Raw genomic sequence first — 521,083 nt, 5'->3', positions numbered from 1 at the left:
ACATCACCTGCATCTTCATGGGTTTGTAAGTGTTTTGAGACTTTCAGAAGAAAAAGCCATTAAGCTGACCTGAGATCACAGAATGCTATGCAGGCTTAGCACTCAACACACTAGTTTCTGTGTGAAGTGGCCAAAGCTTGCTTTATTGTAACTGAAAGGGAATGTTGTTGGTTAAGAATGAACAAACCCCTTGACGTTAAATGTACTCATGAAGTATATTTAATTTTTACTCCTAAAATAGTTGACTAAAAGGCCAGAATACTATTTTTTGTTGTTCAGTATAAATGCAATATTTCTAATGTCTTACATTAGAGCAAAATGTGGTACTCACAAAAGTACGTAAAATTCTGGCAGCCATCAGTAGCAGCAGCAGTTATCTGTGGTATGACAAATATGCAATAACTTACTTCAAGATGTTGTGGACCAAGGGTGGCCAGCCTTAACAACAGGTTCCAAAATCTTCACATTAACCCCATCAACAGAACCCCTTCCATATTTATAGAAGAGATGAGAAAAGAGGGCAGGCATTTTCTCCTAGTCATTTTGCAGGCTGGATTTCAGCTGCAAGGGCAGACCTTAGCTCTCCCTCCTGCGTCACTTCTCCTGGTAACTGAGGGCTCAGAGGCTCCCAGAGCTGGAACAGCTGGACCCAGCTGTGCTGGGGAGTCACATTTGAATTGCACATGGCTGAAGAGCCACCCTCTGGTCACTTTGTTCTTAAGCTAACAGCCAAATAGCTTGAGGGCAGAAATGCTGCACCAGAGAATTTCTATCCTGCGGGTAAGTAACGCCTGTCTGGTGGCAGATGTATTTTGTGAACATCTGCATAAGAGGGTCTTTGGCATTTATTATGAAGATTTGTTCCATCAAAATTGTGTAAAAATGGAGGTTTGTGAGACAGAATTAAAAATGCTCTCTGTCTACTGCAGGAGAATCCTTCAGCAGAGGTAGGATAAATGGGCTCGCTAAATTAGTTAATGATATAAAAATAAAGTGGTTTCATGCAGAGGACGGTTATTTGCAGTTAAATGGCAAATAAAAAATAAGTAGTGAGTCAGTTCAAATAATATTGTTTGGGATAACCCATTTGGGTGTGCTTATATAATCTATTTATATAAGAAGCTACATAGAAATCTCTGCACTCAGTCTTAAGAGTCTTGTTCAGACTCTTAAGTCTGACTCTTCAGTTTTCTGTTGTTTTGGACTTAAAACAAAAGTGCCTTCTGTATGTCTTACAAGAAAAATGGGGTTTTTCTTTTAGTAAACTCATGGACTCTCAGGATTTTTGTACAATAATCTTCTGGACTTATATATGCTACCTCAAATACGACTCAGTTATTAGATTTGTAAACTGCATATGGGAGGATGAGCTTTCATGTTTAGTGTAAGCAGACACGTATCTTGTACCACCTCTCAAAATAGCAATTTTAACTGCAGGATCTCATCTTTCCCTTGTGCCAGTGTTAGCAGGGAGCAGATCTGGCTGAAGACTAACCTGTGTTTGGGAAAACTAAAAAAAAAAACAAACAAACAAACCACAAAGTTTTGAGCAAGGTCAATTTGCTTGGCTGAGCCAACACAACGAAAGGATGGAAGCACAAGGCTAAGGGCAGAGCAGGAGCAGGAATCACCTTTCTGGCCTCAGTGTGATCTCAGGTCGGCTTATGATCCTTGTGCTGTCACACTCGATATGAACACGCCTATGCAGAAAATGTACCGGCAGTTTAGGACATCAGAAGCAGATGAGTACATGCCAGCATATTGTAATTGTTGATAAATCACGTTGCTGGCTTTTAGGTTTGTTTTTTTAGTGTGTTTTTGAGTTTGTGGATTTTTTTTAAGACTGCTAGCTCTGTATTCTACAAGGACTTTAGGCTAAATCAGGGAAATAATTAGCTATGTAAGTATGCACAGCAATTTCTCTATTAGTGAAACAGAAGGAAATCCTGACAGACCTAGATGAGAGAGAAGCAAGGACCACAGTTTTCCCAGGAATAAGACACGTTTCAGAATAAATGCTGTGTGAAGAGAATATGACAGTAGGCTCAGTAGGATGTCAAAAGATATGGGTATGGTAATATCTGCATTATTATTTGTTACGAATTTCAAAGACTACAGACTGGCCTCTGGAAGAGTTTATTAGCTGGGCTTAGCAAATCACCTCTGCCCTTGTTTACTGGTATAAGTGAGCAAAAAAGGAATAATACTGTAATTCAAGGGATTGCAGGGAATTCATTACAGACTGTTTGCACCATGTAGCTGGTTGTTAAATGATATAAACATTAAAAAGGCAAGACCCCACTTATTCTTCTGGAAGGGTAGAACCTTTGTATTAAAGTGAAAAATAATGTTACCCAATTTGAAAGCAATAATCCGAGAGGGGACTGTTGATTCATGTATACTGTAAGAAAATCATTGTGAGCTACTGCAGGCTTTTATTTATTTTTCCATGTTTCCACACCCCCTCCCCAACATGGTAGCTGAACTGTGACTGAAATATTGGTTTTCCATCCCCCAGATGGCAGTGCTGCCTTCCAAGATAATAACACTCAGTAGCTCCGGGAGAGAAATGCGTGCCGGTCTCTGGCTGCCTGACGTGCCATGTTTCTTTGTTTCAGGGGAAATATGCTACAAATTCTCACGTAACAAGACTAGCATAATCAGGACAGGCTTGCTCGTCCAAGTCTGACACAGCAGCCATCTTCTGTTAGAGGCACCCACCAGATCAGAGCCCATTCATAAGAAACGATGTCTGCAAATGCGAGCTGGAATTTCTGCTGAACTTTATTTCAGATGTGCAGTTTCTAATACCTGCTAAGAGAAGAAATACGTGAGATGGCCAATCCGGCTCTTAAAGGAGGTGCAAAAGAAGGCTCTGTGTGTTAAGTCGGGACTAATCCTGCCTAGATTTTCCTTACCGGCACAACCCTTGCAGTCCTCAGCAAGGTAGGCGCTGAGCGGCATTGTGGATATTTCATTAGGCTGTTAAATCTCGCATGGGCTTGCAGGGCGAGGTACTTGCGTGATCCCCCTGTGCCTTACTCTGCGCATCTGCACGGTTCCTGCAGATGTCTGAGTAAGAACCGAGCTCAGTTATCCCACCCTGGGTGGCCCCCACTGAGGCATAACAATCCACCTTTAGTGGGTAATCTTTAATGTTGATTAATTAATCTTAGGCGTAAAATAAAGGGTGTAATGCAATAAAAGAATTGTGGTGTGTGGGGATGGCTGCCAGCTCCAGTGGCATACTGAAGAGTGAACAAGGACCTCTCAGCCCCTTGAGAGGACCCATGAGAGTCAGCCCAGTTGTCATGGAAAGTGAAGCTTTTTAGCAATTGAAAATCCAACTGAATGGTCTAGCAGGTTCCTTGTATTTTAGAAATGACGAGAAAGGTCCTTCCAGCTCGGGAGAGTATGATCTTTTTCAAGGATCTTTTCTCTCATTATAGCTCTTTTTTATGGCTGGCAGGTAAAAGGGACATTGTGGCAGTGTTTGCACCTTGTTCCTTTCCTTCACTGGAGATATTTGTGTGTGTCAAGCCCTCTCTAGAGATTTCTGCCACTTCTTGAAGATCCTGAATCACACGTGGCCAGAGAATACTCTTAAAGATAATCCTCTGACCCAATGCCCTGGCCACCCATTTTGTGGTTTACAATTCAGTGAGGAGAGGTTTTTTTCCACCTTTCCTATCCAAATGGCCACAGAGCTGGTGAGGAAAGGTTAAACGCAAGCAGAGCTGGGTTGCGCATTGCCCTTCCCCTGCCAAGCCCAGGGTATGCGAGGTCCCACAGCAGAGGATGACAAGGGGGCTCCTCAGCTCGGAGGTGGGCAGGGAGGAAGGAGAGGAGGAATCACACAGAGAGTCTGTGGCAAAGGCTTCATCCCCAGTCTCTTGTGGAGGTGGTGCTGCTCTGCGCTGCTCTTTAACTGGAGCAAGCGATAAATATAACCCGGCCTTCTCGGTTAATAGGATAAGAGAAATGCAGATTTAGTTCAGAGGAGCTACTGTGTTGCTAATCATGCTTGGGTCACAGCTTCCATCCTCAAGATTTCCTTTATCCTCTTTTATTCCATTTGCTTTTCTACCTGAAAAAAAAAAAACTAAAATCCCTTTTTCAGGCGGGAAATGTTTATTGTCCCTTTTCAGGTTTCTCTAATTCCATCTCTCCTCACCCCGAATTCCTGTCACGTCCAGAGTCATGATCTCCAACACCTCACATTCATGACCATGTCTTCTGCTGACCTCAGAAATTACTAACCCACCCTACCTAAAATGAAGAGTTATCAAATAGAAATTGCACATTCTGAGCTCTGCTACAGCTGGAATTTCTCTTCTCTTCTCTGCTAGCTATAGAGAAGCTTGTGGAAAAATCTGAAAAACTTTAAACTGAAAAATGTGAAATCAAATCCATAGGCAATAATTCTTTGATTTTCCTAGTGGGAGCACTCAGCCCTCTAGCCTACTGACAAGTCCATGACCTCCTTATCACTCCAACACACATGTAGTCCAACAAAGAAACATATTTGTAAATACAAAGCAATAGAGATGGTATTTGAAACAGAGGGGAAGAAGCTGTGCTTCAAAATAGGGTCTGGATTTTACACTATTTTCTCAATCAAAAACCCTTTTCTTCTCAAAAACTTTAGCAGAGATGAAAAAGACAGTTTGGTTTAAAAGCTTTATTATCAAACCCCTAAAATATCTTTTTTTTTTTCCTTAAATCTGCATATGCAGGGAAGAGGGAGGAGGAATTCAGCCATCTCAGCCATTTAAAGACACATCTGCTCATCCTCAGAATTTGATTTCAGCTGTCGCCAACTCACCTGAAATGATTATATGGGAAACCAAGCTTATCAACTCCAGTTTCCCATTTCCAGTGATTACAGCACTTCGCAATTCTGATATTTTTTGCCTGCAGAATATGACAGGCTGAAATATCTTGGTTTATTTTTCAAATAACCAGATTGTTCAGTTCACAAGAAAACCAACACAAAATACAAACAATATTTCTGCTGCTTCAGAAGAAAAATTCCTCCATCTTTCAGAATAAGGTTGCTGCCAACTGATAATTATTCCAAGGCTAGAACATATTCTTCATTTAAAAGTGAAATCTGTAAAGTTTAATGAAAACACATATATTTTGTCTGAAATTAAAAACCCTTGAAGTCTTTTTCACTCCATATAGAAGAGAAAGTTTGTAACTGCTTTTTATGATTTCCTTTATATGTGTACTGAAAAATTATGTTTGACACAACTTGGAAATAGAATCTCCCTCTTATTTCCAATGTATTAAACTGGAACACAGTAGCAAAACTTGTTGCTATGGTTGAAATAAATGACTCAGACATTAATATTACACATCCATCATTATTAGTAGATAATTTTTAAAAAAATAACCTTTGATGTTTCCTACCCAAGACCGAGGTGGTATAAAACCTTCTGGGATAAAACCATCCCTGGGATACTAGCGGGGCATATGTGGGTAAAGGCATATAGTTAAGGATTTCTCCTTCTTTTATGGGGAAATAAGTGTATTTCTATGCCTCTGTGTGAAAAAAGGCAGGGGTAACATTACAGAGTCTAAGAAAAAGAAGTAGAAGAAAACTAAAGATTAAGTTTTTTAGGAGCAAGGGCTAAATAAAAAGGGGCTGTGAACGTCCTTATGCCCAAGTTTTATTCTTGTTTTGGCCAGGGAACCTGAGTCGGTAGTACACAGGTTGCACAGGAGAGATGTCTGTCTAATGTTAGGTTTTCCTTTGAGCCAAAATTCTCTTTTCTAACTGCTTGGGTCAAAAAGGGCAGCTCTGTTTTATAGCTTAGCAGGCAGAACTTGGTTAAATGTCTGTCTCCTGACAAATCAGTATTTTTGAAAACAGAGGTGACTCAGAGACACGTGAGGTAGGAAGGCTATGCACCTCAACAACTGGCAGCCGCTTTGCTCTCCCAATCCTCCCAGGGAAGGTAAAATTATAAGGAACATTTATGTTGATTCAGTGGCATGTATTGCAAATATGTGAACTATTAGGACAAAGGGCAATAGCAGATGCCCCTTATTTGATTTTCCCGATTTGAGTATGCAGGAATTTGTTGCAGGTCCTCTTACGTAGCTGGGCACAAATGGGAGCCCTCCCACTCCTGGTTTTGTCTTTCTGCCATTGACTGCTGTGTAACTGGAGGATAAGGTTTATTCCAGCCATTTTAATTGCAGTGTTCATCAAGACTGCTAATAAACATGAATCACCGCAGTGGCACTTTGTGTTTCAGAAGGATTTCACTCTGTCTTGCACAGTGACAGATTTTGTTTTCTTTACTCATGCAAAAAATATTTGATTCAGCCAGTGAGCGACCGCCCTGATTTCTCTGGGTGAGCTGGAGGGTGACACCCCTCAGTGCTTGCAAGGACGAACGAGCCTGGCCTGCCGTGATCCCTACCAGTGAGCAGGATCGCTCTTGGACCCAGGTTGGATTTCAGCCAGATACTGTCAATTCCCATTAAATTTAAATTTTGATTTATTTATTCACAATTACTATTCAGAATATTCAACCTGCACCAGAATCTGACATTTTGAAGGCCTAATTACTAGTCTAACAGGGAAGCCTACGTTAATTGTCAGTAAGATAGTGTGACTACTATCAAAGTAACTGCTGGCAACATACCCAAATGCCTGTTATCAGCAAGGAAGAAAGTCTGCCAACTTTATGCTACAGACACTTTTTACTCAGAGTGGGTTTTGATTCTGGAAGTTAAATCTAAATGCAGAGGGTATTTCCAAAAATAATTACTATGAAGGGATACTGGAAAGGAAGGTGAAGCAAAGAGAATGAGAAAGAAAAAGCTGCATGGGAAATTTTTCCCTGGATACATAATTTGGTTGGAGGGAAATAGAGGATGGGGAACAGAGAAGAGGAGTTGTCTTTTCTTTTGAAGCACTGGAGACAAGTTGTGGGGAGTGGTACAGGAATACTCCTACTGCTTCTAAAATTTCGCAGGGGCTTGATTAGTGTAGCTTGCTCAAGTTTAAAGAAACTGACTCATTTGTGGGCAGGAAAGAATATTTCCACAGGGCAGATATTTGAGACCTGTTTTATTTCTATTTTGCTTTCCCTATTGCATGGGGCATTACCACAAACAGTTCATGAATTTGCCTTCATAAATTTCTCCCTATTGCAGAGACCCTCGATCTCTTCTGCTCTGTTTTTGTGACACATTGTAATAATGTGCTTTTTCTGTTTAACAGTAAGCCTTCAAGCCTGAGAGGTAAGCTGAAGTTACTCAAGGGCATTTGGTGTAGATGTTTATGAAGTAAAGACCCATAGACCTTTCTGAACTTAATTTTTATTGTGTTTGCCTGTGTCGGTGAGGGAGATAAACCTGTCAGAGGAAAGAAACATTTCATGACACCTAACACCATTCACATGTAGAAAAGTTTGCCATGAAATCACATGCCAGCTTGTAGCCTGCTCCCTGTAGAGCACTGAACATGCTCTTGGACAGGATTCCTACTCCCAGGTTTTCGTACCATACAACCATGGCAAGTATTTATCTCCGATTTTTAAATTCTAGATGAAATTAAATAGGCTTGACCAGCTCCCATCCAGTGCATTTACCTTGTTAAGACTTAATATCTGACCATCATTTCTCGAAGCGGTCTAGTTCAAAGAAAAAGAAACCCAAGATATCTTGAAAGATGATCACATTTTGGTACTGACTGCCAAATTCTCTGTTGGGCTATGAGCTACATGATAGCTGCTCCTCAGAAATGACCTAATAAACCACCACTAAGCAATACGGAAAAGTAAAATATGTTGACTGCTCTGGAAAGTTGTCTGTCACCTTGTTTCTGTTATCTTCGCAATGCTTATTTCTGGACTAGGTGCTGGAGGGATCTCCTGTGGCACCGCATATTTCCACTCACTGAGGCCAGCTCAGTTGTTTAAAGACACTTACTCCACTGGGAAATTTCTTTTGATGTACACACTCTAATGCTTTTTTTTCCATTTTGGTAAGAGGATCTTAAGATGGACTTGGTAGGAGATAACAAAAATGCTTCCCATAGGAAGTGGTAAAACTTAGTTTTAGAAAGCCATGCTTTTTGCCCATCTTGGGAAAGTTTTAAAAATATAGACAGTGTTTAGCAAATCCAATTGAAAAAAACGGTTTAAAGTTCAAATTCATGGGAGCAGCTGCAATGGGATGTAAGTGCTGAGTTTGGCTTACAAGTATTGACCATGCAAGATGACAGTACTGCTGTTGGGCTGAAGTGCTTTTTCTTGGGATTTGCTACGTGGGAATCTATATGACCCTAGCTTTGAAACACTAGTCATACTGCTGCCAGGGATTCCTCAGCAATCTCCCTTTTTTCTTATAGAAATAAGATCATCTGATCCTCTTAGTATTTTGCCTGCAACAAAGGCTATAATTGTCCTTTTCCTCATTATTCAGGGTCTTGCCTAATAAAAACTCAAGAGCTAGTGCAACTCCATTCTGTTTCCTTAAGTGTTATGGCTTGAATTTCCCAAAGGTAGTTTTAACTTTCTTGATTGCCTTCCCTGCTGTAGAATCTAACACTGAAGTATGATTGCAGTTATCAGTTGACCCACTTCTGTGCTCCTAATCTGAAAAATAATCTTAATTTAATTTAAAAAAGAATGTTTGCTAATTTTTTCTTGGCATGGAAGATTTGGATTGAGAATTAAGCTTTCTCTGGTGTTGAAATTCACAGTAATGTTTCAGTCATGTTTTGTAATACATTTATTCCCTTTCTCATAACGACTTGGTTAAATACAAACTCAGTTTATTATGGCAAAGTGAAAGTGTAGTTTCTGGAACATTTTCTCTTTCTTTGTCTGCTGGGACACCTTTGTTAATGCTCATCATAGGCCGTACCAAACCCTAGGAAAGTAAAAGAAAATGTACCCATTGGATGAATCTGACTTTGGATCAGGCCCCCAAATAATATCATACTCCAGTTTGAGCTGAAATGGCTTCTCCTTCCCCAACCCTCCCATATCTTTGCAATGCATTGAGGGAAGGAGAAAAGCTAACACTGTTGTAATATCCTTTACTCATTTAAAAGCAATGCTTTTAGAAGGAAATAAATAAGATACTGTGTACCTACTTATAATAGCCATGGGTAAAATTATGCTGCATTGGTTATTGTTCTTCACATATATCACCAATTGAAAAGGAAATGAAATTTGAATTAATGGACCCATTTGTACAAACATGATTGTTAATATTAATACGCAGGGCATGTCAGTTGGCAAGAGGAGAAATAAATTAGCGGGTCTCTTGAATACAGTATTTCACTGGAGACCAACTGCACATATGCTGAAAACACAATCCTGTAGTTAAACTGGTGTGTGGGGAGACTTCTCTTAGAGTTAAGGGGAAATATCAAAGTGCAGATTCCCCGCAGTACACTCTTATTGTCCAAAAGTCTACATGCGCTGCCGGAAGATTATTAGTGTTTACTGAGAAAAAGCACTCTGCTAAGGAAGGAGCTGGTGGAAGTAACAACCTTCCCCATTTCCTTCTACGGCTGCCAGGCTCATGCTGCGGCTGCAGGATATTCTAGATGGATTTTTCAGTTGAAAAAATACCCGTAGGGAGTTTGTTTTTTGTAAGCTCAGAGAGAATTGTTAAAACCCAGTTTTTGAACCCTGCCTGTCTGGGTAGTGCTCACACTGATTTCCACGTGCTTCCACTGTAAGGGCAGATATCACAAGCAGAAAGACTGCAAGTACGTTTATTACCCTCAGACGTGCAAACTTGCAGGACAAAAGCCTGTCCCTAGTTAAGAGGTAAAGCTTTGGAGAGCTCACTGGGAATCTCATTAGTAGATTAGAAGTTTTGCTGCTTGATTATTCATGTTTCTAAACTATTCCCCTAAAGACATTCGATTTGTGATCTTTCGTCATGATGCTGAAAGCCATATTTTTGTGCACCAAGTCGAAATTTCTCTTAATTATTAATTATCTTCCAGGAAACAAGCTTTTTGGAAAAAAGAAAGCCACCCACTATAACTACACATCCTTGTTGGTAATCTCCTTCATCATCTCTGATTCTTCCAAAAAAAAAGCATAGTAGTTTTGCTGGCCCATTTCAGAGGCAGGTTTAAATTACCTTACTGAGACAAAGCTGTCAATCTCTTAACCTGAAGAAACTTTACAGATCAGTCAGAAGCTGTTTCTTTATAACAAGGAAGGGCAACTTTTCCTGAAATCAAAGAATCTTCTTGGAAATGGGTTTGCTTTGTTTCTGTGAAATACTTCACATTTTATTTCATTTTATCCATTCGTCAAGATTTTCAAAAGTAACAGTGGAATAACAATGTTAGAAAAAAAAAACAGGAAAATCACTAAAATGTTATATTCTGCATCTGAATGATAAGATGCCCATTAAAACTCAACATTAAAGCATAGTTTGCTGGAAGAAAAAATGATCATGGCTTTGATAAAGAAAAACAAAAATAACCTTGGCTTTTCCAACTTTAATCAAGTAATTTGTGACCCAGTAAGGGCTCTGCACTGCTAAGTTATTTTCAGAGCATTTATCACAGGTGTTTCACATGTGTTCAGCACATCCTGATTCTAATCCTCTTAATACGCTTAACAATAGTAGGGCAGCTTTTGAGAACAAGTGAACTGGCTCTCCTGGTTATTTTGAACTGTGTTCTTACGGGAGTGCTATTTATCTGGGATTTGAATCCCTGTTCCAGCACTCCTTTTATCCAAAACCAACTCCATCTGTGCAGCGGGACTTCTTATCCTGCGTCACTAGGCTGAACAGTTTCTGCTGTGTAAAAACAGAGACACATACATGGACAAATCTAAGACTTTGGCCAGTTCCTTCTGAGTTCATACAATGTTCAGTGCACAGAGCACAGACTATCTGAAGGAACTTTGCTTGTCTGGGTGCCCACCATTTTGGGGTCCTCTCATCCTGTTGACTGGTACCTGAGCTATACTGTGGGCTTACATCATGATGACATGCAAACAGGAGGAGAAATAATCCACGGTTCTCTAATTAGCCTCATTAATTCATTACTTGTGAGAGCTCCTAGCTTCACTGGTCCTATGATGGATTGCAGCAAATGCAATATGCATCCTAAGCCAAAGGCGAGGGCATGTAGGAGGGCAATGTCCATGAGATGATCTTCAGATCTAGCAGCGAATATTTCTGTTTAAGTATTTGATTTTTTTTAAACTACTGCAGGTCATTTTTCTTCGAGTGATTATGCTTTTACTGTGTGAGAAATAAGATTCTTCCTGAAGATACCAGAGGGTATGTGGCACCAGAATAATATCTCTGCAACGTATTTTGAGTGGTGATCACACCATTTCTAGCTCACCATATGGTTTAGTGCAGATGCCCTAGCATTAAAATGACCTTCTTCATTACATAAAGGTCACAGATGAGGAATTCAACATTTTGTACCCTTGGCAGAGGTACAGGCTGTGCAGGGAGTACACTTGTTGCCTTGCCTGCAGCTCAGAGCACTGTCACCCAATAATTGGCTGAAATATGAGGACTGAGTTTTAGCTTGTACTGCTGTTGGTAACATCAGTTAATAAACTTAGATGTTATTAAACCCCTCAATGTGCTGAAATTAACAACTAAAATTGCTAACATGCTAGAATCAAGTTCTTTATAGGTTTTCCTTTTGTAGCCCTCGTAACAAGCATCACGTCCTTCTGTTTTGAATCTCTCTCAATAGTCATTTTCTCTTTTAAAGAAAAGAAAAAACAGAAAGTAAGTTAAGGCAATGATCAGGGGTTTCTGTACATAAAATAGCTAAATTTTATTCCACTCAAAAAAACTGGCCAGCTTTAACTGCTCCCCCCTGCCCTGTCCCACATAAGCTGCTCTGTTACAGAAGGGCTGACTGTTTTTCCCTGCCCGTGTGCCCAGACTTTGCACCATCCTCTGTTTCTCTGACACAAAAATCTTGGGGTGTTTCTCAGTGGGTTTCTCCTGCTGCTCTGTGCCACTTCAGTCAGTCAGCGTGTTGAACCAGACAGAGTACTCAGCCTCTTGATTTAATCAGGATTGCAAAGGTTAACAAAGGCCACAGATAACCACCAAAACACACTTATTCTCTCATAGGAATGTTCAATGGTATTGTCTTTTCCCGGATATCACTAGAAAAAGTTGTAGTTTACATACAGCTCTGAAGAATTGCTACATAGGATGTTTTAAACAGCACAGTCTAAGGTAGAGAATAGAATAGAATAGAATAGAATAGAATAGAATAGAATAGAATAGAATAGAATAGAATAGAATAGAATAGAATAATTGAACTATTTCAGTTGGAAGGGACCGATCATGATCATCTAGTCCGACTGCCTGACTAGTTCAGGGCTGACCAAAAGTTAAAGCATGTAAAGAGCATTGTCCAAATGCCTCTTAAACACTGACAAGCTTGGGGCATCGACTGCAAGCCTGTTCCAGTGTTTGACAACCCTCTTGTTACAGAAATGTTTCCTAAGTTGTGCTTGACATTGTGCTATCTGGCTGAGCATCCAAAAGTACTTTACTGAGCCACTGGAAATTCAGTCTTCCTTTTGGCGGGATTTCACCAGTAAAACGCTAATACATTCAGGAATGTCCCAAAATCATGTTTCCTCAGCCAGTCTCAGAGCACCCAATCACACATACTGTTTCTGGCTGCTCTGTGCATCTTCCTTAGCAGTGAGCTTTCATGAAAGGTACTGATTAAGTTTGTTTAAAAACCAAAACATGGTCCCTGACAACCTAATTGAACTAGGAACACCTGACGTGGGAGCATTTCATTAAAAAAGCATACCAACAACTGATCTGGGATGTGACCTTTTTTTTTGGATTATTAAAAAAAAAATCCTAACACATATGAAAAGCTGACTAAAAAAGACCCCAAGACCATATTTTATTCCCATAGGTAAAGGGACAAAAAGAAGTGAAAAGGCACAGAAGGGAAGGTACATGATGCTCAGTGAGATTGGCACAGCATTATGAAGCATCTAATTTCAGCTGCCAAAGGGACTCATATTGATTTTTTTTTTTTCATTCTTTGTGTGTGCTTTTATAGAGACTTGAAATAGAGTCTCCATTTTACTCTTATGAAAACTACGTTTCTTGGAGGACAATGTGGGGGAGGAAAAAGAATAGCTCTGCTTGGAAAAATAGCAGCCTGCTTTGCACTTACTAGAGGATTATACACCCTAATGTTCTGAGAGGCACCTTTTAGGGGACGTAGAGTGGATCTAGATGCCTTAGGAGTATTTTAAAATGTGATTTAAATCCATGCAGGCTGCTGTGTGTTTTCCCATTTGTGCATTGTAAGAGAGAGATCCAGATTCCAGACACCCCTTTGGGAGATATAAAACTTAAATTAAGGGCAAGGAACACAAAGCAATTCAGAAATACCTCCATCTGCAGATCATAATTGAAGTTATTGAAAAGGTTGTTGTAAGGAAAATGCTGTTTCTTCAGGGCTGCCCCAGCAGCTACAGTCTGACTCCTTGATGTTCAGAAGAGGAATATGGAAAACTCCAGTCATGGCCCAGGTCTGAGTGGTCAGAAGATCAACTCTTCATACAGTCAATCATTTCTGACAGTTGAGAAAATTCTAAATCATTGCAGGATCAAAAGAAGATTTATTAGCAGCACATATACCTGAATTTGTTCCTTGTTTAGAGAGTTTGTCATTCTTAAGTAAAAGATGTAAAAAGTCTAAGAGGTCCATAACGCTTATTAACAAATACATTTTACTGCAGTGTGAGGAAGGGAGACAACTCACCTTTCCTTACTTTTCCCTAGTCGGTTGCTGTGGAAAGGCTTTTGCCATAGCTCCTCCAACCTTACGTCTCCACCATGCCTTTCTAAGAGCTGGAGAAGTGTCCAGCTCTCTGCAGTCACACACGTGTTTGCAGTTGTTGCCTGTGCTGTGGTTTGGAGCTTTAAAATGGCCAGAGGCCATAGCAGATGTATGGCTCGCACTGGAGCCCTGATGCAGGAGACTCAGTCCATTGCTTTTTAGGACAATGGCTGAAAAAAAATAAAGTCTGTTAGAATTCCAGAAGAATAAAAGTAAAAATACTGTAAGTGGCCAGATCTATTGCTGCAAATGGTAGCTGTCTCTCTCTGTTTGGCACTGTAGCAGACCAAAATTTGAGCCATCCAGATGACAGTTTTAGAGAAGGGGCAGGGAAGGGAGGACAACAAAAAAATTCGCATGACTCAAACATCTTTTTTTTTCCCCCACTCTGGAAGAATTAAAAACCCAGCAGGAAATTAAACACATACACCTGACAAAGAACTGCTTAGAAAATGTGATGTGTGATTATAGATGACTCATTCTCATTCTGGAAGACTGGTCTCCTTTAAAGATTCTAGCAAGCTCTATTGTCTTTTTTTTTTTTTCCCCCAAAAGGCATTTTACAACTCCATTTTCTAAATACAATTTATAGTTATTGTTTATTGCATACAAACTAGCAAATGTAACAAGCTTCTTTTAATGCTGTTTCTAGCTAGTCAAGTGATTATGAATTTATATGTCAGGTTCACAAATGAACGTATCTTAGCACCTTGTTTTCCCAGCCCATGGAAAGAACTCCTTTCTAGGTACCAGTGAACTGTATTTTTAAACTAGTGTGGACCTAGCTGGAGGCTCTACCAGATGGGGGGGAAGGAGGGGGGGGGGGGGGAAGCAATGTAATAATAACTTTGCAAGCAATGCAATAATACTTAACACTTACATGCACATCTTACAGAAAAGTCTGCAGTGCCTTCACAGTGACTGAAATAATTACTTTTAATGACATCCTTCAGATGCAGAGAACCGATACACAATGAGCACTCAGTGAAGGATGGAATCACTAGAAGTGATTACCTCTGGTGTAGACAACTACCACTGCTTAAAGTCTTCATCAATAATAAACAGTTTAAACAGTAACTTGGTTTCTGTCACTGAAACGATCTGGGGATTTGAGTTTTCAGCATGTTGTTCCTGAGCTGGAATTTATCCAAGATATCCAGGTTAAGAGTCAAACTGCAGCTTTCAGAAAAATTTCTATGAGTGTTAAATGATCAAAAAGGGGACACATCCCAACAGTAGGTCCCATCAAAGGATTAGACGTGCGTCGCCAAGGTGCTCTTTAATAAACCCCTATTGGAGTATTGGCTCAGTACAGACTTAAAAGGAAGACTGCAGTCTAGTGAATCACCAGCACTGTTTCATGCAGACTGAGTTTAATGTCACTTAACTTGAAGGATTTGACATGACGAGAACACAAAGTGGTGAGATGTACAGCCTACAACCACAGAGCACTTGTGATTTTGGAAAACACATTAGAAATATTGTACTAAATTTACAAGGACTATATTCAACTCCCTACTATACCAGGCAACTATTATCACTGTAAGAGGTGCACCTGTAGGACTAAGGAGGGCCTGCATGCTGTAGTCTGGGATGCTATTATTAACTGCCTATAAAATTTAACAACTTGTATGGTTCAGAACAGTGTTTCTCCTGCTCAGGTGCATCGTTTGTTTGTGAAAGTTTCAGGTGTTTCCAGAACTGAGATTACTAATAAAAGAATGTTTTCCCCATGTTAAAAAGGTAAAATTCTAGCAGCTGTTTGACTGAGAAACTATATCTGCCAAGCCCTGGAGCTGAAAATTGTGCCTTAACAGGATATTATATTGTTTTGAAGGATAGAGTCTCCTGCTATTTTTGTAAAAATCAACAACATCTGTCCCAAACTCCACATGTTTATGTTCAATAGTAACTTATAAATCTGGTAGCAAAATTCTCACGTTTTCCTGACCTGTTCCTGCCAATGGCTTGGACTTGAGATCCTATCTCCTTGTCGAAGGAACATCCTTCATCTACTGGCTGCTGAAGAGCTCTAAGCTATGGTAGAAAATCTCTTTTTACTCATCAGTGGGAAGAGGTTGGACCAAAACAGAAAGCAGTGAGGAACTGGGGGTAGGGGATGTGCAGAGGAGAAGACAAAGCAGAGGACAATGGTGAGAGCTAGAATTGGGAACAATTAATTTGAAACAGAACATCTGGAAGGGAATGAAAACAAGCGAGTGGGAAGTTACTTGAAGGGAGAGGAGATTAAGGGGGAAAAAATGAGCAAGATTCTGTTCAGTGGCAAAAGCGAATGGGAAGCATCTTTAAGAGTGATGCAGAGGTAGGCACTGCAGAGAAAGGAAGAATGGAGGTGGGCAAGATTCAAGAACTGGGGGGATGAACATAAGTAAAATGGAACAGCTAAAAGAAGAGAAAGTGCATTTCTGTATCCCACGTCCATGAGTCTGATCAAGGACTAAATAAGCTGTTTTCCCATCTTCTTTAAATGGCAACTCTTGATACAGCTCAATAGAAATTCTCCCTTTAGATCTTAAGGGTTTTTTCTCCCCTTCAAACTTGCACAGGTAAAGCTTTGTTAAAAGCGTGGCAAGACAGCTAAGCTATGAACCCAGATTTTAGGAAATGACAGAATCAGCAGTGACTATCTCTGCTAGATTTTGCCTGGCTTGTTTTTGTCAGGGGATTTTTTTGGCATTGCAATGAATAGCTTATATTAAATCTGGGCAGCTATCTAGAGGGAGAGAAGGAAATCTATAGCTATTTGGAAAAAAAAAAAACAAAACAACAACAACAAAAAAAGCAGAAGCTGAAATAGAAGCAGCAAAGGAGGGGGAGAGCAATTGAAATGGATGCAAGGTTTTGGAACCTTTTCATAATTGAGCCCAGGCCACTAGATACTGAAAGTGATAGTCATCTGCTGGCCTATGAAAAGCTTTATGTTTTACTAGAAAGCAAAGCATATTTTTCTTACTGACAGGAAACAGCACTGTGAAATGAAGCTGTATGGGTATAGAATATGACCTTGTTTTGCCAAAGGGCAGCTGGGACATTGTGAATTCCATAAGATGAGAGCAGAAGCATAGACACCACATCTGGTTTTGGCATGCAAGGCACACCTTCAAGGGGAAAAATGGCATTGATTTCCAGTGACCTGTTTCTGGAAGGCTGCAGACCACTTCCCTGGCTCTTGATATTAGTGCTGGACCTGACAGTACTGTAGGATAACTGAAAAGCCCTTGCATGCACTACTCAGAACTTAACTGAAGTACAGTCCTTGGTTTAATTCTTTGACCAAATAAAAGGCATAAACCAGTCTGCTTTGCTAAAGCACTTCTCAAACTTGCAGTAGCTTTGCTTGCGGACAACTGAGGAGATTTACACATGTGTACAAAAAATAAACTCCTCCTTCTTGTACCATCGCCATTGCTGGGTTGCCTTTGAGCATCCTTAGGGAGAGTGTGTCTTTCCAGTCCTTCACTTGCTCAGCTCAGCCCTCTGATGTGGTTGGTGATTCGTCTCTTTTTGTTCTTGAAGAGCCTGTCTCTTTGATGGCAGTCTTTGATGTTTCTGTTTCAGATTCAAAGATGCTGCCTTTTTCTACCATAGAAAGAAAGTTTTAAAACAAACCAAAGGTCATAGTAATAAATAGAGTTCATAAAATCAAACAAAATTAATTAAGATTGAATAGACAGATTCCTCACAGTCTGTAGTGCAGTGGAAAATCACTGAGAGCTTAAGGATTTTTCTGTGCATGTTTTTGAATATAGGGTTGAGATATATTTGGCTACTACTAGAAGTTTACACAATTTAGATAAAATTTAAATTATTGCAGTTTCTATGAATCATTTCAGATGGTATTCACTGCTTTATTACAGTCATTATGACCACAGTTTAGTCTCTGACTGATGTAACTTACCTTATTGAAAGACGTAATTACTGCTGTTGAGAGTATTTGTTTAGAGGGAGGAGAGATCTCCTAATAATGTCCCCCAACTTTTTTCTCCTTAGGAAGCCCTCCAAATCATTTCTTTCTGGTGTCTAGAGAATTTACCCAAACTCTGGAGTAGCACAATAGTGGCAAAATGAATGCTGATCAGAATTAGGTACCCCGAGAATCTGTCATTTCTCTATTGGGCAAATACTGTCATTTATGAACTGCCGAGTTTCAGCATCTGTCCAGGGACAGGAATGACTCTCACACATTGATGCAATGCACAGTCAGTTCACTTTATTGCTCCGCTTGCATGGTTATATACATTTTTCATATCTGCACACACGATCATGCTTATTCGGATAGGCTACAGACATAAATCATGCGCTGTTCACGCACCCCATATTCCCTTATGATTGGTAACTATGCACTAATGCCAATAGCAACAGGCCGCCTCCACGTCCTTGAACACATCTTGTTTTTGCTAACCCACACCATGTGCACTATCAGAACTTTCTCAATTGCTATTCTTAGCTGCCCTTTCCAGCGGCCTGTTCAGTTATGCTAACTTTTGCTTCAGCAGCCCAGTCATGCTAACTCTCAAGCTCTACATCAACCCCAACAATGAACAAGAAGAAGTCTTCTTCTTCTAAGGCGCTGATTTGTCAGCTGTGGCAGTAGTTTCAGCCATAGGAAGTTAGAGTGCTCAGGGCTGAAACTGGGCTCTGTGCAGAGCAGTGTGTCGCTCACTGCCTTGGCTGCTGGGCTTATTCCTCTTCCGTTATTCTTAAATGGTGTCATGTGCTGTCCCTTTTGAATTTTAAAGCGATGAAAGATGCCATTAATATAATAGACTCTTTGACTTCCTTGAGTTTGAATGATCAGAAAATTCACTTCCCAGTAGGGATTTTTAAACTGTAATGAAGAATTAAAATAGCTTGCTGCATGTCAAGGAAGCTGTCAGATTTTCCCAAGCTCTTTCAGCTATGAGGTAGGAAAGGGCAGAGAGTCCAGCTGTCGGCGGAAATAGTAGAGGAGAGCTAGAACATTGCTCAATAGCACTGTCTGGGCTCTAAAGAGGTCAGCAAGCTGTAAACAAGGAAACAAAATGCATGCTTGGAGAGGACTATACATTCATTATGTTACTATAGTCTTTTTCCACAGAAAGCACCAAATTAAGATTTGAACCATTGTGACCAGTATTATGACATTTTAGAGGATGAGCTAGGGGAGAACACTGGAGCAATTTCCAGAACAATATGGTTGTCTATACAAAGTTTGTGGTTAGAGTCACTAACAGTAAATTTAGGCTTGTAATTTCTATGGCAAAAGAAAACCCAGCTCTTCCAAAAAGCATCAAAAAGTTTAAATTTTATTTCTGAGGAGTTTCACAGAATTGTGTGGGGTGTTGAGAACATATTAGCTATTAGCCATAGCTCTATTCAGAGCCTCACTCTAGAAATGATATTGCAATAGCTTTGTTCAGGAGACAAGAGAGTGAAGATTCTTAATTCCTACAGTAGGATTCACTGAAGAGAGCAGGATTTAATAATCAAGCCTCAACTTGCCTTTTACTTGGGGAAATGAAGTATCCATTTAAGCCAAATTCTTTAAGAGATGTGACTGTTAAAGTTCAGACCAGTTTTCTAACAATATGGATTGCAACGTGTATAAGTAAAAGGCAACAGTTACACCGTGATATTAGCTCTCATGGGTCTGTTATCCCAGTGATGCCTCTGCTTGTCATCTTTCGCTATTTTGAGGATTCAACCATGGAGGGTACGAGAAAAGTCCTGTACCTTCCCCGGCTCAACAAGGATGTAAAGGTAGTCTGAGGCCTTCCAGATCATCAGGGTAGATAAAGGGGACCACAGAGATTCAACCAAGTACAGGGAACAAACATCTTTACCAGTTCATCAGGTAAAGCAGGACATAGAGGAGGTGGGAAACGGGGTAAACGGAGACCTGAGGAAGTGTCAAGGGCATATGGTAGAAGAGGTAGAGATGGACAAGTGCCTGTTCCTCTGTCTGTGCCTTGACTGGTGATGAGAGTGCGGCTACCACCATCCACAGCCCTGCACGGGTAAATAAATTAACAATGGTGGAGAGAACTGGAGATGGGAACAGCAGTCTAGAGATGGAGAGATAGGGCCTGGGAGAAGAAAAAGGGAAAGAGACAGGCAGATTGGGCTAATGGCTGCAGCCTTTCAAAACCACCCCCTCCTCCTCCCCCCCCCCCCCCCCCCGCCTTTACTGTCTGCACACACAGCATGACAGACTCTCTAGTTAAATTATTAGAGTTATTTTTCTCTAACTTTTTCAGGCTTTACTTTGGAGACTGAATACGTACTTTTACAATGATCTCCGCAACACTGAGAGAAATTGTATCAGACAAGTTGCAAAGGCCCTTGGTGAACACCCACAAGCACGCAGGCAGTTAATTTCCCAGTTATCTCAGATGCGGGTGTAAAGACTGAGAATAATAAAGCAGAATAGGTGAAGGCTCACCAAATAAAAGAAAAGCAAACAAATCTGTAAGTAAAGCTTCCTGGCAGCTTAGAAATACAGCTTTTTAGCTGGTAATTAAAGCATATTTTCTCTTTGACTGTATTTCTGTTATTTTTGTGCCAAATTCTGCAATTTTTCTGGCATTAACACAAAAAGGGAGCACCTGCTTCTAATTCAAAAAAACCCTGTAAATTCTGGTCTTAAAAATAAAACCTTTGGAGAGTAAGGAATTTTTCTATCACTTGTGTTGTTTTCCTTTATCAGTTTACAACATGAACCAGGAAAGGATTTTTAGTGAAGTTATGTTTAGGTTTTCCAGTGTTTTCTTCCTTTTTCCTTTTTTTTTTTTTTTGTTTTGTTTTGTTTTGTTTTTTGCTTTTTTCGCAGGGGTTTTTAGAACATGAAAGTAGGAAATCCTTAGGTAGGGATATATATTATTCTTGACCAGTGAAATTGTATTCAGATTTGGCTGAAGCATGAACTATTTAGAATAACTAATTTCCTTCAGAAGTGTGTGTTGGTTAGGAAGATTCTGCAGTGTGTTCAAATGAATGAATGTCTAGAAATGTTCTGCAGAGGCTGGCTTACTAGCTTGATCAGTGTCTCTAGCACCAGCTGCATCACCAGTGCCTGGGTGCTTCTTGCAGAAGTGGCTATTATGGAAAATATTATGAGAAATAAACCTGCTATGTCCTAGCATCTCACTGGGCTCAAAACATTTCTGCAGTGCCACTATCTCACTTCATCTGGGTCACTCCTTGCACTCCTCCATATTCAGGTGGGTGGAGAAAAACATACAGAGTTCTCTGGACGATGGTAATAGTCATCATGGGGAGGTTTCCACATCTCTTACTTCTTCTCTGTGTATGGGTGTTAAGTGTGGGAGAAGCCCAAAATGACTATTTGTTGGACTTGATTCTTCTGCACCATCGCTTGGAGCAACAATGTTCTCCATTATTAGTTGTTTATGAGCAAACATGCTGCAAAATATCTATTCCGGAGGCATGGAGTTCAAACACTCATCATGATAAATGCTGGGTTTGTTATAGGAAGGTATGCCATACTTAAGCTGAAAGGCCAAACTTCTGAGATATAGGATGTTCCAGTCATTAGGCTGTCTGTGTAATCTTAATTTGCATACAAATTTGCATGGACAGCTACACTTCATAATGCTTTCACTACAGGAGCCAGGTCTTGGTAATATATACATTCTGCATGCAAAGGAGACAGAGTTCAGGATCCCCAGACAACCATGGAAAAGGTATTTTCCAAGCTATTAAACTTCAAATCCTGTGGAGCAGACAGAATTCATGGTGTAGATTCAGAAATCCCTAGTCAGTGTAGGAAGTAAGAGTTAGTAAACAGAACGCTGCTCATTACAGAAGGTCTTCAAAAGACCTTTGGAGGTCATTTAGTCCAACTTCTCCCCCAAAGGCAGGACTGTTGCCAACACTAGGTCAGGTCAGCTGTGGCTTTGTGTTACTGCATCTTGAAAACCTCCAAAGTCAGAGATTTCAGAGTTTACCTGCACAGCTAGACAGAGGGCTACACTGCAAAATTTACTCCTAGTGAAAAGTTTTTCCCAATGACCATCTTAACCTTTCTAAGTCCTTTTTTTTTACTACCCTTCAAGTAGTAATAGCCTGCTATTAGACCAACCCTTAGCCTCTTCAGCAGACTAAGGACCTGGCAGCCATTCCTTGTGGCCCAGGCCTATGTGTATCTTCATAGACCCCATGAGAACCTCTCCAGCAGGTGGTCCAAAACTGGATTCACTTTTCCACTTGCAGCCTCATGAGCTCCAAGCAGAGGGGAGTAAAAACTTCCTCATAACTTTTGGCCAACTTCTGGCAACAGAGCCTGATCTGCATTTTAACTTATTCACAGTGAGAGATTATATTCAACCTAGAATCCATCATTACTCTTCAGCAGGACTTCTACTCATCCTTTAATCATATGTGAGCTTACACTGTCCGAACAGAAGTTTACTTTTCTCTTTGTTGAGCATCATGAGGCTTCTGTTGGCCCAGTTCTCAAGTTCAGGAAAGTTCCTTTGGATTCAAGTTCTGCTAGTCATTGTGCAAGTCTCTCCCCCTAATTTAGTATCATTGATAAATTTGCAGGTGGTGCATCCTGGGTCATCACCTGGGTCATCGATTAAGACATTGAACAATATGAGCAAAAGTTCGGCCTTTTGGGTTCTGTGGTCATTGCAGCCACCAAGCAGATTCCAAGCCAGTCATTGCCACTTTTTGAGCCCAGAGATACAGGCAATTCTCAGTCCATCTAACCATCATTTCTTCCAGTCCATGCTTCCCCAGCTGCCAAATGAAAATGCTGTGGGCTATGGAGTCAAAAGGTTTCCTAAAGCTGAGGTATATCACATCTTCAGGCCTCCCCTTGTTCACAAAGACAGTCATTTTGTTGTAGGAGGCAGTCAGATTTCCTGAATATCTTTTGTGCCTGGTAAATCCATGCTGATTGCTACTTTAAGCTTTTTGTTCCTCACATGTTTGGAAATGTATCCCAGAAAGATAGGCTGTGTGATCTTTTCAGGGACTAAGGTGAGGCTGGCTGGTCTATAAGTCCCTGGACCCTTCCTCTTACCTTTCTTAGAGATGGCACCCCGTGCTGCTATGCAAGCCATCCAGGGAAAGCATGTGGGAGCCCCAGGGAAATATTTGTTTTCTCTGTGAAGGGCAGGGTATCCTGAAACTGGTTTGCCCTGACAGAAGGGTCCGGGCCTGAGAAAGAGTCATGGTCCTGGCAGCACCCAGTGAGCTTTTGCTGGCCCTTGAAAATATAGAGAAGATAGTGTAAATCTCATGCCACACCATGCCTGTATGTGCACAGGTATTTATCTCAGCCGACTGTGTCATTTCTGTGTGGTCACACTAGCTTTAGGCTTCTCACTTAGACTTCTGAATAAGCAGGACAGATCACCTCATATACAATTCCTCCAGAAGACAATCCAGAACTTGCAGTTTAATCAGCATTTTAGCTCAACTTTATTCTCACTGTTTTTTCCTCTTGGGGGAATACTGGTTATAAAGGAATCTGACTCAGTCCCCAGAGTTAAGGAATCACTCCCTTAGGCAGTGTGACTTGTCCTATTGAGTTGAACTGGAAATTTATTTTGTTGTGTAAAGCAGCAAAACATGATTCATATACTGTTAATACTCAGCTTCACATCTGCAATTGAGCACTTAATGAATTTTCAGTTCAACAAATTAATTGCCATTTTAGCCTGAAAATGTTTCAGAGATCCTTGGGAACAAGAAAGAACATAGCTCAGTTCCCTCATCCGTGTGGAGCAACACGTGACCTCTGCAGCTATGACTGTCTTAAGAAAAAAAGTTTTGCCTATTTAGAACAGCAATCACCAAGCCAACAAAACCATTAAGAGGTGAAGCTAACAATGCATTTGCTAATTATTATTGGACATTAATGCAAAGAATTGAAATTTCATCCAAAGCAATCAACTCTCTACTTGAAAACTGTCACAGAACTATAAAGTTTTGAAACTACAAGAGCCTTTAAAATGATTTTTTAAGAAAATAATTGAAGATTGTTTTGTTCACAGGTAGTTGCATTTGGAAGCACTTCAGCAGTTGTGCTCTTTAGTTTTGCAGCTAGTACACTGTGAAAAACTTCTGGCCCACCAGAGGCCTCCTGCAATGCAGGCACTGAACTGCTCATCCTTGATCCTTTGGATTCAGTGACAGGATGGGGAATATCTGCACAGAGAGCAGAAGCAGCAGCAGGCTGGGTTGTGGAAAGGCTACACTTCAAGCAGCAAATGTCGGCAGAATAGACTCAGGAATCCCACCCAGATTTACTTGTTTCTAAACCACGACCTTAAGAACTTCCTTCTGTCTCTTGGACAACATTGCTACAAGGCATAATAGATATGGAATGCTAATAGACATTTTTGGAGAATGTCACAGAAATGGCAGTGGGAAAAGCATTGTGCGACATTCCAAGTTTGTGACTGGATCCTGTTAAGAGAAATGCAGGAAGAAATCCATTCTAGCATGGATGCCATTGCGATGGTGTTAATTGAGGGCATGGATCATGAAAAATATTGCCAGCTCTGTCACTTGTTACAAGTTGTTGATTTATATGAGAAATGAGGACTACAAAGGTGTGTTTGCGGATAAGCATTTGTGTTTCTCTCTTGGTATAAAGGGTTGAGAATAGAGGTGAAAAAGCCAAGGAATGAGAAGAATACAAAAGATACCCACAAATCTAGTGAATATTATCTTGTTCAGTAGGTGACATGCTAATTTCCTCTTTGAGTATTACATATTGTGCCCCTGCTAAAGTTTATTATCAAGTAAATTAAACTGGAACTTGCAGCCTTTGGTATATCAGTCAGTCCAAAGAATAAATGTCTTTCATTATTAATTTTTAAAAAAACAGAAATGAAAAGTCACTTTATTTTCAAAGAAATAGTCAAGTGATGTATGCTGTCTATGCTGTATTTTAGGTGTTTTATCATATCTCTGCATGAGGTTGCCCAGAAGTTAGAGCAAATTAGCAAAAAGATAATAAAAAATTCCAGTTTCTTAAAATCTTGTCATTTTCATTGTATATCAACCCACTTTTTAAATAAAGTGAAATGATGGATGCAGGAAGAATTACGTTAACTTTGCCCCTCATCTCTGAGCTACACCTGAAGATTAAGTTCTGCTTTACTTATGGTGTTGATTTCAAAGGAATACAGCAATGTGTTCACAAAACCATGATCTAAAGCTTTAGCTTTCATGTATGAGAATTCCCTAGAGAGTAAGAAAATAAGTGACCCAAATTCTAAAAGAAAATAGTTTAGTCACTGAGAGTTCATGGTCTTTATGCAGTTGTTTCACATATGTCCTAGTTAGAAACCCAAAACAGCTAGACAAGAGCTTTCAAACCAGCAATTGTAGCTGTTCCCTTTTTTGCAGCCTGGCTGCAAGTCATGTGCTGTTGTTTCGGTAATTTATATCTGTACTTCTCAGAATTCCTCCAGTAATTATATTTTTATGAATTTATTTGGATTTCATTGGAGGTAGGTAGGGTGATGTGTGCTAGGGAAGGCAGTGAAGTGTTTGGCATAGAGGAGATGCCAGTTATCTAGCTGTTGGGATATGCAGTCCTCCTTATCCTGTATAAATCTGCCATCAGCTGGTTATAATGAAATTGATTCCCTAAAATCTGTAAAGATTCAGTAATTCCTTAAAATCAAATTGTTTTGGAGACTCTCAGAATGTTTCTTATGTGCTCAATAGGCTATGCAAGATAATTTCTCTCCAAAATGAATTTAAATAGACCTTGAAAATGTAACACTGAATAATTACGCCTGTGTCAGGCAGTGGGTTTGGGTTTTGAGATGGGATATTTTTCCAAAAAACAAAAATTTCCTAAGAAATAAAGAAATTGCTTGCTGCTGCCACTGCTGAACTAACTGATGGCTCTGTGTGGGTGTTCCTTATTGCAGCTATGCAAAAGAAATCAAGAGTCACAGTCAAGCACAAGAAGACAGTTATTGTAGGCACTGCCACTGAACCGAGGAGTGGCAGAGTGCTGCAGGTGTGGGGGAGAGTGCTGCAGGTCTGGGGAAGAGTGGCGTTTCTCTGACTTTTTTGCTCCTTGCTTTTCCTGGAGTCTTGCATTCGACATGTCATGTAAATGGCGAAAAGAATGGCTGCAAATTAGAAAGAGGAGCTGGGACTGAACTAGGAGAAAATAAAAAAATATGATGGATTAGGTAAAATGAAGAAACAGAAACTGAGGACCATGCTGATAATGAGAAGAGAATTATAGTAATGTTGGATGAGGGACCTGTTTATAACAACCCCCAAACCTAGTGTATGATTTGCCCACCTGTAGCAGCTGTGATGAAGGATGTTTTCCCACCTCCTTTTCATTCAAGTGTGACAAACAGGATCAGCAGCAAAGCTGTCTTTGGAACAAGTTTCTCATTCCACTAATCTGTCAGCATTATCTCCTGAGCTGCTTCCTCCTCCTGTGAGCCTGCAGCAGATGTAGTTACTTTGCAAAAAAAAGCACGGAAATCACTTTGCAAGTCATTTCTATCAGTGCCATCAGCTCACTTAAGAAATGCAACCCTGACCGCCTGCACTGGGTCTGAGGCAGCATCTCCCTCCATCCTAACTCATGGGCAGTGAGGTATCAGCAATGACAGGTGTCAACAGAAGACAGCCATAATTGCCAAAACCCCAGGACAAATTAAAAAATGCGCAGCCAGCTGAAAGCTATCAAAATAAAAGGCACTTGGGTTAAAATAGAAAACGGGACCACAGGAGTCTTATGGTCATATAGAAGTGTGGGGAAAAAAACAGTGGCCAAGAAAATAATTATTACCCTCCCTGCTGTTGAATGAACATATACAATAAATAAATAAACAAATGGGAGGTTGGATAGAACTACAACTTTGATAATGAGTTTAACTGATGAAATATGGCTATCTTTGCAAGTGTGAAGATCCTGGGCACTACGAAGGGATGCTGCCGTGTCCGTCATCTTCTGTTTTGTGGTTAATATACCAAGGAACCGCTCTGCCCTCCAGCCTGAGTTTACTGCAACTTTTCTGATCTTGCTTTGGAATAAAAGTGTTGCTCTGTTCCAGGCCTGGGTGATAGGGATCCAGAAACCTAACAGAAGCAATGACATTGATTCATTACAGTACCTTAAAGAAATCAGTCACGTTCTGGATGCTGTTTTCTATCTCTGTTCGTTGTGAGGATTCATCAACAGTTATTTTATCTCTCTGCAGATCCGCTGATAGCATTGATGGGGAATGGCGATGCTACCTGTTATTACTAATAAATATGAAGGTGTCATTTTTTTGTCGTTGCAAGAAATACAAGTTCCTTTGGATAGAATTATATCTAGTTTCGTTTTCAAACTCATCATGGGCTTTTTTATTTATTAAAAAAGTCATGTTGGCAGATCTATACAGCAAAAGCTTAGTTAAAAAATAGAGAAAATAAACCTTTTAGTGCAAAAATCATTTGAATACTGAGCTGTGGCAAATAATGCCAAGACTAAGCTGTTTCCTCTACTCTGCCTGTGGCTAGCTCCTGCTCCAGGCAGTAACTAATAGCCTGCAGTTTGGCCTTGACTTTCTGGGATAGTGGAGCAGTGCTTAAAGCACATTTGAAGTAGAGGAAGAAGCATTAAGACACTGACGTATATCCCTGCACCTCAGGTAACAAATGCCAGCCCGTGTCTGTGAAACACATTAAAGTAGCTTCAGGGCTGCTGTCGCTCATGCTGTCTGCCTGCTCCAAAAGTACCATTAGGGCTGTTGGGAAGAAGATGAATGGAGTGACTCTTCAGCAATTTCTGGTGAGTTAGAGTTGGAGTGGAGGCATGGCATAGGAGTAACCTTGGCTCTTTCATGCCGTGGCGACAACTTGGTTGCTTATTAAGCCAGTAAAAACTGGAAACAGAGGCTCATCATCTGGCTGTCAGGGTTTGAATGCACTCAAGGAGTTTTAATTTAACCAAAGGGCCAAGGTCCACAAACTTTCATAATTTGAATATTCCTGAAAAATAAAGCATGTGCTTTTCCCTTATTCTTCAAAGAAATGACCGGATAGCTGCCAAATATAGCTTTCTTTTGTGATGAAATACATGCCACCAACATTCATTCTGTCACTCTGATCTTCAGATCTGCTAATCAATGCCCCTCGGGGCGGTTAGATGAGGGGCTGACAGTCAGAGTCTGAATTCTTTCCACAGCACTTTCTGCAGAGGAGGAGTCAAGGAGATGAACCTGTGTCCTGTGTAATACTCTCCAAGAACAATGTGGGTTCAAAATATATTAGACTTACAGTTTTCTGACAGCACTTTTCTTTACGAAATTCTTCTCGTAATTGCTGCCAAAAGCAGAGGTCGGCTGTTAACAGAAGGGTGGTGCAGAGCCCGGAAGGCAGAGTACGCTGCACACTTTGGGCAGCCTCACTTTCTGTTCTGCAATGTTTCCTGTAATCCTCCGCGCCTCTGCAAAGCCAGGTTTTCTCTTTCGCTGCAAATGGAATGTATATACACCATTTTGAGACAAATATGTGCTAGAAAATTGAAGCACTTTAATGCCCACATCCACCAGACTAACTTTTATGGCATGGCAGCGCTTGACAGATAGAAAAGTTGGGGTTTTTGTTAAGAAGTCGGGAAGTGGAAGGAAATAAACTTACAACTAACCTTGTCTCTGAAACTGCAGGCTGCTTGGGAGACTGAAAACACAGGAAGTGCTCTATGCTGAATGACTGTAAATTCTGGGAAAACAGGTATATGAAACTCAGTAAGGATTAAAGGCAAAACTAATGCAGCATTTCAGTCTGTTTTTTCAGTCCATAAATGTTCCATTTTATGTTCCCATTTATGTTCTCATTTATGTAGGTGGTGATCTCCTATAGTTTTCACAAGTTGATGCAGAACATATTGCTGTGCAGATGGGACAAATAATCACGGTAAGTAGCAACATCAGTGACTAAATACCTTAAACATCACAGGACAAAAAGTATTTTCTCCATCCTTGCATATACCTGGGCACGATCTATATATACGAATGCTGTTAACAAAGATAATCATGTGATAGCCCATAGCCCTGTAAGACAATCTTTATAGTCATGTGATTTCTGCATGCAAGTTCCCTCATGCAGCTTGCACTGTGACTTGTTTCTACATCTACTTAGGCTGTGTTTCCATCATTCCAAATATGCAATAGCAGATAGAGTCCCAGTCTGCCAGGTTTTTCTTTTTCTTTTCTCTTTTCTATGAATTAGCATTATTATAGGCAAGTGTCTTTCTTTGTCACAAAGAGAAAATTGAAGAAAAGTTAACCTGTCTGTGGGGAAGCCCGATTCTATTCTCTTGCTTAAAAAGCACAAAGGAAGTCTTTTACTTTTCCGTATTATTCCTCAATCCACCCATGATGGATTGCAATGTGTCTCTGTTCCCAGATTTATAAATACGAATTTATAATGGAAAAATTGTTATATAGTTATCTTAGACACATGGTCCTAATCAACAATGCATTAATTAGCAGTACTGAAAAATGCATCAGAAGAGATATCTTTATTTTTTCCCAAAATTTTGCTTTTGATATCCCTGAAGTCACTTAACAGCATCAGCAGCAAAGCAGACATTAACCCAAATTTCATGAATGTATGATCCATAGTGGCCATTTTTCTGAAAAATGACAGATTAAATATTACATAAGCCATTAATTTTCAAGAAAGGGGGTTTGTTTCTCATTAAAACAGGCTTAAAAATCTCATATTTCCTTCCTGAGACTGTAATACTACAAGTTATTAGTTGCTGGAAGGACTGGGGCATGGAGGCCTAACGTGACAGGTGAGCAGCTCTGTACAGGCCATATTCAAAGCATCTGTCCTCTCTGGGGAGCTGCTGTGCTGTCTGAACAGTCCCCTTCTGCTTCAGAGGTTGGGTTTTGACATAATAAATGGGGTTCATTTTTACAGCCACCATCTTTCAGTCTCCAGAGTTAACAACAAGCCCTTCCAGGCATATTTGTAGGAAAGCAGGGCATTCAGAGGCTTTGTTCATTTGAAAATGAAATTAATTAGGCAATGTGCACTAGATGTTTGTCCCAAAGGCTAGTATTATTGCTTTTTAACCAATGGCTGTCATTTACTGAAATAGCAAACCACATATTTAATTTTAATGTTACTGTCACATCTGAATTGATAAGTTAGATATGTAAATTTGATTTCAAATGAGAAATTAAATGGCTAATCAGCTGATCATTACTTTCATAGTATGTCATTAGCATTTTAGGCCTCACAATGTTATTTCTTTTTGACTACTGGGTAGTTTTACTCTCACAGCATGTTATTTAACCCAATTGCTATTTTTCTTGTTATATTTAATTAAAACTTGTGAAAAAAACATTTACAAGGGAAACACCAAAATTACCGTTTTAATATAGTCTGATGTATCCCTTACAGAGGTCGAAAAACAGTAGATAAACATGTCTGTGGATGTAAGATATCACACATACTGCCTTCTGCACACAGTTCGTTCTATTCAAGTAGAACTTCCGTGTCTGTCAGTTTGTGTGCTAGGTTTACGTGAATGGGGTAAACCAAGTCAAAGACAATAGTGACTTGATTTTTACTTTTCCAGTGTTTGTGCTTTGGAATGGTTTCCGTTGTTTTGAGTGTCTCTGGTTTGATCTTCAAGTTACAGTCTTCAGATGATTGCTCTCTGTGGCAGGCATTTACACACTATTAGGGTGTTTTTTACCTTCAAATTATGTTTTCTATTGTGGATGAGTTTGGTAGAATGTTGAGGAGAATTTTTAAGGCTCTTATAAACCAATAACTTATCTTTTTTCAAGAGGGAGATCAGCATAGAAGAAGTTTGGAGAGAATATACATTATCAGAACTATCTTTTTGCTTAGAAACTCCAGCAGCTCCTGGCTTGGAGCTGGATTTGGCATTTAGTGAGGAGTAACTTCTTTATACATGAAAACCCACACACATTTGATAAGTCAATGTAGACAGCTTACACATCTTGAAATTCCAGCATATAAATGCCCTGAAAGTGTCATTTTCTCAAAATATGGAGAGGAGTGGGATTTCTTCCTGCCATTGCAACTCTGGGCTGCTGTGATTGTGCACGGTCTACGTGCCCACACTGGATGGGTTCTGTGTTTCTCCAGTTCTCTTCCTGCCCCTTGATCCAGCCATTGCAACATTAAACTACCCAGTTCAAACATACAGGGGACAAGGCAGAGCTGGAACAGACATTGGAAAGATGGGTTGCAAACAGGGAGAGGAACTTGGACTGTGAGTCAGACTGGGGAGCAAAACTGGGAGTTTGGCATCAGGCTCCTGTCAGAGACACTTAAATGTCTTCAGCCGAGACCAGGAACTCCTGAGAGCAGATGGAGCTCTTGGTCTCCCAAGCAATTTGGAGAGTAATCTAGGAACTGGTAAAAATGAAAAAAAAAAGGACAAATAGATCTGAAAATAAGCTTCAGTGCCAGCAGGAGAGCAGCAACTGCTCAGGCAGTGAGAGTAGTGAGCAAGGCTGAAGGAGATAACTGGAATGGACACAGTTTAGAAGACTACTGGAAACCTAGGGTGGAAGAAAAAAAAAATGTAATTGAACCACCAGAAAGGGAAAACAAGAGTTAACAAGATTACTGGATGAGGGAGAAAAAGATGTGGCTAGTGGGCAGCAGTGCAGGAGAGTAGAGGAAGGTTGGCTATGCAAAAGGGCCAGGAGTAGGATGAAAAAGTAGAGCACTTCTGGGACTAGTGAAGTGAGGACATGTGTCTGAGAAGCAACCAGATGAAGGCTGAGGAGGATGGGCACACTGAATCAAGCTTGGAGCAGATGGGGAACAAAACATCAATGCCTGTTCCCATAAAAGCACACCCTGCCATAGAGCCTGGTGCTGGACCCAAGATCCCAGGGCCTCTTGCTGTACTGTTCCTTCCAAAGATGACTGGGTGTACATGTGTTTGCAGCATATGCTACCCATGCCAGTTGACTTTAGACAGATAATAATAAGGATGTGGTGGCATGATCTCCTTTAGGTGTGATTGCACGTAATCAGAGACCCAGGAAGGGCCCAGTTCACACTAAGACCTCTGACAATAGATATGCATTAGGGTTAAATTAATGCAGACATGTTACAACATAGTACAGCATATAAATACACTATGGCAATATTCTACACTGATACCTTGCTGATACACGCTGCTTTTGCTGTCTGTGATGCATAGCCCCAGTTCTGAGGCCAAAAATGGTAATATCTAAACCAGAAGCCAAGATTTTGGTCCAGTTCTGATCTGGATAAGAGCTCTGACATATGCAGTTGGGATTGTTAGAGAATTTCATTCCAAGAAAATATGGAGCAACAACCCAATCACACACATAGCTTAAAATAAACTTTTAACAGAGTGCAGTGCAATAGGCCTAAATGTGGTGGGACAGGCTAATATCAATGTGAACATTGTGTTGAACTTTGCCTCTTTCCCACACCGTTAGTGGGGGACCTCACCCTTAGTCCTCAGAGACCTGTGCCTGCACCAGTAATTCTCTTACTCTAGCTAAGTCTCTTAAGTCTTGACAGTGCTGAATAACTACCTATCTATCTTCAACTGAATGTTTTCCAGATTCACAAATTGTCATTCTTTTGCCTGTCTTTTTTGATTAGGTATCTGTTTCAGAGCCTACGTATTAGATTAAGTCTTGCACTACACAGGGTGCCACTGTCAAAGGCACTGCCATTGGTATTTTTCCAGAATTCTGGTCTCTAGAACACACACATAGGTGTGGGAAACGTGGCTTAAACTGTTTAACCAGCCGATGTACTGTAATGACTTTAATGAACAGCATACTTTGGCTGGAAAAGCTCAGTGATTTCTGCTGAATTTGTTCCATTTTGACTAAAATAGTTAAACCATTCACCTGAAGTAGGATCAGAACTCAGTTCCATTGGTTTTGCACCTATTACCCATAAGTGCATGTCCGTGAATGCCCATCTGTGAAGTCTGAAGCTCTTTCTGTTTCTCTAGTTCAGCAGAAAGGTATTTATTTCATGCAATGTGAAACTGGTTCCACTGAGGGTTTGTGAATCAGCAAGTGTGTGAATCTTGCCCTTAGATGTTGCACAGGCAGCACAAGGCTGTAGAACCCTGTAAATGGACTGGGGCAGTCTGTGGAGTCTGGGGTGTTGGTCTATCCAACGCTAAACCAGCGCTTTGCACTGATTCTCTGTGCTTTCATCCCTTGGTTTCTAGAGCTGGATCTGGGACGTGCTCTGATTTGCAGGAGTACTACATGCACTTCACCGTAATTGATGCAGTAGCAACTACACTTGGGGTGGACACAGTAGTGCGTAAGTCTGAGTATTTTGAACATTTAGGCTCTGAGGGTTCAGGATGAGCCCCCATTCATTGTGGGGGTGCTCCAAGCCTGGGCTCTTTGGCCCTCAGATGGAATTAACACCACTCCTGGAAGCTCCCAAGGTTGCCCTGAGTAGACTGTGTGTGAAACATCTAAATGGTATTTTGAAGAGCACCAGAGAAAAGCCTTTAAGCAGATTAATCTTCAGAATCTTTGTTTCATGTGTAGTGCCTGAATCCAAAACCTGAAAAATGAGGAGACGGCAAAAAAGTCACAGTCAGCTTATTAAGTTAGCGCTGTCCATTCTGAACGAGGCAGGGTCAGGTAGGAGCAAAAAATAGTATGTAATTCTTTAACTGGAGAATATATCATCATGTAGATATACATAAGGTTGAGTACTGTAGCATTAATTTCCACATTTCTAAACTTTGGAGTGTTATACTCCATGACCTTTTAATGTAGTTTTGTATGTAATTTTTATATATGACTTTTAAAAACTGACAGATGGCAAGCTTTTGCAATTATTATCCCTTTATTTCCCCAGAATGAGATCTAGTAGATTGTAGAATAAAATCCTAAGGGAAACGTTGGCTGTTTCAGTGGTTGTGCCAGTTAAAACTGTAGTGTACAATATACTGTGAAGGACAATTCTACAGTAATAAGTCAGAGGACTGTACGATTTCATACAGCTTTTTTTGTTTGTGCTTTGTGTGGTTCGGGGAAAGGGAGTTAGCTTGTCGCTGTATTATCCTGCTGCTCTGCCTCAGGGAAAGACTAGACTTGGGCAGGATGAATTAATTTTCATTTGGATTGTGTCTCTCTCCCTTTCTCTTGGCATCACATTTGAAGGTCCTGTGTTGTGTGATCAAAACCGACGCGATGCAGAGTCAGTCAGCTCTGCTACCAGCAGTAGGAATGAGCACAACACAGAGGGTACTAGGGATTATGGAGATGCTATCTGACCAGTAAAGAGAAGAAAAGCATCCAGTCTTTAATAAAATGGTTGTATCAGTGGGAGTGGAGAAACATTTTATCAGTGTAGACAAGGTAACACTTAGTAAAAAGCTTAAGGATTAACTTTTAAACTCTAGCTAATGTGGAAAAAGGAAAATGCTTATCTTTTGAAATCAAATGCATTTTCTTCCCAGGGCACTGAACATTGCCGTACAGCAAAATCTTCATTTGGCTAACGTGCAATGACTTACTCCAGAAATTTTGCCCTAAAACAGGTTAGCCAGAGAGAATCAGGCTCCCCAAAATTTGTTCCTGCCTATTCATTGCCATTGGAGCTAAGCAATTAAATTGAGACCACCTGATGACTGGACTTTCTCCCTTCCCTTCCCTTCCCTTCCCTTCCCTTCCCTTCCCTTCCCTTCCCTTCCCTTCCCTTCCCTTCCCTTCCCTTCCCTTCCCTTCCCTTCCCTTCCCTTCCCTTCCCTTCCCTTCCCTTCCCTTCCCTTCCCTTCCCTTCCCTTCCCTTCCCTTCCCTTCCCTTCCCTTCTCTTCCTGCTCTTATTCTCTCTCTCTCTCTCTTTCTTTCTCCCTCTTCAGGTACAACACTGCCCTTCATTTGCAGTCTGCCTCCAGCAGGTCTCTGGTCCCTTTTTTCCTCTGTAAACTCAGCACATTCAGGTTTCAGTCCAGCTGGCAGTACTGCTGGCACATGAATGACTCTCAGTCCTCCTGATGTGCCTGGAGTTGCCTGAAGGAAGAAAGTGTTGCTGTCTGAATAGAGTAAGTAGCAAGGGATAATCCTGGCAAATATAATTGCTACTAGCATTGCGAAATTTGACATGATTTCTTCGATTACCTGTTCTAGAAATAATGTATTTCTGAGCAGCAGCGATGTGTGTAATGCCTACTCCAGTTCAGTTTGCAAAACACTTATCATTCTGATGTTGTTTTCAGGTGCTCGTAGCTTTATTGAAGCATTCAAATTTCATTCTTCAACTTTTTCTGAAAGCTGCCCTACCCAATATTTCTTTCCCAAAGGTAAAAAAGGAACAAAATCAAATTATGCAAGTTTTAACAGTATATCACTTCCAACAAACGGGTGGGTTTTCATTGTCACCTCAGTTAAACATTCTGGCTAAGTGATAAATTCCTCCTATGTCACAGAAAATTATGTATTTTTCCCTTTTTAACTCTGTCAGGAAAAGGCTTATTTTGCATAATAAAATAGGGATGCTGTTCAATGTCATCCTGAACAGTACTGTTGCCTTAGCCTCCCTATGAGTTGATAAAGCCATTTTTCCAAAAGGTGCTTACTCCAGAGCTGTTCATAGTGTTACAGAGGATGAGGAGAGTGGAAGTTCCGAAGGAGAATGTGAAATTTGCCAACTTATATTCAATTTAACAGGCGTAGACTCTTTACTCTTTTCGTATTCCCTGTTAAAGAAGAAATATCCTGCATAAAGTTAGGACTAAGTGCCTACCACTTAGCTAATGACAGCTAAAGATTTTCATGATGTCTCCTTCTGAAGATCATACAGAAGTTTTTGGTAGTGTGGGAAGACAGTGTTCTAGGACTTGTGCAGAAAGACTGGAGCTGGAAATCTGATAACGTATATTTAATTTAATGGGCATAGATTATTCTAGTCTCTTTCCCTATTAAAGAAGAAACATCCTAGACACAGTTAGGACTAGGTATTTACTACTTAGCTAATGACACATCATGGCTCTAATTGTCCTTCTAACCACATCTCCACTGCTGTCTTCTGTCCACCTACAACACTGTAAAACTTGTCTCCACAAAGACGGTTTTAAGAAGATGAAGCTAATGTACAAGGATATCTTTTGCTGTTCTAGAAGGTCTCCACAGTCTTCCCCAAAAGCTGATTTATGGGATTTCACTGTTCCTTCATCCCAAGGCACAATGTTGTCTATCCTTTACCTCCAAATTTCTCTCTGCCATGTGGATGAATACAATACATATGCTGTGTCTTTTCTTGTTCATCTTCCAGAAGGTGGAAGGGAGAAAAGGAAACGGTTTCCCCCGAACGGACCAGCAGAAAATGTGTTTACAATGGGTGATACCACTTAGTTCTGCAGGCTTCAAAACACCCTTTGGTAATTTGTATAATTGTGTTTATCAGGAAATTCGGCCAATAGTCAGCTCTCTGAGGACTTGTTTTGAAATTGTCTATTGTGTGGCCTTGAACAACTCACTTCTTGTTTTCAGTCTGGAAGAAAACATCTACAAACCCTCTCCATATTTACTTCAGTATTTCAGCTAAAAATAAGAGAACTATTTTCTAATAACAAAGAAATTTATGCAGGAGAGAAACATGCTTCTGCAATTGTTCCAAAACTGTGCTCTATTTGGCAATCTGGTTCAGGCTTTGCTCTGTATTGAATTATTTTGGAAGCTACCTGGTCTAACAAAACCAGAAGCTGTCATTTGGTTCTTTAATGCTGCGTAGCTGTTTAACAAGTACTGCCCTTGTCCAAGGGAAAAAGAAGCTTATCCTGCACAACGTAACATGAAATGAAGTTGAAAAATGATCTGCCACTTGTGTGAGTGGGACAAAATTATGAGAGCTTTGTCATGGTCAGCGGGGAAGATTAATGGAAGCTGGGACTTGGGTTAATCAGCGTTCAAACAAACCAAACCATTTAATTAGATGGAAACACTTAGCAGAGCCTGTATCAATAAATACAGATGAATATCGATGCAGATCTGTAAGACTGGGGGAGAGGAATGAAACAATGTAGAGAACAGAAAATGCTTAAAGGGGAAGAATTTCACTATGTTTCTGCTGCTGATGATCCAGAAGGATTTGGCACTGAAGGGGAAACTGCTTTAGGACTTGTACAGAAAATCTGGAGCTGTATTCTTTTTCTGTAATGTATCTGCTTTGTATTTCTCTCATAGTTTTCAACTGTAGTCTTCAGATACCTTTTGCTCTGTTTGCTTTTTTGTTGTCTATCTTATTTACTCATAATGTAAAACACCCATGAATTTATTATGTTTAATTACATGATTAAGGCAAAGTCCATGATTTGGTATTAAAAATGTACAGCCCCAAAACACCATGAGACAGTTAATATATACAGAAATCGCATTTTCCCCAGATCAGTTATTCAAATGGTGGCGGTTCCTTATAATTGTGTCTAATAAGACCATCCTTGTGGCTGGGGAAGTTTCTCTGGAGTGGCTTACCTGCTGGACTTCTCCAGAGTGTCTGTTTATAAACTGAGAAGAGGAGGTTTTTGATGATGCTAGGAGTCTTAAGACTGAAAACAGGCAGGGCTTAAGAGATGCTTAGGTTTCACTAATGGCATACCTGTATGTTTTGCGAGCAGGAAAAAATCCTGGACAGTGTTTGAAGGGGGTCTGACTGGAATAGTAAGGAGTAGAGTGGTGAAATGCAAATAGAGAGGACTAGTAAGTGGTATAAAAAGATGGTTAAATTCTTACGTTAAAGAAAGTGATGCTCTAAAATTCTAGAGTGTGGTGTTATGTAGTAAAGACAATATCTTATTCAAATTACAGAGTCTGAAGAACGTGGGAAAAATTATCTGATAATAAAAATCGTGGGGTATTTTTTCTCTTTCATATGACAGAAAAGGGGAGTACATATTCAGACAAAGAAATTGAATCATTTGTGTCTTTCTCCCCCAATTCCTAGCCACAGCATTGGTAACTAAGTGAGACATAGACACACAAAAAACATTTTGAAAAAATATGAAGTTGTCTTAATAACTTGATTTCTGCGTGGCTACCAGTTATCTTTGAGGTGCAGCCTTCTTTCGTAAAGGAACACTGCTGGAAGGGCTATATACAAGGTTCCTAGTATAGAATCTAAATTGAATTAAAGTGCTCTTCCAAGACAGGGTCTGTCCCTGAAAGGCAGAAGAAACAGAACAGAGTAACGTCATGCAGTTCAATTTATCTTGCTGTATCTCAGCTCCAGAAGTTGGCGGATGGTATGACCTCAGAGAGGTTCATCTCACCGCTAAGGGGAATTGTTCAGCTGAGTGAGAGCAGCCAGGAAAAAACCCAAACAAACCACCACTAGCAAAAATACAACGACAAAAATTGCTGCCTCTGATTCCAGGCTGAACTGGAAAGGATCAAAATTGACTCTCTGGGCCTAATGCAGTTGCTAATAAAATCATACATTCTACAACTAACACGACTGGGAGCAGGTTGATATTTCATTTCTCTTTCTTATTTTTAAGAGGACCCTTTTTATTGCTTTATAATGACACGAACATCAAAAATGCTCAATATTTTTAGTAGTAGGAAAATAAGCTTGCTTGCTGCCTTCCTCACTGTCCCAGCAGGGCAATGGAGATGCTGCATGTAAACAAGAACACAGTTTTGACCAGCATTGTCAAAAATGAGGGGAAAATATCCATAGCTTAGCAGAGAAATAGGTTAAAAAATCTAAATCTAGTGTGGTGGCAATAAGAAAACTCACTATGCCAAAAAGATTAATACAAAGGCAGCCAAGCTGTCAGTCAAATTTTCATTCCCTACTTCACCCTTAGGACTCTTGTCTCAACCTACTATAGCCTGATAACACTACAAAAAAGAAACATACTGATGCTTTTGGGTTTAGACAGCCTATAGTTTTCAGACTTCGTGAGTTTTATCAGAGCAACCATTTTGGTGGGGTATATATACGTACATAATCCTGTTGTGAAAAGTCACTGTGCTGTTACCAAGTTCTTTATACCACTCTTGCTGTGCTTCACAGAGCTGATGTGACATTATATTGGCATGAACACTTGTCTAGCTGCATTTTTACTAGGGGAATTCTGACATTTTGACCTTTCTGGCATATTTAAAACAGGTGAATTTTTCTTTAAATGGACAAAAGAGTGAAAAATCTTATCTGTTTGCTCTCTCTCCTTTGCCATGTTAGGGTTTTCTTGTTTTGTAACCTGTGTGAGTAGCCATCTGTGTGAATGGTCACCTTGAAACAAGAGACAGGATAAAAAGAGCACTGATGTGACTTCAGAGACCAGGGAATGATACAGCAGAAGTCCCTTCTCAGCTATCCATCACTCCTGGGCCTTACCTGCCTGCTCATACTTACCATCAGAGAAGAGCCCATTTAAAATAAAAGGCTCTAATAAACTCATGAGAGTTTTCCCATGAATTGAACCCATATGTAAGAATAGGAGGATTTTATAGGTAATATTTTATGCTTTATAACAGATAAGAATGGATGGGTGAGGAACTACTGGAGACAGTCCAATGGAGGGCTATGAAGGTGATGAGGGGACTGGAGCATCTCTCTTATGAGGAAAGGCTGGGGGAGCTGGTCTTGTTTAGCCTGAAGAAGAGAAGACTGAGAGGGGACCTTATAAATGTTTATAAATATTTTAAGGGTAGGTGTCAAGAAGATGGGGCCAGACTCTTTTCAGTGGTGCCCAGCGACAGGACAAGGGGCAATGGGCACAAACTGAAGCACAGGAAGTTCCATCTGAACATGAGGAAGAACTTCTTCACTCTGAAGGTGATGGAGCACTGGAACAGGCTGCCTAAAGGGGTTGTGGAGTCTCCTTCTCTGGAGATATTCAATACCTGCCTGGACGAGACCTTGTGCAGCCTGCTCTTGGTGACCGTGCTTCGGCAGGGAGTTTGGACTAGATGATCCACAGAGGTCCCTTCCAACCCCTACCGTTCTGTGATTCTGGGATTCTGGGAGTCTCAACTGTTTTTTGTGAATTCCCTCCCCCCTGCTAAAGCTCCGTCTGTCTGTACAGAGAGTCCCTCAGAAAGTGAAAGTGAACTAGTGAGATAATGATTGTAAAATGCTAAAATTTTCCTTTACTAATTCCCCATGGTAGATTCAAACTGCATAATTCTTTGTGCTTCATTAGACTGTCTAGATGGTGAAGGGTGGCTTATACAAAGTGCAACTTGTAGGCATTACTGGTTTCTTTGCGCTATTGAATTTAGCTTTATTTGCTTTAAGGAAAGAAGAGAAAATCCCACGTTTTCCCCACCCAAGAGCATAAAACTAGTGAGGACGTTTTTCTTTTACAGCTGGAAGAATCTTCTGCCCTGGGTGCTGTTGGGAATAACGGAGTTTGGGCAGCTCACCATAGTGTGTCTCCATTTGAGACACCGGGCTGGGATTTTCACCAAGTCTATTATTAGAACTTCTGTCTTCCCTATGTCTCAAACAAGCAAAACCAGTAGGAACCTACTTAACTCACAGACACACTGATAGTCAAGAATTTTTAGTTTTAGAGCAGTGCTAAGTATGCTACTTCCCACCCAAAACTGATTTTTAATGATTTGTGTTTGTTCACAGATGACTGGGCTGTCAGAGTAAGGTTCTTACTAGTTAAGCTTCATAACAGCACTAGCAGTCAATTTTATCTGATTAGGATGTGAGAGGAGTTTCTTCAAAGAACTCAAGAAATAAGCCCAGTGTCCTGATCCCCAGTCTCATGTCCTGCAGAGAAGGAGAGATACTCCAGTGGCTTCCTACAGCAAGCGACAATAAACGATGCTTTTGTTGATTACCACATTAAATGGGATAGTGTTTTATGCTCCTGTTCAGAAACACTTTGATAGAGCATTCAGCATAATTAGTTAAGAACATGCTACTTTATCTTTAGCAAAACATAGCTGATTAATTCTCTAGGTTAGAAGACACAGGTGTGTGAGGATAAAAGACTTGTTTGTCTGAATAAACAGAAACTGTCTCATAGCTTTGCAAATTATTTCCCTTAAAAAAATCTAGGCAAATGAAGACAGAAATACCTGTTCAATATTTATTCATTGAAAAGAAGGGAGGTTTCTGTTGTGTTTTGTTTTTGAAACAATGTTAAAAGCTGTCCTAGTGCAACTCTATTGAGCCTAATGAATTGTCACCAGAGATGAATTTGGTCTTGGTATCTCTGTTTTCACCTGCCAGGAGAAAAATGTTTTTCAGCTGACTTTACATATTAATCACTCACAGGCAAGGAGACAAGTCCTGGAACTATTCTGTCTTCTGTATATGGACTTTCTAATTCAGTTTGATTTCTAATGAGGTGAGAGAAGATCACTCTGCTTTTGTAACATCTTTGAGTCAGTCCCACAGATTTGATCATGTTTACCCCCAGACTCAAGAATTTCTGGTTGGATTCATCATTGTCTGAGAAAAGGCATAACTTCAACAACATATTTGGAGAATGGAAAACAAAAAAAGGGGGGTCTTTAGAACATTTTATTAGCTGCCTTGCATACTAAATATTGCGTTAGAAGAAGCTGGGGTATCTTTCAAACATCTTGAACACTCTAGCTTCCAGACAGGTGGGAAATCTGCAGCACTCGTGTTTTGCCAAGACGGGCAGGGTACCTCTGCCAGCACAGAGACAGTGGCCCCATGGTGCCCGGCAAAGGGCCTGGGATCTCCGGAGTGGCGGCAGCCACACAGGGGCTCCAGAGGCTCGGCCATGCCCTCCTGCTGCCTCCCCTCAAACCACACCTCTCCGCAGGCCTGATATGCACCCAGATTGGAGGGAAATATGTCATGTTTAACAAGCAATTGTCTTCCATCTATACCTATCCAGTGCCCAAGATCTTTTTTGGAAAACATGTATCTTTCCCAGTCTTGTGGCTTTCAAACTCAATGTTGATAGCATGCAGCTCCTGGAGAGCTTTAATTTAAAATTAATTCCGCCAGACAGCCTATCTTGGAAATTGGGCTAAAGAGAGGTTTCTTAATCAGCAGAATGATTCTCATTAAAGAAAACTTGTCTCTATCAGATGCATTGACTTGCAGATCTAGTTGAAATTATTTGTTGTTTTGGCTGGTTCCAAAAACATCACATTATATAATGTAGATTTTAGGATATTGTGATTTCAAGAGTGATGTATCTTAGGGACTGATTTCTCTTTGAAAAGAAAGGTTGGTTTCTCTTCCCTCACCGCAATGAAATAATTGGTCGGCTAGCATGAATGGGTTGTGAGCTGCATACATCAGGGCCACCTGAGTCAAGTTAAAGTTCTTCAAACCTCAGTTTGTAATTAAAAACGAGAGTATAGGCATGGTCCTTAAATCCTGATTAGAAGTCACTTAAAATAATTACAGAAGCAATGAATGCAGTTTGAAATATTCTCACCCTGCTAGCCAGCAGCTAATTCTAGTTGGTGAGCAGAAGTCTCTGTAAAATATTTTTGAAAGTGATTATATAAAATTTCAGGTTGTGTATTTAAAAAAGTCATTACTTACATATAGAAAAGTAGCCCAGACTACACAGAGCCAAATCTCAGCAGTATGTTAAGAGCCATAGAGTGTATGTATAACATTATGTATTATATCCTCTATTATACTATGTAGAATTGCTAATACTACATTGTACTTAATATTTTATAGATTACTTTGATATATCAGCTATATTTTGGCATAACTGCTCTGACTTCGTTATCATTCATGAACTTCACCTGCAAAACACCTATGTGATTTCATTATGCAAGTTTATTTGGACCCTCATCTCCTTAGTGTTTAACCTGCATTTTTCCTCTTGTGTGTAATTATTTCCTCCTTTATTTCTCCTGGTTTGATTTCTGTTTTTGTGAGACTCTGATTGAGAACCACAGCTGTTTGGGAATGAGGTTAGAAATATCTGTTTGTGCTCACTGTACAGTTTGGGGATTGTTTTTTTAAAGACTCCTTGCATTCCCCCAAAATCTTCTGAACGGTAATACACAGATTATGGAGTACAGTTGTCATCTCAAGGCAGCCTTCAATAAAGTATCGACCATTAGCACAGTATCTGCTCTACCGCATCATTCACATGATTCATCAAGAGCCAGGAAGGAGCAGTTTGCTTTTTCTGGCTAGTACACAATCATCCTTATTGTATTTTCTCAGATTTAAATTCAATGCCAAGTATTGCAAGGATTTCAGACAATGCAATGCCATTAAAAGCTTTTTTCTTCTTCAAGAGCTATAGTTTAAGCCATATGTATATTACAGCTTCCTATTAAGACTCTTTTTGTTGTTTATTCCTACCCCCTCTTAGAATCCACTTTGCCTTGGGAACAGATTTGCAGCTTTGTCCTGTTCTTGTCATTATGTAGGTGGGCAGAGTTGTACTGCAACCGTATTTTGCTTTCGTAGTAATCCAGTTTTCACTTCTTTTCCATGTCTGTGAGCTATTTAGGAATGACAGCAGCAACTTGTATTTATGTTCCCACCAATTTATTTTTTTTTTTACTATATTTAGGTAGGACAGGATGAGAGGAATGCTTCTTCTGGAAAGATCTAAGGAGTTACATCCATCTCTAGTGGAAGTTTATACTGCTTTCCAGGAAGACTATATCCATCCAGTGTGTCCACATGCATTCCCTTTGTCCCAGCTGTTGCCTGTTGTGGTTTGCACTGATCCATTTTGCTTCATGTTGCAGCAGGCTAGGAAAGCATGGGCAGGATTGTGTTCACACCTTCAAAGCTACTTAAATGTACGGAAGGATTTAAAAACACGTGCATCTTGCTGACCCAAGAACCAAACTGACCCTGAGAAATCAGAAGTCTAAGGATATCAGTGCCCATTCTTGCGTCGTCTTCTTTGGGGCGTATGCTGGTCAACTGTGTGACTGTAAACGGCTGTGGCCATGAGGCTGGTGGCACTCCTTACGTCAGCATGAGGAGGAAGCCTTTCAGATCAGTTGACTTACCTCTGGAGAGCTGTATGTCAGTACAGTGAAGGAGCACACAAGAAAAAAATGATAATACTTTACTTTGGGCTTGTTTAAGGTTAGATAGGTTTATTACCATTGTTATAATGAAACCAAAGTGAAAGGGACAGAAAAAAATGTCCATTTCAAGACATTTCACCCAGAGCTTCTAGCCATGCATACGCTAGTTTGTATTCACATCTTTGATTGATCTCAGTAAAGAAAAACGTACTGCACAATTCCTTGACTGAATCAGCTAAGGTTACTTTTTAGCTGTACTAAGTAGAAATACGTGTGTTTAGTGGCAGACAATACTAGCTTTATGTTTATGGATCTTTTACATCACCTAAGTATATTTCCTGTCCTTGAAAACACATGTGCTCAAAAGTTCTTTCTAAAATATGCCGTAAAAGGCAGTGGTCAAACAGAAGAGGTGTACAGGTCCTGAAGTTCTTAAAATATTTGTTTTATCTTTTAAAAACAATTTATTTTACAGTTAATCCATAACTTTTTTTTTATTCTTGAGGTGACTACGAAAAAATAACGATGTGGGAAGATAATCCACTTAAATCAACGTATGATTTTTTTTTAAGTAAGGTAGATATTCCTCTAGTATTCTGTGAACGTGTAAGAATATTTTGACCATTTCTTCCGCTTGTTATCTTAGTTTGAAAATCTTGGGATAAAATGTCTATTATCCTGTAATGGCTGAGGCTGTCTACTTCTAGGAAATCCATGCTGAGGTCCCATAAGGGCTGTTTCAAAACAAACTTATAATTACTTAGTCAATGAATTTCTGATGCATAATATAATTGAATGTATTTTCATTCTTGATTTGTTACAGAAACAAGCTTTGAATGAGTTAGTTAAGGACTGATAATAAACACACACAAAATGTGCCATATTCACATGAAATATTCAGATTATGAGCTTGATTTTTTTCTTCTCTTAACTTAATGGGTATAGTAAGTACTAAGGGGATACATCACAGAGCACAGCACCTCAATCTAATAGGCATACGGCAGAAGATCGGCTTTGGAAAACTGTCATTCTCACATTGCATCTTTGCCAAAATATTGCTATTAAATTTTAGAAACACTAATTTAGAGTTTTAAATAGAGAATGACAGGAATACATCAGAGAAATGTTGAGATTTTTGTTGATGATGTTTTTATATAAGATCTATTATAGTTGAGAATCATAGATCCTCAAACACCACATTTCTTGCTGAATCACCTTTTAAACTCAAACCCACAGTGCTCACTGGACTACTCAGCTCCCAGAGGAGCAATAACAAGACACAGGGGAAAAAAAAATGCACTCCACTCTGTGTCCAGTTGCTCCCTCTGACCTCTCCTTTAGCAGCTCCTATAGGATGCTCCTGGCTGATCCATCTCTCTAAATACTTCCTTCCAAGCCTTTCCACAAATGTTTCTCAGGTGTGACCCAACACACAGCTGGGGCCACTTCAGCAGCCACAACCGGTGGCTTCTGCAGATCCTTCTTTCAGATCCGGTGCAAGACTGGCCTGCTTGTGTCAGGCCAGAGCCACACGCAGTGCAGTAAGCAAAGAGAACTCCAGCACAGCAGTTTCTGCCCCACTGTCCCCTCCAGGCTCTCTGGCCTCTGGCCTGGTGCTGCTTGCTGGGTATCTCTCTGTCCTCTCATCCTTTTTCCTCTCTGCTACCTGCCAAGGACCTTCCGCAAGCATTTGGATTTTTTGCTTGAAATCTGTGTAGGTACCTTTCTAGGAGTCTTTCTCCTTCCATTGTTGAGTCCTGAGACCCTAGACCATGCCCATCTCATTCCATTACTGACTTCTTGAGAAATATGGTCTGTACTTGTTGGCAGAAATGTAAGTTTTCATCCATTGGAAGGGGAAAGAAAGATGTTTGTGTGTTGTGTACTACCAGCAGAGATCACAAGATACAAACGGTAGTGTTTAAAAATTAAAAATGTTTCAGTAGTGCAGCCCCCCATGACTTTACATGCTCTGATAGAGGAAAGCTACAAATAAAAAAAAACTTACTGAGAAGTTGAAAAATCCTATTCACTATGCACAAAGTTGGCTTTTAAAATATGCTTAGATGTCTATGAAAATTAATGAAATGTCAGTTTGAGAGCTGGAAACATATTGTTAGATTATATTTTAATATGAGCAGGTGAAGATGAAGTACTATCCATGTAGTGAAATAAATAGAAAAGTCTGCAGCACTCACTTGCCAAGCATACTTGCAAATAATTGCATTTTAGTTGAAGGGGTACAGTATTTAGACCAACTGAAAATTAATACCGTGTTTAACAAGGGGCATGGGAAGATGGATATGCTGCTTCACCTGGGAGATCCATTCTTATTTCCGTATGAGCCAAAATTATGAGGAATTACTGTCAGATATTTCAGCACCTTCTGTTAGGTACAGCCTGATGATAAAGTGTGCTAATGGAAATCAAACAGTATCAGGAGAAAGTAGCTGTAATCTTCATGTCCATTAACAGCTCTAAAACCAGTGACATTAACTGTAATAGAGTTTGGCCAGGACGGAGTTTAAGCCATTGGCAGGTGGGTGAGGGGAAGGAGAGTTAAATCACATCTTCCTAAGCAAATTGTATGTGATCCTGTGCTTTATCTTTCATGCCAAAAAGAAATCTCAGGCTCTTTTTTTTTCTATTGGCCAGTTTCAAGCACATTTGGCAGAAAATTAAAGGTCTCAGGGTTAATTAGCTTTGTCAAGCCATGACACCTTTGCAGTAGCCCTAGTAAAGACAAGGCTGCTGTTTTCTCACCAAGAAATGGATAATTCACACTGGTGAAATGTCTTATAAATGTCCTCCACATGCTTTGGTGTGTCTGGTATCCCCTAACACACCGAAGACGATCAACCATAGGGCATTGACCCGTAGGAAGCCAGACCATTGGTTTCAATGGCTGCTGAACTAGTTGATTAGTTCACAAGGGATGTTACTCAAAAATTTCTTAAGATACCCGTAGAAATGTTACATTTTCAGTATATCTTGTAAAACGGCTGACTGCTGGTTTTATTTTTATTTTAAATTAAAATTATATTCCTAGCGCCTCCGGCTGAACAATGCGCACAACACTTTTGTCCTTTCCTAACAAAAGAAAGCAAGTTGCCACCTACTTCTTTTCTATCTGAAGCCATAACGCTGGTTATGTGGTCATAATTCTGTCTCAAATACTGATATACGGAACTATTTCCATGAAATTCAGCATCAGGAGTGACAGTGAAAGAAATGAGGAAGAATGTGAGATGTTAAGCAGAATTATTGCTAAGTAGGGTGGCTCTTTAACAGTCTCCGAAAGCTGGTAGATGAACTTTAAAGGGTGTGTACGCTTCAGCAGGCAGAAGCTATGCTTCAGCAAACCTGAGACTAAGTGACGATAATGTTAAATGCATATTGCCCACTTCTGTAAAATGAGCAGTGGAAAAAAACTCTCAAAATCACGCTTGCCTAAGGATTTAGGAAAAAAGGTGACTTGTGGGTGGATGAGATTTAAGCATCGTATAAATAAGCAAAGTGTTCTGAGGCAACTTGAATCTCTTTAAGAAACAGAATTGACACAGAAGAATCAACGACTATAGCAAAGCTTATAGACATTCTTCTGGAACAAGTAACGAAAAAAGATCATTTCCAGCTTGGCAATTGAATGTTATATGCAGTCTTACAGACAGCAAAGGAACAGCAATGCTATATCTCATTGATAAGGTATCGTGGCCTTGTGATATATGTTTATTTTTAGGGAATTTCTGCCTGAGTGCACAGGTACTTTAATGTAATTTCTTGAGTGTAATTTTCTCTCTTACATTTCACAGAAATTGTTTCACAATGATACTTAAATGTATTTACTTAAGGTAATAATATAGGTAAATACGGAATGATATTCAAGATTTGTTAAATGTTACACAGAATTTAATATTAATGCATTTAACAACACATGAACCTTATTTGCTGTAAAGTATAAGAAAATCTTCAGGTACAGCATTCAGGATTCTTGACAATATCAAGCAATCATCATTGTAAATGAAGTTATTTTCCTTCTCAGCGTTCTTTTCAAGAAGCCCTTTTCAAGAGACACTGCTTTGATATTTATTTAAGTGGGGAACAAAGCCTTAGACTGTGAAAGCATATGTATGTCGGTAGCTTATGCTTCATATGGACAACGGGTGCATCTCTTCAGCAAGCCCCAGATGGTTTGCAGTTAGCTGGCCACATTAAAGATTTAAACTCTTGGGGTTAGTAGTTTGCTACACTGTGCTCTCCTGCAGACTCTCAGTGCACACTTGCTCCTGACAAACGGAGCTAACACTGCACTAAGGTTTTAGTCCTGCTGCCCATCACTTTGCTTTCTCATAAACAGGAGCAATTTACCTGGCGATGAGAAAATGTACTCTGTTCAGCTTTGTCAGAAGGAATTCCAGTGGCTGAAGAAGTGTATGCTCCCCTTGGCCACGCAAATCCACAGACCTTCTTTCCTTGCATGTTTTTTGGTAAGTTTAGCACAGTTCACATCCCCTTGTTTCTGATCTGGGGCCACAAGACTACTCCTGTAGTGTTTAGCTGATAGCCCGCTGTTAGACGTTCACTTACATTTTCTGCTAGTTAGTTAGCATCTTACTTTCAAGTTTATACTGCTGGAAGCCTTGAGGCCCAGGCCTCAAGCAAAATAACCTTGTTAGCTTGGCTGAAAGTGAGCATCTCTGAAGTAATTTCCCTTCCCTTCCTTTTTGTCATTTTAAAATTTTGTTCTTTTTCCCTATGTAATACCAAATAGGAAAATTGAGGAACATAACTATTTGGGGGCGGGGGGAAATCTTTTGCATTGTTTATTCTCTTCTTAGATTTTATTTCTTCCTTTAAACCTTTCTTAAGAGGCTTTCAAAAATCCATTTAGCTTGACTCAATTTGAAATATAAATAGCAAACAGATCACTGTCCCAAATATCGTGTGTGTGACTGAAACAGCATCCGGCAAGTGCCTGGCACACGCACAGAGAAACGAGTGTCCGCGGGCTAAGCTGATTTAAACACATGCCATGAGACTGCCATGCCAGTAATTGCCAGTTTACAGACAGAAACTCCTGACTGACCTAAGAGCTCTTAACTGGTAACGAAGGAGAAAAATTCGTGGTTAATTACCATGGAATAAGTTTTACTGTAGATCATGAATATTTTTATCACTTTGCAAGTTAACTCCTTAATGGATCCTGCGGTAAGACGTTCATCTGGCTGTACTGAAAGACTGGTATTTCCCTGGAGAGAGCAGTCTGTATCACTGTTAAAGCAGCCATGTTATCTACCAGACCTTCTACGTGAAGATTTTTAAGAAGAAAATGACCATTATAACTCCTGTGGTTTTAGCACACTCACCCTTGTTTCTGTGCTATGACACGTCTTGACTTACCGAAAACACTTTCTGCAGGACAACGTCTAGACTCTTATCTCGCTTCTGCCTCTGCATGGTTCAAGATGAGGTCACCACCTGCTGCAGAGGTGTGAATCCTGGCCTAGAAACATGCTGGCTCAACCTGTTTATGTCAGTAAACATTTGTTTGTCTATGCAGATATATGAAAAGCTTACATGTAGGACTGATAGGATTCAGGAGATATTTTTAGCAAAAATCAGTGGTTTGAAATATCACTGCCAAATTTTACTACTGGTTACAATTTCCACCAAATTTATATCTTCACAAGAGCTATAACTTTACAAAATTCTGTAGCAATGTTTTCCAATAATGCCTTAGACTGCTTTATTTAATGATTAAAATATAATGCGTGATCTATACAATAAAATCACATTCAGAAAAAGTTTTACATTGTTTTATATCTTTGAGTAGAAGCATATATTTTTATATTACGCTTCTAAGGAAAACTGCCTGTCTTTAAGTCCTATTTTTGCACTTGCAAAGATGTCACCATTAGTACAATTTGATTCTTGACTCAGTGGTTAAACTTCTGAATAAAGAAAAAAAACAAATTAAATTTTTCAAAAGAGGTACTTGTCTGTGAATCTCCTCATCTCTGTTAGAACCGGCATCACACAACACAGCACTGGTTTTGTGGAAAGCATCATTTTTCCATTCCCTTGTAATATCTTCAAGCCACATTCAACTGCCTGAAACACTTCGCAAGAGTCAAGTTTGAGTTCTGTCCTCAGCTGTCCGGAATAAACAGAATGAACATCCAGCACTGCAGGCAGGGTGAGACGGGATCTGTGGGCACGACAGTCAGAAAGTGGCAGTTTTTCACTTTTCCAATAGCTTAGTCCAGTTAGCTCTGAATTTTTAAGTGTAGCAGTTACATTTACTCTCAATTTTCTGATGGTCACACAAAAGTACTTGCATGAAGATTTATTATGTTGGTGAAAAAATGTGACATTTTTCCGCAATAGATCCAGTGGTAAAACAAAAGCTGATTTCTTCATTTTCTTTCTTTGTGTCAAATTTTGTTCTCAGAATTGTGAAGTTGCTTTTTATATAGCATTTTATCTCTCTTGGGACATGTTATCTTTAAGTGTGCCTTATCATTCCAGTGACTATATGTTTAGCAAGAGGTATAAAGAAGACATACTACATCAACACCTTTGAATAATTTTAGAAGTATAGTCTATGCTACAGCTCATGTGGGAGAATGAAGAAAGAGTACTATCTGCTAGCAAACATTTCAATTACGGAACTTTATTAACAGTGTTCTTTTTTCTGATCATGATCCACTGCATCATGAAAATAGTTTTTTATCAGTATTAATGATTGTTACAAGAAGGTGAAGCAAGAAAATAGATAAAAAAGTGGCATAAAGTAGGATTAACTGGAATCCCTCCTCAAGGATTATCGCAGAGCCGTATATCTCACAGATCCTTGTATCATTATATCATGTGGAAACAGCTTCTATTTTATAAGATTTTTAAAATTCCTAACCTTTTCCCTCCTTCATTTCTGCAGACGTATTTTGCTTGATGTTAGTAGGAACTCTGCATTTAGCCTTACTAGGCATTTCTACTTCATATAATTTTTTAACCATAATTTAACTATTAAGATCTACACCACTGTTTTCTTTTTTACATTTAAGTAATATTTTCCATTCTCTTGCCCATCTATGTAAACTAGTAAAGCTCTTTTAACAAGACATGGTGATTTTTTGCTTATTGTACTGTCTGTTGATATTTTTTTAATAACAACATGTTGCAATATGTCCTGCATATTCAAGATCAGAAATTCAAGAAGCTACTTAGAAGATCATCTGAAAGAAATATAAGTATCAAATATTCATCAATGCATATCTCATTTTTGCTGGCAGAATTTTTGACCAAGATGAATGTTTTTTCCATTGTGTTATTGGTCTCTAAGCAGAAGAATACGAAATCCATTTATAAGTATGTCGTTGTGACATTAAAAACGAATTGAGATCCTTAAGCAAGCATTGAGATACAGAAGAAACTGAGCCGGCTGAGCAGAGGCTAGTGATGTACCCATCTGCATAGTGTGGTAGAGAACTCTCAAACTGCATAGACGAGGTAAATCTTTGTTTATCCAAGAGCGCTTGTGGCTTAATTCTAGATATAACACAAGTGGTGTATGTAATACAAAATAAGAGTTTATCCGAATATTTAGCTGATATTTGGAAAATTAATCAAGGCTGTTATTCTCTAAGCCATGTCAGTACTCTAAGTTCATAGTGCTCCTTCCTGATGGAAGATACCTGATCCTTAAGAGATCCATCCATCTGTCCAAAGTTTGAATCAGCTGCATATAATGTGTTTTCTAAAAATCTCCAATGCTAACAATTCAATTACCACCCTTAGCAATCTCTTTCTTTGCTTACTTCGTCTTATAGATAGTTTCCACCACCCTCACCCTAAATGCCCAGACTAAGGCCTTGCTTTACACTTCTGAGATTTTCTCCTACTACATCTTCTCAGAGCAGTACAAAGGGACAATGTGTGAGGACTTCCTAGATTGAAGTGTTCAACAATTCTAACCACAACTATCAGCATTAGGAAGCCTCCACCCATTCAAGATCTACACAGCCAGAATAAACAATGACAATTACAGGGTCAGTGTTTTCTAAACAGGCACTTTTACAGAAAATGGCTTTGCTTTTATTTAATAAAAGTGCAGTTGAATGTAATTTTGTTCTTTTAAGTTAACTGTTCTCTAAAAGAGATGCAATTACAAAATCTATAAAGAGGCAATGTTCAACAAGTTCCAAGAAGTAGAACCTAGATTATCTTTTGGGTTCTTCAAACAATGCTTTCAAGTGACACTGCTTAATAACAACTGAGAGTTGCATTCTTTGTACATAAATTCAGTCCTTTAAGAGCTGCTTTGGTGCAGCATAAGATAGTCATCTCCTCTTCCTTTGTTGTCAGCAGAAAGAAGTAGATGGAGTGAATTGCTTTGTGGCTGCTCCTGTCTCTCAACTATCAATAAAATCTAGACAACAATCTCTGACCGACCAGAACATTTTTTATCTTTCACTAGAGGAAGTTTTGTAAGATCAATCCTCTTTGTAAAGTTACCAGCCTCTGGTGAATCTTGAGAGGATTCCAGCTGTTCCTCCAATCCCTACAAAACTCCAGAGCCTCTCCAGCTGATTTCTTTCTTTACTGAAAGAAGAGCTTTGTCCAATCCTGTAGTGTTCATACCTGCATCTTTCTCCTTGTCTGTTCTTACTCAGCTCATACGATTCTTTACTAAAGGCCCACACAACTCACTGCAAATTTAAAGGCAAGTTTCCCTCTGATTTCACAAGGCTCTGAACTAAGCCTTCTGCTCGCACTGTGACCCTATAGGATTTTCCCAGTCTTCCCTCTTTTCTAGCCAACTCTCTAAATTTGATGATCAGCTTCTGGTTCAAACAGCTGCCAAATGCCCTGCTGGGCACGAAGTAACTGCTGCTAATTTCGTGTTGCATGCATAATGAAGCCTGGTGCATGTATCCCACAGCACATGAGATTCAAACTCAGCTTACTGAAGTATACTAAATAAAGGGAGAAATTCACTGTAAACTCACAGTTTCTTTTCTTTGATTGCAGACTAGATAGAGCTTAAAACTATCACAAATCTTTCCCATTTATCTTTTTGATGCACGCTTGATTTCTCTCACATTCCATTAACAATAAAAGCAGTTGAGAGTGCTACTGTTGCTCACAAACATGCTCTCCATGCCAAAACACTTTTTTTACCCACATATTGGCATTATTCTTAATGGGAGGGAGTGAGAGTGCGGGGAGAAAAAGCACTGCAAGACATAGGCTTTGCCTTCGTTACCAAGAGCAGATTAGGGGTCTATGATTCATGCAAATGCAGAGAATTGCCTGCGACAGCTTCTCGCTGGCTGTGCTGCCTGCTCGTTTAGCTCCTTGAGAGCCAGGTCTGCTTTGTGCAATGGCTCTGCCTGTCATCTCTCAGGAGGCTACAATAGGAAACGGTCGCTTCCCTCGTGAAGCTCCTGGTCGCGCTGCCACGTAGCCGTTGCCAATGTTTCCCGAACGAGTCTGGGCTGCTATTCCAACGCTCTGCTCTGCCTCCTTCATGACAGATGGTGTGCAGCTATGCAGCGGCCACAGCTGAAAGTAACTCCTGGAGGTGTGATTCCACTGTAAATATTTCCCAGGACTGCTGCTCAGTAAAACTGCAGTGACAGGATGTAACAGTTTAAAATTCTATTATGTACATGAATGCATTTATTCACCCCTCATTGCATACAGAGTTGGAGGGTGCTGCTACGCCTGTTAGAGACAATTTGCATTACCTGAGTATCACGAAGCTCTGCTGCATCAAAACTAACCCGTTGCATCCTGACTTGCCAAGCTCATATGAGGAATGGCTGTAAGGTTTGACCAGTTCAGGTGTTGGGGGTCTTTAGCAGTTGTAATAGACTAGAAGATGACTCATGTCGAGTGCACATATTGTGCAACTGTGGAAACTAGCATAATGTGAAATAACAAAACCACATAAGGCATGGAACAATAGATAGGATATCTATGGGTTTGAGACTGGGCTAACGTATATTGCTTACGCGAGATAGAGTCCAGTGCAGTTTGAGACTGGGCTAACTATATCGCTTGTGCAAGATAGAAGTCCAGTGGGGTTTGAGATTGGGCTAACGTATATTGCTTATGCAAGATAGAGCCAAGTGCAGTTTGAGACTGAGCTAACTATATCGCTTATGCAAGAAAAAAGCCAAGTGCACATGCGCTTATAGGAAAAGGACATTTAAAGGACACTGAGGAAGAAGAGACTCTTCATCCCGAAGACCACCAGAGGAACTATAAAGACCACCAATGTCATAAAATGCTTGCGTCAATAAATGATGCCATGTAATCACAGAGAATCAAAAGAAGGAGGAGACTTCACGGAAACGAACAGCTCGGAGAGAATATAAAGACCGCAGGTACCATTAGAAGGTGTGCGTGTTGGTGGAGTAGTGACTCCCTGCGCACCCAGCACTGTTTGCTTGCTTTTTATTGCCTTACATATTAATAAAGAAAAAGATAATGCAAATAGTGTATTGTCATTTATAACACAGTCATCGGCATTGGAACCACACATGTGTGTGATCATCACATGGAAAAAATTGGAGGACCCTTCTCTGATAAAGAGGGTGCAGAAAGCTCAGATTTTAGGCAGTCTTAAGAAACATCAAGCTGGTATAGTCCACATACTAGAAGTATTATCTGAGTTCTTGGGAGACATAAAGAAAAGTCTGTAGGACAGCAGCCCACTAACTGAAGCAGGAGAAATTTTGTTTTCGATAGACTACCAATTCCCCAAGAAGGTTAAGACTGCAGATACTTTTACTGGGGCCCTATAAAGGGGAAAGATATTTTTTAATACACCCTTTCTTCAAAATAACACAAAAATAGAATATCTGGAGAAAAATGAATGTGCGTCTCGCATCAGTCACCTCACAGTCACACTGATCATTATAAAGTTATGTCCACAGGGGCACATTTGTGCCTCTTTGGATACTGTAAACCTTCAGGGTCCTCAGTAACAGGACCCGTACTGACAGTTTTCTGTATAGATAGGCTACAAGAATGTAGGCTAACAATCTATGGCATCTGCATCTTACAGCTGAAGGCAGATGTTGTATTTTTGGTTAAGAGGGTTATAAACCAGCTTGGACTCTCCACCTTCCCCACCTTGGCTTTAGATGGCTTCACTTCTCCACCAATTTTCTTCACTTCTATGATTTCTCAATCTGAGGCAGTACGATTGCTTGTTGTCAAAGAGTGTACTGCATAAGGTGTCTGCCTCTAAATTGCTTTCAAGCTGATAACTCTTTCTCATGAGCAGCGATACAGTGCTCAGCATGTTCAGTGTTTCTATTATTTTTCTACAGAATTAAAAACCCTTGCCAAGATTTTTTTTGTTCTGTTTTAAATCTTTTTACCCCCCAATCAGCTGGAAGAGAGAGAGGACTTATGCCACAGGTGCACAATTCTGAGCACAGCTGTCTCTCCTGCCTGTTCATGAAGGCTTGTCATAGAAAACAAAACCACGGCCAGCATAGCTACTAACAGGAAAATATGTGTTCACTGATTATTATATTTGTTTGGGTTTTTTTACCTCTGCAAAATAAAAATGCAGCTGTAGAGCTCTACATACCATTGGCTCTGGTACCTCTGTAGGTCTTGCCATAGAAAATTTAAAAAATAGGTATTTGCTAATTTATCTTTATAAAAAAAAAAAATAATAATAAAAGATTAAAAAAAGGCATCAAAGTGACTGTCCCTTCGTAAGTCTGGCAACAATGGGGAAAAACAACTTCACAGCCTGATGTTGCTGCAGTTTGGCAGCCAAATGGGTTTGTGTAGGCTGTTGTTGGCAGCGATTTTCATTAACTCAGGGCCTCCTTTCTGGGAAGACAGACTCGAGCTGTCAGACGTGGACGTCCAGTCTGTGTAAGCAGGACTCACTTGTATGCTGTCCTGCTGAGCAGCCCTCCTGGGCCTCTCCTATCTGCCCACCTTTAAGTGCAATTCTCTTATCATTATGACATCCCTTTTAAAACTTATAAGGATATTACCTAACAAATGACTTAATTTCTGTCTAACTTATGTTTCTATTTTCATATCTTGCAAAGGGTCTAAGTTACAACTTTACCCCTTTCTGGCTATGCAGATATCTGAATTGAACATTCCCTTTCCTGTAATTCTTTATATATGGGCCAGCAAAAAGTTTCTTTGGAGGCTTTGGATGAAATATTTTGTGGTCTTAAATTTTGGCATGTTGTATTCTTAAACAAGGAAAGAAAATTCCTACCTTCCTTAAATATTTATTTGGAGTTTAATTTATATGCTTGTTTTAAGCTAATTTTCCTGTTCCATTATAGTAAACATTAGTAATGATGGCATGGTGTCTCAGCAAGGACTACTGAGTCATGTTCCTGTATATTTCGAATAAATTCCACTGTCACTGCAAACTGCTGTTTGGATCTGGGCATTGTTTGAATTATTATTCATAATTAGGTTTCACATAGTAAGCTCAATAATCAAAATTAGTCTAAAAATATTCATTGGATATCTTTAGTAGATCCCTTCAAATAGAGAGCACTTGGAGAAAAAGAAATCAGCACACTTGCTGATCAGATTATTGTTATCCTCCTGGTGCATGTGGTCCCACGACTGTTCCCTGACTGAATAAGCTCAGAAGGATTTAGCTCTTCTTCTTTCTGACTCCCTGAATAGAAATATGAAATTATTAATTCTTCCCAGAGTGATAGCATAGAAGGAATTAGTCATGTCCTCATGGCAATAGGATTCTTTTCAAGTAATGGCTACTACTAGAAAACATTTTAAAACTTCTTTTCGAAAACACTCTGATTGTTGCTCTTGTGCTGAGTATACCTGAGCAAACATTTTGTATATGACAAAGTTTTGAATATTATACCTTTCCAGAATTCTGGAGAAGAAATTCTCAGAATCCAGAAAGTTTCGTAGAAAAATTGTGCATAGGTAATAGTGTATAGGTCTGCTATCTCCCTATTAGAAAACTTTTCTCAGTATCTCTGTACTAAGTGGAAATTTTTCAATGTGGTTAACATTTGAACTAGAAAAACAGACTTTTGGGCATAAAGGGATAAACTTTCAGAGCTGCAGTGACATCTGCTCTGTGTTACTACCATATGTCCCAAAGACGTGAGTTTTTTCCTCTGTAATCCAACCTTGCAATATGCAGAGTCCAACCCTCTATACACGAAAGTTTGAGGGCTCTTCACAAAATAAGAACTTATTTGTTATTTTATTGTCAGTCCCTCCTGAGAGGGGAGCTTTATTCAGTCAGTGGAAGACAGGATCACTACCGTCTCTTGAGTATGCTCAGTACTTACAGCAATATATTAAGACAATAACTACAACCAAACCTTAGGTTCTAGAAGTTCATTTGTGTGAGCAAGAAATTTCATGCATTGTGCAGCTAAGTGGATGTGTTCTGGCAGTTCTTTGTTTGCTTTTGGGTTGTGGTGGTTTTTCTGAAGAATGGACGGAGTTTGTTGGTTAGTTTGGAGTTCATTTTTTGTAGCTGTATCAGCACCTAGGTGTGGTATACTCAGATTAGTACAGACCAGTACTTTGAGTGATACAGCTGAGGACTTCTTCCTGGTGTTGTTCTAAATTTTTCCTTTGTTGCTATGAACTCAGTGAAATCTGATTATATCAAGGTTAAGACCAGCCAGACGAAAACCACCTATCTCCGTCTCCTCGGCATTATTCAAACAGCAGTGAAATTCTGTCTCCATTTACTTACTCTTTGGCTTAGCTGGTATGTGTTTAGCCCATCTAATATTTCCATAAGTCTGTCTTGCAAGTGAATTATCACTTGTGTTTTGCTACCCTGGATTTATTCCAATCTGTCACTGTCTCCCTGTAATGAGACGTCCAGAGCTGCTCCAAGTGTAGTTGTATTTATTGTGCTACATAAATGAAATACCCTCTGTAGATTGAATGCTATTAAAAAAGCTGTGGACTTTGTACTGCCACACTGCATTGCAAAAGCATTTCTTGATTGCTTCAACACTACTGCTAGGTCTCCTTCTGTCTGTTCAAGAGTGAGATATTAATTTTGATGATTTTTTTTTAATTAATTGAAACAACCAAAGAAACCAAATCTATTCACTTCCATGGAAGTCTGAGGCAGCTAAGCTGATTAGGCACCTCCCTTTTACCTGGCTTAGGTTAAGTAAGGTATGCCCTGCATGAAATAGTTTGTAAAAAGCCATTGTTACTGCCTAAGCGACATGAAAGTGCAGCGAAGAGTAGGTAAACATGATTCTGTGAAAGAAAGATAGGTAAGTCCATGCTCACACCTTCTGAGACTTATGTAAATGACAAATGCAACTTCTTGATTGACTCATTATGTAGAATAAGGCAAAACTAATGCATAGCTAACTTGTATATTAGGCATGCCCTGCATAAGGCAAGCTGAGGCATCTCTGTGACTTTTAGAAGTGCACACTAAGAGATGTGAAGGAGTAGCAGTCAAAAATTGCAGTCACAAATGTTGTTTTTCTCTCAGAGAATATAGCATCTTTAAAATCCAGCAGTTCACTTGGTGTCTGTCAATGTGTCTGTTTGTTTTGGGGAAGAAAAAGATGGAATGCTGCTTTTAGGTAAGGTCAAAACCTTTCCTTTTCAAGTATACCTGGAATGTTTTGATTGTTTCAGGATTCATATTCTTACTTTGCAAGAAAAAATAAAAAGGTAGGTCTGTATGCTCTAAAATAGAAAGTATGTTTACATTTATCTCTTAATAGACTAATCAAAAGAAAATTCTATAGATTTGTCAAATCATACGGTTAATGTTGTTGTCCCTAGAACAACAAAACAAAAGCATTAGAAACTATTTATTTCTCTTTACTATTAGAACAACATTTTTATGGAACAGAAATCACCATATTCAATCAGAGACCGAGCTAGCTTTGAAACACTGAATGTAGTGTGCAAAGTCAACATAGGAAAAGTCTAGGTTAGATCATGCCCAGATGGAAGGACACAATCCCAGATACCAGCATTAGTATACAAGCGGGGCTCAGCTGTTTTATTTCAAACACCAGTTCAAATAATTCAGCTTAATGGGGACATGTTTTATAGTAACTCTATTCCAAATCATCCTTTTTTATTGCAATATTCCTGCAAAGCTAGTAGCATAAGCAAAATCAAAGCTTCACTGAAGAGTGAAGCTCTGCCTATGACTTTACCCTGTGTCTCTGTCAGTACCTTGTACAAGACCAAATGCGTCAGCAACCTCCTGTTCTCTGTGGGAAGGTTCTAATACAGGATTTTTCAAGAATTTTCCTCTAAGGAGGGTCATTTTTGTCTAATGAAAACATGGTTTTGGCAGCACCAACCTTTAAGGAATGCAGTCAGCCTTTTTTTTTTTTTTTTTCCTTTAGAAAGTATCAGCATAAGTACTGAGCTCACTTACCAGTAAATCACCAAGTAGAATGAAGTATTCCAAATGTAATCAGAACTATCTTCACTTCAAGAAGGCTTGGACTGATGTGAATCATAACTTCACTACATAACAAAGATAATAATGTGTAAATGTTCCTATCCAGAAGCAATGAGTCATGCTACAATGACCATCACTTAATCATTCTGACTAAACACAGGAACAGCATTTACAACTGAACATTTTAATTTTTGAAATATTTTGGAGAGAAAGTAATCTGTCAAAGTACAAAAGCTTATAAAAGTTACCACTGCATATTAATTCATATAACTTAACAGCTACTAGCTTTACTTTTAAAATATGTGGTCAGTGACATGTGAAAGGTAGTTATGATTTCAATGAATGTGCTTCCAAAAAAGTAGAGTGGGTAACACTTTTTTCAGTATCAGGAAGAATAATCCACTTGACCCTTTAACATACTGTCCTGTCTATGTTTCTTTCATGGGAGATGAATGTAGTGATAAATGCCTAGTATAGTTGAGAACAAAAACAGCATAGGCAGTCACAGACAGGGGATTTTGCTTTTCTGCTTGATGTAACTGGTTTTCTATATTTTAACTGTTGATGAAAACCTGTTATGGAGTGGCAGTTTGCTATCTAATGGCCCTTTTAAAGTACTAGTTTATAATCCCATGGCTAATGACCTTTGGATTCCTCTTAGTCTGGTACAGTTTTAATACCTTTCCTTTACAAACTCCTTAACAAAATAAAGCTTTTTCTAAAATAATATCTATTTTAAAAGTATAATTCTTAAACACTACATTGTCTTTTGTGTACTGCCAAATATTGAACATGAACCAGTAACGTGCCCTTGCTGCAAAGAAGGCTAGTGGTGTGGGATCATCTCTCATATGAGGAACGTCCAAGAGACCGTGGACTGTTCATTCTGGAGAAGAGAAGGCTCAGGGGGATTTTGTCAATGTATGTAAATACCTGAAGAGACAGTGTACAGAAGATGGAGCCAGGCTTTTTTCAGTGCTGCCCAGTGACAGGACAAGAGGCAATGGGCACAAACTGAAACACAGGAGGTTCCTTCTGAACTTCAGGAAACACTTTTTTACTGTGAGAGTGACCAAGCACTGGCACAGATTGCCCAGGCAGGTTGTGGATTCTCCATCCTTGGAGATATTCAAAAGCCATCTGGAGATGGTCTTGGGCAACTGGCTCTTGGTAGCCCTGCTTGAGCAGAGTGGTTGGATCAGATGACCTCTAGAGGCCCCTTCCAACCTCAACCACTCTGTGATGATTCTGTGATTCTGTGATCTCCTGTAAGTGATTATTCCAGTACTGATGATAATCCAAAATCACAACCTTTGAGTAAAACAAAGGTCAACTCCATTCTAAATTTATATTGGATCTCTACCAATCTTCATGAACTTTGGAGGGTACCTTTGCTCTGACTGGTCTCTGGACTTCGCTCTTCCTGTTCATCTGGCACAACTCCTACACATGCAACACTTCCAAACCTCTGGCTTAGCCCATGTATTCCCCCTTCCACTTTGGAGATGTTCTGCATCAGTATTTCTAATTTACTGTTCCCCTCCTAGTTCTTGTACTGATATGACATCCATCTGGTGCTGTTGTCCTGGTACGGTCATGTCTCCTGCTGAACAATATTTTGTTGTTTCTTCGTAGTATCCTGTCTGCATCCATGCTTTGAAGCAGGGAACATCTATTTTTTACGCACCGATTAACCTAGAATGGACACTCTTGGGCTCTCAGGTAACACAAGTAGATGATGAGGATAGCAATACGATATGAGGGTCCAGCCTAGCACATTGATTTTACCTACATATGAATATCAAGTTTTGGGATAAGATCTAATGCCTCAAAGGCAGTGTTAAAACTCCTGAGGATTTCCTTGTAACCAGTACTTCATCTTTGTTTTCCTAGCTAATCCAAAATAGGGATTTTGAATAATTTCAAGTTAAGACAGCACTCTAAATTCTACCTACAGGCTCCAATTAAATAATACTTTCTGCAGGGAAATGAAGCACAGAAATGTTTGCATAGATTATGAGAGGAAAATTTTGCAAACATATAAATGATATACCAATTGGAGCACAGAAAGCCTGGAGGCTTTTTTTTTCCTTTTCTTGTTTCTGAAAGAAAAAAAAAAGAACAAAGATTTTGTTATTACACAAAGATGCCATCAAAACTATTCTAAAAAACTGTGCAGCTCTTCTTTCCTTGAGAAAAATAATGTGCAATGCAGACAGTAAAAGAATCAAAGTCAAGAAAATAGGCTTTTTAAGAATTGAAGAGGTCATGTTCTTTTAGACAAACATAGTTCTAAATGTGAAGAACACAACATATACTTAAATGTTTGTCATAATCATTATTTTCCTCACTGTTATTGGTGGGGCTTTCCTGCTCTAGATGTAACAAATTTTACTTCTCTACTGGAAATAAATGCAAGAACTAGAATGGTGGCAAAAATTGACTTGGAAAAAAAAATCATGGTTGGATAAATCCTCTTCTTTAGTGTCAGTGCAGCCAAACAGGTGGTATTGCCTGTCTAGAGACAGCTTAAGAACAGCATGGCACATTCCTTTTCTAGAAGGAAGACTAGATCATTGTCTAGGACTGTAATAGTGAGGTAGGTAACTCCATTTCTTAACTTCAATCTTAGTAAGACCATCTATTCAAACTTTACATTTGCACAGTCACTTGCTATCAGAGAAAAATGAGTAGAGGAGAGAAGAGTGTTCATAAATAATGTTGAAGAAATAGATAGCTGGCAGCACTGCTGGCTCCTATTTCTGCACTGTACAAGAAAACGTGTACTGTTTATGTTGTCTCATAAAATCCCTTCTGTTTGAGGTCACAGCTGGGCCCTGAAGCTCACACACTCTCACACGTTATACCAGCACGTCTGGCTGTGTGACCGCTTCCTCCCACCCATCTCGGTCCTGTCAGTGCAGTTCTGGGCTTTCAGCAAGGCAACATGCACTGGAGCAGGTGGGCTCCTCGACACGCAGAAAAGACAGAGCTCCTTTCTGGAAAAACCAGGCTGGAGACCAGCCTCTCTTGCTTGTCCACTGCAACAGATATGGGACATGCTTAGGAGCGTTGGCTAGATAGAAGGAGCCCACTGGGTCTCTGTGCGAGGTTTGTAAGTGTGACAGCAGGAGGTCTGCCTCGGTTGCGTGGCTGCTAACAGTGGAGGGAGTCTGCGTCAAAGGTGGTTTCTGTATCAGCGATGTGTAAGAGCTCTTGCAGTTAACACAGGAGCAGGTGTTGCACGGCTGCAGCCCCAGCAGGGTCCACAGGTGCCGTGGGGCAGGTCTCTCCCACAGTTGAGGGGATCTGAACATCTCCCACCCCTCCCAGCAGACTGAGTCCTGGCGGAGAGCAATGGAGCCAGCGTCAGTCTGGGAGGAGGGTGGGAACACCCTGATTAACTGTGATAGCAAGGTTAGACAGTGACAAATGGCACTCAAAGCGAACTGAAAATAGATGCAAATCAGCCCAGTCAAACCAGCAGGTGCCTAATTCCATGTTTGCTGCGCTCTTTGACGTGGTGGCTGTGGCTCCAACATTAGCTGCCACCTCCGAAGTGTTTTTCTTCATGTACAAGATCAGTAGCAGTAAATTCAAACATCTCTGTAGGAAGTAAAAATTGAGAGCGATAAGTCAGTAAGACAGGTGATATTTTCTGAAAGTAACATAGTGATCTGCTTTATTTACAGCCAGTCATAACAGCAAAAGAGCAGCATGTAAACCCTGAAGAGGGAGTCAAAGGTGGAAAGATGGCTGTGGAAGGAAACACATACTGAAAGAAAGGAGAGCACTGGAGACTGTAATTATTTTTAGTTTATTTATCCATACATACTTTAGAGATATCATTAATAAAATGATACAATGTGTATGATGGTAGGTCTTTTGTTCTGCAGTTGGGTTGTGGGGAAATGTAAAATCTGGTGTAGGTAAATGGTAAACGGTAGCAAAGTTTCAATTTAAAAAAAAAATTCTGCAGAAGAGAGTCGACAAGGATCACAAAGTTCAGTGGATCTTTGTCTAAATTCAAACTAATTTTAAGTGTTTGAATAACTACCTTTTTTCCCAGATCTCTGCTGGCTGTAATCTGGGTTGTACAAGATCTAAATTCAGAGATGGAAATCCCCCTCAGAAGCCAGTTAGGCTCTTCAGTACATAGGAGTTACATATCAAAAACAGATTTAATAAAATAGAGTACCCATGAACACATCCTATCCCTGCTTCACCTAATCACAGAAACAATGACTCATTTTTATGACACAGAGGATACAGATACATCAATAAGCTATCATTTCAGGTTCTTAATTCTGGTTCCTAATCCAATTAATTTCATTTTTTAAAAAAAGTTATACATCCTATTCATGGTTACCATGGGGAATGAAAGTACACAATGTAAAATCAACTCTGACTCCATTAATATGAAATTATCAGTTTGGTTATGTTTCAGCTATGTAACCAACTGTAACCATAGCAATTCAAAGTGAAGAGAATCAGTATGTTTGTATCACCATGATGTGCTATTTAGCCATGTGATTTCTTAGCATTTATTAGCATATGCTGTCACTATCACAGAGAATTAATAAGCAAAAAATGCAGACAACCTACGTGTATTCAGAACACTCTCATCCACTGTGTTAAGATCTCTGGTTTACCCTGTTTGTGCCACATCTCTGCTCTGCAGACACTGCATCGCTGCAAATGAGGTCTTCTTCACAGACAAGTCAATCCAAAATTTTTTGCCTTCACAATGCTCAAACGCTTCTATTACTTGAAATGAAAGGATCGCTCCCATTTGTATTACATCATGGAAGTTTGTCAAGTTGTGTCAGGTGACTTGACTCTGAATTTCCTCTGTCCTGTCAAGACTAAATAGCTGCTGATGGGCGCCCATAATTCTGAACTATAGCCGCAGGTGAACTATTAACATTTAGACACTAAACAGAACACCTATAGGCTAAGACTTTTTTGGGTTTAGTCTTGAAAAATGTACATTTACATTCTGTCAGGATAATTCAAAATTTGCTGAAGTGATTGTCTTCTCTTTGTGCAAATCCATTTTTAAGAGGACAGGCTTTGAAAGTTTGGAAATACAAGCAATTAAATAAGTAAAGGAAATTAAACTCTCGCAAAGAGGAAATGGAAAAGCTTATCAAGTACCTGTCAAATTCTGAACACCAGACTTTTTTATGAACAGTCACGAAGAAATTACAAGCATCTAAGAGAGTCACTGATAGCTATTTATATCTAGAACTATGGTAAATGTAATAGTAGTGAATACACTCTGAACTGATCCTTTCCAATCTGCAACCTAATGCGTATTCCAGAACTTCTTACTCCAAGAGGCAACTCATGCATAGGGAAACCAGAATATCCTTCATAATATGAAGTTGCAGTCATGATGCATCAGTGGTTTCCTCCCTTCCACTCTTAGACAGGAATACTCTTTAGAAAGCAGTTAGGTAAGGCTTGTCCTGCGTTTGGCCAGGACAGTGTTCATTTTCACCAGAAGCCAGCAGGGAAGACAGCCGGGCGGGCTGACCCCACCTGGCCAAACAGAGCAGGGTATTCCATACCATGTGCCGCTGTGCTGGATTCTGGTTGGGGGAGCTGGGCAGGGGGACGAAGTCGCGGCTCTGGAGTGTGCGGGGCACTGGGCGGTGAGAGTTGCTCTCTGCATTCCTCTGTTTGTTTTGTATATTCTTCTTTTCAGTATTGTCATTGTTACTGTTCACTTCGTTTGCTGTTCTGTTAAACTGTCCTTATCCTGACCCACCAGTTTTTGCCTTTTTCTTCCCATTCTCCTCCCCACCCCGGTGGGGGGAGGGGCGATAGAGCGGCCGCGGGCCCTTTGTTGCCGGTCATAGCCAAACTACGACAGGCTGGTGTGATTTCACACAGGAAAGTATTTCACGTGAGTGGTAAGATAATAATTGCTACTACTAGCACTCATGAAGTGAGATCAGAGGACTCAGAGAATGACCTGAAAACTGTTTTGAATATATAAAAATCTGTTGGTCTGGTTTTTGTCTTAATTTTCTATTTTGCTATTTTAGAAGAAGAGTTTGGGTTGAGCAATATTTCTCTTTATCCTTCTCTTATGAGGAAAAGAAGTGGCTACAGTAACATTACTTCTACATCTCTGGCTTTATTTTTATCATATCATTTTTATATTTTTAACATCATATTCTTTTTACATTATCTTGAATACAGACATGCCTTCTGACCTTCACAGTTTTTAGATGACAAAATCACTTTACAGTTTCTGTCTGTGATGACACAATTAAGCCTCATCCTCCCAAGCAACAGGAAAGAAAGCGTTCAAAGCAAAAAGGGTTGAATCCTGCTAAACAAGTACTCATGAGAATTGATTGTATAATGTATTGCAAAATCTTCTAAGTCTTTATGGTCCACCTTAATATTTTATACAGACAGACAGGTTAGGAAGTCAGGTGATGAGCAGAAGGATTCAGTAAAATATGAAAGGGAAATTTAAATATGCATGTTCAGAAGAAGAGAGGAGACATGTCACATCAGATACTCCTTTATCTCCTGAAAGACTTTGGAGTGTTGTCTTCTTTCTTGAAGAGGCACCAAAAAATTAGATTTTTTTAAATGGCTTAGCAGTAATTTGTGAGGCAAAGTATTTCACACAACTCCACTTGTTTGGGGGATAAAATGTGTGACCCTAATTTAATTGATACGGGTGAGTATCCACAGTATTATGCTAACTTGACTGGACATTGGATGAAGTCCAGAAAGTAGACAGTATTGATAAAAACTGAAATAACAGTCTGAATAAATTCCAGCTCTGGACAAAAAAATGGTAACTTGGGGAAAAGCCCATGTGTTTAATTAATTCCCACATACAAAAGTAAAGGTTAGTTTGAGGACACTTTAAAACTCCTCCTGAAATTCTTTTTTCCATCCCAGTACTCATATGTTGGTAGAATAAGCACAGTCTGTTTTTCTTCTGTCAGGATGAAAACAAAAATCCCCCAAAGCAAAACAAAACACCAGACTCCCAGGTAAAGAAGAAAAAGTCTCCAAATCGGTGAAAGTCATGAAGGAAAAATTTAGGTGTTGCTTCTTGCTCCAGATTGACCTTGCACTACCAGCAGCTTCAAATATTTCTGTAACTTTGTGTGAGCAACTTTCGTATGAAATTCGTGTTAGAAAGCATTTGTGAAAGGTACTACATAACTGAATTTCTGCTACTGTATGGCTTAAAAAATTAAATGTGCATAACTTTCTGTCATCCTAAGGAGAAACAAACACAAGAAGCACTCTAATAGTCTTAGTTATTGACCAACCTTAAAAATCAAAGGCAATGTTTGCACTTAAATATGAACAAGGGCAAGCCATTCAGCAATGCATAAAAGGTCTTTGGAGTTTCTCAGTTTGGGGATTTTGACTCAAATATCACTAGGGCTTTAATTGTTGACAATTAGATATTTTTTAATGTAAAATAAAAATCCCCTTTCTACATAGTTCATCTTAGTTTATGGATTGACTATTGCATTTGTAGCCTTAATCAGTAAGTGTTACCAATCTTTTTGCTGTAGTGATTGCAGGAGTTAAAATTGGAGGCTAGCTAAACACATTGTTTTACACCGCTTTATTTATGTTTCCATATGCTTCATATGCTTCCATACAGCTTCACAGCATTCATCCATTTCCCATCTGCTTATCTAAAAAGCAGAAGGATCAAAAATACCAATACATACCAGACATACAAATCATTATAACTGGCTTTGTCTGGCAGTCTTAAAAATGGCAACATTCAGGTGCATACAAATAATCTACTGCTTGTACAGAGAAGTAAACTCTTACTAAATAAGATTTTTAAAGCTTTTATCGGAATCAAGGCTTCAAGAAGTTTCACTAGACCTTTTGACATGAGTGCTGGATTGTGTACTGGCTGCTGGACATTGGGAAGTCCCAGTTCTCCATCAGATACAGTACAGAAAATTACTTTCTACACACAAAAGAATTAAAAGAGCTACTCGAAATGTAAGTTTTATCAGTTGAAAGGAAACAGCCTAAATGACTTAAAATATATCACACTTAGTAACAATCAGAAAAAAACTGATTCAAATGTCAGCGAGTTGGTAGAGTGCACATACATGGGCTGAATTCCACCATTAGTCTTCAGCCCGAAGTCCTCTTATGCACCAAATAAACCTCAAAGCCAAAAAAAAAAAACCACCAAAACAAACATATTACTCTTTAGCCAGGGGAAACTCTGTGTTGAATTTAAGAAAAGGTTAATGGAAAAATATCTCGCAACTTATGTGGTCTGTCGACATTCAAAATTTTTTGAGCATTTTCTGATGGCTAATGCTACCTTCATCTGATAGTGCTTGGACCTGGCAGAAGGGAGAGAGATTAATATAAATCAAAATATGTTTATGCTTATATTAATTATGGGCTGCTCCCTCTACTTTTACTCTTGAAGTCAGGAGTACCGCAGAAAACTGAGTTCGAATAGGGATATTTTTCTCCAAATAAATGACACTGATTTGACATAGGAAAAAAATCAGTCTGAATCCTTACCTTACCAAAACGCTGGCTGTCAGATTCATTCATTCTTCAATCATGGGATTATATGGAAAACTGCTATCTATAAATTGACTAGGTATTTGAAAGCACCTGAATCTTCAAAATCTATCTAGCTTCCCTGGGAGCCCAATAATTTCACCCTTAGGCAAGAAAAAGTGTGATATTTTTTCCTCTTTCTGAATGCAAATTTACCTGAGGCCAAAGGACACATTAAAAATGATGCTTCTTCTAGGTTCATCCTGCTTATTTTCCCCTCACTCTGGGCTGAGGCACTCAGTCCTGCCTTCTCTAAACTGAAACTAAATGTCTGGTATTGACTGAATTAAAGGCTCTGTAAATGTACCAGGGAAAATCTACTGAGATTCAGAATGTTTGTTGTGAATATTATTGCAGAAACTACAGTATATCCCAGGCTGGAAGAAAAGATCATGTTTGGGACTGTCTTTAATCAAAGCAAAACAAAAACGAGCTTATTGCTTTCTCTCTTCCCCCTTCTCCCCCACAAATACAAGAAAAGTTTGGCAAGGAAATATCAGCACAGAGAACAGAAAGCAGACTTGTTTATATAGGTGGGGTGGCATATCTGTCACTCTATTCCCCTTCTTCGTGTCTTGTTATCAAATAAGCCACACTTGGAAAGCGTTTCAGATTGTCTCTTGATGCAGGGGTCTTCAAAGTGTTTCAGCTTCAGGTTTATTTGAGAAGGGTGTGCTGGAATCCGACCCATCTCCCTCTCCATTCTGTAGTTAAGCAGAGTCTGTTCTCCCACCTTTACAAATGAAAAAAGTTTGGTTTTGACTCAGAAGGCTCAAGGTGTTTAATGCTTTAATTTTACACTACAAGAGCATCCTGAAATCCTGCACAGGGTTGGGGCACGCATGTCTGAAGTGATGAGCAGTGTCATTCTTTCAATATTTTTTTCCCCAAAAAACCATACAAGATCACTTCAGAAAGCAGAACATCTCTGATTTATGAAAAAAGCATACATGTCTAAGCAGTATACTTGATTTATTTTGTTCTTACTTTATGGAGAGCTCTCAGAATGAAAGAAAAGCAAAGTCTGAAATTAGCATGGGTGCATTTAGCGCAGCTTTATCTCTGGACTGGCAACTAACTGCCTGTCAAAAGGTTTTAAGTAAAGTTCTTGATTGTAGGTCAGTCCTCAGTGGATAAATCACAGAAACAGCCACAGATAAGGCAGATGATTGGCTATTCTCCCACTGAGGAGAGACTGCATTAAGGTAGACTAATGAATACTGAATCATTTTCTCACCCTCAGGGTGGACGCCCCTGTCAGGGCTGAGTCACTGTGAAAGCAGTATGCTGAAGTGATTTAAATGCAGCAGCCTTTAGTGCTGGTGACAGATGGATATAACTTGGGCATCATACATACTCATTTTTAGGCCTTCACAAGCCATGAGTACAAATACACAAGAAAACAAAAGATAAACTGTGATACAAGTCTCCTGTTCGTGCATACTTTAAGAAAGTGCAAAGTGGAGACCATTTCAGAGCCATTTAATATGACCCCAGGGGACTGCCTTCTACGGTAGTCAAAGATGGATATTTTATTCCAAGCTTTCTTCATTGCTTTTCTTTTTTTTCAGGAGACTGCAGAATTTCCTGGAATAAGCAGTGCGCTACCTCTGCATAATGAAACGGCATCTTCTACATTTTCTGCTGAAAATTTGTTCTGATGCGATCATCAGTTTATCTAGTCAGCTGGAGGTGTTACAGCATCAGATCTGCAGATACGAAAAGCTTGAGGTACATTTTGATTTTGTCAGCTGCATTTTAAATAGACATACATGGTCTTGTTTGAAAGAGAGAAGATAAAAGGGACACTTAGAACTATCTACCACCCTGAAGGAAAGGATTGATTAAAAAAAAGGTATTAGAGTCTGGCTGACAAATTACACAATAGTTCCCAACTTGGCTGAAAAATATGTCTTATGGACTGGACTCAGCCCTGGATTATTATTTCTGTTTGTATAATCCTGGCATTTGGCATCAGCAGCTACTCACAAGCTTTGTGTGTAGGGGCTTGTAGTGGGTATCCAGGGGCCTCCCGTGGCAGTCAGTGACCAGCTTGGGACCAGCCCAGAAGAGGTATTAGTTCATACTCTGAACAGCCACTGATGCTACCAGGGCAACTTTGACGAGGGTCCAACTGCTTGCTATCAAAAGCTGCCTTCTCCCGAGCCTTCATAAAAAGATGTAACTTTGTGCAACCCTGCGATCTCTCTGTGGAGAACCCTTATTAGCCAAGAAGTGCAAATAATGCCATCTGGGCCCAGTCACAGAACATATCCTGTAAGGAATGCTATTAATAAAAAAAATGGATAATGAAACTTTGTAATGTACATGCATGAATTCTTCTAGCTACTCAGTCAAACCGTAGTCTATGGAAACCTAAATTGAAAAGCTGCTTGGGAATGGAATCACGTGCCAAAGGGTGGCTATGAATAGTCACTAGCAGAATAGCTTTATGAAAACAATAGCTCTAATACTTGCATGCTGTTCTATGTCATTTAAAGCACTGCTGTTCATTGTAGAAAATGGGACTTCTAAGCTGACCTTCTGTTTTACCTTTGGGGAAGCTAATGCTTGTATTGCAAGGGGGAAGCTGGTTGGTTATTTTTTAATATGGTATGTGCCACAAATTAGAATGTCAGGAAGGTCTGAAATTTCATCTCATCCAAACCTATTAGTGTTAGTGTTCTTTTCATTATGATTTCATCAGGATTAATTAACGGAATCTATAAATAATATGCTGCACATATTTGATATGCAAAACCAAATCAACTCTACAATTTATGTTTCCTTACAGCTGGTGCTTCCCATATTGACAGTCAGGAGTACAGACTACATGCATTAGGCTACAGCAGCTGTCCACGACTAGCAGCTCGCCTTCCCAGGCCATCAGGTGCCCTGGGTGACAGAGAAGCCTAGTACTAGTGGCCAACCCTGCCGGAGTCAGAGCTTCTGCAGTGGACAAACCAGCCCAGAAAGCAATAGCTTCATTTGCTTACAAGCTCAGGAGGTTCAACATGTTTAGATTCTGCTGCTATGTGTCTCGACTATTGCATTTAAAAAGAGTTCAGGATAAACTTATGGAACACCTCATATTTGTTTTCAATGAATTGTCCGCTGGTCACTTTGAGGGCCCTATAAATTGCCTCACTGACATGACTCATCAGTAAGTAGACAGACTAGATACAGGAGTGGGCTTCTTATAATTCTCAGAAAAGTGCTCACATTCAGCAGAGACAAATTTCTCTTGATAGCAATAGTAGTGTCCAATTAACCCCTCTCTACATAAATATCTAATTTTTTACAGGAGAAGCCATTTTTTGTGTCTTTTTTTTCTGTTTTGTTGGCAGATCACAGGATAAAAATTTGAGGTTCTTTGCACCTTTTTTAAAACATGACAAACCATCTTTATAGGCAACAAGATCTTGATGTATTGATATATTTTGAGGCACAGAACCAAAATAGTGCAAATCTGTTTTCTGATTTCACTGGGCTTGGCACTGGCTCCTGGATATTTACATCTTAATTTCTTCCACTCAGTTGTCGTATTTGATTTGAGTGTTTGTGAAAGCTACCAATCTAACAGTCCTACAGACCGAAGCCTTCCATTTATTCACCCACCAAGCACAAAGTTCAAATTTCCCTTTCCAATTAAAGTGCCTCTACCCGTGCTGGCCAGACCACCTCGAGGGAGGAATCATTTAAATTTCAACCATACACTTTCCCCTGTCTTGCTCTTGCAAGTGCCAGCAAGAAGCCGATTTATGCCAGCTGTTGCATATTTCTAATGGGCACTTTTGTCCATAGGGAGTCAAGCGATCACATCACTTCCAGAAGACAACAGTTTCAGGTTACTACCAGTCTGGACTGGATTTGAACCGACACTCTGGAAGGAAATCATTCTCTCCCACTACCAGTCCAGATACACTTTGGAGTTTCTGTGGGGCTCTAAGAAGTATCTTAGTGGAAGCAGATCTATTTTTAAAATGCATCCGTTAACAATTAAGAGCATTATCCAAATTTCAGGCTGTATTAGCTTCACTGAGATGTGGTTTATACTTAATAGGTAAGGACAGTAGCTCAAATTATAAATGCAATACATGTATATTATACCTGGTGCACATTTATTGAAACAGTGTCAGGTTTTGAAAAGGCTTACATTAACTCTGCATCTGTGCTGTGAATGCAGAAAGTAGTTGGGATTCGCTCAGCTAAATCGTTTTTCATGGTGTTGGCAGCTTAGAAAGAGTTTGTCACCAATATGCTTACTTCCCCCGCCCCCACTTCATATTTCTGAAAACGACATAAATGAGAATAGATTGATTCTAAAGTAACAGAAGGAGCAATGCAGAGACAATAATGATAAGCATGTTCCAGCTGGATGGATTATGGGAGAAGTCCAAAACCTCCAGGTTCTCAGCTGCCCAGGGAGGTTGTGGAGTCTCTTTCTCTGGAGATATTCAAGACCCGCCTGGACAAGGTCCTCTACAGCCTACTGTAGGTGACCCTGCTTTGGCAGGAGGGTTGGACTAGATGACCCACAGAGGCCCCTTCCAGCCACTACCATTCTGTGATTCTGTGATTCTGTGATTCCCACAAGAGAGCCAATTCTGACACTTCAGTATATAGGCATGGATCTGCCAGAGGGGGAGCAAAGACAGGTTTTTTCTTATCTGCTGTTGCAGCTCCATGGCTTTGGTACCTCACACACTACTGGAACCACACTGTACCAGGTGAATGAAAGGCCTCACCATTTCGGGGAGAAGATGGAGAGGGATGTGGTGCATTCTCCTGAAGCTGTGTTGAGCCTCCTCTCTGTGCTGTTGCCACTCATTTGGGATGGAAAGAAGCTTGGCTAGGATTTCAGCATGCTGTATGTGGCACTAGGTCCTTGGTGTGTGACCCACAGAGGGGGCTGAGCCTCACAGTTCTTGTTACAAAGGCATATGTTTCTCAATTAGAGTATTGATTTCTCTAGTGTCTTCCGCTACTTTGAGTGCCCTGAAAAGCCACTACAAACTTTTTGGCTAGTAGAGAAAATATGAGTGCTGCCAGTGTGGGCTTTGAAACAGGGCACAGAAGGCAAACGGGGCAAATACTCTCAGGGGCAATGGGGATGTGCGCACTATATAGCCGAAGCCTTGGCAACAGCTGCCCATGGCGTCACATATGTTGACTAGTCTGCAAGTTCAGTTCAGAGGGCCATGTGGAACAAGAGACCTCGTCCTATTGAACCTGAACCATGAACCTGGAAAAGAACTCACAGAAGATGCGACAGAAAGGCAGAATGCCTATGTGCCTTTCCCTGCTTCATTTTCCTAACTTCTTCAGATGTTTGGGGCAGGTTTTATTTGCTTCTTGTGCAGTGTTTTTAAAGGATTGGTCAAAATCCTCCAAGTTTTACTACTTTGGTGTGTTTTTTTCTTCCATGTCTTGTTCCTTTTCTGTCATTTCTCCAGTCCAAAACAACCAGCCGTAAGCCCTTGAAAAAATAAATTCCAACTCCTCTTGACAAACAATCCCCTGTTTTGCTTTGCCAGGTGACTAATTGATTAGTTACTGGTACTCTTGGCCAGGCTGTCTCTTCCACAGAGCTGCCAGTTACTTCATCCAGTGGTGATTCCACATGAATCAGCGATCATCAGGGACTCGCAGCCTTCTCCTGTTAGCCCTGTAACACTTTCTACTTCTATGCAGATGAAGATACCTGGATAGACAAAAGCTTCAGTCAATTTACTGTTTGGAGTCTGACACATACAATGAGAGTCTGCAGTATTAAAGAGAACTCACAGGAGTTGAAACAGATTTCACAGATCATTACAAGACTACAGTTACTTGCACTTGGCTAGCACATGCTAGGCTGTTCTTATATCCAAGCCTCTCAGCTGGAATCCGTCTATTTTTTTTTCTCATGTTAGGGCCTCTGGGTTTATTATAGTGGTATTTTAGGCTACTAGTAGACTGAAAGCAGTATGAGACATCACATGCAGGAGGGAAATTCTGTGCATTGTAAGGACGCCACCAGCTTTTTTCTTCCTAGCAGGCAGGAAGACCTAGACTTGCCAATTCTCTGATCTGAAGTGCTTTTCTGAGAATTTTGAAATTTGAACTTAAAACTTTAGACTAACAGCTCGGGTCAAAAAACTGACTAGTTCCCAGATGTATCCCAAGACTAGTCTTCAGTCTGCGGGAAGAAAATTTTCACTGTGGAAATCTATTTTTCTCTGTTCAGTTAATTGCACCATGGCCTAAACACAGAAAAATCAGTGCCTTTTGGTCACTGCCCTTTCCTGGCAGGTGCATTGGGGAGCTCAGGCAACTATTTAAATAAAGATATTTTTGCCTGAAAGCTCAGTCTCAGATGAGTTGCTCCCACACAAACAGAGAAAGGAGACAAGAAATAAAGACTGCCCGGCTTTGGAGAATTTCTAGTCCCTACCCCACTTTTGTAGACCGAGTTTGCCATGAGGGCAACAGACAATATGAAGCCTAGACAAGACCTCAGCTATAGCATGCACCAATGTGTCTGTACCTCGGAGTGGCACTTTGACAGTCTTTCCCTTTAGCTTTCCTTTTTTAACCTGGGAGAACACTACAGACCTAGGCAAACATCTTAGGTGGAGACACAGACCCATCTGTAGCATGCAGATCCATAGGAAATATCCTAGAAAATATTATGAGGTTGTGTTTAGGATATTTGCAGCTAGACTAGACAACTTATTAATGGGCACTAGGAGAGTGTTGTTTGGGGCAGGCTTTTCCAAACATGCAGAGAAGATTGAGAAGCTTTAGGTGGCCATCCCAAATCATTTTGTCTCCTATTACTTCCCATTGCCCAGCTTAACATTTTTGGCTTCTGTTATAGTGAATATGTCGTTTCTATCCACCTACATCAACCATGACCCTCAAAGCAGGTGGCAACTCACTAAAAAAGTCAGCAGGCAGTATGGGACCCTTTTATTTAGGATTTATTTATTTCCAGCTCAGCTTCTAATTTTGCAAAAGAAGGCTTCTCAGCATGCATCAGTAAGAGATTAATCTTGCATCCTTCTCAAAAATAACAGTTCAGAGTTTTCCTTGTTTGTCAGGAACTCTCCTTTTATTCTCAGCAAGTAGCCTCTTGTTATGTGGATGATGTGCAGATGGTCAGTCTTTCACCTTTAGATCCAACACTGGACAGACCTGGTAAGCAGCGGTCCTTCTCAACCTACAAAGCACTCTGCCAAAGGCGGTCATTTCTTGAAAGAAATTAACAACGCAGTGGATCTACTTACATAGACTCTTAGTTTTACTGTCCCCAGCCATCTCAGGGTTACAATACAGAAATTTAATAGAAAGTTAAGGCTGTGCAGAGTCATTAGAAAGGCCACCTTAAATCTTGATTTCTGCCAGACATATGCAACTGAAGGTCACGTACTGCTATTTTTTAACCTTGCAACTATAAACACTGAGTCTGGAAAAGAATAACTCATTTATTTCTCTCATATATATGGATAAATATATTCATGACACTAAAACATTTGCATTATTAAAGCATTTGAATGAACATGAATGAATTGTTAATCTGAAAAGGCTTTAATTATTTTTACCTAGACATGAATAAATAACTTTTTTTTTGCAGCATGTGTAAGCTTGGGTTGTCCATTAGCCCTTGTGTACTTGTGAACTCATTTACTAGTTGAGTCACCTGGATCAAAGCCACACAGAAGATACAAAGTATAATTGCTGTCAGCTTTCTCTATTGAAACTATAAAAATATTTGTAATTGATTTTACTTCTTTGAAAAAAAAAAAAAAAAAGCTGGCCTTTCATTTACTTGGACAAGCTGAAATGGTTGTTAACCATCTTCAGTGACCTGTCTCTTAGCTGACAGTTGGTTTGACAGATGAAACTGAGTAATCAATCGACGGTGGTAAATCCAAAGCCATGTATCTGATGCAGTCTGGTTTTGAACTATCACTTGTGCTACATGTAGATTTCTTATGAAAGCTTCAGCATTTTGACAATTTTTGTCTTTCTGTCCAGACATTGAAAAATTGTTCAAGCCTGTTTCTTCCCATGGAATGTATATTTAACTTCTGAACTTACGGAGCTGGATTTAATAGCATTCATGTTTCCTATTTTCCTAGGAATTTTTCTTTTCCTTGGTAGTTTTGGGAATTGCAAATATCTCCAGTGTTAAACATTACCCCCAGAATGAGTAGTAGAAGACTAACATTTGAAGGAACTGACATGAAAAAAAGTCTGACTTTCATTTGAGCTGATGTCTTTATTGTCGAAACAAAGAGAGACAAGAAACTAGTTGAGACATGGGAAATTATGATTAGATGCTAGGAACAAAAAATTCACAGTGAGGGTGATCAGACATTGGAACAGCTTGTCCAGAGATGTTGCATGACCTCCACTCTTGGAGATATTCAAAACTGAACAGCACATGGCCCTGCGCAAGCTGACCTAAGTTGTCCCTGCTTTTGGTGCAACAGCAGGAGTAGAACTACATGACTTCTAGAAATCCCTTCAACTAGAATTATTCTATAATTCAGAGACTGCCATATGAAAGATGACAGCAAAGTATTGTCTACAATCATTGTCAGTTCTCAGAATTTATATTCAAGATATGATTATCTTTGCTGGTCTACAGATTGCCTTGAATTCTACAGTAAAAACATTCTGACTATTCATGCCACCACTTCTATGCCACTGAGCTACAACGATTTGTTCCTTAGAAAACTGCCTATCTAGCAGGTTCCTGTTTTAGCAGGAACAATCCTGATGAAGCTTGTGAGTTTTGTCTTTGTGGAATATTAGGATTAGATTGTGTCTGCAAACAGAACAGAGAAGTGAAATATGGAAATCTGACCTAATGTATTGGAAAACAGTTGGTTTTACTATGTTTTGTCTTCCTTTCTGACCACACATTCTGTTAAGAAAAAGGTTATGGATAATACAGTAGCTGGAGGCTTCCTCACCCAAAGTTTAATGGTAATAAAGATAAGGACTTTCCACCTTCCCAGACATTTTTTAAAAGAAGACATGTAGTTGCTGGAGTTTCTGGGAAGAAAACAGAAGAATTTCAAGTTCTGGGCAGCAGCACCACACACATTATTACTATTTTAACCAGTTTCAGGTGTGCTTAGAGATCATGGATTAGTAGACCAAATATACATGATAACTAATGACTGCTAGCATTCTTTCATGACAGTCTGCACTATCACAGACAAATCAAAGAGATCTAGACCTAGCGCGTGGAAATTCTTCACGGGAAAAAGAGATTCAGATTGCTAGGACTGTCATATTTCCAACAGGCAAAAGTGGTGGAGTGGAAAGCACAGGACATGATAGTCCTATGCAGTGGCAGGCTATGATCCTTGTCTCCCATTTCTACTTGCTGAGATGTTTCCCAATCAGGGATGACACACAACAGCCTGCTATAGGAAAAACACTTGTCCTGATCTTATCCGTACAGCATAACATGGAAGAAAAAGATAATTTCAAGCAGCCTGGATCATGAAAAAGCCATGCCTTTCCTAGGGGTAAATCAATAATCTGCGAGTTATCCCCACATCCAAACTTGACTGTTAATGAGAAAGAGATGACATGGCAGAACAATATTTGCTACACCACTGATCATGTAAATCAGATCCTGTCCAGTGTTTGTCTAAACCATTGACTAACTAACATTGGCCATCACAAGATTCGGTTGGTTGGAGAAGAGTAGTATTGAACTACGCCTTTGTCTCCAAATTCTTGCCTTCCTCCTTTCTTTTCTAACCCAAGACTGCTACTTCTCAGCCTTTTCCCATGGTGCAAATACAGATCAGGATTTTCTTGTTAGTTCAGACTTGCACCTTTCTTCATCTGACTTGTGCCTTATCAGTGAGATCTGTCCAGTGGTTGGCAAGGATGAATGCAGTGAAGGAGGAAAGTAATGAAAAGTATGAGTAATTAAAGTAATGAAAAAAAAACCCAAAACAGGAATATATGTATTATAATTTGTCTCAGATGACAGCTATAGTTAAGATCTTCCACCAGATGAATGTGCTGCAATCCCATTGAAAGCATGTAAATATGATGCAGCATAAAGATTATTTGCTTCTACATCTCTGAGAACTTCCAAGTCTTCTCTGGTTATCTTTTGATCCTTTTGAATTCTTCTGGAAGGTGCTGGAAACATTGGAGGATGCTGAAGCTCAGTACCTAGCCATTTCCACTCACATTTCTTCTTAGCAACAGAAAGACTATGCAAAAGTATCACTGTGACATGATGATGCAAAATAAGGCACAGAGCAAGAATCCTACATATCATAATAGTGCCAGTATGTAACCCATTACTAGTCTCCTTTGAAAACAACTCATTATTTTTTCCTATCGTAGACTTAACACAGTTCCTAATTTAAGAAATTTGCCTTAAATTATTCTGATGGTAGAAGTTATTTCATCTAGGGACAAAATCAGGAGATGAGCTAGCAGGCTCCTGCAGCTCATGGGCTAACAGCTCTGGTTCTGTCTGCAGTTTTGACAGCAGCTAAAATCCTCACTGCAGTGGATCTGTGAACCTTGTTATTCAAAAGTGAATAGGAATACTTTTTCCAGTTTAGTTACCTCTTCATTTTTTTAAATTTTGTGTATGTTCAAGGTGAAGTTTGCCTTACATTGTTTAATACTAGCAATATTTTACCATTTGGAATTTATAAAAAATGCAATTCCTTGTTTATTTATCTGACTCTGAAGTATCTTCTGGCTGAGTTCCTGTGCTTCTTGCTTTTCATTATATGACTCAGTCTTCCAAAGGCAATTGTTCCACTAGGAAGATAAGGTGAAAAGGCAACTGAAATAATACAATGTGTCATCAAAATAAAATGTGGTACAATTTTAGTTTACTGTTACTGAGGGAATTCCATTTCAGTATCTTTCCCTCTGTGCAGAAAAGTAAAATAAACTACTGAGCATTAATACTTCTGGTCAGAAATTTTCAGTTATATAACATACTGGCATATACATGTTATTTGTACAAGACAAAAGCAAAATATACTCCCTATAGACAAGAGACCATTAGCCTTAAAACTTTCATTACTTCTAGATTCATGATATCCTGAAGACAAAAACTTGTATTCTTTTCCAAGAAAAAAAAGCCTTGAATCTCTAGCAAAAGATGCACAGCTTGCTCACGGTATTGAAATCTAAAAAATTGCCTCAGTGGAAGCTTTAATATGCTTTTGGTGCCGCTATGCAGCACTCAATATATTTCTGAAAGCTTTGTAATGGTCAATTAACTTGGCTGATAAACTTAGAAAATGCCAGCTTTTTGTGGCAGTGGCACTCAGCAGTAGCTACTCCCCTCATGAAAGATCTATTCTGCATAGCTGCCAGAGACCACAATCAGGGTTTGAGGGTCTATTGCTTTTGACTTCACGTTACAGGGCAGATCAGCAGTCTTTCTGCCAAGAACTCAATACCTGAGCTGAGATAAACTGAATTAGCAAGTGTAAGAAATTGTAGGAAGCAGAAAGAGATGAGCGTGAGGCAAACTAAGGTGCTTTCTTCTATCAACTTCTGTCAGACTTTCCACAAAATGTCTACAAATTCAAAAGATAAAAGCAAATTAACTGGACTCAAATTCAGAAAGTATACTGTGCTTTCTGCAATAAGGAATGTTTTTTCAAGATTCAGTAATGGCTCCCCAGTTCCCTGGAGTCAAGTAGTAACAATTCTTCACTTTTTTTTTTTACTGACTATTGTTTAAACTAGGTATTTTATAGAAACACAGACTGATGGAAAAACATAATTACATGAAACACCACTCACTGGACAGAGAGTTGGATCTCAAAAGTATTACCAGATGTTGCATTAGATGAGAAGGGAGAGAAAGAATTGACATGTAAGTAAAATAATCAAAAGGCAAAGTAAAACTTAAGTAGCTATCAAAGAAGAAATACCTTATTGTTCATTATTTTCACAGAGGTCATTCCAGTCAACTATTATAAAGCTTTTTCAGTACTGAATGCTATGTTGGCAGCTTGCAGCACTGCAAACCTTGAATAAATCCTTATGCACGACTAACTTCCATGTTCACTACACACACTACCATCATGACAGAGATAAGAGCACGGCTGATTCCTCCCTGATCATGGGCCCAGTTCTGTTACCTTCAGATCAGCATAAATTTGGAACAGTTCAGATGAAGGTAAATAAATTAATTGAAATTGATACCGAAGTAATTCAGAGCAAGCCCTGATTCAAAATGGGCAGATAGATAATGTCATGTATTGAATACAGACATAAATGAAGGATTTCACTCACTGAGCAGTGAATAAAAAGTAGTATTTAATATACTGGTTAACTAACAATTAATTAGATTTGTTTAATGTTCTAACCATTGATAAATTTAATAACATTTGCATTGACAGCAATTGTACTCCTTGCTGTCTTTCTCTGTGCTGCTGTGATAATTATTGTTTCAAAGCAATAGTCAGTCTTTTTTGCTCATTCAAAAGATACCATCCACCATAGGAATTGTGGAATTTATCTAAAGCATACTGAAGTCCATTGGAAAAACTCCTGTGGTCTTCAGTGAGCTTTAGATCAGTCTCGCAACAGGTCAGGGTTCTTGTGGAAAATAATAGCACGAGACCTTGTAATTATGTCTGAATATATAATGCCTGTGCAGAGGGGGTATATTTGAAGGAATCACAAAATCTCAGAATGACTGAAGTTGGAAGAGACCTCTGGAGATCAACTAGTCTAACCACTCTGCTCAGAGAAGGGTCAATTAGCGCATGTTTCCCCAGTGCCATGCTGGAACATAACTCTAACTTTATATCTTTAGTTTTAAATGCCTGACTTCCCCAATTTAATGTTCTCTTATACAAAACTCTGTACTACATTTTACTCTGTAATTATGGGATCATTTGCCAATCTTTTGTGGCCTCTTATCAAGAGAGTGGAATCCTGTTGTGCGTTTTACATTTAGTATTATAATTTTTTTTCACTGAACAGGGCATCAGGATTTGGAGTATTAATGCAATCTTGGAAATTACGGTAACATGCTAAACTAATTTTGACCTTTTTATGGTTCGATATTTTGATTGCAAAGCACTCCACTTCTTTAGCATGAGTCAGTGAGACTGCAATAAATGGAGAAAAGAATTAAACAGAACTAATGTAAAATGGCTATCTTTTGCAAGGTTAGGTAGAGACATACCTTCAAAAATTGTCAAAAGACCTACCAGAAAGGTAGCACTCTGAGCCACTTTGCTACCAGACATCACCGTCGAGCCCCAATGAAAGTGAGACACCGAATACCCACGTAGGTTTCTATCCAGATAATGCTCAATTCTTGTCCCCATGACTTACATGGAATTGTCCCCACAAGTTGTTGTGACCATAATCATTTGCAGAACTGCCCCACTGAATCTTTTCACCATTTCCCTGGATGTTTATTAGTTGACTTCCTGCAACACCCATGTTTTTGTGAATCTGCTTATTTTTTACCCTGAGAGATCTATGGCAATTAGCTGAGAATAAGACCAATTACAAGTGATTGACTGATGTTGCCTATGCGTACCTGATAATGATTGTTGATGAGAGTTACATTTTAATTAAAATTACAGCTTTCCTTACTACATGTTAGTAGTTGAATACAAATTAGAGTAGCCTTCATGCTGTTTCTTCTTCTGGTCACTGCAAGGCCGGAAATAGGTGGAGCATGGGGCTTGAAAAAGCGCAAATCTCCAGTGTTACTGCCAGTTTTAACAAGGGTGTTTTCCTTGGATCAGGGAAATAGGGGGTACAAATAAAGCTAGGATTTTAAGGTTAGTCTTAATCTTAAACCTCATCTCCCATTTCCTTATGAAGAGATAGAGTGACATTTGTTCCATGGGTATTATTTTCTTTCTATTGAGATCCCTAATCTGAGCACTGCGTCAATTTTCGCAAACTTTGACATGACTGCAGTGTTTTCTACGAGTAAAGTATATCCTCATATGCTAGAATTAAATATTTAAATTTATATTACTATTTTGAGTAATGAAAGTTGCTAATGAATTTTTTTAGTAATGAAATTTTGTTGAATGAAAATTTCATGTATGTTTTCAAAACGTAAAATCTGATTTAAATTCTAAAGACCAGAACATATCATTCTGAAATGTGTAAAGTGAAAAAGCATCAACATTTTAGAACGAGAGCTCATGAAACTGTTTTTCAGTTCTAGATGATTTGGATCTTGTACATTACTGAAACATTTCCAAATCTCTTAGGTTACTGAAATTGTTGTGGTGGGAAGAATAAATACATTGGCAAAGAACAGTGACTGACGGTGATCTGCAAGTAGTCAGGGACAAAGCCTGTCTGATCTTATTTGAAAGGGTGTTTCAGACTTCACAGCTTACACTGAGAAGGCTCTGGTATCAATCAGTGACCTTGTTAGCAGTCTCAGTGGGCAGACTAATAAATGATGCTGCATTGCATAGATTTGGAGGATGAGTAGGAAATAGACATAATTAAACTATTGTACAGTTTTGAACTGTTACTTCTAAAAAAGTTGGTGGATATGTGAGTTTAATCAAAGCAAATAAATATGCATGAGTTTACCTTATATCAGTTAATTTTTGAAGCACAATCCCAAACACAGCTCTTTGTTAGATGCTGCTTTTGGCTGTATGTGCTGTGAATGAAGTGGTGAGCAGCATTTCCTACAGCCTTAAACTTCCAGGGCTGAAGGGAAACAAACTTGCCTAGCTAGGGTCTTCCAGTCTGTATTTTGCAGGGTGCCACCACAGCAGCTTCAGCCCTCAGCGTCCATGCAAGCGTGAAGTACAAAGCTGTAGGCCGTCCCCTCGACAGGGGCATGGGCTTAGGGATAGATATTACTGTTGTGAGGAGCATCATAGTGATGCAGGGTGTTGCTGCTTAGAAGTAGTTTGTCAGCAGATCAATATTCTTACCTCAGCAGAAACTGTTATGTTTAGCTGACATGCTCTGACTGTTAGTTTTCAAATTGTTCACTTGTTATGTGTTGGACTACGGGATTAAGCTAATTACATTGGGAAGAAGATTACAAAATTCCTTGCATATTTTAAAAGCATATAGGCTTTGCAGTGTGCACAGCCACAAAACTGAAGCTATATCATCTTCTAGGAAAAACTGCATTTAAAAGAAATATTATCTCCAAACATATATATTAAAATAGCACCGGCCAATGGTGCAGCAAGGAGTACAGCATAGACCATGCTGGTGTTGATGTTCCAAATTATTGGCTTCATTATATTATGTCAAACATTGAGTTTACCAGTGTGATTGTATCTTGCCCGAGGGCACAGGGATAATTAAATGAGGATTTTTACGGAGAAGAGTAAGGAGAAAATGAAAAAGGAAAAAACAAATAAAAGATTAAGCTTCTTTGTGAGGGAAGTAATGTTAACTGCCCAATATCCCTACCTGGCTCCTTCTAAGCTAGAGAGGTTTACTCTTTGCAGTCCTAAGGCTAGGATCAAGGATTCTGAACCACTGACTTAGAAAACACCAAGGAAGATGTAGCAGTCATTTGCAATGGCTTGAAGGGAATCTCGGACATGCAAACAGCCAGGAAGTGCTGCAAAAAGGCCAGTCTCTTACCCCCTGAGTCCCCAGGATGAATGAAGCTAATCAAAGCTTGCAAAGAAGGATGAAAATTCAGGCAAAAGATGATAAAACTGGCTTGTGGCCTCTGCATGAGAAAATAATATGTGTTTTTATCTAAATAGATGGGAAAGTCTCAAACTATGTCTACCCAAGAACACAATAGCAATAACAGTAAATGTCACTTATGGTAGTAACCACAGTGTCTACCTTTTTGATTAACCCAGTGCCTTTTGAAGTTTGAGGGTGAATATAGCAGCTACTTCTTTCACAGCCACTTGATCGTTCTAGTTGTTCTGCAATCTAGTCCCTTTAAGCTTTCCCATTATGTTGTGTGGACTGTATTTTGTGCAGCAGAGCCCTCAGACAAGAATACTGGCTTCACAGCAATTCATGGATGAGGAAAGTGGTACACATGGCCAAAATGTACTTACAAAAATATGCCCATGTTTCATCACAAATCTGGGAATTACTGTGCCCAAAGTTTTCCAACATGTGCTCAATCTTAGAAACATTAGCTATGTTGGACAAAGGGATGATGATACAACTCAAAAAAAATTTCACATGCCTCAGATGCTTTATAATGATTTTTATCAAGTAATCTGAAGCTGTAGGCAACCCATCAACAAACTAACCATGTGACAAGCCTAGAGGGGACTCTAGAGCTGCCAGAGGAACCTGCCAAGGAGCCAGATGTCACTAGGAATGATTCTGTCACTACTTAGCTGCTGCGTCCTGTTGCTGCCACCAAACAAGAGAAAGAATAAGGTAATGTATTGTCTTATTTTTCTAAGGCTAGCAGCCTCTATATCAATCTACTGGAATTCTGTTGCCATTTTAATGAAATATTTCTATGTCTTTGCACTCTTTTCCAAGCTAAAACCTGTGTGTGTGTAAGGGAGTGAAGTTTATTTAAAAAATAAAATTGCTGTTTATTATTGATCACTACTGGTGTATATTTATAGTTTTCAGTGTCGTTGTTTGAAAGTGGAAGTGTTCAAGGCCAGGTTGGATGGGGTTTTGAGCAACTTGGTCTAGTGGAACGTATACCTGCCCTTGGCAGAGGGGTTTGAACTAGATGGTCTTTAAGGTCCCTTCCAACCCAAAGCATTCTATGATTCTTTGATTCTATGAAATAAAACTTTCTATTGTGGATATGTTCAGATCTCATGGTTTAGTAACTCTTTGATTGTCCCTGAAGATGAAATAAGTAGACCTTGGAGCCTTTATGGAGTCAAGGCTCTACTACAACCTTTTGATATTCAGAAGCATCCAATAGCACAGTGTTAGTGTCCATAGAAGGTCTGCTTCATTCACTGTCTGGGTTTTAATCAGTCACGAGGCAACACGAGTAAATTCTGGAAGGCACTGAACTCTTTTTTTTTGACCAATGATTCCTCGTTCCCATACAGTAATATTCCTTCCCTGGGCAGTAATATTCTGTTTATGCTTGTATTATTAATGGTTACCCTTCACTCTGGTACTGTAGATAAGTGTAACTCAAACTTAATTCATCTGAAAAGCAGGCCAATCCTAAACATTAGTTTAGAGAAAGGCCTAGGCTGATATATTGATATACTGCTTAGTATCTTAGGCTCATCTTTAGACCTTAGAATGTTTTTGTGCTTCTGATGCATGCATGGGTTAGTTTCAGTGGATGACACAACAGAGATTTCTACACTATCAGTTAAACACAGGTCTGAGCCCATTTTGAATCCGAGATACTCTTCTACTACCCCACATGGTTGCCTTCAAAGATCCTGTTCAGGATTGGGCTGAGGGCTGCCACGCTCTGTAAGGTGCAAAGCCAGGTGTGCTGGGTGAGCTGGAGCAGCTTCTGAGCAGGACCCAACTGCTTGCTAGATGAAAAGAGCATCTCAGGGCATAGCCACTCCTTTCTGTCTCCATCTCTGTCACTAACATGCTGTTCTGTTGCTCCATATGTAGTTTAACACTCTGTGACGTACGTAAACAAATGCCTTCAAAAGTGGACACTCAAATTTATCTGTTCTGCCACTTGAAATATTATTATAGTGTGTTTTTCCCCCTCTGCCACACGCAGGCTTTGCCTAATCATAGTCCAATATTTACCATGCAAGATGCACTTCGTACTTCCTCAACCATGGATTTAGCTAAAGCTAAGCAAGAAACTGCAAACACTAAGTTAACTGTACTTCCCTAAACTGCCGAACAGAACAGAAGCAACATTTTCATTATTACTTTCACTTTTGTGCAGTAAATGAGAAGTGGGTTTGGCCACTTTGTTTTGGTTTTATATCTACAGCACAAAAGGAAAGGGTAAGATTACAGAGAAGTTGGGGCAAATAGAATATTTGTGAGCCTGAGTTTTTATTTCTAATTTATTGACAAATCTTGCCCATTTGCACTGAGCATGTTATAACCCACCCAGTGGAAAATGGCCTGTTATAAGGAACCAACCTATGACACCAGATCTGCAGCCTCTGGTTTCCCGAGTCTCTATCTAGAAAAAGAAAGTGAGATATTTCCGAAGGCAATTGGGCTGCTAGATTGGGCTCGTAGATTCCCAGGTCATGAAGGCCACGTGGATTAAACCTAGACCTTTGAGCTTAGGTTGATTACAGAATATGACCAAGCCCTTTTTGTTGTCCCAAAAGTGGGGTTGTTTACCCAGCGTGTGATACATCAGTATACACACAGAGCACATGTATTGTCTTTGTTGAGTGCGCAGCGATGGGTGCTAGGTGATATTCCATATAACCAGCACACAGCTGAGGAGAGTCACAAGGACTATATGCTCTTACAAAACCAAAGAAATTACTCATTGCATTGTGACTGGTTCATCGCGTTATACACTCATCTTAAGGGTATATTCCTTCTGTATTTAACTATGCACGCTCCCACGCTGGGGCAGGGTGCAGTCTTTCTGGTGTTGAATTGAGTCAGTGGTTGCGATCTGCCCCTGCCACCTTTAACTTTTCCCTAGTTACCCTAGATTTTTTGTTAACTTCATGCTTCTTCGGCAATCGTCCAGCTTCTGGGCAGAATGTTCCCCTTTTATCAGTCCATTAGCTCCTCCTCAAGGGCATAGTCGTCAGTCAGGCATGCGCTGTCTGTACAAAGCAGTCAGGCCTAAATTAAACAGTGTCACTGGGACCTAAGCCTCTCTGCCCCATACCATTTGGATGCTACAGGAGCTCTCCCTTCACCTGCAGAGACAGAATATGTCCTTCCCAGCATGGATCTGTCTTCTTTGTTTCTTTGAGGGATTTCTACTTTTAGTGCTTTCATCAAGCAAGAGAGAATGGAGTAACCAGCAAAGGTGCTGGCCAGTGATGTGAATGCGCAAGGAAAACAAGACAGAAATTGGCATTTGATACAGGATCACAAGGAGTTCTCATATTATATGACAGCCCATCCAGCATCCCCAGGCATGTCACAGGACACCTGAGCCGTCTCTCTCCTCTGTCTTTCATATCTGCATGGTGATTTTTAAAAAGTTGGTACATTGGTAACTGTTGTCGAGAAATATTATAGTTTGTCACTTGTGACAACAAGTTGCTGGAGAAATAAACCCAGCACATCAGTCTTTTTCCCTTCCTGCATCTTTCCACTAAACCCTTTTTTCCAGCACTGGCATGTGGTCACTTGTCTTGATCATTGCTGGAGAATGAGAAAATGCACTCCACTGCATTCCTGAGGCTATTTCATGTTTCTCTGCTTCAAATGCAAGCTAGCAGTCTTGTGGGTTTTTTCTCTTTATGCTGCCCACTACCACTAAAATACAAAGTGACTAAATTTGAAGGGCCATGATGCTTGAAAGGTGGGGAAAGAATTTGTAGTGCCCAGAGAGCTCTTTTTTCTACCTCTACAGCATCTGTTTTCTGCCTCTAAGGTTTTTAGTGCTGCAGTTATCAGGGACTGAGGCATCATCGTCTGTAGCTCCTTTCGTCCCTCTTTCTGTTAGTTCTCTGTTGAAGAAAACACAGAGATTTATTTATGCTGGCGTAACAAGAATATCCTTTCAATTTTAAAAGAAATAAATCCAAGATCTGTGTGAGCTTTAGCTGAGAGCTAACACAGAATAGAGTATAGCCTTAATATATTTCTTTCAAAGTAAACACAGATATTTCCAAATAAATGAAAAAGCCCGTAATTCTGACTCATCTTTTCTCTTAAACTGATGTAATTTCAGTTGGCCTCATATGGAGGGAAAGAATAAGGGAAAATAAGTGGGATAAATATAGACACAGCAACAGAAATCCATAATTTCATTTACCGTAAATACTCTATCAAATTTTTCATGTTTTTGTTTCAGGGTTCATGTGGCCATATTTGATATTTTGCGTCCCTCATTTCAATGATTTTGGACTCTTTTTTTTTCCAAAGGGATGCTATCTCTTTTCTATATGTTATTAAACATATGTTGTTTAATACTCACTAGAATATTTTTAGACCAGCTAAGTATCAGTCAAATCCTTTCATCATAAAAGTCTATTCTGGAAAAATCACCTTATTCTAAGGTTACTAAAATGAAAGCAAGAGCCCTAGCACATTAGGCTCTTTTTTTCCAAAAGATTTCCATTTTCTTCTCCAGACCTGCCACTTTACTTGCTAGTTGTATCATGAAAAGCTGGGCTTATAGCAGATCTATTGTAGAGTGAAAAGAGAAAATGCTTTGCTACAAGGCAGTAGCTAATTCACTATTCTTCAGGGACTGATATTCATCTATCCTTCAATAAAAGCTAATGGTTAAATAGACCCAATGCACTCAGCTAATCTAGGAAGAGGTTGATGGCTGGGGGCTGGGATTCAAAGTTCATGCTGAAGTGCTTTTCCTGAAGACAAAGATATTCTTACATTCGCCTTAGAAAAAGATAACAATTGCTACAAAAAATATCAGATGGCTTTCATTCTCAAATGCATGATTTTATTAAAAAGTACCTACTGCATCTGAAAAAGTTATATTTTATTATTTTTTAAACATGCATTACTTTTATAAATTCTTCTTTTTAAGAGATGTGAATATTTAAACAAAGAGATTACATTTTAAATAACCTTCCGTCTAGTCTTTCACTACTTGAATTCCAACACCCTTAAGAAGATAGAACGATTTCTTTTCACGAAAAGCAATTTTTGCAAAGCACTCCCAGAAGGAGGGGAGATGACAGCACTACGTTTCTCTCTGTACAACTACCATTCCAGTCAAAGGTACTGCTGTGCTGTGCATGTCAAGCAGTCCAGTGCAAGAAGGAAAGCTCATTTGAGAAATCAACAACAAAAACCAAAAGCCTACAACCAACACAACAGACTACACAAGGGCAGAGCAAATTTTTATAAGCAAGGTTATGACTTAAAATAAAATATATAGCAAATCACATGGCTTCCGGACAGTTGCTGCAGCTGTGTATGAGTGCAGATATGTCACTGATTCTTTTGATAACCTAGAAGTATTTTGTCTGTACTGCAGGACATTTAACTTAGGCACACTGTGAATGAGTCTGAAAACAAAATGGCCTGAATATACAGATGTATTCTTGAACTGCAGGACTTTTGGTCACAGAAGGTCTAATTCTGGTCCCCTCGAAAACAGTGGCAAAGGTTTCCCTGACTTCACCAGAAAAAGGATGGAATAGTAATTAGGAGCACAGCTGAAACTGGTGGCTTGGGTCCTTGTTTTGGGACCTTCTCATAGTGCAAGTGATGAAACGGCATATACTGTAACAAACTGTCAGACCTCTGCGTGCTAGGTGATCTCTGGGAGAACAGCGGAGTTCTCTCAGAAGCACGGGGCCAAGACTGGATACGTGCCTTGTAAGAGGGCTTGAAGATTTGTGTCCTCCCACAAACTCAGTATTGCCAGTATTTTTTCTCTTCCTAGATCTTTCCCCTCATTCATGAGTTAGAGAAATATACATACATATGCATATCTTCTACTGCACAGAATTTTTTGCACTTTTTCAGTGCTGATATGCTAATCCCTCTTTTAAAGCATATTTGCTGACAGAGCATCATCTTCCTATCTGAGTCCAGACTCTATCTCTAGAAGTACTATAGTGCCATGACAGCAGCTCTTCTTTCCCTTCAGCATGCATCAGTGGGGAAGTCTGGGGACAAATAGTCTTGCAACAATATGAAAAGCATCTGTCTTGAAAAACTCAGGAAAGGGGAATCTCTGGTAACTGCACATTGGCACCAAGTGGATCGAGTTGTTCATGGGTTTAGGGACGGGATATAGGTGCTCACTTAACAGATTTCCCACGTAATTTCTGTGCAGGTCTCTAAGTCCTTGTAACTGTAGAATTGATACCATAGCAATTCAGCAGTGCAAAGTAATGTGGAGTCCAAGTAGTCAGTGTTCCACACATACCTGAGATACTGCATCAAACTGATGAAGGCCTTAGAGATGGTTAAAGGACAGCAATTTTAACAAACTGTCCAACAGCTTTCAGGTTATTAAGTAAACTCATGGCAGCTGCATCATATATGAAAACAGAACTGTGTTTTGATATCCAGGATAAAGTTGCTATATATTACTGCTTTCATCTGAAAACCATCTCAATGTCTTTTTATAATAGGGGTCAAGATCTGCTAATACAATAATTTTAGAGGTATTTATTTTTACATTCATTTATATTACAATTAAATAGGAAAGACTCATATTTTACCTTCACAAATAAGTCAAACATAGTTTTGGACACTATAAAATTGGTCCAGAAATAAAATTTCCCATTATAATTTTTTAATATGGTAGGCTAGTTTTTGTTCATAGCTACCGCAGATGACAGCAAGTTGGATGGGAGTGTCGATCTGCTTGAGGATAGGAAGGCTCTGCAGAGGGATCTGGACAGACTGGATCAATGGGCCAAGGCCAGCTGTATGAGGTTCAACAAGATCAAATACCGGGTCCTGCTCTTTGGTCACAACAACCCCATGCAACGCTACAGATCTGGGGAAGAGTGGCTGGAAAGCTGCCTGGTGGACAAGGGCCTGGGGGTGTTGGTCGACAGCCAGCTGAACTTGAGCCAGCAGTGTGCCCAGGTGGCCAAGAAGGCCAACGGCGTCCTGGCTTGTATTAGGAACAGTGTGGCCAGCAGGAGTAGGGAGGTGATTGTGCCCCTCTACTCAGCACTGGTGAGGCCGCACCTCGAGTCCTGTGTTCAGATCTGGGCGTCTCACTACAAGAAGGACATTGAGGTGCCGGAGCGTGTCCAGAAAAGGACAGTGAGGCTGATGAGGGATCTAGAGAACAAGTCTTACAAGGAGCAACTGAAGGAACTGGGGCTGTTTAGTCTGGAGAGAAGGAGGCACTCACTGCGCAGTGTAGTCCAGTTAAGGTGCTGCTAACAGTGTGGATGGGACCTGGCTGTTTCTACTGCCATCTCTTGAAAAATAAGTCAGAGCAGGTATAGTAACTTGGCGGTGGTGGTACCTGGCCCCTGTCAATGCTGGTTGTGTAAGATGGGGACTTCTTCTCTGATTGCATTTACATTCTTGATCTTCTCAGCTCTGGCAGGATGATAAATCAGGAAATGAAGATTGTGAATTCATTACATCCCCTGTCTCTAGTACTGTCATTGCAGGCACAATGACACACGTTTCTAACCCTATCATTGAAAATTGTCCCCATTGTCCTATGGGGACAAAATTTTTAGCAGGGCCTGTTGCGATAGCACAGGGGGTAATGGTTTCAAACTAAAAGAGGGTAGATTAAGACTGGATACAAGGAAGAAATTTTTTACAATGAGGGTGGTGAAACACTGGAACAGGTTGCCCAGAGAAGTGGTACAGGCCCCATCCCTGGAAACATTCAAGGTTAGGTTGGATGGGGCTCTGAGCAACCAGACCTAGTGGTAGGTGTCCTTGCTCATTGCAGGGGGTTTGGACTCGATGACCTTTAAAGGTCCCTCCCAACCCAAACTATTTACTTATATTCACTAATTCGCTATACACTCATTCACTTCTTCTTTCTCATTGCACATTTCTTTTCAATTAGCTGTTTATTACATGACAATCTTCCATTCTGTTACAGCTTTCTTAGTGAGTGTTGTTCTGACAAAGACTGTAGTAGGAGGTACTGTCGCACCCAGCATGGGCAATATGGAGAACCTAACTTTCTGCTTCAATCTGCTAAAATAGACTTGTCTTTCAATCTTTCCAACAAGAGAGTTTTCAAAGTTGTTAGAAGCGAAGATCTTTTGCTTCTGTTTGTTAACATTCATCAAGTCAATTCCTTTGAATCTGCTTGGGAGACAGACTTGTTTAAAGAGTAATCATTGAGGGCTGTGATTGATCTGTATCACACAGTTAGCAATTTATGAGTACGTGCCATTTCATTTTCTCAGGGTGTCACTTTTTGCTAAATTTAAGCGACTCTGAAGAATTAAAATATTTGGAAGGTTCTCTGACTCTGTCTTCTCAATCAATTATACTGAGTGATTACAAGTGGAAAGGCCTGGGCCTTTCAAATGTACTGTTTTCCACTGAAGAAACACTACAAAATGCAGATGAGGCATTTGATATAAAACAAAGAGGTCGCAGTCATCATGAAAAACAGAACCAGGCGTACAAAATAGTCAATATATGAGGAGAATATATGGTGGAAAAACTATTTCTCTCTGTAAACGCATATTACATTTCTTTTTGCCTCTTCTGCTTCTGTAGAAACTGCCTCCTCTGCTTTTTAAATGTCATCCATGTTTATCAGACTGCATGGTTCTTGACATTTAAGGAATATTTTTTCATCAAACTGTAACTGAAGCTTTGACAAAGGGTACTAATTATCAAGAGACTGGACTTTTTATCCTTTTTTTCCCCTTTTTTAAGGAGCAGCAGGCTACAGAGAAAGTATGAATTATCAGCTGCTACTTATGTTCCTGGAGCAGCCTCTCTTCCCTTACTGTAACATAGTTAGAAATAAGAATTTAAATGTTTGCTGAAGCATGTACAAAATGTAGTGGGAGTTTAATAACTGGATTTTAAATGACAAACAAGTCATTAGGTTACTTACTCAAGTGAAAAGAATTACCACCTGTTAGAGCTACATACAATCCCTATTGAAGGAAATTTTTTGAATATTTTTAAATGTAAATGCTGATTATTCACCAATCATGATTTCATTGACTATGGGATGTATAGCTTGTACAATGTCACAATATGGCAACTATAAAGTTACAGCAGGATAAACTGAGAAAATGCTCTTTTACTAAACAGAAGGCTGCATTCTTAAAAAAGTCCATGTACAATGTGATGTTTATCAACAGAAGTTGTTCATGTTGGAAATAATCTATTTTCTTGTCCTTATTGGCAGTGAAGACATATTGAACCCTGATTCGAAATAAAATTATTGTTTTTCACAAATCCCTTTTGTGACCCTCCAAATGAAGCCTAATGTAAGTGTATAGATATACATCTGAAAACTATTAGTCATCCATTTTTAGTTGCCTAGTAATGGCACAACTGCAAATGAAAGAACAGTATGTGGTGTGTAATACTTTTTTTTTTATCCTTATTGATACTTTTGTGTCCATATAGTTCTTCATTATGACCTTGCCTACCACCACAAATAAATGATTTGGTTTCCTTGACTTGTCAAACCCAAGACTCTTAGCTTGAAGTGAGATTTTTAACTAAGGAAGAAATACAAGATATTCCAATTACAAAATCAATTTTAATTTAGTTACGATATTAAAGCCTGTTTTGAATACACACTCCATGAATTTAGCTGTGCTAAAAAGCAATGTTTAGGTCACACTACCTGAACCAATTTTCTGCAAAATCAAGGCTAAACACAACTTTAATGTCTGGCTCGGTCTCATTTTAATGTCATTAATTGCAAATTGTCACACTGTCTTTACCTGCTGTTTATCTAACCATAGTTTCTAAGTAAAGAATGAGGCCAGTTCTGCTAAACCCTTGGGGGAGACCAGTGCCAAGTAGTTACCTGTGACAGCAGAAAAGAAATACAGACCTAGGTATTCCTAAGACTCAGCAGTTTCTATACAGTGAGCTTTACATCTTGTCACTCCTTTTTATCCTACACAAAATCCTTATTAATGTTTTTATGTTACAGTTTTTAAATCATTATATATTTATGAAACAGAAAGGAAATGAGATATGTATAGCTCTGTCCCTGCAAAGAATGCACAACAGACCACCCCAGCCTGGCTCTGCATATGAATTTACAACTTCTTTTCTTCTCCTTGAGGAACAATGCAACATACTGACCTAAAGCAAATAAAGAAAAAACAGAAACAAAACCCCCTCTCCCACTTCTTCTTTTTTTATAGGCTACTGAAAACTAAAGCATTCTTAGCAATAGCATCCCCCTTAAAGGTTACGGTCTCCAAAAAGCATTGAAGCATTGATTTATGTCTTATAGCTGCACTTAAATTTGGTGCTCTTTTCCTCTTCCTAGTTTATCCCCCTTAGCATCAACTCACAGAAGCTCTCTGGACTTCAGTGGATCAAGGTGAAACAGAAAATCCTTAAAGGCTACAGAGGGATGCAGTACTATGAAGGAGATGCTTCTGATGGGCTCTGTTCTTTCCAGGTTACGGATTTCAAATGTTGCGGAATGTGTGGCAAAAGAAATTGGGGTTCAGCACACAATGAAGGGCTCACTGCTGTGCTACGTTACCATCTCCCCTGTGGGGTGGTGGAAAGGATAATCTGATCCTTCTTCCCTCATAGAAAATTCCATCATCCCTCTTGAAGTTTTCTAGTAACTAGAAAACTAAGAAATTGCCAAAATGGCACAGGAGTTGTCTCACCTGTCTTCTGCGTGTGTGTATAGATAGATAATTCATCAGCAGACCAAAATGGAAGCGAGGTTATAGAAGTTACATAAACAAAGGGGTTTAGCCACATGCCTGTGTGGAGGATGGTTCCTGAGGGTTTCAAGAGGAAAGTTCTCCATGTATCATGTTACACAGGTTCCCTCCACCTGCGTTTGGGTGTCCAGCGTCTTTCTGTGCTGGACAGAGAGGCTTTTTTCTCCATGGCTTAAGTGGTTGTTAAAATAAGTTCACTACTTCAGTAGGACCCCATTTGATTCAGAACAGGTGTTCAAGGTAAAATGTTGTCTGTGAACTGAGGAACAGTCAACTATTTCTCCTGATTATGAAGAATTTATATTGTACTTATTCTGTGGTAGGACTCCCACATAAGGCCAATTTACCCTACCTGGCTGCAGCCATGAAGGGTGCCAGCTAAGACAGGCACCCCTTTCAGTTTCTGTGTTCACCTACTTTTGAATATTCTTGTCTGGCAGACAGAGCACAGAAATTTCATGATGGAGGACAAACAGCCTTAAGCAAATGCAACATTTGAAGGATGGTGTAAATAGGAGAAAAGAGAGAAGAAAGTAGGATTAAAGAGTAGAAGATCCCCTGAGAGAAATTATTGCCTGGCAATTTAGAGTCATTTCCATTTTTAAGTAGTCCTTGTGAGGAAGAGCAAGAGTCATTTTCAGTCTAGCACTTGAATATCAAACTAATGGAGAAATCACAAACTTCGCAGTGGCTTCGGCAGAGATCCAAGTATTTTTAACTGAGAGACCTTTTTCTGCTCTGTATTTAAACTACATCTGTCTCAGCACTGCTTGAGTCTATTTTAAGATAAACTAAGCTCTCATTTAGCATTGCGATATTTTCAAGCTTCACCAAGAAGCAGTGACAGTACGAAGAGACCAAGATTATTGCACTCTAGTGAACAACGGCTTTGGGGAAAAGGACTTCAGTAAATAGATGCATGACATTAAAGCCAGTGCCTTAGTAATGCATATACCACTGGAACTTTGGCCTGCCTGTCATGTTAAAGTGCTCCTAAATCTCCTACATAAAGCACCTGAGTATGCCCAAGGAGGGTATGGAGGTACTGAGGGAATCATCTGCTGTAAAGGGGCTGTCTGGAAAAAGTGAGGAGTGATTTCCGTCCCCATGCCTCTGTGTAACCTCCTCAAGAGCCATCTGGCTGCTCCCACACTGCAGACAACTTGGCCCAAGCCACTTCTGGTAGCCTGATTGCAGTCCCAAGGCATATGTCTGTAGCTATATATATTTGTGTCTTTCACTTCGAAGCGTCTGAGAAGTGGCCCACAGAGCAGAGTATTTATAGACTGACAGTGGGAGTATAGACTGCATGCCCCGATGCCTGCCATGAGGCTAAGGCAAGGACAGTGCTTGACAGGGCAAGCTTTGGGTGGGTTTGCAGATCTCTGGAGAGTGAACATGCCACATCTGGCAGAACATCATCCTCACTGCCTTCAAGCAAGAAGGCTAGTAACAAGCCATCAGAGCTACACTCAGGCTTTGCCTCTTGGATTCACTCCAAGGAGACGTCAGGAGGCCAGAAGCCCCCTTCTTTACCAATGCAGATGATCAGGACCTAGCAACAAACCAGGAATCTAGGTTAAATGACAGCATAAATATATTCCAAAACAGGTCAAACCACTCACTTGCTGATCACAGAATCACAGAATCACAGAATGGTAGGGGTTGGAAGGGACCTCTGTGGGTCATCTAGTCCAACCCCCATGCCAAAGCAGGGTCACCTACAGTAGGCTGTAGAGGACCTTGTCCTGGCGGGTCTTGAATATCTCCAGAGAAGGAGACTCCACAACATCCCTGGGCAGCCTGTTCCAGTGCTCCATCACCCTCAGAGGGAAGAAGTTCTTCCTCATGTTCAGACGTAACTTCTTGTGCCTCAGTTTGTGCCCATTGCCCCTTGTCCTGTCACTGGGCACTACTGAAAAGAGTCTGGCCCCATCCTCCTGACACCCACCCTTCAGATATTTGTAAGTATATATTAGGTCCCCTCTCAGCCTTCTCTTCTTCAGGCTGAGCAAGCCCAGCTCCCTCAGCCTCTCCTCGTAGGAGAGATGCTCCAGTCCCCTCACCATCCTTGTAGCCCTCCGCTGGACTCTCTCCAGCAGTTCCTCATCTTGAACTGGGGAGCCCAGAACTGGACACAGTACTCCAGATAAGGCCTCACCAGGGCAGTGTAGAGGGGAAGGAGAACCTCCCTCGACCTGCTGGCCACACTCTTCTTGATGCACCCCAGGATGCCATTGGCCTTCTTGGCAGCCAGGGCACACTGCTGGCTCATGGTTAACCTGTCGTCCACCAGGACACCCAGGTCCCTCGCCGCAGAGCTGCTCTCCAGCAGGTCCACCCCAAGCCTATACTGATGCATATGGGGTTGTTTCTCCTCAGGTGCAGGATCCTGCATTTGCCTTTGTTGAAGCTCATCAGGTTCCTCTCTGCCCAACTTTCCAGCCTGTCCAGGTCACGCTGAATGGCAGCACAGCCTTCTGGTGTATCTACCACTCCTCCCAGTTTTGTGTCATCAGCAAACTTGCTGAAGGTACATTCTAACTCTTCATCCAGGTCGTTGATGAAGAAGTTAAACAAGACTGGGCCCAGTACTGACCCCTGGGGGACACCACTTGTTACCAGCCTCCAACTAGACTCAGCGCCGCTGATGACAACTCTCTGAGTTCTGCCATTCAGACAGTTCTCAATCCACTTCACCGACCACTCATCCAGCCCATAGTTCCCGAGCTTCCCTAGGAGGATATTATGGGAGACTGTGTCGAAAGCCTTGCTGAAGTCTAGGTAGACAACATCCACGGCTCTCCCTTCATCTACCCAACCAGTCATGTCGTCGTAGAAAGCTATCAGATTGGTCAGGCATGATTTCCCCTTGGTGAATCCATGCTGACTACTCCTGATAACCTTCTTTTCTTCCACTTGCTTGATGATGACCTCCAGGATAAGCTGCTCCATCACCTTTCCTGGGATGGAGGTGAGGCTGACCGGCCTGTAGTTCCCTGGGTCCTCCTTCTTGCCCCTTTTGAAGATTTGAGTGACATTGGCCTTTCTCCAGTCCTCTGATCATACCCTACAATTCTGGTTGAACAGATAGGTGTCTGGATCATTCGGATCTCTCAATTTTCTACCTCTGAAGTTGAGTAACATGAAGCTATCCTAGGTCTTCAATGCTTTGGGGTGATAAACATAGTTATACTATGCTTCCCTTATAGGCACAGATTGTAGACTAAGGGAAAACAAGGATAAAGTTTTAAAAAATTATTTAAGGGCTTTGTTCCTGTGGAATTTTGCTAGAAAAGTCTGTGACCTGATTAGCATGCTCTTAGTCAGACAGGATTTGGTGGCAGAGGAGGGGGAAGAAGTTTGTGGCTTTTGAATCCGAGATAATATCCCTACCACTTGGCTAACACTGATGTAAAAGCTGTAACAGAACCAAGTCACTAATACAGCAGCACCTGTTTAGTCAAAGGAGTCAATAATCAGCTAATTCCTCTCCTTCTTCTGAACCCTTTATGTTAATAATTTTGTTTAATAAAACTGCTGTATCTCTTCCTACTTGTAGGACATGGAAATTGCTTACATTTTTAGAGGCATCAGTTTTTAAAGAACACTGGAAAATTCAAAGGACCTTGTTACATTCATATATGAAAGACAACTTGAGAATTTGTATTTTATTTGGAAGTTATATTTTAAAACTTTATTTAATCCAGGAAATCACAATGCACATGTTGTTTTGTGCGGCGTCAATGCATGGCCAAGCCCACCTGGAATTGAAGCTGGCAAGGGATGTCAAAAACAACAAGAAGGGTTTCTTCAACTACATCAGCAGCAAAAGGAAGGCTAGGGACAACGTGGGGCCGCTGCTGAATGAGGCGGGTGTCCTGGTGACGGAGGATGCAGAGAAGGCAGAGCTACTGAATGCCTTCTCTGCTTCAGTCTTCAGTGCCAAGGCAGGCCTTCAGGAATCCCAGGCCTCGGAGGTAAGAGAGGAAGCCCACAGAGAGGATGACCCTCCCTTGGTCGAGGAGGACTGTGTGAGGGATCGCTTAAGCCCAAAAATCCATGGGCCCCGAGGGAATGCACCCACGAGTGCTGAGAGAGCTGGCGGATGTCATTGCTGAGCCACTCTCCATCATCTTTGAGAGGTCCTGGAGGACAGGAGAGGTGCCTGAGGACTGGAAAAGGCAAATGTCACTCCAAACTTCAAAAAGGGCAAGAAGGAGGACCCAGGGAACTACAGGCCGGTCAGCCTCACCTCCATCCCAGGAAAGGTGATGGAGCAGCTTATCCTGGAGGCCATCATCAAGCAAGTGGAAGAAAAGAAGGTTATCAGGAGTAGTCAGCATGGATTCACCAAGGGGAAATCATGCCTGACCAATCTGATAGCTTTCTACGACGACATGACTGGTTGGGTAGATGAAGGGAGAGCCGTGGATGTTGTCTACCTAGACTTCAGCAAGGCTTTCGACACAGTCTCCCGTAATATCCTCCTAGGGAAGCTCGGGAACTATGGGCTGGATGAGTGGTCGGTGAAGTGGATTGAGAACTGTCTGAATGGCAGAACTCAGAGAGTTGTCATCAGCGGCGCTGAGTCTAGTTGGAGGCTGGTAACAAGTGGTGTCCCCCAGGGGTCAGTACTGGGCCCAGTCTTGTTTAACTTCTTCATCAACGACCTGGATGAAGAGTTAGAATGTACCTTCAGCAAGTTTGCTGATGACACAAAACTGGGAGGAGTGGTAGATACACCAGAAGGCTGTGCTGCCATTCAGCGTGACCTGGATAGGCTGGAAAGTTGGGCAGAGAGGAACCTGATGAGGTTCAACAAAGGCAAATGCTGGGTCCTGCACCTGAGGAGAAACAACCCCATATGCATCAGTATAGGCTTGGGGTGGACCTGCTGGAGAGCAGCTCTGCGGCGAGGGACCTGGGTGTCCTGGTGGACGACAGGTTAACCATGAGCCAGCAGTGTGCCCTGGCTGCCAAGAAGGCCAATGGCATCCTGGGGTGCATCAAGAAGAGTGTGGCCAGCAGGTCGAGGGAGGTTCTCCTTCCCCTCTACACTGCCCTGGTGAGGCCTTATCTGGAGTACTGTGTCCAGTTCTGGGCTCCCCAGTTCAAGATGAGGAACTGCTGGAGAGAGTCCAGCGGAGGGCTACAAGGATGGTGAGGGGACTGGAGCATCTCTCCTATGAGGACAGGCTGAGGGAGCTGGGCTTGCTCAGCCTGAAGAAGAGAAGGCTGCGAGGGCACCTAATATATACTTACAAATATCTGAAGGGTGGGTGTCAGGAGGATGGGGCCAGACTCTTTTCAGTAGTGCCCAGTGACAGGACAAGGGGCAATGGGCACAAACTGAGGCACAGGAAGTTCCGTCTGAACGTGAGGAAGAATTTCTTCCCTCTGAGGGTGACGGAGCACTGGAACAGGCTGCCCAGGGATGTTGTGGAGTCTCCTTCTCTGGAGATATTCAAGACCCGCCTGGACAAGGTCCTGTGCAGCCTACTGTAGGTGACCCTGCTTCGGCAGGAGGGTTGGACTAGATGACCCACAGAGGTCCCTTCCAACCCCTACCATTCTGTGATTCTGTAATTTTGTGAAGTTTGGCACAAAAGGAGGTTAAAAAAAGCTTCTCTAAGGATTGCCAGCATTTCCAACACCATTTTAAAAGCATACAGAAATAGCTTCCTATTTTACTCCTGTTCTTTCTGTTAAAAGGAAGAAACTTTTTTGCATACAATGGGCGCTACCGTACCTATTTTGATCACAGTGGATGGGAATGTAGGGCAGTCGTAGTGCTGCAGTCAGTGGTTGTAAAATCGTACTTCTGTGGCAGGACTATACCCCACAAAAAAACAGTGCAGGGATAACCAACCCAGCACAGGCTGAGTTGATCAGTTTAGCCTGGCAATGCACGTTTATTGAGATGGTAAGAGGCTGCAGAAGATCTAGAGCAGGGCAAGTGAAATGGTTAAAGAGATGAAGCAGGTGCCTACATAAAGAGACAAAAATGCTGTAACTTCTCAGTCTGGCGAGGAAAAAACTGAACAGGGTTATGACGAAAACTTGAGGGTGCTGCTGAGTAAGCTGAACACAGACTATCATTCAGCAAATCCTGCAGCAAAAGAACTAGATGGTATTCAATGAAACTAGTATAAAATCAGTAGAAGCATACGGGATCATCAAGTTTGTGAAGGTATTAGATAAATTCATGGTTAAAAATCCATAAACAGATACTAAAGGGCAATAGTCATGTATGTATCCTCTAGTAACACCCATCCAATGATTGTGGATGCTGGGAGACAACCACAAGAAATGGTCAGGGTTGCACATTCTTCCTGAATGACTTTCCTCTGTGCCAGACAGAATAGAGGGCTAGACAGACCACTGGTCTGATGCACTGAGTGTTCCTTATGTTCATACTGATGGACACACATGCTCTGGTGTAGCTGAAGTGTACCTACACAAGGTTCTGTGACATGGTACAGGCATATGGGTTTTTTCTAGCAACAGAAAATACAACTGTGAACCAGATTTAAAAGATGTTTGTAAGGGAGCTCTGTGTACCAGTCAAAGAGCAGAATAAAAGCACTGACATTTTACAGAGTGCAAGCCAAAATATGGCTTGGTGGACTTCCCCACTGTCTAGGTAAGCCTCTACTGACCTGGCTTCAAAGAGTATGACTATTCATAATAAGCCACTGTAGGATTGATTTTTTGCCCTAAAGAAACTAAACCCAAACTGTCAATTGATCTTGTCTTTGTACACACAAAGGGCACATTATCGATATGTAAATCCTGAGGTAAAAATTCAAATAGAGCTTTCTAGTGCCACTCCTGCTGCCTATGCATGACTGTGAGCAAGACAGTTAATTTTTAAGCGTGCATCTTCAGGAGCTCTGGATCTGGCTCCATTAGTACTATATTATGGACATCCTCTGTAAATTTATTGGGAATTTTGGCTATCCAGTAATACCATAAATCAAGCTTACTAAGATTGATCAAAGTGGTACTGCCAAGAGCTTAGACCATAACTTTTTATATTCCTCATTTTCTCTTATCTGTAAAATGGAGACTCCAAGGCTTGCAGAACTTTTAATGTTATGAATGTTTGTACAGTGCTCAGACAAAAGACACCATACAAAGGCAAGTTTGTATTGCTTTAAGAAAAGTTCAGGGTCTTGTCTTTTTTTCATTTATTCCCCTCTGACCTTTGAAAGGGGTGAAATCTGAACTTTCTACTGTTCTTAAATATCATTTCAGGTCTTATGATTTAAAACCTTTGGGCTCTTTGCTTTAGCAGTAGTCATCATTAATGGCCAAAGCACATACAGCCCACTTGATGCAATGAAATTGAGAATTCGACATTTTTAATATAATAATGGATAGGAAATAGCTATACTTTAGCATTAACATTATTGGACCACAGAGCTTATGATAACTGGATTTTAAAATAGAAATTCCAGTGAAATCCTATGGTATTTAGTAAATCAAGAGCAACACTCTCCTACCTTGCCATTTCTTGTACTCGTCCTCTCTTTTCTGGAATAACCAGGAGAATCATGCTACCAAAGCAATGTAGTTAGGTAGCAAGCCTTGGATATGGATGCAGGTGCATGCCGTACCTGTACACTCTCGTAGCTCAACAATGACACAGCAATTCCCAAATAACAAAGTATCTTTCTGGAAAGACACAGTCTTCTAATACAATGCAGTGTATTTTGTGGATTGCAGCTTCAGCAGATGCAATTATTAATAGTTGCAACTTGTTAAATTTTTAGAATACTATGTTGCTCGAAGATAAGTGGTTATCTGGCAGTGCAGAAGTTTGGTTCTCAATCAGGAGTTAGATAAGCAAAATGTTTAAGCCCGTCAGATGTCTTTTTAAAAGTAATGGGTTGATGACAGAAGGAACTTCTGTTTTAGGTTGTAAAGAGACTAGCACAAATAGTTCTGACATCGTAAGACAACTTCAGTAAAGTTAGATACATCAGCATGATCATATTTAACAGAGTATTTAACATGACCGCTTTCAGGAGTGCAGTGCTAACTGTGTAAATCTTTAATGGTCTGTAAAACCACATTCAGCCACATAAAATACGTATATATTTGTATACAAAGAACTAAATTTGGAAAATCTTTACATAACATGTTTAAAGAACCACTTTGTTGATAGCATTTTTTGATAGCAAAACATGGATGTTATTTTTAGAAGAACTGATAGGTCTCATTATGTTGCCCATTGTAGGAAAAATGCAAGGTGACATTGTCTTTTGAAAGAATCTTTAACATAAAGGATGTTATTCAAACTTATAGTCAATATACAGGAGAAGTTACTTGTTCAGGAGACTTCACCTGCATATAAGTCATTGCATCTTGCCATTAGAACTCATTGACAAATGTGTTTAATTTATGTTCCATGTAATTGAACTACTCTGTCACTCCTTTCTGTTTGGACAGTTATGGCCACTTAGGACTTTTACATCACTTTTAACCTTGGATGATACTGATCTTTCCTTTTGATGCTCCCTAGACGAAGAAACTATAACTTGGTTGTCTCAGCAGTTTTCAGTGTCTGTCTTCTTCTTGGTTCATTTATATATTTCTCAATGTTTGTTCAATATAAGCTCCTTTAATAATGAAAACCAAAAATCTCCATGCTCTTAATTACTTCTCTCTTTAGTTTCTTAAACATATTTAAATTTCCCTATCATTTTTTCCATGCAGACACCTTAATTTGTCAGGGCTAACTAGCACATCATATCTGGCCATATAGTCTCATATTTGGCCCCTATATTTTCATATCCACTGAGAATATAAATCTATCTCTTATAGCATATCACCTTTTCTATATGTGAGCTTTTAGGCTTTCCCCATTGTTGACATCTTAGGGTGTTCTTTTTCCTGCAGACTGGTAACATCTTTTTGAGCGAGACAACCATATATGAGGAATACAGACCTGGAAGGACAACCTCAAGCACTGCTGTGGTAAGGCTCAGGGAGTTACTAATGGTGCTGAGCTCTCATCATGTCTTAAAGGTGGTAAGATAAAAACAGACTGGACCTTACAGAAGGGATGAAATATCAGTGGTTTCAGAAATATGTGTATGTGCATAAATCACAGAATCACAGAATGGTAGGGGTCAGAAGGGACCTCTATGGGTCATCTAGTCCAACCCCCATGCCAATGCAGGGTCACCTACAGCAGGCTGCACAGGACCTTGTCCAAGTGGGCCTTGAATATCTCCAGAGAGGGAGACTCCACAACCTCCCTGGGCAGCCTGTTCCAGTGCTCCACCACCCTGAAAGTGAAGAAGCTCTTCCTCATGTTCAGCTGGAACCTCCTATGCTTCAGTTTGTGACCGTTGCCCCTTGTCCTGTCGCTGGACACCACTGAAAAGAGTCTGGCCCCATCCTCCTGACACCCACCCTTAAGATATTTATAAGCATTTATAAGGTCCCCTCTCAGCCTTCTCTTCTTCAGGCTAAAAATATTCAGAATATTATGTGCTCTTTCAGCCAGACCTACTGAAATTTTGAGAAATCTCTGTAATACAGTGAAATCTTGAGAATTATCTGTAATACAGATACGGAACTTCACAGTTTGGAAGAAGAAATGAAGAAATCAGTTGTCCAGGGAAGAAGTACTTCCTATCAATGTGAAGTTACTTCCCCATTCCTTGCCCCAATTCCATACCAAAGAAACTATAGAATGTTTCTGAACTCTTGCTGCTCCTTCTTAAAAAAAAAAAAAAAAAAAATCAGTTAAGAGATATTTTAATGAAAGGACTGACCATGAACAGGAATTTTTGTGCTACTAGGATTTTTTCTTAATGTTCAGCTAGCAAAAAGAAAAAAAAGAAAAAGAAGAAGAAAAGGGAAAGAAAATAAAAAAAAAGAAAAGAAAAAGAAAACAAAAATGAAAAAGAAAACGAAAAAGAAAAAGAAAAAGAAAAAGAAAAAGAAAAAGAAAAAGAAAAAGAAAAAGAAAAAGAAAAAGAAAAAGAAAAAAGAAGAAAAAGAAAAAGAAAAATAAAAAGAAAAGGAAAAAGAAAAAGAAAAAGAAAAAGAAAAAGAAAAAGAAAAAGAAAAAGAAAAAGAAAAAGAGAAAAAGAAGAAAAAAGAAAAAGAAAAAGAAAAAGAAAAAGAAAAAGAAAAAGAAAAAGAAAAAGAAAAAGAAAAAGAAAAAGAAGAAAAAAGAAAAAGAAAAAGAAAAAGAAAAAGAAAAAGAAAAAGAAAAAGAAAAAGAAAAAGAAAAAGAAAAAGAAAAAGAAAAAGAAAAAGAAAAAGAAAAGACGGAAAGCTACGTACAGAGGAAGAAGCTTTTGTGATGAAAATAAAAATGCTAGCTGTTGTTTGGCAGACACAGCCTGGGGAAGATGACTACTCACTAGCATTGTAACTCTGCTGTTTAGTCATAAGTCCAAGACTGCTCATTAGCATTCCCAAGCATGCATCAATTTGGAAATGTCTTTCTTTTAACTCGTCAATATGGAAGCCCTAAAGTGCACTTCATTTGCGTAATAGGTTCCTTCAAGATGTTCAAAATCCGTTGTGGCTCTTCTGGTTATATTCAAGTGACATCCACTCATAGAAAAAAAGTTTGTTTTTGCTGAATAACAAAAGCAGAGAGTGCAAAGAAATAATGTGTTCTGGAGTGATCGCTTTAAGCAGTGACAAGAAACACATGGTATTCTCAGACGATATATGGAGAAGTATGGTCAACTTAAGAGCACAATATCATCATTCTTACTGAATCTCATTCCCAGATCCACCAGATATCCCCAAGAGAAGCACACCTGTATATAGCACAATTATTTTGCTTGCTAAGAATATATTATTAAATGCTCAGTAAGTTTATCAGCTAAACATGAAATCAGTCCAGACGTTGATGAGTCCAGATTTATTCAGAGTACAAAAATTTTCCTCCATATTACTCATTTTATTGATTTTAGTTTTATTTTCTGCTCTACCAGGAGCTGAAAAAAGCCCCCTTTCTTCCCCCAGTCTTCCAGTAAACATTACCAGTGTAAAAGAATGGAGTTTGGGGAGAAGAAAATTCAATGTATATTTTGATACACCTGTATTTGTACCTCGATTTCTCTGTTGTGCTGTGTTCAGGTGATATATGTTTTCTTTCATCTTGCATCATATGCTTCTCAGGAGTTTGGAGAGACTGAATACCTATTTACCATGAAGTCAGGGACTTTCTTATGAGAGGACAAATCTCATCCCTTTGGTATGAGAATTGGTAACAACCCAACTGCAAGCAGGTTTCCAGAGTATATCTCATCACATGTTCCGAGAAAAAACAGTTTGTGGATGTGAAATTTAACAAAATTGCAAAGCATTAGCTAAAACAGTAAATATAAGGGTTCTATAGCAGGTAAACTGGAACTGTAATCAGCAGGGTCATAAGTTGTACTTTATAAGGCACATTCACAGCATATTACTGCCTAATTTGCCTTCACTCAAGTGGCTAAAAGCATTTTTTATAGCATAGCAGACTTCATCCCCCTACAGATTCCTGTAAAACAGAGCAGCAATATTTACATACCTTCCAGGGCTGTGGTTAAGATTCACTAATTAGATACAGATTGATTTTCAAATGGGGTGACTTAACCACTTCTCAGTCTCTCCACACCTGCCCTGGCAGGGTCAGGATGCCAGGATCCTCCTTATCCAGATTCTCTTTGGTGCAATGGTGAAGCAGGACTTGAAGAGAATTTGCTTTGCTGTATGCTGAAAAGTATTTCAGGTGAATTACTAGATTATTTAGCAATAGCATAACAATGCAGAAAAGCTGGGTACACACTTAGAGCTGGCATCACAGTTGTCTTAACAAAACATATTGTATGAGGCCAAAGATCTGAAAAGGTCTACAGATAAGAGGAGCCTCCTTGAAGCTTTCTCAGTGATTTTTTTTTGGATAGCTCAGGATATGCTTTTCATCCAACCCTGCATTGCCATGCTGTCCCCCATCCTCTCGGAGCATTCTTTCGGCCCTTTCTGATGCATATTGCAGCAGCTTTTCGAGGGGAATGTGTAGCTACCCAGAAGATCCCCTGCACATGTAGAGTGTAAGAAGAAAAAAAAGTCCTGTGGAAGCTCCACTGCTTGGAAGAGAGCAAAGGAAATCTCAGAGAGGGGACAAGAGGAGGCAAGTTTAAAATGCACGGTCTGATCCATTTCCAGGAAATTTATTCTTATGTATCTCAGTTATTCATCGCAAAGTAAGTTTAACTGAACGTAGGGTAATACTTTCCTATCTTAGAGAGGGGTAAAAAACTAGTTATTTCCACACTTCAGCCATATGCAAAGCTATTTCTTCTCAAAGGTTGACACAAGGAAATAATTCCTACAGTTTCAGAATTGCACATTTTTACAGTTGTGAATCATTCCTGGCTTTAACACTTGACAGCACGTAAAGTAGATAGACTGGTTTTTGCTCATATTCTCTACATATCTGCTTCCTCCTGACAATACAATTTTGGCTTCATAATAAATCCCTACTGCAAATCATCTTAAGAATTCTTGTCCTGTAATTCACCCAAAGCTTTTTGACCTTGTTAACTGCAGATTTTAGAGTAGGAGTTTCAATAAATGTCCATCTTGCTGATGCGGCCGTATTGTTTTTTCCCAGGAAGATAGCTTAATATGTTTAGATCACTGGAAGTGACAATTTTTCACAAATTTCAAGAACCACCATTAATTTATTTTAATAATGAAAGGCAAAACAGAGTGTGACAACCACTTTTGTCCTGTATACTAATGAAGCTCTAAGATCTGTAATGAAACATTGTTAAGTATGAGAAGAGGAACCAGAAGAAATGTGTGTTACTAGCAATGTGGATTTAGGTTGCCATTGCTGAGACTGGTCTTAAAAAACTGCAGCGTAGCGCCCTCATAACAATGAAGGGAAGTACGCTTTTTATTTCTTTGCTGCCAAACATAAAAAGCTGTAGTGTGGACCCAGATGAGTTACTTCATCGAAGTCCTGCTTTCCTGCTAAAGTCCATAGGTAAATTGCAATTATAAGAGCAAGAAAGTGCTATAGTAAAGGCTTTATAGCAATTGGACTTGAATGACAATTGGTAAGGGGACAAATATGAACTCAGTCCTTTCAATCCTTTTCTCTCCTGTATGCTATTAACAGAACAAAATATTGTAGGGGAAGATATTTTCTTGTTTCTACCTCATTTTTTCTAATGGAGGAAATAGAGGATGTGAGGAGAAAAGTTGAGATCCTAGAAGGACTGTAGGTACCTGGTGCCTTCAGTACTGAAATATCCTACAAGCATCCTCAGCTACTCTGTCCTACCTGTAGAACACACTCACAGAACAGTCACAACCATAAATGAATGCTGCATAGGATTTTGCTGATGATAAATGACATAAGGTTGTAAGCACTAGGGACACTTAGAAGTAGAAGGATAGTGATAATTTTTTTTTTTAAATCCAACTATATAATAATGGTACAAGCCTATTAGCCTATTGACTGCACCAGCAATCTGTACAAAAATTTCCTAAGAGTGTGGCTGCATATTGTGGAGTGCAAGATTATGGATAAAAAGTCTTATTTTTACGAGTCTGTAGGTGGTTTTGATACACAGTGAGCGCTGGAGGCAGTATACCTGAAGCAAAGAAAGCAAGAAGTCTTCCCCTTCATGCTGCATGGGATCAGAACTGCCAAGGACCCTTTTTGGTCTTCTCACACTGGACATGATGCTGAGCAGAGCATCTGAGATTTCAGTGGTTCTTCTGAAGGATGTAAGCAATTCTAAATGATTTAACACCTGCCAAGGTGTCTTGCTCCTTTTTGGATGCAATTTCATGCAATTCTAATCTGTGTCACTTATTAAGTGAAAGTGATCCATATGGAAATTTAAAAGAACCTGTTTCTGAATTTAATGCTCATGAGAGCAAATGACCTTAAGTGAGGCATGATGTAAACAGGAGCAAGACTCAGCATGCTGTCCCAGTAAGTTTCGTTATCTTCCCTCTCCTTGATAAACAAAATTCTATAGAGTTAGCCTTAGGTTTCTCTTGAATAAATCCAGACTATCCGCATTTTCCCAGGTTACAGAAAAAAAGGGTTATATTCAGTCTTTATGTTCAGTCTCTTTAAACAGCTTAAACCTGTTTTTTCCTGCTAGATTTGCGGCAGTGAACTTAGAGGCACTGAGTTAACAGCTTTTGATTTGAAAACAGATTTCAAGTAAACCATATAATTTGTGACTTCAGAAAAGGCCTACTTGGCTCTACATGTAAAGGCAGACATGATAAGTGCATTGACACACAGCTTTTTTTGAAGACATATGACAGGCATCTTAAACATCTAACCTGAAGGTGCGAACACTTGCTCTGCTTTTCTGACAGTAACTTTCCAGAGCTAGAGCTGCAGTAGCACCATTTGATCTTGCTTCTTGAAGATCACTTTACCCTTCACAGGGCTTTGGGTAGGTTTGTTGTGCTTGAATGGACTTTTTCCTCAAGCCATAGAGAACTGTTATTCTGTATCCCAGGTCCTGTACAAGAGCAGGAATGTTCTGTGTCAGATCTAAAGCAGGATGGCTCATGTGGTCACAAGCAAATAAAGGACCACGATGGTGGTTCAGCATTTTGGATTTTTCCTTAAACTTAGAATGTAGCTTTATATTATTTGGAATTATACAGTGTTTACATGTGGCTCTTCTGTTTGAATTTGCTGCTACACTGAGCACGGAAAAACACGACTTTCCTCCTGTGTAAAATAAATGGTGACAACATGTAATTTTCCTCTTTGCAGCCCTTGCTATAATTTCCTTCCTTTCAAGTAATAGAGTAGTCATTTTGATAAAACCTTCTCCATTAGTCTTGTCACTATCTTGTTACTTGTGTGTAACTGCTGTACGACTAAACATCCTAATTGTTTGGAGAGGTACAGTTCACAGGTGTTTTGTACATAAAGTAAATATTTCCCAAGAATATGTTATGCAAATAATTCACTGAAGCACTTCAGTTTCAGTGATCAAAAAGAATATCCTTGCTGAAAACGTACTTGGTGTTTTATTCAAACTACACATTTGGATTCCTTTCGGCAAACGAAGCTTTCTTTTCTAATTAACAGTGCTAATAAGGATACATATAGTTTTGTTTCACATATTACTGTTTCTATTATACTCAAAAAATATGACCTACTTCTCAGGGATAACTGTGGTTTCAGGACAGGCTATTTCAGTTACAAAGCTGAAAGAACTGGAGAACGAACTTCAGGCAGACAGCTGCACTATCAGCAGCACCGGCCAAGGGCAGCCAGAGCAGAGGAAGAAGATGTGGAGACAAAGAGCTGGGAGGAGGTCTTCTGGCTGACCACGGGAGCTTTTCTGGAGACCAAGGGATGCCAGGAAAGGATCTCCAGAATTTAGCTTGGGATCTACCTGGGACCTTAGTCCTTTCTTCCCTACTTCCTGAAACCACATTTTACCTTTAAAAATAAACCCAAGCTTTCCGCTCCCTTCAAGTCTCCGGATGCTTTGACACCCTCACTGTATTTATTTGTACCCTCCCCAACCCCTGCTTTAGCTCTGTGCTGTCTGTCATGCTTTTGGCCAGCAAAATACAACTACTGCTTGTTTTCAGAAGTCTCTTAATTGTATTGCTTCTCCAGCAGCCAAATCATGAGGCAGCAAGTTCAAATTTTGGCAGGGTTCACTGAGGAGAACCCTGCTCTTTTGCACACTAAGTTGGATTAGGCAGGGTTTTTTTGTTGCTATGGTGCTTTTTCATGATTCTCTCTTAACTTCTCTCTGGTACCTCCCTCTCTTCCTATCTTCCTTTTTCTTAGCATCTTCATCTTTCCTTGTTTTTATCAGACCACCTGATATGATTTAACCACACTTGTCATTCCTGATAGGCTGCTATACAGCATCATATCTTCATGATGTAAAAGTGGGACACTATGATCGCCAATAAAAATACACTGGAGTAAATGACCCTTGTTGAGATAATATTCTGTTGTTGTCAAGAGAAGCAGGCAAGCACTATTGCTTGCTTCAAGTGAAAAGATAGGAGTCTTCAGCCTGAAGAAAATGGACTGGTAGAATGAAATTGGGCTGATTTATTCTTGCTTAGTCACAGGCTGTCTTGCTTTCAGTATGTCTGCAATAACAAAACAGCCTTACAATTTGGAAGGCTGCACAACAAATTGTTCTGACTAGAAAAGCAACCCATTGGGTTTAACAACACACAACAACACTTTAAATACTCAAGAAAAATGTCAACTAATTTCCCCAAGTTGTTTACTAATTTTAAAAATAATTGTATGGATAGTTATGCCCTTTGAAAACTAAGAGCTTTTTTTTTTTCCCTCTGAAATTCCAATGGCACCTGAAACAATTTTTTTTTCCTCTTTGTTTACTGGAACCTACGTGATTCCTGTACACTGCAGATAAATTTTCTCCCTGGACTAATATTTTAGCCCTGGTGTGGAAGGGTACAAAAATATTTAATTTCATGCTGCTGCTACGTGAATGTTAGTTAACTTTGGCAACTCCATAATTATCAGGGGGACATGCTAATTTACAGCCCTACAGGCATTTCCCAGAGCATTAAGGTTCCTTTAAAAATATGGCTGGGACTTCAGTGTATTGAGAGTATATCTTCAAGACTGCATACCACAAAAGTTTTTCTCTTAAAAGTCCACATCTAATTAAAGAGTATCAGTTGTTAGAGAAATACGCATAGTCACTGTTGCTTTTGACAGTAAAGCACACCAGGTCACATTTGGGGACAGGGACAGGGAGGCACCTCTAGCCTTCAAAGCGATCAGGCAAAAAAATTGTTCTACACAGTGAACAAACTCCGAAAAGAAACAGAAATGAAACTGGAAATTGTTAAATGCAAAGCCAGTCAATAGCCAGATAATGAGACAAGTCAGTGAAGAAAGATTGATTTTTGTCCCCCCTCATGCTGAGACTTAAATTTACAATTTGCTAACATAGCGATTAAACAACAGGTGGAATCCAACAAGTATGATTCATGCTAAAGCAGTGTTTTGATAGAAAAACACTATACAATTTATATTATAGTGTAAACATCCACTCTTTTTGCATTAATTCACCTGTGGATTCAGCCACCACAGAAATTATGAATGCAAATAAATAACTCCTCTGTCCCAGCCATAATCAGCCCCTTAGAAAACACACACGCACACCCCCACCCCCCTCCCCACACACATTCCCTTCTAATATACCAATTTGAAAATGCTATGAACTATATCAAATTGAGAACAGAGATGGTAATCCTCAAAGTTCAATTACAGAGTTCCCACTTCAGTAGTTTTGGTGGAACAATAAAGCAGTTTGAATGAAAGCTTCTTTGTTAAAGTCAAGCTTGCCTACAACCTGAGATATCTTTGATTGCTAATAGTTCTCTCACTGAAAAATGTGTGAGGGCTCTGGTTAGAAACCACCGAGATAAGCTTATGATCAGCAGCCAGATATTTTGAGACCAATAATTTGTTGTTTTCAAATTACTTATTTATTGCATTAGGGGCTATAAATAAACAAGGTTGTATTTGCTAGAGACATTATAAATGAGATGAAACTACAGCTGTGCCGGTCTTCTACAGCAACTAACAGATAGCTCCACCTTCCCCCCAAAACACTCCTCTCAAACTGACCACATCCACAAGAGGTAAAATCCATTATACCAGCAAGCTCCAGCTGGTAGCCAGGGGCTGGATGTAGTGTCGGTGTGGAGATGATCACCTCTTTCTTTGGTTCATTGGTCACTGGACTAAAAGCAAGCTGAAATTTGCCGAACAATTAAACAAACCTTTGCAAAGCAACATTAAGGAATGTAATTGTTGATTAAACTTTCTTCCTGGTATAAAATTAATCTTGCTGAAACTTATGTGTTTAGTAAAAGCTAACCACAAAAGCTTAAAAGTGATTATTCTTTTGTGTTGTCCTAAGATTGAACTAAATTTAAAACCTGGAACACAAAGATTCCTGTAGCTTCATTTGGAAGAGTTTGCTTCTTGTTTATGATTCCCAGGGGAATTAGTATTTCTTATTGGCTGTGTACTATGTGCAAATGAGAGCTCTGAAAAACAGCAATAAGCCATTTTCTCTGGCAGACCCTGGAAGTTTATAAGTAGGGATCATACCAGGACTCTTTGCGAATTTTAATCCAGTTTGCATCCTATAAAAATAGCAGTACTTCATCCCTTATGAGGCTTTGCTGTATTATACTGCTGCTATAGACTGAGCCATTGAGGAGAGTGTTTAAGGAGAACCATTTAATGCAGCTGGAAAGAGAAATGTGTTTTCTCTGAACTGAGAACATGAACAACTTGAAGACAGAAGAATACAGCCAGAAAAGGCAAAGAACTGAGAGTGACTAAGGCAATTATGAATATTCACTCCCCAAAAGGGACTGCAAAACCCATCAGTACCTTTACATATCATTATTTTTACATTATTGTGGTATTTACTATTAAAGGAGCTAGCTTCTCTTATAAACTCTGAACAGAATTTACCTTGCCTGCCACTGAAAAGACATACTCGGCTGAAAGCATTGTCTACCCGATAATTTTTAAGACAGGAGAAAGTTGTACAACTAATACTAAAAATGTGAGAAAATTTAACTTTGACAGCACAGCTTCTGATGTTTATTAACATTAAAGGAAGCTATTTTTACAAATCAATGAAAAATAAATACTTACAGCTGATGTCTGGCTCATATCGAATATACAGCAGAGTATGCTGTAGATAACATGTTATATAATATCTTTGTTACATGATACTCAAAATTATAAAGCTTCTCAGTCAATTATCTTCATAAGTTGAAGGATCTAAGGAGGCAGATACCAGCCTTGAGATCTTGAGGAAAGTCCCCAAAAGAGAGTTCTCTCTCCGCCTGGCAGCTGGAAAGGTCTTTACGCCGTTAGGATGTTAGAATTAGGTAGGTGTGTGTCCATATGCAACTCTGTCCTCCCCAAGGGTGACATAAACCAGAAAAGCGAAGAACTCTTCCAGTGAATCAGTGTTCCTTACACCTTTTCACAATTTGCTTCTTATTACATGGTCCTCTAAGGTTGTTGATATTTACGACAACATGCAATTAATGGCAAAGTAATGAACTAATGACAATTTCTAGCTAAAGAAGCACTAGGGTAAAGCAGTCCAGTCAGTGGAGGGCCGCCAAGATGATCAGGGGGCTGGAGGACACAATGCACAGGGAGAGGCTGAGAGAGCTGGGTCTGTTCAGCCTGGAGAAGGCAGCTCTGGTAAGATGTCATGACTGTGTACAACTACCTAACAGGAGAATGTAGATAAGACTGAGGCAGAGTTTTTTGGAGCTACATAGTGAAAGTGAGAGAAGGAATGGATACACATTGCAGCAAGTGAAATTGTGGTTAGATATAAGTAAAAAACTTTTCACAGTAAGAGCACTCAAACACTGAGAGATATTGCCCAGAGTGACTATTGAATCTGTGTCCTTGGAGATGTTCGAACTCAGCTGGGGCAAGGGCCAGATTAACCTACTTAATTTTAAAATTGGGCTCCTTTGAGTGCAAGGGTGGACAAGACAGCCTCCAGAAGTCCGTTCCACTCTGAACTATTTTATAATTGTATGAATCCATGAATTACTCACAGGTTGAAACTTGAGAAGAAGTGAGATGCAAATATTTTTGTCAGAAGAATATTGCATGCTAAGAGATTCAACAGCATAGGTATACATGGTTCATATCTGTCTAATGTTCAATCTTCAAACCACATCTTTAAATTCTAAAGCTTGTTGACTTTGTCATATTCATTTCTATTTCAAATGTACTGGAAAAAAAACACTTTCCTTGTGGAAACGGACTTGAACATACAGCAAAAAGTTGTTAAGTATTAAATCATTTAGAATCACAGAATCATAGAATCATACAATCATAGAATCATTAATTTCAGTTGTACATGCACAAGAACTTTACGAACTTAGGTAGAAAAACAAAGATGTATTGAATCGCATTGAAATTGATAATTACAGTTTCCAACAAAAATATTGAAGCATTTGACAATTGAATTACAGTAGAAATACACAGCTGAGAGAAAGCTGCATAATATGATAATTGAAATGTTATTTTTCCTAAAATTTCCCTTAAACTAAAATACTTCTTCGTTCTTTTCATGCAACTTTTCTGTGAATACTAAAAAACAGTCACTCAGGTCTGACATCACTGGGGCCACTCTTTTACCAAAGCTGTTTAATACGTTGTGGTACCTCATAACTCTGAGTAAATGACAAATATACATGCCTGCCAGGAAATCTAGTCTAAAGGCAAAATAGGACTACCAGACGCCAACAAATAGTGGTAGTGTGCTCTCCACAGTAATGCAGTTCAGAGCTGCCGTAGCTCAATTAATTTCTTGGGTCAGCACAAGGACTGACAAGAAAACATTTTAATTTAGGAATATCCAAATATTTTCTTTCACTTGTAAATATCTTTTAGCCTTTTTCAGTCACTGGCCGTTCAGCCTTGGTCTAAGATACATTCATAAACTATCTACAGTAAAAATCAGGATTTTAGTTTGTAACAGAAGCAGGTCACTCTGATGATCTGCACTCAGTCAAATAAACAACATTTATCCTGGACAAGAAAAAAGAAAAATTAGCATTCCAGGTCAGAACAAAGGATCTTCTACACTGAAAGAATGTAAGTACAGTGTAGGAGGACTGCTTCCCTCCAAATCCCAAATCTCTATCCCAAAATAAAGGTATTTGGGGGATTTTTTTTCTGTTACTGTCATCTGAAAAAAATTGAAAGTAACATAATAATGAGTCCATTTCTATGGAAATGGCCTTGTTATTATTTAATCAGACCAGCATCTGAGTAATTCATGAACTGCAGGTTGAAATTCAAGAAGCAGTTCATGAATCTCTGAGTTAAGAAAATCTGAAGAAAAGCAAAAGAGAAGAAAGAAACCCCTTCCCCAAACCACTTAGTAAACACTGTGTCAATGATGAATGCTACCTAATTTACTTTAAAGCAGTTCAGAGCTACTCAGTTCCTTAGCTTATGCAGTGTTCACTTACAGAAATAGCGAGCACCAGTGATGCATTATGCTAAGCACTGTATAAATCCGTAGCAAAAAGAGAGATAACCAGTAGCTTAGAGAAATCAACTGCACAAAGCAGTTGTGCAGGGAGTTAATTGAAATCTGAGAGTATTGTAAACAAGCCAGAAATTTTCGTCCACAAAGGGACAGGGATCAATGCACTGGAATAAAGCTGCCTGATGTCCCAGGAGCCTTTATATTCACGCCAAAGATGTTTATTTTTGTCATTCTTAAGTGCCTGACCCCAAGGCCAGGAAAAGTGCCCTTTATCGCTTTTCTTGTGAGATGTCTGTCAGCTTGTGTAGTTAGGTATGCATTCACACATATGCACACACACACATATATGCACACACACACACACACACTCATATGCGCATTATGAGCATTTGCATAGCATTCGAGATTCCACATTCACCTTAAAAATATCTTGTAGTCATAATTCTAAGAAAAAGACTATTACTCTAATGTTTCCGCAGGATGATCTTAGTAAGACTATTAAACAGTTGCCATTAGCTGAAGCTTAAAATAAGCAAATGGAGGAAGAAAATTTGCACTGCAGTTTATTTCCATGAGCAGAATGAGCTCTGACAGCTACAGTAACCTGATTTGTAGAAGAGTGATACTGATTTCCCAGGGAACAAAACGCTGCACCCACCTTTCTTCACTGCCTTTTATTGCCTATTCTCCCATCCAGTCAACTTAAATGGAAAAGAAAGACGGATGAAGAGGGTAGGTGGAGAGGATACTGCTGGAGCAAATGTTGCAGCTCAAATTCTCCTCATATTCTGTCCCTGCCTTTTGACTGGAGATATGCATGGCTTTTTTAAATAAAAAAGTCATCTTTTCAGAGACCCTGATTGCTTTGCTCTTAAGTTGCATTATGGGTTTTTTTGGCCTGCTTTCATCTACCTTTCTTATATCAAACATAAATGTGATTCCATCACTTTGTCAGGTACAGAGAGCTCCTAATGATACTTTGTCAAGACAAAAAAACCTATAAAAGCCAAAACACATTTTCCATATTATTATTGTAACCTCAGTAACAGCAAAAGTACAATATTGTTAGACAGAATTTCAAGAAAAATGGTATTTTTTTTCCAGATCATTCTATAACTATTCTTGCTGCAGGGGCATGTGACACTTTGGAACATATGTGTTTTGCTGAATAAGGATGGTAATGCTGCTGCTAGTACTGATGTGATTCTAAAAGGTGGTGACAGAGTGTTGCTAGTGAATAAAATAAAGACAGGATAAAAGAGGTCATGTAACAGGGACTTTGTATAGAACGAAAAATAAATATAATGTGGAAAATCATTGAGTGTCCTTCAGTTTTTGCCTTCTTTAAGATAAAATCATGTTGACAAATGACAGAAGTCAGCAAATGTTTACTGTATACTTGTGGTTTAACAGAAGACAGAGATGATCCAATATGATCTTCCCCTACTTTGTAAAATCATTGGGTTGCCTTACTGATCATCACTACACATAAGTGCATTAGCTACTAATAATTACAAGTACTCCCAAGGGTATCCGGTAATTTGTCTGGAAAGGAGCCACTTCACATACCAGTGAGACCTCTTATTGATGGTTTCTGGCTATCTGGACAGTTGAGAGTGTTTCAGCTGACTGTTTCAGGTGAGGTACAAACTCAGCTGCTCATCAAGAAAGAAAGGCTCTTTCCTGTATCTCCAAGGCCCTGCAGCTGGTCATTGACTGGCAGGCTGATAAAAGGCCAGGATAGAATACAGCCTGCAGCCACAACTGTGGGGAGTAGCAGCATTATTCTAAGTGAAGGTGGATATTATAGGCATCTTCTGCTGCTAATCAGAGACACCACAAACCAGATGGGAAACAGAGAGAGGAGAATTCAGGGAGGCCATGAGAATGGCCCATCTAGCAAGGCTGAGGACTAGAAATGCGAAGGATCGCCTCAAAGGAAGTTCTGACTCAACCCTTCAGTATGGAGGTACGAGTAAATGGGAATTAATGTAGAGCAAAATGTGAAGAACTGGAGAGAATCATTGTTCTACCAAGAATTTCTTTACTGCTGAAAGCTGAGGTCAGACATCTTCGTGACTAGACTGAGAACTGCACTAAGAGGCTCCGATAGAGTGCTTTTAAGAGCAGAAGATGGAAGTGTCTGTGCCAGTATGGTTGTGTCACATCCTCATCAACAAGACAGTGCAGTTGATTTTCCCTGAAACATCTAGCAGAAAACAGTTTCTCAGGGACATGCTTTTGCAGAGTTGTCAAAGTTTTGTATATACGTATTATGTATTTTAACTCCCGACTTCTAATATTTTTGTTGTAATAAAAGGAATGAGTTAGGCTGTTCTTTATATTCAGCCAGGTCTTTTATTACATTGTACTGAAAATACAAATGAGTGTATAGAGATATTAACTAACCCAAAGTGCAAGCTGCAGTTGCTATATATTTGACTGCAACAACAGGCAGCTTCGCTGAGACAAGAAAAAACTTGTTTAAGACACTGTAGTGAGATGTGTGATTTATCTCTGAGGTAGCATGACAAACGTAAGCTTGAAAGATTCTTGCTCAGGAGAGCTAACCAGGTAAATATTTTGATTTTTGTGCATGGACCTGTGTGCCTGTTTAACAGTTCCACTGAATTCATTGGTCTGACTGAAGAATCAGGATCTAAATTTGACAAAATCCAAACAAAAAAAAGAAAAGAAGAGAGGCATAACGGGAAAAATAGAAAATTCAATAAATCATTTCAGTAGTACTTATCTTATTAGTCTGAGATTATTAGGAACATGAGCACCATGGCAGAAGGTAGCAAATTACAAAGAAGGAATGACTAGGGCTCAAGAGGTGAGGAGCTCTGCCTGAGCACTGTTGGCTGAGAGATCATGTAATAGCAGGGGAAACAAGATGTGTGCACGAGCGGTGCTGTTCAGAATCTTAAAAGTGATGATGGACTGAATGTCAGTCACTTACACGAAAAGCCACAACCCGTTTTCCTTATCATATTCACAAAAAAATTGTGGAAACTTCATATTTGCAATCTCCAAGTCCAACCTTATCATACAGGGACTATCACACTGAATAAATCAGAACTGTTTAAAACCCCATAGGCTGTTCGCACAACTCAAGGCCACCTGTTCTTGGTTCTGGTGCCTTTCTGCGACTTGCTGTAAACACAACATTCCCAAGGTCAGCAGCTATAAGACTTGGTGACATGGCTGCTCTCAGTTATGTGCAGTCGTAGTCAGATTACATTACTGCTCACACAGTGGCCTTGCAGGCCCTCAACAAATAAATGTTCTCTGCAGATAGCAGCTCTACATTCTGGGACACCGCATTTATAAAGCAGTCACTTCTTCCACACTTACTTTTATGTATGAATATATAATCAAGGAAAGAAAGAAGAAGAACAGTGAAGCAGTTTAAAAGCTACAGTAAGTAATAGAATCTGTGCCACAGGCAGCAGAAAGGCAGTCTTTCCATCCAGGTTTCTGAAGGCTTCATTGTAAGCTTATAACCTGGGAGAGGGAGCCTGTCTGATAAATGCACTGCCCACAAGTAGGCCAGAAACCACTTTATTCTTAACAAGTGAATTCCTAACACTGAAATTAATTCTGCAGCAGATAGACATTTAGACTATGATTTCACTGAAGAGCTAACACAAGAGAGTGGTCACACCACTAACTACACCTTCAGCAGAACAGAACAATCATTCAGCAATTTCCTAAAGTGCAACTAACTCAAGTTAAAAACACCATCACGCTTAAAGAAAATGTTTTTATATGTAATTCTACTCAGACTTGAGTTCGGATATAACCTAACTCTCAACCCAGAGTAAAAAAAAGCCAGGACCAACCTGTGCTAATCTTTTTATTTGCAGAACATCAAATTTCACTCGTTTGTGCTAGCTGCTATATTGTGAACTGAATATGGAGTCTGCCAACTCTTTGTGCTGCTCCCAAGACAGGGGGCACCAGCTAGAAGATCCTGGTGACATATGCAAGATCCTTTTTTACTTTCCTGATGAATCTTTCTTTCATATCTCACCTGAAACAGTCAGTTGAAACTCTGTGCAGATAGTTTGAAGCCTTCAAAAAGACATCTCATATGTGTGCTAATTAAAGTGGCCTTTTCCAGTTGAACAGTTTAGCATCTAGGAGACCTGAAGAGGAGCGTTCTGTTAGTAAAATAATTATAACGTGAAGTTTCATAAGCTGGAAGTAAAAACAGGGAGTAGACTTATACCTAGCCTAAGAATTCCATAGTAAATGTTCAAGATTAAGTATCATATGCATATGCTCCATCAATGCCCTGATTGACTTGCCAAAATATCTAACCAACCGTTATCTTGTTCAGTCTGATCTGGTATGAGTACTGGGTCCCAGTGCATATGTTGCAGGCTTGATTGGCACTGTAAAGCTGGCAAATGGATCCAGTCAGATTCATAAGCACTATCTTTCTGACTCCAGAGCATCTGTATACTGTGGGCAGAATGTTCAAGGAACATGCAAACTACTTCTGCATCCAAACGGGAAGAAAGATCCATGCCAGTTTAACATGTGGTTTGTGAAATGCAAATTAAAATAAAAAGTTGAAGATGGGCTTCTGGTTCTGAAGCACCCTGGTGAACGCAAAGATATCTGAAAGGGACCTTTTTGTTATTAGATCCAAACACTCCCATTATAGCAATCATTTTATCTAGTCCTGAAGAGTGCATGGAGCTTTGTCTTCCTGGGAAGGATGTTCTAGATCCTTGCCAGTCTATTGCTTGTCTGTATGGCTTTTTTATCACCAGAAAATTTTAACCCGTTGCTGGTGCCACTCATTAATGAGGTTATCAGAGAAAATCAGACCCTTGGAAACAGTGCTAACAAACTTCCTCCAGCCTACTGCTGTTGTTCATCACTACTCATGTCCATCTGCCTTGCATACGTCTATTTATTCATTTTCAATTTACCTTTCGATGGCTGGCCTCTCTAATCTCACTGACAATTTTACATTTGACACAGTTATCCGCTGCTTCACATAAATGTAATTAACATGTCCTGTGTTGAATCTGTGTAGAAAACGCATTATCACATCCCTCTTGCCAAATCTACTTTTGGTCATTTCTTGTCATATTTCACCAATTTTCTCTTACCCCTTACATCTCTAAAGAGCTTTCCTTCCCAATTTGTTCTAACATCTTATATGCAGACAAAACAGCAAGTTTGCACTTGCCTGAATCATGTTCTCTATTGAAAATATCACTATTACTTTTTCTATTCTCTAACCATATAGTAACATGAAAAGATTTGTTGAAAATATACACTATCAAATTTGTAGGCTCGTAGGGCATTTCTATCAAAATCGGTGGTAAGTATCTGTACCTATTTTCTTTGCATTATCCTCTAGCTTTGCCCTGCTAGTTTATATCACAGTCCTGTTTTGAAAAGTAAAAAATTATTTGTGCTACCAAAGGCATCATGCCAAAACTCTTATTTTCTTCCTACTGTATGGGACCCCGGGTATTTCAGTTCTCTTTTGACTTGTATTGCTGGAGAACCTTTTATTATTTTAATGTATTTCTCAAATCCTTTCTTGTCCCTGCACTTTTTGACCTCTTAAAAAGTATTTCTTTGCTAATCAGCCCTTCTTCCTTTCTGAATATGCTGTCTGCTTGTTCTGAAGTGCCCTTTGTGAAGTAGTCAGCCAGCCAGCAGATCTGTAGCCTGCAGGTTTTTTAACCCCTGTATTGTTTGGAATATAAATTCTAGACAGTTTTACCTCCATTGACTGGAAGGAATTTAAATCTTCCTTCACATGTGAGTCCTGGTGTCCTCAGCCTGATTGTTAACACTGTGCAATTTCTTCAGTTTATCAAAATTTGGTCTTTTGAAAAAGAATAAATGTTTTAATAAAATTTTCTTTATCTTTCCATGCATTTTTCTCATCTATGAATACAAAATGAATCATGCCTTTAGCATACAAGATTATTTTTCACAGCCAGTATTTCTGTGACAGCCTTGCAACTTACAAGTGCCAGCTCTCAGAACACCTCCTCTTGATTCATGGACAGTTTGACCAACAAAATTAAGGAATCTTTCATAAGCAATCATCTGTGTTCTGAAGGATTTGGCATTGCAAATCATTGGCTCGCAGGTAGCTCAGCAGTGTACTTTAATATTGAGGGGAACCATGAACTAAGGGGAATGACTCAGCCGTCACACTGAGGAACTCCTCTATTTTCTAGGCTGTTTGCTGGAGCTTTTTATTTCTAATAGTGTACCACAGATTAGGCATTTTGTTGTCAGAAAGAGAATGTAGGTGGTGCTATTTTAGTCTGTTTGCACTGATTTTAAAGCTGACAATTAGTGTTTTGAGAGTTTTATAACTATTTCAGCTTTTCAACACCTGAAGTGGAATCTTCTCCCTCTTTGTGAGAGCCATAAACTTAATTATGAGCAAAAAAACTTAATTAAAATTCATTAGTTTATTTTTTATTATTATTTGTGTCTTGACTGGACAAAATCTTTCTAAAATACTACTGAAATTCTTAATTTGATAAAAGCACCCTGTTAGTCATCAATGGGTAAGTGGTTCAAAGTGGTGACTTCAAATATTGACAAAAACTTTTCACTACATTTGTGTGTGTAAACTTTTATAAGAGTATCACAAATCTACAAAATTTCAATTAACCTTCATTCATATACATGCAACAATGCATTTGTTTCTAAAGCCATGAATATTTGCAGTAAATGAGGGGTAAGGAAGCACCAAATACTTCCTCAGAGATCAGTTAAATTAAAAATAAAATGAGCTCCTCAGATGGTCATCTTAGAGAATCTCAGTGAGATGAATTTAAAACAAATTTAACTCTTCAATTATGTTTAACTTTACTAGCTAGTACTCGTTAAAACATTATCTACCAACTCTTCCCTCTATAATTCAGGATGCATAGGTAAATTATGAATTAATAGTATGCGTTAATTTTATGGAAATTAAAATAATCTCTTTTCCACCTGAAAACAGGCCTCTATAAAATGCATGTAAAAGGCTACTGAAGTCTGATTCTTCACTGCTTTCCTTGGTGTAGCTGTTCAAAACAGGTGTAAAGTACGAAATCAGCATGATAACATTTAGTATTGCCTTTGCACTCTCTGCATAGTTGATCCCCCAAGACGCAAGGATTTGGATAATTTGGGCTGTAGAAGATAGGGATGAGTTAAAAAGGTATCTTTTTCTCTGAGAGTGAACACAAGGGAGAATCCGTAAGTTAAAAACCAAAGACTTCTTTAAAGAGATTGGTGGTCAATAGCTGCCAAATAGTATCATATAGATTTCATGTGCATTTTTTGCAACTAGGTTGTAACTAATTCTATAAACCAAAATGAAAATGAAAATAGAAAGTTAAAAAAAATCTTTATCAAACACCAGATAATCCGCTGCATGAAGGAAAGGTCTAGTAACGTGAGCATCAGCCCTGCTTTTTCCCTGTTCTTTACATCAGGAAAAAATCCCAGCCAGTGTCGGGCTAGCTATGATCCATCTACCTTTGCAGTCCTCCTCCCATTCCCTTGTGACCATGACTGTTTTACAGCACTGGAGCTGAAGGTAATCAGTTTAGCACATGAATAAGATTTGATTATTTTTGTTTTACATAGGCTATAAACCTGTCCAATCTGTTTTAAAAATCCTTTCAGTGTTCAATTGGCTTAGCTTTCACTGAATTGAATTCACTCCCTGAAATATATTAAGAACTGGGGTTAGAACAGGGGAGTAATTTTTATTTTTTCACTTTTAAATTCAAAGTTCTTGCTTTCTTGGAATAATTCTTTGTTAGAAACATGAGGATTTGGTACAGAGTTTCCCATCAGCATTGTCGCTGAGATTTTTAACCAAGTACCAACCTAATATTACTTCAGTGGATTATGTATGATATTATTCTTCTTTGCAGTTTGGTCGTGGTCTCTTGCTGACTGGCACTAGTGGACAGGTTACACGCAGCAGCTGCTGGTTTGGCAACTGGTTCTGTTCTAGGAGATGGTAACTGCAGGGCAATGCATGCCCAATAAAACAAGATAAAATTGTCAGGGGATTCCTAAACAAGAGCCTACTATATTGAAAAAGAGGCAGTTTCTAAATAAACTCTGAAAGGTTTTTAGCAGCCAGGATGCAAGTGGAAGCTGTCTTCCTTTGGAAGTTTACATAATCATTTAATTTAATCCTTCCTGCGGTGTTTCCTAGCCACTGCTTTAGTTCTTTGATCATAATATGCCAGGACAAATGTCAGGAAATATGAATCCACAAAGTGATGTAAATCTCGTTCGCTATTGGAGATGTGACTATGAGCATTATCTTCATGATATTTTCTTTCTCATGTATTTATTTCTGCTCTGGTTTTTTTCCACTTCTGTGCTGATAGAGGAAAGAAATGGCTTTCAAGCTAAAAAACAAATCTAGTATTCTGACCCTGTCTAAGAGATACTGTAGCTCGCATTTCAAGGTGAGTACAAGCCTGGGTATTATCTGTAAGATATGTTATCGTGTGGTATTAGTAATAAGCCATGGCTTTTGGCCTTCATATAGTCCTGCACTTGCTTCAGCTCCATCATCAGCAGGTGTGATGAGACCTACATGTATGTTTCTGTCTCACAGCAGTCAAACATCATCACTCAAATATGGCCATTTCTTCCCTTTCAGTAGTTTTATGGCCTTATAGGCTTTATGAGTTAGACTGAATGAAAAATAAAGTCTTGAAAATGATACATCTTTGTCAACAAATACACAGACATTAGTATCAAATAAAACTTGGACATAAAGACTTCTTTGGTTCTTTAAAACTTTGCATTTACTTATTCAAAAACATAAAAAAGAGAAAGAAATTAAGAAGTATTCTATCACTGTGGTAGCACATATTTTACATCCATTTGGCATTTCATGTGATTACATAGCACAGTTGAGGTCATTACACTACAGGGAAAATAATGGTGACATGTAGAAGACAGTGAACCAAAGAAGAAAATGTTTTGTTACCGCTAATATTTTGGTGCCTATTGGGTAGGAGGTTTTCTTTTGTCAGCGAAGTCGTAGCTTGCTTTTAATTAATGTTGCATTACTCTTCTTAATAAAAGCATCTATTTAAGATATTGTTAATAACAACATCTATTTAAGACATTAAGTCTCTAGCATTCATTTAATGGAAGCATTCCAACACCATCTATTATATGTTCCCAGTTAAATTAGCATGATGGTCTTTTAATGGATGTTTTAATAGACATTATTAACCAGAATATTATAAAATTAAAACTGAACTCAGTGGGTTCTTTGAGTTCCTGTTGTAATGTTCTGTGAAGTCACTGATTCTGAAGAATGACAGACTATATACTTTTAATTTAATTCAATGGCATTTGGCAAGAGCTAAAACATTAACATGCATTTATATGGCAGAAGACAAATATTTACTGAATTAAGATAAGGCTGATCTAAAAACTAACTTACACTTTTATCCTGTGGGTCAAACTCTGTAAGAAGAGGTTCTTTATAAACATTTGGGTACCAACAGCCATGGTCATGCTTTTTCTCCCCTGCTGATGCGTGTGATGTGTTGAATTTCCTGCTGAAATCAGCTCTGAAAATAATTGGGAGCCCATTTCTTCAGAGAAAGAAACATCCTTTTTATAAACTACCATTTCCCATATTTTTCAAAAACCTCATTTGCTCTTGTTAGTTTGTGAAACTACACAGTGGGTGTGCATAGTAAGTCTCAATTCCAGCTGGGCTACTTCTACACCAGATTCAAACTGCAAAGTATTGTAAAACTCAATAGAACACAGATCTGCCTATTAAGCCCTTCTTTTGGTCAGCAAACATTTAGTACAGAGGCAGCAGAATGTGAACTTTCTCCTTATTGATTTTCTATCTGTGAGCCACTTTCCTGAAAGTACATATTTCATCCATGGAAAACATTACTGTCCTCATCAATGAGGAAGGCCGTTGGTCATCATCTTTTGATTTCAGCAGCAACTACAATTAATTCCCATTTTGTCTTCTGATCTTCTTCATTCTGATGTGGGAATGTGGCAGAGAAGACACCAGTCATACGTCTAAAAACCTCAGACAATAGTGGTTTGTATAACCAATTAGCTGACATTTTGAATATGTCTTTATCTCTTACATTTGAGTGTACCTTTTTGTGGAACTCTCCGAGTTTCTGAGTGCTACATAACCAACCCTCCACAAAGCATTGTATAATATCTCAGGATTAGCTGAAAACTTCTCTTCTAACTAAATGACTTGAATCACCAGCATTTTCTCTGAAATCCTAATGGTCTTCTTTGTATACAAATCTGTCGTTTCACACAACAGACAAAGCTGGCAAACCTAATATGAATTTCCCATTGGACTTGTTTGAGAGTAGACATCCACCCTTCACTGAAGAAGGACTAAGCAAATCCCTTCCCATCTCCCAGAAAGACTTGTCAGAAAGTGCAAATGAAAATTTCCACTTTTCGTGTCGCTTTCTTCCTACCTGTATATATCCATCTGGGCACTTTGTTATGCCCATATATGAACAAACGGTGTTTGCAGGTTGATCTGCGTGCTTTTAGAAAATATGTGCAATAAGCAAACAGGCAACAAAATGATGCAGTTATAGCCTGGAAATGGCAAGGCAAACATATACATTGAGAAGACAAAGGGTTTTGTTGCGCTTTTCAAGCAGTCAACTTTTTAAAGGTATGTGCCTAAAATAATTATTTGATAAGTGGGAGGAACATTTTTCCTGTAACAGTGAAGTTTACACTGCATTCACTAATGTTGTGCAGAGAAGCTTTTGTTGAAAGAACCTGCCGGGAGGTTCTTTCAAGAAAAGAAGATGCTTTTACTTATAATCTCCAGATTCCCAAAATGCAACGGGGTACAAACACACGTGAAAGCAGAATTTATAACAATATGAGAAAAAGCTGCGAATGCCTGCTGTGCTGAGCTGGTTTGATTATACCGTAAAGCCCTTAAAAACCAAGTTTAACATGTCTTTTGGGAGAAAAAGGAAAGTTAAAATAGGCCTTCATAATAAGCCTATATGAGATAGGAAGAAGCTGGTTACCACACGTGCCAGTTTGCCTGTGCTTTTTATTTTAGTTTGGATGAAAATCGCTCACACTTGTAAATTCAGGGAGAGAATGAAGTAAACACAAGAGTTCAATATTTCAAATAGATGACGAACTTCTAAATTTCTATTTGCCAGCCTTTTCCCTTAAAAGAAAAACTGCCTTCAGGCAACTTCTGCTGCCCCTGTTATCTGTGGACAATTCCCTCCTCTGTTTTCCAGCCTTGGACCTGGGAATAGAGGGTAGGGCTGTGATTAGGGAAGGCATCAAGGGGGACTGGGGAGCCTGCCTCTACCCATTTCCCGCTCCATGTTTCCTGGCTCCATCTCTGGGACCAGACAGAACATCTCTGCAGTGCCAGGGTGAGTGACAGCCCAGAGCTTCACAGAACTGCCAGCTGGAGTATAAAACCCCTGTTTAGCAAAGCTTTTGATGCTATTCACTTACCAGAAAGGAACGGGTCTATTGAAACTGAGAGGCTGTTCCTGGAACTGCCACATGGCTAAGGACAAGGCAGAGGAGCACAGGGGGTCGGGTACCAGTGCTTCCTCTGCATAGCCCAGAAGTTGAATCCCTCCCATTCAAGATTTGTTTAAATGAAAAATCTTTGCTGGACAAGGGGTGCTGACTTCTTGGCTTGCTGAGCAGGGCACTTGCCTGAAATGCAGATGACCCAGATCCAAATTTCAGTTCCAATTCCAGTCCCAAATTGGATGGAACAGAGACTTGAACTTGCAGCCTCGATTCCCAAGCAAGTGCCACTAACTTAAAACCTAGTAGCTAGAAGAGCTCCTGGGATTTTTTAATTTTAATTTTGTTACAGGGATTCCAAACTGGAGCCCGTAATTGCTTTCAGCTGTAGTTTCACTGACACAAATATATTCCTATAGAATTTGATTTAAAACAGATTGGCATTTTCTGCCAACATCAATGAATCAAGAATATTTTGGGGAGTTACACTGGAGAGAGTATTTATAAGAAGACAAATGGGAAGGGTAAAAGAAGAGAATGGCAGGGGATCAGAGAAAAAGGTAGATAAGCCAAAATAAAGTCCCATTTGGAAGAGAAACAAAAACTTGTCTTCTCTTTTAAAAATATCTCCAAATCTTTCCTGATTGGATGTCTGTCCTGCTTACAGTTACAATGCCAATAGACTTTCTGCTCACCAGTGAGCACCAGATCAGAGAAGGAGCTGTTTATTAATTCACTGAGCTATCAGAGTCACTTTTGAATCCAGAAAGCTCCATTCATAGCTGCAAAACCACCAGAGCCCAGTTTAGGATCAAGACCCTTGACGTCTACTGTAGCCAGGAAAGCCTTCTCTTTCCTCACCTTTTTCCTTTTACACTTTCTGAAGTAGAGTTTATTTATGTAAGCGCCCTTTTGTTTTCTATGCTGCCCTCAGGCAGTGCAGGATTCTTTTTTATTGCACTGACATCGTTTTGTCCAGAAGTTTCAAAATCATTTATCAAGGAGACAAAACCTCCTGCGTTGTTCATTTGAGCAGATGTGCTGATGCAGTTGTGCTCCTCAGAATAAGAGATTTAATCTTTTGAGCAAATCACCTGATCTGAGAGAAGAAATCTGCATGTCAGTAGTCTCCAAGCTAAAGAGGTTAAATTTATTAACCATGAGGTAATATAATTTGGTTAGAGTGAAGGAGGACAATACCGAAAGGTATCAGAGCTTTTTTCATCTCTCCCACTTTGTCCGGTTACAGAATAGTCTAAACGTCTAATGTTGCCTGCCTTCCAGCTCTGGGATCTGATGGGTTTGGTGTCAAACTGGCTTCTTGTAAAGTCTGCAGGTCTGGAGCGACGTCCCGCTTCAACTGCAAATAGTGACGTGATCTAAACGGCCATCGTAGAACAAGTGTCAGGGATTCTTGTATCACTAGGAGATGGGCAGGGTCCAGTTCAGCTCCCAGATAACTTGCGGCAAAGTGAAACAATTGCATAGGAACCACAAAGGCCAAGAGGTTAACAACCACTATAGTTACATGCAAACCCAAGGATATGAAAACACCTATGGTCTTCTCAATTGCTTTTTGCAGATTCTGTGCAGACTCCTTAGGAGTGTATGAATTCTAGACCCAATTAACACGATGATAACCAAAACAGAGGCATAAGAACAGGTCATCGAACCGGTGAAGAAAGCCTTAAGCCAGGCAAAAAACAGGAGTTCTAAATCACCGGAAAGCAGACACATTTACTGAGACGTAACAAGAGAGGTATAGGAGAAAATCTTATGTGAAAGCAGTTGACAGAAACATAAAACTGGGTCTTCTGGTGTGAAAATGAGTTGAAAAGATCTATCTTTTCATATAAAGCAATCCCACCAGTGCAGCATATGGAAGAATGTGTGGCACGTTCATGCCAAACTACTAAATTACACAAAGAAGCTGCTGCACCTAAGCAAATCCAGTGCATGACAGTGAGATGATGACGCTACCAGAGAGGATAAGGTGTGCCCTGGGAAGGCCTCCTGGGAAATTTCCAGAACATACATAGTCATCCTGAGGATTATCAGCTGAAATCCCCTTACTGGATTTTAGACAAGGATTCAATTTCAGCTACCTGTTCTGTACTGCCCTGTACAGGATAGTATTTTGGGAAGAGTGAAACAGTTTTCTGACTGCTCAAGGAAGATATCACTGTTGCTACTATTTTCTACTAGTCCTCTGTTTTGTTTAGAAGCTGCTGTAGCTTTTACTAAAGGTCTTACAATACTGGCTGTTCAGCGTTTACCTTAAAATAATGAATACAACAGCAGGGAAAAGATATTCTGTGTCTTTGGAGCTGTCATATAAGGTCATATGACTTTTTGTTCGTCTTTCCTTTCCTTTCTAATAATAATTCGTTAATAGTTCAGTAAATGTAAATTCCTGTGTATTGGCATTGTGACTGGATTGCAGAGGATTTGAGGGTCTTTAGTACTGCCAGCTGCAACTATTCAAACAAAGATATGAAACCCTAAATCCCAAAAGACTGGTTTGAAAATGAAATTAAAATAAAATACATGAATTTGTGGATCATACTTGCTCCTGTGTTATTTGACATTTGAGTGCTGTTTTTTTCAGCTTTTACTACGTAATGTTTTTAAGCTAGCCACAAATGTAAAACAAGTAAAAAAAAAATCCGAAATGTTCTTGAAATCCAGAGGCTCAGATTAGAGCTAGGAATAGTGCTCAAAGTCAAGAGAAATTGAGTTGACAGAGGCAGAATTTTAATTTCCATTTGGTGTTTTACGATGCGTAAATTACAATACCAACGTATACCATTTTTTAAAAACTGTGCATTTGAAAGATAACAAATAAATGAATGTGGTATATTAATTTTAATTTGGAATGTAGTTTAAACTGCATGACTTTTCATATTGCATCATTGCACATAACTTCTTTACAGAACAACTTGTTTTCTGCAATGACAGTATGCATATTTTGGGTGACAGCCATTATTAAACTGGCTTACAAATTTTGACTGCGAAAAAGAGAGCATCTGAATTCTGTAAATATATATCCAGTTACCTAAATCCCAGCTACATTACATTGATTCTGCCATTTCTTCTTCTGATTTGAAAGAGAAAGATCTGCTTTAAAAGACAGGCAGACTGACTTTCAAACTACAAGCTATGAATTATTGAAAACCAAAAATGGCAGAAAAGAAGACTGAAATCATGGTGGAATCAAAAAGAGAGGCATATGCAGAACAAACATCAGAAACATATGGATGCCAATGCAAAACAGTTATGCTAAACATGTTCTAGTGATATAATATGACTGGTATTCTAATAACAGCAAACATCTGAGAGTTAGCATATGAGCAGGACATTTTGTGGTTCTAGCCCAACCTAGGAGCTACTGACAGCTGCTGGGAAAGGCTTCATGCAAATCAGTTTTTAAAACTGAATCTTTTCTGATCGGTGTTTATGTTATATCCGTTATCGCAGATACTGTTTGAGGAGGGCACAGCCCTGATGTGAATGTGATCTCTAAGCCTCTTACCGAAGACACTGAGTGATGCAGTGGGGTTAGGCTCACTCTCCCAAGCCCAGAAGCAGCAGGACAGTCTACCACCTGGAGCCATGCATACACCCTACAAACCCAACCTCAACAAAACTGCACTAGTCAGGGCATCCTGGCAAGGACATAGCTATACTATGGAAACCTGAATCTACAGTGTCATCAGTGCCCTCCTCCACCTCCCTACCATCTTGTATCTCCAGTACAGTTCCATTGGGAATCTGCCATTTTCAGTTCAGTTTTCTTTCTTCAATTAGTTAGAGATCGAGCATCAGTAAGAGCACTGTGGATGTCTATTCTCAGGTAAATTTGACCCTGTGTAAAACTGTGGCTCTCTGCCACTACATGATGACCTTTCTCTAAGCACACGTCTCTATGTTTGGAACACAGGTTCCAACTCTTCCTTAGTTTTAACAGCAAACTGTTTCTGCCAAGATAACAGCCAACCTGAATCCTTGAGTTGTGAAAACAAGTGAAACCAGTTTTACAAACACAGAGCTTTTTGCTGCTACGGGCACTGGTTTCGTGCCTATCTACATTTGGGCTTCTTTGGATCTTAGGAAAAAACAGTAAATTTGCTTTAAAGTACAATAATACAGACATAAAATTAATTCTTTTTTTTAATATAAGCATTGATATAAAGCTGAACGATGCATTAACAGTATCTGTCAAGGGGATATCAAAAAATATAAAGGCAATTTCTAGAAAGGAACCTGAGATTCCGCAGCTTCTGAGTAGCCACAGAGGCTGACATTAAATTAGGCTGCTAGAACAGTATGTTCAAGTGAAGGGTCAGTATTCTTGGGGTCAATGCCATCAAGTGAATATATAAAGAACTAGAAGCCAATTAAGGCATTTAACTAAAAGGTTTGAATTTGAGAACTTAGGATAGTCATAGATCAAACTAGCTTCACACTCCTGAATTAGTTCTAATTGGAGAAGTGTAGGTTCTACTAAACCCGCCTTGAGATCATTAAAATGTCCAAACAGAAAACAGTTAAGAACATGTCCCAAAACCATCAGTCATCTTGTAAGCAATGGATTTTTGAGCAGTTCAGTAATGGAAGATTTAGGCTAAATAATGCGATCTGTATAGAGTGAGTCACGTACAGGAAGACTAGTTCAAATGCAATTTAAATATTACACGCAGTGTTAAGGAAGAAAAAATGGGGGAAGTAATTTAGAGAACCGGGAGTAAAATGATACAGTTAAATACAAACAAGGCATGAAAATGATATTAAGAAAACCCCAACGAACAAAAACCCTGTACTCCCACAGCCAAACATATCTCTCACATTATGAAGAACAAAGGCCAGAAAAGCTCTGAATTGCCTTCATTTAAATGATAATATCCACATTTACATGCCAATTAAAAACAGATATGGGTTCAGTTATGAAGAAGTGGAAACAGAACTGGTCATAAGCATCCTCAGACTTCAGATTCCCTGGGTTCTTTCACCAAGAACTCCATTTTACAAATTCTAAGTCACAGAAGTCCCAGATTCCCATGGTATCTGCGGAGAGATCTTGGTACACCATTATCAGCATAGTTGTATGTCAGTGCAATTGATTACATGATTCAAATCAGAATGTACTTCTGGAAACCTTCCCAGAGGTTTATATTAGTGGATTCTTACTCTTCTACTTTAGGACTATAACATTATACAATGCATTAAGGCTGAAGGCACAGAGCAAAGAAAAGGTTTAATTACAGATCCTGTGTGGAACATTATAAACATTATGGCAAGGATAAAAAAGTCAAGATAAGAAACCAAAAATGAAGAAAAATACTGATGAGAAAATCACCTTAGAAATGACATCCTGAGGCAGAAGATATTGATGGTGATTAATAATAATATTCAATCTCAGATAGTGCTGATGGTTCCACTAAGAGCTGCAGATATTATGTTTATCATTATATTAGTCACTTCTCTGCAGCTTATTAGGAAAATTCTAATTCAGTTGACTCTCCAACTCTGGCTCAAGTGGTATCATCTGAAGGCAAAGATTACCCTGCTATACTTTCTATCATGGAAGAATGCATGTGATGTATTTTTTCACTACAAGAATAAATATACACAATTTTCAGGAGGAAAAGCACTATAGAAGGAACTGTTACTGAAATTGTATTAAAAACATAGTTGTAGAAAGCGAGACTCTTTCATATTTTAAGGTTGCTTCAGGGTATTCCAGCAACCCCTTGAAGTTAAAAAGAATTATATCAGAAAGAGCCTTTTTCATCTTTTTCCCAAACAGCACAAACCCCAATTCCAAAACAAACTTCAAATTCACAGTATGTTCTCCATGCCAAGAGCCTCTTCATTGCTATTCTAGCTTTACTAATGCTATACTAGTCTTACTATTTAATTTACTTTATACTATACTGCTACAGTATATATACTTTATACTATGTTACTACTGCTATACTAGCTTTGCTACTTCATTTACTTTTTTATTTTAATGTATACACTATTTTTGTTTTATTTTACATAATGCACTATTTTATTTTACTTTTGTATTAATTTAACATTTTATTTTTACTACTGTTATATTAGCTTTACTACTCTATACAAGCTTTACTACTGCTATAGTAGCTTTCCTACTGCTGTAGTAGAGGTAAGCATACTAGACAGCATAGAGATCATAACTCTTCGTTGTAGAAAATTGTATTCATTGTATGAATCTGTGCACAACACCTTGGAAAGGAAGTTTCCAATGAATTATGAGAAGATAGAAAGAATAAGCAAGGAAAAGGTGCTGAGATATCTATTCCAAGGTTGGATTACATGAATGAACATAAAAAGCCTAAGTATAAACCCAGATCTACATCAAGAGTTGTATAGAAGATACTATATATTGTTTTGCAGAAGTGATTAATGGACTACAACAAGAGTTGTATATATATGCTATACATATTTTGTAAAGGTGATTGACGGACTAAGTCTATCCTGTCTTTGGAAGCAGGACCTTGATGCACACTGAAGCTTCCATCCAATGTGTGTGCGCCAGCTGCATCCACATTGCTGCAATCTGTAGAATGCGTCAAGGAGGCACATTGTGTCCCACATTGGTTTCCCCTCACTACAAAATCTTTGTAGTTACAGATCATTATAGACTATTATCCTGCATTTATTGACACTCAATATCTGTTTCAAACATATGCTGTAATTGTCCCAAATACAGGGGTGCTCTCTGCTTCCCAAAGCCCATAGCGCATCACAGGCACTCTGAACCTGCTCTGCAGACATCTTGCCTGTGAGTGGTCATTCATTTCCACTCCTCCACCAGAAGAACCAGGACAGAATCTGTTAAGCAAGTTCTAACCTCCTACCAGGGTTACCAGTCTACTGTCTGCTGTCTGGCAACACTGAACAAACAAAGCTAACTCCAGCTAGTGGAACAACATCCCTCTCCAGGCCTCAAACAGCTGAAAGCAGGTTTTCAGGATGACAGTGAATTTTAGGACAAGAATAATCACATTTGCCGAATGTTTGGCATACTCCTCTAAATCTCCTGATCCAAGAAGGAAGTCATTAGCCCTTCAAGCTTAGTCATTCTTGACCATTAGTTTGAGCTAGGAGAACCTTCTGTCAAGATCATAGAGATGCACAAAGACCTGTATATCATCCATGACTGAATGATTTCAGAGGATCCCTATACTCCTCCAGCACCAGGCACAGCTCCCCCAGCTTTCCAGAGCCATAAAAGGTATTCGTATCACCAGCTGACCACTGCCCTAGGAGATACAGCTCTATAACAGGAGGGATGGTTGGGGCCCCTCAAAGGTTGGCTCACGGCCTCCCTGACACTGATTTCAGGAAGCAGGGGTGGGAAGCTGCCCTATTTTCGGCTGGATGCCAGGATGGGCATGCACATATGCAGCTTTTTGGTTCTTCTATTTATAGTTGTGACTTTGAACCACGATCATGAATCAGCAGTGTGTCATTGAAGCAAAGGCCAACTATATCCTTGGCTGTATTAGCAAGAGAAAAGCCAGGAGGTCAAGCGAAGGAATCTTTCCCTTCTATTCAGTACTTGCAAGACCACGTCTGGAGCACCACATCAGTTTGGGGTGTTGCAGTACAAGGACGACACTGACACCCTGGAGTGAGGCCAGTGGAGGGCCACCTAGATGTTTATGGAACCTTCATCCTTCAAGACACTCAGAGCTTGACTGAACAAAGTCCTTAGGTGTCCTATCTGGATCTGCTTTGAGTATGTGGTTGGAGCAGATGACTCCTAAGAGTCTCTCCCAACTGAAGTTGTTTCGTAAATCCATGGCTACATGTTATTAGTAGCAAACCTTCATGACTATGAAATCTAGCACCTGGATGCATCAAATCTTTTTTTCTCACATAGCTCTCTAACCAGCACCGGAAATAGGAACAGAAGATCAAATGGATCGTCTGTATGCTACAAATAGAACTCTGTAGTACGGCAGTGACGGTTAGAGGTCCTTCCGTAAGGGTACACAGGTTGCTGGGATCCTTCTGGAGGCCTATAAGCTGGCCAGACATGGTATGATAGCATCCGTCGTGAAGACAGCCAAAACATGCCAAAAAGCATTAGCTAGTCTCTGTACTCTTGCTATGAGATGCTTTTTCTAGGACAGGCCCTGAATGTCTTCACGAACATGTAGGCAGTACAGAAAGTCAGTGGACTGTGAGTCAGTGGGAAAACCTGGGAGTGTGAAAACACAACAATATTTAAATACCCACAGTATGTTTTGCCAGAACATTCTTCATGTTCTGATCAACACTAGAGGGTGAGCGCTTTTTTTCAGGGCTGCTCTGCCAACAATAGCGTGAGGCTGCCCAGCTCCAGACACAGGTGACTCTATTGCCATTGTGACTCCTGTGATCTATCGCAGTCAGCCTGCAGAGTACAGTGTGTCACAGTAAACGAGCCATTCGATTGTAATTAAACTGGCAATTAAGCTGTAAATAACTTCAGCAAATAACCTTTTTTCCTCAAAGAAAACTATCAAGGTTTTTTTAGGAGAAATGACTGCAGGAAAAATCAAACAAGTTCTATTTAAATTAGAGTACAAGGCAAGGCAAACTAATATAAATCTTTTGGAAAAAGTCAAACGTAGACATTTTTATGAACCCCTGGAAGACAAAAATGGCATGACCAGTTTCCTTTAAAAAATCAATTTGTTCAGACGTAAAGCTTAATAACTTTCAGAGGGGAAGCCAAACTGAAGAGTTAGTTAATAAAAAAGCCTTACCATTGAACAGGGCTTTTTAAACTTAGGAGGAATGACTGTTGCACTAATAAATCCCTGAGGTTATTCTGCAGATACCTTCACATTTATGAAGGAATAATGATGATAATGCCTTTCTGTGATTATGGTGGAGAAAGTGTGGGTCATCGATTCCAGCAGAAGGAAGAAAGTTAAGGCATGAAGAAGTCCACTGTAAGTCTCAGAATAACTTAATCTAGGTTCTCATCTTTAGAAAGAACATTTTAATTTAGAGTTCCAACATCAAAGACCATATGAAATCACCATTTCTTTGAAAATCCACACTTAAGGACAAGAAGATACTGGCCAAAATCCTTAAACTAATTAGGACCAAACACTCCTCTGGGCTGAACTTTTCCTTAGGATCAAATTACTGAGCTTAAGCTAGCAAGCTCTTAGTCTGGTATCAGTGTGGGCAAGGATGAGCTTCTAGGGATGAGAATCTTTATACTTTATTATCTCCATCCCCAATTGCTTTCTAGTCTGTTTTGATTCTTTTTTTAAACTTTTTTTCTTCTATCCACTAAATAGCATTCCTGACCAGCTACTTCTGTTCACATATACACAAGAATTAAAAACAAACCAACTTGGTGCATTTTCCATTCCTCGGCAGGGAACAATCTATTACTGTACTTCATCATCAGTCATAATTCTGTCTGCAGCCCTTACTTCCATCCCTAAAAGTACCAATCCTGATTCTTGCAGAGACAGGTCTATTGGACAAGGCCAAAGAGGATGATTGTGACTGTCCACATCATTTCTCACTTAGGATTTGCAATGTTATCACAAAATATATTCCCAGGAAGCAAGGACCCAGAAGAAGGAAGGTAAGGGGACAGACAACTAAAGAGGTCAAAATCAAAAAAACGGGAAGGTCGTAGGGGATTCTCATTCACGGATTTATGAGCAGCTGGGGAAGACGATCTTGCCCCAGACTAAGTAAGAACTATTGAGTAAGGAAGAAACTATGTCCCCAGTGTGAAACTGGACTCTCTGTTCCCTTAAAACTTAATAGTTAAACTCAGGACTTGAATTAAAATTATGCACTGCTACATTAACTTTAGGTCTCCGATATGGCTTGATTTATAGAAGATAGCAGTCAGGGAAACTGTGCTTTTAAGACAGCAGGTCTTACTACAGATTTATACCTGTGTAACTGTGAGGAGAATTAGGTTCACTGGGCAGGATTTATTTTTTCTTTGCCTAAGTTTTTAAAAAACTAGAAAGGCCTTTTTTGCATTAACGCATTGTAATGACCAAAAATTCAGCTTTGACTTGGATAAATATCTATCAAGGTCTGCAGAAGAGACATTAACATTGACCTTATCATCTTAACAACACTGTTACAGTTGGAGAGCTCTATTCCCTTCTTATACTTCTGTAATTTGAAGGCTATGGCATATGCCATAGAAAAAGCAACACAGGAAACAAAACAAACCTTTTAGTTTGCAAACAAAACGGTGCTGCTGACAGACAGAACAGCCAGAGGTAACTAGTTTACCATATTCCATACTGGCTAAAACATAGCTGTGAAGAAATCAAAATTAAATATTATTTTCTCCTAATTATATTAATGATATATAATTTCCAATTCATTTAGCCACGTGTTTCGCAAGCTTTAAAGCCCAACAGTACTCTAAACATCAGAATTGTACAGTGACTGCATTTCTGTAAGAGAAGTAAATACATTTTAAAAAAAGGACAGAAAATATTATGAAATGGTGATTACTGTAAAAAAAAAATCCTGATGCTTTTATGGTTTGGCATTTTAAATATAAAATAACTATGGCAATTTCACTGTGCCTTTGAATGAAAAGACTGTGTGAGCCAGACGAAAACAAACTCCCTTGAGAATTACTTATCAGGCTATTGATTTTCAAAAGTATTTTCTGAAATTTAAAATACATCAACTAGTTTTTTCCCTAGTAACTCTATCCCATTTTTTCTTAACATGGATGTTCTTGGCCTACGCTGCATAGTTAGATGGTGGAACCTGCCATGCTTCATGGCCAGGCTGGCTTTCTGGGGGATCTTTGTTACATGTCTGTTGCATGGTGAAGGTTTTGTGGAGATTGCAAATTAGAGACATGAAATTCAGGATGCCTGAAGCCATAAGGTTTTAACTACACTTCAGTGCTATATGCCAATACATATATTATTCACCCTCACTCCACTCTCAGGCTGGTGTCAACATTCACATATTTTGCACTTAACAGGCAATTCATTCGAGTCTCTCCAAATGGAGTTATCCCTATTTTGCATTCGAGACAATGGAATGACAAGGACATCTCTTATGCACATTGTGACAATCATGCGTATCCGTTTGAAGAGACCTTGTTTAAATCTCAGCCCTTTCCTCCCAGGTAACACTGACTGCCATTACGCAGCTCTTCCTCGCACTTTCTGAAAGTCAGCTCCACAAAATTAAATTAGAAATCCCATTCTTTTTATAACACAGCCATCTATACGCTACATATGCTCACCGATGATTAGAAATTATACATGGGGGAAGCCATAATATCTACCACCGTAAGGTAAGATTGGAGACTGATAATACCTGGGCACTCTGAAAGCTAACAGTTCAGTTGTTTGTCATTTTATATAGTATATTCTGCCTGAAAACAAAACCAGGACTCAGTCCAGTTCATCCTATCTGCACTGAAAACACTGTTTTTCTGGATCACCACCCTGAGCACCGCTTTGGTGAAAACTGATTTTCAAAGCGGGGAGGAGGATTAGGGCTGCAGAATTGTCCACCCAAAAGAGAATCCCTGAACTAGGGGCACCATCTACAGGGGAACAGACTGACACTGACTCAGATCTGTCCTCCCGTTGCACAGCTGACATCTGCACAAAGCACATGCACGTTGGTTTGACTACCCTTGAACACTCCCTCGTAAAAGGGTATTTCCGTTTTCATTGTCATTTACGCTGCCACAGTGTCCAGGAGTCCCGGGTACAGAGCAGGAGCTCTCTGTGTTAGCTGCTGTACAAATACAGATTAAAAGAGACCATCTCTGCCTAAACAACTTAGAAGCAGCAGCAGATGTGTACAGATCAAATACAAGAAAACAATGAAATCAAATGACACATAGAGACAAACATCAGTCACTGGACTAACAAGTTTTTTGATTTTACCCTTTGATTTTTAGCTACAATTAAACTAAAAAAAAAACACCAACACTTCTTCTCCACTCCCTCTATCCAACTCACAATCTGACACATTGTTCCAAAACTCATCTTCAAAGACTTACTTCATATGATGCTTTTGGTAGTTGTATACAGCTGAACAGTTACTCCAGTATTTATTCATTTTACTGAAGGTTAATTCTCACTTTTGGGACTTAGCTTTCTCACTTTGCTTTCATGTCTTTCATGTTCTCCTGATGCAGGCTTGGCTTCCTGACTAAGAATGTGCCTTCTACATACATCATCATCACTCAGTATACACTGTGGAAACTTCACTGAAATCAAGGGTGTGATGACAGTGCCCTAAAATGGGATTCCAAGTTCATAATTTTCAGCTGTACTTACCAGAGTGTGCATTCCCAGTCAACTGGGGAAAAAAAACAACCTGTTGAGAGCAGGCATTTTGTTTGCTAAAAGAATTTTCAGAAACATGTGCTTGAACTCATGCGATCGGAACTTCATTTCTCCCATCTCCCTACGCCAAAGCAAATTCCTTTGTCTTCAGGCATAAAAACTATTCTCATAACGAAAAACATGAGGATAGAAAAGAACAAAACAAAGCAAAAACAGGAATAAAATAACATGAAAATGAAGAACAAAGTAAAAGAATCTTTCTGTTAGAAATAGGTACCTGTGATCTTGTGCAACACAAGGGCAGTGAATAACTTCATCATGACAATCACAGTCCAGTCCCTGTTAGTTTACAGTTCTAAACTCTGCCTGATAAGTAAATTAACGTGCCACCAGTATCATTTACTCATTCACCTGCCGCTGATTTTCCCTCATGATTTGCCTGACTTCCCATCTCATACATCTAATTGTGGTGCCTGTGATACTTGGTCACACAAAGGCTGATGGCAGCTTGGGCTCAAAGCCAGAGCCCTGACTGCTGTTTTTGATGTGCTGCTCCTGAATTTGCCTCAGTTCAGTGACTGCCACTCGAGATTCTGCTCTTTATATGCCATAAAACTTGCCAGGACAGGACCGAGAATATTTTGGTTTCACTGGCTGTGGCCCAGGCTTTCTCCTTCTTTATGGAGCAAGTAGGAGTCATTTACCTTCAAAAGCTAGTTTTTATGGCTCACATTGCTTTCTAATCTTGAGGCTTTACCTTGAAGTCATAGTATACACAGAGTGAAAAATAAAAATGGCAAAGACAAACATTGCATCATTTCTAGTCTTGCCTTTTTATTCAGGTTCTTCCCAGATGCTCCTGTATGTCTGGCTCAGTCAAAGTCTAAATTAAAAACAAGGGATATGACGGATATAACAGAGTCTAGTTCTTCATTTGTGCTTAGCAGGATTCCTGATGGAACTTCTGAGTGGTAGATGCTATTTAAAATTCTCTTTTGATGCACTAACACACACTAAAAAAAAAACCCCAAATCAAAATAGGTCTTGGGTTTAGAACAGAATTTCTTCCAGATTTGCATGTTTCTTCTTTTTTCTCATTATAGGATATGTTCTTCTTCCCTGAACACAACTGTGGAAGACATAACAATAATAATAATAATAAATACAATGATCTGTGTTTCATGAGTTTAGTGGCTAGCATTTGGTTAGCACTGCAAGCATTCATCAAATGGCTCCTGAGCTCTTCTAGAACATCCTTGTCCATTCAGGACATGTACGTCATCCCTCAAGTATCACAGCTTCCTATGGTTTAATTAACATCACGACTGGACAGTAACTACCCACTTCCTTGAGGATGCAGCAGTGAAGAAAAACTTGCTCATGACTGGAGACCTCTTTCTGTATGAATAAGCTTTTGGGCCCACAAGGAACTGAAGCAAGCATGCGTGCTAGCAGGAATGAAACTTTTGCAGAAATTTTTCCATTGCAAACTACTAAGCTCAGAAAAGATTAGGTGAAATCTCTCCCACCACCTTCCCAGCCTCTACCACACACGCCCCTTTATTTTTATTTATTTATTTATTAAAATCTAACAGAATAATCATGTATGGACTACTGCAGTGAGAGAGTGAGAAAGTGATGGTACGCTTTTCAGGGCTGCTGCTAAACAGCATTTCTGTTCCTTGCTGTCTGTACACTACGTGAGGGCCATTTGGCTTCAGTGATGTTTCTTGTCTTTACTCAAACACTAAGCCAGGGTATGATGTGTCATGCCTTGTGAATGCCAGACTCCCACAGACTTCTGGTTATGTGGCTGTTAGGAACACAGCATCAAGTCCTCATAATTATTAGCATGGAAATGTGTTGGTTTTTTAACTGATCAGATAAATGACCCTGCAGAAAATAGTCCTTGACATCTATCGCATTGGGAGAGAGAAAACAGCCCCTTTTTTAAATTGTACAGGGTAATCTGGGCACAGGTGACTACTTCTGCACATGCAGTTTAAATTACGGTGGCTCCTCCTTTCCGCAGCTCAGCAAGAGCTGGTATGTGCTTTCCTTTTCCCCTGCATGACCTAATGTGCCCATACATGAAAAACCCATATTGCGACTAACAAACAGACCTAAGAACACATGTCCAGCACCGATGCTATCATAAAACGTGTATTTGAACTGAACTGGAAAAGGGCCGTGATTTTTAGAGGCAAATTCCACCAGAAAAGCGTGGTTGGGGAATGGCAGGATGATGTTCTGTTGAAGGCATAGTAAGTCACTTCTGACACGTGCCTGGGAGCTTCCTGACTTTCTCTGTTACCTGCTAATGATGGGACAGGGGCTCTGCCAACATTTTCTGTTTATCATATTAAGCTATAATTTAGATAACTTTCACTCATGTGTACTAAATGAAAGCAACTAAATGGTTGTGAAATACACATCTACTTCAGTTTTCTTAGAAGAACTGTAATTCAGCAGCAACCTGCACTACCATGCACCAAGCCCAGGCTAGAACCCGTACGTTTGGTATCCTGTGACCAATTAAAGGTTATGGGAAACCCTTACATAAATACCACACTATTATTTTTACAATCTTGCAGATAAAATCACGTTTCCCTCCTGTGCCTTTGTGGGTATAGATTCAACAATAATATATGCTGAGAAACAAAGAATTTCAGTCCGTTGTGTTCTTAAAAGCTAAACTTACATCTAAATCTATTTCCATTTCCCTCTGGAACCTGAGCAGCTTTTTATGTTATATTAAACATTAGACAAATAGGGTAGATCTAATTAAAAGTTGAAGAAATGTGCTTCCCTTAATTGAATTTGTTACAGTTACATTTTGCAGACCAATGTTAATCAAAGCTCCAGTCCAAAGCAGATGGATCAAGGGAATTAAGTTAACCCTTGCGCGTCCTTACCTGAACACCGCGATAACGCTCTGCTCTCGCCTAAGCCACAGTCGCCAATCACGACTCGGCGCTCAGTCGCGACTGCCCGAGGGCCCGCCGCAGCGGGAGGGCCGCGCACCGCCGGGTCGCCGGAACGACCGAGCCCCGGGGGGCAGCGGCAGCGCCGGGCGGGGGTCGCCGCCGCCTCCGCTTCCCGCCGCACCGCCGCCCTGACGGCCCGGGGCACCCGGCGGGCGCCGTGTCTGTGGCACAGCGCCTCGTGCCGCCCGGCGTCGGCCCCGCTGCCAGCCCTGGGCCACCATGCGCGGGGATGCCCTCCTCCGCATCATCATCATCATCATCATCATAATCATCCTCCTCCTCCTCCTCCTCCTCCCCCCCGCCTGCCGCCGCCCGGCCCCGCCCGACGGGGCGGACAGGGACCGAGCGGCCGCGGGATGGGCGAGGCCGGCGCGGCGGCTCCACCCATGCTGGGCGCCGGGCGATTGGCTGGCGGAGCCCGTCTCCCCGCCCCCCAGCCAATGAGGGCGGCGGGCCGGGGGTGATGGGCTGCCTCTCGCGGGAGGGATTCCTGGAGACGCTGCAGTGTGGCGGCGCTCCCGGCGCCGCGCAGCCCCCGTGCCGCCTCCGCCGCACTCCCCGCCTTGCCTTGCCTTGCCGTGCCGTGCCGTGCCTTGCCCTGCCCGCCGGCGGCCGTCGCCGCCGCTGAAACTTCACGCCCGGCGCGCCGCCAGCCCCGCCGAGCGCCGGGGCAGCAAGCCTGCCGTGCGCGGGGGCGGTCCGCCGCGCACCCCGCCGGGCACCGCAGCCTCTCCCCGGGAGGGGCCCGGGCGCGCCTGGTGCCGCCGCGGGAGAGCCTGAAGGACGAGCCAGCTGCGCCCGCCCCGGTTGCCAGGTAAGGCAGCGCTCCGGGGCCGCGCCCGGACGGCGTCCCCACGGGCGGGGCGGGGAGGGGAGGGGAGGGAGGGGGAGCTCTCCGGGCGGGGGGAGCGCACATGCTCTGGGGGCGGCTTGCGGCGCCGGCTCTGCCCACGGCGAGGGGCGGGGGGGGGAGGCGGCTCAGACAAAGGGGGCTGCCGCGCCCCCCCTGCTCCCGCCGCGCTGGTCCGCTCCGCCGCCGCCCCCCGCCCCGGCCGCCCTCCATCCCTCCCCGCTGCTGCCCAGAGGCCGCCGGGCCAACTTGTTTCTCCGGGTGTCACCTGGCTGCCCCCGCCCCCGGCGGGGTGCTCTGTCCCGGTGCGCCTCCGCCGGCCCCCCCCCGAGCGCTGAGCTCCCCCCTGCCCGCCGGGCAGCGTCTGGCCGTGCGGAGAGCCGCCTCTTGCCTGCCGTACTTGGAGGGGCTGTCGGCTACCGCGCTCCCTCTCCGTGCAGTCGCGTTTTGCGTCCTCGGACGTTGTTGCCTTCGCCTGGTTTAATGCCGCCCGCCTGGCTCCGGCTTCGGGTGTGTTGTGGTCTGGCTCGAATCCGCGCAGCGTGTAGGTAGGGGATCGGCACTCTCTTGAAAAGTTAATTTCGCCTATCGAACTCTACTAGGTAGAGTAGTAAGGAAGTGACAAAGAATGGTAACATTTCTTTTGTTTCCAACCTTCTGGAATAAAGATATCAAACGACTCCTAGCTTCTGGTAGTCAGTTTCATAAGTAAATTAAATGTGGAGTCATTGGAAGAAGCCTTTATGGCACTTCCAACAATCTGTAATTCAGTCATCTCCGACACAAGCTGCCTTTTGCTATTATTCATCACACCCAGCTGAGTGATTTCTGTCAGATGGGAAGTGGTGGAGAGAAATCTCTAGGTAAATGTAACTGAAAAGCTTTCCAAGTGGAGTCCTAAATGAGCGCAGCAAAGCACTTGGCCACAATCTCTAGGCAGATGTTAGCATCCAAATAAATCATTTCTTTTGATTGTCCGGGGGATGTCAAGTCTGATTTCCTAAATTTAATAGCCATTTGTGGGTGAAGAAGAAGGAGCTCTGTGTTTATTACCTTGTAAATACAATGCAGAGTGCTGTAGTGCGATAATATTTCACTGTCTCTGAAATCATATTTTCTGTACAAAGGTCAGCAGAGTAATTTTAGAAACACACATGTATGTTGTAGACCACAACTAGACTACTAATAGGCAACAGCGATATTGATCCTCTGAGCAGTGTGCCATCCGTGTTGTGTGTTAATCTGCTATGTGCTGGTTAAACTGCTTTGTTGTCTGAGAGAGTTGCTTCATCCTAAGGAACGGAAGGTGATAGTTGTAGCCCCAAGCAGAGACTCCTTTCCCGGGTGGGTTGACGTTGAGAGTTACAGGCGAGCAGTTGTTTTATGAGTGACCCTGAAAAGGGGCGGGGGAGTTTTTGGGTACAAGGACAAGTAGGCAGCAAACTAATTTGCTTTGCAAGTGTATGAAATGACATTTTCTGCCATGCTTAGATAAACCGGCTCGGGGAGAGTGTGAGGAGATTCCACGTGTGTCCAGAATAGTATTTTCTTGTCTGTTGTGGAAGCAAATGACCTGATTTTATGTCTTGAGAGTCAAATATGTATCTTGTTTTCTTAGAAGCTTTTTTGGAATTGTAGTCTATTAGTAGTGTCCGAGGGGTATATACTTCAATGTGGTCTATTACTTGGCTTGTGGTATAGTTGCTGAAAATTTGCATGCATGCAATTCATAAATTGAAAACTATATAGCTTAAAAACATAGTGTAGGCAGCTTGAGTGAGAAGAGAGAATTTAAAAAAGAACCACAGGGCAGAAGATAATGACATACTGCAGGAAATAATCATGCTCCTGCACTTGCAAAAGCATGAAATGTTCCAGTGTAGCCATTTCATACAAGCCCAATTTTCCTTCACATTAAAAGTGCCTAAGTGAGCCTTATTAATGTTTGATGCAAAAGATGCTAAATTCATTTTAAGGGTTGATACTGGAATTTAAAGAGGTAGCTCAGTAATATAACAGTGCAGTTCTACGACTTCCCCAGAACAGATGTGAAAAAATAATCACTTACTGCGTACGCGACAGCAGCACAAGTGGGATATAGCCTTCTCTGTAACGCTGATGGGTGAGAAGCCCTTTAAAACCATAGATACAAAACAGTGTCGGATTTAACAATCTGAAATGTTCTCTTACCTTAATCATAACTTGTATCAAATGTAAGAGCCCAGAAGATGCTCAGCGCCGGTTAGCGTGGTAGTTGAGAAAGTGTGGGATAAGAGCAGGTTCTGTTTGTCAGAAACCTCGGAGAAAAAAAAAAAAATCTATACTTTTCCAGCTAGCATAGAGAGACCGGAAACATAAAATCAATTTTTATGGTCTTTTGGCAGGGTTGGCTGTAATAAGTAAAAAGAAGGAGCAGCTTAAGGTCTTGGCAGAAGTTTTTAAGCCACTCAGCCGTACAGAACTCAGTTAATTGATGTTTCCTCACATGAAAATGAAGCTCTTACTTAGTATATTGTAGTCTTTTCTTGTCCATTCAGAAGCTTGATTACAATTTTAAAAATACGTGTGTGAATGTGTGTGGTTTTATATTTGTATACACATATAAACACACAGATAAATTCTTACTGAGAACTGTGTTCTGAATAAAGAGTGCGCAAAACCTCGTATTACCTGCTGTGGAAGAGACATCAAAGTTTGCAATGCAATTGAAAAGGACAAGAAAATATTTCTGCATATCCAGAAGAAAAGCACAGAGGAATTATTATACGTGGATTCCGTGATCTCCTTCCCTCTGCTGGTGATGCCCATATAAACGTGCAGTTTCACAAAGAGAAACACTTCATCGTTTGATTTACTTTGATTCTCTATAGAATGTTTGTTTTAAATGTTACTTGGTATCTAGGAAGAAGCTTAATTAGAAATGCACATAAGGGAGGCTTGTTAGCCAACTACGGATTCGTGTTTACCACTGACATTTACTAAAGATACTTGAGGTTAAAATAAAAGCATTTGCCAGACTGAATAAACAAAGCATTATGTTAACAAATATTTTCAGGATCGTTATGTACAAATGTCATCTTTGCTAGAATAGGCTTTACTCCTTCCTAATACACCCCAGTAAAAGGGGGGATTAGGAAATGCTGGTTATACTGTTTTATCTTTTACGGAAATACCCGATACCAAAGCAGAATGCGTTAGGAGGAGGACAACTGACAAGGGCTCTTCATGATTTCTTCTAGTTAGAGAATGAGGATAAGAGTAGGCTACAGGCAACCTCTTTCAGGGACTACGCGGACTAGCCAAGTGATTTGTACAAGCAGTGTCTGAAAAAAGTTGTCTGGTTTAAATAATTTTATTTTTTTCCAGAGGCATGTAATGACTGAAAGCTAGATATGAGCAGTCATAAAAAGATCTCAAGTATTACTTTTGACAAATGTCTAATCAGGATGTTTTAGAGTAGTCTGGCTCTTGTTTTCTGTTGTTTTTTCCCCAGTGACTTAGTGAGTAGCACTTTATGGGTCTTCCATTTACTATAAATGCTTATGAGGGAGTTGATTATTTTTCTTATCCTGTACCCTCTAGACTGGAGGTGTTTCCCCAGAACAGCAAGCACTGAACACTTCTCCTTCTCCATCCTAGAGGGAGCGATGCTGCCATCCTTTAAATTCTCAGGGGTTTGCCGGCGCAGGAGGCCATTTTTCTTTTCTAGCTATCCCTAAAGATGCTGGAAGAAGTGTGTGGAACACAAAGTAAATCTGGAATGTCTTCTGTGCAGCATAGTTATCTGATAAGCTACTAATATTTATAGGGTTTGTTTTGATGGAGGACCATACAGATTTTTAAAAGTGTCACCAGAAATTATCCAAACTAGTTGTTTTTCATCAACTCTGAATAATTATATTAATATCTCATGAAAATAAAATTTTATTCAGAAGTAGCTAAAACCAATTTGGATACTTCAATGATGCTGTCTGTAATTTTCCTAGGCATTATTCAGGATTTATGCTAGTACCCAAAAGTACTGAAGTAGTTTTAATAACGTAGTTGTGGTTGTAGTGCCTAGGTAGTACAGTGCCTCAGACACATGAGGATCCATGCCTCAAAGCTGCTCGGCGGTGATTTAATGAAGTTGATTATAAACCTATTTTCAAGTTCCATTTTGTACATTTATCTTAAGGGTATTGTTTTCTTATGTGTGGTTTAAAACCAGTGCAGCAGTTGCAACATGGGAAGGCTGGTAACCGTTACCCGGCTTGGCTCTGAGATGTGTGATTGCCTACAGACTCCCTCTTCGCCATGTGTTTGAATAACTGTATAGATGTGGCAGCTGAAAATAATTGGAGTGCTTTTGTGGAAAGCACTGTGGAAATAAAGACTCCTTGACAAACAGTTTAGCTGGCTCAGGACCCTGTCTCTACCAGTAGTACTTTTTCTGGGTAATGTGTACACACACATCATTTGACAGGTGGACGTTAGACCTAATACTTCCTATTTGGAACACTAAATGACCACTTGTAACATGCAGGTTTTATAAACTGTATTTTTTTTACTCCTTTCCAAAGCTATGGAGAGTATTTCTTTATGATCCTCTATTTCTATTTGATCGCTAAGATTTTATGAAGTCTTAGAAGGATATGTGACAGTTACAATAAGAGTGTTTTGGTTTTGTGTTTGGGTTTTTTTTTTTTAGAGGCTAAGTGTGGTAACTGAAGGAAATCAGAATGGCATGGTGTCATTCTGAACCAGTGCCATAGAAGACACAATCTATTGGCAAATAGTTGAGGGTTAAAGATTGATAGTGTGACACATCCTGATCAAAATAGTTTTGAAAGTGTTTTTTATTAAAAAAGGACTGTTTCTGTTTCTTGATGAAACTGTAAGCTTTGTGTTTTGACTTCAGTAAAGCATTTGATTTAGCTTAGGGTGATGTTCTGATTGTAAAAAATAATACTGTAGGAGGGCACCACTGTCCATGTGAACAGATTAAAATTTTTTTACTTAATAGATTGCAGAAGAGATAGTGTATGGAATCACCATCTCCATTATTCCAGCTCTATTAATTACCTTTAACAATTATCTGGAATCAAATAGCAAATGCATATTCATGAGAATACATCTGATTTTTTTGTGCCAATTTTAATAATTGAAGTTGGAAAAAGTGCTATTATAGACTGATTTTTGTCTGGTTTCTCATCCTACTACATCTAAATAGGTGTTTTAACAAAGTGAATTGTAATACTTTTGCCTACTTCCAGTAAAAAAATTGTGATTTCCCCCTAAAGAGTGACTCTGAGAAAAGACTCTGGGATCACATCCAGGGAACATCATCTGTCATTGTTTTAAAGAGTAGGGAAGCCATATGCAGCTGTAAACACTGAAGTGGTGAGAGTAGGAAAGGTGGCCAACTTCAGGCAGGAAGCTGGATGACTAGAATTAGCTTAGAGAAGGGACCCAGGAGTTGCGTGATTTGAGGTGTGCCAGATGTGCTTCTTAATGAGACTCCTAAGCTCTTACCATTCTCTTTGGAAAGCTGTATATGCCAAGAGATGCCTTGATCCCCACCCAGTGGGAGTACTGATATTAAATTATGCTCTAATACCTAAAAGGTCATGCAGCAGGCTGGTTGGGCATGCAAGCTGTGAGAGCTCAGACTGGAAATGAGGTACCCATTTTTGTCTGTCAGAGTAGCAAGTGCCTGGGCCAGCTAACTGCATGAAGCCTACAGATCAGTATTTCCTTTCCTTTTAACTAGAGCAGGTACAACTTCTAGACTCTAAGTTGCTGGATTTCTGATTTGTGTTAATCCATGAGAACAGAGTAGCTAATCAGCTGTCCTTCTGGCCTGAAAATCGCCAACCCATTGAACCTGCTGCCGTTAACTCCCATTGAGTCTCTTGGATTAAGTCACTTTTTTGTAAAAGGTGTTGCCACATGTTGTTCTCATAGTGTGAAGAGGTTCTGTCTGAACTTCTCTTAAGCTACCCTTGTATGTTGTGATCCGATTTTTGTCCCACCTTATTGACAAGCAATTTCTGCTTATTTATCTAAGCAGTGTTAATCTTTGAGACCTGATTTAAAGCCCGTTGAAACTGATAACTGTTCCTTCCATTTATTTTGTTCCTCTGTCTTAAAACCGTGAGTTGTGCTTATTAATAGGATTACTGTTTAAAAAGAGAATTCCTGTTACTCTTCCAAATGTGGGAGGACCAATATCACGTCCCATGAGTCTGGCCTGGGCTTGTGTAAGTCGGCCTTTATTAGTTTGCAGATGCCCATCAGCCAGGTCCTGCCTACAAGACTGTGTTCTGCCAAACCGGTTCTGGAGCTGGCCTTGCGGGTGGCAATTGTCATGCGTGTTATCTGAGCCAGGGAACTCTGTCATGCATCTGCTTTGCACCAGGATAAGCTTCTTTTGGTGAGGATCTTCCGTGTCCTCTCTCCATGTGTCAAGCCATGGTTGGTTAGTTGGTGATATTGGTAACACAACAGGCAGCTCTTCTGAGAGGGATACGGCTCTACTGAAGTGGCCCGTAAGAGTTATCTTTGAGAGTGTCCTCCCACTGAATCGCCAAAGATACGTCCTTGAGTATTCCAGGTGAGGGTGGAAGACGAGCGCACTTTGACAGTGAGTGTAGTGATGGTTGAATTGCAGGCTTTCTGGATCCTGAAATTAGAGTTTATCTCCTTTCTAACAGTCCAAGTGTTTAATTAGAGATGCATTTGTTAAACTGTTGCATTTGATAACTATATCTGGGTCGTATTAATATTTCGTCAGGAAAAGTCTGCCAGTAGATGCCTTTTTATCTTTTCCATTTCATCATAGTTGTTTTTCATATACTAATAACAAGCAGTTATCTTGCACTTGCTCTTCAGATTCCACTTTCTTAGCTTACTCAGCTGCCAGCGAGAGCAGAGAAACACTAGGAAATATGTGTATGACCTTGACAGAGGTCGGTTGCTTCTTCATGATATAATGTAACTGCATAAGGCCTTTGCTGCTATTGTGTATTTGTTTCATTTTTGTGAATCCTACGTGGATGGAAAGTTGGTTTTCTGTATTAATGTGTATTATGTTTAGCGCTCTCTCCACTTGCTGAGAAAATGCTAAAAGTGAAAACTCAAAGTAAAATTATCTGGGACAAACCCACCTGGAGTCATGTGCTATAGTTCTTTCTTGTGTTTGTCATTTTCCAAATATATGTCCCCTTTTAATAATGACTTGGACCTGCTTTAATATTTGATATGTAAATATTTGCTTTACAAATCGTACACTGGCTAATAATTGTGAGCTGTTTAGAATAAATTACTCTTTATAAATATTGATGGAAGGTCTGTGTTGTTGTAGGTGAGCAAGGCATAAAACTTGCTATGAAAATCAGTATTTTAGAAGAAGAATAGTGATAAATATTTTATTTCATTATCAGCTCAGACTTTTGAACTGAGCACTGTTTGTCCATGTAGCATCAATTGGCTTCCAAAGCAACAACCAGACTTCTGTAGGCACAGTAGAGACTGTCTACACTGTTACTGAAGGATTCAAACATGTCTCTAAGGCCAAAACCTTTTTCTACCTTTCCAGATAGCTCTGTACTCATCAACAGGATTCCAAAATGTATGTATTACATAGGAGTGAAAGGAAAAATAATTTTAAAGGGACTTCTCTATTACTGTAGTTATAGCTTTTTGAATTTCCTTTTAGTATTAACATGAAACTGGGAACACTTAGTTTGCTTTGGGTTGAAATTTGGCTCTTAGAATGGCTCTACAGCTACTTTTGTCTTAAAAAAAACTTGAGTTCAATGGTGTTAACTGACTTCACAGACTAAAGCTAAATTGTTTGCTGGGAGGGATTATCACCTGGCATCCCTTAGTCTGTGGTGTTACTGCCTTATCCCACTCAGTTCTGTCACCTTTTTTGTGATGAAAAAAGTAATCTCTTCTGGGGAGGTAAAAACCCAGCCTCTTCGCATAGGTTGCAGTGTGGGCTTTAGATGTTTTAAGTAGGTGAATGTGAAAGGATGAACACAATGGTGGACAGAAGGCCATAGGTGGATGTAATGAGTACTGAGCTTAAAGGCATATTCACATTGTTATAGTTAAATTATTCAAGTTTTTTTTTCTTCTTCCATTAGGCCAAATATTGGCTGTTTCATGGGTTCTTTTGGGATAAATGTATTGATGATTTTCAGTAGCTTAGAAGTTATGCTGGTAAGGCAATGTAAGCACATAAACTGTGAAAAATACTAGTTCAGCCTGTGCTACTTACAGCCGTAATGCTGGTAAGATACTGAAAGGTAGTTGCTTCAGTCAGGCTTAGAGATAATTGTGATGAATAGATTCTAAATACAAAATCTAGAATGTAGAGGGGTGTATTGTAAATAATGTAGAACTGTGGTTGGTGTTTCTCTCCTGCTGTAGCACTTATAAAAAAAAAAAATAGTGGGGGAATGTACTGAAACTTTCTCACCCTGAAAGACCGTCAGCAAGTCTATAGATTGTGATCTGTCAAATATGTTTTCATTTAAAGCTATTGCTCTATTGTTATTCACTGTATGAGATGTATGTGAAACTTTAGTATGACTGGGAGAAACTAAGGGATTAGTGGTGAAGTGTGCAAGTGGAGGGGCTGTATGTTGTTCAGTGACGGTCAAAAATTCTCTATACATTGGTGCTCAGATAAACATGATGTCCTACATAACCCCTGCATAGGAGAGATGGAACCAATGTTAGCTAGTTAGTCGCAGCATATTAGTTAGTCTGCAAGACTAACGTGCAGTAAGCATATTCACTGTAGGGGCTAGCATCCTTGCAAATGTGGATACAGTCCAAGCAAGTACAATAGCTGTCAGTCGCAACAGTAGTAAATAACCTGTTTTTTTTGTACTTGGATAAGGTGCACAGACCTAGCTTGCAATGGATGCATGCTGAAATTTTGTGTCCTGTTTCAAAGCAACTGCTTCAGGCCACACTGCTTTTTCCATTGGACTTGGCCTAATATTGTGCATCAAATTCTGGCTTGCTTAGACCAGAATTCTTGTTAATGTATTTCTCAACAAGTCATATTTCCTTTTATTAGATGAGCTGAATTAGAGCCCAGAAATGTAGATTTTTTTTTTTCTTTTCCTTCACAGCACTCATAGGTGAGTTGGAAGGCAAGATACAAAGTCATTTATTGTCACCATCACTTAGGTTTAAAAGCCTAACTATCTATTCTATCTTGTTTTTGTAGGCTGCTTGCTGGCCTAGACACATGGGAAAAATCAAAAGCAGTATTTTTTTTTTTTTGGCAAACATCCTAATGTGCAGTGGGCAAACTTGTGGTTTTTTGGTGGTGGTTTTTTTTTGTTTGTTTGTTTTTAGTAAGGAATAAAGATCTGGGGGCGATGGCTCACCTTTCCACATCCTCTGTTAACATGGTGAATTCCAAGTGTGGGTGTTAACTGGTGACAGCTGTTTCATCAAGAGCTGTTCCATGTTTGTGAGAAGCAATGTTTGCTCTGCAGTCTCTTTAGAACAGGGCCTGACGTATCTTGTAATGTGTTTGTACTGTGCCTAACATAATCAGATCCAGATCTTTGACTGGGGACATGGACTGTTGTGCAAAACAAATAATAATTAGCCCAAATGTTGAAAAAGTGCCATTATTTAAGGCCCCCACAGATCAATAAACAATTCATTGTTGTAACCATATCAACCTTCGCCTTCAAAGAGATTTTAATTGTATCATGGAGACTTCATACTTGAAAATGTGAATGCTTGTCTGTTAGGCACTCTGCTAGATATAAGGATATTTTGCTGGTCATTAAGGCTGTACTGTTCATAGTAGAGGACTTGGACACTTGGTTTAGAGCTTGGATTAGAAACTATGCTGAGTTACTCTTTAGAACCTCTTTACCTGCATCCTGGTATATCAGTTTTAAATAGAAAAAAGTTTCCTGTTTCCCAGTAATCTAATTTGTCACTTTTCAGTTGAAAATTAAGTAAACTATTTGGTTTGCTACTGAAGAAAGCTGTTTTAGGCATAATGCCATGCTTACAACAGGGATTCAAATTATTTGCAGGTGGGATGGTACAAAGGGGCTGAATTTTAGCCTTCAGGAGGGAATTTATCTGGCATAAAGGAGATAAACTAGTTCCAGCTCCAGTAATACTTAAGAGACTAGCTACTTGGTGCCAGATCTAAAGGTTTCTGTGATAGAGGAATTAGTAAAGTTCTGCTACATCAGCTTCCCCAGTACAGGAGACCATTTACCTGTGCAGAGGCTGATGTAATTATTGGAGATTTCTGCTCCTCCTTTGAATGAGAAGTTGATCCAGGAGAACATCTAGTCCTACTGTGATACGTGATAGTGTAAATGGGTGAAACAAATTCAAAGCCAAAACCATAACTGCCCAGGTAGCCTGTCCTGAAGGTAGACCTGAAGATTTCAGATAAAGACTTTAGGATTAGCTTTTTTGTGAAGTATACAAGCCTGTACACATCAGACGGTCGTTTATATTACGTAGGAGCCAATCAAAGTAGTGTCCTATTGATGTGGCTAAACATAAATTCCATATGACAGATGGAGATCAATGGCAGAGGGAGATTAAGGATGGGATTCACCTCATTTAACTTAAAATACTCTTGGAAGGTGATTCATTTGACCTACCTTAGGAATCTGTCTTGGTGTGAGACGAACTTCTCTCTGGGGGTGTCTGTTCTTTTCCAGTGACTGTAGAAAGTCTGGGATCACTATGTGAGACTTAATCAGCTAATGTGTAGACATCTGACGTGGGACACTTGAATCCTAATTGATGTGCCTTAGGCCTTACTGGGGAGCCTGTGGCAAGGCTGAAAACTGAACCCAGGTTTTCTGAATCCAAATAAATATTGCTAATCACACCACCATCTCCTCTATGAAGAGGAGAATTAGGTCTATGTCTAAAACTAGTGTATGGTGACTACTCAAAATTTCTTTTAACAGTTGCAAATAAAAAGTAATTGGTCCAAAGGGAGATGGTAGTGTATTTGGAAGTACCCAATTAAAATCCAGCTGGGATTATCCTTTTTTTACTGCAGTTAGTATTACTGTATTTGATTCATGGGAATATGTCAACCTCAGTAGTGCAGTAACTTTGTGCCAGAGGCTAGGTTTAAAAAGACTATTTAGAGATAAATGTTTTGCTGTATAGAAAGCAGATTTGTCTGTCTGCAGAATCTGTGCAGTGCTGCCAGGGAAGAATAAACTTTATATCTTGAAGTAGAGTTCTTAATAGTAATGAAAACTTTACTATCAGTGCTGCAAAAAGATGGGCGTCTTGTCAGTAAAACTGTAAATGAAGGTCCGTTGTATTGGGGTGACTGTTTTATTAATGGTTATAGACAGTTTGTTGAAGTCAGTCTTGTCCAGTCTGTGCTGATGCAAGCGGGCTTGCATGAAGGGATGCACCTTACATTACTGTGAATCACAGCAGTCAAGAGTTAGTGTTTTCTGAAATGTGAATACAAAAGCTGATATGGAGAGTGCTATTGGCTTTGCCAGGCATTGGATCGTGCCTGAAATGTGTGGGGAACCAAGCAGGTCTGCACAAACGGTGGTAATGGAAATAATCACTCTTGGCAAAGTGTGGGATGGCTTGTTATATTGCTTCTCCTCTGGTCGGCAAAGCTCTCAGAGGAGAGATGAAAAGTAGCAGCTCAGGTGTTGCTGGAGTGTGGGCTGTCCATCTGTGTCCCACTCCCCCCCCCCCCCCCTCCCCAGCTGCAATAAGTTCTGCACCTGAATTGAGCACAGGGCTTTGGGGGGTTAGCTTGGTTTTTCCTTGCTTGCTTCCCTGCACCCACACCACCCCTTCCACCTTAATGTGCTCGAAGAGTATAGTTTTGCTGTGGTTGGTGGCTGAGACGAAAATCATGTCTTCTGAGCTGTACTGCAGAATCTGTTTCGATAGCTTTGTGTAATTTGTACGTAGAAATCTGCTTAGAGGACACTGGTAATATGTGACCCCCTTAAATTCATGGCATCACATCGCTTTACATGGGAATATACTGTGATGTTAAATCGTCAGGGTGTAAAGTATTTTTTTTTTTTTCTCTGAAGTGCTGTGGAAAAAAAGCAGGGGAAGAATTCTGCTATATTAAGATAAAACAGAAGTTTGTAATGTGGTGAATAAAATAGGATGTATATTTTAAGCTTATGTACTTTCTTCCTCTAAAAATTGTGAATTAGCTATTGGTTTCGCAGGACTGCATATAGTAGGAATTGTATCTTCATGTTAGGTCTAAAGTAAAGTTAAATTAGAATGGTCTAGAAAGAAAAATCTAGTACTCCTAAAAATTATATCACAGCAAAATGGTTGCCTTGTTGACATCTTTGATCATGAGAATTTCTCATTCTTTTCTAGCATCCTTTGAGTTAACAGCTAAACGTGATGTCTTTATAGCTAGATGAACCTTTATAAGTTAGACATCAACTAAATATAAATGCAGAACAGGACATCTAAAATCTGTCACGCTGGCAGAGTACAACTGTTTGCTCTACGAATATGGAAATTGTCATTTATCTGCATTCTCTCCTTGCCCTACTTTCCCCACCTCCCTATATGTTGATATTCATCCATGTGAAAGAGGCCAATTACACTTTGGCTGTTGTATAAATAATGCAGAAGTTGTCAGTAGCAGAGGAAAATTTATGTTAGAAAACTGAGGGAGTGAATAAGGAAATAAAAGCACCTTTTAATGAGGACAGTGATGTCTGTTTCTGTATCACTTCACGTTAAAAAAGGTATTAAAAAAAATTCTAGTTGTTTTAATTCTTGATTTCAAGACTGGCTTTAATAATAAAATCCCAGTTCAATTTTCCATCAGAATATTTCACTCTGCAGTATTTTCCCATTTGGTGTTTGTTTTTGTTTCTGCCCCCCCCCCCCCCCCCAGCCCTCCTGGGAGCAGGCACTGGGCCTTTCCCCTCGGCTGGGAGAGGGGCTGAGCAGTGCCTGAGCTGGAGGGATGCCTTGGGATCACGGCGAGCATCTGTTCCCCCTGGCTCTGTGGAAAGCATTCAGAAAATACAGTGCAATCTGGAGTTAGGCTACCTTGAAAGTAAATTAATTAGGCTCATTAAAGGTGGAGTCCCGAACTTTAGAGCAGCTGGAGTTGGCTCTCGGTAGCTATTGTTGGTAGAGCCAGGGCCTGGGAGTTGCTGTGAAGCTGGCCAAGCTAAGCAGCACCTTGTTAGTGTGGCTTGTCGATGGCCAGCTCTTCTGGGAGGTGGTCAAAACGTGATCCCAGATGACATACCGAATTTGTTTAACTTCTTGTCTCCTTCCTCCAACTGCTGTTTCTCATGAGTATTATTCTGAGAGACAGAGGGCGGATGCTGTGGCCGTAAATTAAATTTCGTATAACTGACCACTGGGAGTAGTCTCGCTGGCCTGACAGCAGTCTTTGGTGGAACTCGCTAGGCTGCACATCTGCTGGGTCGGTGATGCCTCCGACTAGGGTGAATGATGTACTAGTCCTTGCCCCTCATAACTGACTCTGCTTTCCAACGGCGATGCTCTTAATCTGGTTGTTAACAAGGATGCTTACAGAGGGAGATAAAGAAAAGCCTGCATTTTGGTGAGGCTTAAATCAGAAGTAATATGGAGATAAGCGAGCATCTCCTATTTTTTTGATCAGAGCGCTGAAATTTTCCTCGTTATCTTTACTCTTTCCTGATTGAGCTGTTTGTTTCCAGATGGCTCCCATGCATGTGAGGACAGGGACACATGCAGCCCAATCTGTTCAACTGCCGGCCTCGCGTCAGGCACAGCCCAAGGTGCTGGGCACACTGGCCTCTTCAGAGCAGGTTATGGCCCATCCTGTAGCAGTTATTCCGGTGCTTTCATTTCCAGATATGAAGGCTTTGAAGCAGGATCCTGTTGTGGGAGGAAGAGATTTCAAGGTTCAGAAACTGAAATGGAAAACTGCAGCCACTGATCACCTTTCTAATGAAGCTGGATTCATCAGTGTTTCTAAATGTGTCTGCAGTACTAAAACATTTTGAACTTTTTTTGTTCCAGGTGCTGGATTCAGTAAACTATTTATTTTTTTTTTTTTCCATTCTGCTGTAGCAGAGTTCTTAGTGTAACATTGGGTATGTTAGGTGAACTATGTAAATAATTACTTTTTTTTGTTTTTGACAGAAGTCCTCGCCAGAGAGGAGAAATAGTCTGTGAAAATGCAAAGTCAGAACCATGTGTTTAAAGGGTACAAGGTCTCTCTTGCAGAGACCTTAATGACACTTACTTTTTTTTGGAACACCCAAATATGATTCTTGGATTGGTTTTCCTATGGCCATGTTAGGATTTGAATTGACCAGACACTTTCCCCACACTTTTTTTCCCTTACATGTTCCCTTCTCTCCTACACTTTTTTAAAAACTGTGAGGGGAGAAGGATGGGAAATATAGTTAAACATGGGTGTCTGAAATAAGCTCTGGTTAGAAGGCAAATAGCACTTAAGATACTGGAAAGGCTAAAGAGGTGTCCTGTATATAATAGAAAAACAACTGTCATTAATGCAACAGACAAGGCGATTAGGTATCGCCGTACTAACCCTATGTTTGTCACTGATTCAGTGGGTTAATCAACTGTTCTTCAGTGATTGAAGTCTGGATTTCTGAGTGCTCCTGTTGTGTTTTCCCAGACAGTGTGGTGGTGGTTGGGTAAGCCTTGAAGTCCCTATGGTAAGGCACTTATCCTACAGAGTGCTCTGTGCATGTGAATCTCTGAGCATCTGGAAATCCCTCTGATGTTGAAGTAATCTGTACAAGTGAAAGTGTATTCCTGTTTAAAACAAAACACAAGCTTCTGAAATAAAAGCATAAGATACTGCTATCAAATGTCTGATGTATGTAGACTGAATTTTGCAGGGAGGAGATCTTAGGAAACCTTTCACCATGCAATGTTGTTTTTGTGAGAGAAACATGGCATATCTGAGCTGAGAATCTCTTCAGACAACATGTCTGCTTGTGAAGGTATACAAGAGAGATTAAGAGAATTCTGTGAGATACTTAAAATAGCTTACATAAAGGGCATAATTTTCTGTTGTTTGTTTTCCAAATAACTCTTAAACTTTTAAACAATTACAGTTGCAGAGATGCTTACTGCTTTAGCCTAAGCAATACTATTGAACCCTAGCACTGCTCATTGTGGTTTATTGGCAAGTATGTGGTCTTCTGAAACCTTAGTCATCTGGTCACTACTGCAGCGAGATTTTATCTTGAGACTTCTGTGTGGTTTAAATTTTCTGAAGTTTGTTTAGAAACTTCCACTTGGAAATCAAAGTTGGTTTTTACCTCTGCTGTTCTATGGTGGGGTTTACAAATAACTGTAAGTGCGTAATTTCAGATGGCTATTGCATCAAATAGCTGCAAAAGGAAGTAGAGGTCCCATGTGGAAAATGTTATCATTGGTCACATGACCTAAACACTTCAGGGAATGCTGGTTGTTTGGTTTTTTTTTGATCCCTTAATGCTGAATACTAGTAAAATAAAGCATTTAGAACTAAATTTCTGTTGCTCAAGTAGCTTTAGTTCCTGTTCAACAGCAGAACACCAGTCATTACTCAAATCACTTGGTGACATTGAACAGTTTAGACGTATCAATCTTTGTCAAAATGAGTAGTCATTTCTAATTGTGCATATTGTAAAAAAAAATATAACCCTCTAAATTGTTCTTGTCCATTCTTGTGATGAACAGCATTGTACAAACTACAGTTCATTAAAATTTCCAAATTCCAATCATGCAAGCAATTGGGCCTTAAGATTACTATCCTTATTGTGGAGCAGGATCACAGAATCACAGAATCACAGAATAGTAGGGGTTGGAAGGGACCTCTGTGGGTCATCTAGTCCAACCCCCCCGCCGAAGCAGGGTCACCTACAGCAGGCTGCACAGGACCTTGTCCAGGCGGGTCTTGAATATCTCCAGAGAAGGAGACTCCACAACCTCCCTGGGCAGCCTGTTCCAGTGCTCCGTCACCCTCAGAGAGAAGAAGTTCCTCCTCATGTTCAGACGGAACTTCCTGTGCCTCAGTTTGTGCCCATTACCCCTTGTCCTGTCACTGGGCACCACTGAAAAGAGCTTGGCCCCATCCTCCTGACACCCACCCTTCAGATATTTGTAGGCATTTATAAGGTCCCCTCGCAGCCTTCTCTTCTTCAGGCTGAACAAGCCCAGTTCCCTCAACCTCTCCTCGTAGTGGAGATGCTCCAGTCCCCTCACCATCCTTGTAGCCCTCCGCTGGACTCTCTCCAGTAGCTCTTCATCCTTCTTGAACTGGGGAGCCCAGAACTGGACACAGTACTCCAGATGAGGCCTCACCAGGGTAGTGTAGAGGGGAAGGAGAACCTCCCTTGTCCTGCTGGCCACACTCTTCTTGATGCACCCCAGGATCCCATTGGCCTTCTTGGCAGCCAGGGCACACTGCTGGCTCATAGTTAACCTGTCGTCCACCAGGACACCCAGGTCCCTCTCCACAGAGCTGCTCTCCAGCGGGTCCACCCCAAGCCTGTACTGGTGCATGAGGTTGTTCCTCCCCAGGTGCAGGACCCTGCACTTGCCCTTGTTGAACCTCATCAGGTTCCTCTCTGCCCAGCTCTCCAGCCTATCCAGGTCACGCTGAATGGCAGCACAGCCTTCCGGTGCGTCTACCACACCTCCCAGTTTGGTGTCGTCAGCAAACTTGCTGAGGGTACATTCTAACTCTTCATCCAGGTCGTTGATGAAGAAGTTAAACAAGACTGGGCCCAGTACTGACCCCTGAGGGACACCATTTGTCACCAGCCTCCAACTAGACTCAGCGCCGCTGATGACAACCCTCTGAGTTCTGCCATTCAGCCAGTTCTCTATCCACTTCACCGACCACTCATCCAGCCCACACTTCCTCAGCTTCCCCAGGAGGATATCATGGGAGACTGTGTCGAAAGCCTTGCTGAAGTCAAGGTAGATAACATCCACAGCTCTCCCTTCGTCTACCCAGCCAGTCATGTCATCATAGAAAGCTATCAGATTGGTCAGGCATGATTTCCCCTTGGTGAATCCATGCTGACTACTCCTGATAACCTTCTTTTCTTCCACTTGCTTGATGATGGCCTCCAGGATAAGCTGCTCCATCACCTTTCCTGGGATGGAGGTGAGGCTGACCGGCCTGTAGTTCCCTGGGTCCTCCTTCTTGCCCTTTTTGAAGATTGGAGTGACATTGGCCTTTCTCCAGTCCTCGGGCACCTCTCCAGTCCTCCAGGACCTCTCAAAGATGATGGAGAGTGGCTCAGCAATGACATCCGCCAGCTCCCTCAGCACTCGTGGGTGCATTCCGTCGGGGCCCATGGATTTGTGGACATCCAGATCGCTTAAGCGATCCCTCACACAGTCCTCCTCGACCAAGGGAAAGTCGTCCTCTCTGTAGGCTGCTTCTCTTACCTCCGGGGCCTGGGATTCCTGAGGGCCAGTCTTAGCACTGAAGACTGAAGCAAAGAATGTCTTAAAGGATGTCTTAATACTTTCTGTTGGCAACTGCACAAAAACTATGTGTACTGAAAGTTTAAGTAGTTGATATTTTAAGAATGTCAAGATAGGGGTGTGTTTTATGCCTTTTTCATATTTTGGTTTTCTGAGCTGATTTCATTGTAACATGCATAGAAATAGGTGGTTGGTGAGGCTGGGTTGGGCAGGTTCAAGCTGCAAGAGAAACTTGGAGCAGTACAGAACAAAAACAGTATCCCCAATTTTTACATGGGAACTTTTCAGTACTGTTTAAGTTTTCAGTAGATTATATTTTTGGAAGAAAAAATCATTTATGCTGACAATATCAATAATCACATTACACGTAAGGAGTTGGAAGGTTACTTTCCCACAAAGAATTACAGAAAAAATTGCACAGGAGTTCCCTTCCATGGTAGAAGATAGTGCCATACTATTCCATTCAATTCTAGGTTGTGCTTCATTGCTTTTGAAATAGATCTGCTTGGGACATATGCCCGAACTCAAGATGTGGTCAATGTGCTACTATGATTATTTTGTTGCTGAAGAGCTTTACTTGCCAGGGAAAGAATTATCCAAGACAGATGCTACTGTGACAAACAGCTTGATACTTGCTACAATAGATGCTGAAAAGTTTAATATGGTAAGAATGTAACGGTGTCAAGATCATAAATACTTAACAATCTTGTACATCTAATCTTGTCTGTCTTAAGCTTATACGAGAAGCAATATTTGACAGAACATCTCCCCAAGTTTTTGGGGTGAAGGGCGAAACTGCATAGCTAAATTATTATTACTGTTTAAGCAGGTCAGGATTTGTAAATGACTGCTTCTGTCAGCAGTGCCCAGCTTGAAGCACATTTGGAAGTGCCTTGTTTTCAGCGTGTGCTGGGCATGCATCCTGCTAAAATCGGGCTTTATCCACACTTGACCTGAAGGCGAGTTTTATTCATATGTTAGAGAAACTATGAGATAGTCACATCAGTCATGTGCTCAGAGTGGCTCTATAGAGAGAGAGTTGCCTGATGAAAAGCCTGATATAGGTGGGTCTTCCCCATTCAGGATGTCCTGGGTACTGGTCAGATGCATCCATGTGGGCTCTTCGAGGCAAGCACAGCTGCGCTGGGTCATGTAGTTAATAGGTAAACCACACTTTACTAGACTGATACAGTGGCTCTTAGGAGTTCTTTCAAGTTGGCACCAAGCCCTTCGTCGTCTTCTCAGTACCCACTGAGTAGATGCATATGAAAGTAGTACTATAAATATTGGTACGTCCTCAGTGTCACTTAACCATCTTAAAGGTAACTGTCTAGTCAGACAGAGAAGAAGGGATACTTCATTGTAGCCATTTTAGGGTGAGGAATCATCCTTTAATGCTGGAGCTTTTTGATTGTTGCCTACAGTGGGAGCCAAAGCAGCTACTGTTGGTCTAGGAGGTTGTGATGTCCATATCAAAAAGATTCATTAATTCTCACCATTTTAGGGGAAGAAAGGTAAGGATTTTTCAAGAATTCTTCTAACCTTCTATCTGTGAAAACAAGTAGATGGTATAGACTTCTGTTCGGCAAGGAGAGTTACTTGAGGGTAGTTGTCATTATAAATGGCTTTGTGAAGAGTAGTACTGGAAGTATAAATGGGTAGAGAAATGAAGGCAATAAGGTACTTTTTCCTGATTTACGTCTATGTTTTGATTCTGCATTTTTATCATATGAATATTGCTTTTTTTTATGCCTCTTGGACTTTGGGTATAGTGTCTTAAAGCATGATACTGAAGATGCCTTCGAGTGAGTAAGGAAAAATTCAAATTAATCATTTTTAATCAGTACTAGTTGTAGTATGACTGTATATGATTTTTTTTTTTCTAATCTGATCAATCCAAATGTTAGCATGTGTCTTATTTTGTCTAATCATAGCATGGAAACTTCTTTATGCACAGTAGTCAAAAAAATGGACTAAGTAGGTTTCTACTATCGCAGAACACTACTGAATAAAGATGAAAAACGTGCCATCATGCTTACTTTGTGATCAGGATGCAAATGTCTTGTGTCCATGTAATTTTGTCTTTATTCATACTTATAGCTGATATGTATTACAATTAGTATTTGCGTATGGAATCTCATACATGGTGTTTTGGTTCTGCAAACATGAATGGATTTCTAAGTCTCCTAAGGAACAAATAAAACACAATCTGCATAGTGACATAAAATGTTACGAAGAGGTTTCTGTTGAGTACCTTTTGGTGCCCTGCTGTTTACATGATCACTTAATGGGATCCAGAGAGACCAGCCATTAAGCATTTTTTCTTAAGGTCTTTGAAGCAGGCTACCTACTGGTGCACCAAAGCACATTTTTAAAAATTATGTAAAATCTTGGCAGAAATCTCTTGCTCATGCTTCTTCTCTAACTGCATTTATGTTACTGTGAATCCTCCATATTTAAATATTAATTTTGCTACATAGCTGAGTTGAATGTGCACACATGGCTATATAGCTCTATGTACAGTGTACATTGATATTGCATAACTGGCACATCTGCCAATAATGCTTTTAGCCTGGCGTGGTTGTGTTTTTTCTGGCCCTGGACATGTCTTTGCTATTCTTAGGAGCCCGTGTTTTCCCTTATATTTTTCTGTCATTCCATATTTGTGAGAGAGCGAGAACCTGGAGATGCTTGAATAAATGTCATTTCCCCAGGATACTTCAGGAATGTCCTTGAAGTATTGTCTTGGCTAGCTGCACTTGGAGCTTTTAAGTATTATGCGTGTAAACAGCCTTTCAAGTTCTTCAGAGTCGAGCCTTTGATTATAAAGTTTTTATGGATGTACAGACTTGAGGGTGAGTATGGAAATATATGTATGTAAATATCTATGCAAATACTGGATATTTTATATCCTTAAGGATAGCGTGAACATGTGTAACTGTTCTGTTCAAATTACCTGTATTAACTGTCCATCAGTTAAGTTGGAACAAGAGGGCCAGAATAACTAGTGCTTTAGAGGTGCTAATTTTATTTTTCATGCAAATAAGATGTTCTTTTAATAAAACACAATAAAATGACATGTAAAGAAGCAACCACAAAGCCTAAAAATTGATGATTGATTGTGGTGGTAGCATCAAGCACCAAATACATGAAAAAGCCTATGAAGAATTATCCTGTCACTTGCTATTTCTTTCCAGAACATAGATTTCCAAGCTCTTCTCTGCATCAACAAGTGGTGAAACCATTATTTGACGGTTCTGTTGGTGGAGCTTTGGGGGGAGGAGGGTCAGATCTCAGGTGCGAGAATACTCTAAAATTCTGAGGAATAAGTGTGCAACAAAGTTTCATTCCCCATGTTTCCCCAAAGAAAGAGAAGTCGTTAGGCTTTTGTTTCCAGTGGTAGCAAGAACACTTCAGGAAGTAGTTCCAAAGTTTACAGTGATAGTGAAAGACTTTAACTTAATACCTTGTAATAACTGAAGAAAACATTAAAAAAAAAGTCAACTTTTTTTTTTACCTGCCCCTAGCAGGACCCTAGTCCCCAACAACGTAGTGGTGGTAGTAAAGGACATTGATTTTGAGCAATCAAATAGTAAAATGTTTGGGCAATTGATGGCTGGGGTGGTTGTTGTTTGTTTAATCTTGCGCTCAGATTACTTAGTCCTATATCTCAAAGAATACTGAATGCTGTGATGTTGCAGAATCATAATTATCTTGCCGTTAGGCACATGTCACCTAGGGAGTTTAGAAACTTAGCACAGGAACTTTGACTCCATACACGGTGAGTTGGGCGTCTCGGAACAGGCTTTCCAAAAGCTGGAATGGTAATTCTCAATTCTGCAAAATGCTGAAAGACACTTCTGTCTTGGTGCTACCACCTAGCTCCTATCTTTGGGCTGCCTGCAAGGTGTGCTTGGTGACCTGGGTTTCAGCAGCCCCGAGGCCTCTTCTGAAAATCAGTGTGCAAGTGTCATTTCTGTAAAGGTACCTTCGTCTGTTTTGCTTTCCTTAAGGAAGAAAAAGATGGTGGTGAATATTCCTCATACAGTGACCTGTTCCTTCAAATCAGTTGTCTCCCAGAAGGAGTTCAGAATTAAGATTCCTGGCTTTCTAGTCTTGTTCTTAGGATTGTTTCATTGTTGTCTACGTTTCTAAGACACCGGATGAAATACAGAAGTGGTCACTATTTCTTCGGTTAATAATTAAAATAGGAGATAGATTTCTCTTACTTCCTCATCTAACCATGTTTTAGGATTAAAAATACTGCCTACAGGTGTGCACTACAGATGCTCAAAACTTACCCTTAGGAGATAGACTAGTAAATACTTAGTACAATAGTGTCCCAAGCGGGATATGAATGCCACAAGACAAACCTTGGTAAACAGAAGCAGCTCTGATGTATTCAGAAAATTTGGTGCCCACAGAGCTTAACTGAAAGATGTAGATGCTGAATGCTGTGGTAAAGAGGTTGGGAATTGCATTCCTGACCTGTCATCCATTTCTGATGTGGCCGTATACAGCACTAGAAATTCTGTGTGGCCTTAAGGCTATTTTTACTAAGAGACCAAATGATACTAGTCTAGAGGAGCAAACAAGCAAGCAAAAAGGACCTGTTGTGCATGTTTATTCCTCTAAAGAACAATAAATCTCAGTAGAAGTATCTGTAAGACTTAGCAGTTCCAGCATGTAGACCAAAGAGAGTGCTCAGAAACTTACTGAGAAAGGCTGAAGTAATTTGAACTGGGATTTAGAATGAACTTTCAGAACTGTAATGTGAATGAGAAAGGGTTGAGTTAAATATATTCCCTGTCTTCTCTTCCAAAAGAAGTGCATTACAGGTCTACACTTCTTTTAATAAAGCTTGGAAACTTTAGCCAATGTAAGTCTGTCAAATAATATGCAAAAAAAATGGGTAAAACTGTGGAATGTTATAATTTAGCAGTCAGTAGTTCTGGTGACATATGTTGTTTCTTGTCGCGTTGCTCATAATCTGAGATGTTCGATATCTAGCTTTGCTGTCTTGTTTTTATGAGCTACTTAAACCCTACAGAATTAATGAATCTCTCTAGACTGTGCACTAGAAAGAAGCCTTTTTAATGTGCCTGAGACTTACATGATATGAAAAAAACTGAAGAATTGTTTACATCAGTCAGATTGGAATGCAAGCTCCCAAATTTAATATATTCTGTTTTTATAAAGTTATCAGTGTATGACTATCACTTTCTAAAAGGTTCAAGTTAACAAATACATGATTTTGACTTCCTACCTCTATTTCTTGCTGTTATGAATTTGCTCTGAGCGGGTTCTTTCTAGGAAAATTTCACAAAACCAGTTGAATATAGGGACTAGAGTTTGTGGGTATTTCAGGAATTTAATGTTGGCTAAATGCTATCGTAGAAACGGAGCTAAAAATGTTAGTTGGAGACAAACCTGAAACACTGTAAGAGGGATGAATGAAGACATGTAAAAGAAATTAAGAATCTTACTAGTTTGTATCATTGCTTAAAAGGACGTTGTAGTTTTCAAGTTAAGTAAAAAACAGTCTTCCATGTGAACAGATTAATAAAGGACCCACAAACCTGAGGAGTACAAGTTCAGGTATTCCAGAGTGGCCTCTGAACCAGCACTGAGGCTGCTCACAACTATGGGAACATGTGGGTCTGAAGAACGGGATACAATGGGTATACTACGTATGTGATGAGTTAGGAAATGGGTGTGTGTTATGACAAACAGGACTGCAGTGTTCCCTGAGGCTACCAGGCAGCAGGGATGTAAAAGCTGCAGTGCCATGACCCTTATTATGTAGAAATATAGATGAAGTGATAAAGTTAATACTGAAACTTAACTACTTGAAGTATATTTATTGTAGGCTTTAAAGAAAAATAGTAATGAATGAGACTAAAATATGGAACTGGCAGGAAGTTTTGTTTTAAAAATTACTTTAGATGTTTATCTGCTCTTGGATTTAAGGACTAGAAACCCTATTACATGATGAAAAGTCACGGAGTCGTGATTTGTGGAGCTTAAAAATTTCAGGGGAAAAGACCACAACTAAGTATTGCAATTACTAGACTGTGCTTTAAACTTGAAACGTATAGGGTCATTTAGAAATGTAGAAATAGAGCTATAGTATATGCTTTTGCTAATCCGTAATCTGAGTGCAGGGAATAAAGAATCGAATTGATTTTTTCAGACTAGCCAGCTGCTATTCCTGCCCACTTCTGTAGCAGCGTACAACTCCGAGGTGTGTGACTGAAATATGTCACGTGAGAGTTTCAGCTGAACCAAGTTCACTTAATAGGAGTCACTGCATATGCTGTTGACTCCCACAATTGCATATTGATCTGTTTGTGATTCTAATGCTCTGTGATGGCTTTGTGCTTCTGTCATTGCTGCCTACACCCTGGCAAACTCAGTGTTGCATCTGGGCACATAAAAAAGGCTGCTACTCAATTTCTTGATGTGATAGGTTCAAAGTGAATAACAGCTTCTAAAAGCTTATTATATTACTAGTGGCAATGGCTTCGTTAAGTAAAAGCTGTGTCAAATTGTTCTGGTGGGTCATGTATAAAAATGACATTGGGCTGTAGCTGCTACTTAGCATTTATTGATTTAGACGTCTTTGCTGTGATTTGTCCAGGAATAAAAGTTGAAATAGTTATTGTGATATGAATAAGTTTATTAAAATAATATAGTGTTAGTAATAGTTTTGAAGCATTTCTAATAAACATGTGCAGCAAGGCTGAATTCAGTTAGTTCTCTCCATGAACTCAATGGCAAAGCACCTGAAGGAAGACAGCGAAAACATGCCCCGAGTCTGGGAGCTGTCCCACCAAAATAGGTACTAGCCACTCTGTCTTACTGTTCATATATTGGTTATCTCGGGATCTGTTGTGACTTCTGTCACAATGGTTCGTCCTGACTAGTGAGGCCTGGATATGGAAACTGCATATCCCATTTCTCCTGAGCTCATGTCTTCCCTGGAGCTGCCCAGGCAACACGTGGTGGGAGCCCCGTCTTTGGGGCTTTTGTTCGTCTTTGGGCGATGGCACCAACTTGGAGGCAGATGCCATTCTTGGAGATAAGAAATTGTAGGGAACAGGTGAAATTCCTGGTCAAAGGAGTTGCAACTTGGAGGCAGTGGATGTGCGTCAGTGAAACAGGAAGAGGGGGATGGATCTGGGAGTGAGCGATGGAAAGGAAGGGATGAAGGCACTTGTCTGCTTCATTTACTACACAGTTTCTGATTACTGCAGCAAATGAAGCTGGAGTTCTACTGACAGTCTCCTTCACTATATAACCCAAATTAATCCCGAGAGCATCCTGTGCACTAAATGAAGCAGGATCCTGTGGAGAAAAATAGTACAGCCTTAAAAAAAACGAAAAAATTAAACTGTGTTGCACTAGGAGGCTGAATTGGCTTTGCACCAGCCATCTCGCTTCTGGCTTTTCTTAACCTCAGAGTACTTATCTTGGCAACTGTAGCATTATTTTAAGCTAAGTTTGGGGGAGAAGAGGGTTGTGGTAAGTACGGACAAATTATATGCGCAACTGTAAAGTATGCAGGAAACATTCAACCTGCTGTATTCCTGTGGAAGTACAGCTCTTCCTGACCTCATTGTGTCATTGACACAAGGAGACAATTTGCCTACTACTTATTCATTTTTACTTTCAAATACTATAAAAAGAGAAGACTTGCAGACAGAAATCTAGGAAGGGGGTTTCTTAAAGAGGGAGTTGTGGAAGGGAGGTACTTGCAAAACAGCTATTACAGTTACCATGAAAATGATTTATAAATCCTAGCACATCTCTTCAACGGTTTCATCTGTATTATGTAAATAGCTATTGCTTCCAGGTGTGTTGACCCATCTAGCAGTCAAAGTGAGGGCTCTTTGTGAATTATTTAATAGTTGGATTACAAATATTAATCATAAAAAGGACTGAAGCATTTTCGTAGAACACTTTTTGAATCTGGAGCTTTGTTTGCAGGTCTCTCAATGCAGCCTGGGAGCGTAACTAATAGATGCACAAGAAGAGAAACATTTCACTCTGCAGCCTTTTCCACCAACATCTTTAGGGTTGCCAGAAATCCTGTCTGTCAGCTAAAATGATGTTAAAGTTCTACACTGCTCTAATCCAAATATGACAGAGAACAGGATTAGCAGAAGCTGTTCAAATGTGATAAAATAAATGAATAAAAATGAGTTGAAGAGGAAAGCATGATATTAGTGGAACATGACCCAATTATATATGTAAAAATATACTCTACAAAATAGGTCAGAAATACTTGACTAGATGCATTTACATACTGTTTTGAATGCGGAGCCTCTGTGTGGCCATAATAGTATTATATAAGACTTTGAGATCTGTGTATATTTATCTGTAATGAACTCCCATAAATATATGTAATTGAAGTGAGACACTGCAGTCTGACTCTTTTCTAGAATATGAAACTACATAAACCAGGACGTCGGGTTCCTGCATTGATGCAGACTTCATACTGCTTCCTGCTTCTCATCCACAACTCTGACAATAAAATTTCACCAGGTGATTTACATCAGTTGAAAAAATAAATTTGTTCATCTTGAAAGACCTGGGGTGCAACAGAAAGAAAAATTAAGTGAATTCTTCCAATAATAAATTGCCCCAGAAACAAGCTTTAATAGTGCTTCCAGATTAATAACACAGTCTCAAAGGTAGGCATAGCTTCCGAAATAGTAGTTGAATGTAACTCTTAATTCTCAAATTGTATCATGAACTTTTTTTGTACTGAAGAAATGTTAAAGTGTTCTGCTAATTTAAAGAGGCAACATGCACGGCTTACAACTTGGAAGTTGTTATCCAGTTCTTCTGGCAATATTAAGATACGTAACAATCGCCTTATCCCTTTTTCTAATGGTAATAAAGGAAATATCTGACATGGGCTGAAAAAGAGAATGATGTTCAGATCAGATGTAGCTATTTATTTTTGGTTTCCTTATTTTCTTATCATGTGAATGACCTGTCTCTATATGTTGATTAGAAAAGTCTGATTTTTTGTAATCTTAATATATCTCTGAAAATTTTTAGGTAACCAGAGCTACTACCATTAATTGAAGGACATGGTAAATTTGAAATTTACAAGGCATTTGTTGGTATTTGTTTTAAAATCTGGGCTTATTTTCTTTGTTCTATAAATAAAAGTAGTCTGAAGATCAGTGTCTGTAAAAAAAAAAAAAAAAAAAAAAAAAAAGCCGTTGAACTTAGTCAGAATTAGTTGAACAAGCAAGCAACCTTTTAGTGTATTACGAAGTAGTTGAAAATGGTCTTTAAATCCTGCTTTATCTTTCTTTAGTTAAAGAAAGCTCACAATTAAGGCTGGGTTAACCCTTTCGTCAAAGGTGAGTGCAAACCAGACAGCAGTGAACACAAGAGAACAGCAGTAGGGAGAAGGAAATTTATTCTAGCAATCTGCTAAAAACTGAGCAACATTGATTGCTTTTATAGAGAAGGCTCCTAATGTAAGGAGGCTTAAAAATATTAGTACTAGTAAATCAGTTTTCTACGTAACAAGTTGTTTTTGAAACATTCAGAAGAGCAATGTACTTTATTGTTTTATGGATGACTATTTAGAATAGCTATACCTAAGAAACCAGACATATATGTAAGAGAAGTTTTTCATAGCTTCATTCTGACTTGGTGTTGGTAGAAATACTTTACCAAATGGTACGAATCTATAGGAATTCATTGTCTTGTCCACTGGAAATTCAGATACTAATTATCATTGGTGTTCTTGTGTGAATTTAGTTGACTGTAAATAATTATAGCAGTCAGAGGTCATGTGGTTTGATTGTTAATAAACATCACGCCAAATTTATAAAACGTATGTTTTAGAACTGACTTCCACCAGGTATGCCAGGATTGGTATGTGTTTGTCCAGTGGCAGAATTTATTTCCCCATATGTATACTAACTATAGTATGCTATGGTTTTCTTGTGATGTGATATATAGAGGGAGACATCCTCCACCAGAGTAGGGGGAATGCCAACCTACAGTAGCTCAGCTTGGACTGCTGTTGAACCTTCCCTCCTCCCCTTTTTCCCCTGGCTTTGTGGTCCTGCATCCTCTTACGCCATTTCTTGCTCGTGTAAGACCAGATGGTAAGTCAGTTCAAGGAATGGAGCCAACAGAAAGTGGATCCAGGAGAGGAAAGATAGTAATTATTTTGGTTGGCTCAGCTCACTGGACTTGCTCATAACCTATTCATTTGAGCGTGAGTGCCAGTGCAAAGCAAGAGGCATGACTGTGTGGCCAAGGACAGGGAGATGAGCAGGAGGCTGGAAGCCTGTGTTTAGATGCTGCTATGGAACTGCACAGTAAATAGTAACTTTCTAGATGGGTTTTAGGGCTAATAGCAGTCAGGATTGATTTTCCTTGTTACGTGATTGGGGAGGGGAGGGAGGTGATTGTTTCTACTTGTTGCAAATCTACGTTTAACTGTTTCTAGTAGAGCAGAGTAGACTTGTTCTTTTATTGCTAAATCCTGTGTGTTAAAAGGGTTGATTTGGCACTTTTCTTGAAGGAAGTACCTTGCATTACATTTGGGATATCACGCATTCCCAGATAGATTCCCCTGCATTACTGCATCTGTGAAGAATCATGACTTTTGCTTTGTGATAGTCATTCTTTCCAGTGCAATACATAGAGAGACTAATAACTTATATTACATCAGTACATTCAGGTATAGAAGTAATGCAAATCTAGTATTCTGTTCTGTAATGTACCCTGACCGCGTTATTGATCCAGGCATTAGTGTAGGGCACTAGGCAACTCAGCACTTGACAGTGCAAAATGCTAATTTCAAAGAGAGCTCCGGATTTTATGCCTTGATACAGTTCCTTGTAAACCCAAATACATATTCAGAAGGATGGAGGAGAATACGAAGTTCTTGCCTGTACGCTGTCAAATGTCACTTCATAAAATTCCTGATTTCAGGTGACCGGTAATGGGTGGGCTCACACAGTATAAATGTCTGAAGTCATTTCTGTCCACTAGTCTTTCATTTGTTTCAGTAGATAGCAGCTGAGAACTGGAATTCTTGGCTTTGGACCAGTGCCCAGCAGAAGAACCAGGGTAGATAAATAAATAGCTTTTCATCAAGAAATTTTCAATTTGCAGTCTTTGGTCTGAGAAGAAACTTGTATGGGCCATTCCTTTATTTATTTGACATTGTTACGCAAATATTAAATATTTACTCTGCTAGGAATATCAACAACTTCTAGTGACCTTCTTAGCAGAAGTTCTACTGTGTCTGAGTTTTAGTTGGGCTTGAAATCTGGCTCAGAAATAATAGTTAGTGGAAGCATGTAAAATCAATGGGAGTTGTGTTTTTCTTCTGTGTGTTAAACTCCCACCCCTGAGTACTTTGATGTTGAATGTTTCTTCTCCATCTATAGTGGAAGTGTAGAAACCTGGAGAGGTGGAAAAAAAGGTAATTGGGCTTTGCAAAGCTAAAAAGCAACTGTGCAATGCCGTGTAGGCCAGGGCATGAGAGATGGTTGAAAACTGCCGTGGTTTTGCTTTGTCTGTATGGCTCGTGGTGTTTTGCGGTTGTTATAGTCCCTTTTATCTCATAGCCTGTTTGAGTGCTTGCATTGAGAGTGGTTCTTAATGGAAGACAGTGAACGTTTATCTTGCTCTGTTTGGACAGCGAGTCTCAGAAAACAGATGAGAACAACAGGCTGGTGGCAGTGAATGATTTAAGACTTAAGATCTTTCATTATTTCTTATTTTTGGTAGACAAAAAGTATTGACGTTATTGAAGTTTTCCTCCCTTAGACAGGGGAGGAAACAGGCACTGTAAATCCAAGCTGAGGTTTGGGTTGTGCTTGTGCAAGAACTCAGTTTTTCATGCAGTGATGGAATAACCGTGAGGTGTGGGTCGGGACAGACACCTCCGTGTCAGACCAGCTGACCTGTTGGTGAGTGCCTCCATGTGAAGCTGATTCATCTTCACCTGGAGGGTGAAATGTGCAGAGCTAGCAGAAGAATTATCATCCAAGTACTGCATAAATGCTAGTCCAAAGACTTATGCCTTGATCTTAGTGATTTATTTAAAAATTTATTTCTTTTATTTCATTGATGTTTTAAAATTGATGGTAGGTTTTGAAGAATAGGTTAGTATGCAGAAATTATTAAAAACTAAAACTTCCCTCCCTGTCTGTAGCCTATTATTCCTTTCATTGGCTTTTGCAGCAGTACTAGGCTGACAGGCTACACTTTAAAATTTGGAAGTATACATGGAATTTGGAAACAGTGTAATTCTTGTATATATCCTCTTCTTTATTCCTTTCTTTTTTTCATTATGTCATTTCTATCTTTTAGTCAGTAAAATGGGATGTTAAAGCATTGTTATTAATGAAGTTGTTAATGTTGCTTGTTTAAAACATTTTGTTCCACTTGCACTGAACCGAAACAGGTTGTAGGATGAGATAGTAACTAGAAACATCTAATTGCCATTGATACTTACATTTTCTGTTACAAGGAAGGTGGAGATCAGGCCCAAACATAATGATGTCTTCTCTGCCTCAAAAGTCCTAGGAGGTTTGGTTGCAAGGTTCCACTGAAGAGATGAGTGGTGGTTTACCTGGTGTCAATTATTAGCTCTGATAACATGTAAAACTGGACTGAACGCTAGTTTATGGATACTGATAGTTGGTTTCAGATAGTGGATTTTAGCTCAAGGAATAATGACTAAAATCTTAATAGGCCAGTGTTATTACTAAGTTGGCCTGATAGTGGCATTTACTCACAGTGTCTATTAATATTTAATGCTAAATGTAGTTGAAGTGTGTGTGTATATTTGTGATTTCAATTACAAAGAATCAGCGCTGTAGGTGCTGAGGTCTGTAGCTCTGCTGGAAACATTTTGGGTTTTTTATAAACAGGGGAAATTGCTCACCTTTGGATCAAAGAGAAGAGAGGACTTTATTGTTAAAGGTTAAAGAAAAGCAGCTTTCCTCAAAAGCCAACTTCTCTTTTGAATGAAGAAAATACTAGAGGATTTCGTGTTGCTGTGACCATACAAATAGTCAATGGCTGAGCTGCAAAGTAGGTACCAGAAACCATGAAACCAATGTTCTATGAGGAGGAAAATGGTAGACAGACCCTGCTCTTCAGATAGCAGTTACCATGCTCAGCGGGGCTGCTTTTCTTTGCAACACTGCTACCCCCTTCAATGTGAAAATCATTAAAATATGCTGACTGCTGTTTGAAATATAAGATAGCTTGCAAAGAGATTATTGATACTGTATCTACTCATAAGATTGTAGTTTCACTCTCTGAGGTTTACAGTGCAGCCTTGAAGAGCGGAAGAATGGTTATAGTTTATTAGTTCATAAATCCTCATTTGAGGCTGCATGGGCTTTTGAACTACACTTGAGACTTCTATTTATTTTAAGTTCATTTATTTCCATCACATCCACCTCTCGTCCAAACATGCTCTGACAACTGTATTTTGGTTAACGATGCATATTGTAATTTGTCTGGCTTGCTGATGAATGTTTAGATTCATAAAATAATACTTTTCTTGATATCTTATTTCAGCCCACTTAAAGCCTATCTCTCAACAATAAAAAATACACCTTCTTTCCAGTAAGTAAATCTGTCACTGGTGTTGAGTCTAACCTGTTCTGCAGAAATCTGAGCTCTCTTTGTAGGGAAGAAAAATTAGTATATATATATTTTGTGTGTATAGACATAAAATAACAATAGAAGCCCTTATGTGCCTAGAGGAAAGTTTTTGTGTTGTAGCACTTGAGATAGTTTAGCTCCATCTTGGAGTCATATGAGGCATAGCAGTACTGGGATATGCTCGAAGCATGTTGTATATCCTGCCCATGAAAGGATGGAGATGTCATGACAAGGTCTTCTCTCAGGTAATCTGAGACACTAATGTTGAGTGGTAAGAAGGGAGAGAACTGTGAAACTTCATAAACAAGCAATTTTTAATTAAAATTGTCTTACAAGAGCGGTCTTGTTGATGATCACTCAAGCTTTGATTTAACAAAGTGCAAATTCCAAATAAAATACTCTGTAATTACACTTTTTTGAAAGACTGATTTATTTGAGGAAAAGGACTGGGTTTGTTGCAACTTAAGTTAGCTTTTCTTACTTAAATTTGAGTTCTTTGACATGGCTTAGAGTTAATGAAAATAATTATGTAACTTACAGGTTAAGTCTTACGTCAACATTTAGGAAACAAAGTGTGAACTTTGATACAAAACTTATATGCTGCTACTGCTAGGTCTTACTGAAGTAATTAAAATGATCAAAATAGGAATTAACTTAGGACACATGAAAAATGATAAAAAGTATCTGCTTCTTTCTTTAGAGAAAGTAACATGTGGAGAGTTACTTTGTCAGCATCTTCACAGAGTTTTTTCTCTTTAACCACAATAGTTGACATGTGGGATTCATCCTCTCTTGTATTTTCTATTTTAAATGTTGTGTTTTTTAAAAAGTTGCTGATGAGAGTAGCTTTTTGACAATACTGATTCATCTTGGTTTTTACTTCTAGGTAGGTGTTTGAAAATGGCAATCAACTTGTTTAAACAGAAAAGAAGCAAAGAAATCCCTTGAAAAGCACAGAGACCAGCAGGATATTAATGTCTGTGGATGATTAACAATCAGCTTGGAGAAGTAACAAATGCATCACAGAGCGCACTTATGGGGGGGAAGGAAGCCCTGCAACAAAACACTTGATGTGCACACCCCACAATGCTACCCGAAATGTGTTGTTTGATATAAACATCTTTTCTGCCCAAGGGTGATTTTCATTTGGAAAGCGTAATAAAGTAGCAGAATAATTAAAATTTACAGTACAAAAGATTAAGCAATGCAGGATTCTAGATTAGTTCCAGTTGTTCCAATTTCAACATCAGTAACCCAAAGTAGTACCTAACTGTTCTAAAGATGAAGTATACCCTCTGAGAATCATAACAGAATTATCCAACCAGAAAAACATTAAACTAGAGATAAATTTGTTTGCTATTTTTCACTGGGGTTCAGAATGATAATGCTTTTATTTGCAGTAGGATACCAGAGCAGGTAATAGTGATGTTGAGGGGGGCTTTTAAGCTGCTTACGTGTGCAGTCATGTTTTTTTCCTTGTCAGACAAAAAGTTTTATTCATGTATTTATACTAATCAAGAAATACATTTTAAAGCAATTATGCCATCTACAGAATTGTTTGTAATTATGAAGTGCATTAATCAACAGTTCTGATCTGTCTGATTAGTAGTTTTTAATCATAAGCAAAAAGGAAAACACAGATCTATTGTAAATAAAAGTAATTGAACTCCATACTCTGGGTCACGTTCAAATGTGTGCAAAGAGACGGTCAGTATGGCCTAGATGAGTTGATCAAGGACAGAAGAGCACATTGGTTGGCCTGGGTTTTAAATGAGCTAGGCTTATAAGGATGGTTCTTAGTCAACCACCCCTCCATCCTGCTTCATTATTATCCAGTCTTCCATCCTGTACAGTCAGCACTGAAATAACCTTCTATGGTGGTGCCTGAATGTGTATGAGCAGGTTTCTTGCTTTAGTGGGTTAGTGAAAGCTAAAACTACCTTAAAAAAACCCCCAAACCAAACCAAAACCCAAACCTTGTCTTGTCCTGTTTTGAACACCCTGTTTGAGTCACCTCAGTGTCTTCTGCAGCTGGTTTCTCCCCCTTTGCGGTCAGGCTGCCTTCTCTGAGCTGTGAGAAATGAGTCTTTTTCGGTAGGTTGATGGAGATGGTGGACTTGGCCATAAAGTAAATAGAGAGAATAATTTTATTTACTTTTTGTTAAAATAACTGTTCTTCTTTGTTTTCTCACTTCCTCGCACATTTTCTTAATCATCAGCCATGCACTGGGAGGGATCTATAAATAAAATATGGTATATTGGCTACTTATTTTAATATTTTACTGTAGTACTGGTAAATATTTAGCTTTAAATTAAATATATTCTTTTGCTTAGGAAGCCTTTGAAAACAGAATTTACCTTAATCCAATGCATGTAATTTTTCTAACAGAGAATGGCTTGATAATGTCATCACACTCAAAAACAGTGATCAAAAACATCCATTAGAATTCACGTATCTAATGAAGATACATTTATTTCATTTCTCTGATTATTTTAATGAATTTTCAGCTGCTTTCTGAATTGACAGTAAATGTCTATTTATTTGGTTATCACTAAATACCATTCTAGAAGTTGACTTAGTTAAGATCTAATCGTGTCATTAATTACGAAGAAGTATTTTTGCCCAGAATAGTCTGTAGTACCTTTGGAATATCATTCTTCAGTTTACAGTTATAAGATTTCTATTGCCACAGTCTGGATTGTCAATGAATCTGACCTGGTCTTTGGGTAACATTAGAAAGAGGTTGTCTTTTTCTCCTAAAAAAAATCGTAAAAGCATTGCTGTGTTTGATAAATATCTCACCCCCAGGGACTGTCCGGTGGTGTGTGGTGGTAGGGATATGGTTTAACCCAGTTTCACGTAGCTCTTGCTAGGTAAACTGCAGTTCTCAAAACAGCGCTTCAGTATTTGCGAACGATCTGAATGAAATGCTCAGCCGCTCTTGAGATCCAGCCACACGGTTGCGTGGGTGAAGAAGACGCACCTCTCCTCCTGACAGCTCCCCTGTTCACTTGCATCGGTTTTCCATAGCTGTAAAATAACATAGTGAAGGCCTCGTCTAACCCCTTATGAAGACAATGATGTTCATAGAGTTCAGTGCGAGTAGGTAAACAGTATCCGGGTCTTGACTACAGCAGCTGTCACAATGCTTATGGGTAAGAAAACATCAATATTCCTCACAAATTTTGATCAGAATCTATCGGTGTGATGTGGTTTGGAATAATGAAGGGCAAATTTAGTAACTACTTTCTCGGATCATCCCCTTGACTATGTTTAGACAAAAGGGGAGTACAGATGGTCAGTAGTATGAAAATGCCTCAATGCCCATGTCCTTTGTAACTACAGTTATTTCATAGCAGGAAAATTATCTTAGGTGTATGGTTTTGAATGGGCATAAAAATGGAAGAAAGTAAGACCAAGCTATGTTGCTTTTTTTTCTTAAACTGTTGCATTACCATGTAACTTGAATCTTCTTTTCCCCTCAGTCTTTTATATAAACGCTATTTCTTTAGCACTTTATGTAGTGCTTTTCAGGTTCAAAGCCCTTTACACAAATTATTGTAATTAGTTTTCACATCTCCTTGGAGAGAGGTAAGTAAATATCATTATCCTCACTTTTACAGACAGGGACTCTCATCTGGAGAGGTTAAGTAACTTGCCCAAGGCCACAGGGGGGAATATTGTCATAGCTAGTGCCGGAAACTCAAGAGCTGTTGTATCCTCAGTCCTTCACTTTGTTTGCTAGATGGCAACTTGAGTTGTTAATGGTTACTCCTCTTTGGTCTTAGCAATAGTTTAAGCAATGAAGAAATCAGATTTTGTGTAGTCAGATCGTAGCATAGTTAAGTGTCTAACAGAAATGTGAAGTTACTTTCCTGCTATGTCTATAATTAAGTAGTAAAGATAGCAGGCAATGCCCGTTATGGCTTTTCCGTGGGATACTGCCCAGTCCACAGTCACTTTGTAAGTCTGGGTTGTGTTATGCCTGCAGCTCTGGTTTATGGGAGATGCAGAAAATGCAACCTGTGGAGATTTTTCCAAGCAGTGTATGTGTTGGACCTCAGAAAAATACAAATACTGACTGTGTGTGCCTCTGCAGAGAACTCTTTTCTTGCATAAAGAAAATACAGAAGCAGGGATTGGTGGGTTTGTATTGAAGTAATTCATAATACCACACTGCTTTAGTTATTGTGGTTTGGAGGCTATGGCATTGCATGTCTGCAAAAAGAGTCTGTCTCGGTCTCATCCTCAACTAGAGGACATTTAAGGAACTGAGTTTGCTGTTTGAATCTTCTGTTTCTTGAACTCTAGGAGAAGGTTAGTCACAATGTGAAGAATTTAAGGGACTCGGAAGACTAGTCAATATTGTATTTTAAAAGGATAACAGCTGGAAAAGAAGGGAAGGCGATGTGGTACTTGAGAAATGTATTACATCTAACAGCTATACCATAAAAAATGGAAATGTAGCAAAGATGTATTATGTATATAATGTTACTACAACTAGTGAGCCACTTGCTGTTAGACTGTGCTAACTTTAGCTTAGTGTTACGGTGCAGAATGCTGAGGCTCAGGTTACCAATAAGTGGGGAAATGGGTGAGCACTTGCAGGTGTCCAGTCAGACAAAGAAGTGGTGGAGGACGAATGGGAGGGGGAAGATCTTTTAAGGAAGCTTCTCTGAACAGTGGTTATAATGTTTAGGGCAAGAGCTCAGACTGAGGAGAGAGCTTCTGCCTTCTTTTGCCTGAATGGAGGTAGACCTTTGCTTTGCTAATATGAGCTTCAGTTATTGTGAGTGATGTTTTCTGTGTTTTACAAGAAGAGTTGTTGAACTTGAATGATTTACCCTCAGAGTCACTTGCTTCTTTCTGAGATGTCTTGGATGGTGTGAGATTTCTCTGTGGGGCTGCCGGATACTATACAGGAGTTACCAGAAATCTGCACCCCACCTCAGCGGCAGGTGGGCTTTTGGGAGATGCGTGGTGTACCATAGGGTATGGGTATGCTGGGTAGCACCCTGCGCCTCACCACAGCCTCTCTGATTGCATTTTCTAAGTCCTGTAAATCACTGAACAGGTTATAAACCTCTTTTTCAGTTACCTTGCGCAGACATTTATGCCCGATTGGAAAGATGAAAAAGTAGAAGGAGCCCAAGCAATACAGTGACATAACACGCTTTATGAATCCAAGTGAAGGAAAAAGTATGGAGTGTTTTGCCAGACGTTCTGGAACCTGTGTGCGAAGCATATGTGCAGCAAGAGACATTTGATTAACTACCAACGGGGTGGCAAAATTAGTCATTGGTGGAAGTGTTAGGTAATTCTTTATGATAATGATTAAAGTAACCAGAGTCTTTACGGATAGTTAGTATGTAAAGCTTGAGTAATTAAGTTGTCCTTGTCTAGCATGCTAGCACCCCTTCCAAACACACATATTCCCTTTTATATTTAGCTGTGGATTATTTTGTCTTTAAATTAGAACCAAATCTGTCCAGGAAGAATCACATCGCATATAACTGTTCATAATATGTGTTATCAAAAGTATCTTCTCCTGAAGGGTGTCTCACTCTTTGGTTTTAAAACATATGCATTTATTTAAATAGTATTTAAAACTGTCTTATTCTATTAGCTATACTGAAAACATTGGTCTTTTTTATTTTTTCCCAGCATGAATACAATTAATGAGCAAGGACGATCTTAAACTATTTGTGGGACCTCAAAGTAAATAGTGTCTCTGTTAGTGTATAGCAATTATGGGAATTAACTATACAAGTTAATTATTAAAACTTTCTCATTTTCCAACACTGAAGTCCCCCAGGTTTGGTTGCTTCGAAAGCATCATCTAGAAATTTTGTTATTAAATGTTTAATGATACGTAATTAATTTCTGTAAGTATGAACTAAAGGTATTTTTCACTTTTCTTTGTTGTAGTGGCTTGCAGAGCTTTCTATGAGATCACTGCAATCAGTTCAAGACATTTATTAATTTATTTTTCTTTTGCAAACTCTTTATTTGATATTATTTAGATGGTGAATATGCCTCAGTTAGCAGACAGCTGAAGGTTTGTGTGCTAGTGGCAAAGAGGTTGGAGTGATGTCACGTTTTCTGACTTCTGACCCTCTCTCTCTTCTGGCTCCATGTCGTCATTAGCAGTAGAAACTAGTGTTGTCAACCTCGTGTGTCCTGCAGTCATATTTTAGCTATTCAAAAATCTATGAAGCTGATTTTGCTTGTATTTCGATGTTTTAAATCTGGCCACCTGTGTAATTCCTAGGTGTTTGTAACAGTATGCAGCAGGACAGATACCTTTCTAGGGCTATTGGAAGGATGAAGGAGAAAGTAAAATATGTAGGTGTGATAAAGGCAAAGATTGTTTAGAAAAATGTTGAAGGGCATATTTTGGAAACAATATAGCCTTATGCTGTGTTTTAAACAGAAAAGAGCATGTAGCAAAGCGGCTGTGTATTCCTGTTGTCTCCCTGCTTTGAGATTCTTGCAGGTAGGTAGGAAGCCTGTTATTAGGAAAGCCAGGATCCCACTGCCCAACTCACTGTCAGGATCAGCAAGAGAAGCCAGGGAACTGGAGCAAAAAACCAAATAATGGTATCTCAGGATCAGGAGTCCTTAATATTGGATCCATAGGTTAAATCAGAGCAACAGATAAGGTAAGATGGGAAGTCAGATACCTGCAGTGGGAGCAAACACTAGAATCAAAGGGAGGAACAAGGCGGTGAACTCATCCTGCTGCTCGGAGGTTTTCTGTGTGGCAGCCTGCTGACTTCCTGGGGTAGGTCCACCTCTTGCACGAGAAGTCACAACTGTGACACCTGATTTGCCCCCAAACAGACAATAACTCATTATCATCCATGTGTGATAGGGCCTTTAATAGTCGTGATATCAGAAGAAATTATTGCAGGGTTGCAGAAGAGAACAATTTCCTTGCAAAACCCACTTCTGGGCTGCTGTGTGAGGTTCTGAACAACTGCTTAGAAACAAAAACATGCTTTCAGTATTGTTCTTTCTAAAGCAAATAGTATCTTAGGACAAATAACCAGGGAGAGTAACAGGACAAAGCGGTGAACAATAACATTGCCATTTTCAATACCATATTCCCTTCTCGCTGAAGCATTACGTTCCGGTCATGTTCAGTGCTGAAATTTAACTAAAGACTTCTCAGCAAGTCCTGTTTCCCATTTAAATCAGCAATGCTGCTTTGTTATGCTAGCTGAGTAACAGCAAAAATGTGGCTTTGAATTTAATGGATTGTAAGCTACACAAAGGGTAATTTTAATCAGTTTTTAGAGTCTAGATATTCTTGACATGGTAAAGGATTGCATCCTTCCAGGTGATATTTTCTTGGATGGTAATACTTTAAAAGGTAAAGCGAGCTAACCTGTCTCTGTAGTTACTGGAATCATCTTCCCTTTTGTTAAAGTCACTCGGTTTTGGTGCAGCTGATATGGTTCATCTCAAATTAGGTGCAGGAGGACATACTCCTCCTATAGCCTTACTTCAGAGGTAAAAATACCCCAAAACCTATTTATTTGCATATACAGGAATGATGGACCAGCCAGTCACTTTTTAGACCTAAAGGACCAATCTGAGTACTTGTATAGATGGTTTGAATCTTTCCCCTCTTTATAATGAGAGATGGATCAAACTTCAGGAGAAAAACAAAACAACTGAAAAATAGTCAGGTATTATGCAATATATACAAAACTTACAAATATGAATCATGTAGCAACAGAAGTGGAAGCTATGATTACTTTGACAAAGAAATTGCTATTGCCAGGATGGGTCCAGTTACTTGAACAGCTCTAATATATAAGCATAAATCTTCCTTCCCCCTTTTTCTAATGAGATGGGGAAAAGTGAGGTTTCAACTTGGAGCTAAGGCATAAGTGACGCTCTTCAATTTTCTCATACAAAAGCTTAATTTGGTGTGCATTATGGATGAAGTCTTACCTGCCTCAGGCATGATATCCTATGGTAATACTGAATTATAATTACACTACTGATGACTTTAAGGAGTTTACCATTTGATATAGCCCTGGCTAGTAAAACTACATCTTGTAACATTGCACTAAATTAAGGTTTTGTATGCATAGAGAAAGAGAGAGACAGAGCTTTTGAGGTGCCTTGTTTTATAGCCTTTTGCTTCAACAAAATAATTTTTACATGACACTGATTTTTTTTTTTTTAAGTGAAACACACAAGTTTTAATTTAGCTTCATTTATGTGGTTAAATGGTGATAATAAGCAATTTTGAAAAGCTGGTTATATCCTATATCTGCAAGCTAAACTCAATGTCTCTTATTAAAAAGGTGTGTTGTTTTTTTTTTTTCTTTCTGTGCAAGTGAAATCTGAGGCTTTTTAGCAGAAAGGGAAAAGGTGGAGCAGCATACTATTTTCCTTGAATATAAGTGAAAATACAGCTTTCAGACAGGTGGACTCTAGACGTAAGGTACAGTTTACCTTTTATTGTGGTGGGTAAGCTAGATACCATTTTGCAGAATACGGATATAAGCTTAGGTTGATCTCAGGTGGCTCTCCTTAATTTAGCACACATATACGGGGTAAAATTACAGAGGAGATTAATGTTAAAGCTGTGAAGTCAAGCACTAAAACCTAGACGATGCTGATTATAACGTTGCCCAGGCAACTTTATTTCCATTGTCTTCATGTGTTAGGATAGGGTATTTTCCTGACTGTCATACAGGAATAGAAGAAACAAATTTTTGTTTCTTGGTCAGGGTCTCTAATCACTGAAGATTATTCTCAGTTGTCTTGCAGTCCTCAGCATTGTTTACTGCCCATCTCATTGTCCAGCTGAGACAGAGGACTGAAAGTTTAGTATATAATTAAAGACCCACGAGAAGGCTAAATGAAGATTGTATCTTGCTCTATATGGTACTAGTGAAATCCAAAACATTATTGATATGAGTATTGGAGGGAATGGATGTGGAGTTCATGTTGTTGTTAGTTTTATGCCAGCTTTCACTAGCAAGAATGACAGGTCAGCTTTAGGATCAGTCACAGCTAGCAATTTTTAATAGCTTCAGCCTGACCAAATTTGCATGTATTTTCATGGGTCAGTGCTTTTGACTCCTTTCTTATATCCCCTCCAATTTTAAACAAAACAAGTGGACTGGAAAGTGTGAGGAAGGTGGAGAGAGGTGAGAGAATGCTAGCACTTAGAAAATAGCATATTTATTCCTCGGCTTAGTTTTTGAAAACCTGTATTTCAGTCTAAAAGCTTGTCGTGTCTCTTCCACCCCCTCCCTGAAGACTGACAGGGTTGGAGATAAAGCATAGATTATTTTAGCCCCGTTGTTCAGTCTGCCAAAGCAATAAGCAACTAAACAATGACTGTCTAATTAAAAAAACATTAGCTAAATCTAATGTGGGTGTAGTGAGCTCTGTATTATTAATCATAAAATACGATTAAGTATATTTTAGCATGGTTAATCAACTAGATACCAGCAAAACTGGATACCAGTTGAAGAAGCTGTTTCTTGTAAGAATGAACATCAAAAGGAGGAGAATAACATAGATTCATTTAAGCCACTCCTAAAATAATATTGCTTAAGGAGAAAAGGGAAATTAAGTGGTAGGTATGATCATTTTGGGGGTCATGGAAAATAGTTTGTGACCTTACAAGCCAGTTAATAATCAACGAGACTAGAGAACAGTAAATGTGTTTATTGATCAAACATTAATAATTTAATTTCAACACACCATGTTTAGGGTCTGATTCATAGTGCGCTAAAGTGGAAACTTTTCGGTAATGTGTATGGAACAATTTGCAATAGTTGAGGTATACTTTATTTTGGTGTAGCCATTGCAGTGTTATTTTTTTAAAGGAATAGATTCGTTAGTTTAACTCTGTTATGTATCTTGTTCAGATGCAAAGGGGAGAATGGTTTTGGATGGCTGGTTCTTAGTCAGATGCAAAATGCAGTTGAACTTTATTACACCAGATTAGCAAAACAGCAAATGTCAAAGACTTGTGAAAAGACAGTGCCAGGACCATTAACACTGACAAGTCTTATCTTCTTGTTTTTGGCCAATCTGCAAATCTAACCTGACAAAGAAAGGCACAAACCTCAAAACTCAAAGGTCCTGGTCAGTCGTGCCAGGTTTAAAAAGTACACACAGGGGAAAAAGAGACCAAAAAGAGAGGAGCAGGGAACATTTTAAGTATGGAAGAAGCCAGGCCTTACTCTTGCATCATAATGGAATGGAGCATACACAGTTGAACGAAAATGGAGATACACTGTTTCAAAAAAAAAAAAAAAAATCTCTACAGACTTGCTTTTGCTTATAAGTAAAACTGTTTCACTGGAGTAATGGCATTGGTGACGATCTGAGAGCCAGGCTCTCAAAAACACGCTAGCTGAACCTTTGGCTCCCTCTTATAGCGATGGGTATGCATGGGTTGCTTTGCCTAGTTTATTTCTAAATTTGGAAAGTTGTGAAATTTGCTACTAAAATGTGAGTCCAAAACTGTTAAGTTTATGTGGAGGGAAAAAAAACCTAAACCACAAAGCAACAAACCCAAACCATCTAGAAAACACTGGTGAGGGAAGCAATGCAGGTTGCTGCTGCTGTGATAAGCCCCTGCAGTCCAAGGAGCTTGGACCAGCATTTAAATGATTATGGGCAACCAGGGCAAAATTAGGCTAACTTAATTGAATTCAAGCCATAACCTCTAATCACAAGGCATCTGAACTTTGGAAAAGCTGGTGTCAGGGTAAGATATTCAGACCTTCATACATTTCAGTTACATATAGAGCAGTTGAAATTGGTGAAGATATGTAGCTGGTGCTTCAAATAGCTGTTCTCAAAAACAATTTCTAGACAACATAATCTACCTGACTACGAAATGCAATAGCAGCTGTGATTTCTAATAATAATACATTTTTCTGTACACCAGAACGTATTTGTGTTGACATTTAATTGTGGCTCAGCTAAGATGTTTCACAGCTTGAGGGAGAAGAAAATTTTCTCTTCAACATATCGTGATTCTTTTTTCTGAGTGACTTACTTCAGCAACAGGGAAGGGGAAAGGCCTGAGCAGCAGCAGCAAAAGGGTCACTGAAGGATGACCGTTCCAGTATAGCCTTCCCCCTGGTGTGCCATTTTCTGTTTGAGTTCTGTGGCTGCTCTGTTCTTACTTTCTTACTAATTGGCCCCAGTGCCCCATCAGAATCACTCTCTGGCATAACCCTTCCCACCATCCTACATCGTCCTTTGAAGGGCCGGTGGCAGGAGTCAAAGCACTTTATCCAAATACTGGGTGCCACTGCCAAGAAAGGTTGGTGATTCCAGGCAAGGAGAGAAAATGGTGTAAGACCTTAGTAAATCTCCCCACCCCAGCACCACTGGCCATCTCTGTCTGGCACAGCACACCATCATGTCTCCAGGCTCCAGAAGGTATTTTGAAAGGCCCAAAGAGTGGCTCGTGACCTTTCTGCACTTATGTGACCTCACAGAAATACTTCATTCAGAAATACTTCATTCAGAAATACCAGGAAAATCTGTTAGGTTTTTTTCCCTTCTTTTGTTTATGGTTAATATTTGCCACAAAATTTTGACTCCATAATTGATAGCGTTTGCCAGTATGTGATTTCCTCAGTGTATCCAATGGAATATAGTGCTTTTATGTCCTTTGAGAAAGAGATTCTTAATCTGGGCATAATATATTCACTTTCAGAATGCCATGTTAAAATAACCTCACTTATTAGCTGGGGCATTTTAGGCTGACATCAGATATGATCAATAGGTTGTATATACTGGAAGGATGCCTACTCCTCAAGGAAAGAACGGTAGCAAAATGACTTCATGTCATTTCTCTTGCAGCTCAGGGTGAATTACATAGGCTGATCATTACTGTGAGTTACTGCATTTGTAAGCCCTCTTTAAAGTTGAGATAACAGCTCACAGTGGTGTCTGCAAATCCTCTTGATTTCCTCATTGCAGTCATATAAAATCTTTAGAGATCAACCTGTAGCACTGTTCTGTTATGTACGTTGCACTTGATCTGTTTTTTTTCCGAGAGAGCAGTTATACAGTGTTGTGGAAACATTCCCGAAGGCAGTGTCTGTTGAGTTATTAGTACAATTGCATCTTTGGTTGGTTTGTTTGTTTTTTTAACTGAGAGGATGTTTTGCAAACCTATAGCAAGCAGGAGAGATAAGGAATACTGCTTAGTCCCTCTTGTGCATGTGGCCAGAAAGTTTTTTTTGTCTCCTTGTGCTAAAAGCTTCACAAAAGCCAATAAAAGAAGCTGATGCCTCTGAGGCCTCATTCAGCTGAAATAACAGTAGTCTGAGGTCTGATTAACTTGCACAAGGTTTGCAGTGACCCTGACATAATTTACACCAAGGCTACACTTCCTGGAGAGCCATCAGCAACTGTATTTTCAAACATTCAGGGTAAATAACTGGATTTTTTTTATGCTGCAGTCATTTTGTTGTGCATGCATCCAGTGGACTTTTACATGATGTGGTACAGAATACCAGGACATAAATCTTCAATCTGTTGGGGATGGATTCAGTTGACCCAGACCTACCTCCCCTCACTGCAGCAGAGCTATGGCTTTGTGCGTTCCCAGCTGTATGGCAGAGATTTTCTAAGCCCAGAAGAGCATTTTGCAGTGTGAGCAGCTGTAAGCCGTGGCTTCTGGTGTGTGTCACTGTCACACGATGCAGGCATCCTGCGTACACTCAGATCGCTTCCCTGTTTCCTCCCCTGAGACGGGTGAGCCTTTTGGTGGGATCTCCCATCACGATGTAGGAAAGGGGAAGGTTCATGAAGGGACACGTGCTTTTCCATGGGTGATTTCTGGAAAAAGCGGCTAGGTAGAGTTAGTGCAATAAAAACTATATTGTCTTTTTTATTTAAATGTCCCCTTTCTCTGAAGTATTTTTATTGTCTTGTAACTCTTTAACTTCCTAGCAGGCACTGACAGTAACGAATAGCAGTTGTCAGCCTATTCATTTTCAAATATGTTCAAGTAAAATTTATAGGTCTGAATTAAGATGTCTTGTAAAGCTTTGAGGTTTTGACAGTTTAATGTTTAGAGCAATAAGTAGACAGTCTCAGGAATCTTGAGTGGGTTTTGGAAAATAGCAGCTTTGCTGTACTTATAGATGGATTCACTAAAACTATATAGAAAAATGATGCTAAATTTTGAGGAACAACATAAAGTGTGTGGGTGAGATCTATATTTCTAATCTACCATGTTTTCTGATTTGGAAGAAGCTATGAGCTTTTTTTTCACTGATTGAAAGCGTGGAATAAACAGTTGAAGCCTAACAGTATATTTGTCTTCATTAGGTCACTAGGTTTTTTTGGCTAATCTCTCTGATCTTATAGTTCATTGCCTGTCCCCTTTGATTTAGAGACCTACATGAATAGCTTACCTTAATTTTTTTTTTTTAAAAAAAGCATTTTAACATTCTTAAATGATGTACATGGTATCAGTGTATGAGGAGGCCATTTTCTAAATGCTAAATTTGCAAATGTCCTTTTTTTCAGTTAGCAAAATAAAACCTGGAATGGTAGGAGCTCTGGGGGGGGGGGGGAACCCACTATTTTTTACCATGAGCTAGAAAGATAAACATAATGTCCTAATTAAAACACATTTTGTGTAAAATGGGGCAAAATTGAGCCTCTGCTGCTTGTGCAAAACAAACCCTATTTTTCTTTCTGTGCACTGCTAATATTTTAATCTCATCTTTGGTTGTCAGCATCATCTGTATGATGATTTTAAAAAATTTTGTTACAAGTGACTCTTGTTCAAACTTTATATGCAGTGTGTTGTTCACAGGAAAGCTCTAGGAGACTGAGTCCAGGCTTAAGGAGATAATCTTTCTGTGACTCTTGTTTCCAGCTGGGGCAGGCAAAGGCCTCATGACACGTAGGTGAGAGGTCTGAGTGACTTATACCAGGCTTCTTCATAAGTATGCTGCGGGGTAGAAAATCCTGTGAATCTTGCTTGGAGGTCTTGAATTCTCCAAGCTGTGACAGGGGATGGACTTGAGCTCGTTCTAGTCCATGTTGCACTGGACCAGGAGGAGTAATAGGGAAAAAAAGGGCTGGCGCTTAAGGATTGTTTCCAGATAGTTGATGTGAGCTTTTTAAGAGTTAAATGGGGAGGTAAGGCTACTGTGTGTTCATAACTCTCCCTGTTGTGTCTAGGTAATGCAGCCCATATGGCCTTCTCTCAGGAGCTGTGGGAACAGTGGGAGAGCGTAGGTGCCATATGTTCTGCTCTACCTAGTCACTTGCAGGAAGTTAAGGACGATGTGGCAGCTTAAAGTTATAATTTCCTTTTATTGGTGTGTGTCTCAACTTTAATGTCCTCATTTGCATAAGTTTAAATAACTATGTAAATTATAGCTTTGAAACTGACATATGGTATTTTATGTGCACATCTATTCTCCAATGTATACTTAAGGAATACAACACTTTGACTAATAGAGCCCAAATGCTGCACTAGAGACATGTTGCCTGCTTCTAGCATTCCTACATTTTATGCCTAAAAGAAAGAAAGAAAAAAAAAAAGTCCTTTTATTCCAGGACAGTTACATTATGTAGGAGGTGGCTGAGTCTATCTGGAATTGAGACTGAGCACAGTATAACATAAACAGTGTGTCACTCCAGAGACTAATGGTTTTAAGAAGTCCAATTATTTAGATTTTTCAAAGCCCAGGTGAAACTAAAATTTCCAATGTCTGAACTTTTGAGGAGGTTATTTATGTAAAATAATTATTTTGGGGCTCCTGAAAAATCCTTAGTTAGTCATCTGTATTTCACGCTTGTGAAAATACAGTAGGAACCAGTACTAATAATTCCTGCTATATACAGCTTCTGCAGTGCTAAGACAAAAAGTAGTAAGGTGGATTCCAGGATGGTTAGTTGATGAAATGGCCTTTATTATTATTGTTTTTTTAATGGTGATTTACTATATTTAGGGTCCACAGGACAGTTTGCACTTGTTGAAGGGGATGCATTAACATCACCTCGTTGCCTTTATGTTAGACACAGCCAATACCATGAATAGCTTACAAGTAGGAAGCAAGTACATACAATAGTTGTGCTTTATATTCTGACGTTATAGCATTTAATTTTTTTGCACATATTATGCTATTATTCGGTTTGCTATTTTATCTCCTAACATTGCAGCTGCTGAGTAACTTACCATGCAATCGGAGAAATGATGCAGAATATTTTTACAACTGACACTGTTGCTGGGGTCGCAGTGCACAAAGTCTTGGTCTGTCCTTCTATGGCTGATCCTGTGTAGGCTGTGAAACTTTTCAAGCTGCATCCTTTTACTGTACTGTCCAGTCACTTGCAAAGCCATAGAATGTTTTTGGCGGGACGCTGCAGGGCACGTGGAAGTTAGGCGGTATGTGGGAAATTCCCTTGGGACCCTCACAGGTTTGGCATGCTGCATGTGGGGGAGTCTTGCAGTTTAGCATTGTTACTGCCCCAACAGTTCTTCTGGACCAGTTGGATACTGATTCTCCGAGACGTTTCCTTTGCAGCATGCCTGTGGGCATGCTCCTTTATCCTTTGGCTACCTGGAGAATAGGAGCTGGACACCTGAGTGTGAAATGCTTGTAAGAGGTTTGTGAAATATTTATAAAAGATATGAAAGAAGAAATGAAAGATGGATGATGCTAGGTCTCCTTGTTACTAAAATTAAATTGGAAAGGTCCACCTCCTTTGCTCTCCTTTTTCTCCTTCCCCCTTCATCCAGCAGACTTGCTGTGCACTTCTGAGGTTTCTCAGCTTGCCAGAAATTCTGTGTTTCTGTATTGCATCCATCTTACTGATTAATTTCCTTCTTGAAGTCCTTCAGGAAATCAATGCAGATTGATATTTTCTCCCAAAACTTGTCTTTTTCTTTAATCAGCATATTTCTTAACTGCAATAAAGATCCTTCTGTTCCTTTGGAGCTGTAAATGTCAGTTTGTTAGACACAGTGTTACTTTCTGTATTGATTAAACACTTAACAATTCATCAACTCGATGAGAGATAATAGTCTCCCCATATCTCCCCTTCGAGATTTAGGGCAGGATTCCAGAGAAGTCATTGCGAGCAATAGGAGACGTTTTTCTTCATCATCTCTGCTTTTTCCTTCTCGTTCATTCTCAGTACTTAACTTGGGGTGGGTGTGGTACTGACCAACAGCTGGTTCAGCCCACTTACTACGTTTTCTTAGTGCAATAATAAATGTATGTAGCTTCTCATTGACAGAAGTTGTGATGATAATTAACCCATTTGGGGTGACACTGGATTTAGAATGACTGACAGCCTACATCTTCCTTCACAGGATACCATGGCTCCGGGATAATGGCAAAGAAAGGAGCAAGTGAAATATCTTAACCTTCTCCCTTATGTTAGCTGTAATGTTGTTTGCTGAGCAGGTCCAGAACTTGCCGCTTAAAAATCCGGAGTGGAAGAAATGCCTACTTGTGACTTCTATGAATGAAAACTGGCACTTTGCCCACTTTGCTTTCAAATTCCATTGCGATCCCCATACAGGGAGGGATATGCAACAACCACCAAGTCAAAAAAGGACCATATTAAAGCTTGCACTTAATCTGCTTGTCAGACAAGATTTTGTTTCAAGTAACTGTGATTATTTAATTTAGCATATGTGACTATATTTTTATTCATCTACATAAAAAGTTTTAAATATCGTTTGAATTACCCAGAATATGGGTGGCAATATGGTATTTTCATGTTAAACATTTAATCTGACCTGTGTTTGTCATAGTAGACTGTTTCCCCACTTTCTATACTACACTTTGATTGCATTGAAAGAAGGAGAATGTGAAAAGAGGGGATGGAAAAGTTTGACAAGAAGAGTATTGTTGTGTTGCTTCATGTCAGCAAAGCAACTTGTGAGCACAAATGTCAGGCATCACAACAGTAGCATTTTCTTCGAATTCATACTATTGTAGCTGAAAAATAGAGGTTGACCCAGCCTGGTTTTATTTTCCAAAGTCTGTCGAGTAATAACATGGATATATTTAATGAAAAAATGAACGTGAATTGAAGTAGCACCCAAGGATCTCTGACTGTTTAGTTTTGGCTTATGTGTTTTGGGTTTGTTTTTTTTTTTGAAAGTTGATGGCAGTTTAGTATTTTTAATTTAAGTGGAAGTGAGATGTCTTAGCTGATCTGAGAACTTTTATGCCCAGAAATTGCAACAAACTAGAATTCTTCCTAGAGACTCTTCTGTGAATTGTGTTTTAAGTATGAATCCGTATTTAAGTGTTTAAAATCCAGATTGTGATAACCTTATAGAGTCAATAAGTGCTTGTTGTTCTGTTACATTCTTTAGGTATTATAACATGGTTCATCATGTATATTCAATGCATATATAACTTTCAGATGTTGTATGATAAAAGAAAACACTTGGTGCTTGCTTTGATCTAGTTTTATGACCTGTTAGTGTACCATGCTGGTACTTGGGAGACTTGAATTAAGGTCCCAGCTCTACCACTGGCCTGGGTCATCTCTCTCTCTCTCTCTCTCTCTCTATCTCTCTCTCTCTCAAAATGCTTTCAGATTCACTGACAAGTGCTGCTGCAGGGTGAGTTGCTGCTACTTACAAGCCAACACGCCTTTTAGGATTAGTGTAGCAAAGGTTTTACCTCAAATACATCAGTTTGGTTTTTTTCTTCTATTTTTACTCCAGTTTTATAAGAGTAAACATTACAGAGTCAGTGACATGATGGTGGCATTAAGATGGACAAATAAAGATTGATAGGTTAAGTCTATACACGTTTCAATTCTAATCAGAGTTGTGCATTGCTCTGTATTATGCATCAACTGTATCTTTCCTTCTCTCTTCTTGCCCACCGTCATTAAATGAGCATTTATTTTGCTTGTGGCATTAGTAAGAAGTAGGGAACAAAAAGGCTCAGATTTGCTCTCATTTGCATTGGTAACAGTATTCCTTTGAGGACTGAAATGATCCCTAAGCAGTTAGGTAAGGAAACACAGAGAAGTTTCCTCACCCTAGCTTGATGGGCGCAGTTTATTGTCCTGCGATTGCCTGCAGGCAGGAATGCCAGCTGACATAGGTAGATGTACAAGTAGTACAGAAATATGGATTCACACATTCCTCCACATCCCTGACCTACTTAAGCAACCTCCCTGGGACATAAGTAGCTGTGTTGTTGATGAGCAGATGCTGTTTCATCCTTCTAATGCAGTGAATATCCACATCGTGGTTCCTTGCATGGTATATGGTGTACCTGGGCAGGTTTTACCTGGGTTGTAGCTAGTACACTGCAGTGTATCCTGTTCTTTATTAATTTCAGTACTTTTTGTAGTTACATTTAAAATGAGCAGAACAACCTTGATTAGGAACAAGCTTGATTAGCTCTGCCCATTAAGAAGCAATCAAATGCTTTTAATTACTTCCATGACTACATGTTTGTTTGATAATATTCTTTCAGACCAAGGCTTTTAATTGCTTCTTTAGTGGTTCATTTCTTTAGAAATGTCAGTTGTATGAATCTTTCCAATATCCTTGTGCTTGTATATAAATTTCTGAAGTGTGACTTCACTGTGACTTGTATGTATGCCTAAGTCGCTATTTTCTTAATAGCGCCAGCTTCTCTTGTCCATTATCTTTCCTTAACAGTGATTAATAGAAGTACATACTGAAAAAAACATCTGTGAGACTGCAGCTAGCTTCTTTGTATCAGCTGTCCATTGAAGGTCCCTTGTCTAGCATATGTTGCTGCCAAAGCTCTATCTGATGTTTTTCTTTCTGTCCTCCAGGGAAAACTCCCCTATGGAGCAACCCTCCTTTCTACTTCAGAACGCAATGACTTGCTTGTAAACATTACGGTCCTTACATGTATTGCTAGGGGAAAAAAACCCCAGCAACAATATCTACCAAAAAGTCCTGCAGTTTATCAGGTGGTACAAGACTGTGACCTTAGCTTCCTATTATTCCGACCTTGGAGTCAACACAAAAGGTGCCACCAGGAAATGAGAACCTGACTGGCTGATTCCCACTGGTTTGTCACAGTGCCTGGTAAAGATCACTTATCACATCACCTTTTTGAAGGGACTGAGAAAACAAATTCACCCAACCGGGAACTGTGCAAAACAAATCCAACTTCTCCAGTCTTTTGAGTAGTCTTTCAGTGAGACAAGTGTGTGATGATGCAAAACTGCACTCAGTCTTGGAGTTAGATACCTTGGAAAGGGAAATCTGAATCACTCTGTGTTTGGGGTAGCTGTATCTTGATTGCTTAGCCGATTTTGTGTATTAAGAGTTACCAAGTGTAAAAGCCTGCTTGCTTTTTAACACAAATATACCAAAAAAAGTGTTTATTTTTTCAAGTTGTATTATTTGCTCGCACAACAGTCTAGTCTACCTGACATAGACTCCCACTTTGTAACACAGGTACACTCTACTCTGTACATATGTATAAATTAATCTGCTTCCTCGTTCCCATGCATCTTAAATAGCTGGCCATGAGCTGGGTTTGATGTGTAGCTCTATCCTGTGTGCACTGTTGATGTTCACCTTTCTGAGCAGAGGTCCGAGATCTGCTATATCTGTGCTGTGTATGTGAGCACAGGCAAGAAGATGCAGCTGTATTCTGTTCCTCCCAGTAACAGCAGAGAAGTATTGCTGTTCTCTCTGGTCTCCCTGCAGTGCACCTGTACAAAAATTATACTGAACAAGAGCAAATTTGACTGTTTATTTTTAAGCAGTAAAATGTGCTTTTGTGTTTTTCTTGTAGATACTTGACTAAGAACTTAAATGAAAGATTGAAATATCTATTTTCAAGATCTCAAATATTAGTGTGAAGTCTTTCAGACTTCACCTTGCTCCGCTATCAGATTTGACCTATCAAGATTTAATGAAATGTGCGGTGTTCAGAATTACTCTTAACACATTTTCAGTTTCCATTATTCTCTGTAGATGCAGAAAGTTTCTACTGAAATTACTCTTTGTGCTTGTTTTAGCCTACTGATGGAGTGAAAAGTAACAATTTGTTTAAATTAGGACTATATAATAGCTATCGCTGTTTGCCTACAAATGGGTCTGGATTAGTTGTTAGAGTTTATTTTAAGTACTCAGTCTCATCTGGGACTAATTCTGACTATGATAAAGGAAAATTTCTGCTGTCAGTTGCACACTGATCCCATTTTTGATGTAACAGCACAAATGCCAGGAGAAGGACCATTAAGTGTTCCTTCCATCGCCATCAAGGACGTACAGAAAACCAGCCATAGCTAATGTTAAGGGAGCAGGGGGAAATTAACACTTCATTCCTATAGTGATAGGCACTGTATAAAAGTCCTGAATAGAAAGATACAGGCAAGACAGACAACAGCTACAAAATTAGATTAATACAAGTGTTAAAAGGAAACCGAGATAGCTATTGCATTCATTTTCTGCTTCTGTTGCAAAGGCACTCAAGCTATTTTAGAACCTGGAGAGTTTGGGGAGCAAGACTGAATTATAGAAGTAGACAGTACTAAAAAAGATTATCTGGGCAGTGTCTGTCTTGCTTGCAAGGCGTGACACCAGTATAGGTTAGTAGTTTAGTAAGAAATCACATTTGCATGGTCTAGGTATCCAGTCTATATCATAAAAAGCATATGTGGTATGTCTGTAACCTATAAGGGTATCATCACACTGTGCTTAATCAAATTCCTGCAAAAGTGTAATTAGTTCTAGAACACTTCAAATGTTTTCTTACTATCATTCCTCACCAAGAGCTTCACTCACTAACAGCAGTAGTAGTGTAAGAAATCTGTGTAAAGATGGTGTCAAACATGAGTGCCAGAAAAAGAAGGGAGTAAAGCAGCAAGAAATATCGCTGTGCGGTGAAAGCGTGGAAAAAAGAGGGATAAGGCAAGGGTGGTTAAGGTGGATGGGTGGGATACTGTTGAGGATCAACACACTCTTAAAGCAGAATACAGCAACCATGTAATTTATCTAGATTGGACAAAAATAGAATGCAAAATTTCCCTGAAAAACACTAATAAGCAGACACCAAATCTTCTTGTTTTTTGGTGGCAAAACACTGCTCTTCACAAATTTCTCAGACAAAAGTTTTTTGGAACTGGCAGAACTTTCCTATTTTTCCAGTTGGGCATGACGTTTTGTTTTGGTAGAGAGAAAGAATAGTGAAGATATTTGATTTATGAAAATAAAGAAAGAAATAAAGACAAAATAGTGCCTTTAGTGACCATAAGGACTTCTGGTGCTCTTGGAGCTAATTGAGTGCAAGCTCACTGATGCAAGGAGACTTGTTGGCTTCCTTGAGACTGAGAGACATGGCAGGAGTATTGATGGTGGGTAAGCACTCTCCTAACTGCATCTTGCCTAGGCTCTGTTAATGATGGCGTTGGGAGAGGGGGAAAAGGCAGGTAAAATGCTGGCAGCAGCAAAGCTGGCACTGAACACAAAGCATTAAATCATTACTGAGACTTGGAATATGATTAGGGAAAGTTAATGGAAAACTAAGCCACTGTGCCAGATGACTGTTACTGGGTTAAAGGAGGCTAATTGGCAACACCATAATGAAATTAGGCATGCTGCCTTCGTTTCTGACACTGAACAGTAAAAAAAAAAAGTTGTGTGTTGTGCATTTGTGGGCTTCTCAGCTTCTCTGCTGGATTTGAAAGCTGGAATGGGGCTGCCAAGCTTGAGTAACAGTGATTTCTGGTGGGCTTTGGAGAGTAGCTGGGCGTAGACACGTACTCAAGATGGACACTGAACCCATCAGCCAAGGACTGCTCGTAAGGTGGAAGGATTAAGACATTTTTTTGTTTGTTTATCCTCTACCTTTTAAACAGAAATAATTTCCAAGAGGTATCAACTCTTTTAGCAAAATTTAGAGGGGTGGACATCTCACAGCTTTCTTACGGAGCGTATTTAGGCTTAGACAGCAATTAGCTGACCATTAGAAAGTTTGTCCAAATGGGAGGTCTGAATTTGCACAGCTGCATTTTAAGCCCACTGCTGGATGTTCTGTCCTGAGGGAAGGGGGAAGAGAATTTATCTCTCTCCTCTTTGCAGGAAATGCTGTAATCTTATCGCACCTAAGTCTTGCTCTTTAAACTAAATAAGTGCTCCTTATCAATAATATTTTTTGAAATTTTTCAGGATGATCATCATTTCAGGGTGTTGTGTTTTGGGGTGGGCTTTTTGCTGTCATCTGGAAACACTGGGTGGAATTCAACTTACCTTTGGGATATCTACAGTAACAACCATCAGACTGTGATCTAGCATCTAGTTTTATAGTCAGAGGAGAGAAACATTTACTTCTAAAGCAGTTGCTCTTAACCTAAAGTAGATACCTGAACTAAGCCAAAAGAACCATCCTCTGAATGCGTTTATTCCTTTCTGACTAAAGGGAGCCTGAAGTGCAGCTGTCTACATTATTCATTTGTTGATTCCTGCTTTTTACCACCCTTCAGTCCTATTTACAAAACTCCTGAGGAGTATTTTAGCTGTTTTTTAATAGTGTTCATTAAATGAGTAATAATTTATATTGATTTTCCAATTTATGTAACACTTCACATAAATAGCAGAAGCGGCGAAAGCCAGCCTCTTCAACATAGGTCCCTGGACTGTAAAGAGTTTAATATTGATATATATTATACTTTAAAATACAATACAAATACAATTAGTATTATAATGCATCATATATGTGTGTGTCTGTTAAGACTTGTTAGAAGTAAAGTTAGGTAATAGTGAGTGCATACAATTCTGTTGATTACTAAGCTTGACCTATTATATAATCTTCCTCAGATTTAAAGCTGCTGCTCTTAACCATCATTTCCCATCTTAAATAGTAATGAAATGGCCTAAATGTTTTTAACAGTGTGAAAATTTCATTAAACTTGCGTGACTATTCCAGAGGAGTAAGAGGTAGACGTGGAAGTAGAGTAACTCTTTTGCAACTTCCCAAAAGGCGACTCACTTGACCCAATGGACAGTTTCTCTAAGGGAGTAATGTTTGTCTAAAACATGACATCTTGTTAGCATATGTGGGTGCTCCTGGCTCGTGCTGCGTCAGATGAGTTGTTTGCCTGCTGGATTACACAGCAGATGGGTGCGAGTCTCTTCAAAGGGACAGATCGAGCTAACCAGATTTTAGAATGGGGGGTTATACAGGAGGGCTGAGAAGAGTATTTCAGCTAATGGGGGGGTGTGTGTGTTTCATTAATAAACTCCAGAAAGCAGTCATGAGTTTTGCATGGCAAAGAACTGTCGTCTTCAGAGAAATGTGGGTGAAGTTTATCCATACACATGGTACAAGACGTAGAGAACATGCTGTTGTTTTTTCATTCTCTGTGCAAAATGGGTATCAAAGCAAGAATGACAGCCAGACCAGATAATAGCTCAACAGGAACAGTGCCAGAAACTCAGCAAACTTCATGCAACTCTAATTTATGATACTTTTTTGCCTTTTCCAATGACAGTTTTTAGTGCTGTGTCCTTACCCTACAGGCTATTGCCTAGGCAACATTCCCACTTAGAAATTACCACAAAAAATTACTTTGTGTCACGAGCATATACTTTGCATAATTTTATTTATATTTTCACTCAGGCATAATGTATTTTAGATTTTATGTATATCCCTTGCACTGAAGGTGGCAAAGTATCATTTGCTTTAGGGGGCTGACTCTCTCCTTCATTATATCAGCTAGTGTAAATGGAAAAAATTGTGATTTTAGTCTCATACAGAGCCACTCAAGGCCTTCTAGTATATAGATAAAAATGATATTTCCTGCCTAAAGATGAAGGGCTTGTGCCAGTAAGGGAGGGTGGGGAGGAAGAAGCAGAGCTGTGAATGTCTGGTGGGAAGGGAGCGCGCCCCACCAGCTGTTCCAGCTGCCCCACGCTGCTTCCCAGCGCATCTCCTGGGGGAGGCAGGACGGCTTTCCGGGCAGAGGAGGCATTTTCCAACGGGATCAGCTCCGGTTGTGTGGCTTGGGGCCCCTCAGAGTGCTGGCACTATGAGTTCCCATGAGGAGGGCCCTGCCAGTGCAAGGAGCTGGGCCCCACGCCTCTCATGGCAGTGCTCAGCCGAGCGGTGCCATCCCGGCGGAGATTGTCACCTGGGACGTCGACCACGCCGTGCTAGACGTGTGCAATTACAGCCTTCTCACATGTAATTACTCTAGAAATAGATATTTAAGTACAGGTTTGCTATAAATAATGTAACACTAAATACCAGCAATTAGCATAACCGCTTTCTATTTGTGATATCTGGGGGTACAGAATTGTATAGGTAACTGATTTTCCTAGGTACAAAATACTCCTTTTAGCAATCTCAAGTTTGTCTTGTGTCAGTGAAATGGGTTATTTTAATTTATAATTCACTGCAGTTATCTAATAGCAGCAATTATGTAGGTAACAATGTAAGTTTACTTCATTAAATCGAAAATGCATGTGGATTCAAATCCTACAGTGAATTTTTATTGTGATTTAACTTGACATTTCAGACATTTCACTATTCAGTACCTTGCTTTCTACTTACGTATATTTAATGTATATGACTGACAATCTACTGCTATCAAACTGAATTAAGAAAAGGCTGTGTACTGTTGAAATAATTTTGCTTGATGACTGGGTTAAAAGCTGCAGAAAATACAGTGGAAATGCTTAAGTTCTCATTAACACCTGTCTAATGTTTTACTTACTGTTTTGCACATTAATACAAACTAAAGCCATTATTAGATCATTTCTTCGGCAGTTTTCACAATGGCAACATGGTTATCTATCTTTTATTCTAGAGATAACTTCACTGTAAAACATACTCTGTAAAAAGCTTCTTGATAAACAAAACCAGAAGTATTAATTTGAAGCCCAGTTAAAGTACTAAGCAAAACACAAAAGGTATCCAGATAAGTAGTATTTCTTCCATAAAAAATGCTGTTCACATGAACACTGTTCTTGTCTTCCACATTAGGTATTTAAAATGGAGGACCATATGTCTTCTTTGGGAACTGAATAGCTGTTTGAATATTTCATTTCTTGAGTAGCAGAGGTTTGGACCAAGGTACCTCAAATTAATCCGTATGGCCATTTCTCTTGGTCTGGCACAAGGGGTCTTTGCTTGAGGAAAGCACAAAAGGGAAGGTTTCTTTCTTGGGAGGGAATAAGCTATTTTATTTGAAAAACCCTGGGAACACTTCTTAAAGTATTGATACTTCCCTTGAAGTCGCTGACTGTGTACTCAGGATCTTGTATGTTAGCGTGCTCAGCTGGTGGTACTTTAAAGAAACAGCACATCAACAACTTCCACTTAGAACCTATATTTATATCTGTGTATGTTTGAGCACTTTTGTCTAAACCTGATTTCACCCCCCCCCCTTTTTTTTTTAAACAAAACTTAGAATACTGAGGAAATCAGATTTAGTAGATATTGCTTATTTTAAAACTGTTGAAGTGTAAGAGGTGTAAGGAGATGAAGGAGCATCAGCCTAGATGTTCCATTTTAATTTTGAATTATCCTGGTTTTGTGTCCATTTGTTCGTTCCTTAATACACCCTGCACTTTTGACTTGTGATTTAGAAAACACTCTATTTTTGCTTACCTTGGTGGATATATCTACATTAGGTATTACATATAATTTTGTTCATTACATTATGGAACCAAATCTTTTGGTGCTTATAATAGCATGAAAAATACCAAATAGTAAAGAAACCTCTGCTGCAAAGTATGCAGACTATTTTGAAAAAGAAATGTATTTTATTTTTTAAAACAACCTCTGTGTCTTTAGATTATACTCTCATTAAAATCACATCTTGGGAAAACGTTTTGGGTTTTCATGAGGTTAACAGCTATACTAAACAAAGTGCCGATAGGACTTCAGTTAATCATGCCATGGGGTGAGAGTTATCCCAGAGGAGAAGCATTTAGTTTGGGGTGCGGGGAGCTGTTAGTGGGTGTTAGCAGCCGCTTCTGGGTAGCGCCTCGAACAGTGTTTGCCCAGGGAGCTGCACGCTTGCAGCAGCAAGGGAACAGCTGCTCTCTTTGTTTGCTTCTGCAGTTCCCATAACAAACAGCTGATTAGGAATTGAGCAAAAAACGGTATTCAGCACAAAACAGGAAGGTATCTTGTGCTTCTGAAGTGTGCATGTGACATGGTGAGAGGAAAAGGAGATGCAAGAGGAAGAAACATTGTCTCCCTAAAGAGATCTGGCTTTTCAGAGCCACGGAAAATCAGTTTGTCTTATATCATGGAAAGTCAAGCACTGCAACCCATCAGCAGCTTTGGGGGGGGGGGGAAGTCAAATCAAGCTCTGCAGTTGCATGGCTGAGACTCTGTTTTAGGGCCCGCTGCTGTGAATTGCTATAGTTAATCTAAGCATTCTTTAAAAATGTTTAATTCCTTCTGTTATGTGAAGATACTTGTGGAGACAAGCACCAGTAGATGAAGTTGGAGGTGTCTTGTGAGTTCTGGTGTAAATAACGCACACCAAATTAGAGAGCTAATCTTCGTCTTGTGGGTTGTTTCCAAGCATTGTCCTAGTACTCATGGGTTCCAGCTGGATTTCAGGGAAGCCTTGGTGGCGGATGCCTGCAGGTGGTGGTGAGGGGTGACCAGTTTGCGTTTACAGGGAATAGGAGAGGACGAGGTCAACAAAACAGCTGCTTTTGGCACAGGGCTCCTCCCTGTTAATCCACCAGGCAACGGATATGCCTTTTGGCAAGAGAAATAGCAGAAGATACATCCTGGTTGAGCAGAGAGGTGTGAACAAAAGCACCCTTGCTTATAAGTTCTGGGGATTGCTATCATGCATTATTTGGTCACCTCATGCCATCACCTTTTCCTGTCAATCTCTCATGGAATGGCAACAATACTTGCCTTTATCATGGAGATGCTGTGAGATGACTGCATTAAAAAGGCAATTTAAACTTGTTTAGAAATCTTCAGTGACCCTCAGGCCACAGGCCTGCAGTTAGCTGAAGAGATTTTTATTCTTTGAAAACTGTTTTAATTACTGGCACTTGTGCTGTCATGCATAATCAGTGGGGCCCCATTTGTGTTTCAGCTGGAGCTCCCCCTTGATAGGCAAGTAAACAGCACCTTTTATAATATGGAATAAATTGTTGGCACCCAATGCTAATTCAGAATTAGCATTATTTAAAAATCCCCAGTGCTGTAATCCTGACTGTGACTGCACAGACTACTTTTGTGGCACAAAAGCTATTGTAGAAAGTAGGGCAAGTGTGGCGAACGGTTTTGCAGCCCCTCTCTCCTGCCATCCCCTTCTGCGCATGAGAAATCCTTCTTGAAAAGCCAAACCCCAATATGAACACAGTCCAGGCTGTTTACAATGAGAGAACACCTCAATTCAAACAGCTGTCAGGGAGCAGGTATTAATCACGCCAATATTCAGCAAGCCGTGTCCGAGAGCTTTCTCATTCCTTTGAGCTTAATATGGATAAAACCAGTAGAGAAAGAGAAATTGGAAAAGGTGGCTTCACTGATAAGAGAACCTACCATAAACTTGGAATTAGTGACAGTGTATACCAGATTTGCCTCTGGAGTGTTTCATTAGTATTGTGTACTGCCTCGACTGCATGTTAGCTTTCTGCTGACATGTCACCTGAGATAACAACATCATCTATTTAACAGGCCCAGGGAAGAAACAAATTAGTTTCCCACCATCCTAAGAAAAATGTGAATACTCAACGGATTCGCAGTGTTTCCACACTTACTGGAAACTGTTCTGCGTTTATGATTTACACATCTTTCTTCGTAAACAAAAAAATTTTTTTTTGTTTTTTTCCCCAGAATTGTATGACAGATTGGATCAGGGAGATAAATCTCCTTCAGGTGGTGAAGCAATGTACAATGACATTATGCAACCAGCTGCTTTCTTTGTGTAGTTTGCTATGTAGACTGCTTTTGCAGAGCCCAACAAGGATGAAACCGATTAACTGGTTAGAAAGCGCCAGAAATAAGAAAGAACACGGAAGCGACAAAAGAAGTAAATGTAGTTCTCTAGTCATTTTGCTCAGCAGTACCGATCTAGAGAAATCACTGAGTGGTATATTGTGCCTAAGATTATATTTATCCAACACCTTTTTTTTTAAGCTTATTTAAGAGATCTTGATGAAACTGCAATACCAAACAAGTACAAATTCTGCAGATGAAATGGCAGATTTTAATAAATGGAACAGCTGAGCATTGATCAAAGTCGATACTCAAGAGCTACATAAAAGAAGGCAAGCTTTAAAACTGAACATTTTAATAGTTTTAGAGTAACATGAAAAAGTTATTTTTTCAAGTAATATCTCATTTAAATGTAAATTTGGGGTTCAGTTATCAAAGTGATTTTTTTTAATCATTCTACATTTCTAGGGATCTAGGATCAAAGTCATATATTGCAGTTGTAAGCCAGGTATTTAAGATGGCTGGTCATGTGAATTACCTTGAAGGTAGAGTTCAGAGGAAATACTAAAAAAATGAATTAACGGAAAGTGGATTCAGGAGGGCTTCACGTTTTAAAAATACAGTCTGTACTTTTCAGCTCTCAAATGAGCTCACAAAAGCTGTATTTTATCAGATTCTGTCTAGGCTGGTGCAGAAAAGCCCAAAGGCAGGAGAGAAATTGGGAGCGGTGGTAGGTTTTGTGCTTAGATGGTGCAAAATCACAGCAATGCATCCCATGACACCGCTTATGTCAATGGGCACAGAGCAGATCATATCTTGGGCAGGAGAAATGAAGCCAACTGAGTATAAACAGGAGCGTTTATAGCTCTCCCTTCGCAGGTAGCACAGTGACTGCTGTGTAGCTGTTAATACGTATTCTTGAACCCTGCTAGAGCAGAATATCTTTCATTAAACTTGGAGCACACACCCTATACCTGCATGAAGCCCTCTAGGATGGATGCGTCTGTAAGCCAAGTCCAAATGGCTTTTGCAAGTTTTGTGATGAAAGAGGGCAAACAATGTTTCATATAGAGCAGGTTGAGCTGAAGGCACTCAGCTATATTCTTTTATCCCTTAGCACATATAAATCCTGTGTAATTTCACTGTGGTCAGAAAGTATTGGAAAAATGACTGTCATACTAATAATAGAGGCACAAGTTTGAATACTTGTTTGATGCAGGGCAGTACTGGAGACAGAGTATACTTGTGTATAGTCAACCAGATAATTGTTTTCTGAATTAAGTGATTTGTATGTGGGTATTTGTTCTCTTTTGTGTTTGTGTACAAATGGTGGATCTCTGATGTTGCAATTGATGCAATTGATTGATGTTGCACGGAAAGGTTGTCTTTCCTCATTTATGTTATTCTAGGATTGAAACAAGCTATAACTATCACTACTGGTAATGGTATATTTTCTTACCGTCTGTTTTTGCTGTAGGTGGTTTATTATGGATTTATTTAAAATGAAGTTTAAATAACTTATAAATAAAAGAAGCAAGCATTGCAATAGGCAATTGAATTAATGCGTGTGCTTGTGCTGAGAAGTGTACAGTTGACTTGAAAGAAGGATGTCTAATGACAGTATACGAATTTGCAAACTAATTTTGGGAGCAGTTAACAGCCCTTTCAGTCAGGTGCCTGGAGCTGTGAGCAGCACAAGCTGGCAGAAGTTCCAAAAATATGGCAATACAAAACATACAGAATGGGAAATCTACTGTTCTGCGATGGCCCAGACGCTGAGCTGGGGAGGGTTAGCCAGGATGCTGTTCAGTCAATAGCTATATTACTAACTTAGCTTTGAATGTTCATTATCAAGCATCTCCTACCATGGCTTTTCCAGCCAGTGGTTGGCTCTTCATTTGGTCCAATAAAGAGTCCTGACCTTACCATAAAAGCAAGGACTGCCAAGGTCTCGCTGACACTTATTCCTGCTTGCTCCTCACTCATTTCTGTTCAGACAAATGAAAAGGTTACCGCTCTTTAAATATCCCTTCACAAGGGTCTATGATAATTGAACTGTCTAAATTCATGTATCTAGTTAGATTAGACTCTTTCTTTACAAAAAATAAATACTTGACTTTTGTCAGTTCTTACCTCCTTAGCAATAAATCACATGTATAAGTCCGTTCTGGAAAGTGGCTGTTAATGAAAGAGTGGCACAGATATGCAGTGGCATTATGAAAGCTCTTTTTTCCCTCTATTCATTCCGACTGCATCAACTAAGTGCATCTTTTATACTATGTCTGAATAGTTACATAAAAAACAAAGCAGAATTATTATGCCTGCACTGTTTTATGTCTTTAAACAAGTAGGGCTGTGTATATATTGAGAAAAGAATAAGTTATAGATGTGCAATCTGAGACATGACATTCTTTGTGGCTGGTGCTAGATGGTGTTTTCCCTAGGTATTTTGCTTTATTTAAGGCAGAGTTGATATTCAAGTATATGAAAATGTCAGTTCAATAGTAAAATGTGGTTGAAGTGGAAAGCATCACAAATGTCTCAGGGGCATGCAACAGTGAATTCCTGGAAAAGTTAAATAGATTGTTTTAATTAGCACATTTAGTCTATGGAAAAACAGTGTATGATTCTGTATACTGATATAGTTGCTTATGAAAAATGCTAGTTGCTGTTTAAGGAATTGTGGAAATGTAAGATGAGTAGGGATCTCTTTGGTTGCCAACTCCAGCTCCATACTGCTTCAGGTAGCACTCTGTACTGGTCCACCTTATGAGCTTGTAAAGCACAGTGCAGATAGTTGTTAGTCTGTGGAGGGGATGGGAGCTGCATCCATTTCTTCTGTTCCAACGCTGTTCCAGATTCTCATTGTTCTAATGTTTAGACTTTTTTTATTTTTTTAATTTACAGCCTAACATTAGTCATGGCCATCTTACATTCATTCTTTCTTATGCCAGCTGTGGCCCCAAGACTGAATAATTTTTTTTTTCCTCCTTCACTGTTCAATTCCTTGGCATATTTTCTCTAAATTTCCATTTCACCAGACCAGATATGCTTGAGCACTTTTAGTCTCTTTTGTCAGATTTTTCCATTTCTCTGATCATGTTGGCACCTCTTTTCTGCACCTCTTCCAATTTAAGCTTATCATTCTTTAACGTCAGTGAACAGGATTCTGTGGCATATTAGAGATGCCGATGATGAGATTCCCCCACATCTTGTACAATAGCATCAGTATTTTCTTCTCTCCTGAAAAATCTTGTTTGATGCAGCTTAGAGTTGAATTGTCATATTTAAATCCTATAACTGATCCTTTTCCACCTCAGTCATTTTCAGTTGACAAACTTTTGGCTTATGGAAAATACGTATTTATTAGTCCTTAGGGTGTTGGCCTTGCCATATGTATGATGCATTTTTATTTCATTTGTAATATTCATATTCTCAAGGTCATCACATTCTTTGCATATGGATATCCTAATGCTCCTCATTATTGATTAACTTCCCAAAAATGAATTATCATAAGACTTCATCAGTATAGTACTGATAATTTTGCCAAGGTCATTATGAAAATAACAAGATTTTTCCCAAGACTGATCATTGAGGAACTCTCTTAATATCTTCCCTGTAGCCTGAAACTTTTGAACACTGAGCACTTTAATTTTCACTTTAGTTAGTTTCTTATTGACCTAATATTTCTGATATTAATCCTAATTTCCTCTAGACTGAGTAACGATTTCCTGTGTGGTACCATATCAAAAGAACTTAAGATAGGTGATGTCTCTCCATTCCCAATATGTTTAAAAGACCCCAAAACCTTGAAGAAAGCTATTGAATTGATGTAGTATGATTTATCTTCTCATTCCCCCTTGGCCTGAGTGTCTTTAAATATCCTTTCTCAGAAAACTTCCTCTAAAAACATACACATTACTGAAAAGTGTACTGAAATCAGGCTTACTGACCATCTGTTGCTCAGATTGTTTTCTGCTCTCCTACTTTGCTGCTCTATGCTATTCTACTTTCTCCTGTGTCTATAGGACAAGACAGGGATCTTGCTACGTGAAATACCCTGTTCCTGTTCTTTCAGAATTTGGGCTGGAAACTGTCTTGTCAGCTTAATCTTCTTGAGCTTTGTTCTATCTGAGTTGTGTAATTAACATAACTCATAATGTCCCATTTTTACTCCTGTTACCCCTCTTCATCTCTGCGTTCAATATTTTAAGCATAATACAAAATTCTGCACCATCTTTACTCCATAGTGATCCCTTTCTCATTTTTCTTGTTTGTATTTTATTCATTTAGATGAAAAATCCTTTACTGTTTGTATTTAAGTACAAAATTTTTATCTTCTCTTTTTATCAACATCTATTTCAACCACCATGGGAATAAGGCTGATGTGTATACGAAGAACAAATATTTTGGAGTAATAAAGTACATTTAAATGAAACAGCAGGACCCTCTAGATTTTCATCCTTATATCCATACATGAAACTGTGAAGTAACTTTTTACTTGTAATACACTCCATATACATAGCGTTAGGCAGATGTTCAAAGAAGCAGCATAATTTGTTTTCTCAGGCTTTAGCCAAGCCTAACCTGTGCAAATAAAATGAAACAACAGTTTTAAAACTTCATATTACAATCTATGTTAAGAGAGCATTGGCTTCTCTTTTGGTGGTTAAGTCAAGTTAGTGTTCAGATTAAGTGGGGTTTAGGTTTAGGAAATGGAAAATGCCAGTCAGATGGTAGTTTGGAGACCGTTCCCCAAAGACAAGTTGAATTTGTGAAATCAGTAATGAAATCAATAAGGAAGAAATGAAGCACTCCAGAATGAAAACTTGTAAGTTGAACACAGAGAGCTGAAATGAGTGCAAGAGGGTCAGAGAGGAAAAGAAAAAAGCGATGAGGAAGGCCACTGCTAGGCAGGTGCCGTGGGGTTTAGGTATTTCAGTGGGGTAGAAAAGAGTTTGCTGCTATAAGAGGAGGGATGACTGAAATATCCTACTTAAAATAATGTGAAAAGATGAGGGGAGGAAAGGAAGAAGAAAAAGATTTTGAGCCTGGCAGAGAAAGATGTGTACTTACTGGAGGCAACCACAGCTTCAGTGATACAGTGACATAGAAGACTAACACAAAGCAATACAGCGTACTAATACATTGTAATAATTTGTTCAGCTGAGAGGAGAAAGTGGCAGTGTATGATTCTGGCCATGTTTGGCTGAAATGAAAAAGGTTGAAAGGAAAAAAAGTGAGAAGTCAAAGTTTAATTTTTACTTAGTTTTTTATTTGTTTACCCACCAAAAACGTTAGGGTAACTTCTGCTAACTTTCTTGACCTCCTTTGTCTGTATGACGTTCTTATTAGCGGGGGCCTTTTTTGCCTTTTGGAAGGAGTACAGTATTTCTCAAGCTTATGAATAATTCAGGTACTCCATAAAGTGTTGCATTACTTGTGAAATGCTGGGTCACTAATGTAATTCAGCTTGCTGTTTCAAAAAAACTAGTTTAATTGCTGATAGAATTCAGTACTAAGAAAAATTCCGTCTCCTTTTGCATGGATTTTGATAATAGATGCTGTAATCATAGTATTAGAATGATTCAGTAAATTAATATAGTAATACAGAGCAAAGCCCAGAACACCTTATCTCAAGAGATCACAGGGTTTCTTTTGAGGTTTCCTTTTTTTTTAATGGATTATTTTCTATTAATTACTTAATGGTTTGTAAAGCAACACGGTCTTGATTTATTTGCGACCTGGTGTCTGAACTGAGATGTCAATGATACCAATAACAATATACCAAACTCTGAGGAACAATGTTGTTTAATTACATCTGCCTGGTCACGAAGAGGATCGTGAAAGTGTCATGGGTCATTTGGCTTGCTGAGGGCTTGCGTGCAGAAGCATGTGTGTGTGTGTGCATTTGCCGAATTTCTGTTGGATAACATCTACTACAAGAGCGCATGATATGGGCGTATGTTTTAGAACAGAGGTGGCCAAGCTTTCACAAAGGTCTGCTGGCTGCTTGTTGTGGCTGGAAATCTGATGTAACTTGGAACAGTCCTTAACTTGCTCAGGACTGCATACAGTAAGCAATCCATCACGGTGCCTCTTCATCCGCTTTGAAGTACTGCTCATTCCTCCAAGCGAAAGTGAAGGAGCTGTGATAGACGTGTAGCTACTGGGCAATTACTGAGGCGAGACACTTCTGTGTCTTCTTAAGTGGTAGAAAACAGTTCAGTAAGTTTTGATGAAATTGAGAGTCCAATCTTACAGACAGTGCTAAGCATCCTACATTTTGGGAAATAAGTGGATGAAAACTTTAAAACAGGTGCTTAACTCCTCTGCTTGTTGGAGCACCTGATGAAGTTCCCACCAACTTCTGCTATGAGACAGCTCTAACACCTTGTCAAGAAATGTAGATCCATCATGTGGGGTGTTCAGAGTAGGTAACGACAAAGACCCCACTGGCACAGGAGTCCAGTTTAAGACCAGAGACAGCAGGTGGATATAACAGTGCAAGAGACTACGAGTCCCAGAAAATCACTTTTAAAGAATGCATAACTACTAGGTCAGTTTTGATCGTAGCCAGAGTTAAACAGGTCATTTCTGCATCCTTTGTGCTTAATAGGGTTTAGCCAAGTTACTAGTACTACTGACTGCTTTAATAAGTACTATTCTTTGCAGATACTGTGGACTGAGTCTCTAAAATTAGGGACAGGAACCACTGTTTTTCTTTTGAAATTCTAGTGGCCTCTGTACCATTAGGAGGACTTGGGAAATGTGGCTTCCTTCTTGTAAACTTTGGTTTTATTCTCAGCTAGTTCTTCCTCAGAAGTTTGATCTGTAACAAAAAGTAACTAACGAAGACTCTTGCAACAAAAAATAACTAATGAAGGCTGTAAATATGGTGTCACAGCCTGTTGTTAGCGAACTTTTGATATTATTTGTATTAGGAGAATGTATTCTCCGTAAGTGATTTATTGCTCTCATGATTTGAAGTTTTTAAAGAATCCTTCTAAGGGCTAATTCAGCTATATGAGGGGAAAAACCTTGTGCAAGTTCCCGAGGTTATAGCTATTTCGGTCTATATGGGACTCTTATGCAGATCTGTTCTCATAAATTAATGGAGATATTAGATTTAGGTGAAAGGGATGAAGATGCTCAGCTGACTAGATTTTCAACTATATTAGTATCTAAATCAGTGGTAAGGAAATATGTAGATGTTTGTTATTTAAAGGAACAGGATAAAAATACTCATCTCAATGGCATACCAGTTTGAGGAGTAATATGGAGAATGGTTGTAAAGAAAGAGTATTTAACAAAATTCTCTTTGCACAGCTTTAACAATGTAATTAAAACATAAATGCTATTTATGGAATAACCTGTTGTTAAAAACCAATTACAATAATTTGTTATGTTCTTTCATTGAAAGACAAGAAACACTGGTATTTGATTTTCCTATTTTTTACTAAAATGTTATTGAATTTTCATACATGGTCATTTTGCTCTTTTTAGTCTCCTGTCTATATTTTTCACCTTTAAATTAAGAGCTATTTTTTTCAAGAAATAATGAGGTAATTTTTAATTACTGTCAGCAATTTGTTAGTCGGACTAGAGCTTCCTCTAGTTTCAGTCACAGCTTCCAGTATTACCTGCTGCAAAAAGATTTTGTGGTAGCAGGCTGCCCTCTTCTCCAGCACAGCATGTTGGACATCCATGTGCTCTGCCACCTAAATGAAGGTGGAACATCCTGTCTTGAGATGTTCAATTCACATAATACTAGTTTTGTTCTGAGTACGGGTTTCAAAGAATACACAAATCCATGGAGAAATACTGATGGATATAAGTATATCCAAGACAGCAGATGAATCTTAAGTTATAAGTTCATATTTTCATGAGTTGAATGGCATATATTAGAATAGCAGTACAGAAGGGCTCATATTTTCAGAGGGATACACTTAAAAATAAGCTCTGTACAAACATTGTCACTAGATAATATGTCACTGCTGTGCTGTTTTGTTTGTTTGTTTTTCTACTGCCTTAGTGGTTATTATGGTGAGGTGATCTCCTTATTTGCTGGCATTCCGTAGGATCATACCAGTAATTCACCTGAAATGACCGTCTACAGTCTTACAGAGTCTTACTGCTGAGGTTGTTTGAATGATAATGTAGGTCATAATTAATCAATAGCGACTGTGCAAAACATAAAGCATTTATATGATCTTCATAACTGACACCTAAATTCTCCGCAAGAGACAGCCTAAAATAGTAGCAGAGCTTGGCCTCGCATCTCTCTATTCTAGGCTCGTCCCATTCAATGTGCTAGCATTCATGCCTTAAAATAGCCTCCGAGGTGAGTTGTTTGGATGGGTCGTTTGAACTAAACACAGTTTTGCATGCTCCTGTAGTATATAAAAGAATAGAATACAAAAAGCAATTCTAAGTAGCGTACAGCAAAAACTGAAATACTATTTTCTGCTGCTCTTCCAGAAACAGAATTTTAACGTGTCAATGAATATTACGACTTGAAATACCATTTTGAGGAGTTAATTAAGAAAAAGCTGTATATGCTGATTGAAAGACTCATGTTTTGCTTCCTTTCCATGTATAAAATAAACTCTTAAGCTTCATCCAATGTTAAGAACGAGTGCATTTTTTTCTCAGCTGTTCCTTGTTTTGTCTTCATCTGGATGAGAGTTTATAGCTTACATTCTTTGTTCTAACATTCATACTGAACTGTCTCTGCTTGATAGGAATTATAGTAGATTTTCCAACAGAAATGGGACTTCTACTTATATATGGCACTTTCCAAAAGTAGCCAGGTACTATGTCCTGACTCTTCAATGGCAGTGTCAGTAGCATGTTTAAACTCTTTAGTTTATGGCTATGATGTTTTTCTTTCTTTGGACTGCATATTTGCATGGTTCACAGCACAGTGAGACTCTGATCTTAACTGAACCACAGGATTCAGCTGAAAAAGGAATGAGTATTAATTACATAGGGAAAATGTGGCAGAGAAGGATCTGGGATGCCATAAATATGCATAGCATGAAGTAACCAATTCCCTTCTCGCTCTCCTCCACACAAAAATCAACCCACCAGCAGTTAGAGAAAAGGTTAAAAAAGGTTCATTTAGGTCCTTAATTCCCTAAATGAACATGTGAAACCAGGTGGTTAGCAAGTTCATTAGTGTCGTTTTATGTCAGCAATGACATAAATCTACAATACTGTGACTACAAAAAGTGATCTTCTATATGGTTCATTTGCAACTGTTACCTAAGAGTGAGCCAAAACTGATATCACATGAAGATGAGGGAAAACCTTGGTATATCCTTGGCCGATGGAAGTATTCCATACCATAAACACCATGCTCAGTTTATGAGTGGGGTTGGGTGGGGGGCAGGAAGCTATCGGCTTTTCGGTTTCCCAGGAGTTTGAATCCCCTCTTGTCCAAGAGTTTGAACTTTTCCGGTAGTTTGGCCTTTTTTGGGAATGGTTGTGAAATTTGTGAAAATTTAGGAGGTCCGTCATCACCGCTTGGGGACTGGCTGCGGATCGGTCTCTGGGTGGTGAGAAAAATTGTATTGTATATAGCTTGTGTTGAATATTCATTATTGTAATTGTTATTATCATTACTATTAGTATTTCCTTTGTTGCCTTATTAATCTGTCTTTATCTCACCCACGAGTTTTGGCTGTTGCCTGTTTCCCCTGCCCATCCTGCTGGGGGGGAAGGGGAGGGTCGAGCGAGTGGCTGCCTAGTGCTTAGTTGCCGGCTGCTGGGTTAAACTATGACACTTGATTTTAAAGTTTGCTATATTGCTGTGAATGTTACATTTTGATGGTTATCTTTTGGAAAAAGAGATTTCTGATTGACGTTACTAAGGATATTATTAAGAAGTATCTGGAGGTAACCAAAGCTAAAGGGAAACATAATAGTGGGTTTTACTGAAGTGACTAAGCATAATAGGTGCGTGACTCCCATGAAGGTACGTGGAAGTAAGGTGCTTACTTATTCAGATGCTTTTAGAAACTCCATTAGGTGCTTTTGTGCATCTTTAGACATCTAAATATGTCATCCGCTGGTCTAAACAAAGAAATGCATGCACTGGCAACATTTACAGTGATGTAAGTCAGGTATGCCTTGACTCAGATCAGCGGGCTGTGTTCATTTATGCCTCTGTCTTAAAATATTCTAGCTGTAATCTGTTTAGTTGCCAGCTGACTAAAAAAAATTCAACTGAAAAATTACACTTTAAAAGGACTAATAAATGTGTTCTGAAGATGGGGAGACAAAAGGTAAAATTACTTCCATATGACACAAAGCTATTAGAGGTCTGATAAATCTGGATTACTTTCATCTGTAACAATGGCTGATATTAAATCCTTGGCCAAAAAAATAGATAATTGGAATCACACAATACACAGCTCTTCAGTTTGACATCAATTTCATAATACAATAAAACTTATCATTTGTAAGCTTGTCTGGTTTTCAGAAAAAGACTGAGAACAATTTGATCTGTCCTGGTACATCAGACAATATGGTGCAGGTGGTTTAAAAACAAAACAGTTAATCAAGCAAAATTTTACTTAAACTACCTGATGATTCATCATCCAGTCTATGCACACTGTCCATTGTGCCTTTCCGAGCAATTATTTATAGGATATTTAAATAGCCTGGACAGCACATACAACTACTGAGAATACTATTGTGTTATGAATTACTTCTTCAATTTGTTTCAGTTCAATATAGACTGACAACATAGCAGTGAGTCAACCTTCTGTTTTCCTGAATGCAGTATAATATACCATTTATCATGGAAATTAAGTTATGCCTCAAGTACTATTTTGGCCATGTTATAATATTCCTGAAGTAAACTTCAAAATGGTATGAAAATCAGAATTAATTATTTAATCATCTTTCCACTTCTTTTTATATATGTATTATCACAAGCTTTGGAAGTTGTGTTTATATCAACAAGGGCCACGATTAAGCTCTTACCTGCATGACTCCCATTCAAGCACAAAATTGCTCAGAAACACCAACAGAGAATGTGGCAGAGTAATTCCTTAGTGTGCTGGGTGCTAGCTGGATTTTTTTAGTGATATTGAAGGAATGGATAGAGTAGAAGTAAGCTGAGAGATGTCGTATACACCAAGAATGAGATTGTCAAAAACTGGACAAGGTTGTAAATTAAGGGGAAGAAATCAGAGAAAGACCAAAAATAAAAAAGAGAGAAAAGGGTGGTGATACATTTATGGACATGAGGTGTTTATAAGTTCATTACATACACCTTGGAGCAGAGCCAGCTGAGTAGTTTTTCTTGTGCTGGAATTTGGAGAGTGGAACGTCAAGGGGATGGAAATGAGACTGATGGCAGCAGAGGTGACATCTAGTTTGGGGACTCTGACCTCAATAGCTACATCTAGAGTGCATGACTAGTGCTGTCAGGGATCCTGGTTGCCTGTTCATTAGCGTGCCTAGGAACCAGGGTGGAGATGATAGGAGAAAGAAAATGAGGAGAGGTTGTTGCGTGCAGTTAGTCTTCATCCTGGCAAGTGGAGAAGCGAAATGTAATGCCTGTCTGTATTGGGTCTGGCTGGGATGGACCTACCTTTCCTCATCGCAGCTCGTATGGTGCTGGTTCAGATTAGTGACTAAAACAGTTTTGATAACACACCGGTGTTTTAGCTTTTGCTGAACAGTGCTTGCACAGCGTCAAGGCCTTCTCTTACTCTGCCCCCAGCAAGTAGGCTGGGGGTGGGCCAGAGGCTGGGAGGGGACACAGCCAGCTCACCCCCATCCACCAAAGGGGTATTCTGAACTCCCACTCTTAAACGAGTCTGTGTTGTAATTTACCATGATTTGACTGCTTTATGTGTGCGCCTCTTCACTGCTTGAGTGTAGAGTTTTAGTGTATTATTCTGACAAGGAAGCTTCCTGGATAGTGGATGAAAAAGAAGTGATGATGAACTTTTCGTTCGTTCTAAATGCGAACATCAGTTTTCAAGGGAGCTAATTAAAATCTTTATCTGATCCGTAGCTGTGAGAGACCTCTGCCTGGATGCACGTGATAAGTTCATGCCTTCTGAGATTTCTAATTTGATTGTGTACTTTTTTCCTGGTTTTATGGCTACAGCATTTTTTTATGTTCATGAGTCTGCTAGAGGAAATAACAACCTTCCCTTTAAATGTTGCAGTTGGGAAACACTGCTTTGCAAGTGGGTTTTCTTTTTTCTTTGTGTATGTGAGAAGAATGATAACTCATCAAAGCTGTTTGTAGGGGAATATGCTTCTTTCCAACCTAACTGGCTAATAAACTATTGTTTTGAAGAGAGTCCAACCTGAGATAATGTACAGGATCTTGACAAACTGTGACCTCCAATTGCCAAAGCTTTTCAAAGATTGTTTTGTCATTTTAAAAAGGACATGCTGAGTTTTCTAGGTACAGAGTGGCACATTGTACATCAGCTGGATGTTGGCAAAGAACATTAAACTCTTAATTTGGCATTACAAATTGTCAGCTGGTCACATCAGTTGACTTTAATGATTGCTAATTGAGCAAATGCACAGATCTGGAAGACAGAACCTCAAAACTTACGCTTTCTTTGTCAGCTTGTTAGTTTTATGTGTTTGTTCACTTGTAGTGTGAAAAAAAATTGTTTAGTTTTCTTCTGCAGTGAGTTCTATACCATCAGATTGATCTTGTGTGTGATGTCTTTCATAAACTGAAGGTCACACTCATAGTTTAAGCTTGAAATTGTTCCTTAGTAGCAAGTAAATGAGTTGATCAGTATGGAACTGGGTTGGTAAGAGAGGTCAGAATGAGAGTTTGAGGATAGGACTTGGCACAATATGAGGAAATCATATAAAATTGATGTGTTCACTCTGTAGTGAACTATTGATTCTTACTTTTTATTGCATGCCTCAGCATTCATGTAGAGGAGAATAGTTTATAGCAAAGCAAGATGTCTGTCGCAGTCTGCTTTTGCAAATTGATGTTAATAAGCTTAGATGTAGCTAAAGCAAAAGAACGTTACTAAGTAACATCTTTACATAAGGAAAGTGGAAGTAGGAGGATGATAGTTACACAGAATTTTCCGCAAAGACCAATAAGATAGGATAGTACTCAAAATTATTTTTTTTGCTTCTGTTACTGAAGTGACAAGATCAAGAGTGATACTTTTGCCAGTGCAAACTAAAGTGTGTATCTGCATTTATTTATTGCTTCCTGCTTTTGATTAGGAAGTAGAGAAAAGGACCAGAATTTTCTTCCTTGATTGTGTATAACTTTAATAGGCGAACAGGTATTTCAGTTGAAGTTCTGTTTCTATTTCTAGGTAAAAATAACCCCAACAGAAAGTAAAAAAATATCCTACTGAGACAAGAAAGACTAGAAAACTCATATGAGCTTGAATAGTGACATGTGAGGACAGGCACATTTTCCTGAAGGGTGACAACTCAAATATGTTGGCCAGATGTCACCAAGGTCAGTTGTTTTATAAATATTTAGCAATGTGCTACCATATGGATACCTAAAACAATATACAGGGAAAGAATGAATTTGAAATTGCAATGAATCTTTGTGTTCACCTGACTCGGTACTGTAGTCACCTTATATAATGCACTTGCTTTACCAGGTAAGATGAAGTGGAGTTCCTCCTACTTTTTAGACCATCCTGTTAGATTCTGTGTTTATGCTTGTCTGCTTCATACTAGCATATGCTGTGTAAGGGTAGAAAATGGATCTAAAATTTATTATTATTTTTACCAGGAAAGGTAGACATGTTGAAATGATCTTCTTGCAGATTTTAATCCCAAAGTACTTTAGAATAACTGAAAATTTTAATTACATTTCGCTTGTAGTATAGTATGAAGCTTTCTCGTATGTGTTTTTTGAACCATGCATTTTTCTAGATGACTAGGTACTTGTACTCTAGGTGCGGTTGCACTGCTACTAACAGAATGATGATCATGGACATATGATGTTTAAGTCATACAAATCTGTTCAGTAGAAGGGGACAGGTGCATCATGCAATGTTTTTGACTTAACTCCTGGAATACGAAGGGATCTGTTTCCTTGCGTTTTGCTTAGTATAGGTCAAATTCAGAGCATCTCTCCATAAAGCAGAAGAATGGTCCCAAGAATTCAGACCAGGGATTCCTATAGCGTGGGACCTACTAAGTCCAGCATCCTGTCTCCAACAAGCCATAGCAGATTTCCTGGGAAGAGAGGAACAGAGTGAGAACAGATCACACATTTCTCAACAATTGCCAGCCTCTGACTGTGTTCAGCTCAAGGGATTTCCTGAACCTGGTGTGGTTTCTCTAACTCTCAATAAACGTCTCTTCCAAGTTCTTGTTCAGTTTCCCCATGCAACTTTTTAAAATTTCCTAGTACCCCCTAGTATGTTTGAGAGTGTCATAAATCTTCCATATATTGGACAAAGAACCACCTTCTTTTGTTTATTTTGCGCTTTGCTCCTACCAGCTTCCTTTATGGTTGCTAGTTTTCCTACATACAACAGTATACCAAACCTAAAATGATCTAAAAGTACAGTTTGAGCTCTCTGTTTTGAGAAAAATCATTGCAAAAGACCACAGAAACTCAGCTTTACAACTGAATTTATTTACAAACAGCTTTGCAGAAGAAGAATGTAATTTTTACAGCAGTGACAAGATAGACATTATAAGCTGATACTTTTTCTTGCAAAACTCTAGTGTATACCAGGTCTGTATGGAGATTTTATGATAAAATGCACTGAGATGATAAACCCAATGTTTTTGTTAGTACCATTATAGGTACCTACAAGTTGTGTTAGAAAGCTACCAGGATAGTGATGTAAGCTGGATTTTGCTGATAGTTTGAATAGCGGTCAAGGTTTAAAATGGGAGGTCAGAGTGAGACCTGATACAAGTAATATAGGCTGGAATGATGTCTATGTATTGCAGTTCTCATTTAAGGTCATTTATCATATAATAAACACTTTATAACATTTCTGGAGTTGAAGCTTAAAAATGATGCTACAGTGTAATTAAGGTAATTTGTGGTAAAATAAAGAGATCATCCACTTCCTTACGTATGTCACCTGATACATTTAGGTCAAGGCTGACTTGAAAGATCTTGCTGGTCTATAGATGCCAGGTTTTTAGAGACTTCCATGGTTGTTGCAGAGTGGAGATAACTTTAATATGCTTCATACTGAAATTTTTTTTGTTTCGTACAGGAGATAAAAATACAGTCAGATGTCAGTGAAAAAATAACAAAGATCATTACTGTCTTCCAGAATTAAAAGCAGTTTTGGGTTTTGTGGTTTTGATTTGTTGTTTGGGGGTTTTTTGGGGGGGTTTTTTTTGGGTCTTTTTGCTGAATAGTAATGCTCCATGAAATTATTCATTATCTTTCTATGATTCTAAAAATTCTGAACTTAAAAGAGGGAAGCCAATGCACACAGTGTAGAGATACATTTTGAAAACTAGGCGGAAGGGATCAAAGAATGTCTGAATCTTGGACCTCTACAGTTTGTGTTGGTATATTCTGCCCTACTAATTTGCACTGTGAGCACTGAACAATAGGAGTATGTAATAGTCAAAGATGTGGTAGGTGGGCTATGGCTATAGCAGTAGCATCAGCAGTGGAACAGACTATTATACTTACCAACAGGTGCAGATAAATTAATTAAATAGTGTTCTGCTGAACACTGGTTAAAATTACTTTGTTGACAAGATGTCCTACGTCGCGATCACTGGTAATGTCTCTGCTTTCTTTCAAAAACGTGAAATAAAGTTTTCTAGTGCAAAAAAAAAAATCTCAGCTGTGGGAAAATGTACATCTGAAGGCCAATCATTTGTAGCAGAGAAGGCAGCAGGATGGCACTGTAAAGTTGCTCAGATTGGTACTTTTACTTCCTGAATCTGCTTGTTCTTTGTAACATAACTGAACTGTGGGCAATCCCATAAGTCTGCAGATGTAAATAGCCCCTGTCAGTATGTGTTGCATGCAGAGCAGAATTATACCTTCAGCCAAGAAATACTTCTTGAGGAGAATCGTAGAATCATAGAATAGTTTGGGTTAGAGGGGACCTTTAGAGGTGATCTATCCCAACCCCTCTGTAGTGAGCAGAGACATCTTCAACTAGACCAGGTTGCTCAGAGCCCCGTCCAACCTGGCCTTGAATGTTTCCAGGGATGGGGCCTCCATTACCTCTCTGGGCAACCTCTTCCAGTGTTTCACCAACCTCATTATAAAAAAATTCTTCCTTATACCTGGTCTAAATCTACCCTCTGTTAGTTTAAAACCTTTACTCCTGGTCCTATCACAACAGGCCTTGCTAAAAAGGTTGTCCCTATCTTTCCTATAGGCCCCCTTTAAGTACTGAAAGGCTGCAAGATGATGTCCCTGGAGCCTTCTCTTCTCCAGGCTGAACAAGCCCAACTCTCTCAGCCTTTCCTCGTAGGAGAGGTGCTCCAGCCCTTGGATCATTTTGGTGGCCCTCCCCTGGCCCCGCTCCAACAAGTCCATGTCTTTCCTGTGCTGAGGTCTCCAGACCTGGACACAGGACTCCAAGTGGGATCTCACCAGCGTAGAGTAGAGCAGCAGAATCCCCTCTCTCGACCTGCTGGCCACGCTTCTCTTGATGCAGCCCAGGACACAGTTGGCCTTCTGGGCTGCAAGCAAACATTGCCAGGTCATGTTGAGCTTCTTGTCAACCAGTACCCCCATGGACCTTCTTTGCAGGGCTGCTCTCAATGCCTTCATCCCCCAGCCTATATTGATACCGAGGATTGTTGGGACCCAGGTGTAGGACCATGCACTTGGCCTTGTTGACCTTCATGAGGTTCACACAGGCCCACCTCTGCAGCTTGTCCAGCTTGGCATCCCATCCTTCTGGCCTGTCAACTGCACCACTCAGCTTGGTGTCATCTGCAAACTTGCTGAGGGTGCACTCGATCCTGCTGTCTAGGTCATTGATGAAAATATTAAACAGCACTGTTCCCAGAATGGACCCCTGACAGACACCACTCATCACCAGTCTCCATCTGGACATTGAGCCCTTGACCACTGCCCTCTGGCTGCGACCATCCAACCAATTCCTATGCACTGAATGGTCCACTCATCAAATCCCTATCTCCCCAATTTAGAGAGAATTGTTATGGTCCCCATCATGCAGTCCATCCACTCAAGAGGTGTGGGAAGAGAGGTTGCCAGTGAAGACTGAGGCAAAAAAGTTGAGTGCTTCAGCCTTCTCCTTGTCCATTGTTACCAGTTTGCCAGTGTTGCTCATCAGGGGGGTACACTTTCTTTAACCTTCCTTTTCTGGCTGACATACCTGTAGAAGCCCTTCTTGTTATTCTTTGCATCCCTTGCCAAGTTCAGCTCCAGGTGTGCCTTGGCCTTCCTGACCTTGTCCCTACACAAAGGGGCAGCATCCCTATACCCTTCTCAAGATACCCGTCCCTGCTTCCACTGCCTGTCCATTTCCTTCTTGCCCTTTATTTTTACCAGCACGTCTTGACTCGGCCATGTTGGTCTCTTGCCTTCCTTTCCTGGGGATTGAGAGCCCTTGTGCCCTATGGAAAACATCCTTAAAGATATTCTAGCTCTATTCTGCTCCCTTGTCTCTGAGGGCAGTTTCCCAGGGAGTCCTATTGACTAACTACTTGAAGAGCTGGAAGTTTGCTTTCCTAAAAATTCAGGGTCCTGACTTTACTCTTTGCGTGACCCATATTCCTCAGGACTGCGAACTCTACCAGTGTGTGATCTCTGCAGCCCAGGCTGCCTGGAGGGTGGGTGTCAGGAGGATGGGGCCATACTCTTTTCAGTGGTGCCCAGCGACAGGACAAGGGGCAATGGGCACAAACTGAAGCATAGGAAGTTCCATCTGAACATGAGGAAGAACTTCTTCCCTCTGAGGGTGACGGAGCCCTGGAACAGGCTGCCCAGGGAGGTTGTGGAGTCTCCTTCTCTGGAGATATTCAAGACCCGCCTGGACAAGGTCCTGTGCAGCCTGCTGTAGGTGACCCTGCTTTGGCAGGTGGGTTGGACTAGATGACCCACAGAGGTCCCTTCCAACCCCTACTATTCTGTGATTCTGTGATTTTATCTCAAATTATAGAAATGAACAGTTAATCTTTCTGTGGACAGAATTTTTTTTCACTAGAAAGGAATGAGAGCAAACTGATTTTATTTTCATCTTCCTGTGTTTCTGGTAGCATCCTTCATAAATTGATCATTGACCTTTCTTGATAAGAAAGCCTTTTCCCATCATATTTTAATACCTGCTAGCTTCTCTCTCTCTCTCTTTTTCTGTGTTTCTCCCCAAATGTTCATACTACTGGGGAGGTCTCTGAGAACCAGACTCTTGGTGGAGAAAGACTGTTTCATTAAAAATATACCACTAGCTTAAGTATCTTTTTACGTAATTAAAAAAGCAAGACACCAAATGCAAAATAAAACTCTTCTTTCCTCCTCATTTTTTTTGCATTTTGTGTCTCTGTGGAAGACACGTAAAGGTTTTCTACAGAGACTATTAGTATTCTGGCAAGCTCTCACTTGTGATCCGTAGACCATCAAAGTGCTGACAGATGCAGTATCATACAGAAATGCAAAGATTGTATTTGTGTTTCTGTATGTATCCTGCAAAAACCCGAAACATTCAGATCTCTCCTTGCTACTCTGTTCCAGCACACTCAAGCCATCTGCTTGGTTTTCCTGCTGCATTTCGTCTCATTAGTCATGTTCACATGTATTTCAGGCTGCTTAATTTCATTACGCAAAGTATTATGCACTGTTCATCCAATAAGTGAGAGAGGTTCATTCGGCTTCCCAAGGGACTTGTAAAAAGAAGTTTTAAATCTCTAAGAAAACCTGAAAATTCTTGTTGAAACATGGATCATGTTTCACTTTATTAACATACTAAAACTTACCTTATTGATTGAGTTATCCATCTTTTCCTGACTCCTAAAGGCTAACTGGTGTCTCCTTAGAAATATTTGCTTCTAACTAGGATTTTTTAACACAATTAAGATCTCAATACAAAACTAAGCGTCATATTGGAGAGTTTCCTTTTTGGTGGAGTTGGTTTTACTGCCTAGTAGTGAAGTTGTATGTTCTGAACAGAATGTACCTGTGGCCATCCCTGTGAATACACACTAGAATAAGGAAAATCATAAGCCTTTAAAAAAGCATCAGAATTCGCAGAGGGAAGAGAGATCTGCTAATGCCAAAGATCTCAAATCTCCATTTGCAGTCATTGCTGAGTGCTCTCAAGCTTCTTTAAACTCCTAAGGCTGACTGTGATAAACTTGTCCCATGGAGTGACTCAATTTACTCGTGTTGCAAGACAAAAAAGATGGAAAAAGAGTCTCTAGCAATGGCTCTTGATAACTCTTCTGTATGATGGGAAGGGACCAGCACCAGTGGTGAGAGCTGGGACACTTCTGGGACCCCAGTGGAGAGAACAGTACAAGTATGGGAGAAAAACGGTCAGCACTGGGCTGAGGTGGGAGCGACCAAGGCTTGATGGGCAAAGGCGATGGATTAGTAGTCAACCTGGAGAATGGGAAGGGACACAAAAATCGGACATGGAGTGGGCAACTGCAACTGACCAGACAAAAAAGAGTGAGAACTGGCAGGGAGCTCTGGGAAAAAACAATTTAATAATGAACTGGATATCCAGACATCAGATGTAGAGATGCTAGCATAGTGCCATTAGCATCAGCCAGTAATCCTAGCTGGAGAGAACTGGGACTGGTTGAGAAATGAGCCAGGAAGCCAGGAAGGCAGGAAAATGGGGCCTGTGCTTGAGTATATAGGAACATACAGTATATACTACATGTTCTAAAGCAAAAGAAGAGGGGGAAAATTGAGGATCTGTTTTTGGCTATAAAAGATCAGTGGGTTTTTCTATCTTGAAAAAGTTTCCCCATGAAAATCTTAATTTTTATTTTAAGAATGTACTCTATATGGCATATAAATTATAGAGCAATCACAGAACAGGAGGTGTGGACCCTTTAAATTCCTTTAAAAGAAGCAGCCTAGGCACTGGATAAGCACGGCTCCCCCCAAAAAACAAGTGACTCGAGTCTGTCGTTAAGCCTCAGAAAGAGGCTGAATTAACCTCTGAGTGCTTGACATTGCAACAACGTTCTTTTGTTAATGCTGTGGTTTGCATCTAGTGAGTTTAATTTTACTTTGTTGTTTTGATAAATAAATATGTGCTATCCAGACAGCCACAAGGTACAAAATAATTGCGGACTGTGAAAGCCGGAACATTTTTAACCAGCTCTTCCTGATACTTATTTCATTAAAACCCTAGGCCCTGGAGTCATTTAAAGGATTTAGCTTTTCTTTTCTTTTTGGATGGAAAAGGCACATTGTGTGGTGGTGTAAATTCTTGTTGCCCCATGACTTTGGTGACTGTAAATTCAATGCAATGTACCTTGTTGATATAAGCTTTATTCCCTAAAAAAATAGAAGGCAAATTATAGGTGTCCACATTTATAGAAAGTTCCATCGTTTTTACTGTTGTGGTTAATAATATTGATTTCTTAGTATTTAAGTAGTGAACAATGAGAGCTTCAAATCTATGTAAAACAGTTTTAATGAACTTTTGAATTATGCAGTGCTTTTGCTTAAAAAAAAAAAATAAAATCTTTATTTCTAAGAATTTTTGCTGCTTTAAATATTACCAAGACGGGCAAAAGAAAATAATGATGGTATTTTGTATTAAGGAAAATAATCAAAAGTGCTACGTGTAGGATATGAGGACTGAGGACAGCTTTTATGGTGTGTCATTAAGGTACTGGGCAAGGATTCAAGACATTTCAGGTTGAGAAGCTTCCTTAAACCAGGCTCCTTGTGTGACATTCAGCATATTGTTTAATTTTGTGTACCTCAGCTTCCATCTATAGAACAAATATGTTGATATAGCTTTACTTCTATCTGTTGCCTGTCCCAGGATTTTGATTTATAAAAATCTTAAAGATCTCTTAACAGTCTTGTTCAAACAACTTCCAGCACTGTAAGCATTCAGTCTTCATTGGAGCTTCTAGTCAGAGCTGTGGGGAAAAAGCGACATGAATTCTCTTAATTTACCAGAATAGAAGACTCTCTATAAAGGAAAATAGAAGATCTGAGGAGTCATAAAAAAAAAAAAAAAACCCTACATTATAATCTGAATAGTTTTATGAAATTGTTTGAGTCTAAAGATTGAATTTGCTTACATCATTTTTGCCCCTTAACACAAACTGTTTAGAAATTGTCTGGTTGTGTATAGAAGAAATTAAAAAATGTGCAAGTATAAATCCATGTCATTTTGATATCAAATGAATTCACTGAGCATGCTAAGTTAAGGAACCTTGTGCGATACAACATCAGGAAAACACAATGTGCATGAGATCACTACAGTTCACTGTATGTGATTCAGCAATGAAATCTACAAAAACAGTAATATTGGAGCACACAAAGAAAACAGTCCAGATGAGTCTGTGATGAAGAAAACTTGTTCATGTATTTTTTTTTTCTGTGTATCTTAACAATCTGATTAACTCTCATGATAATCGACTTCTGACAATCAGCAGCTGAAGGGCGCTGAACAAATATGATTAAAGGAGTTTTTAAGCAGTGGTTGTTTGTGGGCAAAGATGGAAAATACAGCTGCATAGGTACAGGCAAGCGTTTACATGGAATGTCTTTCTCTTAAAGGGAGAAAAGCAAAGGGATTTTTTTTCTGAGCTGTGAAGAAACTAGAAACTGACTGATAGAGCCTTCATTCAAGATTTCCCTGTGAAAAGAAAACTGTTGATGCCAATCATATAAGGTATTTTAAACAAGCATGGATTCTGTTGCCTTCCGTACCCTGTTAAATGCTTTAATGCATGGTGCTTTCCGAGAACTAAAATGGAGGTAGTAAATAATTTAAAGAAATAGCTTTTTTCTTATGTAAAGTCTATTAGATTAGTGAACGTTTAATTTTGCGGTAATACATGAGATTTCCTAATGACATTAAAGATGAAAAAAAACAGTTTATATGCATTTGTTGGCTGTTCGGGTAGTAGTTGTATTCTTTGCCTTCTCTCACCATCAACTTGCATTTTATCAAATCCCAAGCTGTCATGGTTCATTATCCATAGATGATCTTGAGCAGCCTTGCATCACCAAAAAATATGCTGTGGCATCTGCCATTGTGCGCTACTATGCAGATCACTTCTGAGTAAGGTTTGTCTTTGATTTATTCATTCAGTAGTGTGTGTTCTTATATTTTTGCATGTGAATACCTTAAGCAACAGAAGCTGCGTGTACTACGTTACAGTGATTTTTTAGGTTGGAGATGCAATGTCTGCTGTGCCTTGTTAGCTAATGAGTTCCATTTGAGCTAATGCTTGTACAACTCAATCTCCACTAGGCAGTCACATCACTTCTGTAGTCATTTCATAAGCTCCTGTACTGGTGATGTAGACAGCACGTTGAAATTAGTATTATAGTATCAGTCTTGCATTCCAGATCCTCTATTTTGACTATCTGATTTTAGGAGCCAGAAATTAAATCTATGTCACGATTGTATTAACAGAGAGCAGTAATGTCCAGATATAAATATATTTACTAAGAAGTCTTGATTTCCTGTAAGGTAGTTACATTGGTAAGAGACTATTACTCTTTTTTGAAAGACGATTAGTAAAAATGCACAGTGCTCATCGATATTAGTAAATAAAAGTCCTCTTGATTCCTCTCACCTCTCTCTTTAACTGTTGTTGTGAGGGGAAAGGAATGTATATTTTGGGGGGATGTTCTAAGGTCATTTTACTGCTATTCTGTTTTGGTAATACAACATTTGGAAATTAATTTATTATACTGCTACTGTTACTGCTTCATCTGAAAATGTCTGTTTCAGCGATCAAGAGTGAAAATTTATTACTGCCCATTTTAGCTTGGTTTCATTATTTCTTGACTCGGTAACTATTTGAAATTAATCAAAGAAGTTGTTTTTAAGAAACTGCATGGATACTTTTCTGAATGTGTTAAATCTGGGTAGCATTGCTTGCTGTAGCCAAATAGACTCGCTTTGATGGTTTCTCCAGGGATGAGGAGAGTAAGCGAAACAATCTTGTTCTGGTAAGAATCCTTATAATTGCCAAGCTTGATGCAATTTCAGTGAAACATTACACTAAACCCACTTCTTTTAATAGAGGAAAACAGTTTCTGTATAGTCTGAAGATATTTACAGGACTTTTGTTTGTATGCCACGGTTCCTATACCAATTAATTGTTTACACCTGCAAGGGCTTCAAGGCTTCATTTGGGTTAGAGCTTTTTACGCTTTTTCTGTTTGTTTGTGCAGATGTTTCACCTAGAGCTTGTGGAAGTGGAGATCATTCACAGGTCAAGTGAAAAGCAACAACATATAAAGACAATGAAATGTCAGGGCACTTCTCAATGAAAGTTCACAAAAAAAAGTGAAAAGCCATGTGAAAATGCAAAGCAGTATGTCCTCAAAGTAGATTGTCCCCAAAGAAAATAACTCACTGGGAAGGAATAATACTATTCTTTTGTGTTGTAGAGCAGATTGTTGTGAGACTAACTCTAAATGTGTGACTTTAGCAGTGGCTGTCATTCTACCCCAAGCCTACCTTTTATTTTCAGTAATCTCAGAATCACACAGAATCACAGAATGTTTGGGATTGGAAGGGACCTCTGTGGGTCATCTAGTCCAACCCACCTGCCAAAGCAGGGTCGCCTACAGCAGGCTGCACAGGACCTTGTCCAGGCGGGTCTTGAATATCTCCAGAGAAGGAGACTCCACAACCTCCCTGGGCAGCCTGTTTGCTTCTCAGCCTTTTGGCTAAGACCAAGTGTAGTAATAAAACACAGTACAGCTCTGTGCTGAACGTGGAAAAAGGAGGGGGGGAGAGAGAGAGAGACGGAGATTGAAAAAATGTTTTATTTTATAATTCCCTTGAATCTGTTCCTGTTCCACCAAACCGTGCAGATTAATTTTGAATGAAGTAGTAGTGTGTTCATCACAGTGATAAAATTAATTTCCATCTCTGTTCACTATCGCGCATGTCTCAGTTACAGACAGTTTCTCCTGAGAATATGAAATACTGTCTATGAGTGTGTCTGGGAGTAAGTCACCAATATTCTGACTCAAACTAATTTAAATGAAGGCAAATGTTTTGGGATCTGAAAGTTGAATTTCAGTTTGAACAATAGTTTCAAGGGCTTACATGCACATTTCACTGTCTCTTGCCCTGAGGTGGGTTGCTACTAAAGAGATTATCCCCATATACCCATGAGCTACAATACAGTTCACAGGAATGTGAAATAGAATAAAGTTGTCTGTAACGTAAATATGAAGTGGAAGAGCAAATCAAAGCAAAAATGGAATAAAAATGAATCCAGGAGAATTTAAAAAAAATCTACACCGGGAACTGAAGGATGCAACAAAATCTGAGGATCTAATGCGCAAATCTGAACTAGAAATGCTTCTTAGTCTGTCACCTATGTCACAGAATTTGTTTGGTAGGTCTCTTAGCATTGTTGATGTCTATATAATACATTACAAATCGGGTTAAAGGGGATACTGTAATAAACAGAGCCAGTAGGAAATATATTCTGAGACTTTTTGAGTATTAGGAAGTGCTTACTGAAACACAAAATAATTGCAGATTGTGAAGTGTTACAAGGAGACTTCCTATTTTAAAAATCCATTAAATTGGTAAAAATATTCCTTTAAGTCTTTTAGACACAATTTATCTTTAATACTGCTTTCTATTTCAAAATATTTATGGTGTGTTGATTTTGTTGTTATTTTTTGCTTGTATTTGGTGATGGCAAAAAGGATGAAACCAGTTCTCCTATTACAGGAACTATTACTTCACTTTACTTGCTCTGGACATTCTAGGAATGCAGAGTGGTGCTCAGGCCAGCACTGAGGGAATCTCCACAGAGCACAGAGGAGGGCTGTAAATAGTACAGGTCCAGAACCAGGAGGCTCCCCACTTCATTCTTAATGCTTGTAAAACTGCATTAACCATGATGGAGCATGGAGGACTACAAATAAAATTCCATTTCAGTCAATGAGTTTGGCTGGTGGAGAAAACTGGTGATTAAGTTTTGGACTTACACTCAGCATACCTCTGTAAGAGAAAGTATCTAACAAACCAATGTTAAATATCTCCCAACAAGGTAGAGGATATTACCTGTATGTTCTTTAAATTGGTTGAGAAAAATTGTGCTTTCCCAACTTATTCCAGGTTTGGGGTTTTTTGTCTTTTAAATAATTTGAGTAAACTTCTGTATTTTCTGGTCACCAAAGTCCTAGCTACTGGAAAGACGTTCACGTATTATCATGGGACTGTTCATGAATCAAGGATTAAGGCATTGCTGCAATGAACACCAAAATTACAGGTGAACAATGTTGCCACAGTTTGCAGACTTGTCTCAGAGCAAAGGTTGATAGGCTGTAAACCTGTCTCTGAAAATACAAATATTTGCATGACTTCTTTTTTCTGTATTTTTTGACCTCCTTTTTTCTGAACTAACACTTCACTTCATTCCTTATTTGGGAGCACACATTCCACTGATAAAGGACAATCCCTAGGCTGTAGATGGGTACGTCTTGCCTCCTTTAACCATTTCCGTCTTAAAGGTAGACCATTAAGAAACAGTAAAAATTGAATTTTACATAGCTGTGTGATGCATTCGTCCATTAAATACAGGGTGAACAGTAAATGCAAAAATTACTTTAATTTGTTGAAATTTATTAAACTAAGTGTAACCTCCTTAGCTGAAAGTAACCAACTACCTTATACTGGCAACATAAGCTGCAATGAGATTTCTGGGCTTCGGCGACTGAGGATGAATTAGACATACCAAAGGCTTTTTTGGGGAAAATAAAATTTCACAAAGTAATATAGTTAAGTGCAGGTCTTACTCTCCCTATGAGACAGAGAATAAAATTGCTGGTGCAAAAAAGGTTTCTTTCTTCCCACAGAGCTGCATTTATTGTGTTACAGTCTAAACCAGCAGCAATTATACATAAGCTGTTAAACAAAATGAGAACAATCAAACAGTTGGCTCACTGAGCCAGAGGTGGTACTTGGAGTCCTTGCTGTTTCTCCCAGTCACTCTCAGCATCAGTGATGGTCAGAAAATAGGCGCTCATTCTCCTGCATATGTTTATATGGTGGGAGGGACATGACTTTTCATTCCTTTTTGGCAGGCAAAAAAAAGAAACTAAAAACACTTAGAAAAACCTAGATTTACGGGGAAAATATGCACCTACAAGCGCACACCATACCTGGGGAGAGTACTGTGGTTTTTAATGGGTGGGATAAAAGGCTCACCAGATTACTGCAAGATGAAGGCAAGAAGCTGGCAAAATACAAAATAGTTTTTAGTTCATATGGCAGTGAGAATTGTAACAGTGAATTCTTGCAAGATTTTAGGGAGAAGAAAAAAAACACAGGCTGGGCAAAATAAATGGATAAGTTGGTGGGGTATTCTATCATGGAGCAAAATATGTTGCAGATGACTACTGCAGGAGGTCATGCATTTTTTTTTTAAATAATTGATGCTGTCACATGTCAGAAAGAGGACACAAGATTAGGCAGGCTATAAATTTAGTTTGATTCAGAAAGTCCTCTGATCCTGTCACAGGTTTGGTCAAGTGATACAGATAAAATTTTATGACAAATTGGCTCAAAAAAAACCCCAACAGGATATTTCTGACCATCTTTACATCTGAATAAATCAGGATGGACACTTTAAGAAAACCCTGTGTAAAGGAAGGGGAAGAGCTGTGATCTAATAAGGACAGTTATTTTCTGAGGTACATTGGAATCGTGAGCCTGAAATAGTCCAAGGGTGTAGTTTCATGACAGCACAAAACCACATTTTTGCTGGAAGTGGTGATCTTCACACTCCCTTTTTGTTCCAGCACTAAAAGTTAACAGAGTAGTTTTGAGCCAGATAAGCCTTATTACTGCCACATGAGGAATACTGCAGTGATATGCGTGTGGGAATTAGAGCAGGATCTCTTCTCTTTTGGCAGCAGCAAAGCCTTAAATCAGCTTAAGCAGCTTCTGAAACCACTCCAGAACTTTGAGCCTTCACAGAAGGTGGCTGGGGGCAGTGAGTGCTGACACCACCATTTACTTTGTATGGAGCAAGTGCTGCTCACCTCACTACTAGCAGGCATGCTTAGCACTGTAATGAAGAACAAGCTTCAGTCACTTTCCTGTAATTGGACTACGCAAATTAGTAAAAATCAGTTCCCCGGATTTAATCACCAAGAATGGTGGGTTGGCCTTGGCTGGCTGCCAGGCCCCCACCCAGCCACTCTCTCACTCCCCCTTCTCAATAGGACAGGGGGAGAAAATAAGACAGAAAAGCTCGTGTGTCAAGTTAAAGACAGGGAGACCACTTACAATTACCCTCACAGGAAAAACTGCATTGACTTGAGGAACACTTGAGTTAATTTATTGCCAATGAAAATAGATTCGGATGGTGAGAAAGAAAGACAAAAACTAAAACACTGTCTTCGCTTGTTCCCAGACTCAACTTCACTCTGTCACTCACAACTCTCCTGCCTACCCTCGCTGAGCAGCACAGGGGATGGGGAATGACAGTTGTGGTCAGTTCATAACAGTTGGTCTCTGACACTCCTTCTTCCTCACAGTTTTCCCCTTCTCCAGCATGGAGTCCTCCATGGACTGCAGTCCTTCAAGAACTGCTCCAGTGTGGGCTTTCTGTGGGCTGCAGCTCCTTCAGGGTGGTCCATCTGCAGCAGCGTGGGGTCCTCCAGGGCCTGCAGAGGACAACCTGCTTCACCATGGTCTTCTCCACGGGCTGCAGGGAAACCTCTGCTCCAGCCCCCAGAGCACCTCCTCTCCTTCCTTCTTCTCTCACCTTGCTGCTTACAGGGCTGTTTCTCACACATTTTTGCCTCACTCCTCACTGCTGGGCAGCATTTTGCCTTTTCTTACAGATGTTTCCCAAAAGTGTCACCATTCACGGTGGCTGCGGGGCTCAGCTGTGCCCGGCTGTGGGTGGGTTGGAGCCATCTGGGACTGGCTGTGTCTGGCATGGGGCAGCCCTGGCCGCTCCTCAGAGGCCCCTGCGGTCCCTGCTGCCAGCGCCTGGGCACCTGCCCCCTATACACCGAATTTTCTGTCAAACAGTTTAAGCAGCCAGTGGAAACAAAGGTCATTTTCTCAGGATGGTCTTCAAAACTGGAGGGTTTTTTTCCTAACCTGATTTCACAGACACCTATTTCACAGTAGTGTAACAATACTGATTGCACGGGAGCTCTTCTTTCTAAATGCTGTTGTAAGTATAAACAGAATAAATCCCATCATGTATTTTAAAGAATTTCTTCTTTTTTTTTTTTTGGCAGGGCTGTCTGTGCTTATGGTAGATACAAAGTTATTTTCTACGTGAAGTTTTTGTATTTATCTATTACTGATACCAAGTATAGCCAAAAATTTGTGCCTGAACTGCAAACTAGTAGGGCGGGTTGTTTTTTCCACACCACAGTTTGGAGCCCATCTGTCACACAATGCAGTGCATTCATTGTGCAGATCATGGTGTGATAGAATTTTGCATGTAAGCTTTTATGTATGGCATTGAAAAGAAAAAAAAATTATTCTCCTTCCTCCAAAGTATTCAAGAAGATTTACCTTCCATATCACTCTGAACCCAAAATTCATATGTCCGAGGTGTGTGAAAGGTGGAAGAGAGAGCAGTGTGTGCCGGAGAGTGGTCGAGCCTGAGGCGCTGTTGGGCTGTCTGCTGGCAGGTGGGGGGGGACAACCAGCTCTCCAGTTCAGGTCAGGCAGATCTGCCATGCCCACCTCAGCTTTTGGGGCTGCCTGTTCTCCAGACCGTTGCCTAGGACACTGTCCGGAGGTAAATTCATCCTCTGCTGTTCTCCTGCTATTGCTTTGGTAAACTGGGTGAATATAAATTCCCGCTTTATTATTTATAACTTCTGTCCCTCCGTGAAAGGAAGGTGGTGGCCCAACCACCGTGATACATTGGCCTTAACAGCATGACAAACTGGTTGGAACTGTTGGCACAAGCAGCTGGTTTATTTTGTTCTTACATTAAAAAAGATGCAATATGAAACCTTGTATGTTTTTAAAATAGGGATTCTTACCTGTGTCTGACAGATCACATCACTACGAGAGGTCCAAAATTTGTGGTTCTCTCTAAAATTTAATTATCTCGCACTTTCCAACAGCAGCTTGTCTGCTACTGACATGTAGAATTTCATTTTGTTCAAACATCTTTTGTGTGTATGTCTCTTTGATATTGGTAACAGTGGCTTGTGGTAATGCTTATCTTCTTTTGATTCTGAAAATATAATAAAGGAGCAAAATACAAAGTAATAGCTACATGCATTAGTTAGGCAAACGTCCATTAAGTCTTTGTATCAGACTTAGCTTTTCAGATATCTCAAGGAACAGAGATCATAAAAGCAGCTTTAGCATGGCAAACATGCCCACAAAACCAAATAAATCATTGTCCAAACAAGGAATGAACCAAGACAGATCTTTCTTCTTCGCTCGTGAGTTTCTTTGTTCTCATATCCAGATAGTTTTCTGAACAAATTGTTAATTACTGATTTCCGTGATTATCTCTCTTCATAGCTACGGTCATTGGACTCTTTAAGGTATGTGAAGCTTGGGTCTGTTCCCCAAACTCTGAGGAATATGATGGGATATGATTTCTGTAGAAATCTGTCATTAAAAAACTAGGGATATAAATGCAAGCAACTGTAGACATAACTCTTGTTTTGTAGTTTCCAATTTAAATGATTGAAAATACTGGTGTTGTGGTTTTCCCTCAATTTGCAACAAAGAACCATGCAGTTGCTTTCTCACTCCTTCCCCTTTCCCGGTGGGATGGGGGGGAGAATCAGAAGGAAAAAAGGCAAAAACTTATGGGTTGGGATGAGAACAGTTTAACAGAATGGCAAAGGGAGAAGAGAACAACAATCCATAATACTGATAAAAAGCATATACAACATGCAGTGTTCTCACCACCCGATGCTCAGCTTGCTCCTGGGTAGCAAAAGCCCCTCCCTTACCCAGCTCCCCACTTAAATACTGAGCGTGGCATCACATGGTATTGAATGTCCCATTTGATTGGCTGTTTGGGTCAGCCCAACCAGCGTCTGGTAAAAATTAATGCTATCCCAGCTGAACCCAGGACAACTGGATATTTATATGTTGAACGTGTTTATGTACATGATTTCAGTTGGTACTTGTGGATAATGGAATGGACAGTAAGTACATCCTGGTGTACTCACATGTACAGACTGGGAGTGTTTGGGGTAAGACGTAAAAGCATCATAGAAAAACAGGAAATTTAGATGGTTTTTATGTGTCAGTATATGCAGAGTTTTATTTGCACAATGTTTGTTTGCAAGACACAATGTATTTTTTTTAACATGTTTCTTGATTGTACAGTGCTATTATGTGCACAATGATCTTGTTATGGGGCTTTGACTTTGTAACTCTTGGTCTCAGTAGGCAGGCTCAGTGCTGACTGAAGATTGCGTGGAGAAACCTGTGTGTTTCGTTGGTAGACGATCTGATTTGGTGAGAAGAACAGTGGCAATCTGCTTTACACTGTGGGAAAACTAGACGTATTTCTGGCTTTCTGATAGGCTGTCAATAGGCTTTGATAGAAGCAGTAAACAAGTTTAAGCTATGCTGTGTGCCATAGAAGAGTCTGCACGGCGTGGCCTGCTTCTCGGGAGAAGCACAGATAGAACCCAGGATTTCCTGAGCTCATCATATGATTATTTAAAAGCTGGTATGAAAGAAAAGGCAAGGTGGGTACAACTGTGTGAAAACCATATCCCTGATGATCAGCACACAGGTGAGGAAGATGTATACCCACTGCTCAGTGATTATGTGTTTTTCCTAGGCAGAGGAAGCTCATATTGAGTAGCTAAGGCTGTTTGCATTTCAGCTCACAGACCCGGTTCTCCTGGTGTGGTTGCTTCCAAGTCGGTTATTACGGTATCGTCAACAGGGAACCTCCTGACCAAAGCACACAAGGCTGTGCAGCTAGAGCTAAAATAAAAAGCTCTGAAACAAACCACTATCACCCGTCACATACCCCAGACAGTGTCCAAGAGAGGACATGTCATACGCGCTGCCCAGTGCCTTTTTTGTGCATGTGTGTGTAAGAGAGGATGGACAGGAGGATCGGTTATGGCAAGTGTCAACACAGCCAGCGGGTGGGACAGTCAAGGACATCTGGTATATATGCTTTTATAAGTAAGGTTTAAAGTGTACTGGAATAGTACTAAAAACAGTTACAGAGGGAGCAGGTGGAGACAAGAGAGAGAGCTTCCATCTTGTCATGCGGTTCCATCTTTGTGTTAGGAACAGATGGCTACAGTGAAACAGGTTTCCTTTCCATTCTGTAACCCTAAATGCCATGTGAAAAAAAAATGTAGTTTTTGTGGAGAAATTACTCACATAGAGGTATAGAATGCAGCTCTACTTTTCAGGGGCAGAGGAAGAGCGACATGACAGCACATGGACATCCTTAGAATATGTGATTAGTTTTGGCAGGGCAGATGCATACTAGCTTCACTGTATGTTGTGAAAGACAGCTGTTACTACTTTTATTTGACAGCAGAAATCTAACGTGCATCGGTTAGAATTTCCTTGTACTGCAGCAAAGAACGACAGTTAAGGAAGATTGACAAATTGTTTCAGCACAAACTAGTTATATATGAAGGGTGTTGGCTGCAAAATATCATTCCACTGCTGCAAAACTGTGTGTAATTCATATACAAGGGTAGGCCTGATGTATTTGTAAGCTCAAGCTCATTTTGTAAACAAACCATTGTTTACAACTCAGTAATGTACAGATTAAAAAAAAACTTTTCAATCTCTGTATTGCTGTGTGTTCTGCCACTTCTTTTTCCACTAGCAACCAAATGGTTATTTCTAGATTAATACATTCCTCATATGTGCTGCTGAAAGAGAGATAAATTCAGATCATGCTACAGTGAACAGTGTTTTAAAATGTTGCGTTTTATTGTTGTTTATCAATAGCGTGGAAGGCAACCAACCTTGCAAGTCTCTGTCCTGTGTTCTTGCGTGGAGAATGTTATATAATAAATGTGAGAAACATGTATTCACGTATGCAGCTGTATGTGTATAATGCAGGCTTGTGGTTATGGCTGCTCAGGCGTGTTTGTTCATGAGCAGCGCAAGGAGATTGGATAGATAATGCCAACCTGCCAGTTATTCAGGCAGTTGGGTGTCTGTGAGTCAGCTGCTTCCATTACAGATCAATACATTCTTCGTAAATAGGAAGGACGTGAAAGACATTATTTTGAGTTGGGTAATTTTTACGTTAACTTTCTCGTCCTACTCTTGTGTGTCTGTAGAAAACTTCACTTACTATTGTGTACTAGCAACCTGCAATTTGACGACATCATTTGAAAACCTCTTTTCATGTTGTTTTGTCGACAATGACATAGGATATGCTATTAATCGAGCTTTTGGGGAAAAAAAACCTGTTAAGATCAAAAGTTAACAGTGGCACGGTAACAGTGGCACTGTGAATAAACTGGCTTGAATAAAATGAAAGCTGATTCAAACTCTTTGTCTGTGGAAAAATCTGAAAAAGTAAAATGTTCCAGCACACGGGTGTGTAAGCGTTAAGGCCTCTTCCCAATGGATCACTTCCTCCCGGTTGGGTGGTGGCAGCAGAACTCGGCAGCTCTTGCTGGCCTTTAATACCATGTGTTGAGAGGTTCAGGTGCCTGGTGGAGGATCTTCCACATAACCTGTGTCTGGAGGTATTCTTTTGAATCTGTATATTCCCTGACTGGTTATTTCTTGGATTACAAACTCTTTGCAGGGAGGGAGGATGTTATATGTAAGTAACTTCCAGTGAAATCCAGAAGTTCCTTTCTCTTTTCCAATACAGGTTACCAGTGATTGAATTGTGTTTCACATAGGCATCACAGCCAGCCCTTCTGATCTACCGTGAGGTTTACAGGCGAGGATATGTGTCTACAAATTAGTAGCATAAAAGCATCCAAAATAAGTTTTCTTAATCAAATTCAAGTGTTGTATACAGATCTTGGGAAAGGATGACACTTTGAAGTACACATTGTATCCCACCTGAGAACTGTTGAACTAAATTTTGCATGTTTGGTTATGTTGTTTTTAGTGGAATAATTCGTGGATCAAGATGCCAGCCAAACACGCTAGTCACTGTCAGCAACAAATGAACTCAGTGCTTGGCTAGGACTGGAGATAAATCTGAATCTAGTTAAAATTACAACATGATGTTCATTAGCTTCAGCAAGGGTAATTTCTGAGATAAAGTGTTGTTATCACCCAGCGTGTTAAATAAGCAGTTGGACTAATCAGGTGGTGGGCAGAGATCAATGACTTTCTATTAAACAATAGGTAATTTCTCAGTAGGAAATTACTCACATCCCCAAAAAGAGTTGCATACCAAGTTTTTTACAATGGTTTATAGTTTTAAGAAATTTGTTGGCCAAGTATGCGTGTGCTAGAAACAAGAAGAGGCAGAAAACCTTACAGACAGTTTGAAGGGTGGTCGTATTTATTCTGGTACGCCTCATGGCTTCATTGTGCTTGATATCATACATAATGTCTCAGCTTTACACTGAACTTCAGCACTAACTTATTCAGATGATGAGTATTTCCTAAGACTACAGTGAAACTGTACTGTTCTAAAATACCATCCTTACATATGATATTAAGTCTATAGAAGATTGACTTCTTCATATACTTATGTCTGCTTACATAGGATTTTGTGGGAAAAAGGTGTCGTGAATAAGGATGTGGATATGGATATATTACTCAGCCATTTTTGATTAAATCTTGTATAAAAGCCCGTTATATAATTTGAGGAAAAAAATCCATTATCTTTGCTTTTCCTTTAGACACATGGCCTATTTCAGGTTGAAAGCAGAAGTGTCAATGTTGGGAGTTGTTTTCCCAACATTTCCAACTTAGTTGTTTCAAGTTTTACATACTTTTTTTGTTTTGTTTTGTTATGTATCTCAAGCTTAATTTAGCAGTTCCTGAGCTTGTTCTTCCACTAATATGTAATCTAACAGTGGATTGAAGTGAGATGACTTGAGGAGGGATAGGTTTGTGCCTTGACCCTTCTGATGGCATCTTCCCTGAGAAGATATCCATATCCAACCTGTTCATTTGAGTTAGTGTGTCTTTGGTTTACCACAGTGCATTGGTGTTAAAAACTGGTCAGCATTTCAGGAGCTGGCCAGTGAGCACATCAGTTGTCCTTGCCTGGAGGGTAGGAAAGACTGTCATAGAGCAGGGTGGAGGTCTGGAGGTGATTATACTTTCTGCAATACAGTTTTGCTATCCAGCCATCACAAGTGTGTGAAACCGGGTAAGACTTCCTGAATGTTTAAACGTGAATGGTTGTTTAAGTCTGTAAACATTTCTGTCTTGAATTAGTAGTATCTTGCACCTACTAAACATGGTAATTTGCAGAAGACAGCAAAAACAGTCTGACATAATGCGATATCAGTGAGGGGTAATAAAAAATAGATAATTATTATGAGTAATATAGCATGATTCTTTCCTGATGTTTTTACCTATATATACAATAGATATAGGTGGGTCTAGATGGTGCCTCTACATGTTGACACTGCTTTCTGTCAACCAATTTCTAGTCTGCTTCACATGTGAATAGAAGTGAAGAAAATTAATTTAATTGTGAATTACAGTGGGAGTGTTTTTTAATATTAAAAAGGAAACAATTTTTAACTATGTTAAGAGGACAATATAATTTTTTTCTGTCATGGTGTGAAGCTTGTCATGTCAATATTTTTTTATATGTTTTTGATATTTTGGTGTTTTGGTTTGGTTTTTTAGCCAAACTATGGGGGTTTTTTTGGGGGAGAGATTTTTATTCCATTTTAAAAACATAAAAATGTTTAAGTTGCATGGATAAAGATGAGTGACAGGGTTAACCAACAGCTTTGTATTAGAAAATGTCAAGGTTTTGTAATTTTTCTTCAAGTAAGTCTTCTCCTTTATTGGTATACATAATAGAAGAATTTCCATTTTTAGTATGCAGGACACAGCAGAAAATCTTCTGAATTAGTATTTTATAAATCTACTATATATGGTATCTCTTATGCTACAAAAATGCTTAATTAAAAACACTTTAAAATAGTTTCACTCCAAATGCAAATTTTGGAAGAAATTGTATGGAAAGAGTCAGTTTCATACGGGGAATAAAACATGTCAAAACAGTGTCCCAATAGATTAGTTGGAGTAGTAAATTAAAACTCGTCATGCCATATGCTTTCTACTCATTTTTTATAATTTACTTTCATGGATAACGTTGTCCTGCAGGTATGGTTTTGGAGAAGGAATACCAATATATTTCTGGTTTCGAGGTGAACGATTGAGTATGCTGCATGTAATCCTCAAAAACTAATTTCTGTCTATGCCTGTTTTTGAAACTGTGCTTGGAATAAATTTTTTTTCAGTAACTTCTTTGTTTGCTGATCTTGAAACTATGTGGCTCTTGAGCGTCAACTTCAAAATTCAGGTGATTATACTGTAAACAATCTAATTCTTTATTTATTGAGTTGCCCTGAACTCTTGCCTCCAGCTGTTTCAATTTATATTCCGTGTCAACATTAGCAGTGCATGTAGTATAGCCTTGCTAAACACTACATTTATTTGATGATTACATTGTCTTTGCTGCTAAATTATTACAGGAGATTCACAAGAATGTCTTGTCCTTTGCCCATCCTTAGAAGCCTGAGGAAAGGGGTAACAGGAATTAAAGTTCTTTCTAAATCATTAATTTGTTCATTAAAACCATGTTTGTGCCTCTGCGTGTATCTGTATTGAATACTTCTGTAGTTGCATTTTTTTTGTATGTTTGCAGAATATACACAGGTTTTGCCATTCATTCATGTAAGTATGTGTAGATATATGTACGGGCACGTGGCAATCTTTAGTAGTCTGCTGATAATATAGGGATGAAATTGATTTACAAGATTGCAAAAATCATTCCTGAGATTATATTAGAACTTTTCTATATTGCAACCATAGCCATAATGTGTCTCATGCCATATTTATACAGGCAATAATACAGAAAACAGGTCTTATTTTTTTGTGGTAGGTTTCAAAATAAGTTCGGCAGTGGAGTATCCACTTCAAGTTAGTGTGAAATGAAAGTACATAATTTTATAGGAGCTCACTTCTCTCTTGGATAGGCTTTACAGCATTAAATAGATAGTGGTAGGCTACCTAATATGGTGCTAGTGTTCACCATACATTGAATTTTAGACTGTGTAAACATTAAACTTACCTTTTTAAAGTTTGAAGAGGTGCCTACATCCAGTCTAGCTATTAAGCAGACAAATTTACATTTGAAAAAAATGTAAACATGAAATATGAATCCACTAACGTGTAGCTAATTAAGATGTCTATAAAGTAAAAAACATTTCATACGATTTTTTTCTTTTTTAACACTCATTTTGTTTCTGGTGGAATAAGAATTGTTCACATGGTTATGAGCAGGAAGCTCAGTAATATTTTCAGTGAGTGGGGAGCAAGAAAGAGACAATATTGTCTTGCATCTGCTGAGAGTTCTAGCCTCTAAAAATATTTTACAGGTAGGGATAATTTTTATATATACTGCGTGGGGCCATTCATAATATTTTGGCAGAGTACAACCTAGTATGAAATAAGAATAGGAGACAAAAGATATGAAAATGTTTGTGGATACAGAAGTATCAGAAAGCGTTAACTAATGCACCGATAACAACAGATCCCTAGTGGTATCGACCATCAGAGTTGTGCATCACTCACTTTTAGAAGCATTTTTTCTTAATTTCTTTCTTTAGCAGATGATATTTCTCACTAGTAGTAGTGCTTCTCATAGGAATGTATTTCTAATCTGATTTAGTTTTTCCTCTTCATTTATATTAATAATCTTACTTGTTGATCTGAACTTAAAACCGAGTTTGTTTTTCTTCACTCTTCCTCTGTGTATTCTTTTCTTTCCATTTTAACTGACTCTAGTTAATTTTTATTTTCAGTTATCAACACTTCTGTCCTTGTTAATGTCTGGCAGCTTTATTAAAGATAAGACTGTGTCCGAAGAGAAAGCTTTTCAGATTCCCTACATACTTTTTCCCTGTAGACTTCTGTCTGGCTTCTGTCTTTGTATGGTAAACTCTTACTCACCTTCCTTACCGCCTGAGTATTTGTGAAGTACCAAATGCACTTCAGAACAAGCAGATGTAAAAATGTCCATTGATTACTTCAGGCTATCATTAGAAAGTTGCTTGCTGTTAGTACAGTTGCAATAGTCTTCTAATACATGCAAAAAGGCTGTGTTGGATTATCATTAATCTGTGAAATGGATTTTTTATAAGTAAACTGAATATGGTTATGTAGTGACTAATAAAGATCACATTGTTTGGGAGCAGCTTGAAAGAAGTTACAAAATGAAGCACAGAAAGAGAAACGGTGATTTTGGTAAGACTGTTTGTTGAACGTGTAAGAAACAAGATCTGAGGAGTAGATTAGGAGAGGCTTACGACAAGTGAGGAAGAGTTGAGGAGAAGGAAAGAAGGTTATTATTACCAGGAAAGACAGACTTTTCTTTGAAGAGAAAAAGTGCTGTTTGTTTGATTGATTTTTGTAAAGAAGGAAGAATTTAGTGAAGGGCAAGAGTTAATAAATATCCTGAGCTACAGCGGAAACTTTCCTATTAATGAGGCTAAGCACTGGAGAATAGATGAACCAGAATATGGGTAAAGGATTTAGAGAAGTCAAAGTTGTTCTGGACCAGCCGTAGTAAGTCTGAGCTGCTAACAGGCCATTTAGAGTAATGCATTGGAAACAAAGTCAAACATGCGGAACAGGGAACTGCCTGGTTGTGAAAAAGAGATGAATCATTGACTCACAGATTACAGCTGAATCCACATCATATTCACCAGAGAGAAGATTAAAAGGTAGGAGAGTCCAGTACAACAGAGAAAAGAAACTGAAAGGCTAAAGTGATGAGTGAAAACTAAACTACAGGACCACAGAGTCTGAAATAGATGTTGAGAAAAGGAGTGTAGACAGTAATATGAAAGGCTGTAGAGGTGTTGGGATGGTGGGATTTAAGACTTGGCTAAGAATAGATCGGTGTAGTAGAAAACACTGGTGAGGAAAGACCAGGACACGGATTTTATAAGGAGATTGTAAAACTTTGCTTACAAGTGCTTTACAAAGGTAAGGAATGAAGATAAGGCTGAGATGAACAGTATAATAGCAGATGGAGTTGAAGATCGTTTAGTTTAGAATGCGTATGGACCAGTAAGCAGAATCAGAGCTTATTGATAAACTGGGTGGAGTAGGAGCATTGGACAGATGCAGCCAGTTTACCAGCTGGCAAATAGTGGTACTGAATATTTAAGCAGCTATGAGTACTCTTAACAGTCTTTTTCACTATCTTCACGTGTTTCATTGCTTCTTGTGCTACACAGAGAAGTATCATCTCCCTTTCCTCTGGTATATTACCTCCTTGTCCATCTTCCTATCCTTATTTTTCATTCTGCTGCATTTATAATCTGTACAGTAGTATTTCAAGTTCACTGGTGCTTCCTATGATCATTTTAGTCTTATTTCAAATACTGAACAGATTCAGAACTCTTGAAGCCTTTCATCATAAAATAACCTTTAATCTCCAGATAAGTGCTCCAGGTCGTCTCTGTTAAAGAATTTGAATGTCCTCCACTTCAGTGTCCTGAACTGCTAACAACATTTCAAGACTGCTGTGTAATATATGTCTATAGCTTGCATTTTGGAGCTTCTTAGCCTTTTTTTAATTAACAGCTCTGCTGTAAAAATACAAATTCCACCCTCTTATTTTAGATTCTTGTAACCAGCTATTTCTATTTTCTTTGCCTCAACAGCGTTTATGGACTAACTCAAGTAGCCGAATCAACTCCTAGTCAAAGTTACCCATTTGTACAAATGGGTGGAATATTCTGACAGCTAACAGGGCAGCTGATAGCAAAAACTAAGTAGGTCACGTTTACAGCATGAGTTTAAACATCAATTACAAAAAATTTTAATACCTGAATTTATTATTAGCCGTTAAATGAATATGCCTTCTGGAAAAGTTTGTCTTCAGAGAAAGAAATGTTTTGAGCATGGAGAAATATTGCCTGTTTGTCAAAGTCTAGAGAGTTCAATTTGTCAAAAGATGTTTCCTTTGCAATATGTGTATTTAATTTTTGATAAGTTACTGGCCTGTAACTTACTGACATAAATTTTGGTTGTGATTTCATCAGATTTCCCTTTGATAAATACTGCTATATCTTTCTCTCTTGCAATTATTTCCAGTTACACGTTCCTCCTCCTTGCAGAATATGCAAGTTTCTTCCATTAACTTTGATCCTTTCTCGAATCTTGTCTATTAGAAGATTGCCTTGGTCATATTTTTTCCTATTGAAAAGGTAAATGGCTTAGTCGTTTTTATCTGCTTTGTGTTAAGGAAAGCTCAAGCTCAGAGACTAAGCCTTTAAAATCATATATACAGGTATTGCAAAGATTAAAACCCAGAGAAGTTAGATATAGCCTCTGACACAAGGATTTTGTTTAATGGAACCCTTATTTCTCTTGATTTATAAATAATCCCCTTGCTTATGCTGCCTAAGACCCTAGCAGCCTTTTCAAACAGCTGTTACGCATGAGACTGTGCACAATGACCACTGCTGCTTTTGGCCATGTTACCTGAAACGTGATATACCGGTCTATGTTCATCTCGGTTTACTTTCACCAGTTGTGCAACACTTCCTATCTTAAATTTAATGCTGGTATCATCTCTCCATATTCCTGTTCTGCTTAGTCTTCCTCACTCGCAATATTTTCTTTATTATATTTTTTTTATTTAGGAATTGTATTCACAAAGTTCATTTAATTAATTCTAGCCAATTTGAAATGTGTTAATATGAACGATAAATAAAAATGTTACATTACATCAGAGTAGTATAAACCCAAGACTGTGCTAAGGAAGGGGTTTTACCAGCTGATAACTTTATGTTGTTTATGGGAAACTAACATGAACAGGAAGAAAACTAGCATATTTTATTATTATTATTTTTTTTAATACTTAGGGTATTTTATTCAAAACACATAAATAAAATCAGGAAATGTTTCTTCCTTCAACATGTTAGCTGCTCTTCAAGTATTGTTGTTACTGTTGCTGCAGAAGTCTGGTGGCGGTGTCAATCACATTTAGTGCATATCATCAAGCACCTCTGTACAAACTCTGCGCTAGTATCTGTCGTGATAACCCTAAACATTACTGATACTAAGGGAGACTTGTAACTGGGATTAAAGGTGTGGTATTGGTCTTTGGGTTTTGGGTTGAGATTTTTGGGGGTTTTGTTTTGTGTTTTTTTTTTTTTTTTTCCACAAAACATATGCCTGTCTAAATAGCGTGGTCCACATTTAAACAGCTGTGATCTTCAGCTGAATGTCTTTTGTGCTGTTTATAATTACAATGCTGTGCAAAATGGCTGTTCTATTTAATATAACTTGTGATGTATGAGAGTAACTTTTAAAGTAAATAGGCAAGTTTTTCAAAATCAGAATCAATTTAAATATTAGCCAAGAACAGCAGTGACAGAAACATGGGCCTGTAACTGAGTCATATATATAAAGTAAAAAATACATTTGTAAAATTAATGAGTATTTGAGTAGATGCATTAGTCTTTGCTAGTGTGACTAGATTTTGGAAATATTGCTTACTGGAAAAAGGGAAGTGTAAAAACTTGTCTTTTGCTCATTCGGAGTTATTTTCCTTGATGGCAGTTTTTGTAATAACAGAATCACAGAATTATTTGGGTTGGAAGGGAATTTGAAGATCATCTAGTTCCAATCCCCCTGCCATGGGCAGGGACACCTTCCACTAGACCAGGTTGCTCAAAGCCCCATCCAACCTGAACTTGAACACTGCCAGGGAGGGGGCATCCACAGCTTTTCTGGGCAACCTGCTCCAGTGCCTCACCACCCTCACAGTAAAGAATTTCTTCCTTATATCCAGCCTAAATCTACCCTATTTCTGTTTAAAGTCATTCGCCCTTGTCTTATCACTCCATGCCCTTGTGAAAATTCCCTCTCCAGCTTTCTTGCAGGCCCCCTTCAGGTACTGGCAGGCTGCTATAAGGTCTCCCCACAGCCTGCTCTTCTCCAGGCTGAACAGCCACAACTCTCTCAGCCTTTCCTTGTAGGAGAAATGTTCCATCCCTTTGATGATTTTGGTGACCCTCCTCTGGCCCTGCTCCAACCCTGTTTTTCCTGTGCTGAGGGCTCCAGAGCTGGATGCAGGACTCAAGGTGGGGTCTCACCAGAGTGGGGCAGAGGGGCATAATCACCTCCCTCCACCTGCTGCCCATAGTTCTGTTGATGCAGCCCAGGATATGGTTGGCCTTCTGGGCTGCGAGCACGCATAGGCAGGTCATGTTGAGCTTCTTGTCAACCAGCACCCTCAAATCCTTCTCCTCTGGGCTGGTTTCAATTCATTCTCTGCCCAGCCTGTATTTATGCTTGAGATTGCCCTGACCCAGGTGCAGGGCCTTGCATTTGGGCTTGTTGAACTTCCTGGGGTTCACATGGGCCCAACTCTCAAGCCTGTCAAGGTCCTTCTAGATGGCATCCTTTCCCTCCAGCATGTCGACTGCACCACACAGCTTGGTGTCATCAGCAAACTTGCTGAGGGTGCACTCGATCCCACTGTCCGTGTCGCTGACAAAGACATTAAACAGCACCAGTACCAATACCGACCCTTGAGGAACACCACTCATCACTGGTCTCCACTCGGATGTCAAGTTGTTGACTGCGACTCTTTGTGTGCAACTGTCCAGCTAATTCCTTATTCATCAAGTGTTCCAGCCATCAAATCCATGTCTCTCCCATTTAGAGACAAGGATATCGTGCTGGACAGTGTCAAATACTTTGCACAAGTCCAAGTCGGTGACATCAGTTGCTCTTCCCTTATCCGCCAGTGCTGTAACACTGTCGTAGAAGGCCACCACATTTGTCAGACACAATTTGCCCTTAGCGAATCCGTGTTGGCTGTCACCAATCATCTCTCTGTTTTCCATGTGCCTTAGCATAGTTTCCAGGAGGATTTGCTCCATGATCTTGCTGGGCACAGAGGTGAGACTGATTGATTGGCCTGTAGTTCCCAGGGTCTTCTTTTTTTCCCTTTTTTAAAATGGCCATTATGTTTCCCCTTTTCCAGTCAGTGGGAACTTCACTGGACTACCACAACTTCTCAGATATGATGGATAGTTGCTTAGCAACTTCATCTGCCAGTTCCCTCAGGACCCACGAATGCACCTCACCAGGTCACATGGACTTGTGTACCTTCAGATCTCGAACCTGATCTCCTACAGTGGGTGGTTCTTCATTCTCCCAGTCACTGCGTTTGCTGTCTGCAACATGGGTGGTGTGGCTGAAGCACTTGCTGGTGAAGACTGAGGCAAAATTCGAGTACCTCAGCCTTCTCCATATCCCGGGTAACCAGGTCTCTTCTTTGCTTCCAGAGGGGGCCCACATTGTGCCTAGTCTTCCTTTTATCACTGATGTACCTGCAGAAGCTTTTCTTGTTGCCTTTGATATCCCTGTCGAGATTTGATTCTGTCAGGGCTTTAGCTTTCCTAACCTGATGCCTGGCTGCTTGGACAATTTCTCTGTATTCCTCCCAGGAGGAGGAACACATGTCCTTGCTTCCACTCTCTGTAGGCTTCCTTTTTGTGTTTGAATGATTTTCAGGTTTTATATTTAGTCATGTGCTTGGTGTTTTAAAGGAAGTAATCACAAGTGAAATCTGCTACCTCTCTAATGGTATGGAAGCATAATCAATAGCTGCCAAACTTGTTGGCTACTAGCTTTCTTTTACCTTTTTACTAATTCCACTGAGGAAGACCAAAACCACTGAAATACTTTCCTTTATCAGAAGTATAAAATGTAAAAAAATTCCTGCGCAATGTCTCCCTTACCCTGTTCAGAAAATTTCCTTCCCCTTTTTAATACGTGTCTAACTTTTCAATTGTTTCTGCTGTGCCCTATGATTTAGTGTCACATTTCTATTAACTTCTAAATTCCTGAGCTAAACTGTTTCTTCCTGATCCCTCAAATAGCTTTCACTTGTTCCCTTGCATTTTGGCATTTAGTACTTCTATTCATAAACTAATCTTAAGGCCCTAGAGAACTTATTCACTTGTCCTTGGAAATGCTCCTCAAGTTTGACTGAAATACAGTCTATTACAATTACCTTCTTACTTCTTCCTTCTGGTGAAAAAACTGAAAGGTCACCAGACTCACTCAGTATTCCCAGCCCAAGTTTGACTGCACTGTGGCTGCAGTCAAGTGCCCTAGCATGTACGCCAGCTTAAAGTGTTTGATGAATGTCAGTTCTATATAAAATGAGATCTACTGTCAAAGATACACTTTTTCTCAGTGTCCTGTTTTTTGAGTACTGGTATTCTGCTCTAGAACCAATAAAGAGCCAGCACAGGCAGAATGCTGTGTCAAAGTCAAAGAGGAAGTATTCTGAATTAGCAGTTTTCACTGAACTTTATTCAGGTTCATTCAGGTATTTGTGGTATTAATGGAATTCTTAGAATTGATTCAGTAGAACAAAACCATTCAAATTTACACTAAAAATAAGATCTGAGCTGGAGCTTGTAGACATCTTGGAAGCAAAATTTTGAATTTTCTCTTTGCTTAGAGTCTCACAATATACATTTAAACTTTCTTTAATTTGGCTATCTGTAACAAAAATGTTTGTTTTGTAGCTCAAATTAAATTGAATTTCCACTTCGTCCATTTCAAAATGAGTATTTTTTTTCAGTTTTGACGGAAATTTCCATAGTGGTAATATCCTTTCTAAGAGCTTTTGTGGTAGGCTTTTGTGATTTGAAACATCTGCTCTGAGATGGAAGAGCTGCATAGAAGTACAGTGAGAATGCATTGAACTGCCCAGGAGCTGCAGAGGCAGTCCAGTCAAGTGAATTCCCCATGGTGTCTTTCTGCCTATCTGCTTAGTGTCCACCGCATGAGCTGTTTAAAACGGTGCTTTTCCTCTCCTCTCTCCCATCATCTAGTGGATCTTCCAGGTGGACACAGAATTCTGCCCGAGCTCCTCTCAGCTGGAATACCAGCTTTCATCTCTCGACTGGGTAACTACAGCTCGCAGTGGATGTTAAAGTGTATAGGAAAAAAATCCTATCTCCCCTGCAGGTTTTGAACAGTTCGAACTTCAGACTCTGCTTGTGGTATATATTTATTTGCCTGCTTTAAAAAAAATTGAGAATGACTTTGTGAACTGCTTTGGCCGCTCAAATGCATCCTCCAAAACATTCATGTTTACCATTGTGGATATGAAATTCAGATACCATATTAATAATTTAGTGTGACAGATGGATTAACTAGGGGGCACAACATTTCTAAACTTCCAGCTGCTTGACTTCATAGCTTTGACAAAATCATTGCTGAAATTTGTTTAATCTGTACATGTGAGTCCATAAACAATTCTGCATGTTGGTAGAGCAACCTGTATATTAGACCAAGAGCTTCCTGTTGCTTCTCTATAAATATGATCTCCTTAAGGTAACTAATAAATGACTGTAGTTGAACAAGTAGCTAATTTAAGTCCAGTAGTTCATTAGATGGATAGGAAAAAGAGTTACTGGAGCCTGCAGTAACGTAGCTCATCAGCATAAACATTACAAGTCAAAGCATGTTACCAGTGTCTGACAGAAGCACTGTATCTGGATTAGACAACTTAACGAATACTTACAAAATGCTGTAGTGCTAGTGCTGTCTCCAAGTCTACCCCAAACATGTTCCTTAAGCAACTTTTTATTTGCATTGCAGCAGACACAGAATGTGGGAAAGAATATAGAAAGATTATGTGACTGTGTTTATTGGTATAAAATATTTTGCTTTTTTATACCTCATTTTACTAGCAGCTATTCCACATTGGCAAAAGTAGAATAATATTTTCTACCAATAACCTTAAAAATTGCTTTGGAATGCCACGCTTCACTGTGTAGTGACACTTGCACTCTGAGCTGTTGCAAAACCTCATTTTGTGAAACAAAACCCATGTCACTTTATATGGCAAGAGAGTGAGTACTACATTCATACCTCATATAGAATTTGACAGTTCAAAACTAAAGCAAATTATTTGGAAGGTCAACTCTCTTCTTCATTGACCTTGATATTAATAAAGTTTGTGCCCTGGAATGTAAATGAAACACGTTACCAAGGTCCTTCTCCATCAAAATGAATTAACAGCTTTTTAATTTACCTGTCTATGAACTCTGGTTATTTTCAAACATATAATTTCAGTCTACCTAAATCAACTTAACCAGAGACAAGGCTAGAATGTGACTCATTTGCTTCATGCCAGTGGGTAGCATTATGCTGCTAAAGGAAGAAATTCTGACAGATTTGTGTGCCCAAGAACCTTCTTGGCTGTTTCCAGTTGACAAAATTTCCACAGCAGCTAATGTCCAAGCATGGGATCTAGCGTGTGAAAAAGATGTCATCTGAGTGAGATGTATACATTATTCATGCTCAGAGCTATTGGGACAATTCCTTCCAATAATTCTTCCTTTAACCCCAAGAGATTGTTTCTGATGTAGCTCTACTTTGTAACAACAAGAGGAACACAAATTATGAAATGGAGGTAATTGTAGAAATAAAAGATGGCAATATAAAGAACTGTTCCTCAGTTGCCAACAGATTAAGAAACACAATTACATGAAGTCAGTACAGAGTCAAACTATGATAATCTGCTCTCCCTGCTTGGCTGTACAGAGAGTAAGTTGAAAGGGATTCAGTAATTCTGAGATGGAAGACAGTCAGCACTTCTTGTAAAGAGCTTTCCAGCTTTGAATTAGAAAAATTATTCTTCTCTGTACCTTGTTCTGTCCCTTCTTTCATGGCAGTCAACTGGAGTCCTGGCCTGAAAAAACATGATTTCTGTGTTTGGCATCGTAAGTCAAGCTTTCTTGTGTACACTGCAGTATATAGGTAACAGCAAAATATTAGCTAGGGCTGGAATATAACTATACTATAAAGTGAAAAGATGCCTAGGAAGAAAATTGCTTTTATTTTTTTGTAATCCACAGTTGCCAAAATCAGAGGTTATGTATTACAGGATCTGCATTCTGAACTGTATGCTGAAGTGAACAGTTTCTTCTTGTGTCCACTATTTTTTCAGTAAAACATGTATCACTTTTTAGAAGCTTGGAAATGGAAATCAGTATGGTCATATCTGAAAGGATAGGCTAGAATATTAGTAAAAACTATTTTATTTGTGTTTTGAATGGATTTTGATTCACATTCTTTTATTAAGCAAATTCTTGAGAAAGAGTACTATAAGGCTGCTAGATGGGAAGCAAGAACAAATATAAATGGAAGTGCTCTTGAACTCTAGCAAAGAAAATTGAACAATACTTAGGGATGGCTTGAGACTAATGAATATGAACTGCACTTGATTTTAAGACATGTGATATTATGACCCCACCATGGCCCTCAGTGAAAGACTGGTTAATGTGCAGCCTAGGTTGGGTTGTTCACTTTTCATTTTGAAGATCCAGAGACAAAAAACAGTTATATATCTTGGTGGGTTTGATTTTGTTCCCTACCACATATTACATGTTACATAAGACAAAAATGTTTTTATTGTTGTACGTGATCAGTTTAATATGAACATGACCTCTAACTACAGAAATATATTCGCAGACTTAAAAATGCTCCATATTATTAGTTCTGCCTTCTGTATCCCCTGGTAGTGTACCTCTACAGCCTGCTGACCTGCTCTGGTCACTCAAAATTGCAGGTTGGTTATAAACTTTACTTCCAAGACAGATTGTAGTTACATCGAGCTAGCATCAGTCTCGAAGTGACATGTCTGCTAAAGGAATTTCATGCTTTCAGATAATTGTGCTCTCAGGGTGACAAATACTTGTTACCAACAGTAAAATCTATTACTTGATTAAAAAAAATAATCCATATATTCATACATATCTGCTGCGATTTTCAAAAGATCTGGTGGTTCAGGATGATGTTCTTTTCAATGTCCAAAAATAAACCAGCATTTTTTTTCTGCTGGGGAAGGGTGCTTAATAGTCTCACATCAGGAATTTTTAAATAATTTCAGAAGATAAAACCAAACTGTGAGAAATGCAAAATCATTTGTCATCATTTGTGGTTACTGTACGGAGAACTGAACCACTTTCAAGGCTAACAGTAAGTATGAACTAAAAACATTTCTGGTTTTGTAAACTGACGTCACTGACCAGAAGTCTCTCAGTTACGAACTAGGATGTTGAAGCATCCACACTTTCACATTGCTGTAGCTGAGACATATTTTCAGTAGTAAAATCATAGGAAAAAAGTACTGGAACTAGAAATTGCCTCATTCTTGCTTAGTGTTTGAAAACAGTTATTCAGAAAAACATAAGAGACCAGGAGGTCAAAGAGCAGGGGGGAAATAACAGGACAATTATGCTGAAGAAAGTAATTGGGGAGGGGCTGGAAACTGGACAGAAGAGTCAAAAAGGACAATTGTATTTTTCAGCATTGTCAGGGGGTGAAAATTAGACACAGAATGATATGGAATAGATTAAAGAATAAGAGTTTAAGAAGGATTTGACTTGGGAGCTGGAGAAAGGAAGGCAAATGGAAGAAGAAAAGCAAAGAGAAGGTAGGAAGGAGATAGAAAAGACCCAAAGGGAAGGATGACTCCTGTTGAACTGATTGAAGAAGCTGATATATCACAAGACAGCAGAAGAGGTGGAGGTGAAGTGAAAACTATATATAAGTAGAAGGTGTGGTGTTCATTAGGCCCAGAAAATAATTGCTTCTTGGCCAGGACAGGCACTGAGCTGAAAAAGGACAGAACAGATTTGTACTGAAAGAAATTGATTTGGTCCCAGCTTTTCACCCAAGGGCATTCAGACTGAACAGAAATAGGGAATGGAATTTCGAGGTTGTAGGTCAGAAGAAGAATGGAGGAGGAGGAGGGATTGCAAAATATATGTTCATTGAGCTGAAAATAGCTCTATATTGTTTTAAAAGGAATCTCATATTTCATGAAATCCATCAGCTTTGTCCTGACCTCAAAACATAAATCTCTTGTAAAAACTGACCTAGCACAGAACTAATGGGTGATTTACTTTTTGCAGAGTACAAGATGTCCTTTCAGTCCCTGAGTAGTGTTGTCAGTGCTATTAACACATTTATCTAAAAGCATGTATTTTCAACAAAATTGAAATAGAAATCACTTTCCAAGTTCCCTTTTAAAAAAAGTCAGCCAAATTAATTAAAATGAAACAATCATTTTTTTCTAGCACAATGTATACAAACTTCCATTTCTTAAAAATCAAGATAATTAATAGCTAAAGAAAGCATAAATCTTTCATTTTTCTGTCGTGAAACTGTGTAATGTGCAAGGTTAAGTATCCAAAGAAAATGGAAGGTCTTTGGGCAATTGATAGCAGTGAGGAGGATGATTATTATCTTGTACAATCTATTCCTGCAATGGCAGCAACTAAGGCTCTGCATTATGAAGCAGCCTTGTTAGTACAAGGGGAATATACAAACCCAAACTGAAAAGATAATCCTTACTTCCAACAACTTTTCATGTAATAGGTTAAATGCAAAGCATTCCTTAGGCTTTAAGATTTATGGTACTTCTTATACAGTAGGTAGCTGGACAATGAAAGTATACAAGATTGTCTAAAGTGATATCTGCTTTCAAGTAACAGTAAATTTTAGAAACCTTCCATTTAAAAAAAATCCTTATGGAATCAGTGCAGCATTACAAACGTAATTCCATGGTATAGGAAAAGGCATGCTGAAAGAACTGTATGAAGGAGACATATTAAATACTTTTTTTTTTCTTAAACTTAATAAATGTTCTAGTTATCAATGCAGTAATTTTTAAATCATTAAAGATTAATTTTTCTTCAGTATCAGTTTGCACAGCTCACCAAACGACCCCTTTAGCTATCAAAATTAGTTATTTGAAATACTTTTCATGTATTTGAATATTTATGTTTTTCGTTACAGAATGTCCTTTTTTGCTTAGAAAGGAATGAGAAATGACCTGATAGCGAAGCCAGCCTAACTTTTTTTTCCGAAAAAAACTGGCTTGCCAAATCTAATCTTGCTAAGGTTGAAATGAGTTTTAATGAATTTTAATATTCTCATTAGCTTCCCTGGTAGAGGGTGAGTTCCTTTCGCATCTGGAATCTTTGCTTCTTTCTGTAATTCTAGAATAGAGGAACCATTTTAAATTCTTTTCATCTCTTCCCCAAATCAAGACAAACATGAAGTGGTAGCATTTGGGAGATAAAAGGTATATACTAGCCATGCAGTTTTATAGGGTTTCTTTAAATTTGGTTACTAGTCTTGAGTTAGAGTTCATCTATAGATGAAGACAGGATTGACAGGTTTATTTCCTTGAAGATGCAAATTTAAGAAGATATAAGAGTTATCTTGTATAGGAAGACATAAGATAGATAAGAAGATTCAGATATAAGAGTTTACACCTGTGTAATTTATTTCTATTTTATAACTCAAGTATTTTCCTTTCCTATTAATACATCAGATTCTTTTATTATGCCAATGTTAATTTCAGTGACAAAGAACTAGAGCTAGTTCTCAAATGAGGTAATACATCATTACAGAGGTAGATGAATGGAGACAATTTAGAGGTGAAGGACCACACAAAGCAATTGAGGGTATTGGTATCTGCTTTGTAGTATTTATTTTATTTTTAAAAATATACCCAAATTTTATTATAATTGGCTTGAGACAGTGGAAGACAAAGACTTTCTAAGAAAAGCCCAGTTAAATTTTTTTCTTTCAGAAGATACTATTGTTTCTTTGAAATAGCAAGATTAATTGTTCCAGAACATTTCAAAATTTAACTTTTGTCAGCATGGGGTCATTTTTAGTTTTGGAGTTAGATGCTAGTTGAAATGAATGTCTGCTTACAATTGTAACAACATTTTGAAGAGAGAAGGCGAATCTCTAATCTAAAAGCACTTCTTTTTATCTATATAATCATTACAGACCGATGGCAAGACATGTTGTTCAATCTGAGACGCCGAGGAGTGTAGCCAAAAGTTAACAATGAAATTATGTGGTCGGTCTGAGAGGTACATAACCAGTACTGACAAGGTGAACAATAGGGTGTTCAGAGTCTCTGGAAGGAAGATCCAGGAGACGATCTGGCCTCTGCTACATGCATGCTACACTTGAGGGAATTCTAGCATTTGTTTCTTTGCCTTTTACTGACATACTGGGAATGGAATTAATTTCAAGATGAGACACAACGTGCAGAAACTAATGTGTTGTCTCGTGTGAAAATTATGTCTGATGGTGAGATATATTACCTGTCTCAGGGCATGCATGGTTCATGTACAGAATTAAATTAACATGCAGCCATCAAAAATCAATACTGTAAGTACCCCTGAGTAGAACAACAAAGCATAATTAAAATGCTGTGATTTTGTGGTTGATTTATTGTCAGAAAGCATCTGGGCCTTTTTGACCAATTGTTACCATTATGGCTCTCCTCTAGCCTGACTGAGTACTGTTCATTGATTCAGTTATACAAACATATGTTTAAGTACAGACATAGTCTCAGGGGTTTTCAGACTACTAAAAGTAGTTGAGAGTGTGCTTAATCATGTAACTGAGTGTCTTTATCTCTCCACAAACTATAGCTATTGTTTAGAGAATTTGACATCTCACAGGAAAATGCCTTCCGATGACTAAATATAAAGCAAATGGCTGTATCTTGATCTCGGGGGAAGCATGTATGTTTAGAACTGAGCAGTGAATGAAGTTAAGCTGCTAAATGTAAAACCAACAAACCAAACACTTAGTTTACTAACTCCTTAAAAAATGAGGAGGAATATTACCTCTGCAAAGGAACATAGAGAGGCACAGTGCGAGGCACAAATGAAGTTTTGGGATGCAGTGTTACACCATGTGAAAACTGCACAGACCAGTTTTATTGAGCCATCTGGTGAACTGACCCAGGCCCCCTAATTTCCACTGAGCTGAATAAGAACTCACAAAAGTTACATGATCACTGTAAAAGGGCAAAGCTAATGCAAACAGGTCCATTTTCGCTTCCACCCCACAAACAGTAGAAAAAGACAGTAGAAAAAGTAGACTAGTCCTCCCCCCCACCCCATGCTACCCTCTGGGTATTTTCACCTAACAAATTCTTTTCTTATTGCAAAGCCTTATGACATTTGGCTGTTCTTGAGCTCTCCTACATCCTTCCAGTGGCACAGAGATTTCTGTAGCTTTTGGTTGCTTGCAAGATGAGTGTCAAGTTGTTTCAGGGTAGTAGGGTGTGTTCTGCACCTCGTCGTCTTGGCAATGTGCAGAATATTCAAGGCCATTCTGGCCCAAGGGATTTTCCAGGATTGTCTGTGACTGCAGAGAGCTGCAGTTGGTGACCAGGATGATCCTTTCCATGTTCTCGGGTAGTTAATTTCCTTGTTCTGATACAGTTCCTTGATAAGTACTGGAAGTCCTGGGACTTTCTTATTTCATTCTTTGTTATTTCAAAGCAGCATTGGTGTCTTAGGGTTGGTTCTGTAGGAAACTGTAAAGTTACACAGAATTGTCTGGTCTTGCTTTAAACAAGGTAGGTTGAACTAAGCAGGAAGATGAATTAGGCTGTCCCAGCCAAAAAACATTAGATCCTCTACCTCTTTTAATAATCCTGCTACTTTGAGTCCCAGGGTAAAGTTTTCTTCTATGTTCTACCAAAAATTTCAGAGCAGGTCAGTCTTGAGTCCTAATGACTTGCTAAAGCCAGCAGTCTGGCCAGCTCAGTGCCATCCCTGGAGGCCGCAGAGGTTGAGATTCTTGGCCCAGCTGAACTTGACTCAGTTTTGTCTTGTCATTTTAGTCTTAACATGGTGCGTGCCTTTGGCCATCCTCCTTTAAGGGGAAATCCCAACAGCCTTGACAGGTTTAGCGGGGCTGCAGTTTCCAGTGCAGGGCTACCTGTTACCTTCGGGCAGAAAATCATGCTATATGGTACCCAAGTTTGAGTAGATCTAACTTGTGTTTCTTTGCATGGTATTGCCTCATGGATGTACTCTTGATGCACAGGCAATAACTGACAGCTGATAATTTAATTTGTTTCTGACTCCTTCCTTATTTGAAATGAGTTAGACATTTCATTCTAGGTAATGTAATGGAAAAAAATAGGAAGCTATTATTTGTATTTGTTATGTTAAATCAGAAAATTCAGACATGTAGTTTTCTATTGATGTTTGGAAGAGTAGTGTAAGTAAAGTGCTGTTTTTAATAAACAGGCTTGTGGTACAGAATATGTCAAATCAATATACTTAGTGGACTTCCAAAAGAGATGTTCCTGTACTCCTGCAGCACAACCTTTTGCCTCCTGCCAAGGTAATTATCACTATCAATGACAATATCTTTCAATCTCTATTTTAGTTACATTGCTTAAGACTTCAGAAGGCATCCAGACAGAATAAAGTCCTAGAACTCTGTTAAAGAACGTCTCTCATTCAGTCTCTGTGTGCCACATCCAGGCTGGAGCACATCTTCCTTTGTTATTCTTATGCTAGGAATTATATAGTGTTTGTTACAGCGTTATTTCAGAACAGTAGACTGACCTGACTGAAGGTTTTCACACAGCCTGGGCATCAAAGGCCTCGCTGGTTTTGCACAGAGTGATATAAATCTCTTAACTGCTGCCATGGAGGTGTCTAAATTGGGATCATCTCCCCCCTTCTCTTGTGTAATTCAAGACTCTGTAGCCCAGTATCTTAGGTATGGGTGATCCTTTGACAATATAAGTTTTGTGATGTAATGTCACATGACATTGTATTCTAAAGACTATACCTTTCTATATATTCAGAAATGACAATAGTTACATTTTTAATGTGTTTTTTATTCACACTTTCAGTTTTATGGCCATACTGGTGTGACTGCATTGTGTTATCCAAAGTAAATATTTCTGCCTCAATCTTTTAATCATATAAAGAATATAATTTATATCTGTCATATACATATGTATGGACTTTATCCAATCTTTGTTTGATGCACTCCAATTTGTAACCAAAAATCCCCAAATAAATCCAGAACAGCTATATGCAAGAGGTATTGGAGCTTGGTTTTCTGGGGGCACTGAGTAAGGAAAGGGGGGATGTATGTGTGAGTAAATACAGCTTGACAAAGGCATACATGCCGACAAATACACATACGTGCCTATATATAAGGTAGTGTGATTTCATTTAGGGCTGCTGAACATAAAAATTCCTTATCTTAGTATTTTAATTACATACACAGTCAGTGCAACTAGCAAAAAAACCAAAACAATTTTTTTATGAGAGTAAAACATGGAACAGTAAACAATTTAGAATTGTTAGTCACTTCATTATGTTTAAGCAATCCAGCAAATGCTGTCCACCAACAGAAAATACCGGTAACGATCTTGCAGTCCTTTGGCCGCCCTGTACTATTTCTTCATCTCTGTTTAATCCACTCCATTTAAGAGTACGTTTACTTTTTGGCTGTATAATTGTTATGCTGGTGAAGAGCTACTACTTTGGGATTTAGTGGGACAAATGTAGTATTAATAGTAATAGTAGGTGAACCATGTTACATTTATTATCAAACATGTTGTTTCTTTGTGATACAGCCTGGCCCAGAGAGTCAAATGTGATGAGCCCTCTACAAATGAATAGTGAGAGGTGCTTTTAGCTTCAAAGAATTTTGTAAAGCAAGATAGTGAAAAAAATGGAGAGAGGGATAAAAATTTTCCTGTTTATAATGCTTTATGAAAGCAATTTTAAGGCGTTAGGGCCAAAGGAGAAGTTAGATTGTCCTGTAATGTAATTCTGGAAATCAGACAAAGTCCCAGAGGTGCAAACATTCAGCCCCCATGGCCAGCAGATTAGTGATGCAAAGGTGAAATGTTTAAAAACACTCAGGGTTGCCTTGATTCTCTCCTGCTGAAGTCAACATTTTTACAAACGTAAGCTAGGACCCAGTTCTATAGTCTGATCCTTGTAAGTACTGCAGAAAACTTAAAAGTGACAGCGTTTATTCCAAATACTACAGACTTTAATCCTCCAGGCTCTGTCATGAGTTGGATATTATTGTCTCTGCATTATTAGTAGGGAAACTGAACAGTGACATAAACATGGTATCAGAGCAAGTCAGAGACCAATCCAGAATTACAGCTCTGGAGTTCTTGACTTCTAACCCTGTATTAGCTCCGGTAATTCCACTCACCTCCACAATAATAGCTTGGTATTCACTGAGGAGAAAGGTGGAAACAATAAAATAAATATTTAGTTCAACTAGTCCTCAGTTCAACTAATGTAAGACGGTTTCAACTAGCTACTTTGTCATACTTTTCCTAGTCCAGCTTTAAATTTCATGCATAGCTGAATGTTACTATTTACCTTAAAATATTTTAGCGCAAAAGAAGGGTTTTTTGGTATCCAGCCAGTGCTTTCTTTCGCTGTTCTATGGTGTTATGCTTGTTTACAGTGCTGGTCATGTGCCAAATACTGTCCAAACCTCAGTCTTTCAGATACTTCCTACTCTGGCTTCAGCCCTTTTGGTTTTTTGACGGTACCTATGCGCCTGGTTCGTTTCTTCAAAACCTACCTTTTGAGGGTCCTCTCTGCTTTTCTTAACATTTTCCATGATCTGTTCAAATGGTTTACTATTCATATTTACAAAACAAGAAATGAAAGCAGATGTATTTTTTCAACAGGCCAAGATAGGGGTGTTGTCTGTAATATGTGTAGAAGATAGTAGCTGAAAGACCAAAAGTCTCATTGGTCTGTTTTGTTGTTACATCTCATTGCAAACTCGTATTTAGGAGAGAGTATTGGGTAAATTACAAGACAATACATCTGGATTTCATGTCAAGCAAGAATTGCTTTGTAGGTAGGGTGGCTTAACCTCTCTGCTTCTTTTTTACCTATTCTTAGGGGTGTTGCAAGATTCAGTGTAAAAGTACTTTAAAGAAGTTTCTTAGCATATGCTCCAAGGAACTGTTTAGGTGCAAGGAAAGGCAAGTATCAGCTCTGTTTGCCCATTTTAGTTTAAGGAGCAGGTGGAGAAGGAGGAGACAGAGCACATCATGAGGGAGCAAGTGAAACCAGGGCCAGGGGAAAAGACATTTGATTTCTTTGGTATTTTGTCTTCTCTCTGACTCTTACTGGTTTCTAATCTTCTACAGAATTATTGTCTTGAATTTTCTGATATGTGAACTGAGCTTTAAGAAAATAGTAAACAAAGGCATTTGATTTATTGACATGTATCCATGTACCTGAATGCACCCCTAATGTTCTTGTTTTAAGCTGTCAGGTTGTTCTGTTCATAAAGCAACATTTCACATTTCATCCTGAAATCTCCATGTATCACAGAGCTTTGCTGAAGACTGACACTGCTGTGGATTGTGTTACTGTATTCTAGGGGAATTAATTTTGCCTAAAAGCCCACACTTCAGTTATCCTTGAGACAGGACTGTAACCTTACAGGCAAAATGCTGATTTTTGTCAAAAGGAAAACAAACTGACAGTCAGCTTTGTGAGAGTATGTTGAACATGCATATTTTATGTCACTGCAAAGCATAGATTAGAAAATTGTCTGCATACTTCATAAGTGATAGTAGAAATTGATTAAAGCTATTGATTGTACCCTGTGCAAGGAAGTATTTACGGTCATTACATTAATGCCAAAAAGCACCTGTCAGCTTCAGAAAGGGCATCTGCTGATTTGTTGACAGGCAATTTCAAGTTCTCTTTTTACAGAAACTCATATTAAGGACTTCCTTGAACTAGATGATCTTCAACAGATATTCCCTTTTTGCCAGATGCTGAAATGCAATTTTAGATACATCATGTGGTGTTTTCTTGATTTGTTTGAAATCCATGCTGAGAGATACTGAAACAATCATTCTGCATAGTGATGTTTGTTATGCTGTCCCTTCCTATCCAGGAATGTGGTTCTGCTCTCATCTGACTGTTTACCAAAGCTACATTTACATGCACCTTCCTACTCACAATCTATTCCCTTACACCTGCTTTGTTTAAAAAAAATACTCTTAAAACGTGCTTAGTGGTACCTGCTAAATTCTGCATTGGATCATTCAGCAGCAAACTTCAGTGTTTCAGTGTTAAGCAGCTTCCCTCTTTTGGGGTTGCTGTGAGATCTGTGGCATTACAGCAGTTTGATACAGAGAGAAGAAAGGGAAATAAATCCTCCTCCGGAGCTAGGCTGACTATAGAATTGAGCATGGAACTGAAGGAACTGGACAAAGGGAATAGAAGAATTCTTGTAACTTAGCTGCAGTGTTGCTCCCCTGAATTAGTCTAGCCTAAGTTTGCCTGCTCTAGGCCCCTCCTTAAATGTCTAATACGGCTTCTTTTAAGCATATGTTGCAGTATTAGGTGTTCCGTGGCCAGGCATGCCTTGTCAGTTACTAAAATTGATGAGGCACGTTTTGGATAATGATGTTCTGCGTTGAGGTAGAGTGTGTCCCTGCCTCAAGATGATTCAGACATTTGTTATGTTTTCTAACTTTCTGCCTCTGCCTCTTCTGGGCAATGGGTAGTACAGATTGCTTTTGTTTTATAGTCTTAGCTAATGTGTTTGCAAATTGCAATGAAAGAATCTCAGAAAATTATGCTATACATCAGCTGAGACAGAACAAATGGTTTTTCCCTTCAAACTGCTCCAGTGTGCTATTTGAGTGCAAATCAGTAGTTTTTATGAAGTGGCTAAAGTTTGGTCTGAATAAGCAATATTTCAGAGAACTTAATGATCAAAAATTAAACAGGTTTCCTCAGGATGGATAGGAAGATTAAATTACAGGGTGGTTTACGTTGACATTTGGCTCTACAAAGAGTGAGAAATATTGCTGTGTGGAATACTTAGCTTCATTAGCAAAAGTAGCCCAATTAAAATATTTGCCATATGGGTTTTTTAGGGATTTTAAGTAGTCCTTTCTTGAATTTTCCTTGATTCAGAGATGCTAACGTTAAATGTGACACATGAGATGGTAATTACGTGGTAATTATTTGATTTTCACTAAATAGTTATTTCCATTAGAGTCCTTCTGGCAATATCTAGTGGAGGAAGTTGATTTTATAGTCAAATACAATATCAAGATGTCTTTTCTTTACTCAACAATGTAAGGAACAATAATGATAACTACCTCTTTTAATGTTCCTAGCCATCTGTACCTCAACACTCTGCAGTGTGTGATGTGCTACTTTTTGATTACGCTATCAGATTTGCTGAATGTGGACTTGATGCTTCCTTTTTTCCTTCCATGTAGACTTGCAAAACCACCACTTCTCTTTTATCCTGCTTTTTGTAATAATGTCTTTGCATGTGATCTGCAAGGATTGGCTGTGAAACTCTTCTGTCACAGCCCAGGGTGTCACCTGTGATTAAAAGGTCTGCCTGAATTCCCCAGTATCTAGGTTTTTGCTTGTAGTTTCAACATGAAAAAAGTCATGATGCTTCAAAGTTCCATCTCTACGATTGCAAAATCAGACACATTTGTCAGGCAAGTGCACCTACTGTGTAAAGAAATGCTTTAAGATGCTGAAATGATATCTCTAGGTGATGTTATGCAATTACAAATTTAGACCCAAATCCCAGCAGCAATATGCTAGTTAAAACTTTTACGGTGCTTCCATAAGTGTGGAGATGAAATTTCCTTCAGATGCCAGCCCTACCCAATTTGCTGACCAGGGAAGGCAGCCAGGGTGGCCTGGTAGTATGTTACTATGTGCCACTAACTATGGAAAGTAGCGTGACTTAGCCACGCTGCACTGAGACATCACCTGCGCTTGGTTAAAAGCTCTGGTGACTAAATTCTCCCCCTTGCACAGCCAGCCAGACTGATGACCATTTATCTCAGGGGTGTGAGACATTTCCACTGAACTGTGTAGCTGCTGCCCAGTTGACTGCGGCTGCCGAGGAACAAGGTAGCATTTGCAACTGTGGCCAGTCACATACCCACCCAGTACTTTTCACAGGCTGTTGTCATTTGTCACTCCAGGTTCACTCTTGTCCTTTGGGTTATACGTTTCTTCAGCAAGTTGTGGCCTGTCTGTAAACTCCAGTTTGCATTGCTCTTGGCATTGATGTGTTTTATACCCAGACAATGCTTCTGTCTACTGTTTTTTTGTTTGGTTTGGCTTATTCATTTGTGTCTGTGTGATTGCTCCTCTGTGTCTAGGCAAAAGGAAAAACACTAAAGAACCAGAAAGATATACTGACTGGTCATCTCATTACTTGTGTTTGAGGACTGGTGATACTGATCAGTGCATCTCATTTTCACTTCTGCAATGGCGCTATATACTGCCCCTTCCAGGAGACTCTGCTGTCTGCCACAGTGACAGTCACTGAAAACATAATGTTCTGGGCAGCACTAAATAAGACAGACACTTGACAGTGTCAGAAGTAGACTGTGACAAATGTGTCAAATGTGAATGTAATAGACAATTTTACAAAAACTGGTCTGTTCAAGTTCTCTGATTTTCAGAGGCATCTCCACAAATCCTGTTATTTTCATGCTAATCCCTTTTAGTTTTTGTTTCTTTAGATCTTCGTACTATAGAACCGTAACTTATCAAAATGCAGTTTTTAACAATAAGTTGTTTTTTTTACTAACTGTAAGGAGGGCTAATATTGTAGCATGCTGAGCAAGACAAAGAACATGGCACAAGATGAATTCATATTTTCCAGCAGACTTTGTGATGTTTATACAACAGACTCATGATAGTAATCCATTCTTGTGGCAAACGCATCAAAGACAGAAATAGCACAGTTGTTTTTTTTAAATAAATAATTGGAAGGCTGCAAACATTTTTGGATTTTTAACTAATTACTCATGATGTTGTCATCCTAATTGTCTAGCCATAAGGTTGTAAAGTATTTCCACTGATGATGGTATAACTTATGATAAAATTGATTCAATGCTAAACCATAGCAGAGTGATTACAAACATTTTTTTTGTAAATGAATTAATAAAGTATTAAAGTAAATGAAGTAATGAAGTATTATATGTTGTAACTGGAAAGAAATTTTCAAGTATACTTACTTTATTTAGTGATCCTATTATTAATAAATTCTAGTACGAGTACAAAAGATGAATACTTTCCAGTTTAGTTTTGGAGTTTTTCATTTTTGCTGCTACTGAGCACAGAAAGAAACAATGCATCATCTCTTCTTGTAAAGAAAAATCTTCATTTAAGTTTATGACATTTCATTCTCTTATTAGTTTAAAACGCGGTTCAACAAAAAGGAAAAGCCAGCTGTGACCATGAGGGTAGTGAAATTTGATGTGAAGGTTAAAACCAGTAGTTCTGGGATACGAACCTCCAGATAGTTACAGGAAGGTGAAAGGGAACAGAGAGCTATTGGTGTAGAACAAAAGATGTTGCATGGTGGGCGCAGAGCAAGCAACGTTAAAATGAATGTGAGAGATCATGGATAGCGGCTTCGGCAATTGATGTACTTGTTTTTATAGGATTTGTTTTGGTGCTTACTAGAAGTCTGAGCAGTAGGTAGTCCATTATTTTTTGGATTAGTAAAGGAAGGAGTAGGCAGTGACTTGGTTTTGTCTCTATTTAGACTTGGTAGACTTTCCTATTTCTTTTTAATAATTTTCTTTAGGAGGATTAAAACAGCAACATGAATAAAACTTACAGTATATGACAGAAAGTGTGGGCTAACATTATACCAGTGGTAAATTATCAACTTTTAGTGTACATATCCAGGTGAACCTCAGAATAAGTGTGTTTAGGATTTTCTCTTAGTCTAAAAAGTCATCCTTGAAGGGATGCATTTAAATGGGCAGCAAATATTGAAGTTGTTGCCATTACAAGTCTCTTTATGGTAATATACAAAAGTTATTACAACAGCTCATCTATAGGTTATATTGCTTAATCTGCTGAGGTCCTGATACTCAGTATCAGGTTTTATGGGTGAATTGCTTGCCCACCTTGGCGCATTTTTGTAAAGCAGACCTGAGAAATAAATTAAAAAACCCTCATGCCAAACTTCCAGAACAAAAAGATTAGCAGTGTTACGTAACATATAATCACTGCCTGCAGTGGATATTGCAGCAGGTGCTTTTGTCCTGCAGTAAAAGCAATTAGATTTTGAATCTCCAAACACTGGAATGCAGCAAGTGTGTATCAAAGGTACTGCAGTTCTTCGAAGTGTTTACAGTTAGATGGCTTGTGTAGCTGCATAAAATACACCAGCTATTAAGGTAAAGATCTATGTTATCTTTCTAGGAAGGATTTGAGAGACTGGTTAAAAACTTTCACTATGCTTCTAAAAAAAACTTGGTCTGTAGATGCAACAAGCAACCTAAATATGACTTCTGAAACCAATTTTGCTAGGAACTACTTTTTTATCACTTCATATAATCTAAGAAATCTAAACACTAAATAGTGTTATGAAGCAACTCATGGAGGACAGGATTTCTTTTTTCTGAAATGACTCAGAAAATAATGGTAGCTCTTTATCTTTTTGTCTAGGAAAGCTTGAAAATATTTGGAATTAAATTTGATGAAATGCCATGTCAGGAGTGCTGGTTGTTTTGGCTGAGGCCTTGAAAACTGTCACATAGGCAAATGAAGTGACCCTCCAATGTATAAAGTTTTTAGGGCTTTTTATTACTAATAAATGTTAGTTGTATTCTCATGTGTTTGTATTTGAAAATGGATGAGTGTAGGCTTGATGTAAAGTTTGAAAATCCTACTGTCTTGTAAGAAAATGGCTGAGACAGACATACCCATCGATCACAAAGCAGAAATGGCAAGCTATAGACTGTGAAGATTCTTTCCAGAGCAGCTCCACAGTAACTACGTGGCAGATGCAGCAAAGTGGTTGAAGTGTCCCTATATAGTGTGAACATATCCAACTTGTCTACTTTAATGATCTGTCATACACGAAGATTTCCTGGGAGCCTGTGCCGTGCTTGGTGTACATCCACATCTCTGGCACATCTGACATCCTATTTATACAGCAGGGCAGTAGTAGTTTCACTGTGAAATAGGTGTTGGTAGAGGAAGAGCCATATGTTGTCGTAGATAGATACTGGGGGGAGTGGTAGCGCTGCCCGAAATTCTGGTAATCCTTTGACATTCCTGTGTATGGCCAAGAGCTGTCACAAGAACATAGGCTGAAGTTGATTCAGATACCAATTTATGATTGTTTTGTCACTGGCCGTATTACCACCATTAATACGTTTTCTTTCACGAAAAGAGAATCTTTTAGTGCCCACTGATTCATATGATTGTTTATTGATCAGGAAGTTATGATACTGACCTAAGTGTGGTTGACTGAAATATCAGAGTGGATGGCTCTTTGAACATCAAGCCAAGCATGGGGATAAAGCAGAAGCTGGAAAAGGCCGTTGATGAGCAACAGGAGACGTGAATCCACCAGGACTGAGAATCAAGGAGGGCAGCAAGGCATGTTCTGGGCAGTGCTTCTAGGAGAAACAGAAGCTGAGAATGTGAGAAGCATCACAAAACTGGGAGAGAGATGCAGGGGCACTTGAGGAGCAGCTAGCACTTGCTGAGGGTTAGTAGCTACTTGTTAGCCTGTGTTAGGAGTTGTGTTTAGCAGAAACACAGTATGTCAGATGGAGGTGTGGAGTATGAGCAAGAAAAGACTAGCCAGTTTGCTATGGGAAAAGAACTGCAGAGCCTCCATGGAGTTGAAACCTTTGGATCTTTAATCTGCTAAGAACTGAAATTTTGAGGAAGCCACAGGTGAGCAGCGTCTTTGCACGTTAGGCAGCAGGTAACTGAACACAACTGAACAGAGGCCAAAAAAAGCAGCTTCATTACCAGCATTGTGAAAAGTACTCCCAGAGACAAATTCTGCAATAAGCAGAGTCCTTCACTAGGTAGAGAAATCCCTAGAACTGAAAACTGTGTTCGACTTCAACCACGTGCATCAGAGGGTGGGGATGGCCGAGCCACAGACTGAATGGGCAGAGGCAGCAGGGTCCAAATAGTGGTTTTACCACTGGTGGCCACAGTGACACTGCATGTGTATTCTGCTAAATTGTCGGCTGAAATATTTAAATCTTTTATGTTAAAGACCTAAAAAGAGCTTGCGCTCTAGTTAATAACTGTATACTTAAATGGCTGTCTAAGTGGCAGCTCCCCTGTATAGGTACTCTGTCTTTACATACTGTGCTGAATAAATGCTCATGTGTGTGAATGAGGATGGGAGAATTTCACCTGCCCTATCAGGAAGTGTGTGGTAAAACCCATACCTTTTCTTTTCCATTCTGTTGCTTTACATTTCTCTGATGTCTTAAAAAATGGCTCCTTCTTTTGTTTATCTTTTCTATTTAATTTCCTGTTTCCTTTCCCTTAGGAAAGCCAGCAGCATGCATCCATATTTATCCGTTTCCACAAGCTTACTCCCTGTCCTGTTTTTGTCTCCTGCCTTTGAGAGGACAAGAGGATCTGGTAACAAGCTCTTGCAGGCAGAAGTTTGCTATCTGTCTTCTCTGTACACTAACAACTAATGGCAGGCATACGGCTGAGATTTTTTTTTTTTTAAGGCCTTAGGTTGTTTTAAAACCCTCTGGGCTGTTGCAGTCCAAAATGTGAGAGCTGCTGGGTGTATTTCTGTGTGGCACTCACTGTGTTAATCCCACTCTGTATAGAGTCTGAGAGGCTTTCCAGAAAAGGGGGTCCATAGAAGTGCTTAGCTTTCCTAGCACGATTTATTCCCTTACCGGACTTCTAATGCAATTTGCAATAAAGATGGCAATAAGTACTTTTTTATCTGGTTTGCTTATTTGCTAGAGAACTTTTTGGTTTGGACTTCGATTTACAGACTATCAAAGACTACTGAGCCTCCTTTCATCCATTATTCTGCTACTCACTTGTTTGTGCACAATCATCTCTACCATGATATGTGTACCTTTTTGTCAAATAATATGGGGGTTTTTTCACTCTTCTGTACTTTTCACCATTATTTCTTACTAGCAAGGAGGCAGGGTGATGGGTGTAACGGGAACAATGCTGTCATTTAATATAGGGTAACTTAGAGGAGTGCTATTTAGGGGTTTTTTTTGTGGAGGTGTAGTTAAGATTAGTTTCTGTTTTGTTATATTACAGGCCTGAATTCAGTCAGTAATGACCTCAATAGTGCCTGTTTTAATGTAATCCCTGCTAGCTGACTGCTGTTCCAAGAATAAAAATTTAAGCCAAAAGATTTAATGAAATCCCTTGGGATTAGTGCTCACTGGGCTGGGGAAATTGCATATCAACCTTTTGTCTGTACTCTAACCATAAGGTTTGGTATTTGAATAGGAGGGTGTCCAAGAGAGACAACTCTGAGTTCATCAATAATTTACATTTTTGTTAGTTACAAACCTGGTATTTGGGATTCTGTTGCCATAGCAATCCATCTGGTCCTGAACGGATAGTGTTTTAAGTGGTGGTTGTATAGGGATTCACAGTGTGTGCTTTAAATCCCTTCTAAACTAATCCTCAGATCTGTTCTGTGACTTATTTGAGGCTTCGACAAAATCAATGTTACTCACAGTAAAAAGTTTATGCTGAGCAAATTAAGCCCATGAAATATTAGAATATGCATGTGATTAAGGACTGTAAAGTTCACAACGTATGACAATTTCTGTTTCAATATGCGAAGCCATTAATAAATGCCCACAACTCCATTTTTTTCAAAATACGTTTAATTTGTTGCACATTATGCAACTAGAAATTATCCAGACTCTGTACTGGTTATTAGCTAATTTAAATTTCATAATCGAATGCTAGCCTCATTTTCCCAGATTTCAGTTCTGTGTTTTACAGGATGTCATAATACTGTATGACTTCCCCTTTCAATTAATCTGATTTTCTCTCATAAATAATGGTAGAGCAGAGAATAAAATCTGAAATTCCCATTTTCATTTCTGACATTGCTGGAGTTGGGTTTTGAGGCTGCACTGTTAAATTCAGTAGGCTAAACACCATCTGCTTTTTGTCTGAAGTTTGGTTTATATTTTCTCATTTTGCCACCCAAAATTTCAAAACGGTTTACTGAAAACCTTCCAGATAAACCACATAAAGGGATGTCTTCAGGTCTGAAAGACGATCAATAAACTCCTCAGCAAACCTGGGCAAAGTTTCAGATGTGTCAAAACCAAAACCCTCCAGAAACTGATTTCCAGAGGTTTTAGTTTTCATAACAAAAATGTTGTCCAATTGTGCTCTCGAATTGTCACTAAACCATAATGATGACGTACAGGCATCTCTTTATTACTCCAGAGTATAGAGATTGAGTTTGCAAAATTATTCCTCAATGTTTGAAAGAAGAGAGAGAAAAATATTCAAATAACAGCCATATGCTCTTCTAATGAGTGTTTAGCCCGTAATCCTAAACAGACAAAAATTGTTTCTTCGTGGAGTTTGTAAAAGATCACATGGTTCTTCCTGGCTGTAAAAATAGTAACAGAATAAAGAAGCTGCAGATGGCCTAAGAGATCTTGAGACATCTTTAATTACCATGCAACTTCCCATTCGTCTTGATATTACAGTTCACAATGAATAGTGGAACGTGTAATAGGAGGGGCTTATTTTTGCCACGATTTCGTGATGCTAAAAACATTCTTTGTCACCTGTAATAAATGTAAATCTACTCTGTTTCTGTAGGAGTTCATCAAGAATTTCCTGTGAAAAAGTGCAACAAATCCCTTCCTTCCAATGGATTAGGGTTGCATTTCATGAGCAAAGACGTGTATGTATATTTTTAAATTCAGTGTGGCTGACTGAACTTTGTTTATTCTAGAGGTTCAGTTCTTCTACCCCAGTTTAATGGGATTATTTCCATAATTGATTACCACTAAAGGTAACTGGGAACAGAGAGTTTAGAAGTAACTACAAAAGGCTTTGTTTTGATTGCTTTTGCCTATGCTTATGACTAACTGAAGTAGCAGATCATTTCTGTGATTACTTACCCTAAAATTACATGCCCTGAAGTATCTTCTCTAGATACCATTTGTAAAATACAGATTATGCTTCAAAGGGATATTACAAGATGTATTCAGGCGTATCAAAATGTGTTTCTGTTGGTATTTCCAATGGTTTCATTAGGAAAAGTCTTCCCTTGCAAATATTATTGAAATGAAAACGGAGCCTTGGAAGATACCAGCGGTGTGACAGATGCTATTTGTAGCTCTGGAAATACAGTTGTCACTGCAGGGGATCTCCTGCACTGAAGACCCACAGGAGTCCATAACCAAGGGTGAATGAATTAATCTTCCAATACATCTCATAAAAAATAGCCTGTGTTTAATAGTAAGTGATAGAAACACAGTTAAATTTCTCTGGTAATTTTTTTAATCTTTCGCTAGAAATGCAAATCTTTCCTGTTTATTTCTCTCTGTATATTTTAGCTCTGCAAATCCTTGCAAATAGTGCTGATATTTAGTCTCCTTGATTACTCTTGATTTTTATTGATTGTTTTTTACATATTTATTCCAGATCTGCATTATGTTTTTCATATGTTTTGGGAACTCCGCATCTGTCAGCTTCAAGGGAGCAGGCAGGCTGTCTCTGTTTGCCCTTAACGAAGCACCACACTTACTCATGGCTTCGCTTAGATTTGCTTCTCTGATCTAGCACATAACCTGTATTTTGGTTCATTTTTTTTCCAATTAATACTCAAGTAAACATCTGTCTTTCCTTTCCATTTTCTGTCTTTGCGGCAGAAGGAAATGGTTAATCTCCTGAAAGGCTCAGTAATGATATGACACAGCTTGAGACAGCCAGCTTGGGGAAACAGGGGAGGACTGAGGCAGTGCACCGCAGAACGGGTGTGACTCCGTGGGTTGATTTCTCTAAGGTGCTTGCAGCAACCTCGATTCAAATGCAAGATGTGCACAGAGACCTGAACCAAAACCCTGGCTCTGACCCTGGGAGGAGGCTGGGATTAGAGTTTTTGAATTGAAACCCGTCTCTGAGCGTGTCTGAATTTCAAATCCCTCAGTTTGGGAGGGCTTGGATGACAGGGAGAGGCAAAGTTTTGGTTGAACCCCTTCAAGAGGTATCACACTACAGTAGTTCAGGTTAGGTCTGTCATGGCCTGTACCAGGATGTTTTGTACAGCTGATAAGGAGCACCAAGCAATGCAAGGCCTGCTGAGACTGTTGTCAGATGTATTGGAAACTCGGGGAAAGAAGAGAGTTGATCCACAGCTGTGTTTTACACTGGCATCTGAATTATTCTAAACCCTTTTTAAATCAGGGTTTCATAGCATTGTGTGGCTAACTTTGCAGTGTTCGAATGCGCCACAGCTCCTCACTGATGTCTAGGACATAATGAAATAGGCTGTTAGCTAGAAGAGCTAATCCTTACAGTTCAAATAAGTTTAAAACTTCGTAACAGCATAATATTGTGTGCTTCAGAATCATGGCCTGTATAGCCCTCAGCTCCAAACAGCTGTTACTTGTTGCCTAACAGGTTTCTTCAGTAGACTGACGTCCAAGTGAGTGATTTTTGCAGTATCACTGATATTGACAGAACTATACAGAAGGCAATATTAATTTTTTACTTAAAGAGAAAGTTAGATTTTTTTAATCAGGTACGTTCTGAATCCTTCGCTATTTGAGTCATGAAAGCTGGTAACCTGGTTAATTTTGAGTGAGATGCTGGATGTAATTGTGATTTGCCTATTTTAAAGACCAGAATAAGGGTTGACGTGATATAGTTTGGTAATTTTAGATAACAGCAGTTCCATTTTCCTCTGGCAAAGTTGATGTAAAATTAAAAATACATTTAACTATCTTGATAACGGTGCATTTGGCTCCCATTTTTAACTGCATCAAAATTGGTCATCTTCACATTGAAGTGCCTTCACAGCTTGATCCTGCTTGCTCTTTCACGTCAATGTTGCCTTTACTGCAACCCTTACTGCCCATCAGTCCCAATTTTCTCCCTTCCCTCATGCAACCTTTATTCATGAAGATTGTTAATAGTAAAAATCTGCAAAGCCATTATGCTGTGTGGCTTCAAATCCTGCCTTAAAATTCACCTCTGTTGTGATGCCTGTAAACTGCCCGAGAGAGGCTAAGCAGGTGGTGTGCTGTGATCAGTGCTTATTATGCTAATTGTCTGCATGAAACAGTGAGAGGGAGGCATCAAACACCCCTCTGCAGCACGTCCTGCTCTCCTCTGAAAGTGGTGGGAGAGGCTGTAGCTGTCGCTGGAGGCCCGTGTTGTTTCTTCCTTAACTCCTCAGTCTGAAGGGGTAATCCAGCCAGGATCTAACACGGCGTGAGGATTTCGTTTTGACCGGAGGATTGCCAGCCTCACAGGTGTGAAAGCCTGTCACCTTCCCTGCGTTGGGGAGAGCTGCAGGTGCTTGGATGCAATTCAGATGCCCAGAATTTGGCATGAGGTTTCAAAAGAGATTTGTCCCCTAAACCTGTGGATTTCCCATTTCTGCTGCTGTTGTGGTTCCTAAGATTGGAAACTTTGCCCTTTAAGGAAACGGAGCAATGTGAATTTTCTCTTCTGGATGCTTTCACAAAAACCCAAGGCTTTAAATCTTCGAGTAAACCAAAACTAAATATGAAATGGGAAACTTCTATGGCACAAATGAAACTAGGTAATTTATTTTATGGAGATGATAAATGCATGCATTTGTTTTTCTTACAGAAACGTGGAGTCCTGAATAAACAAAGAGAAGAGAGTTAAGCACACAGTCTGTATTGTGAACAGTAAGTGACTGGATTCTGTACTCTGAAGCTAAACACTATTTGTACTTATTTTCTTTTAAATTTTTTCTTATTCACAGTTCTTTTAACAAGTGTAAGAAATTAGTGCAGTAAGAATTTCTGCCTTTCATCCAACCCAGTTTCATTTCAAAGGAGTAGGCTTTTATTAATCCTATAATCATCTTAGGTAAGAGGCCCAGATAATCCATACAATGTGTCTTCATCGCTGCCCGTATGGAAAATATTGCCTTTTTCTTCTCAGTAAAATGAATTGTAATACTAGAAGATACCAAGCTAAAAATAATATGACACTAACGTGTACTCACACCTGAAATTTTGCAGAAAAACACATAGATTTATCAGCATAGTCAGATCCTACTGGGTCAGTCATATCCTGTTGGGTTGGGAGATGAGTAAGATAGTTTTAGGGGTTTGTGTTAACCACTTAATCACTGACTAACTGTTCTGAACTGCCCTGGTCAGAGCTGTGCTGTGCACTGCACAGTAGGACCAGTCAATGTGTGGCTGCACTGGCCTTTGATAACTACAGCTTTATAAAACATCAAGAAATTAAGACTACTTGCTGAGAGAAGAAAATGAGCCATGGTCGTTTTGTGGATGGTATTATTGATGTTGTCCTTTGAAAAAAATCTCAGGCTGCTGGTGAAGTACCAGTCGTGCTACCATAGAGAACAGACACTGCTTTTATTGCCAGTCCTAAGTAATATGCCCTGGGAAATGTAGCAGGGTATATGGGTGTACTGGATCACCGGGTATTCAAAGGTGGCAACATCCTCTGAGACCCAAGGCAGGTGGATATGTGTCAAGGCATTTCTACCAACAGTTCCAACAAAACAATTTCTCTATGCTAGGTGCTAATAGAGCCTGCCTCTTGATAGAATCACAGAATTATTTGGTCTGGAAGGGATGTTGAAGATCATCTAGTTCCAACCCCCTGCCGTAGGCAGGGACACCTTCCACTAGATCAGGTTGCTGAAAGCCCCATCCAACCTGAACTTGAACACTGCCAGGGAGGGGGCATCCACAGCTTTTCTGGGCAACCTGCTCCAGTGCCTCACCACCCTCACAGTAAAGAATTTCTTCCTTATATCCAGCCTAAATCTACCCTATTTCTGTTTAAAGTCATTCGCCCTTGTCTTATCACTCCATGCCCTTGTGAAAATTCCCTCTCCAGCTTTCTTGCAGGCCCCCTTCAGGTACTGGCAGGCTGCTATAAGGTCTCCCCACAGCCTGCTCTTCTCCAGGCTGAACAGCCCCAACTCTCTCAGCCTTTCCTTGTAGGAGAGGTGTTCCATCCCTCTGATCATTTTTGTGGCCCTCCTCTGGCCCTGCTCCAACAGGTCCATGTCTTTCCTGTGCTGAGGGCTCCAGAGCTAGGTGCAGAATTATGGCAGAAGATGGTGGAGAGTAAGTAACATACAGGGGATATGTACTCTTCAGCACCATTCTGCTTACAGAATATACATTGGACAGTACGTCATGCAGTAGAATTGAACAAATTTTATTGTCATATGCAAAATCTCTATTCATTTAGCCAAACTGCTGTATGGAACACACTAGTTTTGGACATAAATAAATCTTGAATATTTTTTGTCAAGCAGTAAAAATAAAACTTTTTGGAAAAGAATATGTATGAACCTCAAAAGCCAAAAAAAGCCCAGTATCCCTCTGGGTAACCATGTTTAATGATGGATTTCAACATTACGTTTAATCAGACAACATGAAAGGGAGTGTGTGACATTTCACTGAAGCTGAGGGCAACGTAACGCTTCTTTCAAAACCTGTATGGTTATTTATACAATGTACTAAACTATGCTATCAGTAGGCATTTTTTAGACATACAACAAATCATACATATGTTCCAGAAGATCATTAGAAAAAAAATCAGCTTTAAAAAAACTTCTCACAACTCTTACCTTATTTTTGTATTCCACTTAGCTTTCCATTGCTGCTTCTGCAATTATAGTTTCCTACCACTTTCTCTTCTTCCCTCCCTGACTCTTGTGGTTTATATACCCTACATGCTGTCACACCTCTCTTCACCTTTTATCTTTCCAGTCTTGTACATACACACCTAATCTGCTCCAGCTTCATAGTTTTTCCTCATATTTCCCACGTGGGGCCATCTCCTCTTCCTCTTGGCAGAGCTGCCTTGCAGAATGTTCCCAATCTTGGAAAACTTTGAGCTTGCTGCTTATAGTAGGAAATAGATACTCCGCAGACCAAGAGCATTATTGGTGTTGTTCAGTGATAATGCACTGAGTAATGCCATATACCTATATCTAAGGAATTTGCGAAGGGCTGCAGCCTATTATAATATGGGTCAGCTCTTGTAATTTTTATTTTGACATGTGGAAAGATACGGTGGAACTTCTGGGAGTTGTTATTTAACACGAGATACCTTCAACCAAATCAATTATGCTTTTCCCCCAAGTCTGAAGTTTTGGGCACAGATGACTGATATTAGCAATTCCAAGCAATCTGTATAATGCAACTGATATATGTATACGAAAAACCCAGGAGTTGTTCTAGACCTGTTCATGGAAAGTAAATTTCTCTACTGCAGACACTCAAAGGTTTTCTCCTCACTTGTATTCCTGTGTCAAGTGGCCAGAACTCACAGGCAGCTGTTTCAGAGTAGTGTGGATTTATTTGTGTATAGAGAGAAAAAATTAATCCACTATTATTGGTACTCTATCACATACAAATTCTCTGTCTCCTGCTGACAGAATAGGTTGACAGAACCTTTTCATAGTATCCATCAGTTAATTTTATCAGTCATGGTATTATGATTATAAACTACAAATTATCTAACAATGAATATATAATTACAGAAATGAAACTATACACTAGTTATTTAACATTTGTAATGTGTAATTTATTTAACACTCTCCTTGGAATATACATAGGAAATTAGAATAATAAAGCAGAAATAAAATTACGTTTATCCCTCATCCATCATCAGTGAGGAGCAATGTTACCAGCTTGATGAGGCTATACATTCAGCCACGTAGGGAAGTTCATGAATGCTACCTTTAGGCCTCCTTAAAACACCCTGGTGAACTGTATGTTATTCATATGCTAACCAACAAGTCATTCTTCTGACACTGGGATTGACAAATTGTAGATCTTTGTTTTAAAATATTTTTTTTCTCAACCTGAATTAAAAACTAAAATATAAAATAACCAGTGCTGAGAGGCAAAAATATTGGATTCCAGATATAGGAAGAAGATAAAATTAATATTGTTCTTATTAAGAAAAGGATAAAACAGAAGTCATGATACATACTGCATTTTATGAGTTTTAATTGTTCTCATCTTTGTTTTAAATGCAAGGGCCTTTGCCATTTGGCTTTGTTATTGCAGATCGCAGTCATCCTTAGTGGAGGAGGGAAAAAATCTTACCATATGTCTTCCAAAAAAGTTGTCCATTGTCCTCGCATAGTTAGCAGCAATCAAATTTCATCTGCCACATACTTTGGTTCATTAAGTAATTGACATCTTTGGTGACTGCTGGTTAATAACAGTTTTTTTCATTATTCTTGTTTAAGAAAGACAGGTTCAGGTAATGTGATGTAAATTAGGAGACTGCACAAACGAAGCACTAATAGAGGGAGGAGGGTGGCCAAAATGCGCTCTGCTGCAAGCAGATGAGAGGCTTGGCCTGCTCAAAATTATGTACCCCATTCCATTATATGTAGAATAACTAGATTCATGTTAGACTTACCATTAGCTCACGAGCACACAGTATTAACATTGTTTACCCTAATATCTCTTTTGAAAGCTGCCAGGTTTTATATTTTACCATTTACCATATTATATCTAGAGGTGTGTAATGTACCAGAGGTGAAGTAGCTAAATGAAGGGTTCCTTGGTTTTGGAAGGGTCAGTTTTGTGAAAGCTGAATATATGAGCCTTCAAAAAGAAATGAGCCTGTGGTTTCTGAATGTTCTCTACTAATCATGATAATCTTCACTTACACTACAATTTCAGTCTTTCTTTGCAATATAGTAATCTAGAAGCAGTATGGAAGTGCCCTCGTTTCCTGTGCTCCCAGGTTTTGTCACTGCCCATTAAAATTCATGTGCTGTACTGCAGGCTTGGATAAAATAGTTCATTTGAGTGTTCACACTACCCGGATTCTTCAATGAGGTCTTCTCCTAAATTAGTTTCACTTTTCTTCCCCCCCCAGTGGAAGTAAGAGCTTCTGGTAAATTATATAGTAACATTTGCATAGTGTCAAGGTTTTTTATTTTGTCTCTCTTTTGGTTATCATTTTAAGACTGTTCAGAGTAGTACATTCTCTGTGACTCATATGCTTACAAAATTCTGTGCCTCAAAACCTCTTTTTTTTTTATCTATCTTGTATTACAGGCACAGCTTTGCATTTTTTAATGTGTGGTCTCTGACAGATTCTTTACTGCTTTGAGGTATGCTAGTTATGCAACCTAATTTTGCAAAATGGCTCTGTGTTAGTACTCCCTGGGGCTTCAGTTTAGTTGTCATTTATCATTTTAGCACCGTGATTGATTACTCTCTACTATTTAATTTATCTGCTGCAGCTTCTCAGCTTTTTCTTCAGTTGGTAAACATATACTTTTCTAGATGCATTTTTCGAATGATGTGTTTTCCAAGTGCCCCAGAAGTCATGTAGTCATATTTTCTCAGCTAGGAATTTAACCATTTAAGCCATTTAATGGTTTCAATAAAGTATTGGCTGATATTTTGTCTATTACTTGGAAGCTTTGCATTGGAAATCTGTGTTGCGTTTTCCATTTTCAATGTTATTGTATGTATTTATTCTGAAATACAAGTGTATTTAACTGCTTCTTTGTCCACCAAAAAAACAGTAAAAGAAATGAGCACTTTTTTTAAGTGTAGGAGCCAAATGCGTGGGCTGATGCTGCTGCAGTAGACTTTAACCACCTTTGCACATTAGTTTCCAAAGCAAAATATTCATTAGCTTAATTTGCTCATTGGAATATCACAAGCCAGCTTCAGTCAGTAGGGTTAACATGTGCTTGTTTTCTTGTCTTGTATACTGTGTTCCTGTCCTGTAATTTGCTATTTTTAAACAGCACATTGAATATCAACTTGGCTATGATTTTAAATCAGGCTTTTTCAGAGTAACATCAAGTTTCCATTTAAAAAAGGGGTCTTTTTTGCATTAAGTCATACTGTGTATACACATGGCAGCAGTTTTACACAATTACTGAGACAAATTCCAAGAAGCTACAATAATGAACTGCTTCTGTGATCCACATATCAAAGAAGTTTTATTGTCAAAGTTTCTTTTCTCCTGCAGTTTTTATTGTGGCTCTGTTATCTCTGTTTTTGAATGGGGAGGTTGATAATTTGTTTAGTTTTTTTTACTTTTTAGTTTCTGATTGTATTTAATGTTGGTGATTAAAATCTCTCAGTAAGAAGAATTATACTGTGTCATCATAATGCAGCTTTGCTGACGTGGGTAACTGCTATTGTAGTCCTGTCTCTAAATACAATCAAACAAAATGAATAATCTGCAGCGTTGCATGATTTTTGAGGGCAGTTTGGTGTTCATTTTTGAGAGAGCGAGCTTTAATCGGTGCTTACCTTTTGTTTGTAGTTCCTAATCTCTTCGCACAATCCTCTTGTAAAGAATGCTGGGTTAGCTTGGGATACGTATCTTCGTAAGCAGGTGAATTCCAGCCCACGTTTCATTAGAGAATTGGAGATAGCCAGTTCTATCACTGCTCTGTCACAGTTCGTGTAGGCACCTATGCTTCAGTTAGGAACTAAGAGGATAGACTTTCTTGTCGACTCTGCTATTTTGCATTTATGGTACATGGAGATTAGCTCAAAAAAACCCTAATATGATACAAGTGATTACATACATACTGGTTAAGGTGACTCCCCAGTATGGAGGTGGCGATAGCTAAGGAACGTTATTTGGCAGTTTTGGATCCTCTCCAAAGATGAGTTTGTTCTTCAATGATGGTTTGCTTTGTTTCCTTCTTTCAAAGTTTCGCACTATAAATCTTATTTTGAAGACATATAGTCATCATAAACATCACATTTTGACAGCTTTTCTTATGTGAATGAAACTCATTCAAGTATGGTTATTCAGAAACGAGAAAAGATGCATCTTAGACCTGTGTGCAAGTGTATCTTTAAGTTACTAGTATTTTGACGACATTTATCAATGAAAATGCGAAGAGAATAGGAAATTCAGTTTCTCACTTTCTCATGTAAACAAAACTGTTTTGCGAAGCCATTATCAAAGATAGCACATAAAAATATTTTTTATGATTTTAATCTGTGTTTATATTCATATCTGAAGTGCGTGAAAATGGGCACTCTAGAATTTTTCTTGCCATAAATAATTTTGAAAATACAAAACACAAAATTAAGCATATTTGGAAAAACATGATTCCTTGGATTAGGTTTTTTGGGTGGGGGGGAATATAGTTTAGAACAGCTAGAAATTAGGAGTGATTAGGGGTGCTCTGGAATATATCAAATAAATTAGCAGTGTGTCTGCAGTGTGCTTCTGCTGCTGTACCTGCAGTTTTGTACTGCAAGGTAAAGAGACAAAGATAAGGTTTCACTGTGAGAAGAGCCTCTCCACGAGGGCTCTTACAGCAGTGTTGATTGATGTATTTCATACTTGTGATTCTTGTAGCTATGCTAATAAATGGAACAACAGTGATTTGAGCTGAAGGCACAAGTTTTTGAACATGGTGGTCATAAAGCGCATAACGTATAGCCCATGTTTTCAGTCTCGCTAATTAAAAAACTTCAGTTAAGCCATTAAAGATACCAAGATTCCAGTTTTTTCCATGGGCCGTGTATTTGGGATTTTTTCTCAGTACTGCCTCATTTCCATGACTGCTTCAATCCCTCCAGAGTCTCAAGGATTAGAAATGTATTTTTTATTGAAAGGTGACATTTTCATGCAGTCACGTGGATCGGGGAGGTGGAGCTTCCAAGGATAACTCTCAAACATTTATTGCAAAGTCTGCAATACTGTGTAAAGCGCGTGATAGCCTGGAGGTCTCTGCTAGTACTGTTCAGCAGTACACTTTGATCTTCGTATAATAGGTCTCCCAATACCTTTTCATTTCTAACAGAAATAGTGCCCAGGCTGCTCTTATACCATAAGTCTTTTTCACTCATCCTTATAAGTTGTGATGCCGAGTGAGAACATTGGTTTTAGGAAGAAGTATGAGAAAAAAGGAATGTCATTTAGACTGTGCAGCCTTGACCACTTTTGATGGGACTTTGCTCTGAGAAGCAAGTCTCAGTGTTTGAATCTTTACTTTAAATGAAATACTTAGCACCAACAGAGTTTATTTAAAAATCTAATTTTACTTCAGGGATAATAATTTTAAGCACTTTAAACTGTGTTATACCATTAGTTAATAAACCACTAGCTATTAAACTGTTAATAGTTTATTCTGCAGATAACAATGATTCCTTTTAGAGAGTTATGGTCTATTGCACAAATACGCATTTAGGGAGGTTTTAAAATGGGAATTACATCTAAACTTTACAGTTACGTACTTGGACATTTCTTAAGGAGAATAGAATCAGTAGCTTTTTATATAGGAAGCCATACGGTCCTCAGAAAGATGTAAATGTTTGCAGTACACAGCTACGCTTATGGTAAGGATTTGTTACATCTTAGTTGCTATATCATCGTCATTTTTGTATTTTCTCTGAAATTTGACTTTTTGCAGCCTCAGTGTCTGGAGTTATGACCTGTCAGTGTAGACACTGCAGTTGCACTCTGGAAAACCAGTCCCTGTCCTAATCCTTGTGGCCTAGTTCCATAGCCATTTAAAAAGAATGAAAGAATTTGAAACCTGACTTCCTTTAAAAAACAGTTTTCCAAAAAACGGTAGGTTATATATAACTTGTAGGAAGCCATTCTTAATGTACAAGAGCTTCGCGAGCCCTCTGTTTGTTATATTTTCACATGTATTTTAAAGACTGTTTCCTCCAGAAGTAATAATTGTCATTTATAATAGTAATCTGCTGAGTAGGCTCATTGTATTAAACCACAGCTAGAATTCTGCACACGCTAATTGCCTTTGCAGGGGAACCAGTGATTTGAAGCATGTGGAAAGCGATGCGATGCTACCCAACCCCACCATGGATCGTATCCAATGGCTGTCACAGCTTTCTGGCATTCACCAGAGTGTGACAGCTGTACTTTCCCATTCATATGTGGGCTGTCCCTCGTGGCTGATCAATAGTGAGACTTCATTACCTCCAGTCTCTTTGTGGCACTCCTAGTAGGGATCAGACTGCTAAGTTCTGTACAGAATTAGAGGGAGGTGTTTCTTGTACTTGTCAAGCAGTTTTGGTGTGATTGTTGGAAGGTCTTTTTTCATTAATGTGTATCTCTTGGGTCACATTTTCACTGTGTGTGCATTCCGAAAAAGAACTTCCCTAACTTTACCTTTAATTAATTTGGGGATCCTTTTTCCTGTTAAATTTTGCTTCACCACTTGAGAAGTGCTTATGTAGACCCCAAAAAAAAGGAAAAAAAAATATTAAAAAAAAAAGGAAAAAAAAGAAAAGGCATGTAAGAAATTCAGATGTCTGATACTGAAATTTTCTGAGGATATGTTAGTGGACGTGAGCAACTTGCTTAAGCCCTCTTGAGTAGCTTTCCTTTTAAAATGGATGCGGTGGCACATTACAACTTTCCAGGGGATTTGGAAGTAACTCCTGTGGTGAAAGTGATAGTGGCATAAAAAGAGTGAGCTGATACCATCCCAGTACTGCAAAGACCTTGAAGAACAACAGAACTATGTACTGCTCTTACTTATTATTCTTTCAGACTCTGAGACTGTTCTGACTATTCTTAGAAGGTGCCAGTGTGTTAGTCTGTGTGATAAATGTGTTCATCAGTACCTAATTATTTTTTATGTATGTTCAAAAAAAAAGGAGATTGTATCTGTTGTTAGGTAACTACGGCTTTAAAAAAAAATTGGCTTGCTTGGTGTTTTCTAACCTTGAACATACCTGTGTAGCACTGTGAACAAATCCTACAAGCGTCAAACAGAGTTTCATGCTGCATTTTTTACCAGTATAAGCTCTCCCTGCCTCCCCTATTCGTTCACCTGGGAAAAAACATCAGACTTTACAAGCCTGAATAATGAGATAGGGCTAAGGAAGAGGAAAGCTCTAGTATAACTGTCCTTATTTGCTACATACTACTATGACATCCAGCCCCATATTGATTTTGATTCTCCTTTCATGTTTTGTTTCTATTTCTCCCTTTGCTGCTGTCTTATTGGCAGCTTTACCTAAGTCTTAGTTTCGCTTCTAGAGCTACCTTGACCATACTCTGCTGGAAAAGATCCTTCATTCCTCAGTGTCACCTAGTTTGTTTTCTTGAAGTTTCCATAGTCCCAGATCTTCTAAAGGATAACAATAGGGATAAAATTCGTCTTCTTTCACTTACATCTGCTGGAGTGCTGTAACTAGGTTGTGACTGACCTTGCATAGAGGTACTCAAGCCGGGATGGTACCCACTTATGTGATCATGTCTCTAGACATAGAGAAAGTGCTTGCTTTTATATGTACGTTCCATCCTCCCCATGCCCAGATATCTTACTATCATGCTATAGAACAATGAGGGAACCTGGGGTTTGTACCTGTTTCCTCTGCAAGTGTTTGTTTCCTTGACATAAGCTCAGAGCTCTTTGGGCATCTCTTTACCCCATCAGCAAACTGTCTCTGTAGTTTTGCTTCTACTTCTTCCTTTTCTACGTACTGTGGGCATGAGGCTAAAGGTTACATTGCTTCGGATAGAACACACTAAATTTGCTTATAGATGATACATGAACATATTATCTCTGTGCCTTTTTGTTGGTTGTTAAACCCTTAGCTTTAGCATATAGTACTTTCTCCAAATTATCTGCCTGTAGCACGCTATGTCTGGTTTGTTTGAAGAGCTTCTGTTTTCTGCCGATTAGATATTTCACTAAGAGCTCAAAAAAAACCCCATGTTTGTGTTTCTTCCTTTCCTTCTTGCATGCATGCATGCGTGCTTTCTCGCTTTTGTGCTCTCTTTCTTGGTTTTTTTCTCTGTTTTGCTGGAACATTATGTCCTCAGTTGTCAAATAGCTTTCTCTCAGCTGAACTTCCAATACTGAATTGACAGAAATCAACCAGAAGCTCTGGAAAATTGTTAATTTTTATAGTCAATCTGAATTTTACGAGTCTTAAATGAAGAAAAGTGTGTTATCAAAAATACAATATTAGGCTTGTGAAGAGGAATCTCTAAGATTTAGCATGTAGAAACAGAATGTTATGATAAGATTATGAAACCATGAGGGGCTATTTGAATGATCTGCTTATTTCTACAGACTAAATAAAGCTCTGTTTTATTAATTCTAAGTGTTATTTGTTGCAATATAGTAAATCAGGTTTACTGCATCTCTTTAACATTAGCTTCCCAGAAACAACACCACCAAAGTGCAACTATCAGTTAGCTGAGTGGTGTAGATACAACGCTGAAAATAAATATGGATGATTAAGCAAGTTATTATTTTTCAGAAACAGCGCATCCGTTTCTGTGCAGATACGAGATTTTAAAAAATGTGTTCAGGGTTCAATAAACCATTGAACAATCTGTGTTTACTGACTAATAAACTGGTTTTGTGACTTAATGTATTTGTCAGTAAAGGAGAAGGAGACAGGTTATGAGTTATAGAGTATCATGAACTGTATGGTACAAGGAAAGCAGTTAACACTGGGACTATATGACAGTTGTGAATCATTGCTGCTTAAAAACATCATGGCTACGAGGATACCTTAAAGCCTTCTCTAAGGACTCTCTATAAAATTGAGGATTGAGACAGGAGTAAAGGCATTTCAATAGCGTTCAGCACCGCTATATTGCCAAACTTTGCATGTGGCTTTCAGAAGGTGAATCGTCATACAGCATACCTGTCCCTGTTTAGCCTTGCCAATTCCTAGACACGTATTCTGGTTACCAAAATGTGGCTTCATCATTTTCTTTAGCTTAGGAGTACAATAGAAGTGTTGTCACAACTTCTTTAGCAGAAAGTTAAGACGGGGTAGTTGGACAAGTCATTTAACAACTTGAAACTCACAGATTTAGAATGTCTGGAGTTCTCTCAGTTGATTTTATACTATGGTACAGCTTGCCTTATGGAAATTATCTCAAACTGGGGATGTAGATATACTTTCCAGGAGATTTAGGTAATGTTTATACGTAAGCTTTTTGAAACTCACTCATGGGAATAAGCAGGAGGAGCAGATGAACCCTGTGTTCCAGTCACAATTTTAGATGTCACGAACAAACAAACACCCAACTGATACCAAGAAAAAAACACCAAAACTAGAGAACAGGAGATGTCAGAATGTTTCTAAGTAGAAGCATTCATCAGCTGTCACGTTGCTGACTTCTTAAGTTCAGTTGTCATGTTTGGACTTGATGTGGTGCCAGTAGAAAGAAGGATTTGCTTATTTATTTTTCAGAGACCAGAATTTTTTCTAGGCCGCATGTAGAAATAGTTAGAAAATCCTGTATGCTGTACTGGGTAGAAAAAAAAGAAGTGGGACTTGTAGTGATAATACAGAAGAAGAAAGACGAAAGAACACAGTTATCTGGATTTAAAAGGAATCTCCATAGTAACTGCATTCATCTGAGATACTTAATATATGTATTGTTACCTCTTACTTCTCTGAGTGGGTGAAATTTATTTGGTCACCTAGAATTTGAGGTGACTTGTACCATCAGTGTAGATGTGTGTTAAATTTGCGATCGTCCAGTCATCTGGGACCTCCCCTGTTAGCCAGGGCTGCTGATCGATGATGGAGAGTGGCTTGGCCAGCTGCTCCACCAGTTCGCTCAGCACTCTTGGGTGGATCCGGCCCCATAGACTTGTAAGTGCCCAGGTGGCATAGCAGGTATGAATATGAGTAGCCATTTAGAAAGCTTTACATTTTTCTTCTAGATTGTGCCTGGTTAAACAAAGTAGAAATATTTGGCAGTGACAAATGGTGTGTGATCTGTAGGCAGCAGTTGTACTCTGAAGTGATGTACAACGCTGTCTCAGATGTTTTCACAGTTAGGTGTCTGTGGTTTATATTGATGCTTGTTCACAGATTAAATGGTTTCATGTCTATTTTGGATGTGTAGTTTTTGTACACCATTAAGAAACAATTATAATTCAATTGGGTTTTTTGGAAACTGGTGACAGTACCTGCACATCACTCAATTTCAGTACCTTTATGGAGAGCAAGGTGAAGCAGCCTGACTGTGTAAGACAGTGTATGTATTTCTGTGTGTTGGGACTTGACTGTCTATTTATTTTATACAAATATCTTTTCCTTGGTAAGCAAAATCTCTCCCTGTTAAGATTTTTTGATAGGAGCTTATCCACAGTTTAGTTGTCTTGTCATTTTCTGATGCTGTTGGGGCAGCGATGCTTCTCTGGTGGATGAAATTTACTGGCACATCACTTCCCCCCACCCCGGAACAATGAGTTCCAATGCAGTATTTTATTTAGAAGAAACCTGAAATGAGTTTTGTTGCTTTGCTTTTGGATGGGGTTTCATATATCGATATTGCTAATTACCTTACCATCTTGTGATAGGATCACCAATAAAAAACTGTACAGTCTGTAGAAATTTCACAAGAATTTACATAGTTACTGTGAACTTAACATGTACTCTGCTTTGATTCCCTCACTTTCCTTGGTCGTGTGTACCTGGTGCCTTATTAACTCATAAAAACAAGGCAGTCTTCACATTAGCAGTTCTGAAAGATAATCTATGAAATCAGTTAACAGCCTTGTACAGAAAAGACAAATGCTTTGACTGGTGCTCAGCTATACCTCTCATGTATACAGGACAGTCTCACAGACACCTTGCTGTTAAAACAGTGGGATCTGCGGCAAGGACTGATCCTACACAGGACATAACTGCTAGCACAGCTCATGGTCTGCAGAAATGTCCACTGGAAAAATACTGGCTGGTGTGAGGAAGTTTAGTGGGTAAAGATTCCAATTCTATTCACTTGTGGCTTTGTCATGAAGTTCTTATTTAATTTTTCAAGAGAAGAAGTTTTTCTGCTTCAGTGGAGAGTAAAGCACATTTCTACTGTAGTTAATCATTGTTGCTAGGTAGGATGTGACTTCTCACTAGGTAAACCTCGCTGATAAATAAGAAGACAAGTGAGGTCCAGAGGATCTTACTCGCTTTATTATGATATATGGAGTTTTTCCTCCTTGTTTGTTTTGGCATTTTTTCTCTCTCTCTTTTTTTTTTTTTTTTTTTTGCTATTTATTTATGCTTGCTATTAAGTTTTTTTTGGTGTTATACATCTTACTATGTATGTTCTTTACATTTAATCCTTTATTCTCTGTTTATTTATTGTATTTGGATGTGCAGGTGTCTAGTAAATATTTGTTAGTGTCTGTATTGTCTAACCTATGAGCCTGGAAACTTGAGACCTTGAAAACAGCCTCAAGAATTTTTCATGATCATCGTATGTGCCAGGAGACCCTGTGCTTTAAGAAAGTTGGCTTTCCATTTCTCAGTCACCACTAGAAGACGGGCAGTTGCTAAAGCTGTGAGGTGCAGGGCAGGAAGTCGAGTAACCTGTTGTAGTCTAGTTTAGTAGTAGTTTAGTTGTGTGCTCTCCTCCCACTTACGCGATTTGTCTTTATGCCTGGTTGTGGAAACTCTGTGCTTTCTGTAGTGCTTCCAGGGGATAACACTTGTTATCAGGACAAGCAATCAGTTCACCCCCAGATTACAGTAATGCTGCTTTTTAAACCAGCAGCAGAGTGTTACTTCAGGAGAGTCCATTTGATGGCCCTTCCCCAGAGCCTGAGCCTGTCCGATTCAAAGCACTGTGTGATGCCTTTGAAATATAATTACTACAATGCCTCCCATTTATTCTAGTAGAGCTGTCAAGATACACAGGTAAATTTTTTAGCTTTTTAATTAAAGATGCATATCTGAGGTAACCTAGCAAAAGGAGTTTACCTAATTAACTCCCTTTAGTTCACATTCTGTCAGTTGCTGGTGATTAGTAAATATTTGGTTTCTTTAAGCCTGATTTCTGCAGGTGGGTGATTTAGATATTTATGATTACGGAAGAAGAGATTAGTCCATGTCTTTCAGTATTATACCTACTTGGACTTTCCAGGTGACAGTGTAGTTTAAACAAAAACATTGAAGGAATACAGAGCGGTTCACACATGGATAGGTGAAACTTTGAATTTTGTCCCAAGATGATGTTTTGGCTACTGACTACAAGAATAAAAAAAAATTACCTTTCCATACAAAATAGTTAAATTCTGTAATTCTGTAGTTTTCTGCAAGTAACATGTGAAAAGGTATGGGTTTATTTTTTAAATTTACGACTGTGTTTTCAAAGGTGTATTTTCTGTAGGGCATGTTCATGGTCTGTTGACGCTTCAGTGCATAGAAGGGAGTGAATAACGGTCTTTAATAGATTTGGGAATAATATATAGGAGCCCTGTATCAAAAGTTACTATACAGTGCAGTTGTTTTCTGGACTGTGTATAATTATCCCAATTTCAGTGAGGGTAACAGGCAGCTGTGAAAATGATCAATTCTTGCCTACACTGTTATTTTCTGTTCCACAGTAAAAGTTAAATTCATTCTTTATACCTAAATTAATATTTTATTTCAAAGCTTGAGGAACAAAGAGAGGGCTTTGGGGGGGAAGAGATGAAGTTTATATGTATAATTGAAAGCTGCACTGAAAAGGACATTTTGCTTAATGTCAGTTCCCATGGTTACTTGCAAATAATTATGCAGTTTTAAAAACACAAAACTTTTTTTGCAGTCTTACTTCCAGGCAGATAAGTGTCCAGCAGTTAGTTATAATTAGCTATGTAGGAAGTAAAGTATCAGCCTTGATCTTCAAAATTCATCTTAGCCTACATATTTTACATCTGTGTGTACTGCATTTTTATTGGCTTCACTAAGATTCGATTTCCAGGTTAGGCCATTCTGTCTGACTTGAATGATCTTGTCAGTTCACTATCATAGTTTATTCTTACCTCCACATTTTTTATGGTAGGTTATGAAAGCCTTTAGAGAAACAGTTATTGTTTTCTAAAACAGCATCTATTTTACATTTATGAGTTTCGCTCTTTGTTCTTAGGGCCTTTTTTATTGTGTACCTAATTTTATTAAAATCGTTCAGGTCACGGAAACCACAATGATGCAAATAAAGCCTGCCATGAAGGTTGGCCATAAGAGACCACTGTTCTTTTTTGCTTCATTAATAACAAATGTAAGTTTATCTTGTTACTAATAGTAGTAATATGATTATTATAGTTGTAATACCATATTAGCATGATGTGAAAAATAAACAGATTAGATTAAACAGCCCAGTTTTTTCTAAACTAAATAAAACTCTGTCACTGTTTTGTTTGTGTAGCTGCCCTACATTGCCTGCCTTGGAGCTGCACAGTACGTGTCATTGCAGAACTAGGGAAGTGCAACAAATAGCTGAGAACTTACGTTGATCACAATTCTGTACTTCTAGTCTGAAAAGATTTTGACATTTGTGCATGAAGCATCTTCTGATAATTCTTTCTGTTTAGATATGTATGAATTTTTACATGTTTGCAGCATTATATTTATAGTTTGTCAGAAATGAGTTTAACAAGATATGTCATTTCATATCAGCCCTGCTGGTTTCCTGTTTGTCTTCCTTGTCATTTTTTTGTCAAGGCATTTTGGTATTTGGACAATAAATCATTCTTTTTGTAATTAATATGTGTGCTGAAATATTCTACTTAACTTTTGTATAATTTTAGCTTTAAAATATGATAAGCATTCAGTTTATAATTAGATTAGCTGCTCTCTTTCAGCATAACAGAGATCTGGAATACAGTAATTCTTCACATTATTTTATTTTCTGATTCAAAATCTTAGTATCAAACTTTCTCATTACCACCACTTGTGATGTTGTTTTTAGGATGAGGATAAGCCATAAAACAGTGAGGGTGAGGAAATACTGTGTGTTCACAATACTTGTTTCTCATTTTGCACATTGATAGGGGAGCTGGTTTTGAGCAGGGAGCTCTGGCAAAGGAAGCAAGAGAAACAATTAGGTTGACTCTGAAACGGCAGAATGCTGTAACCATTCGAGTTGGAAGCGACCTTGAGAGGTCTCCCGGCCTGGCCTCCTGCTCAAAGCAGGACCAGCACTTCAGTTTAGACCAGGTTGCTCAGCACTTTCTCCAGGCAATTTGTGAAAATGTCCGAGGATGGAGATTCTGCACCCTCTCTGGGCAACCTGTGCCAATGCTCAGTTGTCCTCTTGTGGAAATGTTTTTCCTCACGTTCAGTTAGAACTTACGAGTTTCAATTTATAATCATTGTCTCTTGTTCTCCCTCAGAGCACTTCATGTACAAATAAAAATCATTGTGATCCATAAATACAACTGTCATTAAATTATGATTACTAGCAATAACAAAAGTCTGTCATGTCATGTTTTGACCTGAATTCATATACAACATCTATAAATTGAAGTGTATAATGTATAAAATTAAAAGCAGCTTTTAAGACAAAACCAAGAAAATTTCTCAATATAAAACTCTCAAGAATGATATTTTAATTTTAAATTTTCATTATTTAATTTTAAAATCTCTTTTTTTAGGGCAGTTCTATCAAGATCAATCATAAACACATGCTTTATTTCCTCTCCGGTGGAAGAGTTCCCTGGCTAAAATGTGCACTAACAGATTCTCAGAAAGATGCTCCTCTTACAGCTTGTCAGAGCTGCTGCTTTATGAGAGCACAACATCAGGGCTGTGTTATGAAAAATATATTTGGAATTGCCATTCAAGCAAAATGAAAGTTCTTTATCAGCAGTAGATCCTGTATCAGTCTGGAAAGCTTCCTTTCTGAAACACTGGAAATAGAGATGTAAAGCATGTCTGGATTTTAGTCATATTAATGAACTTGAAAGGGATTATAAGCTTTGCTGTCTTGTCAGTTCTTCAAGCAGGGGGTAATAAGAGTGACCACACAGCTATTTAGAGCCAGTTCTGGGGGGAGGAAATGTGTCTCCCTTTCTCTGACAACACTCATCAGGTTTCGTATGTTTTTCTTAATGGAAGTGGCTAGATTCGTAATAAGCCTTAAATATAAAAAGCTGGATAAAGCAGCTTCCTCTAAAACAAACCTCAATTCACTTTCCCTATTCTGCCTTTGTTTTTCTACATCATTCTGCTCCTCTTCACACCAAATTTCCACGGAGGAATCTTTTTATCCCCTTTTAAGTATTTACTTAAGGGTCTCTCATTTTTTACTTTTTTTGTACTTTTATCTTACTTCTATGCTCAGTATTTTCTCCTTCCATCCTATCTTGGTTCCAGTTTCTTACTGCCAGTTCCCTTCTCCAGTCACATTTCATCTAAAGCATGAGCGTAGCAACTTACCCATTTTGCCCCTAAAGTTGTTGTGAGCTTGAGTTTTCCTGAGCATACGAATTAACTTGCAGACTTCCACAGAGATGACTCAGAAATCGTGTTGTCTGGAAGGCTGGAACAACAAAACCCAGTTTGTGTATATGAAATTATGTGATACGCTACAGTGAGCAACAGAACCATACTCCAGAATCCTCTCTGCGTTGATTGACGGCTATTTGTCAGACCTAAGGCTGAAATGAAAATGAGCTTGCCACCTCAGTTCGCTTATAAATGCTACTGTGTGTTTAAAGCACAGGCTTTGTTCAGCTAGTCAGTTGCTCTATTGTAAATGCTTATTGTCCATTCTGTGTGTAATTTGTCCCTGTTATTACCTTGGAAAGAAGAGTATCTCACTGCGGTTGGTTTCCTCTAGCATTTTCAATGGAGCGTAACTCTTGCTTCTTTGCATGTGTCAGGAAAGCCCGAGCAAGGTGGAAACCCTCTTTTTCAACTACCACTTCAACACAAGTCAAGGCATTCACAATTTGCAGACTAAGGCCAGTTCCGTTTCAAAAGGCTCATGAAGAAACACAGTATTCTTTGATTAAGTGTCTGTAATTTGATTTGAAGTTGTTTGGATTGAAATTATACTTGGACAAATTAAATGTTTAAAATTAGCTAACAGATTACAAATCAATACATTTTAATGGCTTGAAAAACCTAGCCTTCAGCTTATTATACATGTGCCTGAATAAATGAAATAATAATCTGATGCAATGACTGCTGCAGGTGAGAAAACACATGGAGCAGTCTCCAAAAAAATCTGAATACATTTGTTCGGTATTGTCTAAAAATAATGCAAGTGAATTCTGTGCTGTCATAGCTCATTTCATTGTGAATTAGTGTTATTTTTCATATATGAGTAGCAACAAAGTAGAATGGAAGGTTAGTGAATATATAATGAATATGAAAATGTCACCAGTACAGATAAGGAACTAAGTTTTTGCAAAATTTTCTTTGTGTTGCTGGATTTTTAAATATCCATCCTAAATTCTGCAATGATACTGGAAACAGGAGATCCTGGGCCTGGGTCTAATATGTCATAGCAGACTGCGTTATCAAGTAATGTTGTATAGATGATTCAAAATGTTATCGTTATAAATAATGCTTTTATCATATTATAATGTTTCATTATTCATTATGTATCCAACAAGTATTCTCAGTGAAAAGGACAATAGTGTTTTTAACATAGGAAGCAAAACACATTTTCAGTCCTGTGCAAAAAAAATCAGTGTTCAGATACTTGTACTTGTCCTTGGAAAAAGATTAAATTTGGATTGTCATTGTGGTCGTGAACCAAATGTACTCTTTTCTTCCTATTGAGAGATGTTCGTATAAAATTGTGGCTGAAGCGTGTGTGGGGGGAGAGAGAGAAACAGAGAGAGGAGTTACTGCACGTTTATTTTTGTGTGTATTAAAATATGTATGGGTATATTAAATTATGCATAGGTATCTTTACATTTGTATATGTCGATATGTGTAGGTTCATGTCAATAAGAATGAACACTTTCTCCTGTTTTGACATTAGAAATCCAAACTAATAAGCTATAGCTATGGCGTGGTGACAATACTAGAAGAAGAAGCAGTTCTCAATATTTAATGGCTACAAGCCAAAGTCTGGAATGGAAATAATTTATCATGAAAAAGCCTCTAACAAATTTTTCATGTATTTTTCATACAATTCATTTCATCATACTGTAGTACAATTGTAGATGCATTGTAGATACCCACACACATGGGTAGACTAAAAGCTACAGTTTGTAAATCAAACATTGGAAAATAGGATTTGCCAGTAATAAACAAGCCTTTCCATTGACTTCAGCGTATGCAGTTTGTCACATGATCATATCCTGAAGTAACTGAAGCAGAGGATTCCAGAATATAAGCAAAGGGAAGCAGCGGATACTCACACTTTTGTTTCATCCTCATTGTTTGGTGGGATATTTACATGTTCTATTCACATTTTTCTCTGAAGACAGGATTATTATTTTTCTTCTGTGGGCTTTTCTGTGATACTTAACATTATTATCTAGTAAGGGTAATGGTATGGTATTTGGATACTAAGAAACTTGCAGCACCCACATAGAAAGAGGAAAAGGTTTTAGTTCAATTTTATAAATATGTCAGTAAGGCACATAATGCACAGGAGTGTCATTCATTTTGTGTGTCCAGTGAGCACAAGATCTTTAACATAGTGATTCTTTTCAGAATGCTACATTTTTTGTAGCATATAATGCATTAAAAGCCTCCCTTGGAGGGACTTAAAACTGGAAGGAGGCAAGACACACTGTTAGCAGATTTCACAGTTATTGGTGGAGAGCAGAAAAGTACTGAGAAACTGAGTTCAAAGACAAATATGGGGGGAGGGGGGGGTGTGCTTCTATATGGCCTTGCTCTTTGCTTCTGTTTCTGCAACTGCTGATGCTTTCTTCTGGATTTCTTCCACCTGTTATAGTTCTCGTCTTCTCTGAACACACTCTTCCCTGAGGTCTTCGTGCTAGCTTGCCACATCCATGTGTGCTCTTTTCTAGTCTCTGTCCACCTGTCTGCTCCTTCACGCTTCTGTCCCAGTCCCTTCCTCCCTTCCGTCCCTTCTCTCCCTTCTCTGGCTCGCCTTCCTCCCTGGGCGGCTGGGCTGGCAGTGTCCATTCGCACTGCCTCCAGTTTCCTTCCCTTCTCCCTGTCCAAGTCTCCTTGCCCAGTGTTGGTCCCAGGGCACACAAACATACACACTTTGGCCAGCCATCCCCTTAGAAGGTGATTTTTATCCTCATTTAGTGCTTTCTTTCTGATTGAAAACCAATCAAATCTTTGTCTCTCATACTTTTTCATACTGTCTGGTCGTCTGTAAGGCTTCATGTAGAAAAGATGATCCTTTTATTCTGAGTTCTTGTATGCAGCACTGTGGAAATATTCCTGAAATTTTCTCCTCTCTGCAGCAGAAATCCTTGGTCCTTCCAGTTCTTACTTGGAACAAGTTGATTGCAGATGGAAATTTGGTGATAAGGTTGTAGCTGCTGATCTTTAGTCTCTACTGCAACAAACTAAGATTTCTTTTTTATTTCTGAAGGTTCATTGATTAGATGAATTTAGACATTTCACAGAAATCAACACATTTCTGGTGCCAGGGTGAACCTTCTGCCAGACTGGAAACAGGTGGGGAAGTAAAACTTCTTGAAAGTTTTGTGAGAAATTTGTTTTCCATAAATGTCTTTCTTTTTTCCCTAGTATTATATTTTTAATCAATTTGAGCAACATACGCAGTGTTGGAATTTCAATAGCCAACAGATTTGGCACGGTAAACAGACTCACATAATCAGAAGTATTGACAGCTCTTAAGAATAGGCCTGAGGTTGCTGCCTATCACATAGTGTTTAAAATAGTTTCTTGCATGTTTCTCCATATGACAAAATTAATAAGCTGTGGATTGAAGATAGACATCTTTTACAGTAAACTGCTGAATTTAATTCTCTATTAAAATCAGTATAAAAATCATACTCATTAAGCTGGAGGACAAAACAAGAAAAAATTCAATTACAGGATCTAATAGAGCATTGTGTTGAGATTTAAATGACTGCCATGAAAGGATAAATGAAGTATTTGTTAGACTTCCAATAAATGACAGTTTACTTCTATTGAAGAACTTAAGCCCATGTTCATAAACTCGTTTAATATTGTTCCATCTTCCTTTCTCAACAAATCTGGTTAGTGCGTGTTTACAGCAAGTTGTTTGGCTGTTTTGATTGTCAGAACCTTGGAAAATATCAAGGTCAAATACAGAATTGCAAATTAATGCAAAAATGTATTTAATGTACTGATAGAAGATCTAGTCAAATGTTCCTATTTTTACACTTATAGTTTTTTAATTCTAAAAGAGAGGAGTGAATCTAATGAGCTGAAAATTATGGCTTAGTGTTATTAGCTAGAGTTGGAACACTTTACTTGGGTGATATGCAGGTTTTCTCTCAGAAGTCTGCCAATATAATTCAGTCCAGAACTGGAAAAAAACTGCCAACCAAACTAACATTTAACACTTCTAGTCCAGTATTGGCTCAACAGGCGATACCATTCACTGAACATCATAAGAGATTGGCAGGAAAGGAAGAGAACAAGTGAATATTAATGTAATATAGGTCATAACACCGATTAGTGGTATTTTGATAAGGCTCAGATTAGAAAATATTTTTTTTTATGATAGATACTAGGTCTAACAGCTTCCTCTGTCCTAAGAAAAAACTTCATTTTCCTCTGTATTTTTCAAATCTCCTCTTGAAAATTCACCATTCTGTAGAATTGTGTTGTAGAAGACACACACACACTCACTAACACTCAGTATATTTTAAGGCATGGTTAAGAATGTATTTCTATTGAGGTAGAAGCGTTTGAGTCCATGACTGTGAGTTTTTCTCCTTTTGATATTTGAAGATGCAAGTTAAATAGAATCTGCAGTTAATTATTTGCTGTCTCAAGGAAACCCTATTATGCTGTCTTTCTGTATAAAAATTGTAGATTATGAATCTATGTTACTAGCAAACTATTTTCCTTGGTTAATTTTTAAACATAAAACCATAATATTAATTAGAAAGTACCTTGAAATATGTTACCCTACAGTGGCAATTGTATTGAAGGCTTGGACAGTATAACATCGCAGGAGATGTGTAAGTAAATGTAAACAGACATGAGCTTGCAGTTGATTTAGCAAAAAATCTTTTTAGAACTTACTGACTTCAATCCTTCCGGCAGTACAAAGGCTGGATGTAGGATAGTGGGAAGTGACAAAACTGCTGATCCACATATTACAGAACAGTGAGAGGTTAAAAGTCAAGAGACTCAATATCAGACTTTGGACAAAGCTGACATTTTGCTCCTTGTATTAGCCCCTCCTGCTCTCTTTTGTACTCTGATTCCCGGAGGGGGGGAATTAAAAATGCTATGAGCTGTTTGACTTCTCAAAAGAATTGTCATAAGTGAAAACCTACAGCTCCGGTTTAGCAATGTGCTGTGGTGATCTTAAATTGTCTTTGATTACGGGCTCTGCAACCAAGGAAGATGGACAGCTCCACAAAAATCCAAACAGTTAATCAGTGCAGCACTTCCATTTTCACCTCATCTTTTCATTTAAACCCTGCATCCCGTTTGCCATATGTGACAGTGAAGCTGGGAGGGAGAACTGTGTGAGAGCATCCTTGTAATGACTGTCTGAAAGTACGGACTGTCCCCAGCCAGCAGACAGGATGAGGCTGGGCCGTCAGTCAGGATACAATTTGAAGTTAGAGACAGGTTAATTTCAGACAAAATGGAGAACAAAAGCACTTGAGCTCAGGTCAGATGCCTTTTCCTGCTTCCCCTACAAATGATACATGATTTCAGTTTCTGGGCACCCTTTGTGGTCTTAGCCCTCTCCTTCTCTCCTTCCTGCTACTGCCTTCTCCAGCACAGCCTTTCATGCCGTTTCAATAGGGGAAGCTTCACTACAGAAATTATCATAGCCTGCCGTGAACTTGAAACAAGTGTGGAGGAAGCAGCTAGTCACTCTGTGCTTCGCTGTAGCTGGATGAATTGTACCTAAAAACCTGTCTCCGGAAATACTGTGAGCCTCTGTTCTCGGTCATCAACCAGCATAGTCAGCAAAAATCCAAAGGTGATGCTGGTCATGGTTAAACTGGTTAGGTCTTGGGGGAATAAGGTAGGCCCAAATTTCTGTAGTCCTGCTTCTCACACAGGATTCAGCCCTCCTCAAATGAGCCCCACTTGCAAGAAAATGGTGTCAACTAAGTGACTGTTGAATTGTTGTGATTTTGTAGTGCGTTAACTACCTGGTGCCATTTTGATAATAAATACATAGAATTAATTTTAAGTTCCCATGGGTGATTTGAAAGGATACATTGTGGTAGCTTAATGCTGATTATTAGTTATTAGAACGCGGGTTTAAAGGAGCTGCATATAGTATAACGCTGTTTTGTGTCCGTGCGTGAAGGATTGGAGACGAAGAAGAAGGAAGAGGGAGATCAAATCAGAAATTTGACCCCCCATGAAATATAGCTGGGCCCTCTTTGGCTCCACATGTGTTAACTAGATCTGGCACAAGAGGAGAGGTTTCCTTCAGCCTGGTTGCGTTTGGGAGCTACCGTTACTCTCCAGAGTTGCAGGGTGGAAGCAGCAGAATAGGATTCCCAAGGGGGCTGGAGCAGAAGAGTTGGGAAGAAGCTGTGTCGTGATCTGTCACTACAGTGATAAAAAGAGTTTGCTCTTTTCTCTCTCTCCTGTCACCCTTCAGGAAGACACTAGCTACTGTCAAGGGAGGAAAGGGCAACAGAGAACAGAGATGAGAAGGGACTGATTTAGAGGATATTTAGAAAGAAGTTGTACTTTCTGAGCAGTGAGAGCCTTAAGCCCTGCATGAAAGTGATGGGTCACGGTGAGGCTGCGTGGTGGAATGGTTTGCACCAGTTACAAGGCTTTTGAATCCTCCACTTCTCTAGCTGAATGGTTAGTCACATAAGCATTGCCGTTGGTTTTGGTTGTCAGGGTCCTGAAAAGCCCCACGTGAGCTGCATGTGAATTCTTGGAGCTTGGCTACTATTTGACTCTGGGCTATCTAAAGCTAGAGCTCAAGCCAGAGGGCTCCCATGCCTTGCCTCGAGCTGCATGGCAGTGCTCCTGTGCAGTTGAAGAAAGGCTTGTGAGTGTAGAGGCTTTCTCAAACTATGATTGTGGAGGTGAGACTGAAGATGGATAAAGATTCTGGAAAGAAATCATGAGTATTGAGAGCAGTTTAAGCCTCTTTGATTTGCTCTGAAGTGGTATAGGAGAGCTTACACATTGTTGCTATCCCCACACAATAACAGGGGCATGAAAACTTTTTGAAGTTCAACCATTATTTCTCATGGGACCGCAGAAACTTTGCTGATGTAATGCTTCAGAAGGAGCTCAGTGTCCATCCAGAGCGGTAGGGCTGTGGTCTCCTGCTGACGGGCCCTTCCTAGCTGGGCTAAACGATGTTTAACAGCTCAAGCCAAGCAGTTTGGCGTGAGGAGGGACAGTGCCTCTGGGCTGACGCCCTGCTCAAATATCCACTGTCTCCATGCTCTACCACTGACTCCCGAAGCAAGACAATGTGAAACAGGGTGTTGAAACCAAGCTGTACTGTTGCTGTAGCCCAAGAAGAGAAATACTTTTGTTCAAAAGAAAATGAAGTCATTTGTTGTTGTGGTTGTGGAAGTTGTGAAAGGAGTCTGTCGCTTCTTGTCTTCCCCATACATTGTTCTCATAATGCATATTCATCCCTACCTACGGTTAGGAAAATGCAGCTGCTGAACTCAGTGCTTTGAGATGTATCTACTTTTGGTTGTCAAATGTAAGACATTTTTAGTCAAACCTCTGTCCAGATGTTGGAACTGTGCTCAGTACTTGCTGGGGGCAAGGGGGGAAAGTGCATTGGAAGCACTGTTGAAGAAAAATAAGTGCTTACTGCACATCAAAGTTGAATGTCAAGCTAACTGCTGGTAGTTTTGTTTTCAAATCATTTCTTTTTGATGACCCGAAGCTAGCAGATTTTTCTTTTTCCCCTTGTTATTTCGTCAGTTCGAACCTGAAATGTGAAGTATGTTTATTAGGAAACCAATGTGGTCATTGCTTTGAAAGGATGATGCTGATAGTGTAGCTGCTTATAAACTATTTGTGTGTTGCTTTGCCTGGAATTTGGACAAGCTAGCCACTGAAGCAGAAAAAGCACAGCCAGTGTTGTCAAATATTATTGGTGCAATGTGCCTTTATATGTGCCTGGCTGAGCAGCATCAAATGGCATTTGACATGGTTCTTTCCCAGGGCCATGGCTTGCTGCATACAGCCGACTCTCAGTTAAATCATTTTTATGTTTTATATTTGTACACACACGCGCGTGCATTGTGTTTATTATCAATCAGGGTGATTTGCATGAAAAATAAAACATTCTTCCACCTACCCCACTTAATTTTTTTATTTCATGTTAATAAGCCACTTATAAAAAATCATGACATCTTTCCCCAAATAGTCTCTTTGAGTTAAATAAGCCTCAATGCATCTAACTATGATACACAGCAGTCACAGATATGTTTTCTGAAGTAGTAAAATAAGGCCTAAAATTAGTGATTTAGCAGCTGTTAAATTATACGAGTGGGTTTTTTTTTTCCCTGAGTTATTTCTTGGATGAAGACTTTCAGACCTGTAAGTTTGTTTTTTTATGAAACACTGAACTCTTTCTGTTAGCTATGGCTATGAGTAAATATAAACAGGATTTGTTGCCTCTGCCCTCCATGCAAATAGAAATCCATCTCCATTGTGTAACATGTTCTACACAGAAATCATGGGGAAATGCCACAGTGTATTTAAGTATCATTTTTTTTGAACAAGTGGATGCTTTGACAACATGTTTTTAAATGCTACTTTCCTTTCTTGTCAGGATTCTTCTGTTGAACAGTAATTTTGCAATTCGTAAAAATAGTGTTTGTGAAGCATAGTAACTTTAATGCCCTAGATGTGCAAATTTAAAATGAAATAGGTGTTTGCTTCTCATGTTGACTTTTTGTACAAGTCTCCTATCCAACTAAATGATGTAAAGAATAGATGTCGACAATGAGAGCAGATAACTGGCATAGGTGTGAAGAATTCACAATGTATTTGTATTTTAGCTGAATTTTGACTAATCTAGACCAAATAATAGTGACATCTTTCCTGCATGCTGTTTTTGTTTTTCAGTTTGCTTTAGACTGAGATGAAAAACACCTGCCAAACCATATTGAAACGTTTGTGTTTCATTGATTGCTACCTGCAGGGACTATCGCAGTAATGACTGTGTAACAACTTGGGTGTGAAAATGATCTCTGTCTAGTCTTGTGTTGGATAACTCCCTATGGAGAAGGACAAAATGGTCAAAACCTCACTGCTACTTTGCCCTAGACTTATCTTTTCAGTAAGATTTTGTTCACCATACCTCCTGCTTGATGCTGCCAGCAAACATGGTTTTTTTTAGCCTTTGGCTTATGAAATTATAGTTTTATTAAAGCCTGTGCAGCATGTTGTTAACTTGGTAAGAAAAATCTCTGCATTAAATTTCAAGTCAGATAATAGCCTAGCCTGTTTTGTTTTAATTCTTCCAAAATCAAATTCCAAGGAAAGAAATATGTAATGGATTTTTTTTACAAGCTAGAAATTAAGTTTGGTGGGGACATCGTGTCAGACTATTTAGGATTTATCATCTTGTCACCTGTTAGCTCAACTGAATTACAAGTTGGTAATCGTAAGTGCACTATTAGTATATAATATGTTTCCAATTTAATGATTTGTATTTTAAAGTAGTTTCAAGAACACCACGGCTACTTGAGTTTCCATCCTAATTTAGGCAAAATAATTAATTGTGTCAGTGTTCCTTTTCTTCCCTTGAAGAGTGAAAGAGGGAAAGGAAGGGGAAAAGAGGGAAGCAGATGGAAGGGGAAAGAGTATATGGCAGAAAGACTATTCATCAGCTGTTGTGAAATGCACAGAATAAACCAGCTGGATCAGAAGCAGGAGAAGAAACCTATAATCTTTTCCAGTTATAGCAATATTGGAACATTAGTTCTAGAGTTAGTTGAAAATATTTCAGACACGAGCTTAGTGTTCTCATGAAAACTTGTCTATCCTGAAAAGTATTGAAATAGAAATAATTATTCTGTAGCTTGGACTTACTGTGGTTCAATATTGTTTAAAAGTAGCATGTACAAACCGTGCCATGGCTCAAGTTTTGTATACAGTGTTTGTCTGAAGAAGAGACAGTGCATTGTCCCTTCCAGAATATATCAGAATTTCCAGGTAATCTTTATTCTAAGGATGATGGCTGTCTGCAATTTTTTGTTTAACAGAAATCTAGCTTTCTAAATACATCCTCTTAGTAGAAGGTACTTTTTTTTTCTAGGTGATACATGTTTTATTTTCATAATTTAACCTTACTAACTTCTAAAATTGACTGATTAACATTCATTTCAAGCTTCAAAATTCTACTTCTCTTCTTTGGGCTTCCAAAACAGTAAAAAACCTGTATTGTCAAAACAGGATAGCTTTATTTTGGTTGTTTTAAATTTCTCTCCCTTTTCCATCCCTCCCTTCATCTGCCTGTCTTCAGGGCATTATGGCTGTGTCTCTACCATGGGATGATTTCATTTTCTTTGTTTTCTAATCACTTAAGGACATGCTTGCCAAGATGTTCAGAAAATGTAGTGAGTTGTGAGTATCTTACTTCTGAGGGTTTAAAGGAGCATGGTTGTCAGTGCATGCTGAGCATTAGTCCTATGAAAAATAACAACTCTTTAACATGAGCTAAATGATGCCAACAATCATCAGTTGAGAAAGTCGTGGATCTACCACATTTGTTATCATCCAGGTGGAGAACTGCAGCTTGTCAGTGGTGGCTTCTTAATGATTTTGTAATTCTGTTGAGTTCTTCTGTTCTTTTCTGAGCTAATATACATTTTCCTAAGATGGATCTGATTTAAGAAAAACAAGACTTTTTGTGATCTCAAAATTGATGGCTTGCCACATATGATTTCAGAGTATATGAGCAGCACACTAAACAAGATATTCTGGAGAACAATTTTGAATTGGTCCACTATATTAGTATTGATTTTTTTTGTCCTTTTGAGCTTCCCTGATATAAATGTGGAAATAACTGCATGAAGCACAATCCAGAACCCACTGTCTGTGTAAGTGCACTACTTAGCGGTGGTCTGCTTATGTTTAACCCTTGTTTGATATCAAGACAGCAATAAGATTAGATCAGGGTTAGTATTCAGTCCATCTCAAAGCAGGGTCTTCAGCAAACTCTGTTGATTTCAGGCTGTCAGTTACAACCAGAGTATTGAAAGTTGTTTGCATTAACAGTGTAAACATTTTTTCCTTCATTTCATGAAAACAGTTTACCCTAGACAACATGTAATGGGAAATTTTTCTACTACTTCATTCAAATATTGCCTCCCATCCAAATCCTCTAATGTGCATTAAACTGAAAACTGAAAATAGTTTGCCAGAAAAACAAACATCATTGTAAATGTGCTATTTTGAGAATTAAAAAAAAATATATGGTGTTAATGTTTTTTTTTTTCCTTCTATAGGAACAAAAGGTTAAAGTGTATGATTTCCAGGTTTAGAAACCCTGTGTAGTCTGGCCCTTGTAAGTGCATGGAAATCGTAAATAATCGTTCACCCAAAAAAGTGGTTTTGGGGAAAGAAGTGTTATATTTATGATAGCAAATAATTTGTTGTGTCTGAACAATAAGTTTGGAGTGACTTTTTTTTTTCTAATTTAATTTCAGTCATCAAATTTGCTATGATTCTTGAATACTTTTTATGAAATACATTAGAGAGATACACCAGAAATGTAGAAATACATTAGAGAGAAATTAGCTTTTAAGATTAAATTTTGGGTTTGTTTTAGTAACTCAAGCCAAACAAAATTGGGTAAACAGCATTCTTTTTATATCACCACTGAATTAATTTTAGTATTTGTGAAACTGTAAAATTATTCTCCATTACATCTGAATATTGCAAAGCTTTTCCATCTCTGCATGGATCGACCAAGCTTAAACTTCCCTTTTATACATTGCTTTGAAATGAAAGGTAAAAATACAAGAATGTAACTACCCGAAATACTCTCATGGTAATATTTAGTGTTTGCTGGTATTGAAATACATAAATGAGTGTGGGAGGAGTGTAAAAATCAGTTAATAAGGACATGCGATTCTTTTTGGAAGGAAGTTAAAATACTTTGTTCTTTCCATTCAGGGCTGACTGTGCTGGACAGGCCACTGAGTTTTCTGCAGCTGCATTCTTTCAGGGTGTATGAACGTGCACAGGCAGAGAACTTATAGGACTTTAGAAGCATTTCACACGTTCATTGGGGCACCTTCATATTCCTCAGGATTTTTTATGCCTAAAAAGGGTGCGTCAGAGGATTGAATCGCATCAGCGATCTGAGAGTGCATCTATATATTTTGTAAATCATATTAATATTTGTAAATCTTAAAAACAAAAAGGAAAAGATCACTGTAACTACATAAGATTAGCTGGCTTATAAGGCCTTCACTTGTGTGAAGCTTACTGTTTGCCACGACTCTGAAGTGTGTTGAGACAAAACAGACTGGCTAGTGATCTCCTTTCAAATAATTACATTTGTTTTCTCTAGCGATTAACAGATGATCCTGTCACTCTTATTTTTGAGTTCCTAATCCTCTTCTTGTGTTTTGGGATTGTGTTGGGTGTCTCCAAGTACCAAGGAGATAGCTTTGTGACAGGAAATTATTTTGGACTAAGCGGATCCAGAATGTTATGTTCTGGAAGTAAATCTGGTTTGTTACCTGTCTCACAGTCAGTACTGCATGCAGTAACAGACCAAAAAGGGGAATCGGGATCAACAACAGTAAGAAGAGGTGATCAGAGGAAGGGTTAGAGGCAGTCAGACCTCGTAGAGCTAGTTCTGTTTCGTTTGTAAATCTTTTATACTGTACCTCATACTTCTTGTGTGAGGATTAGTTTTAGAAGTTTCTTGGGGAAAAAAATGAGCAGCCTGAAGAGAAAATAGCCCCACAGAATATTGAAATTTTACAGCATGGACAGTAGGTGGATTTGTAAAGAGACTAAGAGCAAGTTGACTCATAAAATCCTCTAGCAATTAATCATTTAAAAATATTTAAATCCTGAAACATATATAAACACTAAATTGCAGCATCTTATCCAAATTACTAATTTAGCAACTTTTCTTAGGTTAAGCCTGGTTTTGATGAATTGATTTAGTATTTCAGTATATATATTTATCGCAGTATTACTCAGGTATCCCATTCAAATTTAAAATAAATATTTCTCTTTTTTTTTTCAGACTTAAAAATCAAGTACTAGTGGAGCTCTCCATACAGTTAGCTAGTTACTAACTGATAAAGGATTTGGGGGTGCATATTAAAGAGTGAGACACTCTTTAATTGGATTTAACTATATGCAACTGCTTTGATTTAAATTGCTCAGGACAGATTTTTTTGGTGCTGTCATTTTCTGATGATATTGCATACTATAAAATATTACTTAAAATAAACTGTAATTATACAGTATAGAAGAGACTGATGAAAGGAGTTTGAAATATTTCTGATGGAAGAAAAAAATCTTGCATATAATATGAAGGAAATGCAAAGTTGGCAAAAAATGATGTCTGAATGAATCCATAGCCATTTTAAGCATGTGATGATATTGACTGTTATTACTTTTATAATTTATATTCCATTTCACAATAAGGGGAAGGTGGAGGTCTAAGGCTGCAACTTTTAGGATTTCAAAAGAAAATTATGTTAGTTTAAGTCCAAAAGTTGGTCTGCCCTGTGTATTTTCAGGGGATTCCGATGAATTAGAACAAAAGTTACAATTCCGAAGAGAACTGAGTTTATTGGAGCCAGGTAGAGCTGCTCCTCTTTCCCTTGTTATTCAGGGGCAATAGTTGGACTGTTCATGAGTTGCTACTGTAAGATTTGAATAAGATACTAGGTACGGTGGAAAATGTACTTTCAAATAAATTGCTGTAATCCACAGTACTGTGACAGTCTTCCTGTAACAGATATTGAGAGTGCTCTGTGTGTATCTTTCATGTGATGAAATCCATTTGGAATGGGGATCTTTCTCTGTTTGTCCTTGTGCTTTCCTTCTGGAGTGAGTTACAGGTGAGCATGACACTGAGCTGTCATTAAACATGATGCTCTTTTATTTACTTGGAACCCCACTACAGAAAGGTGGAAGCCACACGCATCAAGCTACTTTTGAAGTTTGCACTTTGGTGTGTTGATAACTAAATAACAGATCACCTGGTGGGAGACTTCGATTGCCTGTCAAGGCCAATCAGGAATCACTGGCAGAGAAAACACTTATTCCAGGAAAGTACTCCTAGTGTAGACATGGTCAAGTAATCACAGAGACCCTCTGATAACGAAAACAGCCTCCATGCAGGGTACTGTAGTTGTTAGCAGCGAGCTTTAAAGGAATAGGCATGGAGGGAGTGCTTTTGCTATGACTCATCTACTGTTCTGGGACTGCCTTAGTCAAAGTCCAAAGGTGGACCTTCATCTTATTCTTGGTCTTACTGAGTTGAAGGCAGGGCTGAAAATGTGGTTTTAAATCAGATTTGCCAAGAAGGTAATGGTGGTAATTGTAATGTATTATCAGGAGGAAGTAAACATCTGTCTTCATTGTAAGCGAAGTAAAAAGATCATAGAGTGAACATGGAAGGAAGTCACTTCTGGCAATTTTCTTCAATCAGCATTAAAGAACAAGGTCACCTTTGAGTGGAGAATATTTGCATTTTGGATCTCCAACCAAGGCTGCAAGTTGGAGGCCTGGCATTTCATGTATTTATTACTGTACGGTCACAGGAACACCAAATTCTCTTCTTTGTTACATATGAATAGGCAAGTTTTCTCCTGAAAGAAAAGCATTTCTCTGTGATCTTTGTTCTTTACTGAAATTTAAAGTGATTTAGGGTTCTTATGATGATGCTGTGCTTTCTTTTTGTTCTGAGCCTGTTGTAAAACTAGCATAAATGACTTTCAGTTGAAATTCAGTAGTTGGGCTGAATTTTACCTCTGCTACTGTTTAATGGAATTTAATTACTATTGTGATAGATCATTATAGATCAAGAGCCAGCTTGTTCAAATAATATAGAAAACTGAAACAAAAAATGCAGTCCCTACCTGAAGGAGTTTGATGCTGAAGTACACATGTTACAGACAAATGCTGTATTAAGTCTTGCAGGAGGGTGGAGGGAGACAGTGAACAGATTCCTCTGATGGTTCCCAGATCAGAGGTAGCACCATGAATGGGAGGATGACTTCAGTTCTGCCAGGTTGCTGCAGCACTTTGTAAAGTCATGGGCAGATAAAATGGACACCACACCTGGCTTCCTGGGACTTCTGGCAGCCGGCACTACAGTGCTTGTGTGGATTTGTAAAGTCACGATCTAGACCCATACAAATAACATGTAACAGGATTTGGTTCCTTTGTTGCCAGTCTGTCTTTAGAATCTTTGTTATTTTATTGTTATTTTAGGATACAGATAATCAATCAAAGCTTAGTTATGGTTTCTTCTACAGGGGTGCTGCCATGCATTAAATTTACGGTTGTGTATGATTACTGAAATCTGCCTTTTTGTGTTAGAAGCAAGTGCAAGAAAGCCACAGGATGCTATTGCCTTTAGCAATGATTTTTTTGAACTGTCCAGGTGGAAAATTGCCTAGAGACTTCATGAGCATTTTTGCAGATTATGGCAGCCTAATGGTGAAGGTGTGAGGTAGAACATCTTAGACTGTCACTGCTCCAATGCCTGTTTGCTGCGGAAGACAGTTTCTTTCTTGGTGAGAAGAGAGATGAAAGTGAAAAAATCTGTAAAGTACTCTCTGTGACAACGCAAATTCTCATCAAAGGGTATTGGTGGTAGCTAACCATTTTTGAGTGTATAGACACTACACTACACTACACATACCGTTAGAATGTGAGAGAGGAATAATATGTTTATGCAGTGGATTCCAATAACTTTTTTCCAGGTTAGTTATTTTTCTCTGACTTCTGTATTACTTTTAGAACTATTTGCGTAATGTAGTTTTGTCTGCCCAGATTAATAAAAATTCAGATATAAACATTAACTTTAAGTTACTTTTGTGGTAAAAGTAAAATCTGGTTTGTTTAGAGAGTAAATTACAAAAACCATGTAAAGAAGGGAAATAGAGTTGGGAAAAATGTAAATGGGGAGACAAACAACTTAGACTAGAAGAAGGGTATCTATTGTGAAAAGTGAATGAGATACTTCACGTTTAGGTCAGTCTATTGTAACTTAAACCTTGTGTCAAAATTCAACCAGCTGTCACCGACTGTAATAAAATTTTGAAGCTGACTGCTCTGAGCTAGAGAAACAATTTTGGTTACACGGATAGAAAAACATTTGTAAAAAACATTATATAGACATTTAGAATAACAGACTGTCCCTTATTCCAATTCTGTTATGTAATCTAGTACATAACAAACTCAGCTGATGACAACTGGAATTATCTCTCCATTATCTGCAGAACAATTTCACTATAAACAGTATTAATACAAGCTTCTGGTGATTGCCATAGCAATATACTTCATCTTTGCTCTTTAGGTTCAGCTCTTTATGTGAAAATAGGTCAGGTTTTGTTCTCTGCTATCTATCAGCATGTGTGTCAATCAAGTAGGTGATGAACATACGCCTGTTAGGGGTTATATTTAAGATCATCAACTCATTTCATGTAGGCTTCTAAACAGATGGTTTCTCTTGGTCCCCAGAAACATTATCTGGATTTGAACCACTGATACGAGTGTGAAAGAATCTGTTTATATTCACCAGTCTCCTCAGTCTACCTTCCATCTATTCAGATTTTAAAGGCACAGATTTTATTCTGTATTAACAAAGCATATGAAGAATCACTGTACTGGATTAATAAGTAATTAGTAGAATTTCCTTCAATTAAAACTGAACACACAAGCCTGCAGCCTTGCATATTGAGTACATTCTTTAAACCAAAGTAGGCATCAGTATAACTTGAGATCGAGCTGTGATATAAAATTTTCCAGCATATATTAGCCTGATAAATTTTTAAGGTGATTTGCTTTCTGTGCCTTTCTTTTCCTCATGGTTCTATTTAAGCTTTTCTACCTTGTGTTTTCCACTGGATTTTATTAAGTTGGCAAAAAAGGAAATAGCATTACACTCACAACAGAAATATGCTGCCTAAATTATTTCTGCCAATGCAAATAAAATATCAAAATCATCTCATGGATTTTGCTGTGAATGAGAAACCTCTTCTTTCGCGTATGAATATTCCTACCATCCAATCACAGATTTAAGTTACACACTCTGGTCTAGATTTTTTGCTTTCTGATTTTATTTTGGTTTTTGCCTCTCTCTCCACTAGCATTATAATACTCTTGTATCTTATTACTACTGTTTGATTTACTGTACCTCTTAAAAGCCATAGTCAGGATCGACATGCATAGTTAGTCTATGTTGCTGGATGTGATGTAATATAAAGACACCAGAGCTAGATTTAAATGAGTTATTGAGAGTACCTGGAGCAGTCTATGAAGAGAAGCATAGGTCTTAATCTGTAGTTGTTTATTCCCCTTAGCTTGATCCAGACATGCTATCAATACAAGACAATTCCTGTGAGACAACTGTATAGTTTATTGTTATGTGCATAACACATACATAAATGCAAAAGCGTTTCTAAATTGTATATGCTACATGCATTTATTTCATTGTATTGTAATATAATACAGCATCTTACTGTTTATGTAAGGTTTACTCTATCTAAACATCAGCCCTGAATATCAGAACTTCTCAAGCATTCGAAGTAGCAAGGCTACTGTTACTGCTACTTTCTAATGGAAATCAAATCTTCTGGTGGAAAGTAGTTAGTAATGACCACAAAATCATTATGAAAGAGCGCATATACTTGGAACTGTGGGAAAGCGAAATTCAGTTAAAATGCATACTCCTAACATTAGCACATATTTAGACAGTCCTTCTTTGTGAAAAGTGTTAGTACTATGTTGAAGTCAAAATAAGTCTGGGTATACAAATAAGGGATCGATACATGACTGTGTTCAGAATTAATTAAATCTGCAAAGTGTTCTAGATTGATTCTGGCAAGCAAAGATAGGCTGTTGTTTAGGAAACACAAAAAAAAGTGCACTTGCTTGTAGAGCAAGTAAAAACCCTGTAATTTTAATATTAAATTTATGGGGGTTTGGTTTGTTGGTTTCTTAACTGAAATATGTTTTGATTTTTAAGGAAAGTTTCCTCTGAATCTAGAATTTTTGGTTTTTTTGCTTTACTTGAGCTCAATGAGATTTAAATACGAAAAAAATCCCAAATCATTTCTCCAGATATTGTGTTGAATCATTCTTAGTTTTGCAATTAGGACTTCCATTAACACAGAGGAGCAAGATAAAAGTGGTTCTCAATCACAGGTCAGTGGAGAGGATATTATTTCTTAGCGAATGCAGAGGAACCTAAAATGGTCATTGTCTGCAGAAACCAAGCATCTGTGGTTTGTTATAAACCTATCAATATTTGGCGTGAGAATGTTTTTAAAGTCTCACCTCCTGGAATTAAATTGTTTACATGAGAATCACTTCTTTCTTTAAGGTCATTTTCTAGTTCTTTTGGGGAAAAAAAGGAAACAAAATTTTTAGTGTTTTTTTTTTTTGCAGCTCAAAATCCTTATATGTAGAAAGTGATGACACAACTAGCCCCTTTCAAAAAAAAAAGTTTCAGTTTGCCAGTCTCACGATTTTGGGATTCCTTAAAGGTAGCTTCTGAATAAATGGGGATAACAGTACAGTGTAGTTTTTCTTTTCTCTGCGAGTATTTCAGCCCTCACAGTTAAAGCAGAAATCAGGAGAGCACTCAAACTACTTGTTAAAGCATATACTTATAAGAAGCTTCTGCAGTGAAAGGGTTTCCTACTGTGTGTTGTGTATTTTAATAGATAAGCGGGCTGCTCAAGGCAGACATGACCATGATGGGTATGCATCATAGTAGTGCTTCTTGCTATGGAATAGCAATCAAATACTTTTATCGTAGTCAGTAAGCCGTTTCTACTTGTGGAGCATGATATCTATCTATAAGGAAGGATTCAGCTCCTGAACCATTTTTTTGTTTACTTGGATGTTGACTTGGTGAATTGGGAGACTATGATCAGTGCTGGGAGGAAAATACCCAGATCTAAGTTACTGTCTGGTGATAGAACGTGAAGTTGTCACTGGAAAGCTTTTCCACACTACACTGCTAGAAGTCGTGGTTGACTGATGATACTTCACCCTTTACAGTTATGAGGGTGCTCCTTTAGTTTCTTGTCACAAACTAAAACTGTAAACTCTTTTCTTTAGGTATAGTCCTGATTTCTGACCAGAAAGGAAGTTTTCATTTAAAATCCTGAAACAAAGTCAGAATGATCATTCTATTCTTACTTTTCCTTTTTTCCTTTGGTCAGAATGCAGGAAAATGCAAAAGTGAAAACTTAAAGAGATTGGCAGTCTTAAAAATATTCAGGCCTATCATTGTTCGATTTGGTTTGAATGGAAAACAGGGTTTTACTCCAAACTAAAACTCACTGTTACTACAGAGGCAACAGGGTAGCACTTTGTGAGGGTTCACAGTTGTGGACTTTAAAAAAGACATTTTTTAATATATTGGATGTGTATATGACTAAGTCACCCATAGTTTCTTTCATAGCCAGTGAAGAGAAGTAGGCACTTTAATGGTACATCTGCTTTTGATATCTACGTTAGAAAAAGCAAGCTATGCCCTAGAACTCAGTGCTTTGGTCCATTATAGTCAATAGCAACTCTGTGGTCCATTGACTGTAAAGATCGCCTTGGATGACTAGGTCAGATTGTCATTGCCTCTATTGTTGACATTTATGGCGAAGACAGGGACTTGCAGATTGAATTAATCACCCTGCATTGGATGTATTCCTTACAATGAGATGAATTGCGCTCTAGGCACTATTAAATATATTGATTAGGCTTCTGTTAGTCACAGTGGTGACTAGTTAAGCTGTCTATATGGTAGGTATCTAAAATGAAGAAATATGAATGGTTGACTCTTCTATTGTATACTTAAGTCCTTTTGACTTCTTTGAAAATATTATTTACAGTAAGGCTTTATAAGAATAGCATTTAACTTACTTGTCTTCATCCATTACAAAATTCTGTGGTTATTGTAGCCACTGATAGTTCAGAATTCAGGGTATAGTTCTTCTATTTATGTATATTGCTGTAAGGCAATAGTCCTAACTCACTTCTAGCTAAGTTTACTTAGTCCTTGGCTTGTCTTCGCGCTCCTTCAGTAACGTATGCTGTCATGCTAAGTCCAGCACTGATTTGCTTTGAAGAACTTGTTTCTGTCACACCAGGAGTGGGTATGCTTTGGAAATGGACAAGTATGAGGAAGATTGTATTGAAATAAATTGTCCTGTTCCTTACTGTATTTAGAGCATATCTCTTCTCCTCATCTTCAGCAAAGATGAGAAAAAGTTCTTTCTCTCGTACCAACGCATAAAACATTGATTCTCTTTAGTCACCCCCAGAAAACATGCTTCTTATGGTGATCACCTCCTTTCTTTCCTCCACATCTGGCTCTACTTTTCTTGTTTGTCTTTTTCCTTTCCCAAAATAATTCTGCAATTTAAGGGCTTTTAGCCACAGATGTTCAATTTTTATTTTTGACACACCAGGCAAAGTAACTTTGGCCATATAGGCTAGACCCAGCTTTTGCTGTGAGTTACCGTTTCATATTAGTGAGACACAATTTTTTGTTTCAGGGTGGAAGGAAGCGGGAACTGCTGCCTCCTTTGTTAACTTAGAATTTAAATGATGACATGTTAAGGCTAATGCCTTTCGAGTGTCAGTCTAGATGGCACTCATCAGAGTGGTAAATGAAAGAATATGCTGCTGCCTCTTGAGTAATACTAGTAACTGAGCTTACCCCCAGCCTGAACGTTACTGGTTGTCTTTGTTTTAAATTTCTCTGTGTGTCACTCAGTATTGTTAAGCACACTTGATTCTTCAAGATGCTACCAGAAGCAGGTACTGCCTGTGTCAATAATTGTATAGTACTGACAATTGTAGTTGAGGATGTCTTTAAGCTATCTATCTTTTTAAGAAATGCATTCTGTTTGGTAATCTTGTTCATTCCCATAAAAGACATGAACTAGAACTTGAGAGACTTTCCATTAATGAGTTTTCCGGGCTGTACAGAATAGCTATTAAGATGAAAAAACTGTGACTTAGTGAGGTTAAATTAGATTTGTTACTACTCACAACTGAACTCCTTTGCCGTATCTGGAGTGAGCTTCTAAAGCAGATGAAGAAAATAGAGCATGAGGCACAAGCAATTTTTCATTGTTATTACAGGTGACGTATCTAAAGTGGCAGTACGCAGGCATAGGAAGGGCGTATAAATTAGACCAAAAGAATTTCTTTAGACTTTTTCAAAAGCATCAACAGAAGTAAGAAAAGGAGTGAACTTCAGTGGGATGTGTGAATGAACATCATCATCTTTACCTAGCTATCTTTCAATGCCAAAAGAACAAAAGTACTGGAGGGAAAAGTGGTTTTGGAGCTTTGTTCTGCAGTAAGTAAAAAAAAAAATATCACATTCAGGGAGAATCGGTACTAACTTGCCTTAGTTCCTAGCACTGTGTGCATATTACAGTCATTTTTCATTTTGAAAAGAATGAGATTACTAACGACCAATGCAAGGAAAACATTTTTCAAAGTGGGCTGCATCTTTCTGTTCCAGGGGTATGACTAAAAAACTGTGCATATCCTGCCACCTTAAGTTACAGTAATATTAGATCAGAAGTAAAACTTGTTGGGTGCGACTACTACTTTCTGCCATTGCCAGACAGACTCACTTGGCACCGTTTGGTATAGCGTTTGACCTTCACAGTAGAGGACTACTGGCAAAACTGGGCAATGGCTAATTTAGGTACCGTCAGCGCTGTTTCACTCCTTCCTTAAACTACCTAACTGTAACTGAAATGAGGCTTCTGTGGCACAAACACCTCCACAGTACTGGATACAAATGCCTAGTTAGAGCACAAATAGATTTGTATAAACTAGACAATGGCTTTTTGTGAAGTAAATGAAGAAAAGGATTTTTCCTCACCTTGTTAACCTGTATTAGGTCAGGCGCATGATCTTCATGTACTGAACTGGTACAGTAGTCACATTTTCAAAGACTCTTCTGTCCTAATTGCCTTTTCTCTGTCCTGCAAGAGGTTATAAAGGAGTTTATCGTATATAGTTATATTTTTTACCAGAGCATATTCTTGGTATGCATGGAGGCAATCTGCCTAGCCCCACTGGTTAGCCCACTGCTAGTTTGTAAAAAGATTTTACTTTTCAGTATATCAGACCTAGACAGAGAAGAAATTGTGTCCGAGAAAGTAGGAAACTGCCCCCATTGCAAGTGTGAAACTGGAAATAGTTTATCACAGGCTGGAAGCCATTCTCTTCATTTCTCCAGTATTGTCCTTTCCCCCTTTTCTCAAATGCAAGTATTTTTCCAAACAAAAGGGGAAATATCTATCTTTGTTCGGTTACTGTGATGGTAGTACTTGAAAATGATAGCATTTGGATTGTAACTACTCCTGATAAAGGACAGGGTGATAAATTTGTCACAGGTGAACATGCAAGTTTTGCAATGATAGTAGCAGGGTGAGAAATAGGAGGCCTTGCCTCGGGTCGCCTACCTCCACAGTGTCACAGAGCAGCCGCAGCTGGTGGCCGTCACCGTCCCTGCCTCGCAGGGCATGCGTGGACCAGGCACACAGACATCTCTGCAGCTCTCGGTCGTCTTCAGCACCTTCCATCCACACATCGTGCGCCTGATGGACTGAGGGGGTGAGGCTGTGACGGTGACAGACAAGCTTTTGCTTAATTGGAATATTTGTTTTATTAGCTGATATTAATAAGACAATGATATCTAAAAGTACTAAAGCAATAATGCTGGAAGAAACTCTACCTAAACAACAATGATTACAAATAACAACACTTACAACACACACAAACACATGCCCCTAACTCACTCACAGCCTGCTAGAGTTGCATGCTACCTGTGGCCCACAGCCCAGCTGCACCAGGGAAGCCATGGACCATGCACCTATCTCCTGTCTCAACAGGCGAGGCTCCATGCTTCCTCCTGTGAGGCCATGCCTCCACACAGTTACCATGCCTACAGAAGGCTGTTGCTTTGGGATCTTCAGATGATCTTCCTAAAATACCTTATGGTCTCATGAACATACTCTTTGCTTTACCATGTTGTGTTTATGTCACCAGCCTCCTGGTCTGAGCATGCCATGGTTTGCTGTATGAAATATCTGATCACTAGCCCTTTCATCTCCTGCTGCTAGTTTCTTCCTCGTGTTAGTTCTGAGTAGTGATCTCCAGGCAGAGCTCACTTCTTCCTGTTACTCTTTGGTCTCTGCTGCCATCAGTCTTGAGGCAGGCATGAGTTGCTTCCCGCTGACAGCTCCACATCAGACTTAGTCCTCCCTTCTTGCAACTCGGAGCTGCTGAGGTGAGTGCGCTTGCCTCTCTGTGGACCCCTCCATGCACACACAGCTCTGGATGAGCTTGTCAGGGGGTACCCGTGCCCCAGGCTGGAGGGGAGTCTGGGGGTGGAGCACTGGGAGTGAAGTAAGGGGTGTATTTGTTGAGCATACAGTCTTACTGCCTTGGTCAAGAGGATGGGAAGCTTAGAAGGTGGATGAAATGGTTCGAAAGTGTGTTTGTTGCCAATGTGAAGCTTAATGACGGTGGAAGAGGTCTCAGCAATTCTTACTGGGAGAATTGCAATCCATCAGTCAGTTTTTAGCCTTAACCTTATATCTCAGGTACTCAGAAGTCAGTATAGCTTCAATGAAGTATTAGCCAAAGTTTCTGTGAAGTTCTGCAACTTGAAATCAACGTGGTGGTCAGGTCTTGGTCTGACTTTTTCTATTAATAAAACTTGTTTAAAAAAGTAATCCATCAATCCATTTAATTCCATAGTTGTAACATCATATTATGGTTCTTGTGTTCTCATCTGCTGTTTCATCAACACAAACGTAAAACTGCCCGATAAGATTAAATATCACACTGCTAAGGGACAACTGCTTCCTAAGGAGAATAGAACAAAAAAAAATTGGCAGTTGCATCAGTTTTGCTGCAGTGAAGAACTTTTAAGCTTGTGCTGAAATGCATTATAAGCAGCTTTTTTTTCCCTGACAAACACTTGCAGCATAGTGGCAGATTGGCTGGTGATTTACAAAATATTTTTACCCAGTTTATTTTAAAATAGAATCATAATTCTTTTCCTGTTGAGTTGCACTAAGGAAATACGACATGATGTAAGCAATTAAAAATAAATGCAAAGGCTTGAAAGCTAAATGCTAACATGTAAAGGCCAAATTTTAATTTTTTTGCTTCACTTTCCTTAGATAACACTCCTGCTTGTTTCACTGCAGTTTTCAGCTTATGCTTCCTGAATAAAAGCACACACAGGACCAGATGAATAAAACAAATAATTGTGCTGTGTCTGCCAAATCTGCAACTTTCATTGCATGTGGTTATCAGTGCCCCAGATACGTTTTATGTGTAAAATAGCCAAGTGTGAGCATGTAGTCTTGATGTGTGGCTCTGTATTTTGTATTCTCAATTTACCTTGCCTGGATGCAGCGTCAACTCACCTCAAAAATTCTCACCCAATATGATTAAGTTCTTTTATGAGCTGTATTAATTACTGATGTGTATTTCTGAAAGATCTGGAACTTACTTTGTCAGTGCAATATCTTACAAGAATGTTCTGCTCCTCCTTCCAACAGCATCACTTTCTAGAACACTTATACAACTCTGCAATGCTTTTGGAACCTATTTTCAGCCATTTTGTTTGCATAGATTAGCTTCAGTTGCACCTCACCACACTTCTGGAGCTCACCAACATGAGAACACAGATGGGATCAGATAGCAGTCCTGGCTTGACATGTTTTAATATATGAAGCGTGAAGGTGAAAACTGCAATCAGCAATGCCAGTCAAATGGATTAATATTGTTGCTGAAATGGAAAAAAATGACTAGTGCAGGGTAAACTGATAATTCACAGTAAATTTTTTAAAATCATTGCGCTGTCAACTTTAATGATTTGGGAACTAAGAACTGGGACTCATTTTGTCCAGTTGTAGATACCTGTAAGTTGGGTTTGTAAGTTTACAGTACAGACCTCAGCTGGTTTTACAGCAAGTGGAAGGACAATTAATCTTATTTTATTTCAACCTCTGTTATAGGATGGGATGACTCATCTTCTAAGGGAGCTGTTTCTCACCATTGACTATGAAGGAACATAGTGTCTTGTCAATTAAGTTAGGGCAGATGAACTTGCTATGCAGCTAGATGTGTCCACCTCCTGGAAATACAAATCATATCTGAAACTCAAAATACTTAAGGGAAATGCACAGTTAGTTCACAGAATTGAAAACAGCAAATGTTTTGGTGGAGTTGTATGTACGTTGGTAGTGAATCAAAACTTTAGGCTAATATTTATAGTTAAAGATTTCATTTTGTATGGCTATCTGTTTTTCCCCGATGAACAGTGTATGGTTTTTATATCAGGAGGCAAGGAAGGTAAGATATTTTTCTTCAGTTAAGCAGATGGCTCAATGAATGGGTCAGACATGCTTTTGCCCTGTGGATGTATGGTATTCTGAAAAAAGGTATGGGAAAATATCCGAGAAGTGTAAAATGGTTTGGCTTTCTGCTGACATATGACACCTTCATCTAGTGTAAACGTGAACTACATCTTTTTTTGCCAAATGAAGTGGAGGTGTTTGTTACTTTAAGAAGTTAAATCTTAGAAGCAAAAATCCTTAAAAGCTTGATCAGGTGTTTGGTAAAGTTTAATATTTAGATTTCCTAAAAAATGGTGCCCAATAATTTCTTCAAATCATATCCGTTTATGTGTTTTGTAGTGGAAATTTCAAATAAAGACAATTAAAATTACCTGTAAAAATGTTACTATACAGATTTTGGTATCAACAAGTGTGGCTTCACAGTGTGTGTAACATGACCTTAGTCTTATTTTTTCATGGGAAGTGATTGTACTGGCTACTGCAAAGCTGTAAGACCAAGGGGATGGCTTTATATTTATATTAGATCAATATTGTAATTAGAGAAAAAATGTCCTACAGCCTTAAGTATCTTAAATTAACCTTTCAAAATATTTTGTGGGCAGTCAGGGTTCACAAATCATTTGGTTTCTCAGCCATTTCTCTGTGGAATTTTGATAAGGGAAGTTCATTAAATAATTAAAAAAACCTATTAGGAATTATGTATGATGCATGATAGCAGGGATAAAGACAAAAGGCAATGTTGCTAGCAGTCTATTTATGAAATCAATCATACTTATAATTTGATTTTTTTCTCATGCCTTCTCAGAATCATTTTATAGTCTCTTTAATTTTACTTGTTCTTCTCCCTTTGCTTTGTTATCACTGGACATTTTTCTCCTGCCACTTTTCTGCCTTCTCCTTTCAATTTCCTAAACAGATTATGAATCCAGTTAGAATCAAGGTGAACTTTTGAACTTAGTGTTCTTCAGCTGATTAGAAAATGGGCATAATAAGGAATCTCATTTTCAACAATGATTTCATGAGAGTAACTGAATACCGTCTTTCAGCTGGACATCCCAAAGTGCTCTGTAAATGTGGGGCAGTATTATTATTGTTCACCAAATAATAGAAAAAGTGGAACCGATAAATTTAGGCATGTTTTTAAAAAATATTCATCTTTGAAGCAGGGTTCTGAGCCCTTTAGGCTCTTGAATTCTAGGATGGGCTTTACCAAGGTAACTACCTCAAAGCTCTCTCTGAACCTGCTGAGAGCTGTGGGAGCTCAGTATGCCTGAAAATCAGGAAAAAAGGATGAGGAGAGAACAAGCGCACATTTATGGAATGAACAGATGATCTCAAACACAGCAAGTCTTCATTCTCCTAATGTATGCAATGGTCTTACCAGCTGACTTTTTCATGGTACCATTATCCTCAGATGCTTACCTATGACATTAGAATATTTCAGACACTTACCTTCAAGGGTCTTCACCAGAGTAGTTTTCCTCAGGTCCCAGAGACCTCAGCCACACAAGAACTTTGCATCTCTACTATTTTAAAGGCATAGTGTACAAAGAAAGAATAAGGCTTATAACTGAACCATAAACATTTCGTTTTACAAGACAGAAAGTTGGCTGATTTAATTAAGAAATTAGATAATGCTGTTATCTGTATTGGAACTGTGATGATGCAACAGATTTGGAGTCCTATAAAAACTGGAAGCTACGCCTGTGCCCATTCAGTTCAGCTTCTGTTGGGATCATTTAGAGATTATTATGGTTTCAGTTGGGTCAGAAACAGAGACAATTGTAGTATTATTTTTTTCTGTATTGCCACATACAGTACAGTATGATTTTACAGTGCAAAGTATTTATAGCAACAATAATGATGTCTCTCACTTTATGTTGAAAGGACTCAGCCAGTTGCAGTGCACCCGTTCCTATAAATCTACCATTTATCACGTTGTAACTTACAAAATACTTTTACGTTTTTCCCAGAGTAGATGTGTGTGTATATAAAGAACTAGGGCATGAATGTCCAAAACCTTTGCAGAAAGGTTCATATTCTGTATAAAAGAGGAAATTTTGAAGTGATGGACAAACTAGTCTTTTTTTGTGTGAAAAGCTGTTTAAATATTTTTGATTATTAACGAATTTTTTGCACTTGATGAGAGAGAGAATTTCCAAAGGTAGTGGACAAGCTAAATTATCCAGTAATAAAATTTTTTTCCATATAATTTCTGCTGGCTTTTTGTATGTTTATTCATCATTTTGATGTGACTTTTGCACGGTGAAAAACCTTTCATTAACTGTTGTTGCGTCCCTTGTCTCTAAGTACCATCTAATAGCAAGCATCTACTTTTATTTCCAGATCATGAGAGGAAAGAACCCCCTCTTTTCAGCAGTATTTGGCTTTGAAGGTATTAATGATTAGAGAATGCTTTTCAAAACATGAGGTGTTAAGCAAGGAGTCTGACCTATGTTCAATCCCCAGTCATGAGACTGTCACAAAAAGGACTTTCTTCTTAAAGAATAGTATTGCAGATAGTATTAAATATTCTTTGTAAATACATCAACATTTTCATGTTGTGCCCTTGAATTCCCCAGGACAATATTGCCTGAATAGTATATATTTGGTGTAAAGAATATATATAGATATCCGTGTGACATGTGCAGCAAAATTTAAAATTTAATTTGATTTTCCTCATCCATATCTTGTCCTCCTTTGCTTACTATTTTATTTTTATGTGCTTACTTATGCTTCCAATACCTGGCAATGAAACTTTGCTCAAATAATATGAAGGATGTGTTTTAAGTTTTAATCTACATACAAAAATAATCCTATCCAAAAGTCAGGTGTGGCTTGAAGATATATAACCTGCTGGTCTGATTCAGAATGAAAACTAATTTCTCCTAATTAAAAAACAGATTCAGAGTGCATGTGTTGTATATTGTATATTGGTGAATTTCTTGTTGCATTCCCAAGTCTCAATGTAATGTAAAAGAAATTTTGTTGCTGTTAGTAAAAACTGAAACTAGTGGAAAATGAAAATATATGTTTAATTTTTCTGGACAATATGAAACAATGTTGTATAGATCCAGCACGTTCAATCTAATTGAAGAGCTATATCTCACATCCTTGTTTCTCCTGTAGCGTGGTCTTCACTGTCTTCGCAGCATGTACTCACTTCCAGCTGAGAGTTCACACAAGCCGTTTACTGAGATCCAGGCTGCTGCCCACCTCTTTAGGTGGTGTCTTACTCTGCCATTCCCCTTCTCCAGCGCTTCTCACCGTAGTCCTGCCGTAGCCACTGTGCTGCTGGCCCACCTCTGTCCTTCTTTGTTGCTGTGTAACTCAGACTCACCCATTCTCTCAGTGCATTCCTATCGATACATTAGCTAAATGTCTTTTCAATTTGATAGTTCAAGTGTAAATATTTAAATATTCACATAAAAGTATTTGGTTTTAAGGAAATTTGATGGAGCATAACTTCAAAGTTTAAATTATTTCATTTTTAAAAACTGTCTGGAGTCTCTTGTTTCCTTCAAATAATACTTTGGAAAAGAATGAAAGGACATAATTTCCTTAAAGACTTTGTAAGACACAGGTAGATTTTATAATATCCTGGTTTTCCCTATGCAAAAAGGAAAATAAGGTGTGACTATTTTAATCCAATTCAGTAATATAATATTAAATCTAACTAAAATATAGGAGTAGCAAGCTGTCACCTTTTTGAGTGTTAATCTCCTGGTGGTAATACTTTTTTTATTTTTTTCCACATGGTATTCTGAGTCACTTAAAATACTCCCCCATCCGTCCTGGTTTGGTTTCAACTGCTTCTAGCAGTGGCAGCTTCTGAGAGTGTGCTGGGGCACATCTTTCTGTAGAATATGCCTCCAAAGGAGCAATGTGTCACTTGATGCCAAGTGTGTGCAGGTGCACCTAGAAAAAGGTGTTTACCAATGTGTCTGCCTCATCAATCACAGTTGACATTCCCATTGTGAGATTAAAAGGTTACCAGCTTCAAGCTCAAAATCATCAGATGAATAGACTGGGAACTGGAATAGTTCTCTAAATCTTTCTATTCTTATTGTTCCTGATGATTACATTAGCAAGTTTGCTGTTGTCAGTAGGCTGTTACTAGGTAGTAACTGAGGGGACAAAATGTAAAGGCAGGCAGTGCCATACCCTAATGTTGCCAGAATTTGAAGTAGAAAAGAAATCTCTAATTCAAGTAGCTGAAATCTTTTTGTATTAAAATGGAACAGTATCACACAAAAGGATGGAAAATAATGTCAATGAATGTGACTGAGGTCATATGTGCACTTTGCACATGCTCTATGTTTGATTTCCAGTGAGTACTGAGGTAGGGTGCTTGGAAGTACCTGTAGCAGAATAATGCTCTGTTCTTAAAAATACAGCTTTGCACTTGCATGCATGGGTCTAATTCTGCAACTTAGGATAGGAGTCTCTTCTACTGACATGTTCAGTGACAACTGAGGGATTTCGGGATCTAATAAAAAGATGTTTGAACATCATGGAATCAGCCTGTTAGAGCTGATTTTTCTGTGGCAGGGTTCCACCGTTTTTAATAAATTCTTTACCAATTGTATAAAAAAAATTTAATACATGGTTGACAAACTTGCCATTCTTGCTGCACATCCTTGGCCCGATATTAGTCCAAAGATCTATTAAATATCCCTACCACTTGTGAATGTCACCAATTCCATACAAAGCCAGTGATTTCTGTGGTACTGCATCTCTATTATAAAAGCTTAACCCTGACTGTTCATGCATTTTGAATGTACAGACAGGAAAGAAGTATGGATTGTTATTTAAACAGTTATATTTTTTAACATGTTTTCTCCAGCTGTGTATTGCCAGGAGTTTCTTGAGTTTTGAAGTGCTTTCTATGCCTCTGGGACCCCTTTACTTACCATTTCTCAACGGTTAAAGGTCCAGCATGAGATGTTATTTTGAACCTTCAATCAAATTGACTTACTTGTCTGTAACTTTGCAATAAATTTGCTGCTGTTCTGCTAGGTAGAATCTTGAACTATTTGCTCTTTTTGCTTTTTAGATAGTTAGGCAAGAGTTTAGGTCGTGGGAAAGAAGAGCATAATATTTTGCAAATGTGAAGAATGAGCATAGACCTGCCTGGACTTCAGAGTTCTTGAGGAAAAGCTTCTTGGATACTGATGATTTTTGTCATGACGAGTCTTTTCATTAGAGTCTTTCTTCTCCCTTAGAAATATCTTTAATTATGGTTTTCTGTGGCTAACTCCTGCCACTCGCATATTATCACATACACATACATGTTTAGAGTTTGCTAAGTTTGATCTACTTTGGTCCCATTTCTGAAGAATACTAAGCAATAATAGTTCAGCCAGCTTTCTAGAATTGATGGCTCTGATTGATTGAATGAAGAGTCTGTGGCAGACAAAGAAGAGCTAAAGCCAGGAGTGTTCAGAAATACTTCTGTATGTGAGGATAAGCAGGTTGCCATACTCACCCTCTATTGTGATTATTTAATTCTTTCCACTCCAGCAGTCACTAAGGCTGCTAATGCTGGAAATCTTAAGTCAGTACATTGGGGTAACTTCTGTCTAAATATTTTTAAGGGATTGGCAGATGAATTCTCTGGATTTTTAATATCGGTTTTCATTATAGCTTGGAGCACTGGGGCTGTTCTAGAAGCCTGTGGGAGTTAAAGTCGTGCTAATTTTTTTTTTCGGTGGATGAGGTAACCTAGATAATTATAAGCCTGTCAGTCTGACATCAGTCTGAGGCAAAATAATGGAAATGCAGGTGTGGGACTTGAATAATAAAGGACTGTACTCTGCTGAAGCAAACAATATGTTTTCTAAGCACAACTGTTAAGATACAAGAAAGGCAGCTCAAGTTACAGAACAGGGGGTGCTACTCAGGAAAAGCATTTAGATGCCATAATGGGTAGTAATAATGGATAAAGCTTAAGCTTTTCCATCCAGAACAGTAACCAACGAGAGCTAATGTAATCACTGCACGTATAAACAGGGCAATATCAAATAAAACTGAGGAGATCATTTTACCTCTTCTGCTCAGTGCAGCTAGAGAATACAAAAAAAAAGTCCTATTTCCCACTATTCAGCAAGGATGCTGGAAACCTGAAGAAGGCTTGAAAAGCTACCAAACTCGTTAGAAAATGTTCTGTATAGTGATATATTATCTTGAGGACTTTTATTCAATTCACCTGGCAAACAAAATCATTAAGGGAAGACTTGATATTAGTCTATAATTGTATACATAGAGAACAGAAGACTGAAAACAGAAGGCTTAAAACCTAGCAGACAAAGGTGTAAACAGATTAGCAATTGAAAGTAGATGAATTCATGCCATAAATAAAGAACCATGGTGACACCTCTGAAAATAACGGTGGTGAATTCTTTTAAGACTGGTAGTTTATAAATCAGAGTCGTTATTCTCTAAGACAGGATCTCTACTACAAACAGGAATTTCTTCTGGGAATTCCCAAGCCCTTTATAATACTGCAGGTCAGTCTGCGTGATAAGAATGGTCCCTTCTGGCGTTCTAATCTGCCTCTGTGTGTCAGCAAAGCAGCTGTGGCTTTGAGTTGCGCTGACAGTAATGCATGGCTGTAACTGGGTCTCAGAGCATGTGGTGTTGTGCTAGAATAGGCATATTATATATGATATATTAATATAGAATACATACCCACCAGCCTGTGGGGTGATACCCTCTAACTGGCTCTTGATCATAACACTGAAAAATCATACTGTTTTAGCATTGATAATAAAGACAGTATTTTAATTTCAGCAATTTACTTTCAGAGCCAAGAATAAGACAAATAATAAATCTAAATATAAGTAATGATATGAGAAAGTCTGCTTACTCATGAAGAATGTTTTCCAGGTATCACTACCACCTTGCAGAATGCTTGTTCTGGCTAGGTTTAATTTAGTCTAGTTTAGTTTAGTATGGGTAAATATTTCTGTGATTTTGCAGGTGACCCCTGTATCAAACATTTCTGTGCACTGTAGAAGGAATACTTGGTCATTTTACAAGACCCATTTGATATTAGCTTCCACTGCACAGTTACCAGACTGTGGCATTAGAATATGACATTTTCATTCATTACTACTTGCATCACTTCCAGTAAATTATTTAAAAGTTACATCAGAATAAGCATAAGATATTTTAGTTGAAGTATTTTAATGTTTGTTATTTTTAGCCTGATACTATAATGCTTTTTCTTTACAAAAGAGTTTTAAATAGTACAGTTGCATACATCTTAGAAAATATATGCAGACACAGAAAGATAAAGAAATCACGGCAGCATTAAGAACAAGCTATGTTTTATTGTTCATGGTACAGAGATTGGCAACCATTTGCTTTAAACTACAGACTTCAAGTACAAAGAGTATATATCTCCTCCATTTAAAAAAAAAAACGCTTTTACTCTAATGTTTATTTTGTTTAATTTACTGTATGATAAAAATAGATATGCACAATGTAATACTTGTTTGTGTCTATGTGTTTTTATTACAGTACTTTCTAAATGAATCAGAATATATTCCAAGGTATGAGTATTTTTAGGAATTTTCTGTTGCCCTGTCCCATTTTCAATCTTTGTAAGAATTCTGCAAGTGGTTAAGTGAGCATGATCTCAAAAATATTGTGGTAAGTAAATGTGCTAAAGTGAAAAAAATTTCAAGAATGTTTCAGATTTCTGTGGACTTTATTTTTCCACTTACTTTCTTGGCTCTTAAGTAAGAAAGGGTAGTTAAATCACTTGTAGTATTAATGTGTCGTGATAATTAAAAGGTGTTTGAGCATTCTGCAGATTAGTGTTGGCCTTGAGGCAAGAAGATCCTTTGGGTGAGCACACTTGATTATCACTAATATAATTTTACTTTTTATTATCTGATTTAACTTTTATGTGTAAAAACCTGCCACAATTAGGACTTTACCGTACTCATGTCACTGGTGTAATGACAGCCCTCCAGCTCTGGGGGCAGATCAAGGCTATGCTGAAGCTGAGTGTGGATCTGAACATCAGGGGGACTGCAGTAATTCATGCCACCTGGCCCTAATGCCATCACATTTGTGCAAGCTGATGTGAGGTTTGCTCTGGCTGCTCTGCTGATATCAACAGGTGGGAGCTATATGCAGGTGAGGAATGTGGAGGGAATTCACACTTGTCTACATCTGGTTGCTTTTCAGGTTTCTTATACTGCTCAGGCAGGTGGACCTTATGCTTGGGCAGTTTCTGCATCAATTATAAAAATTACTTATGATCATGTGTGAGACCACTGACATCTTTATCTACTTTATATACTCTGTTTACCAAACAAGAACTTAATGAAGAAGGAGCAATGAAATTAAAAAAGAGAACTGAAAAAGAACAGAAGGTAACAAGATAATGCTTAAGAAGAAATAATTCTGAAATCTCTGGGGTTTTTTTATTGTTATTATTGAATATTCCCTCCTTGATTTCAGGTTCTGCAGAAGACATATGTGTAGTTGCACATACCAGGTAGTGATCTCTCTTGACTGCTATATAAAATTATATAAAATATCTGTAGCATAGTAACAAACTTCACCCATTCACCTTACCTGGTCTCTAAGTAGCTAACAGATTCTCTGTGGTGCAAAATGAGGTTATATGAGTGGCAATCAGAATTTGCTGTTTATTTCGTCAGTATGCAGGACTTCCTCCAGGTTCTTTAGTTCTTGTTGTTGCTTCCTTTGTGAACGAGATAGAGAAAGAACAAGTGTAAAGTAACAGAATTTCTGATGTTTTAGTACTGATTCTATTTCTGATGTTAGTTCAGAGAGAAAAGGGTAGGGGGTTGGTGTTAACATCACCAGTCACAGCTGCAGTCTAGCACAGGAACTATAAAACCCATGATGACTTGACTTAGTTGACATGTTATAGAACCCATGGAGCTGTAGGAGATGCTGTAGGGCATGTGTTTTCTCTTCAGGCGCTTGGTTGTTTTTTCATAAATTCTCATGAAGCTCTATCTGAGCAGATAGCCTATGACAAAGCATTTAAGGAGATATTATTGAATATATTAGACGTATGAAACACTATGGACAAAACGATAAGTTTTCAAGATCTCTTGATGGCTGTTGATAAAACAGAACTTTGCTGCACTGTCTAGATTTGAAGCTACTGAAATGGTTGAGCTGTCTCATGTACAGCAAACATAAAACCAAAACTGTGTTTCAGCTAACAGCAACCTTTTCTGTGTCACCACCACAGGAAAGACCCTTCTCTGAAGCTCTCTGAATCGCCCCGTTTTACTGAAAAGCCATGGAGGAACAGATTTAAATTGTGGCTCTGCTTGTTGTGGGGTGAATCTGGTCAACTGACCTCATCTCCAGTCTTCGCTACTTCTCTATCTGTAGGAGGTACAGACTGGCTTCCTGACTCCCCACGTTGTATGTTTTATCTATAAATACTTAGTAGAGAGACTGCTTTGTTCACTTGAACCGCAGCATCCTTCAGAAAAGAGCCCCAGCCCTTTCAGCTATCTATTCTATGCAAATAATTAAGATGTTCATAATCATGGCACTTCATTGTATTAATTAATTTTAAAGAGTAATTACTGTAGTAAGTGGCTGCTTACTGAAGTATTATTAAAAATGAGAACATTTGTGACAAAAGGCTAACTGAAAATAGTAAAATGGAGGAAGCAGAATGCAACATAGCGAAGGCAAAAAAGTAAGGTAAGAACAGAAAAGGTTGAACACTGCAAACTACGATCTGAGTTACTTACGATACATCTTTGTGTAATCTTTACCCACATCACAGTGGTGTGGGTTTTGATTGAGTGATAAGAAAAGTATTTGAACTGTGTAGATTGATATAAAATTTCAGCTGTGGTATAAAAGTAGAGTTCATCACAGGTATGAGCATAAATACACGACTTTCAAAGGGAGCAGCAGGTAGCAACAATATGACTTGCAGCATGCTGCTGTCATGCAGAGTGGCCGCGTTTGCCTTGCAGAACTTCCTCACCATCTGGAAAGTCCCAATGCAGTGTCATGACATCTTAGCTCGCTGTAACCCAAGCGCGCCAGCACGGCCCTGGGAAAGCATGACCCTGCTTGACTTGGTGTCTGGCTTCGCCTGTCTTTTGACTCTCCTTCCTGGCTGAATAAAAGGGAGAAAAGAGGCTTCACTGAGTTTGTACCTCGTGTTTGTAGTCTGGCAGGGTGGTCCAAGCCATTCATCTGTTTTCCTGAAGAAGTGCTGTGGAATTGCTAAGAACTACATGCAACTAGAGGACTACCATGAAGTCTGCACAGGTGACCGTGGGGTAAGGAGTAGGGAGGTGTACAGGGCATGAATCAGAGTACACAAAATCCTAAGACTTTTGATGTCACTATATAGTGTGCCCAATATTAAAAAAAATTCTACCCATCCTTCCCTCCATCAAATGTCTGCCAGTAGATACAGAAATTATTTATATTATTTGATTCTTAATGTTAGTTGCCTGCATATTTGACCTGTAGTGTCAAATGCCATGGTTTCTGTCTGTGGTCTAACAGCTCCCTGCCACCAGAGCCGGGAGTATCTAGTTTCCCTGTCTGTGCACTCACCAGTTCTCCTAACTAGGAACTTCCTGTGAGCCACTACATTTTACTAATCCAGCAAAAACATAAGCTAATAGTAGCAGATGGATAGTTTACAGCTGTCCTAATAAGTAGAATTATTTCATAGCAGGGACCACTGAACATTGAGGAGAGTGGAAGGAGTTTGTGGAACCACATAGCCAGGAATAGGGAAAGGAATAAAGAGGAATGAAGGCAGTGTCCTCTTTTCACTGTCAGTAAGTCCTTAAATCAAGTCAGTTCCTTACAGCCCCCCATTTTTAACTTCTGTGTCCAAAATCAGATCCTTTTCTCTGTAATCTCAGTTTGTCTCATGAAAGCTATATCCTCTCAATGCAGAGTTTGACTGTCCTTCTGTTTTCTTAAACCACAGAGCCACAGTTTTTGTACTACCGCCTTAAACACTAAAGGTCGAGACAGGCACCACAGTGGAGTCAATGTATTTCCTTTTAGCAATAATTAAATTTTTTTTTGCATTCATAACCAGATGTCTGGAAAATAAGAAAATTATTAAGAAGACACAGCTGTAGTTTTTACCAGACAAAAATAATTGTTCCTTGTTCTGGTGTCAGCTATGGGATTGCTAGTTGGAGAGTACATTTTTGAGGTTTGGCCACAGGGTGAGTCTTTCACATGCAGTTGACCTGTGCTGCATCACTGAAGGAATGGGCTCAGTTTCCACAAGTTGTCTGTCGAGTCCTTACATTGCTCTGTACTTTTCCACCCTTGTCTTGCATGATTTGCTAGTCCTAAGGCTTACAGTTTTCAACCCTACACATAGAAATGTGTAGTTTCCTGAATAACTTTTTTCCATTATAAAATACCTTGTTTTACTGATCCTTGTATCTGCATATTCATACCACTGCAACAGTGTTCAAGAAGTGTTAACATAAAACATAGGTGAGCTTAAATATGAAACAGAGACAAGCTCCAGAAGAGAATAACAACAGCTGAAAATAGGCTGATACTTTAGCCCCCCAAAATACTGAGGAATTATGAATTTGCTGCAAGACTGTAGTAAAATCTTTAGAATAATGTGGTTTGTGAGTTTTTGGTATTAGAATGGTAGCATCTGTAAATTTTATAACTTAAACAGAAGTTGTGCATGAGTGGACTAAAATCAGATCTGTACTGATTTTGTAGTAAATCTACACTGTAGCTTTGTACTCTTCGTAACAATTTTACTTATTCATCAATAAGGCATATCCATGTTTGCATATGTGTGTGTGTGTGTAGTAAGTGTGGTACTGTGATATGGTAATAGTATATTGTCTCGCCAGTACAGCTCATCATGATGTAGTGTCTGTATCATCAATTTGAGTTTCCTTTGTTGGTATATCTGGGTGTGTACCAGGACCCATCTTAGCCAGAGATATGGAATTAGCATATTGTTTCTTGGGGAACGCCCTTGAATGTGCTTGAGTATCTGTCTCATGTGAGACGTGAGCAGCATTCCTTGCAGAAAGAGTGGAAGTTTGTTTCAAACGGTACGCAGTAATCCTGTGTTGCTGTGCCTAGTTAAAACCTCAGGAAAGCTCTTCAGGCTGCCAGGATCATTGTTCAGTGAGTAGCAAGCAGCAGTGACGGGCAGGTTTGTCACCTGGGAAGTCAGCGCTAGGTCACTTTACAAAGCATTTTGGTAGAGCTTCAAACAGGGCGTGCATGGGAGGCTGGGTAGGAGCCTAATCTCACTTTTGGCCTGAAGGTATCACCAAGGAATGAAAATCAAACCTAAGGCCTTTCTGTTGCTTCTGTACAGAGGGTGAGGGCAGAGTGTGATGTTCTGGGGGAGACATGCAATGTAAATTATCTAAATTTGGCTTTTTTTCCATAGATGTATTTATTTTCAGAAGTTTATTTCAAATTTAAATAGGGATGTGACTGACAATCTAACTGAATATTAAATGCTACCAAAAATCAACCTTGGTGTGACCAACCAAGAGAGACAGGCAACATGACTTTTTATTAATATCACATGCCAAGGAACATTGTGTCACTTGCTAAGATGAATGGAACAAAATGTTGCTTTCTGGCACAAAGCTTAGAAATGGAGAAAATTGCAATCAATCAAATACAGCAACATTAGTGAAACTTGGGTGAAAAATCTAGTAGGAACCTAGGAACATAACTGTGTAACTATCTCTCATTATTGCTTATTCAGTTCATGTGCAATGCCATTGTGAGCTTTAAGTTTTATTCTCATCACACTTTTAATCAAGACTTTATTGTGAAAAGTAGAATTTCTTTGAGATATCCATGAACTGTTGCTTGAGGGCTTTTTTTTTCAATGTTTTTTCTATGATTTACATTTGAGAATGTCTGCATGTGCATACAATGCAGCCTATTTTAATGTATATGGTAGTCACATTAGGCATAGAAGGAAGTTGAAAATTTTTCTTTGACCTTGATAATAAAATGACATGCTGCAAAGTTGCAAGGGACACTGGTCCCTATCAACAAATGCCATTTTACATCTAAGGTACACCCAGCCAATGAGAACAGATTTGAGTACAACAGCATTCGGGACACAAAACAAAAAGCCAATTGCAGAATTTGTTTATATACTTAGTTCTCAGCTGGTAAAATCTTTTATTGTTGTATAAGTTATTTGAAATACATTTTGCTGTATCTACATATATATATGGAATCCTAAACAAGTTTGGTTCCATAAATGCTGTAGTAAATAAGACTGACAGAAGCTTTAATTTCCCACGTAAAGAACAGCAGCTGTATGTGCACATACGCCTTTCTGTGTGTTAAACTGAATGGCTGGTGTTTTTTTCGTATTACACTACGTTGTATGCTGTGCTTTCAGTATTTATTCCTGTTTAAAAATTGGCATCACACGTGGGAGGGAATGAAGAGCTGATATTAGATGAAACTTGCAAACAGATTATGGTATTTTATTTCATTTTTATTTTTTCTTCTTACTTTAATACAGTAACTGTTCACCGGTCATAGATCTACTTTTCTTAATGAAGAAAACATTTCTGCAGTGGTCAGTAGCCTTGAACAGAAATCAAGGCAGTTGTCACTGATGAAACTGCAGCCACCATTTTGGCCTTTTTGTCTTGAAAATCAAGAGGACTAAACTTCACGTAGCTTTGTCTTTGTCCACAAAAAATGTAAGAACAAGAATCATAAAAACTGGGAAAACTGAAATTAAACTGATGAGAGAAAACACATTATGGCTCAGACTCACAAGGCATTTCTAAGTCTAGATTCAGTAGATTTTAATAATTCCTAAAAGCTTTTGTAAATATGGGTCGTAATGCTCTAGGAGCAAAAAAAATCACATTTCTAGTAAAAGACATTTTGACAGGTGCTGTGGAGCAAATGCTGGTCTCCATGACACCAGAAGAATCCGAAGTTACCATCTTGAGTTAACTGTTGTTTGCTTGGGTTTTTTTTCTTAGGGTGCGTAGGGATAGCTTCTGATCTTACACTAGTAAGTGTTACTGCATTGATTACTGCTTCTGATTACTCCTTAAAACGAATGCAGTGTTACAGAAAGTTATTCATGTACAGATGAAGTTCTGATTCTCCATTAGACAATATGTAATATACTGGGCTAGATTTTGCTCTGAGTTATGTAAGTATAAATCTGGATTAGCTCTATTGAAATCAATGTGATTTTTTTCCATGTTTTCGTAGTATTTCAGAGAAAAGAATGTGGCCTGCATGTTGTTAGATGACAAATGTTAAAGGGGACTCTACAAACAGCATCGCATATTTACTCCCTCGTAGTCTCACTTGGTTAAATTAAGCAAAGAAACAGGGGGTTATTTCCTATAAGTATCTACTTTCGTTGCTGTTAAGCTGGTTTTACAAGTACTGAGGCCCAATAAAAGTGCTCATTTACTTCTTTCTGTACTGTACAGAATTCTACAGGACTTTCTTTTTTTGTCCTACAGAATATTTCTCTTATTTGAAAGTTTATTTTTTATTTGTCTGATCATTTATTTTCCTGTTCATTGTTGCTGAAGAAGTCGGAGAAGTCTTTCACTTAATCACCTGTGTGACATACATCTCCTAGCCTATACCTCCAAATTAAAGTATTTCCATAAATTTCTGTCACTGTTTTGTTCATCTATTATGAAACAGCAGGAATCCTTGCTTATGGGAAAAGCCTGTGTTAAAACAACAATAAGTTTTATTTTATCTGATATTTATTCTTTCCCATCCACTTCCATAGAAATTATACTTTACTTGGATCATGTACTGTAGGTTGCTTATAACTTTGGTTATAAGCTATGTATGAAGTGGGAGTATATGTATCGAAGTTTAGCTTGGCATCCCGTGATTTCCACTGCCTCACCAAATGGGACATCAAGTCTTGAGCTGTGTCAGTCTGGCCAAGTGTAAAATAGATCCATCCATGAAAGTTTAGGGGGAACTTGGAGCCTGTAGGAAAGATGGGGACAATCTTTTTAGCAGAGACAACAGTGACAGGATGAGGGGTAATGGTTTTAAACTAAACCAGGGTAGGTTTAGGCTAGATATAAGGAAGAAATTCTTTATAATGAGGGTTGTGAAACATTGGAACAGGTTGCCCAGAGAGGTATTGGAGGCCCCATCTCTGGAAACGTTCAAGACCAGGTTGGACAGGGCTCTGAGCAACCTGATCTAGTTAGCGGTGTCCCTGCTCACTGCGGGGGGGTTGGACTAGATGACCTCTAGGGGTCCCTTCCAGCCCAAAACTTTCTATGATTCTAACTTTTTGCTCCTTGCTTACAACATTATTAGTAAACACAGATTTTATTAGTTGTGTTCTGAGATTTTACTACATGTACTCTGTGTAAAATAAATAAACACATGTATATACACATACATATCTACATAAATACATTTTAATTTTGTTTATATATATTTATTATATACATTTCTATAAAAATATATATATATGTTACTTTGTCTTCAAATAAGAGACTTCCAGCCACAGTTTCATTTAGCCTTTGCAGCAGTCCATATGTAGCTGAAATACTTTAAGGTACTAAACTCAAGGATGTGAACACGGTGGCAAAAAAAATTGAGGTATTTCAGCCGTGCATCACCAGTCTGCAGGGACTTCTGAGTATTGCTATACTTACTACTTTATTGTCTGTCTCCCTTAATAATCCCCCTAATGATTATATATAGTTTATTTTTTCTCACTTTAAAGACCATTAAGTCTGAAACAAATCTGTTTTCCATTTTGTAATATGGCATATTGTTGTATATTGAAAGATAAAATAGGAGAAAAGTATAGCAGTATGATTTATCCTTGAAATAATATTTAATATTGTGGTATGCAGAAGCTGTAATAAATAACACTATTATTAAAGTTTAAGTATTGGAACAAAGAGGGAATTAGAGGAAAACAGTAAATACTAAACTAAAATATACTGGTCTTTGGTCTTTTTTATCAAGGGCTAGGTGAATATGAATTCTGAAATTTCTCTCCTTATTTCGAAAGCCAACAGATGAGAAGGTTTTAAAATGTCTTTTGAAAGATCATTTGTTGGTTAAACTGAGTCATAAGAGCTTATATTCGATTTTTTTGAAAATCAGAGGCAAAGAACTGAAAAACATTTAGGCAAATGATGAAGAACCTATCTGCTTCTGGCTGGTACTATTTTATGTCGAAAAAAAGCAACACAACTTTTATTCAAAATATGATATTGTGCCACGTGAGATAATGAGAATCAATGGAATATACCCTAAACTTTACGTCTCCATTTTTTTTTCCATACATGAAAATTTTTTGGGGAAAAGAAAATAGATGTGAGATTCACATGTAAAGTAAGACACTTCCACTCAGCAAAAGCAATGCAAGATATCAGCATTCTGTGCGTGCTGTGGGAAGGACAGAAAAGAAGAGTTCTTCCTGTGGAAAGATCCATATGAAAATCTTTTTGGTGATAGAGGAGGAGGAGGAAAAATTAACATCAATATTAAAGTGCAATTGGGTTGGATCAGAAGTCTTGATGATGCATCTGGGAGCAGAATAATGTAAATCACTGCAGGTATAATTATGAAGGCAATTGCAATGCAGTATAAGTAGTACCAAAAAATGAAATTAAAAAATTGCAAAGCAAATAAAATCATGAGCAGTCAAAAGACAAAAAGTTTGTGATAAATGGTTCATTTAGACCTGCAGTGCTGTGTGGGCAAAATTGGATTGCAATCATAGCCATTTCAAAAATGAAAACATTAAGAGAAAAGGAAATTGGACAGAAATGGCATGGAAATTACAGCCTTTGATCCGTTTTTGAAGAACCTTTTGTGAGGCATCATCGTGAGTGGGCAGCAAATTCTTTCCAATCTCCTCTTAAAGCACTTGTGAAAGCTTGGAGACCATGAGACTGAAATAAACGTTTTAGCATGGATTGTGGGAGCGTATCTCTCTCTGCTGACCTTTTTTAGCTTTTGTAAGCAGCTCAAAATTGCACTGACTGTTTAGTGCGATAATATGGAATGTATATAATATTTGCAATTATATAGAACATAGCATAATGATATAGAAAGGAAGCAATATTTTTCTGTAGTAGTACTAACCTTTCAATAATTTGCTGTAAAAATCACAAACTATAGGTGGGGATAGACTGCGTGTTATCTTTAGAGATGTGTTAGATAGAAATGCAGATGGGTTTTTCAGCTTGTGATTTTGAGGGCTCACTTAGTCTGGGCTGAGTAAGTCTGTCTAAACTTGCCACAAGTTATACTCCTGAGGAAGGCTGTGTCTTTTTCTTCTTAATAATACATTGTTTTGAACCTTCTGGGTTATCTTGCTGTCTTGAGGGAATTATGATGTCTTAACATGGAAATTCAGTATATAAACAGAGAAAAGAGGTGAATTGTTAACATGAATAATATACTGTAATTGCCAAAGCATAGCCCAGCTCTGTATTAGCTAAAATTAGATTAAGCTCTGAGGCTATAAAACAAAGATGATCATAGACTTGTTCAATCATTATTAAAATATCTGTAATTCTGTTGTAAAACATTGATGTATGGATATATTTGGCAGTGCTCCTTATTAAATACCAGTAATTAAAATCAAAATACATTGGGTTAGCTGTCCCATTCTGTAAAGTCTAAGTAATTAGCTTTCAGGTAATTGGTCAGATTAGTAACTGTACATAAAATGATTATTGCCGATGAGAAGAAATATGTTACATCCTGGTTTGAAGGACCATGAATGCTGTCACATAAAAGAATAAGCACACTATTTTACATTTCAGTAAACAACAGCTGGATGCTTCCAAGTGTGCTGCTTAAATCAGATTCAAGCTGCCTGAAGCAAAATCCCTGTTTATTTTCGCATTTTATTTGACTTGACTGAGTTCTGTTTTCATTAACATTTTCTATCTGACCTTTTGAATTAGAGAACCTTTTTATTTTGCAGAAAAAGTCAAGTTTTCTTTGAATTTGTGAAATTTAGGGTCTCTTCTTTTTTTGACTTTTTGTAGCCTTACTAAGGTGGAAAATACTCTCCATTATATCCAAATAAAGATTATAGTAAAAATTAATATTAAAATAGTAAAAAATGTTTACTTGTTTGTAGACTATTTGATTTTTTGTTTTGGATTACTGGATTATTAAATGGGAGATGGAGACAGAGCTGTATTTTGCCGTTGTGCTGCTGCTATTATCATTATTAATCATTTATATAGTTTATGTATAGCTGCTGTTCACATCTTGGGCAAATAAAAAATGTCATCCATGCCCTGAAGTGTTTGCAATCTAAAATTAGATGAAAGAGCAACAAAAGAGATAACAAATGATAGCAGTTGGCTGTAGAAGTGGGAAGTTTGGACGAATATGTTATTGTTTACCTGCTGTCCTCTTCCCACTTTCAGTTTGAAATGCTTGCTTTTAACAGACTGCAGACTTGCTGAGGGTACATTCTGCCCCATCATCCAGGCCAGTAATGAAAATGTTAAACAGGACTGGACCCAGTATTGACCCCTGGGGTATGACTGCTAGTTACTGGCCTCCAACTAGACTTCGTACCACTGATCACCACTTTCTGTGCCTGTCTGTTCAGCCAGTTTTCAATCTACCTCACTGCCTGCTCATCTAGCTCATACTTCATCAGCTTCTTTATGAGGATCTTACAGGAGACCATGTCAAAAGCCTTACTGAAGTCAAAATCAACAATAGCCACTGCCAACCCCTTGCCAGGCACTTCATCACAGAAGGTTTTCAAGTTGTTTAAGCATAACTTCCCTGTGCTGACTGCTCCAAAGCACCTTCTTGTCCTTCATGTGCTTGAAAGTGGTGTCCAGGATTACCTGCTCCATCACCTTCCTAGGGGTGGAGGTGAGGCTGACCAGCCTGTAGTTCCCTGGGTCCTCTTTCCTGCCCTTCTTGAAATTTGAAGTGGCATTGGCTTTTCTCCAGTCTTTAGACGCTTCTCCCAGTTGCCACAGTTCTTCAAAGATTATCAAGAGTAGTCTTGAAATGGCAGCAGACAGCTCCCTCAGCACTTGTGGGTACACCCGATCAAGGACCATGGTCTTCTGTGTGTCCGGTTTGCTTAAGTATTCCCTGACCTGATGCCCTTCCGCCAAGGGTACATCTTCCTTGCTGCAGACTTTCCCTTTGGTCTCCAGGGCCTGGGATTCCTGAAGGCCGGTGTTGCTAGCAGAGACTGAGGTGAAGGTGTTCAGTACCTCAGCCTTTTCCATGTCCTGTGTCACCAGGTCCCCTGCCACATTCAGCAGTGGGTTCACATTTTCCATAGTCTTCATTTTGTCACCTATGTACTGATGGAAGCTCTTCTTGTTGTCTTTAACATCCTTTGCCAGGTTCAGTTACAGGTAGGCTTTGGCTTTCCTAAAGGCATCTCTGCATGCTCAGCCAGAATCTCTGTATTCCTCCCAGGTTGCCTCTCCCTGTTTCCACCATCTGCATGCTTCCTCTTTTGTGTTTCAGTTTTGCTGGGAGCTCCTTGTTCATCCATGCAAGCCTCCTGGCATTTTTGTCTGGCCTCCGACTCACTGGGATGAAGCAGTTACAGCTCTTGCAGAGAATGTCCCGGCTCTCACAGCCTCTCCTCACATGACAGATGCTCCAGTCCCTGAACGATCTTTGTGGCCCTTCTCTGGGTTCATTCCAGTATGTCCATGTCTTTCTTGAAGTGGGGAGCACAGAACTGAACACAGCACTCCAGATGTGGTCTCACCAGTGCTTTTTTTTACAGATAGTCATAGCAAGGGTTTTAAGTAATGGATGTAGTAAGAGGAGGTTGTGATTAACATGTGACTAGCACTTTCATAAGGCTGAGAGCAGTAAAGTTTTCAAGAAAGAAAAAGAAACGAGAAAAAGCAGTTTGAAGTGTCAACAGAGGAAAGTTAGTGGGGTAGACAGCACAACTAATTGGAAGCAGCAAAATAGAGCAGAAGGATGAGATACATATATTGGGAAGGTGAGTGGGAGGGTGAGGATAAGAGGAAGTAGCTAAAGCTTGATAAAAAGTTAATTGAAGGCAATGGGAATCTTTTATATTTATTTCAGCAAATTCTAGTTAGGGAACAGGTTGTAGAAGTGGCAGGTTGTTAGAAATAAGATACACCCTGTCTAGACTTCAGATTTCCTGAAGTTCAGCCATAACAAGTGCCTCCGGGGCTTTGAAGCTGCTTTCTTGGGTTAGTGGCTGATGATTGCCTTGGTACCTCAGTGGGATGTGCTTGGAAGAGGGACTGAGTCTAATGGCAGCTGCTTCAGGACATTCTGGTTTACAAAGGTGGTTCTTTTAGCCGAAAAAGCCTCTGCCTGCTTGTGGCTGAAGTAGATTACACCGATGTTCCAAAGGGTGAGTATATTAGTATATCTCTTCAGAACATAGAAAAACTGCACAAAATGAAAACGGGGCCAAAGAGATATTTTAAATTATCAAGTCCTCACAGGGAAGATAAAAGCCAAACTTTGATTTGCTGCTTAAATTATATACTTTTTTATACTGAGCCACTGAGCTGCTGAGAAACTTAAATGGTCCTAAGAAGGGTAGCACGAGATTTGAGCAGGCTTATGGTATAAGAACAGCATCACGTATTTCGTATACCTGTGAGCCCTAAACTCTGTTAGACCACCCTTTATCCTTACTTACTGAGGGATTGCTCTTAAGTACTTCTTTTTAAGTATTTCCATATCTTTTTTGTTACTGTTTTATAATAATTTGAAATTCAGTGCTAATGTGCAAAACACATGCCAGTTGTTTAGTTCTGGTGCTGTAAGTTTTTTCAACCCTAAATCTCAAAAAAATGTTCAGATTCCCTATTCAAATCTCCTTGTTAAGGAGAATTACTGCTGTACTCGTCTCCAGGTAGAAAATGACTAACTTAAGAAAATATCCAGTGCTAGCATGTCTGTGTTTGGTCTTCATGAAATGCTGTGATAAATACCTATTTTGTTTAATTTATAGAATCCACCAACCTCTGCATAAACTTTGGCTTCCAGACCATGAAAAGCATATTCAGTATTAACAAAAAAGAAAGTTTCTCGAAGTTCTCAGTTTCCAAATGCTGCATGCTCTAGTATACGTAAGAATTTCGTGTAATGCGTCTGAACAATTGGCAAGTCATGTCCCCTGTAAACTGGAGAGGAGAGAGGAATGAATCCTAAAGGCTAGGAACAAATAAAATACTTGCCAGTAGTCCCTTTGCTTCCTTTCCTTTGAATCAAGAGAGTTGTTATACCATTTCTACTAAACCATAGTTACAGTTCTCTAAGTACAGACATCCACAGTATCTCCAGTGTAAAATACTTTCTTCTAGAACACAAGTTTATTAGCTATAATAGGTATTAACATATCTATCTTCTGATAGCAAGTAATAGGTAAGTGGAAAAGGATTCACAGATGACATTGATAATGAAGGCAATACTGTTCAACCATGGATTTCATATACTTGCATAGGATTATGTGTGGCGATAGAGAATGAGGTAAATTAGCCATTTCTCAGTTTCTTGTGTCTGGGGCTATATGAAAGCATTACAGCTTTTGAATACGAAATAGGGGATTGCTTTAGTGGTGGCCAAAAACTCATTTTATTTGTTTTGTTCTGGGGAGGTGATGGAGGTGATGGAAGACTGGGGTCCAGTCCTTTTTTCCCATTCTTACTAAAGTATTGTTTTATGTTAAGGGATCTTCTCTTCTTTTTAAACTTCAAGAAGAAAATATGAAAAATAGCTTTTATTACCATTCTGTGATATTTGCAAGGATGGTGAAGAAATAGCTCATAAAAAGGTATTTCTCAAATTTTAACATACTGACTTTTTCATTACCATAGCAGGTGGTCATTTTCATATAAATGAAACTTGTAAATAGCAACCCACCTTTTCACATGGATTCAATTACAGTGAATGCTTGCCAAAGCCAAATGCATGGAAAAAAACCTTCCTTTTCATTCTCTCTCTAACCAAATAAAATGAATCTTTAAATCCTTTTCATATATATATACTGGTCATAGTCTAAATGCAGTAATATAAAAAAATACTAAAATGCTTTATATTTTTTCAGATCTTTTTTTCTTCTTTCCATTTTTCTTCCTCTTAGTTGATGCTAAAGCTATACATAAAATAATTTAAGCCAAAGTGAAATCTACTTTTTCTGTTTGTATGTTTGTAAAATAGCTTTCAGGTTTCTCACAGACTCACTGTTTCTCACTGACCTGTGCTATGCTTTTGCCCTTTCCTCTCTTAATATTCTCATAAAACTCACCGTCTTCTTTTTCATTATTTCCCAGGCTGCTGTCTTCTGGAAAATAAATTACCATGCAATGCATGCCAAGAGTTGGATTCATCTTACCTAATTTTAGATCTATAAAAGTTAGACATCAAATACATACATTCAAAAATCAGATAAAATTGTGTAAACTCTACTCTGTAGGTGTCTCTTTCCCATCTATTTTTTCTGCCTAGTTTGCTGTAAGCTCAGACTTAGTATCTAAAGTCAAGTGAGAAAAATCCCACTCTTCAAGTCCTCAGTGCCCTGAGAGATCTGGTTAAAATACTAATCTATCTAAGGATTATTGAAGTTACATGAAGAAGAGGCAACGCACAGTGCTGATTACTAACGATGTCACTATCAAGTGTTTGAATGTATTGCAGAAGTTTATAGTATTTTATGGGGTCCGTAGAAGTTTAAATAAAATATTTCCAAGTAAAATGAAGTGCATCTTGGAAAAGCATTGTAAGGTGCTTGAACAGCATTTTAAATAACAATTCTGATGCACAGCTTAGCGGACAAGAAGTACACCTTATCTTAGAAGTACAGCTTTTATCCTGCAAGCCACTAACACCAACAATGAAAATAAGTACTGCTTCTGGTGAGATTCCCTAGCTGAAAGGCATTTAAAGAAATTATTCCCCTAGATGAATTTCCAAAGAAATATTGATCTAGGCAAATGAGAGCAGTCTCTTGGCACAGTGCTGTAGCTGCTGTCTTCAACTTATTAGGTTCTGCTGTAGAAAAACAGACAAAATAACATGAAGTGTTGGTCAGTTTAACTGGGGGTCCTTACAACTCTTTAAATCTGTCTTTGTGTCCAACAACCTGCTGGCAGACAAAGGTGGCAATTTAAACCCTTGGCTTTTCAAATCCTTTTAATCGCGACTGAGGCAGACTTCCTCCATAAATGTCTGGTCTGTTGTATTTATTGTGATGAAGAAGGATTCTAAAGATGTATCTGTTGTACTTTGGCAGAGGTGATTCCCAACATGACCAATATATGTAGTAATTAGATTTCAGTTTCCCTGTCAAAAGCATAGTGATTTAAACTGCTACGCTAAAAACTACTGAATTCTATCCTAAGCACACTTGCAAGGGTACAAATGTTGGCATGCATAAAAAAAGAGTTCATGATGGCTTAGTGATTACTCTGACATACAGTTTGTATCTTTTTTAAATTACTGTTACTAAGCTCAACTGCTGATGGAAAATATGTATGCATTAATTAGTACAAGGACTGATAAGCATATTAAATCAGGCACATTATTTTTGCATATAAATTATGATATTATGGAAGAAACGTTGTTGAGCTGGACATAAAAGTGCTCATAATGATTTGTAAAACAATTTTTGTGATGAAAAGATATTGGAGTTGATGATAAAAGGGAGCCTCAGAAGAAGGTATTTTGCTTTAAAGAACTAAACAACCTTTCTCTTTCCTTACCCCATACGGTCTTTATCCTATAGCACTCCTTTTTTTTTGCAGCTACTCTCTTTGTCCTACTATAAGTAGAAGAGATTGCATCTGAGTCCTCCACACTGGCTCTAAATAAAGATTCTGCAGTTTCATTCCAGATATTTTGGGGGTACAGATTTCTTGTCTTCAGAGACATGAATGAGCTTGTTTCACTGCCTGTGATAGGGAGGGTCAGTATTATCCTATTTTGCAGTTTCTCCTACAAACAGAACATGCAAATCTATTGTGCTTTCCAGTTAAATAACCCATGAACTAGTACAGAGATAACTGTAAGTTTCTTATTCTTCTTACATAAGGATTTACTGAAAACAAAGGCAGTTTTTAATATTGCATTAACAGAATTTCACATAATACTTAACTAACATCTTACAAACCTTTCTACAGAAGTGTAAAGCAACATTGACTTGTCAGTAAGGAACAGTATCAGTGATCTATATGAAGTGTTTTATGAGTGGACACGGGTATATTAAAACTAATAGCCGAAGATGTCTATTTGTATTATATATAAGTATATACAATTTTCAATTCAAACCATATCTAGAGCATTCTACAAGTGGCATGTTACTGTTTACTTTGTGGAAACTATGCTTGCGTAAGAACTGGTGGTTCATGCTCTCTATACTCATCATGTGCTGCTTAAATGAAGACGATTTTTCTGAGTTCTTAAAGCTAAGCACACAGAAGCTACAAAAATGAGAAACCTCCTTTGATGTAATGGTGAGAACCCAAAGCAGCCGTTCATCTCGGAGCGAGCGCTGTGTGTGCAGCAACTCTGAATATTACGTTGTTTACTTCAGTCCTTGTTCTTTGGCAGTCAATTTGAAAATTAAACTGTTTGTAAGATACCGGTTTACCCTTGTGTTTCCTAACCACGTCTCCTTAGTAAACATCATGAAATGACAAACTGGTGAATCAGTTCAGCTGAGGTGTGAAACACTGTAGTCTAGAAATTCCACGTCTGAGGATCACCTCCATATTTCTGACTGACAGAAGGACTATATTAAAGAGAAATATTAATTCCTAGAAAAGCAATATTAAAGATTAGCTATTTTATGTTTTCTGGTTATTTGTTATTTCAAAACCTATTTTAATAAGAAAAAATAATTGAAATAAATATTTTTTTTACTCTGAATAATAAGCATGGATAATTGCCATAAGTTTTCATACATTATAACATATTTGGGTATTTTTTGTTTTCTTTTTGATTTGTCATGCCTATTTTCATTTCCTATTGCCTGTGGTTTTGCAAAAACACTAAATAATTTAGAGATGTCCTAGATTTAGAAAATGATGTTTTAAAAATCTATGATTTAAAAGTGTGCCTGGAAAAGGCACTTTTATTATACACAAAAATTATTTTCTTGCTTTTATGTTAAAAGATGATTCGGGCAATGTTAGACCATTAGTCTGACCTCAGTAATATACAAGGGTTTAGAAGATATTTTAACGAAACGGTGATTAGAGGCATGGAGGTAATGGAAGACCACATGAAATTACCAAATACAGAACATGCCAGATTAAGTTGACCATGTTCTTTCATGAAAAAGATGTTTTTTCTTGAGAAAAGAAGCTCAGTAAATTATATCTATATGAACTTTGTAGCATTTGATATGGAAACACATTTTTAAAAGAGTCTTAGTTATGTGGTAAATGTGTGCAAAAGTCAGGAAGTGATTAACAAACTGTCAGAAGGGTTAAACATGATGATGGGCTGATTAAGAGTTATTGGATAGGAAGGAGGTTATAGGAGTGATTCTTAAAAGAACATTGGTCTTGAATCAATATTATTTTGACAACTGGCCACAGAAAGTTAGAAAACAATAAATTTGCTTCTGATATTGGAAAGTTTTGGCAACTTGTAGAAGGAATAATAGGAATGATCTCTAGGAAAAAGGGTTGGTTGAGATTGTTAAGAGGATTATTAGACAGAGATAATGTGTATAAGTACAAAATGAAAGGTAACCAGTAATAAAAAATTTCTACCTATCTGGGTTCTCAACCCTTGAAAACAACAAAGAAGGAGAAAAAATAGCAGCTCATGGGTGGCTACAGATCCCACCATGGAAAACTGAAAGATTTCTAGGAGTTACTGGGCAAGATATTCCAGAAAAATTGAGATGTGTTAATTTAGACACAGGTGAAATTCCAGTTGGAATGCTTTATACGGTTCTTGCCATCACTATTCCAGGAAGATGAATCCATATTAGAGCAGACAAGAGCAAGGTTATTAAAATGATCCATAAAAGAGGGAAACTCCTTGCATAAGCAAAATCAGTTAATGATCAGATGTCGGTCACAGTTGTCTTAATAGTCAAGGGTTGGACAGGGACCCTGGAGGTCAGCACAGGCTGGAAAATGAATTCCAATGGATCTCAAATGAAAATCATAACTTTCATGTAGTGTTTGAATCCCTGCACTATGTTTTCTATGTTCCTTCCTGTTCCACATAAGAAATTATATGATACCAGCTTTGACAATTCCTTAATCTTAGCTTTGTGCCAATTTTTCATAAACCCTACATTAACCGTTGTGCATGTCCGTGTTATTAGGCAGTATCTTCACGGTCTGTCATTTTAATAGCTCGCAACAATGAACGGATATCTTCACACTGTTTATCACCAAGATATTCAGCATCTACTGAAACATACTTGGGAAGTGAATCCTTTAGTCACCCATCAAGTTCGTATGAGTTCGCTGTGATAGATAATTTCTGTGACAGAAGTGGATCCAAAGTTCAAGGCTAGCATTTTCACTACTGGATGATTTGTTTTCTGATTGCATTTATGCAACTTCGTTAATGGAAAGATAGCAGTAGAAAATCCCTGGGAGTTCAGTCTTATCCTTTCTAAGTGTTTTATTGACTAGTAGTATTATTTCAATATTTTTGTAAGGGACTGGTGAGTACAGCACTTAGCTATGTGGTAAAGGGAAAAGCTGCATTGTGACTTGTTGGAAAAAATAGCCTTTGTACTAAATAATTATAATTCAGAATAATATTAGGCTATTCTTATATTTGGAGCCAGATTTTGGAGTAAGATGTAATCGTGTAATTTATTTATTTAGATATTTACATTGAGCTGGGCCTCCTACGTGTTGATTGTTGTTCCAAGATTGCTCCAGGACTACAGACTCTGTATGAATCATATTGTGAAGCTCTGAAAATGCCAAATATGAGTCAATATTTGTGGTGTTTATCTGTACAACTCAAGCCAAGTCTTATTCCAGAATGGCAAATACTTCTAAAAAAAAGATTGAAATTCAGCTGGCATAAAAGTTTGTAGCAGTCTGAACCTCTTAGACCTGGCCTTGCTAAGGAGATGCAGCTGGATGAAGGACAAGGAAACCCAGAAAAATAAATAATTTCACACAGATAGTTGACCTTATTGCCCTGCCTCTCTATATGAAAGCGCTTGCGCTTTCTAAAATGCTTGCCTTCATCGGGTAATTAGAGTTTGTTTCACGAATCTTAGAAAGTGGCATTAGCTGGGGAGCTTCCCCAGTGTTAAGTGTGTAAAGCTAGGTCTACAAAGTAGCGTAGAATAGCCTAGTAATGTTAATGTGCGTGTCCTGTGAAATATTCTGGGTATTCTGACATGGCACTAAATTTTCAGCAGATGTTTAAGTCATTGAAAATTACAAATTTGGAAATGACTGCCAATTAAAAAAAACTTTGATCTATTATAATGACTGTCAATTCATGTTTGAAGAGTTGCTAGGGGGCTTTTTCTGTTTTGAAAAGACTCAGGATACTTGTTTTATCTAATCATCTCTTCTCTTGTCCTAATGTGTGTGGAGGTTTTATTGTCATTGCGTTGTTCAGGGAATGAAGTATATGTGGATGGTTATCTGTCTTTATCTAGACATGCATGAGTATCTGAGATGGCTTGATATTTTCCTGCTTGCCTTGAAATTTCATTCCTTCCAATTTTTCTTCAAAAATATCAAAAGCAAGTTTCAACCCTGAAAAATATTTCTAGAACGATCACTGTTGTGTGTCTTTCTAAATTCTTCATTTCCCTTCAGAACTGGGTCTCTTCATTTGTTCTTTCTGTGTTGTGAGTTCTCAGGCAAAGTTATTTTATTGAGCTTTTAGTGTCATTGAATTTAAGAACAGCAGCTCAGGCCTTCTGCCAAGTCAGTGTTTTGGGACTGAAGTTGTCATTGTGTTCTTTGTTGCTGAAAAAAATACAATGTTCAAACTTGAAGCCGGAGTCCTTTTTTTGAGAATAAGTAATTATCCTGACATAATTTGCCATTTGTATATGTGGCATAAATTTTGCAAGAGCAGAGCAAGATGGGTCACAGTCCTAAAGAGTCCTGGCTCTGTTTTCTCTATTTATTTCAGCAGTAATTTCTCCTGGTCTTTAACTGCGAGTTCCTTGTGGGGAAGAAGGTTTGTATGTTGTGAACTCCCTAGTCTGATGCCTTATTTAGGCTGGCAAGAAGCCTCATGCATCCAGCATTGAATGTTTTAATGACTGGAAGCAAAATCTTTTACCCTTGATGAAATGGTATCCTGGGTTTCTGTGTATATAAGGACTTTTTATCCTCATTTTTCTCCATTTCATGGTAGTATCTGGAGGACTGACTATGGAAAAAGCAGCATCAAACCCTTGAGTTCTAGCTAGCTGGCTGTATATTAATGTCTCATTTAAACATTAAACCCATGTGTACCTCCAGGTTCTGAAGATGTTGTGCTACACTGCTAGTCATCACAGAAAACTGAAACATCAGAGATGCTGAAATGTGAAAGAGAGGAAATGTGCTTGCTAGGGAAGTGCGTCAGGTAGCATTCTGAGATTTGTCTGTTTCACTGTGCTGCTGATTTTGCTTATTTGTTTTTATGCTCTGACTTTATATAACATTATTGGTTTTATGTAACATTTTTTGTTTTATATTGGCACTTACAGAGCTATGGATGGCAGTGTATTTGCAATATTTTGATGTAAAGATATCAGCATGGGAACAAGATTTTCCATAATACTGTGTACAAACCTGGTAAAGTCCTTTAATTTTTTTGTGCTTGTTACCCCACATACAGTATTTCCCTGCTGCCAGCCATGCTATTCTTCCGCTCCCCCTACAGCAAAAGAATACTCTGAATAGTTAGGAAAGGGAACTCAAAACATTTACATTTACAGGGTTGGAAGAGGGTAATCCCACTAATCCAGAGTTTTAAGAAAAGGGAACATTTGTTGCTTGTTCAGAACTGATTTGTTGCAGTTACGTGCCATGCCAGTTTGAAAAAAACTCTAACTTGGTTTGGCTTGCCGTTTGGGTGGATATATCACAGTATGAAATAACGAGGACAAATTTAGTTGAATCTCTGTGCATAGCTGGACTAAAGGTACTGATGCAGTCACCGCTTGATTTGCGTGAGTGTATAACCATTTGACTAGATAAGGTTTCGCCTGTCACATATGTCAATAATCAGAGTTGGCAAGCAAGATAAGAGACCTGTACTTCTGGCAGAAAAACATTTTTGCCGTAAAATGGAAAACATAATGTGCATATTCAATGTGGATTAAAAATATATATTCCTCAGAAAAATCATTACAGTTGTGGTTGAATGCTTGCTCTAGTTCTGATATGCAACCAAATCACTGTCTGTGGGAGCGAGGAGGGGAAAGGAAGTATTTCAAACTTTCCCAGGAAGGACTTTGAAGTTTGTCAAATTCATCTCAGTATGGAAGGGAAAAAAAAAATCAGCTTGAATTATTTTTACATGAGGAGAGAATTGCTTCCTGCTCAGCACTAGGCAGTTTTAGATTGTGGGTCTCAAACACGTACAAACACCCTTTCATGGTGCTTTACTGCAGGGTTTGGGTTGGAACCACTTCAGAGGAATATTTGAACATTCCCATTGGATAAGGATTAAGATTTTGTCTATGGTGTATATACATGTATATTTTTACCGCCTAAGTTTTATCATAAAGATAACTGAAAAACATCTTTTTTGAGAACTGCTAGATGTAAAGAATCTGCAATATACAAACGATGCTGGTCAGTTTACATCTAGCCCTGACATCTAACATGTCCTTCTCTTGATTAATAGGAGAAGCTGGGAGGCGTCAGGTAGAGCAGAAGGGTCAGGAGAGGGTTAGAGCTGTGTCAGCTGTCTTTCCCCTCATGGCTTTGAGCAGTTTTGCTGTCCTCGCTGTCTCAGTGCCAACCCCCTGTAATCCTGAGCAATGCCTGCAGCAGGAAGGATGTGCTGTCTGAACACAGACGCCTGTGCTAGCCACCTACTTCTTGCATCATTGTCTGAAGATGCGTACCTGCCGTTGGATTCGTTCCTTACTGTCTAATTATATTGTCCGGTGAAACAACTAAAATATGGCAAGAGTAATTAACAAAAGAAAACAAAAATCTTCTTTTCTTTTTTCCTCAGCCTGCTGGGAACATACACACAGCCACAGGCTGTAGCTGACCCACTTATTGATAAATCGCACAGCAAAAATGACACTGAGGCAGCTAATGCCATCTACTGACTGAAATAACACTACCACCAGGATAGTCAGCCTCAAAAGAAGCTTGCAGGGCTGATAGCATTAAAAACAATCAGAACATTATGTACACCTCTTTGATTAAATTTAAGCTGAGCTTGAGAAGTCAAACCAGATGCTTCAGAAATCAGGATTCATTTGTCTTAAGTTTGTTCTGCAGCAAGAAAGCTAAAATAATCTGTTTTTAGAAAAGCCTTTCAATAACCTGATGCTCAAAATTGCTGAGTACCTTCTCTCCCATTGTCTTCAGTGTGATTTACGTCTTCTCAGAATCTCTGAAAATCCGTGCTGGTACTGGTTTGCTAAAGATACTTAATATGCTGGAACACCTTTAAAACAGAAAAAAAAATTGCCCTTTCTCATCTCCATTCATGTTACAAAGAGTTATACCCAAGTGTGTTATAAAGCTGATTGTTTTCACTTCAGAGGTGATACCAGGCTTTTTATTTTTGATACTTCAATATGAAGACATAGTCAGTGTTAGGTATGTCTCTGCTTTATGATATCTGCAAATAATCACTGAATTTAAAATAACTTTTCCCGTTCATATTAACAAATATATTACTTCAATGCAATATGCAGAGAAAATTTGCATTTTATATGAGCCACATTTCCTGCTAAAAATTATTGACTGAGCCAGGTGGATTACATATAAGATATCAGCATCCTCCAGGTTAGTAACAGAGAACATTCTTTCTAATAAGGAATAATCACCTCTACATGGTAAAGCAAATCAGTGTGCTCAGCTCTTTTCTTAGACAATTAAATTATAAATCAAAGTCTCATTAAAGCAGAAGAGGTACTTCAGTATGTTTTTAAGTGGGGTGGTGTCATTTCAACTGGTGTCATGTTTCTGTGGGCTGAAATATTAACACTTCTGAGGCAAAGTCCTGCTGGTTGTGTGGAGCCTGGTAACTTCATAGAGAGGGATGCTGCCTCTAGTCAAAGCGTATGTGCGCTAGCCAGCTTTCACCCAACAAAATCCTGACTGGATTAAAGCACCGTGTCACTCTTTATTTAGCATTCTCTTGCCTTTTTTGTACACCGTATATCCAAAGCTGGCTTCTGGGACAGCAACAACTTTGCAGCCGCTCTGTACATTCCTTCCTATTCCACAATGGACCTGCATCCTTTTATTCATGGCCTCTGGACCACTGCTTCACTCTGTAGCTTTAATACAAGGCAGTTTAAAATTTTGTGCAACTTTCCACAATTTATCCACTTTTCCACTTTTTCAGGTGAAAAGGACCTTTGGTCATTTTGAAGAAACAAGGTCTTTAGCTAAAAAGGAGCGTGATGGAGGTGTTGTAATAGGATGTGGCCTAGCGTACAGGATCCAGTATTAGAGTTGATGTTGTTCAGGGCATCTTCTATAGATATTTCAATGAATAAATGCAATTAATATAATTAATTCACAGTTTCTTCTTTCACATAATTTTAGCTTTCTGTGCCAGAATCATTTTTATTCCACTATATTAAATCTGTATGACATTCTATGAAGTTGTCTTCGTTGCTGAGTTTTTACTACGTCATATCAGAATAATTCTTAGTTTGACCAAAATCCCTCCATAGCCTAAATAATTACTCTTATAAATTTATTCTACCTAATATCTACCAGAAATAACACAAGTTTGAGGTCATTATAGCATCTTTAACTTTTTAGAAGACTTCTTACTTTGCTTCCTTGTGATTTTTTTCCCTTAAGTCTGTTGGATAGTAGATATTTAAAGGCTCATAGAATCTCTGTACAATTCTCAATTTTATACATTTTTTTTTATTCTGTTTTTTATGACTGCTAATTACTTTTAAAATGTATGATACGTGCTGTGGACAGTATATCTCAGCAGTAAGCATGTTGAATAGCAGAATAATAGCAAACATTTCCACTTTTAATAGTTTTCAATCTGCCTCCAAGTAAGGGAGATATGTTTTGTTTTCATAATGTCATGGACTGTACTGTTTCACAGGTGTTTACAAAATAGCAACTTGGGTAGTCTTGAATTGGGTTTCACTTTGTATGAGCACTCAACTTCTGTAGGTCTTGGATTAAGATCTCCAGGGCCTGTGAAGAAGTAAGGGTTACCTAAGGCTGGCTAGGAGAATTATAATGCTATTGCAATTTGCCGAGTATCCTATTAAAGTGATAAATTACAATTTTTTCTGTTGAATTTTTATATCATTCCAATGGCCATGTAATTTATTATTACATGCTATCTGTGGTGGTTCTGAAACTCTGTATTTATAGTCTTTAGAAGGGAATTTCTTGTTTGCAATTAGATTTCATGGACTCAAAGAACAATTTCAGTAGAATTTACTGCTTATTTCGTTCTTTCTATGTTTGACTGAACCTTTTCTTTTAGAGGTTGAGGATGCATTTGTTTTGTAGTCTGACAAAGAAACATATCTATCTACATATATAAATCATAATTAGGTATATTTTTACCAAGATACTGTGCTATATGGGAATTTTCCTAAGTAGAAAGCATTTTTTGAGACAAATATACGTTATTTTTGTTGCATTTATGTGAAGTTAAAATGTTGTCTAGTGTTGCTATGGTTAACATGACATTTTGGGTTTCCGGCATAGGTGAGATTTGTTCCACATTGCTTTAGCAGTTAAAGACAATAATATGGGGATAGGGGGAGAGGTTTTTTGTTGAACCACTTATATTGTTATTTTCTTTGTTTTATAAAGTCATTTAGATTCTCTAGTCAAGTTATTTATATTCAGAACATTTTCTGGTACTCACAGAGGACATATAATAGAAAATATTGAAGGTCTCATGGCAGCAATATATGCGATAGGCAACTCAGTTTTGTTTACTGTATCTAGGAATTTTTAAACAGCTCCATTACAAACTGTACCACAAGTACAAGCATGGGTATTTTATTAGCTGTTATAAACTGGGGTACTGGTTTCAGAAAAAAACTGCTTAACATTATGTGATAAAGGCTGACTGTGAAGGATGAAGATTATGCAAGGAGCCTTCATAACGAAGTTGTATTTATAAATAGAATATGAAAGCCCATTTTAAATTGCCTCATAAAATTTGATGGCTTTAAACAAACCTTTGTGCCAAACAAGCCAGTCATCTTGTTTTCTAGATGCATGGATTAGAGCAGGATTACTCAGTGAGTAGGAGACACAGACCAGAAGTGGGTCACAAGGATCACACCAGCTAGCGGACAGAATCCAGCAAAAATCCCCCAGTCTCTGTGACAGAGCAGAAGCCTTGAATGAGGGCTGGAAAGCTATGCATCCCTAACAGTTGTCCTGCTCTTACTGCTGCCACTGCTTCTCCTGCTGCAGGCTGGCATGTGTGTGGTACGCTTTGGACCCAACCTGCTTGCATGTGGGACCCATTTCTGCCAGTTTTCATCCACGCTGAGATGATTACCAAAACCTGCCTCCTGTAGTCACCTCAGGTTACCATGCAAACTGGGGAGACAGTGAGAGGAGGAGTTTTGTTTGGAGACTGTGAGCTGACCATGGTGGACAGAGGTGACAATCCAGGAGACCACTGTGGGCTCGAGCACCTTGCCCTCATGGTCACCATGTTGTGCTGCTGAATCTTGCCTTCTGGCTGCCTCCGGCGATTTCTTTAGTGATCCATGGAAAGGAACAACAGAGTGTTATCCTTGGTTGTCTTTCTAAGTAATATGGCTCCCTAAGAACCGGGTGTTAGTGCTGGAACTGAAATTCCTTGAAGTCAGTCCTGTGCTGGGGTGCCTCTGACCACCTCGTTCCTAAGTCTGTGTAGCTGTATGTGAGAAAAAGGAGTCAGGGGGAGAAAAAGCTCCTTGCCCAGGCTTGTGGAGGACTGTTCACCCTGCCTGACAGTCTGTCAATGGAAATGGAGAGATGCTCCATCTTGAGAAGATGCGAAGGCACCCCTGGAATCCATTGCTGTGCTTTGAATGCCTCATGTAGACACCTTGTGCATGGCATTAGACAGTGACGAGCATGCCTTCTCCTCGCCTCTCCCTGCTCCTTGGCCCTGTTCCTTTTCCCAGAGGAAATCTGCCTCCCGGCATCCTGGGGAGGGGAAGGGTGCTCAAGGAGAGAGGCCACTCTGCAGGGCATGAAGTGACTTCACACAGGTTTAAGGTGCCAAGTCCATAGGTTCGCACCTTTGCCAGAAGATGGCAAAAAGTAAAAATAAATTATGATTTCTCTCCCTCCTTCTTTCACTATTTAAATATGTAAGCCAGCATATTCAGCAGTATTGTGCAATAGGAGGGATCGCGACAAGACTTCACACTTTTTCAGTTGAAAGATCTGTAGGATGTGTTCTAAGGATGGTGACTGAAACACGTAGACAGTATGAGAGAGCCTCAATGTTGAGTAATTTTTGTTTATTTATTCCTTGCACTTTTTACTTTCCTGCTTGTGACCTTTCTTAGGACTTGTGACTCATCCCTTTGTTGCACTGTTTTCCCCTCTTCTGTATTTCACCTTTTCTCATAGAATCTGTTCTCTCACTTTTTTCTTCTTTTGTTTTTCTGTTCTGTCTCCTGAATTGCACTCAACAATCACACCTCTCTGCCTGTCACCTTCTTCCATGACTATTTTACTACCTCTAGCACTTTTTAAGCGCTTTATCCTTCTAATTTTATCCCTTAATACTTGCCCTTTTCAGGATTTCCTTTTCCTTCCCATCATAGATGGTTTTAGGGTAACATTTTCCGTGCAGATTTGTCTGCTCCCCATCAGCAGTAGTACTGAATTCCCTCGGCAGCAGGAGTGGGCAGATGCTAATTCTGTCCTGAGGTAGCATCACCTGTAAAGAGGAGAAGGAAACCTGCATCTGAATTCAGCCCAGACTTTTCTTTCTCCTGTTGGTACTGCCGGTGTCAGGGGAAGGAGTTGACTTCAGAAGACTGAAATGTCAGTCTGAAACATCGGTTGAGGTCAAAGAGGAACACAGCACTAGTCCTTTTAAATGCTCACTGAGTTTAAATGTTAATTGAGCTTTGTGAGATACAGGGTTGGGGGATTTATGGCCTCACAGGTCTTTAATTCCATGTCCATTACTATTTAATTAGTTATTTCTCTCACAAGAAGTTGAGTTCTGCTTTTACTTTTTCTAGCGTTTGATCACTACACACCACAATCTTATTATCCAGAGTCTCTTAATAAATATTACATGGCAACAGAAGACGGTGGAAAAAGTTGTGTTCTAGTGGGGTGCACTGAATATTGGAATATTGCATTAGGCTCCACTGCTTAGACATTACTTTGTCAAGTTTTCATTGATTTTGTATAGATTTCTTGAGTTTTTGTGTACCTCTTCTTTCTTCTGCGGTGGAGAAAGGGATCAGTGGATAAAAATCTCTTCACCAAGACAGAGCAGATAAGGCTGAAAAGGCATTATTTGGGAATGTCACTTCTGGATACTACCAGCCCTCATATGCAGTTGTTCAGATGCATCCATCTCCATGTACAAACCTACACAGACTACTTTTTTTTTTTTTTTTAAATAAAGCTTATCACCAAAGAGAGGGCTATGTTTAGGTCAGAAAAACGTTTGGCATCAGGCAATAAAATTATTCTTCAACTTTTAGTAATTGTTTTCTATTCTGTCTCTTCAGTTCCTTAGAAATGCTTCACAAAGCCAGGCTCCTGAGGTGCCAGGAGCAGACACTGGGAAGGGGTTCAGCAGGCAGGGCTTAAAATAACACTTAAATGTAGGTGCGTAATGAAGAGAGGGTAAAGATGATCATAGGTAGCAGCTCCACAAGGCAAAACTACCTTTCACAGTAATTGTAGTGGCCTGCTTGTGTCATCATGGGTTCAGTGCCATTCACGCTCTCTGCTTTCTTCTGAGGCTATCTCTCTATCAATCTTTTGGCAATAACAGCAGATGCACTTAGGAGTAGTATGATGTGTCCAGATTAAGAAGAGAATGCTGAAAAATAGGAAAACATCTAATAAGATCACCAGGGGACTGGAGAACCTGAATTTTAGAAAAAGAACAAGATTGTTCACTCTAGCAAAAAGAAGACTAAGAGAAATACTGAAAAATATTGATGATATAAATACTAGCAGAGGAAAAATAGTATTGAAGCTAAAAGACAACTGTGGCCATGACTAAACTTAGACTGGAAATTAAAGGAAGCTTTCCAGCCATGAGTACAATAAGATTCAGGAACAATCTTCCTGTAAGTGTAAGAAAAGAAACAACTGGAACTGAATTTAAGAGGATTTTGAAAAATTTCTAAAAAGTGACGAATGACGCTGTGGAGTACTGGAATGTCAATTTAGTTGCCTTATCTCCCAGCTAACTTTCACTTTGGACTACATTCTTCAAAAATTGATGAGTTTTTAGTGTTTTTATAATATTTGAGAGCATTTTTACAAAATGCTTGTTTACACACATATGCATCATCTCTTATGAAAGGTCTCCTGGGAAGCATTTTTTTGTAGAATTCTGTCCATGGAAGCATTCATTTAACCCTCTTCATGTCCTCTGAGCTATTTTCACAGGGGTTTTTTTGGTTTTTCTTATTAGTAAGCAGGAGGTGCTCTGTTGTACCAGTTGGAATTATTTTGGAGCCTGTACAAAAATTGACAACTTTTTCTAAAAATAAAATTTAAAAAAAAATTGCTGATTCAGAGTATCTTACCCATCTGACACAATTAGACTGAGTTCTTTCAACATGGGGACAGTGAACTAAGTTTGTGCAACTGTGTGAATCAGTCATTCTCAATAATAGCAGTTTTCAGAAGCTTTATTCTTTCCACTTTACTTGTTTTTTGGTGTAATTGGATGAGCATTGTTTAAGCTTATCCACACACTCCGGTAAGATGTTGTGTTCCAGAAAATGAGTGCTTCGCTTTAAGACTGCACCTCTAACAGTCTCCAGTCTGTAACTCCTGTGCATGACCCTATTTTGTCTGCCATTGTCACTGGGTTGCCCTTAATTATATTGATATATTCAAAGATTTCCCATATGTAAAAGACTAAAATGCTGCATCATATTCTGCTACTATGTTTTTCCTTCCATTTACATTTCTTAAAATGCCTTGGAATTTTGTCATAGTGCCTTCATACATATGTATGACATGCCACTGCAGAAGACAGAACTCTTTATTTTTAGAACTTATGAAAAATGCATCCAAACTTCAAAGATGAATTAGAAATCAAGATTTCTGATTAGATATGTTGGGATTCAAATCATATGAGACCACTAGAATGTAGAAAATAAAAAGGGTGCTATTAATGTGTCTTTAGAGAGAGAAAATGTCTTGCATAAGTCTCAAGCAGTCTTCTAAGCATTTGGGAGACAGGAAATACAAAACATAAGCTAAAACGACAATGTTGCTGCCTACAGTTTGTAGCTTGTGATAGTTTTAATATGATTTTATATTGTTTCTTTCCTGCAACATCACTGAAGATGTGAAGTGTCCTGGAATAATCTGAGTTCTGTATACGAGAATTCGCTGAAACACAAACAGAAACAAAACATGATGTAGTGCCATGATTTAAGATTTCTGTAACTATTATGTGTTGGCATAAACAAATTTTAGGATTTAACTGCTTTTATATTTTTTTTATATTTATAATAAATGCGACATTATTATCTGCTCTTTCTGGAAGTATTTGTTTTGTTAGCAGGTGAAAATCCACTAGTGGTTTTTGTAAAGTTGGAAATTTTTTATTAACTTTCAGCTCTCAGAGATGTACAAATTTAAAGTCTTTACAAATGAATGACTTCTATTAGGAATTTGAAATGTAAATCAAATATTAGAGCCCATTCCTAATCTGTGCTTATGAAATTTTACAGTATTTTATATTGCAAATATTTTGTCTGATTTCTCAAAAATTTAAGAGCTTCTATTGTGAAACTTATTGTGCTTACATGTCTGTTGAATTGAATAGCTACGTAGAGCTAGTGGTATAATACCAAAAAATTACTGAATAGAACTTATTCTAATTTTTGAAATGTAAGCATCTTGAGATGAACAAATAGAAATGTCAGAACTGCGTACCCAAGGGTAGAATTTGCAAACACGCATTAACACTTTTAGTCTTCTTCTTGGTACCTTTAAGTCTTGTATTTTGTTTTCCTGTTTCCAAGGGAAAAATCCAAGGTTGTTAAATTTGTGAAGATTGTAAGATCTTTGAACTATGTCCAATACCTACAGATTGTGGAATTCATAAGCTTCACCATTTGAAGTGATTCACCAGTTTGTTCTTCCAATGATTATATAGTATGCCAGAGAAAGTCTCTCTTCTGGGCTTAGAAGCTGAACCCACTAAAAAAGCCCTGCTGTGCAGTTTATAAGCTGTGCAGCAGAACAAAGATGTCAAAACAGAATCTACTTCCTTTTTTTACCGAAAAAAGTTTTCTTCATTCAAACTTGTGCTTCTCTGTATTGGGCCAGTGCCCAAATCATGTTTGCCTGCCTAGAGCTCTGCGTATTTACAAAATCTGTGTATTAACCATAGTATTTACTTAGTTCTCACTTACAGTTCTCATAGCTCCTCATAAGACAAGGAAGGTGATTATTGCATGCAAGAAGAATCCCATTTTTAACTACTTATAAAGAGTTTATTTTCTTTAAACATCAAAACATTTCAATCAGATCTTCTCGAAACGGAACAAATTTGCTACAATCTGCGGTTAGAGATGTGCTCAGAAGATACTGTCTTCAGGCATTCAAAACAAGAATGGTGATTATTATTGCATGGCTAATGTGAAGAGATTATTTTCAAACATAAGCTCTTCCTCTTTCCTCTGCTTTATATCCCTGACTTAATAAAAATAAAGCAAAACAAACAAACAAAAAATTCCCCACCAGGCAATAAGAATAGAAAGTTTCATTTAAAGGAAGAGGTGATAGGCAGGAACATACAAAGAAGCTCATGTGATTAGCCTTGAATATGCCAGACACTAGCTGGTGACCGTTAAAATGACTTCAAAGCAATATGCGATACATTACTATAGGAGGGAAGAAGCAGTTATTCTAACATCAGAAGTGAATTGGGTTGTTTAACTTCTCGGCTTCTTGAGCATTATAGCCATTTTAGTATAATTAAATGAAGATGAGTTGAATGACTATTACTTTCCTGTATTTAGAGGGCCTAACCATGACTCATGCTTGGTGTCTAAAGTATGCAATAGAAATGTAGTAGATCTTGGAATATGGCCAAGTGCTGTTCCATGTTTATAAGTATACAGAAGCATAGAGATTTACTATACTAGATTAAACTTATATTCCATCTGGTTTAATATAGGTTAGTACCCATCCAATATAGTATATAATGTCTGGCAGAATTTAGAATCAGATGCTTCAAACAGACATGCAAGAAATCCTAAACCACCTTGTTGTGGAGTAATCTGTCACATGGGAAATTACTCCTAACCCTTTAATGCTGACAGTTTGATAAGTGCACAAAGGAATAAGACTTTGTGGCTTTCCAAGGGTAGTGAAGGTAGTTTCAGAGGAGAGGATTCAGTGGGTGGGAGAAGACTGTTTAGGTCACATTGCAATTCACTTCCCAAAGGGTACATCCAATATATCTCTGTTTACGGAAAATACTTTTTTTCCTCTCACGTCTCAGGAGAGGGAGGTTCTTGGTTGTGTACGCCTAGAACACAATCAAAGAAACTTCTTACAATGTAAAGCCAAAAGAGTTTACAGAGATTTATATTAACAAAAGTTAAAAATTGCTCCTGATAGGTTCTCAAGATATGATTTCCATTTAGCTCTTCAGTACTATTTTCCATTACCAGTGGAAGTGGAGGGCTCAAAATATAGCCAATTAAATTCTCTACAGCATCATTAGGCTGCAATACACAATCAGATGAGCAGGTTTGCTAAAATACAGTCCTTTTTTTTCTGTGCTATTATAATGAATTTTCTTACACAAATCTTTTGCTGGTCCTGTGTTCTAATGAGACAGCCATTGTAAATTAAAATTTCCATCACTCCTAAACAGTTGCGACCTATGAAAAAATACCTGAAAATAATTGTTTATTATTAACTCCAGCTATGCTAAATGAATAAATGTATTTGCTTCTGCTGAAGTGTGCAGCAGTTGAAGTTAGTTACACTCCGCAAAATGAACCACTTCTTTAGCGCATTAGATAGACACAAAGTATCGGGATCGATTTTATCAAATATTTATTTTGCACTGTAATGAACATTCTTTGTTGCTTTTTTTGTTGTTGTTCTAAAAGGACAATCTCTGCATCAAGGACTGTCAGAACTCTTGTCTGCTGTCACTGTGCTGACCCATTCCCGCATGTGTAGGTAGAATGAGTGCTGAAGAGGAGGCATGTTTGCTGGTGACATTGCACTGTCTTCTGAGATTGGGTAATGCAGGCTGACAAAAGCTGTTCTATTAGGATGACGGCGTACCTTAGAAGTTTTGCTGACATGCCTGCGCTGCAGAGATCTGCTGGCATAGCTGTGGCCTCAGTTAGATAAGCAAAGCTAAATAAAGAGAACAGAGGAAGGAAGGGACGGCTGATGAGAGGAAGGGGAGTTCAAAGAAAGAGTTTTGCTGCATAGTAAGAGTTATGAAGGTGTAGGAGGAGATTTTTCAAAGGCATGAATGATAGCTAAGTATCTAAATTTCACTTTCTGCTTCTGAAAATCTCTTCTTAATATTACACAGAGACTGAGGTAGGATAGAGAGGAAGAATAGAGATCAGGAAAGAGAATGTCTGGAGGAGGACTCTGAAGAGATAGGCTGAAGATAGTTAATGAAGCAGAGAAATGTGATTCTTGGGGTAGCATGAGTCACACACCAGGGTAAGGATAACACGAGTGAAATGACAGCCATGAGCAAAGGGAAGAGAAGAGGCTAAAATCACCAAATAGGTGGAAGAAGAAACTTAGCCTTCAAGAAAGGTACAAATCCTGTATTTAAAAACAAACAGACATTAATGCAGGTTGTGCTGGGATATCAGGTGGTGACAGAGTGTCTGTGTCTAACCTTGTCTGCACATAGATGCTGCTGCAGTGCACCACATGGTGTTGGTTCTGATTACCCAAACTGAAGGCCTGTTACAGCATGTCATGGCTTCCACTGAGGCTGCACATGTAGATGTCAGGTGTAAATGCAGCCCTAAATACCTTTTAGGCTACAATGTATATATTTCAGCATAATTCACAACCTTTATTATTGGCCAGATTCTCATTTCACAGCAGGTATTGCTTGGCCGTTTTGTCACAGGATGGTTTGCCACAAGAAGTGTGAGTAGGCTTCAACAGAAAGAAACAAACTTCACCTGCTGTACCACCTTTGCCTGTCAGGAAGGATTAAGTAGAGAAATAAATGTACCTAGCTGTCATGTTTCTAACCACTGCTCTAAATAGGCGATAGTCACCCTTGATAAGCAGAATATAGATACCTAAGACCCCAGTATCCATTTTTTCCCTGCTTTCTTACAACTGGTTTTGTAACAAGGCAAAGTGTGGGCTGTTCTCTTCTTGCGTAGACTAGATTCAGAAACTACTTCTGCTAATACTAAACTGAGCTGGAACGTGGTTGTACTGTAAATCTAAAAGTTCTTGATTCAAGCATTGCAGAGTAATGTAAAATATGTATGATCATATAACTAGAGGTTCTTGTTATGCTAGATAAAAAAGTGGAAATATGAAAGCGTCAGGAGCATCTTTTGAGAGTTTGAGATGATAACGTCAGTGTTCTTGTGGTACAGCCATAGGTAAGTTCCCCCTGAAGTGAGTTCTGACCAGAGGACTTAATGCTGTAGGGCACTTCTTGTCAGCTGCAGTGTTTCAACTCTTAGGATCCCGTTTTGAATCCAGTCCACTCTGTCAGCAGAAAAAGCTGCTGTGTTGAGCTGTTCCCATGTCACAGGCAGCGTGCCTTTCTTGAAGTGTTACGCCATCACAGCATGCTTGGTGAAGTTGCACCAAGGGGCTAAATCACCTCCCTAAGTTTTTTTCCTTAAACTGTCCCCTGCTGATGATAAACTCAGGGGACTGGAATGTGGATAAACAAATAGCTAGAGAAGCAATCACCAAGCTTTAGTCAGGAATCTGCAAACACAAACACTAAGAAATGTTTGTGCAAGAGAGGTAAAGCATAATTGTTGAATCCAAGCTAACAAAAAAAGCATCTTTACATGACACGATTTTGCCTAAAGTTTCACCTTGTGTGCAGGCAAAGGCATCCCAGTGCTTCAGCCCTCCTGATCCTTCCCTTCCTCTTCTACTAAAGTCACAGCCTCCAATTTGTTCCCATTAGCAGCCTACACTGTCAGCCAGTGCCTGGCTGATACTGCAGTTCTTTGCTCTTTAGCATTTCTTCGACAGGAGCTGACAGCGTTTCAGAGAGATGACACTCTCCCTCTTTGGAGACAGCCAGCTGCCCCTATATTTTCTTCTCTCCCAATGGTGTATTTTGGCAGTAGATTTCTTTTGCAGCTGTGACTACAATTTGCATTTGGAGAGTATCGGTTTAGAAAGAGAAGATATTTAACAGAGCTAACAATTATTGTTTTCAAATGGTTGGAAAGGTGAGGAAAATTCCAGTCAGTGCTTGTGCTTGTGGATTAAAAACAAATATCACTCACTGCTATAAATGCTGGTTCTTTCTCCTACTGAGACAGATGATAACGGCTGAAACACAGATGCCACATTAGCCCGGGTTTCAGTGGGAAGGGACTTTCGGTGAGGACTTACTTCTCAACCCGGCTCCAGGTTTGGTAACGTCTTCAAGGAAAGCCGGACTCTGCGTGTGTAGGACAAGGAAGCTGCACTTGTTCCTAACTTCTGAGGAGATGCCTTGGTGTTTTGTACTTTAGGTACTCTGTGAACTGAAAACTGTAGAGTTTGCAAAGGGCAGAAGACAAGAAAAGAATGCTACTTAATATGTGTGAAAAGAATTAGATAATGCACTTTTCCATTTACAGAAAGTCTTTTTTGTCTGGGTTTAAACAATTTTAAATTATCCTATTTGGTTTTGGCTGAAAAAATATGAACAGAATGAAGTTCAATATGATGTTGTTTCAAGCTTTTATCTCTTTTTTTGCTAGCAATTAATAATAAACAAGAATTACAGGCTTATAATTAAAGGCTTAGTAGTTGCTGCTTGGTTTAAAATGACCTTGAAGTGGTATTCTTCTTTTCATCTTTCTTTTCTCTTTGCTAATGTACATTCCAGCAGGGCTAATTCCCCTTTTTTTCTACAAAGGCTTTGTTGAAGTGAAGGCAAAACTTTGACTTTCGGCTCTTCATATTTATGATAATCTTTTTCTTGTCACATTCTTAACATGTTACTGCATCCACTTTCATTCCATTGTGAATGTCCCTTGTGCTCTAAGTCCAATTTTCTGCTTTTACCTCACAATGCTTAAACTATCCATTCTATTCTGCTCTGTTTTCATGAAGAACCAGCCCTCAGCAACTAGATATCAGCCTGATACTGAAGATTTCTTCTTTTCACACACTGTAATACACCTTTTGTCTTCCAAAGAGATTTCTGGAGCTCATCAAATGCCTGTGCTACAGAACAATGCATCCGTGTGCTTTCTCTCAAATATCCTTTCTCTTCACAGAATTTTGAAATGCCAACTTATTTATTACTCTCTTCTAAAGGGAAAGCAAACAATTTCATCAATCATCTTGAATCCTTTTGTGCTCCCGTTTTATAACGTGGGTATAATTTCTGGAAAGCTCTTGGCTGCAAGTTTCTGGAGAAAGCCAGGGATTTCTTTAATAATTAGTGCTACATTCATTATAGAGGACGAAGCTCTTGCGAGTAGTGCTGGCATAATCATTTCCTTCCAGTCCTGTGTTTACATGCTTTCATGAAGAAAAAATGCTCATGCCACAAAGCAGAAACACATGTGCTGAAAGAGTCTTAAAGGTCACGCTAGCCTCCCTATATCCTGCTTCTGTTTTGGCTCAGTATCCTCATCTTTTTCCAGAGCAATACACTTTGATTTACAGGGCAAAAAAACATCTACTAGAGGCTGGAAATGGAGTTAAAATTATCATTTGTCTATGCTGGCCGCTTCCTTCTCTCGAGCATGTGGAGCAGCAGAGAGCAGGAACCTTTGCCTTATGTCATCCCCCTTGTTGGCCAGGTTTACCAACCAAGCAGGGGTAGCACCCAGCCTTGGAGGATGTGCATCATTAGTGCTGAAGCTCCCCAACAGCAAGTCTGCTATGCCACACAGTGCTCAGCAGGCCACAAATCACAGAATAGTAAAAATGATACTGTTTTCAGCTAAAGGCTTGAGAAAGAGGCACAGTTGTACACCAGCTATGGTGACCTAAAAACATGGGAACTGAATGCATAACTAATTGTCTTTGTTCTGTGCTCTGTGACAACAGATAATCTTATTTCCCTGTGCACATCTGATCAGTAAGTTTTTGTTTAAATTTCTAAATGGATCCTGGTTATAGGTTAGGGTTTGTGACCAATAAATGATTATAATGCCGTAGCTGTAGGTAAAGCTTCACAATAAACAAAGTAGAGGGGAAAAAAGAAAGCTGAACAAACAAACAAGAAAAGCATTATCACATTGAAGCATTCAGTTAAACAACATGGTCATTAAAGAAAACAAGATCTGAAACAGAACAGATTTTTTAAAATTATATCAGTAAGATGTATATACAAAGCAGAACTCTTAGGTTCTCTCCTGTTCATTTGCTCACTTAAAACTGTTGTTTTTCTGCAAGAATGTTAAGTGTATAGCACTTAGTGTACATGCAGCCCTTCTTCTGATGTCCCAGGTGGACTATTAGCTCAATCAGCTAAATCTACAGGAAAACTTAGAGTGTGTGACAGTGTGCTCTGAGGTGTTCAGCTGCTAGAGATACAGCTGCAATAGCAGTGCCTGCTGCACTGGGTTCAGAAACAACACTGCTGTAACCACCTTGTAACCAATGAAGTGTTCAGAGTGGTCTAAGTTTTATTACCAGTAGGTTAAGTAAAATTTGCTCAGGTTTCCATCCACAAACTTGAAAAACTGGATTATCCTACTTACAGGCTTTTGATGAACATCATTTTCCCCCCAACAAGCCCCAAGTCAACGGTTTAAAACAAAGAGAACTGTACTGGGCAGAGGGAAGAAGCACTCAGAACAGAATTGGGAAAGCCAGCAACAGCAATAAATCAGCCATGCCTATTAAGTAGGATTTCTGTCTCCCCAGGTTGTTTTGGCAATAGCGCTAGCCTTAGTTGCCCTTCTACAGCAGTAAGTGGCTAATGAGGCAGAATGGTCTATCAATCACTGCCTCAGTCAGAGTGCTACTGCAGACTGTTGTCCAAATTTAGGGTAGATCCATCTCTCAGTCTAAAAGGGCACGATGCTCTGGGACTTTACCTGCCATCCTGGATGGGGCACTCAGGAGGACTGCTTTCCGAATTCAGCCCAGGCATCTCAGCTGGCCTCAGTCCACCAGGTTTCTTTCAAAGCTGTGCTGAACTTCCAGCTGGAAGTGGGGAATATTCATGACCCAGAAGGGTCATACCATCAGACAGAGACACCAGACTGCTTTTGTCATCTGATTTATACAAGCAGAGCAAATCCAGGTTGTGGATTTGATTAGAGGATTGCTGATGCTGTGCGTATAAATGCGACTGCTCTCTACAACCTTGGACTGTATCACAGCTTTAGAGCAAGCTTCCCATGTAATATCCGGAAGATGTGAGTACCTCAAGATGGATTGCTCAGCAAGCAGCATGCTGAGTGAGAAGCTGCCTAATCAGCAGGGTATGCTAAAAACAGGAGTGACTCACAAATCCTGCTCCTCCTCTGAACTGTCTCCAGCCCCTTCTTCAAGGTGGTGTTGATGTCCTCTCCTGAAGGCGGGCATGCAAGTCCTTTTGTAAAAAGCTGAACAGCGATGACTCCTCCCTTTCAGAGAAGGGCAAATTAATGGTGGCAACAACACTATTGTGTGTAGAACTCAGTGATGGGAGAACTCACTCAGCGAAGGTAAACTTAGGCTCAGGTCTGTTATCTGTCCAGAGGAATTCAAAGCTACGTCACGTGAGCTTTTTCTGGTCTAGAGAAGAGACTGGAACGTGGCCACACCAAGCATTTCCATGTGCAAAAATGCTGAAGGTTTAAATTTATAAAAATCCATAAATTACCATTCAGTCCTTAACTTTTTTTAAACAAAAAATATCCAAGTAGTTTTTTTTCCTTTTGTTTTGTGACTTCCTCATCTTTATTCTGAAGTTGTTTTCTCTAGTACTGCTCACGCGTGAGTTGCATACAACATTCTTGTGAATGTGATGCTTGCTAGATTGTTCATCTACAGAAATAATTGAAGAACAAGAAATAGTTGTACTAACAGCAGAAAGTAGTGGTTATACTAATACTTTATAAACTTCCTCAGTTTACAGTTATCAGTTGTTAAAATAATTTCAGATATGTATAAGGACATCTTTTCCAAAACACTGTAGGGAATGCATGATTATTCATCTCAAATCAGGATCTTTTTTTTCTTTTCAGTAAAAAAATGTTACAAGTTAGGAATTAATTGTCATGTAATTGATTGATAATTTTACTTCCTGCTGCGTGCGGAAAGCTATTGGATGATGGCGTATCATTCTCAACAGGAGGAAAAAGTATCAGTGATTATGGGACAATTAGTTCCAATTTCCACTATTTTTCTTCCACGTGCTAAGATTGCCTTCAAAATGCAAGTACAGTAATTAATCATAAATATCAAATAACTTTTTTCATATGATTTTTATTTTTAACTTAATAAACAGATCTAAATGCAGATGCTTCCTGCGCCCCCATGCTCTTGTTTCCTGGATTGGTGACATTCACGAAAGAGTAATTTTCACGTAGCTGCAATTAACAGAACCTGTCACAGTCAATCAGCTTACGTTCATGGTTGTGCAGCGTTGTTCCTGTTTTCAGTGATGATATGATATCTCTGAAGAAAACACTGAAAAATCTTTTTATCAGCATCACAATTAATGGAAATTGTGTATTTCGCCACAAACCCACCATCTGTTTACAAGAAAATTCTTGGACTCAAACTGTCATTGTTTGCTTTATTGACAGTGAAATCAGAATACTTGGTTAGTCACCTTATAGCAAGCATAGCAGCATGTCGTTAACGCACACGTGGGAGGAATATACCTATGAAGTAAATATACAGAGATATATTTTTGTACACACAGGTATTTTACCTGTGTCTGATTGATAACTGTGTGATGAACTACTGAGATTTTTTTAAAGCTAGAATGCATCTACCTGAAAAGTCTGAATCTTATATCGCACAGAATTTGCAAAGCTCGATCTACAAAGTTCACTCACATGTGAGATTTTTTCCGATTAGTACACTTGGGTGACGCATCTTAAAACTTTAATGCCAAATAGCAACTGTTTACATTTTTCTAAATGCCAGCCATGTAATTTTATCATAGGATCTGCAAAACCAGCTGAGCTGTTTCCTTCTCCCACCTACCACCAAGTTATGCAGCCCAAATTTCGTGTGCTTGGCTACAGGGATATCATCCCATGCTTTCAGCTGTAACTGTGTAATCCGCAGTAGGTTCTCAAAGATACAATCGACTGGTCTTTGGAATTTCATTTATAACTGCGTTCATGATCCAGAGGAGGAATGCAATCTTACTGTGTTCTCCTTGTTTTCTTAGCTTTTTGATACCGCAGATGTAATGGCAAAAACACTGAATGGTGACATTGGAATGTGGTAACTCCCTAAATTCAGCATATATGACTGAATATACATAGGGAGCAGATCTTTTTCAGAAAGAAGGTGCCATTTTTATATAGTCACTTGTCAGAGTAGAATCACACTCTGAGGTGCCAATTATTTCACAACCTAAGTCCAAGACTTAACTAATCTGAGAGGCAGCACTGAATTGCACGTCTCAGCTCCCCATATTTGGTTCCTTTGTGCAAGTACCATCCTGCTTGTTCCTAATCAATTTTACTAACCCCATGGTTACTGAGTGCAGAAATTGGGACACACAGGAAATCTCAGTAGCAGGAAGATTCAAAGGGAAAGTAGTGAATTTAGAGCTATGACCTACAGATACCAAAACAAGAATATTAATAGTGTTTCTGTATATGATTTTACAATTTCGTCATAATTAATCTCTGTGGCACTTTAGTTTATAGGCTTTATTAGAGCCACTGGTAGGACAGGAGCCAAATATGTAAGTATAAATTGATTTTATGCAATGTACACAACAAGGAATTTGTTGATATAAAGGGCTTCATTATTTGTAGGATTACTCTAAAGTGGTTTTGGAACAGCAAGAATTCTCTGTGGACTGTATTAGAATTGCATGCTTAAATCCAGTTGAACACTAATTTTTATATGAATTCTTTTGTCTTACATGGCTGTATAAAGGAAGTCTGGAAGTAAGTACCAGGGGAGTAAAAATGCAGATTACAGCTTCAGGAAACAAGATGCAAGGATGAAAGATGACAGAATGATCATGTGGGAGGAAATTACTGTAGTTTCTTTCTTTCTCTTATTCGTATTCATAACTAGCTATTCTCAAGGACCTCAGTCATTTTGAAGCAGCATTTGCAGTAGCAGAGGAAGACAGAGGGGTTAAATTATGCATATTGTGATGCTTTGACAGGTTTGGTAACCTCACTGCTGCTGAAACATGACAATAATGTCAACATCCAGAGAGACAGGGCTGTCTCTAGCCCCATTACCTCTAAAAATCAGAAAAAAAACATGACTAAGAAATAGCGTATACTTTGCGGAAAATAAGAGTTTCAGAACACGGTCAGGGAAACAGGCATTTATATAGTGAATGTATGCAAGGGACTCACCACTCTTGGCTTGCTGCAATGGTCCTTGCTCTTGTTTTTTGTGTTTTGCTATAAGCTGCTGTGACTCCTCTGGCTCTTCCACATTGCAGGAGCGGAACTTTGAAGCACAGTTGAAAAATTACGGCTTTTAGCTGGAAATAAAATAGTGTTGGCTTCACTGTTCTCATTTAAATTAATAGCAGTCTCATCAAGAGCTTAAAGAGTGAGTCTGAAAATATCATTCTGCATAGCTTGGTACTGCAAAATATACAGTGATTAGCTGTGCATAGATTTCATATCAGACTGAGGTTCTTTCTGAAAATGCAAGCCAAAGTTTGTCTTGCATAGACTCTGCAGCATAAACTATTTTGGAGCCTATATTTGAACAGTTCCGATGTATTTAATAATAGTCACCAGCAAGCTGAAAGAGAAACATGTAGATTGTGCCATGCACTGAGGAATTTGTCTTTCTCCAGTGTTCAGAGTGTCCATATCCCTCCCAAAATGTTCAGATGGTTTGCTGTCCACTGCGCAGAAAATTCTCTGCAACATTAGATGGTTAGCTTTGAAACATGATTAGAGATGAAATCATACACTGTAATGATTTAAATTAAATAAAAAGTGTTTATCATGACAGAGAACTGTGAACAATTTTATGCTTCTGCATACATTCTGTGTTTATTATATATACAGTGAATTAAAAAGGAAATAGGTTAAGAAGACTACACAAAGATTGGGATATTATTTGGATATAACTTATACTCAGGTTTTTAATAGGTTTTAATAGGCTTTAATAGGTTTTAAGTGTGAATATTAGACTGGAAATCCTACAGTATTTCATTTTCTCATGACTTTTCAGATGCTTATTATTGTTGCTTTGTCTGACTACTAGAGAAGGACCCAGTGAAATTCATTTCTATGTACACAAAACTTCTGGATAGCTACACTGCCAGAAGCACTTGAAATAGGAACTAAATGGATGACTCAGGAGAGGAGCAAAACATGTTTGAACCTACTAAAACAAAGCAAAAAAAAAGACGTGATTTTGGATTTGGCCATTAAGTTAGTTTCTTTCAGCTGTGTTTTTAAAAAATACTTATTCCTATTTTAAGCAAATTCTGGAGACTGATACTGACCTCATGTCTAGTAATGGGAAGATTTGTTGCCTGGTCCACAACTGTGCTGTAGATAACTCAGTATAACTAGCTGTTGGCTCCCAAAACTGAAAATTAGTTTTGACTAATTTTCAAAAAATGTTTCTGCCAAGCTCTCCTCACTGCTGCCTTGGAGTTGCAGCGCTTCTGCCTGACTTGGTATGTGACTCCTTTCCTAGCCCCACACTTGCTTAAACTTGGGCTCAGATGTGCCCCTCTCCCCGTCAGCGGGGTCCTCATCCCTACTGACTCACCATCTCTTGGTCTTCTTCCTCTCTATAATACTGTGTTCCTCCATCCTGCTCCAGGACCAGTGATGTTTCTATGACAGGACACACTGGCATAGTAATTTCTAAAACTGAGCAATAAAGTAGCTGTGGGCTTTTGGGGAGAGATTTAGGTGCATTATCGTGTTCATTCGGTCAAGCCAATGAAACTATTCATGTGGTATCAGTAGCAAGCACTGGAAAACAGTTTTAAAGAGCTAATGTACAGCTGGGATCTAGAAAGTGTCGACTGATGTGATGTTTCACATACAGCAGCAGGAAAAAAGTCTGTCCTCCGCTAAAAGAGGCACAGGGGTGATTCAGCGGGGGTTTGTTTGGACTTTTCTTGTGCATCGGTGGCAGCAGAGACAGGACACGTGAATTCCCCCACTAAAGTTCTTCATCAGAACTTTTTTCCTTGTGAAATGTTGGGCCTTTCATGTACCTTCTCTAAAGCAGTACTAAATCTGGATCGAGTTGTAAGCCTTTGTGGTAGTGGTGAAAAGGCTGTTTTGATACAAGATCTTCCTTCCATGACCTTCCTTTCTTCCGAAAATGTAGTTACAGACCCATCTTTATAATAAGCCAAGAAAGTCTCTTTTCTGAGCTTGTCTTTTAAAATAAATGTCCATTACTGAAGCTAGAAAGATAGCGTTTTTCGTTAATAGGAAGATGAATGAATAGAAAATACATTATTAACATCCCAGAATACTTAAATCTAAGAAGAGATCGTTTATTGTAGATATCTTTAGACATTCTGGTAATGCTCCCATCTATTAATGATGAATTAATTTCATTAAAAATAGCCTAATGGAGTAGGGTAAATTTTCAGTGTGGTGTCAAACGATTCTCTGGTAGCACTGAACACTTACCCTGGACGTACCAGCACTAAAAGCTCGTAGTTTCTTTCTCCTTCAGTGCGCAGGAGCTGTAAACAAAAATGACAGAGGAACACAACTGATGTTAACATGTGATTTTTTTTCTTTCTTGGATAAGTTTTGTGATTACATTCCAAACTGGAAATAACTGCTGAAGTGAACATGTTTGGGATGCTGAAAAGTTAAGCTGTCCAGGGAATACCCTTCAACAATATAGATCCCAATTTACTACTTTGCATGCTTCTTGAGGTACAGTGACCAGCTCTACTAGAGTTACAGCATTAAACATTAAAAGAATGGTGACAATTACTCCTGAAAAGTTATACAGTTACTCATATTTGTATGCTTTTAATAATTTCATTGATTTTAATTTTTAGTATGGCAGAAATATTAGAGAGGCGGCAAGGTTAAATGACACTTTCCAGAAAATTTCTCATTGGAAGGGAATGGTTTGGTCAGCATGGGATGTCTGACCTATTCGCTGTCTCACTCCACCCAGTTTATGTTCAGCAGACAAGAGGAGGAATGAGCAAAATTAAATTGTCTGAATTCCACCATGGAGAAGCAATGTCACCAATTTTATTTCCATAGGAATAAGTATTCATGAAGTCCTTCAGCAGCTGCTGTGGTATACCTGCTGTACTTTAACCACACAGAAACCATACAAGTTGCCTTTGTTGCCTTTTGGGCCTTTTTTCCCTTTTTTTCTTTTTTTTTCTTTTTTTGGTTTGGTGTTTGGGATTTTTTTTGTAATTCTATCATAAATCTCCCCATGATTTTCCAGAAGATGATACAGTACTTTGCGTTTTCCTCTCATTCCAAATCCTGAAAATCCCGCTTTTATGTGAATCACTGTGAACATTCTGCATCTCTCTCATTAATTTTCTCACTATTCAATTTATTTTTCAAAAACAATTTAAAAGAAGTAAAATTACTCCCCCTACACCTTACTTTGGATATGTGTGAATGTTTGCATAGACAAACTGTTGCACCTAGAACACATTCTTTCAGCTTTCAGGTTTCCAGAGGCTACTCCACGCTCCATAATCAGTCATGTCAGAAGTCTTACTCCATTTCTCCTCCCTTAAGAGTAGTTGCTACTTTACTACTCTCTTAAGAGGTGCATTCCAATGGGACTCTAACCACCGGGATGCATACCAGCACACTTCGGCAGTCAGCCAGTACTGTGTAGCTCCATAAGGAAATCTCTTGCTTCTTGTGATTCTCCAGAGTGCGTCTGTATATTATTCAGATGCTTCCTTTTCAGAGGAAATTATGTAGAAATTATGTTGAAGTTTGAGCTGATATTATTTTTTGTTAGAATTTTTCTTGCGTAGAGAACAGTAAGGTTCCTCAAGGGTTCAAATCATCATCTCCATTGACTTCTGTGAAGAGGTGACTAGCATTACTTTGAAGCATTGCCCATATGTGTTCGTTGTTTCAGTTTATATCTGTCATATAAAGATTATATGGCACTATGGATGGGCAGTGATATACCAAAGAATCAGCATGCAGGGAATACAATCTCTGCTTTGTTTTATAGAAACATGTAAAGGCTTTTATTTATGACTACAAATGTACTTTTATTTATGACTGCATGTTGCACGTGCAATGTGCAATATTTCATACCTAGCACTATAATCATTGTAGTGAACACTGAGCTGGAAATCATAATTGAATTCTGTGACATTTCATTTTTTAACCTATAAGAAATTTTTGCTTGCAACTGCCATTTCAGAAATGGCAGATAATCTGCTAGTATTTTGTAGATCTTTACCTTCAGTGATGCATTGCAGCATTAAAGTAACCCCCTTTTTTGTAAAAGGCCAATTTAAAACTAATTATCCACTACTCTGCAGTCTCTAATAATATGACAGTTCTTATACCATTATTGTGGGAAGCTGCAGCATTACAATAACAGAAGCCATCCGATGGTTATCTCTGTAAGTGAGCGGGCATGTGCTCTTCAGAAAATTCTTTACCGCAGAAAGCTTTTTCTGAGACAAGATTCTTTTTCAGCCCCTTCACACCTATTTAAAATATCAGGATGGTGTCATTGGCATGTAAAGGTCGAAGGCTCTAGCAAGTCTCAAAGCATTTGTGCATGCCTCATTAGATGGAGTGACCTCTAATTGCACTAGGGCTCTGCCGAGTATTGTTCCTGGAGATCAGAGGAGCACTCTGTTTTGTTGTTTTTTCCTCCTTTTAAATAAATGAAAGCGTAACGCTTCAGATTTGTTCTCCTAATATATTTTCAAAATATAGCTACAAAACTGGAAGCAAATAAATTACATTTGCCTTAATTTTTAATTAGCTGAAAGTCATCACTGCAAATTGTGTCTTCCATTACAAAATAAAATAGTCAACTGCCAGGCCTGAAATAATTAAGCAATATATTATAATTAAGCAATTTAATTTTGATTTAATTATGATATATCATACAACTTTTCTTCTGATTTAACTGACATTCATTGACAAAATGCTATAATATAAAACAGCACTAATGTTTACAGCTGATGGCTCTGCATGTTTTGCTTCATAGCATTCATCAGAGCATATGGAAAAAGTCTAGTCTGGAATAGCTGGCACGTTATTTCATACTACACAAATTATGCACTACATGTTTTTCCTGATTGTTATTTTGGGAGGCAAGTGGGGAAATCTTCACAGACATTGGACTTGAGCCAAAGTTCATGGATATTAACTGGAATCTTTCCATCGACTTCAGTCTGCTTTAGGTAGTGAACTGCTCCTGTGTTGTTACAGGCAAATAGATAAGACTGTGTGCTTATAAAATATTTATGGAGCTGCATCATATACATATTCTGTGTCAACAGCAACATGATTTTATATTAGGCTAGAGACTGTGAGGGCAAAGGCTGAAGCAATGGGCAGGCAGGGAATACTGCTTCATTCAGTGCTGCATCAATATAATTGCGGCAAAATATCCACTAAATTGCTTCTTCAAGAACAAGGCCAACCCCCTATTCAGTTAAAATCTTCTTCGCTGGGTGACAGTATTGGAGAATGGCTTCTATTCCAGACTCTGCTTGTGTGCAGACCCCTGTTTAATGTCAAGAGTGGTGAAGGTGATTTCAAAAGTTTCATTCTGCCTGCAGTCGGGTCTGCGCCTGTGGGTCTTCATGACTGCCAGCTCGTAGAAGTAAAGCTGAAGGACGAAAAGCCAGTCCTCGTCTTGATTTAGTGATTTGAGCACTCTCAGCAACATCCATGAAAACAGTCACGTAAGGCAGGAAAGCTCGTGATTCATTGAATTGCATACAGTCAGATGCTCTTATGCCAACTTGATTTTGATGTGTTGCCTTTTTTTCCTAGGGTGATGTTTAAATTTGTCAGCAAAAGGTCAAAGGCCAAATGTCTTTTGGGGCAATTGTACACTCAGAGCAATAATGAATGTTTATTATCTCTCAGACCCTTTCTCCCTCTGCTTTTTTGAAGAAAAACAGAATGATTATTCAGATCAGTGATATTTAGGATGCAGCAGCAAATCAGAACAACGTGTTCAAAACCAATACAAACATTTCAGCCAACCTTCTTGTGATACTGAAATTGCTTTGTGCATCTCATCTCACCCCGCTGGCCCAGAATCCTTTGCTTTGTAATGTATGCTCAAGTAAAGGTTTTACAAAATGGCTGTTAAATAACATGAAATTTAAAATATGCTGATGTGGGGTGATGGCTGTGACAGCCTCTCATGTATTTCAATATGGCTGCATTTAGGTACCCTTCAGATGTTGTAGCTTCAGGAACAGACCAATGAGATATCTGAATAATTTAAGAGAATATTGTCAGTAGTAAGTGTCACACAAAATAACTGGAAGGAAAATTGCCTTCAATAACTGCAGATAAAAATGGATGCAAATCAATTTCAGTTTAATGTACAACTTGCTTAAACAGGAAACAATAGGTTATTACTTGGACAGGAAATCTTCAAGCGTTTTTACTATATCCTTATCACTTCATTTATTTTATATAGGAACTTTGGCTATGATCCACACCTTTGTAACTCTCGTAGAAAAAGAATTCTGTAAATACACTGTGAAATTTGCACACAGGCAATAGTTACTACTTGATTTGCTTATACTTTCAAAACTGAATAGCAAAACATAAATCTGAAAGAGAGTTTTACAGGAATTTTGAGGTTTCAAATTCAGCAGTTCAAAATGCTTGAAGAAGCATTGGAGAACTCTAAGCAATAAAATTATTCTGGCTGAAATTAACCCTGTAAAAGACTTTTCTCTCTTGTCTAATAAATATTTTATGAAGAACATGGAGCCATATACTGATGGAGTTGTATTTACCCAGTAAGCATGAGTACCAAGTGATATTCTGCCTATTTGGTCTTTTATTGATGAGAGACCTATTTCAATGATTTAAACACTATCTTTTGGTTTTTTGTTGTGTTTTTTTTTTTATACCAACAGATTACCCAGGGGTTAAAATGGTGAGTGAAAGTCATCATGAGGCCCTGGCAGCGCCGCCAGCTACCACCGTAGCAGCAGCCCCTCCAAGTAATGTCACTGAGCCAGCCAGTCCTGGAGGAGGGGGAGGAAAAGAAGATGCATTTTCTAAGTTAAAAGAGAAGTTCATGAATGAACTCAACAAAATTCCATGTAAGTAAAACTTCATTGATTAAAAACCTTCTGTTGACAGATTAGATTTAACTCGACGTTTTCTTCTTTTATTTAGACAGCATACTAAAGGTGTTTTAGTCGAAACTAGAAAAATTGAAAGATAAACCTAGTTTAGTAAGCACCTCAAAATTAATTGGAGTAGAAAAAAAAGGGTCAAACTTATATGTAATTTGAGTCTGTTCTTGATATGTCAGATTGTCTTGGTAATTTTTTCTGATGAATTATTGCTGAATCATCAAAACTGGAATGGCAGAACTTCACAGTGGCAATGGCACCAACAAGCAAAATATTTCCTAACAGTAACACTTAGTGTTTCATGTTTATGATAAATGTGTGTGGGCATATTACCTTAAAGCAAAATTTGGCCAGATCTCATAAATATTGAGAAAATAAGGCAACTCTGTATCTTTGGCGTTAGAAAATGTAGAAAAAGTGGGAAAATGACTTTTTAACAAGGAAATAGTACTAGTACATCAGTAATGTATGAAGATAGCCATGCTCTTCCCACTCAGTAATTCTGTTAGATCAGGCACTGAAAGTTGTTTGCATGAGTTCCTGTACCTATGTGGAATACTTTAAAAGTGTCGGTGCATATTTCTGTGAAGTCAGGGGTTAAAGTCAGCAGGGTTCTTTTGGTCTGTGCTGGAAAGTATTGATTCAAAGCTGAGGCCTCAATTTGTTCACATTTGTAAAAAAAATACAAGCATTAGCTTTGTGCTGTTTTTTGTGGTAATACTAGGGTTCTTCAACCTATTTGGTATACTTTAGTGTGCATACACTGGTGTTAAATATACAACTAATTCAACATTGTCAATGTTTCATATAATAAAGAAAAAATCATTTTTGTTACTGACAGAGAAATTACCTAATCATACAAGCAGATTATTTTGGTGCTTTTGTAGACAAGAAGGTGAAGGCTGTGTTTGTATGCGTGTTTTAGTGGCAGGCATTACAGACTCGTTCAATCTTCAATAATTTTTACTTCAGAAGAGTAAGTAAGTGCAAAATATTTTCAGGGAAATATTTTAACATAAGTAAGAGTTTTCATTTTTGGAAGGTTATCATTTGTGTAAAGACATGTGTGACTGATAAAGACAGATAACAAATTAGAATATTAATTGATTTTTTATCTCTGAAATGGATCTTGGCAATCTGGCAGATGTGGATTTTGCAAAATTGATAGCAAACAGCTTTTCTGTGTCACTCGAAATTCTCACTTGCAAGAATAAAGGTGTTACAGTGGTAAGAAATCCGTATGTCATTAGTTTGGTAATCAGCACAGTCCAGTGCAGACCATACTGAAATGAAATTGCCTGATGATATCATGGGACAAACAAAACCACAAGAAGAAAAAAGAAGAAGGAAAAAAGGAAAGACGTTCAGGGAGAAGAGGTCAGCTCATGAAACATTTGACTTAATTTTTATCTCACTATGCTGTATAAATGAGGTAGATGACACTTTTATGTAGATATTCTTTAATTTTTAAACTTTGATTTTAACATAGCAAGGGCATGAATGGATTCCAATATGAGAAACTCTGTAATTGGTAGGTCTAGGAAAAGGTCTGTAGCTGGAGAGGAACTTTGAATGCATTGCTGCATACTTTTTTAAAACAACAATGTAAACAAGTGGAAAGTCCCCTCTGGAGAATCTTTCCAGGTCAGACTGAATAAAAAGTTTTTTTTCTGTTCATGAAAAAAAAAAACTTTACTGTTACATGATGAAGATGCTTACTGAGAAAAGTGTACTAGGCCCTAAGACAAGTCTTATTTGTTATGAAATACATTGTAGTATCTGTAAAATAGGTTACCTTATGCTGATAGTGAGATCGGAACGTATTGCCCCAGTTTTAGAAATCTGGACTCTTGTCCAAGATCATGGAGTAATTTTGTAGTGGAGTTGGTAAATGAACCTAGGGTGATCATATACCCCATGCCAATTGTCTGCTCTCCTTCTAGAGGCTGCAGACGTGATTGGATCTTCCCAGCATCACCATCAGTTACTGGGACTGTTTAACATGGCATTCTGCTGTGTATATTTATTGTTGTTTAATTTTGCCATTTCAAGAAGAAAGTTGAATGTTCATTGTACTACAAAGGGGCAAAGGGCTTGTTTGGTGGTGGTTTTTTTATATTTAAATATGAAATAGTGCCATTTACATGTTGGACCATTTTATATCCCAAATAACTTTATTTTCCCGATTTTCCCCAATGACAAGTCCTGTGTGAATGGACTGTAATTGACAGGTCTCTATGTGTTTCTCATGTATAAACGAACACAATCAGATCACCAAAGAAGTTTAAGTAGGCTGTCTCCAAAATATTGGGGGCAGAACGGGAAACACCTCATTTCCCTGTCATAAGATTATACCATTTCCTTACTTATTTGTTTGGTTTATGTTGGTAGGGAGTTGTCAGTGAGGTGTTGTTAGCCTCTTAAAAAGTTGAGGATTTAATTGAGGTAGAAAAGTTGTCAGACCTTACATCTTACAGCTGGTTACACATTTTTTGAGACTCTCTCCTAAAACAGAGCAGAATGTAAATTTGTTCCAACCAAATTGTTTTTATAGTGCCTTTCTGGGAGTTTCTTGCTGTGTGAGAGAGAGTAAAGATGGTGAACGGGCCCCGCTGGGACAGCACAGATACTTGGGTCTGAGAACACTTCCCAGACTATGGACCACGTTTTTCCTCCAGTAGATTCAAACTGTAGACCTGACCCTGAGTCTTACAAGTGGTAGAGGAATGCCATAGTCAGCAGGTTCTCTCATCTTTGCAGATCAGTGACAAGGCTATTTTCTAGTTCGTGTACTTTTTCATTTAAAACTTCCAAAGGTCTCGTGTTCATCCCCACATGACAGGGAAGGCTTGGAAAGCTCAGTAGTTACTGGCAGAGGATTTTGTTTTTTTCAGTGCTCTGTTGTCTGCTTGCAAGAGAGAAATAATTAAATGTTTTAGTTGCCTCAGCCAAAGATATCTGTAGATGGAAAATAAGCCATCATGATTTAATGGATGTATAATAGGATAGAAGGTACCTGTATTGTGAAAAAGCTCACCTGCAATCAGTTTGGTTTGAGATATAAAAAAGCCAAGCCATAGTAGGACCTAATTTATATATAGTCTTCTCTTTCTGATTTTTCATAGGAATTACGTAATGTCAAGTCATGCTTATATATATATGAAAAACCCCCATTCGAATACTGAAATACATGATGACAAAAATGAAGGTACAGCAAACTACACCCAGTTGAATAAACAGTGATCCTTCCACGTGGCTTATAATAGAACAGTCATCTTTTTAAAACAGTATGTTTTGCAGAACATACAGAAGTCACAAGTTAGTCTAGACATGCTTAACTAACTACAGATATCAGGATTCTATTTAAGATTTCACTTTGCAAAACTACAAGATAGGGTCTGTGCAATTTAAAGTATACTGATGTTTCCTCCTGTAATATATGCACCAGAGAAGACTTATTTTGTCAAAAAATGATTAATTTAATATAAGGAAATAGAAGTTCCAGGAAGAAGAAGAGAGGGCCCATCTGAATTAGTATACATTTATTTCAAGAGCAGTGATTCAGTATGTGAACCCAGTTAAAATTTTGATAGATACAAGCAGAAATTCTATGTTTTTTCATTGATTTGTATCTCTTTAAGGTAGAACAGATTCCACATTTTGTGGCGGCAGAGTGTAGGCTTCCAAAAGCACACAAATCATTCAGAATAGCAGTGTCCTAACATATATTTCACTCTGGATAAAGCAAGTGGGATCGTTTTATTCCAAAGAGTCATACAATTAAAGTGCAAGAATCCTGTAACGTTACTGAGGCATAACTGTGAAGAATTTTTTTCTCCGTTATGTAAATCCCGGCATTTTGGTTGTGAGTGGATAATTTGCATAATCACAGTACAGTTGTTTTTGCATAACTGCACTGTGTATAAAAGTCACTCTGTCTTAATTGGTTCTTATAATTTCTATCCCAATTTATCTTTAATCTGCAGAGTTTTTAAGCTGTTTACCAGAAGGAGAAAAAAGGCACCATCTCTGCTTTTACACTTTGCGTTTTAAACGTAGCAATTCCAACACCTGAAGAAGGGGGTGAAACAAAGCATATAAAATGGCACTTGCACTTCTGAAAACAGAATTACATTAAAAGACTTTATAAGATATGTTGATTCCTTCCTCCCTCTCACTGCTCTCCCATCTGGGCCTTTGTCTACGGGCTAGGAAAATCCATGCCATACATTTACAGTAAGTGAGTTCTAGCAAGACTATGGGAATGCAAGGCAGCAACAGCTTTTGGGCGGAAGCTTTAAATGTCAAGATACTGATACTAACCATGCAAAAATAAAACTTAGCATCAATAAACATTAGTTTACTTGCTAAGCATCTTTGTAAAAGCAAAGTGATCTTGATGTGTTTCCTAAGAACACATTCCTGTATGAACAGAAGACCTCGTTCTGCCAGTAAGGTAAATAAAACAGCAAAAATACAATAAAATTCCAGCATACATCTGACTGAATAATGATACTCTGTTAATACTTCTCCTATAATCTTTAATAGCTGTAATACTGAATACATTGAATCCAGGATACCATCATCACCTCTGTAATAGGAAATTGCTGCTAATTTCTAGTGCTCTTTGCTGTCTTACATAGTAATTGGATAAATAGTTATATTTCCAAACCAACCTTATTCTGAAATGTTTGGCTGGCTTGCAACTCCATTTGGAGCTGTTGTAGCTGCCGCTCAAAACCCCTAAATTTGATTCATTGTGTATAACTGAGCAATAATCCCCCAAACCAGGAGCTCAAAACTGTGTGATGGTTCAGGCTAAAACTGGAAGTTCTGTGCGGGCTTGTTTCACATTCTGTTTGCAAATATTCAGTGAAAGGTTTATTTACCTCTCCTTGGCTTAGTGAAGAACTGTCAAAACAAAATGGGACTGGAGGCTATAGAGGAAACTGTAATAAAAAATGTAAAAATAACTGTAAGACTGAGGTTTAGGTTAATTCTAAATAATAGCTTAGTCAGCTACAGTACAGACTTGTAGATATATTTGGGTAAATTAGCAAATAAAGTAAGTCTAGATTTATATGTGTAGCCATTTAAGTTAAGTTTCAGGCTTCTGCAGTCATCCTAGACAGATCTCATCATTTCTTTCTCTCTGCTGGTCTCTGCTTTTCTGCCCTTCTGCCTTTCCTGATTGACCCAGCTGAGGTTGTATTAAGAACACTTATTGCCCGCTATAAATGGCAATAAAGTTCATTTCTTAATTTTTCATTCTTATTTTGCATCAAGATTAGCAAGGAAATACTGAATTTTGTCTGTTCTTCGAGAATTGAGGGTTTTGTGTATGGGGTCTTTCTGAAGCTTAATTTTTATGGAGCTGCCAGCTTGATCATTTGCAGAAGATAAATTCAGGCTCTCATTTCACTGCTTTTCCTAATGGTTCCTGGAGTACAAGCGTCACTGGCACAGGGAAGAGAGAGCACGTTCTTTTCTAAGTTCATAAAAAAGAAGCAAAATGCTGATAATAGAATGCTTTGAGATTTCAAGACTGAATTAAAAAAGAGACAAATACCATACAATCACAGTAAAGTTCTCGGCAATAGCTGTTATTTATATTTCCGTGGCACATACCAGTGTTTGTCATTGCCTAAGATCTTCTAAGGTTAACTGGAAAAAAATTGAGTCTTTTTTTCATCAACTTTCCTCTCTAAATATAAGGCAAGGAATAGCTGCCTGCCTGCAGAAAATGAGGACTGTGTTCATATGTATGAACTATGTAACTATGTATGTTCCTATAGATATAGACACATAGATAGACACGTACACACATATATTTGTCAATACAATAAGCTGTGATCACAGCTTAGGAGCAGTCTGACATTAGTAAACTCTATTTGGGCATCCTGGCAAAAAGGACTTGTAAGGAGAGAGTTAGAGAAGAATAAAGAAAGAAATTTCTTGATGTTTAGGAAAGTTTGAACAGCAGCGCTGAAGGAAGTGGGAAGGCATAAATTCAAGTCTTCTTGTTTCCCTTCCTGTCATCAAATCAGTGGCAGTTGCTCATGCCAAGCGAACACATGCGGCCTTACACTGGGAATGAAACAGGGGAAATCAGAAATAAAGACTTACTTTGGAACACAGAACAAGTACAAGACAGAGCTATTACGGTACAGTAACAGAGGGGGGGAAAGATCATTATTTCTAAATATAGCAATTTAAATGCAAATCTCAGATTACTTTGTTTTCCCCCTGAATCCCTCAATCCCAGAGTTCAGTGATTGCATGAGAACTTTAGAATTCTCTTTTTCATTAAATGAAAGTTTCTAGATCAACTGCTGGTGGGGAAAAGCTTGAAAATACTGCCCACACACATCCAGAAGACACAAAAATTATGAGACCAAGAAAAACAATTCAACTCCGTTATTTTATAAACTTGTAATATGAAAATACCTTCATTATTTTTAGGGGTCCAGCACATTTTGAATGCTTGAAATTAGGAGTCCTGAAAATACACTTTTTAAATCCAAAATATCTAGGTAGATACTGAGGGATGGAAGAATGGAAGTGAAAAACTCATGAAACAGAACATGGATGAAAATCCTTGTGTGGAAGGAAGAGTGCGTGGTCTGAGATCCTGCTGAATTATGCTTTGCTGATACTTTAGTGATTGATTCTGTCGTGAAGAAAATTTTTACAATCCGTGAGCTTTCATATTCCTTCTGGTAGGATCCTCTTAACATGTCCCGTACTTCAACTGTTGGATCCATGACAGCTGCCAGTTTGATCCTCATACAGGACCGAGCTAGGAACTTCAGGCTCTTAGAGGTACGCGCTGCTCTAGCGTGTCCCAAAAGTGCAGCTGCAGACCACAGCCTGATCCAGCACCAGCAAGCACATGTGCTCGCCGGGAGGTTACAATCCCTCCTGATCAAAGCAAGCCCTACCCACACATCTGACACGCTTAGGTCTGAGCAAGGACCCTGTTCCTACTCTGGCCGTTGTCTTGATTCCTTGGACAAGCCGAGGAGGAAAGGAGAAATCCAAAGAGCAGAGTCCTGCAACTTGAACCTGAGCAGCAGTTGCAGCACCCTCTGTCCCCGGCACAGGGGGAGCCTGTCACGCGCTAAACCCTTGTCCTCTTCTCCAGCACCTTGAGAATGCACTGTCCGGTCAATACTGTCTCTTAGCCAGAAGCACACTGGGAGCATAACCTCAATGTCAAAGAGAATTAGACGTTATTGATTATGTGTGTCTGAAACATCGCTTTCAAAAACAGCAGTTGGTTTTGAGTTGTATAATCTGAAAGAAGGAAGGAGAAGCAAGTTCTCCTGTAAAATACATGATGCGGAGAACATTTCAGCAAAATAAAAGAAAATAAAAAACCCTATTCAGATCAACTTTTACAGCCATGGGGATGAAGTGCACCTGTAGCAGAAAGAGGGATGAGCACCTACCTTTGGTTTGGTGACAGAGTTTTAACAAGGGGTGCCAGAGTACCCCCAAGGGTCTCCTCTAGCACATCACTGTGATTATTATTTTATATGTTACAAGGACTCTGGTAGGTATTTTATTGCACTATAGATATGTCAAGTTGTGCCACTGCATTATAAACTGAATAGAGAATTCAATTTACAAGCAGAAAACTGAACATGGTTGCTGGCTTCCTTCCAGTACTGGGAATGTATCTTAAAATTTCATTACTTTGTGTGAGGGAAGGTGCACTAAAATTATGTTGACATGCATAAAATAAACAGAATCTTTGCTAGTCTTTTTCCAACTTACCTGCAGATGAAGTGTCTATAGAAATTACCCATTATCTGTTATAATTCAGTTTGTAATCTTGCTCTGAAATGCTCTATAAAGAGAGTTCATGGAACGATTATTCTGAAGTTAAAATTGAGAATACAGTTAAAGATTGATTCTCAGCAGTATACTGCATAAAAGAAAAAAGCACTTGGGACTATGGTTAATAGATTTTCTTTTAAAAAGTATGGTATAAATGGGCAATGAAAATACAGGCATTACTATTAAGATTAATATTCCGTCCTTTCCTCAGCTACTTGCACCTAGGCACTGTGGCAGGCTAGAAGATACTCTCTTGCATTTTTATAAGAACCGAGAGTAGGTGGTGAAGCCTCTGTTGTTCCGAGGCACTGCTGTAAGTTGATGCAGCTGAAGAGTAGAATGTCATTCTTTGTTGTAATTGTTAACTATCCTGCGTAGAACTGGGTGAGTCTGGTGCTGACAATTATCCAAACTGAAGTCTTCCCTGAGGGCTTATAAATATATAATACCCTCCTTATTTTGGTCTATACATGTTCTTTAAAGTGTTTAAGCTTTTCTATAGAGACAAAAATTCCTTTATTGATATATGAGGAGTTTTAAGATACCTGGTCATCAACACCAGGTTGCCAGGGTGGGTAAAATAGTGAGCCACTGACCACCAACAGGAGCTTTCAGGAATACTGTAGGTCCTTAGCGTCTTTTCTTGCATTGCTTTCATCTTTTTTTACCCTTGGCTTGTATTTCAAGTGGGATCTTGAACTGGTCTAGATCTGAAAACCTCTGCTGCTCACAGAACACACAGCCACTTTGCAATAGCTACAGATGTGGCCTCATATCTTCAGAAGGATCTTGGTATGGGTAGACGTTGCTCTGACTCCACAGAAGGAAACTGTGTTGCTGAGCTTGAATGACTGCCTCATGAACGCTGAGTTCCAGCTGGCAGCTGAGCTAGCCATCTGCCTACTCCTGTGCAGGTTTGTGAATCTGAATCTGATCTTAATTATCAACTTCAGCAAGAGGTCCCTAATTTTCTCACAGCCCCTGTATCGTCTAGGGGTATGTTTCAGTACTGTGGCTGGCACTGCTTCCCTATTGCAGTGGGAGTCACCGAAACGAAAGATGAGGTTTGTCTTTTCACATGGGAAAGGCATTTCAACCCACATCTAAAAACGAGCTCCAAAAATGCTCAGGATTTCTACACTCAGCTTTTAGGAACTGGTCTCTGAGAGTCAAATTCACAAACCTGAGTTAAATGCCTTGGTTCTCTTCAGAACACAGAAACGGGAGGCCTGGGTTTACCCAGAAGGAGAAACTGGAGGTAAATGTGTCTGAAATCATACTGGTCTCACAGACGATGATATCTAGGAAGAGCCCTGGCTTAGGCCCTTATAGCAGACAGATTCACAGCCTGAAAACACTTTCCCTGGACTGAGAGGCCTGATTTCTCTCACTTCAAGAGTGAGTGGTTCACTCTCTTCTATCGAAGTGAGCTCACTGGATGAGAGACCTGGCTGAAGGACAGTGTATGCATTTTACTGTGAAATGCCATTGGACAAAATAAGCACACTGAGTATTCAGGGCTCCTTATTCTTAAACAAATGTCCCACACCAGGCTACAGAGTTTGACCCCGGTGAATCCTGCATTTCTTTCCTAGCTGTTCCTGCAGGAAAGGCAGATCCAAGTTAGTTTTCCAGCTTGATCCCTTGATTTCCTTTAGTCTCAGGAAGACCAGGAACTCAGGTGTCTCAGGCTGCAGCCTGAATGATATTCCTCAACCTTTGCTGGCAGCTCCCGTGTTGTCAGGTTGAGGCAGCCACACAAACTGTTCGTTTGACACAGTGGAGTAGGGGTGGCGGTTCCATGAAGAGGAAGGGAGAAAGAATGTCCTAAAGCTGGTGAGCTGTCAATAGGGTTGAAAGTCATGTCCACACAAGGAACTTCCTCCCCCTAGAGCTGTGTCAGGACCATTCCCCCATATGGCTGTACCCCCATGGGGAGAAAACCTCTACGACTAGGACAGGCATCACATTTTTTTACCAAAACAGTTCATAGAGAGGCAATACATTCTTCATGTAGTCAACAATGTTGATAATAATTTTTGGACCTTTCTTACAGATATTTTTATGGTCCTTCCTTACCAGAGTTCATTGAAATTTCTGTTTTCCTTCTGTGTTATTTCATTTAGGCATTTATCAACACTTTTCTTGTAACCAGAACTCACATGAAAAAATGGGCACAAGCTTGCTAACCCAACATTCAGAGTTGTTTCTTCTTTAGGCTTCAAACCTCACTTCTCCTCCAAAGCCAGCTATTTTATCATGTTTTCTAAGACCTCAATACACAATTTTCAGCAAACACGTGCTCTAAGCTCTAATACAGCATTTCAAGTCTCAGCCCCAGAGTCAGTTATTTGTTTGTAATATACTGTGGTGCAGATTTACTTGCACTGTGGGCAGGGGAAGAAGGATAGAGGAAGATAAGGCAAGCTTACTATTCATAAATTTCAGTCTAGCATAGCAGTTTAGATTACAACTCGGTGATGGTAATCACTTTATAGGAAACTGTTCCAGAATACCAATTTCTAAACTCTCTTGCCTCATGAAATATATATTGATGGGTTTTAAGTCCTAGGACAGCGAGGTGGCCAAGATGACAGAAAATAGTGTGGGGGGTGGACAGTACCAGTGAATAAACAAGAAAGCTTGATGTTACCTGAACTCAGGGCATAACATTAATGATGATAACATAGCATGAAAAAATGTCAAAATTGACGTGACTGTTCTGAAACAGCCATGAATTTATTTAACAGTGATGTATTGTTATGTTATGCACACTGTGGTTTTGATATAGGTATGTAGGAAGAGACAAAATGGAAGACAGAAACTATTTACAAAAATCTTTTTTCCATTTAGTTAGTGTATTAACTGAAGTGTTTAAACTGTGCAACATCCTTGATTTGCAACAGCTCATTTTCTTTGGGAACCTGCTGACAGCTGAGCTTTGATTCTGCAAAGTCACGAATCTGTCCAACAGCACTACTACTTCTCGCTGCCACCTAGAATAAGAAAACTAGCTATAATTTTATAATGATAAAGACAAGAAGTATTTTTATTCTGTTGAACTGAATATTTATCCTGGTAATTCCTGGCAGAAAAGGAACAGAAAATATATCCTCTTTAAATACAAACAACTAATCCCCTAAATGTCCACATTAGGTAAAATAATTTGTGATACGAAATCCCTGATGGCACAGCCACACTAGATGAACCCTGCAGTGCAGGAAGAGTGCAAATTGGTGAACAAGTTTTTTCTTGTTTCCAAGTCTTTTTCTTGATTGACCTATACCACTTCTCTAAATAACATGAAAGGCAACAGAAGTACATTCTAACTTAATACAGCCGTGCAAGTATAACCTGAGTATGCAGGCTGAGTTCAGATACTGAAATGATACACAGCAGATTATAGAATTTCAGGTTTATTCCAGTAAAGTATTTAAATGTGTACTAACCTTTAAGTTCCTGAATAGTGCATCAGATTAAATTTGTTACACACAAGTGATTTGGAGGATCAAGACTGTAAACACATTTTAATACATGCTGCAATTTACCTGATGAACTGCTACATTAATTCGTATTTTAGTGTAAATTAATTTTACTTTAGCTATGGTTATTTTAGAAGTTTGTAACTCTACAAGTGATGTGATTTTAGAGACTTGTACTGCACACATGTACAGTGGTGGTAACAAATTTCTTTTCAGACATTCATGAATATCAGTGTAATTTTTTTACCTCGCATTCATTTTAGTAGGCTGCTTGCTGAGACTTCTACCCTCTTTTGTCACATGGCTTATTATCACAACACACATTTTCATGATTGTTGTCAAGAAAGACGGTATTTAGGGCAGTTGTTTAGTTTAAATGATCAGTAGAGTGCTACTTTGAGATCACTTGGGATGGGGGGATTGAAATTTTCCAGTGGAAACCGTTGGAAGGATGTAATTACCTCACTTGGGAGTTGGGCCAACCCTGCAAACTTCCAGTTTCAACAGAAGCGATTGAGGTTCTTTCCATTTAGTTTAATGAGAGTTGGATGGGACCGTAAGGTATTACAATCTTTTTGGGAGAATCCCAGGGGATCTTTCATTGCCACAAAAGCTGAGGATGTTGGTTTTATGCTTGCTCCAAAGTACAGCAGCCCTTGCATTAGCATGTCTCCACTGCTGTTCCTAAGCATTACTGGCTCCGGGGGAAGCAGGCCACCACGGTGCCACTTGCTATGCTTGAGAGGGATCCAGGATACTGGCGGATGATATTGGTTAGCTTTCTTCTGGGTTTAGGTCATCCATGAGCGTTAGTGAATTGCTCAGCTGTTTGGTGGGTGTATTGGAGTGCAGTGGCAATGAGCAGGGAGCAGATGTGCTGCCTCGCTAATTCCTCCCTCCTTTCAGCTTTGGTTCTGAGGAGCATCTGAAAGTCAGCATCAGACTATCGCAGGATTCAAGACTTTTTCAGTCTTTTTCTGGGCTAGACCCCAGCAGTAATTTAATTTTTGCAGATGAAATTGTAGGAGTGCCTTCAATGCTACTGATAGTTCTCTGTTTGGGCAGATTTCTTGAATCTCTGCCTTGGTATCAGGAGGAATTATGAAGTGCTAGGAGCGTACAATGTATCAGTCATGTATGCTAAGATGGATCACTTTTAATAGATTAAGAAGTACTGTAATGACTCTGTTTCAAAGCTGCGTTTGCTTTGGTTTGGTTTTTGTAAGAGGTAAAGACAAGCTATAATACGCTTACATCAACATAGACTAAAATAAATTATGTCCATGCTACATTATAGTTGTAGGTGAGTGTACTTACTGTGTAGTTCCCAAACTAGAGGCTATACCCGAATTGTGAGAATGCTGAATTACAGCAGTTTGTTACGCATTCAGCATTGTCAGAATGAGGGTTGGGAGCCATTAGGAGACTGAAGTGTCAGTGAGGATTCTTGATGTAGCGAAGCAGTGCTGATATTCCCTGCTTTCCCACAATATTTTGTGAGGCAAGGAAAATAAAGGAGGTTTGCATCAGTTTTGTGTTTGTACTGACATTTGGGGAGTGGAGAACTGAAAGCTGTAAAATATCTATGTTCCTGTCCTGATGCTAGGTGAACTTAAAATTGCCTTTTCAAAGGTTAAAAAAAAAAATAAATCAATGATTCTTTCTCCGAGAAGATGCAACATTTACTTCCACCAGACAGACGAGCATTAACAGCAGTATATGTCTTCACAACCTCCATGTCAATAGGTCTGATGATCTGGGAATTACTATTACAGAGTATGTTGAGGAGATGTATGGCTTGTAAGCGTTAGAGGTCACATCTGTGATCTGAAAGTAAACAGTAACCAATTTGTGACTTACAAGTCTAGTTCTTCTCACTATCTTTCATCTGCTGCCTCTTTTCCGTACTTTTTCCTGGTTCCCTCATCACACAGCACCTTCTCCTCTCATTTACACTTTCTGCCTCTCCAGAAAAAATAAAAAAAAAAGTTCCGCCATGCTAAGACTTTCACGTAGAGTACAGTTACAGGAGGAAAGAGGAAAGTTAAAGGCCCTGAAATTTTTTTGACATATGACTGAGAGAGGCATAAGGTTCCCTGCCAGTGCTAGTCTCCGCGCCATTCTCCAGGCTGTCTGTCTGCCATAGGATACTTCTGATGAAAAAGAATAAATATAAAACAATATTTGTCTACTTTTCCCTCTACATCACACAAAGCTTGCTAAGAAGAAGTGGAAAGCATTCAGCTAACATTTTAGCAAAGCAGACTGAATACTGAAGTTTATTTTTCAGTAACTTCAAGGCTAATGTACTGTAAAACATACAATTTTTTCTTGTCAGTGGCAGAAGTCATGAGGGTAGGACTGGCTGGTTTTGCTCAGGACTAACAAGGCTCCTGTCAGTGGTTGCTTTTTACCCCATGAATATGTTGAATGTTCCTGTGCTGAACCATGAACTGGAAACCTCATATTGCTGCTCAAGTGTTTTCTAACTGCTACTAACTGCACTACTAGTTGGACAAGAAGCGTTTTTGGAAGGAGAGTCAGAAGGGAAAAGTGTGTTGCATACAACCCTGCGATGTTGACGGCAGTCAGCAAAATTGTGTGTGACCTCAGATAAGGATCAACAATTGAGACAAGCCAGATAAATCACATCATTGCCAAGTCTACAGAGAAGCAAAAGGAAAATTGGTTACAGTGCTGGCTTCCAGAAGGTTGTTTCCTGGCATGGGCTGGCTCAACTTGAAGGCATGTGAGGCCAATTAAACAAGTACTAGCCACTTGCAAGGGGTATGTCTGTCAGAAACTGCTTTCATAAAGGGATAAAAGGGCTATCAATCAAAATATAGTCTACATGTCGGCCATAATTAAAATACTTTCACTAGAGAGCTGTTTAATAGAGTTTATTTTGGGGTGGTATTTTTAACTCTTGAGTGGCTGAATCTGTGGAAGTCACTGCAGAGGTACTACATCTCTAAGCCATCAGCAGTGAGGTAAAAGGCATTTAGTTTTGCTCCAGGGAAGGATTTTTTCTTTCATCAAGTGTCACCTCTACCATGGTGTGCCTGAATAAATGTAACTAGCTTCACTTACTTTAGTGGAGTCTCCTGGGACAACACTGCCAACATAAGTTAGTTATGATTTGGGATAGATTAAATACTAGTCACAGCACAAAAATATGACCTTCCAAACTTACTGTGTATTGCAGGTGATGGAGACAAAACCTTTATCCTTGTTAAAGGACTATTTCACCATAACAATAAAATTTATCAGCCCTTTTTTACCTCTGCCAACTGCACTTCTCATATACTATAGTGTTCCTTGTAAGTAGCCATAACTTTGACTCTGAAGCTCTATTGAAAAGGAGTATTGATGAGGTCTTCCTTTTCATCAGCTCAAGAACAGGCTCCTCACCACCTAGCAGATCCAGGAGTTTCTGACAAGTCTGATTAGAAACACTCAAAACTGTCATCTCAAAATTAGCAGAAGTTATCTGCTAGTTTCTGGAAACCGTTTCTGAGATTTCACCAAGAAGTCCTAATTTTGCTGTACTGCAGAGTAATATGCTACTATGAGTGATCAGAAGTCGAGGCAAATATTTGCAGATTTATTTCTGAGAGAAGTTGGGCAAACCAATATTTTGCTGCATTCCTTGGTTGTTGAAAATATAACAAAGGCAGCACAGAGTTCAGAGGCAAATTTTATGAAGTGTTGTGCTCACAAGTGTAGTCAAGTTTTAAGTCTAGAAGTTAGAAACTTTGTGTCAGATGTCCTACGTTGTTTTTCAAAATAATTTCTATTTCACCATATAGTGTATGTTATCTGTTTTTTACCGTATATGAATTACCATTCTATATTTACGGTGGCTTAAACTCTGTGCTGATTTAAAGAAAATTCACAGGTGGCTGAGCCATAATAAGGCCTTCATACATTATAAAAGCAGCTTGCCTTATGAGTATATATACTGAGCAAACGTAGGAGGGAAGTGTGATCAAAGTAATACAAGAGTAACAGTAAAGATAAATAAAAATACACAAACAACAAACTAATAAATAACAAATTAGATAATATATAATAAAGAGTAAAACAAGTAAATACAGTGTTCTTAATGCAGTGTATATACAGCCACATGTTTGTACAACACTAGAAGCTCCAAATTGCACTGAAATCAAAACATGATGATAAAATAACAACATATTTAAGAGTTCGCTTTTCATACCGTAGGAAATGTATGATACCACAATAAAATACAGCATCAAGAAAATCTAGATCTGAAAAAAATTTCCCTCATATGAAGTTAAATGCTTTTCATTTTGAGCTTTTCTTCATGTCACATATTTACAAGAAAGAAAACACAACTTTTTTGAAGTCTGTGTTACCCTAAGGCTTTTTAGTGCAGTGCACAGTACTGTTAACCATCAGTGCACATATTCACAAAGGGGGATATTCATTCTGCTGCATGGGCCTCTGTGGCAGCCCGTACAGCACATAAACCTCACCTTAACATAGGTTTTGAATTATCAAAGATGCCTTTTGCAAGCTTCTATAATGGAGTAAATTTCACAGCAGCATATAGAAAAATACCATGAAAATGACTATTCAATTAGCAATTTCAGACTGACATTTCATTTGAAAATTAGTTGTGACTTACCAAAATACCCCTTTTCTATGCATCACCACAGTTATCTTTCCTAGGTTAAAGGAATTCTGTCAGAAACATGCCATGCTTTTTTCCTGTGTAGTAGTAAGTTCACCTCAAGGCATAATCCCACAAACATTGTTCAGTATAGTTTTGCTGAAATTAATGGAACTATTTACAACTGAAAGGACTCAAATCAGAGCTCTACTTGTCTAAAAACATCAGGCAGCAAAGAAAATTACTTTAATGGGACAATTTTGAAAATTTTCATCATTTACGATTTCTTTTTGATAATAGAGCCCTCTGTACATTTTTTCAAACAGCAGACACAATTTTCACAATGGGATTTATCTGTCTTACCTATTACTCTTTTACTTGGAGGCTGTATTTTCGTACTTGGCACTAGTGGGACTACAGTAGGGCTAAAGGAAAGGGAAATGCTGATAGTGTTGTCACCAGTTTTATTTTGTAATAAGGAAAGTTACTAAGGCACTATCATGAGAGAAGGAAGAACATGGCTAGCATCTTACTCAGCCAAAACAAGTTTAAACCCGGATATCTCACCCCATAGAGAAGAGAGCTAACCTATGGGCTTCAGGTTAGACTGCATGGAGAACGCATTACTCATCCCTGTCACGTGAGGCTGATACAGAAATCCTCTGTGGGAGACCCAGGGACTCGGGAACATTGTTCTGTGTGAGAAGTGGCTTAGCTTCTGGCATATGTGGGATAAATAGCTCACTGGTTAGGGTACCAAGCAAGAAAACAGTAAGTCTCCGGAACTCAACTCTCAAGCCTATTTCAATTTTTTATACAGTGAATATTTCATCTAAAATGGTAGGAAGAATCAGTTTGCTGGCCTTCTAGGAGAGTGTCATGTCTACAATATAGTTCTTTCATGCCCTTATTCCATCAGTCTGCTCTAGCACAAAGTTGGCTTGATGTGGAGAATTTCCCAGAAATACAGAGCCATGCCTGTCCCACAGAGTCAAATACATATTGGAATTTAATATTTTAGCAATCTGGATAATACTAAATTCAACATTTTAGCAATCTGGTGAGCCTTTAGAAAGGGAGAAAAAGGAAAATTAAACCTGGAGAGCCTCTTTACCCTGCACGGATTCAGACTCCTGCCAAGCACCGTACCTTCATATATGTGGCTTTCTACAAACATAGTTATATTAGGGTGCAACAGGATCAAGGCAGTTCAGACTATTTCTCTCAGGTGGGAGTATGCAGAGTATCTTTGTCTACTGCAATACTTCATGGAAGTATGTTGTGATGAACTTTACATCAAGATTTGTCCTCCTTTGACCGTCTTTCATCGGAGAGTAGCTGATTTAAGCATTTTAAGACAGTCTTCTAATACAAAGTTTCTTACTTGAATTTTTGAGAGGGAAAGAAATGAAGATAAACCACTGGAATTTATTCTTTCGCGTTGGTCTCACAGCCTGTACACTGTATGCTGGGTAGAGGGTTATACACACTATTTTATTACCTCATGGCCATTTTAGTTCTCAGCGCTAGTATCGCTTGTGGTAGGATTTCAACTGAGAGCAATAAGTTTTCATACTGAATACGATGTGTGTTTATTTGCCAGGAAAAAAAAGGGATTCTCTAATAGGAATATTTTAAAAGAAATCCCTCGACAAGGCAAGGTTTTGATCATGCCTGATTTTGCTGTGAACAGCTCACATCAGTAACGGAACACATCTGCAAAAGTGGTTTTTTGTAGCTGAGTTCTGCCTTCATAAGTGAGGCGGAAGGATGACTTACGGCTTCAAGCTTTTTTCTTTTTTCCAAATGTATCATTTTGCCTAATGAAAGGACGTTATCCAGCCAACGTAGCCTCCATTGCTGTTGTAATATATTTCTGGATACATTATTACTGTGTCTGCTCCTGTGAATGAACAATTCCAAAGCAGCTACAGAGTATTTATTTGCTGATTACTCACCTGCTATTAAAGTGGTTCCAAATAAAGTGAAATGGCAGACACACTGGCTCTTGGAAGCTCTTTCCAACTATAAAAGGAATTCTGTGTGTTCTCTGCAGCGCTCAAGCTGCTTTACAGATGCACCATATTTAATTAGATTAGTTTTAATTAGACTGCAGATGCAAAGTTGCATCTGTGTATCACTGTTAGTCTGTTTTGAGGCACTTTCAGCCAATAACAAACCACCGTCTCATTTGCATTCATTTAAATGTGTTAACCTTTTGCTTGCTGGAATAATCACTATGGAAGAACATATATAACTTAGAGATTAATGTATTGTTATTGTCATGTGGCAGCATATGCAGAAAGTGAAGTAGCCTAAGAGACAGTCAGGCAAGGGAAGAAAAAAGGAAATGGCACTGAAGAATTAATTCACTCTTAAATAAATCTTTCTGAGAATTCCATTTATACTTATTTAAATTCCTTTAGCGTACTTATTTTCCAAGACAATCTTTGCAAGCTTTGGACTTTATTGATTGCTCTTCTACCCTTAATGTTTGTTTTCTTTATGATCTTTTCATTTTTATTTATTCATGCTTCACAGAGCCCATTTTCTTTTGCTGCCTCTCCCTTTCTGTTCTGAGTTTAACTCAGTTCTGAGGAGATGGAGCATTAATAGTTCATTACTGGTAATGTTACAGCTTTGAAAGAACTGTTGATTAGCTATTACAAAGTTCTTAATAGGAGAGAGAACAACTGCTTCTTTAGTTAGTGGCAGAGTACTTGCAAGAAGAATTCGGAACCTGGGAAAGAAACCTCGCTGGACAGAAGTCATCAGGACCATGGCCACTGATTTCAGCAGACTGACCTCTAATTCCAAAGTGATTATTTTTCCTATGCTTAGTTATGGCATTCCCTTTTAATTTTTATTTCTCTGTTTTGGCCAAACTTGAGGTTAATCACTTCAAGTTCGATTGTATTTATAAAGAGACAGAAGCAAGAACTCTGCTGTCTACTTTTAATTTCAAGATTTGATCAGTTTTTCAGCCTCTTTGATCAGTAGCAATGAAATTAATCCAATGAGAAGAATGGGGTTTAATTAAATGATTTTAGTAAGTGTGATACGTTTTTGAGCCATAAGGGGATGCAGTGGTTATTAAATAGCAGTAAGAAAATGTGTCCGTGTAGAGCAGTTGCTAAAGTTGACTGTAAATACTGGAGCAAAATATTACTAGAGTGGAAATATACCAGTCTCAGGAGTGAAGCGTACATGGGCATGGGTTTAGATTGACCACTCTCAAGTTTTAGTGACATTCTTTGTGATTCTCAAAGCAAGTCACAGGTCATCCTCTCCTGGCTTTCCTTCTTGAAAAGGAAAATAATACTTTTCTCTGACTATGTCAGTTAGCAAATCGGCATTCAGAAAGCAATTCGAAGATAAAAAAGCAATGAACATACAGTGGTGTCAACGATAGGACTGTAGATCCACGTCTAGTATAGAACTTTTGAGTTAGACCCTGATGACCATTGACTGCAGCACAGTCAAACAAGAATGTCTAATAATTTATTTGCAGAGCTGGCATAAGGTTCTGTTTCTCTTCCCAATGAACAGAAGAAGCCAGTAGCATTTCAGCACTGAGTTTTCAGTGTGCCCTTACAGGAATGCTTCACTTAGTGGAGAAAGTCTGGCCTGGATGTACCTGTAGGGTCAATCTGTGCTGAGCACACTCAGTGTCAGTAGGACACTACAGGAGGAGGTGGAGGAAAAGGATGCTCTTTCTAGGAATTGAGCTCGCACAATTAGATCCCGTAAGGGATGTAAGTGCCTAAAACGTGTCTGGTTTTCATTTGGGCAGTGTGAGGCAAAACTGACACCTACTGCTGACAATCAAAGGTGGACTCTGGTACTGAAAGGAGATTTATTTCTTTCTGTCATATCCAGGAAAAATGATTGACAAAATTTGAGAAGAGCTTGTAGCTTGCATTCAGTATTACACGGCTGGACTTCAAACTCAACACAGGTGGAAGTCAAGGTGTCTCAGAACAATGAAAAGCCTCCCAGGCTGGCTGTCCAGCAGCAAGCTGGATGTAGGGGTTTAAAATGGAGGGTTTTCACCTGAAACCCTTAGCACATGAGCAGGAGACTGGTTCACCTGTCCACTAAACACTGGGGAATTATATTTCCCCTTCGAAGGACAGATGCCTACAGCCCTTCTTTCTGGGGAATGGGGGTAGGAGTAGAACACAGCTGGGTCTTCTGATACCATGCTGGTTGCACAGCTCACCACTTTTTATGTATTAATCTGAAAGTTGGACTGCTCCTCCAGGAAATGGAGAGACTTTGATTAAATTCCTTCATGAAGCCAGAAGCTCTAATGTATGACAGCACTTCTAACTCATGCTTAAGTCATAGCATTGTGCAGAAAATAACTCAAACTATGAACCAAAATGAGAGGGGAGTACAGATTTCTGGTTCCCATTCTCAACCTTGCTAAATTTTAGAATAAGCAACAATCACCAACTAATACACAGAAGTTGATGAAAAGAGTCTTCTTTTCCGTGGTTCCTCCTCTGTACCAAAGCTTGCAGAGTCATACTTCACTTTACTTTATGCCAGGTTGAAAACGAAAAAAGGGAGATCAAACTACTAGATGAGATTTTTAGGGAGAGTTGCGGTCTTAAGAGACAAACTGATAGTAGTTGCTTTTGCTGATAGCCAGTAATATTAGCAGGGCAAAGAAAGCATTGGGACAAACTGCCTGTATTAATCCACACCATACAAGAACATTTTGTGATGTCCTTCAGGATGATATGTGTGCTCATAAAACAGTCCTTTCCAAGCTTCTTTCAGATCCACATCATCTCTTAAACCAAAACTATCAACTTTGGGTTACAGCTGTAACACGCACTCATGGCCTAGGTGAATACAGGGCCTGACTAGAGCTCGGTAAATTAATTATTCAAGCTAATTAGCAGAAGACCGAAGCACAACATGAGAGAAAACATATTCCAGGCACATTAAATTAATGACTTCTAGGATTGCTAGATAAGCAAAGTGAAAAGCACAGCAACAGTGAGGAGTGTGTTATACTTGTACCTTACAGAAGTAAAGATGAAGGAAACGAGAATCAATTTGCAGGCAGTACGGAGGAAATGTGAATTAAGAGATCAAATTCAGTCTGCAGCTTTTTCAGTCCACAGACCTGAAGAGCTATATCTGTACATCAGCCATAAAATTTTGATGTCGATTTCAACATACTAACATGAAATTCCAGACATACATGTGCAAAGGTTGTGTTCTTGGTTCCTTCAGCAAGCTGACCACTTTTCCAAGAAACAGCTTCCCTGGGCGTGTACAGGTAGTTTTTAATGCCTCTTAGGAGCAGCTTTACTTCTCCCAGACTGAACAAGAAGTGAGGAAAACTTCAATGCCTAGCATTTGCACAAAGTATTTTGGAAAGAACTGTGAGCTTACCTATATGGAACAAAATTTCAACATTTGTATTTATGGAGACCAGAAAAAAGCCTTGGAGTTCTTGTCCTAAGAAAGATAGTTTTCCTTCTTAGGGGGCGTAACTCCAAATTTTATTAGATCTATTAATGAGGTCAAATGATGCTTTTAGGCTGGTAGCTAATGTAAACCAAATCTATTTATCACTTTGGCAGTGGTTCCTGCGACAAAGTTAATGACCATTACAGCATTTATAGTTAGCCAATCAGGAATGGTGCTTTTTGTGCAAAAAGGCAGAAGTTAGTAATCAATCATCATCATCCTCATCATAATAGTGCTGCTAAATGAGCTTCTGAAAAAAGAAGAGCAACATGGCTATTAACCTTAACTGTACCTTGAAAATAGATTTCTTCCTACAAAGGCCACTACTGATATGTGGTTGCAGCCTTGATAGCTTCTTGCAGAATAAAGGAGGTCAAAATATGACGCAAGAGCACAACCCATATTTAGATTCTTTGCTTCAGTCTTTTAAAATAAGATCGAACGCTTAAAAAGAGAAAGGTCAAAGCCTGATATTTTTTTAAATAGCAGGTGAAAACAACATTTTGTGCAAGGGACTTGAGCTGTATACAGTCAGTGAATAATCAAGTTGAATTTCTTTTTTTTGTATTAGCAGTGTGTCTAACAACATACAGATTCCCCAAAACTGTATCTTTATAATAGCTTCTGATACACATCATCACAGTGACAGCCGTGTGCTGGCGGAACAGAGCAGACAGCTACAAAAGCTGTTGTGCACATTCATGCCAGTGGTGCTTTCTTGGGACGTTCGGCTTGGCGGGGAAGGAGCAGCGGGAATTATCTGTTGTGGTGCTTGTTGAGGCAGAGGTGAGGCGTGCCATGGGAGTGAGTCTCTCTTTCCATCCCAGCACTGGGATGAGACTTGAGATAGCTGGGCTATTGGTACCTCCTCCCTTGAGACTGGCAAAGCTGGTATATATATCCTGACCAGCACCTTTGCTTAACAGATAAGAGGTCATCCTGGGGCAAGCCTGGGACTGTTCAGTCCTGCAGCACACACCTCCCAGGCAGTCTGCCACTCTAGAGACTGCACAACAGCTCGCCAAGCTGCCCTGACCTGCCAGGCATGCACCATATACCAGTGCAGCAGAGCCCACACCATTATGCCCCCAATCCCACAAAACGGTGTCACTCACATAACATCCTCAGAACACCTGCAGCGTGGACGGTTTACTCTCTGCCCTTTCCCAAGCTGAGCAGAGTGCCACGTCAAGAACTGAGCTGCCTGCCAGGAATGCTCTCCCACATGCCCTACATGACTGAATCAATACACAATTTGAGGTCTCTTGGAAAAATGCATGCATACAGCCATCACAACCCCGTCTCAGCCCCACTGAGGTGAGCAGAGACAGACGAGGATGGCATAGCACAGCCTCAACACCTGCATCCTGCTCTGGTGCACTCTGCAGCTGACACATGGTGTGAGCCCTTGCCTGGGTACGGTGCACCCGATCAGGCATTGCTGGCCCTGCACCAAGACCAGGATTACCTAGCAATCCTAGCATCCACTTGCATCCTGATTTGAGAGGACACTGGACTAACAAAGTGCATTTAGAAGCAAAGGTGACGGTCTATGTGGGGTGTTTCAGTCGTGGTGACCAGGGACAGGGAATTTCATCTCACACTGAGGGTTCAGCATGAGAGTGCTTGCCATACAACTGTTTATTGGATAAATAGACAAGACTGTGTGGCCTGAAGAATTATTGAGTGAACCAAATTTTTATTTGGGGCATTCCTATTAAAAGCTGTCACCTGGAAGACCAGAGTGAGCCATGGCTGCAATCTGGTTTGCCTGGGGCTAACTGCTATTGCCTCAACAACGCAGGGAGCTCAGGCTCACTTTTGGAGGGCCCTGGCCAATGAAAGTGTCTTGGTTTTCTGTGTCCTTTGTTTCAGGGCCCAGTCTTGGCCATAACCTTGGCCAAGAGACGGAGGTGCCAGGCTGGCTGGCTGGGTTACCTCCAGAAAGAGGGCATTCGTGTCCTCGATACACAGGATGCTAGGAGGATCTTGTTGAGGTGGTAGAAGGGGTTTTTAGCAAGGGCTGTGCACACAGGACGGCTAGGCGATGTGCTTGGACAGGCTGGAGCTGGTAGTATACCAGCCTGGTGCGTTCTCACAGGCTGATGGTTGGGGAAGGGCGCAGCTCTTGTGAGCAGTCAGCTAGACCAAGATGGGCACATACCCACCACACAGGCCTGGGATTTTTTACGCTGTAAAGCCTCTCAGGCAAGACTGTCTTTTTATTTCATCTGTGTGCAATGTCTAATCTGGTGAGGCATTTCTTCTGAGTCGGTGCCTTTAGGCACTACCCACACACAAATAAGTGTCTATTAATAATGATAATATTTAATGAAAGAATCTAGTTCGAAGTTGTATCTGTACATTTAAAATAACAGATCAAGAAATGCAGATATTCAGTTGATTTCACTGGGTATACACTATTGCCTAGCAAAAGAAATATGCTTTTACAGATACATTCCTGTCACAAAAAGAAATACAGCTTCTCATAAGAACAGTTACTGCCTACGTACTGCAGTTGGCCTAACATACAGTAAAAGTAGAAAACCAAAGCTTTATTTCTAGCTGGAAGAAGGAGATTGTTTTTGGTTTGCCTCTTGATTGTTTTTATAATTGATTTATCACTACTACAGCTTTGCAGTTAATTTGTTTTTAAATCATTCTGGACATTAAAGATACAAAAAAGTTCCCAAACCTATTAGAAATTAGCCTTTCTCACTGCTTGCTATACTGAAGTATGCAAATGCTTTCCTGTGGAAGCGAGTGGCAGATGCTCGCTACTAACACCTGCCCTCCCACCAGGGGAAGGGAAAAAGGAGGAAAAGGGTGAGAGACTTACAAATTGGAAATTAAAACAGCTTTACTAATAACACTAATAATACTGATAATATTAATAATAAGAGAAAAAAAATAAAATGTACAAAACCGATCCTGAGTTTCCCGGAGTTGGGTGCCGGGTGCTGGCATCCCGCCAGCAGCTGCCAGGCAGCATGAGGCAGTCCTGGACTGCCCTGGCAGGCAGGAGCTGAACTCAGGGATGCACGGATAGGAATCTGCATCAGGATCGCAGGCAGGACAACGAGCAAGGTCCTCTTCAGATGGCAGCCATGGACGAAGAAGAATGAGACCCTCGTGATCCCCCAGCTTTAAACTGAGTATGACATGCATGGCATAGAACACCGTGTTGGTCAGTATCGGGTCATTGGTCCTGTCCGCCCCTCCCCGCGAGTATGACCCCTTGCAACTCCTCACCTGTGGGACCCGAGAGCTCTGTCGGTGACCTTGGCTGCTATGGTGATAATTATAAACAGAGGCCTTTTTCTGCATCCCTTTCCTACTGTTAGCTCAGCGTAACTGTAAACATCAGGTGTTATCAGCTCTGGAGCGGACACTGTCTGGAAAATATGCAGCCAGCTTCAGAAAAATGCGGTTACTTAGAAGAGCTTAGCTGTAAGGAAGATTCATTAAAAGATAATCGGTTCTGCTTTAACCAAAACCAGGACATGAAGCGATTAAAAAAAAATGAAAAATACCAACAAAGGCTTTTATGTCTGAAAGTATTAATCAATTCTAGAAATTAACTGTTCCCGTGATTCTTAACTGCAGAATACATCTGTTTCTTTGATAAGTGAATGTCAGATAAAAGCACATATATATTACATTGTATGCTGTAGATGAGTCTATTTGACCTGTCTTTGTCTTACCTATCAGAGGGGAAAAAATAGGTTCATTCCAGGCCTTTTCAAGGGCTGGATAAAAGCAGATACAGGGACCTACTTAGCAGCTGTTCAAAGTCAATACTGTGACTCTACTAGTCTGTGTAATGGATAGAGGCAAAAGATCAAGTCCTAAGGGAAATGATGTCATATTTTCTATGAGCAAAAAGAATTTGATTATTTACAAGGTAGAAATACTTTACATTTTTACATTTGGCCTTATTTCACATGGAGAGACAGTAAATTTCACGGAGAATGTCACCAAATTTTTTAATAAGGTGGGAAATTAAATCTGAACTGGCAACAAAGCTGAGAAACAGCAGGACTGTTTAAATGGGCAGGTTCGTCAGTTTGGTATGTATGAGGCATAAATTTTATTTACTCTATACTATCCCATACTTCAGTGCTTTATCTGTGTATAGATTCTAGTTACAATATTGATGACTGGACAATAAAACGGCAGGAATCAGGAAAAAAAAATCATTTGTAAAGCTTTAAATAAGAAGTGAAAAATTATTATCAAAGTAACACATCGTGACAAATGAAGCTTAAGTCTCTTTGTTTATGCTACAGCTCTATAGAGATAAACAAAATTAAGTTTTAAGGTCCCAAACACTGCAAGCCTGGAACATTTTCAGAGCACGGCATGTCATTATGCTCTCTGTGGGGCAGTAATTACTCTGCTGACAGTAACTGTTCTACACTGGGGTGGGAAGTGCCGTGTTTCGGTCCTTTTCAGCAGCAACATCACTCTTTTGTACGAAATGGCCACACAGAAGATGTGGAAGCTGTCCTGTGACTTGCAGCTTGGGCAGAAGCAGAGCAAAGGAGGTGCCATAAGGGCTGAGCGAGGCTCCTGGCGCTGCAGGAGCTGAGGTGCTGGTGAGATGTGCCGGAGAGACTGCAGCCTCGAGGGAACTGCCGCTGGGACCCGGGGCACCTCTGACATGTGCTTGGCTCTGGTGTCACATAGGGCGCTCGATGCTGGGGATTTAGTGTGCTGGAGGGGTTCCCTCTGGGTGAGAGTTTCTGTTGCCTCTATAGGGAGCCACGCAGCCTGCACGCACCCCAAGGTGGCACTTGAGGTGCTTTCTCTGGTGGGATCAGAGGTTGACACCGCACCCCCGGCTGCTATCATCTGGCGCACTTGCTTGCAACGTGCACGTGGCATCCTCCAGCACTTACCTCCCTGCACTGGCGGGGTGCGTGCCTAGGACCTGCGGCTTGCCTGAACCTCGCTGATGGCAAAGATGTAGCAGGGACTTGTGGTCCTGCAACCATGCTCGCAGCAGATGAAGCTCCTGTTGTTTCCTGTGCTCTCCACCAGTCAGTAATGTAAATCAATGCTCCCACAGTGTCTTCTATATAATGCCAACCAAAGTCATTTTGTTATATGTGTTTTAATGCCTGCATCTCTGCAGTTCAGATATAATTACCTACCTCCTTTGTAAGAGACTTTGTGATCTCCTGATGAAAAGTGCTATACATGAGCCATTTTTATTTGAGACCTTCTAAATGAATATTAAATCTCACTAAGGAATAAAACTGGTTATTACTTTCAGTGAGAACTTAGTGTATTGCTCCAACGGTTGTTAATTCTTTTAATAGCAGCTGTTCTCCTTTAAAACATAGGCCATCGTGTAATAGCATCCTGTGTTAAGTTTGTATATGTTAACAGATCGTTGGCTTACAGGCAGATACAGTTTCTATACATTCATCTTGTCAGAAATCACAAATCAGTTCCTTTTTCTAAAAGGACTTTACCCCTGCATAATATTTTATAAAAACAGATGCCAAATTAGCTTGTCCTTCCTTGGCAATGGGGTTTTTATCTAGTTTTAGAACTTGTAACATTCAACATGTACTATGCGTGACTAATTCTGATATGCAAGAAATGCAATTTGTGTTTTGGCAATTGAAATACAACCCTGGCCCTCATATTTTTAGGACTACGCTTGAAAATGTGACACAAATAACATTTCCCGGTGTTCAAAAACTGAGAAGGAAAATAAAACAAAACCAGCATTCATTGTATACAATGAATAAATTCAGCTAAGGAAATCAAATATACATAGGCATATTTGACTTTTTCCCCATCTATTTAATTACTTTTGAGTCTTACTCTCTTGATTTCTGAGTGCTGGGCTTGATATGACTGGAGTATTTTGTCACTTGGAAAATTCCAGTTCCAAGTCAGAGGAAGATGCATAATATTTTTTTCATTCAGACTATCAATTGAAGTTTGAAGTGCAGCGTAGTGTATATGTCACAGGAAAAGTGAAATGTGTTTTAACCACAAAATATAATTGTCCACATGATGGAGAGCAGTCATCTCAAGCTTCTACAGATTTGTTCGTCAGAGTTGGATATTCGTCCTGTGGGTTGTTCTGTCCCTTCTCAGGAAAGTATTTGGCCTCAGCTGCTGTCAGTACATACAGTTTTTGGAAAGCCTTCAGCAAACCTGTCTGGCTTCCAGGTCTGGTTGGAGGCTCCAGCTTGCTTCATCTTCCCCAGCTGCTCAGTGTGCCCAGCGCTTTCTCTGGCAATTATCTAGAGCCTGAATTCATTTATTTTATTTTAAAAGCTTTATGGCAGCAGATATATGAACTGATAGGAAGCATCAGTCTAAAAATATTATCTGCTTGATTAGAAAGCGTCTTCCACTGAAGCCTTTGCTTTCCCTACTATGTTTTCTGTAGTAAGTGACCTAGAGGTTTTGCTGGAATGGGGACGCTGTTGTATTTCTCACGCTGCCCGGCATTGTGGTCCTTCACAAGAGACACGCTGTGCAGCAGGGAGCTGGGCTGCTGGTTCTTCCTCTGGGCTGTTGCGTGCCAAGTAAGGGAATATTGTTCTTTCATGGAGGGCAAGGGAAGAAGCAGCTGTATTTGCTGGAGGAAGGAGGAGACGGAACAGGCAGGAGGGCTGGGAGCTTTGGGAGGGTGGAATGAGAGTTGGCAGCCCCATAGAAACACGGCACTGCTGGGAAGTGCAGCCAGGCACCAGAGATCACCGGAAGGACCTTCCCAAGGAGCCACGTGGCCATCAAGGAGGCTGTGCAACAGTGGCTGAGCTGAAAACGAGCCCAAGAGAGTGGCCCTGACCAGCAGTGACACAGCCGGCAGAGGGGAGATCTGTGTTAGCTCTCTTTTGCTCATATTCTGTTTCATTTTGATTCGTGAGGGAGAGGACAGGTTAACAGAGGAGCTAGTTGCAGTTTAGTATTTATACAGATGAAACCTGACATTTGAGTGTGAAGGCCTTTGCGATCTCTCAGAGGTACTTCCTTCAAGGACAAGACATCTCAGCAGCTTCGCTTCCTCACTCTGGCTGGCGCGCCATCCCATCTTACCTGGAAACTCCCCCACCTTCCTTTCTCCCCTGTGTGCCTCGAGACGAGGGGCAGAGGAGCTGATGAGACTGAGCAGTGAGGAGCTGGGGGAGAGAGGGAGCGAAACACTTTGGAAAGGAGAGAGATCTTCTGCTCTGCAGAAAGAACATATGCTATTGGGTAGATGTGTATTAGCATGACAGAGAACCTATCACATGCCCTGAAAAGTTAATTAATACCCACAATAATAAGCATAAATGACCTGCAAATTCCAATAGTAGGTGTGGGTTTGCCTTTAGGTGAACATTTCAGTCATTTTTTGCATTTTGACTTCCAGCTTTGGGGGCATATAGCAGGCGCATCAGGTTCTCAAGCAGCCCAAGCACTTCAGCTAAATTTGTAGCCATATCTAGGATTACCGCTGTATTCAACGTCAGTTTATTTGCAAAGACTACGATGTTCAGTCCTATGATGTTTGCATAATTTTGCTTGATAATGTCTAACAAAGAAGCTACAGGCAGGAGCACATTCAATGAATGAAGCCCATCTGACCAGTGCACTTTCACAGACTGTTTTGCATGTGGGGAAATTTCACTGTCAAAACACACATCTCTTACCTCTCTTAAAGCTTCAATAACTTGCATAAACTATTCATAGAGATAGTCTTATGCAACTGCACATGTTCAAAAAATAGAGAGGAAGGGGAAAATGTCAGCATGAGAGCATTTGTTAAGATATTTAGTAATGGTTCCTTCTAGTGATGGCTCAAAGGTAGCATCGTTAACTTGAACCACATAAAAAATCTGTGGTAAGTGTAAGATAGTGAAAGTAATGTTCTGCAAACATCTTATTAAAGAAAGAGATCATACATAAGAGTGTTTGGGAAGGGAATACAGCTGTATAAGCCTGAAGGCTAGTATTTAAATCATCAGTATTTGTAAGTATGTGTTTGCAGTTTTTATCTTCCTCTTTTAGAAGTCATTTTACGGTGTATCAGCATTTCCTTTTCTTTGCATTGATCAGCTTTGTATTCCTTCTGCTGTGAATAGTGGTATCTATTACCTGGCTCTTTGCTCTCAGTACATTTTCTTAAAGTAACTTCTAATGAAAGTCAAATTGATTCCCAGAGCATGGCCTCTGGGGAGTTTTTATACAGAAGGTCTGAATATGGCTATATATGGGGTTTGCTTCCTGATTAGAAGCTGTAAGTGCAAAAAGATAAGATAAAACTATGGTTTAGTAGATGAAGACTGCCAGTGCTCTCATGGCCAGGCAACCAGAGCTTGAGATTAATGCAGTGTGCTTCCCATACAACTTTTTGGCAGTTACGGCTTCCTGTTAAGTATCATGCCCCCTCTGAAACAAGATTAATATTTATCAATTCTAACATGCCATGGGCCTCCTTTTGCAGAATAATATGGAAGCTGCGATCATCTGATAGTCCTTTGCTGTCATAGTTTAAATGGTGCTGCTTAATTGCTTAATTGGGAGTTGGTGGTGGTTTGCTATGGAAGTCTTCACTTTGTAATTCAGCTCCTCAATTCCTCCTTGACCTTCCCTCTCTTTGAATTCTAAGCTAATAGAGTTTCCTCTGACATTGCACACAGAAAGGGAAGGAAACTATTAAGATGAAGGTTTTTATTCTCTTTTACAGACGGTAGCACTTTGATGCAGTTACATGTTTTGTGACTTCCCTCTTACTGTCTTTCCTCTGGAGTCAAATGTCCTGGATGTTTTAGATTGTCTAATGGGAATGTCAGTTTTAGACCCAAGGCCTGTACCTCTCTAAGCATTTTGTGCAAGGCCAAGTAAGGACATCTTTATATAAAGGACATAATTTGTAGCTCTTAAATTGAATAATGCAGTAATACATCCTTTCCTTTGAATCTGGCGTATTCAAGGGAAGAAGATTTAATGACAGGTTGGGACACAAGCTGTATTTAGTGCAGCACAGTAGAGGCAAAGCAGTCAGTCCTAAGGACTCAGCTGCCACACTGCAAGCTTTGTGGGGTAATGCTTTGGTTCAGGTTTGCGCCGGTGGGCCAAGTGCGTTTTGCAGCTAGGTGAGCTCTGGGAGTGTATATTCCCATTCGGTCCATCATGCCCTCCCAGATGGCTGCATAACGTGAGTCCAAGCATGGTACTGGCATATGGTTTGGAGATATGCCTCATCAGTGGACTCCTAAGCCCAGACTAAAATGGTAATGTGAGTGCACCGCACCTGCTGTATTTGTGAAATGCTACAAATGCATCAAATGACCTGCAACATGCACACAACCCTGGCTGGCATTAGTGGTAGGAAGCGACAGAGAGGGTTGAGAGGTCTCACAGTTCCTGTAGGTGCATTCATGCCTGACTGATGTTCAGCGTGAGTGAAGGATGCAAAATCAGTACCCAAAATGCCTCGATTACCAACACAATCCTAGTGTTTACTGATTTCAGTGCCCTGCTATGGCTCAGGAGTAAGCCACGTTTCATTTTCTCTACACTCTCCTTTTACAGATAGGCTTCATTCCTGCATGTCTGAGTAAAGCCCTAGAGACTACCCTGTTTGGGTTGGATCAGTAAGACTAAATCAAGAACTTATTTACTAACTGTGCTACTCAGCAGATCCCCTCCTATAGATCTGTCTTTAAGAGTCTTGTAGAATCACTGAATCGTGTAGCAATTCATGAGAGCTTCTTCAAAAGAAGTATTCTGTATTTGCCCACAGGAACAGAACAAATAAAATAGCACTGAAATACCAGAAAGTTTACATGCATGTGAATTATCCTTAAACCGTTAGCTTTTCCTTAATCGCATAGGTAAGTATTGCTTGTTTCAAAGCACCCCCTTGTGCAGGCACTGAGTAAAACAAGTCGTGCAAGAAGTTTCTGTCTCCCTGACACCTCGGTCACTTGGTCAGGATCTGTGTTCTTCCTGTCACCTGCCCTGCTTCCTCTGCCACAGAGGTCTTGTGTTCAGTGGATCATGTCCGAAGACCTCCTGAGGTTTCAAACTGCACTACTGAACCTGATCAAACTGGTTGAATATTGATGGAGGGTAGTCTTCAAGCTGCAGATTCCCTTTGTTGTCCATTTAAACACTGGAAAAATGAAATCCTTTTAAAATCTTGCGTGAGTGTGGGTAAAGTCCAACTGGAATTAACCAATATGAATCTCCAAAGTAAGCCACAGTGCAAAACCAAGGAAGTTCATGTACTGTCAGTAAGGGTTTATAGATATTATTCACAATTGGTAAAAAGGCTAAAAAATTAAAGGCTGTAGACTTGAATCTTACAAACTGACTAGTGACTTCAAGCATTTCATTCTGGCATGTCCACCCTGAGACTACTTTATAGAAAAATATTTTTTTTTTAAATTATCTTTTTCTGGAATTCAAGCTCCTCTGGCAGCATCATGAATGGAGCACAAATATGAAAGCCCTGCAAGTCTTCAGTAATTTTTTCTAATCTTGTCTTTATTATGTAAAATTATTAACATTTACAATTATGTAAATAATGCCTTTGAAAGGAAACAAAAATCACTTCAAAGCCAGCGATAACTGTATGTTTCACTAGTCTTAAGTCTAACATGTACATCCACTGATGGGACAATCTCTGTCAGTGGCAATGTTCGGATGAGCTATCTCCTTGCCAGAGATAGTACACTTTATTGGGGAAAAAATATCCATTCCTTTTTGCTTTTTCAGACTTGAATGTTGAAGTTGTTTTGGAAATGTACATATTTTTGGTTACCCCAGATTTTTTCCTTTATTGCTTATGCTTTGCTTAATAAAAGAGGAAACATATTTTCTTTGAAGAGATAAGGATTTCTGCATAATTCTTGGTGTCTCAGATATTAATTTGATGATCATTTAATTGCATCACAAGAGCTGTTGGGTGAAATTAAATTACAAACAGATGAGAGCAGACAATGCATTATAAAAAAGAAGCTGAGGTATCTGCCAGTGTTTCAAATGCTCCCCAAGGCACCCTACATTGTTCATGCTCCAGAGAACCAAGGCGGCAGTGCCAGAATACTACTTTACACAACGGTTTCAGCGCAAAGGCATACCTGACTTCACTACCTACACAAGCTTTTTCATCTGTACGATGCATCTGTATATATCCTATTAACACCCACATTCCCTGTCTCCTCAATTCGTTGGTTCTCCCAGCTTACCCGTGTTTGCTGCGTCCCTTTTCTCTTCCCGCCCACTGTGCCATCCTGCTGGCAGAACCCCATCCCATATTCTTTGTGCTCCCCATATTTGCTGGCATCATGCTTCAAGCACTGCTGACAAGGCAGCAAAACAAATAGCTCATAAATTTGGGCACAGCATTCATTTCATATTGACATAACTCCTGTAGATTAGCTCAGACATAAAGTATAGTGTTATGTAAATAGCATTTCAGCTGGTAAGTGTCTAACAGACTAAGTAGACATGTGAAGTTTAGAATTTGAGAAGAGCACACACTGCCTGTAAAAGGTGATGGGTTTACGTTTGTGAGTGCTGGATGAAAAAATATTAAAAATTTGTAGGAGAGTCAGTTGTGCTATAGTGTTACCAAACCAGATCTGAAGACAATACAATATCATTAATGCATGACATACAGATTTTAAGTTGTGATAAGTGCAAATCTAATGCAACTTTAACTGCAGAATTGCTGCTGCTGACTCCATAAAATACATCCCATAAACAGCTGTTAATCTGTTCACTGTTTATCTTTTAACATTCATTTGTTTAGTAATCAGTTCTCATTTGTTCTACATATGGTACAGCTTCCCTTTTATAGCAGCTGCATTTGGAGGCATAAAAGTATTATAGAAATTGTTTAACTATTCTTCTGCATTATTATTATATCAGTCACCAAGGACATTTGAATAAAAGTTAGAAATATGGTCATTAAATTAAAAGTAAGGAAGGTGCAAGTGCTTTGACCTCTTCCTGAGTGGATTTTTTGTAGTGGAAGTTCCTGTGACCATGCTTCACACTCTGCTTAGCTCCTTTAAGCAATTAATGTTCTTTATTTATACTGTCTGTTCCCTTTTGTGATTCACTGACGTCAACATGTCAAATTTGATTCACTCTTTGGTTTTGCTCTCTATCATATTAGAGAGCTTTAGGTAGTGCACTGAGAGAATATCTTGCAGACCTGATAGACTGAGTGCATTTTGAGCTTTTTAGAAAATGACAGTTTACAAGATTTAAAGTTTTGTCAGGTGTTCTGGTTAAATGTGGTAGTCAGTGGTCATTAAAGCAGATTCGCATGAAGATAATTCCCTTCTGGAGTACTTGTGTTTAAGTGTCATCTTAATAACTTTTTTTCCAAGAATTGTGATCTTTAACAAGACCGTTTTATCATAGTAAGTGTTCTGTGTTATTTATTCATGCTTCAGCTGAATGAATAAACAAAACATCCACTTTTCTTTATAGGAAAGTATAGGTGAGAATATAGCTATGTACTGAAACTTTGCTAGTCTTAGGACATGACGATGTATAGGGCAAATGCCCCTGGGTTGGACAGTCCTTTGTCCTTGGTCAGTCTTTACTGGTGACTTTCACCTGCATGTGTTGCGAGGAGTCCCTGAGTCTGTCAAGTACAGCGGTGGGCAGAGAAGGGCTGTTCATTGAAACTGACTGCTTGGATCGGACACCGTGCCGGAAAAGGGAGATTCCCAGTCAATTCCTCCTGATTCAGCCACAATGCCAGGTGGGTTGAGGAGATGATTAAAGAAAGAAGCAAGTAATTGCCTATATGTGCCAAGCATTTTACAGATTTGCACAGTGTAAATATTTAGGACATATTGTTTTCAGATGGTTGATTAATCAAAATAGCTGCAAGTGCGTTTGGTATGTGTCACCAGGCATGTAAATAGATAGATGTGTTGAATTGGCATTGTGTATGCAAATGCTTAGTTGGGAGAAATACGCAAATGGTGAAGGATATTTTAGAAAGGATTTCAGCTATTTCTGCAAGTCATTTTCATTGAAATAGGCTTAGCTTTGGGAGAAATGTGCTTGTTTCTAAGCTTAATCCTACTAACAGTTTGCCACCTTCTTTTTGTGTGTGTTTCATTTTCTCTTTCAGTGCCACCTTGGGCCTTAATAGCCATAGCCATAGTTGCAGTCCTGTTAATCCTCACCTGCTGCTTTTGTCTCTGTAAGAAATGTTTGTTCAAAAAGAAGAACAAGAAGAAGGGAAAGGAGAAGGGAGGGAAGAATGCTATTAACATGAAAGATGTTAAAGATTTAGGGAAAACTATGAAAGACCAGGTAAAGTACCTCTCCTTTTCTTGAACACTTGAGTTGCATGTGAAGGTTTCTGTTTGATGTATCTACAAAAAAATCTGCTTGTTGCCTCGATAGCGGCTCTGTGAAGAAGGAACTGGTTGGCAGCATCTTCTCAGTGGTATCACAAAAGTTGAATCTGGGTGTGGTATCACTGATAAAGCAGTCAGCCAATTTTCCTGCTCTGCTAAAAAAAAATAAGCAGGCTTATAATGACTCATGTGGAAGGGACAAGTTTATTGACAGTATCTTGGTTATCCCAAAAACGAAGCAAATGCGAGCAATTTTCACTGTCCTTTTTCAAGACTTTGGCCAGGTCCTAGTAAACTGTTTGTATATCTTTCTAGCAGTATTTCTGACCTTACATGATAAGCAAAAGTAGCTCTGAACTCTAAATCACTTTTTACACGAAAGCAAAAGTTCAGCAGAGAAAATCAAAAATGGGAAGCACAGAAACAAAGGAGAACAAGAAAGGCAGAGCACAGGGACATTCAGCACAATGATGTTGGGAGAATTCATTTTGTACAAGAGAGGAGGAGATTAAAGGTAAGAGGCCATACGAGTAACTGTAAGTCAGCTGAGTAACTTTGGGGGAAAAGAATAGCATAATGCCCTTTGAGCAGCATCATTTTCATAAGGGCAGAAAAACTTGCCCTTCAGATCTGCTTTATACAAGAGAAGCAGAAGGTTGCAGGATCTAATCCTCAGGGCCACAGACTTGACTGATATGTTCCTGAAAGAAAATAAAGGGTTTTTTAACAGAGTTTTATTGTTGTCCTTCCTGGAGCAAACAGTTGAAAGTAAATAGAAGAATGAGGAAATAAATGTGAAGTATCCATGTGCACTGCCAGATTTCCTAATCTAAGAAGACAAACGGCTGTATTATTTGAACAGAAAGTACTGAAGAGACTTAGAGAATTGCTTTGCAAAACCTCTTCAGTAGGAACCAATAACTGTAAAAATATTGCATGGTCAAGTCTGTGCTCCCAAGACCCCTGGTAAGGTTGAGCCAGAGCAGTCCAGAAGCGCTTTTCCAGCCAAAGAGAGAGTAAAAAGTTTAGTCAGGAATGAGCAGTTCCTTCCACAAGTTGGGATTTAGTGTAGAAGAAAGCTGGGCTGAAGGCAGGTTTATTAGAAGTGCAAGCCAAAGCTGGGAACCTGTGGACTAGGGCCAGCTATCGGGAGCAAGATCCAAGAATAGAAGCCTAGACCACAGTAGCTGAGGCCCATGGAGCAGTCCAGAACAAGTGATTTCTCTCCAGCCGTCCCAGATTGCCTTACTGCAACTAACAGAGCCCTGCACAGGCACAAAAAAACAGCTGGAGACCCTTGCATACACATTGCAAGTAGAGCATTTTAGATAGTGCCCTGGTGTGCAGATTCAACCTTGCGTCCTCTTGGAGAGAAGATGCTTCATGTGCCATGCTGGTGTACTGGAGTGTGTGACACTGACACAAGATAAATTCACACCTGAAAACAACTCATCAGTACACAAAATCACTAATGTTGATGCAGCTATTCCAAGGTTAGGAAGATTAGTGAGGCCGAGCTCAAAAGTCAACAGAGCAGAAATTTTGAGTTCTCCCTTGGAAAGATTTTATGCTGATTTTGTTTTCTTTGTATGATGAATGTGAAACAAACCCCTTTTCTTTAAGCACTTCGATTTAGCATTTGTAGATTCTCTGATTCATAGACTTTATTCTGGGCTATTAATATTAAGTAATTGTGAGATATTTCTGCCTCAGCAGTGCGTGGAAAACCAGGTCATCAGTCGTTGGGTTACCCTGGGCTACTGTTAGCCAACTTCTCCCATTGAGCCAAGAATAATTTGGAAGAACTGTTTGATTATGCTTGTGGAAAAATTCCTTGAGATGTTTTTTGTTATGTTCTACCAAAGATAAAAAATCTAGTACTTTGTTGTAGGACAAATAATGTGCAATTTGTTGATTGATATGTATGTGGAATTTGTTCCATAGCATGTAAGGCCATTGTTGTATTTACAATATACTATTAGGTGGTTTTAATTATGTTCATTAGGACCTGGAAAAATGACCATGGATTCTTGGAAAATACATATTTTAAATGCAAAATTACATTATGTGATTAATATTTAGTTTAATTTCTATCTTTTTCATGGAAAAATTTGATAAAAAGCTGAATCGTGTCTCTCGTCTACAGAGAGCTCAAACTTTGAAATGTTGCACAGATAGGTATTTTTAAATGATTCCATTAAAAAATCCCGCATAGTTATTTAAACAAGCTTTTGCCCAAATACTTTGTAATTTAATGAATATGTTTTGTTTTGCACGATTAAACCTAAGGAGGGTAGATTCTCAGTTGATGTAAATGTCAGACCTTTAATGAGTGGGTGCATCACCAACTCTCCAGCCAAGCTTCCTCTTTCCTGTCTGGGATTTCAAAAACAGGCTGTTTAAATTAGCCCCTTAATTTCATACCTAGCAGACTGAGAGTGTACAGATTTTAAGTCCTTGGCATTCAATAACTTTTACCAACTTAATTCCTAATTTGTGAAATTTTACTTGTCTTTTTTTTTGTATGACTGATTGTTTATTCTAACAGTTTAATCTTGAATTATCCATGCAAATTTTAATATACCTAGCTGAACTCAATGCAGTCATAAATGCAGAATATTTCAGCTAAGAGAACTGAAGCACTTTAGAGGCTCTGGCATAAAATAGAAAGGGGAAAAACAAGAATGCCTTTTAGCTCTTTAAAAGCAATTTTTAACATTAAAAAAAACATAATTGAAGATGAAGACGTAAATCTAATATAATAAAGGGCAATGTACAGTACCAAAGATCTGAAATGTTGTCAAAAAAACAAAAAGCTTAGTTCAGTCATTGTTAGGCCTGAACCTGCAAGTGCTAATTACCTTCTGCCTTCAGCTGAAAGTGCATAATAGCAGCTGATAGGCACTTGGCATCTTGCAAGATCCTCGTTCCCTAGGCGCACAAAGCTGGAAAGGGAGTAGCATTTGGTAAATTGAAAGTATCGGCTTCTGGAAATATAATTTCCATATTAGTCTCGTTTTGTTTGTCAAAGAGAACTTCCAACCTAGATGTACACATGCTGACCTCCACTTCCATACCAAATCATCACAGAGCCATATAGCTTGACATAGTTAAAGATCCTTTTGACACAGAGATCAGTCAGCTCAATAGTCACTCGTGACAGCTAGATATTACAGAAAGCAGAAGAAAATTTCGGTCTCTGTTAGAACATTTGTGCTTCAAAATGTCCACTTTCCTGAACGCAACTTCAAATGAGAAACTGTTTATGAAATAGTATAGATTAGGAGCAAATGTAGTTGAGGTAAAGTGGGAGATAAGTTGAATATAAGATCAGGTTTTCAGTCTTGAAACTCATTTCCATTGCAGGCAATGCTTACCCTTTCAAGTTGAGTATACAACTCCAGCACGGGCCACTGGGAGGATTAGATTACTTCTAAGGGAGGCAGATTGTTAATGACTGTACTACTGTAATAAGGTCATTTCTCCATGGTTTTTAATAATGTTTGTGTGTGGATGTTTCAATTTTTATTTCTTCCTTCTATGTCCTCCTTGTCTATGTTGTGTCTCATGACTGTTCTGGATTGTCACTTGCGGTAGGTTTATTTTGCTACTTGGACGCAGCTAGTCTAAAGCTCTGATACATATAGTCTTCTGACAGCTCTGGCACCTCAGCTGAGATTTGTATGTAGTAGCTTTGGTACACACATCAAGAGGCTGAACTAAATTGATTGGGTATTTTTTCAGTTGGATATATATTTGGGGGGAGGCTAGAGGAGGGCAAAAGAAAAGAGATTGTCATTCTTTGTGTAGTTAAAATATTAAGTCAAACTGTACTAGAAAGCTCAAGTTTAAAATTGATAGGCACAGAACCAATAACTTGCTAATTTTATTTCCTTTTTGTATAAATGTCACCATATCAAAAGTAGATGAAAGCAGTATGTATTTTTAATGTCTTCGTTTCTAAGTGTTGCTAAAATGATTGGTACCTCGTGAAACTTGCTTTGGGCTCTCACATTGTCTCAGTATAGTGCCCACGCTTGAAGTTCTTAGTGCTCCATGCCAAACTCTTTTAAGTGGTCTTACTCCAGATTTCTGTTGGTGTAACGGAATGACAACTAGCACCAGTGTTTTCATGAGATCTTCCCATCACAGTTTTCATCTTTGTAACTTTCCAGTCTCTGCCATGCCCCTGGTGGCTCCCAGTACTTTTTTCTTCAGGAAAAAAGAAAGCCCCCAGACACCCAGGTCCAGAGACACTGTAATAGCTGCTGATTTATTGGATCTGAACTTAATGCATTGGTAAAAAAAAATTATTGCTTAAGCTCAGCCTGCAGGCTGAGGAAAGGAATAGACCTAATCATTCCAGTCATGAACAATGGCACTGAAAAATTACTAAAATTTAGCCCTAATGCTTGGAGAATACTTGTTGTGGTGGTCTGAACATTTTATTAGGTCACAAAGCATTTGTGGAGAAGGAGATTGAATAGCTCCATCCTTCCTCATTGCATCACGCTGAAGCATTATCACTAGTGAAAGATTTTTGGCTTACATTTAATGTGTCTGTTAGGTGAAATAGGAGATTTGGGATCAGGTATGTGTACTACACCCTGGAGTATGAGGCGTATATTCTTGGCTTTGCTACTGACTTACTTTGGCCTTCAGCCAGCCACCTGACTTCTCTGCATGTTTGTTTTTCCTTTACCTAGGCCTGCCTTTTACACTCAGGCTGTGTACTAACTTAATCAGAAAATTCTGGTAATAGTTCGTGTATTAATAGCAGTGAAATACCGGGTGTTGTAAAGTAGTATGATATTGAGAGCTGCAATTGCACCTAACCGAAGTTCAGCAGAGAATGGTTTTCTTAGACCATTTCACTCTGTGACTTTAGCTGTTGAACAGTAAAGACCCTTGCCTTCATGGAGACAAAATACTGAAGAAACAAGTTTTTTAATGTTATGCGCCCCAAAATATTTCCAAGTAGTATGTGTTGACCTGGCAGCATGAGAACGATAGCCAGAATGAAGTCAGTAAAATCCGCACTGACATCCCGAGAGCCTGGATTTCACTCAGAGGAACCCAAGACTTTACTGCTAGAAATAATCCAAGAGGATCTTTTTGAGGGACAGGAACTCTCTTGCTGGCAGTGGTCTTTTCTTCTGCAATGTTTGCTCATGTGATTGTTTTCCCAGTTGAATGCCTAGAGAATAGTGAGTGTATCTATGCCACGATGCTACCTGTCTTGGTCTCAGCATGCCACCTCCCATTTGTTGGCATCTTCAGCCCATGCTGATGTTAATGCACATCGTGGCTTATCCACAATGCAATGAAACATCCTAATGCGCACTCAGAAAGACAGTATGTGCTGCAGAGCCATTACAGTGCAGAAAATTAGTCAGGAACAGTGGAGACAAGTCTTTCTTAGAAAACAAGCCCAGGAACTATGCTGTGGCAGTCAAAATGGATTGACTGAGTCCCGTTTGTACATTAATTCAACCTCAGGCTTGACCAATCATCCTGCTTTTTCACCTGCCTCAAAAAGCACCGTGCAGGGTGCATAAAACTTCTTAAGAATGTGAAAATAACATGTTTATGAAGATTGCTTTGCATGCTTCCTGAGTTTCTTTCTCCTTTTTTAAAAAAATGTTTTTCCTGTAAAATAATACATTTACCTTTTTTGTAACCTATTGTACTGTTAGCATGTATGAAGATATAGATCCTACTCATTTTCTTACATGTCTTGTTTCCTGTACTGAAGGTCTTGACACTGGAAGCTTCCATAGTCAAGGACATTTCTTTCTTGCATTCTCTTGATTAACAGACCAAAATTTGAATGCTTTATTCAAGCCCAGAGTCTGCAGGTTCCTAATGAGTGGTACGCAATTATTCCCTAAATTAAGTGATCTGAATCACACTCTCGAGACATTTACCTGTATCCACTGATTATATGGAGAGCTATACTCTTATGCTAAGTGCCTGAAGTTAGTGGGTATGAGTAACGTACAACAGGAACAGCAGTTCATATCAATGAGGTATACACTTCAAACCCTATTTAGAATATTTAATTGTTTCATTTTTAAGCAAAGACATTTATTCTTTACAAAATGAGGAATAATAAATATGAACAGCAGAATAACCTTCAAGCATGAGAATATCAGATACTTGATAAAGGCCTGTTTAGAGGATGGTCAGAGGGCGACCTTATCTGTTTTTAAGCATCTGAGCCAAAAGCACAATTCTTTGCCAACTTTTTCTCCATATGTCAATATGCCCCCCAATAAATCATGTCTGCCTATATTTAGGTTAATTTTCACTGTTAAATAGATGTAGTCCTAATTATATAGTATGACAAATTTTTCAAACAGAAATAAATGTTGTACTCGGAGCAGTCCTCCCATGTCGAGAAGCCAGCTCTGTCCCAGAGCATGCTTCCATCTGGCCCACTGCCATTCTTTTGGGGAGGATGAAGAACAATTGATGGAGCAGCGTGCGCTGGCCAAGCAGCCTAAAGCTGCCTCCTACTCACAGCCTGCTGCTTAGCGCAACCGAGCACTGCCATATGGGAAGTGGGGGCAGAGCACGCTGGCGTACTTGCAGGAGCGCTTGCTTGTTTTTGTTCATGTGCATGGGCACTGTGTTCAAAGCAGAGCCCTGACCCACAGGGTGAACTTCCAAAATAGGCCCCCGAGATGAGATTGGCTGCATCTTTTTTCAGCAAATAAACACTGGCTGCAAGAAAACAAGTTGATTTTGGGACTTAATATCTCCAACTTGAGTGTATGTGTTCATATTTTACATTGAACACCTCTAGCATTTGATAGATTCTTCTATTGCACCAGAATAACTTGTATTTTAGTACCCAAACAAACCAGCCAGCTCTTAAGCTGAACAGGATGACCTCATGTCATAGAGCTCCTAAAGAAAGAAAGCCTTTTGAGTAATCCAGCAGACTATTTAAAACCTAGATAACAAGCGAGGAAGTAATGTCAAGGCATCGCATGCTGGACACAGCAGGGTCTTGCTCATTCTGTGCATCGGTGTGGCCCACTGCTGGTGTGTGAGGCCAAGACTCTTACAGCAGTAATGGCAAACTAGATTTCAGAATGACCAAAGCCTGGCTCAGCCACTGGAAACCCATGCGCAACATGCTCTTTAAATTAATTCATGGAGAGAAAGCAGATGCTGAAAGAATGAAATGTTGCCTTTCCTTCTGAGGGACTCTGATAGAGAATGTGCTACAATTGCAGGCTTTTCTGCTTTGTGACAGGGAATCAGCCAGGAATTTTTAAAGGCTTTTCTTTTCCCCTGGGATAAAAATTGGCCAGGTCAGAATTATGGTGTTCTTGAGTGTGAAAGAAACTGATAAGAGGTGCACCACCATTAGTGGAAATGCAGCCATTCCCAGGTGTGGAGGAAAAATTGCCTTTCTGATAAATTCATTGTTGAACATGGCACAGAACATTCTCACTACAAAATAATGTTGTTTTCATCCGTTCAGCTCAGCAGGCATTGCACAAGCCTGAGGACTGGGCATCATTCACACATTAAAAAAATATCTCCTTCACCATGTGAACAAAAGGAATGATTGATGGGACAGGCGGAGGTGGAACTTGGGACGGCAGCATGCACTGTGCAGCAAATAAACTTACAGGCTACAGTCAGCCTTATGTTTTCCTTCCTAACGTCTCTCTTTCTTGCTTACTGGTAACTTGTGTCCTTAAAAGTGAGGCCATAGGACACCACATGAATGGAAGGAACCCTAAAAGCTCTGGTAATGAAAGTGTTTCTTTACATACAAGAGGGAAAGACACTTTGCTTGCAGTCTTAAATAGCTTGTGACATGAACTAGGCATTAACGATGAGGCATGAAGATAACTGAGACTGGAGTCAAAGTGCAAAACACTGCTTCACGGGTCTTTGCATCCTCCTGGTGACTCAGAGATGATTGTGGCCTTTGCCTTGCTGTACAGGAGGCAAGGAAGTTCCCTTGCTGCCCCAGCAGCTTTGTTACCCAAGTATCAGTTTGCTTTCCTGGAGCTTCTGCACACATGGAATCTGTAGGCAACCAGCAGACCAGCTGCGAGCAATCCCTTGCAGACCCTCTCGATTTCTACTCGTAGTTTTGGGAGGGATTGAATGAAAGTGTACATAAGCTGTTTTAATCCCCAGAATCTCTCTTGTGGTTTGTGGTGGATAGTTAGTGGGGTAGACCCAGTGACAGGGTGCAGGGCTTTTGGTAGAACAGAGCTGGAAGCAAGGGATGTTTGCGGTGTCAGGGGGGCAGCATCGCTGGAGAGAGGCTTTTGTCGGCTGGGGAAATGGGAAGGGGAGGAAGCCCAGAAAATGTGAAAACCTGCTGCAATTGTGTGGAGTTTGCAGAGCTGCAATTATAAGTAGTTTTGTTTTTTTCTTTCCTTTTTTTGTGCAAAAAATGAAACTACAAAAAAAATGAAAAGGAAGCATTTTCTTTAACAACACAGAAGAAAAGAGGAAACTGTAAAGCCACCCTTAATTATGATACGGAAGTTAAGAAACAACCAATAGTTTGAATTGTAGATCCCAGATTGCTGTAATTTAGCTCTGTTGTAGGAACCACTACAGAGTAGATGAGCTTGAAAAAGGTTAACTAAACGTGGCACAGAAAATAAAATCCTAATGCCATATGTAGATATATGTCTGCACTCTTGGTTAGAACTAGTTACAGAGGTCGTTCAAATATGGATTAAATTAGAGGTTACTCAAAAATTCATTTTATCTTCCAGGTCTAAGAAAACATGTATTGTATACTGTGTGGCTCTGTTAAGGTCCCTGGCACAACATAACTTTTCCACTTGCTGATTTTGTTAGAGGTGGATGTATCACTTTGTAACGGTTATATTGGATTAGCACCTTTTTTGGACATTGCTACACCTGCTTACATGCAAGCCTACGTATTTCAGATACTTCTACACATGTAAGAGTATATAGAGGTTTCTTTCTTGTGTGTTTCTGCATATGTTACACAGAAATGAAGAAACCACTCGAGTGAACTTCACAGTCATCCCAAATTAGAAGAAATAAATCTGGTCTCGAGCACAATGTAATAATGCATTTCTATGCTCCGTCTTTCACAGAAAAGACATTTAAAATGTCATGGAATTAAAAGAAATGTTAGCGAAGGGCAAGGCTTATATTCCTCTGCATCTAAATCCAGGTTTTCTGATCACAGTTGTGTCATTTGAAGAGGCTTGAGGAAAAAGCTGGCTTATAGTTAAAAATATTTTATTGTTTCTAAACCCAATAAAATATAGCTGCTTATTTTAATTGATTGTAGTAATGCAACAGTAAGATCCAATATAGTGTGATATAGTGTGCAATAAATTGAGGGTTGCAGTACTATTCCATTAAATATTGATCTTTCAGAGAATCTCAATACAAAATGAAAATCCCTGCAGGGTGTTTCAAGTACTTTGAAGTAATCCAGTTCTTCTTCCTCTCTGGAACTCAGCAGCTGCATCAAACATGAGAAACTTCTGTGCTTCCTTTGACTCAGCTTCTTCTTGAAGCATTGGCCTCTAGTTTGAAAGCAAATTCCTCTCTTGATGGTAAAAACTGTTATGTACAGACTGCTGTAGAGATAATAACTTGTCATTTCTTCCCTTCCCCCATGCCATGACCTTGGCCAAATCCGAACACCGACTTATTCTTAGTGTTTCTTAGTGCTTCAGTGTTTCTGAGTCAAGGTCATAAAGAATCATATAGCTCCTCCGCTGATGTGAGGAACGTGCAATGTTTTCCATCTCTGCCGGGAAACAGCTTTCACCTTTCAATAGGTCTCTCATAACCCATGGAGAACAGGTTCCCAACCATGCAATGTTTTCTGCCTGCACTTCAAAACTGCCTTGCAAGAGGGACATTAGCTTCGCATTGCATTTTCCATAGTCATAGTAAGAACTTTTTCACATTGAGTTACCCACAGCTCTGGCTTCTCCCAGATTGATCAGCTATGCCGAAGAGTATAGAATTTTTCTAGACAGAGTATGGATACATAACTATTGACTTGATGCAATAGTTACGAGTTCCACATACCTGGAAATTAACATAGAAGGTTCTTTTTGCATTCTCCCTTTTGTCCCTAAGGAATGGCTGTAGGATAGTACTTATCCCAGAAATGGTGATATACCAGAGCTGTTTATCACTCTTCTATCATGGAGTCCTCTGCTAGGGCAATACTGAGATGATTCAGAGAACAGGGTCTTGGAGGTAACATCCCACTCTGCGTTATTGCTTCCTGTTCTCTCCAGGCTCAGATAAATGTGGTTGCTTCGGTTGGGTTGAGTCGCATCTCTTTTTTTTTTTCTTCTTGATCACAAAACCTCAAGCTTATTTTTATTACCGACGAAAGCAAGGTGTTTGGCATACTCACAACCCCCCCTCATATCCTGAAAGTCCCATGTATGGTCCTGCAGAGGCTGTGCCTCAGACTGGCTTTGCCTCAACACTATACTCTTGCCAATGAACCTGCATTGATGCATACCATGGACGTATCACACTTGTTGTTGTACTAACAAAAATGTTGTGCTACAGCCAGGGAACTCACTAGCAGCTCAGCAATTTAAATGTCTCAAAATAATTTTCATTTCAGGCAGTTCTGGCCTTCCAGATAGAAACAGTTTAGTTTGAAAAGTATTACTCTTACAGTATTACGGGTGATTCTCTTCCACTGTCAACCTTTCCCACTGATCTCATCCAGATAGACTGTAATTTATGTTCCTAGTAAAGAGTCCATCATTCACTAAAATTCAGATATTTAACTCTAACCCAGGTCCTCAGTTTGCATAAATCAATGTTGTTGCATTGATTTCAGCTGAGGTATGCCAGCTGAATTTCTAGCTTATTCCAAAAAAGTAGAAAAATAATTGCTTAATAGTCTAGAGTTATGACTCTGACCTTTGAATTTAGATCTGGCTTCTGAAAAATAACATTTTCTACCTCAGAGACCAGTCTTTCCTCTTACCACACCCACGCAACTGTTGTGTGGCCCCCACTGCCTTCATGGCTGAATGAGAATGTTAATACACCATCAACCATGGATATAGCTACTTTCCAGCCTGGTATGTCTTTGGATAGAGAGCACCAGCTGCAACCTGTTGTTTATGTATGCTGTAGGTTTGTTCAAACCTCCTCATGTTGTGAAAAAGGAAAGAACATAACAAATCTTATTCTTGCACTTAATAGTCTGTTTCTGCAAGCAGAAGCTCCATATAGAAGGAACTTTCATCCAGGTAGGGCTCTGATAGATAAACATACTGTTTACTGTAGCATGCAAATAGCAATTCTGAATGAATGCTCAGTATTGGTTCCTTGTTTTCACACTCTCAACTTTATTTTCACATTTTCCACAATTTTTCACTATTTGTCTCATCGCTTTTGTCCGTTTTTCAGTTCTTACTCAGGTAAGAATCTGCTGGGATAAGACCTACATAGTTATGGTTCATATGGTTTAATAATTGTATGAATTCCCTTTTCCACAGTGCAAATACTTCCGCTTTCTGGTACAGCAAAAATATTACTACACATTTAGCATTTTAATTATGTATAAAATCTAAGATAACTGCTGTGTCCTTTAAAAATAGCAGGTTTTATGCAATAGACAAACCTATAAGCAGTTCTGTATTGCTATATTTTTGTGTTTCTTTCTGTGCAAACTAAAACCAGCTTTCAATCAATTTGGTTCAGCCAAGCTTTATAGCGAGAATGAATAAAAAGGAAATTGGTCTCGGGAGGGAGGGAAAAGGAGAAACATGCATTTGCTAATGGCATGGTGAAAACTTTGCTTCCATATTCATTCGAAATAAACATAACAAATGTTCGGCATATGACTGTAGGAAGAACTCATCCACAGCACATGCTCTTTATCATAGTAGTCCTACAGAAATGTGTTGCCGACTGCAAACAATTCACAGCATGCACAACCAGGTTTGACATTGCCAAGATATTCTTATGTTGAATGAATGTGTGACTTTGCTTATTTTATAGCATGTTTGCCTCCTTGTGCCTCTATAAGAGCCAGTGTGAGCCCAGAAGAATTTTTTGATGTCAAGTTGATATTTTGTTTCTACTTCCAGGTTTTATAACAATCGTTGCTTGTAATAGTCCGAGAAGCTTTCTTCGTACTTCCATTGCTTGCTTGCTGATTTATAACATCTTCTTGAGCAACCTGAATAGTATAAATATATATGTAAACTGCATATTTGGATTTCTGCTGTCATGCTTGCTTTTACTGGCTTTAACACAGATTTGAGGACAGTGTCTATTTTAAACTGGTACTTTAGAGCTTGCCTTGTTTACGAATATTACATTCCTTCTTTCCAGGCTCTTAAGGATGATGATGCTGAGACTGGACTGACTGATGGGGAAGAGAAAGAAGAACCCAAAGAAGTGGAGAAACTAGGGAAAATCCAATATTCTTTGGATTATGACTTCCAGAACAATCAGGTTTGAAACAACCAACCTGTAACATTTCCTTTATGTGTGTGCAAGGGGAGAATGAAGTAAAAAATTTAGTTACAGCAGATATTTCTGAAGTCCTTACTGCTTGCATGGAGTAAAGGGAGAAAGCAAGACTGAAGATTCATGACAGAGGTACTACTAAATGGATATTCAATGTACTTGGAGTTTATATTACACCTTTAATCAAAATGGAAGACACGGTTTTATCTAATGGTTATTAATAACTTATATTAAGGCATCACCAATCAATGTCAACCCACATTATATTATGGAGTCTGCATGCAGACAATAAAAGATAACTTCAGGCTTCAGGTATTTAAAAGGTAAGCAAACAAAAGAAGGGAGGAGAAAGAAAGGAACATAAAAGCAAGTTGATTCATTGTGGGTCTTTTAGCAAGTTGATAAGATTGCCAGGAGTAGCTTTCTCTCACTTCATCAGGTGTGAACTTTGACTTATTAACTAGCTATATCAGGTTCTGTTACTCCCCGTGAAAGTACACCTACTAGTCAAGAAAATTTTAGTTTGGAACAAAAGTTCAAACAATAAGTTCTGTCCCCCAAAAACCAGGAAAGCTGGACAAAAAGAATCTCTCCAGTCAAGGACTGATACTCCTTCAGTACCCTACTCTGAAGCTTGTAAGACCAAACTTTGGCATATTTAACCAAGTTTTCAGTAGGAATAGACATCGTATTGTGATGTAGGCTGGGAATCAACCTACTTAAGAGGTCTGACCACATCCTGAACTAGCTCCTATTTAATTCCCCTCCCTGGCCTCCTTCTGTGGTTGGGATCACTTTTGTCAATTATACCAGTTCACAGCCTCACATGAAAACTCATCATGCTTAACATTGGACCGAAGTACACCAACATGTCTGACTTCTACTGCATGTCTTTCAGTGAACTTGAGAATACATATCCTGCATTTCATTTGCTGACAGCTTCAGTCAAAACCACATCATTCTTCTCTATTTAGGGAAAGAAATGACTACTGAACTTAAATCCCTGTTAATTCCTATTCTTCATCTGAACTGAATTCCACATGTACTGGTAATTTATTTCCACATTCAGATTCTTTATCTGATGCTGTTCATGGAATGCAGTGCACTTACTCATTGTAAGACAAAGAAAATAAGAGAAATTAAGAAAAATTGCTGTGTCACTAGCAGAGTATTTACACAGAGCTATGACCTGGCATAATACGTAGTACTTCCTTGTCTTTTCAACTGTCTTCTGATTACCAGGGCCTCTTTTTCAATGCAAGATCCAGAGAATTCTGAAGCCTTTCAGGAACCTGTGGTTAAAGGATCTTTTCTTCGACTCCCAGAGCAAATTCCCTGACTATGTGATGAGTCACACTGATCCCCCTTGAAATCAGTATGAAATCAGTATGAAGCTTTAGACCCTTCAGAAGCAGAAGATCTAAAGAGAAGGAAAGGAAAAGCTGCAAATCTATTCTGACAAATGGATTTCGGTTTCCTTAGAATATGAAAACAATCTTTCTGTGTGAATTTTATTAAAAGAAATGTTGATTTTGTGACCTATATTTTAAAAAGGAAAATAGGATGGGAGAGCAACAAAGGTTAGGGTAATAAATTGAGTTATGGATTCCTATCTTATTTTGCTGCTCTAAACTATGTTGCAGCTTGTAATTTGTCAGAGGATAGATGATATACAAGAACAGAAGAGGGGATTCAGTTAGGTTAGTGTAGCACGGTGGCATGAAACTACAGACCAAAAATCTGGCTAATATGTTGCACAGGGTGAAGAATGGAGACAAGATGACCAATGTACTCTCCAGAGCACTATGCCTCAGTTTTAGAGACAGAAATTTTAAAAGGGAATTGAATTGCTTTTCCACTTTGTTGACTAGAAGTCATAGACTTATTTTTCACTCCTTGACATGAAAGACTTGATGTAGATCCTGAACCTATCCATGTATTTATGTACTGTTATGCATCTAGAATAAGAATGAGACAGAAAAGAGGTGTTTCTTACAGCTGAAGGAAAATGTTTCGTGGAGCTTAAGAGTTCTAGAGGTGGGAAAGCATGAAAGCCATACTGTGAATTTCAAGCTGGTAAAAACAAGTCCAGCTTTGAGGAATCTCTCAGAAACCAGAGACTTGTTTCCTAGATTGACTATGGTGTTCTGTATTCCAGTTGTTAGAGCTTCTGTTTCCAGTTTTAAACAATTCATCCATGAGGGAAGCAAATATATTGTGACTGAAGCCCTGATTTAGAAGAAAATATTCTCAGATTTCATTCTCAGTGCTTAATATCTTGTCTCCAGATTGACCTTGAAGAGTCACTTGATTGTTTACCTTAATTCTGTTTCTATGAAACAAGTTTAAACATTATTTTCTTTTTCTCAGCTCTGTTATGCTGATGAGACCTAATACAGGCTGGGATGACTAAAATAACGTAACATAACATAACATAACATAACATAGCATACCATAAGCCTTCATTTATAACACTTGAAAAATGGCCAAGGCCTTTACAAGTTTCGAATATGCTTCAGTCTTTTATAAGTGCATAAGAGATTTAAGAAACTATTTTTTCTGTTTCACAATGAGATTACAAATTGGTATTAGGATTTCGTTTTACAAATTGGTATTAGGATTTCGTTAACCAAGGTTAGTTTTCGGGGAGTGCTTTTTGAAAATGCTGTCCTTAGTTTACTAGATAAATTTGTCTGTATACATAGCGAGAGAAGTTAAATGTAAGGAAGACTGTAAGATGCATTTGCTTTCAGTAAAGCTCTGCCTGAGGATTTGCATTTGATATATCACCTTTTTGTGTTTGGTTGGGGAGAAGGTTACATGTTGGGGATTTAGAATACAAATTTTGTAGTCAAAATTAGACATTCTTGATTGTTTAATAATGTGATTTCTATTCATGGTGCCCAGCATAGAAAAATAATGCACAAGAGGAGAGAGCAATTGAAAGTTATTTGATTGCAGTCTTTAAAAAGATGAAGTCTGTATTTAGCTGTAATCAGCTGCCCTTTGAAAACCTCTTTTCTGCTTAAAAACAGCCTTTGTACAGTCTGCATCTGCCATAATTGGTTTTCTAAAGTCTATAGTGTTGCTTCATTTGCCTTCCTTGAGGAGGGGATGGAATAGTTTTTCATAGACCAGAAATAGAGTCTGCATGTATATTTCTCTGTTACAGCTTTTTTATAAATATCTGTTTGAAATTTCATTCTGATGTTTTTCTCTGTTTGCAGCTTCTGGTTGGGATTATTCAAGCAGCTGAGCTGCCTGCATTAGATATGGGTGGTACCTCTGATCCCTATGTGAAAGTTTTCCTGCTGCCTGATAAGAAGAAGAAATATGAGACAAAAGTCCACAGAAAGACCCTTAACCCTGTTTTCAATGAGCAATTTACATTCAAGGTATTTTTTGATAATTATTGAAACTTTTATTTAACCACTGTGTATCTCATGTTTGGCTACAAAGTTAGACATCTTAGTTAATTGGTAACTGCAGCATAGTGATATTTCATATTGTAGGAACCTCTGGTATTCAATCTTATGATGAAAATGGTATAACAGAGGGTCAGACTTCAGCAGGTGTAAAAGGCACAGTTTTATTTTAGGCACTTCAGTTATCCTGATGTATAACAATCTGATCCATATTTTATGGCTGGATAAAACTTACAAGAAAGTCAGAAAACAGTGACGCTTTGACAAACGTCAGGTAAATTTCACTAGACCAGCATTTTCTTTAAATATCTTTGTAGTCTGATTTATGAATTTCAGCATACCATTTCTTTTGCCCTCAAAAATAAATTAAAACTCAAGGAAGGTAAATGGATGAAGGACAATATGGTAGATTAATCTTGCTAGATTTTGTCATAGCAATTCTTTGCCATGCTACTTTACATATGAAAAGAAATCGTCTCAGGTTTAATAATATATGAATTAAATAAATGCAACTAAGCCTTATGCTGCAATATTGAAGTCGTTCCGATAGTATCTATCAATAGTGTTTTTCTAAAACTGTAGCCATGCCTAAACCCCAGTTAAATACAATAAAGGAACACTATACAGCATGTTTCATAGGGCCTCTCCCAATATACATTCCTCTGCTGTTACTTCAGGCCTTTCTCTCTATGCCCAGTCTTATAATGACAGCTACAGATTGAAAATAGTAACAGTGAAAGACTCAGGCTATGTAATCGTTCAATGAGAAAGATGTCCCTGGAGGCCAGAACTACTACTGCATATATAAGCTTATTTTTTCCCTTGAAGATGTTCATAAAAATAATCTTTTGTGGGGAGTAATTTTCTTTTCTTGAGCTTTCCTAGGAGAGTATTTAAAAGAAAACAGAGTTATAAATTACAGACTGCCGTGCAGCTCACAAAAGAAATGAAAGAACCACTAATGCTGTCATCTAAGATGAAGGCACAAATTATAAACCAGATCATCCACTCCTGGGCTATAAAGTCCACTTGTTTTAAGCCACATCTTTATTATTCAAATTTTATGCTCCAGAAGAAAGTTTGCTTTCCACACAAGACCTGACAGAGTGTTTAGGTGCATCCCAGTATGGTACTGATCATGCCCTGGATACCGTGGTCTGTAGTCAAGAGAAGACCAACAGAGCATGCCAAGTACTATCATTGTTCTGGGGACTACAGTGAAAAAAACAAGCAATCATTTAACTAGTGCTGCAACTGTAATGAATAACTTCTTGGGAACTACTGACAATATCTCGTTTACTTGGACAGAGCCTTACTTCTGTGACCGGCTTCAGGTGGTGCACAGCTTCTGCTGGCACCCTTCCCTTCCCTCTCTTTGGCAGAGCGGCCCACCAGGCAGCCCAGGCCCCTTTTGTTGCTTCCTCCCAGGGCACAGCTTCGAGCTGCCTGCCTTCCTCCCGAAGAAGGACTAATGGAGATGAGATGGGTTATGTTTCTGCTGTGTTGCATCTTGAGCCCTGGACCTCATTCTGTCTCTACTTCGGGTGGTTGTCTGTGTTAGTCCCCTTCTCACTTTTGTTTCCCAGACATCCATGGTGCCATTCCAGGGTGCAGGTGTTTGTCAGGCTCCAGCTGTCTGAATTGTATACCCGCACTGTGCTTCCAAAAGGAAAATGAAAAATCCTAAATGGACTACACCAGTCTGGCAGAGAGAGGTGTTCCTCCCCAGGCCCAAAAAGGGAAGAGGGTTCATGTGTTTGCCAGAAAAACATCCCTTCTACCAAGATCTCACCTGCATTAAGTCAAGAGGCCGAGTATCTCTGAGCAGAGCAGAAAGTAGGGAGAGGGAGCAATCATTCACAAGAGCTGAGGACATCCTTGGTTGTCCTGAACAAAGCTGTAGGCTGAGGCTGCCCTAGAGGTAATGAATGGAGGAAGCACTGCCACTAGATCTTCTCTAAAAAGGAAAGTAGCTGAAATAGGCTTTACTGAGGTCAAGTTAATGATTAAACATAAAGTAAATAATTATAAATTTAGTCTATTCATACATTCCAAATGACCAGGGTCCGTTAAGTGGTATTGTAAGCAGATGGAGAAAGAAACTTTTGAACATTTCTTTTCTCCTGTTTTTGAGGCTACATAGGAATAAAAGTGAAATTAATTAGAATTTTGCCTTCCACATACAATTGCCTTCTAGAGCTTTTTAGAAGCTATGAATAAATTACAGAATCAAAATAGATTTTGCTATAGCATTTACTGAAATACGCAACCCTGTACCCACCTACCTGAAACTATTGTACTCAGCTGGCTCTCAGCTTCAAAAACTTCTTTTAAACATTATATAACATGCTCTGAAAAAGAATAACTTCTCATGTTAGTAGTAAGTATTTTAAAAAGCAAGTTGAAGCCAAACAGTAACAAAAGACAACAATCCTAGAGTTTAAACAGACCAGAACATACACTGGTTAGCAAGGCCAATGGTAATGTCATGCTTTCATTTCTCTTTTTATATAGACAATTGAGAGAGAAATGTTTACTGAAGCCCATGGAAACCATTGGTACTTGCAGAATATATCCAAATTGACAAACTGTTCAATGTAATTCCAAATAATTCCTAAATCAGACCACTTCAGTTAGCCACTCAAGTGTAGCTTACCTGAGCAGCACTTCTTCATCTGACTGTTAAAAATGTGACTCATAAGCATCCTAACCCACAGCATCTGCCCGAAACACATCAGAACAGCTGGAGAATGTCAGAACTTGGCCCTGTGCCACCACAATTGCTAGAAGTACTCTATGACTTAAAAGCACCTGAGTGTCTACAGTGTGAAAGGTATAATAATGAAAAATATACCTTAGTAAGTAATAGGAAGTGGTACTGTAAGAGAACTATTTAGTGTCTAATTACTTTGTGTCAGGTACGGTAAGCCAGTTCTGCTTTTTTCGTCAGTCTGTGAGCTACCCGTTTCTGAGTGATGACAGTTGATTTATTGAGGAAAAGACACCATTGTGTGAAAAGTTCATGTGTCTTCAGTGCAAATAATTGGGCTTCCTGTTTCGGTTTCGTCACCCACAAAATGATTTGAAGTAGAATGAGAAAAACCCGGGGAGTGATGAGTGAGCTGCCACATTGTTCTATCAAGTGCCAGAGCCTGGTCTCAAAAAATACTGCGTCTGGTGACTCTGAAACAAATACACCTCATAATTTTCTCTGCAGTTCAATTTACCTGAGATGACAGCTGATAAACCAAAGAAATAGATTTGCATTGTAGTGGACTGATCTTTATTGTCTCAGATACGGAGTTTGTCATTTTCTCTTCTTTGCAGGTGCCATACTCTGAGCTGGGTGGAAAAACTTTGGTGATGGCAGTTTATGACTTTGATCGTTTCTCCAAACATGATATCATTGGGGAGTATAAGGTTGCGATGAACACAGTGGACTTTGGTCACGTCACTGAGGAGTGGAGAGACTTGCAAAGTGCAGAGAAGGAAGAGGTAAGAAAAAGCAAATTTCCCACCCCCAGGACACTTTTATCCTCAGCTAGAGAAACAGTCAAACTAGCAACATTTTTTTTTGCCAAGACAGCTCCCATCTGTTATCAGCATTTCTCAGACATACTTTGCCTGATAAATTTTTGATAAGCATCTTTTCCAATACTCATTGAATGGTACATTCTCCTTTGCTAATCCTATTTTCAATCTTTTTGATACTTTATGCAACACAGTAAGAAAGTTTTCATGAGTTTGACTTTTTATTGAATTGATGAAGTTTGGGTACATAGAATTTCCATTTGAATCATAACAGCAGTGTGCATTTAGGCTTCTTTGCGGCCCTAATCATTATCAATGTTTGCATCTCAAGGCATCTTACTGTGCATGAAGATAATAGTAGGTTTTCTTTGAAATATTTTACAGTTTTATTGTGCTGCTATACAATAATATCCATTGATTGGAATTATGCATTTGACAAAGAAAAACCTTGGAATGGCATCTCAATCAAATATTAATCATCTTTTTTATCTTCCTCTCTATGCCAACATCCTGTGGATTCATTATTTAGTAGGTATAGTGTTACATGTACACAAGACACTTTTTGGAAATATTTAATCACTGAATTGTGGATCCTGTCCATACTGGCTCATCCACCTTTTTGCTTATTATAAGACCATTTTGTACTCAGTTTTACATTATTTTTCCTTTTGATTGCTAAATAATATCTGCCCACTCATATAGTCAGAGTGCACAGCGTGCTTCAATTCTCAGGTGGGAGAAGAAGGAATCTGAGTTCCTTTTTGTCTAATTTAGCTAATAAGCTGCTTTGGATTCAAACTTTAGTTTCTGTAATTAAAAGGACAATGTCTGGATGAAATCTTCCCTTAATACAAGTGATGAAAACCTGAATGTTGGATTTAGGCTACAAGTTGTGAAAAATTCAGCAGATGCTGGGACAAGCAGCCATCTCAGATTTTCAAAAATGGTAGATTTCAGTCTTGCCTTTTTGAGTGTTTGGGGTTTTTTTAAGACTGCATTTTCAGATGTCTGTGTTCTACTGCTTATTGATTTGAAAGCCACTGCCACATTGAGACTATTCTGCATCACATTGTTTGATAGTGACAGCATTTGCATAGCTCTGTTATTGCATATGACATTGGTATCCATGTTATATGGGGCATTTTTCTTCTACTCTTAGAGCTAAAGATTCACATAAGAAAAAGAGAAAAAGGAAGTTTGCAGTTCAAGGGCCCTGTTCCTTTAAAGCCTCTGCATACCAGAAAGCTGGAAATGTGAAATCAGAGTGTATTAATCCTTCCAAACTTTATTAAGTATCAAACTGGACTTTTATTGCACTATTGTGTGTGATATCAAAGTGTTTCATGTTTATTTGTTGCAAAACACATAAAAGCCAAACACTGCACAAAGAGGAATTGAATCTTCACATTTTTAGTATAACTTCAAGCTTTTAGAACATAAACAATGATATCCCCATATGCAGGTGACAGATAACATGGCGTAGATTAGTGTGAGGTTTCATCTGTCTTGTGGCATAAAATTGCCTCTTCAGTTTTCTAGCTCACATCCACAGTGAGACCTGACTCAGTGCCTTGATTGTTTCATTAAAGTTCGTATCCTGCTAATACAACATGATGTTAAAGTCTTGAAATGTAGTGTGGCCTACATCAAAAAATAGATTCTGACTTGGAAAGAACTTTATATTAAAATAAAAGAAATAATTCTTAAAATATTTGGATATTAGAAGAGTGTTACAAGAACTTTGACTAGTTTGCAGTAGGGACAAAACTTAGGTTGTACCTTATTTTTGCTTTCAGAGCCCAAGTGAATTGACAGATGTGTATTTTTATGTGTGTTTTTTATTTGCTTATGCAAATATTTTTGCATGAGAGTCATGTTAACTAGAAAAAAGTAGCTTTCCTTAGGTCCTGTTTGAGCCTCTGCCTTCACCTTTCTTCAAATGTCAGGTACTATATGTACAGAAAAAACAGTGTCATTTTTGTAAAATTTTTTGGTAGGGCCTTTTTGAAGTTGCTGCTGATATATAGTTTTTTTGCTGGGCAGTATCATCCTATGAAAGCATCCTGAAAAACTGTGCTTGCACCAACTCCCTAAATATTTTTGCATAGTTCAGGAGGTCTCCTGTTCCATTTTTGTGTCTCTATGCTCATAAGCATGCAAAATATCCAATAAATACGGAAAAATATCGTAAGTTAGGTTAGTTGGAGATTTTGTTATTCTTAGTTTTCTGTATATTGGTTGTAGCTTTCCTACAACAGCTCCTAAGCTTACTTGTACAAATGAAAAGTGAGCCCACAGAAACCAGTTACTCAAGATGCAAGTCAGTCAAGTGTATTTAATCCAAAAGGCCTTCACTTATTTTTGCTCTGTTATGCAACCTCTGCTTCTGTCATGTGTGTGTTGAGCCTGATTCAAAGAATTGCTTAGCCCAATTTGGAAAATAAATCTCTACCAAGAATCAAGAGAGTTACATCTGTCAGTGGTTTGAGAGCTGTGTTTCCCAGGAAATGTCATTTATATTTCCGTATTTGACTACTGCCAAGTCCCTCACCATCCTTGTTATTCCGACCTCTGCTCAGCAGCAAAGGTGCCATACAAATTCCAGTAGATTTGGGTGATAATAAATAGGGGACCAAGAGGGGTGGGAGAGGTCTTGTCGCCATTAATCTCTTGTCAGCTGACACAGCAGATGTTGCAGAATTCACAGCAGATACAGCTGCAACCAAGCAATACCCTGGCTTCAGAATTAGCAGATACAGTGCTGCGCATACAAAGGCTAATATGATTTGTCTATGCCAGATGTTTAGCAACAGATACATGCTTGTCTCTTGGTAGTGGTCATGAACATGATATGGCAGTCTGGCTTACTAACTGTAAGAAAACATGATAAAAACCAAAACGTAAGCAACTGGATTTCATCCAAAAATGTATGACAAATGTAGTTCTGTTACTACCAAAAAACTTCTTGTATACTACTCTGTATGTTACAATTGCGTAATGAATTTGGCCATGAAAAGCACATCTCTATGTGGTCTGCAATATATGAAGAATGACATGGTTGATTTCCTTTTTTGCCCTCACAGTGCTTAGGTAAGTTTGTCAGTTCTTAACAGCCTAGCGCTAACCAGAATTCTAAGTATGTTTGCAATGAAGTATCAGATGCCAAACTATCCTTAATGTTTTAGTTGTGACCCCTAAACAATATGTATCCCAAAGCACATTAGTTACAATAGTCACCAGTCACTTTGAAAGAACTATCTAGGTGGCATCAGTAAAACTGAGTATAAAAATCTTATTTTTATTTCACTTTATGTCTAATTCAGTTGATGCACTTCACAGAATATACAATTTAATTAACACTGCAATCATAGAGGGCAAAATCATTTTACGAGCAGTTGCTCTTCTTTTTGTTCATAAAGCTCCACTGTACTTTCCATCCTTTTTTCTAAATGGGCGTGAAATTGATGGCCGAGGATGAAGGTTTAATGAAATATTTGAAGCTCTACCTCTCACAGCCAGCCATTTGAATGGCATCTCTCTGACACTGCATTCTCTTCTGGGAAAGGTCTTATTAATATATTTATGTTGGTGAAGCACTTTGAAGGTACAGGGCTTTATGTAAGCATTTGTTATGACTCTGAGAGGGCTTTGGGAGTGTACGAGTTTGTACAATGACTGCTAAATATTGGGAAGGCCACTAATAATGAGCTTCATACCTTGAATCCTTTTTCCCTGGCTGCTTTTAGCTCTGCTGTCCTTGTGAATATATGGAGGTGATTTATCTAATAGGCCTTCAGGCTCATATGACTGAGAGCATCGGAGGGAAGAGTGGTAGATGCTGAAAGACTATTCACTTTTACCAAGTCTGACATATAATGGTTTGGGCACAGATTGTTAAAAAACAGATGATAGGTGTTTGCTCCTCTGTGTCATCTACCAGATGTCACTGCCATTAACTTTATCTGAGTACGCACTGCATCCAATATCTGTTATCACTCCAGTACAGAAGGCCAGACAGACCTCTTCTTTGCTCACAGCAGTGTGAATCATACTGAGAGTCATCTTCTGAATACTTCAACTGATTTCCCTCCAGACATATTGTTATACTGGCTCTTAAAATGAAAACCTGTTGTAGCAAACATTCCAAGAAATTTTAGGGAATATGAGGAAGAGCAGCAACAATTCTTTCCCTTGAAAGCAGTGGAGAAGCAGAGCTTTATTCCATGAGAAGGATCTTGAACCTGCCAGTATCCACCACCAAGAGTTCTGCAGACTTCTTACGACTGCCATCACATAAGACTATACATTATCTGATCAGGCATCCACATGGATAGATTACACAGGGGCTGCATGCTCATATCACAGTGGGTTGTGATGTACAAAAAATACATGGCTTCTGAGTTGGAAGTCTGCTGGAAAACACCAGCAAGATGTACAACAGCTTCTCTCCTACGTGATGCACAATCCGAAGCTACAGTACTGCCTTGAAAAGGGGTGAGATGCAAGCGGTCTGCAGCTGGGGAGTGGAAGACCAATTCTGTGAGGCTGGAGTTGTGCTATTCGTGAGGATTGTTCTTTCTGTCCTCTACAAAATATAAGAGTTGAAGGAAAGAGATGGAAAAATGGGCCTGAAATGGGCGTTTAATACCTTGGTATGCTTCATATGTCTCCGTAGTCACTGGAGACTGACAAAGTTACTAAGCCGTCTAGCTTGTTGAATCCTCAACACTGAAACTTGCAGATAGTTAAGAGGAAAGGACATTTCTACAAATGTCACTGTCAAATGACAGCAGCAAAGCACTGTCATTTTCTGTTATATCAGAGATGGACAGATGATCTAATAGGTCTTTCCCATCTCTAATAATAACACTTAGTTCTTATACAGCTTTGCAGATAGCACAGTGCTTTGTAAAAGAAAGTATCATTATCCCTATGCAGATGCTGTCAGAGTGTCAGACAAATTTTAAAATGTAAGGTCTCCTTTATTTAGCTGCATATTGTATTGGATCACTGTGTTTTCTGTATGGTGTTCAAGTTTTCTCACTTCATGTTACACCCAATTAGAATTCTAAAATGTTAAATCTAAGGGGAGTTTAATTTTCAGGTTTGTGGCAGAGTTACATATAGTAAATGTACGGTGTTGAACAACACATCTTCAACATCGTAAGTGTAGCATCTGTCCTGCAAAGGAACTGAATTTGATAGTGAGACAGGGAACAAAATAGAGGTTCTTAAGTTTGAGAATAAGCAAGCCTGATCTGAAATTCTTCAGCAGCTAATTAGTTGGTTTTCATCATGAAATTGAGGATGTTGAAATGTTGTGATTTTAAATGTAAAACCATATGACTCCAGTATAGCAGTTACGGTACTGTTTCAGGCTATTAGAATTACGCATTTCTTTTCTCACCTTTCATACTCAAACTGCTGACGATCCCACTATATACCTTTGTTAAGTATTCTCTTTCTTAACTCCCTCTCTGGAAGAGACACCCACCTCAGGAAGTCAGAGGCATTCTTGTATTATAATAAAAAGAATGTAATTGGCTTACTTCAAATCAAAAGGGAACTTATCTTGATTCATCTCAGACTGTCTGGCTTTACAGGTATTAAATTCAAAGACGGAGGCCAGTAGACAAGAAGAAGTTCAGTGATAGTGTTAAATTCAGTCTCTGCTGGGGCCCTTCTGTTTCTGGACGGTATTCAGAGATGAGAAAATCTTGTATTGCTTATTTGTCAAAAACATACTTATAACATTTGACTGTCAAGTGTGGAAGAGCATCTTGAGGTTAAACTGTGCTGACAAAGTAGATTCTGCACTTAGTGCTAAGCATCTAATGATCCATACAGAAAATAATAATCATTATATTAATGTTGATTCCAGACACGGCATATTGCTAAAGACGTTGTAGAAAGTTAGAAGGCCAAAGGAGGGAATAGTGGACAATCCTGTGCCTCTTAATGTTATTGTGTGGGTTTTTCTTGCGTAAGTATGGGATATTTTAAAATGCTTAAAGAGGAGAGAGGCCAGACCAGCCAAGGAGTTCAAAAGCACTGGACTGGGGTGTTTAACATACAGTGGCATTTGGAAAGCAATGTTCTGAATGGTGTTTTTATAGGGCTTTGAGAAAGATGCTGAGAGGGATCAAAATCGTCTTAGAGTTCTTCTTAAAAAGGTTTAAGCAGAATTTGTATCACTTAGATGCTGGAAGTATTCTCCTTGTTTCTGCAAGTGATTGACTCAGCTGATATATCAGTCATTTGCATGCATTGAAGTATATTCCAAGTGGAAGGCACTAAAGCTACGAAGATATGTTTCGGATGGAAGCTGTAGAGGGAATTCCAGGGAATTCAGGTGTAATGGTGGAGTACTCCCAGTTGTAAAACTTTGTAGTCTGGGAGGGATTGCAGATGCATCTGCAGAATCAGCTGATTGGTGTGAAAGGGCCACAGAACACACTATATATGAAATAGTCCCGCATTGTCCTCTACCTGGATTTCTGTGGCTTTACTTATTTTTTGGAGTACCAGCATCAGTGATTGCATTATCCAGAGGCAGAAATTGCATTTCTCACTGGGATTCTAGGCAGAAGCTTTGCAGTAGTTCAGGGTAATAGCTTATTTCCCTTTCTCCCCTCCCTTTGCAAACCGACAGTGACAAAAATCATTACCTGATTGCTGTTACAAACCAGGATCAGCAGCTAAGGGAAGCCGTAAGATGGCTGTTTCAAAATACTCCATCATAAGTGTCATTAGAAGGACCTGCAGAACAGAGACCAGCATTTTAACAGTCACAGGGAAAGAGCAGCTCTCACAAAGAAGATGACAGCTTTTCCACTAGAAGGTTGAGGCGTAGTATGCCACTCCGGTCTCCTCGCTCTGTTGTGCCCACTCCCCCTAGAACTAAAAGATCTTGGTTTACAGATGCATCAGAGAAAGATGTATTTTTGAAAAGGCCGAAGACAAAGATTTAAGAGTAGTGGTCCGAGAAAGAAAGGGAATTAACCATTTTCTTCTTTTTTTTCCTCTGTCAGCTCTTAAACACCAATTTAGCCCATGTCAGGGATTACCATAGTAACCATTTAACCTCTTTTCAGAGCCTGTTGTGTTTCAGTTTAGTTCAACAAAGAGCTTAACTGGCATTTGAAGCACTCTGCATTGTACCTGTGACAGGAATTAGCACCAAATGCGCTTATTTTAGAGAAATCACAGAATCTAGAACATAATACTGTATTTTCAGTTTGGTGGTATTAAGCTTTTATTGGTTTTATGATAATATTGAAGAGGTAGTGTACATGAATTTAGGACATATTACTAGGTCTTATTTCTAGGCTGAGTGGATGACAGGCAGCGATGACGTGTTCCTACAGTTACCTGTTTGATTGTATCATAAAACTCCACCTTCCACCAAAGGCTAGAGAAACTCCTCACATTGGCCCATGTGCTGGTGGTGTGTTACAGGTGATGCAGCTGGGTGGTTTTAGTGCAATCAACCCTGTACTTCTTTCCTCTTTCTTTTCTATGCCTATCTGCAGCTTACTCTGTGAATGCTATCATCATAACTAAAGAAACGCTTGGGACATGATGATTTAAATTAGATTCTAAAAACCTTTGGACTAGCATATCCTTTTTCTCTTGTTCATGTCTAATTCAGTCTGAGCAGGATGCTGTTGTACAAAATAATAACTTGCAGAAAAACCCTTTTCATAGAATGTCTCTGTTTCTGCATTTTATGCACTCTTCCCTTGTGGGTTAATGGAGAACTGACATTTCCAGTTTTTAAGATCTTGCGGTCTACGACATAGACACAGTTCTTTTTGAAGGACTGATTATGGCTAGTCTTTCACTTTCAATCACACAGATCAAAGCAAATATTATTAATCTTGGATGTTCATAGGTAACTCTACGTCATACATAAGATTTAAAGAGATTAACAAGATAGATGTAAATGCTTTTCTGTACCTTATCTGAGCAAGAACATTTATAGTGTTGGTGCTATACAATTCAAATTTTTTTAACCTCTCTTTCATCTAGAATTCTAATAGTGAGGAATTTTACTCCAAGAATGATGCCACTGTCTAAAGATCAAAGAGTTTCTCCTCTCTCTCTCTCTCTCTGTCTCTCCAGACTTTCATAGCACTGGCCGCATGAAGGGAGAAAATCATAAAATGCTGACTGATCTCTCAGTTCCTTATTCTTTTAGGTTTTTCATTTTCTTAAACTTCTACCATATTTCTATACACCTGAGTGAGTCAGTTAATACTTAAGCTGCACTTTTCAGCCTCCAAAGTCTAAAGTTGCTGTTGCTTTTTAGTATCTATGCTGACCAGAGATCAAACTTCTGTGAATCTCTCCACCTCCTCACTTCTCAGCATATTCTCGCTCTGTGTGTATGCATGCATATAAGATGTAGACCCGAGTATGGAGCAGAAATACATATTTCTTTTGTGATGCATCTTCTGTGATGGAAGCTTTTAGTAGTTTTGTGAGTGGCCTTTAATTGCATTAACTGGGAATTTTTGCTTCAGATGGCTGCCTGGCTGGCTCGCTCGCTAGATGAATGGAGTGGGACTCTAGTTGTTCTCTCCTTTCCACTGACAGAGTTTCCAGAGTAGGATTTTTTTCGGTGGAGGGCTTAAGTATGGTCACTGCCACAGAATTACCACTCCTGCTGCCTGCTTAGTGCAGAACACAACTCACTTTGAGCTACAATCATCAGTGAGCAGATGAAATTCATTTCTGATCTCCTTTTTGAACCCAGATATTGTCTGTATGTGCTTCTTGTTGCCCAAGCACTAGAAGAAGAGAAATACCTGAAGCGGAATCCAGTGACATGGAGGCCAAGACCTTTTCCTTGAGTATTATGTTTGCAATTACAATTATAGAAGTAGTACCAAAGGCAGAAGTTTCCAAACTAGCAGTGAGAAAGAGAGTTCAAAGTGGTGTGTTATTGCTGCTTGATCGGCTGCATGCATTCACTTAGAACAGAAATTAATTAGGAGTTATTGCTGCTTCCACTGTCACTGATAACGGCAGCTGAATTTGGGAACCCTCCTCTAGTGCCTTTTGCCACTTGTGGCTGACCTAGAGTTCAAATCTCTTCTGCTTAGACAGAGACCTTGCCATAAAATTCTGACCTAAGTTGTTCCCTAGATGGTTACCATTATGTTGGGTTTGTAACTTGCTTTTGACGCCACCAGCATAGGACAAGACACTGCAGCTTCTCAGCGGTACGGATGGCAGTGGGCAGACAGCGCCTGAGCTTCCTGTGAGATCTTTAGCCAATTTTAGGTGCTACTTAAATTGCTTCTGGTAATCTGCAGAGCTACAGGGTTGTCTGGAATCTAGTTATTTTACCTTTATTTTTCCATACCTTCTTCAGTAACTGTGAAAATTAACAGGAGGATCTCTGTTGATGGATGGAGCTCAGGCTTCAAAACTGGCAGCAGCTTATTTTCATATGAGTGCCCTGAGGTCTGCGGCTGACATCCCCTGTCTGTTAATGCCCAGCCCAGAATTAGATAGCAGCAGATTATGCTGGAAGTCTTTTTATTCAGACTTTCACATTAATCAGTCAAGCCGAACATGAATTTTCTGTGATGTTTTAGAGCAGGAAAGTTTTCTAGGAGACGTGTGTTATTTGAATTAATTTTGATTGCTCTAATTTTTTTGCTTGTACTTACTGTACAGAAAATAGATACAACAATTACAATTCTGTGACACAAAGTAAGAGATGCAATTCTTCCACAGCACACCTCTGTAACGCATGATTTCTTTTCTGACATAGTAGATTTTCATCCTTGCATTTTCTTTTTCTATTGCTCTTAAACATTAACTTGTACATGACAATACATCAAAGCCCTCCAAAAAAACTCACCTGTAATTTCATGTGCCATTCAAAGATGCGCATGCTTCCTCATTCTCTATTTTTTCAAAATAAGGACCAATTTGTCTCATTGCAATTTGATATAGCAATGATGATGTTTCTCTAGATATAGAAACATACTTTTCTACATACCCTTTAAATCATTAAATCAATGAAAATCTCTTCAAAGACATGATTATTCCTTCAGAATGTCTGTCTGTGATACTACACAATTAGTTGATTTCTTAACAGAGCTGTATGCTTTTAGTTTTATCCATCAGCCTAAATGAAAGATATGCACATTTAGTGTATTGAAAGTTACAATTTCTATGATTAAAACATAAAATCCCAAAATTAATATTTTCTGATACATGATAATTGTAAATGAGAACAGATTTTAATCAAGCTCTACTAGATTTGCTGCACCAATCATATGTTCCAGAATGACTTGAGAATATTGGCTTGGATTTCAGCTGTAGGTTTCTAGAGTTGGCCTAAGTTCCTGAAAGCACAAACACTGGTCACGTTATGTAAGAATTTAAGGCTCTGAAACTACGCTGTCTGTATGTTCCCTGTCATGAAAACTAGCTGTTAATCAGCCCTCAAGCACAATCACTACATATAAAGCTCTGAAGATCTTGCGTATAAACATTAGGACAGGCTCCTTAGACTATTTAGCCCACCTATTCATTGATTCCTTGGGTTTATTGCCAGAAAGCACTACTATATGAGCTCTTACAACTCGCTGAGGATAACAGGTCTTGAAATTTGATCTATTTTATTTGCACTGAGCCTAGACTAACTAACTTTCTTTCTGAAAAAATCTCCCATTTAAAAACCTTTCTTTTGTTTAGAAATACTACTGTTTCCTATCAAATTGGATATCTTTCTAAATGAGGTGATGTTGTCTGCCCTAGATCTGGGGGACTCCTAGATCTTCAAGGAACATTTTAATGAATCTTCTATAATCTAACTCAATCTAGGAAACAGGCAGTTTCAGGAGATAGTAGTGTTCCCTCTGTGCCAAGTTGGGAGGAAGGTGGCACGAGGAAACCCCCTTACAAATGTGAAAGACCTAGGCTGATTTTGGAGCAAGGAGCTAGAAACCCTCTGATTCTCAGCCCATGGCATTTTATCCTGGCTGCATGACCATAGACTGTAAACTCTGAAAGCTCAGATTTCCTCATGGCATCCTGACTTTCAAGCATTATCTGCATGTTTTTAGTGGAAGTCATCAAAACCAAGTCTCCATTACACATTTTAATATCATCTAAACAGAATTTTGTGGAAATTCCACTGGAAAATTCTGTGTGAGACCTTACTGACAAAGGTTACAAAGAGAATGGTGCTGACAGTAGACCAGCATTTGTTATAGGCAGCTTCGCACCTCTGCTGGAAAACTCTTAGAGGGTCTGAAAACCCAAAGAGGTTGCAAGTTACTGATTTTAAGACCTCAGTACATGGAGAAAATAACACATCCCTTATAGCTTCAGCAGTTACCTTGTCTTTCTGTTAAAAATATGTACTTTATTTGTTATTTATATGTTACTGGATTCTACTCCAAGCCATTGATTCTTGTTATGCCCTTCTTCAGTAGATTCAAGCCATTTAATACATGATGGTTCCTCTTCTCTACGGTGCTTATGCACTGTCATCAAGTCACTTCCAGTGCTTTTTTCAAAAAGCTGCAGAAATTCATCTTGTATGTTTTTCACACTCAGGCTTTTTCTCCATTTTTCCAATAAGAGCTGTGACTTTTTACCTTCTTTGTAGTTTTCAGCATCTTAAAAAACAGTATATACACGAGAACTGTGTGCAGTACACTTTATATCCTTTCCAGAGAGGCAAAGTCACCAGCTGCTCCTGCTCACTTCTACTGTTGAGTGTTCCACACAGCATTACACCAGCAGTTCGTGGTCTGTAGCTTATGACCCTAAATCCTCAGCAGGAGGTACTGCCTTGTAAGATATATTTCCTGCTTCAGTAGATAGAAATACTCGAGTGCTTTGCCTTAGGATGTATAATTTTTGCTTTTGGCTTTATGAAAATGTACTCTGTGTGACTGATTACAGCTAAGTGATTTGGCACCTTCTTTCTGACCAACCTGTTGCGTTGCTGCTTACCATTACCTTAATTCTCGTATCACCTGCTTACTTTGTCAGCAGAAATGTCTTCCACATCTATAAAAGCAGCAGTAGACCTTGAACAGAACAAAAAATAATTTTTGCCTGTTTCCTTCATCAGCCAAATTTACAATCTCATCAAAGAGTAAATCTGGTTTTAGTTGAAAAGATCTATTTTCCACAAAACTGTGTGACTTCACATTCATTATAGTTCATATCCTTTAAACCATCATTAATGCAAACTTTTATGAGTTCTTGCTTTGTTTCATCAGTGTTTGATAAAAGGCAAATGGCTGATAGATATCACCTTCATCCCATTTGGCCTTTTTTTTGAGTAAGATGGGCATAACATTAGCACTGTTCCCGTCTTCTGGAATTTCCCTTGTGGCTTAAGATTTATTAAAAATGAACATCATTGAGCCAGAGATCTCATGATAAGTGCAGTCTTCTTTCCTAGATTCTTATAGATAACTGCAGTGACCTCTTTCTTTTTACTGAAGAGATTAATGAAATTCAGTGTGTGGGACTGATTGCTATGATGACCTTTGATGAGCTGTCCTGTCTTCCAAAAGAATGTGTTAAGAGAGTTTTTCAAAGTGAAACAGCCAGGGAAAGTGGAGTAATGAAGGAGGTTTCTGCCATTATGTATTTATCAAAAAAATTTAATATCTTTCAGTAGTTTCAAAAAACTACATTTTTGAATCCTTAGTTTAAGAAGTGGATATGAGCCTGGTAAAGGGTAAGTCAGTAGATTTGAATACATAGTCTGGTTAGAAAGAACTTGTTCTCAAACTGAGCACAAATATTTAATGAGCTGAACTTAAAACTTATGATACAAGGTGGTGTAGACAGAGGCATGTATTAATTTGTTTATTTCAACTGGAACCAAAGACAAAAATACTGAAATTATCTGAGAGAGTATTTTACATATTTCTGACTTCCCTGAAACTAGGAATCAGTAGAAGAAGAGTGGCTCTAAGCTTTTCTGAGGGTTTTCAGCTTGCCTCTTTTCCAGCTGCATATCCTTTACCCCATCTCATATTTTTAGGCAGTTTGGATGCTCTGGAAAAATTTCCAGTACAAAAATTAGTAAAAGAGGACAGTGGAAGAAAACTTTCCAAATGAAGAACAACGATACAGAAACGGATTTCAAATGCTGCCTGTGCTTGTAGCAGAGAAGCAGTGGGTGGAAATAAAAGATAGCACTGACTTGGGTGAAATAATACGTGAAGCAAAAAGCCTTCTTCATCTTGATAAATTACAGGTAGATAACTGTCTTGTCATAAGACTTCACCCATAAGCTGTTAACTCACATCAGTTGTCTGTGCTTTTCCCAGTACCAAATCCAGTTCCTTTTCAGCTTGCTGTGCAGTCCCCTGGTCTGCAGCCCCTTCCAGGTCATCACTGTGGCTGCAATGCAGTGAGGAGCCTGCCTGCCTGTATGGCTGAGATTTCTTCTTGTGAAAATGAAGGCACAAGCTGTTTTTTGCACAGAACTGTGTTGCATACTGCCCTGGAAGCTGGGGAGCATGGTAAGAAGGCTTCTGTAAATTTAATGGAAAGCAATGCCTTAAAGAGGGTAGATACTCAGATTCTTGTCCTGTTCAGGGAAATCCCTGAGCACGTGCCAGATCCTCATGAGTTCCATTTCACAGAATCACAGAATCACAGAATGTTAAGGGGTTGGAAGGGACCTCTGTGGGTCATCTAATCCAACCCTCCTGCCGAAGCAGGGTCACCTACAGCAAGCTGCACAGGACCTTGTCCAGGCGGGTCTTGAATATCTCCAGAGAAGGAGACTCCACAACCTCCCTGGGCAGCCTGTTCCAGTGCTCCGTCACTCTCAGAGGGAAGAAGTTCTTCCTCATGTTCAGACGGAACTTCCAGTGCTTCAGTTTGTGCCCATTGCCCCTTGTCCTGTCACTGGGCACTACTGAAAAGAGCTTGGCCCCGTCCTCCTGACACCCACCCTTAAGATATTTATAAGCATTTATTAGATCCCCTCGCAGCCTTCTCTTCTTCAGGCTGAACAAGCCCAGCTCCCTCAGCCTCTCCTCACAGGGGAGATGTTCCAGTCCCCTCATCATCCTTGTAGCCCTCCGCTGGACTCTCTCCAGTAGCTCCTCATCTTTCTTGAACTGGGGAGCCCAGAACTGGACACAGTACTCCAGATGAGGCCTCACCAGGGCAGTGTAGAGGGGAAGGAGAACCTCCCTCGTCCTGCTGGCCACACTCTTCTTGATGCACCCCAGGATCCCATTGGCCTTCTTGGCAGCCAGGGCACGCTGCTGGCTCATGGTTAACCTGTCGTCCACCAGGACACCCAGGTCCCTCTCCACAGAGCTGCTCTCCAGCAGGTCCACCCCAAGCCTGTACTGATGCATGGGGTTGTTCCTCCCCAGGTGCAGGACCCTGCATTTGCCTTTGTTGAACCTCATCAGGTTCCTCTCTGCCCAGCTTTCCAGCCTATCCAGGTCACGCTGAATGGCAGCACAGCCTTCCGGTGCGTCTACCACATCTCCCAGTTTGGAGTCATCAGCAAACTTGCTGAGGGTACATTCTAACCCTTCATCCAGGTCGTTGATGAAGAAGTTAAACAAGACTGGTCCCAGTACTGACCCCTGGGGGACACCACTAGTTACCGGCCTCCAACTAGACTCAGCGCCGCTCATGACAACCCTCTGAGTTCTGCCATTCAGACAGTTCTCAATCCACTTCACCGACCACTCATCCAGCCCACACTTCCTGAGCTTCCCTAGGAGGATATTACGGGAGACTGTGTCGAAAGCCTTGCTGAAGTCAAGGTAGACAACATCCACGGCTCTCCCTTCGTCTACCCAGCCAGTCATGTCATCGTAGAAAGCTATTAGATTGGTCAGGCATGATTTCCCCTTGGTGAATCCATGCTGACTACTCCTGATAACCTTCTTTTCTTCCACTTGCTTGATGATGGCCTCCAGGATAAGCTGCTCCATCACCTTTCCCGGGATGGAGGTGAGGCTGACTGGCCTGCAGTTCCCTGGGTCCTCCTTCTTGCCCTTTTTGAAGATTGGAGTGACATTTGCCTTTCTCCAGTCCTCGGGCACCTCTCCTGTCCTCCAGGACCTCTCAAAGATGATGGAGAGTGGCTCAGCAATGACATCCGTCAGCTCTCTCAGCACTCGTGGGTGCATTCCATCGGGGCCCATGGATTTGTGGACGTCCAGATCGCTTAAGCGATCCTTCACGCAGTCCTCCTCAACCAAGGTAAAGTCGTCCTCTTTGTAGGCTTCCTCTCTTACCTCCGGGGCCTGGGATTCCTGAGGGCCAGTCTTAGCACTGAAGACTGAAGCAAAGAAAGCATTCAGTAGCTCTCTAGGGGCCATTTGGCCCGCTACTAGCTAACCAGCAAGTTTCTAGTTTTAAAACAACCACATTACATACTGCCCCTTGCCTAATTGCCAATTTAGGAGATTTTGGCGGATGCTGCTGTATTGTGTGCGGTTTGTGACTGGGGTCAGGGAAGGGAGCTGGAGGTAGTGCTGGGGGATATTATGGAGGAACATGAAAGCTGAACTGGTGTTACAGCAAGCTAGAGATGAGAGAAAGGAGGACATATATCTGCAGGAGTTGAGTGAACCAGGCTGTGTTAGTGTCACTGCAAAACGAACCATTTATTTATAATGTGGCTGGAACTGGTACAAGGTACAAAGTCTTTTTGTCTTGGTAGTTTTTTACAGAGGAAAGGGAAGAAGAAGCATAGAATCATAGGTTGGAAAAGACCTCTAAGATCATCAAGTCCAACCATCAACCCAACACCACCATGCCTACTAAACCATATCCCGAAGTGCCACATCTACACGTTTTTTAAACACCTCCAGTGATGGTGACTCAACCACTGCTCTGGGCAGCCTGTTCCAATGTCTGACCACTCTTTCAGTAAAGAAATTTTTCCTAATATCCAATCTAAACTTCCCCTGATGCAACTTGAGGCCATTGCCTCTTGTCCTATTTCTAGTTACTTGGGAGAAGAGACCAACACCTGCCTCACTACGAACTCCTTTCAGGTAGTTGTACAGAGCAATAAGGTCTCCCCTCAGCCTCCTCTTCTCCAGACTAAACAGCCCCAGCTCCCTCAGTCACTCCTCTTAAGACTTGTTCTCTAGACCCCTCACCAGCCTCACTGTCCTTCTCCGAACATGCTCCAGCAACTAAATGTCTTTTTTATAGTGAAGTGCTCAAAACTGAACACAGGACTCCAGGTGTGGCCTCACCAATGCTGAGTAGAGGGGCACAATCACCTCCCTGCTCCTGCTGGCCACACTGTTCCTGATACAAGCCAGGATGCCCTTGGCCTTCTTGGCCACCTGGGCACACTGCTGGCTCAAGTTCAGCCAGCTGTCGACCAACACCTCCAGGCAGCTTTCCAGCCACTCCTCCCCAAGCCTGTAGCATTGCATGGGGTTGTTGTGACCAAAGAGCAGGACCTGGCATTTGGCCTTGTTGAACCTCATACAGTTGGCCTTGGCCAATTGATCCAGCCTGTCCAGATCCCTCTGCAGAGCCTTCCTGCCCTTGAGCAGATCGACACTCCCACCCAGCTTGGTGTCATCTGCAAATTTACTGAGGGAGCGCTCAATCCCCTCATCCAGATCATTGATAAAGATGTTAAACCAGACCAGACCTAAAACAAAGCCCTGGGGAACACCACTCGTGACTGGCCGCCAGCTGGATTTAACTCCATTCACCACCACTCTCTGCACTTGGCCATTCAGCCAGTTCTTTATCCAGCGAAGAGTACACCCATCCAAACCATGGGCAGCTAGTTTCTCCAGGAGGATGCTGTGGGGAACAGTGTCAAAGGCCTTACTAAAGTCCAGGTAGATGACATCCGTAGCCTTTCCTTCATCCACTAGGTGGGTCACTTGGTCATAGAAGGAGATCAGGTTGGTCAAGCAGGACCTGCCTTTCATGAACCCATGCTGGCTAGGCCTGATCCCCTGGTTGTCCTTCACATGCCCAGTGAGCGCATTCAGGATGAATTGCTCCATAATCTTGCCCAGCACCGAGGTGAGGCTGACAAGCCTGTAGTTCCTGGGATCCTCCTTCCGGCCCTTCTTGTAGATGGGTGTTACACTGGCAATCCTCCAGTCATCTGGGACCTCCCCTGTTAGCCAGGGCTGCTGATCAGTGATGGAGAGTGGCTTGGCCAGCTCCTCCACCAGTTCCCTCAGCACTCGTGGGTGGATCCCATCCAGCCCTATAGACTTGTAAGTGTCCAGGTGGCATAGCAGGTCATTAACTGCTTCCTCCTGGATTATGGGAGGTTTATTCTGCTCTCCTTCCCTATCTTTCAGCACTGGGGGCTGACTATCCTGGGAATAATCAGTCTGACTATTAAAGACTGAGGCGAAGAAGGCATTAAGTACCTCAGCCTTTTCCTCATCCTTGTTGGCAATATTCCCCCCCGCATCCAATAAGGGATGGAGACTCTCCTTGGCCCTGTTTTTGTTGTTGATGTATTTGTAAAAACATGTTTTTGTTGTCCCTTACAAAAGTGGCCAGCCTGAGTTCTAGCTGGGCTTTTGCCTTTCAAATTTCCTCTCTGCACGACCTAACAAGACCCCTGTACTCCTCTTGAGTCACCTGCCCTTTCTTCCATAGGTGGTAGACCCTCCTTTTTTTCCTGAGTCCCAGAAGGAGCTCCCTGTTCAGCCAGGCCGGTTGTCTTCCCTGCCAGTTTGTGTTGCAGCACATGTGGACAGCCTGCTCCTGTGCCTTTAAGACTTCCTCCTTGAAGAATGTCCAGCCTGCCTGGACTCCTTTGCCCCTCAGGACTCTCTCCCAGGGGACCCTCTCAACCAGCATCCTGAACAGGCCAAAGTCTGCCCTCTGAAAGTCCATGGTGGTGACTTTGCTGGACCCCTCTTCACCATGAACGGAGAATGGTCGCTAAGCCCAAGATGGCCTCCGACCACCACACCTCCCACCAGTCCTTCTCTGTTAGTAAACAGCAGGTCTAGCAAGGCACCTCCCCTGGCAGGCTCACTTACCAGCTGCGTCAGGAAGTTATCTTCCACACACTCCAGGAACCTCCTAGACTGTCTCCTCTCTGCTGTGTTGTATTTCCAGCAGATGTCCGGTAAGTTACAGTCCCGCATGAGAAAAAGGGCTAGCGATTGTGAGACTTCTGCCAGCCTCTTGTAGAAAACTTCATCTGCCTCTTCATCCTGGTTGGATGGTCTATAACAGACTCCCAGCAGGATGTCTGGCTTTCCCCCTCATCTTCACCCAGAAGCATTCAACCTTGTCATCACAATCATCGAGCTCTATACAATCGAAGCAGTCCCTAACATACAGAGCCACCCCACCGCCTCTCTTTCCTCGCCTATCCCTTCTGAAGAGCTTATAGCCATCCATAGCACTCCAGTCATGAGAGTCATCCCACCATGTTTCTGTGATGGCAACCAAGTCATAGCGGTCCTGCTGTACAATGGCTTCCAGCTCCTCCTGTTTGTTGCCCATGCTGCATGCATTGGTGTAGATGCACTTGAACTGAGCTATCGATCTCTCCCTCAAACCTGGCATGCCACGCCTGTGTTCAGCTCTAGCTGGTTATGAAGGCAATCCACAAATTCCATTGAATTTCTCTTTGTGGTTCTTGCAGATCAGTTAGGAATATACTGTATAGCTTCAGTAATGGAGCCCTTGAATTCACCTGATAGCCTTTCCCTGGGGCTGTTAATTTCAGCAGAACTTATCAGCAGCTGTAGAGGATTACTCACTCCATCATGCCAATCACTCCCACCTACTGGTTTGTTTAATCTGTTTATTCGATCCTTCATTAACCGATAATATATAGCCATCATAGCAAGGACTCTGTTCATGCCAGTTTTTAATACAGTGCCACATACAGTGGTACATCTTGTAAGTAAGAAATCTCTAATTGATTTTATTCTTAATTAGAGTTCTCTGCTGGTCCTGTATATTTTTGAATATATTCTGTAGTTTCAATCCCATAGTCTAAAGCTTTGGAGTCAATTGCTTTTAGAAACTAAGACACACTTGGTAGTAGAAGCCACATTAACTAAGCGTTAAGGTGCCCATGCTTACTAGAAGAGATACTTTCAAATCAAGTGAGTTTACTGTACTGTGGCTTCCTGTACCCTGTCACAGGAGGACAAGGACTTTCTGTAAAGTAACTGCAATAATATTCTAATAATCGTGGAAAGTTTTTCTGATTTAACTTCTCACGGTGTCTGATAAGCCAAAAAAAAAAATCTTTCAAATGTATTACATTCACTTTCAATGTTATACTTAGACTACTCACTAGAAGACTAGCCTTGTGACATGCTGTAGTTAATAAGTTTTCCATGCTGTCAAAAGTAATAATATTAATGTGCCATTCAGTTAAATTAATTTTGTTTTGTGCACTGGCCTGCATAAATGTGAGTGACATTTAGAAATACGATCAGGCAGGGAGCTGAGGAGAAGCCAAGTGGCAAACCAGAGTGAGATGCAATCATTAAAGCAGAGAAGCCGGCTGCCAGCATTTGTGGGTAGGCAAAGAGCGGCAGAAGACCAGGCTGTGATGTTTAGGCATATGTGTTTCTTTTAATTTATTTCTCCCTTTCTCATTTATGTAAGAAATTCATTTTCTTCTTGTTTAGTTAAGAACTCAGTATGTTTGGTAGCATGGTCTCTTGTTTGGAAATCAAAGAGTGCATTTCTACTAGTGTTGGATTTCAAGTGCCTTCAGCCACAGCTGAAGTTCCTCATTTTGCAAGAGGCAGCTGATTGTAATGCTTTTAAACTGATGACCATGAAGTGTCATTTTCTACTAATAATAACAGTGTTTTCTCTTTCCATTTCCTCTGCTTTTTAGAAAGCAGTAATAGAAGTGCTTTCTCTAAACAGTTGAAAATGTAATGAAGAGGTCTAAAAGGAGGAAGCTGACAAAACCTGACTTGTTAATTTTTTAATAATATTGGCTGATTCAAATCATTGCCCAACTTGCTTTCAAGTCTGATTTGCCGTTGTGTTGGAGAATATTATATACTTAGGGCAGTTAAAAGAAATGCAATCTACTACCTTCCTCTATATATATATATTGCAATAAGAAGACAGAGATTTGTAAAGAATTTCTGTGTCAAGTAGAGCTGTTCAGAGGTGGGGAAAAAAAAGAAAAAAAAAAAAAAGTAGGTTTTATTTCCACAGGAAGGTCCTGCCAGGTCTGTTCAGTTTAAGCAAAGGTAAAAAGTAGTGCTGGCAAGCAGAAGTTGTATCACAAAGGGGTCAGAGTAGGACTGGAGTAGGGAAATCAATCAAAAGGAATATGCAATTAAACCATTTCTTTTGGCTCTTCCTCACTCCTGCTTTATACCATGACTGTATCCCTACAGATACCACCTCCTGATAACTTTAATAAATTCACTTCATTTGAAAATTGTTCCCTGTCTGCCCTAAAACTTCTCCCTTTCAAAACTTACTTCATGGACCTTTGCTTCTATTTTTGTTTTCTGTTCACCTAGCATCAGTCTCCTTTCCATCTCGTCTTTAGCCTATTGTCACTTCTAGTCCCTTTTTTACAGAATCCAAAATTAGCCTTCTGGATCTTTGCCTCAGGAACCCTCTGTTTCTTCCAAGATCTCCTGCTGTAACCTATTTCACTTTGCTTTGCTTCTCAATTTACTTGTTATGTGGCTTGCAACTGAACACTTTACATTAACAGGACCATCCTTTTATGGCCAAGTTTGCACATTTGCAGAGGGCATAACCTATGAAGGCACTTCTGAAATAATTTTAGTAAAAGCAAACACGAGAGACTTCTGATCACAGACACAATGTGCTTCCATTTTGGAAGACAAGTGGGTTACTCCTGAAAATAAAGACTGATCGTTGAATAAAGAAATGCGCAGTAGGGCAGTTTTCTGTTCATAGTTTATTGTTTTAAAATAGTTTCTTCAAAAGCACAGTAGGTACAGTCATAAAGAAGGTTCTTCCTTATCTCCAGAGGCATTTAGCACCTATTCACTGCTAGCTGTATAACAATGTGGCTGCTCTGTTCACAAGCATGAAATCCTTTTAGACAGCAAAGGAATTATTCTGCTTGTCAGATTAATGGTTTAGTTGTTAAAGTCCTTAAGTTTATATTGACTGGGTTTATAGTTAACATTTTGCAGGTCTGAAATAGCCACTTCTGTAATCAGACATTTGATTGAAAAGGCCAGGGGAGAACTCTGCCTCTCCTGTTCGCTCTCAGTATTTTATCCCAAAAGTAGTTCACAGACTTTGGGGTACAGTGGTACTTGGTGCTCATACATATTCATGTGATAGTCTCCAAAAGTGCTATAATAATGGGCTGACACATTAGCTCCAGCTTTTCTTTCTCTTTCTGGTTCTCCTTTATCTTTCCCTGCTGTACCATCTAATTCTAGCCTATTTATGCAAACTGAGTATTAAGAGCTTCTTGCTCACTTCCCACTCTTTTGCCTAATTGTGGCAGAATCGTCTGCATATTGTGGGGTCATCTGGTCCCTGATTTGCAAGCATACGAGAAAAAGATTTTCTTTCCTGATTGTACCTGTTGCAGGTTTGAAATTTTCTGCTTTGTTCTTTAACCGTGTGTTTATTAAAAATTCAATGCCTTTGAAACCAGTAATGTTAAGGATAGCTGCTGTGGCAATACAGTTTCAAGCTTAAAGAAAAAGGGGGAGCCCAACAAACCAGTATTTCCTTTTCCCAGAATGATCCCTGTTTGTCCTGCAGGGTGTAGAGGAGCAATATTTTCCCAGTTGTAGATCCCAGCTATGTGTTTGAGTTGCGAATTCTGTCCACTTGCTATGGTGGCTGAACTGAAGTTGTGGCCGGTTCATGTCATCCGGTTCTGCATCCATGTTATTCTGTTACTAGTATTATTGTGACAACTTTGTGTCTCAGTGTATTCATGGCTTACATGCCAATAGAGGGAATCTGTTGGATTGAGATCTCCATGTGTAGACAGAATACAGTAGGCTAAAAGGCCTGTGGATGTCAGAATTAGGATTAGGGATTCTGTCATTACAGTTTACCTGGGTTTCCTGGAATTGAAAGACTCTAATTTAGCTTGTAACCCACCTTTGCGCTGTCCCTGTTTTCTCCGCAGAGTTTTAAAACATTTTGGTTGGTGCAAAAACTATGCAGTGAACATTATGAGCTTCCATTGTAAATATTGATTGGTGGAAGATTGTGTTTTGGATCTTTGCCCATAAACCACGTTTTACTGCGTTTCTTGTTCAAATGTCCACAATCAAAACCAGGTATTGATTGGAAACCCACCTCACTTTGTATACCTTTCCTCTATTGACTGTTTTGGAGTCTTAGATCCAATTAGGATAAAGCATATGGTGCTGTGGCTGAGTATCTTGGTATTGTTTTACCAAGAGAGCTGCAAGCATCAACTTTCTCATAATATCTTCCACAAAAATGCAGAGAATGTTTCTATTAAGAAGATAGATATCACTGTTAGTTTTTCTGCAGTGTGAATGAGAGTAATCTGCATAAATAACATTTTTCTCTGTAGCTCATTAGGAGCATGTACTGTCAAGGCAAAAATGACTACTGACAAATACAAGAAGAAACATGAGACAGACAGGAGCCACTTAGAGTCGTCTCTAAAAAGTCCAGGTTCTCAACAGGACTTCAGATAGTCTTTTCTAAGCCAAAGAAGTGTTAGCAGCGCTGTCTATGTCATTTATGTTCTGCTCCATTGCATCCTCTTTAAATGTAATGAAGGTATGAAGTTGCTTAGATGGAGAGAGTCTTTTGATTGGTGTTAGGTATTATACATGAATAGGTTAATGTCTACGAACCTCCCAGTTGGAAGTTTCTAACACTAACTTACAGTTTCCATCAGAGATCAAAGTAATTTACTAACATAAATTATTTATACATAGGGCTGAAAGAAATTCATAATAAAAATAAGGCACCTCCATGAGATAATCACCATACCAGAAGCACTCATCTGTACCTCCTAGCCCTGCAGGGGTTTGTAATTATCTCCTGCAAACCACACCTCTATGATTGCTTTTTGTTGCTTCATTGCAGTGCTGCCACTTGCAGTATTTTGCCTGACAAATATTTTCGAAATAAAAAAAAAAAGCAACACAGCTTAGGAATAGAAAGCTTGTGGTAGTCAGGCAAAGAGAAAATGTTAAAGGTACAAGAAATATTGAAGAAATGCAGTTAATACATATTTTAACAACAACAAAAAAGTACTAAACATGATTCTGTAGGCATTTAAAGAGGTACCTATGCTTTTTCTTGAAGTTATTCACTGGAGTGAGCCTATCATCTGCTGCCATTTCCCATGGCTTGCTGGTGATCTATGGAAAACTGGCTGTTTACATGATGTTGGCTTCTTTTCCGTGCTTCCTGCAGCTACAATTACATTAAAAGAGGCTAAAAATGCATTAAATGCTCTCATAAAATTACTCTTCTGTGTAGACAATTGCAGTATTTGCATGGAAGCATAACATGATTACAGATGGAGAAAGGCTGGTGAGAGGTGATGGTCTCTGTGGCAATAACTGTGCGTGTGAAGTACCTCCTCCAGCCTCTGCTGGAGCACTCGCATCAGAAACAGCAGTCCTAACACCATTTTATGCTTCCTAAACACACTCTAGTCTCCACACAAGTACAAAAAAAAGAAAAACCACAAACAAAAAAAAGAATTAAAAAAACCCCAAACAAACAAAAACTTAAAAAAGAAAAAAATCCAAGCAAAGGAACAATCAGAAGGATAGTACTGATTTGAAAGTACCTTCCAAAACAGATGTTTAGATAGTCTGTCAGTGAGGTACATTTCTGAGGAATACAAGGGAATACAGGTTCCTGTGCTCCTACAACCAAAGCTCCGCATAGTGAATCTAGGGGTGCGGGCAGAGCCCTTGAATGTTGGGTGACACACAAGTACAGGGGTCTCTAAGATGGGGGACTAAACCCAGCTTTCAAATATACCCTGCTTCAGTCTTATTCAGAGCCCCATGAATCAACCAGGCTAATTTAAACCAAGTCTCCCATGTAATAGAACAGCAACCACAGAGAACACTGGGTGCCTGGGTGAGCTGTGATCATGATAAGACAAATCAATAAGCAATTGATTTCTTCCATTCTGAAAAAGCTGCAAGGGATAGATCAACTTCACCATCAGCCTAGCCAATATGGACTCCCAAAACCAAATGTCATGGGAACAGGAGCGTGCTTTGCTGTCACTGTGCCATTGCAGGCTCAGCTAGATCTGAGCATGAGCTATGCAGGTTGCACAGCTGAAATCCATATTGCCATGATCTGAATCTATGATGGGATTTATAACAGTGCATGCAGGCAGGGAGGAATAGTAAGTCCTTCCGTAGAAGTGCAGTCAATGCTGTGAAAGACATCTGAGGTTATTCTAGATATGAGTTAAAAATGTAAATTTTCTGATATTAGGATCTCTTCTTTTGAGCAAGGTAATAACATCATTATAGCCCTCTTGGGTCAGAGAGAGGTCTTTAAGATACTGCTCCCCAACCAGCCCCTTTCCAACCTGAAGAGTCTTAATCTACTTAGCTGTTCTTTCTGCAGAAGCTGTGTCATGTCTTTGATAATTCCTGCTGTTTTTCTTGGGATCTTTCCCAATTCTATCATATCCATTTTGAGGTGGGGAGGACACCATAACTGCACTAGTTTTCAAGATACTGGCACATGTGCATTCTGTCAGAGGTTTTATACGCGATACACACGTTCAACATCATGAGCTATTTTGTTGTGTTCTCTCTGAGCGTTCCATAATTATACATGACTGTGTTCTCTGTGTTTTCTGACCACTGGTGATAACTGAGTTGATGTTTTGCACATAACTGTCTGTTACAGTCCCTGGATCTCATTCCCAACTTGTAATAATCAATTCAGTCTGTCACTTTATAGGTGTTGCATTATTATTGCAGTTTCTAAGTTTTTTAAATTAAAACGAGCAGTAACTACGTGATTCCGTTCTTAATATATACCACTCCAGTCTTTTGTTGGGAACAACAAAGAATCCCATGTCTCCAAGGAAATCTTCTGTGACAAGCCCACGTACCTTGCGATAAGGGAGGAAGATGTTAACTGATATATAGCCAAGTATCTGGCATGCATCCTTAAGATGGATATACTGCAGATGCTTATCCAAACTTGGATAAAAAGTGTTTGTGTAAGAGCTATTAAGAGATGAACTGCTACTGATACTGAAAATTTGGCTTAGTGGGTAAAGTTCAATTTCCCTAAATTACTTGGAAGCTTGAGCTCCCAGTTGAAAAGGAACATTTTGGTTCCTTTCACATGGATGGTGAAGTCCTTAGGACATGGGCTGTCTTTTGTCTAGGCAATACTCACTGCATCCATGAATATGTGAGCCAGTTGCTCTCAGTAGTGTTCCCGCAGCTTTTTAGGTAAGGTTCTGACTTTGCCTCTTTCCCCTGGGCTCTTTAAGCCTGGCAAATTTCCATGTTCTTTTTGCATTTGTGGTACAGGGAAAAGGTGCGTAATTCCTGCAAAAAATTGCCTAGTGTCTTAACAAAAAGCTTGGATACACTCCCAAAACTTTTAAACAACCAACCTTCCAATTTGTTCTAACAAAACACTGGAACCAAAGAAATACATCTTCATAGAAATGGACTTTATTGCCAGAGTAAATTGTGGAAACAGACAAATGCCGTAAGAACAACTGTCCCTGAACAAGAAACATTGCTGTCTGAAATGCTTTATTGGACTGTTCAGTGTGACTTGGTTCTTCTTGTCTCAAAAGCAACCTTGTTACCCCCCTAGATATACCATGGTGCCTGAAGGTAAGGAGGAAAGGATCTTGGATCATCCTAGTGATCATTTCTAAGCTGTATTCTCCTCTTTTTCTATCTCTCTCATATCTGCGACTTCAGATCTATTATTCCCCCTTTTAAAACAAAGTTCCTGTAATTCTGAACGTAATTCAGCCTTTCCTGCTTTGCCAGGATTGTTAGGAAGGTACTGCTCAATGAATTGCAAAAGGTTGTGTTTGGTGGGATCCCAGATGATGGGCTGCAAGGCTGAAGGCAAAACCAAATCCTTCCAACCGCTCCTGATGTGAGAAGGGATGCACTGTGTGCTTTCCTGGTCTATATCTGCCTTTTTTTTTTTCCTGCCTGTCACATAAGAGACAAGTCTTTTTTTTATGCTGAATGTTTTGTGCTTTGTGGGCTTTATACTTGTTGCTTTTGTGGCAAAGTGTGGCGAGAAAGACCCATGTTACTGTTTCATGGAAAACAGCCTAGTAGCTGTGTATGCGTGTGTTGTAATTGATTTCCACTGAAACACAACCTGAAAAAAAACCCCAGTCACAACTTGGTTTAAAGGGCAAACAGCATTTGTGGGACCGTGATTGTCAGGGGTGAAATGCTGAGCAGTGTAACTTACTGTGCAGCCAGCACACATCATTTGGCTCCGTACAGGATAGTTGCTGTGGACTCCAGTCGCTGCAATGGACTTGAGGTTATCAAGGATTTAAGCTGGGCAACTTGTGGCAGATATCTCATATTGCTTGTTTGAATGTTTTGTTTAACAGTAGAAGTTTGAGATAGATATAATCCTGTTGATTTTCTGTGGGGCTTTCGAAATTGCATTTTTAAAAGGTACAAAAAATGATTAAAATGTAACACTCTGTCTTGTTTGCTTTCACAGCAAGAAAAACTGGGTGATATCTGCTTCTCCCTCCGTTATGTGCCTACTGCTGGCAAACTGACTGTCGTCATTCTCGAGGCAAAGAACCTGAAGAAGATGGATGTCGGTGGATTATCAGGTACGTGCATGAAAATGTGCTTGTAGCTTTTGCAGGCTTGTAAAGGCAGAAAATCAACTCATTTTCTGTTGGAGATCTCTTGGTTGAGAAGGTAAGGGCTCTTGTTCACTGCCTGAAAAGCGCAGTTTGTGTTTTCTGAAAGTTAGGGCATGACTCATGACATATTGGAACTCATTCTAGCTTAAAAAAAAGAATTTCATTATACATTTCATTCTACTCCAAGACAAGGTCTGAAGAGTTAACAGTGAGATGACAGTGCAAGCTCTCTGTACTTTCCTTGTCTTCTGTTGCCTGGAGATAAGTACTGAGTATTGAGGCAAGAGAAAAAAATCTGACCACAGTTCCTATTATCTGTTTAATCCCACAAAACGTGAGCATTTCCCGGTAATGTTACTGATAATACATAATAGAGGAACTCTCCACAGGTCACCACGCTGACTGCTGGTTGAGGTGCTAGGAGAATTGTTTCTACATTTGAAGGGTTCAGGTGTGATTGCTCCCATGCACAGAGCTGGGAGTGCTCTGCATTTGCACGTACACCAGCAATCAAAATGACAGTCTTGCACTCGTGGTAGTCAGTGAGGTTGGTATCTCCAACATGCTCAGTAGCTACAAATAGTCCTCGTGGTCTTTCCTTGTAGTAAGGCTGTACACACCGTGTGTGAGACGATGAGTGCCATCTCTAAGGGAGGCTGCAGTCAGCACATGTGGCATCAGGACTGTGTCTCTGTGGTGGGGCTGTGTCCCAGGGACCTGGTGGAGCTCCCTGTAGGCTTCTTTTCCTGTATGTGTGTGGAGTTTGGACACAAATTTCTGTCTAAATTGCGAATTAGCTGAGACCAAATGAAATAACAAGATGCTTTATAAGGAGGGGTCTTTCCAGGAGAATTTTATGTTGTGTACTTTCTGTTTAAAAGAGACAGTTTCTACCGACCGTTGAGAATGAGGATATTTCCAGCGCAGCTCTAGAACTGAAAACTTTTACAGCTGTAACTAACATTCAGATCATGTAATTGCCGATTTTGAATTAGCAAGCGACAGGAAAAAAGTGGTTTGCTTTTATTTTCTTATAGTCTTAGCACAAGGTAAGAGTTATATCCAAAATACACAGAGAGATGGGAACCTGCTAAAAGCAAGCCTGAAGGTTTTATTTACCACTGTTAACGAACAATAACAGGGAGGATCTTCACAAAGTGAGGGGAAACAAAGTCTCTTACCAGTGACCAGCTATCTTTTTTTTTATTTTACTTGCTTCTAAAGTCTTCCACTCCATAGCAACAGACGTAATGAAGTAAAAGACATCAAAATAGTGTTGTAATCATTACCTCAATGAAGTCTAGCTTTTTGTTGTCTGAAGTGGACACTGGTTTAGGATGCACCACTAATGATTTCCCTAACTCTCGTACTGAACCAATTGCAAATGAATGTTCTTAAGCACATTTACTTTCTAATTGTTTCCTAATGAAAGATTAGATTCTCATAATGAGGAAGCATGGGGTTTTTTGACTGAAGTGTAGCTCTAAGAGCCAGAGTGTCTATATTCTTTTCTAAGCTTTGCGAGAAATGTGATGGATAATGGGTACTCAGCTCATAAGACAAGAAAGAAAGGGGCAGGAGAAGCACTGCTGAAGACCTACGAACTTCAGATGGAAAATATAATGCATATGTGTTGGAAATAACTCCGAGGAAATGAATGGTCTTACTGACCTCTATGTGCTGAAGCACACAGAGGACATTTAAATATATTTCTTAGGGATGACAGGTTTTGTTCTCCTTTTTTAGGGCCGTGCCAAACTAGAAACATCATGTTCTCTCGGAGACAAACAAACCCAATGGGATACCAAGGTTGTAGCTGGAATTCAAAAGTCACTGGCAGTGATAAATGGCAGTTAGCAAGGTGTTCCTGAGGCAGTAATTACAGATGAAATAATGTTAGTTTAAAGTGGATCCAGTATCTTTCATTACGGAATTTATCTTTTGAATAAATTACACAGAAATAACTTTTGAAATCAAGCTGAGATTCTGTTGTCATTATTCACACTAAACAATACCTACTCTCAACGTATAGTACTGCTAAGTGGTAATGAAGGTGGCAGGATTTTATCTCGATTAGTGAATGCGTTCCCCATTAGTTTTCTTATTTTCTCCAGATACTAAAATGGCTTTTCAGTTTGCAAAACTGAAAGTTTTACATTGCAGTGGAGGTGGGAAAATGTTAACAATCAAATGTGATCTCAAACTGAATGTTACTTATATACTCAACAGCACTTACTGTCACCAAGGGAAAGCCATTAGCAAGAGGTGAAAATTATGTAGTTGTCACAGGGAAAAAAAGTCTGAGAAGCTTGTCAAAAATAGGCAAAAAATATCTGCTTTTGAGTTTAGAATTTGTCTTTTTGTTACTCCCTCCTGTTTTGGAGAAGATGCTGGAAAAGCAGAAGACAGACATTTGGAAAGGGCTCTGCTCTCTCTGGCATCCAGCCTTTACGGCTCTCTGTGGAGTTCATCTGCCTCGCAGAAAGGAGGAGCAAGGCCCTGGCTCCTGCCGCAGGTCGGCCATAGCACCGCCGAGCATTCACAGCATGGTGGCGGGCCACCTTGCGGTTGGTTCCCTTCTGGCTCCTCTGCACATCTGGAGTATTACTGCTGCTAGCAAATATCTGCTATACCTTTGCACCTCAAGGATGTGGAAGGCCTTAGCATTCTTGCTTTCTTTAGTCCCAATACAGAGAACCAGTCACTGTGGCTCAATAGTCTTCTGAACTTCTACTCAGTAATTTCTTAAAAATTGGAATGCATCCGTAATTGTGGTCAATCAGACTTAAAAACATGTTTGATGTTCAACATGTATATTTTATGTTTTGCAGACATAGAGCCCAGTTAAGAAAGTACGTACCAAAAGGAAGAGACTGATCAAAGTAGATTGAAAAGACTACCTTTTCTAGCATTTCTACAGGGTGAAATTCTACTGGTGAAACCTTAATCCTGCTACTCAGCATATATATCCCATTTAACGGTTACTACAGTTGCAGAAAAAAGCCTTTATCTCCAGTGGTTTGAACTTTCCCATAAATTTTATTAGCAGTCAAAAGCCAAGCACAAATTACTTCGGAAACAGACAATAAAAGAGAACAGACTAATCATCAAATTCATTAGACTGCTTGTAACAAAACCAGATCACCCATCTGAGCAATAAACTCCCAGGTCTTAAACTTAATTGCAACATCAGGCTGTGACTAAAGCAAACCTTGGCTCAGACACTGGAACTGTTCAGCCTGAGCTCATCAAGTCACCACAACAAGTGGAAATTATTACTTCTGGTGAGCAAGGGCCTCTGGCAAACAATTATGCATGTTTTAAAATGGTGTTTTAATTATTTAAATTATATTCAAATGCATTTTAATGAATCTGACATCTGACAGGTGATATGTAGGAATACAAGATATAAAGAGATTATTTTTATTTCTCTAAATATGCTAGACTCAGGTTACATGGCTTTATAGGTATCCTTCACCCAAAATGTCTACAAGACTCACAAGCCTAGGTCTTACAACAAATCAAGGGAACTTCGACTCCCAAGTCACCATGTTACGTTTTTTTTTAATTTCATTTAGATGATTTGTGAAATTGGAACATTTTAAAACCAGTTTGCAGTTTAACCTCTCCAAACAGGCCATAGAGACATAGTCTGACTCATTCTTTGATAAGGGCACAATGCAGCTCAGCAATGCCATTTGGTTCACAAGGGTCATCTGTGAATTATGATACTTTATTCAGGTTTACAATCCCTTCTGCTGCAGAAAGAGGGCAGGAATTACCTGCAGCTCCCCTATGAGATATTTGTTTAAATAAAAGTAGTAGTGATTTCAGATACGTATTTAAATGAGTATAAAACTTTTATATAAAATTCATTTTTATATAAATTCATTTTAATCTTTTTTTGTATTTGCGTTTTTTATGTATTTTCTAAAGAAAATGGTTGTTTAACTCTCAGCACATCCTACTAGCAGCTAAACATGGTCTGTGCAGTAAATATGGTTCTTCTTTTTATTACAGAGGAAGATTCCCAATATCAATACACACTTATACAGGTAGTTCTATAGATTTCCATGTATTTAGTCATACCTTCCATTTGTATTCATTTTTGTTCCTAACATGAAATAGAAGCTTTCATTTCAGCTTCCAACAGCTTTCCCTGCTTTGACCAAGCCAATCGTTGAGATAAATTCCCTCTGAACCTTCAGAGGAGGCTGAACCTGGACAGACTGTTGTTATGGGTGTTTATCTACCCAGGCCCTTCGGCTTAAATGCCTTTTGTTGTTTTTTCAAGAACTTCAGTGGCTGTATGTCTTACTGGAAAAATACTGTTTTGTGCCAAAAAGTCGTCTCTTAGTAGCTGATAATAAGTGTAAGACTTAACATAGCTTATCATCTTTTCAGGATTAAATAATAAAATTAATAAAAATTGTTTAGAGGCCAGCTCTTTGACGACAGTCTGAATGCTCATGAATTATGCAGTCAGAGCATTCACTTTAATAACTTCATTAAAACATAAGAAACCTTAAAAGCTAGCTAACACGAATGCAATATTGTGGGAAGAGATATACACCATTAGTTCCATGGCCTTGCTATAAGCCATATTGTAAGCATAACTCAGTGAATATTAAGGCAAAACAGGCTTATTGAAAGACAAAAGTAAAAATAAACAACAAACACCACCACCACAACAGCTGCATTTGCAACTAGCCTAATCCTAAAAAATCCAGCAGAGATTAGTACCAACAAATATTTGAAGATCACTACTTACTGTGAGGATTTCTACAACATATCTCACTATCTCTACTGTAACACACTGGCAGAACTTGCAACAGTAGATGGCTGCAGCAATACATCTCTCTAACACTTGCAAAGCGATCTCACAGCATCACAATAAATTCACTGTGGGCTCCTATAGGGGTGATGGAATCGATCACCAGATCTCCATCATGTTGAAATCTTTCTCTCCTGCCTGGAATAACGTTCCTGGTGGTGACATCTTCCCTAAGACTGGGCAGTAGGGAGGGGTTTCTTGACTGAAACGGTCCTCTTCCAGTGAGTAAATAAGGTCTTAGGGAGTTGTTTCTTCTAATCCCAACTCAGACTTTTGACATCAAACCACCTTCGTCCTCAAGTTAAAAGCTGAAGAAGGCAATTCCAAAATCAAAATATATTCCAAGTTACAATATATTCATCACAGGAGCCATGTTAAAGGAGACAGACTCTCCTATTCCAGGGCATTTTGGAGAGTATTATGAGGAATCTGTCAGGTAATATTCTATTTTGGAGTGAGTACACAATTTCCACCAAATCATATTCTACAGGCTATTGAGCATAATAATATATTGTATTTGATAAGCAATCAGATGTGGCAATTCCTACAAAGAAACGGAGCCAAATTATTCTGCTCTTTTTTTTCATTCTGTGCTTAAAATGAGGAAAAAGAGATTGTGCCTGCTGATTACCAGTGAAGTTATACGAGACCTGTAGGCATTGCTCTGAGAAACCTTAGGGCAAACACCGTGCCAGAAAAGCACCTGGCCTCAGGAGGTGTTTGAACAGCTTCTTGAGCTGAGAAAGGAAAGAAAGCTTATTGTATGTGTACGTCTCCTTAACCGTACATGCTGACCAAAGGTAAGGGAGGTCAGCACCCAGCTGTGTGGGCTCTGCCAGCCAATAGTCATCATTTTCTGGCATTGCTAGTTGATTTCCCCCATCCTCGCTTCCCCAGAACAGAGAGCAAAAAGACTTCCAATTCTTTTATTTGAATAGCCACGTATAAATAATGCATTTTGTGTGTGTCTGTAGATTAGAGTATCTTTTTATTTGGTTATGCAGACCCAAAGCAACTGTGAAGATGTGTGTGTTAATTACTTGTATGAAAATGAGATGGTTAATACTTTTGGTTTTAAAGCTCTACACAACTTTCATAGCAATGTGAGTGACTGTAAAATGGATGTAGAAATACTGTAGCTAGATTCTGGAGTCCTTAGGGAAATTAGTCAGTTCTCTTACAAGTAAGTTTCATTTATTTTTACCGTCTCAAAATTGCAGCCTATGTCTTTTCTTTTAATGGGTTTGAAGAAAAAAATTAAAATATGAACTCAAAAAGAAAATGTCTTTTTTTTATCTCTATAAATACAGTTTAGATCAGTGCTTAAATGTTCACAGAAAGAAAGGAAAGTATAATTGAGGGTGTTTCCTTTTCAGGACTGTGTAAAGTCAGAGATTTTTAAGACAGCATGATGAGCATTTTATTAGCACTGTTAATGTGGTTGAGGTTTGATGACGTTTGTAGGATTTCCTGAAGAAAAAGAAACAACTTTTAGTTCAAGTTTTTACATTACTTTAAATCCCACATGCATTTTTTTGTTTGTTTAATCCCATGTGGGCAAGAAAGATTAGATTAGTTTCTGCTAGATCTTTATGTGGTTACTTCTTATAAGCCTCCTGACTGTTTCCAATGTGTAACTCCTTTGTGAGCATATCTCAGCAGAAAAAAAACATTTTATAAATTAGACCCTTGATCCTGATCCTGAATTATCCCTGAAGGGAGCAGGGGGTTTATGGTAAGAAGGGAATTGTATGTCTCCTGTAGCACACTGTGCTGAAAGTACATCTGTGACGACAGAGACGTGTATACTTCAGCGTAAGGAGAGAGACAGGAAAACAAGTGTCTCTAGTTCTTTGTCAGCATCATTACTTCACGGATATGCTTTATGGGTGATAGTTGTTCAAATCTGTTCACACATTTGGCCAGTGAAGCTCTTTGCTGGCAGCTACGAGATGCTTATCATTCAACAAAAATAGAAAAGAAGCTTTCCCATTGCCAATTCCAAAATTTATTTTCCGAAACCTTTCTAACTGAAGGTGGAAGGTCATGTCCTGCCCTTTCTTCTGTTGATACAGTTCCCCAAAAATGACCCATTATACTTCTGGAGGTAACAGGAGAGCAATATAATCTTGTTGCTCATTGAGATTGGGGTGCCAACATTCAGTTATTCTCATCGTGTCTTTCGTGTGTCTCGGGAGAGATGTGAATCTCAGGGGGGTTCTCTTTCCAAATATTTTATCCCTTGCTTTAATTCCATGATGCTGTTGATGAGGTAGAAAAGCCAGCATTTGGGCTTTGTTTCTTCCTTCCAGCACAGGCCACGCTGCCTTAGAGCCACCTTGTTCTAGCTGAGTCAGTCATGGGGTTTGATTAACTGCAAATTGCCTGCCAATAAGGTGGAACAGTGAAGCCCAGAAATGCCACTTTTCCCCTGTAAAGAAGTTTGTGTGTGGTGGAGGTGAGAATTTATCTGGGTTTAATTCCTAGCTACCTTTTCTTGTGCTTTTGTTTATTAGCTGTGAAAGTCAAAACAGCGGGTGTCCTGTCTTCATGAGAGTCTTCTGTATCATCATTCAGACATCTTTACATCTTCTTTGTAATAAGCTGAATAACTGAGCTCTTCAGACATATTATTGTAAAGAGTATGTGTCACTTTGTGAAACTTTCAGATGTACTGAAAGGGAAAACAAGGCTGGGTATGAGTGTAGTATCTACACAAGCAACACCTTTATTTAGATATTTGGTTTATTTAGAACAGCTAAGGTGCTAGGCAATTGTTTTACAAAGCTAAAGATAGGAGAGGAATCTGGTCTTTTTTTTTTTTCCTCCCTTAGCAATATGATTGGTTTTAAACTAAAAACTGTGGGGTTTTTCCTCCATTGTAGCAGTCTTGTTGATAAGATGGCGCCGGATGTGTTTCTCTCAACTGATGGGTCTCTCGCCAATCTAATCAATCTAATGCAATAGTAAAACTGCTAATATGGAGGGAACATCTCCTGACACTTTATGGTTGTTAGAGCAGTGACTTCAGTCCATAGGAGGAGATGAAGATTTTCTTCCTCTTTGGTTTATTAAGCTGTCTCTTTTCTGTCTCATTGAAGAATATGCTGTTGCTCATTCCCCACATGAATTCCTTTTGTTTCTGCTGAGCTGTCTTCAGGTTTACAAATAGCAACATTTTTTACTGTCTTTAATTCAAAATAATTTATGTGCAAGGGTTTCTTGTGGCATCCCAACACATTAGATATTAATGTAATAATTATTGAATAGTAAAATATATAATTCTCATTAAGGAAAGACTCAAATAAAGTACAGATCACTTAACATCTGTCCAGAATGTGTGCCAACGGACATTAACTTCTTTATTTGACTGCAAAATTCAAATGTTATGTAACACAACTGACCAATGTGCAGTGGGTAACATTTAGAGATTTTGTTACAAAGCATGCCTAACAGAAAATCTGATATAAATAATCCCACCCACTGCAAAGCTCAGCAGTTTCCTACTTTTTTTGTGAAGGCAGAAAGGAGGATTTGTGAGCTTTGTCACAACATAATCTCAGATCTGAGTTTGTTGAAAACCAAATAAAGATACAGATAAACATTGTAAAACTGTGCATGATCTAATAGAAGGCAGAACCAAATTTTAATTGCTGTCCATTAAGTAGTGGCACACGAGGATTTTAGGATCCAAATGTAATCTGTGCAGCTCAGCAGCATCTCTGTAGGAATTGCTTCAGGTCAGAGAAGTAAGGGGTTCTGTTTAATCTTAAGTATCAAGCCCAATTCACGGGACCTCTTTTTCGTCATATTCCCAGTAGTATCACAGAACATTTCACAAGTACAGGTCTGCAAGTTAAATCCACCTTTCCAGTGAAGAGACTATGATAATGTTCTGATTGAGCCCTAGTGAGAAAGCATCTTAAATTCTGTTTGAGCCTCTCCAGAAATCTTTGCAGTACAGCAAACTGTACATTACAATGCTGTGAGGGGCTACATTCCTGCAGTAAGTTCCAAGAAGATGAGTTTGAGTACTCGACTATATCGGTTTCTTCCCATCAGCAAACCATCACATGCTTGTCAACATTTGAGGGATGCTAAAAGTAGTGATTATGACAGCATGCAACATAACAGGTTTTTTAAGTTCAGGAGCCCTGGCTATGTGGCATGTGAAGAAATGCTTATGTAAGGATGTGACAGCATCAGCAAGTCTTGCGCTGCAAATTGTTTCAGCTGGTTGGGAGCTAAGTTAAGTCAGGCTGCTCCCTCATGGCTGAAAAAACAGAGAGGGAAATGTTTATTTAAAAAGAAGGGCATGTTACTTTACAGATGAGATATTTGGGATATGGATCTGGAAAGCTGTGGGAACAAAGGTGTTTCTGGGAGAAGTGTCTGCTGTTGTCGTTCAAGGTCACTTTCACCAGGGCTAAGCAAGCTTAAAGGGTATCAGACCAAACTCCTTCCCGGACAGTGGAAATCAGCGACTGGCTCAGCCATTCCCAGAGACTATCCGTAGTGCCCCATTGCTAAGGAACATCTGCTTCTGGAAGTTACTGCCTGGCTTCTGGTCGGGAAGCCAGCACCTGACAAGAACAATCTTTCCGTCTGCTGCTCTACTCAGTCTTTGTGTCTGGTAGTCCCTGAGGGAAAGCAAGTGACTGATTTCCTAAACTGATCGAGTTCTTTGACCTGAATTAGTCAAGAGAGAGACTCAAATGTGAGATAGATGTTGCTTTTGTCTGATGTGGGCACGGACTGCGTCTTTTGATCAGGGTTTGTATTCTTCTGACAACAAAATGGAGTAATATAAGAGACTCCACACCAAAGCATAGACAATCATCTACATTTTGAAAATGAAATTATTCAACAAGCACATATTCCACATACACCAGTGCACACTTGCCTTTGTGTAACTAATATATGCACGATATTATAAAATACCAATTGCTCTAGTGTCTAGGTATTATGGTCCTCAGCTTCAGATTCTATGGGGTAGCAGGGGATATGGACTTGATAGATTTTCAACCTTGAGGTAGGTTTTGCACTGATGAAATGTTCCATTACATTAAGAGCTGGCAAAATCCCAAGGCCAACAGTAGTCCTCTAGTAATTTAAAGTATAGTTACATGAGGAATTATAAGGCGTTATTTCCTTTAAATTTTGGAGTGTGACTGGGTATTCTGATGTCTAATAAAATACTTGCTTCAATTGAAACTTTTTTCCACACTTTGAACATCCATAATATCTCTTTCACACATGTATTTTCTGGTGCGTAATAAGAGGTGAGACCATGTTGCAGCTTTCACCTCATATAGCAATACTTAGTAGGCTCTCTCTGTTCCACCTGGCTGCCTACTTTCACAAAGCTTGTAGGAATTTAATATCCTTGAGGGGCCTTCGATCCTGTCAAGTTTGATTGAGACTGGCCAATATACTAAAAGATATGGAAAGGGGGCAGTCAGTCACCAGGCTGGTACTTGCACACGAAGAAGACAGAATGATTACCTACATCATGTTTCCTTGGGAACACAAACATAAAAAAATGTACTTTGTTTTATTGCAAATCCAGTGACAAACATGCTTTGATGATTCATATTAAAATCTATTCTCATTTTCTTGCAGTGTCGTGGGTTTTTTTCTTTCTGATCTCTGCATAAAGCAAATTAATACTTTTTTTAATCTGTATAGCTGCTCCAAATCATTCCATTACTTGCTCTCTAGTTTTAATTGCTTTCCATGCATAGGAGACCCTGAATCTGAATAACCGAAGCCATACCCTGATTTTAGAAAACAAGTTTTGGCTCTGTTGGCTGTTGGCATCGTACTTCAGCAAAGGTCACGGTCCCCAAGCGTTCCATTGCTGTGCATTTGCATACAGGTTTGCTTTCTGCAGAGCGTTCACAAGAGAAGCACTTTAGCTTTTCTTGTTTACATGCTGTTTGCTGTATTTTCTCTTTGTTTACAATTCCGGTGCATTTGAATCCTGATAGGTTAAATGGAAGGGAAGACTGGCATCAGCTGCAGCGCTGCTGCCTGACCTGCCCAGCACACGCATCTTGTTTTTAGAAAAGCCCAGTCATTTTTCAACAGCACTTTGAGGTACATTCAGATCTGCTTTGGCATCTGTCCAGCCCTGTGTAATATCAAGCAGGGGACGTCCTGTCTGAGAGAACAGATTGTTAGTTCAATTAGATTCCTGAAATTGAGTTAAATTTCCATGAAATCTGCTTCAAATGTGAAGAACCTAGGGGAATGGCGGGGTTTTTTGTTTGTTTGACTTATATTATCACAATCAGGCATACTAAATGGGATGCATTGTATAAGTGCCTGTTCTGTGGGCTGTTTATGGCTGTTTATCTCGTGTTTGATAACAGGGTGAAGTAAATTGATAGTGCTGCCACCTATAGACAAAAGAAAGTTATTGTATCCAGCTTCGTGAGAAAGGTGGAGGTGCTTGGACCTGTCTAAAATTTTGTTAATAATGTTACATTGTAACCAAAGAGGATATAGAAAATCTCCAAGCTGCTTCTTGATGCAATTAATGACTATTCCTCATTAATGGTGATCAAATTTTGTGTCACTGGCCTGGGATTCCAAAGAATGGCACAGTAATCAAACAGTCCTTCAGTATTTTTGGGTCAGCCTTGGTTACAAACTCTGTCTTGGGGCCATTGCTAATCTTATGGGACTGAGAGGTGTATCTTGCTAGTCAGGATCGTGTCTGGTACATTGAAAAGAATGGTAGCCTTCCTGTAACACATAGCATTTCAGTCCAGTTTTTGGTAAAAGGACAGATGGTGCAATTTTTCTGGCAGAGATCCAAGCATACATATGGTGCCATAGTATACTGTATTAATTCCAGTGTTGTTTCATTGAAAGATGACGTTCTGGTCAAATGCAAAACGTTCATGCTCAGTTGTATATTTTTACCTTTGTTTTTCTCTGTTAATTTTTATTTATTCTCAGAAGCATAAAAGCCATCTTCTCCATCTGCCAGTTTTATCTTTCCACATATGCTGAATGTTTATTTTCCGCCGTTTCTGCAGTTTTCTCAAACTGCATACATATCTGAAGAAATGAAACCTGATTCTAACACACAGAGTTAGATCCTGCCATTCTGCAACATACCAAGAAGACATATTTTCAGATTGTCCCACTGATTTCCATCAGATTAAGTTTCTATTTTATCATGTAAAGTGTGAAAGAACTCAGATTTTGCATTTTTTTAATGCTGTTTTGTTTATTAAACATCTACATGGCCACAGAATTAATGAAGGCTTTGGCTATTGCTGGAATACTCTGTTGACTAGATGTTTGTTCTGCTTGTGTGTAAATGAATGCCACCTTTTTGCCTCTAGGAAACAAGCAACAGTGCCTATCATTTTCTATGTTTTTATTTCTTGTCAACAATTTCTATGTGAATTTTATATGGGGATAATAAAATAGTGTGAATAGCACATATTCCTAAATGATCTGGAAGCCATATTAAAGAGAAATTAGCACACACTAATCAGAAGGAAAGAAATAAGGCATATAAGAAACAGTAAATCACTTAATGACTTAATCAGGTTAGCCTGATTTTTCCATTGGCAAGATGGAAAAAAAACCCTAAATTATTACAGTGAAATGTGTTTGAAAGAAATTGCATGCAAGCTGTCAGGAAGGCAAAAATTTGGGGATCGTAAAAGACAGTTGCCATCTATGCGTCACCGAAGATTGGGCAAGCTAACACAGTCACATCACGGTTTTGCCAGTGGTCATAAAACACAAATCACTGTAGAATAGCATGAGATTTTCAATAGCCACACTAAATCCACGTAAAGCTTGCCTTTTCCTCTCCAAAGTCCTGGTAAGATGAAGCATTAAAATTGGTTCAAATGCATATTTTCCAACTTTACGACAACAGTTTTGACAGCATATGCTGACATCAGACCTCCAGTTCTATTCTGTTATGGGCATGAAGCTCAACAGATAACATACTAGTCAATTAAAGGCAGTGAAGGGCAAGACAAGCATTACTAAAATGATCAGGAACTTCTGCTAACATTTTTATTTCAAATAAGGACAATTCATGAATTCGAACTACAGTGGGTGACAGGAGTTTTGGATTTCTTTCTTTTCCAAGCATGAATAGACCATTGGTACATCTTTATTTGTCCTCTTGCATATGCGAAAAAAGTGGCATTCAGTTATTCATATGAGACAGATGATTTTTAATAGACAAAATGAATAACTATATGCAAACAACTTTGCCCTTAGCTGTGGAAGAAAATTACTAAGAAAAATGGTGAGTTTTACAGTTATTTTTAAAAACAGGAGCATAGAAATTTGACCACATCTTTAAAGTCATTTATGTCTCTTGAGACACAGAATTAGAAGTCAGATGGGATTTTCAGTAGTTCTCTGAAAGACGCTTAGCTATGTACTTTTGAAAATCCCATCCATACTTGGCCTTTTAAATACATTGTGAACTGTTCTTTCACCAGCTTTTCCCTATTCAGTCAGTCACAGTGTCCAAATTTTCACTGATTCAGCAGTTCAAAGCCAAGCCTTGGTAAACTGAAAAACAGAAGGTTGGTGCCTCAGTTATATCAAAACTCTGCTCTGACAGCACAGAGAAGCAGTTAATGTTTTTTTCAGTGAATTAGAGGACTTTAGTTCAAAAAATACTTCTTAATACTCAAGGCTTCATAAATATTTTTGGCCTTAAGCTAATGCTTACCTGAGTCTCTTAGATGTGCAGTCAACAGGGAAATGACAGAGTGCATGGCAATTTAACCATCTGTCAGGTGACTTGGATAGCCAAATTTGAAATGGAGCACTCACAAGAAAAATGTGCATATTGTTCATTCCCTTCAGTTCTTTTGTCCAAAAGCTGATTTCTGGATGTCAATGAACCATATAGTGCTGGGTGATAAAAATATTTAAAGGAGAGCTTAGACTAGTAAGTACTCTTTACTTTCTAAGGCATCAAAATAAAACAAAAAGAGAAAAAGTTCGGCTGTATTTGTCTGAGAAGTACCTCTAGCATTTCTCAGGGAGTCTCGAAACATCAGTATTCCAAATGGCTCTGCAAATGCAGTTGCGTGAGGCAGTGCAGATATGGGTGACATGGGAACATGAGTAATTTAGCAGTAGCTTCTGCTCTGAACCTTTGGAGAAATTTTACTTTCTGGTTCCCATTTTAGTGGGTGCTTTGTGGGTGGGCTTTAACTCATAACTTCCTGACATAACGTGCTTGTATGATCCCAGCAAAGTAAAATCTCACAAACTAAAGACCTTCATCTGTCCTCATCCACTGAAGTGTCCTAACTAGTGGTTTGCAAAGTCAAGACATTTCCTGCCAGATGTCCTCCTTCTTGTCCCAGGAGACTTTCCTTCTCTTTTACTTGTGTCCAGATTTGAGAAAAGGGTTAATTTCCTAACCATGAGCCAAGACTATACCCTGGTGGGTAGGAAATGCTCAGAGGAGGTGGAGGATTAAATTCTCTCGTGTTGAGTAGAAACAGGACCAGGGTTCCTGCTTCTCTGGTGCATGTCCTGCTCATCAAAACCTAGTCCTCAGAACTACCTTCTCTGTTTCCAGGGACAGCTACATTTTTTTACCAAGCATGAAAAAGCTGTGCTTTGTGCAGAGCTTGGTCACAACCTCTCAGTCCATCTTTGTGCTAAGCATGAGCTGAGCATGTCTGCCAGGGTGCATCCGAGAGGGATGTGAAATGTGCGATTTTCCATATCCCTGAACGTTTAGGAGAGCGAGGGCATCTCCACATGTTGGGTGATCAAAGGAACATGTTCTGTGGGAGGTGCAGTGGTGTGATGTTGGACACTTAGAAAAAAATATTTTTCGGGAAAACACTGACAGAGAAGTCCTCTCACATGCATTTGTATGGTCTTTTCACCTCTACTCTTTTTGGTACTCAAGGTGTGCCAAAGTTGTTCTGCATGCACCTGCATGCTACTTTGAGCCTTAAGGTTAACTCTTCCCAGATTTGCTAGTAACTTGCTGTTTGACCATATGTAAAGGTATTTGGCTAAGTTTGGCCTTGGAGAGCATTTCTTTGCACCTTTGTTTGCATTCATATCATCTCCAGTGTGCTACAGGACTGCCTCTTATCGTATAGAGCCAGTGTCCAGCTGAAAGGGGCCTCCTGAGTGCTACTGTGGCAGTCATAACAGTAGCAAGTCTTGAATTTCCTGATTTTTCTATCCTCCTTCCATCCATGCTCAAATTCCTTTCTTCTCTGAGACTGTTGTATATTAATTGCATCATGACTCCACTTAATTAAGATCTCCAGTCAGTTTGATCACGCTCATGCCCTTAAAACATTACCCCAAAAGCCACATAGCAAAATTTTAAATATTCTTCTTTGCCATCACCTGAGCATGAATCAGGAATATAGTGGATGGACAGGAAATGGTAAGCACACCATATGAAATGCATAGAGTTGGGTATTTTCTCCGGGGGGTTGACTTGTTTACAGTCACTGCTTATGGTATGCAAGCCTGAGAACCATTAGCTCGACACAGTTTAAAAACGCACGGCTGAAAATGTACTCTGCAGTTTTTTATATTCGCAGAAATTGAGGTACATCATTCTCCAGTTCAAATTTGTAACGATTTTTTTTTCAACTTATCTACATACTCAGTCTCACTGACTGAATGGAGGAGCATCTGTAGATTTCAAAGCAAATTTTGATACATCTGTAGCTGAAACTGTCTCAAGTTCCCATTGAATCAGATAATTCTTATCAGATATCCTTGAAGATGATAAGAGGATCGATGCTGTCAGCAAGTGCAAAGCAACACAAGAATACAGTTCGGTGAAAAGCAGCTTCATTATAATGCAGAAACATCTCAGCGCCTCAGCCATTCTGGGAGCGCGTGCAAGAGTTTGAGTGATTTGAATACAGGATTCCTAATACAATAATTTTTGCCACGCATGAAACCTGAAATGATTACTTGTCCCTGTAGGGTAAATGGACCTGCTCATCATGCAGGTCTTCGTGGAGATAATGTATACACCTGTTTGGAAGATTTAATAGTTGTGGTTGAAGTATCAGGTCTGAAGCTCAAAGGTTAGGAGGGATGGTTAAGCTTTAAAATCACTTGGAAGCAGCTGATTTTAAGTTGCCATGGCAAAGGATTTTCAGACAATGAGAAGCTTTTACATTAATATCTTTGTAAGCCTTGTTGTGATAGAGTTGTCTGTGTGAAGAGCAGTCTCTTTCTTGCTCCTGCTGACACACACAGTGATAAAATCATAAAGTAATTATGTAGTGCTATAATGATTTTTGGGTTTCTTCTTTGAGGGTTTTGCCACTGGTTTGGAGAGTCCGTCTCTGGTAGATTTTTATAATAGGGAACTCTATTATTCAACATTTTGTTATCAAAAAATTATCAGGATACCCCCTATGTTTGCAAAAAATACCCAGGTATGGAAATGGCAAAGATTTTTAATTGTTAGTCTGTTAATTTTGAATAACAACTGAATAAACCCTATCTGTACTTTACTTTTCTTTAGTAGCTTTTGTTTTTTTTTCTTTTTTTACTTTGTGGCTAACATGGCTTCAGTTTTTTGCAGCATATATTTTGCAATTACATTCTATGATCCTCCTGTCTTCTTGCTCAGTAGCCAAAATATAGGTCGGAAAAAGTGTGTCCCATCTCAAATTAGACTGAGATAAGAAAAGAAACTTGTTGGCAGGTGGAAATTTGTGGGGAATTTTGCAGGGATTTATTCTGTTTCACTTTGCAGAGGGGAAAGTGTAGTGTCCACTCTTCTCAAGCCAGTTTGGAGCTGTCCTGGTTATTGCCGGTTAACATTAAGGTTGCTCTCCTTGTTATTGCTGTTTCTCTTTGCCAGCTGCCCAGAAGCTCCCAGCTGATGCAAATAGTACTGGTTGCACATTCTGTATGTCAGGAGCTGGGAACGAGCGTCTCTTTGCTGCCGCCTCCCAGAGGCTAGCTGCCATCTTGGGTGTTTTGATGAGAAGTTTTCTGAGATGCCACTTTTCCTGCCGGCTGCAGAGACAATCGGGATGCAAAAGGGGAAGTTTTTAGGCCAGAAAAGGGCTTTGGGGAAAGCAGCACTGAATCTCTGACATTCATGCCCAGTGGCACTTTGTCATGATGAAATTTAATGGGCTTCAGGACATAAAGTGAGGTGTATTTGTTCTGACACACTTTTAATTGAGGTTTTTATCAAATTCGTTGTAATTTAATTTTTACTTGACATTGACCATTCCTTCTTTGGGATTCTGCAGGTCTGGAAAGCTTTCACATGGGGCTTTAATTGGAGGCTTTTCAACGTAATTATTGGTTGTGTACTACATGGGAATGAAGCCGATTCTTTTAAGTTAGCACAGCATAAACACTTCATACACTCAGCTGCTATGCTAATAGACAGGACCGGGATCTGCGTTACAGTACATCGTCTCCCCTGTCTGTGCTGCAACACAGACGGGCTATTTACTCAGTTTAGTGACAGCAGCAGCACACGAGTAATTGGGGCCTGACAATTCTCTGTAGGTATCATTAATTTAGCGCTAGATTTTAGTCATAGGAGGTACCCAAATGGCATAACAATATACAAACATATTTAAACATAAACAGATTGATTGGATTACATAAACAGATCGATCAGATTAATATCAAATCCATATGTTTTTAGACATGCATTGTTAGTTATGCGGAAGCATGGACAAACTGTTGCACGTGTATGGAAAAGGATACTTCGTACAGCAGTACGAGCTATTAGTTGTTAACCCTTTGAAATCAGCCACAATATTTTAGCTGAGTAAAATGAATAATACAGGAAAGCTTTAGAGACAACAGAAATCATTCACAAGATTAATGATGTATTTGAAGGTCCCCAGAATAAAATAGCCCAAAGATACGAAAAAGGTAAAGCTATGTTGAGAGAAGATTTAGTAATAAATGGGAAAAAAAACAGATATGAAATTAAGGATGCCGAATAGTGAGTGGGGACAAGCTCATTTTATGTAACAAAATAATTTAGAAAGTGAAATACAAAAATAGATGGGAAACTAAGAAATAACTGCATTGCAGCTTTCGCATATTCACAGCTCTTCCAAAAAGCCTGAAGTGTATAATTTCAAGCAGCAATGAGGAACTATTCACCTGATGTGGAAGCACAGCAGGGCTTAAATTCTCCAATCTTTCTCCCATCATGCAACTGAAAATATGCTCACCACACGACCGAAGAGCTGGTGTCCCCTTCCTGTCTGTTCACAAGCTGTGGACAGAAAACACTTGTGGTCACAGGATGAATGTGCTTGTAGTCAAGCAATAAGAGGAGCTCTGTAAGCCCGCAGGAAAACGAATAACCAGAAGGACGGCATGCAGTTCCTGAAACCCTTGCCCCTCTCCCTTCCCTCCCAGAGGATGCGTAGAGAAGACCTTACAGTCCAGGCTGATGAGCCACAGATTTCCTAGAGGGTTCAATCCAGACACTCCCCAAACCACAGGATGGCTTTCTAGATTTCTTGTTGATTTTATTCTGCAAAGCCAAAGTCCTGTCTAAAGACCTGGGCTGATTTGAGCTGGAAGCAGTGAGCTGCTATTGATATGAGTATACAAGGTGGCCATTTATTTGGGGAGGGGGCCCTTTGCCTTAGGGTAAGTTTAGATTAAAAATAACTATATCCTTTTAAGAGTAGATAGCGCCACAACTTTTGGAAATTGTGTAAACTGGGTTTACATTTTCCAGAGAAATCACTTTCAGTCCTCTCTGATATTCTCAGAGGTAGGAAGCTATGAATCACCCAGCAGTGGTAAAGGGCATCAGCCAAGCAGGCACCCAGCCAAATGACTAGAAAATATTGTCAAAAACTTTTCGCCTGGCCAAATGTCACTGAATCACACTAGATATATCTAAGGAAATTTGCACTGCCAGGGCAGTGTTTTGGTCTGTCATGGACACTGGAGAATACATACAACTTCACATAGGTGACAGGAACAATATTGTGAAGCTGATCATTTGATGATTTACATGATTAATCATGTAACATGTTAAGATTTTTTGGAATATGTATATAGCAGCATACCTGTTGTAATAATAATGGAAGTGAACATAAAAGAGTGAGTATAGTAGAAAAACAATGCTAGAAGAACTGCACCTGGAATTCAGTTATGTCAAACAAAGGTGTGAGCAGAGACGTGGGTTCCAGTTTGTTACACTCAGTGCTTTGGTCAATAATCTATAGCATGCAGCTATTTGTGTAGTAAATAAAAACCTGCAAATACTGCTTTGCTATTACTATGCAAATCCCTGGCGTGGGAGTAGTGCTCCTGCAGGAGTGGTGCTGAACAGGTGTCATCCTCACTCACTCCCACACCATTTCCAAATCAGAATAATTTGTAGTTCTTATAACCAAGATGCCCTGGAAGAAATGAATAAACATTCGCCCTGTACAATATTAAATGAGCATTCACCATCATATACGGCCAATCCTACAAGGCATATGCATGTGTATGGGGTAAGTATATGTATACATCGAATCAATGAACGTGGATGCAGAGTTTTGTCAAGTATTGACAGTATTCCAACTTAAGAACTGGAAATTTCTGATTTAGGATAAAAAAAAAAAAGAAGACTATGACTATATTACCAAGGCAGTGTAAGATTTATGAGATTTGTGTCAAACTTTGTAGTAACGTTCAGAAATCCAAAGTATGTCACTGTTCCATGGATGCTTGGGGCTCCTGAGTTGGCAGAAAACAGAACCAGAAATCACAACTTGGTCTCATACTGTCCAGCATCCAAAAATGGTTCCATATGATTGCCTCGTGTGTGATAAACAACGGGATTGGTTTGGAGGTAGGGAAAATGAGACTGCTCCATAGCTCAGTATATTGTTAGGTATATACGGGAAACCTCCTGCTTCTCTGAGCAACAGTAACTTGCATCGGGTAGAAACTTGCACTGTGGCTAATTTCAGGTATTTATAGGGATACTAAGAAAACCCTTGCCTATTGCCAGAAGCTGCAAATGCTTTCTCATCTGTTAGGCTAGGTGGTAATGCTTTACGAAAATTCCTGCAAACCATTGTTGTAAATTTTTTTGCACGTTTTCCTCCTTTTCTCATTTTTATGGCTTCTCCAATAATGATGCCAGTTTATACACATTTCAATTATTTTGGATGAATCCTAGTTTTCATCACTTTACAAATTACCTTGTGAATGAAAGATGAAAAAAACATTTTGCATAAACATTTTGAAGAACTTTATAATCCACCTTTTATAGTTGTAGTTTAATATACCCCACTATACAGTGCCATCACAGAAACGGAAAAAGGACAAATACCTTTACCATGTTTATTCTGTTTCCATAGCATATGTGAAAGAGGTGTGTTACTTTTTATCTGAGACACTCCAATGACATCCTCCTGACTTATGCAGACAATATTTTTACTGTTTTGTTTGTATAAAAGGTGTTTAATACCAAAATTATGAAATATTATTTAGCTGTTCTCCTTTTACAACTGATTCTTATCCTCAGGAAGTGATTTATAGACAGTTTGAAATACGGAGATTGCATACCCAAGTTGGATTAAGCTGAGCATAACTCTGAGAGCTGCTAATGAATGCTTTTGTTCAGGAATGCAAAATAAAAACATCTTGACTTCCTTATACAGAAAATCAAAATCTGCAATGCAATACCAGTCGACATTATCCTGACAGTTTAACCTATAATTCTTCAATACAGCAATCATGTTGTTACTGTTTGTTTGTGCACAGTATTCTTGGTCATGGATCAGGCTCCAACTCAGTTAGACTGTATAAAGAGGCAGTTTATGATGGTAAACCAGCAGTGTCGGGAATACTAGCCTCCAGCTGTGTGTAAATTCTGACTTTTGTGTTATGTAAATATTGCCATGCTAGTACAAGTATCAATCAGATGAAAAAAGGCAGTATGAATTTTCATGTTTGGTTTAAAGGAAGAGGATTGCTTTCCTCAAAGCTGTCCTTTCTACCTACCTGTTTCACTTGTGGTAGGGTTCTGCTAATTACTAGATTTTATTTATTCCACCACTGAAGAAAAAAATGCATATTGTTGAATATTTTCAGAGAAATTATCTAAACTGATATTCTGAGCGTAGCTTGTGCGATGGAAGAGAAATGGTATAAACAGAAAACATTCATAGTCTTAGGCTGTATTTGTATCGCTGGCTGTTTGGGGCAGGGGTTATCTCTTATCCTGTTTGTACACACATAGAAAATGAAAACCATTGAAAGAAACCTAATGAAAAAGAGATTTCTGTATATGAATGACTAATGCTGAAATGTGCAATCCCTTTCTAGAATTGTATTGGTCTCAAAATGAGCCTCCAAGCAAATTTCTGAACATCAGTTTGAACAGAGCATTGTTCCACCTAATCATATGCTGCAAAAGAGGGATCTTGAAAACAAGGGGAGAACATTTTTTCTCGTCCTATGTAAGGAAAACTTCAGAGCTTGGTGCTAGTAATTTGAAAAGGAAAAAAAATACAGAAAAAGACAAAATCCACAGGTTCTAACATGTAAATCAAGAAGTTGCCCAACAGCTAAAATGGGCTGTTTTCATGATTTTCTATACATGGGTAAGATTTCCAAGAGAAGAGGAAGACTTCCTCTTTGAGAATTATTGCAATCTTTACTTAACCTCCGAGTGCAGAGAAGACGACTTTCATATTATTGCATAACTAAGAGAAATGAGATTAGGAAATAGCTGACGATTCTTTTTGTTCGGGCTGCTCTGCTTGTTATGCCAAGCAGATCCTAGACTGCCCGCCTGGGAGTCGAAAACCTGTTAGAAAATGCAAGGCAACAGCCTGAGCCTACGTACGGCAGCTGGGCGAGGAAGCTACAAGCAGGGTAACAGAGCACAAGATCGACTGAGATAACAACAGTCTGCGTACTAATGTGTTCTGGCATTGAGAACCCTCATGAACTAACCAGTATTTTAACCATTCCAAAAATACTGTCATACTCTGCCCCACTTAAGCTTTTTAAGTGGCTATGAAAATGCTCATTTTGCTGTAACCAACATATTGTAGAAGTGTAGAAAACAACCATTAAGATTTTTCTCTTTGTTTCTGCTAAAGGCAAGGGCTCTTTTGAATATTACGATAAAGTTCAATTTCAACATCCTTAAGTATTCAAACTGAAGAGAAATGAAACAATGTTCATAGAATATATTTTATTAATTTAGCATTTTATGATCATAGTTGTATGAGCATTATTTCTGATAGATTATGTGTGAAGAAGATTAGGTCAGTATGAAATCCAGTCAGTAATATATTAGCAGATTCCTTTACAAAAACAAGATGCCACAATATTTAAAAAAAATGCCTACAACAATAAACAGGGAGAGCACCTTTCTGTATGGGTAGTGTGCATTTGCAGTGTATCTTACATGCTGAAGAAGTTGTTTATCCATAGACTGCATCCTTTTGGAAATTCGTACTGACTGTAGACCTAAGCAGCCTTCTTATGGACTTGAAGCTGATGCTTTAAGGGTCTGAAAAGGGTGTGCAGCATCTATCATGCTTAGTATACGGGAGTAGTAGATTGCAAAAAAGAGGTTACAGTCTCAGCAGTAAACGACTTCCGTGGTGCAAGACCAGGTAGGGATTTTAGATGCCAGAAGGGGACATTGACTATCCGCTTCAAGAGAGAAAGAAAGAAGGAACAAGTAAATAGTTATTCACATATAAATGAAGACAGTAGATTCCTAACATATATTTTGTTGATGTTTAGATCTGAACTAGACAGATTCTCAGGAGGGAAAAGACAGTTTTCATCTCTCCTCAGTCCTTAAATTGAACTTCAGATTGCAAGATGGAAAGTCATTATTAGAGAATTGGTCTAGGGGTGAGCATGAACCTGATTTTCTAGTTCAACAAAAGACTTGTTCAATCATGTAGCTGTGTGCGAGAGGTGATGTAGAGTGCTACCAGACTGTAAAGGCATGACTCTATACTCATTCAGCACAAATGTAAATAATTTAGCCAGATGCCAAGCAGAGAGGCCAGGTCTAAAAAAAAGGTAATCCCATTATTTTGAACAACTGAGTATGTCATGTCACCTGTTCAAGCAGTGTTCCATGTATTTTAAATGTTGGATGGTGTGTTTAGGGTCGACTTTTTCAAGTTTTGACAAGTGTGCTTTTTCGCTTGCTGGTCTTGACACGTCTAGTGGACCTGACTATTGATCTGAGTTGAAACAGGCAGACTGATTCAAAAATAAATTGAGATGTCACTAGGGTGTTTATCAAAGAGGCAAGTCTTGTCATTATTTTTGCTTATATTAGGAAGCTGAGAGCAGAGAAAATAAACAGGGAACAAAAAAAAATTTATAGGGAAAAAGACAAAGCATGTCAGAATTATCCGAATGCAGCAGGTAGTTGTTCTGGTCTGGTAGATATACTGTGCTACGATATCTGAAGCAGTGCCCCTGTTGTGATTCATTATCACTATATAGCACTATTGGAATTAATAATAACGAAAGACAATCATAAACTGATGATAGAAATTGTGGTGTTCCTACATGTTTTGTAACTAAATGGCTAAATAACTGGTTTTGTGGAGATAATTCCATTATAAAGAAAACAAAGGTAACCTTTACAGATAAGTGGTTACACAATTTAGTCTGGTAGGGCATTATTGGCGTAATTCTCTGCTTATCTGAACGGATAAAATTTCACCAATGATGACAGTGATGTGCCCATTTATTCTAGCAGGGAGCTGTGCGCAGTTTTAAATTATCTGATGTTGTCTGAAGTGCCTCCTTGTCTTTGCTTTGTTGGAATCAGTTTCTCACCGTTTTCTCACTGGGGTTGCTTCAAAGGCAGCTTTGGGCAGCACAATTGGGTTTTGTGGCACGGGGACTGGGGCTGAGATCGGGACCTGGCAGGGTGCTGGCTAGCATCTAAATATGTAACACAATGTGATCCTTATTCTTCTGCTGCGGGGGAGTGCCACATAATTTTCATGATCGGCGGTCTTTGTCTATTGAGCACTAGCTGGGGAATTGTGTTTCCATGTGCATAAACGCTATAATTGTGCCTGCCCTTACTTTATGTGTGTCACGCAGAGCTGTTAGTCAAACAAAAAGCCCACTGACTCACCTCTTGCGCGTTGCCCGTGTGCTTGCTCTGCCGTAAGTCGGCAGTCTGTAACGGACTCAGCCAGTTCTCATTTCTCAGTTTATCTAAGTTTTTGTATGCAGCATTTTTAGTTGCCAGTAAATCCAATCTGGGATGCCTTGTTTGTGCAAAACACAGAGTTACTATATCATGCCAGAGGAGGACTGTCAAACACTGCCTGTGGAAAGGAAGTTTTTATTTCCATTATAGGAGAGAATAGCATGAAAACAACATTTACAGAAATATTTAGGAAATCAGGAGAACACTTTAGAAAAAGGGCTAGTTTTATACTGCTTCAAGTTCCTCTAAACTTGATGGTACCGACGTTTCTGCTCCTGGGAATGAACACAGCCAGGAAGATTTTCAAACTTGGCATTTGGAGAGGGTAAACACCATTTGGAGCAGGGAACCAGATCTCCTCCTTCTCAGGGGAGTCCTCTCTACATTAGGTTATTAGCTACTAGAATCTAACCATGGCCAAATTATTCCACTCTTATAAATAACTAAATATTCATTGGAGGAGGGACTTCAACCCCTTTCTCCCACCGTTCCAGTAAACTTCTTAATCATTAGGTTCAATGCTCCTTCCTTACCTCTTCTTTCTGTCTCTCTCTGACTCCGTATTTTTGTAAGCAAAGGCCAAACAGGTTGTGGCACCCAACTCCACGGCCCTTTTAAATGATAAAAAAAAATCTAGGGGGAATGATGATGCGAAGACTAGCTAGCTGTCCTTCTCACTTCTTAAGAAACATCGCATTTGGAACCAATCAGCTGGTTTTATTGATATGAATGGGTTGCCGTTCTTCCAATTGTATTCGGTTAATTCTGCCAGGACTTTAATCATGTTTTCATCTAATCCTTTGGAAGACCTATAGAGCACCACAAAGATAGAGAGAACCTTTCCAGTTCTTCTCCTAATTATTATTTTGAAAAAGTTACTGCAATCAACAGATGAAAGAGCAGTGTTACCTTCTTTAAACAAAGCTGAATATATTCAGTACTGTCATTGCACTAAGCTGAATCTGTGGTGACATGAGTATCTTGTAATAGCTGTGAATACTTCTATAAGGTGTTACTTTATGTAATGTAGCTCAACTATATAATTGCTTTCAATTACTAAATCAAACTTCTGTATTCTGTAATAGCTGTGTTACTGTGCTATTTTCAAATTCTTAACATGAAATTGTGAAAAAGTGAGTCATTAGCAAACGCTACCGCATCAGCTATAACTTCGAGAATCAATACATGAAGAAAGAAAAGACTGTATCAGTTTCAGAGATGCTCGTAGTGGTTAGGAGGTTTTTGAGTTTGCTGGATTTCTTTAAATTCTATCAAAGCACCGCAGAGCAATGAGGATGGTTGATAATATAAGTAATGAGAGTGATCCCCAGAGACTTGATGTGAAAGCAGCTTAAAGAAAGAGAATATGAGCTAACGGATAAGCCTGAAGTCCATAAATCTGGTTTGGTGTCGTTCTAAAAGATCATCTTTAGCTTGGCCAGAAGATACTATCTTGATGAAGTAATGATTTGGTGAAATAGTGCACATGTATGCTAAAGATCAGATTGACTGGTCAGTGTTCCTGCTTTCCTTTTACATCTATGAATAAAGTCCAGTGAAAAATAAATGACAAGGGAGCTTGTGCATTGAATCCTGGAAGGAAATGTCTTGATTCAGGTTGCAGTCATGGGCAACCACCCATGGAAGTCAGATGTCCTGCGCTGAGAATAGAGGCAATAAAATGATGATCTGGATATTTACTGCTCCCTCAAGGTCTCTTAAGAGATGGATCCAATTTTTTAGAGTGCAATATAAACAGGTATGAGATAGTTACCTTCTACAGTCACAACATAAAGAGAAAGCAGGAGAAATGTGGTTAAAGTGATCCAAATCTTTATTCCATGTTAAGAAACCGGGGCAAGAAACCTGGTGTTTCTAATGGAGCACGATATAATGTAGAGGTCCCATGGCACTGCCCATCAGGATGAGGGAAACCAGACTTGTCAGGAATCTTTAGGATAATAGTTAAACTGTAGACAGAGCCTTTCCCCCCCCCCCCCCCCCCTTATCTCCCTTTGTAAGCAACAGAGAGGGATAGATTCTTTCTGAGTGATTCAGAGGAAGATCACAGCTCAGGTGCTGCTCTCCTCATGACAGGTCGTGCGCCAGGTCGTTGCTCACCTGTACCGGGTCCTCTTGCATGCCACCCTTCTCGCCAGAGCTCAAAGTTTGATTTTCGACAAAACCAAAGCAAAATAAACAGGCGCCATCTGAGAATTACATGGCACAGCTATTTTGCTGTGCAAACTGCAGGGAGGGTTTTTTGTGTCCAGCACTTCAAAACCCTACTTTTGTCTGATTAGTCTTCTAAATTGCTTTATTTTCTCCTCAGGAGAAAACCAAAGTAATAATTGAGAAAGGAGCCTTTGTATCACACTTAAAGCTGGGAGAGGGCTATAGGAAATTTAGTGATAAATCTTCTCCCAACAGTAAAAACAGTGTAACACAGACTACAGTAGTTAGAAAAATATTTATCAAAATGATGAGTGGATGAGTGTGGATGAGTTCATGCTGACCTGATAGCGAGTCAGCCAGTACAGTTCTGGTTGTTTTCCCGTGTCTGTTTTGATGTTTTACCCAGACCGGTATGTTAGTGATGCTACCATCCTGTCTCCAAGGAGGACACCAACAAGAATTTTCTGAAGACTTTGTTTTGACTGATTCCAACTTCACTCAATTCTGAAAATTTCCTGGGAGAAGTGTCAGGCAAAACTACCGGCAAAAGGCCTTCCTGCGATGCTTTTAAAGCTTTTATCCCTGCGTGTTGACAATGGTTGAAATGGGAACTAAGACAGAGGAGACATAAGAAAAAAGGTTGCAGGTGGCTCAGATTCAGAGCATGCTGTTTGTAAGCAGAGGACAGTAGCAATATTGCCAAACGCAGGATCTCAAAATTCTTGCTCTTGGCTTAATAGTAAACACATTTTAAGTAGTAATAAATAAATTATTCCTGATTTGAAGCTTTGGATTCTATACTTTCAGACTTTTATTTCTTGCCATGAGGGTTAGAGAAGTTACTTTTTATTTGAAATGCAAGCTGAGAATCTCTCATGATAATGTAATGCCGAGAAACTGAGGCTTCGAGAAATATATTCTGTATCTCAGGGATTGTGACGAAATCACAAGAGCTGGCAGCGGTGAATATTCTTAAAGCTTGCGTAGAGTTGATTTTGCAGCCTCACTTCTCGAATGATACAGTACTTACAGGAGCTGGTTGCTGGCTTGAATGTCAATGCCAGAGTTCTTCAGTGGATTATCTCCCATCAGTAAACAGACTGATGCCTCAGAATAAGGTCCAGATTCTGATCCATACTGAAAGAGATGACAGATGCAAAAGCAAACCTAGCCCCAGGAATCATAAGCAAGTAGAAAGATTTTTAAAATGCATTTATATATATATATATATAAGTTACAAATTTGTATATAAAAGTATAGATTTTTTTTTGCAGAGTTCTTGGCACCTGGTTCGGGGCAGTACTCCAGTGTTTAACATCAGCCTTTACCTCTGACTTTGTAGTTTGTGAATGCCACGACGCACTGGCAGTTGCAAGAGGCTGTTGGGAGAAAAGGATTCTGCCTCCATTTCGCTGGAAACTCATATTAAAATCAGCTGCATCTTGGATAAAGAGCCTCAGGACAAAATACTAACTTTCACTCTCATTGGAGCAACAGTTTTTTAAATTGCCTTTGCCTTCTGATATATATTTTTTTAAATAAAAGACCTTCTCACTGAAGGCAGCTAAAACCCTTACAAAGCAACTTTCATCCTGGTGTATAAAGTGATTTAGAACATCCAAAAACTTTTGGACAATTGTAGCAATGTAGTAGAAAATAGGTTGTGATTTAAAGTGCCCCCTACAATTTTTCCCTAAAATGCGTTAGGTTTCTGGATAATAATAACAACCTTTTTGATGGCAGACTGCTTGCTTTCCTTCACTTAGGAGATCAGCCATTTTTCAAAGCAGTGAAGTTTTAGCTAGAAGTTTCTAAGGTACCTAATACTGTATTCTGTCCCAGTCAATAACTGCAAATGATAAAAGGTTTTCTCTCAGCCTTTGTGCTCCCTGGCTGCATTAGGAACTGAACGAAGATATATGAGATGACACAGCAGGCTTTTTAATCCTTTAGAAATGCTTGGCAAAGTCACCTCTTTACTTACAAAAAGTAAAACATATAAAGTTGGGGTATATGGGTATTTTTTAAAAATAAATGTCAAATCTTTTTGTAATCTACTGTATTTTCACAGTATGGGGTTGGGTGAAGGACAATACTTTAACATACCGAGACATGTTTATGGCAAGTTCAAAAGTTTATGAAACAAAGGCACTGATAATTCCAGGAGAAGCAGGAAAACACAGAGCCTGTGAAAAGCTTCTGGGGGTTTTTCTTACAGCCCTGTCTGGAATTTGCCATGGTTAGAATGAGACGGATGCTATGAAAAATAAATCTAAAATGCTGTGGTGCAGTGCCTAACATGTTGTAGGCAAATTTATGTAATAGGGCTCACTTTAAAGCTTTAAAGGCACTTTAAGCCTTTCTTTTGTGGAAAATCTAATCGAGATACCAAATGCTTACCAAGAAGACTCAGAGTTTATGTTCTACCTGATTTGAGGAAAAGTTACTTGACAGAAATTTGTAGCACTGTGAGAGCTATATTTTTCATATCTTTTCACTGTTTTTCTTTGTAAGCTATAACTTTTGCTGCAAACTTTGTGTTACTCCTTAGACACTAACTCAATTGAACAATACTTCTCTAGAAGTGTGCACTATCTATGACAAAATGTGTAGTAACTGCCTCGTGAAGGAAAACCTGGTGAACTTAATGCAGAGTCTTCTGTAAATACTCTGCCCTGTTTGTCTCTTTTCAATCAGTAGTATAGGTACAGCCTGGAATGGAAGGGAAGAGGGCTTGAAACCCCGCCGTTCCCTGCTCCCCTTAAATTCCCACCCAGCACACCAGCTTTTCATATCAGCCAGAAACATAAGGGAGAAAACAGAATGCAACTTTCTTGATCACTCCAGCTAAAAAAGAAAAATGAACTCAAACTAGCGGCAGGGTGGTTGAAGGCTGAGTTATCCAGTTGCATCCTCTGGGTGCCTCCATGTTGCCTTTCAGAGTGAATCAGCCTGAACTTAGCTTTAACCAGAGGGCTTTCCCAGGCCTCAGGGTGGAGTCCAGTTTCCAGACTCCCACTGATGATGAGTGTTTAATGGTGAGATGCCCTGCAAAATTATGTTTCTGATCTTGTACCACGGGTTGGTGTCCCAACCTGTGAGCTTCTGGTTTTCCTTCGTTTGATTTTGGGGGTGGGTAGGGGTGTCTCGATGCAACTTCAGCTGTGTTATACACAGTCATTGTTTGCTAATGTTCATATAGTTTGTGGTTATTTGAATAGTGAAGACTGGCTTTCAGAAAATCAACATTCTCGGAACTGACAACAGCATGCAACTACACCACCCTAGCAAGAAAGAAGGAAAGATAGCAATGAAATCAATATGCTAGACAATAAGCGCTATATAATTAGGAAACTGCAGCTTTACTCTTGTCTCAAAAGCTGTAGAAAGCCATGACTACCATCCTAGTTGTGCATTCCCTCAGCCATTGCTTATTTTTATGCCGAGGCAACACGCTGGTTGGCAGAATCCTGCTGATTTTCTTCCCCTGCACAAAAGCGAGGCATACGTACAATCTTATTTTTTATTGTTAGTCTACCACCTTCCACAAACCCCCTCTCCTCTCAGAAGAGGTGGCAGTAATTCCATGGGCAAAATATGATTTCTGCCACTATCTTTACAACCCTTTGAATTAAATTCCGTGGGGAAACCACCCCATTTATTTTGGCCGTATGAGACAAAGGATGCCTAATGGCTGAGGGTTAGAAAACAGGGTGGATATGGGAGTTCCCTGCCCATTGCAACAAAAGACAACCATCACAAATGACATGCAAGGTTACTAAGGCTGAAATGCTGTTGTTGCTCAACCACGTGTCCATCTCCCTGTTTTTTTCTTACTTTCCAGACTGTTTTCTTTCTGTGAAATAATAGATGCTAAAAGCAAAGCTCATCTGGATTTCAGAATAGAAACCCAAACCTTGCCTATACTTTGATTTTGTTAAGCATGCTGGCACGCAGAGGGGTGCGTACCTGTGCGATGTGAGAGGAGGTGGAATGGTTGCGCTGTGGGCTGCTGAGGAGCGGGAGGGGATATGGCACATCACCATGCGTGTGGGGCTGGTGCGTGGGTCCAGGCAGCAAACCCCAGCGGTCCTTCCTCCCTGCAGAGATGGCATCCGGAGGGCCTGCATCTTGTGAGCATGCACGGTCTCACAGCATCTGCGCTGCTGAGAGGAGAGCTGGAGAGCTCTCTCAGGACAGCTCGTTACGCTGGGTGCGGACTCCCAAGAGCCATGCAATAGGAGTGAGACTTTCCCACATTTTGCAGGCTACGCACTGACGTGCCTTGCAGGTCTGGCCCTCGTTCATGCACAGTAGATATAAAATCTATAGACTGAAATCACGTCTACATGGAATTGCCTCCTTTCACCAAAGGCATAATGGATTAGTTATCTTACAGGCCCTCTCTATTAAAGATTGCTCGGAATAGATCCGTGCACGTATATGGTAGTGAAGAGCAAGTCCTGTGTTCTGCCTGCACACACAAAGAGCTGAATCATTAGCAAAGCTTGTACTTCAGGTGAGATTTCCTACAGACTACAAGGCCGATTGCCAGAGAAAGAGGCATTACATCTACGATTAGGGGAAATCCTGGTGGAAGGGCCAGATTGGCTGCAAAATGAAATTTTGTGCTAATAGTGTGAGAGCGATTTACACTGGCTCCACTGCAGTGTAATGATGCTTTTCCAGCCAAAAAAGAATGTGTTAAAAACATTTGATGCTGATCATTGATATGTATCTTGGGATTATTTCACTCCGCAGCAGAAAAGAAATGTAAGGAACAGGTTTTGCTCATATCTGCGAATCTACTTTCAAGCTACTCTTCAGTAGGAAGCACGATAAAAGTAAAAACAGAAAAAGCAGCAGTAAGTCCTACTGCTTAGGATTTGTTTTTTAATTATTATTTATTTTGTTTCCTCAATCACTTTGCCTTACTCATTTGGCTGGAAGGCAAACGCGTTCCCTGTTGATTTATCTCTGCTCAGCCAGGGGTTTTTGCTACTCAGTTTGATTCCTAATATGGTAGCGCCAGCAGATTTTGTCTGATTTCCAGAGGGCTCCTCTCAGCTCCTGGAATGCAGCGGGGAGAGTCCTGCAGAGACCAACAAAGACAGTTGTTGCACTAAGACTAAGAGCAGAAAATGGGCTTCCCCACATGTGCTGAAATTCCTGCTTCCACTACTCTCTAAATCACCGCTTTTGTCTCATTTTATGGTAAGGCTATGAAGTGTTTCCCATTACCCAGCTGAATGGTCTTTCTTGATCACATCAGAAAACATATTTTTCAGTAAGTCTGGAAAACACCTACTCCATCACAGTAAAGTTTATATTATTCTAGTGTATGGCTTGAAAGCATGCTGTCGCAGTATCAGTGGAGTAATTATAGCACAGAAGAATAATATGTTACAGGAATTGAAAATAACTTAGGATTTCCCCTTTTATTTTGTTTTTCTTGACCTATTTGATTCAACACACTCAACTTTTCAGTGCTCTGAATTGTCTGCTGTCCATTGTGTCCATTACCAATTTTCTTTTTTTTTTTTCCCTTTTAATGAAGTGTGCTTCAGGTACTAGGCTGTCAAACTCACCAAATCTACAAATGGCCTTTGCTGGTGACGTACCAAAATCCAAAGGATTAAATTCCTCCACCAAGCAGGGTTTCTAAAAGGTTAATATGGAGTTGGAAATTAATTTCATTCCAAATACAGAACAATAGTGTGCAGTGACATGACTTTGTGATAAGCATTTGTTAAAGCTAAATCCTCCCTAAGCCCTGCAATTGTTCTCCTTTGTGCTACTGGCAAGCTAACGGGAGGCGCTCCCTCTCTCTCTCCCTGTCTCTCTCTCTCTCCTGAGGGTATCAGAAAGGTAAGTTTATTGTTTGCTAAATCTGGCGCTTTTCTAATTAAAACCTCAGTTCTCCTTCGGTCATTCTTTTTAACATTAGTGATCTTCATTGGAGACAGGAGAAGATTTTCTTTCTGAAATCCACGAATTTAATAATATTGCTTGCTGATTACTATTACTGGCATGTACATTAAACAAAAAGAATTTAGATTATTTCTTATTGCTGTTGAGTGACTGTCTTGACTTTCATTGTTCACAGGCAAAAAAAAAGAGGCCTACTGTCACCTAGGTACTGACTAATGCAGAAAAATGTTCAAGAGGAGTTTCCAGAGGGAAGCTGAAGCCTGGGATTCCAGGGGAATTGATTGCTTTGTGTTCTTAACAGTGATTTTTAACAGGAGTTAGGTGCCTTTGAAAATGGACCCATCTACAACTCAAAATAATACCTTTGAAAATCTATTCTAAATTTGGCAAACATTGCTTGAAAAGAGTATTACTTTTTGAGCTTAGTTTCACTGAAATTATTTATGTTCTCTATTATACACAACAAGTACTGCCTTGACTTGGAAGCAGTGTCATCCACCTTTCCTTTACTATGGTTTCAATCTATTGATTCCAAATAAAAACACTTCTTAATTTCACTCCTCTGTCATCCTCTTCTTCCTCCTCCTCATCTAACAACCACAAACACTCAGGCTTGTCTTTTCAAATATTCCTGCTTGCAATTCTGAAAAGTCAAAGGGTTTCTGAAATTCGTATATGCTTTTTGAATTCCTGGGTCGTTTGATTTTATTACAGAACATGATCCCTTGACTAGACTACATCAAGATCTTATTTCAATGAAGTAGCATGCAGAAATTTGCTGAGCTGCCCGGCTTCAGTCTGGTTTGTCAGCAAAGCACGGGATCAGATTGCTCCACCACTTTTGCACCAAATTGGCTATCTGCTGTATGAATTTGTAGCAGGTATCCAAGCTGAAAACTATCATGTACCTTTGGATTTCTGATAGGTTGTGTCGCGTTTGAGTGCCTTTTAGGCTAAAGTGGTGTACAGTAAGTGGTGAACATGTCAGTCAGATATCCATTTCTGCCATTAAATGGCTGGGGCAATTTGAAGAAGAATTTGGGTACGTTGGGGCATGAGCTATTGGTTGTGTTATCAGAAATGCTTCCATCTTTCACCTAATGACACCATTTGTCAAACTGTCTGCCCACAGGTCTTATAGCAGGGCTAATGTTCTCAGCAGCAGAGCGTTCTTACTGCAGGTGCCTTGAATACTTTTTCTTTAGCCTACCTTGAATGTTAGCCCTTAAATACCTCCTGGTCTTGTTCTTTTTTGTAGCTTGCCTGGGTTAAACAAACAAGGTAAACTGTTTGTTCCACCAAGGACTTCAGCACTTCCATAACTCTTCAGTGGGCATAATCTAGATGTTACTCTGGTCGAAGTAAAAATTTGCCTTAAGTTTCAGGTCACTGCTTCTCATTATGTGGAATCGGCAGGAATGCGAGCAGGCATGCAGCCTCCCAGCCCTTCATCTGCCAGTACTCGAGTTAAAAATCTGACCTTCAGGCTTTTCAAAACTTTTTTTTTTTTCGTGGTACTGCAAAATAGGTTTTCTCTCAGCTGGCATTTTTGAAAAACAGTTATAACTTAGCTGAACTCAGCTGAAAGTGCTGATAAATTTAGCCTACGTTGTAACTTCTCATGCTGAGATTGAGGTGAAGATGTTGCCTGTCCCAAGAATATCTGCTTTTGATCTTCTTTTCCTTTCTGTGGTTAAATTTAATCCAAAACAAAGCCAGTCTTCCTAACAATATTGGGAAACACCATTCAGAATGGTTCCTTCCGCTCCCTGAGGAGATGCCGTTCTTGCCTTGCAGTATTCCAGGAGTCTTCTGCTCACCACCAGGAAGCACATCAGCTGGGCTTGTCCTCAGCCTTCCCTCTGAGCAGACAGTAGGGAAAGGTGTCATGTGGCCTCTGTGTCTAAACAGGCACAAATAAACAGCTGTATCCTGGGTTGCTTTACGTTTCATACATGGGATCAGTGGGGTAGGTGTTGAGGTAGTAAAGACTTTGATGCTCTGAATCACGCTAAAATTAGGTGCCACAAATAGCCTATATGAATACCCAAAATACTTTCCAAAATCCTGCTTAATAGGCACTAGATATGTTGGGAAGCAGGAGAGAAGGGGAGAAAGAGAGCTATTAAGTATTTTCCCAAAGTAATTCTAAATGCATGTTTTGTAGCCTAAAAGCAATACTGCAATCATGTAGCTCCCCCCTTCAATTTACATTTTTTCCTTAAAGCTCAAGTCTAATAGAAAAATAATGAAAACAGAATGGAAATTAGTATTCACATAAATATGAACTTCTCAGGTAGAAAAAGTACTAGGAGTATTATTTCAAATTGAGACTGAAAACCCAGTGCTGATGGACTCCTTTATATGCAGCCACTGATGAATGAAATGTGATTTGAAAGTCTTGATATGCTCTTAAAATAAGGATCATTCTTGACAAAGCACAATTAGGGTTGCTTTCTCAGCTGTGGAGAGTTCAGATCAGGGTGCTTTACCAGTAGTCACTGGTGTTGTAAGACTATTTTTTTTATCCCTTCTGTACTGCAGCATTCCTGCAGCATTAGCTCTCAGTGCTACTTCTAGTTTAATCATCTGAATCAAAAAACATGTCTCTCTCACTTTGTCCAAGACTGAAAGCTTACCTGAATGAGAAAAGCAGTCTATAAAGTAGAAGCAATAGGTTTTTATTAAAAACATCAGAATCATTTTGCAGTGTATTGGTTTGCATTCTTCTGGTGACTCATTTATATGAGCTAAGGTAATTGAGTGCTTCCTACCATTTCTATCATATACGGATAAAACATCCTGCTGGTTTGCTTTTCTATTTTTGCTGTCCTCTGCTTCTTCTCCCAATTCACCTAACGTTATTTTGCACTGTGAGGGTATGGAATACACGGTCATAACCAGGTTTGCTGCATTTGAGGAAAACTCTCACATGTACACAATATGATAGTTCAGTGTTTTTGATGTGAGGCAGCCTTTATCACTGCATTTGTCTTCTTTTGAGTGCGTTGCCTCTAACCCTCTGTGGGAGAGAATGCAGATTACCCTTAAGCAGGGTATATTAGCTTTTTTCCATGTAAAGACAATCACAACACAGTAATACCATGCTGATGTGCAGTCAAGCTTACTGTGGCAATGTTGACATGAAGAGTCTGTAGCATAAACTGTATATTCTTGCTGCAGTAAGTTGCTAATACACTAGTTAGACCGGTTTTGGGGTTTAATAGAGTTTCTCCGTGTTTCGGGATTGAGGAATTCCTTTAAATTCCTCCTAAACCACTCACTCCAATGTGGTTTTCTTTATTACCCAATAACACTGGACCTCCTCTCTGTCCCCAGGGCAGTTTGAGATTAGGACTTGTTTCGTCTCACAGCTGCCAGGGCTGGGTTTTGGGGTTTTTGTGATGGGTGGGTTTGGTGGCGGTGAGGGGAGTAACCGAAAGAGGAATATGTTTGTTATCAATCAGCAGTTTATGAAGGGAAAAAGAATATGTCAACTGTTTTCAGAGAAAGAAAATGGATGTGGAAGGTTGCTCTCTGTTGCACCGCAGTCTCCGTAATGTTTGTTCTAAGTAAAGGTGTCTCAGTGCTTGGCTGTGTCAAAATACTCTCTTTGAGTAGATATCATCTATACTTCTTTCTGACTGGCGTTACTTCCTTTCAGTCAGTTCTTTCTGTGAGCATAGCCTTTCACTGCATGAAGGAAATCCCCTTTTTTTTGCTTTCTTCCAGTTATTTTTGGGGGTCTGTCCTCACCCTTGTCTCTGTGTGGCACAGTATTTTTCCTCGGGACAGACATCCCAGATACTTAAGCCCAGAGCAACATCATCATGCAAACAGATTTTCTTCACTAACCAAAATTTGTAAATTCCCCCTGGGTTTCTTTCAGTCAAGTCCGCTAAAATCTTGATAGTCACACCACCACCCAGCAGCATGACCTACCGGGATTCCTAAAGTAGCTGCCTTTCCACCATCATCATCATCCGGGATGCAGGTGAGTAGCCGTATGCAGTAAATATCCACAGGAGCAGAGGCCCACAGTTAATGATCTCACAGGCAAGGTGAGCAAGGGCACTCAAAGAAAGGAGACCTGGCACCAGCCTTCACTCCACTGAGTGACTGGAAGGAGCAAAAAAATACATTTCTTCTCAGCCGAGCAGACTGAGAACCTGTTTCTCATATCTTAAAACCTTGTCTCACTCTCTCAAGAGGTGGGAAATGCAAGTTCAGATCCCTTCAGCCAACAGAGAGGTCTGAAGAACATTTTCTAAATCAGCAATTAGCAGTTTAACCTCTTGGCTGTCAGCAAAAGAGGGGTGGAGAGAAAAAGCTGATGTTTAATTGCTTTATTTTGTAAAACGAAAGATGTAAACCGAAAAAACCCTAAGCTGGTAGAGCTGTAGGAAAGCAATGGAGACTTGAAAAGGTGAAGTGTAGTTCCTCTCCATCACGCTTGTTCCAGGCGTGTTGAGGCAGGTCTCCACCCAGGTGTCTGGCCCTTCCAAACCCCAGCGTTTGCCACCTGATGCTCCTCCTGTGCTCGCTTTTTCAGCTCGATTTTTGAATTGTGGCCTCCTCTCGGCAGCGTGTGCCTCAGAGCGAGGTAGGGCAGTTCTGCTCCCCCTCCCCAAATATTGATATCCCTCTCTACGTGGGCCTGTTAGATAGCCAGCTCAGATCTGGAAGACTTCAAGGTACTCACTAACATTCCAGTGCAATACATCATTATGTGCCCAGCTCCTAAAAAATCCCATGCGTTCTGCTCAATCTGCTTGGATTGTCTGGGTTTTTCTGTATTATGTGCTGCTGCTTCTCTCTCCATGCTTCTGGCTGTCCTTAGTCCTCAGTTAATGTGTATTGCCCCCTTCCTCCTCCCCAGTTCACTTGAGGACAGTATTTTGAATCTCTCTAAGCCTCTATGTATTATCTTCTGGTATTTTCAGTACCACCAATTTAATAAATATAAATTTAATTTTTTTTTCCCCATATCATCAAAAGGCATTACGTAAGTTCAAACTCAGCAGTCTGCCGGAATTTTCTGCCTGAACTATTGCCAGTTTGCTTTGCTTTCTGTCTGAATTCCTGTGCTGGAGAGTCTGTATCAGCAGCCCCAGTTAATACCTTTCCACCATTTGATGTTAATGCCTCCCTCATCTTAGTTGCTGTTGTATTCTTTCTATTTGTATACAAGCATGACATATTACAATATGCTTTTTTATTTCTTTATTTGTTGTCTAAGGTCACAGGTGCCCTTCTCTAGTATGTTAAAGTTTTAAAATGCCATGCTGTCTTTCCCCCTCCTAATTTCATTCAAGCTTCATGAGCAGTCACTCCTCCCTTTTTGGTGCAAATACAGGGGAGCAAGGTTTACCGCTTTGATGCTCGTAGTTTCCGTGTAATATCACATTTATGAAGTGTTTGACTGAGTTGCTTTGCTTTCCGGCAAGAGTATTCTTTGTTTACCCACAGCCAAAACTCAAGGTGCTTTTTCCTGTTGGTTCAACCCACGTTTGCCACGCTTTATAAAACTATTTGTTTTGCCTGTGTGTAACTATGCTGAAATGAACTGCTTAGATGCAAGAGAGACAGATCAGCTGCCCTTGCTCTGGCAGTAAACTTAATCATAAGCTCATAAGCACTAACTCGTGCTGTTTTTAAATAAGAGTTTTGGCTGCTGCTTTTTTTTTTTTAGTTTTCTGCTCCTTTCCCCATCTGGCGCTGTAACATTTGTTGTGTTCCAGCTGGAAGCACTGTGGGTGGAACTGCAGACTGGAGAGCTGGCTGAATAGCCCTTAGGCCGCTGGGAACATTTCTGTTTCCGCTGTCAGCTCTGTGCCTTCAGTAACCTCAGTCTGGGATGCTCGGGTGGGGGAATCATAGAATCATACAAAGTTTTGGGTCGGAAGGGACCCCTAGAGGTCATCTAGTCCAACCCCCCTGCAGTGAGCAGGGACACCGCTAACTAGATCAGGTTGCTCAGAGCCCTGTCCAACCTGGTCTTGAATGTTTCCAAGGATGGGGCCTCCACTACCTCTCTGGGCAACCTGTTCCAGTGTTTCACCACCCTCATTGTAAAGAATTTCTTCCTTATATCTAGCCTAAACCTACCCTGTTTTAGTTTAAAACCATTACCCCTCGTCCTATCACTGCTGTCTGTACTAAAAAGATCGTCCTCGTCTTTCCTATAGGCTCCCTTTAAGTACTGAAAGGCTGCAATGAGGTCTCCCCACAGCCTTCTCTTCTCCAGGCTGAACAAGCCCAACTCTCTCAGCCTGTCCTCATAGGAGAGGTGCTCCAGCCCTCGGATTATTTTTGTAGCCCTCCTTTGGACCCACTCCAACAGTTCCATCGTTGGCTCGCTGTCAGTTTTACAGCACCGCCTTCCTCAGGCCCCCTGGTCCTCTGAATTCAAGGTTTCAGTAGCAACTTGATGTTCATCTGACTGCACAGCAGTGAAGAGTTGTTATTTTGAGACTGCGTTGCTGTACCCCCTATTTAACTATTTTGTTATGGGTGGGCTATCATTAGTTCTTATGAATACCAACCCCTTCTTCACCACTGTAAATGGATTATTGGACTCCATTATTCCTGTGAGACTCTGTCTCATGTTATTGAACATGAAGTTTACAAATGTTTTCATTTATAAATTATCCAGTCTTACAGCGTCTTCTTTTAAAGATGCTGATGGAAATATGCAATCCAAAGTCATCTGACTTGTTAAAGTATGAGATATAATATGAGCAATAACGGGCCTGATGGGCAGCGTGCTCTGTGTGTGCGCATGCACTGTGTCTGGAGCAGTCCACCCACAGGGCACAGATAGATGCTAGCAATTGTAGTAAGAGTCTTTTTAGCCAAACTCTTTGCAGCTATCAGGGCCACTCTGGCAGCCCATCTGGGCTGCTCGCAATTTCTCAGCTCCATTCATGACCAGTACGCTATGGGTGGTGTTGGGAGAATCCCCCAGGCACACTGGTCAGTCCTCAGCTGCTTATTAAAGTGGTTTTAAAAAGTGTTTTGCTGGGGTCAGGACTGGCATAGACACTACACAGCCCACCTTTCCCTTGTGTATTGGTCAAGCACAGACTACAGCTAAAGATTTGACCCTGTCATGAAGTAATCTAAAGATTATGGAAACTATGGTGAGGTCCCAAGTAGCTAAATAGGAACATTAGCCGAGGACTGGACATTAAGTAGCAAATAAATTTTTTAAAAAAAATCAACAATCCTTTTTTCACAGAAATGTGGTAAGAAAAAAACATAAACCCTATATTTTATGCCCAGAGAATTGTTTCTAGTGAGAATATTTTCCAATATTTCCCTTGAGACATCAGCTGCTCCTTAAAAATAATGTTCCAACTTTAATTTGCTCATTTATGCAGGAAGGTAGAAGGCCCAACAGCTTGTGTCAATGAATATAAACTATAACTTTTATGCAGTCTAGAATGTACCATAGCACTTGTACTCCTTCTTAGTAATTGTACCTTATATTGTTGCTTCCCCAGATAGCACATTTTCCCCCTCTGGCTTTCCTTCCCATTTGAAGCTTCGAAAAATGCTAGTTTAGACAATCCAGACACAGTATCACTCTAAACTCATTATTTCAGAGACTTTAATTATCCCCTCTCATCCGTACATGAATAAACAGAAGAAAAAAAGTCAGGGCAAATTATCCATGGCCCGGACGCCACAGGCATCGTGTGAATCATCACTCTCCTGGGATAGCAGGGTTTATATGCCCACAGAGGGAGCATGTCCCACGATCCTTGGGAATAATCAGCAAATCTGTGGGAATTCCCAGGAAAGTTCATCCTGTTTTGCTCTGCTCTCAGAGCCCTGCTGCTTTCCATGGCACAGCTGTGGCAGCCGCTGCTGTCGCTCTCTGAAGGCAGAGGCAAGCACGCAGGTATTGCTGATGCTGTCACCCTGCATCCCTGGCCCAGTCTCTATAGAAAATAAAGTTGTTGGCTGTATATAATCGCTGGGTTTCCCGCTGCCACTCCTGGAAGCCAAAAAAGCGTCGTCTGAAGGGCATTTGCACGGAGTAGGAACAGATTACGGATGCAATGTTGACTCTGGCACTGTCTCTGCTCTGGTCTAAGGCTCTGGCCTGGCCTTCCCTCAGCTTTCCACCCTCCTGGGCTGGTGCAGAATGAGAGTGATTATGGCTCTTTAGCATGGAACTAACGATCCACCCTGCAAGTCACCTCTGTCCTAACCATGTTTTCAGAGCCATTTGTAGGGCTGCATTTCCAAACCTGATTTCCTTCAGTTATTGGATCAATTGCCGAGCTCTTCAGGAATGCATTCAGCTTCCTGGAGCGGAAACTTTGCTGACACCTTTGCTCTGCATGTCAGTGACGTGTGCTTTGGCAAGGGTTTGGCATAAATTTTCTTCTGATGGGGAAAAACATGTGCAAATTAGCACCCAGTTATCCTGAACATTTTGAAGACAAAAATACAACTGGAGGCAATTCTGGCACCATATTTCTTCTCGCTTTCTACATTTGAGTTCAGAACATCTTCTTATTACAGTGTTTTGTCATGTGAAGCTTTATTCAGCTGTATCTATGACTAGTTTGTTCTGGCTCAATTTTTTTCCTGTTAATCATGTTAGGCTTACTCGAGGCTTGTGGAGGGTTTTCTCTGATCCGACCGCACAGAGCTGTGCAGGATTTTTTTCTTTAAACTGTTCTGCTCCCCCCACATGCAGGCTCGGGACTGTAATTGCACACCCAATCAAGTCCAGTGTTATCCCTTTGTAGGCACTTGCTTTTCATGTTTTGATTTGATTACAGGAGCTTTACAAATATTTATCAAAGATTGGCACCATCCTTATTTTTGCTGAGTAGTGTGTTGACACTTTTCTGCTGCAGGTCCATACAGCTGGAAATTTGTGTGCTGAATTCACTCCTACCTAGGTGGAAAATGATTTTTCATTAACTACTGATCCCTATAACAAATTTTTCATCTTAAAATCCACCGACAAGTAGTCATTCTCAAGTTCCACTTTCTCCTCAGATACTGTCATTAGCCACGATTTTATTCTTTTGAGTTATAGTATTTTCTTTCAGCTGTAAATTTGCTTTTTTAAAACATCTAATAATGAAGTGCGTCTTGTCTACAACATGATGATGATGAACTAGTTATTATTTTAAGAGGGTTCTATTTGTATATATATTCCTCACGGTCCAAATGACTCCAGAAACCTTTGCCTGCTATTACATACCATTTCAGTTATCCTTTAAATAACATATTGGCATCTTACTGCAAACTTCAAGAAAACAAAATGTTTCAGCTGGTGCCCCAGTGCTTTTAAAGCTGTTCAGCTAGCCTCTCTTGAGACATTGTTGTAAAATCTACAATGCACAATTAGTTATGAATTTTACATCTTTTTAGCATTCATGGCTAGACCATTAATGAAGGAATAAATAGCAGAGTTTTATTTAATCCCATACATTGCTTAACATGAATTATTAAGCAAGGCACACACAGCCATTCTATCCCCTTTGGCAGAGGAACATCCATGGCGCTCTGCATGCAACATCCCTTCTTCCACGTAGGTGTGCAAGGTCCATCGTGGATCTAAATCCCTGTTCACTTGAAAGGAATAAAACTGGAGGTAAAAACAGAGATGTTCACCTCTTCTAACTTGAAATTCCTTCAGTGTGACTGTTTACATGAAAGTGGATAGGCTGTCTTGAATCAGGGGAGAGAAGTAAATATTTTGGGGTGCAGTTTGTTTGACCAAAGACAGATATTTACTCTGGAATGAAATAACTATCCAGAGTACATAAAGAGAAATGCTTATTTCTTTTCATTGGCATCAGATGTAGACATTTTTATTTGGTCAAAAGAATTCTGCCCTTTATGCCCAGGCTATGCATTTAACAGATAATATGTCATTGCTAAGCTGTAATATCAGTTCCGTCATCCTTACTAGTCTCACTTTTTCAGTGAGACTATTTACATATTAAAGTATTACCCAGCGTGGGTAATGGTGCCAGCACTGAGGTTATGTTGCAAGTAGAGAGAAAAGATGTTTCCATTAGCACTAAACCTTATCTCGGAAAAATCACTGGAGATTGGCACTTCCCAGAGGTTCTGCTTTCTTTTGATTATCCTCCCTTCTTCTAATAATTGACTCCAAGCAGTTCAGCTTCTGTTATTCGGTGGAACAGATTCTGTCTTCTTCAGAAATTTATTCATAGAGTTGCAAGAAAGGCCTGTGCTTAGGTATCAGGTTGTCTGTGTAGATCGCAAGCAAATAGATTACGGGAGAGTTGAGGGAGTTAGGGATAATGTCATGGGATATGGGAGAGTGTAACAGAAGACAATGCAGTGATGGGGGAGTCATATATGAGACAAAGAATGAAGAGAGGGGAGAACTAGGTATGATCAGGATACTTCAAGAAGCAGGAAATGGGTGTACAGCCTAATGAAGAGAAACTCAGTTAAAAATCTCTAATGGCCCATCCACTCACTTGACATCCTGTTCTGATTTGCAGTGGTTTTGTGATGAGTAAACTTATTTAATACTTCCCTCTGAAACTAGAAAAGAAGGAACACGATTTCAGTTAGGTGATAGTCAATTTGTATTTGGTTTGGTGTGCCAGTTTTACCCTTAGATGAAAAAAAATTAGGGTATTGTGTCATATGATATGTCCTCTTCTGTGCTCTGTTTGGGACCTCTGCCACTGACAGTTCTGTGCTACCATGGCAGTCTGGTAACACTGGGATCTTTCCTACTAAAAACGTGGTGTTTAACTGAGCCTAACGCAAATCTCCTGACAGACAAGCACAAGCAGCTGATCATTGCAAAAGAAACCACAGAAACCTAGCTTCTGGGCCTTGTCCCATGGCCATGAGTTAGCTGGGGTCAGATTTTCATCTAATACCAGCATGAAGATAGAAAATCTCGGAAGTCAATAGAAGCAAATCACTTAAAGTGGATGTACACATAGACCCTGGGCATTCACATACACTTGAATTCTAGGTTAAAAATATTTTTCTCCAACATATGGAATGTTTATCAGGATAGAAATATATCTGCATTGCTATATATATCATTACTACACAGTTCCTTATGGGCATATGAATAATCATCAAATCTGTGTATATTGTCTGTGCACAAGCACAGGTCAGTAAAGGACTGACATATTAACTGCATTTATTTTAGTAGAATTCTTCAGGTCCAATCCCCTTAATAATAATGTGTTACTGCGTTTTTTTAGCATCCCAGCTCGCTCTAGATACTCAAATTATATTTTAACAGCATCTTATCTCATTTTCGTATCTTCACACTGTACCACTGGCTCCTTGACTACTGAACTTTCTAACTATTTAGCTGTAGCTAAAATGACATTTCGCATATCAAAACAATTGTGCATTCAGCATGGAGCCTCAGCAAAAGTAATAAGGTAGATGAGCTTTTTTCAAGTATCACCTGATGTTGGAGTCCAGATTTACCCGTTTTCCACCTTCAAAAGCCTGTATGCAGTGATGTTGAACTCAGTATTCAAAAATAAATAGAACTCTGTCGGCTTTTTGCTAGCATTTCTGCTCTCCACATGATACTCCTTAATTCATACATTGGGCAGCCAAAAGGAACCCTTGCAATCCCCTGTCTAGCCTCGAGCATAAACCTACCCAGATTTAATTTCTGTTTGAACTGGAGTCTCTTAAGGGAGAAGGAGTCTTAACCCTCTTTAACAGAGAGTTTACCACAAACACTGAGGAGGTACTCCAGCTGTTTCAGTGGTCTTACTACTAAAGTAAGTGCCTATTTCTAAGTTAGAATTTGTCTGGTTCCTTCTCACAGCCATTGGATCTTATTGTACCCTTGTCTCCTGGTTTTCAGATCCACTATCAAAATTATGCTCCCCTCAGAAGTACTGTAGACTGTGGTCAAGTCACTCCAGTAACTTAACTGTCCCGAACTCCTAAGTTTTCCACAGTAAAGCATATTTTGACTGTAGCAGAATGCAATTACTCTTCTCAGACACTCCAAGCATGAATTTTATTGCAGAGTCATAAAACACGGCTTGCTCATAGTGATAATGTTTAATTTCAGTGTTAATTTATCATTCTTATTCTGTAGCCCCATCCTTTTCTCTGGAGGGAAAAGAGAAGCCCTTTCCTTTGATAGTTTGCATTCAGGCTCTCTTAATTTATGCCGCAGATGACTTGTGGCTGGCTGGTACTTTGTCTAGCTCCTACGCACTCGTTAGAGGGAAGTCTTGCCTCGACCTACATCACAGGTCAGCTACCTAAAGCCAAGGGAGGTACCTAACCAAATTTTGGTGATAGTACCAGACAGGTGGTTGAAAAGGATGAGCTTGAGGTGCTTCAAATGGTTCTACACGGAAGGCCTAAACAGAAAAATAACTGAGCTCAGCGAAGGTACTGGTTATTAACACCACCATGAAAGAAGAACTGCAAGTTCATTCTCCAAACGGGAACATGGCTCTTGTAACAGATTAAAGACTGGTGATAGCGCTACTGTTTTGAACAGGCAAAATTTCTGTTGAAAGTATAACCACTGAGATGCTGCATCATGGCAGTATCATCCATGAGAGTTTTGCTTGCATGAGGAACACCTGGTTAGGTGACAACTCAGTTCTGTTCCTTAGCCACCAGAAGTCATGCGAAATAACAGTGGGAATTCAACAGAGAGTAGCAAAAAGAATACATAATTTATACTGATACCATGGCATGCTCCTTACGCTAGCTGCATGTAGCACTAGGGTAGAGGACTGGTATTTAAAGGGCACAGCCCCTTCCTGCCATGCCGTCTGTCCGTGCACCATACCCACGGACACTGCGCTGTGTCAGTCGCAGCTCACCGGGGAGGTTGGAGGACCGGAGAACCACAGTGTGGCTCCTGCCCAAGAAGCGATGCGAATTGCTGCCGGGCCAACGCAGGGCAGCAGCCGGCCCAGCCCTCTGCCCACCGTGCGTGCTTTTGGCGGTGCTCACGGGTCTTGGGAGAACCACCCCACAGCCCCGTTGCCAAGAAACATTGGCAGTAAATAAGTAATGTTAAAGTAAAAATGTTTCCAGGATGGTTAATGAGCAACGGAACAAAGTCAGGTGGCAATTTACTCCTCCCTCACAGTGTTAAGGAGATAATGTAATAAATGTTTTGTACTTTTGTTTCCATCAGGAACACTCTGCAATCATACAGTAGTTTTTCTACATCGGAAATTAGGACTTTGTTTAAATACAAGCTGTTTGTTGCTAAAGGTTTTTCTTTTTTTTCATCAAGTCTTACATTAGCGGGATTAAAATCTGTAGGCAACACACTGAACTACCCTCTGAGCTGTACTTCTCTTGATTACTTAGATCCCTATGTGAAGATCCATCTGATGCAGAATGGTAAGAGGCTGAAGAAGAAAAAGACTACAATTAAAAAGAACACTCTGAATCCCTACTACAACGAGTCTTTCAGCTTTGAAGTACCATTCGAGCAAATTCAGGTAATGTCAAACAGCGTTTTGTCTTCCCTCTGCATTCCATTTCTCAGCCCTTATAAATATTTAACAGGAATCTTGTTAATTATCACGTGTGCATGCCTTCATTAGCACCTAGGTGCTACATTAGATGAGTGTGACTGCTTGAAGAGGGAAATTATAAAATGCACAGTACTTATGAAGCTTTGATTCATCAGTGAGAAATGGGTAACTGACATTTTCTGTTAACAGAAATGGATTCTGAAAAAAAAAAAATCCACAGGGAGATCACGAAGGAACATGCCAGCAAAAAAAGTATAGGGATAAAAGAAAAGGCATATATAGCAATTTTCCCCAAAGTATTTGAAATAATCAATTGGCGTCATCAGTCACATTGGTGTTCCCTGTGCGTTTATCAGTCCTGTTTGCTGAAAGTGCTGCAGCATCCTTCTTAAGTAAAACACATAATCATTTTTTTCAGTTTTTCACCACACCATGAAAACTTTTTTGGTGATTTGTATGCTCCTTGGAAAAAGACAGGGATCCGTACTGCAGTCCCTGTTTTCTTGGCACCTCAGGGGAGCTCCAGCAGTTGTCCAGGTGCTGCGCCTGGACAGTTCAGTGCCTAAAATTAGGGGGCTCGGAAGTCAGCACAGTGAGCTGGAAGTCACCTACATCAGCAGTGGAAAATACCTGGACGAGGCATCATTTCATTTTTTTCAGGAACTCAGTTGCTTACCTTTGGTCTACTGGGAGGCAAATCATCTCTCACTCATGAGAGTGAGATTTAACGTCTTCTGATGTTAACTAACCTATTCTCACAAGAGAGAAGGTCTTCTTAACCATCTCAGGAGGCATGTGGGAAACCCACATCAAATCCACTCCCTTCCCTAAGTGAATTTGAACCCGTTTCTTCAATGTCTTAAGCAACTATGCTTGTTGCCTGTGCCTATGGCTTGTTTTGGGAGTGCACTAGGAGTAGCAGCTTGGATGCATGACTAGCTCATTTAGGAGTTTCTTCATGCCCTTAGAGTCTGTGGAATCTAGGGATCAAACAGTGGGAAATCCAGTGGGGTCTATTGATTTTAATGAAAGCTGGCCTGTGTGCTTGTGAAAAAAAAATCTCATAACAAGCATCAGAGACCCAGAGGCAAAAAAAGATCAATCAAATTGAGCCTCTCTGGCAATTTAGGCAATGAAAGTCTTAATTTCCAAATAGGGACAGGACTGGAGAACTGGAATGGGCACTTTGAAGTTATCAGCTCTGAGCTTTGGCATGGTTAGGTACATTCTGTAGGTACTTGGCCATTTTGCCTTCTAATCCTAAATCGGTTTTGTAAGGTAGATATAGGCCCTTTAAAAAGTATTGCAGTTTAACAGTTTAATGTTTTGCACTTTTTTTGTTAAGTTTATTCGAATTACTTTATAGCTATTTACTTCAGTATGAAGCCTCAATTTAAAATCTGTAATTATGGACTTTGGTCATACGCCAAGGTATTTTGGTGTTAGTTATAAAAGACTATATTTAGACGTGATTTCATTATGGTTACTGAGGTGATTTCATGACTAGCAAAACACATTTTAAATGTTATTTAGACTTAATATGGTAAAAGTCACTGTGACTTTGGGGTAATTAATGTAAAACACATTAAGCAAACTTTCACAGTCAGATAAAAAAATAACGGCTATACAAGTTTCACGATGGTTAGAGAGCAAAGACAAGGGAGATCACGGAGGGTAAGCAGCTCAATAGCAGCACACCTGTGTAATTTAAAATGGGCCAAACGTTAACATTTTCAACAATTTAACAGTGAATACGGATTCTAGCTCTTAAGTGAAAACAAGTGATGTCTTGAACGATAATGGGAGAATATCCCCAGGAAGCTAAATCCTGTTGCTACAGGCAGATCAAGCATGTGGGTTTTTTTGCTGTTTTCAAGACAGATTGCCTCTGTAGGTAGCAAGGTCTCTTGGCCCTTTCAGTCCAAAGAATTCCTAATCACAGTGAGCAAGCTGCCACTCCAGGTATTTATTAGCAGAGGTGGTGCTTTCTACCAGCACCTGTTGGGCTTTGCAGTGCCACTGTTCCTTTAATATATGGTATGAAGGCAAAGAGATGCTCACGTTAATTTGTGGGCTTAAGGCAGAGACCACAAGGTAAAAATCATCTCAGAGTTAATAATCTGAGCAAGCTGTTCTTACATCTTTATACAGCAAGGAAAAGGGTCTTTTGTTTACAGTGCTCATTGCTGTCTTATGACTAACACACACAAAAAAAAAAAATCCAATAGTAACTCGCCCCCAAGCTTCTAGGTACAGCAGGCAACTTTTTTTTGTACCTTAAAATAATAGTCTTATGCTTACTTTTTTGTATCTGTGATTGTACCATGCATCTAAAACATAAATGTTTGTTTGGGGAGGTACCCTCAACATGAAAAGTGAGTATATTGCAAACAGCAACACTGAAACATCATTTTGGCATCAGAAGTACTTGCTTAAGGATATTGCCGTTTATCGTGAGTGCTCTGGGGAGACAGAGTCTTGAGTCTGATGTACACTTTTGTCATCAGCAACTATATAAATACTTTAGTGCCTATTGGAATCATCTCTTTCTCTGGCTCAGTGAATTGTACAATCTTTTAAGGGAATGGACTCTATAAAATAGACCTCATGAGTCTGGCCTTGCAGGTATGCTTAAAAGCATCAGTTACTTTTAAAAGATAGTCCTGTTACAAGCACTGAAATTAGTCATTCTAGTAAGAAATCCAGATTGTACATAAATATAAAGCCTTAAATTTAAAACCGTGATGCTTGAGAATAAAGATTTTTCTGGAAGAAATGTGTTTCAGGGCATTTCTTCCTCCAATTCCGGAAACTCGCATTTGAATAAGGTGCTGTGTATATTTACCACGAGACAGAAAAGAATCAGGGAAAGAACTGTATGTTCATCTTTAAAAATAAAGCTCCCTAAGGAGAAGCGTTCACAGTTTAGCAAAACCAGCCCAAGGCTGTTAATGCCTTGGGTGCTGTTGGGGAAGAACACCACTCCACCGAAGGAATAGCTGGTTCGACGACTGTTAATGACCTGATGGAGAGGAACACGGGCATGTGCACGCAAGCACATATGCAATTGCCTGGCTTGAACAGCACCTCCCAGTGTGCCCCAGTCTAAACGAATGGAAAATCATCTATGAGCTGTGACAGATGGGCTCACAGAGATTTTGTGGGAGTAGTTTAACCCTGTCCGCTGAAGGTCACCGTTCCTATGGCAGAAGTGGCACTCCAACCGCAGCACCACTGCGCCAGATCCCTGAGACAGTGGGGTTTATACTTCTCTCCAGCTCCCAGGAGCATACAGCCAGTTTTCTTGACTCCTGTATAAATTTATATAATACACACAGTGTATACATACTTAGGTATGAGCCCACACGTGCACGTGCACACACACAGAGGAGTCCACATGCATAGATGTAGATAGCAACTGTAAGGGCTGTCTTCCCAATTGATCTGAACATAACTGATTAGCATGCTGGATGGATGGGTAAGAACTGTTTAGAAGCAGAAAAGCGATTAACAGAATAGAGTACGATATTGCAAATGTCCACTTAGGGTAGAGCTGTTTCTGAACTTTATCTAATTTTTACTTATTTACTTAAACAATAACCTTAAGCTTACCTTTAAGATCTCCCTTTTAGCCCTGCACACTTCTAGCAGTCTGATTCTTCAGTAACAGCAACAACAATCTTAAAGATAATAATCCTCAATTCCCATATGAAGCTCTTCAATGAAAGGGGGCAAATTTCAAGTTAGCAGGAGCTTGTGAACTTAATTTCCTTTGGAAGGCTCACAAGAATCAAAGCCAAACGTCTGCATTTGCTTCTCACTGGGGCAACCTGCTCTGACTGTCACACACTTACCCCCTTCACGTCCGTGGAGCCTCCATAGTCATTGTCTGTCGCGAGCTTTACCCCTGCCCACCTTCCCCTCGCTGCCACACTCACTGGTCTTTCTCTGTCTCATTGTAGAAAGTGCAAATTGTTGTGACTGTTTTGGACTATGACAAGATTGGCAAGAACGATGCCATCGGAAAAGTCTTTGTGGGCTACAACAGCACCGGCGCGGAGCTGCGGCACTGGTCAGACATGTTGGCCAACCCCCGGCGGCCCATTGCACAGTGGCACACCTTACAGCCTGAGGAGGAGGTAGATGCCATGCTGGCAGTCAAGAAGTAAATGAAATTAAATCAAATTATGAGGAAGAAGAAGAAGAAGAAGAAGCCTTTCTGCATTTGCCCACATAGTGCTCTTTAGCCAGTATCTGTAAATACCTCAGTAATATGGGTCCTTTCATTTCCAGCCATGTGTTCCTGACACAGATCAGTTGTACTTTTAAATTCCTGTTTTAATTTGCACAAATTTAAATGTAGAGAGCCCTCTAAAGGCGCTTCATTTCACCACTGCCCCCCAGATCTACTCTTCTTTTAAGCAATATGATGTGTAGATAGAGCATGACAGAAATTATTTATTGTATCACACAGTTGTATATATACACCAGTATGCTGAGAATTTATTTCTAGTTTGTGTATTTGTATGTTGTAAGCGTTTCCTAATCTGTGTATATCTAGATGTTTTTAATAAGATGTTCTATTTTAAATTATGTAAATTGACTGAGATATAGGAGAGCTGATAATATATTATAGGGTAACTATTGTATCGTCTGCATTCCAGAAAAAAAATTCCAACTTGTAAGGCACTAGTAGTGTTACACTGACATCTTAAAGGACAACTTAAATCTGAGCTTTCAACTGGACCATCCTAATAACACGCTGCGCGTCCACTGTGAATCTTGGAGGGGCAAATCCGATGGGGTAGACTTCTTTCACAGGCAACTTAGCATGATCTGAGCAGCTCCGTGGCTGACCTCAAGGAGACGTAGCCAGAAACGAGGATACAATTTTGTTGTATATATTCCAAAGCAAACGCATAACAGACTGAAATGGCTTTACATTGAAAGTTGAGGAAGCAGTTCCATAGGAGGCAACGATTTCTTCAAACACACAAACCAAGACCATTGCAGAGGTTGTGCAGGGAGGGGGGAGACGCAGCAGTAGCAAAACGCTGCCATGAAAACAAGAGTAGCTCTCCGTTATCACCTTTATACAAAATTTGCATACTGTGAATTCCATCCACGATTTCACATTATAATGAGTTTGCACATTAGACTTTGTAACAAAATATTTTATTATACTAACTCAGATTAGAAGGAATGCAGAATATTTTTTAGACACAGCTGTGTGAGTTTATTATACAAAGTAGTTTCATGGTAAACAGACAGTATTGTAATCCCATCAGAAGATGACAAAATTTAGCCATAGTTCTAAATGCACTTCAAAGTAAGCCAAAAGAGAACAGCTAGTGACCTTTTATATACTATTTATACTTAAGTTTTAATTTGTCCTTTAAAAAAAAGTGAAAACAAAGAACAAGTTCTAGAAAACTGAAGCAACCTCTTCTGTATACTAGATGCTCGTTTCAGGAGGAGTTTTTAAATGTTTTCAATGTTATTATGTAGTAAATGGCACTATTATGAAGCTATTAGTCATTCCATAAGAGTCTTGAAAGACTGCTCTGTGTATCACTGTGACTGCCGTGTGTGCTTAGAAATGTAGTTTTCTCAGTGGATAGCAATCAATTTATTCCGTAGTGATATTGTAATAATACTGCCATTCCCTTCTACTGCACTGCCGAAGGAATGCATAGCACAAGCAGTTCTAGCTACTACGGACCAACGTAGAACTGGAGAGCTATGCAGGGGACAAGGATGCTATATTGAATGGGTTGACCACGCAGCATTTTGTCAAACCCTGTGCAATACTCTGCATTTCCAACCTCCCGACCCCTCGCTCCCTGCCGCTTTACTGTAGATAGTCATCTTACGGCTAGCCAGCATGTCATCTGGCTTGTACCATCTCATCAAGTCATTTAGGGCACCACTTCTATCTCGTGTACCGTCCTTTGAGGCCCCTCACTTACCTTTCCAAGATGTCAATCTATTTATAATGCTTTCAAGAGTTCCTTATTTTCAGCAATGCAAACTACCCCAGAAATGTGGAAATGCTCTGCCTTTTGGAGGGAGGCATGGGAAGTTAACCATTCATCTTCTTCCTGATTGTAGCAAAAAGAAATTACTGAGAACAAAGAACAACGATGAATGTAATCAGAGAACTGTGTACTGAAAACGAAATTCCACAGCCTCCCTCGAGGCTCTGCTGCTTCTGGGAGAGGTGCGACAGCCTGTGAGGTCAGTGCGGCGATGGCCAAGCACCGACGCTTTCAGTACATGGCAGGTAAAAGAAGCAGCAAAGATGTGGGAGGAGAATAAAAGTCTGGATCTCTCCCCACCTCCAAAAGTGAGAATAGCAAGGCCCATTTTCTTTCTTTTTTACATGAAACACAGAAAAAACACAAGTGAGACATTTTCTGATAGAAACAGGCGCATACATGCAAAGCATCAAGCTGGAATACGTTAAGATCTTAACCTTAAGGACCAAACCCCACCAAAGAAAAGAAGTAGATAGTCAGCTTTCCAGCGTAAGAGCTTCATGGTCTCCAACTTTCAGTTGTTCATTCAGGGTAGCTGCAGGTTCAAACAGCCAGGACTGATTCGTTTTGTTAAGGTATTCTTAATGCTTTCTCTTCCTACACTGCCAGACCGAACGTCACCGTAGAATGGGTTTGTAAGGTACGATGATTCTCGGAGACTGAACCTGCCATGTGACCAAGATGACATTTTCATCCTCAAAGAAGCCACATGTACCTTTCTGACAAAGCTGTGTGAAGTATTAGAATCTGATGCTGTAGAAAGATCCTAGTTGCCTTTGTGTATATTTACTGCCTGCTTGAGTGTTTCTCTGTGTGGGTTTTCTCTGTATCTTGTAGAAATGTTTGGGGTGTTTTATCCTGCCATATCGCTCGTGGCCCGCGAGCTGACAACTTTAGCCGTAATTTACCTTCATTTTTGATGAGGTGGTTTATATTTTGTTTCACTTTGTGTAGTGACTTCCCACAGTAGAGTTTTCCAATTGTCGTTAAAATAACATACATATTACACAGATATTCAATAAAAATGTTTTATTTCCTGTTGATGTTCCCGTGTTTCTCTTTTGATCTAAAATTTTGAGAAGACACTCCATTCTAGGACTTTCACACACTCATAAACTTGGAAGTATCGCAACTGTAACAGCACGGCACTTTTCAAAGGGCTGTGAAAAGCTACTTTCATCAGTGTAAAAGACAGACACAACCAGCACGGCTCTCGTACATGAATTCTCCACCTCTATTGCAGATGAAGGACTATTACCTTGTTTTCCCAAGAGCCTGATTATTTGCCTCCAAAAACATCAAAACACGGACTAGTTTCTATACCATGACAAAAACTCCCAAGTGGTTACCTACGCATCGGTACTCTTCAAGCCAATTGTGTTAGAGCCGTGGCTGAAGTTTTCGTTTGGAGAGAGATGGTACATTTTGATTTACATTCAAGAGCTACTTCTAAGCTGGCCATAAAATCAAGCCTCTTTTAGACTAAAGTTCATTAAATAATAGCTTAAACTGGGGTGGGGGCAGGAAGTGAATCCACAAAACAAGAAAGGATTGAAAAACATTGAGCTACGAAACAATTTAAGTTCCTAAGCCTATGGGGAGAAACAACTCACACACACACACTCCCCACCCTCAACCCACTAAAACACAAACCCCCCAAACCTGTAGCCATGTTTGGTTTATGTCACCATCTTCCACAGCAATCCTCCCTTCCTTGCTTTCTCCCCAATCTGAAAAGAAATATGCCCATTCCTTTCAGGAACCGCACTGTGCTAATTACTGATACCTACCAGTTTAACCACAGCCCTTGCTTAGACGTGGCCCTACTAAGAGTTAGAGCTCATTGTAAAGATTTTCAGGGTTGACCCTTTTCCCGCTGCTCAGAAAGTGCCGCCTTCTCTCCCAGCTAACCTTTTTTTTCCTCGTCTAGCATCAATGAGCACCAAATGGACTGATGCCCTTCTCAGCGAGCGAGAGCAGGCCGACATCTCCTGGTGGGCCTGGTTACTCTTCCAAAACTGTGAATGACTGGAGTCCATGTCTGTGGCTTTACGGACCTGCTGTGAGGTGATGCCTGCTTGCTCTGCAGGAGCTAACACTCCTGTGGTGCAGTGTAGTTCCCCATAGGTGGAGGCGGGTACCACATTATGGAGCTATGGGATGCTGCTGCTCCCTTCTTCGCCATCTAAGCTGCTGCATGGTCAGATCAAGCACGTACTTCCCTAAGAGGAGCAGTTTGCTTAAGAGGAGGCCCCAAAGTCAATAAATAAAAATACTTTGATCCAGGTTCTGCATGCACCAGCAATGTTTGCGGATCTTGAGAATACCAAAATGACATCCTTGTCAATCAAAAGCAGTTCTTCCAACAGGGCTAATCAGTTAAAGACAGTCGTTACAGCTAATGTAAGGAAAAATGCTTCATATAATAGCTGTTATACTAAGTGGGAAAAGAAACAAAAATTACCAGTTTTATTCAGCTCCTTTAACCCCTAATCAACTGTCAAGAAAACCATTCTTCCCAACTGACAGAATGTTACCAAAGCAAAGGATCTGTGCCTCTCGATCACTTTTCACATCTTGAGTCAATGAAAGTTAATGGCCTGTTAGTATGCAAAGCAAGAATTAGAACATTATATTTTCTTGATTACTCTAACAGTCAATTCCCTTATTTATTTATGCATTAGCATTTTCACTCCAGGCTGCCAGTTCAGTTTCTTATGTGCATACTGACCTGCTTTGCAGAACATACAGCTATGAACTTCATGCCCAGCCCCTATTTCCAGTGTCAGTTCAAACACTGTTGTTCATCCAGGCAGTAAAGAAAGTATGGAAAAGGGTTTCTCTGTACATACCACAAGAACTTTTAGCCAGTCTTAGTTACATTTATCTTATATGCAGTAAATCTATTTATATTAAATACAAAGAATACTTCTAATATTGCACCAAAAAGTAGTTCCAAAAGTACGTGACAAACTAATACACAGACGAATTTAACTCTGTGTGGTACTTTCTGACTGACACCTGCAGCAACACTTTCAAACACAACAGCCATACAAAGAGATTTATTTCAAGGTTACGCTGTATTCAACATTTAAAAGTTCTGCAAACTAGGGAATGATCTATACATCCATAATGGAGCTCATGAAGCGGCCAGACAGGTTGCGGAAGTGAAGACAGTTCTTCCAGGCTTTTAGGGTGAAGATGGAGGGGGCAGGTGGTATTGTCTTTTTGTTCCATGTGTGCACTGCGCAATAACATACTGAGATTTTGAACAGCCATGTAGACCAAAAAAACCCAAAACAAGAGAGTTTCGTCTTCTGACAGAACCAGTCTCATCAGTTTGACAGCTTACATTTAATTTCTGTCAATTATTTCATATCTTTGTATGCTCTCTTATTACTTACAAAAAGGAAAGCACTCAGTAGGCGATGCCCTGATGTTATACACCAAACAGAGCCAACATCAGTTTTTCTCGTGAACAAAAGAAGCAGCAAAATATTCTCTGCTCCACTAATCAAGATTATCCCATGACCCTGCACAAACCTCCCAAATTTTGCTCCCATCCTCCCAGAGCCCAGGGACAGTTCTCTCCTTGCATTTATTGCATTCACATACACGTGAACGCAGAACTCTTTTCAGTGGTGCCCAGCGACAGGACAAGGGGCAACGGGCACAAACTGAAGCATAGGAAGTTCTGTCTGAACATGAGGAAGAACTTCTTCCCTCTGAGGGTGACGGAGCACTGGAACAGGCTGCCCAGAGAGGTTGTTTAGTCTCCTTCTCTGGAGATACTCAAGACCCGCCTGGACAAGGTCCTGTGCAGCCTGCTGTAGGTGACCCTGCTTCAGCAGGGGGTTTGGACTAGATGACCCACAGAGGTCCTTTCCTGCCCCTAACATTCTGTGATTCTGTTCGTACCTTAGCCTAGCAGATTTCATGACTTTGCTAAGCAGCAGCAGCGCCCACTGGCACCAAGAGGTTGTTCCAAAACCCTGACACAGATCTGTCATTGAGGACTTCCAAATTGGGCTTAGGCTATATTTGTCATCTCCCTTGGACCATTCATCAGAAGGAGGAGGATCTCGGGCTGTAAATCCTGATGAAAAGCCTGACAGGTTGGAACCTGGAATGCAATGCTGAAGTCAATTATTTCACACTTAGTCAGATACATTATCATCCACTCATTCTGGTGAAAGACAGACTCTGAGGCTCAGCAACTTGCATCCCGCTCAAGATGTTTTTTTCTTCATGAAGCTGACAATATTATTAAACCAATTTTTTTTTGAGATAGTTTCTGTGACATTCACAATTCAAAATGGCTTTCATATATTTTCTTTCTTTCAAATACAAGGTTACCTCTATTGTTTAACTCAGGAATTTCTAAGCCAACTACTCAACGTTAATAATAATTGGCTAAATTGTTTAATTGGCTTTAACTCCTTGCTTCATTAAATTTCTTGCAGTTTCACTCACTCCTCTCCAACCATACACCATGATCTGACACTGATTGATACGCAAGAGACCTGACAGAAGGGTACAAGGAAATTAAGTAATCAGAGTGACTGACAGAGTCCTTTTCGTGAACTAAATGAAGGTTAAATAGTCAAATTTCAACATAATGTAAGATTAAGGGTGGGGTTCTAAGAATTTAATTGTTGCAGATGAATATTTATTAATGATCTAGAAAACAGATGAATGAGTTAACAAAATTTACCTGTGGCGTAAAATTATTTCAGGTGGAACAGACCTAAATTACAAGGCCAACTCTAATTTCATATGTTGAGAATCAAGTGCCCAGACAGGCACTTCAGCTCAAATGTTATTGATCACTCAAAAGATTCTGGAGAGGTTTGTGAACAGTAGCATAAAAAAAGTCTGTAAAGATGATCTCAAATGTGAAGAGAAGGTAGGAGAGCTTGTCAAGCCACTAAGAAAAATGAAGGCAGAATTTCTTTTTTGTACAAGAATTGCTGACAGAAAAACAGATTTTTTTTCTCAGTAGTGTCTAAGAATGTAATGAAAGCTTACGATGAAGTGGGAGTACACAAAGCATGTTCAAATTACTACCCTCATACACATCCTTAGACTTCATATATGTTACCTGGAATACGTTTAGTTGTAGACATACTTCACACATCCACAGAACATGTCTAGGTGTCCCAGCTCAGCACTGTGTACAGATGGCAGGATCCCTCCTGGCTTCAGTAAGGGCATTTCTCCATTACAGTGACTACTGCCACTGAGACATAGGACCCTCCATGCAAATATCTCAAAGTGCTCTTCAAAGATCAAACTAAGCCTTGAAAAACACCTAATGAAAAACTGGAAAATACTACCCTGTGAAAAGCTGTCATATGATCTGGTATAGGGCAAAAAGCTCTCCATGGCAGCCGAATCAGGTAAATCTTTGTAGCTCAAACACAGGGTACAAAAAGGAATCGAGCAAGTCCTTGGCAGGAAGAAGTTGTGAAAAGTAAATCTTTTTTGAAGACCCAATCTTGAGGGAAACATAAGACATTTATGGAGATTATACAAATGAACAGAAAAATTAATGTGAAGCAAATGAATAAATATGTATCCTAGCTACAGACTTCTACCATACTAGAGAAAAAGTATCTAGCTACAGATTTGTACCACAGAGAAGATGATTCCAACCTAGGCCACATACTGTCCTGTGTTTGAGTCTTCCAGGTCTCCAGAATAAAAACCTGAGAACATTCAGGCTGTCATTGTTGCTTTGCTCCATCCTTCCAGAAAGAGTCTTTTTTTCCCCACAGAAAGAATTACCTCTCCCGCTCCAGCCCAGTCATGAGGAGAATTGGTTAATGCTCTCACTCCTCGAATTTAACACAAACAAATAGCTGCCTGAAAGGTTTGAGCACCGTGACCATAATTAAATCTGCGGTAATTAGTAATGCAACAACAGCAAGCAAGAAAAGCACGCAAGCTTCTCCAGCTGACATTTTTTGAAGTACAGATAACACAGAGGAATAAATCAGAAAAAAATGCAGGAAGAAAAAGCAATCACTTGCAGATCAGAGGACTGAAGCTTTGTCTCTGGCCATACTGCCCCAGCACCACATGGTCTTCTTTGGTTTGGTCTTCCCCCATGTCACTGTTAGGTCAATATTGCCACAAGATCTCCTCTAACTAAACTTTTGATCCCACGTTTGCTACTGTTTATGTTGTATTTACTGTGTTCCCTAATACAGCTGAGCACAAGCTGTTCTGTTGTTGATTCTTCTCATGCTTCCCTTGCTCCACTTAGTTTCTTAGCCAACTTTCTTTTCCCTTCTAAAGTTTATTCAGCCACTCAGGGGGGTTGGCCTAGATGACCCACAGAGGTCCCTTCCAACCCCTACCATTCTGTGATTCTGTGATTCACTCTGTGATAACTGGTGCCCAACAATCTCTTAGGAACATGGGTTTAGGGAAAAATACCGAGTTGCAAAAGCCTTTGCAACCAGTTACTTCTTGTTTCAGAATATAAATTTGAAAGATGCTACAGTGTTTAATCGCTTCCCACAATATGATACCTTTCTGTACATGTGCAGTGTAAGGTATACTTTTCTCATGCTCTTATTCTATACCTTATTGGCAATGATGAGTCATACCAGAACTTCAAAGAAGTGTAGTAGCACTTTTGATGGGGAAGAAACGTGATGGACTGGGTGACACCGAAGGCTTTTTTTCCCTGCACCAGAAATTCTAAATCAGTTCCCACCACAACTTTCATCATGTCAAGTGCCTTCATCAAATCTCCGGTAACTCCTTCCTTAAGAGAGAGCAAACACTCTCTCTGCCTAGCACCGTAAAGCGAGCCCATTTCATTACAACCAAGGTAGCTGCACAATCAGTATGATGCACATTAGCCTCAGCCAGTCTCCTCCCAGCCCTATTTGAAGCTGGCAGCGCAAATACTTCTCCTCTGATCACACGCTAAGAGGACCATCGCTACTCGAGCCAACTCAGGCCGGTTTGACCCAGGTCCTCTCTTCCAAGCATCTCACGGGGAGCAAACTTTGGGCTGCACCACTATCTTGTATCTACCTGCAGTTATCTCAAAAGGCAAAATCTACATGACACAGAGCAGACATCAAATGTTAAACAGAATGTCAATACAGGTGGAAAAAAAGTAAACCACTGGAATCTAGATTTTAAAATGCATTGAAAGAACAAGCAAGTTAAAAGCATTAACTATCAAGGAATTCTCATTTCCTTGCTAGCCAGGCGAAGGGTTTTATAGTATCTTCACTTTCTTTTGCATGTGTGCACATTCATTATCTCCTGGGTGACAGCTCCATAAATCCTCTCACCCTCTTGATATGTTCAAGGATAGATGAGGGGCTCCTTCATGACAGAATATTTCATGTCCCCGCACAATTACACAGCAGGTTCCTTGACTAGCAGCTGTTAAATACAAACACGCACTGGCATGCTGTATTCCTCAGCACCTTGAAAAGAGTAGGTCTCCTCCACATGAAAGCAGCAACGCAGCACTCCTTGCTGAGCGTATCACACAGCATACATCGCACTTCCCCACTTCATTCACACTCACACTGTTACCACATTCGACTTCTTTTCCTACGGTTTGCAGCACATGGACTTCTGATCCACAATTTGGGCACCTGGGCACTAGTACACTGCAAATGCTAGCTATAGACATTTCAAAGCCACAGCAAAAGGCTTCGAGATCCCTAGCTTTTAACATTGCAGATCTGAAGTTACCATCGACATAATCTGCTAAACAATCATGTTATCATCAGCCAAGCCATCTCACTCAAAAGCTGTCCGGATTTTCAGTATCCTTAAAGGCTGCTGTACTGTTCCTTAGATTGAAAAAGAAAAACATTTAAAAGAAAAAAAGAGAGATTAATGCCATTTCCTGATCACCTCATTAACAATATATCACCACACTGGGCAACAGCCACTTACTGTGACATGGGTTTGCAGAGCTAGATCAGTTTTCAAAATCCTGCAAGAATTGTATCCTTTTCATCTGAACTACTTAGAACATATGGAAACATTTGATCCTGTTAATTATCTAAAACAGTTATCCATGGAGTGTATTTGGCCTTATTAGCAGCGACATGGTCTCTTTCTTGCAATGCAAACATGATGCAACAGTTGTCTGACAAGACAACCACAGGGTGTGCATCAGGGGGAAAAAAATTCCAGCTCTTTGGAAATTACTGATTTGGATAATACCATGAAATAACTGATTGCGTGTCCAGAGAAGGGCAGCACAGCTGGTGAAGGGTCTAGAGCACAAGTCCTTTAAAGAGCGCCTGAGGGACCTGGGGCTGTTTAGCCTGGAGAAGAGGAGGCTGACGGGGGACTTTACTGCTCTCTACAACTGCCTGAAAGGAGGTTGTAGCTAGGTACGTGTTGGTCTCTTCTACTGTGTAGCAAGTGATGGGATGAGTGGAAACTTCTTCAAGTTGCACCAGGGGAGGTTTAGACTAGATATTAGGAAAAAGTTCTTCACCGAAAGGCTTGTCACGCACTGGCACAGGCTGCCCAGGGAAGTGGTTGAGTCACCATCCCCGGAGGTGTTTAAAAGATGTGTAGGCATGGTGCTTAGGGACATGGTTTAGTGATGGACTTGGCAGTGTTAGGTTAATGGTTGGACTTGATGATCTTAAAGATCTTTTCCAACATAAACAATTCTATGATCCCTATCTCATGGCTCCTGGAGACTTTCTGGAGATACAGTTCAGTGTCAGCCCAAGGTGTAATAACAAAAACCAAGGAGTTAGTAAGGAGCAGTGAGCTATTCGCTTAGTTTACAGATAATAGGCAAGTATTTTCCCATGTTTAATAAGTGCAGTGTGCGTAGCAAACACCTACGGTCAGCTCTTCCCCTTCACCAGAACTGCAGGGTGAAACAAGGAAGGTCCTGCTGAGGGGCAGCTAAGGACATCAGCTTAGGCAGAAGTGCATTTTGCACCAGCCCCGTTTGCTTCCCCTCCCTCCCTACTCGGTGTAAAAGGCATACAAGGGAGCTGGTATCTTTACTGGTAAACGCAACAGCAAGGAGCCAGAATATCCGTACCTGAGGGATGTCCAGCATTAGTCCCATCGGTCCCATGACCTCATCAGCCACCATCCCTCACCCACCAGCTGCACCAGTGTCAGCTCAACCCCCCCTGAGCTTCTCACCTTCACATCAGTGAGCGTCAGTTCACGCACAGGCATGGCTGAGCCATCACCTGTGCTGATTCTGTCAACAAGAACAGGGTGAAACACTGCCTTTAGACGTACCCCACAGCTGGACGTACCCTGGATTTTCTCTTCTGCTCCACAGTCCAGGGCTGCATTTCCCAGACCGTCTCTGATCCTAACCACAGCTTCAGCAGGTTTTTTGTCAGGCTTACCATCCTAGTTAATTGAACTTCTGGTGTGTTTAGGAGCTAATTAAGTAATTGCTGGCCTGACTGGCAGAATAGTACATTGTGATGATCAGGTTTTACTCCTGACTTGCTTTTTTTCAGGGAATCATGTAATTTACTTCACATTTCTGCTACCTCTGTTTCCACATATGTAACTAGGAAACAAGAATCTTTATCTCTTTGAGAACTTAAGAGAGTTTTGTAGGCTATATGTAGCAGAGTTACATGTTAACAATACCATTAATTCCATAATTACGAACTTAAATAACTCTTTTTTTCAGCGTGCTGTATAAACCTTGCCTGTCATAGCTAAAGAATGATTTCAGTAGTGAGCTGGTCAGTATTATTGCTCTTCTGCTGTAGGCAGAAACTGAATGCCAGTTATCTGATCTCAGGCTGGCAATACGCCATGCAGGGCTGCAGCAGGGACCGGAGTTTCGCAGTCCTGACACAGCTCAACGTCAAGAGCGTCTGCACACTCTCACTCAGCTGGCAAGTATCGCTGAAGGGGTTTTTAGAGATTTCACAAAGCTGCTCGTGCAGTATCTTGTGGGGAGTCACAGTAGAACCTCGTCACCGCTACTCAGTGGTGGGGTACGTGCTGCCACGCATTTCTACCTGTAAATCAAACCCCTGCTGTCTCCCACGAGAAACACATCCTACCACCCCCGGTAAGATCGGTGCCAAAGGGAAGAGAGGGCATGCCATGTGCAACCAGCACACGCACTTCGTTGCTCGCTCAAGATGGATTAAGATGAGAAGCCTTTATGATTTCTGGATCTAGAGCATGGCAAAGCTAGATTGATGAATTATCTCTCCTTCACTTTCAGCTGTCAAGCTTCAACTTTTTTTCAGTGCAGATTATTTCCTTATGCTTCAGTCGTTGTTCCACAACCCTTTCTCTCGGTGCAGCTGTAGCTCCACTTTGTGGAAGGCGAGGAAAGCAGAGTGTGACCCAGGTGTGTTAACTGCAGGATGGGGCAGATTTCTGAACCTGGCAGACATATAAAAGATGTGGGTCTTCAGAATCAGCCAGCAACTATTAGTGAGGACTAAGACCATTTCTCATTCTTTTTCAACTTGAAAGGCACTCAAATATTTCCAAACACATTTCTGTATTCATTCCTCCTACCCAGCTGTAAATATACAAAAAAGAACTATAAAATACAGCATGCAAAAAACTGACGGGAAATGTATTTGCTACATATTTACATATGCAGCTATGGAAACTGCCTGACCACAGATTCATTTTTCGTAAAGAAAGAGGAAGATTTTTCAACCTATTCAGTACCTTGTTGAATATTCTGATAGAAATTAATATATTCCATCTCTCAGGAAATTCTCAAGTTCTAGGGTTAATGTGGAGCTGAACTGCCATAGTTTTGACTGTCCAGAGGCTACAGTTGTGAATGCTTTTAGAGGTATTAAATAATGAAGAGTACTTAAATTATATATACAAATTCTTTTTTAAATCTGCTTTCCATACAATGGATGAGAACTGGATTTCTGACAGGGCCACATACTGACGGCACACAACCGAAATGAATTTTCAAGGAAGGGAATTTGGAATAGATTTTTAAAAATGCTGGTATTTCTGGATGCTGCAAAATCCAGTTCACTTTGTAACAAGGGTGGGGATTCGGCTTAAGACATCTGGCTATAGGTATCCACATACAGGTGTCTACAAGTGTACCTGACACTTAATTCCCAGTATAGGGAGCAGAGATTTGGCCAATGAAACAGCAATTTCAGGCACAAGGCAGCGGGTGTGTGCAGCAGGGAGCGGCATCGCTCTCTGAGCTCCAGCGACTGCATGGGGAGTTCAGGCACCCAGTGCTCATGCAGAGACCTGTAAGTGGGCAACTCAGTTTAATGCCAGTTGCAGAATAAACCTCTCCCAAACCTCCCACAGCTTCCCTCTGACAAGTTGGCCCTGTGTTACTCTGGACAAAGCGTTACTCTGGCACTTTGCCTTGAAGAGAGGGTGCAGGAGTTTAGGAACCCCTTTCCGTGCTGGCCCCGTTCTGTGCTCCAGGGGAGCACGCTCTCCTAATTGCAAGTTCATGTCATGTCAGACCATGGCAAGAGCTGCAAAGCCTCGCTAAGTGCTGGTCACGTCAATTTGATCAAAACAACATCAGAATAACAGGAAGAGAGCAGAGCTGGATTATCCTTGTAGTAAGTGAAGGCATTATCTCAGCTTTGGATTTCCAGGCCAATGCTTTAAACGCTTTGTAGGCTGTACTCAAACCAAACCCAGCACAAAAAGGTGTAGGCAGCTAAGGTGCCTTGAAATGCTCACCCACAACTCTGTTGTCTCAGTGATTTCATTTCAGGGATGACATTGTCTGAGGAGAAAGCTCCAGGTCTCTGTGTGGAGCAGGAGACAGACATGTTCTGAACAATCTTCACAAGTCATTTGAGGACTTTTCAGGAAAGCAAACAGCGAGTGAAAAAAGTACAAAGATTTTTTTTGACATGACATGGAAAGTGCTCAGAAGGGTACTTCAACTTCTACCACACACGAAGCTCTGAAGCCTACACGTAACATCCAGGGCTGGACACCTTGCAGCACTGCAACGTACAGCTCCGTCCACCCCAGCCAACACACTCAGGGAGAGCAATGAAAAAACCAGTGGTGGCCCAAAGGAAGAACATGAGGTTGGATACCTCACTTAGATACGTACAACTGAAGGAAAGCTCTTGAAGGACGGTGAAAGCAGGCCCCAAGCCTTCTTGCTGAGGGCCGAACAGCGTTGGTGCTGATGGAAACAGCGAGAACCACATGAAGCTCTGGCTGGGACTGCCTGCTCAAGAAGTCAGAGTTGGAAGAAGAAAGAGTTTGAAAACATTTAAAGAAATTCAAAGAACGAACACAGCTAGTAAGTGGCTACGGCGTGTCCCAGGCCCAAGGACGCCATATTGTTGGTCACCTTAAGAAGCAAGCAGGCATCTGGAGCATGGGCAGCAGCCCTTGTTTCAGGACCACTGCCAAACACCCCACGCTAATGCTGACAGTTTCGGGCTCTAAATTCCCACCAGCTCTCCACACGTACCATTCATCTGGGGGGAGCTGCCCAAGCAGAGCTCTTTGGAGAAATCGCCTTTCTTTCCAGGGTTTAGCTGAACGCCAGGGAAGTGGACCATGTAAACAGTCTGAGCCTCTGAATGAAAGGAATGCGAAGAGGAATGGAGATGAAGGACTAGAATGTAATTCCTGTAAACAAAACCATCGGCTTCTTTTAAATTAAACACATACCTATCTTCCCACTGCTTCTTTTATATATATATATGCACATCAGCTCAGTAAATTCCTGGGCAATCCGAGAGACAGTGGTCTAGCATCCAGGACAACACTGCTGTGAGCTTTACTTCAGGAAATTGCATTTATGAGAGTCCAAAGCCTGTACTGTTACAAGGCTTTGCTCTCACGTGGCAGAAGTCCCAAAGCTGCAAGTTAGATGCCAAATGCATTTTAAAAATTCATTAGACTTCATAACACAGTTAAAATGCCTCTTACATATTGGACACGTTTTAAAAACTGCTTACACACCCCCACCCCCACCCCCCCCCCCCTTTTTATAAATGCCATCAAAATAAAGAATTCTGCAAGGGAAACCTGGAAACAGGAATAACTACAGATACAGGATTTGTGTGAGGTTTTGCGTATGTCGCGAAGCTGATGCAGACGACAAAACAAATAATTTTGAGGGGTATGAAACCTCAGTGTGACCATCGCGCAACAGCAGTCCTGCTTTTTGTGTTTCTGCTAAGCTGTGGGGCCCTCCGGTGTCCCCTGGCGGCGCGCGGTGTGGGAACGCCACCGGGAGGTGTCAGGCGCGGGCCGCCAACGGGCCCAGCGCCGCGGCAGCCCCCGGCGGAGCAGGGCTTGTGCCGGCGCCCCGAACGCACGGAAAATGCCCGCTCGGGCAAACAAGCCTTCTGACGCTGTTGCATCTCGAAGTTAAAAGTGAAAATATCTTTCTCCTCGCCTCTTACTAGCTCGCCCAACACATCAGCAGAGCAGCTCGACCGCGACCTGCGGGCTTCGAGCCAGCAGAGCCGCGTGCGTGCTCGGGGACATGGGCGCGCAGCCCTAGGACCAAGCGGGACATGTTTGACAGCTGCTACAACGACGTCCCGAGGCTAAAAGCTGCGTCTTAGGCTACGAAGTCCAAAATGACTGCGTAGGTTTTAATGCAGTTGGAACTGTTCGATCCCAGAAACGCGGAGCAAATTGTGCTTGACTGTTGAACTTTTTCTTGCTGCAGGTTCCCTTTCAGGGTATTCAAGAGAAGGAATTGCTTACTAAGAATAGAACTGAGCTCAGTATATTGTAGGCCTAAAGGTTTATGACATTTAAGATTACAGTGCTTATCTACTCTTTGGCTTTTGCTCTCACTACAAAAGATTATACCCCAGTAGATTTTTATTACCTCTTTTCTATTTCCTTATACCCATCCATAATCTTTACTGAGTACTGAGATGACAAACAGGGCAATAACAACCCACCCGTGTGGATCCATTGCTGCCCAGTGGCAAGTGCTAGGCAGGCAGCAACCGGCCGTCTGTCTGAAGGCATTCTGAACAAATGTAATCTGGTAACTTTCAGATACTAGATTACAACTTAAACTTTTTATCTTAAACCGTAAGGGGTCCTGCAGAACCAGCAAGGATCACCAGTGCTTTGGCAGGTTTAGCCCCCTATAGACTTGAGAACATGCGATGCGACTGTGTAGCCTTCCAGCTGGTAATACCTAAATGGTTCAGGTTTACATAAAACCAAGAAACTGGATTTCAAATGAAGAGCCAGTGTCCTTTTTCAGTTCCACAGGACAGAAAGGGTTTTCTGTCCCAGCCTTCAGCAAAAGGCCGGGGGGTGGGGAGCGGAATAGATTTTTTTGGCTCAGCTGTTCTTTATGAATGCAGATCTGAAGAGTTCTATCTCCAGCATTAAAAACACAATTAAAGCCAAGTTTACAGTAAGAAAGTACTGTCTTTAAAATGTTCACAGCCTTAGAAATAAGCAACAATTACTGTTTAGCAATGAATTATGCAAATGATTTACAAATGTCTACTAATTCAATCACCTTGGAAATGATCGTTCACTTTAAGGTCTAGAACAGATGCAGCTCCAGTACTGTGACTTTATTAATGTTCTAGTTTCCTGCAACCATAACTTTGGCAATTACTGTCCATACCTCACAGAAGTTGATTACAATTATATCAGGATGTTTTTCCTTGTCATTTTGTTTGACTTCAGTTGAGTAAAATCAAGATAAACCACGCCTAACTTGAGTCTGATTCTATCATACACCCTTATCTACCTCACGCCAAACCAGCCTGGAATTACTTAAAACCTCTACTCCATCTCCTGACCTGCAGTACTGGAATTTGTAATGGAGTTCACAAACTGACACTGCAGGTCAAGAGAAGAATGTTGAAAATGGGAGACAGTAAACAGACCGCCCAAGAGACGCGACTTCATCCAAACTCTGGCTCCTGAGGAATTCAGAGGCTGGGAGAGCAGCACGTGGTGTCCTCGCACATCTTCCAGGCTCCGCTTCTAAGGACTGGGCAGAACTGTTCAACTTTATTTTATGAAATATATTCTGTGAAATTAAATTACATTAAAACGTTCTGTATAGGAGGAAAGAAAAAATGATGAATTTTTATTCCCCTTTGAATTAAACTGCCATGCCAGTCATGATCTGAGCAAAACAAGGTGAGCCCCACCTGTTCCTTCTGAGGAAAACTTGCAAAGTCCCTCAATTAAAAAGCAGTCTGCTACCTTTTACTGAATATAGCACTAGGCTGCTTTAGGTCTGGCGGGTTTTGTTGCTCCTGGTTTTGTTTTGCTGTTCTTTCCTTTTTACGTAGTTCTACAGATACGATGTTAAAATTAAGAGTTGCTCGTACGCCTGCAAAAATCCAGATGAAATACACAACAAATAATCCCGAACAGCAGTTCCAAGAGACACTGCAATATACACAACGTGCAAGAAAGGAACTTCCCAGTACCTGGAGCCACCACATGCAAGTTTTCATTCAGGGTATTTTGGTCTCTTCAGGCCTTATGAAATGACCTGGCCTCCAGCGAAAGAGTCTTTCTTTCCCATTTCAGAATGAGAAAACCAAAACTTCACTACAAACCAAGCTGGACATCTGGATGTTGCGAAGAAACTCCCTGGTCTGGTGCGGCCTTCTGATTACTACCCCCTCTTGGTAATGCAGGTTGGCGGGGAGGAGATAGCAGAAAGAAGTCCCAAGGCCATCAAAAGGGACTTCAGGGCACTGGGGCGACTGGTTGAGGGATCAGGGGCGCAGGTGGTGTTTTCCTCCATCCCATCAGTGGCAGGGGACAGCACTGAAAGGGGCAGGAAAACTCACCTGGTTAACAGGTGGCTCAGGGACTGGTGCCATCAGTCAAATTTTGGCTTCTTTGATCATGGGGAGGTGTACACAGCACCGGGCCTGCTGGCAACAAGTGGAACTCAGCTATCACAAAGGGGAAAAAGAATTCTTGGCCACGAGCTGGCGGGGCTCATTGAGAGGGCTTTACACTAGGTTCGAAGGGGGAAGGGGACATCGGCCAGCTCACTAGGGATGAGCCTAGGCTTGGAGTGCCAAGGCCAGGGGTGAGATTGACAGCCCAGCTCAAGTGTGTTTGCACCAAAGCACGTAGCATGGGCAATAAACAGGAGGAGCTGGAAGCCATTGTACAGCAGGACGGCTACGACTTGGTCGCCATCACAGAAACGTGGTGGGACAACTCTCATGACTGGCATGCTGTCATAGATGGCTACAGACTCTTTAGGAAAGACAGACCAACAAGGAGAGGAGGGGGAGTTGCTCTATATGTGAGGGAGCAACTGGAATGCATTGAGCTTGGCCTGGGGGCAAATGAGGAACAAGTTGAAAGCTTGTGGGTTAGAATTAAGGGACAGGCTCACACGGGTGACATTACGGTGGGTGTATACTACAGGCCACCTGACCAGGAGGAGGAGGTTGATGAGGCCTTCTACAGGCAGCTGCAAGCAGCCTCACAATCACAGGCCCTGGTTCTCATGGGGGACTTCAACCACCCTGACATCAGCTGGGAAGACCATACAGCTAGGCAGGTGCAATCCAGGAGGTTCCTACAGAGCATCGATGATAACTTTCTGATGCAAGTGGTGGAGGAACCAACAAGGAAAGGCGCTCTGCTGGACCTCGTGTTAACAAACAAGGAGGGACTGGTGGAGGATGTGAAGGTTGGAGGTGGACTCGGCTGCAGTGACCATGAAATGGTTGAGTTCAGGATCCTGCGTGGAGGAAGCAGGGCGATAAGCAGGATCAAAACCCTGGACCTCAGGAGGGCTAACTCTGCCCTCTTCAAGGAGCTACTGGGAGGAATCCCGTGGGCCAGGGCTCTCGAAGGAAGGGGGGTCCATGAGTGCTGGTTGCTCTTTAAACAACACTTCTTCCATGCACAGGAGCAATGCATCCCCCTGAGAAAGAAATCGAGCAAAGGAGGCAGGAGACCTGCATGGTTAAACAAGGAGCTTCTAGCGGAGATCAGGCAGAAGAGAAAGGTCCATGGAATGTGGAAAGAGGGACAGGCCACTTGGGAAGAGTACAGAAACGTGGTGAGAGCATGCAGGGATGCAACGAGGAAGGCCAAGGCTCACCTGGAATTGAAGCTGGCAAGGGATGTCAAAAACAACAAGAAGGGCTTCTTCAACTACATCAGCAGCAAAAGGAAGGCTAGGGACAACGTGGGGCCGCTGCTGAATGAGGCGGGTGTCCTGGTGACGGAGGATACAGAGAAGGCAGAGCTACTGAATGCCTTCTTTGCTTCAGTCTTCAGTGCTAAGACTGGCCCTCAGGAATCCCAAGCCCCGGAGGTAAAACAAGAAGCCTACAGAGAGGACGACTTTCCCTTGGTCGAGGAGGACTGTGTGAGGGATCGCTTAAGCAATCTGGACGTCCACAAATCCATGGGCCCCGATGGAATGCACCCACGAGTGCTGAGGGAGCTGGCGGATGTCATTGCTGAGCCACTCTCCATCATCTTTGAGAGGTCCTGGAGGACAGGAGAGGTGCCCGAGGACTGGAGAAAGGCAAATGTCACTCCAATCTTCAAAAAGGGCAAGAAGGAGGACCCAGGGAACTACAGGCCGGTCAGCCTCACCTCCATCCCGGGAAAGGTGATGGAGCAGCTTATCCTGGAGGCCATCATGAAGCAAGTGGAAGAAAAGAAGGTTATCAGGAGTAGTCAGCATGGATTCACCAAAGGGAAATCATGCCTGACCAATCTAATAGCTTTCTACGATGACATGACTGGCTGGGTAGACAAAGGGAGAGCCGTGGATGTTGTCTACCTTGACTTCAGCAAGGCTTTCGACACAGTCTCCCATGATATCCTCCTAGGGAAGCTGAGGAAGTGTGGGCTGGATGAGTGGTCGGTGAAGTGGATAGAGAACTGGCTGAATGGCAGAACTCAGAGGGTTGTCATCAGCGGCGCTGAGTCTAGTTGGAGGCTGGTGACAAGTGGTGTCCCCCAGGGGTCAGTACTGGGCCCAGTCTTGTTTAACTTCTTCATCAACAACCTGGATGAAGAGTTAGAATGTACCCTCAGCAAGTTTGCTGACGACACCAAACTGGGAGGTGTGGTAGATACACCAGAAGGCTGTGCTGCCATTCAGCGTGACCTGGATAGGCTGGAAAGCTGGGCAGAGAGGAACCTGATGAGGTTCAACAAGGGCAAGTGCAGGGTCCTGCACCTGGGGAGGAACAACCTCATGCACCAGTACAGGCTTGGGGTGGACCTGCTGGAGAGCAGCTCTGCGGAGAGGGACCTGGGTGTCCTGGTGGACGACAGGTTAACCATGAGCCAGCAGTATGCCCTGGCTGCCAAGAAAGCCAATGGGATCCTGGGGTGCATCAAGAAGAGTGTGGCTAGCAGGAGGAGGGAGGTTCTCCTTCCCCTCTACACTGCCCTGGTGAGGCCTCATCTGGAGTACTGTGTCCAGTTCTGGGCTCCCCAGTTCAAGAAAGATGAAGAGCTACTGGAGAGAGTCCAGCGGAGGGCTACGAGGATGGTGAGGGGACTGGAGCATCTCCCCTACGAGGAGAGGTTGAGGGAACTGGGCTTGTTCAGCCTGAAGAAGAGAAGGCTGCGAGGGGACCTTATAAATGCCTACAAATATCTGAAGGGTGGGTGTCAGGAGGATGGGGCCAAGCTCTTTTCAGTGGTGCCCAGTGACAGGACAAGGGGCAATGGGCACAAACTGAGGCACAGGAAGTTCCGTCTGAACATGAGGAGGAACTTCTTCCCTCTGAGGGTGACGGAGCACTGGAACAGGCTGCCCAGGGAGGTTGTGGATTCTCCTTCTCTGGAGATATTCAAGACCCGCCTGGACGGGGTCCTGTGCAGCCTGCTGTAGGTGACCCTGCTTCGGCAGGGGGGTTGGACTAGATGACCCACAGAGGTCCCTTCCAACCCCTACTATTCTGTGATTCTGTGATTCTGTGATTCTGTGATCTCACCAGGTGCCTTGGTCTCTCACCGTGTCAAGGTATGGAAGCCCTTCGCGCTCCGTACACAACTTCTCTTCTACTTCACTTTGTACCAAGGGCCAACACAGTCGTCTGCCAGATCCCTTTTCCCTTACTTTGGGATACTGAAAGGTCTTGACTAAGGGATCGAAATATCTCTGTCTAAAGAGTAACTAGGCTACTGAAAACAAAAATGCTGGTTTAGGGTGGAGTTTGTATCAGCTGTTGTATACCATCTAGCACGTATATAATCCAGTAAGAAACTAGATAGAGATCCTGTTTCCTCAGCAGCAAGTCAGAGAGCAGGGCAAAGAGAGTTATCAGAAAGACATGATTATTTATTGTCCAGAGATATCAGTGTTTCAGCCAGAGTCTGAGGGATTTAAGCAGCCTGTGGCCAAACAGGCTGTGGGATTTCTCTCTCCTCCACACTCCTTAGCACTGCACGCAGCCTGGTGCCTCCTGAGGGCTGACATCCTTCTCTAGTCATCACGCTGCCGAAGTAGATTTCATAAACAACTTAATAC

At 39.5% G+C, this 521,083-nt stretch overlaps 1 protein-coding gene and 1 long non-coding RNA gene across 6 annotated transcripts; one reads left to right on the top strand and one right to left on the bottom strand.

Annotated features, from left to right (window-relative positions):
- Positions 1-63,008: 63,008 nt before the first annotated feature.
- On the bottom strand, positions 63,009-142,624 carry LOC142362305 (uncharacterized). 2 transcript variants are annotated; one of them, XR_012764938.1, is made up of 4 exons: positions 142,211-142,624; positions 140,126-140,424; positions 72,647-73,602; positions 63,039-68,631 (listed from the first exon to the last, which is right to left on the bottom strand). It is a non-coding gene; the product is annotated as an uncharacterized LOC142362305 (long non-coding RNA). The 2 variants fall into 2 exon arrangements; XR_012764937.1 differs by having other exon boundaries at positions 63,009-73,602.
- A 120-nt stretch (positions 142,625-142,744) lies between these two features.
- Positions 142,745-502,667, top strand: SYT1 (synaptotagmin 1). Of its 4 annotated transcripts, none has more exons than XM_075429341.1 (11): positions 142,745-143,096; positions 223,906-224,020; positions 270,037-270,098; positions 368,624-368,812; positions 403,416-403,600; positions 416,008-416,121; positions 419,364-419,531; positions 422,889-423,056; positions 449,769-449,886; positions 495,417-495,550; positions 499,549-502,667. In XM_075429341.1, exons 4-11 carry the CDS (start codon positions 368,641-368,643, stop codon positions 499,753-499,755), a joined length of 1,266 nt encoding a protein of 421 aa, XP_075285456.1. In that variant the 5' UTR covers positions 142,745-143,096; positions 223,906-224,020; positions 270,037-270,098; positions 368,624-368,640; the 3' UTR covers positions 499,756-502,667. The 4 variants fall into 4 exon arrangements, with proteins under 4 accessions (XP_075285456.1, XP_075285453.1, XP_075285454.1 ...); XM_075429338.1 differs by having other exon boundaries at positions 415,999-416,121; XM_075429339.1 differs by lacking the exon at positions 223,906-224,020 and having other exon boundaries at positions 415,999-416,121.
- The last annotated feature ends 18,416 nt before the right edge of the window (positions 502,668-521,083 follow it).

Source organism: Opisthocomus hoazin, chromosome 8 (assembly GCF_030867145.1).
Source record: "Opisthocomus hoazin isolate bOpiHoa1 chromosome 8, bOpiHoa1.hap1, whole genome shotgun sequence".
Classification (NCBI taxonomy): Eukaryota; Metazoa; Chordata; class Aves; order Opisthocomiformes; family Opisthocomidae; genus Opisthocomus; species Opisthocomus hoazin.
Note: the sequence above shows the minus strand (reverse complement) of the source record. Positions and strands in the feature narration are given on the sequence as shown.

Excerpts from the sequence above, each read along its gene's own strand:
- SYT1 (XM_075429339.1), top strand. The coding sequence starts at position 368,641 with ATGGTGAGTGAAAGTCATCATGAGGCCCTGGCAGCGCCGCCAGCTACC. Across the intron at positions 403,601-415,998 it reads GGAAAACTATGAAAGACCAG|GCTCTTAAGGATGATGATGC; the intron begins GTAAAGTACCTC and ends CCTTCTTTCCAG. Across the intron at positions 495,551-499,548 it reads TACCATTCGAGCAAATTCAG|AAAGTGCAAATTGTTGTGAC; the intron begins GTAATGTCAAAC and ends GTCTCATTGTAG.